At 40.6% G+C, this 576,716-nt stretch overlaps 4 protein-coding genes and 1 non-coding gene across 16 annotated transcripts; 4 read left to right on the forward strand and 1 right to left on the reverse strand.

Moving 5' to 3' along the window:
- Window positions 1-912: 912 nt before the first annotated feature.
- On the reverse strand, window positions 913-47,058 carry LOC131253145 (protein TONNEAU 1a-like). Of its 3 annotated transcripts, none has more exons than XM_058253993.1 (8): window positions 46,898-47,058; window positions 35,081-35,213; window positions 21,832-21,920; window positions 21,592-21,714; window positions 14,543-14,676; window positions 14,399-14,424; window positions 14,158-14,314; window positions 913-1,125 (listed from the first exon to the last, which is right to left on the reverse strand). In XM_058253993.1, the coding sequence occupies exons 1-8, from the start codon at window positions 46,982-46,984 to the stop codon at window positions 1,074-1,076; spliced, it is 801 nt and encodes a 266-aa protein (XP_058109976.1). In that variant the 5' UTR covers window positions 46,985-47,058; the 3' UTR covers window positions 913-1,073. The 3 variants fall into 3 exon arrangements, with proteins under 3 accessions (XP_058109976.1, XP_058109978.1, XP_058109977.1); XM_058253995.1 differs by lacking the exon at window positions 913-1,125 and adding an exon at window positions 4,384-4,953; XM_058253994.1 differs by lacking the exon at window positions 913-1,125 and adding an exon at window positions 12,117-12,847.
- Window positions 47,059-112,107: 65,049 nt separating this feature from the next.
- Window positions 112,108-362,570, forward strand: LOC131253146 (DNA-directed RNA polymerase III subunit 1). Of its 4 annotated transcripts, XM_058253996.1 has the most exons (27): window positions 112,110-112,385; window positions 112,972-113,101; window positions 117,962-118,108; window positions 131,075-131,231; window positions 172,537-172,721; window positions 172,886-172,998; window positions 173,181-173,280; window positions 183,209-183,424; window positions 183,511-183,659; window positions 183,744-183,885; window positions 183,978-184,118; window positions 193,003-193,191; window positions 207,442-207,643; window positions 216,179-216,272; window positions 255,415-255,649; window positions 270,302-270,493; window positions 290,478-290,576; window positions 312,944-313,147; window positions 313,234-313,503; window positions 315,364-315,511; window positions 331,559-331,710; window positions 354,884-355,039; window positions 355,128-355,244; window positions 355,388-355,461; window positions 360,355-360,559; window positions 360,705-360,907; window positions 362,174-362,570. In XM_058253996.1, the coding sequence occupies exons 1-27, from the start codon at window positions 112,321-112,323 to the stop codon at window positions 362,223-362,225; spliced, it is 4,137 nt and encodes a 1,378-aa protein (XP_058109979.1). In that variant the 5' UTR covers window positions 112,110-112,320; the 3' UTR covers window positions 362,226-362,570. The 4 variants fall into 4 exon arrangements, with proteins under 4 accessions (XP_058109982.1, XP_058109979.1, XP_058109981.1 ...); XM_058253998.1 differs by lacking the exon at window positions 270,302-270,493; XM_058253997.1 differs by lacking the exon at window positions 117,962-118,108.
- Window positions 154,454-154,560, forward strand: LOC131254583 (small nucleolar RNA R71). The gene has a single exon (XR_009175703.1). It is a non-coding gene; the product is annotated as a small nucleolar RNA R71 (small nucleolar RNA).
- A 69,881-nt stretch (window positions 362,571-432,451) lies between the features above and the next one.
- LOC131253149 (uncharacterized) lies at window positions 432,452-446,347 on the forward strand. 4 transcript variants are annotated; one of them, XM_058254004.1, is made up of 3 exons: window positions 432,476-432,599; window positions 435,012-435,090; window positions 445,125-446,347. In XM_058254004.1, exon 3 carries the CDS (start codon window positions 445,159-445,161, stop codon window positions 446,047-446,049), a length of 891 nt encoding a protein of 296 aa, XP_058109987.1. In that variant the 5' UTR covers window positions 432,476-432,599; window positions 435,012-435,090; window positions 445,125-445,158; the 3' UTR covers window positions 446,050-446,347. The 4 variants fall into 4 exon arrangements, with proteins under 4 accessions (XP_058109986.1, XP_058109989.1, XP_058109987.1 ...); XM_058254005.1 differs by having other exon boundaries at window positions 432,510-432,599; window positions 435,022-435,090; XM_058254003.1 differs by lacking the exon at window positions 435,012-435,090 and having other exon boundaries at window positions 432,452-432,610; window positions 445,137-446,347.
- Window positions 446,348-477,913: 31,566 nt separating this feature from the next.
- LOC131253148 (DNA topoisomerase 6 subunit A) lies at window positions 477,914-482,290 on the forward strand. Of its 4 annotated transcripts, none has more exons than XR_009174943.1 (3): window positions 477,914-479,335; window positions 481,435-481,642; window positions 481,877-482,290. XR_009174943.1 is itself a non-coding variant. In XM_058254002.1 (2 exons), exon 1 carries the CDS (start codon window positions 477,999-478,001, stop codon window positions 479,316-479,318), a length of 1,320 nt encoding a protein of 439 aa, XP_058109985.1. In that variant the 5' UTR covers window positions 477,914-477,998; the 3' UTR covers window positions 479,319-479,335; window positions 479,838-480,141. The 4 variants fall into 4 exon arrangements, 2 of the variants coding, with proteins under 2 accessions (XP_058109985.1, XP_058109983.1); XR_009174942.1 differs by lacking the exon at window positions 481,435-481,642 and having other exon boundaries at window positions 477,915-479,335; window positions 481,877-482,072; window positions 482,200-482,290; XM_058254002.1 differs by lacking the exons at window positions 481,435-481,642; window positions 481,877-482,290 and adding an exon at window positions 479,838-480,141.
- Window positions 482,291-576,716: the final 94,426 nt, after the last annotated feature.

Genomic DNA, 576,716 nt, shown 5'->3' on the forward strand with positions numbered 1-576,716 from the left:
TGTATCGTCCACCATACGAACGTACTATCAAAGTTCTTTATATTACTTTATATACACACCATCCTACAAGAATCTAGGGCCTAGATTACTAAAATTTATGTAATACAGAACATACGCTAGGGGAATAGGCCGGTTGGCCCAGCCAAGCCCAAATACCGGGCCTAGACGTCAGGCCTAGTTTAGTGGCCGAAGCCATGGCCCTTCATGGCCGGGTCACCAAGGCTGGGCTAGGTGGCATGGCCCATTGCAACCCCCTATGATGCATTCCCAACATATGGAATCCTCACCGAGATCCATTGTCTCTGATGACCAGGCATCCAGTGCGTGGAGACCAAATTAATATGGCCTGATCCCTTGGCCATTTGTTGGCATTACCCAAGGTCCTAGCCAAGATGAACGCTTGCAGGAACTGAAAATCTCGGCTGTTACAAACCGATACCTTTCACCGATTTCTCAGCTGTCATCCACACATAACAGTCAAGATGACACAGGCCATTATTGCACCCTCATAGCATCATAGGGTGCACTGATACTATTGCAAGCCTCAGATCTCTGATAAATTCTTCAGGAGATGGAAACCATGCAGAGAAATGCAATTATTCCCACAGGACCAATGAGGGCCATCAACATCCTCCATAATGCCTGAATTACTAAGATGGAAACAAGCTCTTAATTCACTTGTAAATTTGGAGAGGAAGAAACCCGCAAAAACACTATCGCCCTTGCCGTAGTTTCCATTTAGGCCAAACAGGAGCTTGCACATCAACAGACTAGACGCCAGTACATAGTGCAATCAAATCTAGATAATCAACACTATGCCTCGCATGGCAGATGCAAAGTAGAGCAGTCAGATCTGGCAGTTAATAGTATTAAGACCTGTGAAGTTATTTGAACAGCTATGAGAACTCAGTAAGGAAGAAAAGAACCCAACATTAGCAAATAACAATGCAATCTTACATTACCCTGTTTTCACATATCAAGAATCATGAACCATTTAAAAAAAAAAAAAAAAACATGGAAAGCCAAAACAAAAACAGTTAGACAAGAATACAGATACAGTAAAGAAGATGCCACTAGCGATGGTCTGCCTTGCCATCATCCTCCACGATTCCATCTCCAGCATGCCTGCACTTGGAACAACCCCCAACACTATGCTTAGGACGAGTTTGGATTATCAAGTGTAGTGATTTGTAAAGATTCAGTTTAAGTTGAACAACGTTTCCTAGTACTTGCTAAGAGGATAATAGGCAGTGTTTCCAGTATCGACATCGACCCATGTATCCCACCCTTGGGATATGGAAACATATCGGGCATCATATGGGAAATATCGCGTGTATAGCTATATTGCTGTTTTTTTTTAAAAAAAAAACATCTGGAAATTAGTTGAATTTTTTAATGAAACTTCAGGGGATGTTAAAAAAAGACAATAATACAGATTCAGAACTCAAAATATCACAAAAAAAACAAGTCCACATGGCAAGTTTCCTTTATATAAGGTCCTAAACCATGCGTTGTCTAATTGAAGTGGTGCAACTATATTCAAAATCAGTCCATATAATTTAATTCATAGAAAACGTATGGAAACACAGCCATATATTCAAAAGCCAAATATGTCCTATAATGTACAATGCATTTATTTAATTTTTTAAAAATATATATTTTTTAAATAAATGGGCGTGGTTGATGTTAAGATCAGCATACACTTATATATATATATATATATATATATATATATAAGGCATGCATAACATCTAGTCAATATGATTTTTTAATTTATTTTTTTTATTTATCAATGTTTTTATTTTTATTTTGAAGGGGTCAATATTTTTAATTAAAAAGTACTTTGAAAAAAATCCAAATACTTCCATCAATTTATAGATCTACCTTCAAGCACTTTAACATGATTTTTCCACACGCTTAAGAGCAAGTCAAATGAGTGAAATCAGAATAATTTTGGATTTTCCCTAAATTCTCCCATTTTTTTTCCAAATTAGAACATTGGAGTCAAAATCCATGATTGAGCCAAGGTATCCCGTATCGATATCGGTTGGCGTAACGGTGCCCTCCAAAACCGATACGGATACGGGGGCATAACGGCCCGTAACGGCGTAAATTATTTTTTTTGCCAAGAAAATATGAAAAAATATGGATTAAATCCGAAATATTCTAAGCATTCCAAATATGCATTCATTTATAAATTGGAACATGTTTATGGTGGTGTCACGGTAAACTCTTTGGTGAGAAGTTGAATCGGACTGTCTGATTAATTTTTGAACCAGGCAACCTGAATTTGACTACAAAATTTATATATTTAATTTTCTAAATATCTAATTTATACACTTAACAATTTAATATCTTTCTCCCAATAGTTCTTTTAAAAAAATGAAATTAAATTTAGGTAGATTGCGTTGCCAATTTGGGGCTGACTTGGAGGACCAATTCATGCCCCAAATCAGCCTCAAATTCATGCAATTTATTGGCATTATCCCACTTGTGAATTAGTGGACATTTATTGGATAGTGAATCATGAAAAAAAAAAAAAATTCAAAAGGCCCTGTTTTAAAAAATAAGCATCCACAAATTAACAATTAAAACTATTCAAACAATTTGATTTTGGCATTTTGAGTTAGCAATTACAGTCCATAATTTAATTGGTAAATTTTAAGTTAGTACATGTCTAGTGTACAATTTTTAAAGGGCCCAAATTGGGTAGGACTCGAATTGTGAAGTGTAGCACACGAGTGTCAAAGTTTTTTGGACCCCACTCGTGATGAATGTGTTATATCCACACCGTCCATCCATTTTGCCAAATAATTTTAGGGCATGAGCACAAAAATGAAGCAGATCTAAAGCTCAGGTGGACCGTACCATAAGAAACAACAATAATTAAACGACTATCATTAAAAATTTACTGGGGCTACAAAAGTTTTAGATCAAGCTGACATGTGTGTTTTCCCTTCATCCACGTCAGTGTGACCCTATTAAGAGGTTAGATGGAAAATAAACATTATAGTGGACGCTAAGAAAATTTTAATGGTGAGCATTCTATAACCACTGTTTCCTATGTTGTGGTCCACCTGAGATTTGGATCTTACTAATTTTTTGAATCATAACCTAAAATGATGTGGCAAAATGGATGGATGGTATGGATAAAATATATACATCATGGTGGGGCCCATGTGGCACGTGTACAGTTTAATAAAATGTGCAGCGAGCGTGCTGCGTAACTCGTAAAGCCTGGTGTACCTATGTGTATTGACGTTAGTAAGTCCTGTGGGTCTGATCATGAGGTATGTGTTATATCTAAACCGTCCATTCATTTGACGAGCTCGTCTTAAGGCTTGACACGAAAAATAATTCAGATCTAATTATCAAGTGGACCACACTGCAAAAAGCAGTGGGGGATTGAACGTCTACCATTAAAACCCTTTTTGGGATCACAGAACTTTTGGATCAATATGAAATTTGTTTTTCCTGTTCATTCAGGTCTTTTTGACCTTATGAACAGATTGGATGGAAAATAAATGTTATGGTGGGCCTACGGATTGTTTAACGGTGAAAATCATCATCTCCGCTGCTATTTTTGGTGTGGTCCAGACGATCTTTGGATACGATTCATTTTTTGGGTAATGCTCTAAAATGATATTTAAAAATAGATGAACGGTGTAGATATAATAAATACATCACTGTGGAGCCCATATAACTTTGATCTCCTTTGAACCGTTCGTACAACTCGGAGCTCGAGGAGCGTCAGCGCTCGTCTCAGCGTGACACGTACCTAACGCAGCTAAGCTGGTGCGGAGAGAGGGAAACCGAAAAGAAAAAAGAGGGAAAGAAGAGAGAAGAAAAAAGAGGGAAAGAGGGAAAGAACAGAGAGAGAGAGAGAGAGAGAGAGAAGAAGAAGAAGAAGAAGAAGAAGAAAACGAAGGCTGCAGCCGCAGCAGGGCCGCAGCTGTCCGAGAAGAGGAAGAAGAAGAAGAAGAAGAAGAAGAAAGAGAAGAAGAAAGGTAAGTTTTTTTTTTTGCAGGCCCGTAACAACCGTTACGGGTACAAAATGGGACATCGGCCGATACGGCCCCGTATCGCGTAACGGGTCCCACCGTTACCGTTACAGCCGATACGTAACCGATTTGGGACACCCTGGATTGAGCATGCAAAACATGCAAAATTAAGGATTATTAACTTCATTCCATATATTCAAAGCAATTTAAACAAGAGAAAATATGTTTAATTAACAAAACTCACCAATTGGGTTTTTGGTACCACACATTCTCCAGTCTCGATTTCCACACCCAAATCCCCTTTTCTCCCCCAAATAAATGAAAATGAATGGTCAAATCCCCCTAGCAACGCAATCCCAGCAAAAAAAAAAAATCAGAGAAATTTGTTTTATTTTTTTAATAATTTTTTGGCAAAATTTCTTAAATTTTTCGGAAGGGGACCAACACAAGTGCAATCTCATCAATACATGTGTAATATGTATTGCAATATTTTCAGAGTATCGCAATGTATTGATATATCATGGATACATAACGACATATCGTGATAGATAGACCGATACTGGGAAGTTCCCAACTATAGCCCAGTTTCATATAGGCATTGTGTGATATCGATGGTTTTGGCTGATGTTGCAATCACTGCTAATAGATAACTGCGATTTGGAACCTGTGCCCTTTGAGGAAACAATGGTCCGGCCAAAAGGTTGTATGGTACCATTCAGGTTTTTCAATGTGTACAAGTGTAAAAGAATCTTTACCATTCGATATGCAGTCCACCAATAGACAGTTAAAGAGATATACAGCTACAGTTCCCATTCAACCAAGAAGAGAGCCCCATGCTATAACAGATAAGATCGTCCAATCTGTGGAAATTTTAGTGTGGGGGCCATCCATGGTGAACCCCATCATACCAAATGTTTGGTCACTGACCCACAGGCCCTACTTGCAGTGTTACCTAGACACGTGGTATGGTAGTCAAGTGTTAAAATGTCCCAAAGTTTCTGACACGAGCCGTACAAAAATTAATATTTTTAATAAATAAATAAATCAATTAAGACAACACAAAAAAAAATAAAAAAATTGTTGTGTGTGCGTACACGCTTGTGGAAAACATCTAAATCAAAGAACATTTAAAAAAGGGGCACATATATACTTCTAATCCAAACCAATTTATTAGTACCTCAACTGACAGGTAATCAATGAGAAAACGTCCAAATCAATACAATAATCATCTCAACAATAGTATTGTATGAACAACGAACATCACTTGGTCGCTTATGAAAATTAATCCCAGAAAAAGAACAAAAAAAAAGGGGGCAAAAAGAACAAGACTTCGGAATTTTTGCTCTGTGAGCCATGGTACCTATAATTTTTTTTAAAAAAATGAACTAAAACTAGCATGAGAGGGAATCCTTTATCAATAATTTCTTCGACACCAAGATAATAGAGGCAAGCTTGAGGGCAAGCCAGGCACAAGAAATCTTAGGTACGACAAGAGAAATTTTATGTACCAAAAGAGACAATAGAAAGGATGAAAGGAAACCTTCGTGAAGAATAGGTATGAATGCTTCACTTAAATCCTGTACAGATTTTGAAGTGCCATGGCAAATGTTAAAAGCAGAAGTGCCATGTTATGTCAAGTGCCCATGTTTGCCCACTTGTAAACTGAAAACCCATTCAGAACTGTCATGTTTCTGACTTCTGAATATCGGTTTTGTGGGGGCATATCAGCCAAGCACAAAATCGATACGATGTGAGCCATTCGAGCCTTATTGGGCCTTATTCGGTTCACAAAAGAATTCTGAAAAAATAATAAATAATAAATAAAAATGAGGAAATGAGGAAACTAAAGAATCTATAATTTTCTTTTCTTTTCTTTTTTCATTTTCTGCAATTTATTCATGTATTCAATGGTTTATTGGATCATTCTTTGGAAAGAATGATATATGTCCGGATGACCCGTTGAAAGCTTGAGTTGCTGATTTGGACCTCTTAAGTTTTTAATGATTATTATTAATTCAAAAGATATATCAAATATCATTTCATGTATAAACTATAGAATACAGAGCATAGAGTACAGATTATAATGACTAGATGGTCATTTATACCAAGTAGGCAGAGTAATATCAAGATATCATGAGACAATTAGCATCGTCATGCAGTATTTGGAATTTTAGCTACATGGTCACTACTTGGGATTTAGAGTCTATTAAACTTAATACATATGCACATAGGTTCACAAAATATAATTACTTCACTACAAAAACGTTTCCCAAAATGATCCACTTTGCTACGATTTGTCGAATCCCACTCAAATATTCTGTATTGATCTCTAATAAAGGCCCAGATACCGGGAATGGGCTTGTAAGCTTCCTCTAAGATTCAAATGAACCGAATAAAGCACAAAAAGAAAAAAGAAAAGAAAAGAAAAAAAGGAGAGAAAAAATAGGGGGAAAACAAAAAAAAAGGGGGGGGGGGGGGCCTCCATGTACAAATACAGGCCTAGGCCACCAATTTTCAGGACAGAGCATTTCACCCCTGTGTCAGGTATTGGTATTGACAACACAAACAAGAGAGATGTATCAGCCAATTGGCCGATACAATACAGATATTTGCAATGATGATGATTATGGATGCCTGGCAAATAGGCATGCTTTGATTCGAATACAATTCACCATGAAAACTCGTACTTCAATCTAAACCCAACTAAGACAGATAAGATCACATATAGACCCGCAAAAATTGTCAGATTAGCAAATTCCGTGATGATAGAAATGGTTTGAAATGAGGCTAGACTATGGTGTGCTCTCACCAACATTTTCAGAATGGTGATGACTCATCCACCATATACATGGTACGCATGTAGAACAATCAAAACAATCCAAATAATAGAAGTCACCCGGTGGGAGTGCGGGGACGTAATTCCAAAAAAACACTGATTGAACAATCTTAACCATTGGACTTTGCCAGCTGAATTTGGATTAACGGCCAATATTTTTAACCACCCAGTGATGGCCACCAAGAGGCTGTATTACATGGAGTCTTTTGCATTGGAAGCATTACAAGTCAGAAGAATCATACTGACACATCAAGATTCACCTGCTAGTTAAATCCTTTGGAATCCAAACATGTACGCACCTAAACACAAACAATCATCGCTGTATACTTTTTAACTCTATTAAAGAAAGATAAGAAAAAGTAAAACACTTTACAACATAAAACCACTTTACCTTTTACAAACATTCTTAAAAAGGTAACACTCGCTCATACAAAAGATAAAATTATTAGACTCGTTTGTCTCTCTTTTTTCTCCATGTGACAGGCTATCGTAGATGGATTCTTTTAAGAGGGGGGAGGGAGTGCATAATCATCTTCAGGTAATCAAGCTCACGACCATGGTTACTACATTAATGAAAGACAACTAACATACGCCTAAGGCAGCTAGCTCGTAGGGCAGGTCTTGCAGTTTGGTCAATTATTAGACTTGTTTGTCTCTCCTTTTTCTCCCTGTGACAGCTATCTCACATGGATTCTTTTAAGTGGGGGGCATTATATGTCAGAAGAATCCATACCGACACAAGATTCTTCTCCTGGGTAAATCCTTTGGAATCCAAACACGCAGATGCCAAAGCATAAAGAACTGGCTCTGTATACTTGACTGAAGTCTTTAAAAAAAAAAAAAAGTAACGATGATATATTATGGCGAAAAGAAGCATGCAACACAGGACTGCTGAGATAGCAGAACCGAACAACCTAGAAACCTAAGAAAGCAAGATTATAATGTTTTAATCCCAATACATTCATCATCCATTCAAAAATCAACTTTTTAGCAAAGGATCCCACTGATTTAGCCGTAGACTGAGCGTCGTTGAAACATCTTTCATTCCTTTCCTTCCAAACAGCCCACCAAATGGCGATAATCGCCATTCTCCAAATACGGGTTTTAACTTTACCCAATTTAAGACCATGCCAAGCTGCTAGCAAATCCGATGCAGAGTTTGGGAGGCAGCCGACGATATTGAATATAGACAAGAAATCGCACCAAATCTGAGTGATAAAGGGGCAGTGGACCAACAGATGGTTGACAGTCTCCTCACTTCGCATACAACAAAGACAGATGTTTAAAAGTTGCATCCCTCTCTTCCTGAGATTATCGATCGTAAGGATCCGATTCATAGCTGCCAACCATCCAAAGCAGATGTATTTTGGGGGGAGCAGCATATTTCCATATAAAAGGGAAAACCTGCATCGAAGAGGTAGAATTGGGGGCAAGAACAGAGTAGAGCGATTTAACCGAAAATGTGCAGGACTTGTCTCGCTTCCATATCATATTATCTGGGGAAGACTGATCCAGAGACACAGTAGATAGGCAATGAAGCAGATCCACATATTCCTCCACCTCCTGATCATGCAGGTTTCTGACACAATTGATTTCCCAAACCCCGCCGGTTGCTGTTTGGGAGAAGTAGCTTGCTATCATACTCTCTTTATCAGCTGCGATTCGATAAATACCAGGAAATCTATCTCTCAGAGTGTAATCTCTCATCCACTGATCTTCCTAGAATATAAATCTCGTTCCATTTCCCGGTTCGAAGCCTATATTGCTAATCACAGATGTTTTGTGACGAAGGATGCCTTTCCAAACACAAGAGGCCCTATACGAAGAATTGTCCTTAGTCCACCAGTCACCAGGAGACGATCCATATTTGCCTTTGACGATGATGCTCCACAGCGCCTTTGATTCCTTACCCAGCCTCCAAGACCACTTGCCCAATAGAGCCAAATTCATTATCTTAAGATTTTTTATATTAGCACCCGCATTCCGAAAATGACTACACACTTCCTTCCAATCCATAAGATGAAGTTTCTTATGATTCTCCTTACCACACCAGAGGAAATTATGTCTGAGATGATCAATGCGTTTCAAGACTGAGGTCAGCCATCTGTAGAGAGACACGAAGTAAACTGGAAGGTTCGACAGCGCAGCTTTAATGAGGGTGATCCTGCCTCCGATCGAAAGATATTGGCATTGCCTTGTAGCAAGTTTCTTTTGAATTTTGTCCACGATTTTTTCCCACATCGCTAATGGAGGAGGTCCTATAACAAGGGGGAGACCAACAAAAGATGTAGGAAAAGCAACCGCTAAACATCCAAGAATCTTAGCAAAAACAAAGAGATCCTGATCCGAGACATTCACCCCATAAACTTTGGATTTAGCCATGTTGATTTTCAAACCCGACACTGCCTCAAAGCATCTTAATGTCGTGTGGAGGTTATCGATAGATTCAACGTCGGCTTCAATCATGATGAGAGTATCATCAGCGAATTGGATGTGGGAGGTAGGAATGGCCACACCTGATATCGATATACCTCCGAACATACCTGCACTCTGCCCTCTAAGGATCATTTGTAACAAAGCCTCGCCAATCAAGAGGAAAAGGAGAGGGGATAGGGGATCACCTTGGCGTAATCCTCTCGAACCAGGAAAGAAGCCTTTGGGAGCACCATTTAAAAGGATAGAAAAATGAGCCGACTCCACACACGATCTAATCCATCTTATCCATCTGTCTCCAAAACCCATACGAAGCAACATGTATTGCAGAAATTCCCAGTCGGCGTGGTCATAGGCCTTCTCAATATCCAGTTTACAGAATATAGAGTTCCTTCCAGATCTGTGGCAAGAGTGAAGGCATTCATTGGCGATCAGCGCACCGTCAATAATCTGTCTCCCTTTTATGAAAGCGTTCTGATATTTGGATATAAGCCTCCCCGTGACTGTCGAAAGCTTAGAAGAGAGGACTTTAGCCGGGATCTTATAAGGGGCTCCAATGAGACTAATAGGCCTGAAATCGGACAGCGAAGAGGCACCAGCAACTTTGGGGATCAAGGTAATAAAGGAGGCTCCTAGGCTTTTTGACAGCTTCCCCCTCTCATGAAACTCGAGGATAAAGTCCATAATATCTGATCTAACCATGTCCCAGAACACTTGGAAAAATAACATTATGAATCCATCGGGACTTGGGGATTTATCTCCCGACAAAGCGTATATAGCAGCTTTAGTTTCTTCTTCTGAAAAAGGAGCCTCCAGCAGATCAGCCTCCAATCTTTGAATGGCTGAGAAGGCAATCCCGTCGAGGCGAGGTCTGGCCCACCCTTCAGAAGAGAGAATGGTCCTAAAATGGTCGATCGCACAATCAGCAATCTTGACTTTGTCTTCAATCTGTCTTCCTTCGACTGTGATGTTTCGGATGGCTTGGACTCAAGCTCTCATATTTGCAATATTGTGAAAATATTTGGTATTCCTATCACCCTCTGCTAGCCACTTCACTCTCGATTTAACCTTCCAAGAGATTTCATCTTCCAAAGCTCTGGACAATAAAGACTGGATAATCTGAATCCGTCTGGCCAGAATTTCTAACTGAATCTCCTCACCATCATTGGACACATCGATCTGCTGCAATTCTGCCAATAGGGTCTCTGTTTCCTTCTCTCTTTTCCTGAGTTTTTTCTCCTTCCAATCTTTTATTTTGTCTTTGAGGAGTCTGAGCTTGCACATCAGCCTATGACCAGCAAAACCATCCACCTGGAACGAGCCCCACCATTCCACTACTAATTCCTGAAAACCTTCAATTTTGAGCCAAGCAAGATTAAATTTAAACGACTTGGGACCCCAGTCTACTTCCTCCATAGAGAGCATGATCGGGCAGTGATCCGATGTTGTGTCTAGGAAGGGCAATCTGGCATACCGAAGGGAACACCTCCAGCCACTCAGATGATAAAAGAAATCTATCCAGTCTCGATTGAATGGGCGATCTGCGACAATTAGACCAAGTGAAGGAAGCACCAAACAGTGGTAGATCTACCAGCTCCTGCGCTTGGATCCAATCAGAGAAAGCTTCCATAGTAGAGGGCGTTCTCGGCGAGAATGTTCCTCAGGGAAACAAATAACATTGAAGTCTCCCACGATACAGCAAGGACCTAGAAATGACTGTCTAGACGTAGTCAATTCATTCCAAAAGGAGGACCTGAGAGAATCGTCATTAGGACCATATACAGCAACAATATTATAGGAAAAACTAGACGACTTATCTTGAAGAATGACTAACATGGAGAAGACCCCGGTGAAAGAGGACTGCAAGACCCAATTGGAGGATTTCCAGGCGATGATAATTCCTCCCGAAGAGCCCACAGCATCCAGGGTAACACAACGAATATCTTTTCTCTCCAAATCGACACCAACAAACTATCAGAGAAATGGGGAACTTTAGTTTCCTGAAGACAAACTATGTCCGGATTCTTTCTTCTGATGGATTCCTTAATCAGCCCCCACTTTTGTTTGGAGCCAATCCCCCTTACGTTCCAAGAAAAAATGTTCATTGGAGAACAGTGTTAGCCCGGACTCCCTTTCGACCACGTCGAGCCATTGATGTAGACGCTGGTTCTGGACTTGGTTGGAGACTTAGCAGCTCTCTGTTGCTGGAGGACCGCACTACTGCTTTGGATGAAGTTCTGGGAGGAGAAAGGGGCCAGTATAGTCTTCAATTCTATTCCCGAACGATAATCTTAGGGATTTGCCCACGTGTCCAACAGCATCTCTAATCCATTTCTTGTTTTGAATTTCATCGAAAATTTCCTCTACTCTTCCCTTCGGAATTAATCATAGAGATGTGTTCCTGCTGGGGATGGGGAAGCGAAGAGTTGTTATCCTGCTGTTGCTGATGGAAATTGGGGCACACCTGCAAGGTTCGGCAACTAACACTTCACTGGAAGAGTTCTCCTAAAATAAAGTGAGAGGGCCCATATCAGTCCAATCTCTGGCCTGGGTAGGGGAGTCAGGTGGGGACGCAGGGCTGGAGGGCAGACTCTGGGATAGCAGGCTTTCGGAAGCAGCCCCTGTAGATGAGACGTCTCCCCAGTTCTCAAGGGGGTGAAGCCGAAAAGGAGGAGGGTCGGGGAGACTGAGGAGGGCGGGAATATTTAAAGTATTAGGGTATCGGGAGGGGAACAACTATAAATGGGGAACAACGCAATTATTTCACAACTCCTTGTTGAAAAGGGAAATTTGTTAGCAAGGAATTATGCTTTGTTCTCCTGGAAATTAACTTTTATTTATTTATCATTTCTACTTATAAAGCATGTATTTTTAAAGTTAATTAAAATATTTTGTAGAATCCACAAATACAATTTCGTGGGGTTTGGTAAATCTGACCATACAACACAGCCAACCGTATTATGTTCATTCAAGCAGTGTGATTTGTAGGCTCTGCCCTATCCACAATTGACCATACAATTTGGAGTGGATTGACAAACATGTATACCACATGTATGGTGGATGAATATCGCCACCTAGAAAAAGGCTGTGAACACAAAATGTAGTCTTGGCGGATATCGAGACTGGAGATTTTGGATGCTTCTAATATAACGCTGATCATATCAGATGTTAAGGTTTCATGCATGATCCGGTCACCTCACAATTGGAAGAGAACCCAAGCATGATTTTCATTTCTCAAGAATCAGATGCATTTAATCAACCGTGTCAAATCAGGGACATTTCTATCATTTTAGGTACATAACAAGAACCCTTTCTCAAAATCAAGAAATCTCCAGTCACAGGTACTTCAGTTGATTTTGATCAAATAATAGTGTCAAGTACGAAGTTCATCAATATAAACAGTTCCTTACGCACCAGGATGTGTTCCCTGATGCACCTATACGAGCAAAATGCATATGGCCTTAGTTGGAGAGACCTTTTAATCAATGTGCTGCTCCTGCTTTGTGCACCTGCTCCCCCTTACTAGGCATGCACTAGCTCACACTAAACATTAACTAGCTCACTCTCTCCTGCTTTACTGCACCACCAATCCCATGGTTGAGAGATCCATGCCCAAAAAAAAAAAAAGGAAGAGGAAGAAAAGAAAAGAAAGAAAGAAAAAAAAAAAAACAAGAAATCTCCAAGCTGGAAGGTCCTAATCGTTTGATCGGCCGTCTACAAAGAGAAGGTTAGAAAAGAAACCACAGCCACAGTCCAGAAGAAACGTGAGAGTGTGGAACAACAACGGTCCAGAAAAGAGAGAGATTGGACAGCTTGGATATTCCTAATCTTGAAGATGTTCAGAGCTTTCCCTATACACAGAGGGACCCATTACAATGATTGTGCAGATCACCAGATCATTAGCCCAAGTTTTACTTTCTAGCACTTCCAGACAACCCAAGTCTTGTGAATAATCTAGATCACAGGTCACTCTACGGGAATGAGCACTTGATATGCAAATTTCTCCAGTACAGAGAATGCTATGGGGTAGGACCATGTGGACTGCTTCAGTGCATTCGCTAAGTATATGCAATAGGGTTCTATATTACAAATTGATTTTGTTATTTATATGTGAATGGCATTATAGACCCACATACATAGTATAATATTATGCTCATGCCACTCTAAGAACAAAGCATAAATCCCTTCCATTCTAACTATATATTTATATTACAATCAACATTAAGAGTATCACAAATGATGATACTGATGATGAATCAACATTAAGAGTATAGAACCATTACTTCTTGCCGGTAAAAATAATGATCTGGATTGCAAATGAACCATAATCTGGATAGTGTGATTCAGAACAGAAAAAGTATGCTATTGGCAATTTAGGGAGCATTGATCTAGACAATTTGTTAGCCCCTGGAGTGAGGCATTTGACTAATTACAATGACAAAGATAAGAAGTGGATAACAGGTGAAAAAATAAATATAATAAAAATAGACTAAGATGTGTTGAGGAGTTTCCAACAGAACTTAAAATGTGGACAACCACTGTCACAAGAGGGGAATGGAAGTAGGGGGAAATGCCTGAAAAGCATATGGGCACTGAAATTCTGGAGTTTGGAGTATGTTGAAAAGTATGTTTCCAGAGAGAAGACACTAGTCTAAATAGAAGATTCCGGTAGTAAAGCAGGAAATTTACAGTGGAATTATTTCTGCAAAATGAACTTTTAAGAGATCACCAGTTCTAGGAATTGAGTTTCAGATGAGAATGGAAGTGAGAAAAGCTAGAGGATGCAAACATAGGTTCAAATCACATTTGGTGGCACAGACATCATATGTTTCAATTCAACCTAATAGAAATATATTGACCAAAAGGAAAGGTAAAATTCTAACATACCGCCAAGATGTGGTTAGATTGCGGGCCTTTCTGTCCAGCTGAATATTTTCTAAGGCGCTTGAAGCTCGAATCACATCTTCAGAAAGTTCATCACTGTCATATCTCCAACTGCATTCATCCTTCCTAAATCCAGGCACGGACGAGCCTGTTCTCCGATCTGAAATGCCAAAAAGATCAAAGAAGAAAACCAACATGCAAGAAGATATCTGAATGCACAAAGGATCCAACCATGGTTACTTACCAGATGCCTGGGAAACAGGAACAGGCCTAGCATATCCATAGGCAAAGCATTTATATTAGAGAAAGAATGAGAAAAATAAGTGCATCAGGAATATTATCAAATCCATGAATGAGATTTACTGGACCATGGTGGCTCCTTAGCTACCTTCCTAATGGTGGCAAACCACCAGCAACAGATGATGACGATGGTCGACGGATGTTCCTAGGGTCCACATTGGATAAAGACTCGGTTTCTGGGGATATCATTCTTCTTCCAGCCCCCCTTGTTTGAGATAAATTCTGCAGACACATGGTTCAGAATTGAGCAATAATACCCAGGTAAATTTATCATGTAGATGAAAAGACAATCTGAACCGCCCCAGTGCAACTTTGTGCATTTAATTATCATGTAAGGGGAAGCTTAATGCAAATATGTGCAAGAGTGAGACATCATTTTCTGTATGACACACCGTACATATGAATTAATATGCATTATGAACAGCATAGACATGAAAGAAAAACCCGAGTTAACCTTTTCTTCCATCATTATCACCTAAGCCTTATCCAAACATATCGGGTTCAGCTACAAGAATCCTTTTCTGCCATTCCACTATCAAGGGCCAAAACTTCAGTTAGACCATAGGTCATCAAGTTGTTTCTTACTACCACCACTCACGTCCTTTTCAGCGTTCTCCTCACCCTTTTAGAGCCTTCAACTTGCACCAACTCCTAGCTGGCATGGTTCTTGGTCTCCTTTGCACGTGTCCAAACCATCCAAGTCAACTTAACTTCATCTTATTACTTATTGGTGCTACTCCTAAGTTCCCTCGAAGGCATTCATTTCTAATTTGTCCTTCCTCATCCTTCGAGTCATCCATCTCAACATCCTCATTTCAGCTAAACTTATCCTATGAACATGTTGTTCCTTCAACTGCCCATACTTTCCCCCCACATTTTACCTTGTATGGTGTTCCTAGCATGCAACCTGTGGAAAATACCATATCTACCTAGATAGTGGACATATTGATGGTCATATGGACTGTATAGGGGCTCACAAGGATAGAGATACGGCACCATTGCGTAGGGAGCCATTTGTCAGAAATAGCACCAATCGAAGTTCCACACATCCAATCACTGCTGCACAAATGAATGACAATAAGCAATCTAGTAAAAGGTCAAGAGTCATCATTGATGGACAAGGAAAAGGTACATCATTGCTTTGGGCCATCCATCATCTGCAGCCCACCTTTGATGGTCCATCTCTCTCAAAAACACCTTGATTGGAATATCTTAACCAAATAATCAGTGGTTGGGAGAATGGACAGTCTATATTGACTATACTTGACAAAGTTCTTGAAAAAGTTCATTCACTAGTTTGGACAGTCCATCAGGTGTCGCTCATCCCACTTTTGGAGTAAGGGGGGAGAGGAGAGGAGAGGAGGTGGAGGAAGAGGAAACAAGGGAAGAAAATGAATTAACAAGGGGAGGTATGAGTTTTTCTAACATTTTCCAAAAAAAAAAAACCACATTCTTGGGGAAAAATATTCCAGTCAAATGCTTACTTCCCAAGCAGGTGAAAATCTTCGTGGAAAAAAATGTTTCCTCCAAAAAATTCTCTTTCTTCCTAAACAGGCATAAAGGGACTACCTTCACATTGGCAATTGTACGAGAACAAGGTATTGAGAGGATACATGGTGTGGCAATAGACCTCTAAACCAAGGACATGCTCAACTAGATATGGTGGTTTCCAAGAAAACACTACAGTATCACAAAATTTAACTCCACTTGCGGTCCACATGATGTGGACGGTAATAGTCCACAGAAACCTAAGTGAATTTGACATACAGAGTACATAAGCCTGGTGGTAGGGTACATGGATTTTCACCAATAGTAGGAGAAAGGATTGCGAGAGGTCGGGATATTTCAGGGATGGTTGGAGTTGGATTTGGGAGAAGTCGTAGTATTTCTCAGCAATAAAATTCTACAATTCATTTCATGGGGAAGATCTTAGGAGGATAGTTGCTCAGACAATAGTGATTTTGATTATATCAAGCCCCTCCCAATGTGAGAAGTAGACATGAATGGTAAGGTCAAGGCATTTACCATAGGGCATGTGAGAAGTAGACATGAATAACACAAATGGGTGTATTCTATGTTTGTGGAAATTGGAAGGCCCTCCCAATGTGAGAAGTAGAAATGAATGGTAAGGTCAAGGCATTTACCATAGGGCATCTGAGAAGTAGACATGAATACTACAAATGGGTATATTCCATGTTTGTGGAAAAGTGGAATTAGTGGATCTCTTGCTCAGGCATTGCGATTAAACAAAGGATTGGTGGCAATTCTGGCATTGGGGTGCTATAGATAAATGTTGGGGAAGCATGGAATGAGGTACCTATCGGTATCAGGAAAACCGTGATGAGATTAGCCTTGTTTACAAGGTTATGAGCAATTTGAAAAGAAAGCAACAACAGGACATTTTGCAGCAAAGTGGAGAATCCGAAGCAGTCTTCAGAAAGCCTCAGAGGTATGTTGCCAGGTGGGCTATGTGCTTAAGGGCCTTCAATGGGTGTAAGCAAGGAGAAATATAAGATCACTGACAAGTAGGGTCTATTGTTTTAAAAGGTTGATGATGCCTTGTCAGCTCTGTCTTTTGACTTATCTTCTGTGTCCCACATTTTCTTCTTGCATATTGCACCTTGGAAGCATCAGGTATACCACTGGTCCTTCCCAATTTTAACTTCAAAATTGGTGGCTCGATCAAAATGGTTTCTTAGATATGATTACAGCGTGGTGGAGAGAATACTCAATTGGAGAGTGGGAAGGTCATAGACAAAAGTAAAAGCTCCAATTCTCAAACTAAAGCTAACAGTCCATAAAAAGTTATCTTTCTAGCAGTATAATGTAAAAAAGGAGGATCTACCAACAATAACAGAAAGGTTGGACATGAAAGAGGGTAGTTCTTTAGACTTGGCTGAAAGGGAAGGGAGGGAAACTTTGAAAATATAATATATTTGATCCTTAAAGGAGAGGAGGCGGCTTCGAGACAAAAGGTGAGAGCATTGCGGCTCAAAGACTCTAACATGGCCTTTTAGCACACAATTGCTAATGGGAGGCAAAGACAAAATCACATTCATAAAGTTCAAGTCAAATGATCTCTTATGGAATATAAAAATTAAATCAAAGTCATGATGGTGGATTTCTGCGCTAGCTTGTACTCTAAGGAGGGTGTTCTCAGACCCAAGGTTGATGGGCTGATGTTTAAGTATATTTCTCCTGAGATGTATTAGTGGATGGAGATAGTGACCTAAATCACAATTCAAGTGGTTCATGCTCAACTGCATGGTTTGCAGTTTGATACTCTTCAAAATTCCTCATTAAAAGGTATGCTCTTTTTGTTCAGTTTTCACTTTGCTCAATTGATAGTTTCACCCAATTCATATAAGCAGGGCAATTGAGTCTTCATCTTGGTACTATGCATGAAACAAATATATGGATATAACAGGTTTTTTTAGCCATTCATTTGTTTTATACGCCATGGCCCACCCAATTAGTAGACCTGCCAGAATTTTGGGATCGGGAATCTACACACGGTAGCCAACTTAATACAGTGCTAAGATATTACACATGTTAGTTGCATTAGAATGTGCACTTGTGCAGAAATAGGACTGTACATATGTGTGGGCTCAGCCAAACTCACCAAACTAGTGACATGAGCAAATAATCTACCAAACTATACAATTTTTGTAGTGCATGCATTGCTGTTTGGAGTGGCAATGGGTCGGGTTGGCCAGCAGGTCAACCAAACCGACCCATTTTTAAGGTGGGTTAGTGCAAAGCTAAATGGGTAGCAGCTCAGGCCTGGGTTAGAAATACAGTCCGTTTAAGTAAATGGGTCGGGCTTGGGTTGAACCATACCCAACCCAACTGCCCATATAGGTTATCAATGGGATGGGCCAAATGAACTGACCTGACCCAACCCAAAAACACGAAACAAAATAAAAAAGGTAAGTTCAGATTATATATATATATGTACATACGTATCCATTGTCTGTTCTCGGTTGGGCATAGCCTTAGCAGATTGGGTTGGGTCAGTCAAGCCCAACCCATTTACAATTAAAGGGGTCAGGTCAGAGGGTAATGGGATGGTGGGTTCTGGCAAGAATTCTTGGCCTGCTTAGTAAATAGGTCGGGCTGGCCTGACTTCAACCTGGCCCAAACCAGATCCATTGCCACCCCTAATTGCTGGTATTTCCCTTTCACAATTTTTTGAGTGCATGTGTCCTCTATATCAACTGGCTTGGATATCAGTATGTCACATTACACAAATTTTCAATTTTTTAGTGCATTTTCTAACATGTACAAATCGTTTATAGCATGTGCTTCCATGCCCTGTAACACGGGATTGAAGTTCATATCCACTGAACTAGCTTGATATGGTTGTGATTATAAGTGATTATATCCTACAGGTAACAAACGTACAACCAGACTATACTGACATAGTTTGAAGATGACCATTGAATTTTAATGAATCAAAACTGTGATTTAGGTTGCTCAACCTGAATTAAAGTTCAAGGGCATAGCTAAACCGATTTAGATGACAATGGGCAGGAGAGAGATGTCAACGAAGAGGAAGTTTGATTGGCTCAGATGGGTGTATGGTTAGAGACTAGACACAGGAACCGGACGACTTCTACATGGCTTTCTTCCAAGGCTCGAGCAAGTTGCACAATCCCTCTATCAAGGTTGCACAATCCCTCTATCAAGGTGCCACTCCCACTTCGAACTGTGATTCGTACTTGAGCTCCAACTTCCTAGCTGTTTTATACTCACTAACATTTCAAAACAGACGCTTCCCCACTCCTGCACCTGAATCTGTTGCAGCAAAGTTCACACTCTGTGCAACTATACCAGAGCATTATCAAAGAAGATTGAGCAACCTAAATTTTATCCTTGGCAAGGGTTTCAATGCCACGTTTATCTTCTCCCCCCCCCCCCCCGCAAAAAATTTTAAGTTAGCTTTCGTGACTTTAGGCCAATGTATTTTAGTTGTCAGAACTTACAAAATCCTTCCTAAATCCCTCTCTTATTACTATGGGCTACGAACCAGATCATTTTGTTACTTCAGGGTGCTATTGTAAGCGAAAATTTTTGGACAGCACTGTAGTAGCCAATAAGTGCACAGATTCAAGGAAGAAATCAGGTGAAGCGAGCAACCATTGCAAGAATGATATGGAAAGGCATGTGACATGGATTGGGACTATTTTCTATGCAGGATGGCTTTGAAGAGATAGAATAATGAATAAAGGGTTGTATTTCTTCGGCTTCATTCGCAGTCCTTACCAATGGTTCTCCATAGGGTTTCTTTTCTAGTTCTAGAGGGCTGAAGCCAGAAGATCCATTTCCCTTTTCTTCTTTACCATTGCTGCAGAAAGCCTTAGCTTGCTGCATGCAAGGGCTTCAGATATCGGTTCCATTAAAGGCTTTGCAGTTGGTTAATCAGAAATCTCTCTAACTCAAACCCAGTTTGCCGAAAACATACTCATCACGTGTTATTCCTCTCTTGATCAAGTTAGGAATGTCGGAGGTATTCTCGGGTATTTTGAAGTGGTTTCTGGGCTATACAATTAAATGTTAAGAAAAGCACAATGGCTAGTGTGCTAGCGTGTGAGGAAGATGTTCAAAATTTGGCAGATAGGAGGGGATGTGCTAAGATCCATCCCTGTGAAGTATCTTGGTGTTCCATTGTGATGTGATGAGAAAGGAGATTGGATGAGTTTTTGGGATAATGTGTGAATAGGCGAATTTCCTCTCACAGAATCTTTTCCTAATTTGCATGCCTTGTTCATTGCTACAAGTTCATCAGAGTAATGGTAATTCAAAACATGTTTGTGAAGTGCGAATATGAGAGAAGAAGAGATTGGCTCTTTTAGCAGTCTCATGGGGATGCTTTATTCCTTGAAGATCAACGTGAAGAATGAAGAAACAGTGTGGAACTAGTCATGAAATGGCAGGTTCTACTTCTATTCCACATCTATTCTCAAGCCTACACATCTATTCTCAAGCCTATGGTGGCCAGGGGCCAGCATCCTTCCCCACTTGCCAAGGTCCTTCATTGGGCGTAAGCTTTTACTTTGATTGCCTTCGCCAAAACATACAATTGACAATCTCCAGAAGAGGAATATATCCACCCAAACATGTGATGTGCAGAAAGGCGGAAGTCTCCTAATCATATCTTTCTTCGTTGAGAGATTGCAAGGGACATCTAGAATCATTTCTTTCAACTTTCTGGGGTCCTCTTCAGTTCTCAAAGATTCCATTCTGATAGTCTTCCTTGGATGAGATAAAGGTTCCTTTTCCCCTGAAGGGAAGATTCTTTCGAATTTGTTCCCATATGTAGTTTTATGGGGCATTTAGAGAGGAATCAATGGATTTTTTAAAGATAAAATATCTTTTCTGGACTCTTTAAATAGGATTTAGTTTATGGCCTTGGATTGGGCCTTGTGTAACCCATCTCTATGCATGTGTGTGCTTTCTCGTTGGGAGTGTTTTCCTGCCAGGTAGAGCCCTATCCTTTTGGGTTGAAGTTTATCTTTTTGGGGTTGGGTTGTCTTTGTAGCTGAGGTTATTCCAAATCATTTTTTCTCTTTTTCTCCCTTGTTTTTGCTTCTTTTTTTCCCAGCAATAAATTGAATTTTTCAGGAGCAACCAAAAAAAAAAAAAAACCCACTAAGTTGTTGTAAGGACCTATTGGAAGAGGAAGTTAAAGACCTTGCCAAGTTGCTGGAGTGGCAGTATCATTACCACCGTCTTCCGATTGAGAAGGACACAATGATCAAAAAAACCCATACATCTAGCCGTTTCTCGGTATGGTCATTCTACTCACTACTATGGAAGCCATTACTTGTGACGGGACCGGAGTCTCTCACCTCTTTTGGCACTACAGAGCAAGTGATATGGCATCTCATTTTGATGGCTGTATTATGGAATATTTGAGGGGAGAGGAATAGGTGGTGCTTTCAAAATAGGAGAGGATCGGTGAGGGAAATAGTTTGGAAGATCAAGAGGGAAGTGGTGGAATGGGCATCCGGCTTGCAGGATGTCAATGTCCACAAGCTTAAATTTCACAACAATAGACGGTTATCCTTCCACACACACACACACAACACTAATGGCAAGGAATACATCTAATGAAGAAAAAAGCAAGAAGCAAACCTCAAATTTTAAAAATCCTTCAAGAACATCCAAAAGAAGAGGAGCATTTTCCCCATTCCTGTTTAGATCATAACCATTTTTGCTACTAAAATCTCTCAATTCAGCTTTCCAGAAATCCTTTTGCTGCAAATGAACAACCAAAAATAAGAAAATATAAAGAAAATCCCATACAACCTGATTCATGGTATCCTGAATTTGACAACAATAGACATAATTAATACAAAATAATTACATTATTACCAAATTACACTCGGGCAAATAAACTTTAAGAGTGTGGCCTAGTTGGGCCCAGTCCAAGTATTCACATATTAGTGCCGTTAGCAGCCTCCCTGCATGTAACATGGAATGTAAATAAATAATTATAGTTTAGAAAAAAGGGAGTCAAATACTAGTGTTTCCACAATTCGTATCTCTATTCAACATCATGGACATAAATGCATTACCAAGCTAACCCAAAAAAAAAAAAAGAAGAAGGTTTGCAAAGTATCCCTCCAAAAACGCATGTATGAAAATATAATAACAATCTTAACCTCAAGAAAACTAATGCCATAAATTTCTTGAAAATCACAACAGTCAATCATAAATGGTAAACTTGTAGACCATTAAAACAAATACAATGAAAAAAAAAAAAAAGGAAAGTAACATTTGGCAACACAATTTCCTACCATTACCTCACTACAAACATTAGAAGAATTAAATACTTTGTGAGGCTCTGCAGTGACTGGTTCTAGTGAGACAAATTGTTGGGAGAAAGGCTAAGATAATGTTGATGGTAATTAAATCCCTCATGATGTAGAAAGCCGTCAGTAATTCTTGCAATACTGATCCTGCCACTCATCTCCATCGAGTTATCCATGTTTTAAGGAAATCAAACTTTGTCAACCTTAAAAGGTGCATTTTCTTGATGAACAACCTGGTATTCCCAGGTCATGTTGGTCCTTTGGATAGTGTAGAAGTTGACCGATAAAAAGTAGGTGATCAGAGAAAATGGCGTGCCGTAAAGACTTGCTAATGTGCAGAGCTTCCATGGTCCAGCCACCTTCCATCCACAGTTCATCCATAATTTCAACACGTTGATTGCACCATTAACTAAATGTATGCGAAAAGGGGTATCCCCGTGGACCAAGGAAGCAGATGCTAGTTTCTGATTAATAACAGAAGATTATCTTACCAGACTTAGATAGCCAAATTTAGACACTATGTTCAAGTTAGATTGCATTGCCTCTCAAGTGAGCATAGGTGATGTGAGTCGCGAGGAGCATCCTGTTGCTTATTTCAGCACAAGTTCAATGATTCAATAACCCAAGTACCCAACGCTCCACGTATGACATAGATTTCCATGCAATTGTGCAAGCATTGAAGTGGCAGCACTAGCTTATTCAACAACAGTTTGTCCTCTACCCAGACGGTGGGGCTCTTCAATATTGAACTTGCAGCAGAAAAGTCACGACATGAGACGTGGACAGCAGTTTTAAAGGAATATGAATTCATGCTAAAATACAAGTTCAGTGAGTAGAACAAGGTCGCCAATGCTTTGATACCAGCACATATTGCTTGGAACATGAGAGGAGGTTGCTGCTGCTGCTGCAGTTGTTGTATAAGGTTGTGATTTGACAAACTTAAAGAGCACTTTACTGAAGTCCTGTATTTCCAAGCAACCCTTGAAAAATATTTGGAATGCATGGACAGTTCATTACATTAATGTTCAAGATTATTATCTCCACTGTTCGGAGTATCCCTGATATTATTGAAATATCCCCGATACTATGTATCTCCAGCTCGGCGATACCAATAACACTGGTAGTATCAGAAATTCCAGGTACTAAGTATCACCAATGTATCACCAATATTTTCGACTATGTAAATTCCAATGTCGCTTGTATTGCCAGTGTATCAGCGATGTTTCGATAATATCACCGATGTATCCATTTCAATTTTTTGTATGGGCGCATGGTTGTATTTAGTGTTCAAATTGTTGACGATAATAACAATAATATCGCGATATTATTGTTATTGCAACATTGGCTACATCAAGATCACAACCTTTTGTTTCCTTTCCAGTTGTCAACGATTTCTCAGGGAAATATCGTGTGTTGTCGACATTCTAAAATATCAATGGATATTTGGATGGCTAGGATGGTTGGACTAATTTCTTACGACACCACATGCATTTAGGCCCCCATTAAATGGAAACTTAATATGTATGCATTCTTTCTACAGTTTTTTAATGCAGATATGTGTATTTTAGCATCTCCTGAAGTTTCACTAAAAAATTTCACCATTTTCCCATGTTCTCCCCACATTTCCGGTCATCGGCAGTGTCGATATTGTTTCTGTATCCCTGGCCAGCAAAACTTGTAGCGATACCGATACTTCGAACACCGGTTATCTCCACCATGGTAACCACCACGCATGCCAAAAGGTTTGATGCAAGATTGTGGAATTGGTGAATTGCATGGAGGATCGGAACAACATTATGGTCAAGCAAAAAATATTTCCAGTGGAAGAAAGTTCTATTAGATGAAAATAAAGCAAGATTGACATGTGAAATGTCATTGTGTTCCAAATAGCCAATTGTGTCTCAAAACATTGGGTTGTGCACAGTTGCCTGTTTCTGATGCACTTCAGGTCAGCAACAACATGAATTTTGTGCTTGGAATGCCTAGACCTTAATAGGGTTCGAATTTCATTTTTATGGTGGCTGATCAGTTTTGAAAAATGCCACGGTTTATCCCATACAAGAAAACCTTCAACACTTTAGATGTGGCATTTTTATTTTCTTTTTGAAGGTTATGTGGCCAATTTGTTCTTTAAGGAGATTGTACAACTCATGACGTTCACAAATCCATCACTTTAGATAGGGATGCCAACTTTCTTAGCCACATGTGTATATGGTAAATTGGTCTACAGGTGACTTTCCGTTCAAGATAGTATATGAAAGAGCTCTTATTTACTACACATGCATGGGGCATGTTACCTTTACCAGGTTGAGGACAGGGTGGTGATATTGTCAATGCATATATTGAACACATTCAAGAAGTCAGTGAGGATACTCAAAAGAAATTATAGGCTGGAAAATTTGAGTTGGTTGATATAATCGATAGGACCAATACTTGTGTTGTAGGAGACTTGGTAACTGTGAACCTGCATTGACAACATGTTCAGGTTTGCACATTATACAAACTGAAGCCAAAAATGGGTTCACACCATGGTTTCAAGTATCATCCGATACTCGTTACAGGTGATACTTATCGGATTCGGTCCATAAAGAAACAAATCACCAAACCAATATGGGACTGCTTTGGAAAATTTGGGGCAGATTGTACTGGTTGCAGTACCCAGGTAAGTCATACTCTGAAACCACAATTTAATCCCATGGTTCATGCCAACATTTTAAAGAAATCAGGTGATAATGCCAATTTGTTGACATTCCCGAGAACCACCAAATTTCCCATATTTATCATGGAGATAATTAGCCTGAATCAAGAGCTCTGTTATTTATTTATTTTTTTAAAAGAACCACAACTACATTAGCCAAAGGGCAAAACAAAATACAGAAGGGACCACCAAGGAACCAAACACTTTTAAGTGACCCCTCTCATCACTCCATAGGTCACAACAAATGGCAACACAAGAACAAAATGAACAGGCACACACCAGCTACAAGAGAAACAGGCAAAGCAAAAGCCAGGGGCATAGCACAAGATCACAACAGACACACCTTTGCACACACATCCTCCAGTGTTAAAACACCATTAAAATTCCATGAAATTTTAGTCTCACCATGGCCGAATCAAATTGGCAGGAAAGTCTCTCATGTCTTTCTCTCCACAAACTCTACATACAACATATGGAACATTTTCCATAGCAATTCACCTAGGGAAAGGCCCACCAATAATGCAGGGGCATTTCCACATCGGGTTCGAGTGGGGTAGCCTGTGGGATGCGGGGACACACTTGGGGTGGGTGACTCATGTGATTTGGGGCCCACAGGGGAGGTCTCGTGTTCGAGACTCCTCACCGGGGGTGATTAATGCGCATTTCACACCGGGCTCGAGTGGGGTAGCTTGTGGGATACAGGGACACACTCAGGGTGGGCAGCCCGTGTGAGGCAGTACCCATGTGATTTAAGGCCCACGAGGGGGGTTCGGCCGAGGTCCTAACCCATGCGATGTGGGGCCTGGGCTATGAGATAAAAGGGATTAATTCGCCATACTCTAACAATTCGAGCTTTTAAAGCAAGTGGCTAATTGTCCTGCATCAACCAGTCCACCCAACAATGAGGTCCATTACCAACCCTTAGCATCACCGAGGCCACACCAATGACCGAACATGTCAAGCAATAGTCCCATAAAACATATAATTGCCACGGCGAAATTCCATTTCTTCAGGTTATCTTGCATTAGGAATTCAAGATTTTGTCAATCATGGCCATCGAAGCAACAGCTTCCACCCTAGGTGAGAGCAAATTGCCCAACACCTTGGACCACAGAGGCATATTGCCATCGCTACAAACATATTTGCAATAGAAGGACACCATGACCTCCCCCACTTAGAGACCTTCCCCAAAAATCCACCTTGTTCCCCACACACACCTTGAAAAAGACACTCCTCAAATCCTTCCCCCTCCCCCTTTCTAGAACATGGATCCACCTCTTCTCAATGACATCCCCAAGAACCAACCCTTCCACATTTACTTCTAAAAATATTGGCCCAAAGAGAATTCAGCTCTTCATCGTATCTCCACCAATTACTAAGCAAATCCCAAGTCATTTCTTTTAAAGTCCCAATCCTCATCAGCCTTCCTTTTTTACTTTTGAAATTTTCATTCACCCCCCCCCAATTTCATAAGATGAAGCTTTTTCTTTGTGCCTCATGCTTCCCAAAGGAAATTTCTATGAAGTTGTCCCACCATCCTTACCTTTCACAACATAGGGACAAGAGACATAAAATACATTAGCAGATTTGATAATGTAGCTTTGATATGAGTAATTCTGCCGCAAAAGAGAGGTCTTTTCCTTTCCACCCCACCAACTTCTTTCGATCCTTTCAAAGGATCCCAGAAAATTGCCTCCAAAAAGGGAGGCCAAGGCGGAGAACGGAAGCTTTACCACTTCACATTCCAACTCGTTTGCTAATTCTCTGACAACTTCGACCCCCCTTTTGCTGGCAATAATCATCAGTGCAACTGATTCACCCAATTTTTGCCAAGATTAACTTCCAATACAGAGATAGCTTCATGGCACCTCAAGACATCTTTGACTTTTTTTAACTTGATCCCTAGATGCATTGCACAAGATAAAGGTGTCATCAGCAAATTATAGATGGGACCCAATAATCCCCGGGCCGCCCATTGAGAATCTAAAGATAAGACCCAGCTCTAGCCCCTTGAAATGAGGATACTTGACAAACTCCTCTACAGCTCTTGAAATACATCGCGAGTCACCTCTACATATGAGTATCCTGCTTTAGCACCACTTTTACCAATTTCTCCCACCAATACTAGGTTGTCAATTGCCTCACCCATTGAATTATTTATCTTCACTTAACCTGTTTCTCACTTGCCATACCTTCTAACAGCCCCCTTATTAGTATAAAATAATGGGTCCTTAGACTTCCTATCACACCCACTACCGCAAAGTTTTTACCAACACACTTCTATCACACCCACTTTTGCAAAGCTTACCTTCAGCTTCTCCTATTGACCTTCTAGTCATCAAGAATACTTATCACCTTGGAGCCTCATCTTCATACCAAAACCAAACAAATGAAATCACTTTAGACTCACTAGCTCTCAATTATTCCATATTACGGTTTTTATAATCATCCCAAACTTTTCAAATATTCCGGCTACTAATACATCAGCTCTCCATGAGGATCAATTTTGAAGATGAAAAAGGTAAACCCTTTACCTGTGTATGTAAGCCATTTCTGTCTTCTATTTTCTTTGTTATGCCTAACCACTGTCCAATCGATGTTGTCGTTCAGATCTCAAACTCATAATGCAGTAATTTAGTTTATTTCCGTTTTACCAAGCCATGGATTTCAAAATGCACTACAGCTGAATTATGGCTGAAATTAAGGATATTGCCGATTTCATGCGTTGTGAAGATGCACCTGGAAGCTATAGATCTTGAGTGATGTGAAGATCATCAACTGACGAAATTGGTTGTGGGTTGAAGGAGCTAAATTAAATAATCTTGATGAAATTTTGTTTTATGGGCATATGGGAGCCAACTGAACGAAGCCAAGCTATGTCCAACCCAGGGGATTCACATCCTCATTAGGCAAATTGTTGAATTACGGAGAAACATTTTCAGCCCATGCAAGCTTGATTTTGGTGTGCATTGTCATTGCCCAAGAGCTTCAAGTACACAGATGGAATATCATCCCATACCCGAAAGGTGTGAGATTTGGAGGGTGTCTTCTTTGCATGGAGAGAGAATCGATGAAAAGATCTTGTGAATCGGACCGTCGGATTGCTCTGGACGGATCAATGCCTCAATTTTGATGGCAGATTCCAACACGAGTCATCATAACATGTCGATCTTTTAGCTTTTAAGTTAGAAACTAATTAAATATCTCTATTTCACATTTCCACATATTGAAGAGGGGTTTTGGTATGGACTAATAAGTAGGGGTATTCAAGTAATTTTAACTTCTTATGAATATAGTTAGAGAGAATCTCATAAAGAGGGGAGAGACGTAGGAGTTTCATTTTTCTTATGTTTTGTCTCTGACAATGAAACCTTTTTAGTCTCTCTTTGATGTTCAAGGTTTATACAAGCTTGGTCATAAATCAAAGATAAGCTTATTTAAACCTTTTTTCTCGTTTGAAGATACTATCTTGAGTGGTTAGGAGTTTCGATCGTCCCATTTTGTTGCTTTTTCTGTTTCATTTGTACCGTGTCAAACAGGCATCATCGAGTAGATAAGTGACCCTCCTGTCACTCCCTCTTGCTTAGGAATGCTGACTACCTCTTTTGCTTGCTATTATCTTCATATATGATTTTTCTCCTTAATCCTTTAGATCTTCCAGCCTTGATGAATCAATTCAATTAGTAAATACTCGTCTTTCAATCTTATAATGGGCCATTTATTTAAATTGTTTTGCATCCAAGAAAACTGAGACCTTGCGCTAGTTCCCCACAATAACCTTCGTACCATCACTTTTGTACCGGGAATGCGCGCACCAAGATTCATTCTATCAAGACTCGCCTTACAGAACCGTGTCTTCAAGTCTTGTCAGACCTCAGCCCATGGTTGCCAAGGCATTCAAGTGGAAGAGTCCTTAATCCAAACATGTGAATGCAATGAGTCAAGCATGAGCAATGTGCATGTGGAGTCTTGCATGGAGTAAAGGTAATTTGTAGGGTAACGTTACTTTTCTACATCAGTAAGAAAAACTTGCTTTTCTACTGAAGGAAAAGATGTTAAAGAGAAGACCACTCCAACAAGGAGCCCACTGGACTCAAACAACCATCTCTTCCAACAAGGCGATTCTCCCTACTCTCCCTTCCCTCCCTCATTCCTCCCAATCATCCTTTCTTTCATAGTGTTATTTTTTAAAATATTTTGGTTAGGGTAAGGTTTCATTTTAGGGTTTTTTCCTTCTTCTTCTTCTTCTTCTTCTTCTTTTTTTTTTTTTAAGGGGGGGGTGATGTCTTTGCCACATCCAAGCCACGCCCTGCGGAGAAGATGGTGGGGCTTCAAGCGACAGGTGTTGATGGTGATGGTGGAGGATGATGTTGATTTTGGGGATGGAAAAGATGGTGATGTCGAGCGGTTAGTGGTGGAAGGGATTTTGGAGATGGAGGGTTTGATGTGGGTACTATGGTGTCGAAAAAGATGGATTAGAGAGTGGCCCGGTAATGGAAGTTGTGTATGGGATGGCGGTGGATAGTAATACTAATGGATGAAGGTGCCTGTGCAAGGCATGGTTCATCCAAGCTAATGCCCACTTGAACATAAAGGTAAATATAGTTTGATTGAAGCCAGGAAAGCACAGGATAGAATTGTTGCTTTCTAAGTTGATACAATGATCCAGACTAAGCCGGTGCCTTGCTCCAATGATCCAGATTGCGCAATGGATGGACCATTCCCAAAAATATCATAGGGTAGAAGATCCCAAGGACAATTTTGGCCGAATGGGCATTGTTGCTTTATCTCTCTATTAACCATTTGTTCATTTGTTTGAGGCCAGGAAAGCACAGGACAAAACTGTCCAATCAAGGCATTGTGGAGCATGGTTCATCCAAGTTAGTGCTCACTTGTACTAAAAGGAAACCAAACATATTTTCTACTTTTTGGCTGATAAGTATATTGTTTACCAAACATACTTATTTGTTGAATAAGTAAAAAAGTAGATAAGCTACTCAAGGCATAAGTAGCTTATTTAAAGTAACTTTCAATCCAAAATTGGCCTACTTATCCAACAAATAAATATGTTTGGTAAACAACATACGTATTAGCCAAAAAGTATAAAAGTTTGTTTGGTTTCCAACATCACATACATAATTTTTACATCACTTCCATTAATCTCTCTCCCCTTTCTCTCCTCTTCCAATTTTTTTAATAACTATCTTGCATTAAAATCTCTTCCAATTTTTACTTATTCATGTAGGGTCCACCTTTAACATCCACCATCCATCACGTGGAGCCAACCTTTGATATGGACCATTCAATATTTTGGGCCCACCTTGGCCTTGTCTTCAATGTTAACCATCCATCTTGTGGAACATGCCTTCAATATGGACCATCCACCTTGAAAGGCCCACCTTCAATGTGGGCTATCCATCATGCAGGGCCACCTTGGATGTAGGTTGCACATCATGTTGGACATCGGATGTGGATCATCCATCGTGCAGGGCCCACCTTTAATGTGGACTGTCCTCGGCATCACTCTTTTCCTTGCTTTCATCATCCTGTTAGTATGAGCTTCTACACTATCATCCCTAAATTTGATCTCATCCTACAAACAATTGATAGCTAGATCTCTAGACCACAAAAACATCTACCCCGAACTTATCATTGTGTACGGACGTTTCATTCTCGTCGTTGATCCTCCCATCCATAATGTTTTTATCCGCTCTTTTTCGTCATCTGTTTGCTAGTACCAACAACCCTTTTGCCCATTTATTGTATTTGTATGCAATGTTCTTCGTATGCGTTGAATGTAGTACCGATTCATCCTTTTGGGGCTTTGGAGTGCACTGTCCATGTGCATCTCCGTTATTTTTCACCAAGTACATCTTGTTTTGGTTTTATCTTTTATGTGGTGCACCAAAATATTTTCTGGTAGTCAGATTCTTTTGGCTCTCTGTACCTCTCTGGTGTTGCCTCCTTCATTTTCCAATGTTGCCAAGATGAAGAGCCTAGATTTGGATTGTTGATCCCAGATCTCCTTAGGCTTATGAGCCTTGATCAATCATCTCGTGTACTTGTTCGATGATGTATCTTTCTCACGTTAAGCCTTTTGACAATACGCGTTTTTCATTTTTGTTGGGCTGTTGGATTGAACCCTTTGACCATGTTGACCCTGTGGTTGAACCTATTTTTTCTTTGTCGACGGAAAATCTATAGCCACCAGAAGAGCAATAGTTGAACTCCTAGCCAACAAAAGTGTGTATTCACTAGTAGACAAGGTGTTCCGTAACGGTAACGGTGGCCGTAACGGCCACCACCGCTACTGTTATGATATGGGCCGTAACGGCTGTTACAGCCCCCGTATCGACCGTTATGGCCATTTTTTATTTATAAAAATGTACTTCCTGGACCGTTACGGGACCGTTACGGGGCCATTACGAGCCAGGCTGCCTTGCTTAGTCTTGTAGGGCCAGGCTTGGGCCCAAAACTTGGCTCAAGGGCCGTGTGTGGGCTTGAAATTTAGGCTTGGTGTCCGGGCCGGGCTTGGCCAAGGCCAATGATGAATGGCCTAGCTAGGCCCGTTCGCTCGTTGGTCCTGTCCAATGATCAAGCGGGTCATCGTTATACACAAGAATGGGCAATTTGAAGATACTTGTGAGTGGTTCCCATTCAAAGCGCATATGTAGTTTAAAAGCAATTTTGGATTCACGGTCATGTTTCTATGATCAGAGCCATTTATATGATGGGATTCATGATGCATTGAGGAGATATGTCAACAAATTTCTTTGATCGTGGACTATTTCAAACTTCTGATGATGTCACTCTTTTACTTACAAGGCCAAGGCCAGGGCCAGGCTAGGGCCACAACTTAGGGGACTATAGCCGAGCCAGGGCCAACGCTAGCTTGGCCCTAGCTTGGCCCATTGCCACTTTAACTCTCACTTTCTTTTGTTGCTTATTTTAGACAGCTGGATTAAGTTTATGTTCTGAATGTATCATCTCATAATCTTCCACAGAGATCTTTTAAGATTTCCTAGCTTTAATAACGTATGATTTAGGATCCATTTTGGAAGGGAATCCCACTTAATTGGTATTGTCTAAATGCCGATTTTGGCATGCCCCATACCCCTTTCATGTAGGATTCGCTGCACTAAAGTGACTCTTTCCTCCACATAAACTCAAGGAAGTTGTGAAAAAAAGCCGCTGATTCTGTTTGTCCGGATGAAAGCGATGCCTACAAATTTTACGTGGAGGGCATAGGGCCCACCAAAATTGAGACTAAACTTATTTCTGATTATGTGGGATCCCCTACCCATAATGACCCTTAGAATTTGGTTGTTGCCAACTTTTTGTGAACCGTCAATACGAAAAGATAACTTTGAGATTACTCATACACATACCTTTCAGGAAAGAAAAACTCATAAACGACAATGCTTTGGAGATTGTCCTCTTTTAATACCCACTGAGACCAAAAACTAGTTTCGATGAATTGATTTTTTGGGTATTGAGTATACTCGCAGCAGAGAGAAGCTGATGGTAATTGTTTTTGTTCCTTTATGTGTGGCTTGAATGCTCGGATTGAGTTCTCTGGTTTGGCCTGACTACCAAGTGTTTAGGCATGGGGAGATTTACAAAAGTAGACTAAGGCCTGTTTGGTAGATGCCTGAAATGAGTAAATCTCACTTTAGTTAATCATAATTATCATGGGAGATCATCTATAATACTTGATTCCATTTAGTTAATCATAATTATGTATTAGACATCATGATTTCTACTAAATAATTATCATTAATGAAAATGAGATGAACCCATTTTTAGGTGTCTACCAAATAGCCCCCCATAAGAGAAAGTAAACCAGATTTTTTGTTTTAAAAAAAGCCATACTTCAGTTCTCAATGATATAAATTAACTAAGATCTGAACAAACATATAATCAATGACAGAAAATGAATTCCATGCACCAGCTATTTCAATAAACTGTAGCTTTATGATTATAATGCAATAAATATTAGTTGTAGAGTCCACTACGAGCTGGAGTTGCTTCTTCTAAGAGGGACATGCACAAATCATAAACCCCTTTTCCTTAATGATTACCATGGATCCCTTCGACGCTTTTTCCTTGACAACAACCTAGAATTATAAGTTAGCCTATGAGGCATGTAAATCCAATGGAGATGTAAGAGGATTCCCTTCAGTGCATGTTTTAATTGGCTTTGGAGGAATGCTGCCTTCAGTTTGTATTTGGTTCTAACCATTCAATTTGGTGATAACATATTTGTGCCTCAGTCTAATATCCTTATATATTGAGGATGGAAAAGTACCACCCGTTACATAATTAGGGTTGGCATTATAGAAGCAAAACAATAAGTGCTGTTTAGATGCACCCCCACAAGTAGATTTTTTTTTTTAGAAAGTTAGTTTAGTAACCACCTTTGTAAAGTAGCTTATTAGCTTAAACTTGCTTATAGCCATAAGTAAAAAAATTCATGCTTTAACCTTTTCCCTCTCTCTCATCTCTCCACATGATGGACTGTCCATATGAAAGGTAGCCTCGCATGATGGATGATCCCCATCGAAGGTTTGGTCCACATCAAGGTGGGCCCACATGATGTACAGTCCACATCAAAGGTTGGCCCCTTATGGCCTACATCCAAGGCAGGCTCCGCATGATGGAGGCTCACTTTGAAGTTGGCCCTTGCATCATGGACAATCCGCATTAAAGGTGGGCCCTGCATGATGGATGATCCACATCCAATGTCCAACATGATGGGCAACCTAGAGATGCCAAAGACGGAGGTGTATCAAAAAACTATCGGAATCAACGGTAAGGAAAGGATGGGCACAGGCAATCAGGATCCATTCGGCGGTGCAGTAGATCCATTTACAAAGAGACTCAACAAGGAGTGCCAGAAATGATGGCAGATCAGGGTGTCGACTGCGATATTCAATAGATCCTCCATCAACAGATGGGGCAATGGAGATCATGGTCGATCTAAGTGAATGGTGGGGCAATGGGTTCACTAGAAACAAAAAGAATTTGTGGATCTTATGATGGTGTTGGACTATAGACGCAGTGATGGAGCCGCTCCACTAAAGCCAACCGCAAACTTGCGAATTTTATTGTGGGTCAGACCAAACGATTCAAGCAACAATTGTTCAATGTCGGTGCTGGCTAATTCGATCAAAGATTAGGAAGGTTTCATACGGGCCGGCGAGTTTGAACAATGAAATGGAAGACCGCTGAAGATGGCGTGGGTATAGATCGCAACCACTGAATTTGGCTAATGAATGATTGTAGTGGTGTTATTTAAAGCAAATCTAATCAGACGGTCTGCAGTGGTGGCCAATGGCGATTTTAGTGGTGCACAGCTTGAGAATATGTTCGGAGCTGAAGGATGATGATGCATGCCAAACATGAAGATGAACAGAGGCTAGGTTTTCTCAAAAGAGGGATGGTTATGTTGATCATCACATATTCAGACAATGGATTCACAAGCACAAACAATAAAGATCCCACGGGTAAGATTTGATTGAAATGATCTAGCGAGCACAGTTCATCCATCGTTTGACCGATGTAGCAAAATAGAAGCTACAATTATTAGCAGATGTCACCAAGATACAAATCTATCAACAACAATTGGAACAAACAGATGGATGTTGAGATGGAAAGGAAGGATCAGGCTAGGATGTGAAGGAAGATCAACAGCTAGGATCAAGCCAGGGTAGTGGCTCCGATACCATATTAAACCACAATAGATTACATTGTGGAATTTTTTTATTTTTTCTTGAGAGATTACATTGTGGAAATTGGAACTTATCTATTCTAATGAGAATTAGGGTGGAAAATAGAAGAGGTGAGAGATCTATGAGAGATTTGTAGAGATCTTAATATTTTTTGAAGGCGTGGAGATCTTCACAGATATACATGAATCCATCTAAATAACTATCTATAGTAAGTATCCAATACTCTAATAGTTGGGATATTGGGGAGATTCAGAGAGAGAGAGAGAGAGAGAGAGAGAGAGAGAGAGAGAGAGAGAAACTAACATAATATTAACTATCTAAAATGAATGAGAAGATCACTGATATTGCGAGGTTTTAAGAACAAAGAATTAAGAGGGAACCTGATGGAGAAGCATGTAGTTGCTTGGCACGGTCATTGCAACTTCCAAGTAATGCAGGCAATACACCATCTTCATTTTCAGTTGCCCGATCCTCATCCTCAATAGCTTCAAACACACTTGCCCTAAGCTCAGCCTAATATGAAAGCCAAACATAAATGGCAGGTTAGGACATCATCATCATCAAAGTGTCATCCCAACTAGTTGGGTTAGGACATATAATACATAATATAAAAATAAATAAATAAATAAATAAATAATAGCAGAGCACAAAATACTGGTAAAAAGGGAGGAGATACAAGAAACCAGGCTACCAGTGAAAGATCTTTTATAAATTACAGTGTAATGACACAGCAACTCTAACTTCTAATAAATTGTGGTAAAGTGAATCTAAACATTTGTTGTACAAAAGATATGCATGCAAATAGCACAGATGCTTAGAAGATAAGGAAATAAAATATAAGACTTGCATTAGAATCATTGACCGTAACTGATAATTACAAGAGCACAATTTGAGATTTGTGAGAAGTATACAATGAGGACCAATGACATTGATTTCTTCATGAACTCCAACATTATATATCAGGATTACCTGCATGCATCAGTATGGAATTACAGATAACATCAAGTCCACTAGAGCGTAGAGTTGGCAAAGCTTACAGTTTGAGTTTGATTACTTATTTACCATACAGACGGTTAATATATGAGAAAATCAACAGCATATGACTTTTAAGTTCTTATAAACTCCAGGGTTTTGTGGAAATTCTGCAGCCAAAACCAGTGACACTTGCTGTTTAAAAATGAAATCCGAGTGAAGAACGAAGGTCAATGCGATCTACATGCAGCAATGCAGAAGGGAAACGAGCAGTGTTCAACTAGACATGTTGCACAGGTGGCAACCGTCAAAGTGTCCTCAAGTGTTTGACATGGCTATCTCCAAAAATCTAGACATGAAGACACATACACAAATAAATACACTAAAAGATAGAGAAAAAATATCAATTAGATACAACCAAAATCAGTTCAGAAAAAATACTTTTTGAAGGATAGTTCAGAAAATTGTAGTATAGATATAATTATTTTTAATAAATTTAAAATTGTTCCGATATAAATTACTAAAATAAGAAGAGGTCAAATTCCATATTCATTCCAAACAAGGAACTTCCCTGTTTGCAACTTAGCTTGTAGATGTGGGGCTCATGGTTGGTCTATCCAAGCCAGTGATCTGATGAACCCCCACCATGGATGGACCATTCCCAAATCCTCTCAATTGCTCAACCTAACCTTCCTGTTGTTGGCATGCAAATACATGCTTAAAAGGAATGCACAAACAAACCATATTCAAAGGAGGAAAGGCCAATGATTTGCTGGCTCGCATCTTCCAATTAGGAGGATTTGGGGGGAACAATCCATCCATGATAGGAGCGTCAATGTCTTGTATAGACCGACCATGGGCCTCACATCTACAAACTAAGGTCCAAACAAGGGGCACGGATTGCCTGGTGACACGACTCTGTGGGGGCCACAGCAATGTATGTGTTCTATCCACACCATCCATCCATTTTGCCAGCTCGTTTAGGGCATGAGCCCAAAAATGAGACAGATTCAAAGCTCAAGTGGACCACACCACAAAAAACAGTGGGGATAATGACACCCACCATTGAAATCTTCCTAGGCCCGACCATGATGTTTATTTGCCATCCAATCTGTTCATAACGTCACATAGACCGGAACGAGGGGAAAACACAAATATCAGCTTGATCGAAAACTTCTGTGGCCCCCAAGAAGTATTCAACAGCATGTGTTTGATCCCCACTGTTTCTTATGGGGTTCACTTGAGCTTTAGATCTGCCTAATTTTTGGGATCATGCCTTTTTTTTAGTTAACAATACTTTCATTAAGAGAAGCACTGAGACGGCGCAAGATACAAAGCGAAAACAAAAGAAAAGAAAACCAGAAATTACATCCTTAACCTAGTGGCAACAGCACTATCAGCCAAATCTTTTACAAAGGATGCCCATTCCACCACCAAAAGCTTAGCCCTTTTTGTCACTTCATTTTCCAGGGATTTCGAGTTTCAAAAGCATCTCTCCCCCCATAAAGCCCATAGTCCTGGCACTAAAGCCAATCTCCAATGCGCCCTTCTATCCTTCCTTAGCCCAACATCTTGCCAACCATAGAGGAGACTTCCGATTAATTCCAGCATCACCCACGAGACATTCAATAATCCCATGATTGGCATCCACATACTTTGGGGGTAAGGTCAATGGGATGAAAAGGTAACCGATTGATTCTGCATCTTCCATAAACATCATGCATATGTTCGGCAGCACCAAGGATCATTTTCTAAGGATTTTCTACTCTTAGCACTCTTTTATGCCCAACAAGCCGAGCAAACCCCCATCACATGTGTGTGTGTGTGTGTGTGGGGAGATTAATTCATGGCTTCCTTCTGCTGGATCGGACTGAGAACCTCCCCGCTTTATCTGCCTTCCACAACATTTTACCTTCAATTTCTTCATCAAGCAAATTCATGTGGCAAGGAGGAGATCACACGACAGCTCTGCCTGTAAAGGGGGAACATTGAGATATTGGGATGTTGCATTCCAGAGATAGACTTGCTAACCATGGAAATTGCTCTTGAAGCAACCACCAATCACACATCCCAAAACCACATGCTCTCCCCATTACCAATTTCAAAACCAATCCCTTGACAAAACAAATGGACGGCATGCACAAAACACATACATCACAGTGGGCCCCATATAGTCGGGTCATCAGGGATATCCTTAATGACTGGGTCACCAGGCAATCTGCATCCCTTTTCGAAATGAATGGAGAACTCGGCCTCAAATAAGCAATGTATTACCAACTCAATTACTATGACATGGAGTACAAGGAATAATCTATTGCGAAAATCATAACTATTTAAAAACATCATGGAATAGCTACCAAAAAAATCATAACATATGTCTTTACCATTCTAATGGCAGAGATGGGGTTCAAATTATTTCCAAATATGCCCTTGATCATATGGACTGAATACTTTTTTTTGAAGAATCTAAATACTCAATATTTATAAGGGCAATGGTGGAAAAGACATCACAACATATCTCTTTGTTATTATAACAACAGAGATGGGGCTCAAGTTACTTCCAAATATGCCCTTAACCATATAGCCTGAGTACTTAATATTTGTAAGGGCAATGGTGGAAAAGAAAATGTTGAGCTCATTTTTATATTCAAATAAAGTTAAGATAACAACACTCACAAACATACATCGAAGAGCCCTACCCACATTTCAAACCAAGAGGTCTTTTTTAAAAAAACCAACACATGCAAAGTGTTATTGCATCTCAATGACTACTGGAGAGAATATACCTACAACAGGACATCTCAAACCAATTCTCCTACCAAAATTCAAAGTAAGAACATGTGAGAGTAACCATGAAAATCCTACTCTAGGAGCTATTTGAGTAGAATTTTGAATCCTACTCTCACAATACATGGCTTTATATGGCATGTCTATGCAGCATCTTGGGCTGATCATCAAGCGGCCCCACCATGTACAAGTCGGAACAAGAACACCTCTCTCTCTCTCTCTCTCATGCAACTAGATTTGAAAGAAAGAACCAATCGTAAATATGAGTTCTCTTACTAGATTCAACATAAAATTAAAGAGGGAAGAAAAAGAATATTGCGAGCATTGCTCAACCCCACTAGAGAAACAGAGAAATTTTTTGTCAAAGAAAAATAGCATTTATATGCGTTGTTTCATAAGGCTTGGGCTATATTTTTAATGAAAGGCTTACTAAGTTCCCTTCTGGAGAGAATCCCTAACTAGGTTTCCTTCTAGAGAGAATCCCTAACATTGTCTAGAGAATCTAAAATATAGAATTCCTTTTTTATTGTAAAGGTAACTCTTATAAAATAGAATTCCTTGCTAGCAAAAATCTCCAAGATAACCTAGACTTCTAAAATAAGAAACAAAAAATTCTAATAAGATATTCTTTCTAGCATAAAAACAATAAAAGCAATGTAAAATGGAAACAAATCCCTATTCTTGTGTACACTTGTGAAGGGTGCACATGTAGGACGGAATGTGAGTGTATCATATCCCCCCAAATTGATAGAATACAGCTTTGTCGAGTTAATGGCAATGTACTCCTCATAGAGTTCCTAAATGCACTTGGGATTGTCCTCTGAAATCCACGTACTGAAGAACTTTAATCGACCCCTTTACTTGATGAGAAATTTCAAATACTCTTCTTGCTATGTGGAAACTTATAAATCATCCAACAATCTTCAATGACTTCCTCAAATTAGCATAGTAACTCGGGTAACAAATAGATCATTCTCCCATGCTCTCCTCTTCAGGATGTCCAAGATAAACCATAAGGTCTTCTACATTGAAAATCAGGCTAGTCTTCATTTTGGATGAAAACTAGATCAGGTATGCATCATCACCTGGTTTCTTCATAAAATGGTAGGGACTTGCCATTTTAGAGTGGAACTTGATGTAAGTCCCTCCTAGAAACTTCTCAGGTTTGAGACACCATGACCACATCCCCTTCTTGAGATTATGTGTAATGCCGTCAAATATTTGCATGCCCCTAGTAAATTTCACTACCTAGTGTTATCTTTCGCCTAACTTCCTCATGTATTACCTTGATATGATGCACAAAAGCTTTGGGATCCTAGCACGGTCCAGTCATAATAGGAAGTGGGACTAAATCGATGGGCTATCAAGGTCCCATGTTGTTGTTCACATAACCGTTGTAGGCAAAGTAAGCTTTTGATAACATGAGGTACAATGAACTAATGCAGGGACCAAAAAAACATTAAACAAGATTTCCAAGACTCTGGTTGACAACTTCGATCTATCCCTCTATCCAACTCCGATCTATCCCTCTATCTATGGATGATTAAGCACTAAAAAATCACCTTTTCATTCACTATTCCTTTGTGATGCAAGTATGGTCCACCTTCTTAGCATACTTTGGCATGGAATGGGTCATCATGCCACAAGCAATCCAAGAGTCATTAAGGGCTTGGCACGGCAGGAATCTCTCTAAGGATGAGTCAGTGGCTTGGCATCGGTCATAATGGCAGTCCCATACAATATATGGTGTGAACGTAATAAGCCTTGCTTTCCTAGCATGCAAGGATCTCGGGGGGAGGTAGTTTGGAAATCCAAAAGAGATGTGTTAGAGTGGATATCTGAGGTAAAAAAATGTAGATGATGATGTAGTGTCATCCTTGCTTGGATTGTAATGTTCTTGGGTTGTATTCTTTTCCGCTTACTCTAGCTGCTTATTTCCTTTTATAAAAGAAGCACTTGGATTGTGAACAACTCTAACCCAACCATTTGTCAAATGTAGAAGGAATCAAACCCTCCTTGGCAATTGCCTTATTGCTTCAGAGAAATCACATAGCACTGAATTTGATGCAACATTGAAAATATTGTCATTCAAGCACATGCTGGCCAACTCCAAAAAACAATATGCATTAGTATGTCTCAAGGCAATACTACACCTTAGAAGCAGTATCAGTCTAAATTTTGACCTATATAGTCCTGACCAGTATGCATACATGACTAAAGAAAAAGCATCATATTGGTTACCCAAAATACCAATACATATCGACCTACATCTATAAATCAGAGACTTAGGGTTACCATAACAAAATTAAACCATGGGCCTGTTAACCGCAATTCTAGATTTGTTGTCTAAGGTGGTTATAATTTCTTCTTCTTTTATTCATATCACTAAGGTGCCCAATGATACACGTCAGTCAAACCAAAAACCTCCCAATTTACCTATTATAACTTCATATTTGAGGGAGATAATATTTAGAAATGTCTATTAGCATTTTTAATGCATTTGGTGGGCTTTTGGGACCCTTTTTTAACGGAACTTCAGCATCATCAATGGGTATCGTGTTTTCGTCATGAATGATATGATACCTTATGTGCCCGTGTCTTCACCTCTTCAGTATTTCCAATAAATCCATTACCCTTTCTTCTTTGCTTATGCTTTCAAGTATTTCTTTACAAAATCTTCTAAGGTAATCCATTTTAAAGTAACAAAACTCTTTCAAATTTTCCGGCTAGTACTACTTAACCCAGAATATTTCGTATTTGAGCTCTTTTTGCATAATTATGACAAAATAGTAACAACGCAGAGTCTCCATAATATCAACAATTAAGGTGAAAGGCCTCCACTTTAAATATACGCATCCAAAGCATGCCTGGGGGGCGGGGGGGTTTGAAGAAAAATGCTTTAGGTTCCACTCACTTGCAAGCAAAAGATAGTGGCAACCAACACTCTTCCACCACCAGGCATGAAAGCGAAACACTTCATTTGAAATTCTAAACTGTTATTTCATTTTGAATACACCACCAGGCATCAAAGCAAAAGTCGTGAAACTCTAACCCTCTTTCAAATCTTCCATCAAGTATGATTTATGCTATCGTAGACGTAGTTTAGCTGTTTTTTCATAGTAAAGGTAAATGTGGGATATATACTCTCCAAAATATTCAACCTCTAAGGTAAAAAGCCTCCACTGTAATATACACATCATTCAAAGCAAGTCAAAGTCCAGAACGTTTAAAGAAAAATATTCCCAATTGTACACATCAGCAAGGAATTGATGGCTAACAACCTCCACTCTTCCACCAACAGGTAAGATTAAGAAACAATTATGTTTGGAATTGTAAACTCCGTGCGGTTGATGATCATTGCAGGTATCTTGTCGAGGCCTACAACTCGAGATAACACATGATGCGGATAGCCCTGTCTTATCACTGAATAACTAACTGAAAAAGCAAAATGCCTGGTGACAGGGAGGAATGGAACCTTCTAGGAATGTGGTGGTAACACTTCAACAAGAGTGAAATTCCTTGTGGAGGAGAGTTATTTCCAACAAATACAAAGAAAAGAACATGGGTTAGATGCAGAATGAAGGAATGTAGATACAGTTTAAGCATATATTGAAGAACATCACAAGAACCATGACCAACAGATAACGACATGGAAGTCATAGGGACATTAGAGGACCTACTCAAGTTTACCAGAGATAGAGACGACCACCCGCATCAGCGCAGCTTCCTTTGTGGATGGAAACGAGTTCCAGATAGGGCCTGCCAGGCATTTTGAAGACCCCACATGCATTAGACGTGCATCGGGAAGACCCCACCTTGGGATGATGCATGTGAGCTGCTTAGGAAATCATTTTAGTAATAGGAATTCTATTTTGTATCAATCCAACTGTTGGATCTTGTCAATCGGGCCATCGGGCCACCAAAGATCTGGGTCCCTTGGACTCTAATTTTGCCTTCTTTATGGTTTTTGTTATTTTTAAGAGTTATTTAATGGTTGAGATTGTTAATATATGTTTTAGTTTTCTTATTTTTTATGATGGGCCACTTTACTTAAGTGAGTGGTATAGTTGTAATTATGCTGAATTTTAATTCCGAATTTTTTAATTATGAAACCACAGGGGGAGTGGAGTTCCAACATTAATAGTGTTATTAAGAATAAAGAAAAAGTGAGAAGCACTCTTGTGTGAAAGAATTTCCGTCCTTATTTTCTTAAAAAAAAAAAACCTCCCTTCCAATTAAATTGTGGAAAGATAAAAGCTTGTTTAGTGATGGATTCCAAGGTACATCCTTCATCTTCCTCTTCTTTGAAAGGTATTCTTCGTCTTACATCCTCTATCTTCTTCGAAAGGTATTCTTCTTCTCTTGTCTTCCTCTTTCCCCTTCCATTACAACTTTCTAAACCCTAGATCTTCAATATCCTATTTTCTCCAATTTCTAAAAACCCTAATTCTAAAATCCTCAATTCCCATGACACATAATTTTTCAAATTTTGGATTTTCCCCTTCTTATCCCTAATCATAAAACCTACTAGTCATTCCCTTGAGTGTGAAACGTACCTATGCTAAATTGGAAGTTCTATCCTTTCATCGAGCCTAGTTTTAATTGATTTATGTGATTTCTTAGCATGCAGACATGTGATTTAGGTTAGATCATATTTTATTTCTTATTGTTTACTCTTAATTACTTGGTGGATTAGCATCTTTTGTTAATTAAATTACTTTATAAACTCTTTCATAATCTCCACGTTGCATGCTAGCATTAAATCATGTGTCCTGCATCAAGAAGTAATGGAAGACATTTCTTAGCCAAATCAGGGGACAAGGTGTGATTTGGGAAGATGCATGGGTGAAGATGAAGCTTTTGCATGCATATTCCTAGCCTTTACAAGGTAAGGTGGCTTCTTTGAAAGGGCCTTGTCAAAAGATTTGACAAATTTTTGGGCAGTAAGATAGATGAGAACATTCCCTTTAAAAGATTATCAAAATATAATCAGGAGTTTAGGTTTTTTTTCTTTATTCTTTTTCTGTTTTTCTTTTGTTTGATTGTGTTTTCTCTTTTCTTTGTTTTCTTTTTTGGCTTTGGCCTAATAAAAATTATATCTTTCAAAAAATAATAATAATAATAATAATTAGGAGTTTAGTTCAATCACTTGTCGAGCATTCTTAGCAACATTTCCCGCACATTTGGAGGGGAGAATGATCATATCTTGAAATGGATACTATCGTTTTCCTTTACAGTAGCTCCATTTTTGTATTTTCTCATATTAGGGGTAGCTTTCCCCTCCAACTCCAGCTTGGTCCTTGCAAGCCCCTCCGAGAGTGGAGGCATTCTTTAGGACAGCTTTTGCAGACAAAATCCACACCCTGGATCACATCATGCATAGGATTTTAGCCTTCCCTATATATGCTTTACATGCAAAAAGGAGGAATTAGTGTATAATCTCTCCATTCATTACTCGGCAGCTTGCAAGATTTGGGGTTGTTTCCTAAATTTGGTCAGCATGATCTAGATTTTTCCACCATAATCTTGGCTCTTGGGTAATCTAGGGTTAGCTCAGGAAATGGCCCTTTCTAGCTAGGGCCTAGAGGCTAGAGCTATACACAAGTTGAACTAAGTCGAGCTTGGCACCACTCGGCTCGGATCAGCTCAACCAGTAGCTAACCGGTCCCCAACTCGAATCGGCTCGGCTTGGTGCTCGAGCCTGTCTAACTAGCTCGGCTCAGTTCGGTCAGTGGCTTGGGCCAGTTCGAGCATAAGCAGCATTTTCTCAAACACGTAAAATGCATCTTCAATTTCTCACATAATACCAAATAGTAACAAAATTTTACAGGTATTTCACCAAATACCCAGAGAGCGGCATCAAAATCAAACACCCGACGTATCCATTCCTTCCTCACCAACACTTCATTGAGTCATTTCTTCAAACACTTGGCGAGCAGCATTCATATCAAAATAACTTAGTCACCAAGCTAATTCGATCCGAGTCGATTCGAGTTGAGGTTCGATCCGAGTCGAGCTCAGGCAAGCTCGAACTCCGCTCAAAAATTTTTCCAACTCCAAAAACCAGCTAGACTCGGTCCGAATCCAATTTCGAGCCGAAGTGAGTCGAGCTTTTCCAAGTCGAATCGAGCAAACTGACCGAACTAACTCAACTCATGTACAGATCTACTAGAGGCTAGAGGGCATGACTGTATAAAGAATGCTCTTGTTGGCCCCATGTTAGGAAGTCTGGCAAGAAAGAGACGGGCAATTTTTTTCAGGAGAAGAAAGCTCCTATAATGAAAGCAGTAGGAAACATCAAAAGTTTGATAAGTTGATCTCTCACCAGTAGAGTTCTGTGGGATTTCAACTTCAAATTTCACTTAAGTTGGCATTGGTAGTGAACGGCAAAGCTCCTAAGCATATTATCATTAATTGATGGTTTGGTGGAAGCTCAATTTTGATGGCTCCTCTCTTAGTAACCCTTGCCCAAGAGGAATTGGCAACATAATCAGGGACGGCAAGGGCAAGACTACTGCCTCCTAAGGGCATGCCTTTGGTGAAGGAAGTGGACTAAGGCCAAAACTTTTGGCTCTGATATAATTTTTGAAACAAGATAATGGCTGCATATTTTTGTTAAAAGAAATCTTTAGGTATGTTCATTGTAAAGAGGGGCTCAAACATCATCCCATCTTCTTAGGATCAAGATCCCCTCTTGACCCCATCGAAGATTTTCTGTGTTCGATGGAACTTGCCTCATCTCAGCTAGGCTAAACATTTTGTTTGACTGTATTGGAGAGAGGCGAATGCAATGCCTATATTGGGGAATTTTTCCTCCTTTTTTTTTCTTTTTTTGAAAGTCAGGATACCCCCTTTATACTAGTGTACCTTTTTCCTATTTTTCCCCTTTTTTTTAGGTCAAAACCTCTTATCATGACATATCTTTCAAAAAGATGTGTTTCTTCCTAAAAGATAAACTATATGAGACTTGACGATCAAAAGTTGTGACTGAATTACCATTTCCAAATTGAAACCATCCACCATGAAGTCCTTGAATACGTGAATTTCAAGTCCACAAGACATGAGCTCAAAAGATGTGGTCAATGGTTTGACTTGAGAAAACATCATCATGAGAAATGTAGACTTAAACCAGCTATGTGAACCGAACAAATTACATTCACAAAGTGGGTGAATAGATAACACAAAATTAAGGATGTCTTTGGATGCACTATTCAATTGTTGTGTAATGAAGTGAAAGTGACCAACTTGTGATTTCCTCCCTTGTCCTGTTTGGTTGCTGCTTAAAAATTTTCATCTCATTTTAGTTAACAGTAATTATGTATTAGATATCATAGTATGGAGCTTTGCTAAGCGCACACACATGTGCAACAAAGCTCATCTACACACCACACATGTGCCAAAATGGCACTATAGGTCCCAAATCCAATCCATCTATCAGAAAGGTACCACCATAATGATTCCCTGGCCCATGAATCATGTTGATCTGCTGGCCAGGTGTGCCACCGTTTTCAAAACAAACATACGGCTCTGAAAAACTTGGCTGAAGTTTTCTAACTCATCTACCTATTTCAATTATTAGGGCCCACATGATAAGTGCAACAGGTTTATTTTTGGGTAAACATGTAGAAGGTCGGACCAACCTGATGGATTGATTGGATCGCACCTATATGCCAGCATGGCACATGCATAGCGTGTACGTAGGCTTTATTACACACATGTGTGCGCTTAGCAAAGCTCCATAGTTTATACAAAGTTATGGGTTATCAAGATAATCTTTAATCGTTACCAAAATCATAATTACTTTTAACCAAATTGAGATGAACTCATTTTTTAAGTCGTAGCCAAACAGGGCCCTGGCATTCATATCAAGGGTCTCGGCTCCAAATTGCACTTATATTGCTTTCAAGTTGGAGTTTAAAGGAGGATAACCAGAAGTTGAGGGCTCTTTCCCTCAAATACTAGGAAATGTCATTAATTTCTGTCGTTTTTTATTCTTATGAAGGTTCAACTTTAATTAATTATAAGGGTGCGCATTTGGAACCCTAATCAGGTAGTGGGCCCACCCGGGCAAGAAATTAATCCTATCATGTGACTCTATGAGCTCCAGATAATATCGTGTGGGCCAGTCAGCTCAGCCCTCTTGATTAGACTGATAGTGTTTGCAATCCAATTCACTCCTGCATCTGAACAGCATCTTACTTTCGATCTGGTAGGCGCATTTTTCACAGGAGAAATCGACAGCCAGATTTTAATCGACGGTTATGGAAAAACCAACAAATTTTTGGCTTCTTAAACCTCATTTCTTTCTGAAATTGCAGAGAAATTAAGAGGGATGGACCTATTTCTGACCAAAAGAGGGAAAAAAAAAAAAAGTCGTTTCTTTCTGAAATTGCAGAGAGAGTAAGATCTTGGAAAATGAGAATGTGGTAAAAACATACCCTGATCTTGGCGAGAACGCCCTTCTTCTCAAGCGTTCGAGTAACAAGGGTTTTCAGGTCCATCATCTCCCTCGTGTAGTCGTCCATCTCTCTTCTCTCTCTCTCTCGACCCCAAAACCCTCTTTACACAACACAAAACTGCGAATGCGACTGAAAAAGCCGAATCTGTGTAACGTGGATGCCCCACGAACTCCACTCTCACACGCACTTCTCACACGCTTGGCAAGTGCTTGAAAAGTACCGACATGGAAATTGGGGAGAACCTCTGAACGTGAACGAGGTGGGCCCCACCATGAGGATGCTCCTATGCAAAAGATTAGGCTCGTCGGATCATCCAGTTGGCGAACCCTGCATGCTTGTTTGGACGGTTAATATATAGTTTCCAACGCGGCCTACCCCTCAACTCATATGTGCGGCCGGGCTGGGACGTGGATTCACCGAACCAAGGTGGAGTCTGCTGTGACGTTTGTAAAAAACCCACTCCGTCTGTACGTTTTATGAGTCTATTTTAAGACTTGAGTATAAAAATGAGCGGTATCCAAAACTAAAGTGAGCCTCTAACGTGGTAATTGAACGCGTATACAATAGAAATATTCATGAGCCACGGAAGTTTTGAATCAGACTGATATTTGGTTTTTCAGTTCATTTCTTTAGAAATGACGTTACGAACAGTATGAATGGCATGTAAATATTACTGTTGATCCATGGAAGGTTTCCTGATTATGAATTTTCCTAACCACCCTTTCCTTTATTATGGCCCGCTTAGTCTTTGATCTTAATATGGCTTTTTAGTCTAATATCTTAAAATGAGCTCACAAAATAGATGCACGGAGTGGATTTCTCACAAAAATTATGGTGGCCCCACTAAGGCACAGACTTCTTTGGCAGAGGAAAGCCGCGTCCGGCCGGCAGCATGTTTGGGAAGCAGATTGCCAATGATCCCGGTGGGGATTTATTCCTGTACCGAAACTCCGTGAGGCATGGTCATAGAGATGTCCTTGACCAATCCACTTCGGCACCTGTTTTACAATATCACTGTGCATAGGATTCCAAAAATTAGATAGATTCAAAACTCACGTGGGGGTATACCACACAGAAAACAGTGTGGATTGAACGCTTGCGGGGATCCGATCCGTAGAACCGAACCATGAAACTGAACCTTGAACCGAACCGATGTATTTTTGCATATCTTATAATTATTTTCTCTAGAATAATTATTTTCGTAAATGTACTTTTGAACACCTTATACAACATCTAAATCATTCATCAAATGGACCACAACATGGATGGACATGGGCTTACAATTGGGCTGGATTATAAAAAGCTAAGAACCGTGGAACCGATCCGGAACCGAACCGGTTTTAACGGTTCGGTTCCGGTTCGGTTCTAGGGTGCCAACGGTTCGGTTCCGGTTCCAAATTTCCTAGAACCATTAGGAATGGTTCGGTTCCAGTTTCACCCCAAAACCGGACCAAACCGAACCGTGTGCACCCCTACCTGTGCCAAAGCTCCGTGAGGCATGGTCATAGAGATGCCCTTGACCAATCCACTTCGGCACCTGTTTTACAATATCACAGTACATAGGATTCCAAAAATTAGATAGATTCAAGACTCATGTGGGGGCATACCACACAGAAAACAGTGTGGATTGAACGCTTGCGGGTGAAAGAAGTTTTGTATCAGGATGATATTTGTTCCTACAGTTTATCTAATTGGTAATAACTCTGTGAACCGCTTGGATGGCATATAAATATTATAATCAGCTCCATAAAGATTTCAACGATGGACATTTCTATTCACTATTTCGTTTAGTGTTGTCAACCTGACTTTTTTATCTTCCTTATTTTTGTATTTATATTCTATTGTAACCTTTAAAAACATATGGACGGATTGGATTTGTCACGGGCATTTCTGTGGACCCTACATAGCCCTGGGAGCATGTATATCTCTATGCCCCGGCCTATCCCGTGGTCACAGGCAATCCGCTTCCTGTTGTTTGTATGTACCGGTCAGATGTCCGAGAACCCGTGGCGCTGGCATTCTCATGTAAAATGATACTCGACCGGAGGTCTGTTCTCGGGTTTCTGGTGGTTGGTCCTTTGTACGAGTGTTCCCATCGTTCAGTGATCCGGACGCGGGTCGGTACTGCCCCGCTTTTCCCGAGCTCGGCACATGCTGGGCTCCGAGGGCCACACCCTAATTAATAGGTTTATCCGCACTGTCCATGCATTTTTTCCAATCTTAGAATAGAAGCCTTGAGATAAGGTAGATACAAAGCTCAGGTGGGAGTGTGGAGATTGAACTGCAGCCGTTTGGGGGCTATAAAAGTATACAAGTTTTGGATCATGTTAATATTTTTGTTTTCTTTTTATCGGCGTCAATGTGCCATTATAAACAAGTTGAATAGCTAATAAATATCACACTGTTTTCCCTTCATCATGTCAATATGACCTTATAAACCGGTTGAATAGCAAATAAACATCACCATAGGCCCAATGAAAGTTTGGATGGTATAAATCATCACCACCATTGCTTCCTGTTGTATGGTCCGCTTAAGTTTTAGATATGCCTCATTTTAAGTTTATAACCTAAAATGATATGAAAAAAATGAAGGGACAGTGTGGATAAACCCACACATCACAACGGCCCCTCAGAGTCCCAACTTGTGCTAAGCTCGGTATGGGATATTACCCAATCTGCGTCCCTGTGGACATTGGCACAAAAATCTCATATATTTGGAAGAACCTAGCCACTAAGATTTAAACCTTTTCACCATAGTTCTTGTTGGAGGACTGTAGAAGCACACATATATGAATCTGGGATAACAATTCACTAGCACCAAACAAATACAAAAAGAACACAACGATTTAACATGGAAAACCCATTTCGAGAAAAAACCACGGCACAAAGTGACAAATGATCACTATGAAAGCATAAATTATAAAGAGAAAGAACTTACCCAATTCGAACAACCTCGAATCTCACTTTTGCTGCACCCTTTGAAACCCTTGGAATTCTTCTCAATCCCGTTTACACATGTATATATAGCCTTAAAAAGAATTCCAAACGAAATCGAAAACAAATCCCGCAAATTTGCAACTTTGCGAAAAATCTACACAAAATCTATCGATGCCATCGATCACTCGTAGATGCAATTGAAACTAATCATTCGATAGCATCGAACTAACATCTAAACTGTTTAGAAACAAAACATGAATTTTTGAAAATTCTCGATAGCATCAAACACTCATCAATGGCCTCGAACTAATCCTGTTGATGACATTGAACATTTATCGATGGCATCGAAAAAGTGCCCAGTTAGTCCGGGAACCAACTGAAGAAAATCCAGAAAATATCGATGAGATCGAGAACTGTTCAATGCGATCAAAGGTGACATCGAACAGATTGTCGATGGCATCGACAGACCCATTAACAAACTCAATTTAAGACATTGAATTATTCGTGAAATAAACTCAAACTTTTTTGGAGTATTCGTCAATGAATAAGACAAACCATGATGACCCTCCAATATAAACCTCTAGCGACAGCCCCATACATCAGAGTGCATATAATTAAGCACTCCCTTACATACATGCTTTCCAAATTTAAAAGATAATTATATTGTTTACCATATATACAATGCTCACATATATCTAAATTAGAATTAGTAAAAACTAGTATCAAACAACGATCAGAAAATATCTTCATACCCCGCTCACTCATATGGCCCGGACAAGCATGCCACATATGTGCAGACATGGAATCCACAACAGCAGTTGTCGCTCCACCTACCGAAGTGTTTCCTATCAACCTATAAATATTTTCGGGCCTCTGCACTCTCATGACCACGAGTGCCCCATTTGATACTTTAAGGACACCAGTGAACTTACACCTTATTGCCTCAAGTGCACCGAGAGAAACCAAGTTCATCTTCATGACAGGAACATGCCTAACCTTAGTCAAGGTACGCTTGATCCCATCGAACATCTTGATGCGCACCGTACCAATAGTCACAATGTTACAGGCATTATCATTACCCATAAATACTCGTCCACCATCGCACTCTCTGTATCTGGCGAACCAACTCCGATGAGGAGTCATATGATATGACGCCCTTGTGTCAAGGATCCACTCGTCTTTACGATCATCATACAAGTGTCCGATTATAGACATTGACAACACATCACTTGTGCTTGTCTCTTCATCAGATGTGACAATACTGGCCTCCCTTGAAGAAGCCTCTGAGTTTATTTCTTTGACTTATGATTTGTACAATCCTTCTTCATGTGTTCAAGCATCCCATAATTCCTACACTTTAACTAGCCTTTACCCTTGCCATTGGATTTGGATCCAGACCTTGAAGATCCTGTACCTCGCTCAGTATTCCTTCCTCTCGTAAGCAATGCATCGGAAGAGGTCCCTACGCCATCGTTTATCTTTCACATAGCATTCCTCTTGAGGAATGAGATAACGATGTTCACACTCAGGGATAATTTACCGATGCACAATGAATCCTTAAATGACTCATACGACGCTGGAAGATAATTCAACAAAATAAATGCCATCTTTAACCACTTCATCCATGTCTAGCAACTTGCAAATTAACTTATTAAAACTACTGATGTGGGCTTCCACATCTCCACCACCTGTCATCTTAAAGTTGAACAACTACAGCTTTAAGTGTGGGCGATTCCCAATGGACATTTTAGCATAAAAGTCCTAAAACTTCGCACACATACCCATTGTAGTTTTCTCCCTCATAACATTGTGGAGAACCTCATCCATTAAACACAATTAGATAGAGGATTTCGCCTTCCCGTCGAGAGTCTTCCAATCATCGTCACTCATAGATGGTCATCACTCCTTAAGATCCCAATATTCGCTTTGCTTAGTTAATAGGCTAATAATCTTAACTTTCCATAACTCAAAATTAATTTTGCCCGAGTACTTCTCAATATCATACTTAGTGTTTCTCATTGATAATAATCTTTCAGATTCAAGTATGCGCCTCAATGTTAGCTCTGATACCACTTGTTAGGGGATTGTGGAAGCACGTAGAGATGAATCTAGGATAGCAATCCAATAGCACCAAGTAAACATAAAGAAAACACAATGATTTAACAGGAAAAACCCCTTTCGGGAAAAAATCACGGCACAAATAGACAGATGATTAATATGAAAGCAGAAATTACAAAGAGAAAGAACTTACCCTATTTGAACAACCTCAAATCTCACCATTGTAACACCATTTGAAAACCTTATAATTCCTCATAATCTAGTTTACACCCATATATACAACCTTGGAAAGAATCACAAGCGAAATCAGAAACAAATCTCACAATTTCACAACTTTACGAAAAATATGCGCAGAATCTATTGATGCATCGAATACTCATAGATGGCATCAAAACTAACCCTTCGATGGCATTGAAATTTTATTGATGGCATCGAACTAACACCTCAACTGTCCAGAGACAAAACAAGATTTTTCATGAATTCTCGATGGCATCGAACTAATCTTGTCGATGGCATCAAACTAATCATGTCGATGACATCGAAAGAGTGCCCCAGCTAGTCCAGCAATCAACTCAAGAAAATATCGATGGGATGAAGAACTGTTCGATGCCATCGAATGTGACATCGAACAGACCGTTGATGGCATCGACAAACCCAGTCACATTCTCGATTTAAGACATCTATTACAACAGTTTGAGCATTTTTTAATCTCTTATTGAGTATGAACATGTGGGGAACAAATTAAATGCCTGGGACGGTCATTGTTGGGCATCGCATGGAAGCATACCTAAATTAAATCAAACAAGACGAAATCAAACGTAAACTAAACACGCAGAGAACACATGAATTTTATGTGGAAAAACCCTAGCGGGAAAACCATGATACAGAGCGACTAACAATCTACTATGAAACGATGTTACAAGAGATGATGCACCTATAATAATGAGAACCCCTTTGAATGTCCCAAAACCCTAGCCTTTCTTCTCTATAACCCTTATAAATGTCTTCTCCTTATCATAATTCCAATTATACTTTATATACATATAATATATATGTATGTATGTATCATCTCGACCAAAATAGGAAACAAGTCGCACACTTACGTAGTTCCGTGTGCGCTATTAATTTAAGTGTCGATTGATCGACATTGATTGAGCACCCTTCGATTAATCTAGCATACCATGGCTCAAGCGATCGAACTAGTCCAAAATTGTCCATTGAGTAAAAGGGATTTATTTAAATTATTGTTGATCAATCAATCAGCAGGTTCAATCAATTGAGCATGGTAAAAAACTATCCAGTGGCTAATTTGTTTAATTTCAGAGATACTCGATCAACTGAGCATGGTTTTTGATCGATCGATGTCCCTTGATTTTGCATGGATCGAAGACATTCATTCAACAATCTCCACCATGGATTCAATCTTCATATTTTATTACTTCGATACATCACCGTATCTAATCGCATTCCAGCATAGCTCCATCGTCGCTTCTCGTGCACACTTCGCCTTCGTTAAGTCTTTTCTAATCTCGAAGAAGTTGCACATAACTTAAACTTCTTTGTAAGAATCACCTTGGTAAGCATGTTAGTTAGATTCACGCTTGTGTGAATATTCTCTAAAGTCATGCCGTTTTCCTCAAGCACATGCCGAACAAAATTATGATGAACATCGATATGTTTAGTACGTGAGTGATAAACTGAGTTTTTAACCAAATTAATCGTGCATTCCCTGTCACAATTAACCAGTGTGGACGTTGGGCGAGGAAGGAGAGTAGATTCCTTGTAAAAAGGGGTGAAGATGTGATATTTGACCACACTAGCTACTAACCAATTATTATGATTCTACAGTCTGTTAGAGCCTGTAAAAATGCTTAATATTGAGGACCCTAAGATGACTCATGAGTTTAAGTTTCAGAGATTCCGGGTAAGGGACCCCCGTTATAAATAGGGAATGTGTTGGGCACCCACTCTACCCGTACAGATGTATAAATTATTACTTCGCAAGATCTGACTAATTTATGAAGAGTATGAGTAATTCTTACGTGATGTAAATGTAATTCGGTGCAAACAAATAAAATGCAGTGTTGTAATATAGGTGTTTGATCAATCTGAATTTCTAATGGGCAGAGTCTGACTATATCAGTAAGTCTCAGATCATACATTCAAAATGATCAAGTGTAAGGTACAAAGGATGCTTGATGATATATGTATGCTTATGGCAAAACGATGGCCAACCGGTTAAGGTTTCTAGTGAACCTGCTATGATTATATCGTCAAGTCTCGGAGCGTATGCTCACCAATTAGATACAGTGAAAACAATGAGATGTAACATATGACGGCTGACTGGCTAATGTTTTCAATGGGGAAGATCCAATTATCTTGGCAAGCCACCGAGCATACGCCCGACAATCAAATGTAGGGGTGTACATCGAGTTGAGATGGCCTCAGCTCGACTCGGCTCGACCAGTAGCTGACCTCAGCTCGAACTTGACTTGGCTCAGTCCTCGAGCCCTGACCGGCCAGCTCGGCTCAATTCGGTCAGCAGCTCAGGTTGAGTTTGAGCCAAGATCGAGTTGAGTTCTCCATTCAGGCATTTTCACAAACACTTGAACCGCACCTTCAAAATCTCACAATATTTGAGATAACAGCAGTGATTTTATAGGAATTTTATCAAACACCTTCTAAACAACTTAAAAATTAGAAAAAAAGGGTTTTGGTTTCATATACACACCTTCCGTGCCACCAACCACACTTCTTTGAGTCATTTCATTAAACACTTGATGAGCAACATCAATATCAAAGTAACTAGGTCACCGAACTAGTTTGGTCTAAGTTCGATTCGAGCTGGGTTCGATCCGAGTCGAGTCGAGCTGGGGCCAGCTCGGACTCATTTTCGAGCTCAAAAAATCAGCTCGACTCGGCTCGAACTCAGCTTCAAACTGAGTCAAATGAGCTAACCGAGCTAGCTTGGTTTGTATACATCTCTAATCAAATGTGATGAAAATGATAAAAATGCACTATGATGTTGTGTATATGAGGAGCAGTGGGGTTGAGAAGGGAATGAATATTACACGATGCTAATGTGTCGATCCGATGAAATGGATAAATGCTTGAATGGTTTGATGAACGGTAGTGCTGCAGAGCTAGATTGAGTGGTTAAGATTTGAACTTGAGTGGCTCAAGAGACTTGGACTCTAGTTAGGTTAAGCTAGACCAGGGATGGGCTCTCTCTCTTACTCTCACTCTCACTCTCCTTGGTGGAGGAAATGGTTAAGGCTCTCTTTGAAATGATAAAAGATGCTTGGTGAAGCTTTGTGTCTTGAAATAAGAAGGGAAGAGGGTTATTTATAGTCTTCAACCCTGGTTTTCTTGTAATTCGTGGTGATCATAGGGGTAAAATATGGTTGAATAGATGGGATTAGAGATTGCCACATAGCATCATCTCACAGGTTGTATGAATTGGTAAAATAATATTTTTGGGTAAGGAGATAGGCATCGGAGTAAATGCACCTCATCCACACACTTGAGGTTCAAAAAAGGAGCAACCCACATTCTCGAGGGATGCTGCCCGAGAGAAGGGGAGTGCCATGTGGCTGGCGGTAACCTGGCTGCCGCCGGTCCCCACTTGGACTCCTTGTTTTGGAAGGGATCATTCTCCAAGCATGTGGAGGCTTTGCGTTGAGGGGTCGGTGGTTTCAGGTTTCGGCCATTCCTTTGACTGGGCTTGAAATTGGGCTTGGTTATGGGCTTGACTAGATGAGTTAACTAGGTTATAAACTTGGGTAGGCTGACCAGGTGAGTCAACTTGGTGAGTTGACTCAAGGCTCAAGGGTTTTGGGTTCATAGGGCTTAAAGTTAGGCTGGCTGGGTTGACTCAGTTAGATGGGTTGAGTTTAGGGTTTAAGAATAAGTTTTATAAGGTTTATGCTTATAGGGTTAAGGTTTATGACCAAGGTGTGGTTGTCCATCCATCTATTCAAACTCTATGAACTTATTAGCTCAAGATGGGGTGTCTACAACCGACATGGCCTCTTACCAATATCCAAGTTGATTTATTGTCCCTCTAAACCAAATATTTTCTTTGAACGCATCCGTCACCATCAAATACTTTGCTTCGGTTATGGAAAAGACCCACCACATGTTGAATCTTCGATATCTAACCGATCACACCACCCGTTATAATAAATGAGTAGCCGGAAGTTGATATTCTATTATCCATATTACCCGCGTACTCGACATTCACATAGCCTATTAACTTGTCCCCTGACTTTTCAAACATCAAGACGTAGTCCATTGTACCTTGTATATACTACAATAATCATTTCACTGCCTCACAATGCTATTTATTGGGGTTAGTCATGTGTCTACTCATAACACCCATTACATGTAAGATATATGGTCTCGTAGAGACCATGCCATACATCAAACTACCAATGACTCTCGAATAGGGCAGACGATACATCAAATACTTTTCTTCATATATAGTAGGGCATTATTATGAAGAAAGCCTAAAGTGAGCAACATAGGATGTGATAACCGGTTTCTCCTTATCCATACCAAACTTAAAGAATATATTCTGAAGGTATTATGCATGTGATAACTGTAGCATGCTCTCGTGTCTATCTCTTTGAATACCTATCGAGAATTCTCTTTGCAACTCCCATATCTTTCATTCCAAATGTCCCTGACAATCGAGTCTTTAACATATCGATCTCAGATATGCTATGGTTGCCGATAGGCATGTCATTTATGTACAATACCAATATAATGTGTAACATCCTAAATTTTCACGACCAGAGTTTGTAATCATGCCTGAGAAAATCAGGTGTTAATAATGTACAACTTCGATGCTTTAAAATCGCAATATATATATGTATATATTATTTATATCACATCTAGATATATTCATAACGGTAACATTCACAAGAATAAAATCGATTGTATTGATTATTTCATCAAAGTAAATGAATTCCGTAAATAATCAAATGCCCTCTTAATGGGAGCTTATTACATTATTGAGTTCACAGTAGAAGTGTAAAACTAAATCATAAAACTATCTTCTTCTTCTTTCCGTATAATCTTTCATAGGGAGATGGTCCTCTAGGTCTTTAATCTGTACATCACTTACATCATCTATACAGTTGGAGAGGGTCAACACCCTACTGATAGTGATGGTTATCCTTTGAGATTAACAATAATTCAAGAGATTTATAAAAGTAATGTAAGAGTTTCGATATGTCATGTACCCCACTATTATAAGAAGTATCAGTATACGCAAACAACCTACATGAGATGAATGTCTAGCAAAGTTGTGCGACTCATCATACTTAGTGATCATCACAATATGGAATATAATTCATAGAAAACCCGGATCACCTCGCATTCTCACACTACGGAGATTCACCGGCATGTCCAACTCTACCGTGGATTTACGTGAACACTTCAAGGCAGCACAACATGAGTCCGATGAATTACCTGACATGATTTGTTCATGGAGTGATTACTTGTAACATCCAATCCTGGAAGTGATGTAACACGCATTACGAATTACTTATATTGATTTGTGCACCACTACTCAAAATCCATGAAATTACGCGTTGACCAAGAGGGTCTCTACCCAGTGCATATTACGTCCATGATAAAATATTTGAATCACTAGTTGTGATATCTCTTAATACATCACTTGTACTTATAGAGGGATAAAATGAATTATGGAGGTTTTTGAATATTAAGACACATGCCCAAGCCTTAAAGGTAAATAGCACAAGGCTAACAAAATAAAGAGGAGAGTGACAATGGCCAACTGAGCAAATCGAAAAGTGGCAATGGCCAACTTAACAAAGAGGAGAGTAGTAATGGATAACTCGGCAAAAGGGGAGCAGCAATGACCAACTTAATAAAGGTCAGCTCAATAAACAGATGGTTAACAAGGGTTAACTTTAAAAAATGGTAAAGGAAAGGGCAATGCTTGTATTCATTGCCCCACATAAATTCATAAAGATTACTTGTAATTAACATCATATCATAATTCCCAAAAGGGTAGACAATTGTTAATAATAAATTAAATAATTGCACGAAGGAAATCATGAAAGCACGCAAAAGGCAAGATAATTCACATCAACTTAAATTAATGTAAGCTTAAAGGAAAAAACACTCACCTTAGTTGTCGAAGCATCCTCTTATGTTGTTAGAACTCAGTGCATGTACTTTAGATTCAACTTAAACTATAGAGTATATAAACTACATGATTAGGGTTTCATCCTTCATCTATGTTTAGGTTAAATAAATTATTACTCTAATTTAGAAATTTAACATATGTTATCATGTAAGAAGGCGACTTACCTTTATCAGTACTTACAACTTGACCAGAAAAACGAGTCTAATCAACCAACCAAGATCTCATCTGATACTAACCAAGATACTAACCGAGTTAACTCGGCCCAACACCTGACTCTCTTTTATTTCTTTCCTTTTCCTTTCTTTTCTTTTCTTTTCTTTCTCTTTCTTTTCTTCTCTTTCTCTTTCTTTCTCTTTATTTCTTTTCTTTTCCTGCTTCTCTTTCTCTCATCTCGCTGCCTTTTCTTTCTCTTTCATCATTGGACGAGAGAGGCTTTTATAAGCCTAAGGATTTCTAGATCCTTCATGCATAAGGACCGTTTACGTATGCATTTACGCAGCCCTATTTTTTGCACAGTGAACGTCGAAAAGAGGCTCGTGTAATGACCGTAGTCAGAGTGCCCATCGATTTGATCTTCCCGATCTAACTTCATGGAAGCAGTCGAATTACTCTTTTCAGGGATTTGGATGGTCGGGATCGGGGTTGTGATCTAAAGGTTGGCTGTCCAACTTGTAGACACGCTCGGTTTGATCTGGATTCATCGTTGTTCGCGTCTGCTGTGGAAGAGTCTTCTTGCGTTAATGGTTGGGTCCATGATCACGAACATCTGGGAAATATACTCCCTTCATTAGCTTCGTCGTGAAATATTAGCCTGGGAGGAGATTCTTTTCATTTAAGTTCGGTGTGGCCCATCGAGTTAATCTCGTTGTTATGATCCGAACATCCAGAAGGGTGGGGACGATCTCTGATTCATTCATGGTGAGGCTTGTTGGGTCTTGGTTGGAGGTCCCGTCTGTTTTAGATGGGTGGCTTTGATCGTTCATATAGACCAAGTTAGTAGGTCATGGATGATATCAGTAGCCGTCCGTTCAAATTCTTTGCGTTAGGAAAAATGGGAAGAAGGAATCCTTCTTTGTTTCTTGCGGATCAAACCCGGTTTGACCACCTTACAGGTTCGGTACAACGTTGTACCCCTACTGTGTGCGTGCACCACCTAGAGTGGGGTCCACATTGATGATCTCAATGGATCCAGTCTGTTCATTTGTTCTATCAGTTATAGGTACGGCTCGTCCTAAAATATCAGGTGATCACGGTCCTTGGGAGGTACATATCGAGTGAATTGTTGTTTTAACTACGAATCTCGCTGATCTAAGGGTTGTAATTTGGCATGTATAGTTAATTTATGATATATTGGCATGGTATAAGGTTTCTCATCAAACAGATCGTGAGAACCATGTGATCTAGAATTCAAGGTACAGGTTAATGGTGTTTTCGTAATTTTAGCAGGTCTAAGAGTTTTGTGAAATCTAATGGTTCTACGTGGTTGTATGCATCTTTGAAAACAATTCTTATAAATGGACTTACATCTAGATTATTACGGATAGGGAGCTATTCGCCAATTCCTTCAAGGGAAGGTACTATGTCAAATCACATGATGGATGATCTTGTCTTAAAATCAATGATCATGTCAACTTCGGGTCTGACCTTCGTGGTTTATAAGGGCTCTTAATTGATCCTAGTTGAAATCTAATGATTGTTTCCATAATCAGATGGTTGGATTATCTCGTTAAGTAATGGATTTCAACATTTGGTGGCATGGCCTGATAAACGATGGATCTGACGACTTAAGATATGAATGGGGATTATTTCCAATGGTCTGATTCATGTTGGAGATTAGATACAAGGTTTGGATAGGTAGATTGGTATCGTACACATGTAAATATTAAGTTAACTTCATGGTAACACCTGAGAACTTTCAATACTCGGGTATTGAAATGTTCAAGGTGTTACACAATGAATTATCCATCATCCAATGCCTAGTAATAAATACGATGATTATACTCACTCCTGGTAAATCGTTGACCCATCATGAAAGTATCAGACTTTTTATACCACTGCCTCATATAATGACATACTCAACCTACAAACTTTATTCTCAACCCCTTGTACTTTGAACCCTTCTGGTTGTTTCATATAAATCTGCTCATCCAACTCCCCGTGTAGGAAAACAGTTTTCATGTGCATCTGTTCCAATTCTATGTTGTATCGAGGAACCAACGCCAATATAAATTTGATAAACACATGCTTGACTAAAGGCATGAAAATCTCGCTGAAGTTGACATCCTCCTTCTATGTATTCCCTTTCACAACCAATCTCGCCTTTTATCTATCATGCTCCTTCTTGTAAATCTATTTATAACTAATCAATTTTCACCCAATTAGAAGATCCACTAGCTCCCATGTATAATTCTTATATAGAGATTCCATCTCATCATGCATTGTCACCATCCACTCTTTAGCATCAAAGTCATCCAATGCTTAAGACAGAACCCCTTCATATGTAATGAGGGCAAATGTAACATTCGAGTCATTTCTATATCTAACTGGTAATCTGCGATCTCTCGGTAAATTTCTTTTGATAGGTGGCCGCTCCACTTGCTCATGTACATTTGTATACGGCTCAACTTGAAAGTGTGTCTCACCCTTTTCGATTTTAACATCAATCGCTGATGATTTTTCCTATCCTTGCGGAACAAATCATCCTCATTAAACCTAACATTGCGAATCAAACTAATTTTTCGAGCGACCTAGTCATACAGTTTGTACCATTTTATGCCATCACCATACCCCACAAAGGTAAGTTTCTTCGCTTTGGTCTAGCTTATCTCTCTCAACTAACGATACATGAGAGTAAGCGTTGCAACCAAATACACGCAACCCTTAGTAGTCAATATCATGATCACTCTACACTTTAGAAATTGTATAGTTTATGGATGCCTTGGAAAAAAAAAAAAAAACCTCGGTGGTTGTTACTGACCGAGAGAACCTTTATTCTAAAGCCCCTCCTTCCATAGATCTTGAATGTTTATCATTAAGGGAGGAGGAGCTAAAAGTTAAACCAAAGTCTGAAACTTTGGAATATGTTGTGACTACATCACCTACCGAGAATTTCTCTTGATTTTATCTACTTGTAGCCTCTAATTCACCATATTGCATTAGCTCTGAAACTTTCTCTATCTCAGGGGAATCATATGTACTTTGAACACCTTAGGAGATTAAAAGGAAACTTTATGTTGAGGTCCACAAATTTCTCTAGAAATTCATGCTCCAGGACATCTAAGCCTATTGCAAAAAGGGTTTTTGGATGATCTTGTTGAGAAACCTACTAAAAAATTTATCAAGATACTGGTCAGATGAGGAACCTTACGGCATGACTAAGTAGCTTTCCCCTGCTTTCCTAGTTACGTTTACTGCTTTCAAAGAATTTAAGATTAGGATAGTTTGTTTTCCGTTGTTTTAGGATAGTTTGCTTTCTGTTGTTTAGGATAGTTTGCTTATTGTCTGTTGAGTCTTTTGTGCTAACCCAGCTCCACACTGAGATCATTGGAAAAACCTCAAAAAATTCTTCTTCAAGTATTATCTTTCCATCACTTCTCTTTTTTTTTCATTGTCTCTTTTGCATTACATGCTTATTTATTTTAAATTGAGGACAATGCAGATTTTAAGTTGGGGGTGTGGATTAGACAAGTTAATCAGTGTTTTCTTAGTCTTTGAGCAAAAATTGCAGAAATTAGAATTTTTTTGAAAAATTAGAATTACAAGATGCTTTATGTTGATGCCTCATGTCTCTAGGAGTTTAGTTACTTGGGAGATCTCAAAATTAAGTTAAGTCATTAAGCCTTGATTAGAAAGTTTTAAACATTGATTGAGTCATGCTTTCACATGTCACATCTAGCTTACATGTTAAAGTGTCAGTTTGATATTGAATTGTTAACTTGATGATTATTAAGCATGGAAGGAACCGACCTGAGAAATTTGTCTATCATGTTCAATGGGAATAATTAAAAAGAAAGAAAAAGAAAATTCGTAGCCAAAAAACAGTTGTCGTCAAAAAGGGCTACCTATTAAAGATCTTTAAAAAGGTTGACATAGCGTGAAAGCCATCAATAGAAAAATCAAAAGATGGAGGAATAAAAGAGGGAACTAAAAGATGAACTGTAAGACAAGTTTTGGTTTAGGTTTTAGTTGTCCCGAATGCTCTTTTAATTGACAATATTATCATGAAAGTTACGAATTAAACCTTTAATTATGATAAGTATAAAGTTCATTATACACTCATTAAACTCAATGTTTGGAATTGTTCTAACTGGAGGATTAATGCTTTGAACTTGATTATGAAACTTACCGAGTGCTAGAGTTTAGGAGAAGGTAATGTACAACATTAGAATTCTATTATCTGGATTATTTTTTTAAAACCACTTCAACTTATAGAAATTATCATGTGGTTCTCGAAATATTTTTTGTATATTTTACTTAAGACTAGCAAAATGCTGATTGAGGATTGTGTTGAGGGTCAAATATTGCATATTACTCCCCATTTATATCTTGGTTTTATAAACATGATAATGTTTAATGTTCTATTTTACTCATGTTTGTGTTGCAAGGTGAATTTAAGAGCTTGGATTGAAAAGAGTGTTAAAAGCATGAATTTGATACTCAAGAATCACCAAGGCAAGGGATGGATCTTAGGAGACTAAGATTGAATAATTCGTATGCCAAAGATCCAAGAAAACTAAGTGAGGAATAAAGAGAATCAAAGATTTGAAGTGAAAAAAGTAATCCTAAAAAAGTATACTCTGAAACTCTGGGTCATTTTGTGAAATTACACAGAGTGAAGTTTATCTTAGAAAATTGCGCAGAGTGAAGTCTATTTTAGCAAACTGCGTAAATTTGAGGCGGTTTCCAGAGTTTTTCAACCACGTGCAAAAGTTAGAGTTCCACGACTATAAATAGGACTCCCTGTGATATTCTTAGGTATCTTCTAGGGTTTAAGGAGTTGAGTAAAAGGGTGGAGCAACCATCGCCATGAGTTTTCTTCTTCTTCCTTAGTTGTTTTCATGCTTTCTTTTAGGGTTTTAGATCCAATCATGTCTATGGTTGGGTAAACCTCTTAGCTAGGGCTAAGAGGTGAAGCTTGTAGCTTGATGGGATGTTTCTATTGCTTTGATTCATGTTTATGTTGAACTCCATAGATTATAATTTGATATTTAAGGAATACTTTCAATTTTTAATGGTTTATTATGACTCAAATTACAGCAGATCTACAATAGCTTTGAGTATTTTTTTTTTCATGATTTCAGATTGTAAAATTAGTAAATCCTGTTGTTCATAATCGTCCCTTGGGCATGGTAGGGTGATAGAATCCTTCCTAATCTTCATAATTCTCTTGCTTTGGGATTATAAGATTGGTAAATCCTGTTATTTGTCATTCTCTCCCAAGCATGGTTTGGTGATGGAATCCCTACCAATTATTATGGTTCTCCTTCATTGAGAATTAGGTCAATGGAAGTTCATATTTGGTTTTATTAATATATTTTTCAATTGGATAGGATGGGACTCTAATTCTAATTATGTTACTTGAATCAGGCAAAAGGGCTCCCTGAACACTACAAGTGGATCCTTAAAACCGTAGTTCCCACATTTAAATTCTTAGTTTTAATTACTCTATTCACAATTACTATCTCAAAATACTTCAGAATTAGTTTCATATCTTCTTCTAGTTCTACTTCTAGTTAATTTCGGAAACGTACAAGTTTTAGTCCCTGTAAATTCGACCTAAGTCTTACTGAGATTATTACTACATCGTGACTCTACACTTGGGGTTGTGAACAACGGTCCCTGCACTACCAACCTCTGAGGTAAACAATCTACACATATCAATCGTTTCATACTAATAAGTACTCGTTGAGATTTAATCTCAACTGCCGATCCGAAAGTGTCGAGCTATCCAATGGATGAGTAATGAAGTGTTACTTTTGATGCCTGCCTTAGCCCAACCGGATTCTTCCGTTCATCAATTACTTGTTAGGAAGAGGAGTGCCTAGGGCATGAGCAGTCGATCCATGACATCGCTAAGGGGGGATTTTCTTATGTGAGGAGTGAAGAAAGAGATTGCTTTTTGCACCACCCCTTCCTCCCCCTATTAATAGTAGGACCCTGGTTCCTTTAATTCTTTGTATTTGCCTTTGAGCCTGAGAGCATTGAACGGATGCGATCTCATAGTATGAACACGTGCCATTTTCTTCACAACCAGGCACCTTATGTGAAATATGCCTTCTAACGATACTTCCTAGGGCACCTGATCAGGGCATACCCCCCTCTGTAGACCACAGTCTCATAGTAGCCCTTATGGAGAGGTGGCACCCAGAGACCAATACATTTTTCTAGGAGATTTATATCACTTTGGACGATGTGGCATGGATATTCCGTCCGGATTTTGGTTCCAATTCCTATTTTATTAGTAGTCATGATTAGGGCTATAGTACCGACTATGCATAGGACTACTAAGGTGAAAAGACAGGATGTATTCCCACAAAATGCTATTGATTATAGGAGGACTATAATGAGGGGGATGACAAACCAAATCTCGGATTCTCATGCCTGCTAGTCAGTCATGTTGTAACACCCCAAAAATCGGCACCCGAGTATATAGACTCCGGTCCCGAGATCCCAAGTGTTAACCAAATGAAAAATGCACATGTGGCCTCGTTTAGATTTACATCAATTTCACATGCGAATAATTAGAGTAGTGCAATTTAAATTAGTGGATCCAAAACGAGGTAGAGATAACAACAATCAATGAATGCATGCTAAGAGTATGTTGGGCCACAATATATATATATATATATATATATATATATCTCTCTCTAGAAGTCTCAACGCACATCCATCGCCTCAGTGTAGAAATTTCATTGTGATCCTTGTTAGAGTGTAGAGGCCCTTGCTGAGAAGCCTCTGGTTGTGCGCCCCTAGTTGTGCTGCCAAGGTTGTGCTCTCCTAGTTGTGTACCCCCTGCCCGGACTCCTGTTGTGCGCCCCATACCTGGACTCCTATTGTGTGCCCCTTCCTGGACTCCTGTTGTACGACCCTACCTAGATTCTTGTTATGCACCCCTACCTAGATTCCTGTTGTGTGCCCCTACCTGAATTCCTATTGTGTGCCCCGCTTGGACTCCTATTGCGCACCACCCCTGCTGAAGACCTACTGTGCACTGGAAGCTGTTACCCGATGGAAGCTGTTGTGCGCTGGAAGGCATTGCACGCTGGAAGCTATTGTGCACTAGAAGCTGTCGCACACTGGAAGGCATTGCGCACTGGAAGATGTTGTACGCTAGAAGGCGTTGTGCATTAGAAGTTGTTGCGCGCTGGAAGCTGATGTGCATTGGAAGCTGTTGTGCACTGGAAGGCATTGCGCACTGGAAGCTGTTGTGCGCTAGAAGCTGCTGTGTGCTGGAAGCTGCTACGCATTGGAAGGCGTTGCGTGTTAGAAGTTGTTGCGTGCTACAAGGCATTCTGCGCTAGAAGTTGTTGCATGCTAGAAGCTGTTGTGTGCACCTTATTGTGCGCAAATAGCCTTCACAAGTGCGAGACGCCTATAAATACCCCTCTTATGTCTTCATTTGGAAAGACAGAAGTTGGAGAGTCTCAAGGAACTCCTAGAGGAGAGAGAAAGTGGTGCATGATGGAAGATCCGCACAATGAAATTATGGCACAACAGAATTATGACACAATAGAATTATGGCACAACAAAATTATGGCACAACAAAATTATGGTACAACAGAAATATGGCACAACCCAAGTTCATGAAGTTTCCATCTCTTCTTAGATTGTGCACCAGTTAGTATGCTTGCCCAAAATGCCTATTCCTTGATTAAGTGCGCCAGTTGCCGAATTCATAAAAGGAAAGTAAAGGAAATGTGAAGCATAGAGAAAGAGCTCTAGGAGAAAGAAGAGTATGTCCGTACGACTGAAAGGATAAGTGAAAGAACGATCAATGCCTATCGCACAACCAAATCAAGGGCTTTTAGTCTGCATGACTCATCTACCTTTGCGATGAATAACAAAAGCATCGAAATGCTGCCGAAATTGCCATTGGACTGTCTTATCTTTCATTCATTACTTTGATTGATTGTACTCTGTTTTAAGAATCAAGAGAATCTGAGGATGTAAATAAACTCAGAATAAGATATCTTGTGATCATTGTTCTCCCATTGAATTCTTTGTTATCATTGAAAAATTCTCCAAATCAAACGCATTTGTTTTCTTGTCGAAATAGAGTAAAAATACAATTTTAATAGTGTTGATTGCCTAAGACGGGGTTATACAAGCCACAATATACATACCGGAAATGATTAAAGTGTAATTTTTTCAGTATAGTCCAATCCTCTGAAACGAAATGTCAGCGGTTCAAGCCACTCTAACTTTACCTGTCTGAGAACTTGATAGTACCTGCATCAATAATATTATCTGGTTGGTGTTTTAAAATACCGTACCAGAGTGAGAGTGTGTAATCAACTCATTGGTTCCATTAATTCTAAGTTACGCATATTATCAATTCCACTAGCACAAGTAATAATAAAGTAACTTAACTACGCAGTTCCTAAATGCTCTTATTAATGCACGTGCATGCTGTAATGAGATGATGCATGTTCTCATAACCCAATACTCCCTCATAAGCAACTCTAACACCTCATTCACAAATGCTAACACTCCCCCAACACGCGACCACAATGCCCGAGTCGCCACAATCTATGCTAATGCAATGCTATGAATGTTCATGTTAGCTGATTATTTAACTAAGTCCGTTCATCTAACAAGATTGAGGAAGCTAAAATACCTCCATTTAATCAACAACCTTATCCAGATCACTTAACCCAGGGCGGTTGTAGTGACTCTGAGCCTGCGTTCCATGATCTAAACTTAGGTACCACTCATTTATCATACAAATCAATAATTTCAATGGCATGAGGATCAACTCGGTATGGGTCGTCACCCAAACACCGAGTATGATCACTTAGTTACGAAGTGCGGGCTTGTCACATAAAACTAAATCACAACAGGAAGAATGACTTGTCAACCAATTCCATTCATGCTCGGGTTGTTCGAATGACACTCTGACACGGAACCATCGGCCGAATAATTTGATGAGGACCATTCGAACAAGGATCTATCACCTCCTGTGCTCGCTAGTCACTACGGGGAGGCTCGTCACCCTAGCATTAGACGACAACACCGACACAGTGTCCCATACCACCATGTTTGGCTCCCGAAACTTGGGGATCGTATTACTAACGGTTAATAGTAGGCCTCTCAAAGGTATGGGGTACTTCAGATTCAGGCAAGCATAATCATACATGGTGAACACACATAGTTTGTTGGCTATTAGGCTAATTCAGTTGACTCGGACTAACTTCGACATCACCGGCATTGGGTGCAAGCATCCCGTGTAGTCCGACAACTGCCGGTTATCTGTGTTCAACCCAGATCAATCGGACTAGTCTGGGGTGGCCAACCCAATCGAGGCCACCCTCGTGGATTCGCGGTTTGCCGGCCAACCCAATCGAGGCCACCTCATGGATTCGCGGTTTGCCGACCAAGTTGACTACCCATGTAGTCCCGGTCAGTCAATCGCACTAATAAATTGACCACCGTGACTAACAGGGAGGTATATAAATAGTGAATTCAGACTATCCTACTTTATAGTGCATTTTATCGAACATGCAGGTGACATTACACTAAGATATCAATACATGGAAAGTAAGCAGCCATACGAGTGCGCACTGTTTAACATGCATTCATCTACACATTATCTCTATTATCAATTGACACTAATTAACACACATTCATCCACACACAACCAATAGTAACTAGCACTAGTTAGCATGCATTCATCTACGCACTGCACAATCATAAATCGACACTAATTAGCATGCATTAGTTCATACATTACCCAAATAAATAATCGGTAATGGTTATATGCATTCGTCTATGCATTACACAAATCATCATTTAGCACAAATTAACATGCATTCATCCATTTATAACATAAATCATTAATTGTGACATGGGGTTCAATAAACGAAAACCTAAGGAGGTCCACACTTTGAAGTGGTGCGCCTGGTTTGGGGTCTCATTCCTAACTTAAGTTCCCATGAATTACCTCTCCAATGTCCTGCAACAAGACGATGGGTTCATAAGGGATCATGTAATTGGTTCTCAAGAGAAAACGCATAGGAAAAGATTGGTTTCTCACCTTAAATTGTTGTCGGGAGAAGTTCCAGCAATACGGCTTGGTGCGGATGCGTCGTCGGTTGGCGGGGGCGAGGTAGATCCTCTACACCAGCTCCTCTCCCTTGCTTCACCCTCTTTCCACCTCTCCTTCTTTCCCTCCCTTGGCAATAAAAATTCATATGGGAGTGAGGGGGTGTTAAATGAGGCTTTTATAAGGCCGGAAATATTTGAAAATGGCCCTATACCTCCCCTTTCTATTAAACTTGTCCTGGGGGAGGTCACTTTTGGATTTACAAGGCCTTCCGGGGTCCTACTAGCTTATCTACACCATGGGGTAGGTGCCTCGCTATGGGATCTACATTTCATCACAACTAGGTGGCAATCGGATGCTTCGATTAGCCGTGGGGGGCCCACTAGCGATGGACGATCATCGATGATCATTCGGGGCCGTGGCTATACGAATACAAGTGAGAAAATATCCTTAACTTCTACTCTGAGTTTGGTTGTAACCCAACAGTTAGAAAGTTGCAACTTTGCAAAAGAGCAAAGAGCCTAATTCACCTAATATTTTAAGTTTTTACTCAGGCATTTGCACATCCCATGCACCCGACCTTCAGCCGAAGTTGAGCAATTCTAGACACTATTCCGACTCAACATCCGTGATGGACGTCAAGCCCGGTAAGATGGTCGTTATTCTATAGTTTCAGGTTTAACAGCTAGTAACATACGATTTATATCTAATATGATGAATCTGGGCATTTTCAGGATGAATTGGGTAGCGAGATTTCCCATGCACAGTGATTGGGGTTTAGATTAGTTATATTCATAGTGTGGCCTATTTGTAATCAGTGGAAATGGTAATTCGGCTCTAATCACCCTAATCAAGGACTATAATTCAACTATACTCGAAGCTATCCAAATTAGTAAAATGTACCAAACAATATAAAATATTAATTTAATTAAATAGGATGATTCCTAGTATGATTATAAGCAATTCCTAAGAAGACATCGAATACAAAAACTCTAAGATGAAAAAGATATATGCGGTTCATCGACAACATGTGGTTGTAGAAATTTTTAGTTTTAATAGGTCTATTTCATATAATAATTTTGGTACTTTGAATTATTATATTATTTTTATTATTTTTCTAGTAGTTCATCATCAAGTCTACTTTATTCTACCAAAATTCATTACATTTTAAGTTATAGAAAATTTCTAAAAATTCTGGGAGTACCAGCTGCCTAAAACTAATGATTTTAGTACGGTCTCCAAAAAGTCCTAAAATTAACCTCCTTTATGTTTTGTTTTTATTTATTTTTCCATGAAACGAGACTCATCAAGATTCAATATGGTTTTTTTATCACCTTAATGGAACTATAGAAAAATAGATATAACTTTTTGAAGTCAGTACACTAAAACTGTCAAAATCTGAACATGTAGAATATTGCTAAATAGAGTTACTCAGTTACATCGAATCCCACTCGGTGCAACCGAACCTTGCTATGCAGATTTGCTCGGTTGCTCGTGGTTTACTCGGTGTAACTGAGCAGTGCTGCCCCAGTTTACGCGGTGCAAATGAACCTTGTTGTCCACATTCTTCAGAATTCTCAAATTTCACTCAGTAGTGCGGTTTTGGTGGATCCAAGGTCACTCCTTTTGGTCCTAAACATGTGTGAATACACACACGGACAAGCACTCAAGTCCATAAATAAAATGTACTACCCAAGGATGTCCAATCCCCAACTGACAAAAATTTGGGGTGTTACACGTGTTTACAAACAGCTTTTATCCAACAAGATACGACTCTAAAGCCATATCACATAGGAGTGCTTGAGTTTTTCATTTATTCTCTTGTTGGTGCCATTCTTCCATTTGTGATGCTCTTCGATGCCATGCATCGAGTTTTCCATAAGAAGAGCATTTGACTATTGTCTTGGCCAAGTTGTTTCTTGGCTCGAACGATTGCACCTTGGGGCATACCCACATCCTCCATGGTTGTTGCTCCTTCCTATGGGTATCCTTTGTCCATTTAACTATTATCCATTTTCTTTGTATTTCCTCTTTTCATGTATATCTTGTGCTAATATCTCTTATGTTCGCGAAGTTTTGGCTATAGGAGTGCCTATCAATGACAACTCCCCAATCATGGCCTGACTTTTAGGAGGTTGATCTCTTATCCCATCTTCCTGGCTCTCTCCCTCATATAGCTGAGTGCTGCAAGTCGTTGCATCATCGAATGCTCTGCCATCTACAATGATATGATGTTCGTTGGGAGGCAACCTGACTATGAAAATCTCTAGTTATTTACCATTTTGACCATCTCTCATTGCTGCTCATAGGCTCCTGAGGATATTGCTCGTACCATCACATTAGATTTCTCAAACAAATTTAGATAATGACTGAATATCTTAGCTTTTTTGTTTGTGAGATTTAGTCACCGTCCTCAACGTTGTTCCATTGCTAACTTGCGGTTTAGAGTTCATATATTGTGGGAGGGTTGCCTTGACGTGGATGTTCTCGGCTTCAAGACCTGGGCTCCTCCTTTGGCAACCATCCACAAATAGTGTTCGGTGGGCAAGCAATCCTTGTTTCGCCACTTTCCTGGTTGGCACTTGCTAGACAAGGAGGATGAGTTTGATTTAGTGGGTGATGTTACTTCTTCCTTTGGTGTAACGCCCTAAAAATCGGGGGTCGAGTAGAAGCTCAGCTCTCGAGTTCCAATGCATCACTTATGCAACATATGTGTAATGATGATTGAATGTTGTCCATATTAGTGCATTACACATGAATGAGATTATACCAAATCAGCATATCATACTCCAGAGACAGTTAAATTACACAAGCGGAATATTGTGATAGATATACAAAATATATAAACTATTGTAAGTCTCTAGAGTGTGAACATGTTACCAGGTTAAATATATACATGTATACTCCAAAAATGAACAAAATGAATATACATGGGTATTCCAAAAGTGCAAAATAACAAGTGTAATGACGTCTATTCAGCATCCCTATAACCCCATCGATCAGAACATGGTCTGCATAGACTCGCCTGATGGCTGCATATAGGAGAAACCCTCTTCGTCATTATAAAAGTCCGGCTCCGCTTCGTAAGCATCACCATCATCTAAAATTAAAACAGGGTCTGGTTAGTGTTTAAAACACCATCCCGTAATGTGGGAGTAAGAGATCAACTCGGTGGAGCTATAAAGCAAAGGTTAACATGTTATCAATTCAGTCAAACAGTAATAATAAAGTAATACAATCAAGCATCCCTAAGTACTCTGGTTAATGCAAACATGATATGTATTAATAATGCATGCCCTCGCCTGCACTCCCTCTGTGAACTTCATCTCACGGTCGCGACATGCATCCCTTCCATAGTGCTCAACTCCAAAGGCACATGCAATGCTGTGCATAAACATGATTACCGAGTTCTTATTAGACCTTTTCATACAACAGTATTGGGAAGCTAAGGTACCTCCCTTATATCAATTTCCAAACAATGATCCATTCTAAGGTAGTCAATCCTAGCAGTCACATACGATAGGCAAGTTCAAGTCACTACCACTAATGCCCTACTAACTAGCAGTCTATTTTTGAAGGCTCGTCACCAACTCGAGTGGGGACCACAGCCAGGCTACGTCGGGGTAGGCCTGGTTGATACTCTAGTTGCTACGGAAAGACTTGTCACCTCAACGCAGTCTCAGAGTATGCTCGATGTCACTACAAAGGGCTCGTCACCTGATCAGTATAGACCGGCAACTCGAATACAGTGTCCCAGACCACCGTATTCGGCTCACGAGGCAGTGTTGCTCACTGGTCACTACAGGGAGGCTCGTCGCCCAAGCGTAGGCTGACAGCTTGACCACGGTGTCCCATTCCACCATGTCTGACTCATGAGTCTTAACGGATCGAGGTACCAAGGTTAACGAGATTTCCACTGGTGAGTTTGGTATCTTAGGTTCAAGTAGTAGCGTCCATACATGGTGAACATAGATCGGGCTAATCGGGTTACTTGACGAGCTCGAATGGTACGAATGCATATCAAGTTGATCGACATGAAGTGCGTAAGCACTCTGTGTGGCCTAACCACTGTCGACAACCCAAGTACGACTCGAATTTATCGAACACGTCCGGTGCGGCGAAACAACCTCAGCCACTAATGTAGGACCTGTTACTTATTGCTTGGACTATACCATAGTCCCAAACACACTCCAAAATAATTTATTTCACATGTGATAGTCAAGAACAACATGTGGCAATCAATCCACATAGAGATCTTATTTGAGCATTTTAACAAACACCCAGTGTACATGTTAACATACATAGGCATTTCATCACAAATCACGTAATAGTATGATAGGTTACATAAAGGAAACCATAAGTATAGATAAGGAGGTTGAGAATTCTGTCTCAACGTCCTTATATCATACCTTTAAACAAGCATTTACTCATTCAGACATTTTCATAAGCACTTAGACTACACACTTCAACATACGTAACGTATGTTAGTAATAATGAGTGTTAGGGCAAATCCTTTCACCAAGGAGTTGTCACACGCATAACAGCCATACATTCACGACGACTAATCATGGCAAGCACGAATCCAAATTCCATACTCATTCAATCATACCAACAAACACATGAAATACATTATATTCAACATAGTTCATATACATGTGTAAAGCGCCGAAAACATCGTATCTAAGCATGTGATAGCATTCAAATCAGTCATAAATCATTAACTGATATTGAAAGCCTTGAAAACCATAACCTAAACATTTAGTCTGCACCTTTCGCCGGTAGACTCGAAACGAACTCAGTTTAAATACTAAGCCTTTGTCTACGGCACAACGGCAACCTATATCATGAAATAGGTTAGCTATTTCATCACTTACACTATTGAAAACCCTTAAACAGATTAGGGTTAAGTTTTCTTACCCAAGTACGGAGTTGGAATTGCCGAAAAAGTGATACAGGTGTGGTGGTTAAGCACGTGGAGTGATGGGATTGAATCCCAGGAACAAATGCCAACTCTCTCTCACTTTCTCTCTCTTTCCTTCTCTTTCTTTTCTCTTCTCTCACCTAGGGTTAGAAATTTGTATGTGAAGGGAGAGAGAGGGTTTAAGACCCTTATATAGGCCTAGAAGTGATGGGAATGGCCCCAAGGCCATGGTATACTTAGGTTATAGCCAAAAGTAAGCTGTTTTTGCTCAACGGGGCACATCTGGAGGCCCCTTTTCTGCATGCGGTCGGACTTAAGCTTCCTGACATTGGATCTAGGTCGAGTTAAGTTTTTGGTCCGATCGGATCAGTGAATCGACCGCAGGGGACCAGTTCCAGTTCAACGGTCACCGATACTCAATCAGGGTCACAAGTGCACTGACCTATGTTGGAAATTTTTCCTGATTCGAGGTTATAATTGGGTGAGATTCCGACGGTCTGAATCCTTAGATTTGGCCTGCAAGTGAACGACTTAATTCACTTAAGTTTCAGTTCACTTTCTAAAGATATTCGCGTTTCTCACACACTTCGCTCCGGGCTCAAGTTGTGTATTTTGGAACACTATCTGGACTTTATTTTCGAGATGGTAGTCAAGCCCAGCAAGGCAGTCGTAACCATATGGTTTCATAGTATTCGGACTTTCAACGTGCGGTACAGGTCTGATATGGAGTTTCGGTGTGCTCCCGAGAGTAATCGAGTTTTGAGGTTGATCCTAGGTTTTTAAGTAATGTAGTGTCAACGATTCTACACGTTTTGAGTCTTACAGTTCGTATTTAAAGTGATTAATGCTAATTTCACAGATAATCTAGTTTAGCACTTAGTTAATTCTCATCTAATTTCTAAAGGATTTGGTCTTTAGTGATTTCTGCCAGAGGTGGTACACGGGTCTTTGTACGAATTTTTTTGGGGCGTTACATTCAGTTCCTTCGAGCCCTTTGAGGAGTAGCCAATCATCGTTACAAACTTTTGCTTGCCACTTGTGGTAATCTTTTGTTTGAGATTTCTGCCTCGTGCCACTCGTGCGAGGATATCCTCGGTGTCTGTCCGTAGCTTGAAAGCGGGATGATAGGGAGGCAACTGCTTGCCGATCAAAAAGAGATAAGCTAGCCTAATTGTGCACGGAGGTCAATAGACTTAGAAAGGGTGATACTATTGGAGTCTAATGAGAGATACTTACCCAATGAGGACTCAAATGATTAAAAGTTTTTATTTTTATTTGGGTTTTATTGGGAGCCATCCGTACGATCTTTTTACACAGTATGTGAATAAAGGGAGAAAGAACTATACGTTATTCTTTTTGTATGCAAAAAAAAAGTTTTTTATTTAAAAAAATACACAGTGTATGAACACTGAAAATCGGTGCCCATGCTGATTTAAATATTTTTGGTGTGATACGTGAGAATTAGTAGGCTAATTTGTGAATGTTGGAGTCGTCACTAGCCAATTAATCTCAGAATCCCGCAGTTGGCTAAAACCCGTGAAATTTGTAAGGTTAGAGAAATCCGAAGACTCTCCTACCTTAGATTGACTCCTGGTCTACGATCCGAGATTCCGGGTAAAGGACCTCAGTTACAAAGAGGGAAGGTGTTAGGCACCCTCTCTGCCTGTACAAATGTACGGTCTCTACTTAGTGCGGTACGAAAATCTCAAGGGATGAATGATGTGGTCGAGGTAGGACTAGGCACACGTGGGTTTCTGATGCGACAAGATCCGATATTTCGGCAAACCACAGAACATACGCCTAACAACGTGTCTAGAAGGCGGATGTGATGATGCTAATGCAAAAAGATAAAGAAAAGTGGACTAGATCACTATGAATTTCTAATGTGACAGGATTTGATGTACGACAAGTCACAGAGCATACGTTCACTAGAGATCTAGAGAAGCGGGGTGGTTGAGAAGGGAATAAATGTTAAGATGAATGCTTATATATGAAGAAATCTTTGTTTTGAACTTGAATGGGCTAAGACATGGGTTACACCATGATCAATCCGGACTAGACCTAGGAATTGAGATGGTTGAGGTGAGGCTAGGAGGTGGCTAGAAAAATCTGGAATTTAAGGCTTGAGAGCTCCCCCTCGCCCTCACTCTCACTCTCTTCTTCTCTCCCTCTCTCTCTCACTTGGAAAGTGGAAGTTGTTGTGTAAAATGAGAAGAGGAGAGGGCTATTTATAACCTTCTCCAATGGTTTTATAGTAATTGTAGGGTTTATATGGGGTAAAAGCTGATGTGGCAGTTTGTGAGTGGTTGAGGAGAGAGGAACGCCACGTGGTGCACTTCCATTATCTTTTGGGGTTGGCAAAAGGGTAAATAGGGTCGATTGGAGGGATAATTCTCAAAAAAAGTTGACTTTCGGACGCTGTCACAGCTGTTGCTCAGAGGACACATGCGTCCTGCGAGTGGCGCTAGTCGGAGTACCGCCGGCGGTAGTCAAACTATCGCCCGGGCCGGGCTCGAGCGTGTGGGCCTCATTTTGTGCACTGGTAAATCGTCTTGTTTTTGGGTTTCTTGGCTCAACTGGGTGTATTTCATGCTAATCTGGCTCTAATGGGCTTTAAGTTAGGTTGTGGGGTTCTGGGTTCAGGTAGGGTTTGGATTAAGGTTTGGGGTTTGGGTTATTAATCATAGTCTTAACTGTCCTTGCCTTTTCAAGATGTTAGCCTCGGTGGGGTGTCTATAAATGCCCCTCTTTGACCGAGGTTGTAAGCAACCGAAGGTCAAAGCGAGTGGACACCCCACCGTTGTGGTCAGAAAGGATAGTCATTCAAATCTATTGCCTGCTATTGTATCATTGTGAGCTCACTATTTGGAAAAGAGATGGCTTGCACATATCATGAGGGCTGAGGAAAACATTGTGATTGCCCCTGGGCGTTGGTGCGGCATTATGGGTCACCAATCACAACCCTTTCACGTCAGATTGTTAATAGCATTGGAGGGTAAGTCTTAAAGTACGGCCTCTACACGTTCGTTGAGCTTTACGAGGATTCTCGTACTGTTTGTTTGTCGTTTCCTTTGCTATATAATCACCTTGGGAGTATTCATTCTATTTGATCATTAAAGTGGTTAACTGCCCTTCGCGTTCGTACGGCCTTACGGGGAACTCACTACACTGACTTGAACACGATCAAATTTTCTGAACATCCCAGACTAGGCATGTGCAGGTAATCTTTTGCTATGCAGTCTGCTGATGCTGATACTTTGGTTACAATGGATTGTTGTCACTTCGAGTTTGATTATTCTTTCCAGAGATAGATCCAATCATTTCTACTAGCATTTGTACGACTGACCAGACATAAAGATCGGGGCAATCGTACTTGTATCATGTACGGATTCGATCATCCACTGGGGAAACCGGAAGAGATCGAATCTTATTTAGTTGTTTGCACTGACCTCAACTGGCGAATATAGAAGATTCCTCAGTTTACTGCGCGCCACGTGAATTTTTTTGAAAATTGATTTGTTTTGAAAACTAATCTCTTTGGAACTATACTCCTTGGAGATTTTATTTGAAAATATTTTTAGGATTTTTGAAAAATATTTGTTCGATCTCGCGGGTGGGCGTCGTCGTTCGGTTTTTATTTACAAAAATTGCATTACCTCCACCGATGAGTTGATGGGGCTAATGGTTTGAAATGTTTTTGGGTTTTTGAATGATCCGTCCGATCTCGCAGGTGATTGTGATCGCCCAGTTTTTATTTGTGCGGTTCAGATCAAATAGTTAGATGGCTTCCACTAAAAAAATAACGGGGCATCTAATCATATTTTTTTGGGATTTTCTTCCTTTTTCCTCTTTTTTTATTTTTTTCAACCATTATCATTTAATTTATCGAAATTCCTCATGAGATTTTGGGCTTCTCATGAGAGGAATCTTTTTCTTTCTTTTTGGGCTTTTGTCCAATGGATCCAAGAGGGGACCGAACATCCCATCATTTCGTAGGGGACCGGCCAACTGTCCCAAGGGAATTCGGTCAGGGGCGGTAGTCGAACTGCAACCGGTCGCAGTTCGATTACCGCCGGTCACCCGTTTTGTCTGTTGGTTCGGTGTGGACATTGGTTCGAACAATGCTCCTCCATATCTTCTTCTTCCAGGGACACCATTGTAGCTCCCTGGAAGATCCTTGGTCATTGATTCTTGTGATTTCCCTTTGCCCTTCTTCTTTCTTCCAATTTCAGGTGAATAAGGAATCCTTGCTTGTATTGGTTTGAAGCTTGGCCAGATCTTCTTTGTACATTTTTTAGAGGAGCCATTTGTACCCTTGGATCTCCTGTTTGGGCTTACGGAGGTCAAGATCGGGACCATTGATCATGTTGGTCCAATCTTAACCGTTGGATCTTGTTGGATTTTTTAAATTTTGGGCCAAAGAGTTGGCTAGATTTGTTTTTTTTATTTATTTATAGTGGGGTGTGATAAGAAAGGGGGCCCCACTCTTTTTATTTGGCTTTTGTCTCTTTTCTTTTTTTTGTTCTTTTTTTTTTTGGATAATCTGGGCCGTAGGATGGGTGATTCGGGACCCACTTGAGCACTTTGATGGTATGGAACTTGGTGGTGGCCATTACTTGTGGAGTGGATTGCACAACGTGCCTTGAGTTTTGGTTCCATGTATGGATGGGTTTTCCCGAGTGGGCCTCAAGTCATGATCCTGATTTGGTCAAGTTGGGATGGACTTTGATGTAGATAAGTGAGCTTGGAAGATGGACCTTTAAAAATATGGGCTCATGGAAAATGGGCTTAACCTTGGGGCTGGGAAATGGGCTTTTGAACTTGGACCCTGGATCATGGGCCCTTGGACATTGGGCTTGGGCTTTTGGATTTTTGGGCCTTGATGGGCTTTGACTTTCGGACCTTGATGGACCTTGACTTTTGGACCTTGATGGGCCTTGACTTTGGGCAAGTGGGCATTTGTCTGACGTGGCTCAGAAAGGTGGCACTCCTGCGATCTTGAGGGGGCGTGGAGTCAGGACCCATTGGCTCAATTGGTTTAAGGATCCTTAGCCTCATTTCTTTAATGTACTGGAGCGCACTCCTTTTGCCAGTCTATTTCATGTTCGTCTGAGCAGGACAAACATGTCTCTTTTATCTGCTTTGACGGAGCGATGGCATGCTGAGACTCATACTTTCCATCTTCCCTTTGGAGAGTGGGGGATCGCCCCATACGACCTTTACATGGAGTTGGGTCTTCAGTATGACGGGGGATCTATTCCATTTGAGGAGGATCTTTCGATACCTTCTGACGATGATTGGATGAGTTTGTTGGGGATGATGTCAGACTCCTCGAACTTCTCTGGCCATCGGTTCAGGCTGCTTTGGTTGTCCTCAAACTTTGCTCGACGCATTCCTGAGACTGAGGCTGCGACCATTATAAAGGCCCGGGCCTTGATATTATACACCATGGGGGCGATGATTTTCTTCCAACTCGTTTGTTGACACTTGTGGCTAACATCACTTTCCCCACGCCATACAAGTGGAATGCGGCCCTCCTTGCTCACTTGTATGAAGGTTTGGACAAAGCCAACCGCTGCGTTAGTAGGTCTTTGACTGGTTTCTATCTAGTCATCGAGGTATCTTTTGAATCTGCTTCTTTGCGCCCTTCTACTTTGGGATGATTAAAATTTATTTTGTACTGCGGTCGCATGCAGGTGGGCTTTTTTTACCATTTTCCCCACCTAGCACCTACTCTGATCGACTTTTCACCTCCTTTTCCGCATATGATATTGTGGTACAAGGATAACTGCAGCCATACGCGCATGTTTTCTAATCTTGCTTGGAGGTCGAATATCGATGCCTTGGTCCCTAATGATGTAAGTAACTACCCTGCCCTATGTTGCCCCATACTGTTTGATTTGTGTTTGCCCTTTATTTCCAATCCTGTCTTCTGCAGTTCCATACCAGGCCGTATCTTCGATCGAATGCAGCGCTTGCTCCTGTAGCTCAGGAGGCTTTTCAGGCTTCTCGACAGCTCTGCATCTTAGAAGATCCTCGCGTAACAAAGTGGTATCTTAGAGAGAGGCTCTTTTGGCAGTTGATTGACAGTCCGTTGGTTCTACTTAGGCCACCATCTGGCTCGTCTGATTGGAGGTCAGTGCCCGAGCAGGAGTTGACTGCTGCTTTGGAGGGTTTTGATGCCAACGCCTTCATTGACCTAGCGAGGGAGTACAGCTCATGGTATGAACAGTATGATATTGGCCCTATCTTACAACCCGCTTATCCTCCGGGTGGTGGTGCTCATTTTGCCGGAGGACTTCTGGAGCTGCATGTTCATCAGAAGGATACGGACGATTATACACCCGGTGATGATTAGCTCCATTGTGTCATATGATCATGTATTACCAACTGTATATATAACATTTTTTGTTTCCTGATGTTACTTTTCGGATTGCTTTTGAGTATTTCTGTGATCCCAACTGAGCTGTTGGTAGAAGATTAACGTTCCAAGGTCTCTGAAGTGGGCCTCACCCTTGATTTCATTTGAATGTGGGTCCGGGCAGTAGTTTGACTACCGCCAGCGGTAGTTGGACTACTGGTGTTGACATTTTTTTCTCCAGACTGTCCTGGCAGGTATGGTAGTGATGCAGAGAGGTCAAAGCCTACAAGCGGTACTTAGATTACCGCCGGTGGTAATTGGATTACCGCCACCATCCATCTTTACTTCCAGCAAATGCCCTTCTTCTCTGTTCGTTTCTTAGCCCTTTTTCTTATTATTCCTTTCTCGCCCAAATCACCTGATCATTCTCTTTGTCCCATTTCTTCTTCCTTTTGTCCCCATTCTTTATCCTCTTCTCTTCTTTGACCTTTACTCTCTCTTGTCCTTAATATGGCTGGTTGTGGAGAGGATGTTAGTGGGTACAACATCAATGATGGAAGGGTTGGTGAAGTTATTCATGATGGCTTGGTAGGTGAGGGTGGGTTGATGGAGATTAATGGTAGAGTAATGGGTCCTTTTGAGGAAGTTAATGTTGTTTATGGCATTGCTTCCACCACCATTAATGGTGGAGATGGGATGTGGTTGGATGGTTTTGATGGTTTTGGTGGTTTAGATGGGTTTGATGGTTCCATGATAGGTGGGCCATCGGGTATTATGGATGTTGGGATGGTTGGTCCCTTGGATGGTGTGGATGGTGTGGATCTGGGTGGGCCATGTTTGGATAGATGTCGTTTTGATGGATTCGAGTGATGCGGATGGTGTGGATAGTATCCAAATGGGTGGTGGCCCCCACCTTGGTTGTTTGAGCGGTTTGGATTTGGCGGATGGACTTCCTACAACTGGCTTAGGTCAGATATTCAGTGCGGATTTCAAGGCAGTGATGGGACAGGCTGCTATTTTCAAGATTCAGGGTACCGGTCCAGTCAGCTACTGCAGTACTTTAGGTGTTGCAACTCCTGGTGCATGTACTTTTCAGGCTGCCCCTGATGTGGTGGTCGTTGGAGGCTCGGGCCCACCTGTTGCTGCTTTTCAGGGTACTCTTCAAGATGCGATGGGCGGGTCAGGCTTTTTTCTGCACCATGAGATAGATCTGCTAGATGAGGGCATGCCCATTTTTGATGATTCGCCTATAGATCATGGGTTTCAGATTATAGAGGGTATGCCTGTCCGGACTTGCCAGTTGCAGCCATGCGGCACATGTTTTGAACGGTTGCATTTGTGGATTGAGAGCTTGACTGAGTCCGAGATTTTTGAGCTGGGCTCCTTGGGCTTCTGAGAGGTTCTTCATTTCCATAGAGTTCGCCTAGACTGACGGCTATTGAGCGCGGCATCATATGATTGAGTTTCAGTGTTGAACCTATTTTCCTTCAATGACTTGGAGCTGGGCCCATCTTTAGAGGAGTTTGCGCGCTTGTCTGGTCTTCCTCTCATTCGGGAGCCTTAGGTTCCTTTGTTTGAGCCGTTTCATCCAGCTAATTTGTTCCCTCGATTTGGATTTTCAGGTACTTTTCCCACTGCAGAGGGTAGAGCTGATGAGCTTTCGCTCGAGCTTCTGTATGATCGCTGCTCTACGGCTCGAGGAGGCCCTGGATCTAATCGCCAGCTTTAGTGCTTGAACGCATTGATATTATGTGTCCTGACTGAGTTACTCTTCTCCGGCTAATGACAGTCATCGTTAGTAGTTTTATTGGATGTGTTCCGCCGCGTTCTTGTCCGCAGGGGTATCATTTCTGTGATGCTAGCGGAGCTCTTTTTAGGCCTAACTGAGTGCTCTCTTGGTCATACTCATATCCTCCGGGGTTGCTGCTCATTCCTCCAGGTATTTTTTTGCTCTTGTCGTCTTTCCTTTCTTCCGCTTTGCTACTTGCTTGTAACTTGAACTCGACTCGTGCCTTTCTCTAGGTATGGCTGTGGGAGGACCTTTATATGACCCCTCTGCTTTTTATGGCTTGACTCCCGTCATGACGACGTGCGGTCTCTATTGCTTGATGGCCTTCCCCTTTGTAACGCCCTGAAAATCAAGGGTTGAGTAAAAGTCCAACTCCCGAGTTCCAACGCATCACTTATGCAACATATTTTATGATGATTAAATATTATCTGTATTAGTGCATAAAACATGAATAAGATTAAGCCAAATCAGCAAAACATAATCCAGGGACAGTTGTAATACGCAAGCGGAAGACTGACTCAAATATGTATAACTCTACAAATCACTATAAGTCCTCAAAGTATATATGCATGGCCAGGTCAATAATTACATGTATTGTTTCAAAATACAAATGTCAAAAAATGTAATGGTCCACTACAAGTATAACCTTGAAGCCCTGTCGATTCAGAACGGTCTACGAGAACCCGCCTGAATACTGCATATATGAGAATGCCTCCTCATCGTCCTCAAAGTCCGGCTCCGCCTCACAGGCTACGCCATCATCTGAACCTACAACAGGGTCTAGTTGGTGTTTAAGACACCGTCCCGTAACGTGGGAGTGAGTGATCAACTCAGTGGAACAATAAAGCAAAGGTTGACATGTTATCAATTCAGTCAAGCAGTGGTGATAAAGCAATGCAATCGAATATCCCTAGATACTCTGATTAATGCAGGAATGGTATGAATAAATGATGTATGCTCTCGCCTGCATAACCTCAGCAATCTTTATCTAACGGTCGCGCATGTCAGTCACTTCCTCGTGCTCTCTACACATCGCTAAACGGCACATGGAATGTGGTGCATGAATATGATTACCAAGTTCATATTAGTCCTTTTCATACAGTAGGATTGGGAAGCTAAGGTACCTCCCTTATTTCAATTCTCAAACGATAATCCATTCTAGGGTCGTCAGTCCTAGTAAATCTCATACGATGTTACGGTTTTAGGTCACTGCAAAGGGCTCGTCACCTTATCAGTGCGGGCGTACTCTTGTTGCTACGTAAAGGCTCGTCGCCTCCACGTAGTCTTAGCGTATGCTTGAGGTCACTACAAAGAGCTCGTCACCTTATCAGTGTAGGCTGACAGGTCGAATACAGTGTCCCATACCACCGTATTCGGTTCACAAGTCTAGGTTGCTCACTGGTCACTACGAGGAGGCTCGTCACCCCAACGTAGGCCAACAGATCAACCACGATGTCCCATACCACTATGCCCGGCTCATGAGTCTTAGCGGATCGAGGTACCAAGGTTAAAGGGGTTTTCACTGGTGAGTTTGGTACCTTAAATTCAAGCAGTAGTGTCCATACATGGTGAACATACATCGGGTCAATCGGGTTACTTGACGAGCTCGACTAGTACGAGCGCACGTTGAGTTAATCGACATGAAGTGCGTAAGCACTCCGTGTGGCCTAACCACTGCCAACATCCCGAGCACGGCTCGGATTCATCGATCACGTCCTATATGGCGAAATCAACCTTAGCCACCTATTCAATGCATGTTACCGATTGACTGGACTATTCCGTAGTCCCAAACATATTCAATTATACAGATAATCATACAAGCTAATCAGAATAGTAATGGATCAACAATTCCAATCGTACAAGCATGTGAGCATTTGATGGATTTCAACTTAAACATGAACTCACACATATGCAGTCCCTAAGTAAAACAGACAAAGAATATAAGTTACATGGAGGAAATCATACACATCGTTAAGGTAGTTGAGAATCTCTTCTCAATGCCCATATAAAGTACAATTTATTACACACTTGATCATTCAGACATGTCTACAAACACTTAGACTACATATTCCAACATACATGACGTATGTTGGTGATAGCACGTATTAGGACAAATCCTTTCACTAAGGAATTGTCACATATACCTCAACCATATGTCTACAACAGTTAATCATGGCAAAGCATATCTAGAATTCATACTCATACAAACATTTCGACAAACACAAGAATACACTATTTTCAACATAGTTCATATATGTGTAAAGTGCGGGAAACAATGTATCTAAGCATGTGATAGCAATTCAAGTCAGGCATAAATCATTAACTGGCATTGAAAGGCTTGAAAACCATAACCTATACATTTATAGTCCGCACCTTTCGCCGGTAGACTCGCAGCGAACTCAGTTTTAAAAGCTAAGTCTTGTCTACGGCACCACAATAACCTATATCAGCGAATAGGTCAGTTATTTCATCTATTACAATAGTTAGAAATCCTAAACAGGTTAGGGTTAGGTTTTCTTACCTAAGTACGGAGTTGGAGTCGCCTGTATAGCGATACAGGAATGGCGGTTGAGTGCGTGGAGTAGCGGGATCGAATCCCAGGAAGAATCTCCAACTCTCACTCTCACTTTCTCTCTTTTCACTTCTCTCTCTCCTAGGGTTTCTCAAATTCATATGAGGTGAAAGAGAGAGGGTTTAAGGTCCTTATATAGGCCCAGGTTTTATGGGAATGGCCCCAAGGCCAAGGTATACTTGGGTTATATCCAAATACAGACTGTTCCGGTCCAACGGAGCACTTCTGGTGGCCCATTTTCCACGTGCGGTCAGACTTAAGCTCCCTGACCATGGATCTAGGTCAGGCTGAGTTTTCGTTCCGATCGGGTTTGTAGATCAGCTGTGGTGGACCTGTTTCAGTTTAACGGTCATGAGCACTCGATCAGGGCCACAAGTACATCGACATGTGTGGGACATTTCTCCTGATCTAAGGGTATATTTGGGTCAGATTCTGACGGTCTGAATCCTTATATTTGACCCGCAAGCGACACGAATCAGATTACTTAAATTCAGATTTTATTTCTAAATATTTTCACGTTTCTCACACACTTTGCTCTAGGGTCAAGTTGTGTATTTCTAGACACAATGAGGACTTAATTTTTGAGGGGGTTGTCAAGTCCAGTAATGCGGTTATATCCGTATAGTTTCGGGGTAATCGGACTTTCGACGTGTGGTCTAGGTCCGATACGGAGTTTCGGTGTGCTCCCGAGAGGAACCGGGTTTAGGGATGGATTCTAGATTTCAGGGTAACGTAGCGTCAATGATTCTACACGTTTTGGATCTGTAGATCATATTTAAAGCGATTAATACTAATTTCACAAGTATTCTAGTTTAACACTTGCTAATATTAACCAAATTTCTAAAGGTTTTGGTCCTGGGTGATTTCTACCTGAGGTGGTACTCGGATCTTTGTACATATTTTTCTAAGACGTTACACCCTTGGTGCGGAGGCCACTAAGTCACTTTACCGTTGCATGCTCTCTCAGCTCCAAGGATGGGAGATTAGCTGGGAGGCTCCATGGCTCTGCTAGACTCCTTTGATCTATAACGCAGCTCGCACTTCTCTGTTGTTGCTAAGCCTCCGAGGACACTGCTCTTATCATCCTACTCATTTTCTCTAGCAGTTTGGCTTCTTACAGGATGTTCCCCAACTTCTCATTTTCTGGATTTGGACATGCTCCTCTTCCTTCTAGCTTGATTGCTCTATATTGACGGGTTTGGATTTCCTTGCAGGGTTCTTTGGATGCAGCAGCTCTGGAGTTCGAGTCTTGGGCTCCACCCTTGGCGATGGTACCATACCTGCGATGAGTAGCAGAGCAGTTGCTTTATCATCAGGTCCCTGGTTGGCACTTGGCGAAAGAGGTCGATGATCGAGACATGGTTGGCGATACTGCTTCTTCCTCCTCATGTGTCGATGATTCGTTGGAGGCTTTCGAGGAACGACCATTCATTGATCTGTCGTTTCTACTTGCGACGCATGGCCATCTTATATCTGAGATTGTCGTTCTTCGTCATTCCTGTGAGGATATGGCTCACCAGCTGGTAGTGGGGAGGCGGTATGATGAGAGCATGCTTGTTGTGCATCACCTGAAGAGGGATGAGGTCTTCTACCTGCGCATGGAAGTAGAACGACTCAGGCAGAGATTGTTGATATATGAGGGATAGGAGCTTACCTGGAATCCTTGATTTTGACCAGCTGCTTGTCCTGTATGGATGGATATGTACTTCTTTTTTTTCTTGTTTTTACAAGTAAAGAAAAGACAAGTGATGTAAAAGATTTTTGACATGAAAGAATAATTTTGTGTGTGCCAAAACTTGTGAATGCCAACTCAGGTTTGGATTTGTACTTTGGATGATTGGGATCAGAATATTGGGCTCAGCCCACATTGCATGCAGTAGTCTAGGTCGTGTACTAGAGATCTTAGTTCTTTGAGTGTGTCCAGGACCGTGTCCTGTGGATTTGAGTAGAGTCTGAAAAAATACTGATCCGAAATTGGTCCCTTCTTTGCATCTCTTTATTGCGCTGATGGTTTCAGCTTCTTCTGTACCTGCACTTATATATATATATATTATTTTTATTTGTTAGGCATTTTTGCCCGTAGCGTCCTTTCGGATTTTCACTACGTCCCGGGTTATTTATCTTGCCTGCCCATTGACAGCTGTGTTGTTTTTACTCTTTGTACCCTTTCGGGTTTTCACCTAGTCCGCTACATGCCGACTGTTTTTACTAGAGCCGCCCTTTTGGGTTTTCAACTCGCCCTTTCTGTTTAGGCATGTTTCTCTCTTCTTCTTTTTTTTGTTCGAAGTGCTGGAAGAGATAGAGAGGTTTCCTTCATAGCCGGCCGAATGGTTACCCTCCTGTCCTTGTCTTTAATCACAATCATAAGTTGTAGGTTAGGTTATTTGAGGATGATGATCTTATTTTCTTCTCCCTTTTTGTCTTCTTTTTGGGATTTTGTCTTTTCCTTCTTTCTCTTTCTTTGTTTCTTTTTGTTTTTGTGTTTTTTTTTTGTTGGGGGAAGTGATGAGTACACCTTTGCGACTATAATCATTGACAATGTTAGGTATGGTTACTAGTGATAGATCTTCACGTTGTCGGCGTTGATCGGCTCGGGAAGATCTTCTCCTCTCAGACTGGTGAGCTGAATGGCACCTCCTAGAAGTACCTCCCGAATGATCAACAATCCGTCCACGAGGATCTGAACTTTCCTCTAAGATCTAGCAAGTGCGGCGGTAGAATATGCTTCATGACCATGCCACCGACTTTGAAACTTCTTTTTCAGACCCACTTATTGTAAGCCCGTGCGATCCTTCTTTGGTAACATTGGAGTGATCTAGCGCACGCATGCGCTTTTCCTCGACTTCGCTTTCCAACAATATTCAGAGTGATGTGATTTCGATTTCGACTGGCAATACTTCTTCCATTCTGTATGCGAGTTCGTATGGATTGCGCCTGTAGCAGACCGTACAGACGTCCGATAAGCCCAGAGGGCGTATGGGAGCATTTTCGACCAGTCGCGATATGTCTTGACCATTTTCTCCAGTATGTGGATGATAGTCTTGTTTGCAGCTTCGACCCCACCATTCATTTGAGGACGGTAAGGGCTTGACCGGTGACGTTAAATTTTGAATTTGTCGAGGAAATCGCCCACCCTTTCATTGATGAACGGAATCCCGTTGTCTGTGATGATGACATGAGGTATTCCCAAGTTATGCTCTGATACCAACTTCTGTCACGCCCCAAACTCAAAAACCGGGCTCACAAAATTCCCGATTGCCGAATCCGATGCCGATAGCCTCCGTAGTACCCCATTCTCGTCTCCTTAAGTCCATACGCCAGATTCCGATCCTGGGATCCTACATGGAGGATTTTTCGACTTTCATTTAACTCGATATAAGCATAACCATAAGTTTACCCAAATCACAAAGGCAACATCATCATCACATATCCACTAATATAAACATTTGAATACAATGCTGAAAGGAAAATACATATGTCAAAATCAAAGCTCCATAAGCCCGCGGCATGCTCCATGCTCAATGCAACTGCAACCTAACGCCACCTGCACTCATCTATGATACCAACTTCTATCACGCCCTAAACTCATAAATCGGACTCACAAAAATTTCGATTGCCGAATCCGGTGCCGAGAGCCTCCGTAGTACCCCATTCTCAGCTCCCAGAGTCCATACGCCAGATTCCAATCCTGGGATCCTACAAGGAGGATTTTTTAACTTTCATTTAACTCGATATAAGCGTAACCACAAGTTTGCCCAAATCACAAAGGCAACATCATCATCACATATCCACTAATATAAACATTTGAATAATAGCTGAAAGGGAAATACATATGTCAAAATCAAAGCTCCATAAGACCGCGGCATGCTTCATGCTCAACGTCGCTGCAACCTAACGTCGCTGTCATGCATAAGCTGATAGAAAGCTTAATGGGTGGTGAAGGTGTGTGCACAAGGAAAATGCTAAGCAATATCATAGAAATCAAAGTAAGTGAAAATACTGACAAGCTCATAAATCATATAATATCAGAAATACTAGCAAGTTCATAAATCATACAATATCAGAGTAATGCCAAAACATGCTGATAGGCCCATAAATACCATCAGCCTTATCCAAGCTACGCGATACAAAAATATAATAAAAACAATATCATATATTGATGAAGCAATGTACATCGGCTATGCAATGCAGGGACAGTAAGCCAAATATCAAATGCTGATGATACAATGCAATATGCGGTGCGAATGAAATGACCAAGCTGGAGTGAAGTCGGGATGATAGTACGTAGTATCGCAGGCTATGGGGTCCATCGCAAAGGATTTCTATCCAAACTAGTCTCATACCTAAATTTGGATAGCCAGACTTAATATAGTAGACTCCAGATCTCAGGTTAGTCGCACCCCCAACCGAAATCCTTGCCGTGCGAAGGTACACGTAACAAATGGTTGCGCACTATCAGTCCGAGTGGATAGTAAATGAATGAATGATTATGCAAGTCCTACTCAATAAGTCCACATATCAGTACGGTTCCTCTCTAGGATCATCACCGGGGTCTAGTACATCCTATATGCAAATCGCAGCCCACTGACGCGCAACCATGCAAGTGTAAGAGACCTCACCATCCGCCTGGCCAGTAGTCAGCCAATATCTACCCGGCACGTCGATAGCGGACCCATTCACGAGCTAGTCAAACCTGGCCTAGTAATGCCCCCTACCCTCGGGCGGGTAAGGCCACACCCCCTCCCAACCGACCACGACACAATGGGAGACGCAGCCTCCTGGTATTCAGCCCTCATGCGCTCATATATATCCACTCGGTCTCGACGTTGAGGCGTCCTCTGGTACCAAGAGGGTTTAAGAATTTTCACCTAGGGCCATCTATGACAACCCGTACTAGTAACAGATTTTTGATGTCCCATCTGGCCATCCAAGATATGCCTGTGGAGGCAATGGCCCTGATGTCACTAGGGCGTACAGTAATCACAGCATACAATGCAAGATGCATGAGTCATACAATCCAGTCATGCATCAATCCTGCGCATACCGTGCGCTCATGTGAAACAATCTGCACCTATCGGGGAGTCTCATAACAACCGAAACTATGGCATATGTAATGGTCAATCATATCTTATAACAAACATGCAGATGATGCGTATGAGCATGTATTATGATGCTACGCTGTCACATACTCATAGTCGGTATCAATAACCGTCATCGACAATCGACCTCGACAATGTGGACATTTAACCAACATTGCCCCCAAGGAATAACCCATATAGAGCCTAACATACAGTGGACCCATGGCCTCACACAAGGGCCAAATATACAACACCATGGGCCTCACTTAAGAGCTTGATACACATCATGATGGGCCTCTTACATGGGCCTAATATACAACACCATGGGCTCCATCCCTGGCCCTCAAATGCACCACAATGGGCCTCATAACATAGGCCTCATATACATCACATTGGGCCTTAAACACAGGCTGAATACACATCACAACGGGCTTCAAATATGGGCCGCATATACATCATATTGGGCCTCAAACACAGGCCCAATGTACATCACAATGGGCCTCAAATATGAGCCGCATATACATCACATTGGGCCTTGACAATCGGCTTCGATAATCGGAATCGGCAGTCGGCTACAACAATCAAAATTGATCAATAATCGGCCTCGATAATCGGAATCGGCAATTGGACATAACAATCGGAATCGATTAATAATCGGCCTCGATGATTGGAACCGGCAATCGGCCACAACAATCAGAATTGATCGATAATCAGAATCGACAATCGGCCATGACAATCGGAATAAGCGATCGGTCACGATAATCAGCCTCGATCGCTAATCGGCAATCGGCCACGATAATCGGAATCGATCGATAATCGGAATCAGTAATCGACCACAACAATCAGAATCGATCAATAATAAGCCTTGATAATTGGAATTGGCAATCGGCCATGATAATCAGAATCGGCAATCGGTCACGATAATCAGCCTCGATCGTTAATCGGCAATCGGCCACGACAATCAGAATCGATCGATAATTGGCCTCGATAATCAGAATCGGCAATCGGCCATAATAATAGGAATCGATTAATAATCGGCCTAGATAATCGGAATCGGCAATCGGCCATGACAATCGGAATAGGCAAGCCGTCACGATAATCAGCCTTGATCGCTAATCTGCAATCGACCACGACAATCGGAATCAATCGATAATCAATCTTGATAATTGGAATCGGCAATCGACCACAACAATCGGACTCGATAATCGGAATCGGCAATCGGCCATGACAATCGGAATCGACAATCGGTCACGATAATCAGCCTCGATCGCTAATTGGCAATCGGCCACGACAATCAGAATTGATCGATAATTGGCCTCGATAATCGAAATTGGCAATCGGACACAACAATCAGAATCGATCAATAATCGGCCATGACAATCGGAATAAGCAAATCGGTCACGATTATCAGCCTCGATCGCAAATCGGTAATCGGCCACGACAATCAGAATCGATCGATAATCGAAATCGGCAATTGGTCACGACAATTAGAATTGATCGATAATCGAAATCGATAATCGGCCATGACAATCGAAATCGCTAATCGGTCACAATAATCAACCTTGATCGCTAATCGGCAATCGGCCACGACAATCGGAATCGATCGATAATCGGCCTCAATGATTGGAATCAATGATCAGCATCGACAATAGGTACCGACAATCAGCATCAATAATCAGCACCGATAATTATCATATAAACAAGGCGAGATCCATAGATGAACAACCGGTCAACCACAATATAAAGTTCGGCCCTCAGCCGTAGTTATATCAAATCCGATAGCACGAAACTATCTGGATTAACCCACAAGAGAATTATGTGAATGGGCCTAACAAGGCCTGAGGGAAGGTCACAATGTGGACATCCAACCAGCATTGTTCCCAAGGAGTGGCCTACATATAGAGCCAAAACATATAATGAGCTTGTGGACTCACATGAGGGCCATATACACATCAAGTGGGCCGAATCACATGGGCCTCGAATACATCACAATGGGCCTCACTCATGGGCCTCAAATACATCACATTGGGTGTAACATCTCGAAAAAACTCGTACAGAGACCCGAGTACCACCTCAGGCAGAAATCACCCAGAACCAAAACCTTTAAAAATTAGGTTAATATTAGCAAGTGGTAAACTAGAGTGCTTGTGAAATTAGCACTAATCACTTTAAATATGATCTGTAAGACCCAAAACGTGCAAAATCATTGACGCTACATTACCCTGAAATCTAGAATCCATCCCTAAACCCGGTTGCTCTCGGGAGCATCTTGTAACTCCGTATCGGACCTGGACCGCACATCGAAAGTTCGATGACCGCAAAACTATACAGTTATGACCACATTACTGGACTTGATCACCTCCTCAAAAATTAAGTCCTAATTGTGTCAAGAAATGCATAACTTGAGCCTGGAGCAAAGTGTGTGAGAAACGTGAATATCTTTAGAATGAAATCCGAATTTAAGTAATCTGAGTCGTGATGCTTGCGGGCCAAATATAAGGATTCAGACCATAAGAATCTGACCCAAAGACACCCTTAGATCAGGAGAAATGTCCCCTACATGTCGATGTACTTGTGGCCCTGATCGAGTGCCGGTGACCGTTGAACTGAAACTGATCTACCACGGCTGATCTGTAAATCCAATCGGAACAAAAACTCAGCCTGACCTAGATCCATAGTCAGGGAGCTTAAGATCGACCACACGTGAAAAAGGGGCCACCAGAAGTGTTCTGTTGGACCGAAACAGTCCTTATTTGGATATAACCTAAGTATACCTCGGCCCTGGGGCCATTTCCATCAGTCCTGGGCCTATTTAAGGACCTTAAACCCTCTCTCTCTCTCACCCCATACGAATTTTGAGAAACCTTAGGGGAGAGAGAAGAGAAAGTGAGAGTGAGAGTTGGAGATTCTTCCTGAGATTCGATCCCGCTATTTCACGCACTCAACCACCACTCTTATTTCGGCATACAGGCGATTCCGATTCCATTATTAGGTAAGAAAACCTAACCTTAATCTGTTTTAGGGTTTCAGATAGTGTAAGTTATGAAATAGCTAACCTAATTTATGCTATAGGTTGCCAATACGCCGTTGACAAAGGCTAAGTATCTAAAACGAATCCATTACACGTTTACCGATGTAAGGTGCGGACTATAAACATATAAGTTATGGTTTTCAAGGCTTTCAATGTCGGTTAATGGTTTATTACTGATGTGGGTGTCATTTCTCATGCCCAATGCGATGTTTGTTTCACGTTTCAGATATGTATGAACTATATGGAGTTTAGGGTATTCCATGTATTTGTATAAAAGACCATATACGTATGGAATTTAAAATTACGTTTGCCGTGATAAATTATCGTGGGATTATGCTAGTTGTATGTGTAACAACTCCTTCATGAAAGGATTTGCCCTAAGACGTGCTATCACCTACATACAACATGTATGTTGGAATATGTGGTCTAAGTGTTTGTAGAAATGTCTGAATGAGCAAATGTGTAATAAATTGTACTTTATATGGGCGTTGAGAAGAGATTCTCAACTACCTTAATGATGTGTATGATTTCCTCTATGTAACTTATATTCTTTGTCTGTTTTACTTAGACACTGTATATGTGTGAATTCATGTTTAAGTTGAAATCCATCAAATGCTCACATGTTTGTATGATCGGAATTGTTGATCCATTACTGTTTTGATTAACTTGTATGATTATCTATTATAATTGAATGTGTTTGGGACTACGGAATAGTTCAGGCAATCGGTAACAGGCACTTAATAGGTGGCTGAGGTTGTCTCGTCACATAGGACGTGATCGATGAATCCGAGCCATACTTGGGATGTCGGTAGTGGTTTGGCTACACGGAGTGCTTATGCACTTCATGTCAGTCAACTCAACGTATGCTCATACTAGTCGAGCTCGTCAAGTAACCCGATTGGCCCGATGTATGTTCACCATGTATGGACGCTACTACTTGAATCTAAGGTACCAAACTCACCAGTGAAACCCTTTTAACCTTGGTGCCTCGATCCACTAAGACTCATGAGCTGGGCATGGTGGTATGGGACACCGTGGTAGAGCTGTCGGCCTACGTTGGGGTGACGAGCCTCCCTATAGTGACCAGTGAGCAACCCAGACTCGTGAGCCGAATACGGTGGTATCAGACACTGTATTTGAGCCGTCGGCCTACACTGATAAGGTGACGAGCTCTTTGTAGTGACCTCGAGCGTACGCTAAGACTACGTAGAGGCGACGAGCCCTTACGTTGCAAAAAGAGTACACTAGGCCTGCATTGATAAGGTGACGAGCCCTTTGCAGTGACCTAGAACCATAACATCGTATGAGATTTACTAGGACTGACGACCATAGAATGGATCATCGTTTGGGAATTTAAACAAGGGAGGTACCTTAGCTTCCCAATCCTGCTGTATGAAAAGGACTAATAAGAACTTGGTAATCATACTCATGCACCACATTGCATGTGCCGTTTGGAGATGTGTAGAGAGCACGAGGAAAGTGACTGACATGCGCGACCGTTAGATGAAGATCGCTGAGGGAGTGCAGGCGAGGGTATGCATCATTTATTCATACCATTCCTGCATTAATCAGAGTATCTAGGGATGTTTGATTGTATTATTTTATCATTACTGCTTGACTGAATCGATAACATGTTAACCTTTGCTTTATTGTTCCACTGAGTTGATCACTCACTCCCACGTTACGGGACGGTGTCTTGAACACCAACCAGACGTTGTTGTAGGTTCAGATGGTAGCGTAGCCTGTGAGGCGAAGCTGAACTTTGAGGACGATGAGGAGGCATTCTCATATATGCAGTATTCAGGCGAGTTCTCGTAGACCGTTTTAAATCGACGGGGCTTCAGGGTTATACTTGTAGTGGACTGTTACATTTTGACATTTTGTAATTTCAAATAATATATGTAATTATTGACCTGGCAATGCATACATACTTTGGAGACCTAAATTGGTTTATAAAGTTATACATAATTGTTTCAGTCTTTCGCTTGCGTATTACAACTGTCCCTGGATTATGTTTCGTTGCTTTGGCTTAATCTTATTCATGTTTTACGCACTAATATAGATAACATTTAATCATCATTAAATATGTTGCATAAGTGATGCATTGAAACTCGGGAGTTGGACTTTTACTCGTTCCTCGATTTTCAGGGCGTTGCAAGTTGGATCAGAGCATGATTTGGATTAAACTGGACCAGCATTATGGTCACACGACGTACGCTGACAAATTTAGACCTAGGTGGGTGCGAGAGAAATGTAGAAACAAGCTTAGGTTGTCCAGTTTCACCAATTGGTGAAATTTACCGAAAACGATCGTTGAGATCAGGTCTGAACACATTCGTGATCGCTTGAGTCGACCCGGATCACTTCTAGAACATCAATTGACGGGTTTAGACTATGATTTACCCAATCCCAGCCTTCAACAATCGAGAAAATGTGAAGTTATATCAGAAAGCACTCGAAATGACCCGAAACGACTCAAAACAGAGTTGGGACCAAATCGTCACAGTTCGAGGGGACCCATAGTGGACCTTGTACACCATCGGCACCCTGGGAGGGTGGTGGCCACTGCCCCACCACGGCGGCACCGCGCCTACCGAGGTGGACCGCGATCGGGTTCGGCCTGGCCTGTCGGGCCGCTGCGGGCCGGCGTCGGGCCGACCCCTAAATTCTTGTGGGGCCCACCAAAACATGAAGGGACCCCTATTTCTTTCCCTTTTTTCTCTCTTTTCCTTCCCTACACCCTTCTAAGCTCTCCTTTTCCTTTAAAAGTTATTGTTTCTCTCTCAAATCTTCCCTCCATCCACCCATTTCATTATTTTCCTTCAACACATACACCCCTCCACCCTGTCTCTCTCTTTTCCTTCGATTTGAGTGCACAAATCGCTCATTTGTGTCTCACATATCTTCAAGTTCAACAACCCATCCTTTTTTCACTTATCATTCCACTCCAATGGCTCTATTCGAGCTTGTTACGGCCATCCTCTCCATTTCCACCTTCCTTTCTCTCATGGGAAAGAAGCGAGCTCCTACGGATGAAACTGGGCCTAGTCGCCCAACCCGTCCAAAGAGGAGAGCGGGCATAGATGCAAGCACAAGCGCCGCCCGTGAGCACAGGTCGAAGCAGGACCTAGATCCCCAAATCCCGATTGAGAGAGCGCTACCGATAGGCTTCGAATACGGTCGGTTTGGTGGCTGCATGGTTGTACTTGAAGATCACGTAGATGAGAGGTTGTTTGGGCTACACCCGATTATGGACCGCTTGGTGGACGTTGAGTGGGGTCCCATGTTTGAAAGTAAGTCTCCCGCATGTGAGAATACAGTTCGTGTTTTCTGCGCCCATATCTGAGATCCATCACTGGAGCCTCTCCAATTCACTGTTTAAGTAGGGAGGCGGGAGCACACAGTCAATGTGGAGCTGGTAGCCCAGATTATGGGGATTCTACGTGGTGAGGTACACGCCAACGAGTATTTTTTAAAGAGTGCGTGAGAAAGAGATCGCCGGACGCGATACCTTTGTGGCCGACTGGCTCCTTGGACTCGAAAAAATTGCCTCCCATCGACGAGATTGACAGATGAGTTCCGTTTGCTTCACCACATTTTCACGTAAAATGTGTATCCACGGCAGGGTAACCGCACTGAATGCACTCGGTTGATGGTAGACTTCTTGTATAGGGTTGGACATGGGGACAAGTTATGCTTGCCCACATTCGCCCTACTTCAGATAATTCAGACCGTATGCTCTGTCAGGAATGACGTCTCACTCCCGTTCGGCCGGCTGGTATGTAAGATTGCTCGAGAGGTCGGCTATAGACTCAACATGGATGCTATTACGCCGATCCGGTACATAAACGACGCTTCACTTAACAACATGGGAATCGACCCTTGACAACGTCAAGCCCTACTCGACGAGTATGGGGAGGAGTCCGATAGTGAGGGGGAGGAAAGTATTGATCTAGAAGAAGAAAGAGAGGGAGGAAGTGGTAAAGAGATACAGGAGGAACAAAAAGAAGAAGAGGAGGCTCAGGACACGGAGGAGAGCTCCCCTCCTACGGCACCGGGGCATGACACTGATCGGGCTGCTAGGGAAGCCCGTTTAACTCGACTTGAGGAGGGTCAGGCTGCCCTACGACAGAAGATCATCGATGTCCGGGCCCTCGTGAAGAACAAGTTCAAGAAGGTGACCTGCACCTTGAAAGTTATCCTGTATTGCCTGCAGGATAAGGGCGCCCCTCCTCCGTCGCCAGACTCAGATGTCTAGTCATCCATGTCGTCGCCCTAGTTTATTTTGTTGCTGTCTTAGAATGTGTGTGTTTTGATGTTGGCAAGCTTAGTAGTAGTGTAGGTGAAAAGTATGTTGTGCTGATTGACTTGTTTTAACGTTTGCAGCTTTACTTGTAATAGCTCATATGCGTTTCCTATCATGATTCATGTAATGTGTATTTCATGTATTGTGACAATTTTGGTAAATGAAATGCATAAAGTTTTTTTAAGCTGTGTGTAAATGCTGTGTGGTTGAGTTTGTGGGCATGTTGAATCTGACCTGGGTTGCACCCTATGTTGTATATAGGGAATGCCACCTAAGGCTGCATGGAGTACGACACGACTCACTCTTGGCGATTCGTCTGAGGGGGCACCTCCCCTAAGCAATAGTCATACAGACCCCAGTTCGGGCCCGTCTCCCTCTAACACCATGCCGAACTCTCAGCCGGCCACTGGCTCCACCAATGGGCCTACACCTGTTGTGCCACCGGTTTCAGAGCAGAACCGTGCGTCCTCCTCGACACTACTTATATCTCAGTTGGCTGCCCCTACTGATAGGTTGGAGCAGATGATGTTGTTGATACAGCAGCAGCAACAGCAGGCACAGCAATTTCAGCGCTTACGACCCCCTATCTTTGCGGGTACTTACAGACCCGAGGAGGTCGAGTATTGGCTTGACCGCATCTCTAAGATGCTAAAACCGGCACAGAGCCCGAGCAGGTGGAGTTGGTCACCTTCATGTTCGAGAAGGAGGGTAGCTTATGGTGGGATAATGTCCTCCGTATTGTTGCAATTGGACACGTATGGACATGGGCAGATTTTGAGGCACGCTTCCACGAGAAGGAGAGTGAGTTCCTTCGCCTCGGACGGGGAGGGATGACATTGGCTGAGTATGAGAACAGGTTCATAGTGTTGGGCAGGTACGGCCCGTTGATTCTGGCAGATGAGCCGATGCGTATGTAGCATTTTTCTGAGGGCTCACGACCAAATATTCGCTTGAAGATGTGCTGCGTTAGGATACCTATCTATTCTGAGCTAGTGAGCATGTCCATGAGGGCTGAGCAGGATGGGGACAGGCAATCCCATATGCGAGCACCGATGACTCCTAGGCCGCGACCAGAGATTCCGAGTAGACCATTCCTCGGGAAGAGGCCACGGGCAGATTCACCGCCGAGGCTGATGGCTCCACCTGCCCCTGTGAGGTGACCTGATGTGTGGTGTGCCTACTGCAAGAGGCCAGGCCACACGGAGGTGACTTGCTTCACCAGGATGAGGGATAGCAACTTCTCACCGCCCCAGAGGATCAACCGCCAGCTTCCCCAGACTATATCATCACCATCTCTATGCTCGGCACCAACTCATCCATCATTCTAGCCACCCGTGCCTCGATCTAGGTCGCCTCAACGGCCTATGGTACCTCAGCCCAACCGTTTTCAGCAGGCTCGAGTGCATTCACTTACAGCTGAAGCATCAGAGGCAGCACCTACTCCACCTATGACTTTTGATGTTACGGCACATATCTAAGGTACTCCAGTCTTTTTGTCAGTGGACACCGGGTCCACTGTCTCTATCATATCATGCGCAGCAGTCAAGCGGCTAGAGTTGGAAACTAGTCATATGGTTGGGGTGAGTCCTTACTGCCACAGGGACTTTCTTGGATGCTACTAAGATCTGTAAGGGATGTTCGATAGATGTAGGGAGCAGGACAACGCTCATCGACTTGATTGTCACCCCATTACATCATTATGATGTCATTCTCGGGATGGATTGGCTCAAAGAGGTGAAGGCAGAGATCGACTGCGATACTAGAGTGGTGACAGCCTATGGACCAGAGGGCACGACCTTTACATTCCCAGTACAGGTCAGTTAGCCCTATCACATTGATTATTATGCTTTCATGCTGGAAGATGCTCATGGTCTAGCACTACAGGACACTCCTATGGTCCAAGAGTTTTCAAACGTGTTCAGGAAGATACCTAAACTACCCCCTCAGCGCGAAATTGATTTTACGATCGACCTAGTGCCTAGTACGACACATGTATCTCTTCCGACCTATCGCATGGCTCCGTGCGAGATGAAGGAGCTCAGGAAACAGATCGATGATCTGTTGGATGCTGGCTTCATATGGCCGAGTGTGTCTCCTTGGGGAGCACCCGTGTTGTTTGTGAAGAAGAATGACGATTCACTGCGATTGTGTATTGATTATCGCAGGTTGAACCAAGTGACGGTGAAGAACAAGTATCCCTTGCCCAGGATAGATAATCTGTTCGATCAGTTGAAAGGGGCTCAGTATTTTTCAAAGATCGATCTACAGTCAGGGTATCATCAGTTGTGCGTCAGGGACGAGGACGTGCAGAAGACAGCTTTCAGGACCAGTTTTGGGCACTACGAGTTTCTCGTGATGTCGTTCGATCTTATGAACGCTCCGGCTGTGTTCATGGGCTTGATGAACAGGGTATTTCGGTCGTTCCTTTACCAATTCGTCATTGTGCTTATTGATGACATCCTGATATACTCCAAGAGTCGGGAAGAGCACGAGGAACACCTGCGGGTAGCCTTGGATACTCTGAGAAAGAACCAGTTGTTTGCACAGTACAAGAAGTGCGACTTCTGGAAAGAAGAAGTCAAGTTCCTGGGACATGTGGTGTCCAATGAGGGGATAGTTGTGGACCTTGCTAAGGTAGCCGCAGTTCAGGACTGGGAGCAGCTCGGTTCGATTACCGAGGTGGGGCGTTTTCTTGGTCTGGCAAGTTACTATCGACGATTCATTCAGGATTTCTCGAAGATAGCCAGACCTTTATCTCAGTTGACACGGAAAGATCTGAAGTTCGCCTGGAATGAAAAGGCAGAAGCAGCTTTTCAGGAGTTGAAGGACAGGTTGACGTCCGCCCCTATGTTAGTATTACCAGAGCAAGGGGTCAAGTGTGTTATATATACCGACACGTGTCATGTTGGTTTGGGTTGTGTCCTTATGCAAAAGGACAGGGTGATTGCATATGCCTCGAGACAGTTGAGGAAACACGAAGAGAATTACCCTACACACGACCTAGAGTTGGCAACTGTTATATTTGCACTGAAGCTCTGGAGACAGTACCTCTACGGAGAGGAGTTCGAGCTCTTTTGCAATCGCAAGAGCCTCAGATACATATTCACTCAGCGAGACCTGAATATGAGGCAACGACGATGGATGGAGACACTGAAGGACTTCAAGTTCGAAGTCTCTTACCATCTTGACAAGGCCAACCTTGTGGCAGACGCACTGAGCTGCAAGAAGGCATTGACATTTGCGGCTCCGTTAATGGTAGCAGAGTGGGACATGGTAGAATTTGTGCGAGACTTTGAGCAGAAACTCACGGTGGAGGAGCCATATGAGGGCATCGCACATATTCGGGTACGACCCCTCATTGATGACAGGATTATCGCAGCTCAGGCAGACGATGAGTTATTGGTAAAGATGAGAGGGCAGGTTAGTGCAAATGAGGACTTAGAGTGGAGAGTTGGTACGAATGGGGGCTTACGTTACCGTGGCCGCCTATGCATCCTGAAGTTCCCTGACTCGAGGAAAGAAGTTCTTGAGGCCGCTCACGATTCTCGGATGGCTATGTATCCAGGTAGTACGAAGATGTATCGTGACATGAAGAGGTCGTACTGGTGGGACAATATGAAGGCTCACATAGCAGATTATGTGTCCCGTTGTCTCACATGCCAGCAGGTCAAGGCAGAGCATCGTCGACCTCCTGGTTTGCTTCAGCCCATGCCCATAGCTGAATGGAAGTGGGACTTTATCTCTATGGATTTCATCTCAGGGCTACCGAAGACGAGGAAGGGTTATGACTCTATTTGGGTGATCGTGGACCGGTTGACGAAATTGGCTCATTTCCTCCCTATCAGAGTTTTGAACTCTGCAGACGAGTTAGCTAGGTTGTACATCAAGGAGATTGTACGTCTACATGGAGTTCCCTTGGAGATCGTGTCAGACCGAGACACGCGATTTACATCTATCTTCTGGACTCGTATATAGGAAGCGATGGGTGTGAAGTTGAGGCTCAGTACCGCGTTCCACCCATAGACTGACGGGCAGACGGAACGGGTGAATCAGATTCTGAAGGATATGTTGCGAGCCTGTGTGCTGGATTTCAAGGACAGTTGGGATGACTGTCTTCCTTATGCAGAGTTCGCCTATAACAACAGCTTCCAGGCAAGTATTGGCATGGCTCCTTACGAGGCATTGTATGGGCGTCCGTAAAGGGCACCGCATTGCTCGGCAGAGGTTGGCGAGAAGAGCTTGATTGGCCCGAAGTTAGTTCAGGCGACTTCAGAGAAAGTTGACATTATCAAGCGCCGACTTCTGACAGCGCAGAGCAGACAGAAGAGCTATGCCGATACGAGGCGGCGACCACTAGAGTTCGAGGTCGGAGACCATGTGTTCCTGAGAGTTTTCCCTATGGAGGGAGTTCTTCAGTTTGACAAGAAAGGGAAGCTTACGCCTCGATTCATTGGCCTATTCCAGATACTTGATCGAGTGGGGGCGGTAGCGTACCGCCTTACTTTGCCCACACCACTTGCGGGCGTTTATAACGTATTTCATGTATCTATGCTGAAGAAATACGTTCCCGATCCTTCCCACATTATCAAATGGGAGTAGGTACAGTTGAACGGGACGTGACATATATACTGCGACCGACGCGTATCCTAGACAGGAAGGAGCAGATGTTGTGTAGCAAAGTTATTCCACTTGTGAAAGTGCTGTGGACGCATCGCATGGAAGAAGAGGCTACTTGGGAGACAGAAGCCGAGGTTCGAAAGAATTACCCTGAGATTCTCGAGGAGTACGAAAATGTACTAATTTCGAGGATGAAATTTTTCTTTAAGGGGGGTAGATTGTAACGTCTCGAAAAAATCCTTACGAAGACCCGAGTACCACCTCAGGCAGAAATCACCCAGGACCAAAACCTCTAGAAATTAGGTTAATGTTAGCAAGTGCTAAACTAGAGTGCTTATGAAATTAGCACTAATCACTTTAAATATGATCTATAAGATCCAAAACGTGCAGAATCATTGATGCTACATTACCCTGAAATCTAGAATCCATCCCTAAACCTGATTGCTCTCGGGAGCATCTTGAAAATCCGTATCAGACCTGGAACGCATGTCGAAAGTCCGATGACCACAAAACTATACAGTTATAACCGCATTACTGGACTTGACCACTCCCTTGGAAATCAAGTCCTAATTGTGTTTAGAAATGCACAACTTGAGCCTGGAACAAAGTGTGTGAGAAACGTGAATATCTTTAGAATGAAATCCGAATTTAAGTAATTTGAGTCGTGTCACTTGCGGGCCAAATATAAAGATTCAAGCTGTCAGAATTTGACCCAAATACACCCTCGGATCAGGAGAAATGTCCCCTACATGTTGATGTACTTGTGGCCCTGATCGAGTGTCGGTGACCATTGAATTGAAACTGGTCCGCTACGGCTGATCTGTAAATCCGATCGGAACAAAAACTGAGCCTGACCTAGATCCATGGTCAGGGAGCTTAAGTCTGACCGCACGTGAAAAAGGGGCCACCAGAAGTGCTCCGTTGGACTGGAACAGTCCGTATTTGGATATAACCTATGTATACCTTGGCTCTGGGGCAATTTCCATCAGTCATGGGCCTATATAAGGACCTTAAACCCTCTCTCTCTCACCCCATACGAATTTGAGAAACCCTAGGGGAGAGAGGAGAGAAAAGAGAAGGGAAAAGAGAGAAAGTGAGAGTGAGAGTTGGAGATTCTTCCTGGGATTCGATCCCGCTATTCCACGCACTCAACCACCACTCTTGTATCGGCATACAAGCGATTCTGATTCCGTTCTTAGGTAAGAAAACCTAACCCTAATCTGTTTTAGGGTTTCAGATAGTGTAAGTTATGAAATAGCTAACCTAATTTATGCTATAGGTTGTCAATACGCCGTTGACAAAGGCTAAGTGTTTAAAACGAATTCGTTACACGTTTACCGACGTAAGGTGCGGACTATAAACCTATACGTTATGGTTTTCAAGGCTTTCAATGTCGGTTAATGGTTTATTACTGATGTGGGTGTCATTTCTCATACCAAATGCGATGTTTATTTCGCGTTTCAGATATGTATGAACTATGTGGAGTTTAGGGTATTTCATGTATTTGTAGAAAAGACTGTATACGTATGGAATTTGAAATTACGTTTGCCATGATAAATTGTCTTGTGATTATGCTAGTTGTATATGTAACAACTCCTTGATGAAAGGATTTGCCCTAAGACGTGCTATCACCGACATACATCATGTATGTTGGAATATGTAGTCTAAGTGTTTGTAGAAATGTCTGAATGAGCAAATGTGTAATAAATTGTACTTTATATGGGCGTTGAGAAGAGATTCTCAACTACCTTAACGATGTATATGATTTCCTCCATGTAACTTATATTCTTTGTCTGTTTTACTTAGACACTGTATATGTGTGAATTCATGTTTAAGTTGAAATCCATCAAATGCTCACATGCTTGTATGATCAGAATTGTTGATCCATTACTGTTTTGATTAGCTTGTATGATTATCTGTTATAATTGAATGTGTTTGGGACTACGGAATAGTTCAGGCAATCGGTAACAGGCACTGAATAGGTGGCTGAGGTTGTCTCGTCACATAGGACGTGATCGATGAATCCGAGCCGTACTTGGGATGTCGGCAGTGGTTTGGCCACACGGAATGCTTATGCACTTCATGTCGGTCAACTCAACGTACATTCATACTAGTCGAGCTCGTCAAGTAACCCGATTGACCCGATGTATGTTCACCATGTATGGACGCTACTACTTGAATCTAAGGTACCAAACTCACCAGTGAAACCCTTTTAACCTTGGTGCCTCGATCCGCTAAGACTCATGAGCTGGGCATGGTGGTATGGGACACCATGGTCGAGCTGTCGGCCTACGCTGGGGTGACGAGCCTCCCCGTAGTGACCAGTGAGCAACCCAGACTCGTGTCCATTGGATGGACGGTCTGGATTGCATACCTGCTGCACCGTCCAGCAACTGGACGGTGCAAGTCATACATCATGGTGCAGTCCACGTAGTGGCACACCCATATGATATCATTAATATAATATATTATATTATATAATATTATATATAATATACCTACAAAATGGCAGGATGCTGCCCATACTCACCGTCCAGATCCATCTGGACGGTGTAGATTTCCTATTAAAGGTGGGTCCTACGTGAAAGTGGCCCACCATCAAATCTGTATAAAATATAATATAATATATTACAAAATATTATATATTATATAAATACATTTTTAAAAAAAGCAGAGGGCTACCCAGAACCCACTATCTAGACCCATCTGGATAGTAATGGTTTACACATTAAGGGTGGGGTCCACATGATCTGGACGGTCCAGATGGATACTCATCGAGGTGGCCCTGCTATCATTAAAACGGATGGACGGTGCTGATATAAACACACACATCATACTGGGTAGGCCCCACCGCTTGGACGGCCTGGATGAAATACTTTCATCTAGATGGGGTCCCACGTGGGACATGCCATACATACATATATGTTATATATATATATATATTCATTTCATTTTTATTTTTCATTTTTTTGTTAGTCAACAGGGCAATAGCGTCCAACGTCCATTGATGGACGGCTGGATGAAATACATACTAGCAGGTGGGCCCCACCCTCACACGAGCCATACGTGTGAGGTGGCCCACATCCACAGAAAATGGACGGCTGGTGTGGATATACACATACATCACAGTTGGGTCTCACCGTCCAATTTGCTGGATGGTGTGGACACACCACACACATCAAAGTGGGCCCAATGTGATGGATGGCGTGGATATATCACACTCATCAGGTGGGCCACACGGCATCAAAGGGAAAGAGAGAGAGAGAGAGAGAGAGAGAGAGAGAGAGAGAGAGAGAGACGGTGAGGAGGGGAGGGACCCCGCCACTATGAGCCCTCCCTATATAATACATACATCAAGATGGGTCCCACCACAAGTGAGCCCTCAAATAATCAAAATCAAATCATAAATCACCCACCTTTGATCTTCTCGGACTCCTCCTTCCATCGATGCGATTTAGAGCTCCAAGAGGCGGATTTTAACGGTTGAGATTGGCTTTGAAGGGTTAGATTGAGTGGTAGGGAGTGGGCCACACAAAGCTCTCTCTCATGGAGCTTGCTTAGACGTGGGTTGCTCTCATAGAGCTTGGGAGAAAAAATGAGAGAGAGATGAGAGAGAGAGGTGATATGAGTGATGGAGTGACGGGGAGAGGGATGGGTGAAGTGATGGAAAGTTGACTTTTGGGGTGGGTAGTTGTACTTGGGGATGGGTGTGAGTGATGGGAGTGATGTGATGTGTACTTGACATTTGATGTGATGGGTTCTCTCTGGATTGCAACGCGCAGTGTTTTCTTCGAACTGAATGCAGGCCCACATCTCCTGGCCTGGGTATCGCCTCGGCGTGCGAGACGCGGCAACGGCGCGGTCGCAAGGATACAAGTCTCGGGTTAAGCCAACTCTGGAATATGGGATACGACTCAAGGTCGCGTGCAAATGTCGATAATAGATCGCGGGTCACCGGAATTTAACCAGGAGGATTGCGGAAGCCTACGGAATAGTACGATCTAGGATATGGGTCTTACACTGCCGGATCGGGTTCAGAATCTAAGTTTAATTTGAGCTCTTCACTTAGAAGTTGGAGCTCTTCGGGCTCCTTAAGTCCACGTTGTGGTGGGATATTGATGTCTGTCCAGTAAAGAGAAGGCCACTTCCCTTTCTCGATCCAATGGATGGGCTGCTTCTGCCACTTGTGCTACTGAGTTGTTGGTGGAGGTGTTTTCCCTTGACTATTGGTGGGGATGGGTGCCACCCTGATCTTACCTGGGTGACTTGTAATGAGCACTCCTGGTCCCGGGTCCTCTATGGGTGGCACTGCCTCCATGCCCCTAGCTTCATGTGATAGGTCCGGGGGGTTATGCCCCTGATATTGCATGTGCTTTTAATGCCCTAAGGATCTTATCCCATCGTATTGGCGGCCACATGGATTCCTGGATGGAATGTTCTGTTAGTTTGAGCCGCTGGAGGTGATCCTCGAGAGAGATCATCGCGTCACCGCAAACTGTTCCGGCTTTAACAAACTCGATGGGGGTGCCCCTTGCAAGGTTAGCGAAGCTAGACCAGGGAGGCCTATTAGAAGGATGAGGGGTTCAGAATTCGATTTGTTTGGACATGCCGGGGATGGGGCTGGACATGCCCCTTGGAAAGAGAGAGAGAGAAAGGCTGAGAATGTGACCTGGTGGGTGTTGTTGGTGCCCTTTAGAGGATGAGAGGTGGTGTTGTTCGTGCTGCTTCAAGGATGAGGGGTTATGCTATTGGTGCTACCTCGAGGAATACCTATGGCCCGGGTGGAGGCGCCTGTCGATATCCCCATGTCCGATTTGCTGTATCGGGCATGATTGCTTGTATGAAGTGATGTAGGGAGGAGTATATGGGACGCTCTTTCTTAATGCTGTTAATAGTAGAGGTGCCAGATATACTAGGTCCTGCTTGATGCGATGGCAAGAGATTTTGAAGAATGTTGGCCTGAGTGGTGTTGCTGGCATGTGGGGTGATTGCGATTTTCTGACTTTCGATCAGATCTTGGATTGCATGTTTCAAGGCAAAACAATGGTTTGTTAGATGACCAGGAGTCTGGTGATATACGCAATATTAATTTTCATTATATCCCGGTGGCAGGGGATTTGGCGGAAGTCACAGTTGGAGTGGTGTCAGGAGTTGTCTTTGTATCAACATTGTTAGGACCTGACTGTACGTTTGTGCGAGTGGGGTGAACTTCCTGCCCAACATGGCCTACCTGTATGGATTTTGGGCATTTTCCTTGGGTTGTTGTGGTTGCGGATGAGGCGGTTATGCCTGATATCCTATTGGGTTTGCTCTGGTTGGTATTGCCTGTTTTGTTGTGGCTTCAGTGGCGGAGCGTACTAGTTGCCTTGAGTATTGGTGACAATATTATTGACTTCGATGGTACGTTGCATGGTAGAAGTATCGTTTCTATTCACATATCCAATGGGTTTCCCCTCGACTTTGTTTATTTTGATTGAGGGAGCCTGATGTGGCAATGGTGAAATGGTTCCGGCTCTTATCTCGGCTTTTACCTGTTCTCCAGTTCGGATGAGCCGGGAGAAGTTTATATATGGGTATGAGATCAGGTATTATGAGATGTTTGGATTTGCCGAATGGACAATCATGGATATATGTTCCTCATCATCAATGGGGCTTCTCATTCGGGCTACCATGACCTGCTATCGTCCCACATATATTGACAATGATTCGTTGTTTTTTTGTCTTAAGGCAGGTAGATCGGCTATTCTTGGAGCCATGTTCAGATTATAAGAAAATTTGTCAATGAATGGTTGGGAGAGCCTCTCCCAAGTCTTAATTTGATGGCTGTCTAATGAGGTATACCAGTCTAGGACATTGCCCTTGAGGGATTTCTGAAAAAGTCATATTAAGGCTCCATCATTCCCTACTATTGCATTGAGTTCCCCACAAAAAGCTTTTAGATGTGTTGTGGGGCACCCGCTACCGTCGTATCTTTTGAATTTTGGTACCTCGAAGTTTGGAGGCACCCGAGCATTTAGAAATGGACACAAATCCCTGAACTTAGTAGATGAGAGATTCACTCCTTGCTGCCTCTGCAACTGATTTTGTACCATTTGCAGCTGTTCCCGCATTTCATCCATTTCAGATTTGTGGGGTTGCGTATATCTTCCTGTAACGCCTTGAAAATCAGGGGTCGAGCATAGACTCAACTCCCGAGTTCCAACGCATCACTTATGCAACATAGATAATGATGATTAAATGTTGTCCGTGTTAGTGCCTTGAACATGAATGAGATTATACCAAAACAACATATCATACTCTAGGGACAAATTAAATTACGCAAGCGGAAAGCTGTGATGTGTATATAAACTGTATAAGAGTAATAGCAAGCCCTCAGAGTATGATTGTCACTAGGTTAAATAATTATAATTTAGTTCCAAAATATATAAAATGAGAAAGTGTAATATTCTCTATCCAAAACCCTGCAGCCCCACCAACGCAACTTCAGGTCAACATAGACCCGCCAGAGAGTTGCATATAGGAGAATTCCTCCTCGTCATCGTAATAATTTGGCTCTGCTTCATAAGCATCACCATCACCTGCAGCTAAGACAGAGTCTGGTTGGTGTGTACAACACCATCCCAGAATGTGGGAGTGAGTGATCAACTCAGTGGAGCTATAAGGCAAAGGTTAACATGTTATCAATTCAATCAAACAGTAATGATAAAGCAATACAATCAAGCATCCCTAAGTACTCTAGTTAATGCAAAAATGATATGTATTAGTGATGCATGTCCTCACCTGCACTTCCTCTGCGATCTTCCTCTTACGGTCGTGGCATGCACCCCTTCCTCTGTGCTCAACACCAACGCCAAAGGCACATGCAATGCGGTACCTAAGCGTGATTACCGAGTTCATATTAGACCTTTTCATACAGTAGGATTGGGAAGCTAAGGCACCTCCCTTTATATCATAACTCAAATATTGATCCATCTAGGGTCGTCAATCCTAGTAGTCACATACGATAGATGGTTGTCAGGTCGCTACGGAGAGGCTCGTCACCGTCAGTGTAGGCCTGGTTTATACTCTAGTTTACTACGGAAAGGCTCGTCACCTCAACGAAGTTTCTAGTGTATGCTCGAGGTCACTACGGGCTCGTCACCTGATCGTAGGTCGATAGCTCGAATACAGTGTTCCATACTACCATATTCGGCTCACGAGTCTGGGTTGCTCACTGGTTACGAGGAGGTTCGTCACCCCAGCGTAGACCGATAGCTCGACCACGGTGTCCCATACCACCATATCTGGCTCATGAGTCTTAGCGGATCAAGGTACCAAGGTTAAACGAGTTTGGCACTGGTAAGTTAATACCTTAGATTCAAATAGTAACATCCATACATGGTGAACATACATCGAGTCAACCGGGTTGCTTGACAAGCTCGATTGGTACGAGCATACGTCGAGCCGATCGACATGGAGTGCGTAAGCACTTCGTGTGGCCTAACCACTGTCGACTAGCAGCGTACGACTCGGATTCATCGGGCGTGTCTGTCGTGGTTAAGCAATTCAACCACCGTTCATAGACAATTACCGATTGCCTGGGCTACGTCGTAGCCCCAATCACATTCCAAACAATAGCATTTACATATAGTAATCCAAAACAGTATGTGACAACTGAAATCAGATATAAATCCTACTTGAGCAATTTAACAAACACATACTATACATATTATCATGCACAGACATTTCATCCATACGGCACATAGTTGTAAGATAGGTTATATAAAGAATACTATAACCATAGTTAAGGGGATTGAGAATCTTATCTCAACACCCTCATTACATATATTTAAACCAACCTTTTCTCATTTAGGCATCTTATCAAACACTTAGTCTACACATATTACATACATGTAATAAATTAATTAAAACACGTGTTATACCAAATCCTCTTACATAGGAGTTTCCGCATGCACAACGATTATGTATTAGCAATCATTAATCATAGCAAGCACAAATCACAATTCCATATTCATTCAAACATTTTAACAAACACTTAGAATGCATTCGAAATAACCTAGCCTACATATATACGTAATATGTTGAAACATCCTAACTACGCATATGTGATAGCACTCAAGTTAGTCATAAATCATTGACTGACATTGAAAGCCTTATAAACCATAACCTAAACGTTTATAATCCGCACCTTTCGTCGATAAATAAGTATCAAACTCAGTTTGTATGTCAAGTATTCGTCTACGGCATGACAACCACCTATAACATGAAATAGGTTAGCTATTTCATCACTTACACTATTTGAAACCCTAAAACAGATTAGGGTTAGGTTTTCTTACCTAAGAACGGAGTCGGAATTGCTAGAATAATGATGCAGAAGGGTTGATTTAGCCCGTGGAGCGATAGGGAAGGATCCCAGAGACGGTCTCCCACTTTCTCTTTCACTTTCTCTCCCTTTCCTTCTATTTTCTCTCTCTTCTCTCTCATAGGGTTGGGAAATCGTATGGAATGAGAGATGGGGGGTTTTAAGCCTTTATATAGGCCCAGGACTGATGGAAATGGCCCCAGGGCCAAGATATACTTAGGTTATATCCAAAGGGCATCTGTTTCAGTCCAACAGAGCACTTCTGGTGGCCCCTTTTCTATATGCGGTCGGACTTAAGCTTCTTGACGTTGGATCTAGGTCGAGTTAAGTTTTCGGTCTGATCTGATTTACAGATCAACCGTGGTAGATTAGTTTCAGTTCAATAGTCACCAGTACTCAATCAGGGCCATGAGTGCATTGACATGTGTTGGAAATTTTTTCTAATTCGAGGGTGTAATTGGGTCTGAATCCTTAAATTTGGCCTACAAGTGAACGACTTAATTTACTTAAGTTTTAATTCATTTTCTAAAGATATTCGTGTTTCTTACACACTTCGCTCCGGGCTCAAGTTGTACGTTTTTAGATACTATTAGGACTTGATTTCCGAGGTAGATGTCAAGTCCAGGAAGGCGGTCCTAACCGTATGGTTTTGCAGTAATCGGACTTTCGAAGCGCGGTCCAAGTCCGATACGGAGTTTCAATGTGCTCCCGAGAGCAACTGGGTTTTGAGTTGGATCCTAAGTTTTAAAGTAATGTAGCGTTCATGGTTTTACTCGTTTTAGGTCTTACGGATCATATTTAAAGTGATTAGTACTAATTTCACAGGTAATCTCATTTAACACTTAGTTAATTCCTGCCTAATTTCTAAAGGATTTGGTTCTTAGTTATCCCTACCTGAGGTGGTACTCGGGTCTTTGTACGGATTTTTCTGAGACGTTACACTTCCACCTTCCTGTAGGGCTTGCGCTGCTTCCTCCTCATAAGGGTCAAGCTCTTTGACCCTTTGATTTCCAAGAGTGAGGGGTTGTTGGAAAGAAGATGGATTCCCGATGGCAGGAGGTAGCTGAAATTGAACTCTGTTCCCTTTTGGGGGAGGGTGTGATGTACGGAAATGGCTCCCGCTTGGGATATCTGCCAATTCCGGAATGTTGCTCCCGTTAAGGGGAGTAGTTAGACTCGAAATTGACCCCCATCATAGGCATCCCCCAGTTCTTGTCCGTGATTCTTGTTAGGAGGAACCTGTGTTATAACTTGATTGTTGTGATGTGTTGAGTAGTGATGTTTGGGAGGATTGCTCCCGTTTGTTGGTTGCTGTGTGTGGCTGTGCTGACTCCTTTGGAAGAGGGAGAACGAGATTAGTTGGAGGAATGAGGAAGAAAGCAAAAGGAGTATGAGGGATTGAGCTATTTTAGATACTAGGCTGTGTTGCTTGTGTGTTAGATATGGTGCTTCGTGCCAAGCAAAGTAACAACTCCTGTAATGCCTTGAAACTCTGAGACATCTCATTCAATGCTGTTGCGACTGGCAAATCTGTTGGAGCTGTCGGTGCCAGTGCCGGCACTGGTACATGTATTGGTTCTGATGTTGGTGTTTCCGGAGTTGGCGGAGCTGCCGACTCTTCTTCCTGGGTCACTAAGGCTGCTCGGGATCAAGTACTCATAACTCAGATTGATGCCTAGACAAGTGTAAGCCAAATACTGATTTTATTTATTTATTTATTTATTTTTTTATGAATGCAGTGATGATATCCTTTGAGATTAAAGTACTACACACTTTGAGTCGGGCCTCGGGTAGTGAGAGCTAACAAAAGTTTATAGTGGAGTCACCATTATGTGAACACTGAAAATCGGTGCCCACACTGATTTAAATGTTTTTGGTGTGATATGTGGGAATTAGTAGGCTGATTTGTGAATGTTGGAGTCGCCACTAGTCAATTAATCTCAGAATCCCGTAGTCGCCTAGAACTTACGAAATTTGTAAGGTTGGAGAAATTCGAAGACTCTCCTACTTTAGATTGACTCCTGGTCTACAATCCGGGATTTCGGGTAAGAGACCTTGATTACAAAGAGGGAAGACACCCTCTTTGCCTCGTACAAATGTACGGTCTCTACTTAGTGTGGTATAGAAATCTCAAGGGATGAATGATGTGGTCGAGGTAGGACTAGGCACGCGTGGGTTTCTGATGCGACATGATCCGTGATTTCGGCAAGCCACAGAGCATACGCCCAACAACGTTTATGGAAGACGGATATGATGATGCTCATGTAAAAAGGTAAAGAAAAGTGGACTAGATTACTGAGAATTTCTTATGTGACATGATCTAGTGTACGACAAGTCATAAAACATACGTTCACTAGAGATTTAGAGAAGCAGGGAGGTTGAGAAGGGAATAGATGTCATGATGAATGCTTGTATATGAAGAAATCTTTGTTTTGAACTTAAATGGGCTAAGACATGGGTTACACCATGATCAATCCGGGCTTGACCTAGGGATTGAAATGGTTGAAGTGAGGCTATGAGGTGACTAGAAAAATCTGCCTCGTTTTTGGCCTTATACTCCAAAATGATGCCAAAAAAACGAAACATCACGATGGCCACTCAAAGCTCCTGCCTAGCTGGAGACAGGCGGTGAAGGATGCAATCCGCGTCCGTTACGCTAGCGCACGCTTCCTTTGTCCACGTCCGTTGCACGTGCCATATTCCTGTGCCCATGTCTCTCGCAAGCAGGCCCTCTTACGTCTCGCTCTCACAAAAGAAGCGTCGGCCAGCGGCGTGTGAGCAAAACTCCCGCCCTTTTCGAACGCTAAAACCCCCCCTAAAACTCGAGTTCTAGGTTTTTTCTCGATTCTCATCCTCCTTTCTACGGTCTTACAATCTCCAACTCTATCCCCTCTCTTCTTCAAAAAGGAATTTCCGGGACCTCTTCAAGCAATGGCAGACGAGAAACCGTTATTCACAAAGGAACCCTTCATTGAAGACGTCGGTCCACAGAGGATGTACGTATTTCCCATCATCTCATTCCTTTTTCTCTTTTATTCTCTTTAGGTAGGACCCGCTTTGAACATCAACGTTGTTGGTATATCTGTGCCACACCTTGGATGATTTCCCGTTGCTGAGAATTCCGTCGGATTAGATGTTGATAATCGTTGGGTCTGTAGATTTTGTCCATTGGATCACTTTGATCAATCCAGGCTATTGAATAGATGTGCCACCTTTGATTTTGCTTGACCCGAGAACAGTTATGATCAGCCAGCAAAAAATGTTGGATAGATGGATTTTTAGGTCTCTGAAGAGGGACACCTTTTTCATTTTCATTTTTTGAGTTTCTGTTTGGAAGCTATTGGTTGGATGTTGGGACATTTGAGCAATCAGGTGGGTAGCACCAATCCAACAGTCCAGATCATATAACGGAGGGCCTCACCTTTTTTATTTGAGATAAAAAAAAAGCCTAATCACTGTAATGGAGGGCCCCACCTATCTATTCATCACAAATATGCCCAATCAGTGCTCCCCCTCTTTTTTACAACCTTGTTTTCTAAATAATGCTTTGATACTTTTTTCTCCTCATGGTCATCTTTGCAGAAAAAGCATTCGATTTTCCATGCTTTCTGGATCGGAAATATGCAGCGCTGCTGAGGTCCAAGTGTATCAAAGCGGCTTCTACGATCCAACCAAAAAGCCAATCAAACAAGGGTTGCTCGACTCCCACATGGTACATCACATTGTTTTATCTTGAGAGTGCTCATAGAATTGAATATGAATCTCTTTTCAATCGTTCGTTGCATATAGTTGTCTTATTTTTTTCGAGCATATTCAATATGTGGGAAGTGACATTTGCATTGGTTCCATCGCTTCATTATAAAAATTTATTGGCAGAGTCAGTCTTATCTATATACTCGAAACATTCAAACTGTTGGCAATATCAATGTGAGTGGCGATGACATAAGAAACGTGTGATGAAGATGTGGGTCCAATGCTGATCCCACAGACCATTTTGTGGGCCCTCATGCATTTTGTTGACTTTAGAGTTTTCAAGGTGATATGGATCTTGTATGTGGTTGATTATTTGGAGGATTTCTTTCATATATACTTTGAGATATATTATGTGTAATTAAGTCATTTCTATGTTTCTACTTGGCAGATTTTTTTAAAAGGATAACTGAATTTTTATTAATTAACATGCCAAAAAACGTGAAAGAATACAATCTGACTCTACTACTTAAAAAAGGAGGAGAGATTGGCAAATTTGATTGCCTTTACATAAGATGGCCAACCCAAGACACTGCACTTAATTTTCGGTGCTATCGTTTCAAATGCAATGACTATTATGATCCCCCCAAACAGACCAAAGGATCGCCATAATAAGTAGTCTCCACACTGCTTTCCTAACTTTCTCCATCCCTCATCTGCGCCAAGCCCACAGAAGGTCCACAATAGATTTCGACATCCCCAAGTGATATGAAAGTATCCAAAAAGTACTCTCACACCTTTCGAGCAAAAGGGCAGTGAATGAACACGTGATCGATCGATTCCACATCTCCCACACACATTAAACAGATGTTGGGAAGGACAAGGGATTTTCTTTGCAAATTGTTTATAGTTAGCACTATCTTTCTTCCCATTAACCATACGAAGGTTGTCACCCTTGGACAGGCCGGGCTTTATAATATCATAGGTGGAACGGAAAGGAAGAAATACGGAACGTAGCATGCATCATACTATTGAATGAGCAGACAAAAAAGTTGGCCCAACCATGCACATGCCACATTGTAAAATCCTCTTCTTGAGCTTGGGGAACCACATTCTTCAATCGATCCATCAGCCCGGCCGGCACGCAACTCCTCATCTGTCAGATCTCTATGCCAAGGGGAGACCACATCATAGAACAATTGCATGTGGAGTAACATCAGTCCATGGAAATGAACTCGTCCGCTGCATGTGGGCCACTTTAGGAAATACTTCTTGAAGCACTCGATCTTCGCACCACACATTTGCCTACAAACAAATGCGATTTCCGGCACCAAGAGAAAAGGAAATCCCTTTACGAAATAAATATTTTGTCGACACTGAAAATTCACTTGTGGTGTAATGGGATTACCATGTTGCGCGTGTGAAAGCTTGACGGAGCTAATGAATGAAGGCTTATGTACTAGAGGGGGTGATTAGGACCAATTCCTCAAAATTTGCAATGTATTCCGTAACAGGCATGGGTCCTTGGCGTAAAGATTGTCATTGTTCCAGGAGCTTCTAGCGATAAGAGAGAGGGAGGTACTTCTCTCTTAGCGTTGTTTTCATCTCGCTCCATTGGGTAACGGGAGCTCCTCCCACCCGTTCAATTCTATGCTCTTTATTGGTCCAATACATCTTCGCGCTTGCCCCACAAGCTTCATTTTGGAAAACCGCACTAGTCGGTTCTCTGACATCTCATGCCATTCAAAATAGTGGTCCATGTCAGCTAACCAATCAAGGAATGCCTTGAGGTCAAAGCGACCATCAAAGCTTGGGGCGTCAATCCTGACATTCTTCATGACCCTCTCGTCAGGATCAAAGTGGTCCTGATATGCCCGTTCTCTATCCACATGCCTGCCATTGGCGGGGGTTTGTCTAGGGGATGGCTCCTCACCAACACCACCTGCTTGCGACTTCACATCTCCCCCAACAGTGGGGTTCTCCCTTTGGGATGCTTCTAATAACTCAAGTCTAGCTTCAGTGGCAGTCATTTTTTGTTCGATATTTTTATTGGATGCCTTTATGGTGGTTATCTTTTGGAGTAATTGAGTGAGGTGATCGCTTAATTGCTCGTTACTCATGATGGGGTGTTGGCCAAAACCCTTACCACTTCTAGTGGGCATACACCAAAAACTCGAACTCCATTTTCCTAAACTCGACTCTAAGGTTTGAACAGACCTCAATATGGATGTATGATCCTATTTCTATATGATGTATGAATGCTGCAGAGTTTTGGATTTAACTAGAATGAAAACACAAATCTGGAAATTCAGATTTATATCTCATATGACTATGAATCTGAAAAATCAGGTTCGCAATTTCTATGGGATGTAGATCTGGAATTATCTAGACAATCCTAGATGAGAAAACAGATGATCCTAAGTTCAGATAACTCGATCTAACAAAAACCATGCAAAACCTAAGGCTTTGATACCAAATTTGATGTAGGACGGTCTAAACTAGAATGCATGTGTGAGCACAAAAAAGATCCAGTGAAATAAACTAAGCAAATCAATTGAAATATTCACATTCCACATCATAGTAAAGATAATAATAAAGGGAACATGCAATGGTTGCAGACCATCATTACAATCCTGCGGTACCGTATTTAAATCATGTGTGGATTGGATTCAGCGAGGGATTAGACCTCTCGATCTTGCATGGTTTCAATACAACAATCAATGCAACTTCTCTAGTCTAGTAAATCAAAGGATTTCTGGAATAGTGATGGTTGGAAAATCTGAGAGAGGGTTGGGATCAATTCTCAGATTTTCAGGGTCAATAACAATTAGGAAAAAAAAAGACTAGGCATAGAAAGAGAATTAGAAGGTTGGAGTGCTAGAAATAGAAGTTAGAAGAAGAGAAAAGATTAGGGGAAGAGAAGAACTTACCACAGAGAGAAAGGGGAAGGAGGCACCAAGCTTTCATTAAAAAAATATCATTAGGTTTAGGGTAGAAAGCACCCTATCTATAAAATTCGGATTTAAAAGAAAATGACTAAAATACCCCTATAACAAAAGTAAAAAATAAATGCGCAAAACAAAGATTTTTTAAAAAATAAAAAATAAAGTCGTGGGTAATAGATCAGTTTTCTAACTCATCCTACACGTGTGTCCTCCTAATGTGTGGCATTCAATTAATCCAAGGACATGTCTAAGGTCTTCAAAATCATCCTTAATTGTGCCATTAACAAGGTCTTCAAAATCATCCTTAGTTGTGCCATTAACAAGGTCTTCAAAATCATCTTTGGTTGTGCCATGAACCATCATTGAGCCATAAAGATGTATTTGTCGGCCACCTTCGTCTTTGATAAACTTTGAAGGGTCTGATGTCTGCATCAATATTCCTTGCCATTGAAGATCCCGGAATTTCTCTCTTTCCAAATCCCCCAAAAGATAGCTCATGAAACCATCATCCTCATAACTTTGCCTTGAGGGGTGAATTAGCCCCTTCCCCAACCCAAGAGAAGATTGACGAAGAGCCATCAAGGGCCAAGGCACCTGAAGTAGCAAAACGAAATAACACCGGACTTCCTTCACGAAGGAAAAAAGGAAAAAAAAGATGGTCCTTATAGCTATATTGGCGATGTATCAGACTTGTATTCATTTCTTTCCAGTTAGCTGATTCACCGTTGGCTAAGGGACCGATACAATTGTATTATAACTGTTTTCAAACCATGGTGGAGGCAGTAAGAAAATATTTGATGACTTATGGTTTAATTGAGGGTACAATAATTGATAGTGGAATGGCAGAACATGATTCGTCTATTTTAACCCAATTAGTTGGCATGAGGCTTTGATGACACACACAGACATGGTGCTCGTACCATCAGAACCAGTGGTGCTAACTGCTAACTACCTATTGTGGGCCCATTTGGAGCATGACATCCAACCCTTGATCGACACTACATGATGTGTACCCAACACAAAAATCGCGCCAATCCACAAATTAGCTGGGTCACGCATACAACAGCAGAAAAAAAAGTAACACCATATGAGCAGACCCCTATATTTGTATGTGTATGTAAAGATATATTAAAAGATGTGGTTTGTCTATGGCTACACTGATATTAGTGTCCTTGTACTAGCACTTTCATGTTCGCATTATGAATCCTGTTTCACCAACCACATTTGAAACATGAATCTTGTTATTTCTTGGAAAAAAGTCAAACAACAGGTTGTCCACCAGCCCTCAGCACTTATCCTTCGCCTGGGCTTGGGACATGCCAGCTATTGCTTCTATCGATTCCGAACTGCTCATCTTTTACACTACACACTCAGCCACATGAAGGACCTCATCGTCTTCCACTTTACAATGTAGGTGGCCGACCCTTTTGATACATCCACTTTTCTAAGACTGAGGCCCAAAGGTCTTGATCCACATTCAATCCACATCGCATGCTGCCTCAACACTTCCATCGAAGCCCCTCTTTGGATGGATTCACAGCCTTCACTCCATGACTCATATATGATGAGGCAAAATAAATCATGATAGATGCAAATATCAAATGGATGGTTAGCAGGATATTTAAGGATTGTTTTGTGGGTAAGGCTGCTGCTCTCGGTTGAGGTTTGTATGTTGCTTTGAGGGAAATGAGATCCCTTTGCTGTTTTGTTAGTTATCTGCAGTTTAAATGCATGTTTCTAGTTATTCATAATCATGACAACAAAATATACAAACTATGAGAATGGATAAACATGTAATCCGCATCTTAATTTTTTAATATATCACATGATGGTGTCATTTTTCCTGTGTTGTTGTACCTTCAAATCTGGAGGCGTCTTTTGCTTTTATTCATATCATTTTAAACCTTTTCAAAGATGTAATGTTCTTTTTTTTTTAGGGACCTCTAAAGGGTGGTTTTTGCGCCACATGCCATGGGAGTTTCACCGACTGTCCGGGACACTTCGGATACTACAAGCTCACACTCCCTGTTTTTAACATCGGCTACTTTAGTACTATTGTAGATATTTTGAAGTGCATTTGCAAGGTATTGGCATCATATAATTTTAATTTGTTTTCTTAGAGATATGTTTCGTATAGCTTTTACAATTCTGAATTTTTCGTCACTTTATTTATATCCTCAATATTTATCACTTACAACTAACAAATCTTATCTCCTATCTCTAAAGACTCTTATCTCTACACTTCACAAGTAACAAATCTTGTCTCTTATCTCTACACTTCACAACTAACAAATCTTATCTCTTATCTCTATATAGTAAAAGCTACACTCCCCAAAGTACCACAATGATGAGAAGAGCTTGAAGTCTTTCTGCGAATGTTCACTATTTGAATGTTCAATTGAACAAATGGAGTGCCAATAACTTTGAAGCAACTTCTGCTTTGGCAATCAACTTCAATGCGCTTGGTTCTCTTATGAAAAAACTAGATTAGAGGTGAAATGAGTAGCACCTTGATTATTACAATGTAACGGAATAGGTGTAGAAAAACCAAATCCCACTTTCTGAAGGAGAGATCAAAGTTACATGAATTCACATGCTGCATGAGTCGTCGCACGATAGTATGTGCAACCGTAGTCTGTTTCTTGCTTTTCCAACTCACTAGGTTACTCTGATAGAAGGCAAATAGCCACTTGTGGACCTCCTGTCATTTAAAGAACTTGTGCAATCTGCATTGCAATGCCCTCTCAAGTCCCGATTACCATGATTAGAATACAATAAGCTTTTTCCAGGAGAATGTTTTTAGTAGGGAAGAATCTGATAAACTGTTTTAGATGATGTGAACATAGAGCATGCATGAACTGACTGGTCACACTGATAGCATACATGGTGAGTGCTGATAGATGCATGTGTGTTCTGATCTTATGTGCTAAATGTGGGCTGATACACAGCACATTATCTCTTCCCTTGATCAGTTGCTAGTTGCACAAAGATAAAATCTGGACATTAAGTTGCTGATGATGGCCAACATGAGGCATAGTGTCTGGATATTCTGACAAAGATGCAGCAGCGCGATGGAGAAGCAGAGTATGAGTGGATGTTGTTGCAGTGCGATAAAGCCATCTAGCCCGGTTGCCCTGTCTCTACCAAGATTGTCAATCACTGCTTTCACTTCTTCTGTGAAAGACCTTTCTATCTATGTTGCGTTATCCTCACCAAGAAATATCAAATTCAAGGTTATCTAATTTGGGATAGTTCCATGTGTCAGTTGTCAGAAGATTAGAGTTATAAATTCACTATCCCGTGGCAAATTACCTGTTTGTTTTCCAGCCTTCTCCCATTCACATTAATGCTATGGATTTTGTTTTATCTCCAATGGGCATTTGTGAGGCCATGGAAAAACTTTGTATTTTATCTTCTTCTTGAAGCCAAGTTGCTCATGATCTCCGTCTTTGTAGAATCCCTTCCTCTATAGCTTCCGTCTTGTATTTAGCTTTTTGGGCCTCCCATTTCTGCTTTTTTGCCTCTGATAACTGTTCGACTTGTGCTTTGCGATCAAGGTCATGTAGTTCTTGTAAGGTTGCTATATTTGTGTTTTCTACTGAATCTAACTTTTCTTATTTCCAATTCTCTAAGGTTTTTTAATTTTTTCTTCTTCGTATGCAGCTTGAAATCAGCCCTCCGTTCTACCAGGCTGAAGTTCCACCCAGTGTTTTAAATAGCGGTAGTGTGTTGCGTAGCGTTCAACCCTTCGTAGCGTGTAGCAAAATAGCGTAGCGTAAGCTACACAATACTTCTATTTTTTAATTTAAAAAAAAAGAAAAACATGATAAATAGTCAGTAAAACGCACACACACACACACACATATATATATATATATATATATTTAAATGTCACATTCTTCAAAATAAAAATCCCATAGTTAAGAGCATCAAGTACAATACAAATTCACATTCCTCAGAAATCAAAATCTCAAAATCTCAATTAATAGTCTCTAGACTCTAGTGTGTAAAGGCCATCTACATCTAATAGATCATCATCATCGTCGTCATCCTCATTCACTTCGTCACCAGGTCTAGGCCGTTCATCACTAGCATCTGCATCCGCATGTACATCATCCATTCATCCACACCGTGAACAATCATTCCTCTATCTCCTTCATCTCTTATAGGAGTAAGAAATCTTCCCATAGGACCACCTACACATTAAAAAAAAAGAGATTCATTGGTCTTTTACTTTCTTTGTTAAAAATGTTCATGTAACTTAGTCCATAACTATAAACACTAAATTAGTTGCCTTCCTTTTGTTTGAGGAAGGTGGGGGGCAAACTCCTTTAGAAATATTAGATGTTGATGGTGCATTGCTGTCAGCTGGATCATCAGACTCTGGAATAGTTGTAATGACACTAATATCAAAGGCCATGTTTTGATCTTCGAGCCATGATGGATCAGTTGGGAGAACAAGGTCTTCTTTCTCAGCAATCCATTCATCATCTGAAACAATGTGGTCCACCAATATTGGATCCATTGTCGCCCTCCTCTTCATTCTTCTTTCTCTTAGTTTCATATTATACATCACATATAATAGAGAGTTGAGCTTTTGTTGCTCTAGCCGATTTCTCTTCTTTGTGTGGATTTGATCATATGATGATCTATGTTAGTCAATTATCAAACACTTGCTAATCTACTAAATAAAAATTAGCCAATTTAGAATATCGAATGGTACAAAAGTCACCCGCTCAAAAGTACTCCAATTTCTCTCACAGCTAGAAGCACTGCATGTGAGGCTTAAACTTGTATTGCAAACTTTGTAAGCTGCAGAGTTCTATCTCCAAAGCGTTCCCACCAATCAGCTACACAAATTAGTTATAATTTATAAATTAATGTAATACTTTCACCAATTATAGAAATATAATTTACATAAAAATGAAAATATCAAAATATAAAATTATAAATTACTCGGGGAACGCTTTGTCATGGTTTCGAGTGCAAGGCGAGAGCCAAAATCCCCTCTTCAGCTCTTCTCTTCTTATATTCATCCAACTGAATATCATCATCATCATGCTTTTCATGGGGGATCATCCTATCCATGCACTCCAACAACCCCCTTTTTTATCTTATGATATGTAGAGAACTTATCTGAGTATCGTATTTGAGGATTCAAATAGTACCCGGCTGCATGTAAAGGATGATGAAGCTGATGAGTCCATCTTTCATCTATTTTGTTCCAAATTGGAATATATATCTTTTTTACATTATTGCAATTAAATGCAATTTTCTCCTTTGCTGAGTCCATCAATTCATAAATGAATCCCATTGCTGGCCTCTCCTCCGAATCTACTTCTCTTAAAACGCTTACTAAAAGGCATGGTGCTCTTAACACGTAAGGCAACATTCGGCCAAAACTTCTGTTCAAACATTATAATAGCCCGTACCTTTATTCCTTCAGGTTTTTTAGCCCAAGAAGGCAAGAACATGAGCACCATTGTTCCAATGTGAACATGGCTATAACCTATAAGACCATTCTTTTGCTTGTAAATACTTCAGAGGGTGAGGTACGCTGTTGCAAATTGTGTCATTGCCAGCCGTAAAAGCTCATTATTATTCGTGCAGCTTCTCATTATGCTCAATACAATTCCATGCCCATAAATAAAGTTGGTCACTATCCATGTCTTTTCAAGCGTTTCAGAATACATTTTCATTTTTCCGATATCCTCCAACATTAGATCTATGCAGTGTGCAGCACGCGGAGTCCAATATATCATTTTCCTCCTATGCATCAACTTCTTCCCAGCACTCACATAGCTTGAATGGTTATCCATGATAACCTAGACCACATTTCTTCCCCAATTTCTTCCACAATTTCATCAAGATATTTAAATAACAAATTTCCATCTTTTATTGAATCTAAATCATCAATAGACTTGTAAAAACATTGTTCCGATCGTAGAATTAATCAAAAAGTTAATGATACTTCTATTCTTTCCATCCGTCCAGCCATCAAACATAATCGAACATCCATAAGTTTTCCTGGAATCTTTGTATGCTTTCATTAAACTATTAGTATTAGTAACCTCTTCTTTCAGTATCCATGTTCTCATATCATGCATGGATGATGGCTTCAATCCCGGTCCAAACTTTCCAATAGCCTCACACAAAGGCTGAAAAGTACGGGCTATTACACGGTTGAACGACAAAGCATTCCACAAAAACCAAAATAAAAAATAAAAAATAAAATAAAATAAAAAAATAAAATTCCAATCACCCTGCATACTTCTTTTCTTTCTTCCTTCTTCCACCTTGAATTCAATGTCGATTGACGTTGTTCATTGCTAACAAATTGATCCATAGGACCCCTTGCTCTTGCCATTGGTTGATTACCAGAAGATCCACTACCAAGTTGGCTGCCAATGAAAGCATCATTACCCACATTGGTGCTATCACTTGCAGAACCGGAAAGATATATCGATCCCCCTCCCAATACCTCGAAACACCTCATTTCTTTTATTTTTTCTGTCATGATATTCCTTTAAAGCCTTTCTACACTCCTCCTTGGCTTCTTTCGTCACTTTTGGGCACGACTTTATCCCATTGTAGGTTCCGACCAAATGATTCTTTAGGCGAGTCATGCCTCCCATACACCTTTGACCACAAAATTTGCATTGCACATAATTTCTATGAGATTGTCCAAGTGGATTATCAACCACATATTTCCAAGCAAAATCTCTCTCTCTCTCTCTCTCTCTCTCTCTCTCTTTCTTCAAACATTGTTCTCTCTTTAGTTCACTACTTAACAAAAAAAAAAAAAAAAAAACACGTCACAAACAAATCAATGAATCACAAAGATCAACATTAACTTGTGGAAAAACCATCATAAGAGAGTGTTGGCCCACCTGATGGACTAGAAAACAATGCACAATCAGCCATACACACACCACAATAGTCCCTACGTGGGCCCACACCATAGAAAACAATGGACAACCACCTATATGCACACTATAGTGGTTCCCACATGGACCACATAATAAAAAACAATGCACGAACACTTACACGCACAACACAATGGTCCCCATGTGGGCCACACCATAGAAAACAATGCAAATCCACCCATTCACACACCTCAATGGGCCCCACGTGGGGCATACCATAGAAAACAATGCAAATTCACCCATTCACACACCTCAGTGGGCCCCACGTAGGCCATGCCATAGAAAACAATGCATAGCCACGGAGATATTGAAAAAGAAATGAAAAAAATGATAAAGAACAAAAAACGCACAGTAACCGGCATTTTAAAAAGGAAAAAATGAGAAAAAAACTCAAAATAACAAGTTGTTTTCATTGTACATCGAAAGAAACTCACCAAGGGTAACGAGCGTACCTATTGTTGTCTCTAGATGGGATTCAATTAACGAAAACTCTAAAATTTGAAGCTCCATAGCCGATCGGAACCGGAATTGGGGAAATCTGATTTCTTCTTCATTTCTCCTCCAATGATCATGAAACTGCACCAAATGGACTTCCTTATAGTCTCCAACAATTGGCCAAAGAAGCCCCTTCAATGGGCTTTTGGATCGTAAGATTGAAGAGGGGGAGAGGAAGTTGCGTTCGGCGTAGGTTTCCAAGGGGTTTCGAATGCCCTATTCGACTGCTTAAAAAAAAGTTACTTAAGTGGTTGTGGTGTGAGTTCACTACTATTTATAACAAAGAAAAAAAAATAAAATACCGTAGTGTAGTGCACGCTACCTGCGCTACACGCTACGCGTCCGTAGCGTACGCTACGACCCCTATAGCGTACGCTACAGGGGATTTATGCTATTTGGCACACTACGTAGCGCTATGCTACGTAGCGTATGCTACTGCTATGCTATGAGCGTTAGTGAAAATACTGGTTCCACCATCTGGTGACCTTCTTAGAGAACCCTTCTTCTAGCCACATTAATTCAAACCGAAAAGTGATGGGGCCCTAGGATGCTTCATTTGTGTCACAAATGAGGGGTGAGTGGTCTTTGGTGGGTCATGGCAGCAAAAAAAGAAGCCCTGGGATTAGGGCTGTACATCGAGCCGAGTCGAGTCGAGGTGGGCCAAGCTCAGCTTGACTCGTCCGAGCTCTACTCGAGTTCGAGCCCGAGCTCGAGCTTGCCCTCGAGCTCAACATTGGAGCTTGTCTTGTTTGCCAAAGCTTTCGAGTCAAGCTCGAGTCGAGCCTATTATGATGTCAATTTATTATATTTTTTGGTAAAAAATATAGATTAAAAGTTAATGATATTAAGTCTAAAATGTCTCACATGCCAAATTACTAAGACAAAAAAAAAGTGTCATATAGTTGGTCCTCAACATCAAATCCAAAAAGTGAAAAAACATTAAAAAATATAAAACCTTAAACAAAATTTTAAAAGCTAACATTCATTTAAGCAATTTTGGATGCATTCTGGACATCGTCTTCACTTCCATTCTTGTCCTCATACTCTTCAACATCGAAACTGCTACCACCCCAAATTGGATGCAACCAATCTTGCGTACATATCAGTGCTTCAACTGTTTTCAAGGCGAGTGAGCTTCGATACTTGCTAATAACCCTGCCCCCTGTGCTAAAAGTTGATTCTGATGCCACGGTCGAAATTGGAATTGATAATATGTCTCGTGCCTACTGAAAGTGTAGGGTATTCACGAGCTCTCGACTTCACCACTGCAAAACATCTTGTAACCTTATGACCTGCTCTTTTAGATACTTATCCACTTCTGATTCAGTTTTATGCGTTTCCGTTTCTTCCTCGTTTAAAAAAGACATAAAGTCAAGAAGTCGCTTTCCTCTAGTTGAAGTACTACCTGACCCAGTAGATTGAGGAGTAACTATTGTACTAGATGTTGCGGCCAAAGTACCAATGTATGAAGTAAACAACTCTTCAACTGCAGCATGAATAATGACGGTCTCCGCTGAAACTCTTTTAGAACTAGAATAAAGTGATCTGAAAATATACCTAACCATTGCCATCTTGTACCGTGGATCCATAACAACCGCAATGGCTATTAACAAATGACAGTCAGCCTAATACTTATTGAATTTCATTTGCATTCCCAAAGACATCATTTGTAAAAAATCTGGACCCTCATCAACACACTTTTTTATAGTATTCATAATGAAAATAATTTTTGGAAGAAACTGATTTGCCGTGGGATACTTATTCCCTGAAAAAATCTTCGTGCAGTCGTAAAAAACTTTGAGAAACTGGTGAACATGTTTAGCTTTCGTCCAGTCTTCATCACTAGGCACGTACATGTACATTTTATCGCGTGCTGCAAGTTCAGGGAATGTAACTTTAAATTCTAAAGCTGTATCAAACATTTCATAAGTTGAATTCCACCGCGTGCAGACATCCAACTTTAACTGTTTTTTAGATTTCAAATCCAAACGTTGGATTATATCATTCCATGTACTTAGTCTTGAAGTTGATCCCCGTATATATTTAACACTATCTCGTATGTTGACGATCGTGATGTCAATTGTTTTCAGCCCTTCTTGCACAATCAAGTTCAATATGTGTGCACAACGTCAGACTTGGAATATTTTACCCTCAAAGAGTGAATTTCCGGCTACCTTAAATTGACTACGTAAGAAAGAAACAAACTTGTCGTTGGAAGAGGCATTATCTAAAGTTATTGAAGAGATTTTCTTTTCAATGCCCCACTCAACAAGATATTGTAAATGCAGTTGGACATTACCACACCAGTACGAGGAGGAGGAACGTAGCGAAAGTTTATTATCTTCTTTTGTAGTTTCCAATCTGCATCAACGAAGTGTGCGGTTAATGACATGTATCCTTTTCTTTGATTCGATGCCGTCCGCATATTTGAAGTCAAACTTATTCTTGATACGGATGCTAGAAGAGCTTTCAAGTTTGCTTTCTCAATCGCATACATCTTCATGCACTCTTTTCATAGTAAGACGAGAGTCCTCACATCTGGGATTAAGGAATTTGCAAAATCCCATAAAAACTTTACTTTTTACCATGCTGAACGGCTTCTCATTAACTATAACTAATCTTGCAAACCACTCTTTCAGTTTTTACAGATCATACTTATATGTGGAGAGTGTAACTTGTGAGTCATCATTTTCAGAAGCGGTAAATGAAAGCAGCTGTTGTACTCCACTCATCGACGTTTTTGGTCTCTTCACACATTTATCAAGATGCCTCTGATAATGAGTAGTAGAAGAACCAGAATGCTTGCCATAAAGAGTTTTACAATACTTGCATTTAACCTTAACCGAACCATCTGGTAGCGTGATCTCATCAAAAGATTCCCATATTGTGGATCTTTTTTTTTTTTTCCTTTCACTGAACCTGAAGTCGTTTCAACTCTATTTTCCAATGTCTCCCTCCATGATAACAGGAGATATGATTGACGCACCGACACCAGGGGTACTTGGGTTTTCCTCACTAGTCATCTATAAATAAAAAAAATAACGCGGGTAAGGTAAAATCAGAGCTTTTACAGGTTGAAGTAATCAGTCAATTACATTCATGTGTATATATAAATATATAATACGAACAATATCGGGGCCCAATGTTGTTTAATAGCATATGCGATCGCACACTTTTTTTTATTTTTTAATTTTTATTTTACATTTTTCAAAAATTTAAAAAAAATCAGAAAAAATCAGAAAAAATTAATATGTCATTGGCCCTTGAAATACATTTACTTTAAGTAAAATAAAACCAATTACATTTACAATTTTACATAATGAATTAAATATTAAGTCATCATTCATTAACAATTCTACATTCTACAATATAGTTAACATTTAACAAATATGAAATATCAATATTCAACATTCAACACTACATATACATCAACAATCAACATCAACACACTTAGTAAACAAAATGAAGAAGTTATTTATTATTTATCTAATCATATACATTGATCTAGTTGCCATTGTGGCATATCACCACCAGGTCCACCACCACCACCATAATCATCATCATCATTCAAGTCATTTCCTTCTTCTACATACACTTTTTCTTCTTCTGTTTCTTTATCATCTGTACGTACTAATACTTCTTTAACATCCAATGGTGGATGATCTTCAGGCTTGATCATCATTATCACCATCTCCTTCTTCAATCTCCTCAATCACTTCAACGGGTTGACGACTACTACTTGCCCCCCGGCTCCCCTCTATCCTTTGCCTTCGAGTGGTATTACCTTCACCAGGTGTCGATCCGTATTCGACATCTTCAACTTGTGCCCATGTCAGGTCATCTCCAGTAAATACCTGGTGACGCAGGACAGCCCTAATTATGATGCATGCTCATGGAGATAATTAAACAGCGGAAATAAAAGGAATAAATGATCTAAAATTCTAACAATAATCATCATAACTGAGAAAATCATAAAGGAAACATGCAATGGAGCGGGCCATCACTACAACCATGGAGTATGGAATTCAATTACTACTTAGGTTGGATCCGGCGAGGGATGAGACCTCCCGATCTTGCATGGTCACACCCAATCGATCAATGAAGATCACTAGTCCGAAGAACCAAGAAGTTTCTCGGATTAGGGATTTGAGAATTTGGGGATTTAGGGTTTAGATCGGTTCTCAAGATTTTGATCGAAGAGGAATTAGCCAAAACAAAAAAAAATAGAAGAAAGAAAGTTATTACCTTGAGGAAGTTGGAGGGGCACAAGAAGAAATTAGAAGAAGAAGATCAAGGGGAGAGAAGAAGCACCATTAGAGAGAAGAGAGGAAGGAGGCAACCAAAGGGTTTGCTTTTCATTCATCAATAGTTGAAATTCGTGTTTAGGGCTTTACCCCACTTAAATAAGCAAATAAAGACATAAAATTACTAAAATACCCCTAGGATAAGCAAATAAAGATATAAGATTACTAAAAGACCCCTAACTAAGTCAAAAAACGTGCAAATAACATAAGTATGGGAAAGTTTGGGCGCTCGGTCTTCTTTCTCTAATCTTCCTTCACATGTGTCTTCCCTAAGTGGGGTCTTCTATATGTCCAATCACATGTGAAAGGTCTTCAGCTCCTCAATAGTCGCCTATCCACAAGGACGGCACTTGTGGTTGGCGCTTTCTTCGTTGGTACACCTTGAATGCACTTGTGTCCGCATCACCTGGTCCTCTGTCTCTACGAGCCACTCGTCTTCTGCATCCAAGTCATCTAAGCAGATATGGTCAAAGAAACCGGGCTTTTGTTTCCTAGTTTGGTATCGTTCTCACAATTTTTGATTGTATTGAACGAAAACTAAGTTGTTGAGCGTTTTTTTGCTCAAGGCGATTCCTTTTCATGGTATGAATTTGCAAGAAAGAAAGCGCATTTGGCATTAGCTATTTAGGTAATTAATTTAACTTAGGCCTTACACTAAAAAAATTGAAGTTTATAGTTACTAAACAGTCTAAACTTACCACCTCGAACGTGCTCCAATTGCGCTCGCAACCTCTAACAGACCATGTGAGTCCAAGAATTCTCATAGCCAGCTTCTTTAGAGCTGGATCCTTTCTGTTTGGGTCCACTCCATAGGCAGCCCACCAGTCGGCTGTGAAAAACAGTTTAAGTAGGTTAGAGATACTTTGTAGAAAACCTATTTGGAAGACACTAAGACTGACATTCATAGTAGTACTTACTAGGTATTTTCATTGTTCGATGCCTTATTATGATATCCCTTGAGAATATCCCCTCACTTTTTGTGTAGAAGTTTAGCAAAGTTGAGTTCTTGTCCTGTTCTCCTCTATCTGGAATCATTCTTTTCAAGACATCAATAAATCCAACCATATGCATACTTAGTGCTTCTGCTGGATCCAGAGAAGCTAATAAACAGGCTGGGTTATGGATGTAAGCAGTCGAATACAATGGAGATGACATTTGACTGCCCCATCTTCTATTTATAATATCTAAAATCGGCCTGTAATCACGGTCTCTATAGTTAAAATGGTCTATGATCTTATTTTTCGCCCTCTCCATCGCATCATATATGTAGCTCGTTGCAGGCTTCTCATCCCCGTTCACCAATCGCGACACAGTGACTAAGGGCTCGGATGCTTTTAGCTCCTTTGCCACTTGTGTCCAAAAACTTTGAGAAAAGATTGTTTGTTGAACCTGTTTCCCTTCAGCCTTCTTTGACCAAGGCCCACTTGTAAAATTGACCGACACTACAAAGCTTCTAAGTTCTGATTTCTTTGCATGTAATCTTTGTAGTGTTAAAAAGGCTGTAGCGAAACGGGTGACTGCTGGACGTAGCAAGTTACCCCCAATGTGTTTTCTCATTCGACTAAGAAGAAGGGCGTGTTTGTACATAAAGACTGTGATTCTTCTAGCTATTGCAATCACATTTATAGATAATCTAACTATATCTTTTAACATAAGATCAACACAATGGGCCACACAGGGGGTCCAAAATAAACGTCGCCTCTTCTCCATAAGAAGACGACCGGCCATTACATACGAGGCTGCATTGTCTGTAATTACTTGTATAATATATTCCTCACCTATTTCTTCAACTACACTATCTAGTAAGCTAAACAAATATTCTCCTGTGTGTGAATGACCCGATCCATCCACGGACTTCAAGAATATTGTCCCAGCTGGACAATTTACCAAAAAGTTAATGAGAGACCGACCGGATCTATCGGTCCATCCATCAGCCATTAGTGAACACCCATATGTTTTCCATGATTCCTTATATTCAGTTATGAAGGATCGTGTATATTCAGTTTCAGTTTTTAGGCATGTCTCCCTCATTTCATATATATATATATATATATGGTGTGGGTCGAGTTGAGTTCGAACTGAGTTGAGTCGAGTGACCTAGTGGTTGAACTCGACTCGAATTTGGACTCGAGTTCCAAAATGTGACTCGACTCAACTCGTTCCACTGAGTCGAGGCGAGTTTTTTCGAGTCAAGTCGAACGAGTTTATTGAGTTGACTCGGCTCATGACCAGGTCTACCTGGGATAATCTTCTTCCCATTGTCCTAAAACCAACACCGTCTAACCTGGACATTATAGGTTAGCCTGATTATTAGACCATGTGCAACAAGAGCTCTCCATGGGAATGTCCATCAGCTTGTGACAATCAATCCATTAGAGAAGGTCCTCATTTCTTGTGTAATGTGGTTCTCCCTACTTTTGTATGTGAAGCGAGTGATATTGAAGTCTTTGCACTGAAAACTATAGTTTCCATTTTTCTTGGATGTGATTACTCTTCCCACGATTATGCCTGACGACAACGAGAACTGTCACAGGGCTTGTAAATGACTAAAAAAAACCCTGAAAAATTTGCGGCCACTTCTTTGGGCAACCAATTACCTGGTAATGCAGGGGCATTTTCACACCGGGCTCGAGTGGGGTGGCTGGTGGGATACAGGGGCACACTCGGGGTGGGTGGCTCGTGTGAGGCGGTACCCATGTGATGTGGGGCCCACGAGGGGGGTTTGGCTGTGGTCCTAACCCATGGGATGTGGGGCTTGGGCTATGAGATAAAGGGATTGATTCGCCATGCTCTATTAGTTCGAGCTTTTAGAGCAAGTGGTTAATTGTCCTGCATCACCGTGTCATTCTACTTTGTAATTTTCTTTTTGATTCTTCGCCCTGGCTGTTTACTTAGGCTCGTTTTCAAAGAAATTATTCATAACCCTTCAAAAAATGGTAACATACGGTTGATGATGGTGTAGAGAAGGTGGTGTGATGAGGTCTCTACAACTATGCTCTGGTTCCATGTTTATTTCCATGATATAATGAAGGAGAAGAAAAGAGGAAAGGGATGGAGAGGAAAAGCCATTTGGGAGATATGTTTGCATTACCACCTCACTTTATTTGTATTCTTCGCAATCTTTATCACTTACAACTAAGAAAGCTTATCTCTACACTTAACAACTAACAAACCTTATCTTATCTCTAGAGTAATACAAAAGAAAGGTACAATGCTGGTGTACTGAGTGAATACATGCACACTCACCTACTCCATTCTCTTACATTTCAGTTTGTCACATAGTTGATTGGGATATTGACATTTCTTGATAAAAATGTCTTAATAGTCGTGTGCTCGGATACTTCTTATGGAGAAAGATCGCAAAAAATTTCTCAAAAAGATGAGGAGTCCCAATGAAGATGTGTTGCAGAAGAATGCCAATGCAAAGAAAGTGGTAGAAAAGTGTAAAGCTTCTCGGTGCCTCCATTGTGGATATATAAATGGTTTGTCTTCTGAACCAGGACTTCTTTCAGTTTGGTCATGTTGTTGGCTGTGATATATTTCATCAAGTGTTGGTCTTCTACTCATTTGTTATCATAAAAATTGAGCAAGATTATATTTAGGTGAAGTATTTTATTTGATGAAATTTCTCATTTCGTATGAATGGAATCTAGATGAGTTGTTTAGTTTATTTATTTATTTATTTTTTTTCTGTTTTGCTCACTCGTTCAATTCCTGCTATTTGTCACATGATTTTTCTTTTGAATTCGACCTTGTATGTACTTTCCGTTTCTTGCTTAGTAATTGACATAGGTAAAGGATGAGTAGATCAATATGTGTTCAACAAGACACGTATGCAAGATACTCTAAAAAACAGGAAAATAGGATGTCAGTTGCCTGCCTGATTGTGACAATACATCGGAGAAGAAAGAAGAGATGAATATTGGTTACAGAACAAGAGATGCAAAGATGTATATGTCTGTGAAAAATATGAACATTAGATGTGGTGGCCATAACGCCCAAAATTTTCCCTTTAGTTCTTCAGCCCAATATCTCACATTAGGTATGAGCCTTGTTTATATACTTGGTTCCAAACCTTAGTGGTTTGCTTGTTTGCTTCGGTGTCACTTGGTCACCCAACCAGAGTACAATACCTAGTTGTGGAACGTTTATCAACGTTAACATTGACCATGTGGTTCCTTACTCATGCCTCAGTGGTAGACTCACAAGAGTTTCAACATGAGGTCATGGGTTCAAGTGCGTGCGTTAAAAACACACACACACACACACACACACACAAACACTAACCATGCACATGCTGGAGAAAGGGAATGGATGCACATGTGCCACATGGAATATCTGAAGAGATGTGTAGTTATTCTGGAGAATTCTGTGAACAGTGTTTATGTTAGCTGTGTAGACTTTTCATAAATCGGTTTGCCTCACCAACTGCATTTGTGTGGTCATATGTAGTGATACATAGATGGGTGCCAAGGAAAATGATAGTTAAGTTTCCAAACCATTATCTGGTAGATATGGGATCAGTAATAACTTTTCTAGCATTGACTTGAAGACAGGGTTGTCCTTGATAATTTAGGCAATATGCTAGGTCCCTTGAGAGTTTCTTGGAGAAAATAGAGAGCATGAGTCCTTTTGTAGATGAAGATTCTCCATTTCAAGTTAGCTACTTCAATACCCAATACTTCAACTTCATGAGAACCTTACTGTTTAAAAACGTGACCGAGTTGATTCTCCAATCTTTCAATAGGGGATAACACAAGGAGGATTGTGCATTCTTTCCTCAAATTTACATTGCAGCAGGACCATATGAAAGAATATTTTGCTATTAGAGAAAACCACTTATGTCGTGGGAAAAAGCTGACACTGATGACCTCTTTGTGGTGATCATTGAAAGAGATTCCAGGAACACGATTTGTTGGGCCAGATCTGGTTCATATCCATGCTGAATTACGGTTTTGGTGAATTGGGATCTCTGTGAAACCTGTCAGATTAGCTTGGTGTTAGTCACTACAGAAGCTAATGATGTGGCTGATAGTCTTGCGAAGCACGGTAAAATCAGGTCCAGCAGCAGTTATAAGGAGTTTAGGAGATTAGTTTGTGCTCTATTTCAGGCTGTGTTCCCCCTGTTCAGAGGAGCTGTGCCTGCTGTTTCATTGTTTGTTTTGCTTCTTTCGTTGTATTCTGTTTGTTGAAGCTGTTGCCTGTTTTGGCTCTGCTTTTGAATAAAATTTTCATTACCAATAAAAAATGCACTCATGTCATTATTATTATTATTATTGTTTTTATCTTTATTTTTATTTTTAAAACCACTTATGTTGGGTTCTCCATTTAATGAAGTATGCAATGAATTTGAATTGCTAGGAGGCTCCCTTTCTATCATTAGCAACATTATTGAAAAGAATTATCACCTAGAAAAGGCCTGCACACCATCCTTCTTAACCAATACAATTGACTCTCATGTAACCATGATGCCTCCTTTATCCTTATGCGTCAACAACACTAATAAAAACCAATCCTCTTGTGAATTGTTGTAGACGAGAATGTCATTAAAATACATGACGATAAACTTGGCTATGAACAGCTGTTGGATCTATATCACCACCTGCATGAATATGCGGGGTGTGTTTGTTAGGCGAAATGGCATGGCTAACCATTCATACAATCCATCCTTGTTTCAAAATGCATTCTTCTATTAGTCCCTAAAGATGGATTTCTATATGATGATAAATACCGAAAAGACTTTAGCAATCCTCATCATGTTAAGCATGTCGTCGAGGTGTGGGATCAGTGAAGGATATTTGTTGTTATCTTATTGATGGGATTCACTATCTGCCATCCTTTATTGGCGCCAATAATGGTGGCACAGTGCTTGAACTGAGGCTGTCATGAATGGGACCTTATCCTAATAATGCCTCCACTTGCCAAAAATGTTGGTGTGCTCCATCGGATTCATTCGGTATGTTGGAAGATTCAGCCACGGTGCGTTAGTTATCAAATCAGTTATGTTCTTATTGTCACGTATGATTGACGATTCTTTCAGCAACTCATTAGAGATCAAATCCTAAAAGCAGGACAGTTCAAAAAAAAAAAAAACTGCAAATGGTTGGCTGGAAGCTTCCCTGGTTGAATGAGGCTCGCTCTCGCCCCCTATTGAGGCAGACATAATCCCTTGCTCCTGGCTTTCTTCAATGGAATTGACCATATTGAATTGTGTTAAAGTTGGCTTTGCCTATTTAAGTTCTTCGTTTCTCATAGTTTTGAGATTCATAGGCATCCCTTTGTACATGAAATTGTACTTGTTGTGACCTAGATGATTCACATCTCTGTCATACGGCCATGGTCTTCCCAGCAATGTGTGTGATTTTCATTAGAATGATCTCACACGAGTGATTCCTCATGATTGCCTAGACTAGTTTATCAAGAAACTCTTGGTCATGGGGATCAATGTACTGTTGACCTGCTTACCTGGCTTGTGGTGCTTTTGAGCTTTTGGTTTCAACTTAACTGCCCTGATTTGTGAAGCCACATCCATGCTACTGCCTCCGTGAATGAGATAACTTTGATAGCTTTCCCACTATAAAATACTCATGAATGGAAAATATTGGTCGCCAACCAATCTTCTTTTGCTTCTCATATTGACGCTGTCAGCATTCTCCTGACCACATTGATAGGTTATTCTCTTCGAGGCCATCTATGCCTCTCTTAGGTTCTTGATCATCTTCTTCTTAGACATGTTCCCATCCACCTGCCATTTGGTCTGCCATGAATCCTTCTTCATGCGATCCGTCTTCCTGTCCATAGCAGAATTGGATATTGCCTGAGGGCATTCTGCTAGGTAATGTCTGTGGCCTCCATACTTAAAACAAATGTTGTTTGATGTCCCTTGATCCTGCACAACAGGCCCTATGTGTCAAACTTTTGGGGAGGAGAATTTACTGATTGATTAATGCCATTATTGCTAATTTTAGTGTTTTGGCCCATCCTGTCATCTCAGGGAAAATTACCACGAGATGCGACTTGTTGAGTAATAGCAGGCCGCGACATGGAGTTCCTGGCAGTAAGAGCGAGGAGTAGTCGTGTACTCCCAGCTTGAAATCTGCTGCTTCTGGCCATTATCTTTTGTTCTAGTACTTTCCTTGCCATCTGGTATGCCTCTTCCATACTGTTCAGTTGAACCGTCTCCATGTCTTGTTGGATGTCAGATGCAGGTGTAGTAACCTGCTATTAGCTACTTCACCTTTTCCGTAAAATGACAATTGATCACCAATTCATAATACTATTGTGTATATTCCTCCACAGTCGGGTTCTCTTGACACAGTGAGAAGAGCTCCTGTAATGAGTTGTCTCGCAATACAGAGGCAGAAATCTCTGCTTCAGCCTCACCTCATTTCCTCGCTGCTGTCCATAGGAGGAAGGCCAGAACGATGCAAGTCTTCCAACAACATACCATTAATGTTGGGCAATACACTTGAATTTCATATCCACAAGCATAACTTTATGGCTTCATCCATTTCATACCATTAGAAATACCTTCCCATGGACTTTAGCCATTTATTGCAACCGGGATCCAAATTACCATCATAACATGGGATCTCAATCTTCACCCACTTGGTGGGATCCTCACTGTGGAAATTTTGTCCTTCCTCGGGAAAATTTGGGTAATCCTCTCGAGGGGGAACAAGTGCCCTTGGACCCTGTCGCGGGTAGCGAGGTTGTTGGACTTCTGGTTCTAGGTTTTATTTCATGATCATGATGGTAGTATTCTTTAATCAGTCCCTGATGCAGGACATGAAAATTTGAAGATGCAATGCAGGATTCCAGGCTTTAGATCATACTAGTTCAGAAACAGTCACACAAATTCCACATCTCACATAAAGTCAAGCATTCAATCAAGGGGAATCTATGCGGGTCCAGGCCTCAAGGGGAATCTATGCGGGTCCAGGCCTACATATGTTAGGGCTAGATCAATAAAAGTTATAGACCAAACACTACTCAAAGTTATCTACACGTGCACATAAATATTTCCCCAATCCAAGTGATTTGCGGATTTCAATTCCAGGAACCCTAGGGTTGAAGAAAAGGGCGTGAAAATTGGGATTTAAGACAATCTAGGGTTAGGGTTAGGGAAATCAAGTAAGAGAGGAGTGAAAGAGAAGAAAGAGTGAACCTGACGCCAGCCCGCGCGTGTGGACAACAAGCTAAGCTTGACGCACGTGCGCTGGTGGCTGTCCGCACGTGCGCGGGGCCCACGAACCCAGAAAACCCTCCTTGGGTTTGGTCGGCCAGGGCTGGGCTAAAAACCCCCCAAGTTTCGGCCCGATCCGACGTACAGTTCGTATGTGGTGCTCCGTTGAAGTTTCAGCCCTCTTGCAGGGCCAGATTCCGGAAATCTGTTGTAGAGAAGGAATGACTTCGAAATAACGATGGATTTGCAGGTGGAATGACTGTAGGAGAAGAGGAATATGGATGGTAGAAGGTAGGGGTGAATCGGGATGGGTGTGGCTTTGTACCACAGTAGTTAGCCCTTCGAAGAAGGAAGGGTTTTGCACCCAATTAGGCTTTTACAATTTAGAAAGGAGCAAGAAAACACAGAAAATTTATTCAATCTTCCATGAGAAAAAGACTACAAGGGGTGTTTATTTATAATAAAATCTTATACCCCAAAACTCGCGCCATGTGTGCAACCTATTACTTATAGATGAAGTAATCATAAATAACAACTAATCAAAGCAATCTAAACCGTCCATGATGTTCCTAATAACAAAAATAACAAAGACTCAAAGTACTAGATCGTTTAGAATAGTGGGCCATGATCATGAGAACCCATGGTGGGATTCACATGACGATCGAGTCCACTCCAAGGGACCAAAACTTAGTCCTCTAGCTAGGAGGCCCTCCCTGGACATCGTCATCGATCCAGATCAATGGTGTGGTGTCACGCCCCAGACTCGGTAACCAGACTCACAAGGAACCCAATAGCCGGTTCTGATCGCAACAACCTCCGTAGTACCCCATTCTTGGCTCTTGAGGCAGTTTTCGATCCTGGGATCTTACAAGGAGGATTTTCATAATCATATATTCATTTCGATACGAGCATACCCAAGATCGCAACAAGTAAATCTTAGAAATAACAAAGGAACGCAACAAAATCCACTATGAATTTGAACTTTTCAAGTACAAGGCTGAAAGGAAATATATGAGGTAACAGAAGAAAGAAGGAAATATCTGCAACATTGGGGTCCTCGGTTCAACTCCTATCCAAGCTCTGCCACTATGACGCTGAGCTAAGATCTCCTGCACGCATCAATCGTGTATAAGCTTATGGAAAGCTTAGAGGGTGTTGAAGGTGTGTGACAATAGTGCACAGAAGAATAATAGGGGATGCAGACGGGAAACATGATCAATACCAATATCACTAGCCTTACCAAGGTTAAGCCATGAATGCAGGAAGCCATACCAAGGCTATGTAATGCAATAAGGCTTATACAGCCGATACCAACGCAATGCGAAGTAATGCCAATGCTCATAACCAGTCCACATATCCAATACAGTTCCATTATAAAGGATATCACCAGGGTCTAATGCACTACAGGATGACTGCCGCTCTCAAGACCGTACAGTCAAACGAGCGTAAGAGACCACACTACCCGCCTGTGGACAGCTAATCACCAGCAAGGCTCGACGGTAGCGGACCTACTCACGAGTTGGTCAGACTCAGCCTAGTAATGCCCACTCACTTGGGCGGATAAGGCCACATCCCATCTCAACCGACTTCACGACAGTGGGAGACGCTGCTTAACGGTGTAAGGCACTCGGCGCTTATGATTTCCACTCGGTCACGGCGTTGAGGCGTCCTCTAGGTATCTTGTAGATTTAAGAGGCTTTCACCCAGGGATATCCTATTCATCCCAAATGCGTAAATGATATATTTCCGGTGTCCACATACAGCCATCCACGAATATACCTGTGGAGGCAAGGCCCTGGTGAAATAAGGGCGACCATATCTATGAGATGCGGTGCCAGATGCATGAGTCATGCATACCAATCATGCACTAGCTCCAAGCACTCAATGTGCACGAGAGGGGAACTCCATCCCTCTATCATATCAACCCAAAGACCATGCACAAATGAAATCCAAACACACTATGATGCATATGGGTCATGAGGATGCGCCATACGGCGATGATGACTCAGAACATACTCCTTCCCAAGGAGGGAATCAAGTCTAGGTACTTAGACAATTAATCTAAGGAATAAGCCTCTAGTGGGGGCCCAATACTTTGGGGTAGCCCACATAGCTAAAGAGGGCAATATATAAGCCTAAAGTAATGAGCCGGCCTAACGAGAGCCTATGGTAGGCCTTAAACCACCCATAGCAACCCATGGGCCTACCTTAGGGCCACCAAGGAGGACATCCAACCTCAACTGGATCCCAAAAGGTAGCCCGTCACTACTCGAATATGAAACAAGGCCCAAGGCCTAAGCAATCCATGGCCTAGTGGGCTATACACCAAGCCCAACACATAGGCAATATGGTGGGCCCTCAGGCAAGGTTTGGGCCCAACCGTAAAGGTCATTAATCCATATATTGTGGTGGGCTTAGTGGGCAGCCCATCACTCAAACCACATGGGCAATTCACATGTATAAGTCAAGTGAGTTGGGCCTATAACCCGGCCCAAGCATAGAGTTGATTTGGTGGGCAACCAAGGGCCCAACCATGTGTGTAATCCGGCCCATAAACCCATCACAATGATATGGTAAAAATGGCCCAAGGGTCCAAGGGGCCTATCTAGAAAGTTCCAGCCCTTTATGGGCCTAAAGAATCTAACAACTAGCTACATACATGGGTTCATTAACATCCAACTATGTTGGGTCTGAGAAATGCATTGATTAAGCCCAAGAATTAGGTGATTTAAAGTATGATTTATTCCTTTTAAGGAGCCACAATGTGGTGGGCTCCATTCCTCAAAATATCAGCCCAAAGGCCAAGCATTTTAATAATATATTGCTGGATTTTTAACCCAATAGGTTTATGGGCCTGTTGGAGCCCAGAAGGTGATCCATTTGGTTAGGACATTAATCTAAGTAGTTCAGTCATCAAGTCAGAGGGCCCCACCACATAGGATTACATTACATTATACTGGGAATTAGGTGGGCCACACAAAGGAAGGCCAGGGGGAGAAAACATACATCATGGTGGGCCACAAAAAGGGGTGGACGGCTAGCCCACGCTTGACGTCCCAGCCTTGGGGGTCTGACTTGGTGGGCCGGTCCAGCCCTCGCCATAAATCACACAGATGTCCGTTGGGCCTAAAAATTTGTAGGTGGGTCCTATCATGGGTGGGCCACCTTCTGGCAAAATTTTAGATTTTTCTGAGCTAGGAAAGTATTTTTATGAATTAAAAGAAAACTGGCTGTCTGGGGTGGGCCAAAGGTCTCCAAAAATTAGGGAAAATTGATTTTAACATCCCCACATATGTATAGTACAAGGTAGGGTCCACCAAAGTGGCCCACCTATTCAAAAACTATTTTATATTTTAAGTTTTCCAGACTGTAATGTTGCTGGAATTTACAGCAGAAAATCCAGCAATGTATGTTGCTGTACCAACTTTGGGCACTCCAATGGAGTGGGTCCAGAGCCTCTAAAAATCTGAAAATTTAGGGCCAAGGTCCCTCATCATGTATACAACAAGGAAAAGTCTAATAAGATTGCCCACCATCAGAGAAAATATTTTTAAATTATGGTTTTATGTGGGACAATGTTGCTGAAATTTACAGCAGAACATCCAGCAACATACCCATATTGGCCCACTCTTTTGGAGACCCAAATGAGATCAGTTGAGGCTGAAATTTGGCATGCTTATAGGTGGGACATACACTTTCAAAAGTCATATATTACTTGGTACAAAACTCCCCACCAAAAGCCCCAAAATCTGGCCTCAAGTTGACCCAAAAATCTGTCCAGATAGTTCTGGACGGCAACATATAACTGAAAAGAATTAAATATAAACATTATTTAAAATGGAATTTAACCCCAGAGCATCATGTTGTGGACCACCCTAATGGGCCCCACAAATATCCGGACCTTCCCCATCATCAAGAACCCCTTGCATGTGCCCCATTTAGGTGGATTTTTGGGCCACATGTCTAAGGATGGACTGCCATGGGCGTCCAACCTCTATGAACGGTCTGGATTTTTGTTGGTCCACAAGGTGGGCCACACACACATGATCAGAATGCTAACATCAAAGAAAAGTAAAGGATCGGCCACAAGAGGAGGGGCATTGCCACATTGAGGCCCTCCCCTTCATCACACATGCATATTCATTCCATTATACAAGATACACAAGATATACATGGATCATGGGATTCCTACTTAGGATCTATGGTGGAGATCCACTCTCCATCAAGGATCAAGGGTCTAGATGACCCAAGGATCCCTGATCTAAGGAAGAAAAGGCCATGAAGGGGTCCATGGAGAATGGCCCCTTGCATGTACATGCATGCAATGTAGGATGAGTTTCAAACCACATCCATGGAGTCTTGGGGCCACCATCAGCTCTTGATGGGCCCCACATACCCTAATATGAAAGAAGAGAGAGAGGATAGCTACAATGCAAGGAAATCTAAAGATTTGAAGAACACGCACTCACCTCTTAAGGATCCTACTCCAAAGTTACATCAATATACTCTCCACGCTCCAAGGAATATGTTTCAATGGGTGAGATGGGTTGTTGAAGGCTAGATGGGAGGGGATTAGAGGGAGAAGGGGCTGGATCGAAGGAGAGGGTGGGGGGTGTTTGGAGGCGTTGCTAGGAGAAGAGAGAGGAGAGAGTAGAGAGAGATGAGAGGAAGAGAGAGAGAGAGATGTTGTAGGAGTGCAATCATCACTCTCTCTCCTAGATAAGAGAAATATCATCATAGCTTATGGTGATATAAACTATGTTGCTAGGCTAGGAGTAGGGATGGGTGGTGGGTAGTGTAGGTTATGGAATTTTGGGTGGTGTTGGGTAGTGTGTGTTGGAACTTGCACCAAGGGATGGGCCATCATAGAAAAACATGTACACCACTCCTAGGTGGGCCACGTGATCATGATCAAGGGCTAGAAAATGAGATGCATACAACTTATGCTCTACATATGGGATGGTCGCACAAGACACGTCATCGGAACTGCAACGACGATGTGAACGAGATGGCATAGGTTTCGGCTCGATCCGAGTCGGGTTTACATGACCGGATTTAAGGATGACCACAAACACTATTCGAGGGTCGCGGGTCGCCGGCATTCGACCGGTAGGACCCCGGGAACAAGAGAAACGAAATGCACGCTCATACACACACATGCACTCGGGTCGGGTCTTACATGGGGCCCTCCTTTCGTATGTCCGTAGGGGCGTGCGTGTGCGCGTGATGTCCCCATCAATCCCATATGCCTGGGAGAGCATTCCTTGATTCGATATTCGCCCCAGGATTGTTGCAAGATGATAGAGGTTAATAGTTATCCATCTCACCAACTCTATAGCAGTCATCCTTGCCCATTAGGGCATTCGACTGTGTGCTGTAACTTGTGTTCATGTCACTAATATGTTTATCAGCGTTTTCATCCTTTGCTGTAGGGGTTCTGACATATTGTTCATGTTCTCATCTGATATCTCACAATTATTGACAGTCCCACGTCTAGTGCACATACATGGGTAGATCTGACTTAAAGATCACGTGTGAATGTTGATCTCGAGGGATTCATCCATAATGTGGAGCGCTTACACGCAATGGTCCAAAGATGTAGATCTGATTGTAAATCCAATGTGACGCATGCTGAGACAGCAGGCTGAAAATGTAGATCTGCGCATATCTGATTATAGATCAAACTGAGGAGTGCTGAGACATAGCTGTCCAAAGATACAGATCTAAATATATACAACTGTAGATCTAAGATAAGGAGAGATGAAACAACAGGCCAAAGATGCAGATTTGGACATATTCAGTCGTAGATCTAAGATGGGCGTGCTGAGACATAACGGGTCAAAGATGCAGATTTGAACAAATCTGATTGTAGATCCAAGATGAGGTGTTAAGACAGTGAGCCAGCGGTGCAGATCTGAACAGTTCTAATTGTAGATCTTAGATGAGGGGCATTGAAGCACACTGGACTTAAGATGCAGATTTGTGTTTGCAATAGTGTGATCTGATCATTAGATTTTTTCCCCCCCGCATGTGTGTATGGAGAGCAGTTTAATTTGGCATCTATATTTCTTGAGGTATAATTTCGAGGACTGGAACTTTCAAATTCTTCATTATCTCAGCTTAGATCATGTTGGGTAAACACCCTGCTTGTTTGTCCTGTGTTCCGTTCCACAAGTTGTATTTTGATGAAAATAGACTTCGTATTGCCACGTGTAGGAATGTTGGCAGGTAAGAGGATGGAGTTAGTGGATATGATGAAATGAAGGAGAGTTAACATAGCTTGCGTAAAGGAGAAACTGAATAGGGGCAAAAATTTAAACTGATGGATATAAACTTTCATATAATGGTTGACAACGATTCAAAGAAGTTATAGATGTTAAGCGAGTAAGTGATAAGCTTTTACTAATAACGCTTGTGCCGGGAGAGGAGATATTCAATGTCATTAGAGCATGTGTCGATGGTAGGGTTAGAGGATAGAATAAAGAGTCATTTCTATGAGGATATAGATGGACTAATGCATGGAGTTCCTAATGGAGTGAGGATATCCATATGAGGCAACTTAACTGGCCATGTAGGAGAAGATAATAAAGGATATCAAAGGGTACATGGAGGATATGGTTTTGAAAGGAGATGCTCTCCTTGACTTTGCTATTGCGGAGAATCTAGCTCTAGCTAACACACACTTTGAAAAGAAAGACGAATATCATGGGAGAGTTTGACTATACAACATAGGGTAATGGTTGTGCATATTTACATTAAGCGATGGAAGAGAATGAGGGAAATTAATAGTTGTCCAAAAATGAAGTGGTGAAATTTAAAAGGAAAGTGAGTAATGTTATTTAGGAATAAATTAATGGAAGAAGGAAAGTGCAATTTTGTGGAAGAAGTTAATATTATCTAGAATGATATGGCTAAGTGCATTAGTAAAGTGGCAAAAGAAGTTTTAGGAGTATTTGGAGGAAAAATCTACTCAATAAGGAAACTTGCTGGTGGAAAGATGAAGTCCAAAAGGCTATTAGCATGAAATGATCTTGTTTCAAGTGCCTAGCAAGCAACTAGAAATGGGGAAAATTTCTAATGGAAAAAGGAATGGTAAGTAGAAACTAAAGCTAATCTTAAGGTATATAATCAAGGTATTAAAAAACGGTTATGTAACGGTTGTAATGGTTGTTACATAATGATTAAAAGTTTGGCCCGTTATGCGTTACAGGGCCTTAACTACTTGTTCTAAACAATTGGACTGTAATAGCTGTTGCCGGTCATAACGGTTTGTTACGAGTGTTCGAGTTGTTGGTATCGCTACAAGTTTCGCTGGCCGGAGATAAAGATAAAATATCGTTATCACCGACAACCAGAAATGCAGGGAAAAAGGGCGAAACATGGGGAAAATGTGCCAAATGGACAAGTGAACGTGGTTTTCTCTTGGTCTTCTAGGGTTATCTCTATTTGGTTATATCCGAAATATCCATCAAGAAAACTATAGGAGTGACCTGCTACCCTCTCTAAAACTTGATCAATGAATGGTAGAGGGAAATGGTCCTTCTTTGTGACCTGGTTCAATTTTCTATAGTCAATGCAAACACGCCAACCAGTGGTGACACGTGTTGGTATGAGTTCATTATTAGAATTCTGCACAATAGTTATTCCAGATTTCTTTGGGACTACTTGAGTTGGACTCACCCAGACACTATCGGATATTGGGTAGATGATTCCCACATCCAATAATTTAATCACCTCATTTTTTACAACTTCCATCATGTTTGGATTGAGACACCTTTGAGGTTGTCTAATCGGTTTGGCATCATCATCGAGGTGGATCCGATGGGTGCATATGCCCTTGATGTCAGAAATGGTCCAGCCCAAGGCTCCTTTGTGGTCCCTTAGAACTTTCAACAATTTAATCTCTTGATCCTTGTCTAAAAATGAAGAGATTACCACAGGATAAGTTTTATTTTCACCTAAGTATACATACTTAAGCTCATTTGGTAGTGGTTTTAAATCAAGCTTTGGAACCTTCGTTGGTGATGGCAGAGGTCACAAGTCCTCGATAGATAGGATTTGAGTGCGCGGTCTCCATTGGTACATACCAATGTCCTGGGTGGAGTGCTCTCATTATCATCAGAAATTTCAGCAAGCACCTTTTCTAAATCATAATTTTTCAAGTCCCCAATTACTTGAATCAATTCCTCAGTCAGACTAGGTTCCAATTCCTCTTCTTCTATCAAGCAGTCCATGAAATTCAGCTCATGGATCTCATTATTCTCAATGGGCTGCTTACATAGATTAAAAATATTTAGCTCTAGAGTCATGTTACCAAAAGACAAGTTCATCATTCCATTCCTGCAATTTATGATTGCATTTGAAGTTGCTAGGAATGGGCGGCCTAAAATGATGGGAACTTGAGCGCTAGCATTTACACATGGTTCAGTGTCTAGTACAATAAAATCCACGAGGAAGTAGAATTTCTCCACTTGGACTAGCACGTCCTCTAAAATTCCCCTTGGTACCTTAATAGAGCGGTCAGCGAGTTGGAGTGTAATCGTGGTTGGTTTAAGCTCGCCTAACCCCATTTGTTTGTAAACTGAATAAGGTACTAAGTTGACACTTGCACCCAAATCTAGCAAAGCATGCTCAATTTGGAAATTCCCAATAATATAAGGAATAGTGAGACTTCCCGGGTCTTTGTATTTGGGTACAACCCTTTGTTGAATGATAGCGCTCACTTTCTCAGTAAGGAAGGCCTTTTTGTGCACATTTAATTTTCTCTTTACAGTGCACAAGTCCTTGAGATATTTAGCATATGATGGAATTTGTTTAATGGCATCAAGCAGCGGAATATTGACAGTAACCTTTTGAAGCACATCCAACACCTCTTGATATTTCATGGAGACAGTTGGATTCCGAAGTCTAGATGGGAACGGAACTAGAGGCTCATATGACTTAGTCTCTTTATCCTTTTGCTGTTGCGGCTCTTGAACCATAGCCGGTTCATCATTTTCTTGAGACAGTGGCTCATCCTTCGGTATTTCTACCGGTTGCATTATCTTGTTATCGACCTCTTTTCCACTTCTCAAGGTAATGATGGCCTTAGCTTGTTCATGATGTAGCTCACTTGGATTTGAGTCTCCAATGAAATGTGTGTTTCTAGGGTTTGGCACAGGTTGAGAAGGAAGGGTGCCTTTTTCCTTAGCATTTAGTTGAGTCTCAATCCTAGCCACAACTGTCTTTAATTCCTGATTTGATTGGATTAGAGACTGATTCATTTGAGCTTGAGAGTTCATGAATGTGGTCAATGCATCCTCCACAGATGATCGCTTAGTGGTATTGGATTATAACTATTCTAAATTTTGATTAGGTCTCTGAACTCAAGGATGTAATGAAATAGGAAATTGAGATTCTAACTTCAAACTTAGGGTAAGTATTATTTTGCTTTGAAATTCATATGATGAATGAAGGCATAATTGTATAAATTTCCGAGTGTTGAACTATTTTTCATGTTTTCAATGTTTGTGGGTAACATTTCTGCAAACCCTCACGAGACTATAGCTTTTCCACTAGGGGAAACCTAGGGGTTTAAAGGTTTGTTGCATATGCTAAATGCAATCGAGATTACCTACGAAAGTGGTGTAGTTAGAATTTTTTTTCATTTTAATTTTATTTTTAAAATTAATTTTTATTTTTTTTCACTTATTTTGCTCGGGACTAGCAAAATTCTGGTTGGGGGGTGTGTTGAGACTCAAATATTGTATAATTTTCCCCATTTATATCTTGATTTTATGAACATAAATCATCTTAATATTTTATTTTACTCATGTATGTGTTGCAAGGTGAATTTAAGAGCTTGGATTGAAAAATGGTGTTAAAAAGTAAGAATTTAATGCTAAAAAATCACCAAGGCAAGGGATGGATCTTAGGAGACCAAGATTGAAGAATTCACATGTTAAAGATCTAAGAAAACCAACTGAGGAATGAAGAGAATCGAAGATTTGAAGTGAAGAATCCTGAAATCGTCCTTAAAAAGTGTATTCTGAAGCTATGAAGTTTATTTTGAGAAACTATGCAGCTGGAAGTCTGTTTTAAACGAACTATGCAGTGAGAAGTCTATTTTTAAAAAATATGTATATTTTAGACGGTTTCTAGGGTTTTTCAACTTTATACGAAAATCGGAGTTGCCTACTTATAAATAGGGCTTCCTAGGGCATTCCTAAACATTATTCAAGGCATCCCAAAACAAAATTTAGGGTTTTTAAAGAGTTTTTAGTTTTATTAAAGCTTTGTAAGTTATTTTTTTTAGATATTTTCTATTTACAATTTTTTCTTTATTTCTTGTCGCTTTTTATTTCAGCAATTTAATTATGTTTTTCTAAGTTCCCTCTAGCCCAAGCTAAAAGGGAAGCACATGGGTTTAATATTTCTTTAAGATTATGATGATTAATTGTTTTAATGATGAGAAGAATGGTGTATGCATGTTATCTATTATTTAGGTTTTGTTTTTTTATCCTCTTGTGAGATCCATATGTTTCCATCATATGAGATCCACATTGATGGATAAGCTTACCCTAGATCAATCAGATTTCCTAGATAGGAGATGTTCTCAACCTGTTATATTTCTTTGATATTCATTATCCTATAGATATTGAATACTTAAAATCATTGGCGCTTGAGAATATATGTCAATGGTGCAAATCCATCATTTTCTAATCTTTTATATCATTTATTAAAATATTTAAACTATTTTATTTTCCGATTAGGTTGACCATAGTGCTCAGATCCTAGTTGTGTTATCCAAGTCATCATGATTTTGGAACATTAACCTATGTGTGGAACTTTGAAGCTTGGGTGTTATTTTATTCAGTTGAATTACATCCATTCAAAAATCCCAAAATCAAATCATCAGATTAATTTTTATTACTTAGTTTGTTTTGCATTTGATTTTTTCTTCTTCTCACACTTCCATCTCCCTGTGGGATCGATCCTGTATTCACGGGATACTACTTACGAACCTCTGCACTTGGAGGCAAGCAATCAAGTTTTTGTGGTCAGCCTAATCGGAAAATAAAACACTTTAAATATTTTAATAAATGATATAAAAGATTAGAAAATAATGGATTTGCACCATTGACATATATTCTCAAGCGCCAGTGATTTTAAGTATTCAATATCTATAGGATAATGAATATCAAAGAAATATAACAGGTTGAGAACCTCTCCTATCTAGGAAATCTGATTGATCTAGGGTAAGCCTATCCATCAATGTGGATCTCATATGATGGAAACATATGGATCTTACAAGAGGATAAAAAACAAAACCTAAATAATAGATAACATGCATACACCATTCTTCTCATCATTAAAACAATCAATCATCATAATCTTAAAAAATTATTAAACCCATGTGCTTCCCTTCTAGCTTGGGCTAGAAGGAACTTAGAAAAAAATAATTAAATTGCAGAAATAAAAAGCAACAAGAAAGAAAGAAGAAAAAAAATGCAAATAGAAAAGATCTAAAATAAAGAAAACAACTTATAAAGCTTTAATAAAACTAAAAACTCTTTAAAAACCCTAAATATTGCTCTTGAATGCTTCTAATGATGTTTAAGAATGCCCTAGGAAGCCCTATTTATAAGTAGGGAACTCCAATTTTCGTACAAAGTTGAAAAACCCTAGAAAACGCCTCAAATATACGTATTTTTCCAAAATAGACTTCTCGCTGCATAGTTCGTTTAAAACAGACTTCTTGCTGCGCAGTTTTCCAAAATAGACTTCAGAGCTTTAGAATACACTTTTCAGGACGATTTCAGGATTCTTCACTTCAAATCTTTGATTCTTTTCATTCCTCACTTGGTTTTCTTGGATCATTGGCATGTGAATTCTTCAATCTTGGTTTCCTAAGATCCATCCTTTGCCTTGATGATTTTTGAGCATCAAATTCTTACTTTTTAGCACCCTTTTTCAATCCAAGCTCTTAAATTCACCTTGCAACACATACATGAGTAAAATAGAATATTAAGATGATTTATGTTCATAAAACCAAGATATAAATGGGGAAAATTATGCAATATTTGAGTCTCAACATGGAATTTTTAAGTGGAACTTTAGGACATGCATAAATATACATATTTGTATGTTTAGGAATTAAAAAAATTGCAAAAAGAATGCATTACATAATAAGTTTTCATTTAATGGGGACCAAAAAGCATGTGCTGCTGTAAGATATCACTCCAATAGTAACCAAAATGACTTTATATAATACAAATGCAACCAACATACAATAATTAAGATATAGAAAAGTAAATGAATTCAAAAAGTACTCCTTTCTGGCCATCTTTCATCTCCACATGAGTGATGAGGTGGCTCGTAGTCATCATCCGGATCCCGTTGCTTTCTGGTCATCATTTGTCCATCCATTTTTCCAGATCATTTTAGGGTATGAGCCCAAAAATGAGGCAGATCGAAATCTTATGTGGACCACACCATAGGCAAAAGTGGTGATTAAATGCCCACCATTAAAAACTTCTTGGGAGCCACAAAAGTTTTAGATGAAGCTGATATTTGTTTTTCCCTTCATCGAGATCTGCATGACCAAATCAACAGGTTGGATGGCAAATAAACATTATAGTGGGCCCTAGGAAGTTTATAACGGTGGGTGTTCAATCACCACTATTTTCTAAGTCTGAAATTAGTTAGAATTTCAATTTTCTAATCCATTACATCCTTGAGTTCAGAGACCTAATCAAAATTTAGAATAGTTATGATCCAATATCCTTAGGTGCTCCGTGACACTAGTCTAACTTTGAGAAATATGCATGTTCCCTATCCTAACTCCTTTCAATCATCCCAAGAATATGAAATTTCTAGTTATCTCATTTTTTTTCATGACATTTCTTCTTTTATCATTATATCCTCATTATTATAGACCACCCTTAGATGAAGATTCCCATCGGGTTTGCTTCATAACCTAAGGTATCGTACTTGTAATGGTAACAGTAATGGATACTTAGGTATCCTTACTCCGGATTACTGACACGATTGTTATGGTCATTGCATTCATGCTCTATAATAAAAATTTCTTTTTTCCATCACTCTTTTTCTCCTTCAATATTCTCTCTTTTAAACATATATTAGTGGTACTAGTTCATTCAACCTTGTTTGAATCAAAAGTTGTTATTCTAGTTCACATATCATATTCCTCACTTAGTTAGGGTGTATTGTGAATTCAGTACATCAAATTGCAACTCACTTTAAACTAGTGATTAGATAATTGAACTCAAGTTTATAATTTTCAGTTGTCAAAATTCTGACTACTATCATCCTAGAATAAATATTAACTTTGCCTTTGGAATTCGCATAATATCATGTTTACATTCTTGTATATAAACATATTATTTTGAAAATGTTGAAATTTTTTTTCCATAAACCTAAAAAAAAAAAAAACTTAAACCTAATTAAAACCTAAAAATAATAAAAATAATAATAAAATAAACTGAAACCCCCCCAAAAAAAAACTTTCACATGGATGACTATCCACACCCCCCAACTAATTCTACATTGTCTTCAATGTAATGATAATGTAATGCAGACAACATAAAAATAAAAGAAAGGGTGGATAGTACTTACCATAAAAAAACTCACCTGCTATGTGACACTAAAAAAAATTGAATATGATACAAATCCTACACAAATGCTCCGTCAGGCCAGGAGCAACAATCTGAATATTCTGGCTCATGAAAAAGGAAGGACTCCTCTCCCAAATGAAAGTTTTCCACATAAGGCTTCAATCTTTGACCATTAACCTTATACACATTGCCATTACGTGGATTCTCAATTTCAACAACCCCATGAGTATAAACATTCTTCACAATGAAGGGGCCTGTCCATGTTGATCTTAACTTTCCCAGAAAGAACTGGAGACGGGAATTGTACAGTAGGACCTTTTGCTGAGGTTCAAAATTCTTCCTCAGGATATTTTTGTTATGAAAAGCTTTGGTCCTCTTTTTGTAGATTTTAGAATTTTCATAGGAATCTCTCCTTAGCTCCTCTAATTCATTCAACTTTAATTTCCTTTGTCCACTTACTTGATCCATATCCAAGTTTAATTTCTTTATTGCCCAGTAGGCTCTATGTTCCAATTCCCCAGGCAAGTGGCAAGCCTTCCCATACACCAATCTATATGGAGACATTCCAATCGGGGTCTTATAAGCAGTCCTATAAGCCCATAAAACGTCGGATAGTCTGAGGGACCAATCCTTCCTTTCTGGCCTTATAGTTTTCTCTAAAATGTGTTTGATTTCCCGATTAGAAATCTCAGCTTGTCCACTCGTTTGTGGGTGGTATGGGGTGCTCACTTTATGCTTGATGCCATATTTCTTCATCAAAGCCTCAAATGTCCTATTGCAAAAGTGAGACCCGCCATCACTAATGATGGCCTTTGGAGTTCCAAATCTAGAAAAAATATTTTTCTTGAGGAATCGTATGACCACTTTGTTGTCATTGGTCCTACTTGGAACTGCCTCAATCCACTTTGAAACATAGTCCACACCAACCAATATATAAAGAAATCCAAAAGAAGATGGAAATGGACCCATAAAATCAATACCCCAACAATAAAAAATTTCCAATGGTAAAATTGGGGATAAAGGCATCATGTTGCGCCGGGACACTCTTCCCAACCTTTGACATCTATCACAAGCAACACAGAAAGCATGGGTGTCTTTAAACATGGTGGGCCAGTAAAAACAACACTGCAGGATTTTTGCAATGGTTTTCTTAGCAGAAAAATGGCCACCACATGCTTCCATGTGGCAAAAAGAAATAACACTCTGAACTTCATCGTCTGGGACACAACGTCTAAAAATTTGATCAGTCCCATATTTATATAAATACGGGTCATCCCAGAAGAAGTTCTTAACCTCGGTTTCAAAACGCTTCCTATCTTGTGACTTCCAATGATATGGCATTTTTTTCGTTACAAGATAGTTCACTATATTCGCATACCAAGGTAATTTGGAGATCGCAAATAATTGTTCATCAGGGAAAGTGTCCTGGATATGCATCTCCTCAGTGGAATCATCTAACACCAATCTAGAAAGGTGATCGGCCACTACGTTTTTTACTCCTTTCTTATCTTTTATCTCTAAGTCAAATTCTTGGAGTAGGAGGATCCATCTCAAAAGTCTCGGCTTTGCATCCTTCTTAGATAACAAATATTTCAAAGCCGAGTGGTCCATGAAAATGACCATTTTGGATCCCAGCAAGTAGGACCTAAACTTATCCAAAGCAAAAACTACTGCAACTCTTTTTCAATTGTTGAGTAGTTCACTTAGGCCGAGTTTGGACTTTTACTTGCATAGTGAATAACGTAGGGCCGTTTATCTTTCCTTTGGCCCAAAACAGCCCCTATGGCGTAATCACTTGCATCGCACATTAGTTCAAAAGGAAGTGTCCAATCTGGTGGACGCATGATAGGTGCAGTGGTAAGGGATGATTTAATTTTATGAAAGGCACTTGCACACTCATCTGTCCACTTAAATGGAACATCCTTTTGAAGAAGATTAGTCAAGGGTCTAGTAATGACACTAAAATCCTTGATGAATCTTCTATAAAAACCAGCATGCCCTATAAGTGATCTAATATCTCTAACAGTTCGGGGGATAGGTAGATTAGCTATAATGTCGAGTTTTGAGCGATCTACCTCGATTCCATTTTTGGAGATAACATGGCCCAAAACAATTCCCTTTTGAACCATGAAATGACATTTCTCCCAATTTAAGACAAGGTGTTTCTCTTCACACCTAGACAAAAGAGATAAATTGTTGAAGCATTCCTCAAAACTACTTCCAAATACAGAGAAGTCGTCCATGAAAACCTCAAAAAACTTACCAACCATATTTGAAAAAATACTTAACATGCGCTGTTGGAAAGTTACTGGGGCATTACACAATCCAAATGGCATCCGTTTGAAAGCAAACGTGTCAAATGGACAAGTGAACGTGGTTTTCTCTTGGTCTTCTAGGGCTATCTCTATTTGGTTATATCTAGAATATCCATCAAGAAAACTATAGGAGTGACCTGCTACCCTCTCTAAAACTTGATCAATGAATGGTAGAGGGAAATGGTCATTCTTTGTGACTTGGTTCAATTTTCTATAGTCAATGCAAACACGCCAACCAGTGGTGACACGTGTTGGTATGAGTTCATTATTAGAATTCTGCACAATAGTTATTTCAGATTTCTTTGGGACTACTTGAGTTGGACTCACCCAAACACTATCGAATATTGGGTAGATGATTCCCACATCCAATAATTTGATCACCTCATTTTTTACAACTTCCATCATGTTTGGATTGAAACGCCTTTGAGGTTGTCTAATTGGTTTGGCGTCATCATCGAGGTGGATCCGATGGGTGCATATGGAAGGGCTTATACCCTTGATGTCAGAAACGGTCCAGCCCAAGGCTCCTTTGTGGTCCCTTAGAACTTTCAACAATTTAATCTCTTGATCCTTGTCTAAAAATGAAGAGATCACCACAGGATAAGTTTTATTTTCACCTAAGTATACATACTTAAGCTCATTTGGTAGTGGTTTTAAATCAAGCTTTGGAACATTGGTTGGTGATGGCAGACGTCGCAAGTCCTCAATAGATAGGATTTGAGTGCGCGGTCTCCATTGGTACATACCAATGTCCTGGGTGGTAGTGCTCTCATTATCATCAGAAATTTCAGCAGGCACCTTTTCTAAATCATAATTTTTCATGTCCCTAATTACTTGAATCAATTCCTCAGTCAGACTAGGTTCCAATTCCTCTTCTTCTATCAAATAGTCCATGAAATTCAGCTCATGGATCTCATTATTATCAATGGGCTGCTTATATAGATTGAAAATATTTAGCTCTAGAGTCATGTTACCAAAAGACAAGTTCATCATTCCATTCCTGCAATTTATGATTGCATTTGAAGTTGCTAGGAATGGGCGGCCTAAAATGATGGGAACTTGAGCGCTAACATTTACACATGGTTCAGTGTCTAGTACAATAAAATCCACGGGGAAGTAGAATTTCTCCACTTGGACTAGCACGTCCTCTAAAATTCTCCTTGGTACCTTAATAGAGCGGTTAGTGAGTTGGAGTGTAATCGTGGTTGGTTTAAGCTCGCCAAACCCCATTTGTTTGATAACCGAATAAGGTACTAAGTTGACACTTGCACCCAAATCTAGCAAAGCATGCTCAATTTGGAAATTCCCAATAATACAAGGAATAGTGGGACTTCCCGGGTCTTTGTATTTGGGTACAACCCTTTGTTGAATGATAGCGCTCACTTTCTCAGTAAGGAAGGCCTTTTTGTGCACATTTAATTTCCCCTTTACAGTGCACAAGTCCTTGAGATATTTAGCATATGATGGAATTTGTTTAATGGCATCAAGCAGAGGAATATTGACAGTAACCTTTTGGAGCACATCCAACACCTCTTGATATTTCATGGGGACAGTTGGATTCCGAAGTCTATATGGGAACGGAATTGGAGGCTCATATGATTTAGTCTCTTTATCCTTTTGCTGTTGCGGCTCTTGAACCATAGCCGGTTCATTATTTTCTTGAGATAGTGGCTCATCCTTCGGTATTTCTACCGGTTGCATTATCTTGTTATCGACCTTTTTTCCACTTCTCAAGGTAATGATGGCCTTAGCTTGTTCATGATGTAGCTCACTTGGATTTGAGTCTCCAATGAAATGTGTGTTTTTAGGGTTTGGCACAGGTTGAGAAGGAAGGGTGCCTTTTTCCCTAGCATTTAGTTGAGTCTCAGTACTAGCCACAACTGTCTTTAATTCCTGATTTGATTGGATTATAGACTGATTCATTTGCGCTTGAGAGTTCATGAATGTGGTCAATGCATCCTCCACAGATGATCGCTTTGGTGGGGGCACATATGGTGCATTGTTAGGTGCCCCAAAGAAGTTATTTTGTGGAGGCATTTGAGGTGCATTGGGTGCATTAATTTGTGGTCCATTCCTCCAACTAAGATTAGGATGGTTACGCCAATTTGGATTATACGTGTTTCCCATTGGTTGCATAACTGACCTTTGGTAATTATTTATAGCATTTGCTTGATCATGCTCATGTGTGATATTTTGTACAACTGAGATTATTAAACAATCCTTTGTGTCATGGTCTGTACCACCACAAATGCTATAAAAATTACCTAAGGAAGTATTTGCTTTAACCATATCAACCTTCCTAATTTCCAAGGCTTCGACCTTTCTAGCCAATGCAGCGAATTTTGCATTAAGGTCGTCTTCCTCTCTTAGGACATACATTCCCGCTTTCTCTCTAGGAATGGGTCTAGTTTGGTCTGATTTAGCAAAGACATCCCATGTCTGCGTATTCTCTGCTAACATATCTATAAAATCCCAAGCCTCATTATGATCTTTGTCAAGAAAGGTTCCACGACACATCATCTCTATGAACTGAACGAGTATCCATGGTGAGCCCCTTTCGGAAAGCATCAATCACGTGCCATGGTTCATAACCATGATGTGGACAAGTAATTAGAATGTCTTTGAAGCGCTCCCAAGCTTGAAAAAATAGTTCATTCCCCTTTTGGGAGAATGACATGATTTATTGTTTTAGTGCATTTGTTTTGTGCTCGGGAAAGAACTTTTTCAAAAACTCTCTACTTAAGGCTTGCCATGAAGTGATGGTATTAGGTCTTAGAGAGTTGAGCCATGCTTTGGCCCGATCCTTTAGAGAAAATGAGAATAACCTAAGCTTAAGTACATCCCTATTGCCATTGTTTACTTGTAACGTTGTAATTACTTCCTCAAAGTCCTTGAGGTGTAAGTAGGGGCTTTTAGAATCTAAGCCATGAAATTTAGGAATTAATTGAATCACACATGGTTTAAAATCAATGTTCCCTGTGTGAGCAGGGAACACTATGCAAGATGGTAAAGTTGATCTTTCAGGGTGTAAATGTTCACGTAAAGTCCGTGGTTGGTTTAACACATTCCTATGAACTTCATTTTCATCCTCAAGAGGAGGATTATGTTGATTTTCTCTATTTTGATTTATAGTTGGATCTGACAGATTTGGATTTGGATTATCAACTGGGTCTGCCATGGAATCCAAGTGATGTTGAGTGCCTCTTCTAAGTGAATGATCAAGGCTTGGAACTAGTCTTCCTTCAGAGGAGAGTCGATTGTTTTGATCCCTACTCCAACGGGACATAAACCATCCACACCACACAACAAATATCACTAATTCAAATCGCATGTATGATACTTAAAATAAAAATAAAAACTTAAATCAACAACCCAGGTGGCAGGGCTGACCATGTGGGTTCAGTCCACAAAGCAAAATAAATCAACAACCCAGGTGGCAGGGCCGACCATGAGGGTTCAGTCCACAAGGCAAAATAAATCAACAACCCAGGTGGCAGGGCCGACCATGAGGGTTCAATCCACAAAAAAAAAGAAAAAGAAAAAAAGAGTAAAACTAATGCAGAAATTAAACTATGCTAATCTGGAAAATAGATTCAGCGGATGATCTTTGTGATCAAACAGCAACTGTAGGACAACCATAGCACTTGGGTGATAAAGTCCCAAGCAGGGCAACCTTATGTTATAGTTAGTGCTTGAAAGACCCAACTGAATTTATTTTCAAAGAAAAAGAAAAGAGAAAAAAATAAAAAAAATAAAAAAAATCTACAGAAAATCTGGAGGGTTTAGAAGAGAACTTACCTTAGAAGAAAACTTACCTTAGCTATCTTGCACAGATCTGATCTATCTCAGTCTCTCCCTGGCAACGGCACCAAAAACTTGCTTGCTTGCCTCCAAAGTGCAGAGGTTCATAAGTAATATCTAGTGAATACAAGGTCGATCCCACAGGGAGATGAATTGCGAGAAGGAAAAAATCAAATGCAAAACAAACTAAGTAATAAAAACTAAACTAATGATATGATTTTGGGATTTTTGAATGGATGTAATTCAACTGAATAAAATAACACCCAAGCTTCAAAGTTCCACACATAGGTTAATGTTCTAAAATCATGATGACTTGGATAACACAACTAGGATCTGAGCACTATGGTCAGCCTAATCGGAAAATAAAACACTTTAAATATTTTAATAAATGATATAAAAGATTAGAAAATAATGAATTTGCACCATTGACATATAGTCTCAAGCGCCAGTGATTTTAAGTATTCAATATTTATAAGATAATGAATATCAAAGAAATATAACAGGTTGAGAACCTCTCCTATCTAGGAAATCTGATTGATCTAGGGTAAGCCTATCCATCAATGTGGATCTCATATGATGGAAACATATGGATCTTACAAGAGGATAAAAAACAAAACCTAAATAATATATAACATGCATACACCATTCTTCTCATCATTAAAATAATCAATCATCATAATCTTAAAAAATTATTAAACCCATGTGCTTCCCTTCTAGCTTGGGCTAGAAGGAACTTAGAAAAACATAATTAAATTGCAGAAATAAAAAGCAACAAGAAAGAAAGAAGAAAAAAAATGCAAATAGAAAAGATCTAAAATAAAAAAAACAACTTATAAAGCTTTAATAAAACTAAAAACTCTTTAAAAACCCTAAATATTGCTCTTGAATGCTTCTAATGATGTTTAAGAATGCCCTAAGAAGCCCTATTTATAAGTAGGGAACTCTAATTTTCGTACAAAGTTGAAAAATCCTAGAAAATGCCTCAAATATACGTATTTTTCCAAAATAGACTTCTCGCTGCATAGTTCGTTTAAAACAGACTTCCTGCTGCGCAGTTTTCCAAAATAGACTTCAGAGCTTTAGAATACACTTTTCAGGACGATTTCAGGATTCTTCACTTCAAATCTTCGATTCTTTTCATTCCTCACTTGGTTTTCTTGGATCATTGGCATGTGAATTCTTCAATCTTGGTTTCCTAAGATCCATCCTTTGCCTTAGTGATTTTTGATCATCAAATTCTTACTTTTTAGCACCATTTTTCAATCCAAGCTCTTAAATTCACCTTGCAATACATACATGAGTAAAATAGAATATTAAGATGATTTATGATCATAAAACCAAGATATAAATGGGGAAAATTATGCAATATTTGAGTCTCAACATGGAATTTTTAAGTGAAACTTTAGGACATGCCTAAATATACATATTTGTATGTTTAGGAATTAAAAAAATTGCAAAAAGAATGCATTACATAATAAGTTTTCATTTAATGGGGACCAAAAAGCATGTGTTGTTGTAAGATATCACTCCAATAGTAACCAAAATGACTTTATATAATACAAATGCAACCAACATACAATAATTAAGATATATAAAAGTAAATGAATTCAAAAAGTACTCCTTTCTGGCCATCTTTCATCTCCACGAGTGATGAGGTGGCTCGTAGTCATCATCCGTATCCCGTTGCTTTCTGGTCATCATTTGTCCATCCATTTTTCTAGATCATTTTAGGGTATGAGCCCAAAAATGAGGCAGATCGAAATCTCATGTGGACCACACCATAGGGAAAAGTGGTGATTAAATGCCCACCATTAAAAACTTCTTGGGAGCCACAAAAGTTTTAGATGAAACTGATATTTGTGTTTTCCCTTCATCGAGATCTGCATGACCAAATCAACAGGTTGGATGGCAAATAAACATTATAGTGGGCCCTAGGAAGTTTATAACGGTGGGTGTTCAATCGCCACTATTTTCTTGTGGTATGGTCCACTGGATTTGTCTCGTTTTTGGGCTCATGCTCTAAATTGATCTGAAAAAATAGATGGACGGCGTGGGTAAAACATATATATCATGATGGGGCCCACAGAGCATTGTCTAGTAGCCACTTCGCTACTGGCAACGTCGCTAGGGAATCCTCGTCCCTTGCGGGGGCCTTTGCCACGAGCGCGGATTGGGTACTACCCCCACCAGGCCAGGACCTAGCTAGAGACAGACGATCCTATTAGGGGCTTTGTGGGGCCCACTGTGATTATTAGTTTAATCCCAGCCATCCATCCATTTTTACATATTATTTTAGGGCATGATCCCAAAAAAGGGGTAGATCCAAGGCACCAATGGACCAACACCATAGGAAACAGTTGTGACAATGACCCTCACCACTGAAACCTTCCTGGGTCCCCTAGTGATATTTATTTGCCATCCAACTTGTTCATAAGGTCACATATACTTGGATGAAGGGAAAACATATATAAGCTTGATCCAAAACTTTTGTGGCCCCTAAGAGGTTTTTAGTGGTATGCGGTCAATCCCCAATGTTTCCTATGGTGTAGTCCACTTGAGCATTTGATCTGTCGCATTTTTTTGCTCATCACCTAAAATAAAATTTCGAAATGGATGGATGGCGTGGATAGAAAACATACATCACGATTGCTCACATATCCCCTTACAGGGCCATTCGTCTTCACCTAGGTTCTGGTGGGGGTAATACCCACCACATCCTTTGGTAGGCAATTTGAGCTCAAAATCCAAGTGGGGCCCACTCTCATCTGTGTGAGAAATCCACATTGTTCATTTGTTTCACGATATCATTTTAGCATGTGGGCTTAAAAATGAGGTAGATCCAAATCTCAAGTGAACCACATTAGTGATTGCATCCCACTATTAAAAACTTCTTAGGGGCCGCGAAAGTTTTCGATCAAGTTGATAATTGTGTTTTCACTTCATCCAAGTCTTTGTGACTTAATCAAGAGGTTGGATGGCAAAAAAAAAACATTACAGTGGGCCCTAGGAAGTTTTTAATGGGCCTTGGAGGTTTTTAATGGTGGGCATTTAATCACCACTGTTTTCTTTGGTTTGGTCCACCTACGATGTGGATTTACCTCATTTTTGGGCTCATGCTCAGAAATTATCTGGCAAAATAAATGGACGATGTTGATAAACACACCGTACATCATGATGTGGCCCACATAGCACCCAGCCACAACCAGAAACAAGTTGCATGCCTGCAACATCATAGGGTTGTCAATTGCATACTGAGTAAACTCTATGCGCCCCCCCTACGATTTATGTATTTTTTCCACTCCGTCCATCCATTTTATTGGACAATTTTAGGGCTGGATTCCAAAGATGAAGCATATCCAAAGCTAAGTGGACAGGAAATGGTGTGAATTGAACGTCTACCGTTGATTTTTTTTAGGGGCCACGGAGTTTTGGATCTGTGTGATTTTTGTGTTTTACCTTCAACCATGTCTGTGTGAATTCTATGAAGAGCTTGGATGACAAATAAACATCACTGTGGACCCTAGGAAGGTTTCAACGGTGGAAATCATTATTCTCACTGTTTCCTATGGTGTGGTCAACTTGAGCTTTGGATATCCCTAAATCTTTTGCTTAACCCCTAAAATGAGCTCGAAAAATGGATGGACAAAGTGGATAAAAAACATACATTCATGGTGGGCCCAAGTGAGTTTACTTAGTACGATAAAGCGTACAGAGTTACTCCATACGCAATTTGCTTCCTCTCCACAATATGACTTAAAATAAAAATGACTTCATTTTCGAGAGGCTTTTTTGTCGAAAAAGGGAGTTTTTGAGGGAGGATTTCAGAACCCTAGATTGCACCCAAATTGACCAGAAATCTGCCCCAAATCCTAGATTTGTCACTGAAATCCACGAATCTTGCAACATTCATCTTCCAATCGAAAAAAAAGAAAAATTTGAGCATTTTTCTTATCTCCATTGAAGACCGACGCTCTCGATTGATGCCCTGTTCTTCCGAGTTTTGATCAACCAACAAGTATAAAAATCTCTCTCAAATATTTACAAAAATACCGAAATGAAAGCTTTTTCCCCACTTTTTCGATTTTTTATGTATTTACGGTAATAATATTGACAATTCGTCGACAACGCTAACACTGGTTACGGCTTAACATAACAACTTAAGGTTGTTACGCATAATGCTTACATTTGTCGACCTAAAATATTTGGAAAAACAACCCTATTTTCTGGAGGAGAAAAAAAAATAGTGCACATGGGATGGAAACTCTTCTTGTTCTTCTTCTCCTCTCCAATGCCTTTTGTGTGTGTCTCTCTCTCCTCCTCTCTCTCTCTTCAAAGTAAAGTGACATGCCTTCATGTTAGCCAACTTTTAAAAAGGAATAAAGTGACGTGTCTTCATGTTAACTAACTTTTAAAAAGGAACTTATATGATACTTTGGTGGTGTATGATGCTTGCTGCACGTCCACTCAGAAATTGTACATGTGGAATATATAAAATCAAAATAAACCTATTAAAATGTGGGATTTGTTGTTGCTACGTCACAGTTCGAAAATCAGATTGTTCAAATGATCTTAACTGTTGATTTGCGGACAATTGTTGGTTGAAATAGGACAATTGGATATTTTTCATTCTTCGCCATCTTATAAATGTCCACTGACCTAATAATTGGATGATGGCATAAGCAACCGATTGCAATAGGGGTTGAGTGCCATAGATTTCATGAATTTCGGGCTTATTTGAGGGCATTTGGGTGGTCCCCCAAATCAGGGACACTATTCATCCATATTTAATTTCAATTTTTTTTTTATAATTACTTGGTAGGAATGATGTCAAATGCTTAAGGCTATGCATTAGTGGGATGAGTGCTATGCATTAGTGGGATGAGTGCCACAAATTGCATGAATTTTAGGCCGATTTGGGGGTATTTGAGAGGTCCCCCAAATTGCTGATACTATTCATCCGGATTTAATTTCGATTTTTTCTTAAAATTTGATGTTTAATGCTTAGGGACATGCTTAGCCTGATGAGTGTCATAGATTGTATGAATTTAGGCACATTCAAGTGGCCCCCAAATCGGCGACGCTATTAATCCAAATTTAATTTCAATTTATTCTTGTAATTACTTGGTTGGATGATGTCAAATGCTTTGGGATATCTATTAGTGGGATGAGTGCTAGTGATTGTATGAATTGGTGGCCAATTTGGTGGAATTTCATTTTTTCCCCCTTAACGGGTGTCATAGATTGCATGAATTTTAGGCCAAATTGAGGGCATTAGAGTGTCGTCGAAATTGGTGTCAATTTAAAATTGTTGGTTAATAAAGTTATCAGACAGCCCGAGACCAGTGTTTGAAATATCGGTATCGCATTATGTATCGCACCCTTGGGATATGGATACGAGTTGGTTATCACATGGGATATATCGGGGTTGTATTACGTAATGTATCACTATTGTTGGAAACATGGGTAAACATTAGGAAAATGGTTGAATTTTTCAATGAAACTTCAGTAATTGTTTAAAAAGACATCAATACAAACTTATAAATCAAAACATTACAAAAAACAAGTGTACATAATAAGTTTTATTTGTATGGGGTCCTAATCTATGCATTGTTTAATTGAATTGATGCATGTATATTCAAAGTCTATTCTTATAATTTATAAATATAAGACGTGTGGAAACACAAGTAATACATTCAAAAGCAAAAGAAGAATCACTAGATCATGTTACATGCATGTTTGATTTTATGTTTAGACATAAAGATTGGAACCAATTTGCGAGAAGTTAGAAAATTTTGATTTTGATTTTTTTCTTCAATTTTCTGCTACTTAGCCCGTCTCCTCCAAATCTCGAAATCGAAGTTCACAATCTTTGTAACAAATTGATGCTGATTTAACATGATTTACAGGAAAAAAAGATTGAAATTTGAAAAGGCTCACCAAATCGAACATGTGGGATGTATTCCACTAGTTGTGTGTTTCGTATCGCACAGGTGGGATACAAGATATATTGGGGGATTTATCGGCCAATATCATCGATACTTAAAACACTGCTTGAGACAACATTTTTACCTAAGAATGGACTGTTGCACTATCATAAACATGTTTAAAATTAGAAAAGAATGTATATATATATCATCTCAATTCTTAAGATTTTTTTTTTTTTTTTTTTGATTTTTCATAAAAAATTAAACATTTATAGGGCATGTTATGACTCATAATGTAATGGTTTTCATGGTTGTTGCTACGACAACCATTGTCGTTATTGGATACGTTGCATATGGTGATTAGTATAATAGAATGGGGGCAAGAAGGTGAGAAAGATGTCTTCAAACTTGTGAGAGAGGAAGGGTAGGGACATATTTCATGTTAGATGCATTAAGAACAATGACTAGAAGGTGCTTTTTAGGGATAATGAGATTAATGTAGGTGGAGAAGCTATTTTAAAACTTGTTAAGTGACCACTCTAGGATCATAGGGATAGAAGGAATCATAAACTCAAATGAGACCGGCAATCATAGAAACTCTTGTAGCATTATGACATCTGAAGTGAAAGAAGCCTTGAAAAAGATACCGGTTAAAGTTTGGAAGTGCACATGAGCTTTTGATTTGTTTGGTTGACGAAGTTGTTCAACATGATTGTAAGATCAAAGAAAATGCTAAATGAATGGGGAAAAGTATTGTGGTGTGTTTACAAGAATAAAGGTGACATATAGAGTTGCACTAATTTTTATGTGTTTAAATTTATTAGTCATACCATGACACTTTAAGAGGTGATTGAGCAAAGGCTAAGGTGTGAGGCAAATGTATCAGAAAATCAATTTGGAGTTAGGCCAGGGGAGTCTACCATTGAGGCTATTTTCCTACTTAGACAACTGATGGAGAACTATAAGGAGTGGAGGTAGGATTTTCACATGGGCTTTATCGACTTAGAGAAAGCATACATTAGGGTCCTTGGATAATTAATGTGGTAGGTTTTGGGACATAAAAGAGCCTCAAGATGATACATTGACATGATTAAGGATATGTATGGGGGAGTGCTAACAAATTTGAGTATTGCTAGAGGGAGACGAGTGAGTTCCCAATTACTATAGGGATACACTAGGGTCGACGTTGAGCCCATATCTTTTTGCATTGGTCATGGACAAGTCTACAAGGCATTTTCAAGAAAAGGTCTCGTGCTGCACGTTGGTTGTGGATGACATGGTTTTGATTGATGAGATGAGGGTAGGAGTGAACATAAATCTAGAACTATGGAGGGATGATTTACAATCTAGAGATTTTAAATCAATTAAACTAAAACAAAGTATATGGGATGCAACGTTTTAGTGACAATAGGAGTGGAAGTGAGGAATTAGTTAGGATTGTTGACCAAGTACCCAAAAATGACAATTTTCAATATCTTTGGTTGATAGTTCATGAGAGTAGAGAGATTGAGATGGATGTTACTCATAGAATTCAACTTGGGTGGAAGAAGTGGAGATGTGCGTCCGGAATTTTATTTGATCGCCATGTACTAATCAAAATGAAGGGAAAGTTTGATAGGATAGCTATAAGACCAGACATGCTTTATGGGTTTATAGGATGAGTGTAGAGGATGTTGAGATGGATTAGTGGCAAGACGAGGAAGGATAGAATTTAAAATGAATGCATTTGAGGGAAGTTAGGAGTAGCACCCAATAGGTAATAAGATGAGGGAAAGTTGACGTATATGGTTAAAGAGAATGCTAGTGTATTGTATTGTGTATTGTGTGTGGTTAGTGGCCCCTTTTAGTGTAAGTGCATGTGCACACTTCCCTCTTCTCCAGCGGTGTACTATATGCTTTATCATAATAAAATATTATGTGTTAGGGCAAGCAAGCCTAACACATCATCTCTCCCAAACTCTCCTTCTTCTTCTTCTCTCTCAATATTCTCATCTCTTCTTCACATTATCCTCATCAAATCATTCTCTACTTGGTATCAGAGCATAGATCCAGGCATTCCGCATCCAACAGGTTGAGAGGCAACACGTCACCTTGCTGACGTGCTGACTCCGTTTGAGCTAAAAGTTTAGAGGTTTGATAGATCTTGATTTTAGAAGATTTGTCATGATTTTTTTAGAATTTATTGGACCTCCTTTCATGGTATTTTGGGCGAAATAGAGAAATTCGAAAATCGGGCCCATCTTCCGTTTTTCTTTGATCTACCTCAAATCGGTAAGCTTTTCTTTGGTTTCTTTGCTCAAGATGGACCGAAATCTTCCTCCCAGGCTACCCATGGTGGATTTTTTTTACTTAAGATCAATGTTTGAGAGGTTTTTAACCTCAAACGGACGTGCAGTTGGGCCGTTTTTCACTTGGTTAGGCCCTTTTTGACTGCGTTTCATGATATTTTGGATGATTGATATTTGTTTGAGGTTTATCTCTTATTATCTTGAAGGATTGAGTGAGATAGAGTTGTTTGAATCAATTTTTCTTGGTGTAGGGGATATCTTGGCGTAGGTTTCTCTCTCTTGGACTCTACTATGGCTGACAAAGGGCCCTCATCTCTTGGCATAGGGTCTCTTGAATCCAACCCCTTACAGATTACCTCCATTAAGTTGAATGGTAACAACTATCTTCAATGGGCACAATCTGTAAAAGTGTTTTTAGGAGCCCGTGACAAGTTGTCCTATATTTTGGATGATCCCCCAAGCTCTACAGATGTATCTACAAGTCTTGGACAAAGGAGAATTATCAAGTTATTGCATTGTTGTTGAATAGTATGGATTCATCGATTAGCCACTCAGTGATGTTTTAATCCTCGGCTAAAGGCATTTGGGATACGCTTCATGATATGTTCTCAGAATCTCAGAATTTTTCACGGGTGTTCCAGCTTATTCGAGAAATTGGTCGGTTTTAACAAAACTCCAGATCCTTAAAAGATTACTATTCGACGCTTCGGGGTATGTGGGATGAGTTGGATATGTATCAGCCTCTTCCTTCCAAATGTAAAGAAGATCATGAACATGCTCATAAGCAACCGGATGATACTCGTATCATGCAGTTCTTCGCTGGGTTGAGTTCTGATTATCTTCATGTTCGCGAACAGGTTGTTATGCAGGATCCTCTTCCCCCATTGACGACAGTCTATGCCATGTGCCAGCGTGCTACGGTTTCTACTCTTCTTTCTCATTCATTTGTGCCACTCGAGCGTTTGGCACATCTTACTGGTGATCAGTCCTCCCTTGGTCTTCGGGTACCATCCTTGAGCTCAGGGGGCATTTCTGGTTTTGGTGGTCGTGGTAGAGGTTGCGAGGGAGATCGCAGTCGTGGCGGCTGTAGTTTTCATGGTTGTGGTGGACGTGGATGAGGACGTGATGGTTCCCGCATTTGTTCACGTTGCGGTGGAACTAATCACACTGTTGATTATTGCTGGCAGGTACATGGTCATCCTACGTATGCCGTTGCTTCTGTTGCTTCCACCGTTGCTTCTGAGACACAGTCTTCCACCCCGACAGCTGAGCAGTCTACTTTAGGAGAGTCTCTTATCATTTCTCGGGCGGCATATGATGCCCTTATGCGGCTTCACATTCGTGATATTCCTGAGCCTTCTCACGCGGCTTCGGCCCAGTCAGGCACTGCCCTTCTTACGTCATCTTCTCCTACCTCTTGGGCCATCGACTCTGGAGTTTCCTCCCATATGATTGGTAAGTTGCAATTCTTTTCTTCTTATTCTCCTTCTCCTCCCACTCAGTATGTCACAGTCGCAGATGGAATCCAATCTCCCATCTCTGGGATTGGTTTCATCCCTCTCTCTTCTTCCTTGTTTTTGTCCTCGGTCTTGCATGTGCCTCGTTTTCCATTACACTTATTGTCTGTTAGCTCTCTTACTAAATCATTCAATTGTTTCATCACCTTCTTCCCTTCTTATTGTTTGTTTTAGGACCTACAGACGAAGAGAGTGATTGGTGGGGGCATGAGCGAGGAGGTCTTTATCTTCTCGATGATACACTCGTTGTCGCTTCTAGTATCCTTTCTCTAGATCGAGAGTCCATGACTCGGTGGCATTGCCGCTTAGGCCACCCATCCATTGCTAGATTGAGACTTTTGTTTTCCTCATCTGTCACTAAACCATTATGCTGTGATGTTTGTGAATTGTCTAAACATCATCGTGCTACATTTCTTCCTAGCTCTTCTGGGAGAAAATCTCAACCTTTTCTTCTGGTTCACTCGGATCTCTGGGGACCGGCTCCGGTTACCTCGACTTTTGGATTTAGATATTTTGTTACCTTTATTGATGATTATTCACGCATGACTTGGATTTATCTTTTGAAATCTAAAAGTGAAGTGTTTGATGCGTTTAAAGTGTTTTATCATGAAGTGTGCACTCAATTTCACTGTTCCATCAAATCCCTCCATTTTGATAATGGGGGGGAATACATGTCTACTGCCTTTCTGTCCTTCTTGCAGGAACGTGGTATTTTGTCTAGGACGTCATGTGCTCGCACCCCTCAACAAAATGGTATTTCAGAACGAAAGAATCGTCATCTTCTTGAAGTTGCTCGCACCCTTCTGCTTGGTATGCATCTACCCAAACATTTTTGGGGTGATGCTCTTTTAATTGCTACTTTTCTTATTAATCGTATACTCTCACGTATTCTGTCTTACAAATCTTCATTTACTACATTGTATCCTCATGATAATCCATTTCCTCTACCACCTAAAGTTTTTCGTTGTACATGCTTTGTTCAAATTTTGGATGGGAGTAATGATAAACTTAGCCCCGGAGCAATTAAATGTGTCTTTATAGGATATACTCGGAATCAAAAAGGGTATAAATGCTTTGACCCATTGACTCGCAAGAAATATGTCTCTGCCGATGTCACCTTCTTTGAGGATATTTCTTTTTTCTCCGCTCCAGGCCGATCCCTCTGTGATCCTCTTACGAGTCAGGGGGAGTTTGACTCTTATCCTCTTTCCACTAGTGATCATGGGAAAACTCCTCTCTCCTCTATTCAGTATCCTGTTGGTGATATGGGTGAGCCTAAGCCTCTGCGGGTGTATCATCGTCGAGATAAATCTTCACAAGCTTAGCCATCCACCATTCCGCTTACTTTGGATGTTGGTTCAGGTGACTCTCCTACCTTGAGTTTAGATCTTCCCATTGCCTTGAGCAAATGGTCACGATCTTGTGCTCAACACCCCATTAGTAATTTCGTTTCATATGATCATCTTTCACCGTCTTTTCAGTCGTTTGCAGCTTCCCTTTCATCACAGACTATTCCTAGATCTCTCTCACATGCTCTTCAGTCCTGATTGGACAAAGGCGATGATAGAAGAAATGTCTGCTCTTGAGAAGAATCATACTTGGGACCTTGTGCCACTTCCTGTAGGCCATAAACCTGTTGGTTGTCGATGGGTTTATACGATCAAGTTTCTTCCAGACAGCTCAATTGATTGCTATAAAGCCCGTCTTGTTGCTAAAGGTTACACACAAACTCATGGTGTGGATTACTTCGAGACATTCTCTTCGATGGCTAAGCTTAATTCGATTCGCGTTGTGCTCTCCTTGGCCGTTAATTTATCATGGCCCTTGTTTCAGCTGGATGTTAAGAATGCATTTCTCTATGGGGATCTTGCAGAGGAAGTTTACATGCATCAACCTCCTGGCTTTGTTGCTTCTCACAACCCTGCACTTGTATGTCGGTTGAAGAAGGCTCTTTATGGACTCAAACAATCCCCATGTGCATGGTTCGAAAAATTTAGTCAGGCTCTCTTGGAGTTTGGCTTTGTTCGTAGTCATGCCGATCATTCTCTCTTTATATGTCGTTCTTCGACGGGCATCATGGTTCTCATTGTCTATGTGGATGATATTGTTCTGTCCGGTAGTGATTTTGCTGGAATGAGGGAGGTTAAAGATTTTTTGAAGACCAAGTTTGAGATCAAGGATCTTGGTCCTCTTCGCTACTTCTTCGGAATTGAAGTTGCTCGCTCATCATCCAAATTGGTCTTGTCAGAACGAAAATATGCGCTCGATCTTCTCATGGAGACCAGCATGTTAGGGTGCATGCCTGCTACCACTCCCATGGATACTTCAGAGAAGCTTCGACCAGATGATGATGCTCTCCTTACTGATCCCGAGATGTATCGACGACTTGTAGGCCGGCTTATTTACCTGACTATTACTCGCCCAGATCTTTCATTTGCGGTGGGGGTTGTTAGCCAATTCATGCAAGCTCCCCGTACTTCTCATCTCACGGCTGTCTACTGCATACTTCGGTATTTAAAATCAGCCCCGGGTCTTGGCCTCCGTTTCCAGTTGCATGGTCATCTTCATCTTTCTAGCTATTCCGATGCTGATTGTGCAGGTAGTACTTTTGATCGCCGCTTTACATCCGGCCAATCTTATAACCTGGAAGAGCAAAAAGCAGCCAGTTGTTGCCTGGTCCTCGACTGAAGAAGAATATCGTGCTATGGCTCATGCGACGTGTGAACTCGTGTGGCTTCGCAACCTTCTTGAAGAACTTGGCTATCCTCCTTCAGATCCTATTCCTCTTCACTGTGACAATCAAGCGGCCATCCATATTGCTCGTAACCCAGTTTTCCACAAGCGAACCAAGCATATTGAGGTCGACTGTCACTTTATTCGGGAGAAAGTCGCTTTTAAGGAAATCGTCACTCCTTTTGTTCGATCTGGGGATCAACTTGCTGATGTTCTTACAAAGTCCTTGAGTCGAGATGCTCTTTATCATGTTTGTGACAAGTTGGGTATGATCAACATCTATGCTCCAACTTGAGGGCGAGTATAGAGAATGCTAGTGTATTGTATTGTCTATTGTGTGTGGTTAGTGGCCCCTTTTAGTGTAAGTGCATGTGCACACTTTCCTCTTCTCTTGCGGTGTACTATATGCTTTATCATAATAAAATATTATGTGTTAGGGCAAGCAAGCCTAACACATCATCTCTCCCAAACTCTCCTTCTTCTTCTTCTTCTCTCTCAATATTCTCATCTCTTCTTCACATTATCCTCATCAAATCATTCTCTACTATGGTTTGGTCATGTGCAATAGAGGTCAAGAACTGCATTGGTTATAAAGAGTGAGTTGGCTGAAGGGCACTAAGAAGGCAAGTGGAAGGCATAGTTGTGGATGTAGTAGTAATAAGGAACTTAATTATCTATGGTTTAACTGAGTATGTGGTTCTTGATAGAGTGAAATAGTGGAACATGATTCCTGTAGTAAATTCCCATTAGTTTGGATTGGGCTTAGATGATGGTGATGATTGCATCAAGGTGTGCCATAACGGTAATAGTGGCCGTAATGGCCACCATTATTTCTGTTGTGACACGAGTTGTAATGGCGTTATGGGTCATTTTTTCCGCAATGGCAGTTACGGTTTTTACGACCTGTAACGCATAACAGTTGGCACTGATATCATTATGTAATGGCTGATACAGCCCCATAATGGCCGTCATGGCATTCCATGGTTTGCATCTCAAAAAGGGCCGGCATTTTCGACCATATCGTTGATGACAATTGACAATGTAAAAGAAGGTGATTCGTTTATTCCACATCCTTCATGCATAATATTTCCTTTCAAGAACAAAAAAAAAGAGAAAAATTTCAAGCATATGATGCATCCATTTGTAAGCATCTTGTTTCTGGAATGCACAATCATGAAAATTTTATTGTTATTGGTTAACTACGTAGAGACGATTACTCGAGCAGGGGCCTGGAAATCTCCATAGATGGGCCAGGGGAGCAGTTTGGCCATGGTTCTTGCGATTCTAGCAATCCATATAAAGACCTTACGGCATGCTTTCCTTAAATTACAAACTTCCTCATCCGTGTATCAATCTTTAAAAAAAATAAAGAGGTTCTGAAAAGGAAGCGAAATATCATCGTCATTGAAGGCATGCTTGTCAAGGGACATATATTGGTTAGAAAAGGGGATTCTCCATTATTAATGTGAGATGCATGGATCTTCAGGTGCTAGATGCAGATTCGGGTGCCTTTGATGCTTAGTTGAAGTGAATTGGAATAGTTGGATTAAATATGACAAAAAATGTCCAAAGTGGTGTTGGTGCAATTTTAGTTCATAACAATGACCATATCAAATTGTCAATGCGAGCCTCTACTGTGTCCAGTTCCAGATCTTGGTATGAGAGGAAGGTTGATGTCATATGGGCAGCTGATTTCAAAGTAGATTTACCATTTAAAAGTTGACCCTGAATAATCTTCAAAAAAAGAAAAAAAAAGTTGACCCTGAATTGTTGGAGAATGGCTAGGATGACGATGATGATTTCTTAAGGTACGAGTTGAGTGGGATTATATGATGCTCTGCTCAAGGATGGTGCACTCACATTGCAAATTGTACATGGTGGGCCCTTGCTTTTGTGGCCCAGACCTTTGATCTGATGGATCATACAATTTATTATAATCTCGAACAATGGAATTAACAACTCTGCATATAATTATTTTCCTTTTGCACTTCTGAAATTTGTAGTTGCTGTGAGATTTTTATAATCTCGAACAATGAAATATCCAGTGTTTTAATTGTCGGTGATAATATCATTTTGTCGCTGATAATATCGTTGTCGAAGGAGTTGCGACAATGAACACCACTTATATCTTTTCTCTTCCAAATGTCGTTGATGTTGTCGCGATATTATTACTAGTATCAATAAAACATTATTTTATCGTCGATATTTGTGCTTATCTACCACAAAAGTCGAGAGTTGTTGGTAAAATGGGCGATATTTTCGCTGGATGTTGACACCCGCAAGACAGCAAGGACCGTAAATGCCTCCGAAATTATGAAAAAAATCGAAACATCTTCTAGTTATTTTTTATTATTTTTTGGATCTTAGTTGAGCCGAAATTTTCGGCACTTCTTACGAAAGCACGCTGGATTAGAGGTTCGATTTGGTGGAGAAATCGACATTTCCTCGCTAGTTATCATACCAGCTTGAAACCAAACTGTTGTTTGAATAAACAGCCTAAAAATAAAAAATAATAGAAAAAATGAGAAAGGGGAGGGAATTTCATTGGAAGCTCTTCTTCTTCTTCTTCTTCTTTATCTACTGCAACTCTCTCTCTCTCTCTCTCTCTCTCTCTCTCTCTCTCTCTCGTTTGAAAAATGAGCTAAAAAGGCTATCTCTCCTCTCAATAAACGAGCCTAGAAAAGCTGTTTTATGACATTTTAATAAATGAGCCAGGAAAAGGCTGTTTTCTGACATTTTAATAAATGAGCATGAAAAGGGGTGTTGTCTTTAAAAGGCCTTATATGTTACTCGGGCAGTGAATGATGCTTGATACACGGGTAGTAAGGAATTGTACACATGGCACCTCTTGATTGGTGGACACTTGCTAAAAAAATCTGTTTAAATATTTTTAAAAATAAAATAAAAATATGTTGGATGGTTGGATGGATCGTTGGGATGAATGGATGTTTGGATGAATGATTGGATGGATGGTTAGATGGATGGATAAATGGGATGGATGGAAGGATGTATGTTTGGATGGATAGGATGGATGGATGGATGTATGTTTGGATGGATAGGATAGATGGATGGATGGATGGATGGATAGATGGGATGGATGAATGGATGGGATGGTTAGATGGATGGATGGGATGGTTAGATGGATGGATTGATTGATGGGATGGATGGATGGATGGGATGATTGGGATGGATTGACAGGATGGATGGATGTTTGGATGGTTAGATGGACGGATCTAATGGTTGGATAGTTGGATGGACAAATGGATAGATTGATCGATAAGATGGTTGGATGGGATGGACGGATCTATTGGTTGGATAGTTGGATGGACGGATAGATTGATCGATGAGATGGTTGGATGGGATGGACGGATCTAATGGTTGGATAGTTGGATGGACATATGGATAGATTGATCGATGAGATGGTTGGATGGGATGGATGGATGTTTAGATGATTGGATGGGATGGTTAGATAGATGGGATGGTTGGACGGTTAGATGGTTGGATGGTTGGATGGTTAGATGGATGGATGGTTGGATGGTTGGGATGGGAATGGATGGATGGTTGTTTGGATGGATATGGATGGATGGATGTTTTGATGATTGGATGAATGAGATGGTTCAATGGATGGTTAGATGGATGGGGTGGGATGGTTGGATGGATGTATGGATGGATGGATGGGGTGGTTGTATGGATGGATGTTTGGATGATTGATGGGATGGTTGGATGTATGAATGAGATGGTTAGATGTTGGATGGATGGATGGATTGATGGGATTGATGGATGGATGTTTGGATGATTGGATAGATGGATGGGATGGTTGGATGAATGGATGGATGGGATGTGATGGTTGGATGGTTGGATCATCCTGCATTTGTGTCGTGCTTATATGTTTATTTATGTATTGATGTGTAATGTATGCATACATTATGCATGTTTGTTTGCTTTTTAATTGATTTAATGAGATTTAATCCATTATTGTGTTCCTATTGGATTGATTTCTTACGACAACACATGGTTTTAGGCTCTTATTAAATAAAAACTTATTGTGTATGCACTCCATGTGCAATTTTTTTATTACTAAATATGCAAATATCTGTATTTAGACATTTCCTTAAGTTTCACTAAAAAATTCAATAATTTTCCCTTGTATCTCCCCCATTTCCGGTTATTGGCGATAACGATATGGTATCTTTATCACTAGCTAGCGAAACTCGTAGCAATAACGACAACTCGAACTGACTTTGACTTCTGTGTGTATTAATTGTTAATAATACATATAGCCTTATTAAATAATGGAATTAACGACTCTTCTGTATGCAAATGTAGTCATGCATATACTATATAGTACATTTTGGCATGATTTTAAACCTTACTAATAGTGTTTCAATTCATGTACTTAAAAATGTAGGTGCCGTGAAAAAGGCTGGATCCATATTGGCTGTTGCTCATGATCTTTCCAAAGTTCCCAACGGAAATTTTGATGAATGTCGTTCAGCAATTTCTCACACAAAAGAGGCGAATGCAAACTTCCATATTGTTAATGTTCTTACTCCTGTCAAAGTTCTTGCTCTTTTCAAGAAAATGCTGGATGAGGTAGATTCTCTGAAATGATTGGAAATTTGGAATATGCTAGGCACTTAGGCTTACAGTTGCAATTAATGCTCTTCCTTAGAAATGTGGGGAAAAGAAGGGTCTGATTAGTTGGATCCTCCTTCCTCTTATGCTTTGTTTTTACACTCTTTTCCTTTGTACCACAGGATTGTGAATTGCTTCACCTTTATGATAGGCCAGAGAAACTCATCATGACAGACATTGCGGTGCCACCTGTAGCTATCCGTCCTTCTGTTTTCATGGATGCTGGAGCAATGAGGTAGCCTTTCTCTTAAATGAGCACATTTTTAACTTTGATTTTTTTTATTTTTATTTTTTTTTTAAATTTTATTTTAAAATATGGTTGACACCATTCTAGATATCATTAGCATTTTAATACATTAATCCTAGTGCAATTTTATAACCTGGATGACAACATTCAAGCCCTGTTTTTGTTTGCAGCAATGAGGATGACATCACTTCTAAATTAGCTCAAGTAATTAAAGCGAGTGCTAAACTTCAAGAGGATTTGCAAAGTGCGGAACCTCCATCGCTCTCATTGGTAAGTCAACAGTTTTCACAAGTCAGTATTTAGGATTCATATTCCTTTTAAATGTTGTTTTCTTTAGCTTCTTGATTAATATATTTGTTGAAAATATAAAATGATTTTCCCATATTTAGTAGTGATGACCATTACTAAAATTGTTTCTGTTCCATTAAGTTTTTCTGCTCCTAGTATTTTTATTTTTATTCTAAATTTTTAAAAACTCTTTGTTTAATTGTTGGGACCATCTTCATCAATATATAACAAGATGGATCATGCAAGGCCACTAAGAAATGCGGTGTCTTTAAAGATGCAATGCCCGATTCAATGGCTTCGTGATGCAGTTCCTTTCTTAGAAGATGGCATCAAACTTGCAGTATTCCATCTAAGTTGATGAGTACTGGCAACCAACATAGCCTAAATAATCTGTGATTCTGTGTGTGGGCAATCTTCATTATCTAACTTGGAATAGGGCATCTGAATTTTCATCAAAGATGAGTCCTCATGGGGATGGGTTACTTCAGCAGTTTTTGGATGATAATTAACAGCAGCTGACTCATTCAGGCTAAACATGATGGAAGGAAAACTGGAGTATCTGGCACCATCCTTTACCTCTATTTTAAACAACAATCCTATTTTGAAAACATTGTGGGATGCGCTAAAGTGAATTAATCAAGCATTATTTTTGTCACATCATTAAAATTTTGGATGCGTGCAACTTGTGGGAGAAGAACTTGAATGCTTGATTCTGGATAAAGCTTAGGTGATGGAAATTCACCCAGTTAAGACAAGAACCAGGGACTTTTCTGCCATTTAGGTCACACTAATAATGATATGCTGATTCCTTTGGACTCTCCCATGAAAGGCCTGATGTTTTTTCCTCTCAAATCTGTAAGTTGTAAAATTCTTCCATGTTAAATTGTTCATTTGCCATCCATATAATTCCTAAGCGAATAGTGTGTGTTAACAGTAATGTTCCTACGACCCAATAGGATTTGGTTATGGGCCCACCGCCCACTTATTGCTTAGCGTTTTTGGTCTTGGGATATGCTAGACATTATGTTTATTATATTGGGGGCAGTTTCGTCATATTTTCTTTTTATCACGTAATTATAATAGAGAGGGAGTGGGGGTGTGTCTGACCCCATCTTTTCTTCTTTCATCATTTCTTCTCTCTCTCTCTCTATCTCTCCTTTTCTCTTTCTTTCGTCTTTTTCCATCTCTACATCAGTCTACATCTTATCAGTGCAAGGTTAGAAGAGGTTCGGGCCCCATTATTGTCTCCATTCCACCCCAAGTTGCTGGATATATATTTTGGGATCTTCTAGAAATGTAGGGGACTGATCAGGCCTTAAGGCAAAGCACGTTGCTGTTTGTTTGTTTTTGATTTTTTTGTTTTTTGGCGTAAAAAACATGTTGTTTTCTGCGTTGTTCTTCAAATGGAAGGAAACACCCACAAAAAATAGTGCCTTAATGGATAATGAAGGCTTGCTGATTTTTCATGAGGTGATGTTCAATTGTTTCTTTATGTTGGTTGCATTGTGTAGATGCAAATTTTGGTTGAATACTTTTACTCGTAAAGTTGCGTTTGAAGTGGGAATGGTTTTGACATGGATTAGAGTTATTCTGGGCCATAAATTTTTACGTTATGTGATTTTGGACGTGTAGTTGTGTTACTTGTGTGCGATCTTCATCTAAGATCAATGTTCACAAGATCAATTGCTTCAAAAACAAAAGGTTGCATAGGGACATATGGACAGTCCAATCAATTGATCCGAACCTTTTTCCATCAAGTTCAACCCACAATTAATGAGCCACCGAGCAAAAATCACACCAGTCAAATAATTGTAACCTTCCAGTTAATAGCCAAAAAATTGGCAGAAAATTGACAGTAAGGATTGTTTATGACAATAATAGGTCCAATCAAGAATTCCAAACATCCTTTTGAAAGGACCCTAGTTGATTTCTTATGGTTGTAAACAACTCCTTTGATTATATGCTCCTAAATATATCATCCATAGATTGGAAAACTAATGGCTACAAGAAAGTAGGCAAAGTTCCAGATCCACGCTGCCCATTAGTTTTGCCGGCTCATTTTAGGGTTTGGGCCCAAAAATGAAGCATATCGAAATCTCAAGTGGGCCACACCACAAGAAATAGTGGTGATTGAATGCCCACCAATAAAACTTATTGCGGGCTATAAAAGTTTTGGATCAAGTTGATATTTGTGTTAACCCTTCATCCAGGTATGTGTGACCTTATCAATAGGTTGGACAACAAATAAACATTATGGTGGGCCTCTCTTTCAGTTGGATGTGAATAACTTGCTCTTTCACGGAAATCTAAAATATGCAAGTTAAACAAGTCTATATATGGGCTGAAACAATCACAATTCACAACAAGCTTGGTTTGAGAAGTTTAGAAGTGTGGTTGTATCATTTGGATTAAAAAGGAGTACTATAGATCGCGTAGTCATCTCAAAGTATTCTACCTCTGGCTACATGATATTTGCCGTGTATGTGGATGCTATTATAGTGACTGGTGATGACTTGGAGGGTACTAAAAAGCTGAAGTCATATCTTCAAACTTATTTTTAGATCAAAGACCTTGGTGTTCTTCCATATTTTTTCAGCATTGAGGTGGCAAGATCATAAGTTGAAATATATCTATGTAAGATAAAATCTACTTGTAAGATGTTGAAAGTGACAAGGATGTTAGGTGCTAAACTAGTTGATACACCGCCAATGCACCCTAATCTCAAACTTGAAGCTGAAGAAGGAGAATTGTTAGAAAACCCTAATATGTACAGGAGACTTGTTGGCAAACTCATATATTTGGCCATCACCTGGCTTGATATTGCCTTTTCAATCATTGTGGTGAGTCAATTCATGTAAAGTCCAAGGACATTACATTTAGCAAACGTTATGAGGATCCTCGGGTATTTGAAATGTTCCCCTGGGAAGGCGATCCTATATGGAGCTCATGATCATCTTCAGGTTGTCGGTTATTCTGTTGTAGATTATGCAGAGTCGGGATATGATATAGAAGGTTGACTTTGGCAGTGATGTGGTTACTTGGAAAAGTAAGAAACATAATGTGGTTGTTAGGTCAAGCGCTGAAGTTGAATATAGGTCAATGGCGCATTTGACTTGTGAACTTACATGGTTGAAATCTCTTCTCAAAAAATTGGGATTCAAAGTTTAGGTTCCAATGTCTTTATATTGCGATAATCAAGCTGTGACACAAATTGCCCATGATGGTATGTTTCATGAGACAAATTGCCAATGATGGTGTGTTTCATGAGAGAATGAAGAATATAGAAGTTGATTGCCATTTCATTTGAGACAAGATATCTTAGGGACAAATCCACTAACCTTATCTTTCGTCTTATGATCAAATCGCAGATTTATTCACCAATGCTCTTGGAAAATCTCAATTCGAAAAACTTGTTTTGTAGTTGGACATGCAAGACATCTATGCTCTAGCTTGAGGGGGCGTGTTAATGGTTATGTATATGGGCCTACAAACCAATGGGATTTGGTTAGTTACGGGCCTATGGCCCACTTATTGCTTAGTGTTTTTGGTCTTAGGATATGCTTGTCATTATGTTTACTGTATTAGGGCAGCTTTGTCATATTTGCTTTTTATCACTAAAATATAATAGAGAGGTAGTGGGGGTGTGTAACTCTAACCCCATCTTCTCCTCTCTTATCTTCTCTTTCTTTCGTCTTTTTCCATCTCTCCACAAGTCTATAGTGTGCAATTTGGTTATTTTTTATTGCCTTAAGTTTATTACCATGTCATTAATGAAAAGATTTATTCACCTTTTTTGTCATTATAGTAGAACACTAGGGTTATAAATTGTTAGAGTAAGGCTATATATCATCATCATCTAAACCTTGTCCTAATCAATCGATATCGACTATATGAATCATGTTCCACCATTCCACTCAATCAAGGGCCATAAAGCTATACATATGCACGTTTATATATCATCATCATCATGATCGTTATCTAAGCCTTATCTTAATCAATGTTTTCAGTATCTTGCAATATCACCAACATATCCACGATATGTTTGCTATCCCAGCTGGGTGATATGATACCCAACTTTCGTATCCGTTTTTTTTTTTTTTTTTCCCCATGATATCGTGCAATATATCATGATATTGCGATATATCGTGGATATTGTGATATCGGTGATACATCCACACTCCTTTATAAATTCCTAATGTATCGTGCGATATGTTGATATTGAGTGTGATGTCGAAAGGGATAAAAGGAAACTGGCGTTGTTTTGTCTGAAAAATTCTTAAAAAATGATTAAAAAAAAAACTTCTTCCTAATACATTGTAAGCTGATTTCGACCAGTCCTCTCTATTTTGATGGAAGAAAACCTTCAAAATTTCTCTAAAATCACGATAGGAAGCTTCTTGGGGTTGGATTCTAAACGTTGTGTATTTTTTGAGTTTTGTTATATTTTGTAAATAGTGTCAAATGATAAAAAAAATCCTCGATTTTTCATGTTTTGTATAAAAAATCATGGATTTGGAGCTTTGATTTTGAGATTTGGGGGAGATGGCTTGAGTTGTGGAAAATTGGGGAAAAAATCAAAATTTTTACAAAATTTTCCATATCAGTTGCAATCTTAGCATCCAAACACGAAATCAAACATGTATATAACCTAATATACACATTCTTGGAAATTTGGATTTTTGCGGAAAAATATTTTTTTAATTAAAAATAATTAAAAAATGTTAAAAAAAAGTTTATATATATATATATATATATATATATATATATATATATATATATATATATATATATATATATATATATATATTCGAAATCCATATGTAATTTCCAGTTTTTTACTTCTTGTTTTGCTTTTGAATGTAATGCTTGTGTTTCCATTCATCTTTTGTAATTTTATGAATTGACTTCGAATATAGTTGCATCAGTTCAGTAAGACAATACATAGATTAGGACCCTATACAAAGGAAAACTATTACGTGCACTTGTATTTTTGTGAATTTTTTATTTTTTTAATTATTTGATTTTAAGTGTGTATTGGCATCCTTTTTAACAATCCCTGAAGGTTCAATGAAAAATTCAACCAATTTTCCAATGTTTCCCAACAACAACGATAAATTACGTGACTCGATCAATATATTCCATGTGATAACCGATGCACATCCGTATCCCAATGGTGCATTACATTACACGATAATGATACAAAAACATTGATCTCAACTAATTGGTGTTGGCTACACGAATCACGTTTCACTTTATTGAAGACATATCCTCATTAAAACCTCAGGTCGTCAAATATTTTCTTACCATCTCCACCCATATTTTTTGGTCTTCCTGTTGCTCATTTAGAGCGTTCAACTTGAACCAAGTCAATTCTGTGCAATTCTTTGTCTCTATTACACATGACCAAACCATGTAAGTCTACTTTACCTCCACCTTATTACCTATTTGTGCTACTCCTAAGTTCCGTCATTTCTAATTCTATCTTTCCCAGTGTTCTCATTATTGGCAAAAAAAATGCTATTATCGCCGATATTATCGGTGTCTCTGGAGTTGTTACATCGAAACTAGCTTTTTTCATTTCCCTTCCCAATATCGGTGATTTTTCGCCCGGAGTGAAGTCTCTTACGCCACAGGAGATTCTTGAGGTCTACCTCGATCAGGAGTACGAGGAGATGCAGGCTTGGGTATGTGGACTCAAGCTGATCACCAATATATATATGACCTCCTGAAAGAAGTGATTAAAGATGTTGGGTTCGAGAATGTTATACAACTTGTGACGGATAACGACAGTGCATTTGTTAAGGCAGGGAAGAAATTGATGAGGAGGTATCATCTCTATTGGACCCCGTGTGCGGCCACTACATCGATATAATGATCAAGTGGATAGGCCAGAGGGATTCTGTTAGGAAGATCATCGAGGATGTGAGGAGAGTGACGAACTTCATATACAATCACTCATGGTTGTTGGCTACAATGCGCGAGTGTTGTGGAGGGGACATTGTTAGACCGGGTGCGACACGGTTCGCCACAAACTTTATCGCACTCGACAATTTATACAGGCATCGTATGGGTCTCATGAATATGTTAGATCTGAGAACTACTTAGAGCGGACCAGAGGAAGACCGATGGTGTAAAGAAGGTTTCGAAAACGGTGCTTTCTGATTCCTTATGGGATAGAGTTCCTGCATCTGATCTACAGGGTCCTAAGGGCTGTAGATAATGAGAAATGGCCTTCGATGGGGTTAATGTAGGAGCTTATGAGAATCATGAGAGATGGCATATAGACTGCAATCCCCACTTCGCAATAGTGGGTTATCGTTATCATCGATGAATGATGAACCAGGACCCTCGAGCATCCCCTCCACTAGGTTGGTAAGTTTGTTGCATTTACTTGTATTTATTATCACTTGTACTTGCGCTTTAAGCATCACTTCTATTTGCATGTTAATGCAATTGAGTAAATAATGTTTGGGTTTTAACATACTACTTGAATGCCAAATTCCATTACAAATGCCGGCTCCATGAGAATAATGATTTGAAGATGGCCGTCCACGTGGTGTTCGAACGGTTGTTCCCTGAATCGCTAGCGTAAGCAAAATTTGGTAACCAGGTAATGCAATGTGATTAGATTTCGCTAATGTAATTGGTAAAATAAATTTTCTTCCTTATAGTTCTAGAAATATGGATGGTTAAAAATGGTGACTTGTGAATCGATGTTTACAGTGTTGCTTTTTAAAGATGCTAGGGGTATCATCCGCACTAGCCAAAGCATTGACAAAAACAATGATGCCGTGTGAGTATAATTTTTAATTTACTTATGTAGTATGATATGTAATTAGGTAACTGAATTTCCTCTTTAAACTTCAAACTAAAACAAGCTCGTCATAGATATAAAGGCAAGTGGTGGGTAATGTACGGAGTCAACACACCCACACTGCAGCTATTGGCAGTTTGTAGTCTCGTAGAAACTGTATCTTCTTCAGCGTACGAGAGGAATTGGAGCACGTGGTCACTCATACACACTAACAAGAGGAACAAACTGGTGTATGAGAAGTTGCAAAAGCTCGTATATTGCCATTACAATATGAAGTTAAGAAAGAGGCAGTTGCGGGCAGACCGAGACATGGAGGAAAATCTTGAACCGCTCGACTTGTTGTTGATAGGTAACATGACATAGATAGGTGACGATACTGAGGACCCACTTTATGAGTGGGTCAATTAAGATGATTTAGATGATGTGGGGGGAAGCCCTGCTCCACAGATAGCCGAAGGAGCAATGTCTCTTGGTTTTGATGTCGATCAGGTAGTAAGCCAACAACGGGCAGATACAGATTCCTTTAATCCTTTGGTGAGGAGTTTGATACGTCCTGATGATAGCGATGAGGCATCTTCATAGCCTCCTCTCCATCATCAAGCTGTAGTGAGTGATGACTTGACACTGGTCATGGAGACGACAACGACGACGATAGTTGTGGTGAGGGGATGGAGGCACCGGTACCAATGTAAGTGGTACTAGTGGGGGTGGAGGTGGCAGTGGTGGGGGGTACACGACAAGTCAGAGCCAGCGATCCGTTGGCCAATTCATTGAGCAGTACTTTGACCATGCCAGTCAGGACAAGGACCATAGATTTCGTCCACCATCACGTGTGAGAGCATCAGAGCCCACATATTTTTGAGTGTCATTCGAAGAAGAAAGCTCGGTGCGTTGCGGCGGATGCTCTCGGACGCAGCTTGTCATCTATGGATATTAGTTCAGAGTGGTGGAGCTCCACTTCTGTCCCACCTTATGCGCATGGGGAATATCACGGGTATGGGCATGACAGATCTGACATTCAGTCACACTCGTCTACCTATGGATATGGGCAACCAACAGATAGCTCTTCGAGTTATGGCCCTTTGACAGGAGGATATTTGGGGTACTTGTATGATTGGTAGCAATACTATTAGGGAGTCAGGGTTGGACTTGATCTGTTTCCTCAAGACCCTACTTAACCAATATCGTCGATGTATGTCGCATAGTACCCACGTCCAGACGTATCCGTACAGTTTGGGAAGGACGAGTATCAGAGATATATAAGAGAGTACCTCCATTGGTATGAGCAATAAGCGATGTTTACCACTATAATTATGGTGGTAACTTTACTATGGAATCATTTCCTATCAATGATGTCAAATGGCATAAGCGATCTCGTGCACCTCGAAGGACCCATGCGCATATGTGGTCTCACAACCTCCTGAATTTCTTACCTTTCAAGAAAAAGCTCCCTAAACAATATAAATATTTTCAAAAATAAAGGAAAAAATTATGAAAAAAATACTGCAAGTGTAGGGAATTTTTTAAATATGTTTTATTGCCAATTTCATTAAAATTTTGTTATATATTTTTACATCTATAAGACTATTAGATTATAACAAGTCAACTAGCAAGTACTCAAATGAATAGATATGCTAAAAATGGTGAAAAGAAAACCAACATAGAAATTTTATCTCCTTCTTTGGAGGAGAGAGATTTCTAGCCTTGTAGTTGTAGACTTATAAGAGAGCCTTCTAGCCTTGTATTGTAGGAGAGAGCCTTCTTTCCTTGTATTGTAGGAGAGAGAGCCTTCTAGCCTTGTATTGTAGGAGAGCTGACTTCTAGCCTTGTAACTGTTAAGAGTGAGAACCTTGATTCTTGAAACTTGAAAGAGTGAGGGCCTTCTACTTAGCCTTGTAGACTTGTACTCTTGGATAGAATGAGAGATAAGTGTAAACAAGTAAGAGAATGAGATATCTAATGGAGAATGAGAGTATTTGAGTGACAGAGAGTGGCAGAGTAAGAGAGAGAGAGATCGAGAGCATGAGTTTTAGAGAAGAGAGTGAGAGAGAAGAGATTAAGCAAGAGCTAAGAGATTGTATACTTGTATGAGAGGGGAAAATGGGGGGATGGGAGTGCCTATTTATAATAAAAAAGGGAGAGTAATGGAAGATTTTTTCTTTTATTCCTAACTTTCAGAAATCGGACTGTTGGGACATTATGCTATCGCATAGCATAATTGCATAATCATGGCTTATGCTGTCACATCTACATGCGACCACACAAAGCCCACTTGTCCAAAAACCAAATATGCCACTATGGCATATGTGGTCCATCCTCCTGAATGGCGTATGCAATCGCATACGACAACACTGTTTCCTATATATAATATGCACACACATAATTCCTAAGTGAATGGTGTATTTGGTTTAATTTTTCGGTGAAAGAACCCATCTACATGTGATTATATTTTTTGAAGAAATGCCATCTATTACCAGTCAAGAAATCAGTTGTAAAAACCAGCATACTGTATTGTCGTAGGCTTGGTGACTACTTGCTTTTAGTAGCTTCCCCAACTCTCTTCCTCTAAATTTGTCCGTTTTCTCTATTCTTGGTTTACATTTTGTAGTATGCTAATCTTTCTTTGTTATCATCCTCGCATCAATTAATCAAATTCAACTTTTGTAGTTAGTTGAAAGAAAACAGTTAAACATTAGCATACTACAAAACCAGCATACTGTATTGTTGTAGGCTTGGTGACTACTTGCTTTTAATAGCTTCCCCAACTCTCTTCCTCTAAATTTGTCCGTTTTCTCTATTCTTGGTTTACATTTTGTAGTATGCTAATCTTTCTTTGTTATCATCCTCGCATCAATTAATCAAATTCAACTTTTGTAGTTAGTTGAAAGAAAACAGTTAAACATTAGCTGTTCAGTTATAATTTGAGTTACCAGTGCACCATCTTCAGTTTTGACTTGCATTTTTATTTTATTTTATTTTATTTGCTTGTACATGTTAGTAACTTTATCATTTAAACCCCAATTCCATGCTTTAGATATAATGTTAGTCATGTTGCAACTTGTGTTCCAAATGCTCATGCTGTTGATTTTTGTCCAGGGCCTCTGGGAACATCTTCAAGTTGAGGTTGCTACATATATAAACAGCGAGGTTCGTGGTGTTCCTCTATATATGCAGCCTCAAAAGCCATTGCGCGGGGTTCTTCAACGTCTCAAAGGCAAGCAAGGCCGTTTTCGTGGCAACTTATCTGGGAAGCGTGTGGAATTTACTGGCAGAACTGTCATTTCTCCTGATCCAAATCTGAAGATTACAGAGGTCAGACTGTCGAAAGTCTATGGACGGTATTATCTTTATCTGCATGTCTTTTTTCCATTCTTACATGGGTCTGGGGTGGTTGCCAGGTAGCAATTCCCATCTTAATGGCAAAAGTCCTTACATATCCTGAACGAGTCTCCTATTACAATATGGAGAAGCTGAGACAATGCATCCGCAATGGGCCTCAGAAGTACCCTGGGGCAAATTATGTTATAACCCCTGATGGTAGCAAGCTGTAAGTGCTATTATTCTTGTTTTGTTTCTCTATGTTGATTTGATTTTGTATTATAGTGGCTGAATTGACTGAATTGTTTTGCAGAAATTTGGCATATGGAAACAGAAAGCGTCTTTCCGATGAACTCAAGTACGGATATATAGTGGAACGCCATTTAGAAGACGGGGATCTTGTTCTTTTCAATAGACAGCCAAGTCTGCATCGGATGTCCATCATGTCTCATAGGGTAATTTTAGATGGTTTATGCATTGAAGGGTAAATTATTTTTACCTTGGTTTGTCCTTTTTCTTGATATACTAATCCCTTTCATGCTTGTAGGCAAGGATAATGCCTTGGAGGACATTGAGATTCAATGAATCTGTTTGTAATCCATACAATGCTGATTTTGATGGGGATGAGATGAATTTACATGTTCCTCAAACTGAAGAAGCTCGAACAGAAGCTCTGATGTTGATGGGGGTAAATACCTTTATTTACCTTCTTGTTATCTTCTGTGTACTTAGTTTGATGCAGGACAATTAACCACTTGCTCTAAAAGCTCAAACTGATAGAGGATGGTGAATTAATCCCTTTATCTCATAGCCCAGGCTCCAAATCCATGGGTTAGGTCCTCGGCCGAACCCTCCTTGTGGGCCCCAAATCGATGGGTTCTACCTCACACGAGCCACCCGCCTCGAATATGACCCTGCATCCCACAGGCCACCCCACTCAAGCCTGGTGTGAAAATGCCCCCGCATTATAGTTTCATATGCATCTGTTTTTTTTTTTTTTTTTTTAAATATAAATTTTATGTGGTGGTTTGAGCATTTGTCATGCATGAGACGTGATTCCAATGTTCAGTTTTGTAATAATAAAAGGTGATTGATGATTGACTGGCTCAAATGTTATCCTTTCTATATATAGATAAGAGCAGTTCCTGGTTGTAGTATTTGCTGTAATCAGTCTATGTTGAAGATGTGTGATTTAAATACTAATTATTGATGAGAGATTGATTTGTTGTTTATGTTGAAAGGTCAATGGCTTGCACACCCACCCACCCCCCCCCCCCCCCCCCCCAAAAAAAAAAGAGAGAGAGAGAGAGAGAGAAGAAGATTGACAATACCTTTATCTGTTAGCAAGCTGGCCGATATGCCGGCCGTTAGTTACACAATACCTTTATCTTGTGAGAATATCGGCCCAGATGCTTGGAGAAAAGGGTAGTGGTAAGCAACGTGATTGACAGTTTCTTCATCACAATAACAGAAACTACAGTGGTAGACGAGGACCATTTCTCTATGGTGTGATCGTCTAAATTGAGTACTTTCTCATGGTAAGCTAGCCACATGAAAGCCTTAATTTTCAAAGCCACCTTCGATGCCTAAATCAATGGAAACACAAAGGAGCTATTACACATCTAAGGCCCCATCCCCCTAGCCAATGATCCAATAGGAGAGCTACTGCTAGCTTGTAGCTCCTGGAGCCTTCCTTCGGACCCTACCTTTTGAACATACACCAGTGAAAGCATGACCATCAACTTTGGTAAATCTTCAATTTGTTCCTCTTTGTTATTCCTATGAAATAGCAGGCAATTGAGTAGAGGCCCTAAAAAATGTCCGTGAGAGACCACTGAACACCAATATTCTCACAAAATCTAGCCTTGTCCCCATTGGCCACCCTAAAAGGCATGTAAGTGGAGCAACAATCCTTGGCCTAAGGGATCTCTCCAAAAAGGGGTACCCTGCCTAGCAGCTATATTAGTATCTCACCCATATTCATCAATGTCATTTTCAACAATTAGAATGGACCTCAATAAGGAGGTCTTCCCACACCCCATCCTCCACCATTTCACCAAAAGTGCAATCCTGATGCTTCTAATACTATGGCTCCCTTGACTCACTTTATAATGGCTTTAATCTTGGTGCAATCCCGACTGGACATCTCAGTGTGGACAGAGGATGCACTAGGAGCGAGGCATGCACGTTTGGTTAGCATGATCCTCCTGCCCAAAGATTTAGTACCTGCTTTACCGCGTTGCAAACTTTTTAGCATACTTCTCCAATAAAAAATCCTAAAACTCACGCACTTTTCCTTTGCAAAGAACTCCACCATGCACAACGGGACCTCAACCGTCTTACACCCGATTCCCCTTGCGATCGCTGACACCTCATTAGCCCCAGGTTGATCCCAACACAGCTGCTTTGGTTGAGATCCCTAAGCCCCATTACCGCTGCAAACATTGTGAGGATGCCCCCATAGGTAGTCGCTTCAAGGATCAGCCCATCACCAAAGAACAGGGTGTCCATATTGTACCAAAGAGACCCTAAATTCCTCACTCCCTCTCGCTATATCTTTTATCACCCCCTCTTCAACTGCCTTATTAATAAGCCTGGCAAGGGAATCAACCACACCACCATATAGAAGATGGGAGAGACGGTCCCCCTTGCCAAATACCCTGCTTCTCCTTAAAGAAGCTTTTTGGGCTACCATTCACCAAAACAGAAAACTATGAAGATGATATACAAGATTCAGTCCATCACCTCCACTTACTCCTAGAACCTTGGGCCCAATAAGTTGAGAAGATAGTTCAGCTTTACACAATCATAAGCCCTCCCCATGTCTACTTTTTGGGGGAAATCCTTCACGACTTTTCTTAGAGAACTCATCGACTACCTCCTTAACGATGCACGGGCCATCTAACAAAGATTTATCAAGGATGAATGCACTTCACCTTACTAATGTCCTTCTTCAATCTGGCTGCTAAGACTTTTGCAATCAGCTTATACATGCTAACAAGAAGACTAATTGGCCTGAAATCAGATAACATCTCTGCTCCGCCTTCTTTGAGACTAAAGGCTATAAATGAAGTCCCCACCCTTTTTTTTTTCCTGATTCCTGCTGATTCGTGGAACTCCTGCAAAACAACCATCATATTGCTACCAACCAACTTCCAAAATTTGTAAAAGGAGGGCAACATGAGCTTGTTCGACCCTGTGGCCCCATACTCGTTAGCCTCAAAGATAACAGCTTCAACCTCTTAAGAACTTCACTTCCAACAGAAATTTGATTGAACACCAACCTATTCAGGCGGGGCCTTAGCAAGAACTCCACTAAAGCAGATAGGAAAAAGTTAATGGAACTATTTCATATTTTGTATGTACTGGTTATAGTAGCATTCCTAATTTTAATGGGATAGGATCTGGTTGGCCCTCCTTCTATCATTGACAACCTTTTGAAAGTAGGTGGAATTGCCATCTCCTTCCTTCACCCTCTTATCCCTAGATTTTTGCATTTATTGTATTTACTCCTGCTTGAGAAGACTCTCAAGCACCAAAGAGGTCACCTCCTTTCTAGATTATCATCCTAGGAGATCCCCCCAGACTCCTCTTTTGCACTATAAACTCAGATAACTCTTGCATCTTCACTTTCGCCACCTTGAAGTGCTCGAACTCCTCTCTGCTCCATTGCTTCATAAGGCCTTTTAAGGATTCCAAGCTTATCCCCAAGCCTCCGTGATGCAAAGTTAGACATGTCTTTAGACTCCCACCTAGTTTAACCAAACTAGTGAACGATGGGTGATCGGGACACATGGATTCAAAGCAAAAAGGCATAGGGCTCAAAAGAATGGTGGATAGTTCAGAAGCTTATGGTCCGACATATGATGAGGAAGCACCTTGAGGTTGACATTCATCTCCCACCCAATTGAGATTAGGAACTTATCAATCCTGCATATTGTAGGGTCCACCTCTTTATTTGACCATGTATATGCATTATAATGTCTATCAGACCCCCAACAATCAGCTCTCTGCAAAATCATTCATAAATTTTCATGCATCCTATCTATCTAGAGCCCCTAGTCTTCTCAAAACCAATCCGGATCACGTGGAAATCCCTGCCTCAACACCAAGGTGTAGTCCAACGCCTTTGGGTGGCATCTAACTCCCCGCAAAATTCCCCTCTGAAAGTACTGTCATTCGGACCATAAACAGATGCTAGAGCCCAATGATTGCCACCTCCAACAGGATTGAGTAGAAGCGTAAAAGACCTCTTACCTTCTCTAAAGTCTTCCTTTTTGATAACTAGCAGGTCCAACATGATCATAATCCTACGATACTTGTCCACAACATCAATATGATCCCACTCAAAATCATCTTTCCTCCACAACTCCATAATAGTGTTGATCCCCAAGGAGTTTCTCTCTGTCTCTTGAATCATCATCGCATGTGCCCTATTAAGACTTGACACCTCCTTCATCACCCTTTGCTTTGAATTAGATACCCGTCCCCCGATATTCCAAGTGAGCATAGTCATTGGATGACCATTATCTAAGATCCCTTGACCCAAACACCCTCCTTCCATTTCCCCTTTGTAGTTTACAAAAGACTTGAGGCTAAGTAATTCCCTCATGCCATTCTTCTCCTTCCTGGATGATTTAGGGGACGCGACGACCATAGAGGCCCTAATGTTGTCAAAACACTTTTAGATCTCCTTTAAACTATCCACTTCCCCTTCCATTCCCATCTTAATCATCTTTGTTAGGCCCTCCATTGTCTTCCTGACTTGTGGTGATTCAATGACTGCTACATCATTCACTCTAGTTGGACCATTGTCAATCAATGACTGCTACATCATTCACTCTAGTTGGACCATTGTCAACCACTGAGATGAGAGTATCTTCCGCTTCCATAGCGCAAACCCACTTTACACCAAAATTGCTTGTAATTAGGGTTGAAGTATCAGCCCCATGCGGCTTTAACGGGGAACCCTCACCACATACTGAGTCATCACGGGATGCATCTTCCTCCCGATTCACATCCACCCAGTCATCATCCTCTCAATCTCCCACCAAGCCCCAAGAATGCACTAATAGCTGCAATATGACACTTCATTGGGAGAACAATCTCACTCCTGAGCACCACTTGCCCCTGCCTTTACATCTGCGACCATAATGTAAGGTGGCACAAGTTGAATGGAGAGAGGCATAAGGACTAGATATTGTGGGCGTTCCCTGAAAAACCAATTTTATATTCTTATACCCAAGTTTAATACATGATGCATTCATTCATTAGCCTTATTAATGTGTGTGGAACATGGAATTCATATGGATTTTAGAGGGGATTCCTTTAGTTGTCCTTGGGCACTTGAGATTGGACTCAATGGCCACTGGCCAAGGGAGAGTTGTGGACCTTGGAACACAGTACCCTATTTGTCCATGACCACTTAGTAGGTTCTAGGACAAACTTGTGGTATTCTTACTCATGTTGGTCATCTTGTGTGAGGGTGTTGACGATGAGTCGGGACGAAAGGTCTCCACTAGTGGGCACAACTGTGAGTTGGATTGCCTTTGCCCTACCCCACAAGAGTGTGTGCCATGGATATAGGATCCTGGCTTGGAGCTATTGGGCACTTACATTGGCGTGATCAATTGCAAATCTCGTAGTAATATCTCTGTTCATAATTGTTCTTCATGGAATTCTCATAAAGCACATTAACTCCACTTTAGTAATATCCTGAATGGAGAGACTGTCAAGCCTTGGCTTCTTATCCCCATCCCTTTCTCCCATTGCTGGTGTTTGCAATATCACCGATATTGGTCATATATTGCCTGATATCTTGGTTATCGTAGGTTAGTGATATGATACTCTATTAGAGCATCTAAAATGCTTCGTATCACATATTTTATCGCTATGTATTGCACGTTATCGTGATGTATCGAATGTCTCCCAATTTGTCCCAATATATCACGAAAACTTCTTCACATATATTAAATGGTATCGACGATATCATCGATTACCATATGCGATATCTTTGAGATATCTAGAAACCAACAACGTTTTTCAAAAAAAACCCCACAAAATTGCCATTTTTAAAAAAACTTCATTATGGTGATTTTGAGAGGCTTCAGAAGCTACTGTATTGCCATTACAACATGAAACTACAAGAGAGACTGCTACGTTTAGAAGGAAGTAGAAATGCGCAGGATGACCTGCTGGATTTGATGATGATTGGTTAACATGCATATGCTGACGATGATTGAGAGGACCCACTTTATGAGTGGGTTAAGTTAGGTGACTTGGATACATTAGATGGGCTACTGGAGTTGCATGTGGCGGAGGATGCAACGTCACAGGGGATTGATGTTGATGCTCATGTACATGAGGCTTGATCTTCTCCTGAAGCTTTTGAGCCACTAACGAGGAGTTTAGAGGGCAGCCTGCGACAGTCACCATCACATGGGACACGTGGTGCCCAGACCCTATCCAATACTTAAAAGCGATACGGAAAGCAATGCGGGTGACGGGTCTGATGTGGATGATGGTGGTGATAATGATGATGATGGTGACAATGATGATAACGATGGTGATGATGACAACGATGGTGCTGATGGTGACAACGATAACAAGACTCAACCTCCAAGTCAAACCTAAGTTGGGAGTTAGCCGTATAGGCCTCTTAACCTGTTCACTGGGGATAGAGATTGTGATCACCCCACCTAGAACATCAACCATGGTTCTTGTTCAGGAGAACCACCATTCCGTCTTGTCTATAATAAGCAATACGAGCGTCAACGTCCATAGAAGAAGAAGCAGACCCCTAAGCTGACTGATTTTGAGGAGCTATTAGCATGGTGTATGAGAGACGAGTGTTGTGATAAGTGGGGTAGCTCTAGTTCTACGAGATAGACACAACAAGGTAGCTCTACTTCTGGGTTAGAGTCATAATATGGATATGGATCATCGATGCATGATGATAGCCCTAGTTCTGTGCCACAATATGGATATGGATATGGACCTGGTGGATATGTGGCGGTGACTCTTATAGTTACGACTTATCTTTTTTTGATTACGGTCAGGAGTTCACTTCCACATACGGGCAGGGATATTCATAGTATGGATATTCATAAGCTTCATATGTACCCACCCCAGATCCATATTAGCTAGAGAATATGATGGTTACGTAGTACTTACGAATGGACATGCTGATTTAGATTGGAGAGGATGAGTACTAGTGTTATGTCAGAGAGTATTTTCACCGGTACCATTCTACTATGGCCTAAGCACAATACTGTTGGTTCATGGAGTAACAATACTATGCCCAGCCTCGTTGAGATGAAGATGATGATTTTAAGCCACCGCATAGCTTTATGTGGGTCTGAGTCAGAACCACACACATAATTCATAGGTATATTTCTAGTTTTTTACATCTTATTTTGCTTTTGAATGTATTGCTTGTGTTTCCATACACGTCTTTATATATATATATATAAATTACTTAAAATGATTTTGCATATACTTGCATCAGTTCAGTCAGATAGCGCATAGATTAGGATCCTATTCAAAGGAAACCTATTTTGTGCAATTTTTTCTTGCGATGTATTGATTTCTAAGTGTGTATTTAATGTCTTTTTTAACAATTCCTGAAGTTTCACTGAAAAATTTGACCAAGTTCCCAATGTTTTCGCATGTTTCCCAACAATAGCGATACATTACACTACACAACCGATATCCCATGCAGTAAATGATATGTATCCATATCCCAAGGTGGTTTTACATTACACGATAATGATATGGAAAACATTTCCCACTGCCATGCCAACCTCATTCTCTCCAACCCTCTCTCATGCCAAGCTGCTGCATCTTGAGCAAAAAAATTCGGAATTCAGTATAGAAGCTCATAAAAGTCGAATTTTCTTTTGTTTTATTTTTATCTTATTTGAATAGGATCATCCACTAATGCCTGGACCTAAAGTTTATGGATGTGATTTTGCCTGCATCTTCTAGTGGCAATCCTATGAGAAATGACATGTTCTTATCCTCCTCTTTTTGCCACATGACCTTAGACTTTTATCTCCACACAACCGTTTCCCATCTCAAAATGGTTTGGTATTTGAACTTGAGTGCCTTCCTATTCTCCTCTTCTCCCTCCACTTCGTTGCTTTCCTCTCTCCATTCAGATTTTCTTTTTTGATGTCTATATCCCTTCCCTACTTCTTGATCCAGGTCCCTTTATATTTTTCCCTAATCCTCCCAGGACCATCAACCCTAAACCAAAGTTCCCTTCCCCACTGGGCCTGTCTCTAGTTTTCTTAGGACATGGTGGGACCATATAAATTGGTTTTCCATGAATTTGTTTCCTATTGGGGCTACTCTTGGGGGTTGTTTGGTTGAAACTATTAAGTAAAGTTCCATCCTGGATGGGCTCTGTGGGATAGACAACGTGTTCCCAGTTTGTCAAGCCATCTTACTGCATGTGAACCAAGAAAAAGACATGGCATGTTCCAAACTGTCAACCATTATCGCGGATAAGCTTGCTCCAACAAAGGGTGCAAAAGTGGTGATCCTATTTCAGTATCAGTTGGAACATGACATTCCATATGTATGTGCCACATGTACCGGGGGTGTCACTGTCCATCTTTAAATGCCCCATATGTGTCAACATCAATCTTCAAGTACCCTGTGTGCTAATGTGCACATGCACAACTTGTGTCACATGGGCCAACGTCCATCTTCAAGCTGCACACATCAACTACATATGCCTCCATCTCTTTTGTGTTCCTAATTCCAAGTGTCTAACAAACAACATCCAGGATAGCATGTCCCATACCAAACTTTGTTTGCCACCAAAATAGGTTCTTAGGCTTCTTCAATTGACCTCATTCTTAATTCTTCCCTTCCTAGATTGACTTCCACATATTCATCTCAACTTTCTTATCTCATCATCTACTCATGTTGGCTTATAACTGCCAACACTTTTCCCCATATAGAATAGCTGATCAAATAGCTGTGATATAAATTTTTATTGAATTGAATAAATTTAATCATGTTGTTAGACCCACCACACAAAGCTAATTCAGTGATACGACTACATAATGAACTGCTAATAATGGAGTATGTATGTGATGTACGAGCCATTGGGTAACAAATCTGTGTTCAATTAAAGAATGGGCTGAACTATTCTTTTGCAATGTGCCCTGCTTGACATAGTGATAGAAAAATTATGCTAATCATCTTAATTTAAGCAATTGGGTACACGATTCTTGAAGATGAAGAAGTCTTCTAACTATTTACATGCCACTATTGAACATGGCCACTTAAGATAAACACAAATAAACTTTGCCATATGAGATTACATGATGTGAAAATCCTCGTATAAGCTTTTATTTAGTTTCAATGGGAATGTGCTCATTTGCTTGTTCTTGAATTGCTAAACTTGTGAACCTCCACTCCTTTTTTGTTTTCATATTTGGTTCTTGTTGTTTCCAATGCAATTTCACTCTTTACATGTATAGTTTCTTGGACATTTAATAAAGCTTCTATAGTATTTATTTGAGAAGCCAACATTTAAATGTTTGTTGATTGTTCCCCAGGTGCAAAATAACTTGTGCACACCAAAAAATGGAGAAATTTTGGTTGCTTCCACCCAAGACTTTCTAACATCTTCTTTTCTCATCACAAGGAAGGATACATTTTATGATCGTGCTGCATTCTCTCTTATGTGCTCTTACATGGGTGATGGGATGGACCCCATTGATTTGCCAACACCAGTCTTAATTAAGGTGAGGTGTTTGAGGCTTGATAATGTTGAAATTAATTTTCTTTTCTTGAGGCAGTCCTTAAAAAATCTGTACGTTATTGCATAGCATGCTGCAAAACAGTTGCGTGGTTAATTTTGTTTGGCTTATGGGCTAGTACAAGTAAGTAGATAGTTACTCTGTTTGCAGGTTGTACTCCTTTTCTATTTTTCTTCATTTCTCCAATTTATAATGCTTTGCTTAGTAGTAAATTTGCACTTCCATGGTGTTCCTGTAATGATTTCTCTCCCTCAGAGGTCAAGGGTTTAAAGAATTGAGACTCACCATCAAGAATATTTTCCCAGTTTGCAGTGCTCATCAACCTCTGAGGGTTCAAAGAATTGAGACTCACCATCAAGAATATATTCCAAGTTTGCAGTGCTCATCAACGAATGTCTAGACCTTGTCCTTTGTTTAGCTAAAGCATCTTTCAGCAACAAATTGTTTGTTTGCCACTTATTTTCTTTTCCTGCTGGATTCTCCCACAAAGTTCGTTTTTATCCTTTTTGATCGGCAAAATATCTTATGGATGATAGCCATGCCTACTGCTAAGCTAAAGTATCAAATGTCATTCTGTCTGTCCATCATCTCTTTGTGATGGAACCACTGTTTTAAATATTGACAATATCGGCTGATATATCCTACGATATATCTTGTATCCTACCAGTGCGATACGAAACGCACAAGTAGTGCGATATATCCCACTTGTTTGATCTAGTGAGCATTTTTGAATTTCGATGTTCTTATTTTCCGTAAATCATGTTAAATTAGTGTCAAATTGTTACAAATTCATGATTTTTCATGTTCCGCATGAAAAATCATGGATTGGGGGCTTCGATTTCGAGATTTGAAGGAGTTGGGCCGAGTTGCGAAAAATTGAAAAAAAATTCAAAATTTCCCAATTTCTCGCAAATCGTTTGCAATCTTTGTGTTCAAACATCACATCAAACATGTCTGTAGCCTAATCTAGTGATTCTTCTTTTGCTTTTGAATGTATTGCTTGTGTTTCCACACATCTTCTTACATTTATAAATTATATGAATAGACTTTGAATATACTTGCATCAATTTAGTTAGACAACGCATAGATTAGGACCCTATACAAAGAAAACATATTGTGTACTTGTTTTTTGTAATGTTTTGATTTATAAGTGTGTATTGATGTCTTTTTTAACAATCACCGAAGTTTCATAAAAAAATTCAACTAATTTCCCAATGTTTCCTCATGTTTCCCCATGTTTCCAACAACAACGATACATTACATGATACAAATGATATATCCCATGCGATAACCGATATGTATCTGTATCCCAAGAATGCGATATGTAACGCAATACCGATATTTCGAACACTGGATTGAGCATGAACAAAATTCCTTCTCAACCTTTTACAATAGCAGTTCATCTAAAGTCTTAGCCCAACTAATTGGGGTTAACTACACAAATCCTGTTCTGCCATTCTAATGAGGACCATATCTCATTTAAACCATAATAGGTCAGCAAATTGTTTCTTACTTACTCCACCCACGTCCTTTTGGGCCCTCCCCTTGCACTTCTATTGCAGGTAGTTTTCAGTTACATCCTTGGAAACAACTTAACAGTAAGCTCATGCATTTCTCCCCCTTTCCTGAGATGTATTCATTTATTTTGGCTTTTGTAATCCCAATTTGTTACTTTTACACAATGATTATTCATGTTAGAAAAGCTTCTTTTGTGGAGCTGTATTTTCACAGGAATTTCTAGCAAACTTTTTCTGTTTTTGAATCATTTGAGTTTCTCCCCAAGAACTGATTCTTTCTGTAGCATGTCTTAAAGAAGGCCATATCAAGCGGTTATTCAATTCCCTTTCTTTGTGAGCTTATGTGGCTGGAAGAGCTTCTTACGAAGGTTAGGGAGTGTTGTAGAGTTATTCAAGGGGAGTGCTGGGCAGCCTATGGACTCATGCCAAATTGGAGCATGTTAGAAGTTTGAATAAAGCAGTAAAGGGTATTTTGTGATGGTGGCAGTAGCACAAATAGAGATTTTAGTGCCATCGAAGTTCTAGATTGGAAAGTATAGGATGAATATCTTTCAGTAGGGTAACATTCCAGGTGATTTATCCTAAAAGAAGAAATTTAAAAATGGCGTATAGAAGGTGATGAGAACGGTAAATGTTTCTATTGATGGCTCATATTGGTCACACGTGGTTCCACTTATCACATGTGTGGTCCAGTGGGCCATGTTGGACTCTAATGTGGTTTCCTTTGTTTTTTTTGTCTTAAATATGTGTTGGTTAAGGTTTAGGACCAGGGGCTGATATAATACAATAACTTGGGTGTGAAAGGGACTAAGGAGGTGTGGACGTGAGATGGTTGATGTCCTCCCTCTCTCTCTCTCTCTCTCTCTTTCATGCTTTGGAACATGGTATCAGAGCATCATTGATCCAGTACCTTGTTCCATCCTCTCTATTTCACATTTCCTCTTTTTCTTCTTCTTTCACCTCCTTGAGGTGAAACACAAAATTGTTTGGGTGCTGATTTACCCCATATCCATGTCTCGTGAAGGTGTGTGAGTCCCTCTAAACAATTGTCATAATGGGTCAAAGTGGGCCGTCATGTGCCGATGGCTAGATTTACAGTCAGATTTGAAGATGAAGGTGCGTGTGGAAGTTGTTTATGGCCAAGATTAAAGATCAAGTGTACGTGTGAAAAGTGTGAAGCAAGTATTGTTCCTGATTGGTTGCGTTCGTGGATATATGTTATCTTGAAGTACGTGTTTGCTAAGTTTATGTTGAAAGTTCTTCCCTTGTTTGTTTAATTTGTTTTCCCCCTAATTATTGATGTAAAAAATGAAGCCTAATCTCTTATCTCCATTCGAGTCGATGAATCTGCAAAGCACATTAGCTAAACTTAACAGAGCAAATTACCTACAGTGTACCACATTTATAGAAGTTTTTTTTTAATGGGTAAGAGGAAGAAAGTATTTGACTTCCCCGAAGCTTGCAGAAAATTCGTCAGAATATGAAGATTGGGTTGGGTGGCAGAAGATGCTTAGATGACAGCTTTGTTGTCGAATAATATGGAGCCTTACATTAGCGTGAATGTTATCTTTTTCAAGATGACAAAAAAAGTGTGGGAAACTTAAAGGAGATGTATTTGGGTGAGAAGAATCTAACATGTATCTGTGAGTTACTCCAAAATAGTTTACTCTATAATAGTGAGATAAAGTGTAGGAGAATATTATTCAGCCTTGCGAGGCATGTGGGAAGAATTGAATGTGTACCAACTCTTCATCTTTGGCCTTCGTCCTGAGTTTGAGCATGTGAGAGCTCCAATCCATGGAGGCAGTGAGATCTCATCGATTGAATAGACATTTTCCTGATTTCAAGGTATAGCTAGTGTAAATGCACAAAGTTCATCCTCATTTAATTGTTCTGCATTTGTCTCTGTATTTGGTAGAGATGAAGTCGAGGTGCTCATTATTGTGGTGGACGATTTGGTGGTAGAGATTCTGGGTAGGTCATTTTGGAAGCAGGAATGCGTGGGGAGGCCGCGACACAAACTTAATCGACAATGTACTCATTGTGGTCTTAATAACCACATAGTTGATACATGTTAGGATCTTGTCAGTTAATCAGCGTCAACAAATCTTGTTCATTCTTTGTATGATGGTTCCTACGGTTATGTCTCCAAGCCCATCTCCACCCATTCTGAGCCTAATATTGTACGTGCTATAGTTACATTGTCCAAGAAACAATATGCTTAAGCTTCTAAAGGATAGTTTCCCTATTTTTCATCCTCCACAACGACTCTTGTTAAGTATGATTTGTCCTGCTTCTTTAAAGAGTACCCCTTGGCTATTGACTCGGGAGCTTCCAATTATGTGACTGGTAAGCATAATGTGTTGACTTAGTTAAGTCAACTCTTCGTGCATTTTCTTTGTGATATTAGCAGATGATACTTCAACCCGTGTATCTGAGTTGGGTACTACTCGCCTTACCCCATCACTTCCATTATCTTCAGTATTTTATATTCTTAAATTTCCTATGAGTTTGTTATCATTAAGCTAACCAAACTCTTAATCCGTTCCGTTGCATTTTATCCATCATATTCTGAGTTTCAAGATCTAAAGATGGAGGGGATGATTGGTGAAGGACATGAAGTGAATGGACTCTATTACCTCAATAATTGGATAATTAGAGCTGCATCGCGGACAAATATCTCTTCTCATCAGTGGCATTCTAAGCTTGGCCACTCTTAAATAGTTTAAAGAGTCTTGTTCTATCCTTGTCATTTGTCTGGGTTAGTGTAAGGCTTGTGAGTTAAGCAAGCATCATGAGTGACATTTCTTCCGCATGTGGACAACAGAAGTGATAAGATATATTATGATGTTTGGGGTCCAGTTCGTGTTACTAGGTTATCTAATTTTAAGTATTTAATTAACTTTGTGGATGATTGTTCTCGAATGACATGGTTATACTCAATGAAGGATTGCTCTGGGGTGTTCTCTTATTTTAAGGAATTTCATATGGAAGTACAAACACAATTCAATACTATAGCGTGCATTCTATGTTTAGACAATACTAGGGAACATGTGTCATTATTTCAACTCATATCTCTCATCTCATGGTATTGTTCACCAAACATCGTTAGTACACACACCACAACAAAATCGACTAGTTGAACGTAAGATTCGACATTTACTTGAGGTTGCTAGGGTATTGTTGTTAAATATGAAAATTTCATTTTTTTAGAGTGATGCAATCTTGACTGCATAGTTACCTAATAAATAGGATGCCACCATTTGTCTTAAGATGGTAAATCTCCTTTCTCTCTTTTATGTGCTCAAATTCCAGTTTTTTATTTTTATTTTATTTTATTTTTATTTTATTTTTAAATTCCTCCAAGAGAATTCAGTTGTGTGCTTTGTACATCAATTTAATAGTGTCCTTGGCAAATTTGAACCGAATTCAAGTTTATTTTCCTTGATAATCTCTTACTTAACGAGGATTCAAATATTATAATTTTGTCACCCGCAAACATTATGTGTCAGTCGATATCACTTTGTGTAAGTGCTTATAGTTGTGACACACATGGAGTTGTCAAATTTCGTAGACAAAAATATCTGCATTTACGACATCAGCCTTCTACAATATCTCATGAAGATCGGCTCAATATCTCAGGACTTAAAGACTTAGCATGATTAAGATCTCTGTATATGCCAACCGACAGGTAGAATGACCCTAGTCAGACCTTAGGATAGGTCCTTTCGAAAAATGTTTAAAAAATGTAAATTACAGTGTAAGTTCACTGAAGTTCGGCCTGCCCAACTTTAGGTTCGTCCAGCCTAACTTACTTCGGCTAACCCATGATGCGGACATCAATGGTACACCCTTTAGAGTGTACCAGAGGAGGATGCGTCCCCGACAGAGTACCAGAGCAGAGGAGTTGATGTGGATGGACGACGGGTCCATTGGACCCACTTTCTGACGCGCTACGAGTGCAGGAGCGGCATGACCGCACTGTAAGACTCGACCCGAGTTCCTGTATGTGTGCATGTGTGTGTAGGTATACATTTCATTTCTCTTGGTCCCGCGGTCTTACCGGTCGAATCCTGGCCACCCGCAACCCTCGGATAGTGTTTGCGGTCATCCTTAAGTCCGATCACGTGGACTCGACTCGGATCGGCCCGAAACCTATGCCATCTTATTCGCATCGTCGTTGTAGTTCCAGTGACGCGTCTTGTGCGTCCATCCGATGTATAGATCATAAGTTATGAACATTTCATTCTATGGCCCTTGACTGTATGGCCCACCTAGGGGAGTGCATGTGACCCCACTCTTGGCACAAGTTCCAATGCAATACTACACACACCACCAAAATTTCCATAACTAACACTACCCACCCCACACCACCCAAAGCCTACCCTAACCTATTACTTTGGTTTCTCCTCCCATAGGGTAATCGTTACTTTTCTTACAAACAAATCATTACCACTCTCTCCTTATCTCTCTCCCTCCTCATTTTCTCTCCATTCTAGCAAATCCCTCTCCCAACATCCCATATTTCTCCATTTCTCCACCCCCTCAAAGCTCCAAAATCCCTTAATCCCACCCTTAAAAACTCATCTTAACCATTAAACCCTCTTCATTGGTCCAAGATCTCCCTCGTGTGGAAGATTGAAAGCTTGGTTTGAAGGTGGGTGACTATAACTTGCTGATTTCTTTTCTATCTCTTGATCTTCTTATTTCTTCATGAATGGAACATGTGGGACCCACCAATCCATGGTGGGGATCCCATTTGATCCCATGGATGTGGTCCTTGGCCCATCTTACATGTATGCATAGTTTCATGATGGGGCCATTCTCCATGGACCCCATCATGATGTATCTCATGATCTACACCATTCTAAGGTCATCTAGACCTTAACATCATGTTGGGATGACATCCCAACCATCCATTGTGATTATAGATAATGCATGTGTTAGTTTTATGTTGTAAGTGTAAATCAATGTAGATGTATGAGTGTGATTGTTCTTGGGAGGGCTCATTAGTGGTGGAGCCCTACCCCCATGGCCGGATTGTCTTTCTCTCTCTCTCTCTCTCTCTCTCTCTCTCTCTTTTCTCTTATGTTGGATGATGATATGTGTGGCCCACTTGGTGGGCTTGGGACGTCCAGAAAATCCAGCAATGGTGGGACGCCCCTACCACCCATTTCATGATGTTGGGTGTCCCGTTTACCACCTTATTTGATGCATGCAAATGTTTTGGCTTAGGGTCTTGATCTGGACATGTGTGGGGCCCACTAAGGAAGGCCACACGTCTCTTTATTTGCTGTATTTATTTGGTTATGGGCTGGTGTATCCAGCCATATATGGCGGTCCAAAATTTCTGGACTGTTTGTATGGACTGTTGTAGTTGATGTTTAGCATGGGATTGGTCCATGATTTCCACCTTTTTTCTTCTTATTATGGGGTGTCTTTTGAAAGAGTGGACTCCACCTTGAAGTGTGATGGATCACACCTCCATCTGTCCATCCAAAATACCCAAAAGGGGAGGCCCGTAGGGGGTGGACGGTCCACCTTGCTGGACTGTCCAGCCCTATAAAATGAGGGGAAAACACAAATTACAGTTTGATTTCTTGAGGGGTGGGCCACTTTTGTGGACCCCACCTTGCTGTATTTTATGGGAAAAATATCAAACATCCATCCCTTCCCTCCTAGGCAAAGTTTGGGCCCACTTTTTGGGGTGTTTATTGTATGGACAGCAACCTTTGTGCAGCAGATTTTTATTTTTATTTTACCTTGCTGTCCATGAAATTCATTCATGTTTTGTTTGGGTTTGTGGCTTCCCAAATAGCCAATCTTGTGGCCCATCATGTTGGGACCCATCTTGGGGATGTGGACCACCACTTTCACCTCAGAAAAATGAAGAATGGCTGCTGGAATGGCAGCCCATAGCTGGACGTTCCAGCAGGGCTGGTGTCCAGCCATGGGCTGGCCGTCCACCCTCCCAAGGCCCACTATGATGTATGTTTTATCCACGCTGTCCTCTACATTGTGGACCACACGTGTGTGGCCCATCTCCCTTGTGGGATGTCCACATGTGGGACCCACTTTGATTTATTTATGGGGCAGCCGTCCCAGCCCCATGGACCGCCCACCATAGGACGCCCAGCCTATGGGCTGCTGCTGGATGTCCAGTCCAGCAGCTGGCCCGCTTGATAAATGTGTTGCATTCACTCCTTTCATCTGGTGGGACCCTCTCTGACATGTGTGAGTCACCAGGGTTTAAATTATTGTATAAATTAATTATTATTAAATTTCCAACAAGCCCAGATGGTGGGTGGGCTGGAATTTCAGTAATAGGCCCAAAGTTCTGCCCATAAATGCATGTTTTGGGGTAGCATGGCCCACCATATTTGGGGATATTTTTATATACATCTGGCCCTATATCTAGTCAAGTTTTGGGCTTAATTAGTGCATACTTAAGGCCCACTTCAATTGGGTTTTTTATTGAACCAATATTCATAGTTATTTGTTGGGTTCCCTAGGCCCATTGTCCTGAAACTTTCTTGATAGGCCCCTGACCTTTGGGCCTATATTTAACACACTATTGTGATGAGTTTTATGGGCCAAAATACTCAAGTAGTTGGGCCCTTGGTTGCCCATTAAATTAACCCCATACTTGGGCCAAGATGTGAGGCCCAACTCACTTGTTTCAAACATAAGAATTGCCCATATGGTTGGAATAACGGGTTGCCCATTAGGCCCACCACAATAAGTGGGCTCATGATCTTTATGGTTGGACCCAAACCTTGCTTGGGGGCCCACCATGTTGCCTATGTGTTGGGCTTGGTGTATAATCCACTAAACCATGGATTGTTTAGGCCATTGGGTCTTGCTTTATATGTGTGTAGTTAGTGGGCTACTTTTTGGGACCCTATTGAGGTTGGATGTCCTCCTTGGTGGCCCTAAGGTAGGCCCATAGGGTTGGTATAGGTGGTTGAAGGCCCACCTTGGACCCTTATTAGGACCGCTTCTTCCTTGGGCCTTTATGACCCTCTTAGTTTGTGGGCTACCCCAAAGTATTGGACCCCCACTAGAGGTCTTCTCCTTAGATCACATGTCATGTATCTAGACCTTGTCCCTCCTTGGGAAGGAGATGTTCCACGTCATCATCGCCGAGTAGCGCATTCACACCATTATGACCCATATGCATCATCTGCGTGAATGGATTGCATTATGTGTGGTCATTGGGTTGATATGGTAGAGGGATGGAGTTTCTCCCCTTGTGCACACCAAGTGCTTGGAATTGGTGCATGATCTGTATGTGTGACTCGCGCATTGGCATCACATTTCATGATAGTACTGCCCTTGCTTCATTAGGGCCTTGCCTCCACAGGGACATTCGTGGATGACCGTCTGTGTGGACACCGGAAATGTTACTTGAGCATATAGGGTGCATAGGATGCCCATGGATGAAATTCCCAAAACTTCTATGGTATCAGGGATCTGCCCCAACGCCGTGACCGAGTGGAAACTATGAGCGCACGAGGGCCTTATACCGTTAGGCCGCGACTCCCACTGTCATGTAGTTGGTTGGGTAGGGGTGTGGCCTTACCCGCCTGATGTAAGGAGACATTGCTAGGTTGAGTCTGACCAACTCATAAATAGGTCCGTTGCCGACAAGCCTTGTTGGTGATTGGTTGTCCAAAGGTGGGTAGTGAGGTCTCTTACGCTTGTTTGATTGTGCGGGTCTGGAGAGCGGCAGTAATCCAGCAGTGTACTTGACCCCGGTGATTTCCTTATGATGGAAATGTACTTGATATGTGGATTAGATATGAGGTCTGGCATCACTTCACATTGCATTTGCATCGGCTATATAAGCCCTTTATGCATCGCCTTGGTATGCTGCCTAGTACTCATTGCATTGTATTCATGACAAGCCTCGGTAAGGCTAGTGATATTGTCATTGATCATGTTTTTCCCCTCCTGTATCTCCTATTATTCTTCTGTGCACCATTGTCACACACTTTCACCACCCTCTAAGCTTCTATAAGCTTATGCACGATTGATGCATGTAGGAGATCCTAGGTCAGCGTCGTAGTGGTAGAGCTTGGATTAGAGTTGAGCCGAGGACCCCAGTGTTGCAGATCTTCTTCCTTCTTCTTTTGCTATCAGATGTATTTCCTTTCTACTATGTACTTGTAAAAGTTCAAATTTATAGTGGATTTTGTAATGTATCCCTTTGTTATTTTCGAGATTTACTTTCTGAGATCTTGGGTATGCTCACAAATGGAATGAATATACAGTTATGAAAATCCTCCTTGTAGGATCCCAGGATCGGAACCTCCCTTAGGAGCCGAGAATGGGGTACTACGGAGGCTATTGCGGCCAGAACCGGCTATCAGGTTCCTTGTGAGTCCTGTTACTGAGTCTGGGGCGTGACACGCACCCCGACCATAGATCCATGGGTCGGATTTCACACCCTACCACACGGGTGTTCACCCCTACCATAGTTCCATGGGTCGGATTTCATACCCTACCACACCAGTGTTTTGGTTTTAGACTTTTTTGTTCTTTTTCTTGTTTCAGGGGCTTTATTGCAACTTTCTTTATTTTTTGTCTTTTTATTATTTTGTTCGTTTCCAGGGGCTTTAGTGCACTTTTACTTTTCCATAGCTTATATATATGTTGTGAGAAACCCTATTTTCATTATTATTGAATCAATAGAAATTTGTCTTTTTTCTTCCTCTTTATTGAAGAGATTAGGGTTTCAGGATTGGCCCTTGGGTGTTGAGGATTCCACCCCGAATTCAGGTTTCTTTCTTTCTAGATCTTCGAGGCGTTGAAAAAGGTAAGAATCATCCTCCTTTTCTTTTGACGACAAAAGGACTTGTACCTTCTTCATCTCGAACCTTTCATTCTTCACCCTTTTCGTTCCTCTCTTGATATCCCCTTTATAGTTTGAACGAAAAAGAGGGATGATTAGTCAGTAGGATCAGATCCAAACTTGATTGTGGACTGACTTGTGCTAGATCTGGGATATCCTCATATCCCCGGGTCTTCCCTTTTTACTGTTTACGCTATTTTATGCTATGGGGCATGATCCTGATGGAATGACCCCATCTTCGTTTTGAAATTTACCTAATCCCTTTGACTGAAAACGGTTAGATAATTGGTGTATTTATTTGAATATTCTTTAACCTGATTATACATGCATCTAGGATTAGGTCATTACATGTCCCTGCATCAACCCAACTTCAGTTTTGACCAAAATTTCAAATTCAAAAGTTTGTAAAATCTGTTGCAAATTCGGCTAGCCCAACTGGTAGTTTGGCCAGCCCAAAGCTGTTTCGGGTCAGTTTCTAGCAATGGAACATTTGGATTTCAAAGGGATTCGGCTAGCCGAACCCTGAATTCGGCCAACCGAATTTTTGATAAATCTTATCCCGCGCAATTCGATAGTCGTTGGAACAAAATCGTTGGAATCCGGCTAGCCGAACCTATTTTTAGGCTGACTGAATTTCCAAATCGTTCAGCTATAAATAGGGACCTTCTCTCATTCATTTCTACAACAAAATTCACTCATAAACCTTCTACAAGTCAGAGAGAAACAAGTCCTCAAGCTATCTGTGTGGTAATTATTATTATTATTTAGCTTATTCAATTCCCTTTCTCAAGTTGATGTTAAATGTAATTAGAGAGTAATCTATACTCGAGAAACAGAGAGTTGAATCTGCAACAGTTAGGGTTTTTATTCCTTGAAATACATTAGATCATTATATTCTTTCTGATTGAGCATATATGTCGGTTGGTTAAATATGCCATGCTCGCCCTTGGATGGTGAGTGCTGTATGGCTATCAAGACATATGGCTGACATAATTTGTGGGACCCATATAGGGTTGGCGTGCTGTATGGCTATCAAGACATATGGTTGACATAATTTGTGGGACCCATATAGGGTTGGCTCGCTCGACCGACCCTCAAAAAATAAAAATAAAAAATACAATGCTTCATCGACTCTCAAGAAAGAATTCGCTGCTTCAAGCCTGGACTACGTCTTCAAATCGACATTTGAAGATAAGTATTGTTATTTTTAAACCCCCCCCCCCCCCCCTCTTAGGACATCGATTGCTCAACTTTCACTCTGTTTAAACATACCACATTTTTATGAGGGTGAAAGGTTATTACAATTTGAAAAATGTTCTACTATACCCATTGTGCCAGACACAACATCTTTAGTGGAGTAGATGCCTGTACAATGTGTAGATCCGCCTTCGTAGGTTTACTCTAAACATTCCAAGAGAGATGGAATGTATACAAGTGTCTTTTATCAATCCTTCATTCCTTCTACCCTATTAGAAGATCGTAGTCTCTTTGAATCTTTAGCTTTACCATCAAATGAAGATGACTTGCCTATTGCTCTTTGTAAGGGTATACGTTCTTATACTTAACATCCTATTTCTCAAATTGTTTTCTTTGCTGGTTTATCTCCTTCATTTTGACTTTGCTATGTCGTAGTTATTCCATTTTTAATGTCTCCCATCTTCAATTTGTAGATGATACTATTACATTGATGTGGAGCGAAACTAGGTCGAATCTGTGTAAAGTGCTGAGATGCTTTGAAGTAGTTTCAAGCCAAAACCTTAGTCCCCAAAAGAGTGAGTCCCTGGGTGTTTGAGTGGTAGATGGAGAATCGATTATTCATGCCTCATCCTTTGGGTGTAAGGTTAAGGAAATTAACTCCTATCTTGGTTTCCCCATTTTCACTGGGAATCTAGATAAGCATTTTTAGGACATAGTAATGGAAAAGGATGGATGCTATTAGTGTGGATGGGTATGAACCTGTCTCTTGGCGCGAATCACTCTTATCAAATCAGCTCTACCTAATTTGTGATTAATTGGTTAAATGAATCGAGAGGGACTTCCTTTGGAAAGGAAAGGTGTGATGATAAATTCCACCTGGTGGAGTGATATGAGGTCTGTAAGCCAAATGATCAAGAGGAGCAGGTATTGTGTCTTTAAAAGCGATAACCACTACAATGTTTGGAAACGGTTGTTGAGTTTTGCAGCTGAGAAGGATAATTTATTGCGGATAGTGATTGTTTGTATGGAATCCCCATAGGAGGATGGTATAGTAAGTCCTCAACACTTTACAGATTACCAGGCTTGTGGAAAGCAATGTTTAGGGTGGAATTGCAACTCAAAATGGGGATGAGTCGGGAATGTGATTTTGGGAAGAAGTGTAGTGTGGTGAATGGTGATAGTCCCCTTGCTCAAATGTGCCCTATCCTATGCCAAGTGGTGACTGTTGAGGGATAATAGATTACTGTCCCAGTAATACAATGTAATGGGTGACCAGGTGTTAGGAGGAGAAAGACTCCAGAAACTGTTGTTTGGCCTCATCAAGGTCCCCCCTTGGGTGTTTGCCTTTGGATGGCTTGTGGGAAAAGATGCTCTTTATTGATCATCTCATAAACGAAAGATGATGGTTACCATTGTATGCGTCCCCCATGTCTAAGAAGCGTGGAATCTGTCAGTCACCTATTCGTGAATTGCGATGCCTTGAGTCTCACATGGGGGTGGTTCTTTGATTTGTTTGAGCTGGGTCACACATGGTGGAGTATTGGTGCCTTTTATGAAGCATGGGATGTGAGTGAAAAGACACAAGAGAGGAAAGCCTGTGTAAACTTGTTTTATTGGATGGATTATGGACACTTTGGAAGGAAAATAATCACAGGATCTTTGCAAAAATGCTACACAGACAGGCAAGATATTTATTTAGACTATTGGCAAAATTATATCTTGGGCTTTGGGGTCGATGTTTTGAAAAGTTTTGTATTGACCAGCTCGAGGGTGCTCTTCAACATTTGATGACTTTTCTCATCGTTGTCTCCATTCCATTTTAGGTGATGCTTTCTGTATTTTGTTGCTGACTTAAAACTTAATGCACTGGCTTGAAGTTCAGTCTGGATTTTGATTGTTCATCATTTTAGGCATTCACTAGGGTATGTATTGGTGGAGATAATGCTGTTGCATCTCCTCTGATTTGGAATTTACTTTTTTTTTTTTTTTAAATTTATATTAATGATTTCCTATTTTATCGAATATCTTGATTCTTGGATGATATGGGTGAGACTTAATGTTTAGTTAGTTTCTTTAACTGGTTTATGTTTTCGCTATTCTTTTAAAAGGCAACAACATTTATTAGAACACTTGTACATAGCAAGAAAAGAATACCACCCCCCCCCCCCCCAATAAAAAAAAGAAAAAAAAAAGAGAAAAAAAAGGCATTAGCTGCCAAACATAAGACAGAAATTAGCAGCTAAATCTGCATTAACCGATCCCGCCCAACCTGTGACAAGAAACTTGATTTTGCTAATAAAGCCTCTACACTCATTATTCTTTTTTTGGTAATCCTTTCATTCAACAGAGAAGTTTGAATCTATTTTGCCTTTTTGAATTGTTTTCAGGTGTTTTGACTTTCCTGAATTCGTTTGCACCATTGTGTTCCTTGGATGATATAAGTGAGACTAGATGTTTATTTACCATTTTAACTGGTTTAATCTCTCTCTCTCTCTCTCTCTCTCTCTCTCTCTCTCTCTCTTCATTGTATTCTTTTCATTCAACAGGAAGTTTGAACATCTTTAGCCTTTTATAATTGTTTTTTAGGTGTTTGACTTTACTTGTCAATTTTAGTTATGTTATAGTTGTTTGGAGATCCCTGATATGATCTTTTACGCACTTTTGCAGCCAATAGAGCTTTGGACTGGGAAACAACTATTTAGTGTTCTCATACGCCCTCACGCACGCATGAGGGTGTATTTGAATCTCACCCTTACAGAGAAAAACTATGACAAGGGCAAGGATAAAAAAACAATGTGTCCGAATGATGGATATGTCTACTTCCGCAATAGTGAGCTTCTCTGTGGGCAACTTGGAAAGGCCACTTTAGGTGAGCGTTCTTGTTCCATTCACGAAATCTGAAGTATTTTTGTATTCCTGCTTTCTTAGCTGTCATTGTTATTGGCTTATTTCTATAGAAAGAATGTTGCCTTGTGTACTGGCTGTCACAACTTTGTTTTCCACACTGATTTCCCCTTAAAAAAATGAAAGATTCTATATAAACCAATACGGAGAAGTGTTTGGCTTATAGTTTTCTGCTTACTTATAGTTGGATATGGTTACCATGAGCATGTTGAGGATACAACCTCAACATTCTCCTAGATGTCATTATAGTGTGTTTAAGTTAATTTCTTATCATGATGTTATTGTCACGTCACTCGTGAGGTTGGTCCACAACGGTTACCAATAGAACTAAACATAGGACTTGTTGCAACCGAATTGAAAAGATGAGCTTTGAATTACCTATTTACCTCCTTTTGATGATCAACCTTGAAATTTGTCACGCCCCAAACTCGAGAACCGGGCTCACAAAATTCCTAGCCGCCGAATCCAGTGCCGATAGCCTCCGTAGTACTCCATTCTCGGCTCCCAGCTCTCATACGCCAGGTTTCGATTTTGGGATCCGATAAGGAGGATTTTTAGGGTGATATATATATATATATATATATATATATATATATATATATATATATATATATATATTTGTTTTGTAAAGGAGCATAACCACAAGTGTACCTAAGTCACAAAACATCATCACCACATATCCACTAATATAATCTTTGAGTATAGTGTTGAAAGGAAAATACATGATATAACAAAACTCCAAAAGATCGGGCACATGCTTCTGCCTCAATGCTGCTACGGTCTAGCATAACCCGCACGTAATGAACGTGCGTTAGCTTACTATGAAGCTTAGGGAGTGCGTGTGTGTGTGCGTGCAAAGCATGTGCCAAGCATACAAATGTCAGAGTAAGCGGAAATGGAGGGCTAAACTGGCAAGTCCATAAATGATGTTAGCCATACCAAGGCTATGGACTGTAAGGCCTACGTGGCCGAATGTCATATGTTAGAGATGTAACACAAACATGCTGATCCTCAACTAGTCCATATATTAGAACAGTTCGTTGCTTGAAATATCACCGGGGTCTAGTACACTCCAACACTGGCTGCTGCCCCATCGCGCACATGACCAAGTGAGTGGAAGATACCTCACTATCTGTCTTGCTAGTGGTGTGCCAATGCCCACCCGGCTCGTCGATAGCAGACCCATTTACGAGCTAGTCAAACTCAACATAGCTTACAGCCCCTTACCCTTAGGCAGGTAAGGTCACATCCCTTTTCAACTGACCATGACAAAGTGAGAGACGTAGCTTACTAGTATTTGGCACTCGGTCGCTCATGTTATCCACTCGGTCTCGATGTTGAAGCATCCTACTGGTACCATAAGGGTTTATGGACTTTCACCCAATGACATCCCTAGCGCCCTAATGCTATAACAAATATTTCCGGTATCTAATCCGACCATCCATGACATGCCTATGGAGGCCATAACCCTAACGTCGCTAGGGCGTAAAGTGATCGTGACGTACAGGATGTGAAATGCATGAGTCATGCATCAAACCTGCACGTACTGCATGATCACATGGGGCAACCCTATCTCATATGTGGTCACCCAAGTATCTCAAGCCAAAAGCGTATGATATGATCAACCTTCATCCACAACAAGCATACAAAAGATGCATATGTGCATATAAATGAGCATGATATCCATTCTACTAGACATGTTATCAATGTGTCCTATTAGGCTAAATACATCGGCATTTTATCAGACATATCATGAGATAATCGGCTTTAATTGGCACATCATAGAAAGTAGGAGCTGAACGGCAGGATCCATTATAAATATAGAAGTCTATGTGGTGTGGCCCACATTAGACTAATATCGGCTCCTCATGTAGCCTGCAAAGCATGAATACATATAACAAGGCGGGGTCCACTAGGAGTGATCGGATGGGCACCCACCTGTACAACACGTGTACCACTATGATACCAATCTATTTGGGCACATGGCTCGATGATGTCCCAAAACAATTAGATTATCAATGACATCACTTAATTACTTTAATAGGATGATCTGCACCATTTGATCATTTCTGATGTAAACCGATGGTTACAGATCATGGGTTAGTCACTAGGTTATGATCCTATGCTCATGAACCATTTGAGTCTTGGGATTTCATCATTCAAGCAAGGTATATGCTTTAATGGGTGTAGTATGACCATAGTGTCAACGTTATATATACTAATTAAGGATTTTATAATTGATTTAGTAATCAATTTCAAATCCTACAATTACACCTCACTTTACAACTCAGGATTATAGGGTTTTTGAATCCAATGTGCCAAACATAGCCAAGGGATTGCAGAAATCCAGGAATCCCAAGTCCATGAGAGCCCCAAGTCCAATGGATCCCGAATCGATGGATCCATTGGATTCCCAAGTCCAAGGGATCCCAAAACCAAGGATTCCCAAGTCCCACGGTGTCCCAAATCCAAGGGATCCCGAATCTAGGGATTCCCAAGTCCAAAGGATCCCAGATCAAATAAATTCCAAGTCTAATGGGGTTTCCACCCCCTACAGTTCCCTATGGTGCGGCCCACCCGAGATCTTGATTAGCCTGAGTTTTGGGCTCAAGGCCTAACATGATCTGGCAAGGGGGATGCACGGAGCGGATATGATACATACATCATGTAGTGTCCCATATGTGGCCCCACTTCCACCCCCCACAGTTCCCTATGGTGCGGCCCACCCGAGATCTTGATCAGCCCGAGTTTTGGGCTTAAGGCCTAACACTTTGTCGACCACGTAGGCCAGTTCGAGCGAGGTCTAGTGGGACTTAGTTGGACTGATTTGGACAAACAGGGATCCTACAGTGGGTGTCGGAAGATTTCAATAGCAAAGGATTGTTTCCCTCCCTGTGGCCCACTTACAAATCGAATCTGCCTCATTTTTAGGATCATCGCCTAAAATAACCTGAATAAACAGGTGAACAATGTGGATTAAACCAATACATCATAGTGGGGTCCACGAATGGAACCCTTCTCCTTGGCCAAAGGTTCATGTCGCCATGCAGCAGCGCCCATGCATGTGAACTGGTTTTATTTATTTATTTATTGTTTTCTGACTACTGGGGTCCACTCTTGGACGATCCTTTCCATCCATCTCATCGGCCAACTCTCTGTGGTTCCAAAGAGTCTAGACTCGGGGAGGTTCCACGACATACATACATCACAGTGGGCCTTAGAAAGTTTTAGCAGTGGGAATTTATTTCCCTCAGTGCGGCCCACTCGAGACTCGGATCGGTTTCATTTTTCGAACCATGCCCTAAAATGATCTGGAGGAGATGATGGATGGCGTGGATTAAAAATATACATCAAGGTGAGGTCCACGGTTGGGACGCCCCCACCCTGCGTCCGCATGGCTGACGTGAGGGGGTGGCGAGGTGCTCCCAGCCCCATCGTCGCCTCTGGTGTGGTCCACTTGGTGGTTGGGATTAGCTTGATGTTTGGGCTCTACGGTCAAAATGAGCCAGGAAAATAGATGGATGGTGTGGATTTAACAATCACATCAACCCACGCCAAACCTCTCATGCAAGGGGAGTTGGTGACGCTGGAACTTTTTAGCCCCTTGCACCTCATGGTGTGTCTCATTTGAAACTTGGAGTGATTTCATATTTTGGCTCAACATCTAAAATTATATGAGGAAGCGGATGGATGACGTGGATTAAACATATACATCATAGTGGGACCCACAAGTGGAGGTCCAACCCTTCCCTTATGTTCCTAGTGTCTAGACACTAGACAGTTCCAGCGTCTCTGACGCTGTGAACGTCCAACGTCTAGACCCCTTTTCTCTTTCATTTTTTTTATATAGTATGTATGTGGGGTCCACGTGAGACATTTACATCATCCATCAGACTGGCCAAATCATGGTGGGCTAAGGAGCTTCAATTTTGGTGTATTTTCACTATTCAAGTGTGGTTGCATAAATCAATAGGTTTAAATAGAAAATAAACATTAGGGTGGACCACACAAGGTGGTCCACGTTGTGATAGCATGCGGGACACACTCTCCAACAATGTGACCCACTTGTGGGTCCCACAACACCATGAAGTAAGAAAAGAAAGGGAAAGGAAGGAAAAGAGATCCGGCCACCGGGGTAGGCCCCCGCCACTATGGGGTCTACCCTATACTCCATATATGATCAGGGTGGGTCCCGCCCTTGTGGGTCCACCAAAATAGAAAAATCACAAAGAAATGGAGGGTTTTGACCCTCCCAAGCACTCACTTCGAAGGATGGACGATTGGATTGGCTTGAATCGATGATCGTACAGTCCACCAAGCTCCTCTCCACCCCTAACCTTCTCTAATCACTCTTTTCTCTTCTCTTTTGATCCCTCCTGATTCTCTCTTAAGCTCTATCTTTTCTCTCAATCTCTCCCTAATTCTTTCAAATATTTTTTTCTCTCTACTCTTGCTAGAAATTGGTAGAAATGAGAGGGAGTTAGGGAGTTTTTGTGGTAGAGATTTTTGGGTAGATAGAGAATTATGAAAAGAGGGGTAAAATGGGGAGAAAAAGAAGGGAAGAATGATGGCTAGCTTGGGTAAGGGTATGGGTTGCATGAGAAAGGCATGGGCTTGTTTGACTATTGGGGAGAGAGTGACATGAGTGATAGATGGGTTGATTGATGGATTGATTGATTTGACAACAATGAGATTTGTGCAAGTGGGGCCTGGTGCATTGCGCGACCCACCTTGGATTGTGCCAAAATTGTAACTTCTAATCTAGGGGTTGAAATGGGGCGTGCCGTGCGACGTTGGAATTGTAGTGCCTCCGCGGTCGCTAGAGTACAAGTCTCGGTGTATTGCGGTACTAAAATAGGGTCGCGATCAAAACTCGTCGATCTGGTCCGCCGGGAATGTGACGATACTGAAAATGAAGCGTACGGTTGGCCTCACAAGGTTATGGGCTTTACAAAATTTCTTCTTAGTTGTATTTACTCAATCTATTGTTCCTTTTTGCTCTTCGTATTGGTTCGCACCATCTTCAATGTTCAAAATATCGGCCTATGCACAATTGGTATTGATACCGATTTTTTTATGAAAGTTGGTTGTCACAATTAGTCTTTGAGTTAAAACTTGTTTACATGTTATGTGTTTCACTTCATACACACATATACATAGTTTTCTGCATTAACTGATTTATGAACTACTAAAAGCCTTTTAAAACTAAAGTTATTAGACTCACTAAAAAAGACAACTCAGCATTCAGCATTGGACAGAGAAAATTGTGGTTTTGCTGCCCCGCCACAAAGGCGACAGGTGTTGAAATGTTGAAATCATCATAAAATAAATATCAAAATAGGCATTTTTGTTATCTGTCTTTATACATATATATATATATATATATATATATATAAATATTTATTTATTTTAAATCTAGATTTTTTCATTTTAAAAAATTTACAATGATAAGTATTATACATGCATTAGTACGTTTGATATGCACAAATTCGTATTGGTTTTGTGGCTGGAGAATATGATCACTGGTGCCATATTCTTACCTTGAATGTCTCCTCCTTGGTATACATACTAGTTAGAGAGATACAATATGATGTGGGAGTTCCACCTGGTATAGTTATCAACAATGTTTTATATATTGACAATATCGGCTGATATATCCCATCATATATCTTGTATCCCACCTGTGCAATACGAAACACATAGGTTGTGCCGATACATCACATATGTTTGATTAGGTGAGCGTTTTCAATTTCCGTTCTCTCTTTTTGTTTTTGTTTGAGATTATGTTAAATAGTTACGAATCCATTGGTTCTTCATGTTTTACATAAAAAAAATCATGGAGTTGGAGCTTTGATTTCGTACCCATTGGTTCTTTCATGTTCTCCATTTTATTTTTGAAAATTTCCTTCAACCAGTTGTCAATTGAGACTAATTTTGAAGTATTTAGGAGTATTTGATCAAATGATCATCACATACACTCTAATTTCAAAATTTGAGTGTAGGTGGTCTGATTTAGGAAAAATTTCAAATTTCCCCATTTTCTCCCAAATTGCTTGCAATGTTGCACTCCAAACTTGAAATCAAGCATGAATGAGGGTTGATCTACTGATTTGTTAAGTCCTTGCCAATTTTCATAAAATAAAAATAAGTTTTTTAATAAAAAATTATTAAGATATTAATATTTTTTTTTTTCAAAATTTCCCTTCAACCAGTTGTCAATTAAGTATAATTTCGTAGTATTTAGGAGTGTTTGATGAAATGATCATCACATATGCTCTAACTGTTATGCATGCAATTTGAATATAGTTGCATTAGTTCAGTCAGACAATGCATAACTTAGGACCCTATACAAAGGAAACCTATTATGTGCACTTCTTGTTTGAGATGTTATGATTTAAAAGTGTCTATTAAGGTCTTTTTAACAATCTTGAAGTTTCATTGAAAAATTTAACCATTTCCCAATGTTTCTCCATGTTTCCAAAAAGTGCGATCAATTGCCCGATACAAACGATATATCCCGTGTGCTAAGCAATACATATCTATATCCTAAGGATACGATACGTTATGTGATAGCGATATGTCGAACACTGGTTATCAATGATGTTTCTCAACATGTTTGTTACCCTATCATCATATACTTCATTTCGTTCCAAGTGCCCATTGGCTGACCTGCCCCTTTGCAAGTGCACTATTACCAATCGCCTCTCTAGAACACGATCTTGTTAATGAGCATTTTTAGGCTCCTTACTCTTATAATGTGTTGCTTAAGCAACACGAAACTCCTCATGACAACGTGAGTGCTCTTTGCTCGTGTTTATACATCAACATTCACTATGTATTAGGGATGTATTCTAAATCCAACAGCTAGCTTTTCAACCATTTACGATGGGGCATTCCTTGTTCCTGTGTTTTATTGAACTGTTGTTGGCAAACTCAGCTTCTGGATGAGTATTTTCAATCATTTCCACCTTGTTCTCAACAAGTTTTTGAACCATGATTTACGACTTATGTAAATAGTGCCAAGTCACCGGATGAGTATTTTCATCCAGTGTTAGATCACAGAATTATGAGTTCGGAAGCAAACACATTATTGGCCATGTTATGAGCAATGTTTTTATTATTGATAATATCCTCCAATACCGTTGGTATTGTAGGTGCCCGACATGAAACAATCAAGGAATTAAAAAATTCCCTGGTATTGTTGATAATATGCATTGTGTCAACAATACCTCATGATATTTTGAAGTATAACAAAATATCTCCAAGATTCCTTTATAAAGTTCCCTGATGTCATCAATACATGCGATATGGAGTGGTAATGTCGAGGGAATGTGTGGGAGCTGTAAAATTGAAAAAATAAAGTAAAAAAGAAGCAATTTTTGTGGGGATTTTTTGGGGTAATCTCTTGGTGGAATAACTCGTTGATTGTAATCAATCTATTTAATAGACTATTAGATAGCACTTGATGTGATCAACCTGTTATCTTTACAGTAGTCTATTACATTGCACTCCCATGGGATTTTTTGCTCTCATTGCTGGTGCCCAGCCTGGATAAAGGTGGAGAGTTGCGTCAGGTTGGCTGTTAGCGTCAAATTTATGCCATAACTTTCATCATGAATCCAAACATAGAATCCCTCTAAAGCTTATTGCAATCAATGAAATAGTGTATTTTGGTCCATATGCATGGCCTTATAGGCTATATGTAGGCCCTTCTTTGCAAGCTTTCCCAAATTGAAATAAATATCTATTTCACTGTATTGGTTATAATATTTTTTTTGCTAAATAAGACATGAGGAGGGAACTTAGGAGTAGCAGTAGCAAGTAATTAGATGAGGGAATGTGGACTTAGATGGTTTGGCCATGTGCAATAGAGACCAAGAATTGCGCCGGTTGAAATGAATGAGTTAGTTCAACATGATTTGTGTAGCAGGCCCCATTTAGTTGGGATAAGGCTTAGATGATGATGATGATGATGATGAATCTCTTGGTGGAATTAGTGGGTGCAGATTTTTTCCTTTTTCTTCTTTGGTTTTTGGATGTATTGTTTGTGTTTTGGTTCTTGTGTTGTATGATTTATGGATTATATGAATTCTTTTGGGATATAATTGTATCATTTCTGTCAGTAAGTGTGTAGTTTTTGGATGTATTGTTTGCATTTTGGTTCTTGTATTGTATGGCATTGTTCAAGGTTCGCCCTATCTGATGAATGGCCTGATCTGTCCATCTGTCTGAAATGATGTCTGCCTGTCTGTTCTTTGGAAACATCTCGAGGCCATTCCTCGAAATAGTATTCTTACTGTAATTACTTTTTAACAAGCAATTAATTAGGATCTCTAACCAAACACATCTACCTTAACCTAAAAATGTTTTTGGGAATTAGAATCGCAAGGGGAAAAAAAAACAAAATGCAGAGAAGGCCCTAAGGATTGAATGTCCGAGCTCCTCGACATGTATTTTGCCCCTTTCTTTAAGAATTAAAAATTGTTTTTCTTTTCTACAGGAAATGGAAATAAGGATGGACTTTTCTCTGTCCTTCTCAGGGATTATGGTGCACATGCTGCTGCATCATGTATGAACCGTCTAGCAAAATTGAGGTAATTTCCTCTGGGACATTTTGATGTTATTAATTGCTCTATGTACTATCTGTAGTAGAAAGTTTGTTATATTCTATTTTAAAATTCTATTTCAAATTCTGATATTAATTGCCTATGATCCAATACATTATGTGTGTGCAATAGTGTTTGAAACAAACGGTTGGCTTTAAATAAATGTATTTCAATGGTCAGTTTGTTTTCTATTGTGTGGAGCACAGGAGCAGAAAGAGCTGATTTTTTAACCAAAAGATATAATCAGTTTGGCCAGCCTGCTGGAAATCTTGCATTTTGGACAAATGTGCCATATTTTCTTGTGTGCTTGCTATGGGTGGGGCCCTATGCATGTATGTGCTTTTAGCGAGTTTTAGGATATACCGTCATTTATTAGAGAACCTGATCGTTGAGCTAGCCTTTGATATCTATACAAGCTGTTTATTTTTATTTTTTTCCCTTGTCAATAATGAAATATTCATTGGAAAAGCAGTCAGTTGGGCCAAAGTCTATGATCATTTTTTTTACAACACAGGGTGTCCCCGCCCCATTTTTGAGTTGAGACTATTCCTTGTTGATGCACACAATCACCCACAACCACGTGCATCAGGCAATGCCGGGGAGGCGAGTTGAACCCACGCTTGTAGGGAGCAAACCCATGGCGACCAAGCACCAGTGGGTAAAAATCTATAATCATTATTTAAGCCAATGGAACAATCTTTCTAACTAGGTGTAACTTCCGCTTCGAACTGTGCCTCCTGCTCTCACTTCTTAGCTATTTATACTTGTGAACATTTTGAAACTGATGCTTCCATGCTCTTGTACTCGAATTTGTTGGAGCTTCGCCTCACGCTTCGTGCAACTATAGGCTAGACTCTGGGAGTTGGCTTAACCAAAGAATTAGCATGACAATGGGCCTCACTTGGGATTTATTCGAAGTGACGTGATTACATTTTAGTTGCATTAGAATCAGTGTTCGACTTCTAATAATCGGGAATGTGGGGAAACATTAGGGAAACATGGAGATATTCGTGGAATTTTTCAGTGAAATCTGGAGATGTTGAAATACACATTTGAATATTTAGGAATTAAATAATTGTAAGAAAAATGCATACGTAATAAGTTTTCGTTTAATGGGGCCCTAAAGGCATGTGTTATCGTAAGAAATCATTCCAGCCATCCAACCACCCATCCAACCATCCAACCTTCCATCCAAACATATATTGATATTTCGGCATATTGACAACACACGATATTCCACCGAGAATTCGTCTATAATGGAAAAGAAATGAAAGACTGTCGTCTTAATATCGTTCATTTTGTGATAATTATATTATTGCGATATTATTGATATTATCATCGATAATTTGTAGATTGCATACAACCATGCGCTCGTAAAAAATTTAAAATGGATTTTTTTAATAAATGTATTTTTAGCAATATCGATACATTGGCGATGTTATCGAAATATTGCTGATACACTGGTGATACCGACACATGGAATTTACGAAGTAAAAAATATTAGTGATATCGATACATTGGCAAGACTTAGCAATACATCGCTGATACCTGGAACCTTTGATATTACCCGTGTTCTCAGTATCGCTACCGATGTTATCGTATCATGGAGCTAGAGATGCAGATAATATCAGGGATATTTCGTTAATATCGGGGGACACTCCACGCAATTATTACAGTGAGGGCCTGTTTGGTTTTTCAATTTGATGCAGGACAATTAACCACTTGCTCTAAAAGCTCGAACTGTTAGAGTATGACGAATTAATCCCTTTATCTCATAGCCTAGGCCCCACATCGCATGGTTTAGAACCTCGGCCGAACCCCCCTCGTGGGCCACAAATCATGTGTACCGCCTCAACACGGGTCGCCCACTCCGAGTGTGTCCCTGCATCCCACAGGCTACCCTACTCGAGCCCGGTGTGAAGTGCGCATTAATCCACCCCGGTGACGAGTCTCGAACACGAGACCTGCCCATGGGCCCCGCCCACCCCGAGTGTGCCCTTGCATCCCACAGGTGACCCCGCTCGAGCCCGGTGTGAAAAAGCCCCTACATTAATCACCCCTGGTGAGGAGTCTCGAACACAAGACCTCCCGCTCTGATACCAATTTGATGCAGGACAATTAACCAGTTGCTCTAAAAGCTCGAACTATTAGAGTATGGCGAATTAATTTTTTTATCTCATAGCCCAGGCCCCACATCGCATGGGTTAGGACCTCGGCCGAACTCCCCTCGTGGGCCCCAAATCACATGGGCTGCCCACCTCGAGTGTGTCCCCGCATCCCACGGGCTACCCCACTTGAGCACGGTGTGAAATGCGCATTAATCACCCCCGATGAGGAGTCTCGAACACGAGACCTCCCCCGTGGGCCCTGCCCACCCCGAGTGTACCCCTGCATCCCATAGGCAACCCCACTCAAGCCCGGTGTGAAAATGCCCCTGCATTACAATTACAATGGTAATTGGCTGGAAATGGTTAATGATTACTTACCCTTGTAATTATGTGGTGACATCAATTGCATTTGACTTTAATGATTACATTATACCATTGTTTGTTTTACAGGGGTATTGTTGTGCATATGCCTTGCATTCTGCAGGTCACGGTCGATTGTGAGGATTCACGGTCGACTGTAACTCATTGTGATGTTCATGGTCGACCGTGGAATCCTAAGGTCGACCGTGACTCTCTGTGATGATTCACGGTAGACCGTTAGATTTCACGATTTTGCGCAAAATAGTGTATTTAAGCCTGGTTTTGTCATTAGGGCTTAAGGTTAATAGAAAACAATACAAGTTTTTTTTCAAGGGGCTAGGGTTGGCCAAAGGAGAGGGTTTTCTACACTTATAAAGGAACTTGGGAAGTATTTCTTAGGGGATCTAGGAGTTTCCTAGAGGTGTGCATCGCAAGGGGAGATCGGGTACATCTATAATCGAAGAAGGTGAGTCTGTACAACTCTAAATTTTGATTATAGTGGATCTCTATCGCTTTGTGCCGTGATTTTTTCCCGCAAGGGTTTGTCTACAAAATATCATTGTGTTTGTGATTGTTTGCTCTTGGTTTTGTTATTCTGCATCATTATATTGTTCTATCTTCATCTATCGTGCTTCCTCAAAGAGCACGGATTGGCAGTGGTGTTAGATACGAATTTCTAACACCTAGGTTTTGATCCGGGTTTGTTGTTGGCTTGGGTTTACATCATTGTGGTGTGATATAGAGCGGGTTCACTCACAACAAAGTGGTATTAGAGCGATAGGTTGGATGTTTGGGTCTGAGCGAAGATGTCAGGATCAAAATTCGATATACAGAAATTTTATGGGAATAGCAATTTTAGTTTATGGTAGTGGAAGGTTATCAACATTTTAGTTTTACAAGGGTTGAGGAAGGTGTTGTTGGAATCTAAACCGGAGAAGATGTTGGATGATGATTGGAGCGATCTCGAGGAGAAAGGTATGAGCACTATTGGTTTATGTCTGTCGGATGAGGTTATGTACAACGTCCTGAATGAGGAATCTCCCCTGACGATGTGGAAGAAATTAGAAGACCTGTATAGGTCGAAATCCCTCACAAATAAGTTGTTTATGAAGAAACAACTTTTTGGGCTGAAATTGACGGAAGGATCGGATATCCTGGAGCACATGAATTTGTTTACAAAGCTATGTAACGAGTTGGTAAGGCTCGGAGAGACGTTCATGGATGAAGACAAAGCTGTTCTAATTCTAGCATCGCTTCCCTCGTCATACGACCATCTCGTCACTACTCTATTGTATGGGAAGAATATAATGAAGCTTGAATAAATCACCGTGGTGCTCGTTTCCAACGAGGTGAGGTAGAAGTCAATTGATGAGGACTCTCAGGTAGAAGGGCTAGTCACGAAAGGGAGTCAGGGACGTGGGCAATCAGTGGAGCGATCTCGGTCAGACAAGAAGAAAAAGTCCATATCGAAGCCGAAGGCAAAGGACAAATGCTTCTATTGCGGCATTAAGGGGCACTTTAAGATAGAGTACCAGAAACAGAAGGATGACATGGAAAACAAAAGTAAAGGAAAAGGGAACACAACTGAATCAACTAGTTTAGCATAAGATAACTCAGAAGGAGACATCTCGGTCTCTTCTAGTATGAGTTGTCTCTCAGACACTTGGATTCTAAACTTAGGATGCTTGTTTCACATGTGCCCGGATAGGACTTGGTTTGATTCTTACAAGTCCTATGATGGTGGAAGTGTTCTGACGGGAAATGATGCAACATGCAAGGCCATTGGAATAGGGACTATAAAGGATGTTTGACAGAGTCATTTGGACTCTTGGTGATGTTAGGCATGTCCTAGATCTGAAGAAAATTTTAATATCCTTGGGAGTTTCAGATACAAACGGTTGCACATTTACCACATCTGGCGGTGTATTAAAGGTCACCAGAGGTGCAATGATGTTGATGAAGGGACATAAGGTTGGAAATCTGTACAAGTTGGTCAGGAGCACAATTTTGGGTGAGACCGCTGCCACCTCACAGGCAGAATCCGACATATATGATACAAATCTGTTATATATGCGGTTAGGGCATATGAGCGAGAGGGGCATGATGGAACTACACAAACGAAAATTGTTGAAGGGAGTTGAGGCATGCAAGATGGATTTCTGTGAGCATTGCATCCTAGGCAAGCAGTGCATGGTAAGGTTCAAGATTGCTATACACACTGGCAGTGGGGTGCTCGACTATATTCATTCCGATGTCTGGAGCACTTCAAGAGAGAGTGCCAGAAACGGAAGGATGACTTGGAAAACAAAAACAAAGGAAAATGGAACACAACTGTATCAACTAGTGTAGCAGAAGATAACTCAGATGGAGACCTTCTCTCGGTCTCTTCAAGTGCGAGTCGTCTCTCAGACACTTGGATTCTGAACTCAAGATGTTCGTATCACATATGCCTGGATAGGACTTGGTTTGATTCTTATAAGTCCTCTGATGGCGGAAGTGTTCTGATGGAAATGATGCACCATGCAAGGCTAGAGCTATAAACGAGCAGAGTTAGCTTGGTAGCTCACTCGACTCGACTCGAAGAAGCTCGACTTGACTCGGATTGAAGCTGAGTTCGAACCGAGTCGAGCTAATTTTTGGAGCTCAAAACAAGGTCGAGCTGAGTTCGATCTTGCCCCAGCTCGACTTGACTCGACTCGAATACTGCTCGAACTCGGCTCGACTCGGTACAGGGTATATATACCCTTAAAAAAAAAAAACCCTACACCCCTTTTCAAAAACCATCCCGCTCGCACGACCCCTAGAGCCTAACCCTCTCTTCCTCCCTCTCTGTCAGGCCGGTCGGCGAAGTTTCTCCCTCCCTCTCTCTACTCTCTCCCTCATCCTCCATTACTCGCGCGGGCGCAGTGACGCACGACCTCTCGTCCCCCCTCTCTTCCTTCCTCTGTCAGTTTGGCCGGTGAAGCTCCTCCCTCTCTGTCTCTCTACTCTCTCCCTCATTCTCCCTTACCTACACGGCTGCACTGACGCACGGCCCGTCTTCCTCCCTCTCTGTCAGTCCAGTTGCCCCAAGCCAGTCCGGTAAGCCCCTGCCCTTTTATTGTATGAATTGATTAATTGATTTATCAAGCCCCTGCCCTTGATATTGGGTAGTTTACTAATCCCACACACATGTAGATCATTACATATCCACACCTGACCATGCACACAAATATTAAATGGCCTTTTGTTAAGGTTGGAAATAACACTCAGATTATAGGCCCAAAAATTTAGAGAAATGGCTTGAAATATGTGTTCCAAAGATGTGAAATGGCTTGAAATTTTGGTTGTAGCCATTACTTGATTTTGAAATGTGTGTTCCAAAGATGTTGAATGGCCTGAATTGTGTGTACAAAATAAACTGGCAATTACTTTTGGTTGTAGCCATTAGTTTATTTTGAAATGTGTGTTCCAAAGATGTGAAATGGCTTGAAATTTATATCAAAAGAACTAAAAGTGTATCTCACTTGTGAATATATTAGATCTCATGCAGTGTTATAACGTAAGATGTGCGCCTGTGGATGGATGTGTATAGCTCCACAGGCATGTGGAATTAGAAAATTCTGAATATAAGGGATCTGACTTTCAACTAGCTATATCAATAATTCAATATTGGGCAGGTTATAACATCTTCCTATGGTAGCATGTGCATTGTGTTCTCTCTTAATATCATGTTAGTTGTGGGTGTTTAGAAGAAAATATTTTGCCTTGTTGGCCACAAGTGATGCAATTATATCCAAAATGAGTTCATATCATTCAAATGCCATACAATGCAAGCATAAAACACAAATGCTAGAACGAGTAAGAAGTAGAAATTGGATCCGTCCAAAATGAGTTCATATCATTCAAATGCTATACAAGCAAGCATAAAGCACAACTGATTTTACATAGGAAGATGTAGAATATGGATATCATTGAGACACAGAAAACCAATTCCTACATTTAATCAACAAATCCGAGTTATGCCAAAGTTAAATCAATAGATCTTAGCTAGGTAGAGTTGATTAGATATGTGGAAACAATAGGGTCCATTATATTCTCATTCAATTCCAATCTCTCAACAGCCCGTTTGGTAGAAGAGGTAACACCTCTAGCCGTGCTCTCTAAGCAGTAGCTCCTTTGGAGCCCGCTTTCACGTCGGCCCATGGGTCTTAGTGTGGAACTACTAGATCTGCCCGTTAGGTCTAAAAGAGAGACGCAATGTTTTTGGTTTTTGTTAGCTAGTCTTAATTTATGTTTATACCTATTGACTATTGTATATTTTTTATTTATATAAATGTTTTTAATAGTTATTCTTTCAGCCTGCCCTTTTGTTTGCATAGATATTAATTATTTTTATTGTTCTAGTTGTAGTATAGGATAATCAGTTGCCATTTAAGGATTTCTATGTTGCCAGACATAGATTCAGTGTATTCTTGGATGCATAGAAATTCTCAAATTGTCCTTTTTTTGGACAGTTCAGGGTTAGATAGATTGTAATGTTTTCATTTTTTCCAATTTAATTGCATATGCCTATTCTGGTTTCGTCTCTCCTTTTTCTCTCTAGATATATTTCCTGTATTTATTTCCGTCGTCGAATGTCCACACTTTGTGTTGATGATTGACATAAGAATCAAATACAGGATTAATATATTCTGGAGAGACAAGGGGAGATGCTGCCGGAATTTCAGCGTAGCATTTAAATTGGAAAATGAAGGCATTACAATCTATCCAACCTTGAATGGGTGGCTGATTTAGACAATTAAGTAAGTATGCCCATCTAGTGGTCTAAGTATAGCCGTATAATATATCAAGAACTTTATTTTATAGATGACTAGTCAAGACGAAAGCCCAAATACCCCCAGAATGGGTGCATCAGCTACATCTCCTCTAATCGTAGAGGGAGACACGTCAACTGCAGACAAAGGAAAGAAGAAGAGATCAGCAGTGTGGGACGACTTCGAAGAAGTCACAGTTAACGGTGTGACGAAGATAAAGTGTAATCATTGCAAATGGTTATACAACAAGATTCCAGGAGGATCTACAACACATCTAAACAGACATTTGAAGACATGTCCTAAGAGACCAAGACTCCCTCCTCCCGGCCAACAGTTGTTGTCATTTATGAAGTTAGAAGGGGATGACTCATAAGGCGTCATGTCCACTCATAAGTTTGATAAAGAGAAGCTAAAAGAGTGGTATGCTAGATTAATGATTCTTGAAGAAAAACCATTCAGAATGATAGAAAGTAAAGGGTTTTGGTCTTTTGGTCAATTCCTTAACCCTCGAGCCGAGAATGTCTCCTGCATCACAGTGTAGAGAGTGCGTGAAGATGTACGCAAAGGAGAAGATGAAATTGAAAGAAGTTTTGGCTTGAGTGTCTAGAATAGGTTTGGCGTCCGATTTATGGACGGCGTCCAATCAAAGAAAATGATACATTTCATTAACCGCTCATTATGTAGACAAGGGTTGGAAACTCTGCAAGAGAATTTTGAACTTCCGCAACCTTCCTCCTCCACATACTGGTTTACTTATTTCAGATTTCATCTACAGTTGTCTACAAGACTGGGGCATTGAGAAGAAAATTTCAACAATAACTTTAGACAATGCTTCAGCAAATGACAGTGTCATTTCATGCTTATGTAACCAGTTCAGGGCTACAGGAAATTTATTTCTTGATGGAAAAATATTCCAGGTCAGATGTTGTGCCCATATTCTAAATTTGATTGTACAAGAAGGGCTGAAAGAAATTGACTTCACTGTAGAGAACATAAGAGAAAGTATGAAATATATAAGGGGGTCGCCATCGAGACTGAGTGTATGGAATAACATCATCCAACGTTTGAATGTACCATCTAAAAAAACGTTGAAGTTGGATGTGTGTACACGTTCGAACTCGACCTATGAAATGTTAGATACGACAATGGAATTACAGCTTGCATTTTCTGAATATGCGGCGCATGACAGAACGTATTCTTGGTTGCCAAGCACAGATGATTGGGCCAAAGCAAAACAAGTTCACACCTTTCTCAAAGTTTTCTACGATTGGACGAAGATTTTTTCCGGTAATCGGTATCCAACCGCGAATCTGTTTCTTCCGTCTCTTTGGAAGTTTAAGGATACTCTACAGAAAAATGCCAGTGCAGGTCCAGATTTCATACTCCAGATGACAGTTAATATGAATACGAAGTTCGATAAATACTGGGACGAATGTCATCTGTTGATGTCCTTAGGAGTTGTTCTTGATCCTCGTTGTAATATGGGGATGGTTAAGTTTATTTTCATGAAGATTTATCCTACTGAAAGAGCGGCAACAAAGACGTTCAAGGTTCGTCAAGCCCTTGAAGATTTGTACAATTCGTATGCTACTACTTTACCTACAGCAGGTGTTAAAGAAAGTAATACAGATGTTTTTATACCTGATAATGAGGATGTGCTAAATGAATACATATTATACTTGGCACAAGAACGAATTGGAGTTGAGACTAAGGAATCAGAGCTAGAAATGTACCTCAATGAGCCAATCTAATGTAGGGGCATTTTCACACCTGGCTCGAGTGGGGGTGCTTGTGGGATGCAGGGGCACACTCGGGGTGGGTGTGACCCCACGGAGGAGGTCTCGTGTTCGAGACTCCTCACCAGGGATGATTAATGCGCATTTCATACCAGGCTCGAGTGGGGCAACCCATGGGATGTGGGGCCTGGGCTATGAGATAAATGGATTAATTTGCCATACTTTACAATTCGAGCTTTTAGAGCAAGTGGTTAATTGTCCTGCATCACAATCATAGTGCGATCCGACTTTGATGTGTTGGAATGGTGGAAGATGAGAGTTAGCGAATCAAAATACCTTATATTATCTGTGATGGCACGAGGCATATTATCAATACCAATTTCAACAGTGGTCTCAGAATCCGCATTCAACACAGGGAGCAGGGTTGTGAGCAAGTATCGAAGCTCACTTTCACCGAATACAGTTGAAGCGTTGATTTGTATGGAAGATTGGTTGCGCCCAATATGGGGAGGAGATGATATGAATGATGATGAAGAAGAAGAGATTGAGATTTATGATGAGTCTCTACCTGCAGATCTGTAATTATTTTTGGTTTTTCAATTCTTTTTGGTTGAAACTTGAATGATCTGTAATATTATTTAACTTGAAACATGAAAGTGGTGGAATGTGGTTTGTAAGACTTTGATATTTATTTACTCACTACTGTTCATTTGCTTTTATTTTTTATACGTTTATATTATTTTTATTTTGTTCTTATATCAAGTTCAAATTATTTATCAATATTTTGATTTTTATTATTATTAAAAATTGAGTATAGATATGTCGTCATCTGACCCATCGACAAACATTTGGGACTACGCTTCCCTAGTTGAATTGCCACTAAGGTTTGGAAGAACAAAGATTGTGTGTGGTTTGTGTGGCGTAAAGTTTGTGAACAAGACTAGTCGGTTTCGGTTACACTTGTCATGTTGAGGTGGTGATGCAAAACCATTCCCCAATGCCCCTAAGGATGTCCAAATTCTTTTTCAGGCCCTTTTATTTTATATATTTTATTGCTTTGTTTAACTTCGAATTCCAATTTGATAATCGAATTCAAATTCAAATGAATCTCAATTTATAACTCGAACTCGGCTAAAAGCTCGAACTTAGAACTCGATACTCGGCTCGAAACAGGCTCAAAGACTCAAAGTCGAAGTCGGCTCAAACTCGGCTAAGCCGAGCATGAGCTACTGTTCCGAGCTCGAAGGCCGAACCGAGTCGAGTACGAGCTGGGACTCAAGCAGTCCGAGTCGAGCATGAGCTGGGCAAAGCTTGGCTCGGCTCGACTCGTGTACACCTCTATGCAAGGCCAGCGGAATAGGGACCATAAAGGATGTTTGACAGAGTCATTTGGACTCTTGGTGATGTTAGGCATGTCCCAGATCCGAAGAAAAATGTAATATCCTTGAGAGTTTTAGATACGAACGGTTGCACATTCATCGCATTTGGCGGTGTATTGAAGGTCACTAGAGGTACAATGGTGTTGATGAAGGGACATATGGTTGGAAATCTGTACAAGTTAGTCAGGAGCACAATTATGGGTGAGGCCGCTACCACCTCACAGTTAGAATCCAACATAGATGATACAAATCTGTTGTATATGCGGTTAGGGCATATGAGCGAGAGGGGCATGATGGATCTACATAAACGAAAAGCGTTGAAGGGAGTTAAGGTATGCAAGATGGATTTTTGTGAGCATTGCATCCTAAGCAAGCAGTGCATGGTAAGGTTCAAGATTGCTATACACACTAGTAGTGGGGTGCTCTACTATATTCATTCCGATGTCTATGGCCAGTGACAATATTGTCTAAGGGAGGGGCACGATATTTCGTGACCTTCATAGATGATTACTCGAGGAAGGTTTGGATCTACTTCATGAAGAACAAGACTGAAGTGTTTGCCAGGTTCAAGCAATGGAAGGCAGAAGTAGAGAAGCAAACCAGGAGACATGTCAAGTGTCTTAGGTCAGACAATGGCACAGAGTACAGAGAAGCGGAATTCATGGAATTTTGCAATGAACAAGGCATCAGAGGCCACTTCTCAACCCCAGGGACCCCACAATAGAATGGGGTGGTAGACGGGATGAATACAATTCTGTTGGAGAGTGCGAGAAGTATGTGGTTGCATGCAATGCCTAAAAGCCTCTGGGCTTAAGCGGTGAATATGGCATGCTACATTGTAAATCAGTCACCATCTGCATCACTAGACTCTAAGGTTGCATAGGAAGTTTGGATAGGCAAGGACATCAATTGCTCAGGACTGAAAGTTTTCGGATGTCCAGTATATGTCCACATGTAGAGTGGGCATAAGACAAAATTGGATCCGAAGTCTAGGAAGTGCATCTTTGTCAGGTTTGAGAATGGTATGAAGGGCTACAAACTTTGGAATCCAGTTGCTCAGAAGGTGGTTATTAGCAGTGATGTTGTCTTCGATGTGGCGTCAATGTTGAGAACCAACAAGGAAGTTTTGGCTGAGAAGTCGGAAGAGACCTAGAGATTGTCGGTGCAGGTGGAGCCAGTTGAGTAGGTTATCGAAGGTTAAAATTAGCAGGAGCAAGGCACTGAGCATAATAATTAGCGGGATACATAAGAAAGTTTAGCCTAGAATAGGGAGAAAGGAACCATTAGGGCCCTGATTCGATACGGGTTCGAGGATATGGTCTCTTTTACATTGTTCACAGGGACTGGAGATCCCTCCACCTTTCAGGAAGCAAAATCTGGAAAGGATGGCGACAAGTGGTTGTCGGCCATGACAGAGGAGATGGAATCGCTCCACAGGAATCAGACATGGGAGTTGGTGGAACTTCCTAAAGGTCAGTGGGTTATAGGGTGCAAACGGGTCTATGGGAAGGAAGAAGCATTAATAGATAAGGAGGGTGAAAAATACAAGGCAAGGCTTGTAACGAAGGGGTACTCGCAAAGGGAATGAGTGGATTACAATGAAATTTTCTCTCCGGTTGTGAAACAAACCTTAATCAGGGTGGTATTGGCGATGGTAGTGGAATACAATTTGAAATTGGAGCAACTCGATGTGAAGACGACATTCCTTCATGGGAACTTGGAGGAAGTCATTATTTACATGACGTAACTTGAAGGTTTTGAGGAGCTTGGTAAGGAAGGCCACGTGGTTGAGATTGTGTATAACAAGTGCGAATATAATTGTTGCGTATATTACAGGGTACTTAAGGACGGGTCCTACATTCTAGTAATGCTTTACGTCAATGATATGTTGATTGCTGCAAAGGATAAGATGGAGATACACTTGGTTAAATCTCTGTTAAGCAATGAGTTTGACATGAAGGATCTGGGCGCTGCGAAGAAGATCCTAGGCATGGAGATTAGCAGAGACAGAGAGTCTGGGAAACTATGACTTTCTCAGAAGGGTTATGTGCAGAAGGTGCTAGAGAGGTTCCACATGAAAAGTGTTAAGCCAGCTAACACACTTGTAGCAGGTCACTTTAAGTTGTCAGCTAGGTGATGTCCGAGTACAGAAGAAGAGATTTCAGAAATGTCACAGGTGCCCTATGCTAGTGCAGTGGGGAATCTTATGTATGCAATGGTTTGCACGAGGCTAGACATCTCACAGGCAGTCAGTGTGGTCAACAGGTACATGACAAATCCAGGGAAGAAGCATTGGAATGTTGTCAAGTGGATTCTCAGGTATCTAAGGGGCATGGTCAATACTTGAATCATGTTTGGTGGCCATGGAGCTTCAGGTGGAGTTGTAGGCTATGTGGATTTAGATTATGCAGGTGATCTAGACAACAAGAGGTCTACTACGGGATATGTTTTCACATTAGCAGGCGGATTGGTATGTTGGAGATCTACGCTACAATCTATGATTTCGTTGTTTACAACCGAAGCAGAATACATGGTTGCGATAAAGGCGTCAAATGAGGCATTATGGTTGAAAGGTCTGATAGGTGAACTCGGATTGAAGCAGGAGGTGATTCAGTTGCATTGTGATAGTCTGAGTGCTATCCATCTAATGATGAATCATGTGTATCACATGCGAACCAAGCACATCGATGTGAGGTTCCACAAGATATGAGAGCTCATTGCTTCATGGGAGATTATGTTTCAAAAGATTCATACGGACTAGAATGCCGTGAATATGTTGACAAAGCTGGTGACCACAAAGAAGTTCAAGCACCGCTTGGGCTTGATGAATCTCACTGGCCATTGATGAGATTGGGCATCCTTGCACGGGGGTGTGGATGTAGCTGCGTTCCAGGTGGAGGGATGCAGGGAGCTATCTACGTTCAAGGTGGAGGTCTTTATGGTGACTTGGCATAATGCAAGTCAAGGTGGAGATTGTTGTGCAGATGCTTTGCATTTTGCAGGTCACGGTCGACCGTGAGGATTGATGGTTGACCGTCGGGTTTCACGATTTTGTGCGAAATAGGGTACTTAAGCCTGGTTTTGTCATTAGTGCTTAAGGTTAATAGAAAACTAATACAAGTGTTTTCTCAAGGGGCTAGGGTTGGCCAAGAGAGAGGGTTTTCTACACTTGTAAAGGAACTTGGGAAGTATTTCTCAAGGGATCTAGGGGTTTCCTAGAGGTGTGCATCGCAAGGGGAGATCGGGTATATTTGTAATCAAAGAAGGTGAGTCTGTGCAACTCTAAGGTTTTGATTATATTGGATCTCTGTCGCTTTGTGCCGTGGTTTTTTTCCCACAAGGGTTTTTGAACGTAAAATATCATCGTGTTTGTGATTGTTTGCTTTTCGTGTTGTGATCCTACATCATTATATTGTTATATCTTCGTTTATCGAACTTCCACAAAGTGCACAGATTAGTGGTGGTGTTAGATCCGAATTTCTAACACCTAGGGTTTGATCCGGGTTTGTTGTTGGCTTGGGTTTACATCATTGTGGTGTGATATAGAGCTGGTTCACTCACAATAGGCATCACTAAAAAAATGGGCCTTGTGGTATGTAAAAAGGTGATGATTACAATTTGCTTTAAATATTCACTTTACATGTGTAAATTTTGACTCGTTTTTTGTGTAGTAATTCTCTTAACCAAACACCTTGTAAAGATAATGATGGCTCGTTTACTTTGATTTCCATTGGAAATTAGAAAACCGAATATGCCCTACAAAAATACTCTATTAAAGGGGCATTTGTTGCCATGGTGTGCTGCAATGGCCGTTACGTAAAGGTAATGGTGGCAACTGTTACACATTATGGTGTCGTAATGGCTGTAATGACGTTATGGGAAAGACATGTAACGGCCATTATAGCGCTCGTAATGGCTTGTTGTGCCTCCCGTAAAGGTTGTAATGGCCCCATAAGAGTCCATTAGGGGGCCGATATAGTTTTTTTTTTTTAAAGAGAGACCGTAGCAGCCTTTACGGGGGCTTTTACAGCCCGTATGGTAAATGTAACGGTGGTGGCCGTTATGTGAGCTGTTATCGTTACAGAATACCTTGAATTACTACAGAGCCTAGATATTGCATTACGCAAGTTAGCTTCTATGATTAAAGAACCATCCATGGAGTTGATGACGATCTCCACACATTTTGCAATAGCTTGCGCAGGTCAAGCAATGGATAGATGAATGCTGTAGGATTATGCTGGAGAAGTACACCATAAAACCAATTGGATATAATGAGCTTTGGATTTGGACGAGCCTTGAAATTAACCCAGATCTTCTTATCTTGGCGGGAGCATTGCACAAAGACGGTCCAGTAAACAGAATACTAAGCTGGGAGGAGTTCTCTCTGTTCAGAATGGAAGATGCTTGGATGTTAATTTGGTCGGTTTCCTTGGAGCTTTGGAACAAGGAGTTTTTTATATCACCAGCCTCATGTCTGGGGAAGATCATAGAAGTGGATCTAAAGACAATGCTGGGAGAGGAAATGGGGGTGATAAGGGTCAGGTTAGGAGAACGAAGGAAGAGATCTTGCCATCACATATTCAGGTGCTAGTCGATGATAGACAACTATGCTTGCCTGTCCAAAAGGAGGCAAAGGATGATCCCCCTCTTCGATGGGGTGGTCTTAGGAAAGTCAGGGCGTTACCTTCAACGGTAGTAGGGATTGTGGGAACCCCTTCAGTGGAAGGAGCACAGTGCCGGTTCTTCGCAGGATGTATCGATCAACATGTGTCGTAATATGGTAGAATATCATGATATCGCCGTCTACAGCAGAACCGATCGTGCGACGCGTGGCAACGTATCCCTAGGTTTTAGCTCGCGCCCTTCGTGAGAAGATCGAATTCTATCTCCATCGTCCACGCGGAGGGAGAAGATGAGTTTGGATCTTCTTCGAATTCCTTCTGTACCTGAGGAGATCAATACCCGTCAGAACCTCGGGGTCAACAATACACGTGGGTGCTTCGGAGAGGAGAGAGAAGGCTGTGGGGAGGTTCGGGACCTGAACGTACACCATCATACCTTTTTACGATCTGGTTCGGGTATTCTAGAGCCGTTAAAGATGGTGAGGGTGAATCTCGACCCTTCGTCAAATACAACAGCTGACTCGAACCGGAGAGTCGGGTCTCTCGAAAGCCGTAAAATTAAAAGCGCTCAGTAGAGAGACCGAGACTTGTGCGAGTCCAATCCCCTGTCTGTTTTAGAATGGGATGATCTGGAACATCGCTCCACATGTGCTTGGACCCCAGACAGAGGTAATAGGTAGTAAAGGCCCAATACGCGTGGAAAGTAGTACCACCCCTAGTGTTGATATCGACCTTAGGTTCGACGAGGACGCCATTCTGGGAGAGGAGATCGACCTTCTCGTTTGTCATTCAGATGCTGCGGAAACTCCAGAATGGTTCACCTCGCTCCTCGGCATCCAGGGAGGCAGAAGCAGGCCAAGCTCATCTATCCTCATTTCAAGAAGAAATTGATGTAGGGGTTATCGAAGCGGAACCATTGCAATTCAGGTTGGGAACAGTACAGTAGAGGAGCAAGGCAATCAATTGGTAAGGGCAGAACTTGAAGAACAGACGTCTAATGTAATCGAGGTACTACAAGAAAAGAAGAAATGGATAAGGGGGCAATGGGACACGTAGGAAGATCCATAAGCTTATCATTCGGAGATCATCCAGAAGACTTTATAGCCTTATTTCACTGTGTCAAGACCCGTGGCAGACCTCTGTTGGGAACTAGATCCCCCAGGAGACCTCACAGTAAGGCGGGCAACAACAAGGAAGGTGCTTCAATCAGCCCAAAGTAGTTCGGTAGGCATCAATCTAAGAATGGGTCACAGGAGTCACGAGGTAGCTCTGTTCCTATGTGAAGATCTTGTCATGAAACGTGAGAGGAGTGAGGTCTAAACAGAAGAGAAGTTTTATCAAAGATGTTTGTGGAAGAAGTAAATCAGATGTGATATGCCTACAGGAAACAAAGATACAAAATTTCAACGACAAACTGTTAGGGACTATCTGGAAGGGGTCAGATGCAAAATGGGTGACTCTGGATGCAAAAGGAAGCTCAGGAGGAATTCTAGTGGCCTGGAAATCTTCGGTCTGGTCATTGAAGGATAGCTGGAAGGGAGTGTACTCAGTATCAATAACTCTAAAGGAAGTATCCTCTGATCTCTGTTGCCTCATTACTTCAGTCTATGGACCAAATGAAGAAGAAAAAGGAAAACATTTTTGGGAGGAACTGAAGGATACGAGACACAAGTTTAACGGTCCCTGGTGCATAGGTGGAGATTTCAACATAACGAGATATGCGGAAGAAATGCCAAACGACAGAAAAATAACCCCCGGGATGCGCAACTTCTCTTTGTGGATAGAGGATCTAGAATTAGTGGACCTCCCCTTGCTTGGAGTTAGATTCACGTGGTCTAATGGACGCACGAATCCAATCATGTCCAGATTGGATAGATTCTTGGTGTCGACCGAATGGAATGATCTATTTACATTGATATCGCAGACTGGTCTTTCGAGACCAGCTTTAGATCATAGTTCGTTAATCCTCGCAGTAGAAGATAACAATTGGGGCCCAAAACCTTTCAGATTCGAAATGGCATGGTTAAAGATTGAAGGATTCCATCAACTCATAAGAGATTGGTGGTCAGAAATGCTTGTGGAAGGATACGCAGGTTTCAGGCTTTGCAGCAAACTGAGGATCCTGAAAGGTAAGTTAAAGCTATGGAAAGAGGTGGTTCTACGGAAGAGGGAAATGGAAACACAAGATATTCTAACTAAGTTGCAAGCTATTTTGATACGGAAGCAGAAACAGAAACGTTGGCAATAAATAAATTCAACAGAAGGATACAGTTAATCCAAAGTTATGCTACCAGGGTGTTAGAGGATGAAATCTCATGGAGATAGAGCGAGGATAAAGTGGATCAAAGAAGGAGATAAAAACACCAAAATTATCCATAATATAGCTAGTGCGAGAGCTAGAAGAAACAAAATCAGTAACGTGATTGTGAATGGGAAACGGATTGAGGTCCACAGATAATAACGGAAGGGGCCGTACGATACTTTACTAATCTTCTTTGTGGAGAAGAATGGAAAAGACCGACGTTGGACCTGCTTCCAATAGACAACCTTACTTTAGAGGAAGCCAGCACCCTAGAAGCCCCATTCTCGACAGAAGAGGTGAAAAGGGCAGCGGAAGCTCTAGGAGGAGATAAGGCCGGGGGGCCAGACGGATTCCTGATAGTCTTCTTCCAAACATTCTGGGAAACTCTAAAGGAAGATGTCATGGACTTCATCAACGAATTTTATGCTAGAGGCAGATTATCAAAAGACATTGGAGCGACGTTCATTATGCTAATCTCGAAGTTTCTAGGTGCGGACTCGTTAAATGACTTTATACCAATCAGTCAAATTGGTGGCCCCTATAAGTTCTTGGCAAAAGTCTTGGCATCTCGGTTGAAAGATATGATAGGAAAGATTATTTCAGATAATCAGAGTGCATTCATCCCGGGAAGACAAATTCTTGATAGCGTGCTCATAGTAAACGAATGCTTGGATTCTTCTTATAGATCCAGGGAAAAAGGATTAATATACAAGTTAGATCTAGAAAAGGCACATCACCATGTAGATTGGGGTTTTCTTCAATATATGCTACAACGGATGGGTTTCGGGGATAGATGGAGAAGGTGGATAGGTGAATGTGATGATCCGCTTTCTTTTCTGTCCTTTTGAATGGATCCCCTAAAGGTTTCTTCAAGAGCTCTAGAGGACTACGACAGGGAGACCCGCTCTCCCCTTTCCTATTCTTAATGGTTGGGGAAGCCTTATCCAAAATGTTGAACAAAGGTCAAGCCGAAGGCATTATCAGAGGTGCCGGTATGGAAGGAATGGACAGGCCAATATCTCATGTGCATTTTGCGGATGGCACTCTCCTATTTTGCGAAGCATATCAGGAAAAAGTTAGCAATTTGCGAACCGCTATCCGGTGTTTCAAGGCAGTTTTGGGTCTTAGAGTGAATATGACAAAATCCATGATGATTGGGGTGAACATGAAGGAAAAAGAGGTTAGTTCCTTCGCTGAGTATTTTGATTGTTCAGTGGGCTGCCTTCCGACCACTTACGTAGGCCTTCCGGTCTGTATAGGGAAGCCCCCGAAAGCCTAAAGTGTATGAAGCGGGCCCTCTTAGGCAAATGGACCTAGAGACTAGGGACGGAGGACGGGACCCTATGGAATACGCTAGTCAAGAAAAAATATGGGAGATCAGAGGATGGTTGGTGGACCAAGGACTCCTCAAACTACAGAGCTTCAACGCTATGGAAAGGGGTACCATCCATAAAGGAGGAGGTTCTGAAAAGGATAGGAATTGCTATAGGGAGAGGGGGATAACACGATTCTGGTATGATAGCTGGGTGGGCGACAATACATTGAAAGATGAATTTCCGCATATATTTCGCATTGCCTTAAATCAGGCTAGTTTTGTCGTTGAATGTTATTTCGTCCTCGGGGAGGATGTGGTGTGGGGTCCAAAATGTAGAAGAAACCTTCATGACTATGAGGTTGAAGAATATGTAGCCCTTCTAAAGTGCATCTAGGATGTCAAGTTGGAACAGTCAAGGGCGGATAGAATTGTTAGGAAAATTGACAAATCTAGAGAATTCTCAGTCAAATCTTTTTACAGGAGTATGGATAGGGATCCCTCAAGAGGAGAAGACACCCATACTAATCATGTTTGGAAATACAAAGCTCCACCAAAGATTGTGACCTTCCGCTGGTTGGTTGGTAAAAAGAAAGTCCTGATAGTGGATAATTTGAGAAATAGGGGCATGATTATTACGAATGCTTGTCTATGCTGCATGGCGAGCGAAGAATCAGTGGACCACCTCTTCATCCACTGTCCCTTTATCACTCGGATCTGGTCAGATTTTCTATCCTGTTTTGATATCGTTTGGGCCTCCCAAACTCGATCGGAAAATTCCTTTAGGCGTGGCATGGTCCAAGATTGGGCATTCAGAGGACCAAATTGTGGAGAATCTCCCTTCTTGCTATCTGGTGGACCGTGTGGGAAGGAAGAAATGGAAGATGTTTCAACGGTGTTTCAAATCCTTTGGAATCCATATCACTCAGAGCTAGGAGACTGTTAGTTGAGTGGGCTTCTAGCACAGAAAAATTAAAGGGCTGTAATCTGCTATTTTTAGTAGTGTAGTATGCCCGCTATCTCAGCGGCTTACCTATCTCTATAATTCTCCCTTTTTAATATAAATCGTGATCTTTCAGAAAAAAAATCAGCATATGTCTAGACCAGCTCCAATGGTTCCAATGGTCCAGATTCTTAGCGAACGCGGTTCACTCTTACAATCTTTTAAAGGTCCAATAGCAACGTCAACAACATAAATGTTATGCATCTTATTTGAATATAGTTGCCTTAGTTTAATCGGACAACGCATGGGTTAGGGCCATATATAAAGGAAACCTGTTATGTGCACTTCTTTTTTTAGATTTTATGATTTAAAAGTGGGTATTAAAGTCTTTTTTTAATAATCCCTGAAGTTTCATTGAAAAATTCAACCATTTTCCCAATAATTCCCCATGTTTCCCAAAAAGTGCGATAAATTACGTGATACAAACGATATATCCCGTGCGTTAACTGATATGTATCTATATCCCAAGGGTGCGTTACATTGCGCGATACCAATATTTCGAACGTTGGTTTCAACAGGTCTCTATAGAATATGATGGGAAGAAAAAGATTGCCAAAGAGCTTTCCCGAAGCTCGACGAGAGAGATCCCAACCGGATCTGTTCAAAGCGTCAATGATGAAGATGACTGGTGCATGATCAGCAGCAAAGTTTGGATAATGCAGATTATCAAAGTGCTAAGCAACGGTTAGGAGCAGATCAGAGGCGTTAAACAGAAAGACAGAAGCAATGGCCTTCAATGGTAATGCAAGAGTCATCAAGGGATCTGTGATGATCTGGATCTAGCATGGATGAGAGATCTGTGAAAGCCTGGACCCCAGTGATTAGGAGAAGTTGATGATCTGGATCTAGCATGGATGAAAGATCTGTGAAAGCCTGGACCCCAGTGATTAGGAGAAGTCAATTCAGTAGCCCTAGTGATGATCTGCAATGGCTGGACAATCTGATCCAGCACCGGACAACAGTTTATTTTATTGTTTTTTGCCCTAAGCTTATACTTGGAGTGCTTTTTACTAAGGTTGGGTTCAAATTTGTTGTCATATGACTCGAGGGAGGGAGGGAGGTTTCCCATGTTGGGCCTGATGGGCTTCTAACATGGGCCGGCTCATTACATCTTGCCGCTTATTCATCTGCTGTTATACAATGTATTCAACTAAGTACACTGACTTATTCAACTTCTGTTTTTCTACAGTTTGTCTTGATTTGGCTGAAACTATCATTGTATTGTATTTGTACTTGACCGTCCGTAAGTGGTGGTTGCTTCTTTATGTTTATTGCTTTGAAGTAAAAGGGGAAATGACAAAATTACCTTCGCATAGAACCAATTAGGTATAATATTTGATTAAGATCAGTTTAGTAATTTCCATTGTTATTAGGGTTCTAGTCTCTGTGTTTAGCTAATTATAGCTACTCCTGTATGTGTGATTATCTCATATTTGAACGAAAAGTTTTCTTCTCTTCTTTGCGCAAAATATATCCCTCATGCATGTGTTGCTTTAGATTGGCATTCGTTGCTATTGAATCCTAACGTGTTGCTTGATGTCTTATTCTTTGCACATTCTGGAGCTTGTAGCTGTGTTGTAATCGGTATTGGAGCAATTTGCTCTCTTGTATCGAAGTTCTTTACTCTCTCTCTTTTCGTTTTCATTTTCGTTTTCTTCTCTCTTTCCGATGTCCAAAACTAGCTGCCATCCTTCCACACTAAAACCATGGATGTCCTTTCCATCTAGAGAAACCCTAGCTGCCACCTCATTAACTCGAAGGCCTAGCCTTCCCCTACTCCCCAAAATCCTAGTCGATCATTCCAAAGTCTCAAATCAGGCACCTTATCAACCCCAAATCCCCACCATAATCATCTAGAAACCTAGACCTTTGCCATATGTACCTTCAATGTTTGAAGTATTGGTATCGCTACAAGTTTCGCTGGCCAGGGATACGGAAACAATATCAATATCGCAGATAATATCACTGATAATTGGAAATGTGGGGAAACATGGGGAAAATAGTGGAATTTTCAATGAAACTTCAGGAGATGATAAAATACATATTTGCATATTTATGAATAAAAATTGCTAAAAGAATGCATATATAATAAGTTTCCATTTAATGAGGGCCTAAAAGCATGTGCCGCCATAAGAAATTAGTCCAACCATTCCATATGTCTAATCTAAACATCCAAACATCCATTGATATTTCAGAATATCGACAATACACGATATTTCACCAAGAAATCATCAACATCTGGAAAGAAACGAAAGATTGTGGTCTCGATATCACACATGTTGCGATAAGGATAATATTGAGATATTATCAATATTATCATCGATAAATTGAACACTACATACAACCAGGTGCCCATAACAAAATTTGAAATGGAGATTCTTTTAATAAATAGATTTTTGGTGATATTGATATGTTGGCGATATTTTCAAATCACCGATACACTTGTGATGTAGGCAACATCTAGAATTTACATAGTCGAAAATATTGGTGATATTGATACATTGGCCAAAAAGTGACACTTGGAATTTACACAGTTGAAAATATTGGTAGTACATTAGCGATACTTAGCGATACATTGCCGATACGTGGAATTTCAGATGCTATTGGTGTTATTTGTATCGCTGCTAGTGTTATTGGTATCGCCGAGCTGGAGATAAGGATAATATTGGGGATATTTTGATAATACCATGGATACTTCGATCAATGTGTACCTTAATCCTTAACGTATACCATCACAACAAAAGATCCAATACCCTTTTAACCCTAAAAATCTGATGCGGACATCAAAGCAACACTCCGTGTATATCAGAGACGTAGGCGTTGACAGGCTATGTTGCACTTTCACTTTGGCTAGGCAACTGGCTAGGCGACTGATGGTGATCACCAGTGGTCATCGACGAGCATTAGAAAAGCATGGATGACATGGATTAAATTTGGAGACCATCCCACCGTTGATCATGGTCTACATGATCGTCCATCCATTGGATCATCTTGTGTCCCATCATGGGGCCATCTGGTGGTTGGATTATATTGGACCCTTTTGTTAGTTCTTTTATTTAAGTTGATGATTTTGACATTTTAGTTTGTGATTGGACAGTGGACATCTATTGGTTAAATTTTTTTTTTTTTTTTTTTTTTTGGGAGGGTAAATTAGACTTTTTACCTTTTAGAAATATAATGGGTATTTTGCTTTTGTTAATAAAGGGGTAGAATTGTTATTTCAACTTTTTTTTTTTTTTTGGAATGATATAAATCAAGTGGGGGTGGTGACGTCCAACCCTAATGTGAGTTTGAAGAAAATCTTAGAGGAGGCTTTGTGGGAGTCTCTTTGTTCTTCCTTCATTGTTGTGAAGGCTAGATCTTTGTATAGAAGCCTAAAGGGTGTGAAGCTACTTTATCATTCGTCCCTAAGATCCTTCCTTTTCCACTTCATGCTTGATGAACTGTAGGTGGTAGGTCTCTTTGAATCTTCAATTCTAAGGTAAGTTCTTTTCATTGTTTTCACTTAGATTTGATTTTGCTTGATCCTACGAGCCACCTAAACCCGTCTTTCATTATTAACGGACCCGACCCGTGTGTGGACCACACGATCAACCCACACGTGTGACCGTATGACCACCCGTGTGACTGCCACATGCATGTGTGGGGCCCACTTGATCTGATTTTGAGTCGGTTGTGTTCCTTTGTCCACAATAGGCAACTCAGTTTCGGCCATCTGCGTTTAATATTCCTAGATCTCAAGATTTTTGTGTTGGAACTACCTTTGTCCAACCCGGGAAACATCAAACTTTCACCTATTGAACTCGGATTACTCCTATGCTAGTTGGAAGATCTTTATATTCCTTGGGCCCAATTTTCTGAGTGTTTTGTTAGTCAAAGGGATGATGACTGTGATTTGGCCTCAAATCATACCAATCATCTCTTGGGCTTCATGTTGTTTGCATGTCCATTGCACTTTTGTTTCATGATTTTATTTATTTCTTTGATTTGAAGCTAAATCTCGGTCACATAGCTGGTTTTGCATCACCCTACATCAAAACCCAACATTTCTTTCATTACTGATTTGTGTGCCCAAGTTACTGATGGGCCTTTTAAGCGGATTTGTGTTAATTGCTATTGATTGGGCCTGAGTTCGCTTGGATATGCTTGTGTAGACCATCCATTTTACAGAACCATATTCAGCATGATCTGTCCTTTAGGATTTGTTGACCGTACCAATACATGGCCAGATTTATGGGTTATGGCATGATCCGACATGTGTTATGGATTTTTGTGAACTTGCATTTAACAATTCAAATATGTTGATCCCAACCATCTAAAAATCCAGATTTGCACGAAGGCATGTATTGTGTCTCGAGAAACTGTGATGCATCACGCACATAGCAATTTGTCCATCTTGAAGTTTTTGTCCTCAAGGACTTCCAACAGTCATCCGATGGTATGGGAAGGTCAATTGACACATTCAAATGAATTCTACAACAACTTGGTGAAATGAATGCCTAAAGGGAATGTATTGAGGATGAAAATACATTGAAAGACAAGTACTTGAGTGAGAGCCTTGGAGGTTAACTGAAAGGGGGATGTTTTAGGTCCTCAGGCTAATCCTGCTCAGGAGTGAGGAAAGCGATCTCCTATATGAATCTGGTTACAAATGTTGGTCAGTTGTGATGTGAATCATGGATGTGAGCGTGAGACCTATATAGGGCATCAATAACATCAGCGTCCTTGGCAAAGAAGCTAAGGACCTCGGGCACATGCAGATCATCCTCACGAGTATTTCAACCTCCTTGTGCTGAGCATCTAACGAACTGCATGAAAGTGGAGACTGAATTGTTCAACAGTACAGTATCATAGGCCTAAATGTTTTACATGATTTGGGTAGAACCATTGGAAAATTATTTTAATGATTTTATGGGGTTCAAGAAGTCAAGATACGATTTTTCATATTGAAACTAAAGCAACCAACTCTAGAATGGCAGTGTTTGGTCATTAGAGATTTGCGATGTTGTTATACTCCACCTATTTCAAATTTGGGCGAAACGAAGGCTGAAATAAAGTGGAGATTTGATGAGGACATCAGACGCTTCAAAGTTTATCAAAGACGAAGGCGGCCGAAGAATACATCTTTATGGCTCGATGATGGTTCATGGCACAACCAAGGATGATTTTGAAGACTTGGTTAATGGCATAAGTAAGGATGATTTTGAAGACGTGGTTAATGGCACAACTAAGGATGATTTTGAAGACCTTACACGTGTCCTTGGATTAACTGAAGGCCCCACATTAGGAGGACACACGTGTAGGATGAGTTAGAAGATTGATCTGTTACGTGAGATTTTTTTTAGAAGGTTTTGTTTTGTGTGTTTTTTTTTTTTTTTCCTTTTGTTATAGGGGTATTTTAGTCATTTTCTTTTAAATCCGAATTTTATAAATAGGATGCTTTGTACCCTAAACTTAATAATGTTTTTTTTTAATGAAAGCTTGGTGCTTCCTTTCCCTTTCTCTTTGTAGTAAGTTCTTCTCTTCCCCTAATCTCGTCTTTTTCTAAATCCTATTTCTAGCCCTCCAACCTTCTTCTATTTCTATGCCTAATATATTTTTTTTTTTGGTTGCTATTGACCCTGAAAATTTGAGAATTGATCTCAACCCTCTCTCAGATTTTCTAGCCGTCCCTATTCCAGAAATCCTTTGATTTCCTAGACTAGAGAAGCTGCATTGATTGTTGGATTGAAACCATGCAAGATCTGGAGGTCCCATCCCTCGCCGGATCCAATCACGCATGATTTGAATACGGGACAACAGGATTGTGATGATGGCTTGAAAACATTGCATGTTCCCTTTACTATTATCTTTACTAGGATGTGGAATGTGAATATTTCAATTGATTTGCTTAGTTTATTTCGTTGGATAATTTTTGTGCTTACACATGCATTCTAGTTTAGACCGTCATGCATCAAATTTGATATCAAAGCTTTAGGTTTTGCATGGTTTTTGTTAGATCGAGTTATTTGAACTTAGGATCATCTGTTTTCTCATATGGGATTGTCTAGATAATTTCAGATCCACATGCCATAGAAATTGCTAACTTGATTCCAGATCTACGTGCCATAGAAATTGCTATCTTGATTCCATATCTACGTGCCATAGAAATTGCTAACCTAGTTTTTTATATTCACAGTCCTGTGAGTTATAAGTTTGAATTTCTAGATTTGTGTTTTCATTCTAATTAAATCTGAAAAATTGCAGCATTCATACATCATATAGAAATAGGATGATACATCCATATTGAGGTCTGTTCAAACCTTAGAGTCGGGCTTAGGAAAATCAAGTTCAAGTTTTTGGTGTATGCCCACTAGAAGTGGTAAGGGTTTTGGCCAACACCCTATCGTGAGTAATGAGCAATTAAGCGATGACCTTGCTCAATTACTCCAAAAGATAATTGCCATAGAGACATCCAACAAAAATATTGAAGGAAAACTGACCGCCACCGAAGCTAGACTTGAGCAATTAGAGGCATCCCAAAGCGAGAACCCCACTGTTGGGAGAGATGTGTAGTCGTAGGCAAGTGGTGTTGGTGAGGAGCCAGCCTTTAGACAAACTCCCACCAATGGTGGGTATGTGGATAGAGAACGAGCATATCAGGACCGTGTTGATCCTGACGAGAGGGCCATGAAGAATGTCAGGATTGATGCCTTGAGCTTTGGTGGTCGCTTTGACCCCATGGCATACCTTGATTGGTTAGCTGACAAGGACCATTATTTTAAGTGGCATGAGATGTCAGAGAACCGACAAGTGCGGTTTGCCAAAATGAAGCTTGTGGGGCAAGCGAAGATGTATTGGGCTAATAAAGAGCGTAACATTGAACGGGTGGGAGGAGCTCCTGTTACCCAATGGAGCGAGATGAAAATTATGCTAAGAGAGAAGTACCTCCCTCTCTTATCGCCAGAAGCTCCTGGAACAATAGCAATCTTTACGCAAAGGATCAATGCCTGTCATGGAATACATCGCAAAATTTGATTAATTTATGATGCTGTGTGACATTGAGGAAGACCCTCTAGTAACACTCACGCGTTTCAAGACGGGCCTTCGATCGGATCTTTAGCATGAGCTTTGGGCTCATCCCGTGTCAGATTTGGACGATATGTACCAAGTGGTGCATAAATTAGCACAGTATTTGAAGACTCCTGTCACAAGATGGTTCGATTCCCGAGACTCTAATGTTATGACTGGTTCTCAGGGAACTAGACCCAACATTGGTAATCAACCCAGGGCGCAGGCGAATGTTCCACTTAGGCCTAGGGATGACAAAGGAAAAGACGTCCTTTGAGCTAGCCCAGGTGGAGGACAGAATATGTGATGTTATGAATGTGGAAATATTGGCCATTTTGGAACTCAGTGTCCCACTAAGAGCAAAGGAAAAGCCTTAGTCATAGGCGATTCCCAGGACAACGAGTATGATCATGGCAACTCTTAAGTTGAAGAATATCAACCTGTAGGATCATTGAGTGATGAGGATGTGGTGGGTGATGATGCCACATTAGCAGTTGTCAAGTGTGTGCCAGTCAACACTATCTTCTACATGATCGCCAAGTGTGGTGAGAAAAATTGTAAGGTGATAGTGGACAGTGGGAGTTGCTAGAATGTAATCTCCACTAGCACCTTAGGCCGTCTAAAGTTAGAGGCTACCCCTCATCCTGACCTGTATAAAGTCTCATGGGTAGACAAGACTTCCCTTCTTGTCACCCATCAATGTCTTGTACCCATCGAGTTCGGATCTTATAAGGAGTCCTTGTGGTTTGTCGTGTTGCCCATGGGTGTAGGTCACATCATCCTAGGCAGACCGTGGCTATTCGATAATGATGTCACGATCTATGGCCGTTCTAATGCGTGTACCTTCGTGCATAACGACAAAAAGATCAAAATTAATCCTATGCCACCACAAAACACTTCACTGAAGAAAGGTGAGAAGGCTAGTGAGCCTCAAGAAGCGAGGAAATCCACACCCAAGTCTCTCCACATCATCATAGCTAAAGAGTTTGAAAGAGAGATTGTGGAGGATTCGACGGTGTATGCCTTAGTGGCTAAAGAGGCTACCCCAGAAGTACCAGTAGAGTTACCCCACAAGGTAGCCCCGGTCTTAGAGGAGTACAGAGATGTATTCCCTGAGGATTTTCTAGATGAGTTTTCACCCATAAGGGACATCTAGCATGACATTGATCTTGTCCCTGGGTCGACTCTACCAAACCTTACTCACTATAGGATGAACCCTGCAGAGCATGCAGAGTTGAAGAAACAGGTAGATGAGCTCCTGTGAAAGGGTTTCATCTAGGAGATCATGAGCTCGTGTGCCCTACCCGCTTTCTTGACACCTAAGAACGATGACACTTAGCTCATGTGTGTGGACAGTAGAGCCATCAACAAAATCATGGTCAAGTATAAGTTTCCCATACCTAGGCTTGATGACATGTTAGACATGATGGCTAAATCCACCATTTTCTCCAAAATAGATCTCAAGAGTGGGTATCACCAAATCCGTATACGCCCCAGTGATGAATGGAAGACAACCTTCAAGATGAAGGATGGGCTATATGAGTGGTTGGTCATGCCTTTTGGCTTGACTAATGCACCCAGTACTTTCATGCGGGTGATGACCTAGGTCTTGAGACCGTTCATGGGGAAATTCTTAGTGGTGTACTTCGATGATATCTTGATCTATAGCACCACTAGAGAATCACATCTTGAACATTTGAAGTTGGTCTGTAGCGTCCTTAGGGCGGAGAAATTATACGCTAACCTTAAAAAATGTTCGTTCATGTCCAGTCAGGTTGCGTTCTTAGGGTTTATAGTGTCACCAGAAGGGATGCGTGCAGACCCAGAGAAAGTCAAGGCCATAGTTGACTGGCCTGAACCGAGGAACATCCATGAAGTGCGAAGCTTCCATGGCTTAGCCATATTCTATTGTCGGTTCATTAGGAGTGTTAATACGATTATGGCTCCCATTACAAAGTGTATGAAGAAGGGAGAATTCGTGTGGTTGAAAGCCGCAGTTAAGGCTTTCAAAGAAATTAAGGGCAAGATGGTCGAAGCTCCCGTCATACGCCTTCCCTACTTTTCTAAAGTCTTTGAAGTTGCGTGTGATGCATCTGGTGTTGGTATAGGTGGAGTCCTGAGTCAAGAGGGTCATCTTGTTGCCTATTTCAAACTGAATGAGGCAAAACAAAAATACTGTACCTATGATAAGGAATTTTATGCGGTAGTGCAGTCTTTAAGACATTGGCGCCACTACCTTTTACTGCAGGAATTTGTCTTATTCTCTGATCATGACGCCTTACGTTATCTTCACTCCCAGAAGAAACTTAACCCAAGGCATGCTAAGTGGGTTGCGTTCCTTCAGGAGTATTTGTTTGTCTTGAAACACTAGGTCGGAGTAGAAAATAACCAGTTGATGCCGTTAGTCGTAAAGTGTTGTTGCTCAATTCTTTGAGTGTTGGAGTTGTCGACTTTGAGCAACTGAGAGATGAGTACCTCACATGTCTAAATTTTGGGGGTACCTACATGTCACTCTCGAGTAATCAGCAAAGTGCGAGAGATTTTGTGTTGAGAGATGGATTTCTTTTTTAAGGAAATCATTTATGTATTTCCCGTACGTCCCTCCGTGAAATCCTCTTCTGGGTGCTTCATTTGGGAGGGATAGCTGGCCACTTTGGCCGCGATAAGACTATTGCCCTCATAGAGGATCATTTCTACTGGCCAAGTCTCAAGCGAGATGTCGCCAAAATTTTATGGCAGTGTAGAACGTGTCAGATGGCGAAGCAACAAAAGAAAAATTCTGGATTCTATACGCCATTACCTATGCCACATTCTCAGTGGCAAGACATTAGCATGGATTTCGTGCTTGGGCTTCCCAAGACGATTAAAAAGCACGATTCCATTTTTATTGTTGTGGACTGCTTCTCTAAGATGACGCATTTCATCCCCTGTTCTAAAACTTCGGATGCGTCTAATATTGCTAAGGTCTTTTTCGATGGTGTGGTCCGTCTCCATGGTTTACCTAAGACCATAGTGTCTAATCGTGATGTCAAATTTACCAGCTATTTTTGGAAGACACTATGACATATGATGGGAACACATTTGCAGTTTTCTACTGCATATCACCCCCAAACTGATGGCCAAACTAAGGTGGTTAATCGCATCCTTGGAAACCTCTTACGATGCTTAGTGGGTGAACATGTGAAAACTTGGGATTTGATTCTACCTATATCCGAATTCGCCTACAACAGTTCAGTTAATAGATCTATAGGGTTGAGTGACTTGAGTCCATTTGAAATTGTTAGTGGGTACAAACCTCGGATGCCCATAAACTTGTTACCCATGTTAGTTACCCAAAGATCTTCTGAGTTAGCCGATGCATTTGCACGATGCATTCATGATTTGCATGCACATGTTAGACAACAAATAAATGCGAGTAATGATAATTATAAATGTTCAGCTGACCAACATCGTAGGTGGATAGAATTTAATGAAGGAGATAATGTAATGGTTAGGATTAGACCAGAGGGGTTTGATTCGGGTTCTGCTAAGAAATTACAAGCTCGTAGTACTGGACCATTTAAAGTATTGTGTAAAATTGGGTCTAATACGTACAGGGTAGACCTTCCACCTGAAATGAGAATATATCCGACGATCAATGTGGAAGATCTAGTCCTCTGTCCTAACCCTTCCATTGTTTCTTCTTCCCACCCTTGGCACTTTCCGACTTTACTTCTCAACCTAATCCACCCCTTCCACCATTAATTGAACGTAAGGAAGAGATTGAAGGGATAGTGGATGAGGAGATTGTTTCCACATGAGATGGGGGCTTCCAAAGGTACCTTGTCAAATGAAATAACAAGCCACCATCCGATTCCACGTGGCTTACAGAAGTGGAACTGCAATGGATTCATCCGGACCTTCTCGAGATGCACAAAAGTTTTAACTCGTTAGAGCCGAATTCTTCTCACTCGAGGGGAGTTGATGAAGACATCAGACCCTTCAAAGTTTATCAAAGACGAAGGCGGTCGGCGAATACATCTTTATGGCTCGATGATGGTTCATGGCACAACCAAGGATGATTTTGAAGACCTGGATAATGGCACAAGTAAGGATGATTTTGAAGATGTGGTTAATGGCACAACTAAGGATGATTTTGAAGACCTTACACGTGTCCTTGGATTAATTGAAGGCAGCACATTAGGAGGACACATGTGTAGGATAAGTTAGAAGATTGATCTGTTACGCGAGTTTTTTTTTTTTTAATTTTAATTTTAATTTTTAAAAAAAGGTTTGTTTTGCTCATTTTTTTTTTCTTTTGTTATAGGGGTAGTTTAGTCATTTTCTTTTAAATCCGAATTTTATAAATAGGGTGCTTTCTACCCTAAACTTAATAATATTTTTTTAATGAAAGCCTGGTGCCTCCTTTCCCTTTCTCTCCGTAGTAAGTTCTTCTCTTCCCCTAAACTCCTCTTTTTCTAAATTCTATTTCTAGCCCTCAAACTTTCTTCTTCTATTTGTATACCCAATATATTTTTTTTTGGTTGCTATTGACCCTGAAAATCTGAGAATTGATCCCAACCCTCTCTCAGATTTTCTAGCTGTCCCTATTCCAGAAATCCTTTGATTTCCTGGACTAGAGAAGCTACATTGATTGTTAGATTGAAACCATGCAAGATTGGGAGGTCCCATCCCTCGCCGGATCCAATCCACGCATGATTTGAACACAGTACAACAGGATTGTGATGATGTCCTGCAACCATTGCATGTTTCCTTTATTATTATCTTTACTAGGATGTGGAATATGAATATTTGAATTGATTTGCTTAGTTTATTTCATTGGATAATTTTTGTGCTTACACATGCATTCTAGTTTAGACCATCCCGCATCAAGATTCCTTCAATCAGGTTATGAGTTTCAGATAATCTTTTGTTGAGTGCACCCGGAACTATTAGAATCTAAAGTTGAGGTGTGATTAAATGTAACTGGAGGTGGAACCCCTATCAGTTATTTGTAAAGGGCTTAGGTGGAACATTCAAAACAAGAGGTAAGAGGTCTAGCCAAAGAGCATAGTTGAAACATCAAATTGCACTGTGGGCAAGGGAGAAACACAAATGGATGACAAGTGGATGCAATAACTAGTAGTTTAGATTGTATTCATGTCTTGAAGTGCTAGCGACCATCCATGATCTCCCATAATCACCATAGGCAATGAAGAGACCCCAAAAAATAATGGTCATAAGGTGGTAGAGGAAACATGAGAGACATCAAGGGACAATTGTAATAATGCCACCCGTTGTGATTGTGGAGGCGAGGGTCATCTTGTAGCCATATGCTTGACAAAGAATCTCAACTTTTGTGAAGAGGTTGTCAATGCGAAAGTTGTTGAAGAGGAACCAGGTGTGAGATTGTTTAGTTATAGCTTGATGGTCTATGTGAAAATGCCAAATAATGTGTCATTAAGTGTATTCCAACCGCACCCAAGGTGTTCTATAACGGTAACGGTGGCTGTAACGGCCACCATTGTTACCTTTACGATACAGGTTGTAACGGCTGTTACGGCCAAGGTGTCCCGTATCGGTATCGGTTGGCGTAACGGTGTCCTCCAAAACCGATACGGATACGGGGGCGTAACAGTAATACGGGGGCGTAACGGCCCGTAATGGGGCAAAATTTTTTTTTTGCCAAAAAAATATGAAAAAATATAGATTAAATCCAGAATATTCTAAGCATTCCAAATATGCATTCATTTATAAATTGGAACATGTTTATGGTGGTGTAACGGTCCACTCTTTGGTGAGAAGTTGTATCGGACTGTCTGATGTATTTATGAACCAGATAACCTGAATTTGACTACAAAATTCATATATTTAATTTTCTAACTATCTACTATCAATGATAGATATATTAGAATGAATGTAAAATGAAAATATCTTACATTAGGTGTTTGCAATTATTTTTGAGGAATTTCTCGAACATACCTGTGCACGTGATTGTGATTCCTGTCTATGACCTGTCATCCTCAAGTCAAGAATATTCAAAAAAAATAATTAGTAGTATCTGATATACTCCCCTGCAACCTGATTAAGGATTACTTGATTGGTTGTCAGGGGAGCTATTTTAAATACAAGTTTGGCAGTGTCAAGTGTGTGCATGGCTTCTTGCAATAATACTGTTGTGAGCTGTCTGCTGCAAATACTTACCTTAACACAAATATATACTCACAATCACAAGTCACCACCAAAATGAAAATCTGCTATTTTATGGTTGCTCGACCTCCACATCATCGTCATCGTCACCATTAGGCTGAGGCTGTCCAATAGGTGTAGGTGCTGCATATCTATAATATCCAGTGTCAAAAGGTAATACTAGATCAACGAAACTAGAGGATGATTGATCCTGACTAGGCAACGACTCTGACACGGAGTAAGGATATCCACCAGTGCCCGTCGAATAGCCATACTGGTGCCCATACTCAGGCTGTTGAGAATCTTGAGATTGAGAGTGCGTCTACTGTGATGAGTAACTTGGATTTGGATCTGGATATCTATAATCATATGGATATTGATCGGGAGGGCTACTCCAACATGAATGTGATGGAACAGGCTCAGTATAACCATCATAATTCACTTAACCATAAGAATATCCATCATAATAACCAAGACCATGAGCTTGCTGATGTTCCGGACCTCCCGGACCCGGTGCACCACTAGATGTACCCACCTCCTGCTGGCTGTATTGTGACTCGGTACACTCATAAGTCCGACCTTGTGTACCACCTCGTTGATGTTCATCGACATCGTGATCTGTAGACGGTTGTATAGGGCGTTGAGCAACACCAGAAGTGCCAGCACCAGGGGCAGGGGGGTCATCGTCATCATCCGACACGGTCATGCTACCACTACTCGTACTCTTTTGTTGATCTTGAGCCGTATCCGTACGTGGCATAACCGCTGCCCCTCTTACTGGGTCCAATACATCTGCACAACTCTCTTGTTGCGCTCTGTGTATTTCTGGGTCATCAATTTCCAATTCTTCACTATCTTCTTCAATTTGCTTTTTCCTTATTTCCAACCAAGGTGGAAGTGGGTCATCCTCATCATAAATATTGTCCAAGTTTATTGGACAGTAGTCTCCGTCATCAGCAGCTGTAATGCTCCTATGATGTCGTCGCATTCTTAGTTTTATATTGTACTGCATGAAGACAAGTCTATCTAATGTTCTAGTCTGCAATCTATTACTATTCTTTGAATGAATAAGCGCAAAACAACTCCAATTCCTTTCGCAGCTAGAGGAAGATGTTGTTTAGCTCAAAACTTTTACTGCAATTTTTTGGAGAGCCTTCGTGCTATCTCCGAAATTAATCCACCATTCGGCCGGTTGCAACCTAGATACTGCATGCTGTGCAAGAGCATCTCCAAAGCTACCAAGGCGATTTCCAAATGCATCTAATTCATTCAATGCCTTTATTTGCAGATCTAAGTCAGGCTCTAATCTCTTTATCACATTTTTTAGCCCGACACGAACTTCAATTTCTGCAACAAATGATTGGGCATATCTATACCTAGGATTTAGGTAGTAATCTGCTGCATGAAGATCGTGATGGAGTTGTTTTGTCCATCTCTTGTCGATCATCTTCCAATAAGTCTCCCAACTTCTACAATCATGTTGAATTACAAACTTTGCCTTATCCATGGCATCATATAGGAAGCCCATGGTAGGTCCTTCATCGGATTCAACAAAACGGAGTACCCTCATTAGTGGCTCCATCACCTTTAGGATCGCCTTGACCTTCTTCCAATATTTGTTGTCCCATATAGTGTTCGCAACTTCGACCGGTGTCCCTGATGTCTTCTTCCTATGTTTTGTATTGAGCCATTCTCGGGAAGCGAACATCTCACTCAACTCTTCCCTATGCTAGAATAAACTCTCTAATGGTATAAAGTTTGTTGCGAATCTAGTCGCCGCAGGCCTCAACAACTCTCGTCCTTTCGTGAACTTTCTCATTATTGCAACTACTTGATTATGGTTGTAAATAAACGTTGTCACTTACCTTGCCCTTTCGACCATTTCCTTAATATTCTTCTTCTTCCCAATATCTTCTAATATAAGATCAATACAATGGGCAGCACATGGTGACCAAAAAAGATGTTTTCTCTTATCCATCAACATATGTCCTGCAAGCTTATATGTTGCTTCATTATCTGTCACAATCTGCACTATATTCTCCTCTCCAATCTCGTCCACAACTTTATCCATTAGTCCATTAATACAAGTAGAATTTTTTGTTGCCTCTGAGGCATTAATTGGCTTGTGGTATATAGTTCCTAAGTGGCAGTACACCATGAAGTTGATCATGCTGCGTCTGGTTGGGCCAGTCCAACCATCACACATGATTGTGCATCCTCCGGCTTGCCATACAGGTTTAAAGGTAGCCACGTATGCTTTCACATCCGCATACTCTGCATCTATCCATTTCCCCCTATTCTCCTTAGCCGTGGGAGCTTTTATTCCTTCACCTGCTTCTGCTGCTGCATCAATTACCACTTGCCAATATGGAGAATTGGCTGCGTTGGGAGGTATGTTGGCATGTATAAATAACTTTGCTGCTGCTCTACCTAATTTCTCAACGGAAGTTCTACTCCACATTTGTTTTATCTTCTTTTGTTTAGTTGATTCTTTCCTAAACAGGATTGGATCAATAGAGGGTCTCCTAGGCTCATTTACTTCTTCATCCAAACGTATAGGGGCATCACGTGAAGATGTCTGTCATCGGCTCCCAAACATACGTCGTAACCCCCCCCCCTGTATCACGCACTGACCCATGCGTGCCAAACATGCGGCGACGTTCTTCCTCTTCACGAGTTAGACGCAAGCTCTCTCTCCTAGCTATAGTAAATTCTCGATCTGAATCTTCGTCAAAATTAATAATATTTTCATCACGAATGCCCATATATTCAGGACCAAACACTTCCTGTCGAGTTACATCCAAAATATCATCTTTCTTCTTTTGTACAGCAGCACGTTTACCCTTCGACTTATCCAGACTAGCTTGCATTAAAAGCATTATCTCTTTCAGTACTCTACTACATGGCGCAATTTGACCCTTTCGATGTGCCAAATGTTGTTTGAGACGGGTAATTCCACCAGTCACCAGTCTATCACAATACTTGCACTTTATTTGGTGTCTAGTACCACCAACCCTCGCACGATGTTGCCATCCAATATCATCACTTGTTGTTGGCCAGACCCAAACATTTCTTTAGGTTTAGGTAAATACTAGATAATTAGATATGAGTATGATTATATGACCTATGTTAATAAAGATGATTTTATATTCTAACTAAACCCTAAGAAGCTCCAAGGCAAAACCTGTCCAATATAAGCAAATAAAAACATAAAGTCACTAATTCGAAAATAGAAAAAAATTATAAAATGACACCCCAAATCTATAAAATACACATTAACATGTTCTACTATGATTAATACATCACATGACATGATTAAAACAGTACAACAATTGTTAAAAAATTATTTTTCGAATTTTTAAAAAAAGGGCCATAATTAATGCGTAAATAGAAAAAAAATATTAAAAAATTATAAAATGGCACCCCAAATCTGTAAAATGCACATTAACATGTTCTACTATGATTAACACATCATATGGCATGATTAAAACAGCAAAACAACCATTAAAAATTGATTTTTCGAATTTAAAAAAAATGCCAAAATTCATGCGTAAATAGAAAAAAATATAAAAAATATATAAAATGGAACCCCAAATCTGTAAAATGCACATTAACATATCCTACTATGATTAACACATCATATGGCATGATTAAAACAGCAATACAACCATTAAAAATTGATTTTTCGAATTTAAAAAAAAAGGCCAAAATTCATGCGTAAATAGAAAAAAATATTTAAAAAATATAAAATGGCACCCCAAATCTGTAAAATGCACATTAACATGTTCTAATATGATTAACACATCATATGGCATGATTAAAACAGCAAAACAACCATTAAAAATTGATTTTTTGAATTTAAAAAAGAAGGGGCAAAATTCATGCGTAAATAGAAAAGATATTTAAAAAATATAAAATGGCACCCCAAATCTGTACAATGCACATTAACATGTTCTAATATGATTAACACATCATATGTCATGATTAAAACAACAAAACAACCATTAAAAATTAATTTTTCGAATTTTTAGAAAAAGGGTCAAAATTCATGTGTAAATAGAAAATAATATAAAAAAAATATTAAATGGCACCCCAAATCTGTAAAATGCATAGTAACATGTTCTACTATGATTAACACATCATATGGCATGATTAAAACAACAACACAGCCATTAAAAATTGATTTTTCGAAATTTTTAAAAAAGGGTCAAAATTCATGCATAAATAGAAAAAAATATTAAATGGCACCCCAAATTTGTAAAATGCATATTAACATGTTCTACTATGATTAACACATCATATGACATGATTAAAACAACAAAACATATTAAAAAAAGTATAAATACCTATTTTTGATGAATTTTTGAAAAATGGCCCACCGAGTTTTGATTCAACAAAATCCGTAATATAATGTGTTTTTTCCTCAAATATCTAGCCAAGGTTGGTCGAAATTAGTAGTAGAAGGAGTGAGAAACAGTTTGGAAGCAAGAAGTTTCAAAAAAACAGCAAAAACAGATCTTAAAATGCAAAAAAAAAAGTTACCATTTTTTTTTACCGTTACGGGTCAGTAACGGCCGTTACGCCCGTAACGGGCCTGTATCGGCCGATATGGGTACAAAAAACCATAACGGCTGATACGACCCCGAAACGCGTATCGGCCTTCACCGTTACCGTTACGTACGGAATATACGTAACCGTTTTGGCACACCTTGGTTACGGCCCCCGTAACGGCCGTTACAGTCTCTTTTTTTATTGAAAAAAAATCCCAAAAAACCTGTATCTGCCCTTTAATATTGATTAAAAAGTATGGAAAACCTGTATATTCCCCATAACAAACAATTACAGGGCTGTTATGGCCTTTATAGGGGATGTAACGTGCCGTTAACGGCAATTACGGGTCATTTTTTCCATAACGGCTGTTATGGCCGTTACGACCCTGTAATGTGTAATGGTTGCCACCGTTACCTTTACGTAACGGCCTTTACGGCCCTATAACGGCTTTTACGGCACACCATGACCGCACCTTAGTTAGAAAGAGAATGAAGATTGGTTGCATGTTGGGTGCGTACTAATGTCTTTCATGCATGGGGTATGTGTGAGGAAAAGCCTATCAAGATCATCATCAACAATGGCAACAACTTGCACATCATATTATGAAGAATGGTCGATCAATGACAGCTGCATGCAGAAAAGTATCGACAACACCTTTGAGTTGCTGGAATAAGCAGCACGATGATGTGAGTGACCCATTGATGCCTTATGACCTACTCATCAGAACAATGTTACTCTGGGTTGATGTGGGGTGACATTTTTCTAATAAGAGTTTGTCGCCTTGTACTTGGTTGTTCATGGACATACAATCGTTGCGTGTGGTATCGTGGGAAGGATATCACTCTCAAGCCAATGAAAAAATGATGTTCCTTGAAAGGATGATGACATGGGGACTATTTCTGTGATGATCAATGGAATTTCAAATAATGCAAGGCTGCAATGACCAAGCTGGAAAAATATGTGACGAACAAGAAGGTAGCCATTACTATGGCAAGGATGGTGCCATTACAGTACCACTTGACCCAAGAAATTCGAGCAAACAGGATGGTGCCATTACTAAGGACCTACGAACAGTAGCCAAAAACTAACGAAGAATTACTATGGCAAGGTAGTGTAGTGATGTTTTCTATATTTGCAACTTCAGGCTGTGTTCATTAGATTAGGGTTTTTTTTTTTTTTTTTCCACATGTGAGGCCCACAAGGGATCCATGTAATGGATGGATTAGTTTTACTTCTGCATGTTTCATCTTCTTTAAAATAAAGGGGGAAAATACAGAATTACCCAGAACCAATATTGAATAGAATTTAGCTCAGGAAGTTTAGTAATTTCCATTATATTAGGGTTTTAGCATTTGTTTCAAGCTATTTATAAGTCCCCTCTGGACGTTTGACTATCTTATGGTTGAATGAAAGGTTTTCTCTTCTTTGAGAATATTTTATCATGCATGCATGTGTTGCTTTAGATTGGCATCTGTTGCCATTGAATCCAAGTATATGCTGCTAGGTGTCTTCATCGTGTGCATTCCGGAGTTCCCAGCTGCATTAATAATGTTCTCTGCATAGGTCAATCCTTATTTATAATTTCTGTAACCATCTGGAAATAGCCATCTGCTGAATCATTTGCCTTGTGCCCATGCTGCTGTTGATCATACATCTAAGTGGAACTGAATTTCATTCTCAGACTTGAAATATGATTGGTTATGTTCTTCATGTTTTGTTTTTTTTTCTTTTTTCCTTTTTCAGTGCCAGGTGGATTGGAAATCATGGTTTTTCAATTGGGATTGATGATGTGCAGCCAGGAGAACATCTCAATCGAAATAAAAAAGTGGAGATTGACAAAGGATACAAGGAATGCGATGATCTTATAAATAGATTCAACACAGGAGGCCTCAAACTCCTACCTGGTTGCAATGCAGCTCAGACACTGGAATCTAACATAACTGGCAAGTTGAATAATATCCGAGAAGCAGCTGCAAAAGTACGTCTTCTTAATATATATATATATATATATATATATATATATATATATATATATATATATATATATATATATATATATATATATATATATATATATATATTGGTGGAGCCTATTTATATCTTTTTTGTTGATGCTTTCTGCATTTAGTATTGATATGTCCTGAAGAAAGGTTGTGCTTTTTCACGTTTTTCTTGCATGTATATTCTGATTTTTCTATGTTAAATTATTAAGTTGTTTATAGCTTCCTATCATGTCTTGCTGTGCACTCACTTGTGCTGCTTCCATTTGGTGAACATTGGTGAGACATGGATGCTTATGGGGGTCAGCATATGAAACGTGTGGAGTTAGACTGAAAAAGGAGTGAAAATAGTTCTGACTTATTGACTTGTCCATGCAAAACACTATAATTTTGTAACTATGCTTCGAATATTGTCCTAAAGATAGTAATTCTCAATGTTTATATAACTGTTGTACATTATCATTAAAGAAACTATGATACATTTCTTTTTGTTGTAACTGTGGTATAATTTGTATTCTGTATTATGCTATACATAAATAAGTCTCCTGTAATTGGTGTAACTGTTGTATACTTGTACACCTTATTATGCTATACATATATAAGTGACAATTGTCTATCTATGTGTACAAACACACCCTCACGTGCCCACGCACACACCAACTATTCATTCCTGCCCGCATGTACACAGAAATTCTAATGTCCCCACCTTCCTGGGATGTTAGTAACGTCCCTAAAGGTTTTAATTGATATCCGGGATGGCAAATCATCTATTTTGCTGTCCATTCAGTCATACCATTGTGAGAGATCCATCATACAAAACATAGTGCTGGCAGGATGATATTAGTGCTTTGAATGTGGGTTATTTTGTTACAACCATCCTTTTTATGAGTGTATGGGATATTTAGCATATCAAACCAAAGTGCTACTTTGGGATCATGTGCAATGAAAGTGTGGCCTATTGAATAGATGTTCCAAGATAATTAGACCTATTTTTCCTTTTCTACTTAATCTTGAAGGTGGACATTCCACACATACATATAAGGAAATCCAAGCATCCCACCTTCATTGGCCTTCAACAATGCCCTCAAAGCTTTTTAATGACACATGGGACGTTCCATCATTGATTGAAACTTTCCTTTGCCTTGGCTGACTATGTGCAAGCCATATGTAAAAAATCGTGCTAATCAAATGATTGTAACGCTTTAAATGTGGGCATTTTCTTCTAACCGTGCATGATTTTTAATAGCCATAGATTTGATGGTGCATCATCGAAGTAGAGTGTTGCTTTGGAATCAGAAGCTATCCATGTTGAGGCCTATTGAATGACATAATTTTTGTAGTGTGGCTTGCACCAATTGTTTCAATGAATGAACGGTCCAAATCGGTGATTGGCCATCACACCTGTTTTGGGTTGTTGCCAACGTCCTCACAAAGATGGGGGTGTGTTGATTGTCCAACTAGTGCCTAATTGTTTGTATAATGTGTGTATGCAATGTATCAAGTTCAAAAGGTTGGCTGCAGGAAGGGAGGGATGGAGACCATAGCCTATGGTGGTATGGTATGGGCTTGTTGATGGGGACATCTCGCGCACAACACACGCCCCCCTTATGCACGTATGCAAGGAGGAGGGCCCCACCTTCGATCTGGATCGATAATGACATTCATGGAGGGCCTCCTAGTTAGAGGACTGTGTTTTAGTTCCTTGGGGTGGACCCGATCGTCATGTGGATCCCATCATTGGATCTCATGATCGTGACCCACTACCCTAGGTGAACTAGGACTTTGGGTTTTGCTTATCATTGCTATCAGGAATATCATGGACGGTTTAGATTGCTTTGATTAGTAGTTAGTTTTTATTACTTCGTCTCTAAGTAATAGGTTGCGCACATAGCGTGAGTTTTGGAGTATAGAGTTTTATTATAAATGGGCACCTCTTGTAGTCTTTTTTTTTTTTTCTCATTGAAGATAAATAAAATTTTTGCGTTTTCCTGCTCCTTTCCGAGTTAATGAAAACCTAATTAGGTGCGGAGCCCTCCATTCTTCGAAGGGTTAACTATCGTAGTGCGAAGCCACACCTATCCCGATTCGCCCCCACCTTCTTCCATCTATATTTCTCCTCCTACAAGCATTCAATCTGTAAATCCATCAATATTTGCAGGTGTTTCTCCATCTACAGCAGATTTCCAGGATCTGGCCCTGCAGGAGAGCTGAAACTTCGACGGAGCACCACGCACAAACTGTGCATCGGATCGAGCTGAGATTTGGGGGTTTTGGAGTCCATCCTTGGCCGACCAGGACAAAGGTGGCCTTTTTCTAAATAGTGGGCCCCACACACATGCGGCCGGGATCACATGCATGTGCGTCTGGGCCATTGTTGTTGTCACACGTGCGATACTTTTCTGGTTCGTCTCTCCTCTCTTTCACCCCAAACCCTAAATTACACAAATTCAAATCCTCAATTTTATGTCCTTTCATCAACCTTAGGGTTCCTCGAATTGAAATCTGTGAACCCATTGGATTGGGGAATTATTTCTGTGCATGTGTGGATGAATTTACCCTCCTTTGATTCTTGTTTGGTTTATAATTTTGATTTATTCGGCCCTAGCATGTGTAGGCGTGGATCCGCATAAGATTCCCCTTAATTGAGTGTTTGAACTTTTGTATGGGATGTGGAATTTTGTGTAATTGTTTCTGAACTAGTGTGATCTAAAGCCTGAAATCTTGCACATCATACTTGAATTTCATGTCTGCATCACTTGTTGTGGGACACGTGATGTATGCGTGACATCCAACGCTTCAATCAGATGCATCACCTCATTTTCTTGCATGCTGAAAAGGTCAGCCCAACCCATGAATTCGGCGGGCCACACCATTGGAAACAATTTAAGAGGGGACACCCAAAGTTTATTTGCATGGGGCACCTACAGGGTGGTGTATATGGAATCCAGGCCATACAGACCATGTCCTGGATGAGGGTCCAAGCAAAAAAACTAGTAGTTTTTCAATTCAGGTGGTGCTTGGTGCAAATAATGTATGGGCTTCCCCTATGTGGTGATGCAAATAACGTAGATCCATGAATTTGGTGGGCCACACCATTGGAAACAATTTAAGAGGGGACACCCAAAGTTTATTTGCATGGGGCACCTACGGGGTGGTGTATATGGAATCCAAGCCATACAGACCATGTCCTGGATGAAGGTCCAAGCAAAAAAAACTAGTAGTTTTTCAATTCAGGTGGCGCTTGGTGCAAATAATGTATGGGCTTCCCCTATGAACTGTTTCACTGTGTTATACCCTTCCATCACATGTATCACCTCCTTGCAGGCAACAAAAATCAGCCCAATTTGTGAATTAGGTTGGCTAGCCGATTGGGAGCAATTTGAGAGGGGACTCCTAAAGTTGTTTTCATGGGGCACCCAATAGGTTGTGTATATGGATTTCAGGCCATTAAGACCCTTCATCTGGCTTGGATGAAGGGCTAGGCAAAAAAATCAGGTAGGTCTGAATTTTAGGTGGGTGCTAAGTGGAAATCATGGATGGGCTTCCCCTCCCAACTTTTTCATTATGTTATGTTTCTCCTTATTCATGGTTTGGGCCCTGTGGTTAGAGCATGAGATGATGCATCTAATGGATGGGCTGGATGTCATGGATCCATTGTGTGGGCTCTACAAGAGCCTGATTCCCCCATAAGCTATTGAAGTACTAGTGTAATTGGAGTAATGTTATATATATATATATTAATGTTATATATATATATACCTCCACAAAGCCGAGGATGAACGACAAAGGTCCAGCGGTCCACCTAACCACTATTGGAGCAGATGGGTCTAATCACCCCTTTGATTCTTCGGTATAGATGGACTCAGATTTCGATCTATGGCTTGGATCGTTTAAGGAACGGGCCAGATGGGCACAAACTCACTATCTTTTCTTCTCTCCTTATGGTCTCTTGTATTCACAGTTGCTTATATTCGTCGAAGGGTATTTTTCTCTATTTAGGAGGGAGCGAGAGATAACGAATGAGATTGGATAGGATAAAGTTTATCCCTATCTAATCCAACCTCTTCCCTATCTCTCCTTCATCGAAATTTTAAATTCTCTTTGAATTTCAAAGTCCCAAAAGAGAGAAGAAGCGGGAAAGGTATGTGGGACCCTCCCACTAGTGGTTGTCTAGAAGTGGGCCCCATGGGCCCATGTCTAACATCTCCCACTTAAGCATGTCGTGGGATGGGCTCATAGATTATCCATCTAGCTCATCACTAAACAACCAAAACCAAAGAATCGCGATCAAAAGAATTAGAAGCGTGGAAATAGCTGGAAGACTGTTATCTTCTCACAGGTGTTTGAGTACCAAGTGACCATGTAACTAGCTTTCAATAACTTAAGCTTTGCAATGCTTGTCCTACTTCACATGACCGCGCCGGATGGAGTTAACTCCCGATCAGGTGTACTCGGCGAACATACGCACTTATCTAACTTATTGAGTTTATTATAAAAACTCGGTTTTCCCAAACATTGATTTGAATTCTTTGAGAGTAATACTAATATATATACACTATTAAAAGTCAATGGAGCTTATCTTTTTAGAACTTTTGGATGACAAGATTGCCACTACAAATTAATGTTTAAGTTACCCCTAAGTATTATTGTACTCAATACTCTAAAAGTATGACACTTGCGAACGACATGTGTATCCTTAGAACAGTGGGGTCGGTGTGTTGTGTATGACATTACAAATATGTATGATAATGATATTTAAGTGATTGATGACGATAATGATACATACACACATATTTAAGGAAGTGATTCAATGAAAGTGTTACCTTTGTATTTATGGTGCTCATGCCTGAAAATGGGCCCTACATAACATGTGCATTCAACTCATCCATCAAGTGCATGATTGCATCCCCCTATTGTTGATGAGATATCCTTTATCAAGCTTATCTAAAACTCGGGAGCCAAAGAACAATTAATATGGGGACACCCACCATTGTTTTTTGCTGGGGCCTGCTTTTTTAGACATCCGTTTATTTGAAGTAGATACATCTAATGAGTGGATTGGATGGTATGTGTATGACTCTATGGTCCCCTATGAAAATCAGTGGTGGGCATTCCTTGTGCCCTACGGTATTGGCCACCAAGTTTTAGATTAGATTGATTATTGGACTCTTGGCAAACGTGGGGGGATGCAATTGATGGACGAGTTGGATGTCATGCATACATAATACATTACGTGGGGCCAAGTTTTAGTCATTGCCATCACACACACACACACACACACACACACACACATATATATATATATATAGAAAAGAGAGAAATGATCTTTACGCATTTTTAGTGGCTAAGATTAGAAGTTACTTTTGGATTTAAAAAAGAACAAGACATTCGAGTGCAAGGCTATTGACTCTCACGCTCCCTCCGTTTTTACGAAAGCTCACGGAAGTGGATTGCGTGCTGTGTCAACGTCAGCAAATTCTGTGGCCCCATTATAATACATGTGTCATATCCACACTGCCCATCCGTTTGGAGAGATCATTTTAAGGGTATGAGCCCAAAAAATGATGCAAATCCAAATCTCAAGTGGACCACACCACTGAAAGCTGTTGGGGCATTGATGCCCACTGTTGAAAACTTCCTAGGGCCCACCACGGTGTTTATTTGCCATCTAACCTGTTCATAATGTGTCACGTGTCATGGACCTGGATTAAGGGAAGAAACAAATATCAGATTGAACCAAAACTTTTGTGGCCCCAAGAAGTTTTCAATCCCCATTTTTTTTTTTGGTGTGGTCCACTTGAGATTTTGATCTATCTCATTTTTGGGCTTATGCCCTAAACTGATCTCACCAAACAGATGGATGGTTTGGATATGACACATACATCATAATGGGGTCCACAGAACTTGCTGACTGGCACACCACCCAATTAGCTTCCTCTAGTCAATGTCCTTCCCGAGGGAGCGGGTCATTAGGTGAGACCTCGGCCTAACCCAAGATGGTGCAACCCTAATTGTGGGTCCCACATTGATGTATGTATTCAGTATCCATGCCGTCCATCCATTTTTCCAGATCATTTTATGGCATGATCTCGAAAATGAAGAATATCCAAATCTCATGTTGGACCATACTCTAGGAAATTGTAGTGATTGAATGCCCTATCATTAAAACCTTCTTAGGGCGCACCTTAATGTTTCCTTAGTGTTTATTTGTGATCTAACCTGTTGATATGGTCACATAAGCCTAGATGACCGGAAAAAACATATATCAACTTGATCCATAACTTGTGGCCTGTTAATGGTCAATCACCGCTGTTTCCCTTGGTATGTTCCACCTAATAATTAGATCTATTTTGTTTTTGGAGTAATGCGGTAACTAAGCTGGGGCCCACCATGATGGTTTTCGAGAGCCTTTTGCATGAACTTTTTGTAGGAACTAAGGTGGGGCCCACCATGATGTCTGTGAGAAATTCATCTCATCCATCCCTTTTGCTAGATAATGTTAGGATATTGGTCAAAAAAATGAGGTAGATCTAAAACTCAAGTAAGCTACACAACAGGAAAGAATGACATTTGAATGTCTACCATTTTAAAATTTGTCGTGGCACATAAGTTTTGGATCAGGCTAATGTTTTTGTGTTTTCTGTTCATCCCAGTAGGAACGACCTTTCGAATGGTATGGATGGCATGCAAACGTCATGGTGGACCCAGTGAGGTTTCAATGGTAGGCATTTTCCTATCCACCTTTTCCTATCGTGCAACCCACTTGAGTTTTGGATCTAACTTTAGACCAATATCCTAACATTATCTAGCAAAACAGATGTACGAGATAGATTTCTCACAGACATCACGATGGGCCCCTCCTTAGTTCCCGCATGAAGCCAATGCAAAGGGCTCTCCCTGGCAATCCGTTGCCAACATGAGAGAGGGAAGGACAGTGAAGAGGAAGCAGATTGCAGGGTGTGCCGATCACCAAGTTCTGTGGACCCCACTCTGATGTATGTGACATATCTAAAGTGTCCATCCATTTGGAGAGATTAGTTTAGGGCATGGGCCAGAAAATGAGGCAGTTCCAAATCTGAAATGGACCATACCAAAAAAAAAGAAAAAAGTGGGGATTGAACACCTACCATTAAAAACTTCTTCGAGGCCACAAAAGTTTTGGATCTATTTGATATCTATTTCTTCCCTTAATCCAGGTCTGTGACACCTTATGAACAAGTTGGATAGCAAATAAACGTCATGGTAGGCCCTAGGAGGTTTTCACCAGTTGGCATCAATCTCCCCATTGCTTTCAGTGGTGTGGTCCACTTGAGATTTGGATCTGCATCATTTTTGGGTCATGCCCTAAAGTGATTTCTCCAAATGGATGGGTGGTGTGGATATGAAACATGCATCATAGTTGGGCCCACAAAACTTGGTAACGTTGGCACACCACGCAATCTACTTCCATGAACTTCCTTAAACTGGGGAGGAAGCACGAGAGTCAGGCGAGAATCTCTCCTGCAGATTGGCATGCGAGTTGGAAATTTAGGTGCATAAACATCATCATGCGCACCAGTGCGCTTGAGATCATCTCTCTCTCTCTCTCTGTATGTGTGTGTGTGTGTGTGTGTGTGTGTGTGTGTGTATATCCAAAAGGGTTCTGATTCTTATCTTCGCCTCAATATGCTTATATATCATCTTGCTACATTTAATAAATAAACCGTAATATTTTTTTAATCTATTAATTGATCAAGCTCGAGGATTGAGCGTTTGTAATTTAAATTCAAATGAGACTAGTAGTTCATTTGTTAAATGATACCTTACTTGATAAATGTATTTCATAATATCTAATTTTAGTTTTATGTGAAAGCGATGAATATGACAGATTTCCCCATAAACGTAATTTTGTTGTTAATTTATGGTATTAAAGAAAAAACAATAAAATTTAAAAATAACAATGAGAGAGCTTGAAATCCTCTCTTTGTTAGTGTAGGGAATGTGAATGTATATGTAAATGTGTGCACGTATATTCTATTTTTGTATTCCTGCGGAGCCCTATATGTTTTTCTCATGTTAATATACATATGTGTATGCGCGCATGTGTTAGTCAAGAGGGACTAGCGTTAAGTGTTGCATTTTTATAGAACTCTTCTTTCTTTTCCTTCTTCCTCTTCTTCACTTCCACTCCCTCCCTCTCTCTCTCTCTCTCTCTCTCTCTCCTTTTTGCTCTTTCTACTTGTTATTATAATGGGATTCCTGCGTTGATTGAAGATCTTTTTAGTGGGGCTATGTTGGCGTCATCGACTCTACGATTGATGTCAGCGGTGTATGGTTGGATGACCCCATCGTGATAAAAAAGTTCGGGATCAGGAGGAGCATGATTTTAAATGATTTATGGTGTTTTTTTTTTTTGGGGGTAAGTTTTTGAAGGAGTTTCAATCAAAATAGAAAAAGTTGGGAAATACCACCGATTTTGTCTTTTCATAGGGGTTGGGTACAGTTTGGGGTTTCCCATCTATTAGAACAAGTATCATGTTGATTTGATGAGATTTGAGGAAGTGTTTTGTGTGGGAAAATGGCTGCACAACCTAATTTTAGGGCATTTTCGTGTTGTTTCTGGTGCAATTCGCTCAAATGGTGGCCTAGATGTGTTGAGACAATTGCCTCATGTGCATGTGTAGTTGTGGTCAGCTTTTACTGATTCACAGTTGTTTGGAGTGGTGGGCAACAACATGTGTAGTTGAGAGTGTTTGGGTGGTCTCTAGTAACCTTAGAGTGATCTTTAAGCAAAATGGAAGGTACATCTTCACAGTCAAGTGATACTTCAAGTTCGTCATGCCCATGTAATGATGATGGTTTTTTTTTTTTTTTGGTCCAAAAACCTCGAAAAATATTGGAAAATCATAAATATTTAGAGGATTCGAAATTTGTATCCTTTTGTGGTTATGAACATGTTTATGATGATGTATCAATCCACTCTTTGGTAAGAATTCTCTTAGCCTGCTTGATGATTTTGTTATTCTGAAATGCTTAGATTGATCCCAAATTGGCACACAATTCATGCAAGTTATAGCACTCATCCCACTAATGCACATCCCTAAGAATTATTCTATTTTATTTTAAAAATTAATGAGTTAACTTTATTGAGAAACTATTAAGACAAAAGTCATAATAGTAAAGGAATACAACCTAAGAGTAGAACCTGATTTATAGACCAAGCTTACATCCCAAATAGAAATGAAATTTCATTAGTGTTAACATCCTTAATCCCAAATACCCGTTCTTAGACATCTCTTGTAGTTTGCCACATAACTTCTTCTCATGAACCTTGTTTGTCGAGGAAGCATTGACAATTTCATTCCTGCCAAGTGTTGGCTAATAAAATGAGTTGCCATGATGCTCACCACCCTTTAGGAATGGGGCAACTATGCCATTCCCAAAGCAATTCCACAACTGATCGAGGCATGACCCACTCGACACCAAAAGAAGCTAGATAGGTGGTCCAATCTTGTCAAATGAAGGGACTGTGGATGACGAGGCAATCAACCAACTTCGAGTTGTTCTTACACATTAGACACATATTAGGGAGAACATAGACCTCTTCTGAAGATTGTTTATGGTTAAAATATGGTTCCACACAACTAGCCAAACAAAGGATGTTGCCTTAGGAGGTGCCCCATAGAACCAAAAGGCATGAAAATAATCCCCCTCTCTTAGCTCCGTAGGACTTCGAAGCATTTTGTAGAAGGACTTGACTGAGAATTTGCAGAAAGGCCCATCCTTCCATACAATAGAATCTGCAAGAGCCGTGGAAGGATGATGCAGGACAATTAACCACTTACTCTAAAAGCTCGAACTGATAGAGCATGGCGAATTAAACCCTTTATCTCATAGCCCAGACCCTACGTCTGTGGGTTAGGTCCTCGGCCGAACCCTCATGGGCCCCAAATCCACGGGTTCCGCCTCACACGAGCCACCCGCCTCATACGGGCCGCCCACTCTGAGTGTGCCCTTGCATCTCACAGGCCACCCCACTAGAGGCCAATGTGAAAATGCCCTTGCATTGAAGGATGAAATTATGGAGCAGTGCTAACAACTGAGGAAAGACCACTGCCTCTTCATTTAATAAGGCTCTCCTACAAGGGGGGCACTACACTCCATTCTCACCCATGAAGGAAAAGAACATAGCTAGTGATATATTCTTCATAGGGGCTAGTCTTCTAAGGATGGGAATTCCATCTCTATGGATCTATTTCCACACCAAGTATCCTCCCAAAAGCGGATGTGTTGCTCATTATTAAGTGAAAAGGCTGCTCTAGGCTTGAACAAGGGGGCTACTGAATTAATGGCCTTCGATATGCTGAAAGCTCGATAGTGCGAGGGTTTTTTGACCTCCCACTCTCCCTCTTGATCACCATATTTGGATGTAATAACTTCTCTCCATAGCTTACCCTCTCTGGATCCAAATCTCTACAACCATTTTTCTTGAAGTACCACATTTATCGATTCCAACACTCTAATGCTCGCACCCCTTTCAAATAGTGATTTGCACACCTCTTCCCACTTAAGCAAGTGGAACTGCTTTCTTCGGCCCATCTCTATAAGAAATCCTTGCTTAACTTCTCTAATTTGTCCAATACTAATTTTGGACACTTTAACAAGGACATGAAGTAGAGGGGTTGATTAGATGAAGCCACTTTGATAATGGTGATTCGACCTACTGGTGATATATGACATCATTTCCACCTTGATAGCTTTCTTTCGAACCTTTCAATTACTTTGTTTCGTAATTGTTTCTCCGGTTTTCCTAAGCATAGTAGGAGACCCAGGTAAGATGAAGGACCCTGTACCACGCCCAAACACATTTGCGAAGGTTGAAACCTCATTCTTGGAAAGCTCAATGCCTAAGATTTCACTTTTCCTCACATTGACCTTAAGACCTGACATCTCGAAGCACCCTAAAATTTTTCTTAGATTGTTCACCACAACCATTTCTGCCTCAAAAAATAAAATTGTGTTGTTCGTGAATTGTAACTCAGAGATATGAACTCCTTTTGCTCCTTTGAAACCAGAAATAAGCTCCACTTTCCCTAAGCATTTGAGATCATTCCCTCAAGAAATTTTCAGAAAAACTTGAAACTAAATTTGGATTAATAATGTCACCAATTTAGGGGCCACTCAAATGCTCCAAAATATTGCCGAAATTCATTTAATGTATGCCATTCATCCGACTAATGCATATCCCTAAGAATTTGACACGACTTTTCCCAAATAATTATGAGTAAAAAATTAAAATTAAATTTAGATGAACAGTGTTGTCGGTTTGGTGGGCCACTCAAATGCCTCCAAATTGGCACCAAATTCATGTCGGCACCCATCCCACTAATGCATATTCCTAAACTTTATATCATTTCCTCCAATAAATTTTAAGAAAAAAATTGAAATTAAATTCGTATGAATAGTGTCGCTGATTTGGGGAACCACTTGATGCCCCAAATTAGCCTCAAATTCATGTAATCTATTGGTATTCATCCCACTAATATAATTTGCCAAAAATTATGCTTATTTCATTATTTGAATATCATTTCCTTGGACATTTATTGGATGGTGAAGAATGAAAAATATCGAATGGTCCTATTTCAAAAAACAAGTCTACACAAACAATGGTTAGATACGTGGCCCATTGGCTGATATGATACTAAATTAATTTCTTGTGGGGGAGAACCCACTATAGTAGCTTGCTATTGGGTTCCTTAGTGTTGCCCTGCGTTGGATTCTTGCATGGGCCTAGCGCACCCCTCATAATAAAAAAATCAGCGGTTAGGATCGTTCAAACAATTTGATTTTGGGATTGTAACTTAGCAACAAGTCCCATACTTTAATTGGTTACCTTTAGGTTAATATATGAAACTTGTACAATTTTCCTTCTGCAAATGTATCAAGCGTTATATGCCTATAAAGTATTATACAAGGATAAAAAAGAGGTCTCAAGTCAAATTGGTTGGTCTACAGGGCACGATTCACCCAATAGATAACTTCCAACTAGTTGAGTGCAAGTGAAATCGAACTTTTCCATAGATTGGCCCTAATATGAAGTTCACTTAGTACAAAAATCATCTATTTCTACTCATCAAATGATCCTTGAATGTTTTACATGCATAAAAGGTTGGAAGTTATCTGTCGATGGACTGTAACTTGTTATCCAACCAATTGGATGGATAAATTTTTTGAAAACATGGTTCTAAAGTAGCCACGTCACATTTGCTTTCTCAAAAGGCAGAGAGAGAGAGAGAGAGAGAGAGAGAGAGTCAACATGCAACCATCGATGAAATTCCGAAAATTTTACCTTAATTCCGGGCTCTTTGTCACGTTCCAACAATTGAAGGAGTCGATCATTGGTGTCTTCACAAACTGGGCCGCTTGTTGTTGGTTAGGACCTTAGTGGGGACCTCCTCCTACATGTCCATATGTTCTAACTTTGGTCTCTGGATTTCCTTTATGCCAGAGCTCTCACAATTGATTACTGAGATTCCCTACCACATAAGTTGAGCTACTCGCTCCGTGAGTGTGTCAATCAATTGGGTTACTTGGAAAAAACTTCTTGTGTTACCTCTTTTGAAGCCATTAGGAGATAATGTAGAGTTGGCAGTTCCCCAATGATCACCAGTTTTGATGCTAAAATGATGTAGTCCGTTTATTGAATCAATGAGATATTGATATCGAATCTCAAAGAAGTAGACAAGAATTACACACACAAGAATATTTGAATAGAGGGAGAAATAACTTTATTAATATCGAGCTTCTTCTTACAATGCTTAAGAAAATAATTACACTTAGAAATTTTTTGGAATGACTAACTCTTACACCACTTCAGCTTTATAGACCCTAAATGAATCTTTGATGTAAATCCCCTAACTTAGATATTGATTTCAAATAAATCATAATTTATTTCAAACCAATCTGACCTACGTATGATGGTAAAAGCCTAATAATAGTAAAAGCAAACATAGAAAGTAATCCTAATGACAATTTTAAATCAGCCCTCATATCTTCAATCACATCAATTGCACCCCCTTTCACATCCTCAATCACATCAATCACATCTTCAATCACATCAATTACATCTTTAAATTGGTCCACATATTTCCTAAAAATAGTAAAATCACAATATAGGGAGAATCGAAGGTGCGGTTATTGGAAAAGATGTTAGAGCTGAATAGGATGGATTTGAAAGTCTCTGATATCATGTAGGTGGAAAGAGATGGGAGAGAATGTAGAAAGAAGGAAAAGAGGGGAGATGACTTGATAATAGTGCTCAACCCGTAAGACGTTATGTATAATCAAAGTGGTTCAATCAACCACTTGCTCTAAAAGCTCTAACTAATAGAGCATGGCGAATTAATTCATTTATCTCATAGCCCATGCCCCAAATCCATAGGTTAGGTCCTTGGCCAAACCCTCCTCGTGGGCCCTAAATCCATGGGTTCCACCTCCTCGTGGGCCCCAAATCACATGGGTTCCGCCTCGCGCGAGCCACCTGCCTCACACGGGCCGCCCACCCCGAGTGTGCCCCAGCATCCCATAAGCCACCCCACTCGAGCCCGGTATGAAAATGCCCCTGCATTAACAACCCTATTTAGAATATAAGAAATACACCATAATCTTTCTAAGATGCATCTTAATCTTCTTAATGTATGATACTTTGAAGTACCATACAATAATATGCCCATTACTCTATACCCATGCTCCTCACGCCCATCAGGAGCAATGTACTTTGACAGTTATGTTACCCTAGTATGGTCATGGATATTGAGTATGACAAGGATTGGGTTCAACGGGTCCTTGAAATTCAAATTCTTAGTCTACTGGTATGTCAGGGGTTGGTCATTGCACATGATTCATGAGTATAATCATGTTAAAATACTTCCCTAACAATATCTAAGGTGGAAGGTATTGCTTAATTGACAAAATTTGCTGAAAAATCAAAATAATAACCCTTAAGAGTTCAAATCTGGATGTCAGTTCTTAGGAGGGAAGGATCCCTTATCCTTACCCTTAATTGAATATGCAAGTACTGGACTCGGGTGCTGCAGTTTTCTAAAGATTCCTAGCATCATTATATTCTTTTGTTGTAATATGTATGAATATCTGCATTGATACCGCGGATGATAAAAGTTTTCTTGTGGAGCATCGACATCTTGTATGAGGTGGTTTTGTTAAATACCAAGGATTTGAACCTTGTTCAAATAAGAATGCTCCATTTTGCTGCATTGGCACTCGAGGTGTAGCAGTTGATTCACATTTGTTTCATATCACATGGATGAATTGTGTATAAATCTTGCTTTGGAGTCCGTGTGTTTGACATGTGCAATTGATGAGCCTTGATTCCAATCATGGGTTGTTCCTGCTAATTTTCCTTTACTAAATCTTCTAGAGCAGATTGCTGAATATCTATTAATGATTTATTTTTATTTTTTATTTTTACCTTCGACTTATAACATGTTATGGGTGGGATGTCTTTGGTTCCTGCTTTGATCAATATTTTCTTGATTACATAAACTAAGACAATTAAATTGTTCTTTGTCTGTCTCTGGATGGATTTCTGTGAAGCAGCTTGACACTACATTGAGTTCCATTTTCTATTTCAGGTTTGCATGGCGTCGTTGCATTGGAGAAACAGTCCTTTAATAATGTCACAATGTGGATCAAAAGGGTCTCCTATTAATATTAGCCAGATGGTAGCATGTGTTGGTCAACAATCAGTTGGTGGTCGCCGTGCCCCTAATGGGTTTATTGATCGAAGTCTTCCGCACTTTCCCATAAATTCAAAAACACCTGCGGTAAGTTAATTTGTAGACACACAAACACAACCTGGATTAGGCTTGAAATTCTACTTAGGGACATTGCAGTGTCATATACTATTACTGTACTGCAATTTTCATGTCATAGTTATTATTATTATTTTTCGTTAAGAATGAAGCGTTTGGATATATTTATTTATAGTGACTTATAGGGAATTGAGTCATGAATTGGAGCAACCTGGATTGTAGATTGAAGCAAATTTGGCAACCAATTGGAATGACTTGGTTGTGACCAATCTACCTCTAAATTCTCATGTTCCAGTTTATGGACTGTAGGTGTGGTTCAGTATCAGTAACTCTACTATGAACAAGTTACCGTACTGAAGGAAACCCAAAGGACCATATATTTAGTACTTTTTTATACCAACGTTTATCGTACCAACGTTTATACTAGATTATTCAAATTTTACATCTCCCTTTTTCACCCAAAAAAGGTTCAGAATCTAAAGGTTTTGAAATTATCTAAACAAAATTACAGTATATGGAATGCAATATAGAAACAACGGGATTAGGAGTATAATTGAGGAATTAGTTAGTCTAGGAAGTCCCACAAAATTAGCTTATCCACCTCCTCCTCTCCCTCCATTATTTGACAAAGATGAAGAGGGCAGGATCATGGTAAGGAAAAAAAGTGGAAACCATTTTCATGCCTCAAGCGAATCTAGCGACGTTGTGTCGGTGGCTCATTCTAACCGGAGCGGTAAAAAAGGTCAAGGTAGTAGATTCTAGATTCTCTTGAGAAGAGAAAGGAAATGGGAAGATAGTTGAACTAGTGCGCCAAACCCTTTAGAGTTGTAGAATGAGGGAGGTTGGATGGTTGTGGTAAGGAAACATAAGACTAGAGATGACGCCCTTTGTCCTATGCTGAGGGATTATCCGACTCTCTACATTGAGTGCTTTCCCTGAAAGGGTCGAGGATCACTTCATCATTATCTTTGGTCAATGCAGGCGGGTCATGGAAGTCGTGATTCCATGAGATCATTAGTCGAAAGCATGTCGGGGCTTTGCTTCGTGCATATGCAGTCAGAAGAGTTGAGTTGAGCTATAGCAAAGATCCATGGCCAACTCTTCAATTGATTTTGGTGCAGAAAAACTCACTACAGCTCGGACATGGTGATTGGCACAAGTGTTTAACAGAGCAAAGGCAGTAAAGGGAGGGGCGGGAACTCGAAAAGGAGGGGGGGTATGATGTCTAGGGATGGTTGGAGAAGGATATTGGAAGCTAAAGTGGTGGATAGGGAGGGGGCGTGGGTAACAAAAAGCTTCATCAAATTTGTAGTGGGAGGGATACTAGTGAGTCCGCTGGTAGGACTGTGACTCAGAAGGAGTCAACTTCTTTGGAAGCTCCAATAGTTTGGGCTTGGAAAGAAGATAACAAGGGATTCGAGTGGTTGAGGTGGATCCATTTTGCTCATCTATACAAGAAGTGCGTCTCTGAAGGAAGTCCATGTCTGATTCGAAGTATGTTGTAGGCTTCATGAAGGTGACTGCATAATTAAACCTCCGGGAGAATATGAATTGTGGGTGTCCATCATGACAAATGCTGATATCGACTTGGTCATTGCAGTAGGTACCTTATTGAATGATGGGCTAGTTCATGGCAGTCTACGAGTGGGAGGAGAAGTCCCTCTTTGGAGAGATGGAGGTATGGTATCTTTTGTGGGCGATCCCATTGGAGCTTTGGTTTGTGGGAGTTTTTTCAAGGCAAATGGATTGTGTCTAGGAGAAGTGACATGAATCAATCCGAAGATTGAGAATGGGATGAGATCAGCGCGGCTCACATTTGCGTTAGAAGGCGTATAACTTTGGTGGATCCCAAATCAATTACAATCTGGGTAGTGGAGGAGAGTTGCGGTGGGGGTGATGAGGGAGCTAAGCTAGTGAGTTCCATTTAGATGGGTTGAGAAATGGCTGAAGAGGGTGGTTGGATTATTTTTTATTTTCTCGCGGGGGATGTGCGGCTTGGATATTGAATGGGTGTCAGCCCTCTGCCTTTGGGTGGCACGTGTTGGATAGAGTCGCTTGAATAGCCAACACATAAGGCGGTGATATTTAATCCAGATATTAGGTGCTCTGATAAGAGTCGACAGTTGTTAGTGATGGGGGGCCTCATCTCCTATCGACACATGCCCTCTTTGAACGTGCCAGGCTTAATCTGAGACTCAGGACACGTATCAATCCAAGGGAGATGCAATGATGCAGGATAATTAACCACTTGCTCTAAAAGCTTGAACTGTTAGAGCGTGGCGAATCAATCCTTTTATCTCATAGCCCAGGCCCCACATCACATGGGTTAGGACTTCGGCCGAACCCCCACTTGTGGGCCCCAAATCACATGGGTACCGCCTCACACGGGCCGCCCACCTCAAGTGTCCCCGCATCCCACAGGCTACCCCACTCACGCCCGGTGTGAAATGCGCATTAATCACCCCTAGTGAGGAGTCTCGGACACGAGACCTCCCCCGTGTGCCCCAAATCACAAGGGTCACCCACCCCGAGTGTGTCCCCGCATCCCACGGGCTACCCCACTCAAGCCTGGTGTGAAAATGTCTCTGCATTATGCAAGCCTCAATGTTAGGCTTGGAGAAGTTACGACGGTGAGGATGTCAACATCAACGTGAGGTAGGGTTATTTTGATGGAGAAGATATTCACGTGGGGACCATGGATTAGATTAGTGCTCCTCAGTTCGATGATGCTCTCTACGTCACTCCTTTGCAAGTCAGGAAGGCAGGGGGTTGGTAGTGGCTTGGAAGACAATTTTTTGGTTGTTAGAAGATAATGTCATTGGTTCTTTTCTATTGTCGGTTCTATTTAGGGAAGTGTCTTCACAATTTAGACGGCTCTTCATTGAAGTGTACGGCCCGTGCATTTTGACTCACAGATAGCTCTTCCAGGCAGTGTTGAATCAGGTTAGAGCTTGTTTTAATTTTCCTTGGTGTGTTGTGGGCGATTTTAACGTCGTTAGGTTCTTTATCAAAAAGTCAAGTGTGGGCTGAGTGACTAGGAGCATGAAAGGCTTTGAGGAATGTATGAAGTACACATGGTCCATCGAGAGGGTTGATCCGATTATGGTTAGATTGGATAGGTTTATGTTGTTAGCTGATTGGATTAGCAAGTATCCTCTGGTTTCCTCACAGGGCCCTCCAAGACTTATATTAGATCATCGTCTTATTCTTTTGGACGTCATTGAGGACAGTTAGGAGTTGAAGCCTTTTCGCTTTGAACCTATTTGGCTGGAAATAGAAGGATATGCTGAGCTTATTATGAAATGGTGAGGTCCTTCGATGTGTCTGGTTCAATTGGTTTTTGTTTGGCCCATAAATTGAAGCTCCTTAAAAGTAAAATTGATTGAATGGAAAAAGTTCCTTCACGAAAGACATGGTAAGGCGGAAAATATTACTTGGCGAGTGGAATAAGCTAGATAGGGGGGGGGGGGGGGGGGGGGGTGTTGGTGTTTCGTCTCAGGCATTCTTCCTTGTTTGCTGAGAAGAAGAGATTATATGGCGGCAAAGGTCGAGGGCACTATGGCTAAAAGAAGGGGATAAAATACTAGTCTTTCACAACATTGCTATTGCTAGAACCAAAAACAACCGGAAAAGTATTCTCATGGTAGAGGGCCAGAGAATAGAAGAGAAGGATCAAGTCTGTTCATCTATAGTGGAATTCTATTCCAAGTTTATCGGTGAAGGGTGGAGGGAACCTTTGTTGGACAACCCGCATTTTGATTGTATTTCATCCGAGGACAGTGAATCGCTCGAAAAGCCAATGTCGGTTGAAGAAATAAAGAGTGCCATTGACTCCTTAAGCAGAGACAAGGCCCTGGGCCTAGACGGTTTTCCTTTAGCCTTTTATCAAGTATTTTGGGACGTGCTCAAGGAGGATGCAGTGAATTTCATCAAAGAGTTCTATGATAAAGGCTAGCTTGCACCCACCGAGGTTTGGGTGAGTGGCCATCATTGTGGGTTTGCTCCCTGCAAGTGTGACCCCCCTCCTTGGCGTTACCCGATACAGTGGTTGTGGGTGATTGCGTGTATCCGTAGGGAATAATCTCGCCTCAAAAGGGGCGGGGACACCTCGTGTCTTAAAAAAAAAGAAGATAAAAGATAAAGGCCAGCATGCAAAGGGGATGGGGGCCTCTTTCATAGCTATCATCCGTAAAAAAGAAATAAAATCACTATCGGATTTTCAATCCATTAGCTTAATCGAAAGTCTTACAAGATAATGGCAAAGATTTTTGCATCTAGACTTAGGTTGCTTCTATCTTCTGTTATATCTGAGAACTAAGGAGCCTTTGTTGCAGGGATACATATCTTACATAGCGCATTGATTGCTTATTAGTGTACCAGTTCAAGACACAGAGGGCAAGAAAGGAGTGGTGCGTAAACTAGATATTGAGAAGGCTTATGCCCATGTTGATTGTGGATTTCTTGAATATATGCGTACAAGAATCGGGTGTGGCAACAAATGGGGTAGATTGAATGTGCATCACAGCTTGTTTCTCAGTGTTGGTTAATGGTGCTCCAAAGGGCTTGTTTAAAGCATCGAGAGGCTATGGGACCTACTTTCCCCACTTTTGTTTGTTGTGGTTGCAGATGCATTGAGTAGAATGCTAGCCAAATGTCAGGAGGCGGGCCTTATCTCTGTGTTCCATGGAGCAAGAGACGGGGTTTGGATTTCTCATTTACAATTTGTGGATGATACATTTTTACTTTGCTATGCAAACACATCAACGGTGGATACTTTAAGGAAAATGTTGGGGGTTCTTTGAAGGGAAAATCTGGGTTAAAGGTTAATGTGAGGAAAAGCAAGATGCTTGGCATTGGGTTATCCGAGGTGGAAGTTTCTTATGAAGCTATTTTTGGATGTGGTCTTGGGTCTTTTCCTACTACTTATTTGTGCCTTTTGTTGTGCGTGGGTAAACCGACAAAACATTTTGTGGAGTAGGGTAATTGAAATATTTGAAAAAAGGTATCTAGTTGGAAGAGCCAACATTTGTCGTTAGCATGGGGCATCACTCTTATTAAAGCGGGTCTCTCCAACCTTGCCCTTTACGTCATGTCCTTGTACAAATGTTTGAAGCTGGTTTTAGATATATTAGAAAAGTTTAGGTGGGACTTCCTATGGCGTGGGGCTGCAGAGAAGTAGAAATTCCACCTTCTTAAGTGGGAAGATGTATGCAAACCATTATCTCACTTGAGTATTACCGTATTAGTAATTGAAATGAGAATATTGACATGGATGAGTGGCAAGACTAGGAAGGCCCCTTCCCAAACTGCATAAGCTTCTTCCAAATTATACGGCTTGTTAGATGCATATGATATTTAGACAGATGGATCTTATGTGAATCGTATGATGAAGTACCACATCAGTGGATATACATGAATCTTTCCTCAAGGAGGGAGCAAAACATAATCAACTTGAATTTGGGATAGCTTTTCCCCTAAAATTGGGTCCTGGTGGCACAAAACAAACTGTGTCGAGCCTCTAGGTTGTTTGGACATGTGCATTGGAGATTAAAAAAACTAAACTAGTTAGGAGTGAGCCGGTTCAAGTTGAAGGCCATAAATGGGGAAGGGTAAGGCCTAAAAGACGTGAGTGGAGGTATGATGCAAGACAATTAACCACTTGTTCTAAAAGCTCGAACTGTTAGAGCATGGTGAATCAATCCCTTTATCTCATTGCCCAGGCCCCACATCTCATGGGTTAGGACCTCGGCCGAACCCCCCTCATGGGTCCCAAATCACATGGGTACCACCTCACATGAGCCACCCGTGTCACATGGGTGGGGCCCGCCTCCCACGAGCTACCCGCCTCATGCGGGCCGCCCACCCCGAGTGTGCCCTTGCATCCCACAGGCAACCCCACTCGAGCCCGGTGTGAAAATGCCCCTGCATTAATCACCCCTGGTGAGGAGTCTCGAACACGAGACCTCCCGCTCTGATACCAATTTGATGCAGGACAATTAACCACTTGCTTTAAAAGCTCGAACTATTAGAGCATAGCAAATCAATCCCTTTATCTCATTGCCCAGGCCTCATATCTCATGGGTTAGGACCTTGGCCAAACCCTCCTCATGGGCCCCAAATCACATGGGTACCGCCTCACACGAGCCACCCGCCTAACACGGGTGGGGCCTGCCTCCCATGAGCCACCCGCCTCACACGAGCCGCCCACCCCAAGTGTGCCCTTGCATCCCACAGGCAACCCCACTCGAGCCCGGTGTGAAAATGCCCCTGCATTAAGGTAGTATGAAAATATTTGGGTTTTTGTATTTGTATTTGGGGTTTGTGTGATACCTTATGAACCAAGCTTTCTTTGTTTTCTTGCTTTTCTTTATTCCTTCAATGTTTCTATTCTTGTCGTGGTTTTTTAACCTTTTAATAAAGTTGCCATTCTTTACAAAATTGAGGTTTAGTAGTCAATATAGTGCAAATTTCAACTCCATTTGAGATAGCGTTGGAATAGACTGAATAATACATACAAAACCCTTACTTGATCATGCAAAGAATAGTGTTGGTGCTAAAGGATTGAAAGAGATGCAGAAACTGTAAAATGGAAGGAGGAGGCCAACTTTGCTAAGACCGATATCATTGTTGATAAGTATCCATGAGGAGAGATCTAGAGAGTCCATTTGAGATAGCGTATACCCTTTCTTGATCATGCAAAGAGTAGTGCTTGTGCTGACGGATTGAAAGAGATGCGTAAACTGTAAAATGGAAAGAGGAGGCCAACATTGCTAAGATTGATATCATCGTTGATAAGTATCCATGAGGATAGGTCTAGAGATTTTGACAAGGGTGTACGGAGTCCAAAATTTGGATTATAGTTCTTGTGAGGTTGAGCTGCCCAAAGATAACATCATCCCCCAATTGTCAATGTTTGACATATTGTGACTACCATGGGAAATGGACTAGCCAAAGAATCAAAGAAATGACTATTTCTTACATTCATTTTCTTGGTTCGAGGGGTGGTTTGCCTTCAATATAAAGTTCTCTCTCTCTCTCTCTCTCTCTCTCTCTCACACACACACACACACACACACACACACACAGAGAGAGAGAGAGAGAGAGAGAGAGAGAGAGAGAGAGAGAGTGCTTACACACAACTCGTTAGAAAGTCATTTAAAAGAGGAAAGAAGTTGTCGGCTTTGGGTGAGTCCTCCAAAATCATTAGGTGAGTCCCATGATAGATGTAGGGACTGGAAATCAGCCCCTTCAATGGTTTAGGTGGACCATTCAATTGGAAACAATGTATTGCAAAAGCTCACTCTCCAATCTGTTTCCCTTGGTGTGGCCCATTTGAATCACATATAGGCCTGATTTTTTGGCCCTAGGCCTAGCTTTTGGTTTGGCATCTAATGGTTGGAGTGTATTTCAGATGATCATCAAGGTAGACCTAGTAAAAATCAAGGGAGTGGATTTTATATTAACCTCACGGTGGGGCCCACCCAACCTAACATCCCCGTTGCTCCTTGAAATAACTTTTGCCTAATCTCTATTTACTAGCATTAATTAACTCTTAAATTAACTAGTTGGACGTACAACTAGTTTTTTGTGTGTGTCTATATATATATATATATATAGAGTCATGCTCCCCTGCGCACCTACGCACGAGCGCACCTTTGCACACGAGTCATGGGTGTCTAATCTGAACAGTCCATGTGATGCGGAATCCCATGAAACCTCATGCGACAAATTTTCACCCTTATCTAAAATTCTGGTGGGCCATAGCAAAGAGAAATGCAAATCAAGGGAGGAAACTGTTTTCATTTTTCGTGGGCCATCAAAGTTTTAGATCAAAGTAAAAGTTGGGCCCGGGGGGTTTCACGAGGTGCTGCTTCACATGAACGGTTCAAATTTTGGATCCACATCGCGTAGGATGGGTTCTCAAAAAAGTTTGTACGTATTACGTACGAACTGGTTCGCAGGTGAGCGTTTCCGTGTATATATATATATATATATATATATATATATATATATATAAGGAAATGGTTCTTTGCGCTCGACCTCATGGGAACTTCCCATGAGGTCGAGCTGTGTTGGCCCTGCCGTGATGTGTGTCAACATCTACCCCATCAGTCAGATGCACAATTCCATGGTGGGCCTTGGGCTTAAAAATCAAGTCAATCCATGACTTTGTGTGGGCCACACCACATACAAAAGTTGAGAGGGGTTACCCTCCCATTAAAACATTCATAATCATATGTTGGGCCCACTGAGATGTAGTTCACAAGTCCAGACCATCCATTATGGGTGTCCCACTTGGATGAGGGGTCATAACAAGTTTCAGAGGCATCCAATTTTCAGGTGGGCTCCACCAAGTGCTTTCATATGTTTTAGGCATGTCTTCACATGATTTTAGATGGTATGGCCCACTTGAGTTCCTTATACGGCTGATTTTTTGGATATCCCATAATTTAAAGGAACCTATCAAATGCATGCTATTGATGTTCGACACATCATGGTGGGGCCCACATAACTCGACCTCATGGGAAGCTCCCATGAGGTCGACCGCATAGAACCATATATATATATATATATATAATGCTCACCTGGGAACTAGTTCTCATGAGAACTTGTGAGCACTTTTTGAGAACTCATCTCACATGATGTGTATATACAATTTGAGCACTCCACTAGATGAGTCACCTCATGAAACCCCTATGGCCCAAAACTTAGCCTGATCCAAAAATCTAGTGGGCCATAGCGAAGTGAGAGGCGAATCAAGGGAGGGAATTCCCTCTCACTTTGTTATGGGCCACCGGATTTTTAGATTAGGCTAACAGGGGGAATGAGGTGTTAACCACTATCAACCCTATTTGAAACAGAGATTTTTGCTTCCTCTACTACAACCTCAAGCGATCTAGAGACGTGTTTGGAGCGCCTTCTGTTTCTCTCCACCCTAATCGTCCACCACACAAGTGGTGAAGAAAGGTGCCAAGCATTCTGGCTTTTAGATCCTCCTCCTCCCCCGTGCCATGCCCAAAGAAGACTCGAGACGTAGGCTGACATGACCCAACTTATCCCAAATTCCGCAAGAAAGAAGTCTCAGAACTTTGAAGAGAATGTGCAGAAGTTGAAAAATGATCGATAGACTGGGCATCTTGTTTGCACAAGAAGCACATATTCAGGATGGCATTGAGCGCTTTTGAAGATTATCTATTTTAAGGACTCTCTTCCTCCTGACTAGCTAGGTGAAAGCTGCAACCTTGGGCGGGGCTTCATAAAACAAAAAGTGGAAGGATTTAACTGACAAATGACTCGACCTATGCTTCCACTATAACATCATATCCTCCCCTCCTGAATGGACAACTTGCAATAGATGGCTCAAGAGGGAGATGAAGTCTTCCGTCTCTGCATCTAACAGGTTCCTCCTACAGGGTGGGGACCAAACAACCAAGGACGCCGATATTGAAAAGCAATCCGCGACCCGTGAAGAAGATGATCGAGCCAAGCAAGCCAAGGAGGGATAGATGCAACTTAGGGGGGAGTTTTTTCACCAAAGATCCTTCTAAAATTGATTTTGGTGCCGCCCCCCTTAGAGAAGGCTAAACCACGCGAGAAGATCAGTCAGATTGGCTAAACTCACTTCCAAATATGAGAACTCTTGTACGTGGGGGCTTTCTTAATAAACCAATCTCCTTCTTCGAGGCCATATTTGGTCGCTCCCACCTTGCGCCAAAAACTTCCTCCCTCGGTCCCGGATCTCCATAGCCATTCGCTGAGAAGGGCCTTGTTCGTGCTGCGAAGATTTCGCAAACCTACTCCACCCCAGTTTAAGAGGTGGAGTTTATTGCCTTCTTAGGATCCCCTCTAAAGGAAGTCTCTCCTCATCTTATCCGATCTCTCTTAAACTGAAGCAGGGCGCCTGAATAGAGACAAAATACAAAGCCATGTTGTTGAAAGTAGCTTTAATAAGAGTTCTTCCACCAAGGGAAAGGTAATGACTCCTCCAAGAGGATAATTTCTTTTCTATCCTCTCAATAACCTTGTCCCAAAGGTTTTTGGCTAGTTTATCCAAGCAGAGAGGAAGGCACAGGCAGGTAGATGGGAAGGAACTTGATTTGTACCCAAAAGACGAAGTGAAAGAAGACACTTTAACTTTGGATAAGTGTATGCCCAACATCTCACTCTTCCCCACATTAATCTGCATACCTGAAACCACTTTAAAACGTAAAACAACTTTCCGAAGGTTGGCAATCTTAGATGATTTTGCCTCGCAAAATATTAACTTGTCATTAGCGAATTGAAGATGGGATATCCAATTTCCCTCCTTAACCACCTCGAAGCCCTTGAAAAACTCGACCTCTTGCCCTTTGGATTACATTCGATTGAAAGCTTCCGCAATAACCAAAAAAAAAGGCCAGGGGAAATGGGGTCTCCTTGCCTGAGACCCCTAGAAGGTTTGTAAATAACTTTGGGGGAGTCATTCACTAGCACTGAATATGTAGGAGAAGAAATGCACGCGTGCGGATCCACTTTCTCCATTTTTCATCGCATCCCAACCTTCCCAACATGCAGTCCAAGAAGTCCCATTCAACTTGATCATATGCTATCTCCACGTCTAGCTCGCATGCAATTCCGGACTTCTTTGCGCAGAAGTGGGAGTATGTATTCGTGAGCTACCAAACGTGTGTCTAGGATTTGTCTTCCACAAACAAAAGCCCCTTGATTGGAAGATATTATGCCTCCCATCACTTTTTTAAATATAGAAGTGAGCACCTTAGCAAAAAATTTGTAAGGGCTTCCAATTAGACTAATGGGGTTGAAGTCCTTTAACCCCTCAGCCCCTTCGATCTTAGGAGTGATGGCTATAAACGAAGTTCCAAGTTTCGAAGGCAGCCGACCATTTAGTAAGAATTTCTTGACGTAATCCACAACATCTTCTTTTATCACATTCCAAAAGGCTTGGAAAAAAACTAACGGGAACCCATCTGGACCGGGGGCCTTACCTCTCCCCAAACTGTCAATGACTGTCTTCACTTTTAGAAACTCTCAATCTCTACACAAACCCTTTCTTTCTTCTCTATCCTGGTTCCATCCAATGTTTTAAATATTGTTATCGCATAATGTATACACCCTTGGGATACAGATACATATCGGTTATCGCATGGGATATATCGGTTTTATCGCGTAATGATTCGATGTTGTTGAGAAACGTGGGAACATTGGAAAATTGGTCAAATTTTTCAATGAAACTTCAGGGATTGTTGAAAAAGACATCAATACACACTTAGAAATCAAAACATCACAAAAAAGTGCACATAATAGGGGTTTCCTTTGTATGGGATCCTAATATATGTGCTTTCCAACTGAACTGATGCAAGTATATTCAAAGTCTATTAATATAATTTATAAACGTAAGATGACATGTATGGAAATAAAAGTAATATATTCAAAAGCAAAAGAAGAATCACTAGATCAGGTTAAATACATGTTTAATTTTGTGTTTGGATATAAAGATTGCAATTGATTTGCGAGAAATTGAGAATTTTCGATTTTTCTTAATTTTCCGCGACTTGACCCATCTCCCCCAAATCTTGAAACCGAAATTCCAAATCCATGATTTTTCATGGAAAACATGTTGAATCATAGATTCGTAACCATTTGACACTGGTTTAGCACGATTTACAACAAAAAACATGGATTGAAAATCGAAAATGCTCACGAGAGCGAATAAGTGGGATATATTGGCACTACTTGTGCGTTTCGTATCGCATTATAGAACTAATTCTGTTGTGGCGAGCTCTTGTCGATGCTATGCTGTGGAAAAAACTCGTGTTCTTGTCATCTTCTTTTAGCCAAATCTCTCTAGAGTGTTGCCTCCATTTAATCTCTTCTTCCTTAATAAGCTTGGAATAGTTTGACAAAAGTGAGCTCCTTTTCTCTTTCTTTGCATTAGACAGTTGACCTAATGTAGGGGCATTTTCACACCGGGCTCGAGTGGGTTAGCCCGTAGGATGCGGGGACACACTCGAGGTGGGTTGCCCATGTGATTTGGAGCCCACGAGGGGGGTTCGGCCGAGGTCCTAACCCATGAGATGTGGGGCCTGGGCAATGAGATAAAGGGATTAATTCGCCATATTCTAACAATACGAGCTTTTAGAGCAAGTGGTTAATTATCCTGCATCAAATTGGTATTAGAGCAGGAGGTCTTGTGTTCGAGACTCCTCACTGGGGGTGATTAATGCAGGGGCATTTTCACGCCGGGCTTGAGTGGGGTAGCCCATGGGATGCGAGGACACACCGGGGTGGGTGACCCATGTGATTTGGGGCCCACGGGGGAGGTCTCGTGTACAAGACTCCTCATCGAGGGTGATTAATGCAGGGGCATTTAACACCGAGCTCGAGTGGGGTAGCTCGTGGGATGCGGGGACACAATCGGGGTGGGCAGCCCATGTGATTTGGGGCCCACGAGGGGGGTTCGGCCGAGGTCCTAACCCATGAGATGTGGGGCCTGGGCTATGAGATAAATTGATTAATTCGCCATACTCTAACATTTCGAGCTTTTAGAGCAAGTGGTTAATTGTCCTGCATCATGATCACCCTCCTCTTTAAGGTCTATTGAGTGAAGTTCACCTAACAGATCATCCAGGTCTAACTCCTTGGAGCTCAACACTTCTTGCTTCTAGACTTTCAGTTTTTTCCTTTAAAAGCTTCGGCTTTTAATGGAATTTAAACCCTGTTGTTCCGGAATTTTGGAAAGAACGCCACCAGCTCTTCACAAGCTCGAGAAAACTAGCAGTTTCCATCCACATCACCTCAACTCCGAATGGTCTTGGACTGCAACTATCGAGATCGGCCTGGAGAACAATCGGCTTGTGATCAAAAGTGGGCCTAGGAAGGCCTAGGCACCGGATTAGAGGAAACCTTTGGCCCCCTATATACCAAGGAATTTTCCACTTTGAAGGAATGGTCTTGAGCTCCTTTGATCAGTCTTGCATGGCTCATAAACGAAAGTAAACAGACACTTGGAAACCGGAAGAAACTTCTGTAAGAACCACCAAGATGCAAAACTCTCCGATTCATATGCCTTCCTCTAGATTGAAGAATTCCAGGCCACCAAAATTCCCCTTTTAGATCCCACTGCCTCTAGGCTAACAAAGTCTGTGGTTTTAATACCCCAGACAGAATCCAAGAGGGATTTGGCAAAAGAGGATAGCTTGGTCTCTTGGAGCATTAACTGGGCATCAACTTTCTTGCATATTGCCTTGATTTGGGATCTTTTAGCTCTACGCCCCAATTCCCTGACATTCTAGCTAACTGCATTCATCGAGAAACTGACCTCACCCTTCCCCTAAATGGTTCGCTAAATTTATTCCTTACCTCGTAGTTCATTGAGCTTTCAAGACAACCTTTCATGTTCTTTCTAGAAACTGACTTGGTTGCCTCATGCCCTCTCTATTCTACGAACTGGAAAAGCACCACAACATTCTTGTCTCTTGCCTGAAAAGACAGTCCCAGCTTCCTCCCAACCCTATCAATGACATCCTTTGTCCAGTTGATCTCTCTCTCTCTCTCTCTCTCTCTCTCTCTCTCTTTAAGAATTGTCTTCAAAATTTCTAACTTCGCTCGGACATTTTGCCTTGACGATATGGAGATTTTTTACTTTCTGGCTGGGGATTCTTGCAATAGTAGCCTGCAGAGGCATAATGTCTAAAGTTTTTGTGAGAGCATCTCCAATGAGAGCTAAGGTCCAAAACCCACAGGGTTAGTTGGGGCTACCATCATGTCTGTGGGCTCTTCTATAGATTGGACTGGGGTGGGATCTTTTGAAGTGTCCTTTTCGTTCGATGAGGCTAGGTAAGAAGCAACTTCCTTAGGGATTGTAGCTCGCGCAACATGCTCATCTACATGGGGAATGGTTGGCTTCTGCACCAAAGGGAAGGCAGAGGAATCTCTTTGACGCAAGACAACCCTTGGCCCTCCTCTGTTGTAAGGGAACAAAAAAATGTTTGTCTGGAGAAGGAACAACACTTAAAATGGGTTGTTCGAGAGCCGGGTGAGCCACGTGTGCCATTAGAACAGATGGGCTCGCACGGGCAAGCCCAGGAGATTATTGAGTCTGAACACGCATGTGTGCTGTGAATGTACCATCAACCTCCCCTTCGATTGATACCACACCAACACCCGAGCCCAATGACAACATCACATTAAAGCCTCTTCATTGCTCGAGGTGGACAACTATCGAACGATCCTCCAGTGAGCAGAGGCTACAACTTTGAACCCTGCCTCTGAAGCTGCTCTGAGCTTGCCACGCCTTTCCTACACTAATCTTTATTCCTTGCCTTGGATCAAGCCTCCTTTCAAGCTTGTTCTGAAGCCCAGGGAGAAAAAATCTCCTTGCCACGTGACTCACCATCTCCCTCATACGATACCTCCCAAAGCAGGGTATCCCAAATCGGTTACGTATCGGCCGTAACGGCCGATACGTAACGGTAACGGTGGGACCCATTACGCGATACGGGGCTGTATCGGCCGATGTCCCGATTTTGTACCCGTAACGGCCGTTACGGGCGTAACGGCCATTACTGACCCATAACGGCTGTTACGGGCCTGGAAAAAAAAAAAAGAAGAAAAAAACTTACCTTTTTTCCTTTCTTTTCTTCTTCTTCTTCTCTTTCTTCTTCTTCTTCTTCTTCTTCTCGAGCGGCTGCGGCTGCGGCTGCGGCTGCGCCCGGCTGCTTCCCGATCTTCTTCTTCTTCTTCCTCTCTCTCCCGCTCTCTCTCTCGCTCTCTCTCTCTCAATCTCTTCTTTCCCTCTTTTTCTTTTCTTTCTTTCCCTTTTTTTTTTTCTTTTCGTTTCCCTCTCTCCTTTTTTTTTTTTTTAATTTACAGCGGCTGACTGCCGTGGGTACGTGTCACGCAAAAGACGAGCGCTGACACTCCTCGAGCTCCGAGTTGTACGAACGGTTCAAAAGGAGATCAAAGTTATATGAGCTCGACAGTGATGTATTTATTACATCTACACCGTTCACCTATTTTCAGAGATCATTTTAGAGCACCAGCGAAAAAATTAATTATATCCAGCGATCATCTGGACCACACCAAAATAGCAGCAGGCATAATGATTTTCATGGTTAAATGATTTTTAGGGCGCACGGTAACGTTTATTTTCCATCCAATCAGACCAGACCCGAGTGGGCCTCACCGTAATGTATATATTTTATCCATATCATCCATCCATTTTGCCACGTCATTTTAAGTCAGGATTCAAAAAATTAGTAATATCCAAATCTCAGGTGGACCACACCATAGGAAATAGTGGTTATAGAATACTTACCATTAAAATTTTCCTAAAGTCCACTGTAATGTTTATTTTCAATCTAAACTGTTAATTGAGTTACATTGACGTGGATGAAGGGAAAACACACATGTTAGCTTGATCTAAAACTTTTTTAGCCCCAAATAAATTTTTAACGGTGAACATTTAATTATTATTGTTTCTTACGGTGCAATCCACCCGAGCTTTGGATGTGCCTCATTTTTGGGCTCATGCTCTAAAATTATTTAGCAAAATGGATGGATGGTGTAGATATAACACATTCATCACGGGTGAGGCCCAAAAAACTTTGACACGTGTGTTGCACTTTACATCTGAGTCCCTCCTAATTCAAGCCTTAAAAAATTGTACACGAGACATATATTAACTTGAAATTTGACAATAAAATTATGGACTGCAATTGCTAACTCACAATGCCAAAATTAAATTATTTGAATAGTTTTAATTGTTAATTTGTGAACTTTTATTTTTAAAAATAGGGCCTTTTGATTTTTTTATTTTTTTATTTTTATGATTCACTATCCAATAAACATCCACCAATTTATAAGTGGGATAATGACAATAAATGGAATGAATTTGAGGCTGATTTGGAGAATAAATTGGTCCTCCAAGTCAGCCCCAAATTGGCAACGCCATCTACCTGAATTTAATTTCGTTTTTTTAAAGAACTATTGGGAGAAATGATATCAAGATGTTAAGTATATAAATTACATATTTAAAAAATTAAATATATGAATTTTTTAGTCAAATTCAAGTTACCTGGTTAAAAAATTAATCAGACAGGCCGATACAACTTCTTACCAAAGAGTGGACCGTTACACTACCATAAACATGTTCCAATTTATAAATGAATGCATATTTGGAATGCTTAGAATATTCTGGATTTAATCCATATTTTTTCATATTTTTTTAGTAAAAACAAAAAATTGCACCGTTACGGGCCGTTACGCCCCCGTATCGCCGTTACGCCCCCGTATCCGTATCGGTTTCGGAGGGCACCGTTACGCCAACCGATACCGATACGGGACACCTTGTCCCAAAGTCCATGTAGTAAACTAAAGGGGTAGCATGGTCTCGTTGTGCTCCCTCAGAGCACCCCATGGCAATTGACGAAGAAGGGTGTGCCACCTGGCCAGGTATCCTCTAATAGCAAGGCATCATTAGACACTCGAGCTGAGCTCTGCAAGACTACATAAATGATGCTCCATCATTAGCATAGTTTCTTGCTGGAAATGGCATCAACAATACTTCCCTTCTCTTCCAGGCTTCCTCCCACCTGAAAGGAAATCCCCACTGCTCCTCTTTTTCCACACTGAGCTGAAAATTTAGCTCTCCTACCCTGAGGGTGACAAAAGCTGGCATTGGGGTCATCTTTCTTCCTCTTATACTTATATGGGTGGCACTAAGATCTTCCCCTACTATAGACGCTTCGTCAATCGTCAAGACCTCCCCAATGCAATCCCCTGAGGCAGAGATAACCTCTCTATTCCAAAGCTCCAATGGAATGCCCCAAATCAGGAACCATTCAGTTTCAGTTCCATGTGGGATGCATCTTCCCATTTTCGAATTGATCTAACTGAACTATTGTTCTAATACCCACCATGACCATAGAATCCAAGTTTGTGGCTGGTGTGATGGATATCCATAGGGTATTGGCTTCCAGGGGCTTTATTTGTCAGTCGCCCTCCTCCTGTCTACAGCTAGCTTGTAGCCTTGACCTGGGAGAGGCGAGCACCCTCTATTGTATCGATCACAACCGACCACTAGAAAAGCTCCCAGGCATGATTAACCGCTGCCGGATCCACACAGACCTCCTTGCCAGTCTGGGAGTCCCTTCTTCAAACCCATTTTCTATGGTTCATCATGAGGACTTCTGGCTTTTCTTCGTTCCTCCACAATGACCTAATCCTACCTTCCAACTTATCGGACTTTCTGGATATTCCGACCACCTGCTTTGCCTCTCCCACAACCTCCCCTAAGATCGACCTCCCTACAGGTCGTCCTCCTTTCTTATGGAGACCCATCTCCCTCTCCCTGAATTTGACCACATTTCCTTATTCACCACTTCTATGCCGAACTCAGCTCTTTGTACGAGCATTTCCTTCACTCCGAACCTCTCGCCGTCGAGGGTTTCTGATGCAGAACCGATGCATGAACTAAGTAACACGTGAGATCAAATAACCGAATTAAGATATTTAATAAAAAAACACAAACATTGCTATATTCATCACAAATATCTTGAAAATCAAAAGAGAGTTATGCATAATCCTGACCTAAGCTACCAACATCGTAATACAAGATCATTAAATAAAAAGAAACTTAGATCTAATGAATGTAGGGACATCCAATTAGCATAGGGTATAGTCTATTTCAAAAAAGGAAACCTAATACCACCTAGGGTCAAAATTAGGGTTTGGGAATTTGGGAAAGTAGGAAAATTAGGAATTTTAGGTTTACGGTTAGGGTTTCGGGGATGGAAGAAATGGTTATGATAATGATGGTGGGAAACCAAAAGGGGCAGGTGGGATTCACACGTGTGGCCGTATGGTCACACGTGTGCCGTGGGAGGATGTGTTTAGGTCGGTTAGGATTTGGTTTGTGGATGGGTATGGGAAAGTTGGGTTTGAGAGAAGACGAAGATCTGGGATGAGAGAATTAAGAACCTGAAGAAAATATCTGGATGAGGGAGAAAAGAGAAAATAGTTTGTGGGGATAAATGGAGACCTCACACCTCTGTTGATGAAGATTAGCCTCGCATTAATCTTCGTTCCAAATCGCATGAAGATGGGAGAAGAAAGCTTTTCTCTCTTAAATTTTTTTTTTTTTTTTTTAAATCACAAAATCCAATGGGAGAGGTCACACGCCCCCCTCTTTTTATAAATCCAAGAAGTTTCAAGAATTACAATAATCCCCTTGTTTTGTGATTTTTAACGAAAATAGCCCTAGTCTAAATAAAATCAACTAAAACACTCATAATATGTCCAAATATAAAATAGTCAAAAACTAAATCCTAAAATATGATAAAAGTCTATAGTTGATGTGGACGATCAACGATCCAATGGCTCTCGCGTCCCTCCGATCCAACGGTATGGATCACTCCATAGAGCAGCCCATGTGCATATTCCCAGTATGGGGTCTTCCAGATGCTCACACATGTATATGGGGTCTTCAGCACGATTACGGGTACTCGCCTAACTACATGGAGATCGGAGTGACCCACCTCCTCTGGTACATACGTAAGGGTGTACGTGACGTTATGTCCTCATCAGTTTTTATTGCCCTAACTACCTCCACCTCAGTTTGCATACGGATGAAAGCAAAACAGCGTGGGGCTGCACTCCTGCCAGCGTGAGGGATGCCTACTTCGATAACATTGCCAACTCTTCCAAAAACTCTACCAAAAATTTCCTACAACCACTCTGCAGGGTAACTTTTTACGAACATGGTAAGGATTCTTCAAGGAGTTTGCTGACCTTCCCTTTCTTGACAGGCCTCCTTCCACCCTTCTTGCCTATAGGAATCCAATCGGCACCAATATCTTCTTGGTTCGGTTTCACTCCCTAGGTATTGCTCCCGTTCCCGTCGATCCTATTGCCTTCATCATTTGCTGAACCACAGTCATCTCTGTCCTGCTCGCTTCCTCTTTTTGTGGTATCCCTCCCAGAATCTGTTCGAATGCCACCACTATATGGTGACCTCCCACGACCGTCAACATTTTGACACCCGGTTGACCTGCTTATCGATGCTATTCTCTTACAGCGGGATTCTCGGTGCTCATCTCGATTACTTCTCGACTCTCTATCGCTCCTCTCGGCCATTTTTTTACCTCTAATCTGACAATGCATTCCCAAAGTGGAAATCAGAAAATGCCACTTTTTTCATTTTGCTATGCCATAATACTTACGCATTCTCTTCTATCCTTGGCGGATGGCTATTGCATGATACATATTTTTGTACTAATACTTCCAGCAACATCTACAATACTGACACAGATTGTAGCAGTAATGGTAGGTGCAATGTTACCTAAATTGCTAACACCCCCTCCTTTTCAATTCCAAATCACACAATCCAGTTTATGGATCATTTGCTATCCGGATCACTATTTTTACTAACCCAAAGTTTTTGTTGATTAATTTACAATGTAAATTTTTCATATTCAGAATATAGATATTTATACTTTGATTTATGCAATAGCGTGCACATAATATAATACTATGCATGTGGAATCTATGATAATAACATTTGGTTTCATTTATAATTCACATAATCTATTTGTATATAAAACTGTATACTACATTTCATGTACTTGGTGTATGGATTGGAAGGGCACATGACTCCATACTCATTCCCATACCATGTCACCAAGCAGCCTGTGATCCAAGTAACCTTGGGTAGGAGCGATATAGTGGTGGTGGTAGTGGCATTTATAAACTTAGTTGTATATTGGAAATTCATTTTCCTTTTTATCTTGAACAACAGTCATTTCCCCTAAAGTTTACTTCTTCACTTAGTGTCTCCAGCGGTTTGTCTTGGAAATTGTGGACCATGTCCTGTACTAATACATTGTTTTAATATTTAGATCTCTATATTAATGCCAAAAGGACATCCTTTCTTCTCTTTCACATTCTTCTATTGCACACTACCATAATATGTTGAAGGGGATCGTTCTTCTTGTTGTAGGCTAAAGGTTTTGTGGCTAACTCATTCTACACTGGCTTGACGGCTACGGAGTTTTTCTTTCATACAATGGGGGGACGTGAAGGTCTTGTTGATACCGCGGTATGGATAGTTCTATTCTCTTTTTTTTTTTCTTTTTCTTTTTTTCTTTTTTTTTTTTTTGCCAAATGAAGTCATGTCTGCATCAATCACTAAGGCTTTAATTGGGTTTACTTCCCTTCTTAGTGTTACCCTATTTTGGTAGAGTTGCATTTGAAAGCTTCCTAAGCAAGTGCACTTATTTGTTTATAATAGTAGTAGTAGTAGTAATATGTTGATGCTGATGGTGCTGCCAGCCACCGATGGTGATGATGATGGAAATTAGTGACTTAATTCAAGGCTTAGTTGTACAATCCCTCGAACCAAGTGTTGCTCCCATTTTGAATTGTGCTTCGGACTCACTCTCCCACTCCTGCTTCATAGTTATTTATACATGTTAACATTTTGAATTAGATGTTTTCCTGCTCCATCACTTGAATTTGTTTCTGCTTTGCTTCACTCCTTGTGCAATATAATTCAACATGTGGAGTTCAATTCATCAGAACTATTCCTCTTTTAATCTGACATTCATTTTATCTAATTAGTTTTCACAAAATTTTATATTACCCATGGACAGTATTCGTTAAGATTGTAGATTCAAGGTGCTTGAAAATTTTATGTAGTTTGACATGGATAATTGAAGTAGATTATTTCGGAAATCTCAGTAGGGCATTCTTTGAAAATCAGAACATTCCAAACATAGTTTTAAATAATTTGCGTAATTCAAAATTTCAAATCTCTAAAAGCAAGTTCACAACTTTGGTTCAGGGACTTTTAGGCATTGAAATATTAAGATAGAAAATTTATCCAGTTGCATTAAGTAGCACTGTCGAAATGCAATGATTTAATACTTGTATGCATAAATAACTATGCAAAAAAGAAAGGAAAAGATAAATTACCTTATAAATCACCATCAACCTCATGAACATGTCCCAAATATTTGGGGTCAGCTTTAAAAATTCCATTTTACCAATCATTCCTCTCACATAAACAAACTTTCATATCCCTTCTCACCGCCTCAATCCAAGTCTTTTTAGGTCTTTCTATCACTCTTTTCCGGCCTTTCAACTCTAAACAAAGTTTCCTTCCTTGATGGAGCCTTCTCTGGGCTCATTGCACATGATCGAAGCATCTCAGTTTACTCTCCACCACTAGAACTTTTATTTAGCATTTTTAAAAAAAAAAAAAATTGACCTTAATCTTAGTTCTACCTTTCCTAGTTTTCTGACACATCTTAACATACCTCCGTAACACCCAAATATTGTTCTTGTAACCTTCAAAACTCCCTTCTTGGCTTTCTTCTCCATATATCATAGCTGGTCAATTTCCTAGTTTTCTGACACATACGTCTCAACATATCTCCGCAACACTCAATTATTGCTCTTGTTACCTTCTAAACTTCCTACTTAACTTTCTTTTCCATATATTGTAGTTGGTTGAATATATGTTTATTAAGTTTTTACTGAAGTCTCGTAAGCATGAGACAAGCACAAAGCAATATATAGGCACATCTCCATGCCATCCACCCAGCTCTAGTTCTATTGAAAAGATTTTCATCAATCTCTCTATCATTTCTCTATAACTATTCACTAAGCTTCTAGATTTTACAGTCTTCCTAGCATTCACCCCGCCTGCAGTTCATCAACTAATACTTCGTCATCCACAACCAATGTACAACTAGGTATCTCATTTTAGATATTGGCGGTTAACTCATGTATAATAAGTGCAAAAAGGTAAAGGCTTAGGCTGCATTTGGCTGCACTAAAGATCATGAAATTTTAAGGTATTTTGTAACAAATTAGACTGATTAATTATGAAAAATTGTCATATTTGGTGCAACCAAACACAACCTTAACTACCGTAATGGATAAATGGTGTACATGAGAATGGACGATAATGCAAGCACCCTCAAACATGTCTTTTGTGATGTCGGTATATCCCCTGGGGCCCCATTCCTCTCATCGCCTACCAAATAACCACCTGAGGTGGTCTATGAAATGCTTTCTCCATATCTATAAACTGTAGGTGTATGTATGTGTGGGCCTATGACTGGGCCCACAGGTACATGCACCTAACCCTTTTGTGTTAAGGGCCTCAGTTTTAGCCTTTCTCCTATTTTATCTTTATTTTTATGCTTTCCTCATTTGTTCCTTGTCTTTATTTAATTTTTACTCCTAATAATGGTATTATGTAATTGTCCCCTATTTCTATTATTATAAATGTAGTGTTGGATATCCCAGCGCTATGAGCTTCTTCTTCTTCTTCTTCTCTCTCTCTCTCAAACTCTCCTCTTCTAACTTGGTTTAAGTGCTTAAGTGTTCTTAGGGTTCCTTCTTCTTTCTTTCTTTCCTTCTTTTTCCTCTTCTTTTTCTTCTTTCTTCTTTCTTTCTTTCTTTCTTTCTTTCTTTCTTTCTCTCTCTCTCTCTCTCTCTCTCTCTCTCTCTCTCTCAACAAGTGGCGTTTCCCTTCCCTTCCTTGTCTTGGGTGCTTCCCTTGCTTAATTCGTTTCTTTCTTTCCTCTTTTTCTCTCTCTTCTAATCTTTCTTAAAAACTGGTGTTTTCCTTCTAATCTTTTAGGCCATTTTTTCTTCAGATTTTCAATAATTGGTTAGCAGCAGTAAGAGTTTGTTGGTTATTGTTGTTTGGGCTTCTATTCTAAAATGTTTGTCAAGCCGTAAGGCCCTTCCTCACATCCTTAGTTCTCTCACTATTTTTTGAGGTTATTTGTGGCCCCCTCATCTACTTTTGAGGTAGTTGATCTTGTTAACTCTAAGATGGAATGTTTTGACCTTGTATTCAATGGTGTAGTGGACCATTCTTTGGTAAGAATGTTGTCTTGGCGGGTTGACCTACTGTAAGTTGCGGTAGTGTTGATTTATATATATATATATATATATATATATATATATATATATATAAACTATTGATATATGTCATAAATTGATATCATTAGTGTTGTTAAATGCGAATTCCCATATGCATATCACAGATGCCATCATTGCATATTCGATTGCAGTGCATATGCGATGTATGCGATCACATATCTGCCAACTTTTGGTACATTATTTTATTTGTTTATTTTTTATTTTTGCAAAAAATCAAACTTTCGTAAGTAGTGTAACTTGTAACTAGAAGTTGTGTTAGTATATTGTTGAATGTAACTTAGTGAACTTAGTGTTAGTGTAACTTATTGTAACTAAGTTGTAAATTGTAACTTGTAAGTAGTGTTAGTGTTATAATGTATAAATAATAAACATTAAGATGTAACTTCAAAATTGTATTTGTACAATAAATAGGTTATTGATTGTTTTGTTACTTAACTATATTGTTGAATGTTGAATTTGATGTACTTCATTCATTTTTCTAACAAGTCACAATCTAATTTTATATATGTAAAATTACTATATTAATTATCTATTGACTTAGGGAAGCTTCTCCTAAGTTCTTATATTTTTCTACATTTTTTTTTTTCAATTTTTCTCCTTTTTGTTGTTGTTGTTGTGATTTTTTTTATTTTTTTATTTTTTTAAATGTGTATGTAAGTGTAAGTGTAGAAATACTTAGTACTTAACAATTTCCTTAAATGTGAATAATCTCTAAAAAATACTTTATCTTATTAAAAACCCACTAATCACCTCACCACCAAAATGAAAATCTAGTTGGTTGTGGTTGGTCGACCTCCATGTCCTCGTAATCATCCGACTGCACCTATGGTTGTACAACATATATTGGTGTTGCATATCCATAATAACCATAGTCGGATAGAAAGAGTAGGTCAATGAAACCTGAGAGGATTGATCCTGACTAGGAATCGACCCTGATCCTGAGTAAGGATATCCACTAGTGCCAGACTAATAGCCATACTGTTGTTTGTATTGCTGAGACTATGAAACTAATGACAAATAAGTTGGATTTGGATCCGGATATTTATATCCATATGGAACTTGTTGATCAGGAAGACTACTTCAACATGAAAGTGGCACAACCGGTTATGTGCATCCATAACCATATCCATGATGTTCGTAAGCTTCCCGATGTCCCGATGCTCCATGAGTGCCACTGATGCCAGCCTCTTCATGATGCTCCTCCCCCTTGGTTAGTTGTATTGTGACCCAGTAGACTCATAATTCCAACCTAGTGTACCACGTCGGTGCTCATCAACTTCATAATCTGGAGACGAATGTATAGTGTGCTAAGCAACACCAGTAGCAGGTCCACCACCAGCACCAGCACTATCACTGGCATTGCTATGACTATCAATATGAGTCATGGATGTGAATATCTGTATCGTAAAGGGCCGATATAGCCGATACACCCATAAAACCCCAATTTTGATTTTGATTTTTAATTTATCATGTCTCTTCTTTTCATTTAAACCATGAAAGAATCTTAAAAACTCATTTTAGGCTAGATCTATACCTATTTTGGGATCAAAACAAATGATTTGAATGGGATTCAATAAATCGAAGCGAAGTAGACCATTATGGGAAAAAACGAAAAGAAGGGTAGACCCTCACTTTCTTTTTTATATTTGCATCTTCTTTATGTTGTATTTCCAATGTAAGGGGCCATTGTTTACCAAATCATGTTTCATTTGTGTTCAATTAGGGCCCATTCAGTTGACCTTCAATGAATCAAATCGACAAACACCATTCTCATCAAAGAATGGTTTGATACATCATTGAATACATGGTCAAAACACACAAAAAAAAGATAGATTCTTGGATCTCTTTTTTTTTTTTTTGCTTAAAAAAAAAAACTTCTGATCAATATGGGCCGATACAACCCCGTTACCGATATGCGACGCCGTATTTTATCATTTTTTCGTTGGGCCAATACACAGACTGATACCGAATTTAGAACCATGATATGAATTGTAATTCTACTATGTTGACCTTTGTCATCTTCTTTAATAGTCGTCTCTAGGGGGCTCTGAGTTGTTTATGCAACAAGTTCTGGGGATTCAAGCTCCTCACTTTCGAATACTTTGTCATTCTCGTTTTGTTCATGCCATGGAAGAAGAGGGTGTCTTCAACAAAAATATAGTCTAAATTTATTGGACAATATTGCGCTCGGTTGTTAATTTGCCCTCTTGATTTCTCCATGTTTTTCAAATGTAGCCTATACATTTCCTTGCACCTTTAACTCCTTCAATCGATTCTGCTACTTAGTGTGGATGTGAGTGAAAGTGCTCCAATTTCTTTCACAACTGGCAAACGATGTGCATCGACTCAAGATTCTTATTGCTATATTTCACAGAGTAGGTGCACTTTCTCTATAATTGATCACTATTGAGGTGCATAGATAACAAAGAAATGTTGATGCAGGACATGAAATTCAAGTATGATGTGCAAGATTTTTAGGCTTTAGATCATACTAATTCAGAAACAATTACACAAAATTCCACATCCCATACAAAAGTTCAAGCACTCAATCAAGGGGAATCTTATGCGGATCCAGGCCTACACATACTAGGGCCGGATGAATCAAAATTATAGACCAAACAATAATCAAAGGAGGCTAAATTGATCCACTCATGCACAGGAATAATTCTTCAATCCAAGGGATTCACAGATTTCAAGTCGGGGAACCCTAAGGTTGAAGAAAGGGCATAAAATTAGGGATTTGAATAATTTAGGGTTAGGGTTAGGGATTTGGGTGAAAGAGGAGTGACAAAGAGGAGAGAGATGAACCAGAGAAGTACTACACGCGTGGACAACAACGATGGCCCAGACACACGTGTGTGTGATCTCGCCTGCACGTGTGTGGGGTCCACGAACTCAAAATCCCCCTCCTTGGGGCTGGTCGGCCAGGGGTGGCTACAAAACCCCTGAATTTCAGCCCGATTCGATGCACGGTCTGTGCGCAGTGCTCCACCGAAGTTTCAGGTCCCTTACAAGGCCGGATTTTGAAAATCTATTGTAAAGAAAAAGGCGGCTGCAATAGAGGGTGGATTTGAAGCGTAGATGATTGTAGGAAGAGGTGAATATGGAAGGTAAGAGATGGGGTGATTTGGGATAGGTGTGGCTTCGCACCACGGTAGTTAGCCCTTCGAGGAAGGGAGGGTTTCACACCAATTAGATTTCCACAACTCAGAAATGCAGAAATTTTATTAATCTTCAATGAGAAAAAAGACTACAAGGGGTGCCTATTTATAATAAAATCCTATACCCTAAAACTCGCACCATGTGCGCAACATATTACTTGGAGACGAAGTAATAAAAAATAACAACTAATCAAAGTAATCTAAATCGGTCATGATATTCCTAATAATAATAATAAGCAAAACCCAAAGTACTAGATTAATTATAATAATGGGCCACTATCATGAGAACCCATGGTGGGATTTACATGACTATCAGGTTCACTCCAACGAACCAAAACGCGGTCCTCTAACTTGGAGGCTCTCCCTGGACGTCGTCATTGATCCAGATCGATGGTGGGGCCCTTCTCCTTGCGTACGTGTGTAGGGGGGCCGTGCGTGTGCGCATGATGTCCCCATCAACTCTCCCTGGCTGCGAAGATTTTGCCACTGGCGAAACAAAACTCCCGAACCACTCCAAGATGTCAGGATCCAGTCTCTGAAACTCCTCAGTAAGCCATGTACTGTCTGAAGCTGGGCGTGACTTCCACTTAACCAGGTACTTCTGAAACCTCCTGTCCAACGTTGATACCATCTGATGGTCCAGAATATCCTCTATTTCCTCTCTAGGTGTGGGAAGGGTAGGTATGGGAGGTAGAGGCTGGGAAGAAGGGTTGGGAAGAGGCTATGGATTAAGGGACAGGTCTGGGGAATCAGCATGGTTGGGCGAAGGGTAGGACAAAGTATCAGTGGTCCCCTGTAAAGTAACTAGATCCTCCACGTTGAATGTAGAAGTAATTCTCATGGAAGGTGGAAGATCTACCACATACACATTGAGACCTTTTTGTTTTATAATTTTGAAGGGTCCAGCATTACGCGCATGTAATTTACGAACGGTCCCCTGATGGTACCGCTCGGGCCTAATGCAGACCATCACAGAGTCCCCTACATTGAATTCCTTGAAACGTTTATGCTAGTCTGCAGAAAATTTGTAATGTTCATTACTAGTAGTGATCTTTCATTTGATTTCTTGATGCAATGAATGAATGTGAAGTGCAAAGGACTGCAGACTTTAATGGCCTATGGGACAGTGACATAGGGATAAGATCAATAGGCTTTCTAGGCTTCTAACCATAGTGACTTCAAAAGGACTTAGACCTGTGGACCTATTGACAGAACTATTAAACGCAAACTTGGTTATAGGTAGTACGATGTCCCATGTCCTAGTGTGCTCCCCCACTAAACATCTGAGCAAACTCCCTGGGCTCCTATCGACCACCTTAGTCTGACCATCGGTCCAGAAGAAAATTGGAGCCTAGTATTTATCATGTGCCATAGTGTCTTCCAAAAGTAACTCATGAATCGCACATCACGGTCAGACACTATGGTTTGTGGTAACCCATGCAGTTTGACGACCTCATTAAAGAACAACTTGACAACATGGCATGTGTCGGAGGTCTTAGAACAAGGAATGAAGGGCTATTTTAGAAAAATAGTCCACGACAACAAATATGGAATCATGTTTCCGAATAGTCTTGGGGAGTCCAAGCATGAAGTTTATACTGATGTCCTGCCAAGGGATGAATGGAACTGGCAAAGGTGTGTATAATCTTGTATTTTGCTTTTTCTGCTTTGCCAGTTGACAAGTACGACATTGCCATATAATTTCGGTCATGTCTTGCTTGAGGCTTGGCTAATGAAACCTATCCTCCACTAGGGCAATAGTCTTGTCTCAACCGAAATGACCTGCAACCCATCGTGAATGTAATTCCCAGACAAGAAAATCGCAGAGGGAGGTGCGAGGTATGCACAAGCGGTCACTCCTAAACAAATATCTGTCTAAAATCAAGCACTCTCTAACAACGATGCATATACAACTCCAAAATCTGGACACTCAGAATAATCTTCTTTGATGCGCTCGAGGCCCGTGACTTCAACACTTATGGAATTGAGTAACGCGACTCGACGACTCAACGCGTCGGTAGGCTTATTCTCTACACCGGCCTTGTGCTTAAGCACAAAAGTGTACTCTTGAAGGAATTGAACCCATCTAGCATGCCTAGGGTTTAATTTCTTCTGAGAGTTCAGATATCTCAAGGCCTCGTGATCTGAGAATAAGACGAATTCTTGTGGCAATAGATAATGACGCCAATGGCGTAGTGATTGCACTACCGCATAGAACTCTTTGTCATAGGTGGAATATTTTTGTTTCGCCTCATTCAGTTTCTTACTAAAAAAGGCGACAGGGTGCCCTTCCTGACTAAGTACTCCTATGCTGACTCCTGACGCGTCACATGTAACTCCAAAGGCTTTTGAAAAATCCGAATTTTGCATGACTGGAGCTTCGGTCATCTTGACCTTTATCTCCTTGAAGGCCTCTAAGGCTGCTTTTGTCCATTGAAACTCTCCATTTTTTATGCAATCCGTGATGGGAGCCATAATGGAACTGAAGCCTCGAATGAACCGCCTGTAGAAGGTGGTTAAGCCGTGAAAGCTGCGCACCTCATGAATATTGTAGAGTTCAGGCCAATTGACGATGGCCTTGACCTTCTGGGATCCGTCGATACGCTCTCAGCTAACACAACAAAACCTAAGAAGATAACACTACTAGACAAAAACGTACACTTCTTTAGGTTGGCGTACAATTTCTCGGCTTTAAGGATCCCATAAGATATCATCAAAGTATACGACCAGGAACTTCCCTATAAAGGGCCTCAACACTTGGTTCATCACACGCATGAAAGTGCTTGGGGCGTTAGTCAGCCCAAAAGGCATAACTAGCTACTCGTATAGCCCATCCTTCGTCTTGAAGGCCGTCTTCCACTCATCACCAGGGCGTACACGGATTTGGTGATAACCACTTTTGAGGTCAATTTTCGAGAAGATAGTAGCATTGGCCATCATATCCAACATGTCATGAAGACACGGTATGGGAAACTGATACTTGACTGTGATTTTGTCAATGACCCTACTATCAACACACATCCTCCATGTGCTATCCTTCTTAGGTGTAAGAAGGGTGGGCACGGCACATGGGCTCATGCTCTTTTGAATGAAACCCTTTTCTAGGAGCTCGTCAATCTGTCTCTTCAACTCTGCATGCTCCTTTAGGTTCATTCTGTAATGAGGGAGGTTTGGTAGAGTCGTCCTAGGGACTAGATCAATGACATGCTGTATATCCCTCATAGGGGGAAGGTCATTTGGTAGATCATCAGGAAAGACATCATAAAACTCATGCACTACCTGAATGGCCTCAGTGGGTAACTCTACACTAGCCTCTGGTACACTTTCCCTTGCCATAAGGGCGTATACCATCGAGTCTGCCTCCGTTTCTTGCTCAAAGTCATTGGCATTTAGAATATGGAGAGGTTTTGTGAGACCCGACCCGAGTTCGCATGTGTGCATGTGTGTGTGTGAGTATGCATTCCGTCCATCTTGATCCCGCGGTCCTACCGGTCGAATCCCGGCGACCCGTGACCCTTGGATAGTGTTTGCGGTCATCCGTGAGCCCAGTCATGAAGACCCGACTCGGATCGAGTTGAGACCTATACCATTGTGACCGCATCGTCGTTGCGATTCCAACGACGCGTCTTGTGCATTCATCCGACTTATAGATCAAAAGTTGTGAGCATTTCATCATGTGGCCCACTTTTTGTACAAAAGCATATGGACCACTCTCAGGCACAAGTTCCCATGCACACCACCCACACACACTATAATTCCCATGGAATAAACACTACCCATCCTAAACACTACCTACACCTAACCTACCCTAGCAAGCATTGTTTGTATCACCATAGGTTATGATTTCTTTCTCTAACCAAGGAGGGAGAGTAATGATGACTCCCCTACAACCTTTCCTTTCTCTCTCTCCTCCTTCATTCTCTCATTTTCCTCTTCCATGGAAGAATTTCCAGCCCTCCCTCTCCCAATTTCCAGCAACTTCCCCTTCCTTTCTTCCTCCATCTAGCCACCACAAATTCATCTTGACCATTGAACCTTTAAGCTTGGAGCTTGGAGTACCTAGTGTTGGTGGTAGCTTGAAGATTCAAGGTGGGTGATTATAATTGTTGATCTTATTTTCTACCCTTTGATCTTTTTTTCTTTCTAGATGGATCATATGGGACCCACCAATCCATGGTGGGGATCCCATTTGATCCCATGGATGTGGCCCTTTGGCCCATCCTACATGCATGTCATGATCCATGATGGGGCCATTCTCCATGGACCCCATCATGATGTATTTTATAATCCACTCCATCTTAAGGTCATCTAGACCCTAAGGATCATGTTGGGATGGCATCCCAACCATCCATAACAATTATATATCATGCATGTAGTGATTTTATGTTGCATGTAAAATCAATGTAGTTGTATGGGTATGATTCACTCTTGGGAGGGCCCACTAGTGGCGGGGCCCTACCCCCATGGCCGGATTACTCTCTTTCCTTCTTCTCTTTTCTCTGATGTATGGATGATAGTGTGTGTGTGGCCCATTTATAGTGGGCCTTGGATGTCCCAAAATAAATAAAAATAAAAATCCAGCAAGGTGGGATGCTCTTATCACCTAACTCCATGATCATCGGACACCTTAATCAAATGCATGCAAGTGTCCTAGTTCTAGTATGTGATTTGGACTTATGTGGGGCCCACTGAGGAAGGCCACACACCCATTTTATGGCTGGGATTATTGAGATATAGGCTGATGTGTCCAGCCATGTATTGCTGTCCAAAAACTTGGACTGTTGCATGGATTGTCATGTTCAATCTTTGGCATGGATTTTTGGATCATGATTGTCATCATTTTCTTTATAAGTATGGAGTGTAATGAGAAGGTGTGGACCCCACCATGAGGTGTGATGGGTCATGCCTCAGATGGTCCATGATATGGTACCCAAAAAGGAGACCCATAGGGGTGGGCGGTCCACCTTGTTGGGCTGTCCAACCCACATGCATGGAGGGAAAACATACACTTCAGCTTGGTTTCTCTGAAGGATGGGCCACTTTTATGGACCCCACCTTACTTTATTTTATGAAGAAAATACTAAACCTCCATTTTTCCCCTCTTGGATGAAGGTTGGGCCCACCTTATTGGGTAAACAATGCATGGACAGCAACATCCCTTCCTGGACAGATTGAAATTCCTAATTTAATTAAAATATTTATGAGTATCCAAAAATCATAAAATTTTACAGATAGGTGGTTCACTTATGGTAGGACCCACCTACAAAATTTTGGGGCCAATGGACACCTGTACACACCATGGTGGTGGCTGGACTGGCCCATTACAATACGGTGTCCAGATCAGTCCGATTTTTAGGACAGATTGATTTCTTTAAATAAATTAAAATATTTATATATGTCTAAAAATTTTGAAATTTTGTGGAGATATGTTCCACCCATTCTAGGACCCACTTACCAAATTTCAGGGCCAATGGACCTCTGTGTACACCATGGCAAGGGCCGGACTGGCCCACCACGTTGGGACGTCCAGGTCAGTCCGATTTTCTGGACAGTCTATTTTATTTAAATAAATTAAAATATTTCTAAGTGTCCAAAAATCTTGAAATTTTGTGGGGGTGTAGGTCACCTATGGAAGTATCACTCTGTAAAATTTCAGATCCAAAATACATTTGAGTTGCCCGTGGTGTGGCTGGAAGTGGTCTGCTAGGCAGGGACGCCCAGGCTGGGGCATCTAGCCTGCTTCGTGGGCCCACCTCGATGTGTTGAATGTCTCACCACCCATCCATGTAGGGTCCTTAGGGGATTGATCATACTTGCCCCCTTTTTATTCAATTAGAACACATTAGGTGGATTTTTGGGCCATATACCCCAGGCCCATAGGACTGCCTACACATGGGACATCCCTGCCTTAGGCTACTGCTGGGCTTGCATTCTAACAGTCTGGCCCATTTCATATATGTATTGTATATCCTCTCTCATCTGGTGGGGCCCACAGTGATGTGTGTGAGCCATCCAAAATTAATTATACTAAGAAATACTTCTATTGTTGAACTCCTACCAACCCAGAAATTTGAGTGGGCTGGAATTTGGCATTGAGCCCAATAATTGTTGCATATATATGTTCTTTAGGGCAATATAGCCCACTAGATTTGAGGAGAATTTAAGTCAGTATCTTACCATCTTAATTTTATATTTTTTGGGTTTAATTAGTGTATGATTAAAGGCCCATCCCAAATGGGATTCTTCTTGGGCTAGTCTCTTAGTTAAGTACGGGCCTTATAGCCTTGGTTGGGTTGGAACTTTTGATAGGCCCATTGAACCCTTGGGTCCTATATTTACCATGTCATTGTGATGGGCCTTATAGGCCAAATACTTAAGTAGTTGAGCCCTTGTTTGCTCACTATAATAAATCCATACTTGGGCCGAGATGTGAGGCACAACTTACATGTGTTAAAAATTTAAGAATTTCCCATATGTTGGGATAATGGGCTGCCCATTAGGCCTACTACAATGAATGAACCTATGACCCTTATGGTTGGGCCCTAACCTTGCTTAAGGGCCCACCAGGTTGCCCTTGTTTTGGGCTTAGTGTATGGCCCACTAGGCCATGGGTTGATTGTGCCTTGGACCTTTCTTTACATATATAGTAGGCTACCTTTTGGGACCCAGTTGAGGTTTGATGTCCTCCTTGGTGGCCCTAAGGTAGGCCCATAGAGGCCCTTATAGGTGGTTAAAGGCCCACCTTGGGCCTGGCTAGGACTGTTCCTCCTTAGGATTTTGACTCTCTTAGTTTGTGGGTCATCCCAAAGTACTGGGCTCCCACTAGAGGGCTTCTCTTCTTCTTAGAATACCTGTCGATGTGCCTAGATCTTGACCCTCCTTGGGACAGACGATTTCATATTCCTCAGGTAGCACACTTACATCGTTGCAACCCATATGCATCATCTGTATGAATTGATTGCATTGTATAGTGGTCATTCAGGGATGGAGTTTCTTCCCTTTTGCACATTGAGTGCCTGAAACTTGTGCATGATTTGTGTGTGCGACTCATGCATTGGCATCGCATTTCATGAGGATATCCGCCCTTACTTCATCAGGGCCTTGCCTCCACAGGGGTATTCGTGGAAGGCCGTATATGTGGACACCAGAAATATTAGTTGAGCATACCGGGTGCATAGGATGCCCATGGGTGAAATTCCCAAAACTTCCATAGTACCAAGGATCTGCTCCAACGCCGTGACCGGGTGGAATACATGAGCACACGAGGGCCTTATACCGTTAGGCCGTGACTCCCACTGTCGTGTAGTCAGTTGGATAGGGGTGTGGCCTTACCTGCCTGGTGTGAGGAGGCATTGCTAAGCTGAGTCTGACCAGCTCGTAAATGGGTCCGCTACCTTTAGGCCTTGTTAGTAATTGTTGTCCACAGGCGGGTAGTGAGGTCTCTTACGCTCGTTTGACTGTGTGGGGTCTGCAGAGCGGCAGTCATTCAGCAGTGTAATGGACCCGGTGATTTCCTTATGATTGAAAATGTACTTGACTTATGGTTTGGATATGAGCACTGACATTACTTGCATCGCATTAGCATTGGCTGTACAAGCCCCCCCTTTCATACATTGCCTTGGTATGGCACCCATTACTTATTGCATCGCATTCATGGTAAGCCTTGGTAAGACTAGTGGTATGTTCATTGATTATGCTTCTCTCCTTATACCTCCTACTATTCTTCTGTGCACCATTGTCACACACTTACACCACCCTCTAAGCTTCTATAAGCTTATGCACGATTGATACGTGCAGGAGACTCTAGGTAGGCGCCGTAGCAGCAGAGCATGGAGTAGAGTTGAGCAGTGAGGACTCCAGTGTTGCTGATTTCTCTCTCTTTTCCTTTTTATTCTCATGTATGTCCTTTTGGACCTTTTGGATGATTGTAAAAGCTCAAATTTTTAGTGAATTTTGTGATGTGTGCCTTTGTTATTTTCAGATGTACTTGCTGTGATCTTGGGTATGCTCGCATTGGAAGTGATTATATTGTTATGAAAATCCTCCTTGTAGGATCCCAGGATCGGAACCTACCTCAGGAGCCGAGAATGGGGTACTACGGAGGCTGTTGCGGCCAGAACCGGCCATCGGGTTCCTTGTGAGTCCGGATACCGAGTCTGGGGCGTGACAGGTTTGGACTTGGACATCGACTCTTTCAATTCTTTTGAACCTCTCACACCACTCTGTGTGGTGGCCTCCTTTCCAGTCGTGTTCTTGGGTGGAAGTGGATTTAGCTTGACTTTCTTGCCCTCAAACCAGAACGTACACACATTAAAACGACCAAATATGGTGAATCCTTGTCATAGAGCCAAGGTCTACCTAGAATGATATGGCCAACATCCATGGCAACAACATCACACCAAAGTGTGTCTTTATATGATCTAAACTGAATAGGAAGAAGACAACGGTGCGAGACTGATGCAGGACATGAAATTCTGATATGATGTGCAAGATTTCAGATTTAAGATCACATAGTTCATAAATAATTACACAAATTCCACATCCCACACAAAAGTCCAAATATTCAATTAAGGGGAATCTATGTGGGTCCAGGCCTACACACGTTAGGGCTAGACAATCAATCCCTAATCCAAGGAATTCACCAATCTCAAATCAAAGAACCCTAGGGTGAGAAAAGAGATAGAAATTGGGGATTTAGGTCAATCTAGGGTTAGAGTTTATAAATTAGGGATGAAAAGAGGAAAACAAGAGAAAAACCTGACCCATAAATAGCTCCTGCGTGTAGACGATGCTCCGGGGTTGATGCCCGTGCGCAGATGGGCTGGCCGCACGTGCGATGAAGGCCCGCCTCCCCAAATCTGCTTCTTGGCCCTAGTCGGCCAGGCTAGGGCTGCAAAACCTCCAAATTTCACGTCGATCCGGGTTGTACTCTGGACGTGGTGCTCTGTCGAAGTTTCAGCTCTCCTGCAGGGTCAAATTCTGAAAATTGACTGTGGAGGGATGAACAGCTGCAAAACAAATGGATTGGGCGCGAAGATGGTTGTGGGAATGATGAAATAATATGGAGGGGCAGATGTGGATAAATGTGGCTTCGCACCATGGTAGTTAACTCTTCGAAAAGGGAGGGCTTCGCACCCACTTTAATCTCAGCCATTCGAAAAGGGAGGGCTTGGCACTCACTTTAATTTTACAACTCAGAAACTTAGAGAGCAGAAAAACCATGTGGGAATTTTTATTCAACTTCAATCAATCAAAAGACTACAAGGGGTGCCTATTTATAGGAAAAATCCTATACCCCTAAACTCGCGCCATGTGCGCAACCTCTTACTTGGCGATGAAGTAAACTAGAATAAAAACCAAATAAAGAAATCCAAAGTATTCATGATGTTCTAAATAATAACAATAAGCAAAACCTAAAATATAAAATCAATCCAACTAGTGGGCTAAGATCATGAGATCCCATGATGGGCTTTTCTTGACTATCGGGCCCACTCTTTTAAATCAAAACTTCATCTTTCTTTCTTTCATTCTACAGTAGCACGGGACCTCTTTGCTTGGCCCACAAGATTCATCTTGGCGAATCGGACTTGACGAGTATTCGACATGTCATACCACTCAAAATAGTGGTCCATATCCGCTAGCCAGTCTAAAAAAGGCTTTAGGGTCCAAGTGGCCATCAAACGTAGGAGCATCTACTCTAACTCCCTTGAGGAGTTGCGCATCTGGGTCATAATGATCACAATGTCCCTCGCGGGGTGGGTGCACGGGTGCGCGCCCATGACCAGTTCCTTGTCCACCTCCATTCCTTGGTCTAATCTCCTGATCACCTGCCTGAGATTGGGCATCTTCCCCAATGGTGAGGTTTGCCCAAGCGGAGGTCTCTAGTTGGGTAACACGCACATTAAGCTGCTCAAAGCGTTGGCTTATACGTTGTTCCAAGCTCCTACCCAAAGACTCAAAACTGCTAGGTCATTTTGTTTATTGACTCTTGCAATTGCTCCATGTTTAGTGTAAGGTGCCAGCCAAAACCATGACCCGTACGTGTGGGCATACAACTACTAACTCAACTTAAGGACATTTTACTGCAACCATATACGCCTAGATGGTACTAAATGCTCCCATAGGACTCTATATGGGGGAAACGACACAATACTACTCAATTTCCAGCAACCTATCTGCCCAAAGAATCTGTCAACAGAAAATCCAGCAAAGAGATGGGGATTTTCTGATAGCAGAAAATTCAGCTGCTTATATCAGGAATTATGGACCTCTAAACAACGCTATATGATGATACTTGATGCATAATGGACACAAATAAACTAAACCCTAAACATGTAATGCATTCCCCTATAAGAACCCTAAGCTCTTATACCAAATTTGATGTAGGACATGAAATTCAAGTATGATGTGCAAGATTTTCAGGCTTTAGATCACACTAATTCAGAAACAGTTATACAAAATTCCACATCCCACACAAAAGTTCAAGCACTCAATCAAGGAGAACTTATGCGGATTCAGGCCTACACATAATAGGACCAGATCAATCAAAATTATAGACCAAACGATAATCAAAGGAGGCTAAATTGATCCACTCGTGCACAGAAATAATTCCTCAATCCAAGGGATTCATAGATTTCAATTCGGGGAACCCTAAGGTTGAAGAAATGGCATAAAATTGGGGATTTGAATAATTTAGGGTTAGGGTTAGAGATTTGGGAGAAAGAGGAGTGAAAGAGAGGAGAGAGACGAACCAGAGAAGTACCACACGCTTGGACAACAACGATAGCCCAGACACACGTGCGTGTGATCCTGCCTGCACGTGTGTGGGGCCCACGAACCCAAAATCCCCTTCCTTGGGGCTGGTCGGCTAGGGGTGTGCTACAAAACCCTTGAATTTCAGCCTGATCCGATGCACGGTCTGTGCGCGGTGCTCCGCCGAAGTTGCAACCCCCTGCAGGGCCAGATTCCGATAATCTGATGTAGAGAGAAAAGCAGTTGCAATAGAGGGTGAATTTGAAGCGTAGATGATTGTAAGAAGATGTGAATATGGAAGGTAAGAGATGGGGCGATTTGGGATAGGTGTGGCTTCGCGCCACAGTAGTCACCCTTTGAGGAAGGAAGGGTTTCACCCCCAATTGGATTTTCACAACTCAGAAATGCCGAAATTTTATTAATCTTTAATGAGAAAAAAGACTACAAGGGGTGCCTATTTATAACAAAACCCTATACCCTAAAACTCGCGCCATGTGCGCAACCTATTACTTGGAGACGAAGTAATAAAAAATAACTACTAATCAAAGCAATCGAAACCGTCCATGATATTCTTAATAACAATAATAAGCAAAACCCAAAGTACTAGATCAATTAGAATAGTGGGCCACTATCATGAGAACCCATGCTGGGATTCACATGACTATCGGGTCCATTCCAACGAACCAAAACGTAGTCCTCTAACTAGGAGGCTCTCCCTGGACATCGTCATTGATTCAGATTGATGGTGGGGCCCTCCTCCTTGCGTATGTGCATAAGGTGGTCATGCGTGTGCGTGTGATGTTCCCATCAAATATACCATATATAAATTATTTAGTTTATTAAATTGGTAAAAAACATACTTTATAGTTTATACACCTACCTTTCTTAAATCTTATAGACTCGTTATACTTATAAATTATACCTAGATTGGTTCTGTGTTACAGCTCGTGCACGTGGATTTATGAAGCTATCCATTGTGAGTTCATACATCTCTACCTTTTTTTACACACGCCCACACCCTACACACTCACACACCCACCCACACCCCATGGGCACTTGATCCCTAGTTTCAGTGTTAAAATAATTTGTGTACCCCTGAGCCATGGAGCCTTTCCCCTCTACTTGTGAAAGAGTAGCTAATAATAAGTGTCACAAGTCTCAGACTCTACACTATACAATCTACATATATGACATACATAGTGCATTTCAAAATACATATTTGTAAATAAGTTACTTCATTAATAGCATCAAGTTGTCGGCTAAAGTTTAACTCCAACCTTTTTATGACATTCTTCAAACCGATAGTAATCTCATTAGCTTCTTTGTATGTAGTCGTGTATCGGAATTATAGGTTTAAGAAGCAACGTATAAGTTCATTAAAAGACAGAACAATAGAACATATCAATACTATATAAAGAACCGAACCAAAGAAAATAGTAACTAAATGTAATCAATGTAACTTAAGTGTACCTGCCACGTGGAGATCATTGTAAAGTTGTTTATTCCAATGCTTATCTATTAGCTTTCAATAATCCTTGTAGTGTTTACAATCACGTTTAATAGACAACTTTGCTTTGTCTATAGCTTCATAAAGAAAGCCCATCATCGGCCTATTGTAACTTTCCTCTAGTCGAAGAACCTTAATAAGAGGTTTAATTGCTTTCATAAATTTTATGACTTTTTTCCAATACTTGTTGTGTCTTATAATCACACACATCTCCACGGGTGTGCCACTCGTCTTTTGTCCATACTTTGAGTTGATCCATTGCCGAAATGCAATCATCTCGCTAAGTACCCATTTACGATTGTATAAACTCTCCATGACTATAAAATTTATGCCAAATCTAGTCACCCCAGGGCTCAACAACTCTCACCCGCTTGTGAATTTTTTCATAATTGTAATTATTCAATTGTGATTGTAAATATAAGTCGTGATCAAGTTTGCCATTTCAACCAGTATCGACGCATTGCCCTTCTTCCTATTATCCTCAAGGATGAGATCAATGCAGTGTGTTGCACAAGGTCACCAAAATAGATGAGACCTCTCCATAAGAAATTTTCCTGTCGCCTTATATGATGCCTCATTATCAGTGAGAATCTGTACCACATTACTCTCCCAAATTTCTTGCACCATTCTGTCCATCAGGCCAAATATATAATTAGCATTCTTCACTTCATCAGTTGAATCGATGGCTCTAATAAACACTATACCCAAGTGGAAGTAGACTATGAAATTTATCGTACTCAATCTAGTTGGGCCAGTCCAACTATCACACATGATTATGCATCCTCTACTCGCCCATATCCTTCTAAATGATTGTAGATAAGCCCACACTTCATTGTACACTTCATTTGAATACTTTGAATCTATGTCATAAGAACTAGACTCTTTAATCCCGGGTCCTGCATTAGCCACTGCATCCACAAACACCTAAAAGTACGGGCAATCGTCAACATGCAGAGGAATACTATTGTGCAATAACAACTTTACTATTGCCTTTCCAAGATTATATACTATTTGCTTTGACCATAAGTATTTCAATTTCTTTTGTATGCTACTGGCCCTTCTGAATATTGTGTCATCACCAGGAGGTGCCTATGGCTCGTCATCAAGATTGTGAATACGAGGGGCTAGGTTGAGAAGGTTGCGGCTCTTGCTGTCACGTGCTAAAGGCAAGACGTAACCCTACCCTAGCCTTCCAAACAATCCTCTTTTTTTGATGCCCCACTACCACTACCACTCACCTCACCCACTCACCTCACCCACATCACGAACCGAATCATTCCTCCCAAACATTTGACACCACTCCTCGTCGTTACGTTTATATCATAAACTTTCCCGCCTCACAATCATCATCTCCCAATCCAAATCCTCCCCTAACTCAATGCCCTCATCAACAAGGTGCATAGGAATCCCAAACACCTCTATTTTCATTCATCAAGCATAGCCTTTTGCTTTTTCTCCCTCATCGCCATTTTGTTATTGATTTCTTTTAAATTCTACTTCATCTCCTCCCTTACTGCCTAAGGGACACTTGCACACATTGACACTTGACTCTCTTAAATGGCCAAGTGTTATTTTAATCGAGTTATGCCCCCACTCACACTCCTATTGCAAAACTTCCACATAATTTGTTGTCTACTCCCAACCATCATCAACTAAGAAACTAAACATATATTTAAGATAATAATTTTTATAATGCATCATTAACTAATTACAAATTGAATTTGAAAATTTGAAACAATAAAAAAAACAATAATAAATTTTGCTACCCACGGACCCGAGTTTGATTCCCCTCCCTAGGATTACTCGATGCACTTGGTTTGTGGGTGATTGCGTGCATCGGCAGGGATTAGTCCTACCTTAAAAAGAGGTGGGGAAACCCTGTCATCATTAAAAAAACAATTGTAAAAATCAAACAAAATTTTGATTTTCCCCAACAATAACCAAATTGCTAATCAGATCTGGTGTAAATCTAATATAAAATACTCCCCCTAAACCCCCATGCATCACATTTCAACATAATTTTTTTTTTTTTTAAATTATGAACTAAAAAAATTTGAAATTGAAGAAAAATAAGTATATTATTCGAAAAGAAACTACAAAACACTTCAGATCTGGTATAGATCTTTTAAAAAAATTAGCCCCCAAAGCAATATATTTGAAAAGAAAAGAATATAATTTTAGGAATTTCTAGAAATTTGGACAGAAATTTCCCAAATGAAAAAAAAATATTCTTTTTCCGATCAGATCTATTTTAGATCTATTCGGAATTGCCTCCCCATCACAGATCTATGCTCATATTCAAAGAGAAAAAAATGGTTTTCGAAAATTACAAAAAAAAAAACCCCACAAAAATGCACAAATCAATCTCCAAATCTAGTAGGTTTTGGTAGATCTAGGCATGTAATGACATTTTTTATGGATTTGAACAAAGATCAACAATTTTTTATCCTTCAAATCCGATGAAAATTGTTGTTTAGATCCTCCAAATAGCTGTAAATGACGTCGAAAATCCCTATACTATGATGTATTGAAGTGATTTGAAGCAAAGGAGAATATGAAGGAGAGATCGAAAAAGGGGGAAAAAGACCTAATTGTAGTTTTTTTTTTTTACCCATATTAGTCTAGCCGATACAGGTACAAAATATCAGTACTGATATGGGGCATATCGGCCGATATGCCTCGATATGAGGTTGATTTTTCGTATTCAGCCGATGCGAACCTGTTTCGTGTGTTTTATCTAGTCAGTATGGATACGATACGGTCATACCGGTTTTTTAATCTATGTTTATGATGCTTACATGTGTTTACTATGCTTTACAATACTTAAATCGTTCCACTAAAACATGTGTTTATGGTGCTTAAACTAGTCCACTTGGAGATGTGTTTATTATGCTTAAATCAGTCCATTTAGATGTGTGATAATGATGCTAAGATCAGCCCTCTGGAACATGTGTTTATGATGCTTAAAAAGTCCACTTAGACATGTGTTTACGATACTTAAACCAGTCTACTTGGACATGCATTGATGCTTAAATCAGTCCATTAGAATGTGTTTATGATGCTTACACCAGTCCCACTTGGACATGTGTTTATGATGCTTAAATCGATCTACTTGGATGTGTGGTAATGATGTTAAGATCGACCAACTAGAACATGTGTTTATGATGCTTAAATAGTCCACTAGAACATGAGTTTATGATTTATGATGCTTAAATCATTCTATTTGGCTGTGTGGTAACGATGCTAAGATCAGCTCACTAGAGCATGTCTTTATAATGTTATCCTATATATATATATATATATATATATATATATATATATATATATATAGGCATTGCAGCCAGTATCAGCCAAATCGATAGGATACGATACAACCATTTCCTAGTTGGGCCCACTGGTGCATTGGGTGGGCTTGGATGTGCTTGCTGACACGTTTGGAGGGCATCGTTGGGCCTGGATAGATCTTCCGGATGATTTAAAGGACCGGTTGAACTCCTTGTGCCGTTTGATGGGACTGGCTGAGATGCCCCAACAATCCTGTAGGGTAATGAGGCGCTGCAGTTGCTAGTGGTAAAGGGCCAATCTTCTTTGGCAGTTCTAATGGCTATTCTAGATCTGACTAGCAACAAAAAAGGGACCCCATTATTTGTTGGCTGTTACCTGTGGCACTAGTAGCACCATCATTAGCCACCAGAAGTGCTGCCAACTATGCAATTTTGGAAAAGAGGAGGAGAAAACGTAAGGGGGAGGGACGGAGGATTTGATGATCTGTCAAGTCCAATGTTAAATAAAATTCGAATGATACATGATTATCAACAATATCTTCTTGAGCATGGTGTGGTAGAGTAACTTTCCTTCTTTAACAATCGATGAATGACTTTAGAACTTCATTCGTTCCTTCTGCTGGTTGGCCTTGTTGTGCTACTAGTTCTAATTATCTGCATTTTATCCTCCTGATAATGATAATGGAAGAATGCTGACTTGCACTTTTTGCTGTTTAATTTGTTCTGGATGACAAGTTACAAGTTAATGTTGGATCTGTTCTGCGCCTCAATCTGTTAGATTGAATTATTGTGATTGCTACAGGTGAAAACAGCTGAAACTGGATACATGTCTCGCAGATTGATGAAATCCTTGGAGGATCTATCAACTTATTATGACGAGACAGTGCGTAATTCTAGTGGTGGAATAGTTCAGCTTCTTTATGGAGATGATGGCATGGATCCAGCAGCTATGGAAGGAAAGGAAGGCATGCCCTTGAATTTGGATCGGCTGTTCATGAAGACAAAGGTTTGTGTGCTTTCAAATTCATCTAGTATGATGAACACGGTTAGAAGAAGCAGCTAATCATGCACAGATTCTTATCCATTTCACAGGCTACATTTCCTGCAACTAGAGCACATACTTCCTTGTCTCCTTCAGAAATTTTTAAAGCAGCAGATGACAGACTTTCAAAACATGATGTGACCCCTGAAGGTGGTTGCTCTGCTGCCTTTAAAGAGTCACTCTCAGATTTTCTTAAGAAAAGTGTTGTTGCATTAAGGAAAACTAGGAGGGAGCTGGGACTGGATGAGGATAAAGTAGGGGAGCATGTTCTGGAAAATGTAGCGGCAAATATATCCGGTATCACCTCCCAACAGCTGCAGGTAATTTTAGTATTCCACCTGGACAATATTTTTCTTTCCAAGATGTTGATTTTCCTTGTGCATGTCTACACTTGTTCAAAGTACATGCTGTTTACACTTTTTAAGTACAGTAATAGTATGCACTTGCACTTCTTGCTACATGCTTCTGGATCTCTCCAGGTAATTGTTTTCAACTGTCCTTTTGTTTTTCATTCTGCTATAGGTGCATAAAAAATGCACTTTGGCCGATGAAAAGCATTTCTTCATTACTTCTCTTGGAAAGAACTTCGCACAAGAAATGGCCCAAATGGGTTTTGTGCCTGAATGTTTAGAAACACGTAAAGAAGGGGAGGTGTATTTTCAAGTTCGGGTGTCTGTAGCTTTGTCAAATTTAAATTTAGAATGGAGGATAGTCAAGGAAAAACATGTTTAGAGAGTGTGAAGGAAAAAAACTATGTAGAATTTGAAAATAAATTGAACAGAGTGTGAAGGAAAGAAACTATGTAGAATTTGAAAATAAATTGAACAGAGTGCTCTCACATATTTTTTTAAACGAAGTAGGTAATGATGACTATAGAATAGTAGAAACTGCACAATCATGTATAATACAATCCTATCCCTTAAAAAGCATAATGGATTGATGGAGGACAATTAACCACTTGCTCTAAAAGCTCGAACCAATAAATCATGGCGAATTAATCCCTTTATCTCATAGCCCAGGCCCCACACCGCCCACCCCGAGTGTGTCCCCGCAACCCACATGCTACCCCACTTAAGCCCAGTATGAAAATGACCCTGCATTAATCACCCCGGTGAGGAGTCTCAAACACGAGACCTCCCACTCCGATACCATTTTGATGCAGGACAATTAACCACTTACTCTAAAAGCTCGAACTGATAGAGCGTGACGAATTAATCCCTTTATCTTATAGCCCAGGCCCCACATCGCATGTGTTAAGATCTCGGCCGAACCCCCCTCATGGGCCCCACTTCACATAGGTTTCGCTTCACATGGGTGGGGCCCGCCTCACATGGGCTGCCCACCCCGAGTGTGTCCCTGCATCCCACGGGCTACCCCACTCGAGCCCGATGTGAAAATGCCCCTATGTTATGGATCCTTCAGGAAGTTGGAGCACCACGACATTGAATTCTAAAGCTGCTAGCTAGTTAGAATCTATGGTGAATTGAACTAATTGGGCTACGTGACCAACCTTTGAATATTTTTGGAGTAATATTTTAACATGATTTTTGTATTTATGAGTCTTCACAAGTCTGTGTTGTAGTCATATACTAGATATTGGTGTTTTCAGGATGGGTATCCATACCCAATTCCTTCTAGTCTGGATATCCATGTTCCGGTACCATTTGCTAGGAGAATGCAAAAGCCTGAAGTGATTTGAATTGTGAATGAGGAAGGATCATATTTTTCATGTATATAAAATAGGTTCGAATGAGGCCTCCATGGAAATAGTAGTACAACATACTTCCTAGCCTCTATGACCTTGATAGAAAATTAATTAGATGAAGTTATCTTATGCTGCGTATGTTCCTAACATGTTAGTACAAACATCTCTTTAATAATTGTTCATTCCGAGTGTTGATATATGCTACCCTAATCTTTTTCTTTTTCGTTTTCTTTTATTTTTTTAATATTCGAGTTTGTTCAAGAAGCTCCGCTAGTGGGAGTTTTGCACTCTCATTGCCGGTTCCAAGCTTTGATAAAGGAGGGTGGTTGTGTCAGGTTGGCAGCCAGTGTCAAACTTTGACCATATCTTTTTTAGATGAGGCTTAGATGATGATGATGATAATTCAAGTTTGTTCAGAAGTTTGCTGATGTGGTCTGCTCTTAAAATTAGATTCTTTTACTTTCATTTATTGTAGGTTTTCCTGGAAACATGTATACATCGTTACCATTTAAAAAGATTAGAAGCCGGAGCTGCAATTGGAGCCATTGGAGCTCAAAGTATAGGAGAACCTGGGACACAAATGACATTGAAAACCTTCCACTTTGCTGGAGTTGCTAGCATGAGTATCCTCTATTGAAACTTTTCTTATTATATACTATTGTCCTTGCCAATACTCAAGTTTTGAAATTTGAAAGCAAAAATGTTCATCTGTTTTGTGAAAATGAAGTTAAATTATCTTCACATATCCATCACTTTAGATCCTCATGAGATGCATTCTAATATGTCATACTAGTATGGATGGACCATAACCAGAATCATGGCTGAAGTTTTTTTTTTTTTTTTTTTACATGGGAGTCCAGGAGACCATGGATGGATTGAGCCCTATAAATATCTTTGATATGACAATTGTAACCTTTTAGTTTACACCTACAAGCAGACAATTTATCACATGAAACACAACGACAGACAGGATTCAAATGAAAGAAGGCTCAAGTTTGTTGAGTAGGTTCCTCCAACTTTGGAGATTTGGCAGCATCACTGATGCAGGGCATCCCAATCATCCAGTGGGAGACCACTAGGTGATTCTGCTGCTAGTTGATTGAAGGTTAGGCCATTGAAATGTGGATTAGGCACAGTTTAGGCCCATCCAAAGTTCCTAGTCAAAGGTCTAGCAAATGGAAACCAATTGAAGATCTTGACCATCTGATCATCGAAAATGATGATTTAAACCATGTCAGTCAGTCTATGTTGGTCTGAATAAGTCTGTGGTCTGCTGATCTGGATCCTTTCGTTGGTATGAGATTGGACTGTGGGAATAACAGGTCCAATCAGAATACCCAAATTGGCAATTGGCTGGATTATGGAGCCCACAAGTCCAATCGCAATTCTTTCGGGCCTTACACAAACTTTATACACATTTGGAGACTCTAAGAGCCAAGCAGTTTTATATAAATAGAATAGTTGAGTAGATTCAGACTCTTAATTAAGGTTTCATTATTTACTTGTTATACATTATTAAAAGCCTTTATAGGATTAGTCTGAGTATGTTTAGGAGAGGATAGGTGATCCCAGAGGTTTAGCTTCTTGGTTTTTGCATTAAATATTTAAGCAAGAGGGTTTTGTCCTTGACCTTTTACATTAATTATTGATCTTTTTTAAAAGGCTGTAAACTTTACACATGTATGGTTTTCAATATGCCATGATGAATGAAATATATTTTATTATGAGTTTCTTTAAAGCATGTGCTGCTCTAGCATTAGTTGCTCTAATTTTATTAATCATCATTCTCTCTCTCTCTCTCTCTCTCTCTCTCTCTCTCTCTCTAATTGAACAAAATACATGACTGTCTGGTATTGACTTCCACAATCCATTATTTAGGCATTTTATTCAATCATGTGGCAATAATAAAGGATTTTGGAGCAGGCCTTCTGGATCATTGTTGTCAAATGTGATCGCATATGCACATATGCGCATACTGTTGATCAAATCGCATATGCCATGATGGCATATGCGATCCTGGCAAGTATGCCATGGCATACTTTTATATGCGACCAATATGCGATTGCATATGCGAGCATGCGATCGCATATTTCCCAATAGCCAAGTGCAGAAGAAATTTTTTTTATTTTTTATTTTTCAATTTGGAGAACTTTTGCCTATAAATAGGTACTCATAGCCCCTCCATTTTCACTATTTTTTACTCCAAAGCTCTAAATCTCTTACTCTCTCTCTTACTCTAATCTCTCTACAATTATTTCAATTATGTTTATTTTTTGTATTTTATAATTATGCTTATTTTTGTAAATTAAGTTGTAAGTTATAACTTGTAAATTGTTTCAAGTTATCCATTTATCAGTAAAATTTCTTTGTTTGAAGTTTATAATAATTAGTTATCTTTTAATGTAGCTTGTTAATTATTTTGTTAAAATTAATATAAGTAATTAAATATATCACTTAATGAAACACTCAAACTATAATGAAATAAGCAAAATAACCTAATCCAATCATGTGTACTAATTAGACAAGTTTCTCCTTTTTGTTTTTTAGAATTTTTTTATTGTTTCCTTTTTTTTTTCAAATTTTTATTATTTAAAAAAAAATGCCATGGCATATGCTGATTGCATGTGATCGCATATGCGATTTAACAACATTGTTTTGGATCCTTCAATTTATGTTCAAATCTTTCAAACTGCTGGATCAGTTTTAGTATCAAAGCATGTTTGCCCTTGGGGCTTTTGTTATTTTTTTCTTCCTTCCCTAGATTTCCCCTTAATCTGCCCAATTCTTCCTAAACCCTAACCCTACTAATTCCAGTTTTCTCCAAATTCCTCAAATCTGGACCTTAGGTTTTTCTCCATTTTTTCCCAATTTGGATCCCAAATCCCTGAACCTACCCGTAATCTCCAATTTTCTCATAATTTCCTAATTCATGTACTTCAAAATTTCCCATGAATCAGACCCTAACTTCACCCAAAATGCTATCAGTTCATTCCCCTTACCAAAACACTAGTTTAAATCCCTACATCCTAAAACATGACCCTTAACCCGAACTCACTTCAAACATCTACGTCAGAGAACAATTTGCATTCCTGCCCTCAACCATGAGCCCTTATTGATCCCAAAAGCCCAAATTCACATAAGATCCAAATCACAGTCCCTATTTCAATCGCTAAACCCGAGCTGTCCCTAAAATTCCAATTCGTAGCCCTTCAAACCTGCCCTCAGGTTATCAACTCAAATCTGCACAATCCAGTCATAAATATAGATAGGCCCCAATTTAGCTCAATTCTACAGACCAGCAAGTGTACCTGTGTAGTGCCAGTTAATAACCAAATCTATTTCTCTTTCCCAAATATATCCACAGGTATAACCTAATATCTTCTCCTAATCTGTTCATATATCTAACCCCGAACCCTTTCAACCCAAACGCTGCATCCAAGGTATTCCGTAACGGTAACGGTGACCATAATGGCCACCACCGTTACTGTTAGGATACGGGCTGTAATGGTTGATGAAGCCCGTCTAACGGGTGTTACTGTCTGTTTTTTTATTTTTTTAAAAAAAAAACCCTGAAAAACCTGTATTGGCCTTGTAACAGACTGTTACGGGGTCATTACGGCCTTTACGGGGGGTGTAACGGGTCGCCAGGTGGCTGTAACGTCCGTTATGGATCATTTTTTTCCATAACTGTCGTTAAAGCCGTTACAACCCCATAACATGTAATGATTGGCACTGTTACCTTTACTTTACAACCTGTACAGCTGTAATGGTTGTTACGGCTAGGGTGTCAATGGGCCAGATTAAGGCTGGGCTAAGCTTTGTCCAAGCCCGACTTAAAATTTTCAACTTAATCCCAAATCTGGCTCAGGCCTGCGATGGACCAAAATAAACCAGCTCGGAATGTTAAAACCGGGGCCCTGGCCTGAGCCCAAGCCCGAAATGAAATCCCAGATTTCAAAATAGAAAGTCTCCTCTTCCAATTCCTCATCTCTCCTGTTGACATTCTCTGATCCTAAGCAGTTTTTGAATAGAAGTATGACAGTTTTTCTTTTTTCCATATATGAATAACCAAGATAGAATCCAATATATATATAAGGAAAAATAAGAAAAAGAAATCCACTTCTTCATACTTACAGTGTACATATGGTATCGTTTCCTGAGGATCCACAAGAAGCATCAATAATGAGAAGAAGAACATGACTTTTACTGTGGTTGTGACCAGAAACGTCTTACTGTAGCTGTTTCTCTGTTATAGAAAATCACATAGAGAGAGAGAGAGAGAGAGAGAGAGAGAGAGAGAGAGAGAGAGAGATGGATTAATGGTTTTAATTTTGAAAAGAAGGAAAGAGGAGATTGGCAAGGAGGGAAATTTTTTATTGTAAAATTTAAAGCTTTTAAAATGGTCATGGGCTAGGCCGGGCGAACAGGCTTTTGACTAATAAGTTGAAGCTCGGTCTGTTTCAGAAACAAGCTCCACTTTGAAGCCCAGCCCTTGGGCCTGCAATGCCAGCCTAAGCTCGGCCCAAGATGGGCCAGGATCTTTATCTCCAGTTTAGCGATGCCGATAACACTGGTAGCGATACCGATAACGCTAGTAGTGTCAGAAATTCCAAGTATTAGCAATGTATCGCTAAGTATCGCCAACATATCAATATTGCTAATGTAATCACCAATATTTTCAACTATGTAAAATCTAGGTGTCGCCTGTATTGCTAATGCATCAGTATTGCCAATGTATCGCCAATATTTTCAACTATGAAAATTCTTGGTAATGCTTGTATCATAAGTGTATCGACGATATTTTAATAATAAATTTTCATTTCAATTTTTTGTTTTCATAGGCACATGGTTGTATGTAGTGTTCAATTTGCCATTGATAATATTGATAATATCTCGATATTATCGATATCGCAACACGCGCGATATTGAAACCACAATCTTTTGTTTCCTTTCCAATTGTTGTTGATTTCTTGGTGAAATATCACGTGTTGTTGATATTTTGCAATATCGATGGATGTTTGGATGGAAGGTTGGATGGTTAAATAGGCCAAATGGGATGGTTGGATTGATTTCTAACACAACACATACTTTCAAGGCCCCATTAAATGGAAACTTGTTATGTATGCTTTCTTTTTACATTTTTTTTTTTTTTTTTTAAATTTCTAAATTTGCAAATATGTACATTTTAACATCTCCTGAAGTTTCGTTGAAAATTCCACTGTTTTTTTCCCATGTTTCCCTGCATTTCCGGCTATCAACAATATTACCGGCAATATCGATATTGTTTTCGAATCCCTGGCCAGCGAAACTTGTAGCGATACCGATACTTCGAACACTAGTTATGGCACACCATGCCTGCATCCAATGTCCTTAAAATCTGCACAAAATCTGTCCACAAGCATATCATCAGGTGCAGTTGGGAGTTTACCCTAAAGCAAAAGCCAGATGCATTGTTTAACGGATATAAAGCACATCTTATAGCTAAAGGATTCACCAAATAGTATGGGGTGGACTTTCAAGAGATGTTTGCCATTGCATTAGTTGGATGAACAAAAAAGCATCATCCATGGTGACCTAGAAGTGTACATGGATCTCCATCCAGGTGTCTACCTAGAAAATGACAAAGGAAAGGTGTTTGACAAACAGTAGGGGTTCTAAAGCAATCTCCATGGGTGAGATTTGAGAAGTTCAGTGCAACAGTGGTTTAGTTCGGCTTCTAGTAGGGTGCTTCTGATTGTTCAATATTTATTAAGAATAGGGTTGCTCTAACCATCATTGTTGTATATGTTGATGATATTGTCCTTAAAGGTAGTAGTGATGAAGAAACTCAGAAAATCGAATCATACTTGTAGGAGGCATTTGATATTGAAGATTTGGGTCCATTGCATATTTCTTTAGGATTGAAGTTGCTCGATACAAATGTTGTATATTCATCTCCCAAAGGAAGTATATCCTTCACCTTTTTAATGATTTGTATGTTTTAGCCTGTTGAATCACCTAATGTAGTTAATTATCATCTTCATTGAAGATATGTAGAAAAAAGGAAGCAAAAAGAAGAGAGAAAGAAGAAAATTTCAGAGAAGAAAAGCGGAGATTGGGTTTGCACATTGTCATAAAAATAAAAATAAAAAATGACAAAACTACTCTTAAAATACAAATATTACTACGTCTAACATCTCACAATACCAAAAGGACAGCAACAAGTGGTTGTAGGCCCATAACCATATCCAGGTGGGACATAGGCTCATACCCATAATCATTAACATCTCCCTCAAGCTGGAGCATAGATGTCTTGCATGTCCAACTTGGAAACAAGTTTGTCGAACTGTGACTTTCCAAGAGCCTTGGTGAATAAATATGCGATTTGATCATGAGATGAAATATAAGGTGTATGGATTTGGCCACCCCACTCGAGCTTAGTGTGAAAATGCACCTGTAATAATCACTCCCGGTGATTATCCTCGAACACGAGACGTCCCACTCTGATACCACTTCTGATGTAGGACAACTAATTACTTACTCTAAAAGCTTGAACTGATAGAGCTTGGCGAATCAATCCCTTTTATCTCATAGCCCAGGCCAGGCTCTCGGCCAAACCCCCCCGTGTGCCTCACTTCACAGGTCTTGCCTCACACGAGCCACCCGCCTGACACGGGACGCCCACCTCGAGTGTGCCCTCGCTTCACACAAGCCACCCCACTTGAGCTCAGTGTGAGAATGCCCCTACATTAGAATCCCAATTCTTTGAGAAGACATTTCAACCATATAAGTTCACAAGTTATACCATTGACCTATATTCAACTTTAACACTTGATCTAGCTACCATATTTCATTTCGTACTTTTTTGAGTAACCACAATATCGCCTAAGAAGGTGCAATAATCCGTCGTCGACATTCTATCATATTTCGACCCTGCATAATCTACATTTGAATAACTGGCTACTTGAAGATGACTATGAGCTTTGTATAAGATACCCTTCCTAGGTGAACATCTCAAATACCCAAGGATCCTCATAGCCACTACTAGATGTGATGTCATCGTACTTTGCATGAAGTAACTCGCATGCTAACTGAGAAGGTAATATCAGGCATGGTGAGGGTCAAATAGATGAGCTTGCCAACAAGTCTCCCATACATACTAGGTTCTTCTAACCATCGTTCAATGTATCTCCAATATTATCGAAATATCCCCGATATGATCTCTATTTCCAGCTCAGCGATACCGATAACACTGGTAGCAATACTGATAATATAGATAGTATCGAAAATTCCAGGTATCAGCGATGTATTGCTAAGTATCACCAATATATTGATATCGCTAATGTGTCAATATCACCAATGGATCATCAATTTTTTCAATTGTGTAAATTCCAGGTGTCACTTGTATTGCCAATGTATTGATATCGCCAATATTTTTGACAATGTAAATTCTAAGTGTTGCTTGTATTGCCAGTATATCAGTGATATTTCGATAATATCGCCAATGTATCGATGTCACTAAAAATCTATTTATTAAAAAGTTTTCCCTTTCAATTTTTTTATGGGCACATGGTTGCATACAGTGTTCAATTTGTCAACAATAATATTTGATAATATTGTAATATTATCATTATTACAACATGGGCGATAATATATCGAGACCACAATTTTTCGTTTCCTTTCTAGTTGTCGACGATTTTTTGACGAAATATCGTGTTGTCAATATTCTGAAAAGAATCGATGGATGTTTGGATGGAAGGTTAGATTCATAGACGGGATGATTGGATTGATTTCTCACGACAACACATGCTTTTAAGTCCCCATTAAATGGAAACCTATTATGTATGTATTCTTTATGTAAATTTTTTATTCCTAAATATGCAAATATGTGTATTTTAACATCTCCTGAAGTTTCATTGAAAAATTCCACCGTTTCCTCATGTTTCCCCTACACTTCTGGTTATCAATGACATTATTGACGATATCTATATTGTTTCCATATCCCTAGTGACTGAAACTTCTAGCGATACCGATATTGTGAACACTGCTTCTAACAATTCTCCTTCATCAGGTTCAAGTTTGAGATAAGTGTCCATTGGTGTATCACTTGGTTTGGCACCCAACATCCCCGTCTCTTCTAACACGTCACAAACATATCTTCTCTGACATAGTTTGATTCCACTCTCAATCTTACCACTTTAATGCCCAAAAAATATTGAAGAAGACATTTGAAACTGCATTTGAAGATCTGACTTCAGCTTTTTAATACCCTCCAAGTCATTACCAATCAGAAATAGTCTTCGTATCGATATCGATAGATGTATTGCACCCTTGGGATACGGAAATATATTGGTTATCACATGGGAAATATTGAATGTATCGCATAATGTTTTGCTATTTTTAGGAAACATTGGGAACTTGGTTGAATGTTTCAATAAAACTTCAGGAAATGTTAAAAAAGCCGTCATTAGACACTTAGAAATAAAAATTCATGGATCAGGTGGACCCCACCATGATTTTTATAAGAAATTCACCTCGACCACCAAGTGTTTCACCCATGTTAGGCCCAAGGCCCAAAAATCAGCCCTATCCATGGTTCAAGTGGACCACACAATTGGAAATAGTTTACAAGGAAACACTCACCCTCTAAACTCTTTCCATTCGTGTGGCCCACTTGAAATACATTTGGGCTTATTTTTGGGCCCCATGCCTAAATTTTGTTGTTGCATCTAATGGTTGGAGTGGATTTCATATAAACATCACAGTGGGCTCTATACTGATCAAGCTCACGGGTGGATGTCCGTCCAAGTCCAAATTGTTTCCTTTGATATGGCTCACCAGAATCATAAGTTAGCTTGATTTTTCAGCCCTGGCCCTAACTCGAGATTGCACATCTAATGGTCAGAATGGATATCACATACACATTAAGGCGGGCCCCATAAAAGATGATGGGTCCCATACCTTACATATATACATATATGTATGTATGTATATGTGTGTGTGTGTGTGTGAATGCTCACTTTTGCACTAGTTCTCACTAGTTCTCATTAGAACTTTTTGAGAACTCATCTCCCGTGATATGAACCCAAAATCCGAACGGTCCACGTGATGCAACACCCCATCAAACCACTAGGGCCCAACTGTTACTCTGATCCAAAACTTTGGTGGGCCATGGCAAAAGGAAACGGTTCCCTCCCTTGATTTGCCTCTCTTGGTTACAACCCACCAGAATTTTGGATTAGGGTGAAAGTTAGGCCCTCGGGGTTTTAGAGGGTGCTGGATCACATGGACCGTTCAGATTTTCCTCCCATGACACATGTGCAAAGGTGCACGGGTGAGCATGCCCGCCCCCCGCTGTCTCTCTTTGTGTGTGTGTGTCACCTTTTGAACAGTTGCCAGAGGGATGCGCACCCTTAATTTTTCACAGAGCCTAATGATGTTGTGTGAAATCAACTCCTACCATTAGATGTGTAAACTCATGTTAGGCCTAGGGCAAAAAAATCATGCGGACCTATGAGTCAGGTGGGCCACACCCAAAAAAAAAAACAGTTTGGAGTGTCGTCAACCCCTGATTTTACAAGGCCCATCATGATGATTATGTAAAATCCACTCCAACAATTAGATGTCGCAATAAAATTTAGGCAAGGAGCCTAAAAATCTGGGCAATCTTGTGGTCCACCAGAACTACGAATAGGGCTGATTTTTTTCCCTAGGATGAACATGGGGTGACACACTAGTGGTCAAGGTGGATTTTGCATAAGCATCATGTTGGGAACCATTTTTTAAATACCATGGATGAACAACACACCACCTGTAGCTTTTCATTTTGAAAAAAATTGGGTTGCATGCCTAGAACCATAGAACAGAGAGAGAGAGAGAGAGAGAGAGAGAGAGAGAGAGAGAGAGAGAGAGAGACGTAGCAGAGGGAAGAGGAGAAGGAGAGAGAAGAGGAAAAAGAGACCGAGAGAGACATATGATGGTATGGACGTTGTAGTGAAGTATGTGTTTTTTTTTTTTTTTTAAATTCTTTTTTTTTTATATAGATAAACCAAATTTCTCTCTCTCTCTTGACATCATCAATACATGCTAATTTATCGACAATATATCGCATTGTATCAACGATATAATGCAATATATCATCGACCCTAAGAAATCAGAGTACTTCCCAAGGGTTTCGTATCGCCGAGGTGCGATACCGAAAATATTGGCCGATATTATCGATGTCACAGACACTGGCAGACACTATGATACCTTCCACATACAAAGCAACTTTCATGTATCCAGAGTTCGTGTGCTTTAAGAAAATCAAGTGATCTATTACACTTTTTCTTATCCATACGACAACCACATTATTGAACTTCTCAAACTAGGCTTGTGGTGATTGTTTTAATCCATATATTGACTTCAACCTCTATATTTTAGACAACTTCCCCGGAGCAACATACCCATGAGGTTGTTCAATGTAGACTTTTTCTTGTAGATCTCCATGCAAGAGAACATTCTTCACATCTAGCTGAAGGAAAGTGATGCAGGACACATGATTTAATGCTAGCATGCAATGTGGAGATTATGAAAGAGTCCATAAAGTAATTCAATTAACAAAAGGTGTTAATCTACCAAGTAATTAAGAGTAAACAATAGGCAATAAAATCTGATTTTAACATAAATCACATGCCCGCATGCTAAGTGATCACATAAATCAATTAAAACTAGACCCGATGGAAGGATAGAACTTCCAATTTAGCATAGGCACGTTCTACACTCAAGGGACATAGTTGTAGGTTTCATGATTAGGGTTAGGAAGGGGAAAATCTGAAATTTGGAAAATTAAGGTTCATGGGAATTCGGAATTTTAGAATTAGGGTTTTTAGAAATTGGGGAAAATATGAATTGGGGATCTAGGGTTTAGAGTAGGGTTATGGATAAGAAATCAATGGGTTTTTATGGGGGAATAAAGGGAAATCAAAGGATTGAGCGGTTGTCCATGCAGTTAGCTTAGGGGCTCATACGTGTGGGTCATTGGCTAGGTTTTTTGGGTCCTCAATGGTTGATTTCGGTTGGAGTTGAAGTTGGATGATAAGAAGTTGAAGAAAAATATGATTTGGATGGTCTTAGATAGGAATGAAAGAAAATAGATAAAATTTTTGGAAAAATACCTCTTTTGGATAGAAAGGAAGAGAGAAAGAAGATGATTGATGGAGACCTCGCACCTCCGTTGAATGGGGAATGGAATTACACTACACCCAAGCTCCAAATCACATTGAGTATTCTTCAAATCGCATGAAGAGAAGAAAACCCAGAGCTTTTTTTTTTTCAAAATAGTGTCATTAGGGCTTCACACGCCCATCTTTCTCTTTTATAGTCTCAGAAAAGACCTTTTACAAAAAGATGCTCTCAAATAAGATTCTCAACATAAAGACGTTTAATAAATTAAAAGTTGTTCCTAACTCCTTAATCTCAACACAAATATACGGTATACCAAAAATAATGAAGCATGTAAACAATCTAAACAATTAAACTATTTCGTGGCCTATGGGGGTCCACGATCAAAATGTCCGATGATGATGATCCAACAATCTCATGTATCGATTAAGCTCCTATATGCAGCCCACGTGCATCTTCCCAGTGTAGGGTCTTCAAAGATGCATGTACATGCACGTGGGGTCTTCAATGTAGCTAGGAATGTGAATTGGGCCAAGTGGACCCCATGTAATGGCCGTTTAACCATGACGAGACTGGCTCAGCCCTCCTCCTCTGGTATGGTGCTCGGATGTCCTCATCAGAAAGGCTAATCATGATTTGTAGTTAATGATATAACAACCCAAACTAAATTAAGCTTAGCCACCGGTGAAAACGTATCCAGATGGTCTACTCCATAAATCTAAGTATACCCCTTGGCAACCAACTTAGCTTTATAATGATCTATTGACCCATTAGGCATGAACATAACTGTGTAGACCCACTTACACTTGACTAGAGTCTTACTCGAACAAAGATCTATCGTCTTCCAGGTATCATTGGAGTACATGGCTTCCATCTTTTCATCCATAGCTCTTTTCCAAATTTCATCCAACAATGCCTCTTAGATTGACTTAGGAATGGATATAGCAGACAAGGTAAGGGCCAATTTACGATAATTTGTGGAAAATGGGTAAAGGTGACAAAATTAGAGATAGAATGAGTAATGCAAGAGCGTTTACCTTTCTAGGCCGCAATAAGAAGTTCATTAACAACCTCAGGAGGCTTAGAGAGGCTGAGAACCTTAGGAAGTGCAGTAGCCAATTGAGGGGACTGAAGAGGAATAGTATGCAATGCCTGGTCTTTTCTCCTTTTTTATAATAAGTTTGCATGAAATCCTTCTAAGGTGGTGGTTGCATCTCAACATAAGATTTTGAAGGAATTACACTTGGTAAGGTAGCTTTCACAGATGTGGCTTCGACAGTATGCTCATTTTGAATGTAGAATGGAAAATTTTCAAAAAAGATGACATCATTAGTCACAAAATGCTTCTTAAGAGTGGGGAATTAATAGCAATAACCCTTTTGAGTATGAGAATATCTTAGGAAAATACACTTGGCTAAACAAGGCAAAAGTTTATCACAACTTGACCCACATATATGAGCAAAGCAAAGCCAAACACTTGGAGGGATAGAGAGAATGATGTTTTACCATCTAAAATCAAAGACGGCATCCTATTGATCAAATGACATGCAATAATAACTACGTCACCCTAAAAGATCTACAAGACATTCATTTCTAGCAATGAGCCTCAAGTAACTTCCACCGGATGTCTAGTCTTCCACTTAGCCACCCTACTAGGCTAATTAAGCTAAGTCTCCTCATCAGATGACAAATCTATGTCCAATGTTCATACTATCGGTATCATTACATGTATCGTTGGTTGGGAATACAAAAACACGTCGATATTGCTAATATTATTGCTAATACCTGGAAATGTATCTCTGAGTGAGGGAAACATTGGAGAAACATGAGGAAATGGTGGAATTTCTCAATGAAACTTCAGGAAATGCTAAAATACACATATTTGCATGTTTAGGAATCAAATAATTGTAAAAAAGATGCATAGATGATAAGTTTCTTTTTAATTGGGGTTTAAAAAGCATGTAACGCCAACTCAGGGAAATAGTAGAGAAACATGGGGGAATGGTGGAATTTTCAACGATACTACAGGAGATGCTAAAATACACATTTACATATTTAAGAATCAAATAATAGCAAAAAAGACGCATATTTGCATATTTACGAATCAAATAATAAGTTTCCCTTTAATTGGGCCTAAAAGCATGAATCGTTAACACAGGGAGATGTTGAGGAAACATGGGGAAAATGGTGGATCCATCCATCCATGCATACACATACACAGTGTTTTAAATATTGACGATATTAGCTGATATATCCCACGATATATCTTGTATCCCACCTGTGCGATACGAAACACACAGGTAGTGCCGATATATCCCACCTATTCAATCCAGTGAGCATCTTCGATTTTCGATCCATGTTTTTTGTTGTAATCATGTTAAACTAGTGTCAAATGGTTACAAATCTATGATTCTTCATATTTTTCATGAAAAATCATGGATTTGGAACTTTGATTTCGAGATTTAAAGGAGATGGGTCAAGTTACGGAAATTTGAGAAAAATCGAAATTTCTCAATTTCTCGCAAATCAGTTGCAATCTTTATATCCAAACACAAAATTAAACATGTATGTAACCTAATCTAGGGATTCGTATTTTTCTTTTGAATGTATTGCTTCTCTTTCCGGACACGTCTTCTTATGCTTATAAATTATATGAATAGAGTTTGAATATACTTGCATCAGTTCAGTTGGAAAGCGCATATATTAGGACCCCATACAAAGGAAACCCCTATTATGTGCACTTTTTTTTTTTTTTTGTAATGTTTTGATTTCTAAGTGTGTATTGATGTCTTTTTCAATAATCTCTGAAGTTCCATTGAAAAATTCGACCAATTTCCCAATGTTCTCATGTTTCCCAACAACAATGATACATTACGCGATACAACCAATATATCCCATGCAATAACCGATATGTATCCGTATCCCAAGGGTGCGATACATTATGCGATAACGATATTTAAAACATTGCACATACAAACATGAGGGATTCATCCATCCATGCATGTGTGTGTGAACACACACCCCATCAATCCATGTATGCGTGTTCGTGCACGCACACACACACACATGGGCAATGGTACTATGAGGTTGACTTCATGGGAGCTTCCCATGAGGTCGAGTTTTGTGGGTCCCATCGTGATGTGTGATGGGCATCCACGCCATGCATATGCTAGGTCCCCTCTAGGTTATGGGATGTGCCAAAAATCAGTTGTATCTGGAATTCAAGCTGGCCACGCCATTTGAAACCATGGGAAATCATGCCTAAAACATCTAAAAGCACTTGGTGGGGCCCACCTGAGTTTTGGAATGGCCTAAAATTTGGTGTGACCCCTCATCCAAGTGGGATACACAGAATGGATGGGCTAGATGTCTAAACCACATCTCATTGGGCCCTATATACAATAAGAAGGTTTCAATGGGCAAGCATCCACTCTCAATTGTTGTTTGTGGTGTGGCCCCCATCTAAGTCATGGATTGGCCTGATTTTTAGGCCCATGGCTCACCATGGAAGGGTGCATCTGATTAATGGGATGGATGTCCATGATACATCACGGTGGGACCCACAGAGCTCATCCTCATGTGAAGCTTCCCATGAGGTTGGCCTCATAATACCTTTTCCCTATGTGTGTGTGCCCATCCATGATCCATCCATCCATGCATACATATATACACATACAAACATATCTTTCATCGTTCAACCATGTGCCCATAAAAAAAATTTGAAATTGAATTTTTTTAGTAAGCAGATTTCCTGGCGATACAGTGGTGATACAAGTGATACCTTGAATTTACATAGTCGAAAATATTGGATACATTGGCGATATTGATGCATTGGCAATACAACCAATACTTGGAATTTACTGAGTCAAAAATATTGGCAATACATTGACAATATCGATACATGGGTGATACTTAGCGATATATCTCCATACCTTGAATTTCTAATACTACCAATGTTATCAGTATCGCTTAGCTGGAGATATGGATAATATTGGGGATACTCCAATACTCCAAACAATGTCTATCTCATCTTAATTTTAAATGGTGGTTTTGAACCTTGGTTGACCTTATTAATGGCACCTATTTGGTGATTCATGAGTCCAACTCCAACCTCTTTATTAAAATGTTCAATCCAATACGAATGTCGTCATCATCAACATACGTGCATGCCAAAATTGAGTGGGTTTAGAAAATAGGCTACAATCATGTAATATATATATATATATATATATATATATATATATATAAGCTACATAAGTGCAAAACAAGTCTTCAAAATTGAAAAGTACAGAAAAGCTCATGGTCAAGCATATTGCTCTAGAATTGCCTATCGGTTTCCGAATATCTTTGTAGTTTTGACAATCACACTTTATAGATAACTTTGCTCTGTCCATGGCTTCATACAGAAAGCTTGTCATTGGCATCAAACCAAAGAACCTGCATTAAAGGTTTTATGACCTTTAGAACTTCTTCCATTTTATATGAGTACTTTGTCTTTGAATATTGCAGCTACTTCCACTGGTGTGCCATTCGTCTTCATCCATACTAGTAGTCAGTCCATGCCTCAATGCAATCATATCATATTGGTGCCCCTTGTGCATGTACAACTACAGACCAAGCTTATGAATATTGGTTTTTGAGTTGTACTGGTTCAGCTCTAAACCGATATGATATGGGACATATTGGGTTTTATATGACATGTATAAGCCGAATTTTTTATGCCAAAAGTTTATGGAAAATATCAGAGAAAAGAAAATTAAAAAAAAAAATAAATGGGAAACAAGAAAATCTTTTTTTTTTTTTTGGTGTTTCGGACATGTCCTAGATGGTGTATCGGTGCATCATTTTTTGGTCAGAATGATATCTGCTAGGCTAACTTGTTCAAAACTGAGTTGCTGAGTCTTAACATCTAAGTCCTTGATGATTCTCATATATTGATATGATATATTGACTATCATCTTTGTTCATCTTCTACTATCCTCATTAGCTCATGTATAAATGATAGACTTCATATTACAGACTATAGAAACCAGAGAGTCATTACTCCCAAGTAAGCAAGAACTATGATGGCATCATCTAGCACTAAGCATCTTCATGCAGTACAAATCATTTGGCATTTTCACTATGCCCCACTGCTTAGAGTCTATTAAACGTAATACAAATACAAACAGGTCCACAAATTTTAATTCCTTAACTGCTGAAACTTTTTGTACCTTTTGTGCATGCTGAAAACTGGATAATTTCTATCACTCACTACATTTTCACATTGTTCACATATGTTCATGCTCAGTATGGTAATTTGAACGCTTTTATTTTCTCATGCTCATTATGGTTGTTTCAGGATAGGAATGGTAAGTTACAACCTGAAAAATATATCAGGAGGCATTCATATCAATCTCGACATTTTCGAATAACTGCTCATTTACATTGAATTTAATAATTGGCTGATTAAGAAATTCTTTATTTTTGGTTCCTTTGATGTTAAACTCGTATACTCTTTAGAAGTGATTCCTTAAAATGGGTGTCAGATGTCACACTTGGGGTTCCCCGCATCAGAGAAATAATAAATGCTGTTAAAAAAATCGGCACTCCTATTATTACAGCCACGCTGGTCTGTGATAATGATGTACATTCTGCCCGCATAGTGAAAGGACGCATTGAGAAGACCATTCTGGGTGAGGTATGGTATTTATTCATTTCAATAGCTCTCACTTTCATCATCTTGATACTGTTCCCTTTTTTGTGAGCTTTATAGTAGTCATGATAATGTGGAATAAACTCACTGGATTTCCATCCATTAAGGCAAATTGACCAATCACTTTCTCTAAAGAATTTGCCTCGAAAGGACTGATTTTGTATGAACATTTAAGAGATGATCTCAAAACTTATACTGTTTATGGATTTTACTGCACCCTATTGTTAGAGAACCAGATCCACATTGCCTTTCTGAGGATTCTTTGTTGTAAAATTCATGCTTATTTAAACTTTAAAGGAGTGCTTCCTCGTTGAATTGGAAATGTGGATATGGAAAAGGAAAATGGAATACTCAGGAAATGTAAATTTGTGGATTCCAAATGGAGAGGTGTTGTTTGTTTTCCATTTTCTATCGCCTCCATTTGGATTGCAATTTTTGAACATGGGAGTTCTTGTTTATTAGGACTGGTGCTTTGCCATACAACCTTGATACAAACAGGAGGTATGCCAACTGCATCTAAGGACTTAAGTACCTGATTGCTACACAATGAACATGGGATGAACTAAACATTGACCTTTTATCAATTTCATGACTGATATGATGGACTACTGGCAGATGTTTGGTGATTTTTCATATGATATGTAGCTGTCTACTAACATGCTACGTAATTAAAATAGAAGCAGCAGATGAATGTAGCAATCATACAGTACAGCGGCTGTCTACTAACAAGCAGCATATAAGTGATGCACCCTTTAGAGTGTACCAGAGGAGGAGGCGTCGCCGACAGAGTACCGGAGCGGAGGAGTTGATGTGGATGGACGTTGGGTCCATCGGACCCATTTTTTGACATGCTACGAGTGCAGGAGCGGCATGACCACACCCTGACCATATATCCATGGGTCGGATTTCATACCCTACCACATGGGTGTTTAAGTTTTAGGCGTTTTTGTTCTTTTTTTCTTATTTCAGGGGCTTTATTGCACTTTCTTTAGTTTTTTCATCTTTTTTGTTATTTTTATTATTTTCAGGGGTTTTAGTGCACTTTACTTTTTCTATAGCTTATATATACGTTGTGAGAAACCCTATTTTCATTAATATTGGATGAATAGAAATTCGTACTTTTCCTTCCTCTTTATTTAAGAGATTAGGGTTTCAGGATTAACCCTTGAGTGTTGAGGATTCCACCCTAATTTCAAGTTTCCTTTTTTCTAGATCTTCGAGGTGCAGGAAAAGTTAAGAATTCTCATCTTCTTTTGACGACAAAATGACTTGTACTTCTTCATCTCGAACCTTCATTCTTCACCTCTTTCATTCCTCTCTGGATATCCCCTTTCTAGTTTGAAAGGAAAAGAGGGATGGTTAGTCAGTATAATCAGATCCAAACTTGATTGTGGACTGACTTATGTTAGATTTGGGATATCCTCATATCTCTAGGTCCCCCCTTTTTACTGTTAACGCGATTTTATGCTAAGGGGTATGATCCTGATGGAATGACCTCATCTTTGTTTTGAAGTTTACCTAATCCCTTTGATAGGAAACGGTTCGTTAATTGGTGTATTTATTTGAACATTCTTTAACCTGATTATACATGCATCTAGGATTAAGTCATCACATGTCCCTACATCAAATTTGGTATCAGAGATCAGTTTTAGCGTAGGTCAGTTTATTGTCAATCCATCTTTGTGATGAAAATTTTCTACAGAAACCCTTTACCCAAAATTTAAAAATCGTTTAGGTTTCTAGTGGTACACAAGTTAGTTGTCTATACTTGATATCAGTGAATCCTATAAACGATTGTGAAGATTTCAATAAGTGAGTATCGATCCTTGATTGGTGATTTCAATCTCTTTAATCTTAAGATATTCAGTCATTAATACTATATATATATATATATATATATATATATTTTTTAAAAAAAAAACAAGATTTTAAGCAGCAATTTATGCATGTTCAGTCTCTTCCAGCTCGACCAGCGTGACCGGTTCTGCGTAGGGGACATATTTTGTTGAGTTTATTCAGCCATTTTTCCTAGGTTTTGTTGAGTCCACATATAGATCTAGGCCATATAGGTAGTTGTATTGCATTAGTATCATTGGTTTTACCCTTTCTCGCACATAGATTTAAGACCATTCACTCATCATTCCTGGTGTATGCCCACGTGCACTGGTCGTGGATTTGGTCTCCATTACACCATGGACTCTGATCAATTTGTCAAGGCTATGGAGGGCCTAATTAAGAGAATGGATCAACAATTTCAAACCTTGATGGATGTCTTCCCTGAGGACCTTCCAGACGAGCTTTCCACCGATGCGAGACATTCAGCATGCGATAGATCTCATCCCAGGGGCGACCCTACCAAACCTCCCTCACTACAGAATGAACCCACCGAGCATGCCAAGTTAAAGAGGCAGGTGGATAAATTACTTAAAAAGGGATTCATTCGTGAGAGTCTGAGCCCATGCGTCGTGCCTGCGCTTCTTACGTCCAAGAAAGACGGCACGTGGTGCATGTGTGTTGATAGTAGAGCCATAAACAAGATCACTGTCAAGTATCGGTTTCCCATCCCAAGGCTTGATGACATGCTTGACATGATGGTCACCTCTACTATCTTTTCGAAAATTGACCTCAAGAGTGGTTATCACCAAATTCATGTTCGCCCGGGAGATGAATGGAAAATTGCCTTCAAGACGAAGGATGGGTTGTACGAGTGGCTGGTTATGCCTTTCGGGTTAAACAATGCCCTAAGTACGTTTATGAGAGTGATGACCCCGGTGCTGCGACCCTTTATGGGCAAGTTCTTAGTTGTGTACTTCGATGATATCCTCATCTATAGTATGTGCCCTAACCAACACATCGAGCACTTGAGGCAGGTTTGTAACACTTTGCCCGTAAAAAAGCTCTATGCGAACCACAAGAAGTGTTCCTTCTTGACCTCCTGTGTTATCTTTCTAAGGTTTGTTGTATTGTCAGAGGGTATGTCTGCAGACCATGAGAAAATAAAGGCCATTGTCAATTGCCCTAAGCTGCGTACCATACACAACGTGCGAAGCTTTCACAGCCTAGCTACATTCTATCGGCGGTTCATTCGTGGATTTAGCTCGATTATGGCTCCCATCACATATTGCATACGAAAAGGGGAGTTTCAATGGACTAAAGCCGTGACACGGGCTTTCTCGGAAATTAAAAAGAAGATGACGGAAGCGCTAGTCATGCGTCTACCTGACTTTACCAAAGTCTTTGAGGTAGTATGTGATGTGTCAGGAATTGCCATAAGCAGAGTATTAAGCCAAGAGGGATATCCTGTGGCCTTTTTCAGTGAGAAGATGAACGAGGCTAAACAATGCTACTCCACTTATGACAAGGAGTTCTATGCGGTTGTGCAATCATTGCGCCATTGGCGGCATTATTTATTACCACAAGAATTCGTCATGTTCTCTGATCATGAGGCCTTGAAATATTTGAGCTCTTAAAAGAAGTTGAGTCCTAGGCATGCCAAGTGGGCACAATTTCTTCAAGAGTACATGTCTGTGCTTAAGCATAAGGCCGGAAAAGAGAATAAGGTTGCTAATGCGCTTAGCCATCGTATCATGACGCTGCGGTCCATGAGTGTTGAAGTTACAGGCTTTGAGTAACTCAAGGGTGAGTACTTAAGCTATCCGATTTTGGGATCATTTATGCATCATTGTCTAGTGACCCGCCCTCGAGGAGTGCGGAATTCGTCCTTACAGATGGATATCTTTTTAGAGGGGACAAGCTATGTATCTCACGAACATCCCTCTGCGATTTTCTAGTTTTGGAGCTACATGCTGGAGGGATGGCAGGTCACTTTGGTCGAGATAAAATAATTGCCCTTGTGTCTGATCATTTCTATTGGCATAATCTCCAGCGAGATGTGGCTAAGAATGTAGGGCAGTGTCGGACATGTCAACTGGTGAAGCAGAGGAAGCAAAATATAGGTTTATATACTCCTTTGCCAGTTTCACATGCCTCGTGACAAGATGTTCATATGGACTTCATGCTTGGGCTTCCCAAGACTATTCGTAAGCACGACTCCATAATCGTGGTTGTTGATCGATTTGTAAGATGACCCATTTCTTACCCTGTTATAAGACCTCAAATGCCTCCCATGTTGCTGAGTTATTCTTTCAGGAGGTTGTGCCACTCCATGGAGTACCTAGATCCATCATGTCTGACAGAGATACTAGGTTCACTAGTTATTTTTGGAATACTCTCTGGCATCTTTTGGGTACGAGGTTCCAGTTTTCTTCGGCATATCATCCCCAGTTAGATAGTCAAACAGAGGTAGTGAACCGTAGCTTAGGGAATTTGTTAAGATGTCTGATTGGAGACCACGACAGGACTTGGGACACTGTTCTTCCCACAACAGAGTTCACGTATAATTCTTCAGTGAACAGGTCCACGGGAATGAGCCCGTTTGAAATTTTTTCAGGTCTTAGACCCCGAGCCCCCATAGATTTAATCCTCATAACTAACCCACAATGTCCTTCAGAGTTAGAAGAGTCCTTCGCCTAGCATATACATGTATTACATATTGAGATCAGGAGGAAGATTAATTCAAGTAATGAACATTATAAACTTTTTGCTGACATTCACATGATATTTAGGGAATTTCAACCTGTAGATGACGTCATGGTTCGTATTAGGTCTGATCAATTTCCACCTGGATTCGTGAAGAAGCTTCATGCCCGTAGCATAGGCCCCACTTAAAATTGTGAAAAGGTTAGGGTCTAATGCTTATGTTGTTGATATCTCTGCTACCATGGGCATCAGTTCCACATTTAATGTGGAAGATCTAGTTCCCTTTCACGAACCATTACCTCTATCCACTGGTTCCCCTGTTTCTTCCTAGACCCCCCTATATATGGACCTTGGCCATAGCCTGATCTTCCTGTACCCATCTTACCTTCTCTTCCACCTACACCGAGAAGAGACGAGATAGAGGAAATTTTGGACTTCGAGGCGGTTTCCACTCACTCCGGGGGTTTCCAAAAATTTCTACTCAAATAGAGGAACAGGCCCATTACAGATAACTCTTGGAACACAAAGGCAGAGCTGCAGTGCATCGACCTTGATTTGCTCGAGAGATACAAGAGTTCACTTTCACCAGTGGCGAATTCTTCCTACCCTGGGAGAATTGATGCGAACATCAGTGGTGCACCCTTTAGAGTGTACCAGAGGAGGAGGCATCGCTGACAGAGTACCGGAGCGGAGGAGTTGATGTGGATGGACGTTAGGTACATCGGACCCATTTTCTGACGTGCTACGAGTGCAGGAGCGGCATAACCGCACCTTGACCATAGATCCATGGGTCGGATTTCACACCCTACCACACTGGTGTTTTAGTTTTAGGCGTTTTTGTTCTCTTTTTCTTATTTCAGGGGCTTTATTGCACCTTCTTTATTTTTTCGTCTTTTTTTTGTTATTTTTCCTGTTTTCAAGGGCTTTAGTGCACTTTTACTTTTTCCATAGCTTATATATACGTATGAGAAACCCTATTTTCATTATTATTGGATGAATAGAAATTCATATTTTTCTTCCTCTTTATTCAAGAGATTAGGGTTTCAGGATTGACCCTTGGGTGTTAGGATTCCACCTCAAATTCAGGTTTCCTTCTTTCTAGATCTTCATTGTGCAGGAAAAGAAAAGAATCATCCTCCTTTTCTTTTGATGATAAAATAACATATATTTTCTTTATCTCGAACCCTTCATTCTTCACCCCTTTCATTCCTCTCTTGATATCCCCTTTCTAGTTTGAATGGAAAAGAGGGATGGTTAGTCAGTAGAATCAGATCCAAACTTGATTGTGGACTGACTTATGCTAGATTTGGGATATCCCTATATCCCTAGGTCCCCTCTTTTTTACTGTTTATGTGATTTTATGTTAAGGGGCATGATCCTGACGGAATGACCTCATCTTTGTTTTGAAGTTTACCAAATCCCTTTGACTGGAAACGGTTAGTTAATTGCTGTATTTATTTGAACATTCTTTAACCTGATTATACATGCATCTAGGATTAGGTCATCACATGTCCCTACATTAATAAGGGAGCATCAGGTACACGTGGCTGATCCTTGATTGATATCCAAGGAGGCATCAATCACCATTTATGCCGCTTTTATCAGTTGATTTAAAACATGTGAACTAGTTGTCCACTTTACTAGTACTGCTACCCTTAAGCAGCAATGTCATGCATGCAGCTACTGCTTCCTATCTTGAAAATAATCCATATAGATTTTTACAACACAGAAGTCTACAAGGAAGTAGCAGGTGCATTTAGTAAATCAAAAAATTATATCGAAAGAGAGCCATCACCTACATCTATGCATCTTCTGTTTCCTTAAACATGTTATTTCCAAATACTGATCCTGCTGCCCATTTGAGGGCAATAAACCTGCAATCTTGTACTAGCAGCATAATCTACCTTGAAGCACCCGCTGATTACTTTCTTCAAGCAATTCATTCAATAGAGTTCATAACTTATAACCAGTGTTTGAATTGTCGACGAGAAATCGATAATATCGGCGATATTATCGGTGTCGCTGAACCGGCGATACCGAAACCCCAAGTTTTCGTTTCTCTTCCAAATATCGACGAAATATCGGCGATATTTTCGATTTTATCGAAAAAATAGCTATCGTTCTCCTTATTATTGAAAAAAAATTGAAATAAATACAAAAAATATATACAAAAAAGATCTCTTACCTTCTTTTTCTCCCGATCTACCCGCGGAAGTGGATTTCGGCTAGATTTAGTGGCAAATCGCTGTTGATAGCTATGAATTATCCGAGATAAGAAAACCCTTTTAAAAAACCCTTTTCTTTTCTTCAAAGAAAGAGATTTGAAAGCGAACTTGATTTCACCGAGATTTACGGAGATTTCGGTTCGGATTTGAAAAAGAAAAAGATAAATTTCTGGAAAGTTTTTTACGGAAGATGAGATTGATTGCGATTTTCCGGAGAAGAGGAGAGAATTTCATAAAAACGAAATTTCTCTCGCGTTCGGGAGGGGATTAGCTACTGACGGGTTGACTATACTCACCGGTTGAGTCGCGAGACTAGCTATTGAAGTGACGTCGGCAAGTTTCGTGGGCCCCACCATGATGTATGTTTTGCATCCACACCTTCCATCCATTTGGAGAGATCATTTTAGGGCAATATCCAAAGAACGAGTTAAATCCAAAGATCCAGTGGACCCCAGCACAGTAAAATGTGGGAACAGTGACGTCCACCATAAACTTCTAAAGGCCGCAAAAGTTTTAGATCAAGCTGATATTTGTGTTTTCCCTTATTTAATGTCTTTTTTAACTTTTAAACAGGTTGGATTTCAAATAAACATTATGATGGGCCTTAGGATAGTTTCAATGGTGGGAATCACTCTCCCCGTTGTTTTCTTTGGTGGGGTCCACAACAGATTTTTATTTGATTCATTCTTTGGTTCATACCCTAAAATGATATCTAAAAATGGATGGACGGTGTGGATATAACATATACATCATAGTGGGGCCACATAACTTGGTGACGTCAGGTCAGTAGCCAACTGGCTACTCAACTTGATAGTACCCATCTAATCCGCGTCCTCTCACACCCGCTGTATAGCTGCTGTATACGTAAGCAAGTTCTGTGGGTCTGATCACAGGGTATTTGTTATATCAAAACCGTCCATCAAGTTGGCGAGCTCTCTTAAGGCTTGAGACGAAAAATAAAACAGATCTAACTATCAAGTGGACCACACTGCAAAAAGTGGTGGGAGATTGAACGTCTACCATTGAAACCCTTTTTGGGGTCACAAAAGTTTTAGATCAATATGAAATTTGTTTTTATTCTTCATTCAGGTCTTTGTGCCCTTATGAACAGATTGGATGGAAAATAAATGTTATGGTGGGCCCTACGTATTTTTTAACGGTGAAAATCATTACCTCTGCTACTATTTGTGGTGTGGTCCAAATGATCTTTGGACATGATTCATTTTTTGGATAATGCTCTTAAATGATCTCTAAAAATAGATGAACGATGTAGATATAATAAATACATCACTGTGGGGCCCATATAACTTTGATCTCCTTTGAACCGTTCGTACAACTTGGAGCTCGAGCAGCGTCAGTGCACGTCTTCGCACTACACGAACCTGCAGCAGCTATATAGCTGGTGTGTGGTACACCAGCCAATCTGCTTCCAATTTTAAGGGAATGGAATGTGCTTCCAATTTAATGGTGGGATTTAATAGCGGTTGTTCCCTTTGATGTGGTCCACTTGAGATTTGGAATTACCTCATTTTTTGGACCATGTACTAAAATGATATGCTGAAATAGATTAATGGAGTTGATTTCTCGCATATATCATGGTGGGCCCACGGAATACTCTCCAATAGCCACCTCGTTATTCACAGCATCATAAAACACATGGGATACGGTGGGTACCACAAAGTCCTTACACCACCTAGACGACTTGATTTGGCTAGTGACGTTGCCACTGTTAAGATGGCTAATGGTTGGTGCTATGTGGGCCTAATCATGATGTATTTATTTGATCCATGCTGTCCATCTATTTTTTCAGATCATTTTAGATCTTGATCCAAAACATCAGGCATGTATAACTCTCAAGTGGACCACACCACAAGAAATAGTAGCAATTGAATGTCCACCATTAAAAACCTCCCAGGGTTCAATGTAATGTTTATTTGACATCCAACTTGTTAATTAGGTTATACAAACTAGTTTGATACAAAATTTGTGGCCCTTGAGAAGTTTTTAATGGTGTGCATTCAATCAACACTGTCCTGTGATGTGGTTCACTTAAGATTTGGATCTATCTATTTTTTGGCTTATACCATAAAATGATCTGAAAAATTGAATGGATGCGTCAATATGTCAAACAAGTGCCATATCCAAGCCATCAATCACCAAGTACACCAATATATAGATTCCATGTCCCAAAAAAGGTGTACTTTTTTAGTTCATTAACTTTTACATGTCCTAATTATTATATGTTAACTGCATTTGTATTATATGAACTCATTTTGATTACAATTGGAGCGATTTCTTATGGCAGCATATGCTTTTTGGGTCCCATTAAATAAAAACTTATTATTTAATGTATTTTTTTTGTAATTTTTTTATTCCTAAATATGCAAATATGTGTATTTAGGCATGCCCTGAAGTTTTACTAAAAAATTCCATCATAGCGATACCGACAACTCGAACACTGCTTATAACATGAGTAAGACAAAAACAGCAAACAGACGGACACAACATACATAACCTGAGTTTGTTTTGAAATCCAACATCCCTAAGAGCACCATTCCTGTTTCCCCTTGTCATTCATTAGTTTATGCTCCCCTTGGTCCGATCTTATAGGAGAAGAAGAACTAGTGTGCAAGAGGACCAATCGCACCGATCATGATTTCCCACTGGATCCTCAAGATAATGGGGTGTGTGGCCAACTGTCAGCTAAATTCAAATCCCTTGGAGTGTTATTCCAGCCACTGGATGGTGGGTGAATTAAGGGGGATTGGGGGTTGGAAGTTCCCGGAACCCACACCTCTTCTATCTAAGCCTGGTTGTTGAGGTTGGAAATGGCTCGGAGGAAGCTATTGTTCGTAGCTGTTTCATGGTTGATGAGTTAAGGCAGGATATAGCTTCCTCTCACAAGAAGGCCACATCTTAAAGTAGAAAGAAAAGAAAAGAAAAATAGAGATCCAAACTAGAATCGTCAAACCAAAACAATCGGCAATTGTTAGAAAGAGTAGATACATCTTTTGCATATTGCATTAATGGTTACACTCATTCTTTCATAAAAAAATGAAATAGAGACCTTCGATATTCCTAAATATGCATCAATATTCATACAAGGAGGGAGAGAGAGAGAGAAGGTTCGAAATAGTCTAAAATCTAAGAAATCCTTTTTAGTATCCCCTCTTCTGCAACAAGTCCCATCATATAATTCGTTTTGATGATAGAAACAAGACCCAAATCCTACGAGTGCCTTTAAACTACACGTGAAATTTGAATGGGATCCTTACAACCATCTTTAAAATGTCTATAATAAAGACCCACTTGATTATTATACCAAGCCAGCGGGTTGGGCTGGGCCATTCATCAAGCCCAAGATTGGCCCTTGGGCCAAGTTTATGGGTTCAAGACTTGGCCCTACAAGGCGGAGCTGCTAGGACTGGACTGGGGGTAGCCTGGCCCTTTGCCACCCCTAGCAAGGATCGTATATTGTCACAATGATTAAGAAGGCCAAACACATTCTTTCACAAAAAAAGGAATGCATATAGTATATTCATGAATATGAAGCAATATTCATGCAAGAAAAAAGAAGAGAAAACCCTATATTGTCACAACAATTAAAAATTAGCCCCAAATCTGCTTATGTATCAACAACGCCATGAACACCCACTATTATATTTCACAATAGTTTGAAAAGCTTTAATCTTCAATATCACACTAGAAGATGCGTATATAAACTAAAAACTAATACATATCCATTGTTCAAAGTATCCCCGATATTTTCAAAATATCTCTGATATTACCTATATCCGTGTTTTAAATATCGACGATATTGGCCAATATATCCCACGATATGTCTTGTATCCCACATGTGCGATACGAAACTCGCAAGTAGTGCGATATATCTCACATGTTCAATTCAGTGAGCATTTTCTACTTTCGATCTTTTTTATCCTATAAGTCATGTTAAATTAGTGTCAAATTGTTACAAATACATGGATTGGAAGCTTCAATTTTAAGATTTGGAGGAGATGGGCCGAGTTACGGAAAGTTGAAAAAAATCAAAATTTCCCACTTGGTCACAAATTGGTTGAATCCTTATGTCCAAACATAAAATCAAACATGTATGTAACCTAATCTAGTGATTCTTCTTTTGCTTTTGAATGTATTGGTTGTGTTTCCACACGTCTTCTTATATTTATAAATTATATAAATGAACTTTGAATATACTTGCATCAATTCAATTAGACAATGCATAGATTAGGACCCCATACAAAGAAAACCTATTATGTGCATATATTTTTGGTAATGTGTTGATTTATAAGTGTGTTGATGTGTTTTTTAACAATCACTGAAGTTTCATTGAAAAAATCGACCAATTTCCCCATGTTTCTAACAACAATGATATATTACGTGATACAACCGATATATCCAATGCGATAACTGATATATATCTGTATCCCAAAGGTGTGATACATAACGTGATACCGATATTTCTAACACTGTCTGTATCTCCAGCTCGACGATACTGACAACACTAGTAGCGATATCGATAACACTGGAAGTATCAGAAATTCCAAGTATCGCTAGTGTATTGCTTAGTATCGCCAACATATCGCTAATATTTTCGAATGTGTAAATTTTATGTGTTGCTTGTATCGCCAGTGTATCGGCGATATTTCAATAATATTGTTAATGTATCAATATCGCCAAAAATCTGATTATTATAAAATTTTAAAAAAAAAAAATCATTTCAAAATTCTTTTATGGACACATGGTTGCATGTAGTGTTCAAATTATCGACGATAATATCGATAATATTGCGATATTATCGTTTTTTTTTTTTTTTTTTTTGAAAGATAACTCAATTCATTGAAAGAGGAAAGGAAACACAAAAACAAAAGAAACAAAAGCCTGCCGAGATGGCAGACAGCAGAAAACAAGGGAAAAAAAGTAAAAAAAAAAAAAAAACAAAAACAGCAAAAGAGATACACTACATCCCCAGGAACATCAGACCGTAGTCTTTCAGCTTATCGTCAATGGAGGCCCACTCGATAATACAACGCTTGGCCCTGGATATAACCTTCTGAACAGAGTTGGAATAGTCTCTAAAGCATCTACCATTCCTTTCCTCCCACACGGACCACCAAATTGCTAAGATAGACATCCTCCATAGTCTAGTAGTAGTCTTGCCACATGCGACTCCATTCCACTGGTGGAGCAGGAGATCAACTGAAATAGGAAAACACCAACTCATGTTGAACCGAGGAAGAAAATCCGACCAGATTTCCGAAATGAAAGGGCAATGAAGAAATAGATGGTTAACAAATTCCTCATCCCGCATACAGCACAGGCAAATGTTAGGTAAAATCATACCTCTTTTCCTGAGATTATCAACAGTTAGGATTCTCTGTTTGCCCACTAGCCTACCAAAAGCAGAAAACTTAGGAGGCATAGGATACTTCCAGCAAAAATGAGGGATACGGCTGTCAGATTCATAGTTGCTGTTGTGCAGGAGATTATACAGGGAGCGAACTGAGAACTTGCTGGATTTTTCCAGGTTCCAAATGATGGAATCAGCTTCTGAAGATGAAGGACGAGAGACACTGGAGAAGGTCTGCATACTCGCTGATTTCCCAGTCATTTAGATTGCGACGACACGTAATGCTCCAAGCGTTACATCCAATGTTGCCAGTGTAGCAATCTGCCACATATGCCTCTATCTAGCGAGAGTCTGAAAATGTTAGGAAACAAATCTTTTAACCGCTGAGAACCTATCCAAGGATCCAACCAGAACCGGATTCACTCTCCATTGCCAAGGGAAAAGCTGGAATTGCTGAGAATGACCTTTTTCAATTTAGATATGCCTTTCCAAATGTATGAAGTATTGCCGGTAGCCCCTTCTTTTGTCCACCAACCATTCTGAGATCTGCCATATTTACCTTTAATAATACGATTCCATAGACTTCCACTTTCCGATCCAAGTCTCCATATCCACTTGCCGAGCAGAGCTTGGTTCATGATTCTTAAGTCTTTAATCCCAACCCCACCCAAACGAGTATGGCAGCACACGTCCTTCCACTTGACAAGGTGGAATTGTTTCTTGTTCTCCTTGCCATGCCACAGAAAATCCCTCCTTATCTTCTCTAACGAGGCTAACACAGTAGCAGGGCATCTGAACATAGACATGAAATAAGTAGGCAAATTGGAGAGGGCTGCTTTGATGGGGGTGAGCCGCCCGGCCAAAGACAAGTATCTGCATCTCCATCTAGATAGGTAAGACTGAAATTTGGACACAATCTTATTCCACTGAGCTTGAGAAGGGGGGCCAATACCTAAAGGAAGACCCACAAACGAAGAAAGGAGAGAATTCGCCAGAGTCGCTGATTCCTCAGTGTCCAGATTAACACCATAAAACTTAGACTTTGCAAGATTGACACGCATACCTGACACAGCTTCAAAGCATCGAAGAGAGGTGCGAAGGTTGAGAATGATTTCTGCATCGGCTTCAGAGAAGATGAGGGTATCATCGGCGAATTGCAGGTGCGTGAGAGGCGAATGGATACCCTTCATGGAAATACCTCTAAGAATACCTTCCTAATGACCTTTTGATAGCATTTGAGAGAGGGCTTCCCCAATAATGAGGAACAAAAAGGGCGACAGAGGGTCGCCTTGTCGCAGACCACGGGATCCCATAAAGAATCCCTTTGGGGATCCATTAAGCATGATCGAATAATGAGCCGAATTTAGACAAACAGAAATCCAATGACACCATTTGCTGCCAAATCCCAATTTTCTCATCATGTATTGTAAGAAATTCCAATCAACGTGGTCGTAAGCTTTTTCGATGTCCAATTTATATAAGACACTCTTTTGACCAGAGCTATGGATTGAGTGAAGGCATTCATTGGCTATCATCGAGCAATCGATAATCTGTCTACCAGCTATGAAGGCATGTTGATTAGCAGAGAAGATGCTTCCCATTATCTTTTTAAGCCTGGAGGAGAGAACCTTAGCTAGGATTTTGTACAGACTTCTCACAAGGCTGATCGGTCTGTAATCTTGGATAGATGTAGCCCCAGCAAATTTCGGAATGAGAGCTATGAAGGTAGCCCCCAAATTCTTAGATAATTTGCCCCGGATGAAGAATTCAGAAAAGAACTCCACAAGATTCTTCTGAAGAAGATTCCAAAAGGTCTGGTAGAATCTGATCGGAAAACCATCAGGGCCCGGCGCTTTGTCACCGTCCATAGAGTCGATGGCGAGCTTAACTTCTTCAATAGAGAAAGGAACTTTGAGAGACGCCGCTTCCTCACTAGAGAGTCTACCCATGGCCAGCCCATCCAACCGAGGTCTAGTCCATAATTCACCCTGCAGCCGATCTCTGAAATGGAAGACAGCTTTCGTCACAATTGTCTCTGTCTTCAGTTTTCTCCCCATTCACAATAATGATGCTGATCTGATTACTTCTAGCCCACAAGTTGGCATTTCTATGGAAGTAAGCAGTGTTTTTATCCCCTTAATCCATTTGACCCTAGACTTCTGTTTCCAAGAAATTTCTTTTTCTAGGGCCCTGGCGAAAAGAAGTTGGATGAGGGAAATTCTTTGGGCCATAATGTCTGGGGTCAACGGATGGATTTCTACACTAGCATCGATCCTCTGCAGCTCTTCAAGAGTGGAATCAAGCTCCTGCTCTCTGAGAAGAAACTCCTGCTGGAACCAGGCTCTCAATCTGTATTTGAGATGCTTCAGCTTTTCCATAAATCTGAAACCAATGAAACCTTCAACCTGGGCTTCTTCCCACCACACAAAAACTTTCTGATGGAATCCCGCTATCTTGAGCCAAGATAGGTCGAATTTGAACGGTTTGGGCCCCCAATTAGTGTCTTCGAGAGCGAGCTTGATAGGCCGGTGGTTTGAAGTGGTTCTAGGCAGCGCAATTTGAGAGGAGAAGGAGAATAGGTCCATCCAATCAGCAGAGAGAAGAAATCTGTTGAGTCTGGAGTGGACAGGGGAAGCTCTTCCATTAGTCCAAGTAAATTTTAAGCCCAAGAGTGGAAGATCGATCATCTCGTGTTCTTCAATCCAGTTAGAAAAAGCGGCCATTGCAGGGGAGAACTTATTACCGTGTGATTTTTCTGAAGGGGATCTGATGGCATTAAAATCTCCTGCGCAGCACACTGGACCGTCAAAATTGCGTATGATGGAGCTAAGTTCCTCCCAAAAATCTTGTTTTTTGGCATCGTCAGTAGGCCCGTATATGGAGGAAATAAGAACAGAAGGTCCCGACAAAGAGTGAATCAGCAAGGCAGAAAGGGAGTAGGAGCCAGTCCAACTATTCTGGATCGTCCAAATAAAGGAACGCCAGGCAAGAAGAATGCCACCAGCCCTACCTTGAGCATTGAGAGCGATCCATTTGGCATCCGAAGCCCCCCATAAAGTACCCAAAAGCTTTTCATCGAATTGAGCCACCTTAGTTTCCTGGAAGCATATGATTTGAGGGTGCTGACGATCACAAGAGTCCTTTATGAGGCGCCTCTTTTGCTTGGACCCCACGCCTCTCACATTCCATGAGATAATGGTCATTTGGGAACAGGACTTCCCCGGATTCCCTTGCCCCTAACCGGAAGGTCAAGAAGCGCCACCATACGCTGAAGATCAGCGCCACTACAAGATCTAGATCGGCGAGTACGAGGTGACTTAGAAGTCGAGAGAGGGCGACCCCGGGCTTCCACGCAATGAAATATAGCTAGGTAGTCGTCCGGGCAATCACCGAAAGATAGGCCCAATGATTTGCCAACATGGCCCACCGCGTCGTGAATCCATTTTTTGTTTTGAATCATTCGGAATAATTTTTCACGATCTGTGTCAGCCGCGCTGTTAATCGAGGTATCTTGAGGAATGGTGGTTGTGCCATCTCGAATCTGGAGAGGTTCCGCATCAATAATCTCAATGATATCATGGACGATATCATGACCAGTGTTCCATGATATCAATAATCTCAATGATATCATGGACGATATCATGACCAGTGTTTTTTGTTGTGCCATCGCGATATTATCGTTATCATAGCATGGACGATATCATGACCAGTGTTTCGTTTCTTTTCTAATTGCCAACGATTTCTTGGTTAAATATCGTGTGTTGTCGATATTCTAAAATATTGATGGATGTTTGGATGGAAAGTTGGATGGTTGGATGGATAGTTAGGATTAGTGTTCGAAATATCGGTATCGCGTTATGTATTGCATCCTTGGGATACAAATACATATCGGTTATCGCACGCGATATATCGTTTGAATCGGGTAATTTATCGCACTTTTTTGGAAACATGGGGAAACATTGGGGAAATCGTTGGATTTTTCAATGAAACTTCAGGGATTTTTAAAAAGACCTTAATACACTCTTTTAAATCATAACGTCTCAAAAAAGAAGTGCGCATAATAGGTTTCCTTTGTATAGGGTCCTAAGCTATGCGTTGTCTGATTGAACTAATGCAACTATATTCAAATTGAATGCATAACATTTAGTGTATGTGATGATCATTTCATCAAAAACTCCTAAAAATTTTGAAATTAGTCTCAATTGACAGTTGGTTGAAGGGAAATTTTGAAGAAAAAAATAACATTTTAATAATTTTTTTAATTAATTTTAAATTAGAAAATGATTTTTATTTTCTGAAAATTGACAAGGACTTAATAAATCAATAGACCAACCCTCATACATGCTTGATTTCATGTTTGGAGTGCAAAATTTCAAGTAATTTGGGAGAAATTGGCAAAATTTTGAAATTAGATTGTATGTGATGATCATTTCATCAAATACTCCTAAATACTGTAAAATTAGTTTCAATTGACAGCCGGTTAAAGGAAAATTTCAAAAAACAACATAGATAACATGAAGAACCAATGGATATTGAAATCAACACTCTAACTCCATGATTTTTCATGAAAAACATGAATAACCAGTGGTGGATTTGTAACACTTTGACACCGATTTAGCATAATTTCAACAACAAAAAAAAGGGATTGAAAATTGAAAATGCTCACCAGATCAAACATTTGGGATATATCGGCACTACCTGTGCGTTTCGTATCGCACAGGTGGGATACAAGATATATCATGGGATATATTGGCCAATATCATTGATATTTAAAACATTGGTTAGGATTGATGGGATGGTTTGACTAATTTCTTACGACAACATATGCTTTTAGGCCCCCATTAAAAGGAAACTTATTATTTATACATTCTTTTTGTAAGTTTTTGATTTCTAAATATGCAAATATGTGTATTTTAGCATCTCCTAAAGTTTCACTGAAAAATTTCCCCGTTTTCCCCAATTTTCCCCAATGTTTCTCCACATTTCCAGTTATCGACAATATCGATATTATTTCCATATCCCCGGAGAGCAAAACTTGTAGCGATATTGATACTTCGAACATTGTACATATCTATGGCCTCTATGTGTAACTAACGTTGGAAGAGATGATGGAAGACATGCTTTGTTGCTTCAATTCCACCGAAATGAAAGATAAGTTGGGAGAGTAACAAGGGTTGGTGACTGCAATTAAGGAGGGTAGACCATCAATGTAGCATTAATAAAGGAAGGCTTGGAATAGTCACCTCCATGCTAGAGATGAACATCGGTTTTAGGAGACATCACTAACTACGGTTTATGTGGATAAGGTTGGAAATGGAAATAGATTTCACAACCTTTTTTATGTGAACGGTGGAAAAGTAGGATTATGTGGATATCGTTTTCATTTATGTTATATTGCAGAAAAACAAACACATTCTAACATCAAGCAAGATCTAGATTGTTATGGAGGAAGGACACCCCTCAATTCTTCACAAGGTTTGGCAACCTATGGTTTTATATTTTAGCCCACTAAAAAGGTATATCCATTAGTCCATAACCCTTCAAACCCTATTCAACCTTTCCCCCTTAATCTTATATTATGGACTAGAACAGAACACGAAGCAAAGCGGCAACAAATTCAGGCACAAGAGTAGGGAAGTATCTCTTTCAAAAAACAAATAAAGTATAAATAGGTGTGAAATGGGAGCGGGAGAGGGAGTCCAAAGTAGGGATTTGAAGCGATAGCAGCACCTAGTTAGAAGGATCCTGCAACTAAATTATAAACCTAACCTGAAATAACCATTTGACTACTAAAATTCTAGCAGAATAAAAAATAGAGTCTGATATTAAAAACAAAGTTCGCACTACCTACCTTGGGATTAAACTTTTGAGAAATACTCTGAAGCTTTATGGGAGAGTGATCGAGCAAAGGTTAGATGGATCATCATCTAAGCCTTATCCCAACGAATTGGGGTTCTCTACATTAATCCTATTCCACCACTCCACTCTATCAAGCGCCATAACTTAAGTGAGACAAATGTACTAAACAATCAGTTTATTATTATTTCCTTTTTCAAGAAGGTCATCCTTTTAGGATAGTTTCCTAATTAGATGGCTAATGATGAAATATAGGGAGAGGTGGAAGGATCTCGGTATTGTCTTATTGACTTAAGAGAAAGGATAGTTTACAAGAAGAGGGGTCCTGAAAGAATTAATTTGGTGGGTGTTGGGAAAGGAGTTTCAAGATAGTATATTGGCATGTTGAGGGTACTTATGAGGGAGCAGTAACAACTGTGAGTCCGCTAGTGGAGAGACAAGTGAGTTTTTTATTACTGTAGGCTTTACACTAGGACTTGGCATTGAGTCCATACCTTTTTGCATTGGTTGTAGACGAGTTAACGAAGCATTTACAAGAAGAGGTCTCATGATGTATGTTATTTTCAAAGACATAGTTCTAATTGACGAGACGAGGGAGGGCGTAAACACAAAGCTGGGGCTATGGAGGGATGCTTTTAGAATCCATAGGTTTTAAAATTAGTTGAACTAAAACAAAGTATATGCATGTAATTTCAATAACAATACAAGTAAAAATAAGAAATTAATTAAGATTGCTAACGAAGAAGTAACTAAAAATGACCATTTTGGATATCTTTGGTCGATGATCATTAGAGTGGAGAGATTAAGAAGGATGTTGATCAGAGAATTCAAGATGGGTGGAAGAAGTGGAGATGCACCTTTGGAGTTTTATGTGATAACCAGGTCTACCAATCAAACTAAAGAGGAAATTTTATAGGATGGCTATAAAACTAATAATGCTTTATGGGGCTGAATGTTGGGTAGTTTAGGAACAACATGTTCATAAGATGAGTGTAATTAAAGTGATGATACTGAGATGGATGAGTGGCAAGATAAGGAAGGATAGAATTGGAAATGAATGTATTAGAGGGGACTTGGGAGGGATGCTTTTAGAATCCATAGGTTTTAAAATTAGTTGAACTAAAACAAAGTATATGCATGTAATTTCAATAACAATACAAGTAAAAATAAGAAATTAATTAAGATTGCTAACGAAGAAGTAACTAAAAATGACCATTTTGGATATCTTTGGTCGATGATCATTAGAGTGGAGAGATTAAGAAGGATGTTGATCAGAGAATTCAAGATGGGTGGAAGAAGTGGAGATGCACCTTTGGAGTTTTATGTGATAACCAGGTCTACCAATCAAACTAAAGAGGAAATTTTATAGGATGGCTATAAAACTAATAATGCTTTATGGGGCTGAATGTTGGGTAGTTTAGGAACAACATGTTCATAAGATGAGTGTAATTAAAGTGATGATACTGAGATGGATGAGTGGCAAGATAAGGAAGGATAGAATTGGAAATGAATGTATTAGAGGGGACTTGGGAGTACCACCAATAGCTAATAAAATGAGGGAAAGTAGACAGAGATGGTTTGGTCACGTGCAATGGAGGTTTAGGAGTGAGTTGGTTCAAGTTAAAAGCTTTAAAAGGGCAAGGAGAAGGCTCAAAGGACGTTGATGGAGATAATAAGAAAAGACTCAATGAAATTTGGTTTAATTGAGGATATGGCCCTTGATAAATTGCAATTGCGGAATAGGAATCATGTAGTCGACCCCAATTAGTTGGGCTAAGGCTTAGATTAGCCTATTTTTTTAGCCCACGAGAACTTTCTAAAGGCTATTACAAACTCTCCCACGGATCAATTGAAAATAGCCAAAAGCCTAAAAAATACATATTAGCAAAACCCTTAAACTTCTTGTCCCGAAGACTATCAATGTGTCGATGCTTGCAGCAACATGTCATCATCATGATATTTGCGTTTTTGTTGTGAAGTATGTTTTTTTTTTTGGGTGAAGTTTTCATGTTTTTTCTTGCTACTTTTGAATATTTTTAGGTTTGTTTTAAAGGATATACCACATCAGTCCCCCATCCCCACTTAGTTATACTACATGAAAGATAATACAACAAGATGACGCATGTGGTTGAGAAACCACTTTGATGACTCAATTCTAAAACTCAACCTTCTTACTCAGCTATTCAGTGTAAGCTCTGTGATCTGTTTAGAGATGTGGGTACAATTCGAGATTAAATTGCGTTCCACTAGACTTTATTGCATTACCGTTGGTGTTGTGTATCCTGATCGTGGATCTTGATGACCACCTTTGTTTGGTAGATTCTTTAGATGCGATAATTAATGTGTGGGAAACAGTAATTATCTGTGTTTATATGGGTTAAAGGGAGGATTTTTCCTCCGGTTGTCCTAAGGGAAGGTGAGTTTGAACCCAACAACCAATGGTCAAGGGACAGTTGTGTTTCATGGATCTCGGTACCCTAAATTCCATTACCATAGTAGCAGGATTGGGCAACCTGTGAACATGTTTAGTTGTCATCTTGTGTGAGGAAACCAACAAGAAGTTGGGATGGATAGTCTCACCAGTAAGCTACCGGTGCCCTACCTTACCCCACATCCATTCTTTGATCTGATTGAGCTATCATGTCTGGACCAGATTAATGATCCAACTGTCTATCAAGTGGCTTTCTAGCTAGGCCCAACACTTAAAAAGGTTTTAAAATTTTAATTGAAGATTTCTAACCATTGATCTTTTACCCTTAAAATGATTTTATCATACTTGATGGATACCTGATGGTTGAGATGTTGTGGTCCATCTCTTAGGTCGGCATTGGTTAATGGTCAAGAGTGGATGCCACGTGACAGAGGGATTGGGTCAATTTGAGTGAATGGATAAGGCATGTTTACAAACTTTTGATTATGTTGGTCATATCAAAGTTTGTAGGACTGAGGAGCATTGTACATGTGTATCCCTCTGAAACCTGAACTCCTTATAAATAGATCCCATCAGAGAGAGAGAGAGAGAGAGAGAGAGAGAGAGAGAAGCATCTCTCTCCTCCCTTTAACCACACATGCAAATGTGTGTGGTTAACCTTGTGGACGGATCCTAGGTGCACATGCTCGTCCCTATAGTGGGCACGTGACATAGTTGCCTGCTCTCTTGTATCATTAGTGTAAATCAGGGAGACCTTCGATATTCGAGGAACGGCATCTTGAAATTCACTCATGATCAAAGCGACAAATATGAGGTAAGATCACCATTGATTTGTTCATGCTTACACTTGCATGTTTTTTTGAAAATTTGCCTCAAAAGTGGTATTAGAGTGCTCCCATCGTAGATGCATATCATTCCATTAATTTGATTGTACAAATGGGTGTTCGTTCGAGATGATAACTAGACAAATTGATGGGGTTTTCCATGGCAACATACTTTCCAAATTTTAGCTCGAATGAACATATGAATTGGGTGATGAACTCGATTTAATGCAATGTATCAACAAATTGCCAAGCCATGGCTTGGGCCTTGCCAGGCCATGCCCCGTCCATTTCCACCCCGGGGGTCAACCGAAGCCTGACCTGTTTGCCATACAGCCAAGAATTGTACCCTAAATCCAACCTAGTACCCACTAGTCCATTACCTTGTGGCCCAACCCAACCCCGACATGACCCGACCCAACCCAACCCATTCAATAGTAATTGGTTCAAGCTTGACTAACCCACCACAACCCAACGCAAGTTTAAGAATGGAATATGAGGTTAAGGGCAGTGTTTTAAATATCGACAATATTGGCCGATATATCCCACGATATATCTTCTATCCCAGCAGTGCAATATGAAATACACAAGTAGTGCGATATATCCCACATGTTCAATCTGGTGAGCATTTTTGAATTTCGATCCCTTTATTTTCTGTAAATCATGTTAAATTAGTGTCAATTGTTACAAATCCATGAAAAATCATGGATTGGGAGCTTTGATTTCGAGATTTGGAGGAGATGGGCCGAGTTGCGGAAAATTGAAAAAAAATCAAAATTTCTCAATTTCTCGCAAATCATTTACAATCTTTGTGACCAAACATCAAATCAAACATGTATGTAACCTAATCTAGTGATTCTTCTTTTGCTTTTGAATGTATCGCTTGTGTTTCCACCCGTCTTCTTTTATTTATAAATTATATGAATAGACATTGAATATACTTGCATCAATTCAGTTAGACAACGCATAGATTATGACCCCATACAAAGAAAACCTATTATGTGTACTTGTTTTTTGTAATATTTTGATTTGTAAGTGTGTATTGATGTCTTTTTTAACAATCACCGAAGTTTCATTGAAAAATTCAACCAATTTCCCAATGTTTCCCCATGTTTCCAACAACAACGATACATTACACGATACAACCGATATATCCCATGCAATAACCGATACGTATATCCGTATCGCAAGAATGCAATACGTAACGCGATACCGATATTTTGAACATTGGTTAAGGGTATGCAAAACCTGACCCAACTAATGGATACATGGAGACAAACATAAATAAATAATCTCTATTGTGGACAGGTTGGGTGGTGTATGTTTCAACCCCAGCCGAACCCATTTACTTAAATGGGTCATTTTTAGCCTGAGACTGACCCAGTACCCATTTAGCTTGGCCCGAACCCACCAAAAAAGTGGGTCGGGCCAGTTGACCCAACCTGTTGCCACCCCTATATAGAATTTGATATGCCACATTACTCTATCACACCCATGTTATCAGATTTTTGTCTGGTAACCTATGCTTACTAGAGTATATGCAATGTATTTAAAAATGATATGCCAGTCCAAAAGAAGCTGCTAGTGGTAATTGAGAATGAAATATTAATTCTTCAAAAAATAATAATGAATAAATGCATTACTTCAAAAGGCATTCGATTTAGATTGGATAGCTGGCTGAAAATTTAAGTGCAAACATTTTATAGAATTTGAATCCCAGTAGCACCTACTTCATGAGGCAAATTGTACTTACCAATTTTGATATTTAAATTCCGGTTTACTTAATTTGCGTTTTTTCTTCTCCTTTTCTTTCTTTTTTACTATTAATTTGCAAGTATGGCTTCAAAATTTGTGATCTAGTTTGCTGTATTCCCATGAGGTGTTCGGCGTGGACCCTGATCAATGATTTTCCATCCAGGTTGCTAAAAGTTTGAAGGTTTCATATTTGCCTAGGCGGGAATTTGTATCTGTGAAGCTTGACAAGGCAAAGATTGAAGATTTACAGATGAAGATTTCTGCTTACACTGTTGCACAGTCAATTTTGCAGCATCCAAAAATAAAATTAAAACAACAGGTGAGGGAATGGCATGTTTATTATTTAAATCCTCTGTAGTTTACTTGCCTATGTGTGCTAACATCTCTAGTTTATGGCCATCTCACAGCATATTGAGATTCTGAGCCCGCAGAAGTTGAAACTTTTTCCTCCTGAAGCTGATAAATACACTCTTCGATTCAAACTGGATTCTTTGAAAAAAATGCTTTTAGACGTTATTGTGGAGGTTAGATTCTTGAAGGCCTTACTCTCTTAAAAATTGTCAAAGATTGTCTTTAAAAAGGGAAACTGTAAATGGGTTACTGTTGATTGGAATTGAAGTGGATATTTTGTTTTAATTTAACTTCTTTTTTCGGTTTTAATGCACAGGGCATCCCTACTGTTGAGCGTGCGGTTATTAATCATGACAAGGAAAAGAACAAGTTCAACTTGCTCATAGAAGGGTTGGTCTTTTATGCCTGTGCAGTCTTTATAGATTTTCTATTTCTCTTCAATGGTTCATATGGTTTCATGTATGCATGCATGATATTATTATTAACTCTAGGCCCATGGTTGAATTAGAGAAGAAAATAAGAGAATGAAATTGAAGACGTAAAAGGTGTTTTGTTGTGCTATAAGGGTAATGAGACATGATATATTGTGTGATAGGTAAAGAACTGAGAAAGACATGCAAATGCTAGCAAAAACAAGGGTAAGAAAAAGACATGATTAACTGTGCCATAGGTAAATACTGGAAGGAGAGTGATATAAAAAGGCTATCAAAAATAAGGGTGAGGAATGGTGGAGGCCAAAACCATACTAGATGCAACAAGAGGGGTCTTGGCGAGAGATGATGAGATTTGGGATTGATGGAGAGGCTACTTTCATAGGTTGTTAAATCAAGGCTTTTGTGAAAGGATAGAATGAGTATTAGACCCTTGGGAGTTGGGAGAGTGTGGGTAGTAAAGGTAGCTCTATCAAGGATGAAAAATGGAAAGTAAATTGCGGGGAAAATGAAATACCAATAGTGGTCTAGAGGACATTATGCCAAATTCGATTGGTTTGGTTAACTAGTCTCTTCAACAAAATTGTATGAATGGAAGTGTAAAATGATTTGAGAAGTAGGATAATTGTAATTATTTAAAGAACAAAGGACATGCACAATGGTGCACAAATAAGCAGGGAGTCAAATGAGTTGCATTTTAATGCTTTAAGAGAGGGTGCTGAATGAATGAGTAAAATAGAACCAATAGAGAATTAGTGCTAGGGATGTCAATAGGGCTATGCACGAACCGAGTTAGCTCAGTTAGCTTGCTCGACTCGACTCGAAAAAGCTCGATTCGACTTGGTTTGAAATTGAGTTCGAGCCGAGTCGAGCTGATTTTTTGACCTCGAAAAAAATTTGAACCCAGTTCGAGCTTGCCCGAGCTCGACTCGACTCAGATCGAACCCCAACTCGAATCAAACTCAGATCGAACCAGTACGGTGACTTAGTTACTTTGATATTGATGTTTGCTCACCAAGTGTTTGATCAAATGACTCAACGAAGTGTCAGCTAGTGGCAAGGAAGGTATGTATATGAAACAAATACCCTTTTTTCTTGATTTTGATGTTGCCTACAAGGTGTTTGATGAAATACTTGTAAAACCGCTGCTGTTGTTTTACATATAGTGAGAATTTGAAGGTGCAGTCCATGTGTTTGTGAAAATGCTGCACAGGAGAACTCGGCTTGAACTGGCCCGAGCTGTTGACCGAACCGAGCTGAGCTGGCCAGTCAGGCTCAAGGACCGAGCCGAGCCGAGTTCGAGCTAGGGCCAGCTAGTGGTCGAGTTGAGTCGAGTTGTGCCAAGCTCGACTCAGTTCGACTCATGTACACCTCTAGATGTCAACAATCGTCATTATTTTCTCATTTAAACAATTAATGAAAAAGTATAAAGAGAAGGAGAAAATCTATGCAGGTTTGTATGGATTTTGAGAAGGTCTACAATGGAGTAACTAAGGTGGTTATTTGGTGAGTTCTAAGGTGTAAAGGGATCCTAGGAAGATAAACTAACTTCATTAAATTCATTTATGAGGGTTTTGTTGCTTGGGTGATAATGGCCTATGGTGAGACAATTGAGTTCTTTGTAGAGTTGGGCCTTCAATCAAGGATGGGCATTGAGCTTGTACAGTTTTGCACTTTTTACAGATGAATTAACCGTTAGAAATCAAGAAGAGGTCCCTCTGTCTATGTTGTTCGTGGATGATGTGGTGTTGGTCGATGATACTAGAGAAAGGGAGAATGCTAAATTGGAGGTTTGGAGGAAGGAACTAGATTATACGTTCCAAAGTTGCATAACCAATACGGTAACTGGAATGCTACTATATCAACTCCAAGAAATAATTAGAGGGGTGAGGGTTTAGTTAATATAAATCGCCAGCAGATTAATCAAAGCGACTTGTTTCATTACTTAGCTCTTTACATGAAAAGATAAGAGTCAATGAGGATTATTTCAGTAAAAGTAGACTTGGACGGATGAAGTGGAGATGTGCTTCTATAGTGTTGTTTTCCAATTGAACTCGAGATATTTTTATTAGAAAACAAATATATATATATATATATATATATAACACCAGCCATACTACATGGGGCAAAATTGGGCAATGATGAGGCAACATGAGCAAAGGCTGACCGTTGCATAAATGAGTATATTAAGGTGGGTGTGCAGAAGGGATAGAATCGAGAGTGGGACATACCAGGCAGCTTGGCAGCAGCTCCAGTAGAAGAAAATGATGGAGAGCTGATGACATTATTCAGTAGTGTGCTACATAAATCAGAGACCACCAAGTAAGGGAGGTGACAGATTTTGATGGAAGGGCTTGTGAGGATGATGGTGAGAGGCCTTTTTCACTAAGGATAGGACCTTACAAATGATCAGCAGAGCAAGATTCATAAATAGATAGGGATGATTTTTGCATTAGATGTTCCTCATGGTGGGAGCAACCTATTAGAAGGTTTGGATGTCACATGAACTTAATAGGTTGGATGTTATCCATTGGTTGGGTTGTACTTTGTGTCCAACAGGTTGAACTTGAGACCTACTATATACATACATACATACATATATACACACGCGCGCGCGCGAGAGAGAGAGAGAGAGAGAGAGAGAGAGAGAGATGCTCTCCTAAGAACTAGTTTTCATGGGAATTTCATGAGAACTTTTGACACGTGATGTGGCACAAAATTTGGACTGTCCAACAGATGAGTAACCTCATGAAACCCCCAGGGCTCACTTTTTGGCCTGATCGAAAATTTTGGTGGGCCATAACAAGGTGAGGCAAATCAACGGATTGTGGGTTTCCACATTGCTATATCCCACCAGATTTTGGTTCAAGCCAAAAAGTTAGCCCAGGGGGGTTCATGAGGTGACTCATCCAGTGAACCATCCGGATTTTGTGCTCGCATCACAGGTCAAAAGTTCTTATGAAGTTCCCATGAGAACCAGTTCCCAGGAGCTTTTTTTTTTTCTTTTTCTTTTTTGTGTGTAGACACACGTACATCCATCCAACCAACCGTCCATCCAGTCATGAATTCATACATATACACACATACAAACATATTCACCAATTCTTACTACCAGAGCTTGTCTGTAAGTCTTCATGATGCAGGATATGAAATTAAATATGGAATGCAAGAGATCAAGCTTGAGATTATACCAATTTTAAACAGTCACAAAATTCCACATCCTACATACTATCAAACATTCAAAAAGGGGAATCTAACAGGGTCCAGGCCAGGCCTACACAATTTTAGGGCTGGATTAAATAAAATTATAAGTCAAACAAGCCCAAAGGAGTGTAAGAATCATCCATTCTTGCAAAGGATTGTTCCCAACTCAAGAGATTCACTAAGTTGCAATTTGGGGAAAAATCTAGGGTTTGAAAATTAGGGATAATTGGGATTTGGGACTCTTTAGGGTTAGGGATTTGGATTAAGGGGTTTTTTAGTCAAAAGAGAAGGAAATAAAGGAAAAAGAGAACATGGGAGGAGCCACGTGCGTTGGACAGCAGATGGTCCTGGATGCACGTGCATGACAGGTCGTCTGCACGTGTGTGGGGCCCACAAAGTCGGAAACTGACTTTTAGGCTGGGATCATCCAGGGATGAGCTGCCTCCATACCAAGTTTCGCGTCGATCCGTTGCAAGGCGTGTGCGTAGTACTTCGCCGAAGTTTCGGCCCTTCAGATGCGCTAAAATCTGAAAATCTATTTGTGCACTGCTGTAGGAGAAAACTTGGATACGAAAGTGGGTGAATCTAAAGGTGGAAGAGGTGTAGAGGGTGACGGATGCGGTGTGTAAAAAGTGGAGATGATTTGGAGCAGATGTTGCTTCGCACCATGGTAGTTAGCCCTTCGAGGAAGGGAGGGCTTCGCACCCAATTCGATTCTTCAACTCAAAGAGAGAGAGGGGAAGAAAACACAGGAATTTTTATTTATAAAATATCATTGCAATACCTACATGAATTGCCATATTTATAAGAAAACCCTAAACCCAAAAAAGACAAAATTACCCTTGAGTCATGTATGCGCACTAATACCAAAGCTAAAGCAAATACAATAACTAATCTAAGCAATCAAATCCGTTCATGAAGTTTCTAATAACAAAAATAGTTAAAACTCAAAATCCTAGATCATTTATAGTAGTGGGCCACGATCATGAGATCCGATGGTAGAATCTATGTGATGATCGGGTCCACTCCAATGCTCCATAACGCAGCCCCCTAATTATGAGGCCCTCCAAAGATGTCGTCGTCGATCCAATTCGAAAGTAGGGTCCGCCTTCTCCTCAAATACATGCGTAGAGGGGGCGTGTGCATGATGTCCCCATCACTTCAATGATTCATTCCAAAGATCTTGTAATGAAAATATGGTTGGACGCCATAATTGATGGATTCAAGCTTTGCTTTGATCCTTCCAATGGCTTCTTTGATGCTAAACAGTTTGCTACTCTAAATGCAAAAATCAAGAATGATCATGCCATCCATATATAGATATATGCAGCAATAAACGATCACAGCATTTTGGTTATCGTATGCAGATAATTGATATTTGATATTTGATATTTGTTCATGTATGTTGGCTTTCCATAAAATGTTGCCTTGTTTTTTAATTTTGTTTTGGTTGGGCTAGGAAACATCGCCCTCAATGAATCTCAGGTTAAAATAGCCCCTATTGCACATTAGGTCTTTTCAAATTTGCGTGGTGTGCCAGGATGACTCATCTGTTTAGAATCTACTTGATAAACATGATAAACAAAAGCTAAGAAATTTGAGGCATGCCAGTTTTCACAAATTTACAGCATACATTGAACAATTGCAGTACAAACCTACGAGCAGTCATGGGCACACCCGGAGTTGATGGACGTAAAACAAAGAGTAATCATATCATAGAAATTGAGCAGACACTTGGAATCGAAGCTGCAAGAAAGTGTATCATTGATGAAATAAAGTACACCATGCAAACCCATGGAATGAGCATTGACATTCGACACATGATGCTTTTGGCTGATGTAATGACGTTTAAGGTAAGCGTTTGTTTCTGCTTTTTTTATTTAGATCATCAGCATGAAGTGCTACGAAATAAATCCCATCAGTTTTGATTGTTGTGGTGCTTGTCTGTGCATGCATCGGGATGGCTTTTATTTTTGTGTATTTGTTTGTTTCTACCAGGGTCAGGTGCTAGGAATCACAAATGCTGGCATTGCAAAGATGAAAGATAGTGTTTTGATGCTTGCATCGTTTGAGAAAACGGGAGAGCACCTTTTCAATGCTTCGATTAGGGGGAGGATTGACCAGATCGAGGGAGTGAGTGAGTGCATCATCATGGGCATACCAATGCAGATAGGCACAGGAATACTCAAAGTTAAACAAAGGTATTTGTATGATAAATTGTTTACCTGCATCTTTACCTTATGCTTTCTTGTCTATAGATATATTCATGAATGCATACACGTAGGAGTGTAAATGTATCGGGTCAACCCTATGGATAATTGTATCCAATCCCACAATAAACAGGTATGGATCTTATTTTGTACCCATTAGAGCAAGTCTGGGTCCCAAAGTTCACCCCACTACTAGATTTAAATGAGTCTACCTAGAACAAGCTGACAGTCATTCCATAAAACTATTTATATTTATTACGTATAAAGCTATGAGGTATAAAGCTTTGTCTCTCTACATTCCAATATACGTACAGATATGCAATTTTTTTGTATGATCCAATTAGTCCCTCAGGTGGGCCTTACAATGGGATTGTTTTATGTATTTTTTGGTGGAAGAGATTGAGTTTTTTGAAAGAATGACACTTGTGAAGAAGAGTTTCAAGGGGAGAATTGATAAGAAGACAAGGCCTGATACTGAGCTATATGGAAGTATCTCTAGGTCCCCTGCAAATGATCTTGGTTAGCAAGTGGCCAAATTTTTTTAATATGGTAAATGTGTTATAATGAAAAGAGCGTGTTGTGTGTGTGTGTGTGTGTATGTGTAATAAAAATTAAAAATCACTCTACAACATGTAGCAATTCTTCCACCACCTTTAGATTCAACAATGAAATATTTAAAACCTGAAGAGACTGTTGAAGCAAAAACAGTAATTGATAGCCGTATCTTACAAAATATGCAGCCATTAATTTCTTGCAAGTATGTTTTCTTTCTCATTAGACTTGGAAGGGAATGCATTAAAACCACGGTATGTCAGGTGATATCCTAAAATCTGTAACAAAAAAATTTGAAAAAATGTCTTTATATTCCACTTGTCCCTAAAATTTGAAAAATATCTTTATATGCCACTTGGACCTAAAATGCGGCAAAAAAAAATTGAAAAATGTCTTTATATGCCACTTGTCCCTTGCCTGATTGGTGCCTTACCCTTATTACAATACAGCATGCTGTATTGTATAATTTTCCACATTTATTTCCCATCATACTCATAATGAATTGACATCAAACCAATTTGGTAAATGACTTTCCCTATGAAATTCCTTCTAGTAATGTTAATGGGCTGGTCTTAGCAAAATCAAATTTTGAATAGACCCAGCTCAACCAGGGCCTGTTGGCACCCCTGAATTTCCTTCTGGTCTACATACTTTAATTTCTATTGGGACATGTTTTAGGAACTAACAATAATTTATCAATGGCAGGGATGATCCGGTTCAAGTATACAATCGTCGGCCAGATCTCATTATGGGTTGAGAAAGTGCGTCAGCATCTTCAAAAGATTAAATCAAGTTTGGGAACTCTTCTAGAAGCTCCATTGTTGTTGGAGGTTACAGTAAGCTAATGCAAGTCCATGTAAGACAATTATTGTATTGCTAGCATGCAATTATGCAAACTCTGGCAGATATCATTACATACTATGGACTGAAAGTAGCTACTCTATGCTCAAAGAGGCTGCCCTAGTTTTTTGAGGTGATTGAAGTTCCATTCTTTTATTTGTTTATTTATTTAGTTTTATGAAATGGCTCCCATGTTTATGAAACAAAAGACCTCACTTTGAGTTGGGTGGTTTAAGAAGCCATGACTCACTCTGTGATTTTATTCTTGTGAATTGCCTTCCTCATTTCTAAGTTAAGAAGAGGCGAGAGATACATAGTTGCAACTTGGTTTGATTAGTTTGTGCCTGCCTATGGCCCATTTTGGGCTACTTATATGGACCAGTGTTTTGAATATCAACGATATTGGCCGATATATCCCACATGTGTGATACAAAATGCACAGGTAGGGCCAATATATCCCACCTATTCGATCAAGTGAGCGTTTTCGATTTTCAATTCATTTTTTAGTTATAAATCACATTAAATGGTTACAAACTAATGATTCTTCATGTTTTCCATGAAAAATCATAGATTTGGAGCTTCGATTTCAAGATTTGGGGAAGGGGGCATATTGCGGAAAATTGAGAAAAATCAAAATTACTTAATTTCTCACAAATTAGTTGCAATCTTTGTATCCAAACACAAAATCAAACATGTATGTAACATGATCTAGTGATTCTTCTTTTGCTTTTGAATGTATTGCTTGTGTTTCCGTACATGTCTTCTTACATTTCTAAATTATATGAATAGATGTTAAATATACTTGCATCAGTTCAATTGGACAGTGCATGTATTAGGACCCCATACAAAGGAAATCCCTATATGTGCACTTTTTTTTGTAATGTTTTGATTTCAAGTATGTATTGATGTCTTTTTCAACAATCCTTGAAGTTTCCATGAAATTTCTGACTAATTTCACAATCTTCCAATGTTTCCCAACAACAATGATACATTACGCGATACAACTGATATGTGTGTGTATTTCAAGGTTGCGATACATTACGTGATAACAATATTTAAAACATTGATCTGGACCCAGATTAGCCCATCCAGTGCCCATTTTGGCTAACCAGACCTGCACTCAGATTGGCTTTAGCCCATCTAATGAATGGTTCAAGTGCAATTAGTAATGTAGTTGGATCTTGGTATGACTTTCCTATAGGTTTGATAGGTTGGCCCTGTTGGACATGGCGGGAGGGTCCATGACTGACATGCCTGTTCTTGCAAAAATGTTTTGAACGGCATATGATCTGGAATAATATGGATTAATACCTGCATCTTTCCACCATGATGTAAAAATGTGCTTAAGACATTTTTATACGTATTTGGATTTGGAATGGTGCTGTAAAGGTTTTTTTTTTTTTTTTTAGTCAATCCAGGCCAATGCGAGAACATAATCTTCTCCTTCCGCTGCAGCAGTATTCTCTTCCAGTGGCCTGTTGCAAAGCCTAAAAGAGAACTCTGGCAGAGTATGATACCAGATACGTCGGCATTCGAAACCTGTACACATTGGCATATAACAGTTATGATTGAACATACTTTCTGGAACCCAGTGCTGGTAAGCCACTCCCCAAAATCAGATTGGCTGAACAATCCTGACCCCTGATTAGTAGGAAATCGGATTGCGTGCAGTACGCTCTTACCGTACTGAGTAAACTCTGTTGGGCCCACCATGAATGTATCTGGTCCATCCATGCCGTCCATCCGTTTTTCCATCTTATTTTAGGGGTTGAGACCAAAATTTAAGCATACCCAAAGATCAAGTGGACCATACCATTGGAAACAGTTGGAATAATGACTTCCACCGTTGAAACCTTTCTAGGGCCCACAGTGATGTTTATTTCTCATCCAACCTGTTCATAAGATCACACAGACATGGATGAAAGGAAAAAACAAATAAAAGCTTGATATAAAACTTGTGTGGCCCCCAAGAAATTTTTAAGGGTAGATGTTCAATTCACACCGTTTCGTATGGTGTGTTCCACTCAAGATTTGGATATATTTCATTTTTAGGTTCAATTCCTAAAATTATCCATTAAAATGGATGGACCGAGTGGGTAGAATACATAAATCACGGTGGACCCCCCAGAATTTACTCAGTACCCAATCGGCTTCCGATTAGACACTTTTTGTTGAAAAATGATCGTTGGAATCTTCATTTTTTACTGTCCAATAAAATTTATACCAATCCAATGTTAAGGAAATAGGAATCATTTTTGTTACATGAAACACTTCGATTGGGATCCACAATTCAGAGGGTTTAACTTGATTTGATTATACGTAGAGTATGCCATTCCTATGAGCCAAGTGTGTCAAAGTTTCTTTTCTTAGAGGAGAAGACTTGATTTGATACTCTGGAAGAGCATAACTGTTGATACTCAGGCACTTAATGTATTTATATGTGGCTTATATTAACTTGCGTTAAACCAACAAAACTGTGCAACCCATTGCTGCTAAGTAACACTCCCAAGATCAATCTGGAGAGATTGAATTGAATTACTCATACATCAAGTATGCAATTCATGTATACCATGCATCACACTCAAACAGAATATCAAAGTTTTTCTCAATAGTGAATGGCTTTATTTGATACTCTGGCAGAGTATAAATCTTCATGAATTGTACATATGGCATGTATCAACTCATAGTTGACCAACTAAAATGTGCTTACCAGTGTCCAAGTCACAGTTTTAAATTCATATTGTTTTACCAACCCTTACCACTGATTCACTGACAACTGTTTGTTGAAATATGACCGTTGGGATTTTCATTCCAGCCGTCCATAATCAACAAATTAACAGTTAGAAAATTGAATAACGATAACTTTTGGTTCATGATACATCTAAAATAATACACATAATTTGGACCATTTAACTTGTGTAACCTGGGATTTAAATAAATTAATAAATAAACAGTTAACTCAGCTAAGAGTAAAAGCTCAGCTTATACGCTACTGCATGTGCAAGTGCTACTGTGTTATGTCTATGCCATCCAATCCATAAGGCCTGTATAGCCAATTTTTTTTATCCCCAACTTTTCAGGTAAAACTGTATTATACCTGAACTAATCCGTTTTTGACTTTTTAGCATTTCCATATTTTCCTTTCTGAATGTGCTACTAGCACAACAATTGTGAGAGGCAAGGACCATGATAGTGGCCACGGTCGAGTGATGGGAGCACCGCTCGGTGAGAGACCATCTTGGTACACCATGGAAGCTAGAAAGTGTTAAATGACATTGTCTTTCTCATTTTATAGAAATGAAATTTTTAAAACATTCCCTGGTTACAAGGATAGTTAATGTCTTAAGAGGAAAGATTATTGTAACAAAGAAGAGTAATAAATGATAGAACGTCACAAATCCAATTGCTCTCTTGTGCAAACAACGGTTGAAAACTCAAGAAAACGGCGATCTTTAACACCTTACAACTGCGATTGCCTGCTCATTACAATAGTGATCGCACACTCGTCTAATTCCAACATTGAACACACTCGTGCAAATTAACAACCATCGCTCCAACCATGATTGCAAACACATCCAACAACCATCGCTCCAACCATGATTGGAGATACGTCCAAACTGCAATTGACTGCACGTTCAACTAGGATTGCACAATCGACCAAACTGTGATCGCTGGCTTGTTCCCACAACGATCGTAAGTATTATCGCCTGTATATTCCAACAATGATCGCTCGCTAGTCACAAGCATGATCACCTGGACGTTCCAACAACGATAGCTAATCATCCAAATTGTGATTGCTTTTGCCCATTAATAAGGTGATCACTCATATATGCAAAATGCCGTCTCGTTGAGACCACAATCATAGAAAAAAAAAAAAAAATTAAAATAAAGAAAAAAAGAAAAGGGGAGGGCATAAATTTTGATTCAATTTTTTTAGAGATTCTATTAATATTTGTATTCTTGTTACATTTCAGGTTATGAAATACCACAAGCCCTTAATTACATTCACATGAAAATTAAAACTTTCCTCATTTGGTCTTCTACCAATAAGAAAAGGACTAGACGAGGACTTGATTGTTGGAACATCAGGAAGGGACTACGCGGTGATTCGATTGTTGGAACATGAGGAAGGGAATGCGCAAGGATTCAATCACTGGAATATAAGCAAAGACCATGCTAGAGGCCATGGTTGAGTGTGGGAACACCATCTTCATGAATAGGAAGGACCTTTCTTTAGATCGGCTTTATTATCCTCAAAGACCAGTTTTAACAGGTTAGAACAAATGAAAGGTATTTTCCTTTCTGAATGTGCTACTAGCACAACAATCGTGAGAGGCAAGGACCATGATAGTGGCCACGGTCCAGTGATGGGAGCACCGCTCGGTGAGAGACCATCTTGGTACACCATGGAAGCTAGAAAGTGTTAAATGACATTGTCTTTCTCATTTTATAGAAATGAAATTTTTAAAACATGCCCTGGTTACAAGGATAGTTAATGTCTTAAGAGGAAAGATTATTGTAACAAAGAAGAGTAATAAATGATAGAACGTCACAAACTCCAATTGCTCTCTTGTGCAAACAACGGTTGAAAACTCAAGAAAACGGTGATCTTCAACACCTTACAACCGCGATTGCCTGCTCAATACAATAGTGATCGCACACTCGTCTATTTCCAACATTGAACACACTCGTGCAAATTAACAACAATCGCTCATGTGTCAGAAAAGCAACCATTCGCCATAACCGTCATTGCCCCAAGTGTTTAAATAGCAATTGCCCTGTGTTCAAACTGCGATCACCAAACCATGATCGCCCACGTGCTCGAATCGCGATCGCTTAAGATTTGTAACCATGTCACCCAAGTGTTCCCATCTCTATTACAATATTCCGATAAGTATGTTACAATTTCTATATTAATGTTCTTATAAAAGTCATACATTCAAAAAATTAGCATACACTATATAGGAAACCCATACATCCAAAAAAATATATATTCTTTCAGTAACTCATACATTGCAAGTATGCTAAAATTTTTACAAAAATGTTCTTACAATACTCCACCAACAATTCATACATCCAAAAAAAAAAATGACCATAAGATTAATTTTCATATTAATATTACAATCTACATATTAATACTACAATCTACACAATTTCTATAAAAGAAATTTAACAGTTATTACTAAAAATTCAAGAACTTTACTTCTATGATAATTTAACCGTTTCGTTCTCAGTTTAGTCCTCAACTTCATTTTCAATTCATTCACTAGGTGCGTTTTCGATTCCTTTAACTGCTTTTTTTCATTTTGCTCCTGATTCAATCTTATTTATTCTTCTCGCTTCTTATAAAGTTGGAGACAATCGTCGAAGATGATCTATTTAAAATTATGAATTTCTTCTTGGATGTTAACATACAATGTAAAATGATTAGACGCATCTAAATCATACATATACATGATAAGTATATCGACATGTGTATTCAAAATCTACTAATTGAAATCCAGACCTATTACTACATAAGAAGTTAATGGACATCACACCCAGATCCATAGCTCAATTGGTAGACTGAGTGGAGATACCTCGTTTCAACACTTGAGGTCTCGGTATCGATCCCTAGTGGGGGTGGCTAACATCGAGTGTGTGCACTGACATGGGTTTGTACTAACAAGCTAACCCAAAAAAAAAAAAGTTAATGGACTTCATCATGTAAACACCACAATCATCCCTATTTATTTACTTTGGGAGGCTTCCAATTATCCTCCAAAGAATTTGCATTGTTACATATATTAAATAGACAAAGAAATTCATCAACTAAAGCATTGACATATTATTTGTATTTCTCCTTCTAATCATTAAATAAACTATCGACAAACGCACCTCTCTTTTGGAAGGATGGATAATGGCAAAAAACCAATGTCTATTGTGCATATTAATTAGTATGCAAACCTATCAAGGACAAATAAATGAAAAAAAAAAAAAAAAACTATAAGTTGAGTTATTCATAAGGAGAATTAAACAACTAGTTATTTAACTATTGGTTTACTTTATTATATTGCCATATAGGATTATACGTCATCGCCAACAACCAAGTTAGACATTATTTTTTTATAGTATAGAAAACCATATCTCAGATTAGATAGAGCGATCTCCAATGCCATATTTTTCAATATTAAAAATATCACAATAGTACAATGGTTGTCACAAAAGAATTCAAACTACTAAGAACCATAATTATGTTATACATTCAAGGATAATTATAAAATCTCTCTTGATTACTAGAGATATCATATATAAAATAACTTCAAAAAAATTGAGATAAACGAGAGAGAGAGAAACAAGAAAATCGAGAGAGTAGTCGAGTGTTACTCACTAAGTCAGGAGTCTTGTCGAGTCTAGCAACTCCTTGTTGATGTTACTGAGAAGGGGAGAGAGAGAGAAGGAATTAAGGGAAAGAAGAAGAGAGAAAAGAAAGAGAGAGAGAGAGAGAGAGGAAACTCTGCAGTGCATCAATTCGCTAGGTTGAAATCTAGACGAAATCGAACCGAGTTTGGGTTGGGTCTAGTTCAGCAAAACTAGGAAACCCTCCTGTGAGATTTAGAAATTCAACAGTTGAGAACGTGCAACGAGTTACAACTGAGTCACATTTGAGTCACACTACATCAATCTGAGTTCGCCCCAAGTCGTACCGAGTCTGGTAAAATTCCACCAAATATGGATTGTCTCGACAACATTGAACAAGTGAGTGATCTTCCATGATTTTAATTTCTTTCTTTCTTAAATTCTTAAGTTTTTTTAATTTATTTCAACTTTTCCTTTTCGCAACTCATATGTTAATAATCATCGGTATTAGATCCTTTCTACACCTAAATTTGATCTCGTGTGCAATTTAAATAATCCCTTAATTGTTTGAGTTTGATTTTTTTATCTTGAGTATATCCCTCTTGACTTGGGGCTAGCATTTTGATTTGAATTTAATTCAACTTATTTCGAAAATAGCTCTTTTCTTCTTTCAACTCAGAGGGTTTTTCTCAACTTCGCATCTTTTAAATTTAAAGACTTAATGTATTCTTTTATATTTGTAACTCGTTGATGATCATTCATTTGCATATTTCTTTACCTCTTAATCTATGATGTTGTTTTTTTTTTTTAAAATTATTCTTTAAACTCACACGATGTGTAGTTTTTGAATTATGAATATGTTTTCTCATGCATACCCTATACTACATTGTTGATTTTTGTGTTTGCATGTATCATGACTGCGAATGCATAAATCTGTATACTTGAGAATGATTGATACTTGTATTGTTTGCTTAGTCATGAAACGCATTGAATTTAAATTGATGATGATATAGGGGATTATCGAGAGGGGGTTCCATTAGCATTTATGGTAAGGATGATGATTGTTTAGGGAGATTATCGAGCAGCAGTTCTCTACGAGATCATACCTAGGATGACTTGTATTGCGTGCATTGAATAAGTCATGTATCATGATATTATACACATACTACGAATCTTGTATCATGGCATTATATCTTTTATAGGTCCCTATTGTATCTATTTTAAGTTCATGGCATCCTCAAACCTTATCTGGATTTGTGCCTCCATTCTGTATATTTAATCTCAACAATTTATTTTGTTATATATTAAGTTGTATTTTCTTTCTATTCTTGAGTCTGTATCAAACTCGTGGTGGATATGATCTCACTAGGCTTCTAGATCACTAAATCAACAACGCATGCAGATTTACATGATAAAAGAAAAGTTCAAGATGAATAATATCTAGATAGCTATTTCCATTAGAATTAAATCCATAGTTTTATATTTTAGGTGAAAGGCTTGTAACAAATTTCAATTAAAGAGTGATATGAAGGATGATATAGTAATAGTGGAAGTAAATTTTGAATTTATATAGTTTAAATTTATTTTAATACGGGTTGAATGATTTAATTATAGCATGGTTTAAATATATGGTGATTCGAATATTAATGTAGATATATGAATACATGAAACTTAGTTCACACCCTGGAACTCGGAATCAGAGTCAGTGTACTCAGGTTGCGAATTTTGGGGTGTGATACAACTATAAGATGAATTTTCTACCTCACCTCATCCATGTCAATAGGAGGTGTGGGCCCCGCCTTATTCATGTTAACAAAGGGTGGGCCCCCATCTCATCCATGTTAGAAGGGGGATGGGCCCCCACGTCATCCATGTTAGCGGGTTGGTCTCCCTCTTCTATGTGAACGGGTTAGTCACTTATCTCATCCATATCTGTGGGTTTGTCTCCCACCTTATCCTTTTCATTGAAGTAGTCCCCTTCCTTATCTATGTTAGCCTCCACTTGTAGATAAATATATTAAAGTTGCATTATTAGTTAGTTCTTATATTAAAGTAAAGACACAACAAAGGAATCTAAGAATTTAATATTTTATTCAATATCATAATCTTCAATTTCTTCCTTAGTTCCACTTCTTTACACACATTTTAATATTTTCTCTTTAACTCATTTACTTTTAACCTATTTTGTGACTTCTTCATTAAGCAATTCATCTTCTGCAGGTGAGTAAAGATCATATTAGTTACCTTCACCATTATGTCCGACAAATATTTAACATTATTAAAGGTTATTTATATTTTAATCGGATTGTTCCCATCTCCACCAACTTCTTCCACCTCTTTATCTACTTTATGTTTATTCCACATGTCCTCCTCATCATTCTTCCCCATGCCCTTCTTCTCCATCCCTATGACTCTTAGTTTTTTGTGAGGGTGCAAGCGGAGGCCATTGTCACCATCAATGCCCTATAAAAACAAGAGACTCCATGGTAAGAATATTATGGCATATTGAAACAATATCAAAATTTAAAGAGATTTAACTTATGGAAGATTTTTTGATGTCCTTAATGGTGTTTATTTGTTCCTTCACATCAGTATGGATGAGCTTCATGACAAGCTTGATATATAAAAGAATGTATGTAGTGTCAGTACGCATCGTACAATGTAATGCATATAAAAAGTGATTATACAAATTTTAACTTACAGAAACTATATTGAAGACTCTTATTAGCTTTTCATACCGCACAACTTTGAAGTCCCTCCAATTTAAAATGTGTGGAATTTGAAGGGAACTCTTCTCGTAGCTCAGCCATCACTATCTGATAGCGTGAAAAATCGTTCAAGTGCCCATATATATTGAAAATAAATAATATTATAATAAGAAAAATTATAATAAAAATACAATGATTGTCAAATAACAGAATACATTTATATAGCGTAAAAGAGCATCCATATATGTTGCATGCTTTAGGACGGTCAACAATTTTCGCATGTATAATTGTTTCTATCATATGATGGTACCCCACCATCCCCCAGGGGTACCCATTAAAATCTTCTAATGAATTTACTAACTCTATGTATTCTTTATTATAACCCGTCTTCCCCTGGTATCCTATGAGAGAGAATTCGATGTATAGTAGCAAACCCATCTTCACTGCATCCTTGTGCTTATTTAATGTTCAAGAAGTAAAAAAATGTCTAACAAATCTTTATTTTCAACATTTCTTAGAGACATATATTTCGACTTAATCCTCTCTTTTTCTTTTACTCTCACTATTGTGGATATAAGATTCTGACCTAAACTCAATAATCAAGGGGTAATCCAACTCGATAAACTTCAATATAGTCCCATGCATATAAAATTTAAGGTCACTAATATGACTCTGGAAAAGATTATGCACAATTTGACATTAAAATTTAAAATTTTCTTGATTAATATCTAACAAAATTAGAAGTAAGAATGAAGAAACATTTGTCTTGTCAAAATTTGCCTTCAAATCCTTTAAAATTTGTACCGAGCACTTGATTGATAGTTGGGATTTCATGTAATCTAGAACAGGAGCAGTCATCTCATTACTACGATGTATGTAGAGAAATTATTAAAAACAAAAAGAAAAAGAAAATATATAACATAAATAAAAGAAATTAAAAAGTAAACGTTGCGGTATCCAAAGTCAAAGATTGCAATTACAATGACTGAATGATCATGACTTCCATGAGTAGACTATTGCAGTTTTCATGAGTAGACGATCATGGTTTCAACATTAATGCCATCATTGTTCTAATTGTTGAGATGTAGAGCCACATCTGGGGGACGCACGACCGGTCGTGGCCCCTGCTCGACCAGTCGTGGGGTCTACTCGACCAGTCGTGACCAGTCATGGACTGGCTCAACTCAAAGTCCAGCGAGCATCGATTTTTTGGTTCTGAGGTACTCAACCAGTCGTGGCCCATACTCAACCGGTCGAGGGGTCCGCTCGACCTGTCGTGCAGCCTACACGACCGGTCGAGGTTACGCAGATTCGTTTCCGGATTTGATGTAGACTGTGAAAATTTGAATCGATTTTCGCAAGGGTGCAAAAGGAAAGTTGCCTAAACTATAAATAGGCGTCCCTAGGGCTTTTCTAGAGTATGAGAAATAATTCTAAGGTGTGGACAAAGAGTTTTCTATGTACTTCTAAAGGAGAGGTTAGTATATTGCCTTATAATCTTCGTTCTTCTTCATAGTGGAAGTTTGCATCCGTAGTTTTTTACCCTTGTTGGGGTTTTTCCATGTATATCTTGTCTTGTGGTTTGTTTGGAATGCTTTGATTCTTTTTCTAGTTTATATTTCTTCTTATTTATCGTTTGTGGGTGAGACTTGAGATTGGATCTCGGTTTACTACGTTGTTGGCGTGCTGCACAACAACTGGTATCAGAGCTATTGGTTTAGTTCTATTGAGAGCGATGACAGAAGAAAAGAAGACTAGAATTGAGAAGTTTGATGGTTCAAACTTTACCTTCTAGAAGACGCAGATGGAGGATTATCTGTATCAAAAGGACCTCTATATTCATATAAGAGGAAAAGAGAAGAAATCAGAAAAGATGATAGATGATGAATGGTTTTTACTAGATCGGAAGGCTTTAGGAACGATCCGATTCTCTTTGTCTAAGAGCGTCGCCTTCAATATATCCAAGATGAAAACCACAAAAGAATTAATGGAAGCCCTAGCCACCATGTATAAAAAACCCTTAGCATCTAACAAGGTTCATCTTATGAAACAGTTATTAAATATGAAGATGTCAGATGGTGGGAGCGTGGCTGAACATCTAAACGAGTTCAATACAGTCATGAGCCAGTTGGAATCCGTTGGCATTGTTTTTGAGGATGAGGTCAGGGCGTTATTGATCTTGTCCAGTTTGTCAGACAGTTGAGATGGTTTGGTAATTGCTGTGAGCAATTCCTCAGGGTCGATAAAGCTGAAATTTGATGATGTGGCCGGTCTAATTCTCAGCGAAGAATCTAGAAGAAAGGCATCAGGAGTTTCAGGGGATTCAGGGAATGCTCTAAACGTTGAAGGAAGATAAAGATCGCTGAACAAAGGAGGCTATAAACACGGGCGTTCTAAGTCGAGAAAAAAGTCCAAGGGAGCAAAAGACAAAGACGGGTGTTGGCATTGCGGCAAGAAGGGGCATATGAAACATGATTGCAGGGCGCTCAAAAAATAAGAAGGAAGCTCTCAAGGCGGGAAGGATTCGGTGAATCTATCTGAGGAGAGTGACACAGAAGTGTTGATTTTGTCGCTTAATGCAAGGAATGAGTCTTGGGTCATAGACTCAGGGTGCTTCGTTTCATGCCACTCCGTATAAAGAAGTTCTACATGATTATGTGTCAGGTGACTTTGAGAGAGTCTACCTGGGTGATGATGAGCCGTGCAGTATTGTTGGAAAGGGGGACGTTCATGTAAATCAGAAAGACGGAACGACTTTGAAATTGAAGGATGTCAGACATGTACCGAGTTTGAAACGTAACTTGATCTCAGTGGGGCAGTTGGCCGATACCAGTTATGTGACGACATTCACCAGTGATTCCTGGAAGATCACAAAAAGTGCCTTGGTGATATCTCGAGGTAAGGAGGAAGGTACTTTGTACGTGACTTCGTGATCGTATAGTTCACTCACAGTCGCATCAACTGGAGTGAATGGGCAGTTATGACATCAGAAGTTGGGACATATGAGTGAGAAAGGGATGAAAGTGTTATTGTCAAAAGGGAAGTTACCAGGGCTGAAGTCTATTGACTTGGAATTCTGTGAGAACTGCGTGTATGGCAAGTAGAAGAGGGTAAGCTTCAAGAAGACGAGACACGCTCCAAAGACGCATCTGTTGGAGCTTGTACACACTGATGTGTGGGGACCGGCACAGGTATTATCTCTTGGTGGCTCACGTTATTTTGTTTCCTTTATTGATGATGCTAGTAGAAAACTGTGGGTCTATTTCTTAAAACATAAATCTGATGTATTTGATGTATTTAAGAAGTGAAAAGTTATGGTAGAAAATAAGACAGGTAAAATAGTAAAATGTCTCAGATCTGATAATAAGGGAGAGTACTGTGATAAGAGATTTGAGGAGTATTGTGCTGCAAATGGAATCAAACATCAGAAAATGATTCCAAGGACACCACAATAGAATGGTGTAGCTGAGCGCATTAACGGGACCATCCTTGAGCGCGCCAGGAGCATGAGGTTACATGCAGGGTTGCCCAAGACTTTTTGGGCAGATGCTGTGAATACTGCCACATATCTCATCAATAAAAGTCCCTCAGCACCATTGGATGGTAGGCTACCAGAAGAAACGTGGACTGTGAAAGAAGTGAACCTTACACATCTCAGAGTGTTCGATTGCACTTCACATGTTCACATTGATGCAGAGCATAGAAATAAGCTGAATGCGAAGTCCATGAAGTGCATGTTTATAGGCTATGAGTAGCATGATTTTGGCTACAGGTTTTGGGATGCAAAAAATAGAAAAATTATCAAAAGCAAAGACGTAGTCTTCAATGAAAAAGTGATGCATAAGAACAGTATATAGGAAAATAAGGTCGAGAAAAAGGAATTCGTAGAGATGGAAGAGTTACTGGACACAGTTGTTATAGCGTCACAGGATGATCATGCACAGGAGCATTATGAGGCAAAGCCGCATACACCGGTTGTGAGGAGGTCTACTCGGGAGAGGAGACCCACAGTCCGATACTCACCCTCCTTACATTATCTACTGCTGACAGATAATGGTGAACCAGACTGTTTTGAAGAGGCATTACAGTCGGATACACGGGTTAAGTGGGAGCAGGTCATGGATAATGAGATGGACTCTCTTGAGTCTAATCTTACATGGGAGCTAGTCATTCTACCCAAGGGTAAGAAAGCTCTTTATAACAAGTGGATTTACAGACTGAAGGAGGAGCATGATGGTTCAAAATGGTATAAGGCCAGATTGGTTATGAAAGGATTTCTACAAAATACGAGTATCGATTTTACTGAAATATTTTCACCTATAATGAAAATGTCTATGATTTGTATGGTCTTGAGTATAGCGGCTACAGAGGACTTTCATCTAGAGCAGCTAGATGTTAAGACAACCTTTCTTCATGGGGACCTTGAAGAAGAGATATATATGCAACGGCCGAAAGGATACATGGCACTAGGAAAGGAGAACAAGGTGTGTAAACTAAAAAATAGTCTATAGGCCTGAAGCAGGCCCTGAGGCAGTGGCACAAGAAGTTCGACAGTTTCATGTCGAGAAACAGTTTTAGGAAATGTCATGCAGACCACTGTTATTATTTGAAGAAGTTTGATACGTCGTATATCATCCTTTTTCTATACGTTGATGATATGCTTATGGTTGGTTCAAGCATGAAGGACATCTCAGATCTCAAAAGACAACTGTCTAGAGAATTTGTCGTGAAGGATTTATGAGTTGCAAAATAAATTCTAGGTATGAGGATAAAGCGTGACAGGAAAAATAAGAAATTAATTTTGTCACAGGCAGAGTACATAGCCAAGGTACTTGATCGATTCAATATGGGAAGTGCTAAGTCGATTAGCACTCCATTAGCCAACCACTTCAAGCTATTTAAGGAGCAAGGTGCAAAGATGCAGGAGGAACGGGACTACATGGCTAAAGTCTCAGACGCGTCAGCTATTGGGAGTCTCATGTATGCTATGGTGAGCATGAGGCCAGACATTGCTCAAAGAGTAGGAGTTGTTAGCAGGTTCATGAACAACCCCGGGAAGGAATATTAGGAAGCTGTAAAGTGGATTCTTAGATACTTGATAGGTACTAAGGATGTAGGGTTGTGCTATGGTGGATCGAAAATCAAGCTACAAGGCTACGTGGATTCAGATTTAGCAAGAGATATCGACAGCAGAAGAAGCACTACAAGTTATGTTTTTTCTCTGGGTAGTACTGCAGTCAGTTGGGTCTCTCAGTTACAGAAGATAGTATCTATCAGTATGACAAAAGCAGAATATGTTGTGGCTACAGAAGCGTGCAAGGAGATGGTGTGGATGTAAGGTTTCATGGAAGAGTTAGATAAGAAGCAAGCAGATTGCAAGTTGTATAGTGACAGTCAGAGTGCAATACACTTGGCCAAGAATTCAGCCTTTCATTCAAGGACCAAGCATATTGCCATCAGATATCAGTTCATATGTTCGTTACTGGAAGATGGATCGATTGCTCTAGAGAAGATTCATACAAGTGAGAATCCTACGAATATGTTAACCAAGGCGATCACACGGGAGAAGTTGAAGCTATGTTCAGCTTTGATTGGTCTTCAGGCTTGAAGACGGGGAGGTGGTGCACTCCGGATGAAGAAGACAAAGGTTTATGGCGATTTGTCTCTAAGTGGAAGATTTTTGAGATGTGGAGCCACATCTGGGGGACGCACGACCGGTTGTGGCCCCTGCTCGACCGGTCGTAGGGTCCACTCAACCAGTCGTAGACTAGCTCGACTCAAAGTCCAGTAAGCATCGATTTTTTGGTTCCGAGGTGCTCAACCGGTCGTGGCCCATGCTCGACCGGTCGAGGGGTCCGCTCGACCGGTCGTGCAGCCTGCATGACTAGTCAAGGCTACGTAGATTCGTTTCCGGATTTGATGCAAACTACGAAAATTTGAATCGATTTTCGTAAGGGTGCGAAAGGAAAGTTACCTAAACTATAAATAGGTGTCCCTAGGGCTTTTCTAGAGTATGAGAAATAATTCTAAGGTGTGGGCAAATAGTTTTCTATGTACTTCCAAGGGAGAGGTTAGTATATTGTCTTGTAATCTTCGTTTTTCTTCATAATGGAAGTTTGCATTCCTGGTTTTTTACCCTTGTTGGGGTTTTTCCATGTATATCTTGTCTTGTGGTTTATTTGGAATGCTTTGATTTTTTTTCTATTTTATATTTCTTCTTGTTTATCGTTTGTGGGTGAGACTTGAGATTGGATCTCGGTTCACTGCGTTGTTGACATGCTGCGCAACACTAATGCTAAGGCAATTATGGTTTCATGAGTTGAAAATCGTGGTTTGAACATTAGTGCAATCGCGGTTGCAACGTTAGTGCAATTGCGGTTTCAATGAGAAACAACGATCGCCCTCTCAATAAAACCACGATTGCCCTTTCATCAAAACTATGATAACCCTAACATTGAAACCACGGTCACTGTGATGTTAAAACTGCAATTGCCCTAATGTTGAAATCACATCACAGTTGTCCAAACAGTGATCAATCTTATGTAAACTGTGTTCGACACTTATAGGGCAAAGGAAAGCTTACACTCTATTACCCCCTCATTTTATTTTAGAAAAAAAAAAAAAAAAATCAATATCATTCCACTAAAACAAACCTAGAAGCTATAACTATCTATCTTCTTACCTTTTATCTTGAGATAGCAGTTAGAATACCAGTAAGTAAATTTTTTATAGTTGGACCAAATTAAGAGTAGTTTAACAATGTTTTTTTTCAGAAAAGATGATGTTGGCGAAGAGAATGTCAGAGTGGTGGGAGTAAGCACGCTAGAGAAGAGAAGGTAGTCGAATTTTTGTTGGAAAAACACTGGGCCCACTATGAAGGCTTTAGAGACAAATTGATTCTAGTTTTCCCTCCTAAAACTTGAAAATGGTGTGTTGTGTTCGTGGGGCTTATAATATGTATTTTGTTGTTCAATTACAAGCCCACCGTGAGGTTATGTGTTCAATATAAGCAGTCCATCCATTTTCTTTTTTCTTTTAAAGTTAGGGCATGAGCCCAAAAATGGCTCATATCCAACTCACAAGTTGACCACACCACAAGAAACAATAATTTAATTACCATTGTCGAGGGCTTCTTGGCGGCCACTAGCCACAAAGGGTCTAGATCAGGCTGAAATTTGTGTTTTCCCACCATCCAGATTCGCGGGACTCTCCGAATGGTTTGGATGGCTACAAACATAGACTAAAGGAAGGTCTCAACAGCCCATGTGAAATATGATTCTCCCCCATAAATCATCTCCCGCAGCAGCCTTTATAAGTGATAAGCTTGATGCTGATACCAGCGTTCTAAGAGTATTTTCGTCACATAAAAATTCAGAAAAGTGTAAAATGTCCAACAAAATAAGTTTTCAAGAAGGGGTTTAGTTTAGGACCTCCCGCAAACCTCAAGTCTACCTAGCTAAAATCCCCCCAAAACATTGCGTGCATTCACACACAACCTCGATCTTGAGGCCAACATGTCACAAATGCATGACATGAGAGTTGTGCAGAAGATATCTAACACATGAAGATGACCACAACTGTCCATTGATTTTGACAGTGGCCCACCCATTCAGCGGAATGCCTGGCCGCGGATGGCTGGTGACCCCTACATCATCCACGTAGCTGATGGAAAAGTTTTGTGAGCCCCACGATGATATGTGTGTTTGGACGCGGATTTCCTGCGAAAGCCTTTCGCAGGAAGTTCCTGCGCAAGAATGCTGTGTGGGGCTCAAGTGGAACACACCATATGAAACAGTTGGGGATTGAACACTTGTGGTTAAAAGCTTCTTCAGGTCCACCGCAGCGTTTATTTTACATCCCTGTGTATTTTCAAGGCACTTGACTTACTTTTTTACACAGAAATTAAAAACACTACAAAATATATGAGTCCCGTTGAGATGTATTTTGTTTATCCACACCGTTTATCCATTATGCCTTTTGAGTTTACAGTATCAGCAAAAAAATGAAATATATCCAAAACTCAATGGACCACACCATATAAAAACAGGAATTGAATACTTACCATTAATAACTTTGTGTGGCCACTGTTTCTTTTGTTATGAGCCACCTAAATATTGAATCATCCTCTTTTTTTGGTTCATGTCTCGAAATATTATGGTAAAACATGACGGAAAGATATATCATATACATTACATTGAGATTCAAAAATTTTAAATAGCTATTTGTACCGGTTACCAATGCAAAAGTTTACGTGGTTTTTCAGACGGATGAAATGGTATTACCCATTTCCTGGGTATTTACCCAATCCCTTGGAAATCAAACATGCCCTAGAAGTTACTAAACCTTGGATGAAGGGAAAATATGAATATCATCTTGATCCAAATTTTATATGGCTCCCAAGTTTTCAATGCTTAATGTTCATTTCCCACCATTTCCTACGGTGTGTTTTACTTGAGCTTTAGATCTGACACATTTTGGGCCTTATGCCTTAAAATGAGCTGTCAAATGGATGAACGGTGTGGATAAAACATAGAGATCATGATTGAGCACACAGAGTTTTTCGGTGGTGGAGCTTATTATCTTCAAATTATTTTATTAGTAAAATATTTGCCTGAAGGGGTTGTGGCGCAGTTGGCTAGCGCGTAGGTCTCATAGCTAGCTGAGAACCGAAACACTTCGCAAGGGAGTTCGACCAGCGTTGGCGCTAAAACGCGCGAATCTCAGAGTTCTACGAGAAATCCTTAGGTCGAGAGTTCGAGCCTCTCTCACCCCAAATTTTGTTATTTTTTGTTGTCTAATATTGATGCTCCAGATTCACCCCACTCCTTTTTCTTTTCTATTTTTGAACATTAAATGGTCCAGATTCACCCCTTTTCTTTTTCCTTTTTATTTAAATATTGAACGGTCCAGATTCACTTCATATCTTTTTAACTTTTTTATTTTTTTTTAATATTGTATGGCCCAGATATACAGCTGGCTTTTCTCAGGATCCAATCATCCATCCGTGGGCACCCTATTCAATTTCTTTTTCTTTTTCTTTTTTAATTTGTTTAATATTGGATGGTCCAGATATACAGCTGATATTCCATCCATCTGGTGTCCACAGCTGCAGATGGGTGCGGATTGAGTACTACCCCCACCAGGACCTAGCTAGAGATGGACGATTGCGGTGGGGCTCTTTGGTAAGGGCCATGTGAAGCCCACGATGATATCCGTATTTCATCACCGTCCATCCATTTTGACCTATCATTTTAGGGCATGAGCCCAAAAATGAGCCAAATCAAAATTTTGAGTGGACCACGCCATGGAAATCAGTGGGGGTGGGATGCTTACAGTTGAAAACCTCATGGGGGCACGGAAGTTTCAGATTAAGTAGATTTTTTTTTTTCCTTCATCCAGGTCCATATGACCTTACAAAGAGGTCCTATGGTAGATAAACATTACGGTGGGCCCTGGAAAGATTTCGAGGTGGGTGTCATTGTCACCGTTGCTTCATGTGATGTGGTCCACTCAGGAGCTACCTCTTTTTGAGCTCATGCCCCGGAATGATCCGTCAAAATGAATGACTAGTGTGAATAAAATATCTACAAAGCCGTCTCCGGCTAGGTCCTGGGTAGGATGCAATCCGCGCGTGCTGCAAATGAACTGTGGTCGGTGCGTCCGGGAATTCACATGGACTGCAAGTAACGTTAGACCATAGGACATTTAAGGCCAGATTGGATAGATAAGTAACTTATTTAAGATAAGTATGTTTGGTTTAAGATCAATTATAAGTAATTTCTTTACTTAAAGTTATTTAATCACTTCTATTTAGTAAGTAGAAACCAAGATAAGCTATTTGACACATCAGTAGCTTAAGTAACTTTTTAGGGCTATTTGGATACCATTAAATAAGTTACCTTTTTAACTTATGTTATGTAATTAAGTTATTTTTTTAAGCTCTAGTTAGTTTGATAAGAATCAATGTAAAAGTAATTTATATACCAAAACTACTTAATAAGTAATTTTTTAAGAACTTTTTAACTCACAGACTTTTCTGCTTCTCTCTCCGTGGATACATGTCAGAGGAGGCTCTGCCTCACTGTCCATGTCAAAGGAGGCCCCATGTGGTGGACTGTCCACATTGAAGGTTGGGCTCACACGGTGGATGGTCCACATAAAAGGTGGGCCCCACATGATGGATGACCCTATATTAATGTGGGCCCACATATGGATGGTCCACATCAAAGGTCGGCCCATAATAATAAAAAGCCCATATCCAAGGTGGATTGGTATAATGGACGACCCCACTTTAAAGGTGGGGCCTACATGAAGGACGGTCCACATCAAAAGTGGGCTCCACATGATGGATGGCCCGTATTGAGGTGGCCTCACATGATGGATGATTCACATTAAAGGTCGGCCCCTAATGATGAATGGCCCACATCCAAAGTGAGCCCTGCATAATGAGCAACCCAGATTGAAGGTGGGGCCCACATGATGATAGTCCACATCAAAGGTGGGCTCCACATGATGGGCAATTAATGATGGTGAGCCCCACATGATGGTTGGTCCACATCAAGGTGGGCCCCACATGATGGACGGTCCACATCAAAGATTGGCCCTAATGATGAGTGGCCCATATCCAAGGCGGCCCTTCATAATGGATGGCCCACACCAGAGGTGGGGTGTGGATGGTCCACATGAAAGGCGGGCGCCACATGATGGGTGGTGAATATTGAAGGTGGGCCCCACATTATAGACAATAACATTGATGGTGGCCCCACTTGATGGATGACCAACATCAAAGGTGGCCCTATATAATTAATGGTGCACTTTAAAGGTCAAGTCATGATAATGAATGGCTCACATCCAAGGTGGGCCCCATATGATGGATGGCCTGTATAGAAGCTAGGGTCCATACAATGAATGGTCCACATCAAAGGTTGGAACCATATGATGGATGGTGGATGTGATGGGACCAAATGAACTTGAGGTATAATTGCCTACGATGTTGGAAACCAAACATGTTTTTTTACTTTTTCATTGTTAAGTATGTTTGTTGCCAAACATGCTTATCGACTTAATAAGTAGAAACCAAAATAAGCTACTTATGGCATAAGTAGCTTATCCAAAGTAACCTACGATCCAAACGCCCTTTTAGGGCCCATTTGGATACCACCAAATAAGTTACTTTTTCTACTTACAGTAGTAGATAAGAAACTTATTTGATATAAGTAAGTTTGGTTTAAGATCAATTATAAGTAACCTTTTTTCTTGAAGGTACTTAAATCACTTCAGCTCAATAAGTAAAAACCAAGATAAGCTACTTGAGGCATAAGTAGATTATCTTAAGTAACTTATGATTCGAACGCCCTTTTAGGCACTTTCCTCAATGTAATAGATGTAAACATGTAATGCATATGAGACAACGAAAATAAATGTAAGTGATGGAAAGATAGTACCTGAAGAAGGAGAAGTCGAAGTTTTTCCAAAGTTCAGCATGTAATGGGTTAGCACAAAGACTAAACATAAATTAAAACAACTATCCTAATTCTAGGAAAGCAAGAAATCTAATCCTAATCTAACAATTATCCAAAGGCGACAGTTCTTCCTTTGGCAAATATCTCAACAAAGTTTTCAACAAGATCATTTAATAACCTGCTTTAGAGCAAGTTTGGTTGTCCTAAACCATTACCGTCCAGAGAAACTTAATCACCTCATTAATGAATTTCTTCTTTATGTTATGAGGTGTCCAACGAATGTATGATTCATCTGCAGCAGACAATTTCTCAATATTAGTAGGCTGAGGTGAACGAGAGACCACAAACAATTGAATAACGGAAATTTCGTTCATCATAGTCTTTTTAAAATCCGAAGTCGTAGGCTTCAGTTCATAATGCATCTCCTCCACCTGTAATGGTGAAAATTTGGTGTTCGTGGAAGGAGTGTTATCAACTTCCCGACCAATATCAGGCACCGGGACACAATCTTGCAAGGCATCCAATTTGTCTTGTATCATGGGATAGTTTGAATCCGCAAAGTATGTCAAGTAGACTTCCAAAGATTCAGGAGTTTTGATTGAAAGAGGCTCTTCATCTTCAACTATTTCAATTAAGTTCCCCTCATGAATTGTGTCATCATCCTATTGTGATTTGTGTAAATGAAACACATTTAATTTTACAATCATATTCTCAAAAGATTTTTTTCATGATTCCATTCCGACAATTGATCATAGCATTAGCAGTGGCCATGAATGGTCAGCCTAATATGATAGGGATTTGAGTGTCCTCTTTTATGACTAAGTGTGTATCCAAGACGATGAAATCTACCAAGTAGAAGAATCTATCTACTTGGACCAACACATCTTCTACCACACTCGTCGGTATCCTAGTCGAGCGGTTGGCCAACTGTAACATTTTTTTAGTGAATTTCAACTCACGAAGGTCCAATTGCTCATATACTGAGTATGGTATCATATTAACACTTGCCTCTAGGCCATATTTCTTTATTGACCCAAAAGTTTCCAATTACACATGAGATCATAGGACTTCCAGGATCCTTGTATTTTGGGAGAGTGTTTTGATTTGTGATGGCACGTACCTGCTCAGTCAAAAATGTTTTCTTATGTATGTTCAGCTTCTGCTTTATCGCATATAGATCTTTTAGGGATTTTGCATAAGATGGGAACTGTTTAATTGTATCCAATAAGGGGATGTTGATCTTGACTTGTTAAAAACCTCTAAAATATCCTGATTTTCAATTGGCCTTTTTGATGTGATGAGATGTTGGGAAAATGGGGCCATAGGTTCATATCCCTGCGATGGCTCTTTGTCATATGGAGGATTACTAGATTCATCACCATCCCTTAAATTTTTAGACTCATTAGGTTTCTCAACCTTCATCGGAATCTCTTTGTCTATTTCTTTTCCACTTCTCAAGGCAGTGATGGCTTTAACATGTTCCACATGTTGAGTTAAAGAGTTGAGATCACTTATCTCAAATTGTCCTTTCGGGTTAGGTTAAGGCTGGGCCAGAAAGGTCCCGGTCTCCCTCACATTTTGTAACGCCCTGAAAATCGGGGGTCGAGTGAAAGTCTAACTCCCGAGTTCCAATGCATCACTTATACAACATATTTAATGATGATTAAATGTTGTCTGTATTAGTGCATAAAACATGAATAAGATTAAGCCAAAACAGCAAAACATAATCCAGGGACAGTTGTAATACGCAAGCGGAAGACTGAAACGATTATGTATAACTTTATAAACCAATTTAGGTCCCCAAAGTATGTATGCATTGCCAGGTCAATAATTACATGTATTGTTTGAAATTACAAAATGTCAAAATGTAACAGTCCATTACATGTATAACCCTGAAGCCCCGTCGATTCAGAACGGTCTACGAGAACCCGCCTGAATATTGCATATATGAGAATGCCTCCTCATCATCCTCAAAGACCGGCTCCGCCTTGCAGGCTACGCCATCATCTGAACCTACAACAGGGTCTGGTTGGTGTTCAAGACACCGTCCCGTAACGTGGGAGTGAGTGATCAACTCAGTGGAACAATAAAGCAAATGTTAACATGTTATCAATTCAGTCAAGCAGTAATGATAAAGCAATACAATCGAACATCCCTAGATACTCTGATTAATGTAGGAATGGTATGAATAAATGATGCATGCCCTCGCCTGCACTCCCTCAGCGATCTTCATCTAACGGTTGCGCATGTCAGTTACTTCCTCGTGCTCTCTACACATCACTAAACGGCACATGCAATATGGTGTATAAGTATGATTACCAAGTTCTTATTAGTCCTTTTCATACAGCAGGATTGGGAAGCTAAGGTACCTCCCTTATATCAATTCCCAAACAATGATCGATTCTAGGGTCGTCAATCCCAGTAAATCTCATACGATGATACGGTTCTAGGTCACTACAAAGGGTGTACTCCTGTTGCCACGTAAGGGCCCGTCGCCTCTACGCAATCTTAACGTACGCTCAAGGTCACTACAAAGGGCTCGTCACCTTATCAGTATAGGCTGACAGCTCGAATAAAGTGTCCCATACCACTGTATTCGGTTCACGAGCCTGTGTTGCTCACTGGACACTACGGGGAGGCTCGTCACCCCAGCATAAGCCGACAGCTCGACCACGGTGTCCCATACCACCATGCCCGGCTCATGAGTCTTAGCGGATCGAGATACCAAGGTTAAAAAGGGTTTTCACTGGTGAGTTTGGTACCTTAAATTTAAGCAGTAGCGTCCATAGATGGTGAACATACATCGGGTCAATCGGGTTACTTGACGAGCTCGACTAGTACGAGCGCACGTTAAGTTGATCGACATGAAGTGCGTAAGCACTTTGTATAGCCTAACCACTTCCGACATCCCAAGTACGACTCGGATTCATCGATCACGTCCTATGTGACGAGACAACCTCAGCCACCTATTCAGTGCCTGTTACCGATTGCCTGGACTATTCCGTAGTCCTAAACACATTCAATTATAACAGATAATTATATAAGATAATCAAAGCAGCAATAAACATATAATTCCATCCTACAACCATTTGAGCATGTTATGGAGTACAACATATACAGGAATTCACACACGCGCATTTTATAAATGAAACAGACAATATAATATAAGTTGCATGGAGAAAATCATACACATAGTCGAGGTAGTTGAGAATCTTATCTCAACACTCATATAAAGTACCTGATGCCAAGTACTTGCTCATTCAGGCATTTTCACAAACACTTAGACTACACCTTTTTAACATACACAACGTATATTGGGATAACATGTATTTGGGCAAATCGTTTCATCAAGGAGTTGTTACACATACAACTAGCATAATCACACGACAATTAATCATGGCAAACGTAATTTCAAATTCCATACGTATATGGTCTTTTCTACAAATACATGTAATACCCTAAACTCCACATAGTTCATACATATCTGAAATGCGAAACAAACATCACAGTTGGCATGTGAAATAGCACCCATATCAGTAATAAACCATTAACTGACATTGAAAGCCTTGAAAACTATAACCTATACTTTTATAGTCCGCACCTTACACCGGTAAACACGTAACGGATTTGTTTTAGACACTTAGCCTTTGTCAACGGCGTATTGGCAACCTATAGCATAAATTAGGTTAGCTATTTCATAACTTACACTATCTGAAACCTTAAAACGGGTTAGGGTTAGGTTTTCTTACCTAAGTACAGAGTCGGAATCGCCTGTATAGCGATATAGGAACGGCGGTTGAGTGCGTGGAGTAGCGGGATCGAATCCCAGGAAGAATCTCCAACTCTCACTCTCACTTTCTTTCTTTTCCTTTCTCTTTTCTCTTCTCTCTCTCCTAGGGTTTTTCAAATTCGTATGGGGTGAGAGAGAGAGAGGGTTTAAGGTCCTTATATAGGCCCAGGTTTGATGGGAATGACCCCAGGGCCAAGGTATACTTAGGTTATATCCAAATACGGACTGTTCCGGTCCAATGGAGCACTTCTGGTGGCCTCTTTTCCACGTGCGGTTGGACTTAAGCTCCCTGACCATGGATCTAGGTCAGGCTGAGTTTTCGTTCCGATCGGGTTTGTAGATCAGCCGTGGCGGACCAATTCCAGTTTAACGATCACAAGGCACTCGATCAGGGTCACAAGTACATCGACATGTAGGGGACATTTCTCCTGATCTGAGGGTGTATTTGGGTTAGATTCTGATAGTCTGAATTCTTATATTTGGCCCACAAGCGACACGACTCAGATTACTTAAATTCGGATTTTTATTTCTAAATATTCTCACGTTTCTCACATACTTTGCTCCAGGCTCAAGTTGTGCATTTCTAGACACAATTAGGACTTAATTTCCAAGAGGATTGTCAAGTCTAGTAATGCGGTTATATCCGTATAGTTTTGGGATAATCAGACTTTCAATGTGCGGTCCAGGTCCGATACGGAGTTTCGGTGTGCTCCCGAGAGCAACCGGGTTTAGGGATGGATTCTAGATTTCAGGGTAACGTAGCGTCAATGATTTTGCATGGTTTGGGTCTTGCAGATCATATTTAAAGTGATTAGTGCTAATTTCATAAGTACTCTAGTTTAACACTTGCTAACATTAACCTGATTTCTAAAGGTTTTGGTCCTGGGTGATTTCTGCCTGAGGTGGTACTCAGGTCCTTGTACGGATTTTTCCAAGACGTTACAATTTACCCCCCTTAAAGAAAAATTTTATCCTCAAAATTACTACCTTTTCGTACTCGAGAATCTGAGGGTAGTTCTTTCGAACCTCAGCTTCTGTCTCCCAAGTAGCCTCTTCTTCCGTGTGATGTGTCCACAGCACTGTCATAAGTAGAATAACCTTGCTACGCAATACTTGCTCCTTCCTGTTTAGGATACACGTCGGTCACAGTATATATGTAACATCCTCGCTCAACTGTATCTGCTCCCATCTGATAATGTGGGAAGGATCGGGAACGTATTTCTTCAGCATAGATACATGAAATACATTATGCACGCTCGCAAGTGGTGTGGGCAAAGCAAAGCGATACGCTACTGCCCCCACTCGATCAAGTATCTGGAATGGGCCAATGAATCGAGGCGTAAGCTTCCCCCTTCTTATCAAACCGAAGGAATCCCTTCATCAGGAAAACTCTGAGGAACACATGGTCTCCGACCTCGAACTCTAGCGGTCGTCGCCTTGTATCGGCGTAGCTCTTCTGTTTGCTCTGCACTGTCAGAAGTCAGCGCCTGATAATGTCGACTTTCTCTAAAGTCGCTTGAACTAACTCTGGGCCAATCAAGCTTTTCTCGCCAACCTCTGCCCAGCAATGCGGCGCTCTGCACGGGCGCCCATACAAGGCCTCATAGGGAGCCATGCCAATACTCGCCTGAAAACTGTTGTTGTAAGCGAACTCTGCATAAGGAAGACAGTCATCCCAACTGTCCTTGAAATCTAGCACACAGGCCTGTAACATATCTTCCAGAATCTGATTCACCCATTCCGTCTGTCCGCCAGTCTGTGGGTGGAACGCGGTACTGAACTTCAACTTTACACCCATTGTTTCCTGGATGCGAGTCCAGAAGATAGATGTAAATTGCGTGTCTCAGTCCGACACGATCTCCAAAGGAACCCTCTACAGACGTATGATCTCCTTGATGTACAGCCTGGCCAACTCGCCTGCAGAGTTTGAAACTCTGATAGGGAGGAAATGAGCCGATTTCGTCAACCGGTCCACGATCACCCAAATAGAGTCATAACCCTTCCTCGTCTTCGGTAGCCTTGAGATGAAATCCATGGAGATGAAGTCCCCACTTTCATTCTACTATTGGCATGGGTTGAAGTAGTGCAGGAGGTCGGTGATGCTCTGTCTTGACCTGCTGGCACGTGAGACAACGCGATACATAATCTGCTATGTGGGCCTTCATGTTGTCCCACCAGTACGACCTCTTCATGTCATGATACATCTTCGTACTGCCTGGATGCATAGTCATCCTTGAATCGTGAGCGGCCTCAAGAACTTCCTTCCTCAAGTCAGGGAGGTTCGGGATGCATAGGCGGCCACAGTAATGTAAGCCCCCATCCATGCCAATACTCCACTCTGAGTCCTCATCTGCACTAACCTGCTCTCTCATCTTCTCCAATAGATCATCGTTTACCTAAGCTGTGATAATCCTGTCATCAATGAGGGGTTGTACCCGAATATGTGCGATGCCCTCATACGGCTCCTCCACCGTGAGTTTCTGCTCAAAGTCTCGCACGAACTCTACCATGTCCCACTCTGCTACCATCAATGAAGCCGCAAATGTCAATGCCTTCTTGCGGCTCAGGGGGTCTGCCACAAGGTTGGCCTTGCCAGGATGGTAAGAGACTTCGAACTTGAAGTCCTTCAAGGTTTCCATCCATCGCTGCTGCCTCATATACAGGTCCCACTGAGTGAGTATGTATCTAAGGCTCTTGTGGTCGTAAAAGAGCTCGAACTCCTCTCCGTAGAGGTAATGCCTCCAGATCTTTAAGGTAAAGATGACGGTAGCTAACTCTAGGTCGTGCGTAGGGTAGTTTTCCTCATGTTTCCTCAACTGTCGCGACAGGTAAGCAATAACCCTGTTCTTCTGCATCAAAACACCGCCCAAACCGACGCAAGATGCGTCCGTGTATATCGTATACTTGACCCCTTGCTCTGGCAATACTAGCATAGGGGCGGATGTCAACTTGTCCTTCAACTCCTGAAAAGCTGCTTCTGCTTTTTCATTCCAGGCGAACTTCAGATCTTTCCGTGTCAATTGAGACAAAGGTCTAGCTATCTTTGAGAAATCCCAAATGAATCGTTGATAGTAACCTGCCAGACCAAGAAAACTCCTCACCTCAGTAATCGAACCAGGCTGCTTCCAGTCCTGAACTGCGGCTACCTTAGCAAGGTCCATAGCTATCCCTTCTCTGGACACCACATGTCCTAGGAACTTGACTTCTTCTTTCCAGAAGTCGCACTTCTTGTACTGTGCAAACAACTGATTCTTCTTCAGAGTATCCAAGACTGCTCACAGGTGTTCCTCGTGTTCTTCCCGACTCTTGGAGTATATCAGGATGTCATCAATAAACACGACGACGAATCGGAATAGAAATGGCTGAAATACCTTGTTCATCAGGTCCATGAACACGGCCGGTGCATTCGTAAGGCCGAACAACATTATGAGAAACTCATAGTATCCAAAATTGGTCCTAAAGGCCGTTCCTGACGCGCAACTGGTGATACCCCGACTGCAAGTCAATCTTCGAGAAATACCTTGTCCCCTTCAACTGATCAAATAGGTCATCTATCCTGGGCAAAGGATACTTGTTCTTTACCTTCACTTGGTTCAATCTGCGATAATCAATACATAATCGCAGAGATCCATCCATCTTCTTTACAAATAACACAGGCGCTCCCCATGGAGACACGTCGGGTCGTATAAAGCCCGCATCCAACAGATCATCGATCTGTTTTCTCAGCTCCTTCATCTCGTACGGAGCCATGCGATAGGTCGGAAGAGATACAGGTGTCGTACCAGGCACTAGGTCGATCATAAAATCAATTTCGCGCTGAGGGGGTAGTCCAGGTATCTTCCTAAATACGTCTGAAAACTCTTGGACCACAGGAGTGTCCTCTAGCACTAGACCATGAGCGTCCTCCAGCATGGAAGCATAACAATCAATGCGATAGGGCCAACTGACCTGTACTGGGAATATAAAGGTTGTGCCCTCTGGTCCATAGGATGTCACCATTCTAGTATCACAGTCGATCTCTGTCTTCACCTCTGTGAGCCAATCCATCCCGAGAATGACATCATAATGATGTAATAGGGTGACAATCAAGTCGAGGAGCACTGTCCTGCTCCTTACATCTATCGAACATCCCTTACAGATCTTGGTAGCATCCGAGAAAGTCCCTGTGGCGGTAAGGATTCTCACCCCAACCATAGGACTAGTTTCCAACCCTAGCCGCTTGACTATTGTGCATGATATGATAGAAACAGTGGACCTAATGTCCACTAATAAAAAGACTGGAGTACCTTGGATATGTGTCGTAACATCAAAAGCCATAGGTGGTGTAGGTGTTGCCTCTGATGCTTCAGCTGTAAGTGAGTACACTCAAGCCTGCTGAAAACGATTAGGCTGAGGCGCCATATGTAAGACCCGTATCATAACCCGTATCATTCTATAAACTTTCGCGGTCCTCCCAGTTGAATTCCAACAACCCGCAACGCGTAGATAGCATTGGCGCACGCTCTTGAGTCACATCCTGTAAACCCGAGCCGACTCAAAACGAGACCTATGTCATTGCGACCGCGCCGTCGTCGCGGTTCCGACGACGCGTCTTGTGCGTCAATGCGACGCTCAGATTATGAGATCCGGCCCGTGCATTATCTAGGTCATTGATCACTTGATTGTGGGACCCACCTACCCTTATTGTTGTACTTCCCTAAAAAAAATAATTACTATGATGTCACCATAGGGGTGACATCACCCTACCCTACCCTAGCCATAACCCCTTACAAGCAACCACCCCTTCTCCTTTTCCCCAAAAGTCAAAAAAATCATTAATTGCCTAGAAACCTTCACCCCTCTCTCTCCTATCTCTCTCCCTCACTCTTTCTTCCTCATTCTCCTTGGCAAAAACCATGGACGTCCAACCATCTCCCACCTTACATCCCCACCAATCCAACTTCTAGATCGTCATCTTCACCATTGATAGAGCTTCCTAGAGGCATTGGAGTATATGAGAAGAAGAAGAGTAAGGTGGGTGCTTCTTTTTCTCTCCCTCTCTCTCCATTGTTTTTGAGCGATGATATGGTTGTGTGGCCGCCCTGATGAACCCCACCTTGGTGCATGTTTTATCCACACCCTCCATGCCTATGGTGGCCCACCTGGATAGCATGTCTGAAGGTGGGGCCACCTTAATTTGTATGTTGTATCCAAAACCGTCCAGCGTATAGGGACGCTGGACGTCAGTGAAGGAAGAGCTGACAGTGAGTGCACAAACGTCCTGGAAAAAAAGAAGAAGAAGGAAAGAAAAGGGGGTTTTGGGTGGGTTGCTCATGCAGGCCCCACCTTGATATATATTTTTAATCCAAGCCGTCCATCCCCTTTCCTACCCCATTTTAAGCGTTGACCCAAAAAAAATGGAGCCAATCCAAGGTTCTTGCGTGTCATAGCGTAACAAATGGTGTTTTTCACCGTTAAAACTCACCCTGATATTTTGGTACACCAAAACATATTAGATATTGGGCTCTTTTGGACGATCTCAAGGTAGGGAGTCCAATGGATGGGTTGGATTTTCCAGAGGTGGGCCCTACATAAGAAAAACAGCGAATATACGGTGTTTTTCAAAAAAAAAAAAATCAAGCAGTAAGCGCTACTGCTGTGCACGTTGCATAGCAGCGTCCTGCGCTGTTGCGGCGTCCAGAGGGCCAAGAACGTGGGTCCCTTCCGTACACTCCACCATGATGTGGTAGAACATCCACACCTTGCATTGGATAGGCCCCTTAGGGCAGTGGGTCCCCACCAAAAATCAGCAATATATGGAGCTCGGGTGGCCCACGTCATAAGAAACAGTGGGATTGGATGGCTGCCATTGAAATCTTTTTGGGTTATCTAAGAAGTATTGGACCGTTATGAAATTTGTTTTTCCCCCTTTATTCTGGTCTTTGTGACCTTATTAACAGTTTGGATGGAAGATAAATGTTATGGTGGGCCCCACGTGGGACCCACTTGCATGGAAATGGATTGGATAGTGTACCGCACGCAGCTATATATAGCTGCTGTATTGACGTTAGCACCCATGTGGGTCCACAAAATATATGCATTGTATCCAACGTCCAGATGCTGGACGGTGGTGCACACGATGATGTTTTTGCCATCCAACTGTCCATCCATCTTTGGGCTGCCGTGAGACCCACTCCACACGTGCTGCACGTGTGGAGGTGGAGCCCACGGATGTATGCCTGTATGTGGCTGGGAGGATGTACTGTACATCCCAGCCGTCCGCCCACCACACCTGGACGCTGGAACTTATAAATTTAAATAATATTATATATGTTATATATAGATATATGATATATACTTATATCGTGTATTTGGTGGGCATGCACATGGGACCCACCAGAGGGATTTGCTGACAAACCTATGATGTATTGACATCACCATGGTCTGTGGGCCACACAAGATAGATGTGTTTTATTCCTGCCCCGTTGCAGCCGTGGGACCCACACATGTGTGGACTCCACCATGCTGTATGTATCTTATCCACACCATCCAAACACACGGTCCAAACGGCAAACCACACCTTGATAAATTTTGTGGTCATCTGTGAGGCCCACCTTGATGTACTTTGTGGCCCATCCGTCGTGCCCACTTCGATGTATTTTGTGGCCTAATCGAGAGGCCCACTTTGACATACATGAGATTCATCATGGTGTATCTGTGAGCGAGGCCCACATGTTGCGTCTTTTGAGACCCAGGTGCAGGGCCCACCTGTTATGTATTTGAGGCCCGTATGATGTGGCCCATTGTGATGTAATAGGGCCCATGGGTTGAGGCCCATTGTGATATATTTTCAGCCCATTGTGATATATTTTCGGCCCATTTGGTAAAGCCCATTGTAGTGTATTTGGGGCTCGTGAGTTGAGGCTCATTGTCATGTATTTGGAACCCGTGAGCAGAGCCCACCTCATATATTCCATCCTAACCGTCCAGGTCATATAGGGCCAGCCTCAATGTATGTTTTATTCACGACGTCTGTGGGATGTGTGACCCACTAGATGTATGCCTTCTATATCCACAATAACCATCTGGTGGGGCCCATCTGTTGCATGTGCAGGGCCTACCCATTGTGCATTTGTACGGCCGATTGATGTAACCTACTTGATGTGTATGACGCCCATTAATGCGGCCCATTGATGTAACCCACTTGATGTGTGTGAGACCCCTTAGTGCGCCCATTGCTATATATTGAGTTCCGCGAGTCGTAGCCAATTATGGTGTATTTATGGCCAGGTGGTAAGGCCCATGCAATGTATTATGGCCCTTTACGATGTATACTAGGCCTTTGTGTGAAGCTATGGGCCCACTATATATTTGGCTTTATGTGGATCATTCCTTGGGAGTAATGATCGTTAAATGTCAACATTGTTGGGTAGTGATGGTTACTACATTGTGACTTTTCCTTAGACCTGATAAGGCCCATCCTCATCATTCTCTAGTGGGTTAACTCGACAAATGAACCCCATTGATATTGCTTGGTCCATCATCGGTCGTCTACATATAGGCCCCGCCTTCCGATTGATGCCCTTTATCATGACCGGTTGTTGATTCTGAGAATCTAGGCAGATTACCGATCGATGCCGTTTATCGTGACCAATTGCTGACCCGATTGTCGTGACCGATTTGCCGACTCTGATTATCGACCGATCCCGATTGTCGTGACCGATTTGTCGATTCTGATTATCGATCGATCCGATTGTCATGACCGATTTGCCAATTCTGATTATCGATCGATTGATCCGATTGTCGTGACCGATTTGCCGATTTGAATTATTGATTGATCCCGTTTGTCATGACCGATTTGCCAATTCTGATTATCGATCGATTGATCCGATTGTCGTGACCGATTTGCCGATTTGAATTATCGATTGATCCCGTTTGTCGTGACCGATTTGTCGATTCTGATTATCGATCGATTGATCCGATTGTCGTGACCGATTTGCCGATTCTGATTATCGATCAATCCGATTGTCGTGACTGATTTGCCAACTTTGATTATCGATCGATCCTGGTTATCGTGACCAATTTACCGATTCTGATTATCGATCTATCTGATTGTTGTGACCGATTTGCCGATTCCGATTAGCGATCGAGGCTGATTATCGTGACCGGTTTACCGATTCTGATTATCGATCGATTCCGATTGTTGAGGCCGAGTATCGAAGCTGATTCTGATTGTCGAGGTCGATTGTATAGGCCGACCCCGATTGTTGAGGTCGATTCCGAGTGTCGATTCCGATTGTCGAGACTTATATGATGTATATGCGAATCATAGTTGAGGCCTGCTGTGATGTATTCATGGCCCATAGGCAAGGCCCATTGTGGTGTATTCGTAGCCTATGGGCAAGGCCATTGTGATATGTATTAGGCCCATGAGATGTGGCCCACCGTGACGTGTATTATGACCATATAATGCAGCCCATATTTGAGGCCTGCTGTAACCTGTATTCAGCTCGTGTTTAAAGCCCAATGTGTAATGTATATGAGGCCTACGTGATGAGGCCCATTGTGACGCATTTAAGGGCCAGACGATGGAGCCCATTGTGATGTATGTTAGGCCCATGTGAAAGACCCATCGTAGTGTATATTAAGCTCTTGAGTGGGGCCCATTGTGTGGTATATTTGGCCCTCGTGTAAGGCCATGGGTCCACTATATATTAGGCTCTATGTGGGTCATTCCCTCGGGGTAATGCTGGTTAAATGTCCACATTATCGAGGCTGATTATCGATGTCAGTTATTGATACTGATTACGAGTATGTGACAGCATTGCATCATTATACATGTCACACGCATCATCTGCATGTTTGTTATGAGATGTGGTTAATCATTGCATATGTCATTAAGTATATTGTTATGAGACTCCTTGATAGGCGGAGATTATCTCACATGAGCGCACGGTATGCACAGGATTAATGCATGACTGGATTGTATGACTCATGCATCTCGCATTATTATTACTGTATGCCCTAACGACATCAGGGCTGTAGCCTCCACAGGCATATCGTGGATGGCCAAATAGGACACCGGAAATGTTTGGTTCTAGCATACGGGCGCCATAGATGTCCCTGGGTGAAAATCCCTAAACCTCCGTGGCCAGGAGACGCCCCAATGTCAAGACCGAGTGGATACATGAGCGCCCGAGTGCCGAATACCAGGAGGCTGCGTCTCCCACTGTGTCGTGGTCGGTTGGGAGGGGGTGTGGCCTTACCCGCCTGAGGATAGGGGGCAATACTAGGCTGAGTTTGACCAGCTCGTGAATGGGTCCGCTATCGACGTGCCGGATAGGTATTGGCAGACTATTGGCCAGGCGGATAGTGAGGTTTCTTACGCTCACTTGGACTGTGCGGCTAGGAGAGCGGCAGTGCCATTTGGAGTGTACTAAACCCCGGTGATGATCCCAGAGATGAACCGTACTGATATGTGGACTTAGTGAGTAGGAGTTGCATACTCATTCATTCATTCATCATTCACTATCCACTCGGGCTGGTGGTGCGTAACTATTTATTACGTGTACCTTCGCAATGGCCAGGATTTCGGTTGGGGCGCGCGACTAACCTGAGATCAGGAGTTTACCACATTGGGTCTGACCATCCAAATTAGGTATGAGACTAGTTTGGATAGAAGTCCATTGTGATGAACCCCATAACCTGTGATACTACGTACTACCATACCGACATCACACTCCAGCATGGTCATTCCATTTACACTGCATGTTGCATTACATCCACAGCATATGGTATGGTTGATGCTATTCATTTTACTTATCAGGAATGTATATTGCATTGCATCCTCTGCATCTGATATTTGGCTCTCTACGACTCTTCATTTGCATACTAATTTGTATTGTATATTTTAATATTGTATGATTTATACACTTACCAATATTTCCGCTTACTCTGTTATCGTGTGATTTATGACTTTGTCAGTATTTCTGTTTACTCTGATAATTCCTGCTCTTGTCAGTATTTATGTTTACTCTGATAATTCCTGCTCTTGTCAGTATTTCTGCTTACTCTGATAATTCATGATCTTGTTCGTATATCTGTTTATTCTGATATTGTACGATTTATGGATCACCAGTATTTCCGGTCTTGTATGATGATGGCATTGTATTGAATACTTGGCACTTATCTTGTACACACACTTACACCACCCTCTAAGCTTTCTATAAGCTTATGCACGATAGTTGTGTGCAGGAGATGTTAGGTTGCAGCATTGTCGAGCTTGGAGCGTGCAGCGGTCTTCTAGAGCTTGATTTTCGATTTATGTATTTCCTTATAGCATTGTACTCAACTGATTATATTAGTGGCTATGCGATGATGATGTTGCCTTTGTGAATTAGGTAATCTTGTGGTTATGCTTATTACGAGTTAAATATACAAAAAAAAAATCCTCCTTGTAGGATTCCAGGATCGGAATCTGGCGTACGGACGCTGGGAGCCGAGAATGGGGTACTACGGAGGCTGTCGGCACCAGATTCGGCGATCGGGATTCCTATGAATCTGATTTTCAGGTTTGGGGCGTGACGGAAGTTGGTATCAGAGCATAACTTGGGAATACCTGAAGATAACATCACATATCTGCTGATAGTTACCCTACACTCTATGATTGCTGAGAACTTAGAATGGTTAGATCCCCGAGTTCAGATAACCTAGAGATTTTTCTTATATAGCTCCCTACCATTGAAATTGTGAGGCTGCATAGTATTCAAATTTCAATCGTCTCTGATCCGTCCGAAGATTAGTAGGGTCACCATAGTGTTGATGATGCACCTTGGGGGCGAGGTTGCGATTAGGAAATGTTATTTTCATCCTTTTGTAGATTGATTAAGCTTTAACATATATACTTGATGATGTTTTCTCGTCCCTTGTCTGTTTTGTAAATTTCGAGGACGAAATTTTTATTTGGTAGGGAGAGCTGTAAGACCCGTATCCTAACCCGTATTGTTCCATAAACTTCCGCGGTCCTCCCAGTTGAATTCCGACAACCCGCGACGCATAGATAGCATTGGCGCACGCTCTTGAGTCACATCCTGTAAACCCGAGCCGACTCAAAATGAGACCTATGTCATTGCGACCGCGCCGTCGTCGCGGTTCCGACGACGCGTCTTGTGCGTCAATGCGACGCTCAGATTATGAGATCCAGCCCGTGCATTATCTAGGTCATTGATCACTTGATTGTGGGACCCACCTACCCTTATTGTTGTACTTCCCTAAAAAAAAATAATTACTATGATGTCACCATAGGGGTGACATCACCTTACCCTACCCTAGCCATAACCCCTTACAAGCAACCACCCCTTCCCCTTTTCCCCAAAAGTCAAAAAAATCATTAATTGCCTAGAAACCTTCACCCCTCTCTCTCCTATCTCTCTCCCTCACTCTTTCTTCCTCATTCTCCTTGGCAAAAACCATGGACGTCCAACCATCTCCCACCTTACATCCCCACCAATCCAACTTCTAGATCGTCATCTTCACCATTGATAGAGCTTCCTAGAGGCATTGGAGTATATGAGAAGAAGAAGAGTAAGGTGGGTGCTTCTTTTTCTCTCTCTCTCTCTCCATTGTTTTTGAGCGATAATATGGTTGTGTGGCCGCCCTGATGAACCCCACCTTGGTGCATGTTTTATCCACACCCTCCATGCCTATGGTGGCCCACCTGAATAGCATGTCTGAAGGTGGGGCCACCTTAATTTGTATGTTGTATCCAAAACCGTCCAGCGTATAGGGACGCTGGACGTCAGTGAAGGAAGAGCTGACAGTGAGTGCACAAACGTCCTGGAAAAAAAGAAGAAGAAGGAAAGAAAAGGGGGTTTTGGGTGGGTTGCTCATGCAGGCCCCACCTTGATATATATTTTTAATCCAAGCCATCCATCCCCTTTCCTACCCCATTTTAAGCGTTGACCCAAAAAAAATGGAGCCAATCCAAGGTTCTTGCGTGTCATAGCGTAACAAATGGTGTTTTTCACCGTTAAAACTCACCCTGATATTTTGGTACACCAAAACATATTGGATATTGGGCTCTTTTGGACGGTCTCAAGGTAGGGAGTCCAATGGATGGGTTGGATTTTCCAGAGGTGGGCCCTACCTAAGAAAAACCGCGAATATACGGTGTTTTTCAAAAAAAAAAAAAACATCAAGCAGTAGGCGCCGTTGCACAGCAGCGTCCTGCGCTGTTGCGGCGTCCAGAGGGCCAAGAACGTGGGTCCCTTCCGTACACTCCACCATGATGTGGTAGAACATCCACACCTTGCATTGGGTAGGCCCCTTAGGGCAGTGGGTCCCCACCAAAAATCAGTAATATATGGAGCTCGGGTGGCCCACGTCATAAGAAACAGTGGGATTGGATGGCTGCCATTGAAATCTTTTTGGGTTATCTAAGAAGTATTGGACCGTTATGAAATTTGTTTTTCCCCCTTTTTTCTGGTCTTTGTGACCTTACTAACAGTTTGGATGGAAGATAAATGTTATGGTGGGCCCCACGTGGGACCCACTTGCATGGAAATGGATTGGATAGTGTACCGCACGCAGCTATATATAGCTGTTGTATTGACGTCAGCACCCATGTGGGTCCACACAATATATGCATTGTATCCAACGTCCAGATGCTGGACGGTGGTGCACACGATGATGTTTTTGCCATCCAACTGTCCGTCCATCTTTGGGCTGCCGTGAGACCCACTCCACACGTGTTGCACGTGTGGAGGTGGAGCCCACGGATGTATGCCTGTATGTGGCTGGGAGGATGTACTGTACATCCCAGCCGTCCGCCCACCACACCTGGACGCTGGAACTTATAAATTTAAATAATATTATATATGTTATATATAGATATATGATATATACTTATATCGTGTATTTGGTGGGCATGCACATGGGACCCACCAGAGGGATTTGCTGACAAACCTATGATGTATTGACATCACCATGGTCTGTGGGCCACACAAGATAGATGTGTTTTATTCCTGCCCCGTTGCAGCCGTGGGACCCACACATGTGTGGACTCCACCATGCTGTATGTATCTTATCCACACCATCCAAACACACGGTCCAAACGGCAAACCACACCTTGATAAATTTTGTGGTCATCTGTGAGGCCCACCTTGATGTACTTTGTGGCCCATCCGTCGTGCCCACTTCGATGTATTTTGTGGCCTAATCGAGAGGCCCACTTTGACATACATGAGATTCATCATGGTGTATCTGTGAGCGAGGCCCACATGTTGCGTCTTTTGAGACCCAGGTGCAGGGCCCACCTGTTATGTATTTGAGGCCCGTATGATGTGGCCCATTGTGATGTAATAGGGCCCATGGGTTGAGGCCCATTGTGATATATTTTCAGCCCATTGTGATATATTTTCGGCCCATTTGGTAAAGCCCATTGTAGTGTATTTGGGGCTCGTGAGTTGAGGCTCATTGTCATGTATTTGGAACCCGTGAGCAGAGCCCACCTCATATATTCCATCCTAACCGTCCAGGTCATATAGGGCCAGCCTCAATGTATGTTTTATTCACGACGTCTGTGGGATGTGTGACCCACTAGATGTATGCCTTCTATATCCACAATAACCATCTGGTGGGGCCCATCTGTTGCATGTGCAGGGCCTACCCATTGTGCATTTGTACGGCCGATTGATGTAACCTACTTGATGTGTATGACGCCCATTAATGCGGCCCATTGATGTAACCCACTTGATGTGTGTGAGACCCCTTAGTGCGCCCATTGCTATATATTGAGTTCCGCGAGTCGTAGCCAATTATGGTGTATTTATGGCCAGGTGGTAAGGCCCATGCAATGTATTATGGCCCTTTACGATGTATACTAGGCCTTTGTGTGAAGCTATGGGCCCACTATATATTTGGCTTTATGTGGATCATTCCTTGGGAGTAATGATCGTTAAATGTCAACATTGTTGGGTAGTGATGGTTACTACATTGTGACTTTTCCTTAGACCTGATAAGGCCCATCCTCATCATTCTCTAGTGGGTTAACTCGACAAATGAACCCCATTGATATTGCTTGGTCCATCATCGGTCGTCTACATATAGGCCCCGCCTTCCGATTGATGCCCCTTATCATGACCGGTTGTTGATTCTGAGAATCTAGGCAGATTACCGATCGATGCCGTTTATCGTGACCAATTGCTGACCCGATTGTCGTGACCGATTTGCCGACTCTGATTATCGATCGATCCCGATTGTCGTGACCGATTTGTCGATTCTAATTGTCGTGACCGATTTGCCGATTCTGATTATCGATCGATTGATCCGATTGTCGTGACCGATTTGTCGATTTGAATTATCGATTGATCCCGATTGTCATGACCAATTTGCCGATTCTGATTATCGATCGATTGATCCGATTGTCGTGACCGATTTGCCGATTTGAATTATCGATTGATCCCGATTGTGTGACCGATTTGCCGATTCTGATTATCGATCAATTGATCCGATTGTCGTGACCGATTTGCCGATTCTGATTATCGATCAATCCGATTATCGTGACTGATATGCTAACTTTGATTATCGATCGATCCCGGTTATCGTGACCGATTTACCGATTCTGATTATCGATCTATCCAATTGTTGTGACCGATTTGCCGATTCCGATTAGCGATCGAGGCTAATTATCGTGACCAATTTACCGATTCTGATTATCGATCGATTCCGATTGTTGAGGCCGAGTATCAAAGCAGATTCCGATTGTCGAGGTCGATTGTATAGGCCGACCCCGATTGTTGAGGACGATTCCGAGTGTCGATTCTAATTGTCGAGACATATATGATGTATATGCGAATCATAGTTGAGGCCTGCTGTGATGTATTCATGGCCGATAGGCAAGGCCCATTGTGGTGTATTCGTGGCCTATGGGCAAGGCCATTGTGATATGTAGTAGGCCCATGAGATGTGGCCCACCGTGACGTGTATTATGACCATATAATGCGGCCCACATTTGAGGCCTGCTGTAACCTGTATTCAGCTCGTGTTTAAAGCCCAATGTGTAATGTATATGAGGCCTACGTGATGAGGCCCATTGTGACGCATTTAAGGGCCAGACGATGGAGCCCATTGTGATGTATGTTAGGCCCATGTGAAAGACCCATCGTAGTGTATATTAAGCTCTTGAGTGGGGCCCATTGTGTGGTATATTTGGCCCTCGTGTAAGGCCATGGGTCCACTATATATTAGGCTCTATGTGGATCATTCCCTCGGGGCAATGCTGGTTAAATGTCCACATTGTCGAGGCTGATTATCGATGTCAGTTATTGATACTGATTACGAGTATGTGACAGCATTGCATCATTATACATGTCACACACATCATCTGCATGTTTGTTATGAGATGTGGTTGATCATTGCATATGTCATTAAGTATATTGTTATGAGACTCCTTGATAGGCGGAGATTATCTCACATGAGCACACGGTATGCACAGGATTGATGTATGACTGGATTGTATGACTCATGCATCTCGCATTATTATTACTGTATGCCCTAGCGACATCAGGGCCGTAGCCCCCATAGGCATATCGTGGATGGCCAAATAGGACACCGGAAATGTTTGGTTCTAGCATACGGGCGCCATAGATGTCCCTGGGTGAAAATCCCTAAACCTCTATGGCCAGGAGACGCCCCAATGTCAAGACCGAGTGGATACATGAGCGCCCGAGTACCGAATACTAGGAGGCCGCTTCTCCCACTGTGTCGTGGTCGGTTGGGAGGAGGTGTGGCCTTACCCGCCCGAGGGTAGGGGGCAATACTAGGCTGAGTTTGACCAGCTCGTGAATGGGTCCGCTATCGACGTGCCGGATAGGTATTGACAGACTATTGGCCAGGCGGATAGTGAGGTTTCTTACGCTCACTTGGACTGTGCGGCTGGGAGAGTGGCAGTGCCATTTGGAGTGTACTAAACCCCGGTGATGATCCCAGAGATGAATCGTACTAATATGTGGACTTAGTGAGTAGGAGTTGCATACTCATTCATTCATTCATCATTCACTATCCACTCGGGCTGGTGGTGCGCAACTATTTGTTACGTGTACCTTCGCAATGGCCAGGATTTCGGTTGGGGCGCGCGACTAACCTGAGATCAAGAGTTTACCACATTGGGTCTGACCATCCAAATTAGGTATGAGACTAGTTTGGATAGAAGTCCATTGTGATGAACCCCATAGCCTGTGATACTACGTACTACCATACCGACTTCACACTCCAGCATGGTCATTCCATTTGCACTGCATGTTGCATTACATCCGCAGCATATGGTATGGTTGACGCTATTCATTTTACTTATCAGGAATGTATATTGCATTACATCCTCTGCATCTGATATTTGGCTCTCTACAACTCTTCATTTGCATACTGATTTGTATTGTATATTTTAATATTGTATGATTTATGCACTTACCAATATTTCCGCTTACTCTGTTATCGTGTGGTTTATGACTTTGTCAGTATTTCTGTTTACTCTGATAATTCCTGCTCTTGTCAGTATTTATGTTTACTCTAATAATTCCTGCTCTTGTCAGTATTTCTGCTTACTCTGATAATTCATGATCTTGTTCGTATATCTGTTTATTCTGATATTGTACGATTTATGGATCACCAGTATTTCCGGTCTTGTATGATGATGGCATTGTATTGAATACTTGGCACTTATCTTGTGCACCCACTTACACCACCCTCTAAGCTTTCTATAAGCTTATGCACGATAGATGCGTGCAGGAGATGTTAGGTAGCAGCATTGTCGAGCTTGGAGCGTGCAGCGGTCTTCTGGAGCTTGATTTTCGATTTATGTATTTCCTTATAGCATTGTACTCAACTGATTATATTAGTGGCTATGCGATGATGATGTTGCCTTTGTGAATTAGGTAATCTTGTGGTTATGCTTATTACGAGTTAAATGTACAAAAAAAAATCCTCCTTGTAGGATTCCAGGATCGGAATCTGGCGTATAGACGCTGGAAGCCGAGAATGGGGTACTATGGAGGCTGTCGGCACCGGATTCGGCGATCGGGATTCCTATGAATCCGATTTTTGGGTTTAGGGCGTGACACCATAGGTCGCTGAGGCGGCCTAAATCGAGGCATGGGTGGCCGTAATGATGGATGAGCTGGTGCCGAGCGTAGAGGTGGTGGTGATATAGTCTGGGGAAGCTGGCGGTTGATCCTCCGGGGCGGTGAGAAGCCGCTATCCCTCATCCTGGTAAAGCAAGTCACCTCCGTGTGGCCTGGCCTCTTGCAGTAGGCACACCACACATCAGGTCGCCTCACAGGGGTAGGTGGAGCCATCAGCCTCGGCGGTGAATCTGCCCGTGGCCTCTTCCCGAGGAATGGTCTGCTCGGAATATTTGGTCGCGGCCTAGGAGCCATCGGTGCTCGCATATGGGACTACCTGTCCCCGTCCTGCTCAGCCCTCATAGACATGCTCACTAGCTCAAAATAGATAGGTATGCTAGTGCAGCATATCTTCGAGCAAATATCTAGTCGCAAGCCCTCAGAAAAACACCGCATACGCATCGGCTCATCTGCCAAAATCAACGGGGCGTACCTGCCCAACACCGTGAAGCTGTTCTCATACTCAGCCACTATCATCCCTCCCTGTCGAAGGCGAAGGAACTCACTTTCCTTCTCGTGGCGGTAGGTGGTGGGATAGTATTTCTCGTGGAAGCGGGTCTCAAAATCTGCCCACGTCCATATATGTCCAATCGCAACAATACGGAGACATTATCCCACCATAAGCTGGCCTCCTTCTCGAACATGAAGGTGACCAACTCCACCTGCTCGGGCTCTATGCAGTGCAGCGGCTTTAGCATCTTAGAGATGCGGTCAAGCCAATACTCGGCCTCCTCGGGTCTGTGAGTACCCGCAAAGGTAGGGGGCCGTAAGCGCTGAAATCGCTCAAGGTGGCCGCTAGCACCTGCATTCCCAGCAGGGGGTGTAAATGGAGCAGGCGAAGCCACACCCATGCTCTGGGAAAAAATCTCCGCCATGGTGGCCAAAAACTGCTGCTGCTACTGTGCCTGCTACTGCTGCTGTTGTACCTACTGCTGCTGCATCAATAACATCATCTGCTCCAACCTATCAGTAGGGGGAGCCGACGGAGGTACAGATGGCGTCGAGGAGGATGCACGGTTCTGCTATGGAACCGGTGGCACAACAGGTGTAGGCCCATTGGTAGGGCCAATGGCCGGCTGAGAGTCCGACATAGTGTCAGAGGGAGACAGGCCCGAACTGGGGTCTGTATGGATATCGCTTAGGGGAAGTGCCCTGTCAAACGAATCGCCAAGAGTGAGTCGTGCCGTACTCCTTGCGGCCTTAGGTGGCATTCCCTATATACAACATAGAGTGCAACCCAGGTTAGATTCAGCATGCCCATAAACTCAACCACACAGCATTTACACACAGCTTAAAGAAATTTCATGCATTTCATTTACCAAAATTGTCACAATTACATGAGATATGTCATAACATGAATCATGACAGGAAACGCATATAAGCTATTACAAGTAAAGCTACAAACGTTAAAATAAGCCAACTAGTACAACATACTTTCCACCTACACTACTACTAAGCTTGCCGACATTAAAACACACATAATCTAAGACAATAACAAAATAAACTACAGAGTGACGGTATGGATGACTAGACATCCGAGTCTGGCGACGGAGGAGGGACGCCCTTATCCTACAAGTAACATAGGATAGGTTTTAAGGTGCGGGTCACCTTCTTGAACTTGTGCTTCATGAGGGCCCGGACATCAATGATCTCCTATCGCAGGGCAGCCTGGCCCTCCTCAAGTCGAGCTAAACGGGCTTCCCTAGCAACCCGACCAGTGTCATGCCGCGGTGCCATAGGAGGGGAGCTCTCCTCCGTGTCCTGAGCCTCCTCTTCTTCTTCCTGTTCCTCCTCTATCTCTTTACCACTTCCTCCCTTACTCTCTTCCTCTAGATCAATACTTTCCTCCCCCTCACTGTCGGACTCCTCCCCATACTCGTCGAGTCGGGCTTGACGTTGTCGAGGGCCGATTCCCATGTTGTTAAGCGTAGCGTCGTTTATGTACCGGGTCGGCGTAATAGCATCTATGTTAAGTCTATAGCCGACCTCTCGAGCAATCTTACATACCAGCCGGCCGAACGGGAGTGAGATGTCGTTCCTGACAGAGCGTACGGTCTGAATTGTCTGAAGTAAGGCGAACGTGGGCAAGCACAGCTTGTCCCCATGTCCAACCCTGTACAAGAAGTCTACCATCAACCGAGTGCATTCAGTGCGATTGCCCCACCATAGATACACATTGTACGTGAAAATATGGTGAAGCAAATGGAAGTCATCTGTCAATCTCGTCGATGGGAGGCAATTTCCTCGCGTCCAAGGAGCTAGTGGTCACAGAGGTATCGCGTCCGGCGATCTCTTTCTCATGCACTCTTTAAAAAATTGTCATTGGCGTGTACCTCACGACGTGGAATCCTCATAATTCGGGCTACCAGATCCACATTGACTGTGTGCTCCTGCCTCCCTACTTGAACAGTGAACTGGAGAGGCTCCAGTGATGGGTCTCGGATATGGGCGTAGAAAGCACGAACTGTATTCTCACGTGCGGGAGACTTACCTTCAAACATGGGACCCCACTCAACGTCCACCAAGCGGTCCATAATTGGGTGTAGCCTAAACAACCTCTCGTCTACGTGAGCTTCAAGTACAACCCTGCGGCCACCAAACAGACCATATTCGAAGCCCATTGGTAGTGCTCTCTCGATCGGGTTTGGGGATATAGGTCCCACTTCGACCTGTGCTCACGTGTGGTGCTTGTGCTTGCCTCTACGCCCGCTCTCCTCTTTGGATGGGTTGGGTGACTAGGCCCGGCTTCACCTGTAGGAGCCCGCTTCCTTCCCATGAGAGAAAGGAAGGTGAAGATGGAGAAGATGGCCGTAACAAGCTCGAATAGAGCCATTGGACTGGAATGATAAGTGAAAAAAGGATGGATTGTTAAACTTGAAGATATGTGTGACACAAATGAGGGATTTGTGCACTCAAATCGAAGGAAAAGAGAGATAGGAGAGGGTTTTGATGGGGAACGGTGGACGGGTGTATGTGTTGAAGGAGAATGATGAAATGGGTGGATGGAGGGAAGATTTGAGAGAGAAACAATAGCTTTTAAAGGAAAAGGAGAGCTTGGAAGGGTGTAGGGAAGGAAAAGAGAGAAAAAGGAGAAGAAATAGGGGTCCCCACGTGTTTTGGTGGGCCCCACACGAGTTTAGGGGTCGTCCCGACGCCGGCCTGGAGCGGCTCGATAGGCCCGGCCGAACCCGACCGAGGTCCACAGTAGTAGGCGCGGCGCCGCCGCGGTCCTCTAACTCGGTGCGGTGCCGCCGTGGTGGGGCGGTGGCCACCCCCTTCCCGGGGTGCTGATGGTGTACAGGGTCCACTGTGGGTCCCCCCGAACTGCGATGATTTGGTCCTGACTTTGTTTTGAGTTGTTTCGGGTCATTTCGAGTGCTTTCTGATATAACTTCGCATTTTCTGGATTGTTGAAGGTCGGGATTGGGTAAATCATGGTCTAAACCCATCGATTGATGTTTTAAAAGTGGTCCAGGGTCGACTCAAGCGATCACGGATGTGTTCAGACCTGATCTCAACGATCGTTTTCGATAAATTTCGCCAATTGGCGAAACTGGACAACCTAAGCTTGTTTCTACATTTTACTCGCACCCACCTAGGTCTAAACACATCAGTGTACGTCGTGTGACCATAACCCAGGTCCGGTTTAATCCAAATCATGCTTTGATACCAACTTGTAACACCCTGAAAATCGGAGATCGAGTAAAAGTCCAACTCCCGAGTTCCAATGCATCACTTATGCAACATATTTAATGATGATTAAATGTTATCTGTATTAGTGCATAAAACATGAATAAGATTAAACCAAAACAACAAAACATAATCCAGGGACAGTTGTAATACGCAAACGGAAGACTGAAATAATTATGTATAACTTTATAAACCAATTTAGGTCCCCAAAGTATGTATGCATTGCCAGGTCAATAATTACATGTATTGTTTGAAATTACAAAATGTCAAAATGTAACAGTCCATTACAAGTATAACCCTGAAGCCCCGTCGATTCAGAACGGTCTACGAGAACCCGCCTGAATATTGCATATATGAGAATGCCTCCTCATCATCTTCGAAGACCGGCTCCGCCTCGCAGGCTACGCCATCATCTGAACCTACAACAGGGTCTGGTTGGTGTTCAAGACACCGTCACGTAATGTGAGAGCAAGTGATCAACTCAGTGGAACAATAAAATAAAGGTTAACATGATATCAATTCAGTCAAGCAGTAATGATAAAGCAATACAATCGAACATCCCTAGATACTCTGATTAATGCAAAAATGGTATGAATAAATGATTCATGCCCTCGCCTACACTCCCTCAGCAATCTTCATTTAATGGTCGCGCATGTCAGTCACTTCCTCGTGCTCTCTACACATCGCCAAACGGCACATGCAATGTGGTGCATGAGTATGATTACCAAGTTCTTATTAGTCCTTTTCATACAGCAGGATTGGGAAGCTAAGGTACCTCCCTTATATCAATTCCCAAGCAATGATCCATTCTAGGGTCGTCAGTCCTAGTAAATCTCATACGATGATACGGTTCTAGGTCACTGCAAAGGGCTCGTCACCTTATCAGTGTAGGCCTAGTGTACTCCTGTTGTCACGTAAGGGCTCGTCGCCTCTACGCAGTCTTAACGTACGCTCAAGGTCACTACAAAGGGCTTGTCACCTTATCAGTGTAGGCCGACAGCTCGAAACAGTGTCCCATACCACCGTATTAGGCTCACGAGCCTGTGTTGTTCACTGGACACTACAGGGAGGCTCGTCACCCCAGCGTAGGCAGACAGCTCGACCACGGTGTCCCATACCACCATGCCCAGCTCATGAGTCTTAGCGGATCGAGGTACCAAGGTTAAAAGGGGTTTTCACTGGTGAGTTTGGTACCTTAAATTTAAGCAGTAACGTCCATACATGATGAACATTCATCGGGTCAATCGGGTTACTTGACGAGCTCGACTAGTACGAGCGCACGTTGAGTTGATCGACTTGAAGTGCGTAAGCACTCCGTGTGGCCTAACCACTGCCGACATCCCAAGTACGGCTCGGATTCATCAATCACGTCCTATGTGACGAGACAACCTTAGCCACCTATTCAGTGCCTGTTACCAATTGCCTAGACTATTCCGTAGTCTCAAATACATTCAATTATAACAGATAATTATATAAGATAATCAAAGCAGCAATAAACATATAATTCCTTCCTACAACCATTTGAGCATGTTATGAAGTACAATATACACAAGAATTCACACACGCGCATTTCATAAATAAACAGACAATATAATATAAGTTGCATGGAGGAAGTCATACACATAGTCGAGGTAGTTGAGAATCTTATCTCAACACTCATATAAAGTACCTGATGCCAAGTACTTGCTCATTCAAGCATTTTCACAAACACTTAGACTACACCTTTTTAACATACACAACGTATGTTGGGATAACATGTATTTGGGCAAATCCTTTCATCAAGGAGTTGTTACATATACAACTAGCATAATCACATGACAATTAATCATGGCAAACGCAATATTAAATTCCATACGTATACGATCTTTTCTACAAATACATGGAATACTCTAAACTCCATATAGTTCATACATATCTGAAACGTGAAACAAACATCGCATTTGGCATGTGAAATAGCACCCACATCAGTAATAAACCATTAACCGACATTGAAATCCTTGAAAACCATAACCTATATGTTTATAGTCCGCACCTTACGCCGGTAAACGCGTAATGGATTCATTTTAGACACTTAGCCTTTGTCAACGGCGTATTGGCAACTTATAGCATAAATTAGGTTAACTATTTCATAACTTATACATCACTTTTTCATTGAAGAATTCTTTACGAATTCTTTCTCATCGGTCTTATTTTGTTTTTGTTGCACATTGTCCTTATACATCACTTTTTCATTGAAGAATATGTCTTTACTTCTGATGTTTTCAATACTGCCCGTATCCTATAAATGTGCACTTCCTAGACTTCGCATCTAGCTTGTTTCTGTGCTCTGTATCAATGTGAATATATGAAGTGCAACCGAACATTTTGAGATATGCAAGGTTCACTTCTTTCCCAATCCACGTTTCTTCTGGTAGACCACCATCCAATGGTGCTGAGGGACTTCTATTGATGAAATATGTTACAGTTTTCACAACATCTGCCCAAAATGTCTTAGGCAGCCCTACATGTAACCTCATGCTCCCGGCGCGCTCAAAGATAGTCCTGTTAATGCGCTTAGCCACACCGTTCTACTGTGGTGTTCCTGGAATCATTTTCTTATGTTTGATTCCATTTATTGTACAATACTCCTCAAGCCTCTTATCACAGTACTCTCCTTCATTATCCGATCTTAGACATTTTACTATTTTACCTATCTCGTTTTATACCATTACTTTTCACTTCTTAAATACATCAAATACATTTGATTTGTGCTTTAACAAATAGACCCACAATTTTCTATTAGCATCATTAATTAAAAAACAAAATAACATAAGCCACCAAAAGATGATACCTATGCCGGTCCCCACACATCAGTGTGTACAAGCTTCAACAGATGTGTCTTTGGAGCGCATCCTGTTTTCTTGAAGCTTACCCTCTTCTGCTTGCCATACACACAGTGCTCGCAGAATTCCAAGTCAATAGACTTTAGCCCTGGTAGCTTCCCTTTTGATAATAGCACTTTCATTCATTTCTCACTCAAATGTCCCAACCTCTGATGCCATAACTGCTCATTCACTCCAGTTGATACCACTGCAAGTGAACTATATGATTCGGAAGTCACGTACAAAGTACCTTCCTTCTTGCCTCGAGGTATCACCAAGGCACCTTTTGTGATCTTCCAAGATCACTAGTAAATGTCGTCACATATCCGGTATCGGCCAACTACCCCATTGAGATCAAATTCCGTTTTAAACTCGGTACATGTCTGACATCCTTCAATTTCAAAGTCGTTCCGTCTTTCTGAGTTATATGAATGTCTCCCTTTCCAACAATACCGCACGGCTCATCATCACTCAGGTAAACTCTCCCGAAGTCACCTGACACATAATTACGTAGAACTTCTTTACATGATGTGGCATGAAATGAAGCACCTGAGTCTATGACCCAAGACTCATTCCTCACATTAAGAGACAAGATCAACGCCTCTATATCACTTTCCTCAGATAGATTCATTGAATCCTTCCCACCTTGAGAGCTTCCTTCTTGTTTCTTAAGCGCCCTGTAATTATGTTTCATGTGCCCCTTCTTTCCACAATGTTAACACCCGTCCTTATCTTTCGGTTCCTTAGACTTCTTCCTCGATTTAGAACGTCCGTGTTTATTGCTTCCTTTGTTAAGAAATCTTCCTCTTCCTTCAACGTTTAGAGCATTCCCCAAATCCCCTGAAACTCCCGATGCCTTCTAGATTCTTTGCTAAGAATTAGACCGGCCACATCATCGAACTTGAGCTTTGTCGACCCTTGAGAATTGCCCACAGCAATCACCAAATCATCCCAACTGTCTGGCAAACTGGACAAGATCAATAACGCCCTGACCTTGTCCTCAAAAGTGATGCCAACGGATTTCAATTGGCTTGTGACTATATTAAATTCATTTAGATGTTTAGCGATGCTCCCACCATCTGACATCTTTATGTTGAATAGTCGTTTCATAAGATAAACCTTGTTGGACGTTGAAGGTTTCTCATACATCGTAGCTAGAGCTTACATTAATTCTTTTGTGGTCTTCACCTTGGATATATTGAAGGCGACGCTCTTAAACAAAGAGAGTCGGATCGTTCCTAAAGCTTTCCGATCCAATAAAGACCATTCATCATCTGTTATCTTATCTGATTTCTTCTCTTTTCTTCCTAAGGAATATAGAGGTCCTTCTGATACAGATAATCCTCCATCTGCATCTTTCATAAGGTAAAGTTTGAACCATCAAACTTCTCAATTCTAGTCTTCCCTTCTTCCGTCATCGCTCCCACTTGAACTAAACCTGGCTTTGATACCAATTGTTGCGCAGCACGCCAACAACGCAAGTGAACCGAGATCCAATCTCCAGTCACACCCACAAATGATAAATAAGAAGAAATGTAATTTAAAAGTAGAACCAAAGCATACCAAATAAACCACTAGACAGAATTTACGTGGAAAAACCCCAACAAAGGTAAAAAACCACGGATACAAACTTCCACTATGAAGAAAAATGAGATTACAAGCAATGTACTCACCTTAGACGAGGTTTCTCCTAGGTAAGGGTCCACTAGATGGCCCTTGGGGATAACTAGTTACATTCGCAGTTGGTCCTTTTCTCTAATTAAAATTCCGCCAATCATGAATGTATGTGTTAGAATTAAGTGCACTGAAGGGTCATTGATAGGCGTTTGTAGAGTTTGCTTGAACGTGAAACGCCTCTTGAAATGCAGGGATTGTAGGACAATCTTTGGTTAGGTGTACATCACTCTCACAAATACAATATACGGCTTCAACGATTGTTTTGGGTCAAGTTGATTCCTTCCTAGATTCCAAGTCCTCAATTTTCCGTGTGAGGTTTGCCAACCGTTCATTAATATCATCCTCGTCTTTGAGTACATGTATTTTCTTCTCTCTTGACACTGCCTTGGGATTGTGTAACGTCTCGAAAAAATCCGTATAAAGACTAGAGTACCACCTCAGGCAGAAATCCTTAAAGACCGAATCCTTTAGAAATTAGACAAAAATTAATTAAGTAATAAACTAAATTAATCGGTGGATCATCTTGAGTCACTATCTATACAAACTGCAAGACCCAAAACCATTAAAATCGCTAACTCAACATTACTTGAAAACCTAGGAGAAATCCCAAAACTCAGTTACTCTCGAGAGCGCATTGAAACTCTGTATTGAACCTGAACTGCACATCGAAAGTCCAATGACTGTGAAACTATAAGGTTATGACCACCTTATTGGGCTTGACAACCATCACGGGAACTGAGCCCAAATAGTATCCAGAAACGCACAACTTGAGCATGGAGCGAAGTGTGTGAGAAACGCGAATATCTTTAAAAAATGAACTTAAACTTAAGTGAATTGGATCATTCACTTGCGGGTGAAATTGAAGACTTCGGATCGTCAAATTCTGACTAAACTATACCCTTAGATCAGGAAAATTTTCCTGCACATATCGGTATACTTATGGCCCTAATCGAGTAATAACAACCGTTGATCTGATGTAGATCCTTCACGACTGATCAGTTTGTCAGATCGCACCATAAACACAGTCCTGGCGTAGATCCATTGTCAAGGAACTTACTCCATGACTTAGGTAAGAAATGGACCTTCCTAAGGGCCCTGTTTGTCAAAAATAGGCACCCTTTGGCTATAACCTAAGTATACCATGGCCCTGGGGCCATTTACACCACTTCTGAGCCTATATAATGCCCTTAAACCACCCCTCTTTCATTTCATACGAATTTCTCTAACCCTAGGAGAGAGAAGAGAGAAAAGAGGAGAAAAGAGTGAGGAAAAGAGAGAGAGAGATAGGGAGATCGTTGCTGGGATTCTTTCCCACAACTCCACGCCTCAATTTACCACCCCACCTCACTACACGTTCGTCTTTGACTCCGATTTGGGTAAGAAATCCTAACCTTAATCTCATTTTAGGAATCCAAATAGAGGAATCGACGGAATAGTTAACCTATTTCGATGTTTATGTACCGTTGTTCTGTATATGGGGATGTAAGATTTGAAACAAGTTCGAAACAAGTTAACCGATGAAAGGTGTAGACTATAAACGTTTAGGTTATGGTTTTCAAGGATTTCAATGTCAGCAATGATTTATGTCTGACTTGATTGCTGCTATATGATCTTAGTTATGATATATTCGATAAACTATACATGTGTGTGAACTATGTGAATATAAAATGCATTTCATGTGTTTGTTGAAATGTTTGAATGAAGGTGAAATTATGATTTATGCTTGTCATGACTATTAATGTAGAATACATATTTGTTGTATGTATGACAGCTCCTTTATGAAAGGACCTGCCATAATTATGCTATAACTAATTTAGTTTATGAATATAATATTATGTAGTCTAAGTGTTTGATAAAATGTCTGAATGAGATTGTTTGATAAATTGCTTCCGACAAGGGTGTTGACATGAAATTCTCAACTACCTTATCCATATTTGTAGTTTCCTTCACATAATGTAAATTGTAGCTATGTGATTTATGGATGATATGCATATGTATAATAACTCGTCCAATGTGTTTAATAAAATGCTCAAATAGGAATTATGCTTGAATTGTCATTAAATGCTATTATAATTAATATATGTGATTACCTCTTGCATTTAAGTATGATTGGGACTATTACGCAGTTCAGGCAATTGGTAACGGTTCCCGATGGAGTGGCAGAACTAGTTTCGCTACATTAAATACGTTCGATGAATCCAAGTCGTGCGCTAATTGTCGACAGTGGTTAGGCCACGTGGAGTGCTTATGTGTTCCATGTCAATCAATTCAACGTGCGCTCGTACCAATCGCACTTGTCAAGTAACCCGATTGGCCTATTGTGTGTTTACCAAGTATGAACACTACTGCTTGAATATAAGGTACCACTTACCAATGTAAAGCCCGTTTAACCATGGTACCAAGGTCCGCTAAGACTCATGAGCTGGACATGGTGGTGTATGGGACACCGTGGTCAAGATGTCGGCCTACACTAGGGTGACGAGCCTCCCCGTAATGACCAATGAGCAACCCAAACTCGTGAGCCAAATATGGTGGTGTATGGAACACCGTATTCAAGCTATCAGCCTACGTTCAGGTGACGAGCCTCCCGTAGTGACCTCGAGTAAAAACTAGGCCTACGCTGAGGTGATGAGCCTCTCCGTAGTGACCTCGAGTGTAAACTCATGAACTTACCTATCGACTACTTTTCATCAAGGGTGATGCCTTACAACTTGCCTATCGTATGTGATTAACTAAGATTAATGATCCTAGATGTATCATTGTTTAGGTAAATGATATAAAGGGAGGTACCTTAGCTTCCCAAATCTACTGTATGAATAAGCCTAATAAATTACTTGGCTAACACGTTCATGCACCGCATTGCATGTGCTTTGGCGAGGAAGCGCACTTTTAGGAAGTTTGCCATGCGCGATCGTGAGATGAAGTTACTGAGGGAGTGCAGGCGAGGGCATGCATCATTACAGCATACCATCCCTGCATTAACAAGAGTACTTAGGATATGATTGTTGTACTGTTTTATCATTACTTCTTGACTGAATTGATAACATGTTAACCTTTGCCTTATAGTACCACTAAGTTGATCACTCACTCCCACTCTAGGACGGTGTTTTAAAACACCAACTAGACTCTGATTTATATGCAGGTTACGACGAGGCTTATGTGATGGAGCCAAACTTCTTTGACGAGGAGGAAGTGTTCTCCTACGTTCAGCTCTCAGGCGGGTCTATGTAGACCTAGAGTTGCGTCGTCAGGATTACAGGGATATTGGATTAGTGGAACATTTACATTTTGTCATTTTATATATTTCAAAACAAATTATGTATGTATATCCAGCCTGGTAGCACGTTCATACTCTAGAGGTTATGAAACATGTATATACTTTATACATTTATCTCAGTCTTCCGCTTGCTTAATTACATTAACTCTAGAGTATGATATGTTGTTTTAGTGTAATCTCACTCATGTTTAATGCACTAATATGGATAACATTTAAACATTATTATTTATGTTAAGTGATGCGTTGGAACTCAGGAGTTGAGCTATGCTCGACTCCTGATTTTCGGGGCGTTATAGATTGCTAGCTTGGTTGGATGTGTCCCATGATTGGGCATTTTCAGCTAGCATGTCAAGGTAATCTTAGGCATCTTTCGGTTCCTTGTTAATGAACTCGCCATTGCATGTCATTTCCATGAATTGGCGCATGTTTGGATTTAGTTCGTCATAAAAGAAGTCAATGGTTCGCCAAATTTCGTAGCCATGGTGTGGGCAAGCAAGAAGTAATTCCTTGAACTGTTCCCAACACTTAAAGGTCTCATTATTTTTTTAGGAGAAGTTCATTATTTCCTGTCTAAGAGCATTGGTTTTATGAGCCGTGAAGAACTTTTTAAGGAACTCTTGGCTCATCTCTACCCATGTGCTAAGCCTTAGTGAATGAAACCATGATTTGGTCTTTTCTTTTAGAGATAATGGAAATAATTTAAGATTAATTGTATCAGGAGGAACGTCATTAAAATGTATGGTTGTAACGATCTCTTCAAATTCTTTAATATACATATATGGACTTTCTAAATGAAGTCTATGAAATTTAGGAAGTAGTTGGATCATCCTCGGTTTGAAGTTCATGTTTCCTGTATTGATTAAAAAATTAAACAAGAAGGTATACTTATTTTTGCTAGTTGTAAATAATCTCATAAAGTTCGAACCGGTGGAACCGGATGCACTTTATTCTCACCATGCACTGTCCTAACAGGTGGTGTGTGACGCACGGGATCTTCATTAACATAATTTTCTTCAGCCATGATCTCAAATGATGTTCCAAGAATATTTGGGGATTTTCTAACTCATTGATGGATTGTGAGTCCTTCAACCAAACCTCCTTCATTCGAAAGTCTCAGTGTATGGTCCCTTACCCACTTGGGCATGAAACACTCACACCCTTCAAGTTCTAAACAACTAAAACCTAAGAAAAAAGAAAAATAAAAATTACAACAATTAAAAATCTAAAAAGAAAAGAGTTGGAGAGGAGTTACCGAATTGGAGTGGCTATGTAAGTTGTTACAGAATAGAAAATAAGGTTAGTTTCTAAAAACAAATTGAGAAAAAACTAACCTAAAAATAAAATTAAAAAATTTAAAAAAAAGTTAGCCATAATCCTAAACTAATTCCAATACTAATTAATCTCAGAAAAACATAGTCGAAGTCCTCGACAACAGTGCCAAAAACTTGTTCACAACCCCAAGTGCAGGGCTACGTTATAATAATAACTCAGTGAAACTGAGGTCGAATCCACAGGGATTTACCTTGTACATATTTTGAAATAAACTAAAACTAGAACTAGAATCAGAATTTAAGCTAAAATCTGGAATAAGAGAGATCAATTGTGAATAAACTATCAATAAGAAAAGGGACACTAGAGCATCAAGGTTCCACTTGTAGCTATTAAGATGTGACCTCACTTGATTCAATAAACACAAATGGAATCGGATTCTTATCCTATCCAGTTGAATGATAGAGCAGTTAAACCATAATCTGAACTTTCCATTGGATTAGTTCCCTCGTGAAGTACCATTGTGATGATCGCAGGGAATTCAACCATCCACCATGCCAAGGTGACAATAGTGAATCACGAATTTTACAGATCACATAATTATAAAACAAGTAAGAAGATATTAAAAACCTTTCAAGCATCTACTGTAATTGGAGTCACAGTAAACCACGGAAAAACTGAAAATATTTCTTAATTAAAACTAAGAATTAATAGAAGTTCAACATAAACGTGAATCAAAGTAAGATAAACATCTAAACAAACTACAAGCTTCAGCTCTAGCTAAGAGGATTAGCCAACCAAAGACATAATTGAAACTAAAACTCTTAAAGAAAACATAAAAACTAATTATAAGAAGAAGATTGGGGAAAAAAAGACTCCTTAAAGTTCTCCAATACTTTGCTCCACTCTTCCAATCCTAATTCTTGCTTAGAAACTCCAAAAATACTCATATTTATAAGCTTTGCTTGGACCAACTTTGAAACTGCCTCAATCTTACACAAGAAGTTACGCTTGGGTCGGACCGAAGTTGGCTTCGGTCAAATCGAATTAAGGGTGAAAATCTCACTTTCTCGCTCGAATATTCTACGTGATTTCGGTCAGACCGAAGTTGAACTTCGGTGGGACTGAAGTCTATTTTTGGAATTATTTTAGGACTTTCTTTTTTAAACTCAAAATTTCAGAATATGATTTTTCTGGCCAATTTTTAGGATTCCTTTTCTTTACTTCAAATCTTCGATTCTCTTCATTCCTCGCTTGGTTTTCTTAGATCTTTGGCATATGAGTTCTTGATTAGTGATTTTCAAATCTTTAAATCTTCATTTAGTAATCTTTTGAGCATAAATCTTTTCTTTAAGCATTCTTTTCTCCTTAGCTCTCAAATTCACATCGCAAGAGAAAACATGTGAAAATAGATCAATTAAGTGTATTTATGTTCCCAAAACCAATGAATAACAAGGGAAAAATATGCAATATTTGACACTCAACAATAGTGAAGATCGAATTCAGATAAAGCCAACACCGATTTGTCAATTTGGCTAATTAAAATCAGTTGATTCAACATGTAATCCACTAAATCAGTCAATGATATTACATTAACTCTTTCGGCCAACAAATAATGCCTTAATTTAGTAGTCGTGAAGTATAATGATAGGCACAACTTTTCTATGACAGAATAATGTCTTTCAGTATTAAGAAGCATCCAACTCAGGTGGTAGACTGCACGTTCTTTCCGATCGTTGTCGTCTTGTACTGGAAGGGCTACGACCGACTCTGCCGATGCTCTAACATACATCTTGAGTGGTCAACCTTCGATTAGTAGCATTAACACTGGTGGCTTCATAAGGTATTCCTTAATCTTCTTAAAAGCATGTTGATGTTCTGCCTCCCACTTAAATTCAATCCCCTGCTTCAATTTCACTAATAGAGAAAATATGTTAGTTTTCCTTGCACAGTTAGATATAAATCTCCACATGAAATGAACCGGACCAAGAAACCATTGTGGTTATGTCTTGTTCCTTGGCAGATGAGTGTTTATAATTGCTCGAGCCTTATTATGGTCTACCTTGATCCCTCACTAATGCACCAGGAATCCTAGAAAATTACCGACCAACACCCCGAAAGCACATTTTAGGGGATTTATTTTCAACTTATGAAGCCTCATTCGCTCAAACAAATTGTGTAAATGAGCAAAATGATTCACTACATTGGATGAATTTACCACTACGTCATCGACATAAACCTCCATAAACTGGTTGATCATATCATGGAATATTGCATTCATTGCCCTCTAATACGTGGCCCTTGCATTCTTGAGGCCAAATGTCATCACTACCTAGCAATAGGTCCTAAAAGGGCTAGGGCACCTAAATGCCATCTTCAACACATCATCCAATGCTATATAAATCTTCTTATAACCAGAATGATCATCCATAAAGGACACGACCCGATGTACAACTGCTTTATCGATTAACTGATCAGCGACTGACATTGAATATTCATCCTTTAGTGTTGCTAGATTTAAAATTTAGAAATTGATGCAGACTCACAATTTACCCTTCTTTTTAATAACTAGAACCACATTCAAGATCCACTTGGCATATTTAATGGGCTTGATGAAATTGGCCTTTAATAGACATTCGATCTCTTCTTTAATTTTCTACATTATTTCTACCATCATCCACCTGGGCAGTTACTTCTGTAGTTGATATCCTTCCTTTATTGGTAACCTGTGCTCAACCAAGATCTGATCTAGCCTCGGCATCTTATGGTAATCCCATGCAAAGAAATTAACAAACTCTTTAAGCAAACTAGTCAGCTTCATTTTATCTTGGAATCTAAGTAGCCCGCTGATAAAAGTTGGCTTCAGGTCTTGCTCAGTTCCCTGGTTCACTTCTACCAAGGGGCCTTGAACTTGAGCCTGGGAGTCTTCTAGTTTATCGGGTGCTTCCCTCAGTTCCATCTCTTCTTCATTAATTAGGATGTCTATATTGACCATATTCATGAAAGAGCCATCATCGACATCCTTCAGGCTTTCTTCAAGCCTTCTTATTCTATCCGTGAAATCGGTCATGCATTGGTCATCTTTTGATGTACTAATCATGAGATTCCTTTGATGGTACAAGAAAGGTTTGTTACTGTCCAAGACCAATTCAATCTTATCTTGGTTTCAGAAGATTATGAACATGTGTAGGGATAATGGGATGCATGAAAACGAGTGAATCTAGTCCCTTCCGAGTAGAACATTGTAGCTGGATGAGGTGTTGACCATGAAAAATGGAGCCGACTCCCTTTTGGTCCCAACAGTTAAGTCGACCGGTAAGACCCTATGCATATTCGTAACATGGCCAGTGAAGCTACTGATTGTTGCCTTAGATGGAATTACATTGGCCGCTGTCTTCCTCAATTTTGACATCATTCTTGGTGGGAGAAGATTGACAGTAGCCCCATTGTCGACCAGGATCCTAGTGACTAGGCAACCCTTAAGATGAGATGATATATACAACGGCTTGAGGTGTTATGTTATGTCGTAGATGGGCCTTTCTATGACCACCATTTATGTTGTAGCTCCAGATTCCACAGTGACAGTGTTCACATATGGCGCTTTCTCCACCCCTGGTACCCCTTCAATTGCTTCTTCCAGAGGAAAGGAAGCATGTTGTATTACCATGGGAGGATTGAATTCTTCTACATTGCTCATCATCTTATTCAGCTGAGCCAACTTTGCCTAGAGACTAGAAGGTAGGGTAAGTACCATATTACAATGAAAGACAATGGGTGACAATGTCCCAAACACAATCTCCGAACAAGGACATTGCCCCCTAGTATTTTTGAACCATCTTTCATATCGAAATTTTTGTTAATATGCCCAATGTTCTCGTCGATCGCAACACCTGATAGTATGGCAATAGGTGAAGTCACCTATAACGCTTCAGTGGTTTCCACTAGTCTGATTATTAGCCGCTCATCCCTTGAGAAGCATTCATTACTAAGATAATCAAATAGATCATCATAGTCGTCCTTATCCCTTAGGCCAGCTGACCCACTGGGTTGGGCAACATCGTTCACACCCTGACCACATAGCACAGGCTATAAGACTGTCATGACTGTGTTAACAACCAATTGTTCCTTTGACTAAGGGATTCTCTAGAACGGTCGAGGTTGCATTACTTTTGGCCAAGATGCATCATCGACCTTTGCCGATTCTTTCCTCATAGTCGATCTGCGCGCGCTGCAAGTGATGTTTCTAAGTTTGGATCACTGCTTCGAGAACAACTAAGAATTTGGGATGCATGACCTACTTTCAAACTCTCTTATGGGTTGATGGAGGTTTAACCATCCTTTGATTCGACACTCTATCTTGGGGGTATCAATTAAGTTGTGAAAAAATTCCTTGCAGTTGATGATGGCCGCCTCTTTCAGCCCCTCTTAGGTTTACGTGTTGACCTTGCGTCCTTGGTCAAGGAGGCCCTCCCCAACCAAGGATAATCCTTTTGGCACGTCAGTCGCACAACTGTGAACCTAGTCTGTCTTGCCGAACCGCGCTTGGTCGCCTGGTAGTTGACAAGGGAGGTTGATATCACCCCAGTCCTAGTTGTCGTGATGCACCTTCATGTTTAGCTGGGGTGAGATCTGTCTTGTGTCGTATTCGATCAGCCCTCCATAGATTTGTCGTAGCCATATTGACCTTAAGATTAGATGAGAACGGATTAGTAGCGATCAACATCGCTTTCTCATCTTACTTGGGGAACTTTAGCAACCCGCGATCAGTGTTATCCTAACTATGTTCCTGAATACAACACATTAATTTGTTAGTCAAATGGGAACGAGTTCCGTGCCATTTATAATATTTAACTTGTTGCAATTTGTCGGCCGAGGGTATCTTATGGTTTATGAGAACCTTGCTAAACTTTTCAGCCAATAGAATTTCAAATATCTCATCAACCCGTTTGATATCAAAAGTACACACTTTCTGGGCCTTTTGTGCAGTCGACATGGTCGATTCTCCCTTAACCAATGTCGAGCATATGAGTGGCTTCTTCGACACTACTTTAATAATCACTACATCATAATTTGGGTCATGATAATATCTCCCAATTGATGAGTTCTTTTGCCTGACACCTTCCTAAAGAAGTTCTTCATATCTAGAGACCTTCCTAGTCATATCATATAGGTCCATGAACTTTGTTCCAATGAATTTCTTACGAAGCTTATATTCAAGACTGTCTTGTGTAAGCTACACAAATCCGGCTCCAGTGATAACGACCTTACACCCGCTCTTCACTCTCTTAAACTGGATAATATAGCCCTTGCAAGTTTCTCCTAGTAACTGTCGAAAATGGGCGATATCGGTCATGATTATTTCCCTATTCTTAGAAAAGAACTGAGCATGGAATTTTTCTTCCATCTATTGCTAACTATAGATCAAGTTTGACAATAGGTTAGAATACCACGTAAAGGCCATTTGTCGTCAGCAAATGACCGAATAATTATAGCTTATGATAGTCATTATTTCCTAGCTCACGACACTGCATGGTGAATCGACCAACATGCATGATGGTCGATTGACCGGGTTCACCGGAAAATAGGACAAAATCCGCCCAATAATTCATCGGCAACGGATACTGGCAGTCAGTGTTCGCATTGTTGACGAAATGTCGATAATATTGGTGTCGCTAAATTAGTGACACCGAAACCCCCCTTTTTCGTTTCTCTCTGGATTATCGGCGATATCATTGATAATTTTGGATTTTTTGCAACAAAATAGGTAAAAAAGGAAAAAAATTGAAAAAAAAACCTTTGATTTCGGTAATACCTGGTTGATGGTTGATCGGAACTCGGAAGAAAAGAATGTGGGCAGCAATCGACAGCTCTCATCTTCGACGGAGGTAAAGAAATCTGAAATTTTTCCTTTTCTTCGTTCGATTGGAAGATTGATGTAACAAATACATGATTTTGGCGAAAAATCAGGGATTTTAGGAGATTGAGATGGAATTTTGAAACCCTTAGTTGAAAATCCCCCCTCTCCGCCAAAAACCCCTGTTCGCAGACGAAAAACCCTCTTTTATTTTTTTCCTTTTTTCTTTTTTCTTTCTTTTATGCCTCAGAACTACAGAAGCAGACCGCGCATGGTGTGCTTCAGCGTACTGAGTAAACTCTCTGGGTCCACCATGAATGTATGTGATTTATCCACGCCGTCCATTCATTTTTCTAGTTCATTTTAGGGGTAAATCCCAAAATTAAAGCATATCCACAGCTCCATTGGACCACACCACAAGAAACAATGAGAATAATGATTTTCACCGTTGAAACCTTCTTAAGCCCCACAGTGATGTTTATTTGTATCAAACCTTTTTGTAAATATAAAAAGGCATGGATGAAGGGTTAAAATAAATATCAGCTTGATTCAAAATTTCTGTGGTCACCAGGAAGTTTTTCATGATATGCATTCAATTCACGCAGTTTCCTGTGGTGTGGTCCATTGAAGATTTGAATCTGGTTCATTTTTTGGATCAGGCACTAAAATAAGCCATCATATATGATGGACGGTGCAGATGTAAGGTACATACTTTATAATGGGTCCCACATTTAGGGATCCACGAGAAGCAGATAGGCTGGTGTACCTCACACCAGCTATATAGCTGCTATAGGTACGTGTTGTGCGAAGACGAGCACCGACGCTCCTCAAGCTCCGAGTTGTACGAACGATTCAAAGGAGACCAAAGTTATATTGGCCCTAAAGTGATGTATTTATTATATCTACACCGTTCATCTGTTTTTAGAGTTCATTTTAGAGCATTATCCAAAAAATGAACCATATCCAAAGATTATATGGACCACACCATAGATAGCAGCGGAGATAATGATTTTCAACATTAAACAATTTGTAGGGCCCATCATAACGTTTATTTTGCATCCAATCTGTTCATAAAAACACAAATATCTGAATGAAGAGGAAAAACAATTTTCATATTGATCCAAAACTTCTGTGACACCAAAAAGGGTTTAAGGGTTTCAATGGTAGATGTTCAATTCCCCACTGGTTTTTGCAGTGTAGTCCACTTGATAGTTATATCTGTCTTATTTTTCGTCTAAAACCTTAAGACGAGCTCTTCAAATGGATGAACGGTTTGGATATAAGACATACCTCATAATCAAACCCAGAATTTGCTGACGTCAATAGCTAGTGTGATGTACACCAGCCATTCCGCCTCCCCGATCCACCACCAGAACGGAAGTGGATTGCATACTGAGTAAACTCAGTGGGCCCATCATAATTTATGTATTTGATCCACTCTGTCCATCCATTTTATTAAATGATTTTAAGGCACAAGCCAAAAAAAATGAAGCATATCCAAAGCTTAGGTGGACCACACCACATGAAACTATGTGAATTGAATGTTTACCATTGAAAAATTCTTAAGGGCCACAAAAGTTTTGTATCAACCTGATATATCTGATTTTTATTCATCCATGTCCCTGTGATCTTATGAACAGTTTGGATGACAAATAAACATCACTGGGCCCTATGAAGATTTCCATGGTGGAAATCATTATTCCCACTGTTTCATATGGTGTGGTCCACTTAAAACTTAGATAAATTTATTTTGGTTATTATTAGAGTAATTTTTATGGAAATGTATGATTTTTTGTCCCCATTAAATGAAAACTTATTATTTAATATATTTTTTTACAAATTTTTAATTTTTAAATATGCAAATATATGTATTTAGACATGTCCTGAAGTTTCATTAAAAAATTTCACCGTTATCTCTATGTTTTTGCATTTTTCTTCGCGTGTCCGGTTATCGGCAATATTATCGGCAATAACGATATTATATCTTTATCTCTAGCAAGCGAAACTTGTAGCGATACCGACAACTCGAATACTGCTAGCAGTTGATCCATTCATGATAGGGCTTATTATAAACCGGGATAGTATTGTGGCTGAGTACTTATCCCACCACCTCTTGAACCATCTGCGTGATTTGGTCTCGATCCACTCGCTAAGATTCAGCCCTCGATGGTAGATTGGGACCTACTTGATTTGGTCCCTCATGGAATAATGGGTTACTAGGAAATTGCTGAAAATTTTACCCTCCTTGTAAACTATGGTTCTGAACTTCATAAATGAAATTCTTGGCCTCTCGGTCTAGTTGTCTGAATTCAGTGGGTGGTGGAGCATTTCGTACCTCCTGAATTGGAATTGGGGGTGGGTTCCGCTGTGGGGGAGGCATGGGTAGTGGCTGAAACGCATTGCTGATAGAACTTCCCTCAGCATTATATTGTGTTACTGCATGCGTTCTCTCAGCCATCATAGCCATCAATCGATGTATGGCCTTAATCTAGCTAGTCATGTATCTGTTAGTATTCTCAGTTTGAATACAAAAATGTTCAACCTAAGTCTTCCATATTCCTTAGTATAATGGATACTCAATTGCATATCTCAAAGTACGACCGTTATCTCTTTAAGAGAAACAGTTTGAGAGGTCGAGGTACATTTTTTATTTACAGTACTGAGTGTCAGACTACTATTCAAATTTAAAACTTCGATGGCCACTTAAACTGGCATATCCTCGATCGGAGGTGGTGTGGTTGGTGTAGAGGGTTCGACCCCAGCAATTCTATTACTCATTTTGAATTTATAGCTAATTCAAACCGAACAACTATGACCCCAAGCGCCGAGATAGGTAGATACGAAGTATATGACCGAGATCAAATGAGATTAGTCACTTATTTAGCCACTCACTCAGTATGTAAATAGGATCATGCGATATTCTAAGGGTAGGGTTCATCTTTCGGTGATGGGTAACACATTTGCCTTCTGTACAAAAGGATTTTTCAATACAGATAAAAGAGAAACAATAAAGGAAACCTTATAGTCAATCATGAAGACCGGTTGCAAAACCCCTTCCTGGATGGAGAACTGAATCCAACGTATAAGCGTAGACCCAAATTACAACTAAGATTATCAGCCACTTGATTAACGCTACGGATTACACAATAGAATGCAATCAACATGTAAAAGTAAAGGATTACATTAAAAAATGTAATTAATTCATAAAAAAGTAGAGTGATTACATTAAGGAATGTAAATGACGGGTAATTAACAGGATAATCGAAAGATATATTGGGTTTGGTTGGGTTAGTATGAGACAAATCTTTCTACTCAATTGTTTTATTATTTATAGCCTCAATCCGACCATCTGGATGCTTCCCACGTTCTGACGGTTGCTATAACCATTTAATATATCTTAACCTTTCTTGTTTCTACTCTTGCCATCTGTCCTATAATTACTTTTGCATGATCGCTCTTCAATGGACCACTTAGTGGATGATGTGGCATTGCTCGATGCGCTCCAGCTGTATTATCATAGAATCCTCTTCATATATCCTCAAAGATCTCCAAATGCATCATGCAAATCCATCCAGATCACATGCAACTTGCTTTGATTGGCTTTTTCAAAAATTGACGATAATGGGAATGAACACATTGAGTACTATTTACATTCCTTAGTGATTTAGGTTGCTTTTTTTTACAACACTATGATGCGCTTTATGAAAAGATACAACCCCGTGCTCCCTGTCTCATGAGCTACATGTACAGTATTATACATAGTTCCTTTCTCTATTAGCTTATTATGTACTTTTACACTCCTTAATAACCCGAGTTGCTTTCCTTTGCTATGCAATGTAGTGCGCTCTATAAAAGGATAGAGCTTTGCTCATTGTCCTGTCAGCTGCATGCACGATATTATACATAGTTCCTTTCTTTATCAGCCAATCCTATACTTATTTTACATTAGAAAAGACTTGTATACTGTTCACTACACAAATGGGTATCGATCTCTTGCTCCTCTACCGGTGATGGGGTGTGGAGCCCTCAACCATTGAAGGTATGCACTCTATATGTATTACACCTGCATAGGTATGCATTTGCATTAATAACAACTTTAATATTCTATCCTAAGTAAATTATTTTTTCATTTATTATTGTCTTAGAATCAAGGGTTAATCTGTATAGTATAATTAAGGGCTTGTGGCATGTCATGTCCTAAATGTAATAAGAACCCAAGATAATAATAATAACCTTTCAACTATATGCTTTTGTCTCTTTTTTGTGAATATAGCAATGTTTCGTGAATGTACATGAATGTCCCTACTTTATTCATTTCTCCAATATAAAAATGAGTTAACATTCATGTATGGTGATGTTGGTAGACTATGCTCTTGAAATCCAACTACATTTTATTGTTGATTGTAGATCATAATAGACCATTTATGATGCATGGAACTAGGTCATTATTGACCTTAATGCTTATTCTTCTTTCTATGTGACAAAAATTATATGAATATTCATGGAAGCATTCTTCTTATGATTGTAGTTGATCCTTTTAGATAACAACCAAGTTGTGGTCATTTGAGAGTTTGGTTTTGCAGTTTTCAAGTAGCCTAAATTCCATAACCACTTAGAGACTTTGGACTATCCCAATATAGTTTATGATTATCTTGTATGTCAAATGAATTAGTGACAAACCAAAATGGTTTAATATTTACCATCGAGTCATTAGTTGCATCGTTGTAGGGGCCCTGCACTGCACAAGAGTACATTTGTTCATTTGTTTATAAATCTTAGTTCCAAGCTTCGTTAGAGATTCGTATTGGAGTACCACATGAAGTATGCTAGCCAAGAGGCTTATTGAGATCGGATTGGATTGAATTAGTAATGCATTAGCTTGGCGTTATCCTTTGACTTATAGACACGAAAGGTAATCATAATCTTTTGTCAAAACATTTATGAGATTTTGATAAATCTAAGCATTTTTATATGTATATATGTGCAAAAGTGGTAAAGGAGATCTAGGCTAATGGGTAGAGCTGCATGTTAAAGATACATAAACTCAAATCATAACAACTTAATCAGGGTTTAATGTAATGTTCGAAACGGATACGTAAACCTAATAGGTATTGTTATTGTTCATGAATAATACGGCCATATCAGCCCAAAACAACCCAATATAGGGGCAATGTGCCCCATGTTAATGGTGAACGATATGATAAATGATACGTTAAGTTTAAATTGTGACTTCGATAGGTAGGCCACAATTGTATGACAAAAAAAAGGTGTTCATGAAGAAATATCAATAGCCTGTATTCAACATACATCTATGGTCCACCTTATAAGTGGACTAGCCTCACCTTATAAGTGGACTAGCCTTACGGACTAGGGATATTCACCTTGAACTCTACCTAGGGATATGTATTGCCTACAAATATGGGTTGCATGAGATTTCTGTAACCTCATGCATTATAGGGCCCACCATGTGTTTGTGTTATATCCAGTTTGTCCATCCATTTCACCAACTCATTTTAGGACATGAGCTTAAATATGAGGGAGATCAAAACTCAAGTGGGCCACACCATAGGAAACTGTGGGGATGGAAACACCCATCATTGAAACCTTTGTACAACCCATAGTGATGTTTATATTTGATTAGCTCACCCATCAAACAATGGTGTGTTCATCCTGTCGAAGCCATCCATTCCATCTTAACCATCAAGCCCATTTTATACCTCCATTCAAGCCATTATAATGGTTCAACTTATCTGCAGTATGTTTGGATTTGAGATCCATGATCATCCTCTTTAAAGAGAAGTGTTGCAGTTCTCATCTCCCCTCTCAAATCTATCACATGCACGAGTAGTTCTATTATCATCGTTTATTTTACTTAGTTACATGTTGCAACAATCCCATTTGCATACACTCCCCCCGCTTGTCTACAAATGATTCCTTAGACGTATGCTTTGTGTTTTGTCGAGTCCTCAGATTTTGACATATCAAAAACCTAAAATCATTCCATTATGCATCTTTTATTTCAATTATAATCACCCCCTCAGTTATAGTTGATGCAAGTACGTTGTTTCCGTGATCATAGCCGTAGTGGATCTTTATTAGTACTTCTTTTTCTTTAACCACTGTCCCCTCGATTAATATCTAATTGAGCCATAACGGCCTCCTAGGTGATTATTGAAGTTGAGCATTTAGTTTCCATTTGGCTTCGGATTTTGTTCATAACCAATTGAGTAAAAAGATGTCTAGAACCTCGAAATCCTTAAAAATTCTAGTTTCACAAAGTAGAAATTGCATGTGAGTGTGAGTAAAGATGCCTAACCCCTTCTCCATCATTGATACCCTTACTCAGAATCCCTTGCCACAAACCTATTTCAAGAGTCATAAAAATTGATCTCTAATCCCTTGACTCATTTAATTCCAAGGCGTGTAATTGACTATAGATTCTGAGAATAAATTCTACTCTAAGTTAAGCATTTTTCCTCATGTGCCATTGATTCACCCCACAACCAATCAAGAGGCACCCCACACCAACATGTAGGTGGCATTTGAGGGTGAGGCTGCACCATCCTATGCACACTTTATTCAGAAAGACTAAAAAATGCGGCCAATCTAAAACTCAAGTGTGCCACATGACATGAAACAATAGGGAGGGAAATGCCTACCGATTAAATCTTTATAGGGCCCATCGTCATGTTTATATGTCATCCAAACCATTCATAAGGTCATTCCCACTTGGATGAACTGAAAGCTCAAAACTATTAGCCAAACCTATTTAGACCCAATTTAACATCGTTAGATCAGACAGCCAGGTAGCTCACACATGGCAACACCATTATAAGGGAGATCATGATGAGATCCTTCTAGCTGATATGATCGATAGTAGGAAGATCGTGGGAAGCCTTGTGCCCATTGTCTTGGGACACGCGTCACACGATCAGATGAATCGAAATGAGCAGCTATCATACAAACATGTAACAAAACATGAAATGTCATAGTTTATATAATAACTTTGAAGAGTGTGCATGATCGCATGGTTACTTGGAAATGATTCTCTTAATTATATATGATAAAATATAATTGGCCATGCTTGCTTGATGGCTGGTTGATTGCATGAAGATCATGAAAAGTGATCCTCATAGAACAATGTAATTGGTTGTATATGCTCATTAGCTAATTGATTGAAGTGAAAATTGGAAGAAAAGATTCTTTAAGATTATTTGCTAGCAATACTCTCACATGTTTATAAATAACGCAAAAAGCGAAGGGCTAAATGCCCCATGCTAATCCAATACAACTATACTCTTCAATGCAATGCTGCCTATCCTTCATCCCTCATAGATGCCCTTGGTTTAGTTTGGATTTAACTCCTCCATTGTTAGCCAATGCAATGCTGTAGAAAGCATGGATTAATTAGATTACTTATTCCTCCATCCTACGTCTATAAACACATTGCCAGATTGCTAGGAAGTGTTGGGGATTTGGCTTGGGGAATCACACAGATCTAGATCTAGGATAGCAATCCAATGACACCAAGCACACACAAGAGAACACAGATTTAACGTGGAAAATCCTTGCGAGAAAAAACCACGGCATAAAGCACAGATCTCCACTATGAAAATAGAAATTACAAAGAGAGAGGACTTACTCGATTCGAACAACCTCGAATCTCACCCTTGCTACACCTTTTAGAAACTTTAAAATCCTTTTACAAACCCTTAGAACTCCTTTAGAAAGCCTTAGAATTACCTCTCAATCCCGCATACACCCCTTTATATAAGTATAGAAAGAAGTAGAATCGGAATAGGAAACAAAAATCTCAAAATCTGCATTTCCGCAAAAAATCTGTGTAAAATCTTCGATGTCATCGAAGGTCCATCGATGTCATCGAAAATGGACCAAAACTGTCCAGCGACCAGGGGTGAAAAATTCGACAATTATCGATGACATCGAGCAACCTTCGATGTCATCGACGATTGACTTCAATGTAATCGAAACCCTGTCGATGTCATCGACAGACCAATAGATAGATTTAAGACATCTGTCCATAACAGGAAGATTGTTAAATTTCAAATAAAAGATTACAGGTTTTCTTGCTACGTGGTAAGTAATTCTATCAACTGTCTCGCTACGAAGAAGCCTGGTTTCTCAACTAAAGCGATGAATAAATAGTTGGATCACTAGCTTTCTTGCTACATGTTTGGTTCTCACCAAGTCCTTAAATAGAATGTCAAACCCACCAACTTTTCTTACTATGTGCCTTGTCCTTCGGCTAGGTCTTTGAACATACTATTGAAGATCCACCATCCATCGACCATCTTGCCATGAAGCTCGGTTCTTTTTAAGAAATGAAAGGAGGACCAGCCCTCATTCAGCAGCCGTCTCACCACGAAGCCCGTTCTCTTGTTGAGTGATGAATAAATTACCATACTAAATCGCGACCGTCATGCTAAGAAGCTCAGTTTCCCACCGAAGTGGTGAACAGGCTACCATCTTTATCGAAGTTGGTCGTAAGTGCTCATCATAAATATTAATAAAAGTTTGCTCAACTTCTATTCTACCATACTTTCCTTTTATATTGTTATTGTTGAACTATATAAGCTGTCATCACACGCTTAATTGAAAACTTATTCGTCTGAAAGATAGAAAGAACTCATCGAAGGACAAACCCTCTCCTTCGTAAATTGTCCGACGATCAGTGGCTAGATAGCCGATCTATGTGGAACTTGGTCTCTCAATTTATTTCATGCGTTCGGTTTGGTTTGATTCAAACCGCATCCAACTTTGGCATGCTTGGAATACATGCACAACACAATGATTGAATTTTAGCTAAATAGAACCAAAATTCATGAATGTTTCAACCGTGAGCGTTCAATCTCTACTGTTTCTTGTCATGTGGCCCGCTGGAGTTTAGAATCCGCCTATGTTTTGGTCTCACATAGGGAAATGAGGTGTCAAAATGAACGGGCACAATGGGTTTCTCGTAAACATCAAGATGGGCCTCACTGGCTCATGTTAGGACATAACCCCGAATTGAGGCAACTCAAAATCTCACGTGGATACACATGGGAAAAGTAGAGGAGCGGATTATATGAGACACGATCCACAAGGTGGGTGGGATCCTTGACTGTGGGGCTCACAGTTATGTATGTGCCTTATATCCACACTACAACCATTTTCAAAAGCTCATTTTAAGTCATGATTCCAAAAATGAAGCATGCTCAAGTCTCTGGTGGACCACTCCAAAAGAAACAGTCGTGATTAGATCTCCACTGTTAAAAACTTCATAGAGTCCACCGGAATGTTTATTTGCCATCCAACCTGTTGTAATGTCAAAAAGACCTGTAAGAAGAGACAACACAAATATCATCCTGACCACAAGAAGTTTAATGGTCACTGTTTCCTGTACTATGGCTCATCTGAGATTTGGATTTACTTTATTTTTTTGGATATCCCCTAAAATGAGTTTTCAATACAGATGGATGGCGTGGATGTAGTCACATATATCAAGGTGGCCCCACAGTCAGGGTCCCACGCACCTCATTGGATCCCGGGATCCACTGAAGCCGCGCCTAAAATCAGGGAGGGAAATGATTCCAGCTGAAAACTTTCCGGGCTCCTCCCTGTCCAAACCGTTTGTAAGTTTATTTCCACCGGGATGAACTGAAAAAATCAAAATATTAACCAGATCCGAAACTTTTGTGGCTCCACCAATGTTTCAATGGTGCTCACCAATCCCCCTATTTCTTACCGTGTGGCCCAATTGGGTTTTGGATTTGCCTCATTTCTAAGCCCATGTCTTAAGATGATCTTGAAAAATGAATGGACGGGTGGATTTCCCACAAACATCATGGTGGGCCCACCTAGCTTCCAATCTCAAAAACTTTCTGTAAGGGGGTTGCAGGCCATCTGTGTCCATCTGCATCTGCCTCTTTTTCGGGCTCATGCCCTAAAATGAGCTGGAAAAATGGATGGACACCGTGGATAAAAGACATACATCATGGTGGGGCCCACAGAGGTTCGACCAGTAGACAAGGCGATTAACATTTTCAATCTATCCTCGCGCGTATCACTTTTGGTAATTGGGCTGCACTTGAGAACGTGGAGGGTCTTTTTGACTTGAAAACCGAATTCCAGACCAGAAAGTATCTGCTCTCCACAGAAGGGTTTCCAGATCTGCCCCTTCTCCATCCGCCGCTGCTTTCTTGAAATCTCAGGTATTGTAATTGTAGTTATTTATGCGATTGTTTTGAATCGTAAATCATGGTTCGTTCCAATCCGTATTCGTTCTTGAAAACAGAAATTCGAAATTCGTTGTATGACTCATCTACGATTGGTTGTTGTTGAATTATTGCAAACCATGCCATGTTTTGGTGGATCTGATAATCTTAACTGCATGGTGGATTTCTTGTTTCAAACCTCTCGTAATCTCAGTCGAAACCAGCAGAGCGGACTCGACTCGGTCGAATTTCATGTGGGCTGTCCTTGTAACTCGTTTGGCCAGGACTTGGTTGAGACCCGAGTCGACTCTTGCCAAGACTTAACCGATTCTTCAAGAGGTTTGGGTCAGAGAACTGCCTTGTGCGGCGGTCCGGATTTATTAGAAAGCTGGTGCGCTCACGGTTCTCACAGACTCTACTCTCAGGGCTTACACACTCATACAAGCCTATATGAGCCTAGTCTGTCCTTAATTGGTTGCAGTATTATGTCGTGTGTCAGGCGTCGACAGCAACACTGTAAGCAGTGCAATATTGGTGCCGGACTACGGTAGTGGGACAATGCACAACACAACACATACTTGTTTCACATGCAATAATCTTAATAGCTCCGCAACATACTAGTGTTGCACTGCCGACATGCGTGTGTCACCTATTGCGTATTATTGCACAACAAACTTTTGTACAAGATGGTGGACTGGTTTGTCAGGAATCCATTTTTGCCATTTTCTCTTGTATCAATGCTCTAATACCACTATCGGCTATATTTCATCTTGTTTCGGGTTGTTCTAGATTGAGTGACACAATTACACAACTGAATCGGAAGTTGAGCAAGGAACTTGGTGACCCACTCAAATCAATCATGTTTGGAAAGACAAGCCAATTCACCTCCTTGGTCCAACAACAAAGATGGTATGGCGGCGACATGCTCCCGATCAAACGCAAGTGGACAGACCCCACTCCATTTGTCTTTTATCATCCTTTTTCTTCGTTTTCTTTCTTTTACAATACATTCAAAAAGTGTTGTAGAGAGGGAGTGCATGCGTGCCCCCAATGGAAAGGGAGCATGCACTGCATGATCTAAATACACAAACCAAAGGGGGGAGGAAGGGGGATGTATAAAGAGGGAGGGAGAGAAGAGAGCACATGTACACAGTCCATTGCTCTCTTTCCTTAATATGTGTAAGGGTAGGTGACCCCACTAGTGGTTGCCACCTATCCCATGTGAGTGGTGCGCTGGGATGGTCCAAAAGTTCACAAAACCTTCTCTATACTTTGTCACCTGCCTTGTTGCCCTTGAATCCACATTTTATCTTTAAAATTTATATCAATTATCAATACCTCTTTGTAAATGCAAGTAATAGGTGTTGAAAATATTTTCATTTTATGCTGAAGGCAAGTCCCAATCTAATGACATTGTCTTCCAAACGCAAAGCAAGAACCATCACCCTTTCCTCTGCCATTTTTCTTATTCTCTCTTTGGCTGCATAGAGTCCTTTAATTATCTTTCTTTGGTTGCATGGGATCTATGTTTTTATCACGAGTCAGTTTTGATTGTAGAGGTCTCGTACATTGATGTCCAAGTGGGTATGATTGATGTTGAGGTAGATATAGTTGATATTGGGGAGGATGTTGTTGGTATCGAGGTGATTGTAGACAAAAACATGGAAGAAGCTGACTGCAACTACCCTTTCTATTATGAAAGAAAAATACATTACATGATATGTGACAACTCAAGAGGGTGTATGGATTATGAGATTTCTGAGAACCATGGATGTTGTCCTTGCAGCTAAAGCCAAAAGGTCCTCTCCTAATAAAGATAAACAACACATTGACTATAGATCTCGCAAAGGATTCAAAACACTATAAAATTCTAGGCTCATTGAGATTAAATATCATTACATTGGAGATTAGGTGAGAGATTGACAAGTTGTGCTTGACGACATTTCCACTAGAGAGATGATAGTTAGTCCCATAACGAAACTAATTGCTAGAGAAATATTTAAAATACACATTAGGGAGATGGGACTCGGGAGAGCTTCATGTCTTTCCTAAGAGTGGGAGTGTGGCAACTTCGTGTGAGGTTCTCAATTAAAACCCTACTGGTTATAATGCGAGAGGTTCCATTGTGCAGTATTTGAGGCCTGCACATGTGAGACATGATAGAGTCCATGTACTCCCAATAGTGGGTTATGTAAATGATTGATGACTTATATCGAGGACCTATTTATTTAATGAAATTTCTAAATGCTTCCACATCCATATAATATTCATGTGCACTTAACTTTACGAGTCCTTTAGGTCATCAACGGTGGACTGTGTACTTAGCATTGGTCCTTTGTTTCTTTTAATTGCTATGCAAGTCTTTCCTACTCGTATGGGAATTGATTACCTTTGACATGTGCATGGAAGGCATGTTTAGGATGAAGAAGAACGTTGAAGGGCAACTGCCTTTTTGTAGTGATACATAATATGAGGGAGCACGAGTTAAGGTATGACCACCTCTAATCACATACTTAGATGTATTATTGGATTTCTAACATGCTGCGCACGTTCAGATAAAATTATGCACGTGATAGTGTATAATGCCCTATGCCACCACGTAATGGATAGCTTTAGGTGATTGTGAATGAGACTTTGAAAGACAAATAATGTTCACAATGGTAGCAGGATTAGGAGTAACTGAGCTGAGTCAGTCACATACACTTTAAGCGGGACCTCTATCTCCTGATGACTTGATGGCCTGTGTTGAGTTAGGTTAGGAGTAATTAACCCGAGTCAGTACTTACGTGCTTTAGGTGGGACTTATGCATTGTAAACTCAACGTATGCTCAGTAATGTTTACTTTATGGCATGAGTGAATGACCACGTGCTGGAGTGTTATGAGTTGAACTTTGTTTTATGATTGTTTACCTATGCGAGCAGTTGGTTCTGTGGGTTGTCCTTATGCCCTTATTTACCCACCTTTGTTTACAAGAGGATAGGATTGGTTGTTGCTACTTTAATGTACAATACAAAGGTTATGATTGATTCGATTGAGAATGTCCTGCTAGGAAAGCGACTTAATTGATTTTGAATTGAGTAGTTGTGTGGGAAGCACCATGTTCCTATGATTATGATTACATACTTTCAAACTTATCCACCACGACATTATCAAGTTTTTTGTACAATGATTTGCAGACGGTTTTTTAAAATTACACATGTATATAAAAAGTTCTAAACATCTTAAAGAATGTAAAAGATTTGTCATTTGAACTCGTTAAGGCAACCTAGTCGAGGGCATCTTCATCCAATTTGGTCATGTAAGTTTAGGGCATGCCTTGGAGTGTTCAGGAGGCCATGCGCTAGTGTGGTGGTCATTTATCGTACAAACACCTGTGTAGATATACTAGAATCTTAACTGGTCCCACCTCCCTAAATCTTGCTCTACATATGCAATGTTGGTTAGCATTGTTAAAGCGGACTGAAGAGATGTGTCCTCCTCTGCGTGGTTAAGCGGGAGATATGAGATATGTGGCAACTCTTACCAGGGGCAAGGTGTTCTGTAATGGTAACGGTGGCAGTAACGACCACCACTGTTACCTTTACGATACGGGTTGTAACGGCTATTATGTCCCCTGTAACGGCCGTTATAGTATTTTTTTTATTGGAAAAAAAATCCCGAAAAACCTGTATCTGCCCTGTAATGTTGATTAAAAAGTATGGAAAACCTGTATCTGTCCCATAACAAACAATTACGAGGCTGTTATGGCCTTTATAGGGACGTAACGTGCTGTTAACGACAATTACGGGTCATTTTTTCTATAACGGATGTTACGACCTCGTAACGTGTAATAGTTGCCACCGTTACCTTTACATAATGGCCTTTACAACACACCATGACCGGGGGCCACTTGAGAGAGAGAGAGAGAGAGAGAGAGAGAGAGAGAGAGAGAGAGAGAGAGAGAGAGAGAGAGTGGGGCTCATTTGCTTGCATTTGATCGGGAGCATGTCGACGACATACCATCTCTATTGTTGGAACGGGGAGGTCAAATTGACTTGTCTTCTCATGTGTGGTTGATTTGAGCGGGCCACTGAGTTCCATGTTTTAGTTCCTTGATTTAGTCATATTTGCATTAGTTGATCCGTAACAACCTGAAACATGATGTTATGTAACCAGTGTTTGAAGTATCGGTATCACTATAAGATTCCTTGGCCAAGGATACAGAAATAATATCGATATCGCTGATAACCAGAAATGCGGGGAAACATGGGAAAAACAGTGGACTTTTCAGCGAAACTTTAGGAGATGTTAAAATGTACATATTTGCATATTTAGAAATAAAAAAAATTGCATAAAGAATGCATACATAACAAGTCTCCATTTAATGGGGCCTTAGAAGCATGTGCTATTGTAAGAAATCAGTCCAACCATCCTATCCATCCTATTTAACCATCCAACCTTCCATCCAAACATCCATCGATATTGCAAAATATCAACAGCACATGATATTTCACCAAGAAATTATCAACAATTGGGAAGAAAACGAAAGATTTTGGTATCAATATTGCGCATGTTGCAATATCGATAATATCGAGATATTATCAATATTATCAATGACAAATTGAACACTATATACAATCATGTGCCCATGAAAAACGAAATAAATTTTTTTCTAATAAACGAAAATTTGATGATATCAATACGTTGGCGATATTATTGAAATATCGTCGATACACTTATGATACAAGCATTAAATTGAATGTACATAGTCGAAAATATTTGTGATACATTGGCGATATTGATGCATTGACAATACAAGCGACACTTAGAATTTACATAGTTGAAAATATTGGCGACTACATTAGCAAAATTGACATGTTGGCGATACTTTGCGATACAGTGCTAATACCTGGAATTTCTAATACCACCAGCATTATCAATATCGCTACCAGTGTTATCGGTATCGCTGAGGTGGAGATAAAGATAATATCGGAGATAATTTGAACATTGTATGTAACCAACACAGATGGCTTGGGTGGATGCTAAATTGAATTGGGATTTTGGGTCTTTGAAATATGGGGTCAGTATCGCTTGGTCTAGTGGGAAGGTTGTTATGCACTGGGACTAAAGCCCAAAGGGTGAAATTTGACTTGTTGGCATGTTGGGATCCACGAAAACTTTATAATTCATGAAGACATTACTTGAGCAACTTGGCTAGAAGATCATGAAGAGAATACCTTTTGAAGCACTCCTAGTAAAGTTATCATCTCGGGCGAACAAAGAGAATGGATACTTTCGAATTTTTCCTATCTTTTCATCAGGGATATTTTTGTTCTTTATAAAGAATTCATGAAATTTGGGTGTTAGCTTAGCAGATAGTTAGCGTTCTCTATTTTTATTTTTATTTTTTTTCCTTTCTTTAATTTTTAAATTTAAAGATTTATTATTATTATTATTTTGCAAACAAACCAGTTGGATTAAGTCATATTTCAATAATTATTCTCGGATATTTCTTTCCTTTTTCCTATTCTTGTAGGTATTCTATAGGCATTCTTTTGAGAATATAATTAGGGCGTGTTTGGATGCAAAGAATCCAAGGAAAAAAGAAATCGGTTTCCCTTGATGAGACAACCATTGCTTTTGGGTAGACAAATAGCGGACTGCACAAAGTACTCATTAGCCTTGTCCATAGTAAGGATTTTTTGGTGCAAGATACAAGGTGTTTTTTTTTTTTTCTTTTTTTCCCCCTAATGAATATGGGATTTCTACTTGCTATCCAAACAAGAAACCTTTTTTGGGAATCCACTGGGCTACAATGCTAGAAAAGCTAATTATTAAAGTTATTGATGTCCACATTGTATATTCCTCGTCTCCAAACAGTCCCTAGTCATTTGGGTGGCTTTTTGAGGGGAGAAATTAGTCACTAGTTTTTTGTAATTCAATCTGGAATTTCACAAGTTTACTTCTTGTTATTTTGGACATTTTGGAATGCCAATGCCTTTAAGGGGAGCACATCATGCAAGCAATAGAATTGATCTTATTGAGAAATCAAATGTTTTACTCGGAGAACAATAACATGATAAATAGGTTTGTCTTCGTAAGCATGCTCAAACAGAGTGGCGGTTGGTGATTCTTGCGGCCTTTTGGTTGGTACGTGGGAAAAGGAATGGGAGATGTTTCAACAATATTGGGAATGATGTTCGTTTTGTCATCCGCAGGGTGAAATCTTATGTAGCCGAATGGGCTTCTTGTAATGCATCTTTGAAAGATTGTATCTTGTTGGTTATAAGTGTTTTGAGGGTGAGATTAGATTAGATGGATAATCTGTATTGCATAGGAACTTTACAAAGTAATTTAGGGTTTTTGAGTCTTTCCCAGGTCTCAACTTAAGTGATGATGAAGAAAGAAAAACACCTTCACAATTGAAGTGAATAAGAAGCTCAAAGTTGATGAGCCCTAAGGGAGGCTCCACATAAGAAGACATTGTGGCAACTAAAGTGCTATTTATCAATGCAATATATGTACTTTTTTCTGTTATCGCTATACTTAAAACCATATATTTAGTGAAGCAATTCATGTCAAAGCCAAGGTTGCCATTTATACAAGCCAATGAGTACAATTCATTAGTGTTGATTGGTTATTAGAGTCTAACTCTACAATTATTTGTGGAAAAAAAAAAACTAAAAGATTGATATGATGTTTTCGATCTAACTCTACAATTATTTGTGGAAAAAAAACTAAAAGATTACTATGATGTTTTCGTGTATCCTTGAGGTGAAATTTGATGTCTTGCTTTTTTGTCAAGTCAAATTTCATGTCATGTTAGTGATAAGAAGTTGAAGTCTACTCGATATGAAGTCCTATAGCTGGATATTAAGCTGCTGAATATTTGTGATTGAAATTATTCGATGGAAGAACTTTTTAGGCCAATGGGCCAGTCGTTTGTAGGTGTTCAAGTTCCAGACTAAGGTTTTCTTTGTAAACCATTCCTTGATATTATTTTCTTTTGGTATTTATTTCGGTTGATCGCATCGCATAGGAGGGGTTGCAGGGATTTGGTAAGGAAATGAGTTGGGAGAGGCAATCCTTCAGTTTTCAATGGCATATAACTTGGTAAAAATACTTTAAAAAGATAATTGAGTATAGGGTGGACCGTTCTTATCCACAAATGACATTTTCCTACCATTTTTTATTGGCAATGAAAAATTCATCAGCTCTAAACAAAAGGTGTACAAAAAGGCAAGAGAGGGATAATGAAGAATCACTTGGCTTCACCTCCATGAACAAAAAACAAGAATCCTCTCAAATACCCAAAATAGCTTCCCATTTACAGATTTAAGATGGTAATTGCCCACAAAATCACCTCTTTTTTTTTTTTTTTTTCCTTCCAAAGGTGATAAAATTTTATCAAGAAGAGGCGAAAGCTGTGCTATTTACAAAACTGCCCAAGAAGAGGGTGATAAAGCGCAATCTTAAGGCTTGTAATATTTGAGGCTCAATCTACTACATTGGATTTAGCCTACTGAAAATATTGATAGCCCTCATACTTCTATTATGGAAGCCACTATTGTTCCCCTCTCCCACAAAGCCTAAATTCCGTCTAAGAAGGCTAATCCTCAAAGCTACCAACACTTCCCACTCCCGCCCTTGTTCCAAGAAAGAGGCCTTCGATCGACCCCAGCATGGCCTATCTCATACTGAAAATCCAAAGAAACCTTGACCACATCTCACATGCAAACGAGCAATGAATAGATGGTCGGTCGACTCGTTGTTTTGCATATACAAGATGCAAACATTGACTATCTTCATATTTCTCTTCCGAAGATTGTCAATAGTGAGTACCTTTTTTGGCCCACTAGGTAAGCCAATGCTGCGACTTTTGGAGGTGCTCCATAATGACGAACAAAAGATGTGTGAAGGTTTTTGGATTGGTGCAAAGGAGAATCCCGTAGAAAGATTAACCGAAAAACGTCTTGACTTTTCTAGAGTTCAAGCCAAAGCATCCTTTTCTTCCACTGAGGGGATAACACCTTAAATACAGTTCAATAAGTTGACAAACTTGCCCAACTCCTCATCTAATAGGTTCCTCCTACACGGGGGAGACCACACCCCTACATTCCCACGGTTGAGAAGCATTGGGATATTGCGACATTCGAATCCGGCGAAAGGCATGCTAACCGTAGAAATTCTTCTCAAAACGTCGTTTCAACCGCATCTTTCAAAAAAGAAAAAAAAGAAGAAGAAAAAAGAGGTGTCCTTTCACCCGCTGATCTACCTTGCTAGAAGCGAAACCTCGAACTATCAGCTAGAGAGAACCCAACAGCTTCCTTGAATTTAGTGCCCAAACTTACCACCGCTTTCCAAAGAGCCAATGTTCGACAAAGGGATGAGTCCTTAGACCACCACCCACCTTGACACCATACTTGCACGTGATCACCTCTCTCTAAAGGCCACCTTCATCTATCCCGAACCTCTAGAGCTACTTCCCAAGCAATGCTTGAATCTAGTTTCTTCATCTTCGCACCCCCTACCTTCGTTGGCTTGCAAACCTCATCCCGCTTTAGTAAATGGAATTTGTGCTTCTCTTCTACAATCTTCCGTAAAAAGCTCACCTTAACCTCTCTAACCTATCCAATACCTGCTCTGGACACTTGAATAGAGATATAAATATGCGAGTAAGTTCAATGATGCCTTCATAAGAGTCAATCTTCCCTTGAGCAAAAGGTGTCAACCCTTCCATCTTGACAACTATTTTTCGATTCTATTCATCACCTTGTCTAACAAGTGCTTTGTTAGCTTTCCAACACATGATGGAAGCCCCATATAAGTTGATAGGAATGTCCCGACCCTGCAACCAAAAATATCCGCTAGCTTCACAACCTCCTCCTTCGAAATACCAACTCCCAACATTTCACATTAAATGATATGTGTCATCGACATATTGAAGATGGGAGATTCAGAGGCCCCCTTTATCCAATGCGAAACCATCAGCGAGACCCACTTTCATGACCCTATCCAACATCTTGCTTAAGCCCTCCATCACCACACCAAAGAAAACATAGATAATAGATTTCCCTGTCTTAAACCTTTAAAAGCCTAGAAAAAAGCCTTTTGGCAATCCGTTCACTAACACCGAAATTTTAGCCGTTCAGATGCAAGCTTGGACTCACCCTCTCCATTGCTCTCCACATTTCAACTTCCCAAGAATGTAATTTAGGAATTCCCAATCCACATGATCATAAGCTTTTTCGATGTCAAGCATACAGATCATCCCTTTCTTGTCGTCACTGTGACATGCGTCATGCACTATCAATGCACTATCTAAGATCCGTCTTCTAGTGATGAGCGCGCTTTGAGCACTAAAGATGACATGTGGTTGATGCCAATCCACATGATCATCAACTTTTTCGATGTCAAGTGTTTAGATGATGCCTTTCTTGCCCTCACTGTGATTTGCATCATGCACTATCAATGCGCTATCTAAGATCTGTCTTCAAGTGATGAGCACGCTTTGAGCACTAAAGATGACATGCGCTTGCATCGATCAAAACCCTATAATTAACACACTCTGGCAAGAATCTTGTAGAGACCTCCCACCAAGCTTATTGGCCTAAAATTTGGCAAGCATCCAACTTCTTCTTCCTTGAGAGTGAGAGCGATAAATGATGACCCCACCTCTGACACCAGACAGTCATGCTTGAGAAATTCTGTAATAAAGGCCATCGCATCTACTTTAAGCACTTCCCAAAGCACCTGGAAAAAATGCCATGGGAAAGCCAGCTAGCCTCTAGGTTCTCTCTTTCCAAATCTGAGTCTAGAAACCAAGTTGTGGAAAAAGGAGCAAGCAGTAAAGATTCCTTACCTCTTTTCCTTTTCGCACCTTCCTTGCCCAGCTCAGCTTTGCAGGTGCTAACAAGTCCATTGTATAGATTGATTTTTTGAAAACGAATAGATAAAGAAGGTCAAGCTAAGCACAAAAGCAGCTAGGTGGATAGTGTTCGGAGGTTCTTCAAGCCAGCCATAAGGAGTAGTAGAACAATAGGCTCTAGAGCCAATTTGACTGACAATAACATTTAAAGGTCCACAGAGACTTTTAGGAGAATTGGAATCATCAATTGCCTCTTTAGCCTCTTCTCCAAAAGTTGGAATTTCTAGGTCACCTATCTCCTCTTCCGGCATCGTATTGAAGGAAAGGCCATCGAGCTTCAGACACACCCATTCCTTGATCAAGAGAAGTTGCTTGTAATAGGTTACTATTGTGTCTCACACCTTTGACTTTGCCTCCACCCTCACCCTATCTACCACCACACTATGGATTTTGTTGTTCCTTGCCCTTGCACTTACCATAGTATGAAAGAACTTATTGTCCTTGTTATCTTAAAAGACAACTACCAATCTTTCACAATATTGGTGAATCCTTCCACCTCAAGCCAAAGAAGCTCAAATCTGAACAGACATAGGCCTCAATCCTCCTCCTCAATTTCAAGCAAGATAGTACAATGGTCTGAAATGCGCCTAGGAAGTCTTCTTTGAGACACAAGTGGGAACTTCTCCACCCACTCAACTGACCCCAAAAACCAGTCCAACTTTGACTTAACGACCCTGTCTTAACCATTTGGCTGGGTAAACTTGACATTACCCATTGATTTGGAGAAAGCTTGCGATATAGTAGCTAGGAAGGTTAAGTGATTGTTGATGCGCAGTAATGGTTCTCAGCAAGCTCTTGACATCATTAAATATATGCAAGTGCAAGTTGTTGCAAAAGTGAGATCAACGTGTTATGAGCAGTGTTGTCAAAATCCTACAATTTACAATTTACGATTTGAGTCGAATCTTAAGCAAAACAATTTGAATCCCACCTTTGAATCTCGTTTTATATGAATCCTACAATTTACAATTCAAATTATACACATTCTCTTCTATTTTAAGCTTCATGTGGCTTTCATTTTATGTTTTTTAAATTGGTGGGGGATTTAAGAATCGTTTGGAAAAGGTAAATTATTTTATTTTGTTCTTTAGAAGAGATTAAATGATGCATATTCTCTTCAACGTTAAATCTTAGAGCATTTTTTTTTTTTTTTTTTGTAAAAATGATTTCTTACTTCTTAACTAGTCGAAAAACCAAATTGATATATGACTTATTTGGAATGTTTTTATGATGGTTATGATCATGTTGACTTATATGTATTGTGGAATGATGGTTAGAAATCAAAATATCTTCTTTCATTAGTGTACAAAATCAAATGCAGGTATTCAGCATGATTCTACATTCAAGCATGTTAAGAAGAACATAAATTATTAAATGATCCTTGTATGTTTCTAAGGAAAATTTTTGGAAGACTTAAAATCTTTTAACACTATCATGACATGGTATTACTTGGTGCATATTGATGGCAGAAGGATGATTGCTAAGTATTTAATTTAATTTAATTTTTTTTTTCTGATTTATTTATATTTTTCATACTTCTGAGAAGATCATAAAAAATATTACAATTTACGATATGATTTGCGATTCGATACAATTAAACCTTTATTATGATTTGCTGTACGATAATGACTTTGACAACATTGGTCATGAGGTGTCTTGAGTTCTCAGCACCTATCGGGCTTCATCATTGGCCTTCATTAAGCCATTACTTTTTTGCATTTGGTATCTAGGATGGGCTCCCTTGCTGTATGTTGTTTGATGTTGCCAGGCAAAGGATCTAGAATCTACTAGTTTGGAAACTAGTGGAACAAGACAGTATTTGGAGGGCGACTTTAGTAGTAGAAATCACAGATGCGTTGCTTTAGTTGGCATTGATGGCTAGGATATTCATCAAAGTGGTCCATTTTGTTCTTTTTGGTCCTATCACTGAAAAGGATAGAGAGACCAGGAGCATGTTTCCATTAGAATCGGATGAGTAGAATGTCACGCAAGCATGATATGTTGGCAATTATATGTGTTGTTCACCTGATAAATGGATCAGCCTGATTTTTGCGCTAGTTGATATTCATCGTGGGACCAACCTTTTGCACAGTTGGATGTAATACACAGATCACATGTTGGCAATTATGTGCTAGTTGGATGATAACCTTACCACCCAACTAGTTTACCCTTGCTCCAGCTATTTAGGGCTGGCTTTCTGAAAGTTATTCCCATCTAAGGCCTAACTCCATCAAGACCACAACCAATTTACAAATTGTTTGCCAGTCTTTTCTAGAGAACATCTTTGCTTGCTTTGAATAGGTATTCTCAGGATTGCTTGACAAAAGTTTGGCAACTGGCTTCCCACCAGATGACAACACTCCTACCTTTCTTATAAAGTACATACATTAACATGTTTTGAGGAAAATATATGGTTTCCTGTCAATTGGTTATGTATTTTTCATATGCGAAACTTTCCTTCTGTACTTCAAATATTGATTTTCATTAAGTCACAAGGGACAATTTTCCATCCAGTTTTTGTTATTTGCAACAACAATCTCTTCAACGAAAAAAAAAACCAGTGACTGGTTTTCATTATTGATCTGACTTCCTATATTGTTTTGGGTGGGAAAAGGGTTTCATGCAGGTTTAACAGTACATGTTCTCCAATGGTAAAAGCAAAGCGCAAACAGCTAGCAGCAATAGCTGCAGAGAAAGATAGTATGTCCAGTGACAACAGTTGGGTGGTAGTTAAGAAACAGAAAATCACTATACTGGTTCCTCCATCATCACCTGTGCAGCCTCCACCCCAAAGTTCAAGAATGAAGCGAGTACCAACAAAGGGTAGAAAGACAGCTAAAAGCAGACATCAGATAATGGCTAAGAGACATTACAAGCGATCATGGAGTAAACAGAGAAAGTCCACAACATGCCCTTTCAAAGAGGAAATTCAATTTGTCGGAGGGGGATCAAAAGCTTTGGACATCAACAATTCAGCTTGCCGACCTGGTCTTACAAACCAGTTACCTAAGTCTACTTTCAAAACAGCACCAGAAGGTTCAGATCTGCTTGTTTGTGCAAACTTCCCAGCCACCAAAAACAAGCACATGTTAAGAACAGGTAAATTTTCGGAAACTCTTGTGGGTGCATTTCGACCACCCAATAGGGTATTAGAAGCTCGGGATAGGCAACCCTCATCATCATTTGCAACTTTGAATCATCAAGATCTCCCTCTGCACATCATTGGAGAGAAGGGCACATTTTTTGAAAGATCATTTAGCTGCCTCAATGTGGGTGCATTGCAAAATCAAAAGATGAGAGCATTGAATATTGAGAGGAAGCTTGAAAGAGCTGGTGGGTTGAGCAGGTGGCTTGTATCACAAGGGCTGGGGCAGTTCATACCGATGTTTCAGAGGGAAAATGTCGACAAAATACAATTGCTGAATCTGACCATGCACAAGCTCAAGGATATGGGAGCAGATGCAGTTGGGCCCAGGAGAAAACTGATACATGCCATTGACTGTCTCTGTCAGCCTTACTTTTCTAATGTGAATGATTAGGGGAGCTCATGGTTTAGAAGGTAAATCTTCCTGCAATTTTTAATCTCTCCTGACTGGCAAAAACTTGGCTGGCAATGTAAATGTGTATGATGCAGTTATGATCAGTCAATTATATGTTTATTATTATTATTATTAAATTTTTATGGTGGTGTTGAGGGATATATTAGTAATTTAACTTATCCTTTTGCTATTTCATTATATGGGCTTGTTATCCTCGCTCAAATGAGGGCTTTCTTGTAATTTAATTGACTATCATAAGTAATGACTCCCACTCGTTGGATTGGTTTTGGGTCTCCTACATTTCTTTTCATTGAATGAAAGCCAATGAAACCCCATAGATAGCATGTCTTGTTCTGCAGTCAACCTGGAGTGATCAGATCTTCTGTTGCCCAGCAATGATTCCTGGTGCACTAGATCTATGGTTTTGGTGTAGCATTAGCCATATTGTGGTTGTACGATCAACGTAAGGAGTCATATGATTATCTTCACCTTATGCATATAGGAAGAAGTGTTTTCCGTATCAATATTGATGAGTGCGTCACACCTTGGGATATGGAAACATATTGGGAGATATTAGGAAATATCGCATGCATGGAGAATGTATCATTATGTGAGGGAAATATTGGGAAAATGATAGAATTTTTCAATGAAACTTCAAAATAATAATAATTGAAAGGCACATGACTAAACACTAAGAATTAATAACATTACATTAAAATGGATAAGAAGTTCCCTTTGTATAGGGCCCTAAACTAAGAATTATATCCAAAAAGAGTGTATATGATTCATAAATCATGCAAACAAGTTTCATTACACAAAACAGTACAATTTATTAGTTACACTAAATCTTTATTATAGTGCATTTTCTAAAAACTAATTTAATATAAAAATAATATTTTTATGTTTGAAAAAACAGAAAGAGTATGGCTAATAATATGTAGGCAACCAACACTAATAAATAGACAATCAAAATACTTGGTTGATCAGTGTGTTTTTAAAAAATAAATGAACTTTTATTTATTTTTTGGCCATTTTTTAGTTAAAAAATAATCTTTTCTGAAAATTCAGGAAATTGCCACCAATCCATAGATTGGCCTAGAAGTAGTCTCATATGATTTTCAATACCATACGTGCAATTTAAATTGGTGAAAATAGAAGTTTTTCAGATTTTCCCTAAGGGCTGCCTATTTGGTTGTGTTGGGGAATTCATTCCCTGCTTTTTATGTTTCATGGGGAATGTTAGAGTTGGCTTAGCATTTCTTAGATACACCGGGTTTTTTGGGGGGACCTGGGAAAAGTCTAAATATCTATAAATTTTTTAGTTTTTCCATTCCCTAGCTAAAAGCTGGGGCAAATTTTTTGAGGAGAAGTTGGGGGATGGAATTCCTAGGGAATGCAAACACCAATAAAAAACTGTGAACCAAACATGTTTTTTGTGAAAACAAAAGAAATTATTAAGCCAATATAAAAACTAGAAACCAAACAACCCCTAAATTCTTTCGTTTTCTCAAAATTCAAAAATAGGAGCATAAAATCCATGATTTTTCATGCAAAACATGCATAGTCATGGGTTAGTTACTTGCTTCTACTTATTCTAAATAACAAAATTACGCAAAAATAACTGAAGTAAAAAAAATCTTATTGAACGGGTTCCAGCTCACTTCTGCTATTTGATTGTGATTTCTCCGCCAAAAAAGTATGGGCGAAGTTGAGTTTTTGTTTTTGTTTTGTTTTTTTTTTTTTTTTTTTAAAATTTTATAAGGGAAGACATGTTGCTTGTGACTTGTTAAAAAAAAAAAAAAAAGACTTGCTAGTATGTATTGATGATACAGGGGAGGTTTTTAAAAGGCAACTGGACAGATATTTGGTGAGATATCATTGATACCACACAATATTGACAATATGTCGATTGATATGGAGGAATTTTCTAATTCTCCCAAAGTTTTGTATTGGATCATTGTGATACCATTAATATTGGCCGATAATAAAAATCCTATAATCATTGATGGGAAGAACACATATCGATGTGAACAATTTGTGCACGTATTGATGATACAAGGGAGATTTTGATGGTACAAGGGAGATTTTAAAAGGTGATTTGACGACATTCTGTGATATATCGTTGATGCTGCTGTATGTCACACAATATTGATGATATATTGATCAATACGGAGGAGTTTTCTAATTCCCCTGGGGTTTCGTATCAGACCCTTGCGATATTGATAGCGTTGGTCGATACTGTCAACATTGTAATCATTGACAGGAAGAACAATATCTAAAAGATCTTTTCGTTTTAAGTTTCTTTGGTGATTTTCTATTATTTGAGGGGAGAGCTCAAGTTCTTTCTTTAGAGTCTGTTTAATAAGTGGGAATTCATGGGGAAAGAAAGAAATTTATAATCATTATTTAGGATTATTTCCCAAGGTACTATTGAGAAATGAATCCAGTTGATTCCATTTAGAGTGTTATGTTTGATTTACAAGTGGAAATCTTTAATTTATATCACAAATGTCATCTTAAATTTTATGCTTAAGGATTCTATTAGTAGAAAGGTGCTCGATGACAGGAATTGTAAATTTTTTATATCACGATAGATGAACTACAATATGCTTTTTCCAGTGTTGTATGAAAATGTTTTCAAGTCGATGTTCTGATGATTCTTTGTTTTTTCTTTTCCATCTGTTTTGTGGGTGTTAGTTGCATCGATATCAAGGTATTTGGTAGTGGTAACAACCAGGTTAACAGTTGGCCGAGTGACTATTACAATACGAGCTGTAGCGCGTAAAGTTTACTTTTTAAAGGAAAAATGTAAAAACATAATAAAAAATTCAAAAAGAAAAAAGACAAAGAAAAAGTGGGGAATCTAAATGTGTATTCTTTTCTAGTTTGAACATATATTTGATGGTGTAGTGGGCCATTCTTTAGTAAGTTGTGTTGGGTTGGCTGATGCTACTAACCTGAGATTGACTTTAAAATAGCAAAACTCATATATTTAGTCTTCTAAATATCTAAATATCACTATATAATTTAATATTATAAGTCTACTTGTGAGTAATGATGAGTTGATGACATAATTATAGGGTTTTATGCAATCACTATATTTAGGCTTCGAATACAAGTCAAGCATGATTTAGTGGATTAAGGACTGTTACATATTACAATAAAACAAAGAAAATGAAAAAATAGTTATAGTTTACCCCTTTTGGTATTTCCCAACATGGTGCACTCGGCTTCGATTCGTCGAATCCCTCTCAATTTTGTGTTTTGATCCTCAAAATAGTTATCGTGTTTAAACTTAATTTCTAAGCTTCCTTCCATGTCGAAACGAATAAAGAAATGTAAAAACAAGGGAAATTTTGAAAATAAAAAATTTAAATTGGGGCTTTTATGGTCTTATCCATTTGTAACGGCATTTGGCCTTGTAATGGTGCCAACTCAATTTATTATTATTATTATTATTATTTTTTCATAATGGACTGATTCACCCACCTTATTGTGTAACATGGGTGGCTATTTCTTTTATGTAAGAGCCTTTATGGCCATAACATAACCATTTTTTAATACAATGTTCATGTCAAACGACAAACATTCTAGAAATAATTATCCAGTTAGTATGAATAAAAGATTTGATGTTCCTTTTCATTAGTTCATTTTTTATGCGTGGGCTTATTCCCAATTATATTTGGTTTGGCCTTTTAAGTATTTTGTGTCCTTCATTGATGATTGCACATGGATCTTTCTAAAGATGACGTCTTATCCCGTCTTTTGGATTTTTCATGAAGTGCTTTCCACCCAATTCGATGCAGAAGTTAAAGTGTTGGATTCAGACAATGGTGAGGAGTATCTCTAGTGAGTTCTCATTTGTTAAACAATGGCACTGAATCTCAAACCACTTATTCTTATACTTTCCAACATAATGGTGTTGTGGAAAGAAAGAATAGACATCTCCTTAAGGTAGCTCGTGCTCTTCTTGTTGAGATGAATGTTCCAAAACCTTTTGGTCTGATGCAGTCCTCGCTGTTGCATAGTTAATTAATCATATGCCATCAAGAGTGTTAAATGGGAAGACTCCAGTTCAACTACTTTAACATAATAAACCCTTGTTTCCAATTCCTCCAGAAGTATTTCGTTGTGTGCTTTGTTCACGTTCTTACCATTTATCCCCATAAATTGGATGCTAAAGCAACAACACGTATATTCCTTGGATATTCTAGCTCCAAAAAGGACTGTAAATGTTATTGTCCTAGTTCTTGTGGCAAATGATTTTTCTCCATGGATGTAACCTTCTTTGAAACCATTCCATTTTACTTACCTCATTGTGATTGCCTCACGAGTTCTTTGATTCATGGGAAGTCCTATTAGTGGATAGGGTAACTCTTCCTGTACTTGTGCTTGATTCTCCTGTTCTGGTCATTACCCTTAATGTTTTCCATCTTCTAGTTCTGTTTTACCTTAGCAAATTAAAATTAAGAAAACATATGTTTGACACATGCACATGGAAACAACCATTGCTCATGATGCTATCCCTCTATTAGATGTTCCAAGTTAAGATATTGTTCCTTATTAAAGTTTTGTTCCTCTAAATGATTAAAGTGATCTTTCCATTACAATATGCAAGGCAACACATATGTACCAGTGTTCAAAATATTGGTATCATGTTATCGCATCATTGGGATGTCGAGACATATCGGTTATCAGATGGGATATATCATTTGTATCGAGTAATTTATCACTCTTTTTGCGAAACATGCGGAAAATGGTTGAATTTTTCAATAAAACTTCGGGGATTGTTAAAAAACACCTTAACATACTTTAAATTATAATATCTCAAAAAATAAGTGCACGTAATAAGTTTCATTTGTATAGGGTCCTAAGCTATGCATTGTCTAACTGAATTAATGCAACTATATTCAAATTTAATGCATAACATTTAGAGTGTATGTGATGATCATTTCATTAAACAAGTCAAAATATTTCGAAATTAGTCTCAATTGATAGCTAGTTGAAGGGAAATTTCAAAAAAAAATATATTTTAAAATAAAATTTTATTATTTTTTAATTAAAAAATTGAATTTTCTTTTCTGAAAATTGACAAAGACATAACAAATCAATAAATCAACCCTCATACATGCTTGATTTCATGTTTGGAGTGCAACATTGCAAGTAATTTAGGAGAAATTGGGAAAATTTTGAATTTTTCCTAAATCCAACCACCTACACTCAAATTTCAAAATTATAGAGTGCATGATGATTATTTCATCAAATACTCCTAAATACTTCGAAATTAGTCTCAATTGACAGAAGGTTGATGGAAAATTTTGAAAAAAAAAAAAACATGGAGAACATGAAGAACCAATAGATATTGAAATCAAAGCTCTAATTCCATAAATTTTCAAACAAAACATGAAGAACCAATGGATTTGTAACAATATGACACTGATTTAACGTAATTTTGACAAAAAAAAAACGATCGAAAATTGAAAATGCTCATTAGATCGAACATGTGGGATATATCGACACTACTTGTGTGTTTCGTACTACACAAGTGGGATCGACACTACTTGTGCGTTTCGTATTGCACAAGTGGGATACAAGATATATCGGCTGGTATCGTCGATATTTAAAACATTGATATGCACGAGTCATCCTATCTCCATTTTATCTCATGCACATTTCTATCTCCTTCGTATCATCCTTTTTTCTCTTCCTTTTCTTCTGTTCCATTACCCTCCAAAGTCAATCAAGCCTTATCTCATCCCAAGTGGAGAGTACTATGCTTGAGGAGATGAGAGCTCTTAAAAATAAAAATAAAAAAAATCAAAATGTGGGCATTTGTGAAGTTGTCATTTGAGAAACATGGTGTGGGTTGTAAATGGGAAAGTGCCTTGAAGTACCAAGCAGTAAAATAGAGCACCATAAAGCACATCTCATGGACAAAGGTTTTACTCAGACTCATGGTGTGGATTTCCATGAGACATTTTCACTAGTTGCCGAATTGAATTATGTTCACACCCTCTTATTTCTTGGTGTGAATCATTCTTTGCCTTTACATCAGTTAGATGTCAATAATGCCCTTCATAGAGCTCTTCAGGAAGAGGTATATAAGGCACAACTCTGGTTTCATTCTGTCTATTGGCATTGATACAATGTGGTAGCTAAAAGATGCTCTCCAGCATTTAGAGTAGTCTCAACGTGCATGGGTTGAAGATTCATCTCTACAATGTTGAAGTATGGATATACTTGAATTAATGTTGATTATACCTTGTTCCTCAAGAGAAACGTTGGCAAAACAATTGTAATTGTCTATGTCGATGATATGGTTATTATAGGAGGGATAAGGAATTTGAAATAGTTTTTGAGTTAGTAGTTTGATATGAAGAATCTGGGCCAATTGCGGTATTTCTTAGGCATTAAGGTGGCTTGGTCACAATAGGGCATCATTGTTTCTCAAATGAAGTAACTCTGGACTTGCTCAATGACTAGGGTGAACTTGGTGCTTGACCAGTGAACACTCCCATTGAGCAAAATACCAACATTAGTTTGATAGTGGAGACTTACTATCTGATGTTGGGTTGTTTCAACATTTAGTTGAGGTATTTGACCATTACGTGTCTAGATTAGAGCTATTCACGACTCGAGTTAACTTGGTCAGCTCACTCGCCTTGGCTTAAGATTGGATTTGGACCGAGTCGAACTAGTTTTTGGAGCTCGAAAAAATTTTGAGCTGAGTTCGAGCTTGCCCGAGCTCGACTCGACTTGGATCGAACCTCAACTCGAATAAACTCGGATCGAACCTCAACTCGAACAAACTTAGATCAAATCGGCTCGGTGACTCGGTGATTTTGATATTGATGCTGCTCGCCGAGTGTTTGATGAAATAATTCAACGAAATATTGTTTCGGGTGCATATAATCTCCGCAGGATGGGCTGGTGCGAGGAAGGAATGGATACGAAATAAATCACTACAAAAAAACTTTACATTATAAGACTGCCCCCGTATCTTGATTTTCAATGCTGCTCGTTGACTGCATATATTCTCCGCAGGATGGGCTGGTGAGTGTTGTTACTGTTTTGCAATTTGTGAGAAATTGAAGATGCACTCTATGTGTTTGAGAAAATATTGTACGGGCTCGAACTTGGCTCGAACTATCTCGAGCTATTGACCGAACCGAGCTAAGCTGGCTAGTCAGGCTCGAGGACCGAGCCGAGCCGAGTTCGAGCTGGGGTTAGCTATTGGCCAAGCCGAGTCGAGCTGTGCCAAGCTTGAGTTGATTCGAATCGTGTACAACTCTAATCAAGATATCGCTTATGTTGTTATTGTTGTTAACAAATTCGTGCTTGCTTCGGTGATTTAGAAGTTGTCTATCGTATTATGCGATACTTACAAAAACCTCATGGTAGAGGTATGTTGTCTTTGAAGCATGGGCACTTAATTGTTGAGGTATGCACTGATGCAGATTAGACGAGATTTGATTCAGATCATTGTTCAACCGGTAGTTATTGTAAGCTTGGTGTTGATTTTGGTGATGTGGAAGAGTAAGAAAGAACCAATTGTAGCTTGATCTAGTGCTTAGGCAGAGTATCATGATAGTGTGCTTGTGGAGTTTGTGAACTCATCTTGTTGATAGTATTATTAATAAACATTGGGTTCATTGTTGCTCTTTCATTGATCTTTTAATGTGATAATCTGGCTATAATTCATCTATTCAAATCCACTATTCATGAACATACAAAGCACATGGAGATTGATTATCATTTTTCTCAGAAAAAAGGTGATTTCAAGGGAATCAAATCCAGTGTGTCATGAACATACCAAGCACATTGAGATTGATTATCATTTTTCTCGATGACTTCGAGGGGAGCGAGGATGTCATATCGGAAGTCTAAAGGTAACTTGCCAATTTTCTAACTAGAGTTGTACACGAGTCAAACGTCGACTCGACTCAGCTGGTAACTAACCCCAGCTCGAATTCGGCTCAGCTCAGTCCTCGAGCCTAACTGGTCAGCTCGAACAAACTAGTTCAAGCTTGTGCAACATTTTCTCAAACACATAGAGTGCATCTTCAATTTCTCATAGAATGCAAAATAGTAACAACACTTCACAAGCGTTTCATCAAACACTCGACGAGCAACATCAAAATCAAGATATGAGGGCAGTCTTATAATGTAAAGTTTTTTTTTTTTAGTGATTTGTTTCGTATCCATTCCTTCCTCGCCACCAGCCGATCCTTTGGAGTATGCAACCGAAACAATACTTCGTTGAGTCATTTCATCAAACACTCGGCGAGCAACATCAATATCAAAATAACCGAGTCACTGAGCCGATTCGATTCGAGTTGAGGTTCAATCTGAGTCGAGTCGAGCTCGGCTCGAATTTTTTATGAGCTCCAAAAAGCAGCTTGACTTGGTCTGGATCCAATTTCGAGCCGAGGCGAGTCGAGCGAGCTGACCGAGCTAACTCGAGTCATGTATAGCTCTATTTCTATCTAAAGGGATCAATCGTCATCTTGATTGGGTTTGTGAAAAGCTAGGCATGATTGATATTCATGCTCCTTGAGTGTGTGTGCGCGCGCGCGCGTTTGAAGAATGTATAATGTAGCATAACTATATTCCTTTCATTAATAAAAAGAGAGTAGCATAACTTATATTCCTTTCATTAATGAAAAGAGAGTTAGTCACATAGATTAAAATGGAACATTAAGCCCTTATTCTCTTCTTCCCTCTCTTTCTCTCATCCTCTTCTCCTTTCTCTCCTTCCCTTCTTGCAAATCCTAGTTCTCATATTCTATCAATAATACTAAGTCTTGTACTCTTTAATAAATCTTGGGTACTCATCCTCATCCAAATGTATTCTTATATTTTATTTCTTAATTATTTTTAAAAAATAAAAATAAAAAATAAGAAAAGAGAAGTGTGGTGAATCTGGAGATTTGCTAAGCCTAAGACTCATCAACATCTAATTTTTCCACACTTGCTCTAAACTTTTTAAAGGAGCAAATTTGGGTTTCACCTTAAATATCAAAATGCATTTATATATATATATATATATATATATATATATATATATATATATATATAAAAGTGTGGCGAATCTGGAGATTGGCCAAGCCTAAGACTCATTGACATAAAAATTTTCCACATGTGCTCTTAACTTTTAAAGGAGAAAATTTGGGTTTCACCTTAAACAATTCTTATTGTTATTATTATTATTATTATTATTTGCCTAAAATCCATGTCAATGCTTTGAACTCATGCATTGGGGGAATCAACTTCGTGATGACGACAAGATTTCAATGCATTGACTTCCGTTTTGCTTTGTGACCTAGCGGCAGGATTTCAGTGGGTGATGACATCGGTCTATGGCCCATGTGTGAAAAATATGAGAATTCAATTTTGAGAGGAGCTAGACTTAGTGAGGCAGAAATGGGGGTTTCCTTGGTGTGTGGGAGGCAATTTTAATGTTGTCCACTTCTACGAAAAGTCCAAAGGGGGGCATATCACAAACAATATGTCCGGTTTCTCTAATTGGGTGAATCGGCAACAATTGGTGGATCTGCCTATGGAGGGAGCCAAATTTACCTAGTGTAATGGCTAGGAGAACGTATCTATGTCTCACTAGACAAATTTCTTGTTTCGGCTGATTGGGTTGAGAGATTTTCGCTAGCTATTAAGTGTGGTTTGCCTAGAGTAGCTTCAGATCATCAACCGATTGTTATTGAAGTTTCAGATGTTACTTGGGAGCCTAGGCCCTTTCAATCGAAGTAGTGTGGGTGGAGATAGATGGATTCGAGCAATCAATAGTAGATTAGTGCGGATCTTTTGTGGTAGAGGACTACGCTAGATTCAGGTTATGTAGGAATCTCAAGTTACTAAAAGAAAAGATTAAGTTGTGGAAGAAAGAAGTTTTGGGGACTAGGGAGGCTGAATTTGAGTGGATGGCTGAACAAGTTCAGGTGTTGGATCTCTTAGAAGAAAATGGTTCCCTGTCGGGTGTGGATAGGGAGAGGAGAAACGAGTTGTCCCTTAAATATGCGCAAAAGACCAAAGAGGAGGAGATAAAATGGTGGTAGAGATCCAGGGCATTATGGCTTAAAGAGGGCGATAAGAACACTCGGTTCTTCCACATTATTGCTAGTGCTCAGACGAGGGGTAATAGAATTGAGAGTTTAGTAATTGATGGGGCTCATACTTCGAACAAGGATGAAATTTCTAAAGCGATTACATCATATTATATGAATCTCCTTCAGCCGATAAATGGGGGAGACCAACTTTGGACAACATTCGCTTTAGTGAGATCACGACTGAATAAGCTTCGTTCCTTGAAAAGCCTATTGATGAGGAAGAGGTTCGTGCAGTGTTGCGGTCTGTGTGGGGATAAAGCCTTAGACCCCAGTGGATTTCCCATACTGTTTTTTCATAAATTTTGGCATGTTGTAGGGAAAGATACTATGGGTTTTTTGGCTGAGTTTGTTGAGCGGGGGCATTTATCCTCCACCACAGGGGGCTTCATTTATTGTGTTGCTTCCTGAGGTCAAAGGTGCCGAGCAGTTGAAGGACTTCAGATCGATTAGCCTCGTTAGAGCACCGTATAAGATTCTTGTTAAGATTTTGGCCTATAGGTTCAAGGAGGTTCTGTCTAAATTGATTGCGGACAATCAGGGAGTCTTTATAGTGGGTTGTAAGATCCTGGATAGTGCTTTGGCAGCCCATGAATGTATAGATGCAAGATTTAAGGAGAAGAAGCGCAGGTTAGTGTGCAGGCCCGATATAAAAAAGGCCTACAATCACGTAGATTGGGATTTCTTGCACTAAATGCTTCTCAGATTGGGTTGTGGTTAGAAATGGAGATGTTGGATCAAGTTTTGCATCCAATCTCCTGCCTATTCCATTCTTATCAATGGGTCTCCTTAGGGTTACTTTAGGTCCGCAAGAGGGTTGAGGCAGGGGGACCCTTTATCGCCTTACCTGTTTGTGGTCATTGACGAATCATAGAGGAGTGGAGTTCGGATTGTTTCAAAGCTTCGAAGTCGCAAGAAATGGGCCTCAAGTCACTCATCTTCAATATGTGGATGATACGTTACTATTCCATGAGGTAGAGACAAGTGCAGTGGACAATATCCGCAAGCTGACAGTTTGTTTTGAGGTAGTCTTGGGTTTGAAGATTAATGTCGCAAAATTGGAGCTTCTTGGCAACCCTGTTGGGAGGAATAACTTTAGAATCTTATTGATATTTTTCGGTGCAAAATCAGTTCGTTTCCTACCACCTATCTTGGGCCACCATTGTGCATTAGGAAGTCGGCCATTCACCTTTGGGATAGGGTGATAGAAAGAATAGAAAGGAAGCTTGCTTGCTGGAAGTGTCGATATGTCTTTGAGTGGTCGGTTTACCCTCATCAAGATGGCTTTCTCGAACATGCCCATTTTCTTTTTATCTAGATTTCTATGCCTGAATACGGTTCTTATGATGCTCGAAAGGTTGAAACGAGGATTCTTTTGGAAAGGAGCTAATGAGGGGAAGAAGTTCCATATTCTCAAGTGCGACGAGGTGTGCCGGTCGATAAAGGAAGGTGGGCATGCATTAAACCTTTGGAGCAGATGAATACCACTTTATTGGCAAAATGGGTTTGGAGGTTTGTTTTGGAGGAAGGGAAGTTGTGGAGGGAAGTGGTTGCCAATAAGTATGGCATGCAGGAAAGTGGATGGTTTGTGCAAACATCTTCGTTGTGTTGGGCTTCTGCTATTTGGAAAGCAGTGGCGGCTACCAAGCATTTTATTTGTAGGGGCATATCCTTTTCCATGGGTAAAGGGCTTCGTATATGTTTTTGGGTAGATATTTGGTGTGGCAATCAAGTGTTGCAGTCTATGTTTCAGAGAATTGCTCGTTTGGCTCCCGATCTTTTCATCATTGCAGTGAATTGTTTTCTATCACAGGGGACCCAATAGTGTGGGTGCCTCCTTGTTGCAGAAATTTATTAGACACGGAAATTGAGGAGTTTGCTAGCCTCCTTGAGGTCCTAAGGAACGTTAAGTTACATGTTCAAGAGGAAGATTCTATGGTGTAGGCTAGAAATGCTTCTGGATTTTTTTTCGTGAAGTCGTTGTTCGATGTGGTTTTAGAAACAGGGCAACATATCCTCCCTTATCCTTTCCATCATTCTTATCTTGGGGTGGTATTCATTTGGTTGGTTTGTCAAAAAAGAATAATTACTATAGATAATTTGCAGAGAAGAGCAATGATTCTTCCTAATATTTGTTTCATGTGCATGGTGAATGAGGAGACTATCAACCACCTTTTTTTATTCATTTCCCTCTCACCGGCAAGGTGTGGAGTCATATTCTATCGGTATACCACATGATATGGGTGATGCCGGAGACAGTGGAAGATCTTCTTTGGGCGTGGCAGGATGGAGGTGTTGGAAAAATCGAAAAAGCTAGGTGGAGGCTTCTCATCATGCCAGTATTCTGGGCTATTTGGAGAGCAAGGAATGGATGTTGCTTTAGAAATGTTCAGGCTAGGGCTGAGGAGGTTATTAGAAGAATCTCTGTTTATTTAGAGTGTTGGGCCTGATTTGGTTAGGTGTTGGTGTTGTATTCTTTGCTCAGTTTTCTCGCGCCCTTCTAATAAAATATGTCATCTCGAAAAAAAATGCATTGAACTCATGCATAAACATGGATTTATACTAGAATCTATGCTTGTATGTACAAAAGAAAAAGAATTCTCCAATTTGAGTTTCAGCTTGATTCTGCTCTTGAATCACGATTTTTCCACTAAAATTGTTTTTTAATGTCAAGAAAACATTGTATTAAAAAGTAGTTACGTTATGGCCGTAAAGGCTGTTACATGAAGGCAATGGTCATCCTTGTTACACGATATGTGATGAATCAGTCTGTTATGAAACAAAATGGGTCGTATCTGTACATTATGGGCCGATACACCAGTACAGGATGATATGAATGTAAATGCTCTATTTTGAAAATTTTTATTATCAAATTTTCTTTTATTTATCCACTTCATTACTCATTTTAACCTTGAAGAAAGCTTAGAAACTATGTTTAAACTAGATGTAAGATTATTTTGAGGATCAAAACACAATTGGGTGGGATTCCATGAATTAAAGCGAAGTGGGCCATGTTGGAAAATATCGGAAGGGTAAACTGCCATTTTTTTTTTTTCAATTTTCCATCTTCACTTTGTTGTACTTATATCTAACTGGCCCTAATTCACCAAATCATGCTTAACTTTGTGTTCGAAGCCTATATATAATAATTATATAATAGTCTATAATTGTGTTATTAACTCATCATTACTCTTATATATATAATCTTAGTTATACGATGATATTAGATATTTAGAAGTATATATAGGAGTTTTACAATAATAGAGTCAGTCTCGGCTTAATAATATCAGGCAGCCTAAGACAACATTCTTACTAAAGAATGGCCCGTTGCATCATCAAATATATGTTTAAAACCATAACAGAATATATATATTTGGGATCCTCACATTTTTCAAAAAAATTTCCTTTATATTTGTTGACACTTCTTCCTTCTATTTTTTTTTTTTTTTTTTGAACGTTATAAGGCCCTATTGGCTATTACAGGGGTCGTAAAGGTTGTTAATGGCCCATATCGTAATAGGTGACATGGCTGTTACCGTTACCGAATATCTGTCCCAAACAATTTCGAAAAGATTGAGGATTTATGACTTTTCTTTATTATTATTATTATTTTGGCTAGAATTGCATTGTTATCATTGATCATTATCATCTTCATCATCTAAGCCTGATCCCAACTACTTGGGGTCGACTAAATTAATCCTATTATGCCGTTCCACCTCATGAGGACCATGTCCTTGGTTAAACCATATCGATAATATTGATGATACAATGAACTCATACTAAAGTGGTTTATCCAATATCTTGCGATGTTTTGGAGCTCGCTAGATACTGACATTCATCAATTGATTTTTTTTTTTTTTTTTTTTTTAAATTTTTTATTGGGAAAGATGACAACTTTATTCGAAGCAACAAAGCCAAAAAAATACAATAGAAAGGAGATGACAAGAAAAGAAACAAAACGAAAATAGAAAAGATGTTACATAGACATCACCCCATCCCACTCAACAACATTTGCCAGTGCTTTAAGAAAAACACCCCTAGCAAATCCACTCAAGTTTCAGAAACACCTATTGTTTCTTCCTGCCCACAAGGCCCAAAGACCAATCAAAAGGAAAAGTCTCTGTCTTCTCCTAGAAGCCAACCCACCATCATGCCATTGGACAAAAAGATTAGCAATCGATTTCGGTGTCACCTAGCTTACACCAAAGTGACCTGGCATACTGATTCATAGCTCCCTCGCGAAATGGTAGTGAATAAATAAATGATCTATTGATTCTTTATTTCTCCAACATAGATAACAAACATTCACAATCGTAAATCCCATTTTCCATAAATTATCAACTGTAAGAATCTTATTCCACTTTTAAGCCAATCAAAAGCTGCCACCTTCGACGGGGCCTCATAGAACCAATTAAGGAATGCATGCACCTTTGGCCCCGCCTGAAGGACCACCTAAAATGCAAAAATAGAGAAAGGTGACCAAAAACTTGCTGGATTTAGAATGAAGCCAACATATGGAATCGATACCACCTACAAGCAATATTACCTGAGGCTGAGAGCTGCTGAAATAAAGCCACAAGTTCGCCAAACTCATCATCATGGAGATCTCTCCTACATGAGGGAGCCCAAACGACACCGGAAGCATCGTAGCAAGTAGCAACCGGTAAACCACTAATATGTCTAGATCGAAAGCCACTTGAGCTAGCCACGGATAAGGATTCAACAAGGGTTTGCCACCTAACCATATATCATTCCAAAACTTAACCTTAGATCCATCACCCGCACTAAAGCCCATCCCCCTCAGGACCTCTTCCTTTGGGCTTAATATGGATCTCCAAACACTTGGTCCTCTATACAACAAAATGCATTTGGGCCACCACCCCAAACATTGCCCCATATTTATGCACCAATACCTCCTTCCATGAACCCCCATCCTCTGCCCCAAATCTCCCAAGCCACTCCCCCCTCTTTCCTCGGGCCTACATCGTCCTGTTTCATGAGATGATATTTTTTCTTAGATTTACTGCCTTGCCACAAGAACTCTCAACGTAGCTTTTCCAATCTTGCATGCATACCTTTTGGGCATTTGAACAAGGACACGAAATCAACGGGAGATTATACATAGTTGTTTTGATGAGAAATATTTTGCTGCCAAATGATAAAGGTAATGCAGGGGTATTTTCACACTGGAGCTCGTGTGGGGTAGCCTGTGGGATGTGGGGACACACTCGGGGTGGGTGGCTCGTGTGAAGCGGAACTCATGTGAAGTGGGGCCCACAAAAGGAGTTTCGGCCGAGGTCCTAACCCATGCGATGTGGGGCCCGTGTTATGAGATAAAGGGATTGATTCGCCACTCTCTATCAGTTTGAGCTTTTAGAGCAAGTGGTTAATTGTCGTGCATCAAATTTGGTATCAGAGCCATATGTTTAATATAGGATTTTTGTGTTACACTTAGGTTAGAGTCACATCTAGGGTAGAACTTACACTTAGGGTTATTAGAGCATACATTGCATATAGAATCTAGGATCATATTGCAGATTTTTGTTTCTAGTTTGGAGTGTCCCATTGCTGAATTTTCAGCCAGCGTTTTCCACTTATACCATTGTTGAATTTTCAGCGTTGTAATCTCAGGTTGTCACCTTTCTGAATTTTTAGTTCGTAAATTTCAGATTACACTCTTGTTAAATTTTCAGCTTGGTACTCTTAGATTGCCATTCTGCTAAATTTTCAGGGTAGTATTTCAGGTTAACAGCTTGCTGTATGACAAAACTTCAGCATGAGTCTATTCCTATAATTAATGACAAAGAGTCTAAAAAAGATACTAAAACTGATTTGACGATGTATGCCCATGTGGCAAGTGAAGTCATACCTAAGTTATTATGGAGATGCCACTTGAGGTTACACTCGAGAGTAGTGTAGAGTTATCACTTGAGGTGAGTCGGTATGGAGGAGTCTAGTATTATTATTCCAGAGGATATACCGGTTAAGCTTACACCCGTGCGGGACATTCACGCGTTGACTTTACCAAACCTTCGTCACGATCAAATGAGTTCCAGGGAGGAAGTAGATCTGGAAAGACAAGTAGATGAGCCTATGACCTCTAAAGATTGCATACCCATGTCAATGTTTCATAGGCCTTCAAAGTCTACACATGCATTTACAGGACATATGCATGACTTGCATGTGGAGATTAGAAAAAGAATCAATATAAGGAATGAAACATACGAAATGATTGCTGACTCACCATAGGTTTAAAAAGTTTGTTGTGGTTGATGAAGTCATGATTAGAATATGTCCAAAAAGGTTTCCACATGGAACCATAAAAAAATTACAAGCTCGTAATGCTGGACTATATAAAATCTTGAAAAGACTAGGTTCGAATGCTTACTTGATAGATCTTCCATCTAACATGGATATCAATTCCACATTTAATATGGAAGATCTTGTACCATTTCACGGACCTTCCCCTAACCCTTACATGAACTTTGATGATGATGCCTCTGACCTATCTCATAACCCATGGCCATTACCTGACCCTTCTTCTCAACATTTGTCATCCGTACCATCCATACCTGCAAGAAAAGAGGAAATAGAGGATATCTTAGATGAAGAAGTGGTTTGCACATGACATAGTGGTTACTAGGAGTACTGTCACGCACCAAACCCAGAAATCGGATTCACAGGAATCCCGATCGCCGAATCCGGTGTCGACTGCCTTCGTAGTACCCCATTCTCGACTCGCAGCGCCCATATGCCAGGTTCCGATCCTAGGATCCTAAAAGGAAGATTTTTCTCAATGTACATTTATCTCATAAGAAGCATAACCACAAGTTTACCCAAATCCCAAAAGCAACATCATCATCACATATCCACTAATATAAACTTCGAATACAATGTTGAAAGGGAAGTACATATGTCAAAATAAACTCAAAGCTCCATAAGACAGCTGCACGCTCCAAGCTCAATGCTGCTGCGACCAACGTCACCTACACACATCTGTCGTACAAAAGCTTATAGAAAGCTTAGAGGGTGATGAAAGTGTGTACGCAAGATAAATGCCAAGCATACAAATACAACCTCATAATCATACAATGTCGAAAATACTGGTAAGATCATGAATCATACGATATCAGAGTAAGCGAAAATACTGACAAGTTCATGAGTCAAACAATATCAGAGTACTCAATACAGATCAGCTATGCAAATGAGGAGTCATAGAGAGCCACATCTTAGAGGTCGAGGATACAATGTAATATACAATTCCTGATGAGTTCACGAATATCGTCAGCCATATCTAGACCATATAAATGCAGAAACACAGTAACCCAAAATGTCATATGCCATGGATGTAATGCAATATGCAGTGTGAATGGAATGACCATGTTAGAGTGTAAAGTCGGGATGATAGTACGTAGTATCGCAGGCTATGAGGTCCATCACAAGGGACTTCTATCTAAACCAGTCTCATACCTAATTTGGATAGTCAGACTCAATGTGGTAAACTCCTGATCTCAGGTTAGTCACGCGCCCCAACTAAAATTCTGGCCATTGCGAAAGCACATATAACAAATAGTTGTGCACCACTAGCCCGAGTGGATAGTGAATGAACGAATGAATGAGTATGCAATGCCTGCTCAATAAGTCTACATATCAGTACTGTTCATCTCTGGGATCATCACCGGGGTTTAGTACACTCTACACCAGCTTGTCGCCCCATCAAGTGCACAAGTGGGTAATTGGAAGAGACCTCACTATCTGTCTGGCCAGTAGTCAGCTAAGATCTACTCGGTACGTCGATAGCGGACCCATTCACGAGCTGGTCAAACTTAGCTTGGCTATGCCTACTCCCTCAGGCGGGTAAGGCCATACCCCCTCCCAATCAACCACGACACAGTGGGAGACGCGACCTCCTGATATTCGGCACTCGAGCGCTCATGTATTCACTTGGTCTCAACGTTGGGTCGTCCTCTGGTACCGAGAGGGTTTAGGAATTTTCACCTAGGGCCATCTATGGCGGCCCGATGTTAGAACAGATTTTCGGTGTCCCATCTGGCCATCTACGATATGCCTGTGGAGGCTACGACCCTGATGTCACTAGGGCGTATAATAATCACAACACAAAATGTGAGATGCATGAGTCATACAATTCAATTATGCATCAATCTTACGTATACCGCGCTCTCATGTGAGATAACCTCTGCCTATCAGGGAGTCTCATAACAACCGATACTATGACATATGAAATGGTCAATCATATCTCATAACAAACATGCAGATGATGCGTATGGGCATGTATCATGATGCTATACTGTCACATACTCATAATCAGTATCAATAACCAGCATCAACAATCAATTTCGACAATGTGGACATTTAACCAACATTACCCCCAAGGAATGACCCACATAGAGCCTAACATATAGTAGATCCATGGCCTCACACAAGGGCCAAATATACAATACCATGAGCCTCACTTAAGAGCTTAATACACATCACGATGAGCCTTTTACATGGGCTTAACATATATCATAATGGGCACCATCGCCTGGCCCTCAAATGCATCACAATGAGCTTCATCACATAGGCCTTATATACATCACAATGGGCCTTAAACACGGGCTGAATACACATCACAACGGGCCTCGAATACGGGCCGCATATACATCACATTAGGCCTCAAACACGGGCCAAATGCACATCACAATGGCCCTAAAATACGGGCCGCATATGCATCTCATTGGGCCTTGACAATTAGAATCAGCCTCGACAATCAGAATCGATATCGACAAGCGGAATCGACATTGATAATCGGCCTCGACAATTAGAATCGGAATCGGCCTCAACAATCGGAATCGGAATTGGCCTCAACAATTGGCCTCGATAATAAGCCTCAACAATTGGCCTCGATAATAAGCCTCAACAATTGGCCTCGATAATAAGCCTCAACAATTGGTCAATCGAAATTGAAATTGACCTCAATAATCGGCCTCGATAATCAGAATCAGTATCTACAATCGAAATCGGCCTCGACAATCTGAATCGGAATTGGCCTCAACAATTGGCCTCGACAATCGGAATCAGCCTCGACAATCGGCCTCGACAATTGGAATCGACCTCGACGATCGGAATCGGAATTGGCCTCAACAATCGACCTCGACCATTGGCTTTGACAATCGAAATTGCCCTCGACGATCGAAATCGGTGTCAATAATCGGAATCGGCCTCGACAATCGGAATCGGAATCGGCCTTAATAATCAGAATCGGCCTAATAAAGGGCCTAAGGGAAGGTCACAATGTGGTCATTTAACCATCATCGCCCATCAATGTGAACATTTAACCATCATTGCTTCCTAGGAGTCACCTTCATAGGGCTAAACGTACAGTGGGCCTATGGCCTCACACAATGGCCTAATATACATCACCATGGGCCTCTCTCAAGGCCTAATACATATCATGATGGCCTTCACTTATGGGCTACATATGCATCACATTGGGTCTCACTCATGGACCTCATGTACATCACAATAGGCCGCAATACATGGGCCCCCATATATGTTAAATGGGCCGCAATATATGGGCCGAAAAATACATCTCAATGGGCCTTACCAAATGGGTAGAAAATATATTACAATGGGCCACGTCCCACGGCTTAATACACACCACAATGGGCCTCATCAAATGGGCCAAATTCACAACAGGTGTGCCGCATCCACGGGCCTAATATACATCAAATCAGGCCTCATCAAATGGGCCGCAATTGCATCAAGGTGGGCCTTAAAGGATGGACCACAATTACGTCAAGATGGGCCTCATGGATGGGCCATAGATATATCATGGTGGGCCTCGCATATGGGCCCTCAACTACACCACATGGGCCTCATCCATGGACAGCTCGGATCAAACACGTACATCATGTGAGGGCCACATGGACGGTGTGAATAACATATATATCGCAGTGGGTCCCACTATAATGTGGGTGAGGGCTTGGATTACATCTAAAATCATTTCAATAGTGGCCGGTGTAGTATGTGTATCACTATGCACTATCATTCTATGGGGCACATGGCTCACTACTGATACTCATCACTGTCCAAATATTGTCCAAGGAAATTAGCACCATCCAAACATTGTCCAGGTAAATCAGCACTGTCCAAACATTGTCCAACACTGTCCTAACATTGTCCAGCATTGTCCAAACATCTGGACGGTGCGGATGAAACAAATACATCATGGTGTGGCCCACATAGCAAAACAGGTGGACGGCTTGGGGATCACATACATCAAAGTGTGGCCCACTGTCCAGATCCGCTGGACGGTGCAAATACACCACGTATATGAAGGTGTGGCGCACCAGAATTTGCTGACGTCAATTACATCAGCCTTATAGCTGATGTATGTTAGACTAGCCAATCAGCGTCCCAGATAGGTGGGTCCCACGTAGGGCCCACCATATAACATTATTTTATAATATATATATATATATATATATATATATATATATATATATATATATATATATATATATATATATATTATTAAAAAAAGAGCGTCCAGGCCACCTGGACGGTCGGCCTGGATGTGAAGCACGTACATCTTGGTGGGCCACACCGTCCAGGTGGACGTTGTAGATAAAACACATACATTAAGGATGGCCCCACGTGCTAATGGATGGGCAGTTGAATATAACACTTACCTCGTTCTGGTGGGGTCCTGCACAGATGGACGGTCAGGATCATTTCTGGCCCCACGTGTGGGTGCCGCAGATACATTCCAGCGGGCCCCGCAATGTACGGTTGGGATATAATACCACTCATTTGGGCCCCACGCTTGCTGACGGTAATCCAGCAACAGATGGATGGTCTTGTTACAGCAACACATGCATCACGGTGCAACCCGCGTGATGGACGGCTGGAGAATCCACAGCATCAAGGTGGGCCGCACGTGTGGCTAAAACATACATCATGGTGGCCCACGACCACGTCCTGACCACTAGACGGTCTGGATGAAACAGATGGACAGCGTGGGTATAAAACATATACATCAGTGTGGCCACGCACCATCCAAACAGTCCAGCACCGTCCAGACGTTCTGGACGGTGTGGAGAATGGCATAGATCAAGGTGGATCCACGTGGTGGCCCACCACCGCTTGGATCAACTGATATTTGTATTTTTACTTCATCCAGGCCCATCCAAATGGATGGGCAGCGAGGTGGGTCCCGTAATCAGATGGTGTGGATCAAACTCATCATAGTGGGCCACACAAACACACATAGTACAAAAAGGCAAAAGAGAGAGAGAAATAGAGAAAAAGAGAGAAAACGGTGGAAATGGGAGGGACCCCGCCACTATAGGCCCTTCCTATACAATGCATACATCAAGATGGGTCCCACCATATGTGAGCCCTCAAATCATAATAAAAACAACGGCGGAAATCATAAAATCACCCACCTCAAGATCCCTTCTTCCTTATTCAATCAACACGTTGTATAGCTCCAAAGAATGCGATCCAACAGTTGAGATGAGGCTTGGAGGGTGGAGATGGGAGGTAGGAAGGTGGGCCACACTAGCTCTCCCTCATGGAGCTTGGACGTTGGACTCTCATGGGGTTGCTTGGGAGTAATGAGAGAGAGATGAGAGAGTGTGATGTAGAGAGAGAGTGAGAGGGATGGGGTGTGATGGGTGAGTGAGTGATGGGTGTACCTTATTGTAAGAGAGAGTTGACTTTAAGGCAGGGGTGGTTGTACTTGGGGATGGGTGTTGTACTTGACATTTGATTGATGGATTGATGTGATGTATTGTAGAGATTCCCTCGATATTTGCAATGCGCGGCATTTCTTCAGAATCAACGCGGGCCCACATCTCCTAGCCCGGGCATCAAATTGATGCGCGAGTCGCGGCGCTGAAACCGCGACGATAGCGTGGTCGTTAGGGTACAAGTTTCGAGTCGAGCCGACTCTGATATACGGGACACGACTCAGGATCGCGCGCAAATGTTGATAACAGATCGCGGGTAGCCAAAATTCGACCGGGAGGACCGTGGAGGCATAAAGAATGGTACAGGCTAGGATACGGGTCTCACAAGTACCTTATCAAGTGGAAGGGAAGATCAAATTCTGACAGTACGTGGATCACAGAGGCAGAGCTTCAACGACGAGACTCGGATGTCCTCGAGCATCACTGCAGCGTTAGTTCACCAGAGGCAAAATCTCCTCAGCCGAGGGAAAATGATGAGGACATCCATGCACCATACTAGAGGAGGAAGGCTGACCCAGTGTCCTTATGGTTAGACGACCATTACATGGGGCCCACTTGGCCCAATTCACATTCCTAGTCACGTTGAAAAGCTCACGTGCATGTTCATGCATCTTTGAAGACCTCACACTGGAAAGATGCATGTGGGTTGTATATAGGAACTTGATGGACACATCGGACCCTTGGATTAGGTGTGATCAGACTGTTAGATCATTATCGGACATCTTGATCGTGGACCCCCATGGTCCATGAAATAATTCAGTTGTTTATATTGTTTATATGCTTCATTATTTTTGGTATACCTTATATTTGTGTTGAGCAGTGTTTTAAATAGCATGGTGCTTGGCCCTCTATATTGTGTAGCGTAAGTTACATAGTGTGTAGTGTAAGGTACACAATCCTTAATATTTTTAATTAAAATAATAGAAAATATGATAAAAAAATTTTAAAATGCATTATTTCTATGAGTTCTTGACTACGAATCTGGATCATCAACCACTTATTTCCATGTAAGATCTCTCTCTCTCTCTCTCTCTCTCTCTCTCTCTCTCTCTGTGTGTGTGTGTGTGTGTGTGTGTGTGCGTGCATATAGCTGCATCCTTCCATTCCGTTTTTCCTTCCCCTTTTCCCCATCCACCTCTAAAAGCACTACAATTTGAATGGTCTGGATTAATCTAAGTGCTCTATCCATGATATGGACTACAATTTGGATGGTCCGGATTAGTTTAATGTAGTGGCATGTGTCATAGGTATAAGTCATCACCATTTTAAAGTAGTTAAACTAACATAGAAAAAACACTTTTTAAAAATGAGATGTAGATTCACTATCTATGCTACACACTATGCTACAGTTCAGCCAATTATCTTTAAAAAATCTAAATTTTTTCTTATAAAAATTAATCTTGATTGTGGCAGTTGGATCGCAAAATGATAGAATGGACCCATTTTCAACAAATTCAAAAAGTATTTTAATAAAAATTAATCTTGATTACGACTGTTGGATTGTGAGATGATAGATTGGATTTCTTTTTTTAAAAATCTAAAAAATATTTCAATAAAAACCAAATTTGATTGTGACCATTGGATCACAAAACAATGGATTAAATTTATTTTCTAAAAAATAAAAAATATTTAAATCTTAATCACGATCATCGAGCCACGAGATGATGGATTGAAATTATTTTAAATAAAATTTAAAAAATATTTTAATAAAAACCAATCTTAATCCTGAAACGATGGATTGAATTTATTTTTTTTAAAAGTCAAAAAATATTTCAATAAAAATAATCTTAATCGCAACCATCGGATCGCAAAATGATGGATTGGGTTTATTTTAAAAAAAAATATAAAAAAAAGTATTTCGATAAAAACCAATCTTGACCGTGACCATCAGATCACAAGACAATGGATTAGATTCATTTAATTTTTTTTTAAATATTTCAATAAAAATCAATCTTGATTGCAACAATTGGATCGCAAAAAGATGGAATTAAACTATATATTTTTTAAAAAAATAAAAAAATATCACAATAAAACCAACATTGATCGCAACCATCAAAATCCCCATAGGAAATAAAACAATTAGTTGGACTTATTTGAAAATACAAAAAAAAAAAAGAAAAAAAAAAAGAGGCCAAAATAAAACCATTGGATGAAGGCTCCCCTCAAGGTTGGGTGAATGTTTTCAAAATAAAATAGCCTAGGAAAATCTTTCAAAAGATAGCTTCAAATAAAACCCTATGGAACAATGTTCTACAAGTGGGTCCTTTTTCAAAAATTCAAAAAAATAAATAAATATATAACGCGTAGGATATCCAAGGCACTGGGCGGTCTTCCATACTTGTAAGTGGGTATTGACGTAACATTAGTAATTGGTTTTGGTTTTCTGCTTACTCTCGGTCTTCTCTAAAATCATAAGTGGAATAAGGGAGAGTTGTCTTGAATTTTTAGTGTCAAACTGATTGTTTCGAAATATGAACTAAGCATATCCAAATTAGTGCAATTTCACTTTAAACCATGAAAAATTTATTATAATCGCGGCGCCAGAATATAAAATATAATGACAAAAGAATAACCCAACATGATGCTATCAGCCCAACACATTGTAATGTAGGAGATCCATAAAGCCGAAAAAAGCCTAGACAATTGCTCACCGCAACGACTAGTCTTATAGGCGATCCTAAGCGATCATGTAGAATCGAGAATTGTTCTTCCTGATCAAAGTGTATTAGGCAGATCCTTGTAAGGTCACAAAAAGCATAGGGGCACTAACTATCCAAAATCCATACTTATAGACCCACTCGATGCATGACTGTCAGTCACAACATGAAAGGGTTGAGATTTTATGCTCTATAAGGTTGCAAAAAACACGGGGACAAATCACAAGTTTTTCCTTGACCCTCGTGAGAGTACACTTGTGTTATTCTCTCACCAAGTGAGTCTTCGACAAAGAAACCTTACTTAAAATAGACACGAAAGTGTCTATGGCTTACCTAAAAGGTGGGGTGTCAAGAACCGATACCCAGGCAAGAAGATGTCGATCTGCGTTTATTCTGAAGAAACACCGCGCGTTGTGGATTTCGAAGGAATCTCTACAATTAGTCCCATCAATCAACCATAAATGCAACCATACCTCAAGTACAACAACCCATCCCTCTTTCTCCACAAAGTCAACTCTCTCTCTCTTCACCCATCCCTCTTTTACTCACTTTTCAAACAAACTCATGCTTCATTAATTACACCCATCACTCCATCACCTCATATCACTCCCATCCTCTCATTTTCTCTCTCATTTTCTCAAATCTCTCCAAGCAACCTAAGCCTCACACGTCCAAGCTCCCCTCTCCCTCCCAAGTGTGGTCCACCTTCTCATCTTCCATCTCAACCATCTAAACCCCATCAACCTCCATCAAAGTTGAAGCTAAGGAGCATTGGAGTCTAAGGGACCAAGAAGAAGGAAGATAAGGTGGGTGATTTTTCATTATTTTAAATTTTAGGGCCCACTTGTTGGTGGGACCCATTTGGATGTATGTGATTTAATCAAGAGGGCCCATAGTGGCGGGGTTCCTCTATCTCACCGTATATCTCTCTATCTCTCTCTCTCTCTCTCTTTCTTTGTGATGGCGTGGATCCCACCAATGTGTGTTACATCTACCCCGTCCACCTACATCAGACGGTGTGGCCCACTCTATTATAGGTGATAATCCACACCATCCACTGTTTAGGTGGGCCAAATGCTTTATATATATATATATGTTATATTTTATATAATATGTATAATATATATAATATAATATGTATTATATATATAATATAATATATGTATTATATGTATATATTTGGTGGGCCACGTCCATGTGGGACCCACCATAATGCATGTGTTTATCCACACCGTCCAGCGTCAGTGGATGCTGGACGGGCGTGGCCAACATAGAGTATGTATACTGACTGGGGTGTACTCACAAGATAGCAAAACGTTAAAAAAAAAAAAGGGAGCCTTTTTGGAGTAGGCTGCCCATGCAGGCCCCACCTTGATGTATGAGACTGATCCACACCGTCTATTCCGTTACTCAGTTCATTTCAGCCGTTGAACCAAAAATTTAGACTAATCTGATAATCAAGCGGGCCATACCAAAGGAAGTAGCGGTATTGCCATTAAAATACCTCCCTGATGCTCCTACATATCAAAAACCATCCAATATTGGACTCGATGGGATTATATCGAGCCACAGGGACCAATGGCTGGGATGGATTCGTCTATAGTGGGCCCCATCTATCAAAAACCATCGAAACATTGGTTTTTTTAAAAAAAAAAATTTGGAATCAGATGCAGCAGCATCTGCTGCTGCCGCTGTCAGAGGACGAGCGAGCGGGCGGGCTGCCAGTCTCGGCCCCGCTGTGGGCCCCACCTTGATGCCTTTCGACCATCCAAGCCGTGCATTTGATGGGTCCCCATGGACCAACCGTCCATCCCAAAAATCTGCCTTATACGGAACTCATGTGGGCCATACCATTTAAAATCATGTGAAGACATGCCAAAACATATAAAATTACTTGGTGGGGCCTACCTGAGTTTTGGATGTCGCTGAAACTCGATATGGACCATCAGTCAGGTGGCACTCACACAATGAATGGGCTGGATTTGTGAACCACATTTCGGTGGGTCTCACATCCACCCCAGGTCCTGGTGACCTTATAAACAGGTTGGACGTCAACGAACAGCACGGTGGGCTCCCTGCCCACGTAGGTTAGATGGCAAATACGCATTACGGTGGGCCCCTCCCTGGCTGCATTGCATGGCCCTGTGAACACAAAAATAAACATTTCAGTGGGCCCTTGGCCCACACAACCCCATCCACAGGTTGTATGGGAAATAAATATTACAGCGGGCCCTATCCAGGCCCATATCACCTTATGAATAGTTTGGATGTCAAATGAATAGCACAGTGGGCCCTATCCAGGCCCACGTGACCTTATGAATAGATTGGGTGATAAATAAATATTATAGTGGGCCCTACCCTGGTCCACATGACCATGTGAACAGTTGGTTGGAAAATAAACATTATGTTGGGCCCTAGGTTGCTTGGAAAATAAACACTACTGTGGGCCCCGGTCTGAATGACCTTAACAATGGGTTGGATGGGAAATAAACATTATGGTAGGCCCCTCATGGGACCCACTTATGTATGTGTTGTAAACCATACCCTCCATTAGAGTGGGCTCCATCATGATGCATGTGTTTCATCCAACTGTCCAACCATTTTGGAGATAATTTAAGGCCCATTTTATGAGGCCCATTGTGATGTATGCAAGGCCCATGTGACTAGGCCCATGTGGATGCATTTGTGGCCCGTCATTGAGGCCTACCTTGATATATGTATACGAGACCCATGCATGAGGCCCATTTGATGTATTAGAGGCCCAATGGGATGTACATGAGGCCCATTCCATGATTTATGTGTTGACCCTTATAGCGGCAGTGCCTTGGGAGCAATGATGGTTTGATGTCCACATTGTAAGGTTAATGTTGGTTAAATGTCCGCATTACGACTCTCCCTAAGGCCCATTAATAGGCCCATCTCCGTTATACCCAGAGCCCATCTCTTTATACATGTTTAGTATAGATCCATGATTCATGATCATTCGCATCATATGTATGCCTGATGTGAAGAGTGACCGATCATAGCATATGCCTTTGGGTAGATTGTTTATGGGCTCCCTGATAGGCGGAGTTGCCCCATATAAGTGCATGGTACATACAGGACTGTTGCATGACTGATAGTGTGACTCATACACTTGCATTTGTGTAATTATAGTTACTGTATGCCCTAGCGACATCGGGGCCATAGCCTCCATAGACACATCGTCGATGGCTGGGTTGGATACCGAAAATGTTTGGTTATAGTATACGAGCGCCATAGACGTCCCTGGGTGAAAATTCCTAAACCCGATGGTACCGGAGGATGACTCCAATGTCGAGACCGAGTGGATATATGAGCGCACGAGGGCCGAATACCGGAGGCCGCGTCTCCCACTGTGTCGTGGTCGGTTGGAAAGGAGTGTGGCCTTACTCGCTCGAGGGTAGGGGGCAATACTAGGCCGAGTTTGACCGGCTCGCGAATGGGTCCGCTATCGGCGTGCCGGATAGGTATTGAGACTATTGGTCGGGCGGATAGTGAGGTTTCTTACGCTCACTTGGTCTGTGCGGCTAGGAGAGCCGCAGTGCCATTTGGAGTGTATTGAACCCGGTGATTATCGAGAATGAGAACTGTCTTGATACATGTTGAGGATTGACATGCTTGAGTTGCATCTCACATCGCATGGCGTGTTATGGCCGATAGCATTCATATCTTGACCGCAAGCCTGTACGGGTGATTGCATTCATGTACTCATCACCATGATTCCGCATTACTCTTAACTTGCATTTGAGCACGCTTATATTGCGCACAAAAATACACCACCATCTAAGCTATCTATAAGCTTATGCACGATTGATGCGTGCAGTAGATCTTAGGCAGGTGTTGCAGTGGCAGAGTTTGGATTAGAGCCGAGCTTCTGGAGTTTTGTTTCTTTCGTTGCATTGTATTTTTCCCTTTCAGACGCTTTGTACTCAAAAGTTTTTGGATCATAGTGGATTTTGTGGTGGTGTTCTTGTGGTTATTGTTTGTGGGTTATGCTTTTGTTATGCTCATTATGAATCAGACTGATGATTTGAAACCCTTCTTGTAGTATTCCAGGATCGGAACCTGGTGAATGGGTGCTGGGATCCGAACATAGGGGCACTAACTATCCAAAATCCATACTTATAGACCCACTCGATGCATGACTGTCAGTCACAACATGAAAGGGTTGAGATTTTATGCTCTATAAGGTTGCAAAAAACACGGGGACAAATCACAAGTTTTTCCTTGACCCTCGTGAGAGTACACTTGTGTTATTCTCTCACCAAGTGAGTCTTCGACAAAGAAACCTTACTTAAAATAGACACGAAAGTGTCTATGGCTTACCTAAAAGGTGGGGTGTCAAGCAGCTGTAGCATTCGGTTGCCCACAACCTCTGTCAAAGAGGGACATTTATAGACAACCCACCCAAAATGAGACTAAACTACTCTTTAGGCTTTGGGTAAACTTCGATGAAACCATCCTTGGGCAGTTCAAGAAGCATTGAAATCTAAATCAAGCAAGTAGGTAAGACCCTTGGTATGTTGCAAAAACAATCAATGCCTGATCGACAAATCAAATCTTATCCTATAATCTGGACCCTCTAGAAACCCTATCTATACACCCATTCGATAAAATGATCTCTGAATCGCTTGAGAAACCTCAAAAATTTAACCATGACAAGCAAAAATGATCCCCAACACTTTCGGAGACATCGAACATGCCCAATTGACCGATCTCTGACAAGGATGCACATACATCTAATAAACAACTAAACCCTCCAGGACATTAAATACCCCCCTGTATATGCAAAGCACATGTAAAAAAGGGACAAAATAAACCTCCAGCTTATGGATAGCTGATGGTCCACATGGCCCAATCATTCTTTCTAAGCATTACATAAGCCAACTCATTGATGGGAGGCAGAAACATCACGGTGAGTTGTCCATGAGCCAATGGGTGAAGTTTGTAAATTCATAGAACGATTATCATTATGGGGGTAGTTGAGCGAGTAGAAGTCAAAGGTGAAAGTCGTGAGATCAGAGAAGGGTCGACAGTCTGAGATTTTGAAGTGCCCTAAGGATTTCTGACATGCCAAGGTGCTACCCCACACAAGAGACCACCCAAGGAGAAAATAACCTATTGAAGAAATAGCTGAAGAAGTGAGTAGGGTTGGAATCAGGAAAATTTGACCATCCATTTTGCTATAAAAGGGTGTTTACCCTCTCATTTTCTTTCTTACATCTCAATCTAGCTTAGATTGCATTCCACTCCACACATTCCCAGTATATTTATAATATTAACTCATATTTTTATTCTTTTTTACTTCGAGTTTGTTTTACTATGTTTAGCTTATCCGGAGTTGTAAACTTTGTGAAGTGATGTCAGGATTACATTTTATTTACTGTCTTTTACTTTATTTCTACCTACTTGGAGTCACTTGTCTCTGTGAAGGTATAAATAATTCATTAGTTTTACATGCCTGTTCTCCTGTGGGTTACATGAAGCAAGGCTAGTCATATAATACTGAAAATTTGCTAGATTCTCCTAGAAATCATTAGATCCCATAGAGTAGAGATTGCACATTATGTAAGTAGGGTTGAATGTTTAATTTATTTATCTTCTGTCACTGAGACTATTATTTTGAATTAATAGTTGCAAACTAACCGCATGAGTCATTTGAGCCGAGAAACCTCACGTTTTCCTAGCATTTAAGTGATTCTATGATTTTTAGCCGACCGTTGATTCCAAATTTCTTTTGGCTAGGGGTAACACAAAAAATCCAATGCCTCCTATACCCCACCTATGTAGCGTATCCAAATTAAGAAAAAACCGTTGGGCACCATGCTCTTGCATTGCAACATTTACACTCACAAAGATTGTTCAAGTGGAGAAGTTGGATTGGAGCTTAACTTCTCTAAGCTTCAAAGCAAGGTAATAATGATGGATTGACAAGGCAAGAAAGTAATTTTGTTATTATGGTGGAGATTATTAAAATAGTGACACCAAAATCACGATGGGTTTAACTCCCCCTTAAGCCCATATAACTCATGTTATACATAAGTAAACAAGGCTAGTGTTTGTGAAACAGTGGGTTATTTTTAATATTTCATTCGTGAAAAGGAGGCTTCTAAGGAAAGTTTTATTAAGAAAAATGCGGAGTTACGAATTTGAGAAATAATTCATTTTACACAAGTCAAAAGAAGGTACAAGCTAAGTTTTCTTCTTAAAAGCATTGTTCAATGGTTCCGGGACTTTTTCGAGAGTTACTTTAGGGTCATCTTCTCAATATCTTCAAAATAAGAAGATTTATTACCAGCATATGCAATGGTGGATAGTTTTCTCTTTTGAGTTTGGATTCAAAGACATTTTGACATGTTCACAAAGAATGCACTATATATACCTTGTTCTTTATAAAATTTTCTTACTATAGTGGGTTATTTTCTTGTTGGATTGTCCGTGAATATATTTTAAGTGGTGAACCATACATCTTGTGTTTTTATATAATTTTCGTTATTTTTATTTTAATTATTATACAGAATCCTTGTATATTCTATGTACCATTATAATAAAATAATGCTTGATTTTGATGGCAAATTATTTAAACAATAGCTCCTGCCCATTAGATGTAAAACTAAATCTAAATAACCCATACCCGTTAAAACTTTCTTTGGGCCCACAACAATGCCTATTTGTCATCCAACCTTGGTCATACAATCGCTCTGCACCAACATAAACGAAATGAACCAAAATGGAGGATACAAGTATCATCTTAATCTAAAATTTTTATGGCATTTAAGGATCTTTTATCCGTAGAATTTCACTTCACACTGTTTCCTGTGTATGGTCTACTTGAGCTTTGGATATACTTATTTTTGAGATCAAGCCATAGAATTATTTAATTATCTGATAAAATAGATAGATGGAACGGATAAAATACATAAATCACCGTGTGCCGCCACGGAGTTTACGCAGCCCCACAGAGTTTACTCAGTACGCAATCCACAATCGGAGTCCAGATAAGTTATATGCACCGTTAAAAATGTTTCTCACGTAATGGGGGGTGTGGATTTTTAGGTATAAAGCTCGGTGGGCCACGCAGCCACACAGCTTTGGCGCCGCGTAACGGACCGTGAGAAATTTCGTTCTCAGCAATATCGGGAAAATCTTTGTAAAAATATTTATTATAAATTAATAAATGATTTAACATTTAAAATTTGTATAAACATGGATTTATTCAAGATATTTAGTTTTAAAATACCGCGATGATTTTCCGCGATAATATCGAGATATTTTCAAAATATCGCCGAGTAATAGCAAAACCCTAAAAATCCCCAAGGCTCTCGCACACTCCACTCTCGCCATCAACATCTCCAGCCCCTTCTATCCAACGCTCCCCACTGGTCCACCTCCCATCAATGGCGGACAAGAAGCGCCGTCGTGTGGACCCCACCTCAGATGACGACGAGGAGCTGGACCCACGACCTCGCTCGAAATCCCGAACCTCCAAGAGCGCCGGCACAAACAGCGCCCTCTCCTTCAAGAACCGACTCAAGCCCGACTCCGTCATCCTCGATTCATTCAAGCAGACCTTCCATTCCGCCCAATCTTCCCGCAGCGAAAAATCGCTATCCCTCTCCGATCTCAATCTCTCCTTCCCATACCGCGAGGTGACCGATCTCCCACCGTCCAGTGTCCTCACCGTCATCGAATCGACGGTCCTTGCTGCCGCCTCATCCATCCTATCAGGCCGTGGCTTTTCTTTCTCAGTCCCGGCCCGCGGCAGCTCCAACCAGGTTTATATCCCCGAGCTTGATCGCATTGTCCTCAAAGACAAGCCCTCGGTCCGCTCCTTCTCTAGCGTCTCCACCGTCCGCAAGACCACCATCACGGCCCGCGTCCTCTCTCTTGTCCACCAGCTCGCTCTCAAGAACATCCACGTCACCAAGCGTGATCTCTTCTATACCGACGTAAAGCTCTTCGGCGACCAGTCCCAGTCCGACGCCGTCCTCGACGATGTCTCGTGCATGCTTGGCTGCACCCGCTCCAGCCTCAATGTCGTCGCCTCCGAGAAAGGCGTTGTCGTAGGCCGCCTTGTCTTCTACGACGACGGCGACCGCATAGATTGCACAAAGATGGGGGTTGGCGGGAAGGCCATTCCCCCCAACGTCGACCGCGTGTCAGGCCTTGAGTCCGACGCCCTCTTCATCCTTCTTGTTGAGAAGGACGCTGCGTTCATGCGGCTTGCCGAGGACCGGTTCTACAACCGGTTCCCGTGCGTGATTGTGACTGCCAAGGGCCAGCCAGATGTTGCAACGAGGCTCTTCCTGAAGAAGATGAAGACAGAGCTGCGGTTGCCGGTGCTGGCCCTTGTTGACAGTGACCCATACGGGCTGAAGATCCTGTCGGTGTACATGTGCGGGTCGAAGAACATGTCGTATGACAGCTCGAACCTGACAACACCGGACATCAAGTGGCTGGGGATCCGGCCTAGCGATCTGGACAAGTACCAGATCCCAGAGCAATGCAGGCTGCCGATGACAGAACAGGATGTTAAGACAGGGAAAGATATGCTGGAGGAGGATTTCGTGAAGAAGAACCCTGGGTGGGTGGAGGAGCTGGAGCTGATGGTGAAGACGAGGCAGAAGGCGGAAATACAGGCGCTGAGCTCATTTGGGTTCCAGTACCTGTCGGAGGTGTATCTCCCACTTAAGATACAACAGCAGGACTGGCTGTGAGTGACCACCACGCCAAGGTATAATAGAAAAAAGAAGAAGAAAGATTCTGTATACAATTGAGTATTTTGTATATACAATTGGGTTTTGTTTTGAAAAAGATTTGCATTGTAAATGTGCATTCTAATGCTGATGACTGTCTTAAACATGAATTTAATGTTAGGAAGCAGTGGGTGTTCGTGACTGGCTTTATTACTCAAGTTTTGAGTATTTTGATTATTGTCGTGGAGAATATTACGTTATTGCGATGTTTATCATCACCTCAAGCTTGCAAGTTCTACAGCATAATTTAACCGAAGTATTAATATGCTGTTCCGGGTCATCTGGCTTATGTTCTGACATGGTTATTTGAGATTTAAAGCAACAATGTTTTTTTTTTTTTTGGAGCAATCTCCATATGTACTTGTTGTGTTATGATGGTTAGCGTGTGCTGTTCAAACTTCAAAATTTAAGTTGAGTCATGAATCATGATGTATAGTTATTAAATTTTGATATAATGCTTTGATCTCTGTTTTTCTATAGTTGATGATGTGAGGATCAGGAATTGCATTGGTGCCGGAAGGGGGACTGCATGTCATTATGAATCATTAAGTTTCTTTTGGGGATTTTCTAAGAAACTAAAACAAATAGAACTTACTAGAACTTGGGATTTGAGAAGTGATGTTTGCACACTGGCTCTAGGGTTTCAAAGGAATTCATCATTTGAAAAGGTGACCTATTTTTTATTATGATGAAGTGTAAAAATAACAAGAAACTGTCAGAATGCATGTACGGGCTTGCATATTGCGCATAAATGTCAAGTTCTTACTAACTAAAAGTTTTTCCATGTGCCGCCTTTTTCTTTACCAAAGTATTAGTCTCTCCACATCACTTCACAAGTTCTAGTAAGTATTAGTGCAGGGAATAGCTATACTGCACTACATCTATTGGTGCTATATAAAACTGTTGGAAACTTCTATCCTGATGACATATAGTGCTGAAATTGATTATGCAGATGTGTTAGTTTTGTGCTGTGTAGTAGTTCTTTGGAACTTTGAAGAACAGATAATGGATTGATTGATTTTCTTCCCCTCCTGAAAACAAGCTGTTGTTGTTTATTGTGGAAGTGCTTTGAAAATTAATAATTACTGTGTTTTTGGGTAGTAGTGTTCGTTTTCAGCATTTGATAATTGTTGCTGTTTTTGAGCAGCTATTTGATTCCAGAGGATTTGTGACTGCTGACGTAAGAAGTGAATGTAATAGCAGGGTGTGAATCATGTGCTCTGTCCTATGCGTCACTCTAAGTTACTAAAACAGCCAACTAAGCTACTAAAGATGCCTTAATATGCCAAGGGAGAAGAAAAGACAGTTCGGAAATATGCTACTTAATAGCGAAAGAAGAGCTTTTTAACCTAAAAGCCGAAAGGAAGGGTGTTCTCCATACCTATCCTGAACTACTATCCAGCAATAAATGACCAAAATCTGGCAATAAATGACAACCTCCATGAAAAGGATGATAGGCAAGGGCAAAGGCAGTGAGACCAACTGAGCTTGGGATGAACTTCGATGACTTAGGCGAGGATTGGTAGAAATTCTCATATGTCAAGCTAATCAAAACCCATTTTCGGACAAAGAAAAGGACTAAACAAGACCATAGTGGTGAGGAAAGCCTCATAGATTCTATGGGAAATTGGAAACGTTGAAGTGAGCTGTGACATATAAAGAGTAAGATGAGTTGGTAATGGTCAATGAAATTTTTTCATATTGTACAGATTTAAGATTGGATCTGATTGTTCTCGAATTGGTCCATTCAATGGTTTGAAATCTCACAAGGTGACATTTGACCACATTTATTCATATGCAGTGCATTTCTATAATAGCAGGGTGTAAATCATTCTGATTTTGTATTTATGTATCAAGTATATATATATATTTTATTATATTGGAAGCTGATTGCCAATAATGGGGGGGCTAATACCTCCTCATTCAGGGAACCATGGAAATTTCTCTGCTTCAGTTCAAATTTGTCATATGTAGTGATTGCTAGTGGTGATACAATATGTTACCTGGACACTTCTAAGTGGATTCAATGCCCGTGTCTGTTGTTTCAATTTTTTATTTTGTTGATGCTGTTATTTAGATGTACCCCATTCTACAGAACCCATATACTTAAACCATATGAAGAACCCAGGTGTAGCACACTGGAGTCCAGAACCATCAGTAAAATAAAAACTGCATATGGAGCCCCCTCTTAAGAAAGGTTCTGATTTGGTTGTGGGATTCATTTTTATTCTCCTCATGGCAAGCAAGCAATTTGTGCTGGTCTGAATGGAAGAGAGCTGGGGCGGGTAAGTATCATGGGTTTTCTAGTTTATTCCTCTGATTGCTTATTTTATTGTTGTTGTTAGCTATGCTGCAAGCATGTGTTACCTTCTCTCTTTAAGAGAGTGGGACATGTTTTACCCTGATATTCCCATGCCCCATCTCATCTTAAGTTTGAAAATATTGGTGATTTTTCACTTTGAATTCTATCACGGTTGCTCATGCTCTTGCTTGTTGGTTAATTATAATTGTATTTTCAGGTGGCAAACTATATGAACATAAAGAGCTGGCTGGATCTAACATGCCAAACGGTGGCTGACAGGATGAAGGGGAAGACTCCCGATGGATGACGAGATGAGGAAGACTTTCAACATAAAAAATGATTTCATGCCTGAGGAAGAAGAGGTCCGGAGGGAGAACCAGTGGGCCTTCGAGTGAATTTTTTTTGTTGTTGTTGTTGTCGTTGTCGTTGTTGTTTTCTTTTTCGTTCTTTTTTCTTTTTTGGATGGTCTACAGGGATCATCTCATTTCTAAGTAGCTGTAGTAATATGAAGTGTAAATAGGGTTGGTTGACAGTGCATAGTTAGAAGTTGATCTTTTTTGGATGGTCTATAGGGATTATCTCATTTATAAGTAGCAGTAGTAATATGAAGTGTATATAGAGTTGGTTGACAGTAGGGCTGTACACGAGTCGAAATAGCTCGAAAAGCTCACTTGACTCGGCTCGAGTCAGCTCGGATTGACTCGGCTTGAAAGGCAGACTCGGGGCGAGTCAAGCTCATTTTCTAAAGTTCGAGCATGGTGCATTTTGACTCAACTCGAACTTGAACTCGACTCGGCTCAAGTAATACTTCTAAAATTTTTAATTATATATATATATATATATATATATATATATATATATATATATATATATATATATGAATCATGCTCCCCTGCACACCTACGCACGTGCGCACCTTTGCACATGTGTCATGGGTGTCTAATCTGAACGGTCCATGTGATGCGGAATCCCATGAAACCCCCTGTGACAAATTTTCACCCCGATCTAAAATTCTGGTGGGCCATAGCAAAGAGAAATGCAAATCAAGGGAGGAAACTGTTTTCATTTTTCATGGCCCATTAAAGTTTTAGATCAAAGTAAAACTTGGTCCTGGGGGGTTTCACGAGGTGCTGCTTCACATGAATGGTTTAGATTTTGGATCCTCATCACGTATGATGGGTTCTCAAAAAAGTTCGTATGTAGTACGTACGAACTGGTTTGCAGGTGAGTGTTTCTGTGTGTGTGTGTGTATAATTTTTCTTATTAAAAAAGTTAAAACTTTAAAAGTTAAAACAAAGCCTATTTGAACCTACCCTCCCTCTTTTTTTTTCCCTTACCCCACCCAACACGCCGCTGCCCATATGGCTAGGGCTGTACACGAACCAGGCTAGCTCGGTTAACTCGCTCGACTCGGCCCGTTCTAGAACTGAGTTCGGGCAGAGTTCGGATATGTCCCAGTTCGGCACGACTTGGTTCGAAACCCGACTTGACTTGGCTCGACTCGGCTCGACCCGGCCTGACTTGGTCAAGTGGTGTGTGTGTGTGTATATTTCAAAACCCCACTTGTCCCTTTCTCCTTTAACCTTCTGGGATAGATCACCGCTCATCTTTGAAGTGACAGTGACTCATCCACCTCACAGACATATAACTTGAACGGCTTAGATTAATTCAAATACAAAAAGAAATTATAATGTCCTGACTAGTTAATTTTTTTGTGGGGTCTATAGTTCAACTATTTAAACCGTTGATCGAGGGCCTTATAATAAGACGCGGATTACTTGCCGAAGCCCTTCTCATGAACTTACTGTAAGGTCCAAAACTGGTTTGAACTCAGCGCGATTGCTGACCGGGTCGGGTTCGGGCTGGACGTGTTGGCCCGGTGACTGGGCCGGGCCGGGTTCGGGCTGGGTTTGGCTGGTGGCCGGGCCGGGGTTGGGTTTAGCCTAGTTCGACTTGGATCGACCCGTGTACACCCCTACATACGGCCGCACCCAGCACACCACTGCCTACTGGTCGCCGACATATGAACAAGCTCAACTCGACTCGAACTTGACTCACAAGCTTTGGTAAACAAGCCAAGCTTCAATGTTGAGCTCGAGGGCGAGCTAGAGCTTGAACTTGAGTATAGCATGAACGAGCTGAGCCGAGCTTGGCCCACCTCGACTCGACTTGGCTCGATGTACAGCCCTAGTTGACTGTAGCATAATCAGACGTTGGATACGTCATTTTGCCTACTCCCTTCTTGTTAGCTGCGATTGCTGCCGTCTTCAACACTCTCTTAAGGTTCTGCGCTGGTTTCTGTGGTCTCAGCAGACCCTTGTGCGGACAAAGTGGGGGTGGGGCTCACCATAGTATGCACGTGAAAGCCACTACGGCCTTAATAAATGTTATGGAAACTTAGTTGTAGGGCTAAGAAACCAGGCAGATTTAAGCTTCAGGTGGGCCACACCAAGAGAGTGGTAGATGGGGATGCCTACCTTCGAATTTTACAGGGTTCACTGTGATGTTTATACATGTACTCTGATCATCAGTTGTGTCATCCATTGTTATGTCCAGGTCCTAAATATCAGGCTGACACATGATTCAGATGGGCCACACCAAGGGAAAAAATTGGGTGGCCTTGATTTGTTTATAAGGTCCATTAATTTTTTCCCAAAGCAGTTGCACTTAGCATTGCTTAGTACTGCCTGGTTGGTCAATTGCTTAATTTGCTGCTATTCAGGATTGTTTTTACATGCAAAATGTACGTAGTACATGGTAAATTCTAGAATATGACATACCACAAGCACTTTGTTGGACAAAAATCTTGATTAAATTGGAAAACCAAACAAACACGAAATCTTTGCTAGTGTACATGAGCTGTGTAGTTTGTGCACTGCGTGAAGTGATTAACAGGTTCCAATCTAGTTTTTACAAGCATTGCGCGTTGAAGATTTTTGTTGATGTTGATTTGCTAGTTGTATCTGCCTAGCTATCGGGAATTGTCTTGCTAGCTTTCAAGTGTCAAGGAGACCTATTTAGCTGTCAGGTGCTAAGCTTCTGTTAGCTGCTGTGCGTTGCGATAGTTCCTTGGCTTTGAGCATTGAAATACCCGTTGCAGCCACGAAGCATCAGAAAGCCGAAAAGCGTTGAAGTTCCTCTAGCTATAAATTGTGCAGAGCGTCTCTTTAACTGTGGCACTGGCAACTTGGCTGGACAATGGAAACAACCTGAGGATAAATACCAGGCCATGAATAAGCCCGGCAAGACTTGTGCAATTAACAGTGAATGGGTACACTCCATCAGCTTGGTGGGATTTGAGATCCAATAGATGGACGCTTTAAGGAGAGCTATGGCCTCCTTAGGATGGTAAGAAATGCACACAGCCTGTGCTGGACACAAACCAAGCCAGCTCAAAAGCTGGGGATCGGATTAGTTAAAACAGAAGTTCAAACCAAACCAAGCCTCTGGGGGCAGTTTCAGCTTGGTTTGACTTGGCTCGTAGATTATATGCACAATGTTTCCTGTCGTATGGTACAGCTAGTGTGCTTCAATTTTTGGATAATGTGGGGAAAATCGAACTGGTAAATAGTTATCTACAAGGGATACTCTTCTGAGCTGAGGAGGATCTTCCGAGTGGGGGATTAGCGAGGTCTAAGCATAGAGGCCACCAGCTGGGGATGAGTAGTTTCTTGTAGCTCAGGGGCAAGTTGTCGAGCCGAGCTATCAGAAGATTGACTCGTTAGAAATGATTTGTCTCGGTCAGACTATTTACTATACGGGAAGGGGCCATGGGAGAGGTGCCCGGGTTCAAAGCTCCGAGCTCATCTGACATCCCGGCTAACCAGGTCGGCCACCGCTAGGGAAGGTACGAGAAATCAGGGATCCGATTCGATCCCAACTGAATATCTCTCCAGTAAATCAGGAATAAGGATCCTGTATAATTAGGGATCCACCGGTGTAATTGACGAACTCCAATATTCTCTTATGCCCTTTATAATCAGCAACCAGTCTTCAAAAAAGGGGTAAGACACTCGAGCCCTAAACTCCATTATCAAATTACTATTTACGAATTCTGACTTAACCATTGAAGGGTCGATAGCTGACACCGGCTCTCCCTTATCTTCTTCCCAGTTTTTGCAGGTCCATTGGAGGATAACAAGAGGAATTCCATAACCACACCGACTTCATATGTTAGCCATATTTCGGTGACAACAAATTGGCATCGTCTATGGGAATGGCAAGCCGTGTTTTCACCGCTTTCATCTACAAACATCTCCAGCCCTGCTTTAGATGATTAAAAAGAGAGGGAAGGCTTCGGTCAAATCCTCCCACTAGATCTTGTCTGGGGAAGACCAAGCTCCCCGGCCGCCTCCTCTATCTCAGTTGTTCTCGCAAGTTGTAGTCCAGAAATCCCATAATTGGGCGAGACAACTTGATTCCCTCGAGAACTAAGTTGGAGCTTTGGCTAGTAATGTCGACCGCATCATGAAGCTATTGGAGAGGTAACAAGCCTCCCCAACATCGCTGACTAACCAACAGGAAGCAACAGAGGCGATGATCGAGCAGTCCCGCCATAAACAATTGCACCCTGAGTAGCATCAGGGGAAAGCGTGAGTTGAGCAAAGCCATGTTGCCCTTGCTCAGATGCGAGTGACTATGGAGCTTGTCGAATCTGACCTACACAATACCCTCGACGAGAAGCGACAAGCTTAGGGAAAGAAAGCCCCAAAAGCCATGGCAGAGAGCGAGGTCCCTTTGGGGGCAGACATCGGAGAGATCCGCGACCAGCTCAGTAATATTTAGCAACCATACATAGCAAAGGCCTTAATATCTGTTGATGCCCTCCCGAAGCAGACCAAGCCGCCATTCACCGAAGATATCATGTAGGCTCAGCTACCGCCCAAGTTCAGAATGCCCCTAAATACAATCCTATTCAGGTTCGGGCGACCCCGTTGAGCACTTAGAGTCATTCAAAGGATGGATGGAGCTTCATGTTACTTCCAGACCCGTGATGTGCAAGGCATTCTCCCTGATGCTCATCGAGGCAGCTTGGATATGGTACAAAACTCTAAAGCCAAAGTTTGTTGGCCCTTTTTCCCAGCTTAGCAGGACCTTCGCCACCCAGTTCATTTGTGGCAAAGATATAAGCAAACCAGCAACTCACCTCCTTACGGTAACTCAGAAGGACGAGGAATCATTGAAAGATTACATCATCTGGTTCAATGCCAAGGCTATCCAAGTCGACGGCTACTCCGACGGGGTAGCCCTCACGACCATTATGGTCGGGCTTAGACGAGGGAGGCTCCTCTTCTCGCTCGGTAAAAACTCCCCAAAGACCTTAGTCGACCTGTTGAACCGAGCCCAGAAATACACAAATGCTAAGGAACTGTTCGACACCTATAAAGGTGCCAAGAGAAAGAGCAGCTCAACAAAAGATAAAAAGAGAAAGAGAGACGTTGACCAGGGTGGCGCTCCCCAAGTTCTAGAAAGTCGGTTTAACTGGTATACTCTATTAAACACCTTGCCCGAGCAGGTGCTCATAGAAGTTAGATATAAGAAATTTTTGAAGTGGCCGAGTAAGATGCAGTCCACTCCAGAGAAAAGAGACAGATCAAAATATTACAATTTTTTATCAAGATCTCGACCATGACACAGCCGACTGCTTCGACCTCAAGGAAGAGATCAAGTCCCTTATTCAGAGAGGCTACTTGCACAAGTTCGTCGCCAAGTGCAAGGAAGACAGAATGGCTCCTCGACAAGAACAAAGAGAGGAACACAACGACAATGAGCCGATTGAGGAGATCCGCACCATCTTCGGTGGACCGGCCGGTGGAGGAGATTCAAACCGAGCATGATGAGTTCATGCTCGGAGTGTAAAGCTTAATGACCAGGTCCATCAAGTATTGAAAGTGCCCATATTTGTCAATGTATGTGAATGTTGAGTCCTAGTTTCAAGTGAGCCCCATATGTAAACTACAAGACCAAGAATCATCAAGTTGAAGAAGTTCGAGTGTGCTTTACAGGTATATTAAGCCTTGCTTCCAAACCAAACCCTGTTAGGTAAAAGACCCACGTGAAATAAATCTAAACTTGCCCAAAACTATATCTGTAAAACCTTTGGTAAGCTTAGATTAGAGTTTGTTTAAAGCTTATGGAGATAGAAGTATATAGGTAAAATTCATGTTTTATCGATTGCAATCGAGCAACTTCGATGGCATAAAACACCTGTTCGATGGCATGGAAACAGAGGCCTAATAGTCCAACAACCAAACTGTGAAAATCCTCGATAAGTTCGATGGCATCGAACCCACTTCAATGACACCGACCAAAGGTCAAATATCTCTAGCAAGCTTTGAAAAACTCTAAGTATACTCGATGCAATTGAACCCTTTTCGATGGCATCAAAGTAAGTTATCGATGGCATTGAACACAGTTCGATGGCATCGAAAATGAGACTAGTTTGTCCAGCAAGCTTACAAGAAAAATTATATATTCTCGATGACTCGAATACCATTCGATGGCATCGAAATTCAAATTTTGATGACATCGAAAGGCTGTTTGATGGCATCGAAATATGGACCAAACAATCCAGTGAGTTTTCATAGGAAAATCTATTTATTCTCGATGCAATTGAAATGTCTTCGATGACATCGAGATTTAAAGATCGATGGCATCAAATCACGTTCGATGACATCGAAAAAGTGCTCAATATATCCAGCAACCAAAGTGAGATTTTCAAGGAAAATCCTAATGGCATCAAGCCATCTCTCGATGACATCGAAGGGCCCTTTATTGGTATCGAAGGATGTTCGATGGCATTAGACAAAATCTACTCTACACTTATTTGAATACCTTAGTGTAACGAATTGATGCAATCGAAGAAGGTTCAATGGCATCTAAGGAAACTTCGATGGCATCGACAAGAACAAATTTTTGCCCTTTTTTTTTAAACCGTTAGGATTTGACTCTATATAAACACTTGGTTTTCTTCTTAGCTTTTTGAGTGAGTATTGAAGAGAGCTTTGAGAGAGTTATTACTGATTTATTACCCTTACTCTCAAGCCTCTTTCCCATTTGAGTTCATAATTTAATTCATCGGTCAAAGGCATTTATTAGTATATCCATAGCTTGGATTGAAGAATAAACTCTGACATTCATTGATCATTAAGCAACACTCTTAATGGAAAATCATTGTGCTGGGATCCTTGAATGCTTAGCTCATGAGAATCTTCTCTAGATCTTAAATGTAAATCATTAACTAGAGTAGATCAACCAAACCATAAACCCAACAACCTTGGTACCTCGATTGGAGCATCTACAAGCGGTTGTGGTTGAAGGGAGCTGAAGACTCTTCACCACTAGGAAGATCTTTAACAACATGTGCTAAAATGGGGCTCAGTCACTTACAAGCAAGTTCTAGAGTCCATTGTGTCTAAAGCCCATTCCTTGTGTAAGATTGGGATTTAGAGTTTGAGTTGTCAAACTCACTAAGACCTTTCGTAGGCCTCCGACGGTAGAATACGCGTAGTGTCCTTGTGTAGGACCTACTATCTTGTGTGAGTATTATAGGTTGCCTTGTGTAGGCACCTTAGTTTAACCTTGTGTAGGTTGTAAAGGTTTATGGTTAACCTGATTTAAAACCATTGGATAGTGAAATTCGGTACACTCATAGAGATGAGTGCGCCAGCTGGGAGTGGGGTAGGCACATAGCCAAACCACTATATATCATTGTGTTTATGTTGCATGCTTTTGTCTATGTTGTGTTGATTCATAATATGATTAATTTCTACACACTACGTGTTTGATGCATTACAACTACTGTATGTTTCACTATCCCATCTTTTGAGTGTGAATAGTTTCATGTTAATCCTGCTTACTTTTGTTTAAATTAGTAGCATTAATTTTTAAGTAGGATTAAAGTTTTTAAATGTCTTATTCACTCCCCTTTAGGACACTTGAGCATAATTTCGTACTTCAATTAGCAGTTTACTGCAATTTCAAGTAGACCTCGCCAGCCAATCTGAGAAGGAGCCCACGATAGAGTAATGTACAGTCTCCTTCACTAAGGAAGATCATAGGGGTATCCAACACCCCTACAATGATGCGTTGATGGTCACTATGACTGTGGCCAACTATAAAGTGCACCAGATGTTGGTCAATGCAAGGAGCTCAATAGATATTCTCTTTGCAGCAGCCCTCAGTAAAATGGAGATATGAAGGTCAAGATTATGCCCAAGCAAACCCCTCTGCTCGGTTTTGCAAGAGAGAGTGTGACCTCAAAAGGGAGTATTCTACTACCAATTACAATAGGAGAGGGCTCCAACTAGGTCACCACCATTGTATACTTCCTCGTGGTGGATTGTCCTTCAGTGTATAATTCAATCTTGGGCAGACCATCCCTAAACGCCATGTGGGTTGTAGTCTTCATATTTCACCTGAGCATGAAGTTTTCGACCGAGCACTTGGTCAGTTGAGTTAGGGTGAGCAGCATGAAGCCTGACAGTGCTACTTGAGCACAACAACAACATGCAATGTTGATCACCTGCCTAAATCCTAGGGAAGAAGGTATAGAAAGAGGATCACCCGTGAAAGATCTGGCAAGAATAGTTTAGATTGGGTCACTCCTCGGTTCCCTACTAATCAGCCCCTTCGACAAGTGCTACAGAAGCAGGATGCTTTAGGTCGGCTCGCTAAGGGCGATTAACTTTGGCAAGTTCGACATAAGATATCAACCTCGGGTGGCCATCGAGTGAAGGTCGTCGCCTATAAACAAAGAGATGCTCGATACTACAATTCGACAACAAAGCAAAGAAGCTTTAGAGTGGAGGACTACATGCGTAGCGAAGTCTCCCTAGGCATAAAAGAGCTTGGTTCAGGAGCATCGGGATCGAGCTGGGAATGGCCCTACAAAGTCACTAGTATAGTCCGACTAGGGACCTACTAGCTGGAAGACTTAGAAAGATGAGGTCTATAAACTCTTCAAGCATTCAGTTTTCGACTAACACTGAGCAACTTGTAAAGAGTTTCCATAAATCAAGTATCCTCTTTCCGACATCGATGACAATTCTATTATCTCTAAGTGACAAGAGTAGTGGCTAAAGAGCTAAAAAAAGGGTAAGGTAATAATAGACACCCTTCAATTGCAAAAGACTCGGTGACTACTGTCTTGATTAGATAAAAGAGTTGAGGTGAGAAAAAGGCTGAAGATAGCATCCTCCAGCTAAGCACGTTGCCCTGATCGTGTAACGATCAGAGGAAGACAGCCCAGAGAAGGCACCTTCTATACCAACCTGAGTAGTCAGACAAATGTCGAGGTGAGGGAAAGGGTGAGGAAGGCACCCGCCCACTGAGCACATTACCATATCTGGTAGCAATTAGCATAAGAAAAGTTGTAGAAGGTGCCTCTTATACTAACAAATGTGCTCAGAAACAAAAGTAGGTCCCGAGGAGACCCTCGTTGAGCAAGAACGACCAACACTACTGCAGGGATTCAAAATCCTGCCTAAGGCAGGTCGAGCTCGAAAGAGGGGGCAACATGCATACAAACTCACACGGTAAAGACATAAGTGAGATAAAATGATTTTTTTCATTAAATGAGAACAAAACTTACTTGGAAATTACGAAGAAAATCTTTACAGCCAGTCAAAAGAAAAACAAATAAAAATTTTGAACTAGAGATTCCTGTGCATCTAGACCAGTCTACAAGTCTTACTCTCGATCTCATGCATGCTGAGCTCAAGAGTAGGGGGACAACTGTTGTGAGGAAAACCGAACTGGTCCCTCACGCATAAAGAGCAACAATTATCTATAAGGGATACTCCTCTAAGCTGAGGAGGATCCTCCAAGTTGGGGATTGTCAAGGTCTGAGCATAGAGGCCACCAGTCGGGGATGAGTAGTTTCTCATAGCTTAGGGACAAGTTGTTAGAAGATTGACTCGGTAAAAAGGACTCATCTCGGTCAGACTATCTACTATACGAGAAGGGCCTGTGGGAGAGATGCTCAAGTTCAAAGCTCTGAGTTCACCCAGCATCTCGAGCTAACCAGGTCGGCCACTGCTAGGGGCGGTACGAGGAATTCGGGATCCAATTTGATCCCAACCGAATATCTTTCCAGTAAATTAGGGATAAGGATCTCGTATAATCAGGGATCCTCCAGCATAATCAAGGAGGATTCAGAAACTCCAATATTCCTTAATGCCCTATATAAACAACAACCAGTCTTCAAAAAAGGGGTGAGACACTCGAGCCCTAAACTCCATTATCAAATTATTATCTATGAATTATGACTTAAGCATTGGAGGGTCTATAGCCAACACCAAATCTCCCTTGCTTATCTTCTTCTCATTTTGCTTAGGTCCATCGGAGGGTAACGAGAAGAATTTCATAACAGCACTGACTTCATCTGTTGGCCAAATTTCGATGACAACATCCTAAAATGATATGAAAAAACTAGATGGATAGGGTGGATACATAATACACACATCAAGGTGGGCACCACAGTAAGCCCCGCACCGTCTTGGGTGAGGCCAGAGTCTCACCTAACATGCTCCTACACCACACAACAAGTAACAAAATTTCTTGAGGTGTGAAATTTTGTGCCTCCACGATGATGTATTTCTTAGATTCACACATTCCTTCCAATTTTTCAAATCATTCTAGGATATTAACCCAAAAAAATGTAGATTCAAAGATAAAGTAGATCACACCATTAAAGACAGTAGGAATTTATACTAATGTTGAAAACTTCTTGGGGCCACACAAGGCTCTAACTAAGATGATATTTGTATTTTAACTTCATTCAGGTATTTTTGATCTTATGAACAGATTGGAAGGGAAATAAGACTCACGGTTGGCCTTATGAATGTTTCAACGGTAGTTTGCTCAATCCCCATTGGTTTCTGTGGTGTGATCCACTTGAGCTTTAGATGTACATAATTTTTGGGCTCATGCTCTAGAATTATCTAGAAAAATTGATGGACGATGTAGATCTAACACAAAAATCATGGTGGGACCCAAAAAGTTTCACATGTTAAAAGTTGTGTTGTGTATTAACAATCTATTTGGGAGAGATAAATTCAATGTATCTTGTTAGTGGGAGTCATTGGAAATGACGTGGACCAATGAGAAGCCACAACACTAGAATTTCATGTGCCTTCAAAAGATGATCCACAATCCTTAAAATTATACCCTATCCTACGGCATCCCGTGCTCCAACGTTCCTAAGCAGGGAGAACCAATGAGAGTACTACTCTTTTTCATTTTCTTCTTTGATTCGCAGTTACATATGCAGAATGGTGGAAATCTTTGCGCTCGAACCCATCGGTGTAAAAGACCTGGAGCTTCCGTTTGGTGGGCCCCTAAGTTTCCTATGGAGCATCTAGACCATCCACGAGAATTAGCTTGGTAGGATCTATCATTTGTCAAGTTCCGCCATAAAAGGAATTCATCTTCCTCATTGAAAAACAAGAACTGTTGATCACCTACTAGTAATTGGATGATTAGATAATCACCCACCTAGATTCAAGATTCCAAAGCATATATTCCAATTGTTAATAACTTTTTCACTTTTGGAAAACAACATAGAAATCCCTTACCAAACCACTGTCGCGTGAACAATAGGAGTCCAAAACTAAAAAGATTAGAGAAAACAATTTAACAAGAGCTCTGTCAATTTTCAAAGATACCAAGAGATTCATCCAACTCTCAATCCATTAGTAGAGAAGAGGAGAGACTTTGAATGGTAGAGTGTGAAGAGAAATTGACATCAGAGCAACGGTTAGGTCAAACCGGTTATATGTCGATTCCCTATTTGTGTTCGTCTTCAGGGTTACCAATTAAAGCCACTCAACATGCCAAACAGGTGAGTCGTCTCATAGGAATCATCCATATTTTACTATTATTTTCCAAGTAATGAAAACTTGATCCAAATACCATACACATGAATGTATGAAGAACTCTAGCAGAGTTATGCTCATAAATCCATGTTATAAATATACAAATCTAATCATATGCCCTAATCTTACATGTGGTATGTGGGAGATATCCTTTCAAGGGTCTAAACAACCCTTGACATGAGAAGAATCCAAGACCCTTGTTCAAACTTGGCTCGGTAAGGCTCAGCTAGGATATTTGGACTAAACCAAACCAAGCTCAAGCTCGTATAATCTGAACCAAAACAACCCCAAACAATAATGATGTGTTCGAAGCTCAGCTTGTATAAAGCTTGAAGAAGGGTGATTGTGGACATTGGAAGGTGGATTTCCTAGGAGACGGGAGATCAACTCTCTCTTCCATTAGTTGCCTTGCTCGATGGCTTTTTCTTGGGATACAATGGGGGTTATATTTGACTAGAGTCGCCACTAAGCAATTATTATGATCATACAGTTGGTTAGACTGTGTAGAAATGCTTAGGATTGGGAACCTGAGGATCCTTAACCCTAAGATGACGTGTGAGTTTGTGCTCTAGAGATTCCGAGTTAGGGAACGTGGTTATAAAGAGAGAAGATGTTAGGCACCCACTCTGCCCGTATTGATGTACGGTCTTTACTTCTCAAGATCTGACTAATTTTTGAAGAATATGACTAGTTCATATGTGCATAAAGTGTAATGTAATGAAATGAAAATGGTGATTGATCGATCTAAATTTTTGATGGGCATGATCAGATTATATCAGCACGTCGTGAAGCATAGGTCCGAAATGATCGAGTGTAGGGTACATAGTAGGTAAAAATATGATGTATGGGATGCTTGATGATGTATTGATGCTTATGATAAAATGACAGCTAATTGGCTATGGTTTCTTGTGGGCTTGCTCCAATTATATCAGCAAGCCTCAAAGCATATGTCCGCTAGTTAGATACGGAAAATTAATGAGATGCAATGTAATGATGATGTGTATGAGGAGTAAGGGGGTTGAGAAGGGAATGAGTGTTGCACGATGCTAATACTTTGCTTTAATGAAACTAATTGAAGATTGAATGATTGGATGAACGGTAATGTAGTAAGGCTAGATCATGTGACTCAGATTTGAACATAAGTGGCTCTAGAGGCTTGGGCTATGGCCAGGTTAGGCTAGACTAGGGCTGGACTCTCTCTCTCTCTCTCTCTCTCTCTTACTCTCCTAAGTGGAGGGATGACTAGATGACTAAGGCTAAAGGATCTTTAGATAAGAAGGGATGCTTCCCGAATCTACCGGATGTAATGATTTTCCGAATGCTTGAAATGAGAAGGGGAGGGAGCTATTTATAGCCTCCAAACCCGGTTCCTAAGGGTAAAAGATTTTTGAAGGGTTAGGATTGTAGATTGCCATATTGCATCATCTTATAGGTTGGATGAGGTGGTAAAAGGCTAATTTTGAATAAGGAGATGGGCATCAGAGTAAAGACACCTCAACCGCACATTTAGGCCCCATTTGTTAAATCTGAAGTCTAAAGACTAAATCTGAAACCTGAATCTAAAATTTGAATCCTGAATTTGAAATTTGAAGTCAAAAAACTTGTTTGATAATTATGGCTAAAGTCTGAAAATTAAATACTGAATTTGAAACAACCTAGTTGTTAACAAACATCTGAAATGTCTGAAATATGTTAATTTGACACATTTTCCCCTATCTCCCGTTTAGAAATATTTTACATTATAAAGAAATTATTTTTTATTAAATGAAAATAAAATCATTATATTTAATTCAAATAAACTAAAATACTTAATAGAAAACTAAAATATCATTATTCATTATTCATAAGGCCCTTAATTCCTCTTAGCGGGAAGATTGTCACTATGTATCGTGTAGGCTTAAGCACCAGTAGCAACAAAACATTCAAATAAGGCCCATAGAACTGGTGAGATAATGGTGCCCACATCGGGTGCATCCGGACGCATGCGAATTGGGTAGGACACGGATTTCCTCGGAAAGGCTTTCGCAGGAAGCTCCTGTGCTGGAAACCTATGTGGGGCCCACCATGATGTTTTTGATAAATCCACCATGTCTATCCATTTTGTGAGTTAATTTTAGGAGAAGAGGCAAAAAATGAGCCAGATCTAATACTCAACTGGGCCGAAAATGTGAGAATTGAACGTTCACAGTTGAAATATTCGTGGGGCCATAGAAGTTTTGAATTAGGCTAGTATCCTTTTTTTTTTTTTCAGTTCATCCCATTATGAACGGTATGGATGACATGTATGCATCACTGTCGACCCTAGGGAGGTTTCAATGGTAGGAATTTCCTTACCCACCTTTTCCATTACTGCGGCCCACTTGAGTCTTCGATTCGGCTTATTTTTGGACTTTTATCCTAAAATGAGCTCAAAAAATGGATGGACGTTGTGGATTTATCAAAAACATCATGGTGGGCCCCACAATGGTTCCAGCGTAGGAACTTCCTGCCAAAGCCTAAAATCCGCGTCCGATTGGGTACTACGTGAAAGTGCCCTGGTTTGTCAATTAGCGTGAGTGTTGAGTCAGTTAGACTGCAGAGCCTCATAGGAAGATCAAATCAAAGCGTCTGTCTCAACCGAATGTGTGCAAGCTCGCCACAGGTAAATCTAAGCCTCACATCCCATGTCCCAAAACATCACGTATATAAAACCCTTAAAACAAACTAGAATATCATAGGGTTTTCAAGTTAAGAAAACTTTTTCAAAATCAGAAAATTCTCTAAGTTTTCTTGCTTTGTCGATTTTATCGATACACTTCTCGATAGAATCGACCTGTGCTGTCGATGTCCTCATGCTTAAACGATATCATCGAAATGAGGACAAAATACGTCCAGCAAACACATATATCTCTGGACGGATTTATCGATGTATCGATAAACCTATGGATATCATTGATATTTGAATCTCGAATCCATCGAAGTTGACTCGATAATATCGATAGACAAATATCTGGCACCCCTGTTTTTACTTAAGAAAATTACATGTGCATCGATATATTAAGGCCGTTCTCGATTCCATCGAAGTTCAAATCTCGATGACATCGGAGGGCTCTTGATATTATCGGTCATGGGCGCCTAGTCTTCCAGCAATTATTTCAGGGTTGTTTATCTATGATCGAGGGTCACTCGATAGAATCAATATTCAAATATCGATGATATTGGTACAGTTTCGATGGCATCGAACAGGGACAGAAATTGTCCAGCAAGCTTAAACAAAAATCCCTTGGATTTATCAATGCCTCGACACAGCTATTGATATCATTAAATTCAAATTCTGATGATCTCGAAGGTCCCTCGATCATTCTTGTAAACCTGAAATATTTCAAAACAAGTCTCTCTCATTTTCAAATGTCGAGGAATCGAACCTTGCATCGATGGAATCAGAGTTCGAAATCCGATGACATCGATACGTGTTTCGATTCCCTCGACCAACTGGCAATTGGTTTCAAAAGCGTATGACATTTGAGTTTGTGTCATCGAGCGGACTGTCGATGCTATCGAGAGTATACGCTCGATGATATCGATCCCGCTCGATGATATCGAACTCTGTCATAAATGTGACCATTTTATATCCGTTGGAACCTTTTGCTTATATAAAGAGAGCTTGTCTATTGTTGCTGGTAGAGAAAGAAGAGAGTGCTTTTGAGTGTTTTACCTTAGATCATATACCCAAAGCCCTTTCTCTTAGGGAAGTTCATCCTCCAATCCACCCTCATCATTGATATTCAATAGAGTGGATTGGAGAATGAACTTCCACATTCAAGGATCCTCTAGCTTACTACCTTAATGGCAAATCATTAAGCTGGGATGCCTTGAATGCCTAATCAGAATCACTCTATCTTCCTTATAAGAAAACATTTTATAGAGTAGGATTCCGTCTTAACCTTGACCCAACCCGAAGCCTCGTATTAGTATATCATCTGTGTTGCGGATCAAGGAAGTTAAAGATTCTTCATTAACAAAGAGGAGAACTTCGTCAACGTGCTGAATGGGACTCATCCACTTATTCGTAAGTTATTAGAGTCCAGAGGACACTTGTGATCATTCCTTTTTAGGATTGGGTCTAAGTTGTTTCTCACCCTTGCAAGCCCTTGTATGAGGCCTCCGGCGAGAATGTACGTGATGGGTGCGTTGTGTTGACCCTTGCTGTGTGGAGAGCATAAACAGTTAGGGTCTTGTGGAAGATCCTTGGCCAGTGTGCCTAAAAGTGGGTGTTATGTGTTGACCCTTGCTTGTGAGAGCATAAACAGTGGTTCTTTGTGTGGATCCTTGGCCAGTGTGCCTAAAACTCGGGTGCTATGTGTCGACCCTTGCTAAGGGAGCATAAACAGTCAGCCTCAGTGTAGGTTGTAAAGGTTGAAGGTGAAAATGATTTAAAACCTTAGGTTTGAGGTGAACCGCTGTGAAACCTCCTTAGTGAAATTCGATACACTCAACGGTTGAGTGCGGTTACTAGGAGTGGAGTAGATAAGTAGTCGAACCACTATAAAAATGATTGTGTATGGGATTGTTATTCTTTGTTTGTCTGATTTAATTTAATACTTTCATATTTGAGATCACACCTCACACACATACACAGTCATATCCATCATAAATTAATTTGCATATTGTTCATCTCTTAAATAGTTTGTGATTGGACCATTTACCAGGCTTGGAAGCCAGTAGAGTTACTTTTGAGTAATCCTAATAAGTATCGTCTATTAGGATTAGTGTAATAGGATTTTTAATAAATCATAAAAACTTTAAAAAGTCCTATTCACCCCCCTTTAGGACATATTGGCATATTTCTACTTCAACTAAAGTGGTCCTCACCGCAATTTCACTATTCTTGCGAAAGCCTTTCACAAGAAGTTCCTGTGCAAGGATGTTAGGTGGGGTCCTAGAATGTATGTGAGAAATCCATTTCGTCCATCCATTTTTCGAGCTCATTTTAGGATGTTCAACCAAGAATGAGGTCGATACAAAACTCAAATGGGTCACACAAGAGGGAACATTAGGAAAGGAAGTTCATATAGTTGAAACCTTCTTAGGCTCCACCTTGATGTTTATATGTTATCCAAACCGTTTATAAGGTCATTCCCAATTGGATGAAGTGAAAACACCTAAAACATAGCTTGATACAAAAGTTTTATGGCCATAAAAATGCTTTAACGGTGCTCACTGAATGCCCATTGTTTCCTCTTATATGACACACTTAAGTATTTGATAAACTTCAATTTTAGTCACATGTCCTTAAATGACCTTGCAAAATGGATGGATGGGGTGGATTTCTCAAAAACATCTCGGTGGACCCCACCCAACATCATTGTGTAGGAAGTTCCTGCAAAGGGCTTTCGTAGGAAATCCCTGTCTAGGTACTACTTGGACTCGGATTAGCTCCTACCGAAATCGGATTACATACTGAGTAACTTAGTATGCTCTTATCATACTGAGTAAACTCAGTTGGCCCTGAAAGTGCCCTTGTTTGTCAATGTACGTGAACGTTGAGTCGGTCAGTTCAAGTGAACTCTTAGAAGAAGACATTAAGACCAAGCCTCAACAGAAGATGAAGGCCATGTTTAAGATTAAACCTGTCAACCATAGCCTCATCATCCCACAAACAAACCCTACCAGGTATATGACCCCACATAATCCCAACTTACCCTTTAAAATGAATTAAAACATCTTCTGGTAGAGTTGGTATATATAGCACCAAGAGTATAAAGGGAAGAAAGGAACAAAACCTGAAAAATCACAAGTCCTGGTTGAGTGCATCGAACTGCAATCGAGGGAGTCTTCAATCCATCGAACATCACTCGATAGCATCGAACGATCACCCATTCTGTCCAGCAATAAAATGAAAGATATGATATAGATCTCGATAGCATCGAAGTCCATTCTTCAATAATATCGAATGACCCTCGATTACTTGGATGTTGAAATTCTTCCAAGAAACATAAAATACTATAAGTGCTCCTCGATGATATCGAAGCCTCCTCGATGTTATCGAGAGTAAGTTATCGATAACATCAAAGTCTATTCGATAGAATTGAAACTTACTCAGTTTTGTCCAGCAAGATTTTCAACGAAAAATCTATTTTGTTCGAGTTCATTGAAGACCATTCGAAATCATCAAAATTCAAACTTCGATAGATTGAAGAGATCCTCGATAAAATCAAACATGTGACAAAACTGTCCAGCAACCTTTGTGTATAAACAAAAGAAAATCTCAATGGGATTGAGTGTCCCTCGATGAATTGAAGTGCACGTCGATTTCATTGAAAGAAACTCGATTAAAAATAGTCAGAATTTATTCTACTCTCAAATGAGTATGTTGAGTAGGGAGTTGATGTAATCGAAGGTGCTTCGATGGTATCAAAATTTAAATTTTGATAACATCGAACATCCTTTGATAGCGTTGACAATTTCAAAATTCTGCCTGTTTTTTTACCGTTGAGATTTTACTCTACAAATACACAAGTGTTGCTCTTGAGAAAATGAGCTAGAATCTAAGGGAGTTTGAGACTATTATTCCAAGATCTATCTACCCTCTTAGTCATTATCTTCTTCCCATTAAATTTCATCATTCAATCCCTTGCTTGAGCATCAACTCATATCATATATGCTTGGATTGAATTATGAACTCTAACATTCATGAAGTTTCCAACTAATCATACTATTTTTAGAACTTCGGAATGCCTAGCTCATGAGAACCTTCTCTATTAATTTAAATTTCTTCATTTAAATAGAGAAGATAAAAAACCCTAAACGTTATAACCTCAGAGACTTCATGAAAGCATCATCAGCAAGTTGCGGTTCAAGGGAGCTAAAGTTTCTTCATCATCATCGAAGATCTTCACATTGTGCGAGAACGGAACTCACAAACTTACTTTGTAAGTACTTAGAGTCTAAAGTGTCTGAAGCCCTTTCTTGTGTAGGATTGGGATTCAGAGTTTGAGTGTCAAACTCGTCGAGTCCTCGTTGTAGGTCTCTGATGGGAGAATACGTAGTGTCCTTGTGTAGGATGTGTAGCCTTACGTAAGTTGTGCCTTGTGTAGGCTTGGGTTGCCTTGTGTAGGTTCCCAGTGTTGAGTTCTTCGGTAGGACGTGTTGCCTTGTATAGGCATTTAGGAACCTTGTGTATGTGTCATAGTTTAATCTTGTGTAGGTTGTGAAGGTTCATGGTTAACCTGATTTAAAACCATTGGATAGTAAAATCTAGTACACTCTAGGAGAGAGTGCGTCTTCCGGGAGTTGAGTAGGCAAGTAGCCGAACTACTATACATGATTGTGTTTGGGATTGTTTTGAGTACATTTACCTAATTATGCTTATGTTAGTCATATGTCCACATTGATGCATGATTTAGTTTATGTATAAGAATTGATAGAAGCAACATCCCACACACAATACACACTATCCTTATAGGCTTTGATTTTACATATGTATCTTGTATAAGCCCATGTGAATTAGACCCTCTATTGGCTTGGAAGTCATAGAGTTACTTTACCTTACTTCCTTGTTTGTAAAAGTTAGGCAGAGGTTGTTATTAATAGATAACAAATTTTGAAAAAGTCTTATTCACCCCCTCTAGGACAATTAGTCATACTTCATACTTCAGTACTAGTGGTTCTACCATAATTTTAGGGCCCACCTTGAATGTATGTGGTCTATCCACGAGGTCCATTCATTTTTCCAACTAATTTAAGGGGTTGAGCCCAAAATTGAAGCATATCCAAAGATCTAGTGGATCATACTAAAGGAAACAATGGGGATAATGATTTCGACTGTTGAAACCTTGCTAGACCCCACAGTGATGTTTATTTGTCATCCAACCTGTTCATAAGATCATAAAGACATGGATGAATGGAAAACACAAATATAAGATTGATACAAAACTTTTGTGGCCCCCAAGAAATTTTGAACGGTAGAAGTTCAAGTCAACTGTTTCCTTTGGTGTGGTCCATTTGAAAATTTTATATCCTTCATTTTTGGCTCAAGCCCTAAATTATCTGGGAAAAAGGATGGACAGAGTGGATAAAATACATAAATCATGGTGGACCCCATAGAGTTTACTCAGTACGCTAAGCGTAGTGAGTTACTCACTACACAATCCGCTTCTGCTACTGACAGGTTGAGTAGCGAGATTCGCTACCAAAGTGAAGTTACCAAGTTCTGCGGGCCCACTATGATGTATGTGGCCCCCACTATGATGTACGTGCTTTATCTACACTGTCCATCTATTTGGAGATATAATTTTAGGACATGAGTTAAAGAATGAGGCAGATCCAAATATGTAGTTGACCCCACCACAAGTTACTGGACATCCAAGCCCAACTATTTTGCCTACTTTTGTTGGCTTGATTTGGAAGGCCCTTGGACCTCATTTTATGGATGATCATGGAAGGGGGTTGGGCTTGAGAGTTGTGTGACACATCAGGGTGGACCCCACCTTGTGGGGTCTGTGATTTATTTCCCATTTATTTATTTTATGGGCTGATCTAGACAGATTGCTGAAATTTTATAATGTTGTAATGTATGGGTTGTAGGTCTTGTTTGTGGCCCCTTTTTTCTCTGATTTCCTAGACTTTTCTTTGAGGTGTTGACCCCACCTAGAAGTGTACCAAATTCCACATCCATTCGCCCTTGTTTGACCACCCAAAAGAGTGGGCCAAGAGGGCTGTATGGTCTAGATTTTCTGGACTGTCTAGCCACTCCGTATGTTGAAAAACCTTAATTATCAGCTTGATTTTGAAATGGTGGGCCACTATTGTGGAGTCCACCTTGATGTATACATATAAGGGGATCGTGGCCCCATATTTTTTCAATTTTTGGTGGACCTGGGTTCACTCTAATGGGGTGCACAAGTTGAGGGCAGCAACATATTTTCTGCAGCAGAATTTTTCTGGACCTTGTTGTCCACTTTTTATAAATTAATAAATCATGTGTGTATGGATCCTTAATGACCCTTTTTGGTGGCCCACCTTTCTGGGACCTTCTCCATGTGTATCAGGTCATCCAGACCATCCATTTTGGGGAGCATCTATTGTTAGGCCAACAGCCCCGTTGGACATCCCAAGTGGGGTTGACGTCCAGCATGGGCTGGCCGTCCCACCCCTTTTGAGCCCACCATGATGTAGTGTTTCATCCATCTGTCTATCCTTTTGGTGTGGCCCACGTGGGCATGTCCACCCCCTGGCGGACGTTCACAATGGGGCCCACCTTAACGTATGTTTGTCCCGGCCGTCCAGGCCTTTGACTGTCCAGCCCATGTGGGATGCCCAAGGTTTTGGGCTGCTGCTGGACTTGTAGTCCGGCAGCAGGCCCACTTGATTTATGTGATGTATATCCACTCTCCATCTGGTGGGCCCCCCTGTGTACATGACTGGCCACCATGGAATAGATATTCACTTAATTTTTACTAATTTCTAGACTTCAGCAGGCCTAGGAAGTTGGGTGGGCTGAAAGTTCAGCAAGAGGCCTTAAAAGTACATTGTATGTGGCTGGAATTTTAGAGGATGTGGGGCCCACCATACTATATTGAGAGACTTGTGTGTATGTTCCATGCCTTTATTCTTAAAAAAATTTTGGGCTTAATTAATGCCTTGTGAGGCCCACCTTTAGCCGATTATTGTGGGCCATCTTAAACCAAATTTTTTTGATAGTCCAATAGGCCTGGATGGGTTGGATATCCTTTCCTTGAGCCCAAAATTTGTGTAAGGGCTGACCTCATTGTATTATGGGCCCAATGGGCTGCCTATAAGCCCGATCATGTGCATGAATAATCCTTGAACACCCTCATGAAATACTTCGCTATGGGCTGACTTGCAAGGCCCATATTGACACATGTTGGGGAGGGCCTTGCTAAGTCTTTGGGCTGATATTGTAAGGCCCACACTGATGATTTAGGCCTTGTCCACATGTATTTTTGGACTTGTGGGCTGCCCATTAGATCCATTTAATGCATGGATCCAGTGGCTATTGAGGGATGGACCATATTTGCCCCCAATTGGCCCATAATGATGTGTACTTGGGCCATGATATGCCCTTATTGGGTCCATGATAATATATGTAGGCTTTGGGCCTTTCTCTTGGGGCCCATTATGTGTTGTGATATGTATTAATTGTTGCCCATTGCATTTACATGGTAGTATTCGGGCCTTGGGCCTTGCTTCTACGTAGTGTATTGTTGAGTCGCCCTTTTTGGGGACAATGGTGGTTAAATGTCCTCATTATGGGCCCCTCTAGGCCCATTTGTTAGGCCCATTTTTATCTATGGGTGGTTAAATGTCCACCATAGACCCTTACTAGGCCCATTCTCATCATTTAGGCCCACGACATTATCAACCTAATCTCGTGGGCTACCCTAGGCTATTGGGCCCCCACTAGTGGTTGTGTTCCTTCCTATTCATGGGGAAAAATTGTCTAAGTATCTAGACTCGGGGTGAGTACATCATTCCATGGCACACTTAGTCATTTTCATGACTCATGGGCATCATTTGTGTGCTTGATAGATAGTTGATTGGTCATGGTATTATGCCGTTAGGTAGGCTATCATGGGATTCCCAGGGTGATGGAGTTGTCCCCTACCTGGTGCGCTGGATGCACAGGATTGGATGCATGATTGTTTAGTATGATTCATGCATCTGGCATTGCATAGCACGTTGATATTTACCCTTGCTTCATCAGAGTTTTAGCCTCCATAGGTATATCGTGGATGGCCAGATTTGGACACCGAAAATGTTTGTTTGAGTACTTAGGGCACGTAGGATGTCCTTGGGTGAAAGTCCTAGAACCTTCATGGTACTAGGAGATGCTCCAACGCCGAGACCGAGTGGAAAACATGAGCACCAGTGCCTTTACCATTAGGAAGCGTCTCCCACTATATCATGGTCGGTTGGGAGGGGGTATGGCCTTACCCACCTGAGTGAGGGGGCAACAGTTAGGCTGAGTTTAACTAGCTCGTAAATGGGTCCGCTACTGTTAAGCCTTGTTGGTAATTGGTTGTCCACAGGCAGGTAGTGAGGTCTCTTACGCACGCTGGGCTATGCAGCTGGGAGAGCAGTAGTCAGCTGGTAGTGTAATTGACCCCGGTGATTTCTCAGAGAGGAATTGTACTGATTCGAGGACTTGATATGAGGATGAGCATGGCCGCATTGCATATTGCATATGGCACTTGTCTGTATAGCCCCACATTATATAGCCTTTGATTGGTAGATGGTATTCCTGCCTTGCATTGCTTAGCCTTGTGACGGCTAGTGGTATTCATGGTCTTACCGCATTCTTCCGCATACTCTGATATTGCATTCATGACACCTATCCTGCACACACTTATACCGCCCTCTAAACTTTCTAAAAGCTTATGCACGATTGATGTGTGCAGGTGATTCGAGGCTAGTGAGTGAGCGGAGCAGGAGCTGGAGCGTGCCACTGATCCTTTGGAGTTTTCTTCTTATTGATATTGTATTCCCTTTTAGAACCCTTGCATTGTAAAAGTTTAAATTCTTAGTGGATTTTGTAATGTTGTTCCTGTAGTTATTTATCTGTGGTTATGATGTTATGATCTTGGGTATGCTTATTATGAATCAGACTTATGTTATAGAAATCCTCCTTATAGGATCACAGGATCAGAACCTAGTGAATGGGCGCCAGGAGACGAGAATGGAGTACTACGGAGGCTGTCGGCCCCAGATTTGGCGATCGGGAATTCTGTAAACCCGATTTCTGAGTTTGAGGCGTGACAGGAGTTGGTATCAGAGCATAACAAAATAACCCAGAAGTAACTCAGGACAACATTACATATCTGCTTCGAGCGCATTCTCTCTTTGATTCTATTTTCCTAATATCCGAGTCCCTTGAGGATTCTAATCTCAAGGTGTCCATCACCTTTATTCTTGTGTAGATCATGCCGCCTAGGTGAGGTGCCTCTCCTGCTACCCATGGCCATGGCACCCGTGGCCGTGGTTCTCATTCTGCTCCAATGACCCGAGTGCATCCTACTCCACCTGTTGCAGACCCTAGTCCCGACCCCATTCTGGAGGTCCATGTTCCGCCTCTAGTTGATCTCGTTCCTCCGCCGAAGCCTGCCATGCCCATGCCCGAGGCTCCTGCTCCTGCAGTTCCTATGCCTCCACCTGAGGCCAGTGTAACCCCTCCCACGCCTATCATTCTAGTTGGAGCCGAGCAGCTACAACAGATGCTCCAGGCAGTTACCACCACCCTCTAGGGACAGAGTCGACAGACAGAGGAGACCCCAAAGCAGAGGAAGCAGGTATGAGCGAGTGCCCTTTATCAAGATTTTCATCAGTATGATCCCCCATGTTTCAGGGGTGAGCCTGATCCCACAGTGACCGAGTTATAGCGTACAAAGGTGGAGAGGATCTTTGACACCATGCGATGTACATCACAGCAGCGAGTTCCTCTGGCCGTTTTTCTTCTTCAGGGCTAGGCCCAGCACTGGTGGGCTTCTATTTCTCGATCCGTCGGGCCAGATTTTATATGGACCTGGAAGGACTTCATGGATCGTTTTGACCAGAAGTTCTTCCCTGAGCACATTCAGGAGCAGAGAGCCTTAGAGTTTGAGACATTAGTCTAGGGTCATATGACAGTGGCGCAATACGAGGCCGCTTTGTTGCTTTGTCAGAGTAGTTGGGCATCTTCTCACTACTTTTGCTGAGGTTGTACACAGGCCCCTAGTGTATGAGGATGATTGGGCTACTTATCAGAGATCCCAAGATCAGGGGGGAGACTGGAAGAGGAAGGCACATTGCGGTAGCTCCAGCCAGCAGCAGCACCGTTAGCATAGGGACTGTTCAGGGTTTCGACAGCCTGCAGCCCAGCCAGCAACATCTTCTTCACAGCCAGCTTCATCTTCTTTTGGGTCATTTGCCAAAATTTATTTTGGTTGTGGGTAAATGGGACATCGTAGGCGCGAGTGTTCCCATCCACAGCAGCAGCAGCAGAGGGCACCATAGCAGCCCCCGCACGATTCACCACAGCAGCAGCAACCCCAGCATTAGCCTCATAGGCCTCTTTCATAATAGCAAAGGCAATAGGGTAGGCCGCCGCAGCGACCGTAGCAACAACAGAGACCGCAGTAGAGGGGACAGGCACCTCCCCCACTGGCTCAGGGCAGGTTTTATGCCACTCAGCAGGTCGCACATCCTCAGACGTTAGGTTTGCTTCCCTTGCCAGCTCAAGGTAGATTCTATGCCGCACAGCAGGTGCAGGGTCAGGACCCTTAGTCGTCATCGGGTAGTGTAGTCAAGGGTATTCTTCTTATCTCTGATTGCTTTGCTCGTGTATTATTTGATTCTAGAGCGTCTCATTTATTTGTGGCAGAGGAGTTCTGCCGATCGACGGGTCTTCCACTGGAGTCCGCTCGTGAGGCCTTATCAGTTTCGACTCCCTTGGGGAAGTCTGTAGTTTTGAGCCGTCTCTGTTCATCTTGTCCCGTCTTGGTTAGAGAGATGTTCTTGCCCGCAGATTTGTTCATGTTGCTGATGGCTGAGTATGATGTTATCCTGGGTATGGATTGGCTTGCCGAGTACCACGTTGTGTTGGATTGCTTTGCCAAGATAGTCATGTTTTGCATACCCAGCTTGCTTATGTTCCAGTTCATTGCCAAGCCCAGGGGAGAGCCGTTGTCTAGCTTGTTAGCCTATGTCGTTGAGGAGTCAGTGGCTGGGTGCTTCGAGCAGTTGTCAGTTCTTTGTGAGTTCCCGGATGTGTTTCAAGAGATTCTGGGTTTGTCGTCGTGCCGGTAGATAGAGTTTTAGATAAATTTGGTGCTCGGTACCGCGCCTATCTCGAAGGCCCCATATCGAATAACACCGATGGAGTTACGGGAGCTGCAGGCATAGTTGGACGAGTTGCGGGAGTTAGGTTTTATTCGTCCTAGCGGTTCACCATGGGGAGTCCCGGTATTATTTGTGAAGAAGAAGGATGGCTCGTTGAGGCTCTGTGTGGATTACCGCGAGCTCAACAAGGTCACTATAAAGAACAGATACCCACTCCCGAGGATTAATGATTTGTTCGACCAGCTGTAGGGTGCTCAGTTCTTTTCCAAGACTAACTTGTGCTCTAGTTATCATCAAATTCGGGTCCGAGGGGAGGACATTCCGAAGACAGCTTTCCGGATGTGCTATGGTCATTTCGAGTTTCTGGTCATATCTTTTGGGCTAACTAATGTGCCCACTGTCTTTATGCAGTTGATGAATGAGGTCTTCTGGCCCTACCTCGACTAGTTTGTTATAGTCTTCATTAATGATATTTTGGTATATTCGAGGACTCGGGAGGACCATGAGGAGCATTTACAGATTGTGTTGGAGCCCTCCGTGCCCACTAACTATATGCAAAGCTGGAGAAGTGTGAGTTTTGGCAGGAGAAAGTGAAGTTCCTTGGTCACGTGGTGACAAGGGAGGGTGTCACGGTGGACCCCTCAAAGATCGATGCAGTGCGTCAGTGGGGCCAGCCCACGAACGCTTCCGAGATCCGTAGCTTCCTTGGTCTAGTAGGATATTATCAGTGATTCATTGAGGGATTCTCCCACATGGCAGTATCGCTGACTCGGTTGACGCGAAAGGGCACCGAGTTAGTCTGGAGTGACGCCTGTGAAGAGGCATTTATGGAGTTGAAGGACCGCCTCACGTCTACCCCCATCCTCACTCTTCCCTCCAGGAGTGATGGGTTCGTCGTGTTTACTGATGCCTCGAGAGTTGGTTTGGGTGCTGTCCTGATGCAACACGAGAAATCAGTGGCGTATGCCTTGTGCCAGCTCAAGGTCCATGAGCTGAACTGCTCCACACATGTCTGGAGTTAGCAGCAGTTGTCTTCGCACTGAAGGTGTGGAGGCATTATTTCTATGGGGTTAGGTTCGAGCTCTTCTCGGACCATAAGAGCTTGAAGTATTTGTTTTCATAGTCGGAGTTGAATATGCGGCAGAGGAGATGGATAGAGCTCCTAATGGATTATGATTTCGACCTTCAGTACTACCTGGGCAAGGCAAACGTGGTGGCGAATGCCCTCAGCTGTCAACCATGAGGCATGGTGGTGCAGATGATGGTTCGTGAATGGAAGATGCTTGAGGATTTATCAGAGTTCAACTTTGAGTTTGACCTGCAGTCCTCTATTGTTTAGTTTTCGAGCTTGTTGATTTAACCCTCTCTTGTCGCAAGGGTGATTGAGGCTCAGTAGACAGACAAGTTGTTACAGGGATACCGAGTAGAGGCAGCATCTGTGAATTAGTCAGACTGACAAATTAGTTATGATGGTAGACTTCGTTACAGAGGCCGATTGTGTGTTTCAGACGTGCCAGAGCTGCGTAGAGATCTGATGTCCGAGGCACACCGATCGCGACTTACTATCCACCCGAGCTCCATGAAGATGTATAGAGATATGAGGAGGTAGTATTTTTGGTCGGGATGAAGCACCATATTACTATTTTTGTAGCCGAGTGTGATGCTTGTCAGCGTGTCAAGGCCGACCACCAGAGGCCCCCTGGTCCTTTGCAACCATTAAGCGTTCCACTGTGGAAGTGGGAGCACATGTCGACTGATTTCATTATGGGCTTACTGAAGACTCAGCGTGGTCACGACGCCATCTGGGTTGTCGTCGATCGTCTGACGAAGTTGGCACATTTTATTCCGATGTGTGCAACCTGGACGTTGGACCGGCTTGCAAAGGTATTCATTGAGGAGATAGTGAGACTGCATGGCATTCCAGTTTTGATCGTTTCTGACCGAGACCCTAGATTTATGTCTCAGTTTTGGAGGAGCTTTTAGCAGGCGATGAGAACCACTTTGTAGCTCAGCATTGCTTATCATCCGCAGATTGATAGGTAGACCAAAAGGATTAACCAGATCCTCGAGGATATGCTCAGAGCTTGTGTGATTGATTTCGTGGGTAGCTGGGATGAGCATTTGTTCTTGACCGAGTTCGCGTACAACAACAGTTATTAGGCGAAAATGGGCATGGCTCCTTTTGAGGCATTATATGGCAGACCGTGCAGATCTTTTAGTTGTTGGACTGAGGTTGGAGAGCATCGTCTCCTAGGTCCCGAGCTTGTGCAGGAGACGTTAAAGGTCATTGATATCATCAGGCAGCACATGCGCATAGCTCAGAGCCAGAAGAAGAGCTTTGCAGATCGTCGGCGTTGTCCTCTGGAGTTTGCAGTTGGGGACATGGTGTATCTCAAGGTCTAGCCCATGAAGGGCGTGATACGATTTGGAACGAAGGGCAAGCTTGCCCTGAGATTCATAGGACCTTTTGAGATTATTGGGCGCGTAAGCACCGTGGCCTACAGGCTTGCCTTACCTTCTAAGTTGTCTGGTATCCACAATGTGTTCCATGTATCGATGTTGCGAAACTATGGGTCGAATATTATTCCAGTGATTGATTGATAGCCCCTCAAGGTCCGTGAGGATGCTTCTTACATTGATCAGCCGATTCGCATCCTTGATCGGAAGGAGCAGGTTCTCCCGACCAAGGTCATTCCCCCAGTGAAGGTTCAGTTGGGTCACCATTCGGAGTCAAAGGCGTCTTGGGAATGAGAGGCAAAGATCAGGGAGTGCTATCCGCATTTATTTATTGTTGATTGTGTTGTATTATATGTTGTTGTATGATGATTGATATATATATATATATATATATATATATATATATATATATATATATATATATGATGCTTCTGTCTCCATTCTGTATTTTGTCCTGGATGTGGTAAATTTCGAGGACAAAATTTCTTTTGTTGGAGGGGAGAGTTATGAGACCCTTAACCTTAGTATCCATTTTGTTCCGTTGGGTCCCGTGGTCCTACCGGTCAAATTTCGGCTACCTAAGACCCGTAGATTGTATTTGTGGTCATCCTTAAGTCCCATTATGAAAACCCAATCCGATCCGACCCGAGGTTTGCGCCTTAGTGACCACATCGTCGCCATGGTTCTAATGCCATGATTTGTGCGGCAATCCAATGGGTAGATCTAAAGATGTACCATTTTTAATTTTTGGCCTTTGATTTGTGTGGGACCCACCTTAGTGGGATATGCACAATTCCCTAGTTAGAAAGGCCCACCCTAGGTTCCATGTGCCTAGCCTACCTTACACCTCCCTATAGCTAGCAATGATCGGATTCTCTAACTTAGGCAAGGATAGCCTCTTTTCTATAAACTCATGATGTGTTGCTCTAACCTAAGCCCTCTTTTCTAGCAAAAAGCTGGATTTTTCTCTTCTCAAGAGAGAAAACTCATCATTCTTCTCATCTTTCTAGCAAACCCATCATTCCTTTGCTATACCTCTCCTTCCCTCCTTCTCTCTCATTCTCTTCATTCTCTCTCTCCCTTGCAAGAAACCCAAAAACGTCTCACCCTTCGCCTTTTGCTAGCAACTTTTCCCCTTAATCCCTCTTCATCCAACCCTTGAAAAGTGATCTCCACTATAGATCTACCTTCCTTAGAGCCTGAGGAGCTTGGAGTTGGAGTTTTTGTGAGGATCCTTTAAGGTGAGTGAGCATCTAGGATAGTTTACACTATTTTTCTTCATAGATCTTTTGTTACTTCATATGGAGTGTAGAACCCACCAGATCAACGGTGGAGGTCCTACACCACTCCTTGGATGTGGTCTTTAGCCACCACTTGCATGCATGTGATCTTGATGGGACCATTCTCCATGGACCCCATCTTGATGAGATTTTCCTTCATCTATGCATCATGGGTCATTTAGACCTTAGTATCATGGTGAGGATGGCATCCCCACCTTAGATTTCTATATGTAGGGCCCATGCATGTATGGGACCCCTTTAGATCTTGCATGTACATGTTGATTTCTTCATAGTGGAGGGTTCATGATCTAGACAGCAACATGTTGTTGTTTATGATTTACTTCCCATTTATTTATTTTATGGGCTGATCTAGACAGCAACATGTTGCTGTCCAGATTGCTGAAATTTTATAATACTGTAATGTATGGGTTAAGGCCTTGTTTATGGCCTCTTTTTCTATGATTTCTTAAACTTTTGAGGTGTGGATCCCACCTAGAAGTATACCAAATCCCACCTCCATCCGCCCTTGTTTGACCACCTAAAAGAGTGGGCCAAGAGGGCTATACAGTCCAGATTTTCTGGACTATCCAGCCAGTTTGCATGTTGAAAAACCTTAATTATCAGCTTGATTTTGAAATGGTGGGCCACTTTTGTGGACTCCACCTTGATGTATACATATAAGGGGATCGTGGCCCCATATTTTCCCAATTTTTGGTGGACCTGGACCCACTCTAATGGGGTGCACAAGTTGAGGGTAGCAACATATTTTCTGCAGCAGAATTTTTCTGGACCTTGCTGTTCACTTTTTATAAATTAATAAATCATGTGTGTATGGCTCCTTAATGACCCTTTTTGGTGGCCCACCTTGCTGGGACCCTCTCCATGTGTATCAGGTCATCCAAACCATCCATTTTGGGGGCATGTATTGCTGGGCCAGTAGCCCTGCTGGACGTCCCAAGTGGGGTTGACATCCAGCATGGGCTGGCTGTCCCACCCCTCTTGAGCTCACCATGATGTAGTGTTTCATCCATCCTTTTGGTGCAGCCCACGTGGGTGTGTCCACCCCCTGGTGGACGTCCACAGTGGGCCCCACCTTAATGTATGTTTGTCCTGGCCGTCCAGCCTATGTGGGATGCCCATGGTTTTGCGCTGCTGTTGGACTTGCAGTCTAGCAGCAAGCCCACTTGATTTATGTGATGTATATCCACTCTCCACCTGGTGGGGCCCCCTGTGTACTTGACTGGCCACCATGGAATAAATATTCACTTAATTTTTACCAATTTTTGGACTTCAACAAGCCTAGAAAGTTGATGATGTGTGTGAATGATCCTTGAATGCCCTCATGAAATACTTCGCTATGGGCTGACTTGCAAGGCCTATAATGACACATGTTGGGGAGGGCCTTGCTAAGTCTTTGGGCTGATATTGTAAGGCCCACACTAATAATTTAGGCCTTTTCCATGTGTATTTTTGGACTTGTGGGCTGCCCATTAGATCCATTTTATGCATGGATCCGGTGGCTATTGAGGGTTGGACCCTATTTGCCCCCAATTGGCCCATAATGATGTGTACTTGGGCCATGATATGCCCTTATTGGGTCCATGATAATATATGTAGGCTTTGGTCCTTTCTCTTGGGGCCCATTATGTGTTGTGATATGTATTTATTGTTGCCCATTATATTTACGTGTTGGTATTCGGGCCTTGGGCCTTGCTTTTACATAGTTTATTGTTGAGCCGCCTTTTTAGGGGACTATGGTGGTCAAATGTCTCCATCGTGGCCCCCTCTAGGCCCATTTGTTAGGCCCATTTTTATCTATGGGTGGTTAAATGTCCACCATAGACCCTTGCTAGGCCCATTCTCATCATTTAGGCCCATGGCATTGTCTACCTAATCTCGTGAGCTACTCCAGGCTATTGGGCCCACACTAGTGGTTGTGTTCCTTCCTATTCATTGGGAAAATTTGTCTAAGTATCTAGACCTGGGGTGAGTAAATCATTCCATGGCACACTTAGTCATTTTCATGACTCATAGGCATCATTTGTGTGCTTGATAAATAGTTGATTGGTTATGGTATTATGCCGTTGAGCAAGCTGTCATGGGACTCCCAGGGTGATGGAGTTGTCTCCTACCTGGCGCGCTGGATGCGTAGGATTGGATGCATGATTGATTAGTGTGATTCATGCATCTGGCATTGCATAACACATTAATATTCGCCCTTGCTTCATCAGGGCTGTAGCCTCCCCAGGTATATCATGGTGGCCAGATTTTGACACCGAAAATATTTATTTGAGCACTTAGGGCACGTAGGATGTCCTTGGGTGAAAGTTCTAGAACCTTCATGGTACCAGGAGATGCTCTAACACTGAGATCGAGTGAAAAATATGAGTGTTGGTGCCTTTACCATTAGGCCGCGTCTCCCACTATATCGTGGTCGGTTAAGAGGGGGTGTGGCCTTACCCGCCTGAGTGAGGGGGCAACAGTTAGGCTGAGTTTGAATAGCTCGTAATTGGGTCCGCTACCGTCGAGCCTTGTTGGTGATTGGCTGTCCATGGGCGGGTAGTGAGGCCTCTTACGCTTGCTGGGCTGTGCGACTGGGAGAGCGGCAGTTAGCAGGTAGTGTATTTGACCCTGGTGATTTCTCAGAGAGGAACTGTACTGATTTGAGGACTTGATATAAGGATAAGCATGACCATATTGCATATTGCATATGGAACTTGGCTGTATAGCCCTGCATTACATACCTTTTAATTGGCAGATGGTATTCCTGCCTTGCATTGCTTAGCCTTGTGACGGCTAGTGGTATTTATGGTCTTACCACATTCTTCTGCATACTCTGATATCGTATTCATGGCACCTGTCCTACACACACTTACACCGCCCTCTAAGCTATCTAAAAGCTTATGCACGATTGATGCGCGCAAGTGATTCGAGGCCAGTGAGCGGATCAGGAGCTGGAGCGTGCCGCTGATCCTTTAGAGTTTTCTTCTTCGTGATATTGTATTCCCTTTTGGAACCCTTACATTGTAAAAGTTTAAATTCTTAGTGGATTTTGTAATATTGTTCTTGTAGTAATTTATCTGTGGTTATGATGTTATGATGTTAAGTATGCTCATTATGAATCAGACTTATGTTATAGAAATCCTTCTTGTAGGATCCCAGGATTGGAGCCTGGTGAATGGGTGCCAGGAGCCGAGAATGGGGTACTACGGAGGCTGTTGGCATCGGATTCGAAGATCGGGAATTCTATGAGCCCGGTTTTTGAGTTTGGTGCATGACACCCACTTAGTGACATAGTCTATTGCTAGTAAAATATATAAATTCCCAAAGGATTGGAGGAATGGCTTCATGAAATTGACACCCCATAAATCAAATCTTCAATGATAAAAATGGAGTTCAGAGGCATCATATTTTGATGGGACAATGCACCTGATTTCTGACAATGCTTATAAGCTTTGCAAAACTCATGAGTGTCCTTGAACATAGTGGGCCAGTAATACCACTTGAAAAGGCCAAGCTATATGTCCTAGAGGGGGTGAATAGGACAATGCCAAATAAAAACTTATAACAATGGAATAATAAAGAAAATGATAGCCAAATTAAATAACAATGCAAGAAAGAAAAACAACCTCAAAATTCAGATCTTGAGAGGTTGATACAAACGTTATTCTAAGGACAACCTTACACCAAAACGAGTTTATGGTAGGACAACCTTATTTCTAGAAAGGTCTTTGTATCAAGTCTCAAATCGAAGAGGAATACAAAAACAAATATGAACTGAATTGAAATAACTTGCAATTAAAGATGTATTGTTCTAGGGACAGCCATACACCATAAAAATGGCAAGGCAACCTTGCTGGAACAACTTTCAAAATGAAATTGAAAAACAAACTTATAAAGGAATAGCAGAAAGTAAATTCTAAGCTATTACAACATTCTCACAAAGCTTGAAATAATTACAACATTCACCACCATACATACATCCCACAAAAAGAATAAAAACAATTAAAAGAATAAATCAATCAACCACAACTCAAAGGATTTATAGTGGTTCGCCTGTGTGTTCACCAACTGTTATCCAACAGCCACACAAAAAGCTACTCCACTCCTAATATCCTCACACGGGGGATATTAGCGTTCACTAAAGATAGGTTTTCCCAGGTTCACCCAAAACCCTTACAATTGTGTCTTTGTATGTGGGCTTACACAATTAAAAAAACCCCCACTTCTGAGTTTTCCTGGCTTTCCTCAGATAACCAAAATAACAAGATTTTTTCGGCAAATCTTGAAAGAAACCAAAATAATAGAAAGGAATTTACAATATGTAAAATACCTGAATATCTTCTTCGTTGTAGCAGCCCGGTAGAACCAAATCAAAGTAGATGATTGAATGTCCAAGTTCAATGTCCAGTACTCGATTACAATGGTTCTAGATCTAATTGATTTTAAATTAAACCAAACAGGGCTTGCCTTAATTGATTTTGATTCCAAAGAAAGGTAATAACAATTCCTCTTTTCAAATCAGATTGGAATAGCAAAAACAAAATCAATTAAAATAAAGCTAAGGAAAGAAGATATTAAATAAGCGCACTTAGCTTAAATGGAGCACAAAATTATCTCTCAGAAGTTCGACGAAGATTGGCTTGAATACTATAATTAAATCGATGATTTCTTCGAGATTAGTGCACTATTTATAAGTGAGAAGATCAGGTCTTCGGCGGTCTAGAGTGCTCTACGACTAGTCGAAGCTCTAATAGATATTTGAAAATTCGGTGGGATATGCTCGGACCGTTCTACGGTCGTAGCCCTCCTACGAGTCGTAGGTCACCTACGACCGTCGTAGGTTTCCTTCGAGGTCGTAGGTCTGAGTTGTTGGACTTGAGTCGTAGATTCTACGATGGTCGAAGATGCGAAACACTGTTCCTACGACTAGTCGAAGAAACAGTGACTAGGCGAAGGCTAACAGATTTTATCCGAATTTGTAACAAACTTACGATCGATCCAGGAATTTCTTAGATCGGTCGAAGCAAGTCTAGGACTAATCGAAGCAGACCTAGACTAGTCGAAACAGACCAATCACATGTAAAATAACATTCGGCTTATGTATCCGAAATGACCTACTTCTAAGGTCATCCTATGGTCAAACAAACCTCAATCATGAAGTATGGACATTGAAACAAGAGACCATGAAGAATGAGCCTTGAAGTCTTGATGTAGACTAAACCTTGAAGTAGCTCAATCATGAAAGTGGCTTGAGTTTCAGCTTGAGTCTTGAGTTCAGCTTGACTTTCAACTTGAGTCTTGAGTTCAGCTTGAGTCTTGCCTTGTACTTTCTTTTTCTTTTCAGCTTGAGTCTTGTGAGCAGTTCTTGCATTCAAGAGTCTTGTCTTGTGATCAGTTCTTTCATTCAAGATCCTGAGTCTTGTACTTGAGAGCTTTGCTTGATGTGAGCTTAGTTTGTTCATGAAGTCATGAATGTTGATCCTTGAGAGAGCTTCACTTAAGCAGGTTATATAAAACATAACAGAGATTTTGGCACCACAAATTTGACAACAAACAGGGATATAAACTATAGCACTTACAATCTCCCCCTTTGTCAAATTAGTGACAAAACACATAACCAAACAAAAGTAAAACAACTGGTTAATACATGCAAATCAATAATCAACATTTAACATTCAACCAGTTTCAACATTCAACAAGAAACAAGATCAAACATATATTCTTCTTGACACCCCACTCCCCCTGAGTAACATAACCAATGCTACTCCTCTCACAATCACATTAACAACAAACCATTCTCCCCCTTTTTGTCACAATATGACAAAGGAGAACTAAATAAAGGAATGAGAGTAAACATGAGGAGGAAATAGAGTATAGCAAAAGAGTCATAGAGATACTCAAGATAGCATCACAGATATCCAGCATAAATAGTACATTAAGAACAAATATCCAGCATAGAATCCAACTCAAACTCAAGCAAACAAGAGCAAAGAAATAAAGTTATTACAACCCAAAAGTCTCATAGAAACTAGTCAGAATTAGAACTTGAAGATGGAGCAGGAATAGAAGGATCAAGTTGGTGCATGCCTTTGTTCAAGCGCCTTAGGTATTTGCGCATGTATTTGAATTGCAAATCATGAGCAACAGACATGTTCTCCAACTTAACATTAATATTCTCAACTTTATCTTCTAATGCACTCAGACGTGCATCAACATCAGATGGTACAAAATCTGGATCATTAGTAGAGTCAGAATCCAGTTCCTCAAAAATATCATCCATATTAATATCAACACCAGCTTCTTCAGGACCACCATCAACACCACCACCTTGTTCAGGAAGCAGATCCAACTTCATCTTATTAATATTTGTATTGTTGAAGATCAGATGATGGATTGGTGCTTCATCAACAGGCATATCGACTAACATATGAGTAGCCAATACAGTCATAAAGTATGCAAATGGAATGTCACTATGACCAGGATGGAGGCGAAATCGAATAAATGACCGATTAAGGAAGGCAAACAAATCGAGTACCATTTGAGATAGCATGGATACCATTTGAAGTGAAACCCGTGCTTTCACGATTGGTCGTGAGTATCTACGACGGTCGTGACGATCGTGTATACTCACGACTGGTCGTACAAACCCAAAAATTCAATATCTTGCAATTTACACAAAAATTGAAATTTAATCTAGCAAATATATACAATAATATACAAGAAGGCATAAATTATCAGTTTAAAATGCACATGCCAAGATCAAATTTCATCTTTTTGAACCTGCTTTTATCAAGAGTTTTGTGAAAATATCAGCACGTTGATCTTCGGTAGGAATATATTCTAGAGATATAACTTTTTCTTCTACTAATTCCCTTATATAATGAAATCTAATGTCAATATGCTTAGTACGAGAATGCTGTTATAAGTTTTATATATTTATCGCACTGGAATTATCACAATGTAATAACATAGAATCTGTTTAATTCCATAATCACTTAGCATTCGTTGCATCCAGACAATCTGTGTACATGCATTACATGTATTCAGCTTCAGTTGTTGAAAGTGAAATAGAATTTTGTTTCTTACTAAACCAGAAACTAGACAATTTCCAATAAAAACATCAACCACCTGGTTGATTTTCTATCATCTAGATTACCGGCCCAGTCAGCATCCGAGTACCCAACTAATTGAACATTGGTTTCATGAGGATACCAGGACCGAGATTTACAATTGCGACATATCTAATAATTCGCTTGACAATCAAGTGAGATTCTTTTGGATCGATTGATATCTTGCGCAAATACCAACACTTAGAGAAATATCGGGTCTACTAGCAGAGTTAGATATAACAAACTACCAATCATACTCCGATAAAGTTTTGAGTCAACCTTTTTACCATTAGAGTCTTTTGATAGTTTCGGTAGTACTCATAGGAGTATCAAAATTTTTGCCATTTTCAAATCCAAATCTCTTGATTAGGTTTAAGGCATACTTAGATTGAGAAATGAATATTCCTTCAGGTTGTTGCTTTACTTGCAATCCAAGGAAATAAGTCAATTCCCCAACCATGCTCATTTCAAACTGTGATTTCATCAAATCTGCAAACTCAGTAGTCAAGTCAGTACAAGTTGATCCATAAATGATATCATCAACATAAATCTGTACCATTAGGATATGATCATTATGTTTCTTAACAAACAGAGTTTTATCAACAGATCCCATTTGAAAATTATGAGTTAAAAGAAATTTTGTTAGTTTCTCATACCATGCCCTAGGTGCTTGTTTTAATCCATAAAGTGCCTTTTTAAGCCGATATACATGATCAATATTTTTGGAATCTTCAAATCCCATTGGTTGTTCAACATAGACTTCTTCATGTAAATCGCCATTTAGAAAAGCACTTTTCACATCCATCTGATAGATCTTTATCTTTTTAAAACATGCAATGGATATAAATAGTCTGATAGATTCAAGACGTGCTACTGGCGCAAAGGTTTCATCGAAATCAATTCCTTCAATTTGAGTATAACCTTGTACCACCAGTCTAGCCTTGTTTCTCATTATATTTCCACATTCGTCAGACTTATTTTTGAAAATCCATTTTGTTCCGATGATGTGTTTATTTTTAGGTCTTGGTACGAGATACCAAACATCATTTCTTATGAATTGGTTGAGTTCATCTTGCATCGCAACAATCCGGTTATCAATAAGCGCTTCTTTTACGTTAGATGGTTCAATTTGGGATGTAAAACATACATAATTACATATATCCTCAAGTTGTCTACGGGTGCGAACATCGGTGAGAGGGTTTCCAAGAATTTGTGTGGTTGGATGATCTTTAACAGTCCTCAACTCAGAATCAATTTGATTTGATGAAGTATCAGGTTTATCAATGATTAGTACTTCATCATTATCTGAATTAGAAGTTGGTGTGTTTAAATGATCATCAATGACAACATTAATGGATTCTTGAATCACACCAGTCCTTTTGTTCAGAACTCTATAAGCTCGATTGTTTAAAGAGTATCCTAGAAAAATACCTTCATCACTCTTCGTATCGAACTTTCTCAAATTTTCACGATCACGTAAAATATAGCACTTGCTGCCAAAAACTCGAAAGTATTTAACAGTAGGCTTTTTATTGAACCACAATTCGTAAGCCGTTTTATTATTATCTTTTTTAGTGTAGACTCGGTTAATAATATAGCAAGCTGTGTTGACTGCTTTAGCCCAAAGATTTTTAGAGAGCTTCATGCTATTCAACATGACATTAGCCATTTCTTGAAGCACCCTATTCTTCCTTTCTACAATTCCATTTTGTTGTGGAGTTTTGGGAGCAGAGAATTCATGTAATATTCCTTGGTCGGTACAGAACTTCTCAAAATTGCTATTCTCAAATTCAGATCCATGATCACTACGAATTTTACTGATTTGAGAAGATTTTTCAGTTTGAATCCTTTTGAGAACTTTTCTTACTTCTTCAAGGGTTTCAGATTTATCCCTTAAGAAGACTACCCAAGTGAATCTGGTAAAGTCATCGACTATTACCTAGATATACTTTCTCCCACCACGACTTTCCGTTCTGGTAGGTCCTATCAGGTCCATGTGGAGAAGTTCGAGTGGTCTTGATGTGGTATTTGAATTCACCTTTTTCTATGAGTTCTTTGTTTGTTTGCCTATCTGGCACTCACCACATATTTTATCTAATTTTTGAAGTTTGGGTAAACCTCTTACAAGTTCTCGTTTGCTCAATCGATATAAATTTCGATAATGTACATGTCCAAGACGTTTGTGCCATAAATCAGTCTCGCCTGTATGGACCATGTAACATGTTTGATTAGATGAGCTGGATTCACTAATAATATAGCAATTTTCAGACGTTCTACGTCCACTTAATATTACAGAACCCTTATTGTTTATTATCTCACAGCTTTGATTAGAAAACCGAACATTATGGTTATTATCACATATTTGTGATATACTAAGCAAGTTGTGCTTTAGGCCTTCAACATATAAAACATTTTTAAACACTGGAAGATTAAAAAGTTGAACCGTACCTTGGCCTAAAATCTTGCAGTTGCTTCCATCACCAAATGTGACTGACCCATCAGTCATATCTTTCAGATCGGTGAATAAAGCTTTGTCACCTGTCATATGCCTGGAGCATCCACTGTCTAGGTACCACTTTGAATGACTTGTTGCTTTGAAAGCGGTGTGAGCAACCAAGCAGGTGACTTTAGGAATCCATTTCATAATTGTTTTGGGTTTAGGAACATAGTTGGTCTTCTTTTGTGTATACTTGTAGGAATGACCTATAGAGTTAGATTTTAATAGCTCCTTGAGTAAATCAACTATCTTTTCAGCTAGTGGATTTCGATTCTGATTAATGTTGACATGGCTGTTTCTAGGTTTTTGAAAAGTTTTTGAATTTTTAGAAAAATCTTGATAAGTACTTTTCCCTTTTGAGTTTGAGGACTCTCCTTTAACAAACATAGGAGGAGTATACTTTTGTTTAGGAGGTTGATTTTTATCATAGCCCAACCCGGATCGATCACCACATTTTCTTGATCCGGATGAAAGTTTTTCTAACTTTGGATCACCTTGGGCATATTTCCATGTGTCCTTTAAACTTAGAAGAGAAGATACTTCAGTTTTAAGATTCTCAATTTCAGATTTTAAATCAACAATTAGGGAGTTTTTGAATTCCAAATCACATTTTGATTTTTCAAAACTATCTGAAATTTGTGATTTTTCTAAGACAAGCGATTCAAAACAATTTTTGAGTTTAGAAAACTTTTCTTTTTGAAGTTTAAGTTTGTAACAATTTTACAACTTTCCTTATATAGGGCATTGTAAGCGTCTTGAAGATCATCTTCATTTTCACATTCACTATTCAGATTTTCTTCACTTGTAGAGTCATTATCTGAAAATGTGAATTTGGCTAGAGTCATAAGAGCTTTGACCTCATTGCCCGACTCGGTTTCAGAATCTTCTGATTCAGAAGAACCTTCAGAATCAGATGATTCATCCCATGTAGCCAACATACCCTTCTTCTTGGGTTTGTCCCTTTTAGGACATCTATTTGCTAAGTGCCCATATTCTAGACAGTTGTAACATTGACTATCTTTCAAAGATTTTCGAGATTTGGGTCTAAACTTCTTTTTGTCATTTGATTTTTGAAAATCAACTCTTTTCTTGCTTTTGAAAATCTTATAAAATTTTTTAGCTAAAAGAGCCATGTCATCTTCTGAATCAGAATTTTCTTCTGAACTACATTTAGAAGATTTTAGAGCGATAGATTTACCTTTAGGAGCTTTAAAGTTTAACTCATAGGTTTGTAGAGAACCAACTAGTTCTTCGACCCTCATATTATCCGTATCACGAAGTTCCTGGATCGCGGTTACTTTAGAATTGAACCGTTCGGGAAGTGAGCGTAATATTTTTGCACATACTTTACTTTCCGGGATTTTATCGCCAAGACCCCACATTGAGTTTACAATGTCATTCAATCTAGTGTAAAAGTCCATAAACATCTCATTTTCTCCATATGAATTTCTTCAAATCTGGTTGTGAGGAGTTGGACTTTAGATTTTTGACAATTGTAGTACCCTCGTGTGTCATTTCTAATATATCCCAAGCTTGCTTTGCGAGTATCACAAGAGATGATTCTTTTGAACTCATCCGGTGATAGTGCGCAAGTAATTGCATTTAGTGCTTTAGCATTTGTACTACTCTCACTTTTCCTGAAGGGTGGTCCATTGGTAATATGGTGTGGTTTTCATAGACTTTGAACCATCAACCCCGGTAACTTCCATGATAGGAGGATTCCATTCAGTCACTGTGGCTTGCCACACATTTTCATCCATTGATTTGAGGAAGATCCTCATTCTGGCTTTCCAATAAGCATAGTTGGAGCCATCAAAGGGTGGAGGCCTAGTGATTGAAAGGCTATCAAAATTTGACATCTTAAATAGCTTAAATCGTTAGCTCGGGAATTAAATCCAAGAATTAAAAAGAGCTATTAGGCTTTGATACCACTTGAAAAGGCCAAGCTATATGTCCTAGAGGGGGTGAATAGGACAATGCCAAATAAAAACTTATAACAGCGGAATAATAAAGAAAATGATAGCCAAATTAAATAATAATGCCGGAAAGAAAAACAACCTCAAAATTCAGATCTTGAGAGGTTGATACAAACGTTATTCTAAGGACAACCTTACACCAAAACGAGTTTATGGTAGGACAACCTTATTTCTAGAAAGGTCTTTGTATCAAGTCTCAAATCGAAGAGGAATACAAAAACAAATATGAACGGAATTGAAATAACTTGTAATTAAAGATGTATTGTTCTAGGGACAGCCATACACCATAAAAATGGCAGGGCAACCTTGTTGGAACAACTTTCAAAATGAAATTGAAAAACAAGCTTATAAAGGAATAGCGAGAAAGTAAATTCTAAGCTATTACAACATTCTCACAAAGCTTGAAATAATTACAACATTCACCACCATACATACATCCCACAAAAAGAATAAAAACAATTAAAAGAATAAATCAATCAACCACAACTCAAAGGATTTATAGTGGTTCGCCTGTGTGTTCACCAACTGTTATCCAACAGCCACACAAAAAGCTACTCCACTCCTAATATCCTCACACAAGGGATATTAGCGTTCACTAAAGATAGGTTTTCCCAGGTTCACCCAAAACCCTTACAATTGTGTCTTTGTATGTGGGCTTACACAATTAAAAAACCCCCACTTCTGAGTTTTCCTGGCTTTCCTCAGATAACCAATATAACAAGATTTTTCTGGCAAATCTTGAAAGAAACCAAAATAATAGAAAGGAATTTACAATATGTAAAATACCTGAATATCTTCTTCGTTGTAGCAGCCAGGTAGAACCAAATCAAAGTAGATGATTGAATGTCCAAGTTCAATGTCCAGTACTCGATTACAATGGTTCTAGATCTAATTGATTTTAAATTAAACCAAACAGGGCTTGCCTTAATTGATTTTGATTCCAAAGAAAGGGAATAACAATTCCTCTTTTCAAATCAGATTGGAATAGCAGAAACAAAATCAATTAAAATAAAGCTAAGGAAAGAAGATATTAAATAAGCACACTTAGCTTAAATGGAGCACAAAATTATCTCTCAGAAGTTCGACGAAGATTGGCTTGAATACTATAATTAAATCGATGATTTCTTCTGAGATTCGTGCACTATTTATAAGTGAGAAGATCAGGTCTTCGATTGTTAGAGTGCTCTACGACTAGTCGAAGCTCTATCAGATATTTGAAAAATCCAGTGGGATATGCTCTGACCGTTCCACGAGACTGGTCGTAGTCGTAGGTCACCTACGAGTCGTAGGTTTCCTTCGGCCAGTCGTAGGTCCTGAGGTTGGACTTGAGTCGTAGATTCTACGACGTCGAAGATGCGTAAACACTGTTCTACGATCGGTCGAATGATTCCGGGACTAGTCGAAGGCTAGATTTTATCCAAATTTGTAACAAACTTACGAGTGATCGAGGATTCTGGTCGAAGTAAGTCTAGGACTAGTCGAAGCAGACCTAAGACTGTTCGTCGAAACAGACCAATCACATGTAAAATAACATTCGGCTTATGTATCCGAAATGACCTACTTCTAAGGTCATCCTATGGTCAAACAAACCTCAATCATGAAGTATGGACATTGAAACAAGAGACCATGAAGAATGAGCCTTGAAGTCTTGATGTAGACTAAACCTTGAAGTAGCTCAATCATGAAAGTGGCTTGAGTTTCAGCTTGAGTCTTGAGTTCAGCTTGACTTTCAACTTGAGTCTTGAGTTCAGCTTGAGTCTTGCCTTGTACTTTCTTTTTCTTTTCAGCTTGAGTCTTGTGAGCAGTTCTTGCATTCAAGAGTCTTGTCTTGTGATCAGTTCTTTCATTCAAGATCCTGAGTCTTGTACTTGAGAGCTTTGCTTGATGTGAGCTTAGTTTGTTCATGAAGTCATGAATGTTGATCCTTGAGAGAGCTTCACTTAAGCAGGTTATATAAAACATAACAGAGATTTTGGCACCACAAATTTGACAACAAACAGGGATATAAACTATAGCACTTACAAGTATCGACATAATTTTCACCATGGTCTTTTTAGCAGAAAAGTGACCACTACAGGCCTGCAAATGATAGAAAGAGATGACACTTTGGTGTTTATTGTCTGGTACACATCTCCTTAGATTTAGTCTGGACAATATTTGAATAAATAAGTGTTACCCCAAAAGAACTTACGAACCTCGGTGAAGAATTTTTTTCTTATCTTGCGTATTCCAATGAGTTGGCGTGAAACTTGTGGTAAGATAATTAGCAATGTCAGTAAACCAAGGTAATTGGGAGAGTTTAAACAATTTTTCGTCAGGAAACATATCGTTTATAGGTTGCGTTTCAAGGAAATTGGGGAGATCAAGTTCAAAAGATGGTTAGCCACTACATTCTCTACTCCCTTTTTGTCTAGTATTTCCAAATCAAATTCATGGAGTAGGAGGATCCATCTTATCAAGCAGGGCTTAGCAGCATTCTTAGAGAAAAGGTACTTCAATGCTGCATGATCAGTGTAGATGATGATCTTGGATTTGATTAAGTAGGACCTAAATTTGTTCAAAGCAAACACTACGGCTAAGAGTTCTTTCTCCATAGTAGAGTAATTCACTTAGGCAGGATTTAGGGTTTTACTTGCATAGTGAATAACATAGGGCTTCTTTTCTTTTCTCTAGCCTAACACCACCCCAATAACATAGTCAGACACATCACACATAATCTTAAAAGGAATGCTCCAATCGGGTGGCTACATGATAGGTGCGGTAGTCAACATGCCCTTGAGCTTAGTGAAAGCTTCTTGACATTGCTCAGTCAACTCGTATGGTACATCCTTTTGAAGTAGATTGCATAAAGGACGAGTAAGGTGACTAAATTCCTTTATGAATCATCTGTAAAATCCAACATGTCCTAAGAAGGATCGCATGACTCATATGCTCTTGGGTGGAGGTTGGCTAGAGATAAGATCAATTTTAGCCTTATCTACCTCAAATCCCTTGGACAAGATGATATGTCCAAGAACAATTTTTCTATGAACCATGAAATGACACTTCTCCCAATTTAGTACCAAATTCTTTTCCTCACATCGCTTCAGCACATTTTTCAGATTTTCTAAATACTCGCTGAAGGATGGACCAAAAACAGAGAAGTCGTCCATGAAGACTTCTAAATATTATCCCACCATGTTAGAAAATATACTCGACATGCATCGCTGAAAAGTGGCGGGGGCATTACACAGTCCGAATGGCATCCTTCAGCAAGAAAGGTGCCAATAGGGCATGTGAAAGTGGTCTTTTCTTGATCTTCAAGGGCTATCTCTATCTGATTATAACCCAAATATCTGTCAAAGAAGCAATAGTAAGAGTGACTAGCTAGCCTTTCCAAGATTTGATCAATGAAGGGCAAAGGAAAGTGGTCCTTCCTGATGACGGTTTCAACTTTCTGTAGTCAATGCACATTCTCTAACTAGTAGTAACTCTAGTTTACACGGGTTCATTGTCGGCATTGGCTACGATGGTGATTCCGGACTTCTTAAGAACCACCTGAGTTGGACTCACCCATTGACTATCAGAAATGGGGTATATGATACCCCCATCCAACAACTTAAGTACCTTGGCCTTAACCACTTCATGTTTGGATTTAATCGGCATTGTGGTTGTCGAAAGGTCTTCGCATTATCCTCAAGATGAATGTGGTGAGTACAAATCAAAGGTTCAATTCCCTTTAGCTCCACAATCGATCATCCAAGGGATCCTTTATACTCAATGAGAGTAGATATAAGCATACTCTCCTGTTCTTGCTCAAGGTGGGAAGAAATCACCACCGGGTGTGTCTCATCTTGACCTAAATAGACATATTTAAGATCAAAGGGCAAATATTTTGGGTCAAGTGTTGAGACTAAAATATCACATAATTTTCCCCATTATATCTTGGTTTTATGAACATGAATCAGCTTAATGTTCTATTTTACTCATGTTTGTGTTGTAAGGTGAATTTAAGAGCTTGGATTGAAAAGGGTGCTAAAAGCATGGATTTGATAATCAAGAATCACTAAGGCAAGGGATGGATCTTAGGAGACCAAGATTGAAGAATTCACATGTTAAAGATCCAAGAAAACCAAGTGAGGAATGAAGAGAATCAAAGATTTGAAGTGAAGAATCCTGAAATCGTCCTAAAAAAGCGTATTCTGAAACTCCAAAGTCTATTTTGAGAAACTATGTAGAGTAAAGTCTATTGTAGCAAACTGCGTAAATTTGAGGCAGTTTTTAGAGTTTTTCAACTTGGTATGAAAGTTGGAGTTTTCTACTTATAAATAGGGCTTCTCAGGCATTTCTATGCATCATTCAAGGCATCCCAAAGCAAGATATAGGGTTTTTAGAGAGTTTTATAATTATAATTTATTTTTCTTTACAAGCTTGTAGATATTTATTCTTTCGTATTGCTTTCTTTCTCTATTCTAGTTATGTTTTTCTAGTTTTCTCTAGCCCAAGCTAAAAGGGAAGCACATGGGTCAAATAATTCTTTAAGTTTTGATGATTGATTGTTTTTAATGATGAGATGAATTGTATATTCATGTTATCAACTGTTTAGGTTTAGTTTTTTTATCCTAATGTGAGATCCATATGTTTCCATCATATGAGATCAACATTAATGGATAGGCTTACCCTGAATTAATTAGATTTCCTAGATAGGAGAGGTTCTCAACCTTTTACATTTCTTTGATATTCATTATCTTATAGATATGAATTCTTAAAATCGCTGGCGCTTGAGAATATATATCAATGGTGCAAATCCATGATTTTCTAATATTTTATATCATTTATTTAAAATGTTTAAATTATTTTATTTTCCGATTAGGCTAACCATAGTGCTCGGATCCTAGTTGTGTTATCCAAGTCATCATAATTTTGGAATATTAACCTATGTGTGGAACTTTGAAGCTTGGGTGTTGTTTTAATTCAGTTGAATTACATCCATTCAAAACTCCCAAAATCAAATCATCAGTTTAGTTTTTATTACTTAGTTTGTTTTGCATTCGATTTTCTCCTTCTCGCGATTCATCTCCCTATGGGATCGACCCTATATTCACGGGATATTACTTACGAACCTCTGCACTTGGAGGCTAGCAATCAAGTTTTTGGCGTCGTCGTCAGGGAGACTGTGATAGATTAGATCTGTGCAAGATAGCTAAAGTAAGTTCTTTTCTAAGGTAAGTTCTCTTCTAAACCCTCCAAAATTTCTGTAGATTTTTTATTTTTCTTTGAAAGGAAATTCAGTTGGGTCTTTCAAGCACTAATTGTGACATAAGGTTGCCCTGCTTGGGATTTTATCACCCAAGTGCTATGGTTGTCCTACAGTTGTTGTTTGATCACAAAGATCATCTGCTGAATCTATTTTTTAAAATAGCATAATTTAAGTTCTGCATTAGTTTTACTTTTGTTAATTTATTTTTTTATTTTGCTTTGTGGTTTGAACCCTTATGGTCGGATCTGCCGCCTGGGTTATTGATTTATGTTTGCTTCATGAATTGAACCCTTATGGTCTCTGTAAGACCCGTGTCCTAGTCCGTACTGTTCCGTTAGCTTCCGCGGTCCTTCCGGTCAAATTCCGGCAACCTTCGCACCGTATTCGGTGTTTGCGCACGATCCTAAGCCAGGTCCCGCGCACCGACGTCGGCTTGATCCGAAAGTTGTATCATAGCGACCGCGTCGTCGCCGCGGTTCCAACGCCGTGACTTGCGCACCGAACCGATACCCAGGTAAGAAGATGCCGATCTGCATTTATTCCGAAGAAACACCGCGCGTTGCGGATTTCGAGGGAATCTCTACACAATTAGTCCCATCAATTAACCATAAATGCAACCATACCTCAAGTACTTCACCCATTCCCTCTTTTTCCAAAAGTCCACCATCTTTCCACCTCACCATTCCTCTTTTTCTCATTTTCAACCACAACCATCTCTCTTCTCCACCAATTTCAAACTAAACCATACCTCTCATCACTCCTTTCTTACAACCATCACTCCACCCATCCCTCCATCCATTATTTCTATCTCTCCCTCTCATTCTCTAGCAATTTTTCCAAATCCCATGAGAAATTTCACACATCCAACACACTCTCTCAACTTCAAGTGTGGCCCACCCTCTCATCTCCAATCTCAACCATTCATCTTTCATCAACCTCCATTAAAAGTGAAGGTAAGGAGCTAAGGAGTCCAAGGGAGCAAGGAGAAGGAAGATAAGGTGGGTGATTTTTCATTATTTAAATTTTAGGGCCCACTTGTTGGTGGGACCCATTTGGATGTATGTGATTTAATCAAGAGGGCCCATAGTGGCGGGGTTCCTCTATCTCACCGTATATCTCTCTCTCTCTATCTCTCTCTCTCTCTCTCTCTTTCTTTGTAATGGTGTGGATCCCACCAATATGTGTTACATCTACCCATCCATCTACATCAGACGGTGTGGCCCACTCTATTACAGGTGATGATCCACACCATCCACTGTTTGGATGGCCCTAATGCATTTTTATATATATACATATATATATATGTTATATTTTATATAATATATATAATATATATAACATAATATGTATTATATATATAGTATGATATATATATATTATATGTATGTATATATATATATATATATATATATATATATATATATATATATTTGGTGGGCCACGACCAAGTGGGACCCACCACCAGGCATGTGTTTATCCACACCGTCCAGCATCACTGGACGGGCGAGCCCTTTGTGTACTTTATATAAAAAAAAGAGAAGGGAGAGGTGGGCCACTCATGCAGGCCCCACCTTGATGCTTTTATGCAATCCAAGCTGACCACCCTATTTCTCAGATCATTTTAGGCGTTGAGCCGAAAAATGATCTCAATCTGAACTTATGGTGGGCCATAGTATAGCAAACGAGTTTCCTACCTTAACATGGACCCCACCTGTGGAAAACCACAGAAAAACCCGATTAAAAAAAAAAACAGGAGCAGAAGCAGCGCCTGTCAGAAACGCAGGCAGAAAACGCAGGCAGCGCCTGCGGCTGTGCTGCCGCTGACGGACGGACGGGCGGGCTGGGGTCACGGCCCCAGCTGTGGGCCCCACTTTGATGCGTTTCGACAATCTACACCGTGCATATGATGTGTCCCCATGGACTAGCCGTCCACCCCAAAAATCAGCCATAAACGGAACTCAGGCGGGCCACACCATTTAAAATCATGTGGAGACATGCCTAAACATATAAAAACACTTGGCGGGGCCTACCTAAAATTTGGATGCGGCTGAAACTTGGTCTGAATGTTCAGTCAAGTGGGACACGCATAATGGACGGGCTGGATCAGTGGACCACATCACAGTGGGCCCCCAAATCATGACCCTATGAACGGTTTAGAAAAAAAAAAAACGTTCCAGCGTGACCCTTTGACAGGTTAGATGGCAACAAACATCACTGTGGGCCCTACCCTCCTATGGTCCACGTGAACTGTTTGGATGGCAAACAGACATTGCAGTGGGTCCTACTCAAGGTCCACGTGACCTTATGAATGGATTGAATTGCAAATAAATATCATAGTGGGCCTTACCTTGGTCCACGTGACTTTATGAACAGTTGGGTGGAAAATAAACATTATGTTGCGCCCTAAGTTGGGTGGAAAATAAACATTATGTTGGGCCCTAGGCTGAGTGGAGAATAAACATTATGGTGGGCCCCACTTATGTAAGTATTGTAAACCACACCCTCCATTAGTGTGGGCTCCATCATAATGTATGTGTTTCATCCAACTGTCCATGTTTTGGAGATAATTTAAGGTCCATTGTGGAGGCCCATCTTCATGTATTGGTAGTCCTTGTTGAGAGCTCATCTTGATTTGTATAAGGCCCATATTACGAGGCCCATTATGATGTATGCAAGCCTATCTGACTAAGCCCATGTTGATGCATTTGTGGCCCGTCCTTGAGAGCCCACCTTGATATGTGTAAGACCCGTGTATGAGGCCATTTGATGTATTAGAGGCCCATGGGTCGAGGCCCAATAAGATGTACAAAAGGCCCATTGAAATGTGGGATTCTTGGAAGGCCATCCCTTGGGAGCGATGTTGGTTTGATGTCCACACTGTGGGGATAATGCTGGTTAAATGTCCGCATTACGATTCTCCCTAAGGTCCATTAATAGGCCCATACCTGTAGTATATAGGCCGTTCAGGCCCATCTTCCTTTTGATCAGAGCCCATTACCACATAACATGTTTAGTATAGATCCATGATTCATGATCATTCGCATCATATGTATGCCTGATGTGAGGAGTGACCGATCATAGCATATGCCTTTGGGCAGACTGTTTATGGGCTCCCTGATAGGCGGAGTTGCCCCATATAAGTGCATGGTACATACAGGACTGTTGCATGACTGATAATGTGACTCATGCACTTGCATTTGGGTGATTATAGTTACTATATGCCCTAGCGACATCAGGGCCATAGCCTCCACAGACACATCGTGGATGGCTGGGTTGGATACCGGAAATGTTTGGTTCTAGCATACGGGCGCCATAGATGTCCCTGGGTGAAAATCCCTAAACCCGATGGTACCAGAGGATGACTCCAATGTCGAGACCGAGTGGATATATGAGCGCATGAGGGCCGAATACCAGGAAGCCGCGTCTCCCACTGTGTCATGGTCGGTTGGAAAGGAGTGAGGCCTTACTCGCCCGAGGGTAGGGGGCAATACTAGACTGAGTTTGACCAGCTCGTGAATGGGTCTGTTATCGACGTGCCGGATAGGTATTGGCAGACTATTGGCCAGGTAGATAGTGAGGTTTCTTACGCTCACTTGGACTGTGCGGCTAGGAGAGCAACAGTGCCATTTGGAGTGTATTAAACCCCAGTGATTATCCAGAATGAGAACTGTACTGATACATGTTGAGGATTGGCATGCTTGACTTGTATCCCGCATCGCATGGCCGTGTTATGGCCGATGGCATTCATATCTTGCACCGCATAGCCTTGGTACGGCTGATTGCATTCATGTACTCATCACCATGATTCCGCATTACTCTGACCTTGCATTTTGAGCACGCTTATATTGTGCACACACTTACACCACCCTCTAAGCTTTCTATAAGCTTATGCACGATTGATGCGTGCAGGTGACGCCAGGACGCAGTCGCAGCCATAGTCTCGCCGTAGTTGGAGCGTGCAGCAGAGCTTCTGGAGTTTTGTTTCTTTCATTACATTGTATTTTTCCTTCTGTCGCATTATACTAAAAAGTTTTTGATCATAGTGGATTTTGTGGTGGTGTTCTTGTGGTTATTGTTCGTGGGTTATGCTTTTTGTTATGTTCATTATGAATCAGACTGATGATTATAAATCCTCCTTGTAGTATCCCAGGATTGGAACCTGTTGAATGGTGCCGGGATCCGAGAATGGGGTCGGATCTGCCGCCTGGGTTATTGATTTATTTTTGCTTCATGAATTGAACCCTCATGGTCGGCCCTACCGCCTGGGTTTTATTTTGCTTTGTGGATTGAACCCTTATGGTCATCTCTGCCGCCTGGGTTGTTGATTTATTTTGCTTTGTGGATTGAACCCTCATGGTCGGCCCCGACGCCTGGGTTGTTGGTTAAGTTTTTATTTTTATTTTAAGTATCATACTTGTTATTTGAATTAGGGGTATTCATTGTGTGGTGCTGATGGTTTATGTCCCGTTGGAGTAGGGATCAAAATAATCGACTCTCCTCCGAAGTCGGACTAGTTCCAGGCCTTAATCATTCACTTAGAAGAGGCACTCAACATTACTTGCATTCCATGGCAGACCCAGTTGATAATCTAGATACAAATCTGTCAGATCCAACTATCAATCAAAATAGAGAAAATCAACATAATCCTCCTCTTGAGGATGAAAATAAAGTTCATATGAATGTGTTAAACCAATCGCGGACTTTACGTGAATGTCTACACCCTGAGAGATCAACTTTACCATCTTGCATAGTGTTCCCTGCTCACACAGGGAACATTGATTTTAAACCAGGTGTAATTCAATTGATTCCTAAATTTTATGGCTTGGATTCTGAAGGCCCCTACTTGCACCTCAAGGGCTTTGAGGAAGTAATTACAACATTACAAGTAAACAATGGCAATAGGGATGCTCTTAAGCTTAGGTTATGCTCATTTTTTCTAAAGGATCAGGCCAAAGTATGGCTCAACTATTTAAGACCTAATACCATCACTACATGGCAAGCCTTAAGTAGAGAGTTTTTGAAAAAATTCTTTCCCAAGTACAAAACAAATGCACTTAAATAGGAAATCATGTCGTTCTCTTAAAAAGGGGAAGGGACTGTTTTTCCAAGCTTGGGAGCACTTCAAAGACCTTCTACTTACTTATCCACATCATGGTAATGAACCATGGCACGTGATTGATGCGTTCCAAAAGGGGCTCACCATGGATACCCGTCAGTTCATGGAGATGATGTGTGGTGGAACCTTTCTTGACAAAGATCATAATGAGGCTTGAGATTTTCTAGACATATTAGCAGAGAATACGTAGACATGGGATGTCTCTGCTAAACCAGACTAAGCTGGACCCATTCCTAGAGAGAAAGCGGGGATGTATGTCCTTAAAGAGAAAGATGACCTTAATGCAAAATTCGTTACATTAGCTAGAAAGGTCGAAGCCTTGGAAATTAGAAAGGTTGATATAGTTAAAGAAAACACTTCCTTGGGTAATTTTTGTAGCATTTGTGGTGGTCAGACCGTGACATAAAGGATTGTCCAATAATCCCAGTTGTGCAAGATATCATACATGAGCATGGGCAAGCAAATGCTATAAATAACTACCAAAGGTCAGTTATGCAACCAATGGGAAACACATATAAACCAAATTGGCATAACTATCCTAATCTTACTTGGAGGAATAGACCACAAATTAATGCGCCCAATGCACCTCAAATGCCTCCATAAAACAACTTCTTTGGAGCATCTAACAATGTATCATATGTGCCCCCGCCAAAGCGATCATCTGTGGGGGATGCATTGACCGCATTCATGAACTCTCAAGCTCAAATGAATCAGTCTCTAATCTAATCTAATTAGGAATTAAAGATGGTCGTGTCTAGGATTGAGACTCAACTAAATGCTAGGGAAAAAGGCACCCTTCCTTCTCAACCTGTGTCAAACCCTAGAAACACTCATTTCGTTGGAGACTCAAATCCAAGTGAGCTACATCATGAATAAGCTAAGGCCATCATTACCTTGAGAACTGGAAAAGAGGTCAATAACAAGATAATACAACCGGTAGAAATACCAGAGGATGATCCACCATCTCAAGAGAATGATGAACCGGCTATGGTTCAAGAGCCGCAAAAATAAAAGGATAAAGAGACTAAGTCATATGAACCTCCAGTTTCGTTCCCATCTAGACTTCAAAACCCAACTGTCCCTATGAAATATCAAGAGGTGTTGGATGTGCTCCAAAAGGTTACTGTTAATATTCCTCTGCTTAATGCCATTAGACAAATTCCATCATATGCTAAATATCTCAAGGACTTGCGCACTGTAAAGAGGAAATTAAATGGACACAAAAAGGCTTCCTTACTGAGAAAGTGAGCACTATCATTCAACAAAGGGCCGTACCCAAATAAAAGACCCGGGAAGTCCCACTATTCCTTGTATTATTGAGAATTTTCAAATTGAGCATGCTTTGCTGGATTTGGGTGCAAGTGTCAACTTAGTAACTTATTCGGTTTACCAACAAATGGGGTTAAGTGAGCTTAAACCAACCATGATTAACTCCAACTCGTTGACCGCTCCATTAAGGTACCAAGGGGAATTTTAGAGGACGTGTTAGTCCAAGTGGAGAAATTCTACTTCCCCATGGATTTTATTGTACTAGACACTGAACCATGTGTAAATGCTAGCGCTCAAGTTCTCATCATTTTAAGCTGTCCATTCCTAGTAACTTCAAATGCAATCATAAATTGTATGAATGGAATGATGAACTTGTCTTTTGGTAACATGACTCTAGAACTAAATATTTTGATTCTATGTAAGCTGCCCATTGACAATAATGAGATCCATGAGCTGAATTTCATGGGTGCTTGATAGAAGAAGAGGAATTGAAACCTAGTCTAACTGAGGAATTGATTCACGTCTTTGGGGACTTGAAAATTTTTTATTTAGAAAAAGTGCTTGCTGAAATTTGTGATGATAATGAGAGCACTACCACCTAGGGCATTAGTATGTACCAATGGAGACCGCGCACTCAAATCTTATCTATCGAGGACTCATGACCTCTGCCATCACCAACCAACGTTCAAAAGCTTGATCTAAAACCACTACCAAATGAGCTTAAGTATATATACTTGGGTGAAAATAAAACTTATCTTGTGGTGATCTCTTCATTTATAGACAAGGATTAAGAGATTAAATTGTTGAATGTTCTAAGGGACCACAAAGGAGCCTTGGGCAGGACCATTTCTGACATCAAGGGTCTCTTTCATATGCACCCATCGGATCCACCTCGATGAGGATGCCAAACCAATTACACAACCTCAAAGGCATTTTAATCTAAACATGATGGAAGTTGTAAAAAATGAGGTGATCAAATTATTGGATGTGAGAATCATCTACTTAATATACGATAGTGTTTGGGTGAGTCCAACTCAAGTAGTCCTAAAGAAATTCAGAATAACTATCGTGTAGAATTCTAATGAACTCATACCAACACGTGTCACCATAGGTTTGCGTGTTTGCATCGATTATAGAAAATTGAACCAAGTCACAAAGAATGACCATTTTCCTCTACCATTCATTGATCAAGTTTTAGAGAGGGTAGCAGGTCACTCCTATAGTTTTCTTGATTCATATTCCAGATATAATCAAATAGAGATAGCCCTGGAAGACTAAGAGAAAACCACGTTCACTTGTCCATTTGACACGTTTGTGTTCAAATGGATGTCATTTGGATTGTGTAATGCCCTAGCAACTTTCCAACGGTTTATGTTAAGTATTTTTTCAAATATGGTTGGGAAGTTTTTTAAGGTTTTCATGGACGACTTCTCTGTATTTGGGAGTAGTTTTGATGAATGCCTCAACAATTTATCTCTTGTCTTATCTAGGTGTGAAGAAAGCACCTTGTCTTAAATTTGGAGAAATGTCATTCCATGTTTCAAAAGGGAATTCTTTTGGCCATGTTATCTCCAAAAATAGAATTGAGGTAGATCGTTCAAAACTCGACATTATTGCTAATCTACTTATCCCCCGAACTGTTAGAGATATTAGATCACTTCTAGGGCATGTTGGTTTCTATAGAAGATTCATCAAGGACTTTAGTGACATTACTAGACCCTTGATTAATCTTCTCCAAAAGGATGTCCCATTTAAGTGGACAGATGAGTGTACAAGTACCTTTAATAAAATTAAATCATCCCTTACCACTACACTAATTATGCGTCCACCAGATTGGACACTTCCTTTTGAACTAATGTGTGATGTAAGTGATTATGCTATAGGGGCTATTTTGGGCCAAAGGAAAGATAAACGACCCTACATTATTAACTATGTGAGTAAAACTCTAAACTCGGCCCAAGTGAACTACTTAACAACTGAAAAGGAGCTACTTACAGTAGTTTTTACTTTGGATAAGTTTAGGTCGTACTTGCTAGGATCCAAAATAGTCATTTTCACGGACCACTCAACTCTGAAATATTTACTATCCAAGAAGGATGTAAAGCCGAGACTTTTGAGATAGATCCTTCTACTCTAAGAATTTGACTTAAAGATAAAAGATAAGAAAGGAGTAGAAAACATAGTTGTTGAGACATAAAAAATGATGAAGGACTGAAGTAAAGGAAGAGTGAAATTGAGAAAGAGAATTGAAAAAGAAGAAGAATGAAGTGACATGAGGGTGGTTTGCGCGGGTCCACACAACAGATATTCGTTGCGTGGGACCTCGTAACAAAAATAGGTGTTGCGCGGGTTCGCGCAATGAGTTCTAGGGGTGATTCTTCATAAAAAGGTCTTAAACACTGAAAGGCGGATCCCACGGTGCCAAAATCGAGGTACCACACGTGCGAGGGCCTATAAATATCCCCTCCCCTCCTTCATTTAAGGGGATTGAAGATTTTTGAGAGGAAGCGGAGCAAGGAGGAAGATCGAAGGTGAGAGAGAGAAGGCTATGGTGGTTTGCGCGAGTCCGCACAACCGACATCTGTTGCGCGGGTCCACGCAACCAGACTACCTTACAGTCTGTGAAGATAAAGGGCTGTTATGCTGTTGAAATGGTCGAAGTCTTTAAGTTCCTTCTGTTCAAGTCTAAAGGAGAATAATCAGCAGAAGAGCATTTCCTCCTAAGTCCTAGGAGATGACTGAAATCACTGAGGAAATGCTGCCGAATTTAATATTTGACTATGACAGTTGAACTTATAATAATTCCTTTGCTCCGAGTAGTCTATCTTAGAATCAAGGGATACTAGAAGGATGTAAATGAACTCAGTATCAATAAAGTGTGATGATCATTTTAAATACTCTTTCTCTGTTATGTTTAAATAAGATAATCTCCCAAATCAAACGCATTTGTTTTCTTGTCGAAACAAAATGGTGACTTTGCTGGGGAGGTGTCTCTTATTTAACATTAGCAGTGAAATCATTATGAAACTTTCATCATAGTTTGGCATCTTTTAGACACCAAAATGGCAACTCTCAGCGGGAGCATCCTCCCCTTCATCTCTAAGATAGATTATTTAATTCTTCAACCGCTAACTACAATCATGTTTCGTGTTCGAAGGTTTCTACATCCAATTACAACATACTATTCATGGCAACTCTCGTAAGAAAAGTGAACTTCCGATTCACTCCAACTGGGTTCGTGATAGAATACACACTGGATCGAATCCCGAAGCACATGACTCGAATCCTTGCAAGTGGAAACAGCATGACTCGGGCAATAGTTGGGGTTGTATCTGCTTCGCCTTAACCATTGGAGGGCGATGAAGGCTGGACTATTGTAACATCCCGTTGGACGAGAGCACGAAATGCAAGAAATTCTAGAATGAATCAGCCTTCGCTAAGAGTCAGAGGGCCCATAACACGTAATGCAGTCAAAAGGAATCCTGAACTCGCTCCTCCGGTGATATATCCTGAATGAATAACCCCGCAATTGATAGCACGTGACTTCTCGGCTTTGAGTGCCCCGAGAGTCAAATGGACGAGAGAGCAGAAAGGAAAAGCGCTGGTAGTCAGTTCACTAATGTTTGTGCCGCCCCAGACGAGTTCACCAGTACCATTATCACCCCAATCGATTAATGATGTTGGGAGCATAGAAAAGTCCAATGAAACCCCATTCTCTCCCCTCTTTATAAGTCCTATTACGTCAGCATATTCTTGCTCTACTCCAACTACTGCTTCGTCAAAGATTGGAGAAGTCGCGGTATATATGGCCGGGACAAACCCAGAATGTAGAGCGACCACAGCGGATTGTCTCAATGAAATGGCAGAAGCCCAAAGCGCATTAATGGAAGAATGCAGAAGCCTCAGTGAAACCCTGGCAACCCTTGCATATAGTATAGCCTGGATGGCAGTCCCCCAGAGTACAATGAATGGACAAGAAAACCAGCCTGACGACCTCCAACCACAGGGGGCAGGGTCACTGGGGTCCATTCCAGCAGCAAGAACCGTGACACAAGATGAGGTGAGACTAGTGGTTGAGGAAGTTGTCAGAGTAGAAAGAGAACGTGAAAGTACTCGCCATTTTAGGTATCAAACGTCGTATCCAAGGGAGGTAGAAGATATCCCCTTTCCAACCAATTTTAACTATCCAAATTTTCAAAAGTTTAACGGGGAAGGATCTTCAGAGGAACATTTAATGCATTTCATCACTAACATGGTTTCTACAATACCACAGTATTGCTTACGATCATTCGGTCGTTACTAACACAAAGCATTTCGATGGTATTCCAATTTGGCACCATGATCGATAAGTACTTGGGAACAAATGTAAGAGGTTTTCATGTCAAACTTTTTCTCTTCTCAGAGCGCGATGTCAGTATTATGGAGTTGGCTTCCGTACGGCAGAGAGAAGAAGAACCGACATAAAAGTTTATAGATAGATGGAAAACATTAGGAGCCTTATGCAGGCAGTTACCAGAAGAAAAAGAGCAGGTCAAAATGTGTCTGAATTCTATGGGGACGGGAATCGCGTTTGGGCTCACCAGCGCCGATATCAGAACTTTTCGCGACTTGGCTACTAAAGCTTACGCTTTGGAATTGATGACTCGTAAGATGCCAGCGTTCCACCATGAGATAGCTAGGAGGGTATCCAACAGAATGGCCCTGAATGTTATCGATCGTGATAAAAGAGGCAAAGATAAAAGGGACTCGAGGGAAAAGAGGCCGGACCGAAGAGAAGAATGGGGCCAGTCAAGGAATAGATATAGTGGAAAAAGACCCAGGATGCTCAGTTCTCATGAGGGATTTGTGTTTGACAAGGAAGATGTTGTCCCTATGATGAACCAACTGCTAAAAGTCAGCACGATAGAATTACTAGAGCCCAAACGCCCAGACAATGTGATAAAAAGCAAGGAAAGAGAATTTTTGCCGCTATCACCGCTTAGTGGGACATCCAATAGAGAATTGCTATATACTGAAATGTATAATACAGCAGATGATAGATAGGGGTGAAATAGTACTTGGTAAAGAAAAGGAAAGGGATACCATTGCAACAGTGAATGTGCTTTCAGTCTGAGGAAAAGCTCGAGATGCGAATAAGAAGGGAGATTGTAAAATGCTGAAGAAGGTAGCAGTGATTACATTACGATCGGGTAAGAAGATAACAAGTCCTGTGAAGCAGAAACCAGAAATTACTGGGAAAGAAGTCATTGAAAACAGAACAATGATGGCGAAAAAGAAAAGAAGAACGAAGTGGTGAAAGTGACTTATGATGTAGTAAGTCATTTAAACGGTATACCGGCTCGATTAAGTGTTTACAATGCACTTAAGCTGTCAGAATAATTTCGATAGATCTTGGTTCAAGCGTTGTCAGATCATGACATTAGAGAAACTTTACTCGCAGAATTGGAGCATGAAGAACACGATGAACAAGAAACTGTCTACCAGTCATTTCCTTCTCTGATGACGATTTGATCTGCGAAGCAGAGCATAATAGGCTATTGATGATAAGAGGTCATATCCGTGGGAAGAAAGTCAAGTGGATCATGATAGATAATGGGTCTGTGGTGAACCTCTTGCCACTCTCGATGTTGAGTAAATTGGATTACCGTCGTTCAAATCTACATCAGGGCTTTAATCAAGATGGGCAATACGCACTTGGTAAGATTACAGTAGTGCTGGATACAGGAGAATTGACTACTGATGTCGTGTGTCGTGTTATAAATGCAGTAACAACATACAATCTTCTCCTAGGAAGGCCATGGATACATCAGTATAGCATTATACCCTCTACTCTACATTAGTGCTTCAAATACTATAAAGACGGAATACAACATAAAGTAATGGTCGACGCAAAGCCTTATACAGAGGCTGAATCCTTCTTTACAGATGCCAATTACTATAAAGGATGTTATAGAGGAGAGAAAGAACGATGATGAAAGCAAGGTCCTAAAGGACATTCAAGTGAATGTGATTAAAGAAAAAATAGAAAGGGCAGAATCATTCGAAACTGTAGAAGCAAAGAAGAAATTCTACTTTGTGCCGAAACATCTGAGGCAGCCAGGGCAACTGCCATTAACCTTGTTGTCATCCGAACAGTTGAAAATTTTACAGTCTAATTACACAATGCCACTGCCGTATGTTGAAAGGAATAAACCATTTTTGGCCCCTCCAGGGAGATTTCAGGTTGAGGCAAGCATAAAATACCTTGAACCAATAGAATTTTATGTTTAGAAGAAGTAAAGAAAAGAGAAGAAACTGAGAATAATGTGTACGATGGTAGGTTGACGCCACAAGATCTTAAAAAATATAATTGGGTAAGTAAGAAGATTATGAAAAACATGGGTTTCGATCATGAAGAACCCACCAGCTTAAATCATGGGAAGGGAATCCAAATCCCTATTGGGATCAGTCAGGATAAGTGAAGAAAATTTCAAGGACTGGGGGTAGACTCATCAATGAATATGATTATAGCTGCGCAGTCTTCTACGACAATGCATTGCTTCAATGTCTTTAAGGAGAAAGAGTTGATTAAACAAACACAAAGGCAATTCCGCACGGACTTGGTTCCCCTGATAGAAGAAGCAGTGAATAAGTTGATCAGGTCAAATTTATCAGGGGGTTCAAATATACTGAGAGTGACACATTGATCCGATGGCGCATAATCATGGATCCTGATTAAAACAAAAGTAACATCAGTACAGTAGTTTGAAATAATCATGGATCTTGATTCAAATATATCGAGATGATGAAAATGTGAAGATAAGCTTGGAAGAGTTGGATTTGTTTGATAAGAAATACTTGACCACCCACCAGTAATCGCAATCATATCAAGGGGAAAATTCAAGTCTAAATAGGACAAGCTGTACACCATAAAAGAAGTATATTCTAATAGGGCAAACAGAATCGTATATCAATCAATACTTGCTTTGTCAAAAGATATCATTCCTAAAGACACTACTAATTTTGATCCAGAATATCATCAGAATAATGATTCTGAATCAAAAGGGGGCAAGAATAGATCATGGCCATGTATCATCTGAAGAATGAATAAAGAAGAAATTCGCAAGCATATCAAAGTGAACATCACCATCATCAAGCGAGCCCTACAAACTTCTATTTGAAATTGACACCGTCACCAAGCTGGTATATTATGAACAACACAGACGGACAGATGGGTATAATCGAAGATATCAGCAGAAGTGATGATGTATCAATTTCAGATAGAGATGTCTATCATTCTCACAACAACTGATCATATCTATCATTGTCTTCTAAGACATTTTAAGGCAGCCTAATCAAGCCAATGGCCAATCACGCATAAGGCCTATCAAGATCGCCATTCGGGTAGCGGTGAGAAGCCAGTGGCCCTAAAAAGCCCGTGAAGGCCATCGTACGCATACCCATGTGAGCAGGTGACAGAGCCAATGACCAAAAGTCTAAAAAGGCCAAAAGTCCTCAAACGGCCAGTCACGCGTAACCCCCACGCCGTCTATATAGCTTTCCGGCAGCGTCACGGGGAATGGAGGAAAATGCCCTCCCGTGAATGGGCTCGACCTTGTAGATGAAGAAAATGAGGGCCGCAGTGTGAGCTTTAGATAGGCCAACCGTATGTAAGACCCCCCAGATCTACGGTTTGATTTCAGTACTAACTCATGAGAAATGGCTTAAACCTACTCATTGACGGACTGGCAGCCCTAGATTTGGTACCCCAAAGGTCGCCTTGTGTGCCCTGTGAACTCTAGAGAGTTACTGCGGCCAACCCTTGCGTAATTCCAACCGAGTTCATGGCCCCGGTAGCTTCACTGGGCCCCTCTGATGGATCTCGGTTTGTGAACTCCCTAGGCTGTGAGAAGTCTAGTGAACTCCTAAGAGTTACAGAGGCCATCACGTGAGACCCGACTCCACTACTTAAGAGCTTAAACTGTGTGTAACTAACTAAATTGAAATTTAGTACCGCTAATCAAAATAAGAATCATATAGGAAGTCCCGCACTGACAAGCATAAAATGCTAAATGTTGTAATTAGTTCCTTACTAAACATTATGATAAGATTACCGCACAGATAAGTATGCTCGAAATTTGTCATGAATTGGAGATTTATGAATACTTCAATGTTAACGATAATGTGAGTTAGGAATTAAAAAAAAAAAAACTACTGCATGTAAATAAACATATATATACAATACTAAGATTATATAAGAATATATGGCCATATATTCTTATAATGGAAGTACGTTAAGACATATCAATCATTTGATATAATGACAAGAATCACGAATTTTCATATGCAAAATAGAACCACAATTGTGTTAAGTTAGAGCAAAATATTCAATGTTTGGTATCTTTTAACTTAAAGTCGAATATTTCAGAATATATTTATCCTTCCGAAGGAGACGAGTCTTCGATAATAATATGCTTATCCTTCTGAGGTGGATGACGATGTCCTGACATTTCTCACTTTTCTGATGAAGGAGAATTATTGCGCAATATCTGTAAAGGTGGAAGAGAATGGAACTGTAAGGGATCGTCATTCTTTGCAGAGAATTCATGAGTATTTGTCAGAGGAGTACTGAAAGCTATCCATCCTTCAAGAACATCAGCAGGCTTTGCTTCATAAATGACGTCTTCTAAAGAGATCCTTGTACCACGTTGATCTGAAAAGGGGGAGGACTTGTTTCTTCAAAATAACCGATACCCAGATCTTTCTGATAATCCCTAAGGCAAGGAGGAGGAATCCACATTACATGATCTACTAGATGATAATTGTTTACCAAGTAATGCTGATGAGCCCACCATCGCATCCACCAGTAAGAAGCGCTAACCGGATAATTGTAGCCAGGAATTACGAAATGTGATCCGGTTTGAATGATCAAGAGTTGCTTCCATATTAAGGCCCAATTATATGGCCCAATGCCATAACTTTTCATCGCTCTAATGACAATGTCACGAGTCTCAGGAACGGCTTGATCAAAGCCAAATTGGCGAGCAAACCTACTCGGGTAGTATGGTTCGCGCCAGAATATGCTACCTTCTCTCAATGGAAGAGTACTGGATCTAATGGAAACAAGGAAGGAATGTTCGCTGAAGGAGATGGAATCATCATCAATAGCATCCACGTCTTCAGGATAGCCAGTCAATGAAAATTGGTGAAAGTCAATGGGGTCATTGCTTTTTATTCTTCTTGAAATCCATCCACTTGATTCCTTAATCATATTTCTTAGTTAAAAATGTTGAAGGGGAAGCTGATCAGGGTTCGAGTATGCCCTTCCAGAATTAGCAAATGTCCAAGGAAAGTATACTCCTAACCAACCTATGAAGAAATGCCAAGGAGCACAGACAGGAAAGGCTTTAAGAACAGGACCTTTTGAACCATAAATAACGTCTCCGAAAGCGCGATAGAGAGAACACAGAACTGAAGGAGCTAGCGAATATTTCTGGCCTTCCGCCATTGCTCCTGCGACCATGAAGAACGAAGGCCTAATGGTATCCGTTTGATCAGGATCAGGGAATATCACCAAGCTCAACCAGTAAACAAGGAAGGCGGCTAATTCGCAGGAAGGACCGTATTCCACAGAATGCTCTGTGTTCTTACGAATGTCCTTAAGTTCTGAGTGATTGTGACTTGCAAAGCTGTCAAAATATATATGCAATACCTCAGCAACATGTAAAGAATGGGATTATGAAGAAAAGAAGTTGAGAGGAAATGAATATACCGTAATTTTTGAGAAAAATGGGCCAACCATTCAAGAGAGGAGATGCGATCCGGATGAGGGAAGGCGGCCAATGCACTGAAAAGTTCAAGAGTAGTTCTAGAAATTTTGGATATACTTCCTCCCACAGAGGCAAGAACAAGCTCTTCATTAGAGGGTATGTATGCGTCAAAGATATCACCCATGATGGGAAGACCTGCTATGCAAAATAGATCCCATAAAGTGACACTCATTTCGCCTAAGGGAAGATGAAATGAGTTAGTGGTTGGAGACCAATGATCAAGAGAGCATCTGAGAATTGTAGCATCTACACGAAAGTGTTTTGACGTAGCTATAATTGAGTCAGAAAGTGCAATATGCTCCAGTATGGTAGAATGTCTCCGAGCGACAGCGCGAGCCCAAGCACTGTAAAACTCACGGATAGACAGTAGACCTGTAGCTGTAAATTTTCCAGTGCTCCAGGGCAATCTCTCAAGGAAAAAGAGTTGCTGACCTGTTTCAAAGTAGTAGAAAGGGGAAGGTTGATGAGGATCACAATGTGGATGTAAAAATCTCATCTTGTGAATTCGACCTGCTCTTTGACAAAGCCCATTTGCTCCCAGATATCCTGTCAGCATCCTTGGCTCTCTGGTGACCTAGTTATTCGCCGAGATAAAAATATTTTGCCGGTCGAAGGGTTCACAATGTAAAATCGACCAGTGATGCCGTAAAATGATCGGGATAATGATTTGATTACTGGTGAAAGGGTTATGAAAATCCAAGGTTTCTTCATTTATCTCCACATGATTCCAAGAATAAAGAAGAGGTTGCTTTAATCCAGAAGGGGATGAATGGTTCTTTCTTCTAGAAGAGGAAGTTGGAGAATGAGCCATGATGGATGGGGAGTTAAGGGCCTGAAGGGAGTTGAAGGTGAGGTTCAAAGAAAAGTTAAGAAATTGACTAAGTCCTGGTTGCGCGGAAACATGCAACCAAAGTCCATTGCTCGGGATGGTGCAAAAGCTAAGGAGCTTTGTGCAAACGGGGATCTGTTGCATAAGGTTGCGCAAGCGAAGTTCGTTGCCCGGGAAAAATCACAAGGGAGCAGAGGTTCGCTACAGTGCAAATATGTGGAAAGTGATTGAAGGGATGGAGCATTTATAGGGTGTATGGTCGAGTCTTGTATGCAGTTTTCCATTGTGCGGGTCCGCATGAACCCTGTAGAAGGGGGTTATTTTGATCCTTTTTCTTTAATTTTTGGGGAAATAAAGAAAGGATCAAGGGGGCATCTGTTGAGACATAAAAAATGATGAAGGACTGAAGTAAAGGAAGAGTGAAATTGAGAAAGAGAATTGAAAAAGAAGAAGAATGAAGTGACATGAGGGTGGTTTGCGCGGGTCCGTGCAACAGATATCTGTTGTGCGGGACTGCACAACCAAAATAAGCATTGCGCGGGTTCACGCAATGAGTTCTAGGAGTGATTATTCACAAAAAGCTCTTAAACACTGAAAGGCGGATCCCATGGTGCCAAAATCAAGGTACCACATGTGCGAGGGCCTATAAATACCCCCTCCCCTCCTTCATTTAGGGGGATTGAAGATTTTCGAGAGGAAGCGGAGCAAGGAGGAAGATCGAAGGTGAGAGAGAGAAGGCTATGGTGGTTTGCGCGGGTCTGCGCAACCGACATCCGTTGCGCGGGTCCGCACAACTAGACTGCCCTGCAGTCTATGAATATAAAGGGTTGTTATGCTACCAAAATGGTAGAAGTCTTCAAGTTCCTTCTATTTAAGTCTAAAGGAGAATAATCAGCGGAAGAGCATATTCCTCCTAAGTCTTAGGAGATGATTGAAATCACTGATGAAATGCTCTGAATTTAATATTTGACTATGACAGTTGAACTTATAATGATTCCTTTGCTCCGAGTAATCTATCTTAGAATCAAGGGATACTAGAAGGATGTAAATGAACTCGGTATCAATAAAGTGTGATGATCGTTTTAAATACTCTTTCTCTGTTATGTTTAAATAAGATAATCTCCCAAATCAAATGCATTTGTTTTCTCATTGAAACTGTAATGGCCGATCACCTTTCCAGATTGGTGTTAGATGATTCCACTGAGGAGATGCATATCCAAGACACTTTTCCTGATGAACAATTATTTGCGATATCCAAATTACCTTGGTATGCGAATATAGTGAACTATCTTGTAACGAAAAAAATGTCATATCATTGTTAGTCAAAAGATAGGAGGCATTTTGAAACCGAGGTTAGGAACTTCTTCTGGGATGACCCGCATTTATATAAATCTGGGACTATTCATATTTTTAGACGTTGTGTCCCAGAGGATGAAATTTAGAGTGTTATTTCCTTTTACCACATGGAAGAATGTGGTAGCCATTTTTCTGCTAAGAAAACTACTGCAAAAATCCTTCAGTGTAGTTTTTATTGGCCCACCATGTTTAAAGACATCGATACTTTCTGTGTTGGTTGTGATAGATGTCAAAGGTTGGGAAGAGTGTCCCGGCGCAACATGATACTTTTATCCTCAATTTTACCATTAGAGATTTTTTATTATTGGGGTATTGATTTTATGGGCTCATTTCCATATTCTTTTGGATTTCTTTATATATTGGTTAGTGTGGAATATGTTTCAAAGTAGATTGAGGCAGTTCTAAGTAGGACCAATGACAATAAAGTGGTCATACAATTCCTCAAGAAAAATATTTTTTCTAGATTTGGAACTTTAAAGGCCAATTAGTGATGGCTGGTCTCACTTTTATAATAGGACATTTGAGGCTTTGATGAAAAAATATGGCATCAAGCATAAAGTGAGTACCCCATACCACCCACAAATGAGTGGGCAAGCTGAGATTTCTAATCGAGAAATCAAACACATTTTAGAAAAAACTATAAGGCTAGATAGGAAGGATTGGTCCCTCAGACTATTCGACGCTTTATGGGCTTATAAGACTACTTGTAAGACCCCGATTGGAATGTCCCCATACAGATTGGTGCATGGGAAGGCTTGCTACTTGCCTATAGAATTGAAACATAAAACCTACTGGGCAATAAAGAAATTAAACTTTGACATGGACCAAACAAGTAGACAAAGGAAATTAGAGTTGAATGAATTAGTGGAGGTAAGGAGAGACTCCTATGAAAATTCTAAAATCTACAAAGAGAGGACAAAAACTTTCCATGACAAAAACATTTTGAGAAAAAATTTTGAACCTCAGCAAAAGGTCATATTGTACAATTCCTGTCTCCAGTTCTTTCCAGGAAAATTAAGATCAAGATGGACAGGCCCCTTCATTGTGAAGAATGTTTATACTCATGGGGCTATTGAAATTGAGAATCCATGTAATGACAATGTGTACAAGGTTAATGGTCAGAGATTGAAGCCTTATGTGGAAAACTTTCATTTGAGAGAGGAGTTTGTCCCTCTTCATGAGCTAGAATATTCAGATTGATACTCTAGTCTGACGGAGCATTTATGTAGGATTTGTATCATATACATTTTTTTTAGTGTCACCTAGTAGGTGAGTTCTTCTAGTAGGTACTATCCACCATTTCTTTTATTTTTATTGTTCTCTGCATTACATTATCATTACATTGGGGACAGTGTAGATTTTAGGTTGGGGGTGTAGATAGTCATCCAAGTAAGTTTTTTTTTAGTTTATTTATTAATTTAAAGTTTCAGTTTATTTTTTAGGTATAAGTTTATTTTTTAGATTTCTGGAAAAAAATTTTCAACGTTGTCAAAATAATATGTTTATATACAAAAATGTGAACATGATATTATACGAATTCCAAAGGCAAAGTTAATACTTAGTCTAGGTCGATAGTAATTAGAATTCTAGTAATTGAAAATTATAGACTTGAGTACGATTATCTAATCACTAGTTTAAAGTGAGTTGTAATTTGATTTACTGAATTCACAATACACCCTAGCTAACTAAGTGAGGAATATGATATGTGAACTAGAATAACAAATTTTGATTCAAACAAGGTTGAATGAACTAGTATCATTGATATATGCTTAAAAGAGAGAATATTGAAGAAAAAAAAGTGATGAAAAAAGAAAATTTTATTATAGAGCATGAATGCAATGACCATAACAATCATATCAGTAATCTAGAGTAAGGACACCTAAGTATCCATTGTTGTTACTATTACAATTACGATACCTTAGGTTATGAAGCAAACCCGGTGGGAATCTTCATGTAAGGGTGGTCTATAATAATGAGGATATGATGATAAAAGAAGAAATGACATGAAGGAAATGAGATAAGTAGAGATTTCATATTCTTGAGATGATTGAAGGGAGTCAGGATAGGTAACATGCCTATTTCTCAAAGTTAGACTAATGTCACCGAGCACCTAAGTATATTAGATCATAACTATTCTAAATTTTGATTAGGTCTCTGAACTCAAAGATGTAATGGATTAGGAAATTGAGATTCTAACTAACTTCAGACTTAGGGTAAGTATTGTTTTGTTTTGGAATTCATATGATGAATGGAGGCATAATTGTATAAATTTCTGAGTGTTGAACTATTTTTCATGTTTTCAATATTTATGGGTAACATTTCTGGAAACCCTGGTGAGAATATAACTCATCCACTTGGGGAAACCTAGGGGTGTAAAGGCTTGTTGCATATGCTAAATACAATCGAGATTACATGCGAAAGTGATATAGTTAGAATTTTTATTTTTATTTTTATTTTATTTGTAGAATTAGTTATTATTATTATTTTATTTTCCTTCGCTTATTTTGCTCAGGACTAGCAAAATGTTGGTTGGGGGGGTGTGTTGAGACTTAAATATTGCATAATTTCCCCATTATATCTTGGTTTTATGAACATGAATCAGCTTAATGTTCTATTTTACTCATATTTGCGTGTTGTAAGATGAATTTAAGAGTTTGGATTGAAAAGGGAGCTAAAAGTATAGATTTGATAATCAAGAATCACCAAGGCAAGGGATAGATCTTAAGAGACCAAGATTGAAGAATTCACATGCCAAAGATCCAAGAAAACCAAGTGAGGAATGAAGAGAATCAAAGATTTGAAGTGAAGAATCATGAAATCGTCTTGAAAAAGTGTACTCTGAAACTGTAACGTCTCGAAAAAATCCGTACAAGGACCCGAGTACCACCTCAGGCAGAAATCACCCAGGACCAAAACCTTTAGAAATTAGGTTAATGTTAGTAAGTGCTAAACTAGAGTGCTTATGAAATTAGCACTAATCACTTTAAATATGATCTGTAAGACCCAAACCGTGCAGAATCATTGATGCTACATTACCTTGAAATCTAGAATCCATCCCTAAACCCAGTTACTCTCGGGAGCACATCGAAACTCCGTATCGGACCTGAACCGCACGTCGAAAGTCCGATGACCGCAAAACTATATAGTTATGACCGCATTACTGGACTTGACCACCCTCTCGGAAATCAAGTCCTAATTGTGTCTACAAATGCACAACATGAGCTTGGAGCAAGTGTGTGAGAAACGTGAAAATATTTTAAAATAAAATCCAAATTTAAGTAATCTGAGTCCTGTTGCTTACAGGTCAAATATAAGGATTCAGACTGTCAGAATCTGACCTAAATACACCCTCAGATCAGGAGAAATGTCCCACACATGTCAGTGTACTTATGACCCCGATTGAGTGCCGTGACCGTTAAACTGAAACGGTCCACTACGGTCGATCTGCAAACCCGATCGGAACGAAAACTCGGCCCAACCTAGATCTATGGTCAGGGAGCTTAAGTCTGACTGCACACAGAAATGGGGCCACCAGAAGTGCTCCGTTGGGCTGAAACAGATGCCCTTTGGATTTAACTTAAGTATACCTTGGCCCTAGGGCCATTTCCATCAGTCCTGACCCTATATAAGGACCTTAAACACTCTCCCATATTCCACACGAATTTAAGAAACCTTAGGGGAGAGAGGAGAGAAAAGAGAAGGGAAAAGAGAGAGAGTGAGAGTGAGAGTTGGAGATTCTTCTTGGGATTCAATCCCGCTACTCCATGCACTCAACTGCCATTTCTGTATCGTTATACAGGCGATTCCGATTCCGTTCTTAGGTAAGACAACCTAACCCTAATCTGTTTTAGGGTTTTAGATAGTGTAAGTTATGAAATAGCTAACCTAATTTATGCTATAGGTTGCCAATACGCCGTTGACAAAGGCTAAGTGTCAATAACGAATCCATTACGCGTTTACCGGTGTAAGGTGCGGACTATAAACGTATAGGTTATGGTTTTCAAGGCTTTCAATGTCAGTTAATGATTTATGACTGACTTGAATTGCTATCACATGCTTAAACACGATGTTTCCCGCACTTTACACATATATATGAACTATGTTGAAGTAGTGCATTTCATGTGTTTGTTGAAATGTTTGTATGAGTATGGATTCTGGATATGGGTTTGCTATGATTAACTGTTGTAGATATATGGTTGAAGCATATGTGACAACTCCTTAGTGAAAGGATTTGCCCTAATATGTGCTATCACCAACACACGTCGCGTATGTTGGAATATTTAGTTTAAGTGTTTGTAGAAGTGTCTAAATGAACAAGTAGGTAGTAAATTGTACTTTACATGGGTGTTGAGATGAGATTCTCAACTACCTTAATGATGTGTATGATTTCCTCCATGTAACTTATATTCTTTGTCTGTTTTACTTAGGGACTGCATATGTGTGAATTCATGTTTAAGTTGAAATCCATCAAATGCTCACATGCTTGTATGATTGGAATTGTTGATCCATTACTGTTCTGATTAACTTGCATGATTATCTAATATAATTGAATGTGTTTGGGACTACGGAATAGTCCAGGCAATCGGTAACAGGTATTGAATAGGTGGCTGAGGTTGTCTCGCCACACAGGACGTGATCGATGAATCTAAGCCGTACGTGGGATGTCGGTAGTGGTTAGGCCACACGGAGTGCTTACGCACTTCATGTCGGTCAACTCAACGTATGCTCGTATAGTCAAGCTCGTCAAGTAACCTGATTGACCTGATGTATGTTCACCATGTATGGACGCTATTGCTTGAATCTAAGGTACCAAACTCACCAATGAAAACTCCTTTAACCTTGGTACCTCGATCCGCTAAGACTCATGAGCCAGGCATGGTGGTATGGGACACCGTGGTCGAACTGTCGGCTTACACTGGGGTGATGAACCTCCCTGTAGTGACCAGTGAGCAACCGAAACTCGTTAGCTGAATATGGTAGTATGGGACACTGTATTCGAGCTGTCGGCCTACACTGATAAGGTGACTAGCCCTTTTTAATGAACTCGAGCATACTCTAAGGCCGCGTAGAGGCGACGAGCCCTTACGTAGCAACAAGAGTATACTAGGCCTGCACTGATAAGGTGACGAGCCCTTTGCAGCGACCTAGAATCGCAACATCGTATGAGAATTATTAGGACTGACGACCCTAGAATGGATCGTTGTTTGGGAATTGATATAAGGGAGGTACCTTAGCTTCTCAATCCTGCTGTATGAAAAGGGACTAATAAGAACTTGGTAATCATATTCATGCACCACATTGCATGTGCCGTTTGGCGATGTGTAGAGAGCACGAGGAAGTGACTGACATGCGTGACCGTTAGATGAAGATCGCTGAGGGAGTGCAGGCGAGGGCATACATCATTTATTCATACCATTCCTGCATTAATCAGAGTATCTAGGGATGTTCGATTGTATTGCCTTATCATTACTGCTTAACTGAATTGATAACATGTTAACCTTTACTTTATTGTTCCACTGAGTTGATCACTCACTCCCATGTTACGGGACGGTGTCTTAAACAACAACCAGACCCTGTTGTAGGTTCAGATAATGGTGTAGCCTGCGAGGCGGAGTCGGACTTTGAGGACGATGAGGAGGCATTCTCGTATATGCAGTATTCATGCGGGTTCTCGTAGACCGCTCTGATTGAAGGGGCTTCAGGATTTACTTGTAGTGGACTATTACATTTTTGACATTTTGTATTTTGAAACAATACATGTAATTATTGACCTGGTAATGCATACATACTTTGGGGACTTATACTGATTTGTAGAGTTATACATATTTGAGTCAGTCTTCCGCTTGCGTATTACAACTGTCCCTAGATTATGTTTTGCTGATTTGGCTTAATCTTATTCATGTTTTATGCACTAATACAAACAACATTTAGTCATTATTAAATATGTTGCATAAGTGATGCGTTGGAACTCGGGAGTTGGACTTTTACTCGACCCCTGATTTTCAGGGCGTTACAAGTTGGTATCAAAGTATGATTTGGATTAAACCGGACCTGGGTTATGGCCACACAATGTACGCTGACGCAGTTTCTAGAGTTTTCCAACTTGGTGCGAAAGTTAGAGTCCCCCACTTATAAAGAGGGCTTCCCAGGGCATTCCTAAGCATCAGTCAAGGCATTCCAAAGCAAGATCAAGGGTTTTTAGAGAGTTTTATAGTTTTAATTTATTTTTCTTTACAAGTTTTTAGATATTTATTCTTTCTTGTTGCTTTCTTTATCTATTCTAATTATGTTTTTCTAGTTTTCTCTAGCCAAGCTAGAAGGGAAGCACATGGGTCTAATAATTCTTTAAGTTTTGATGATTGATTGTTTTTAATGATGAGATAAATGGTGTATGCATGTTATCAATCGTATTGGTTTTATTTTTTTAATCTTAATGTGAGATCCATATGTTTTCACCACATTGATGGATAGGCTTATCCTGAATCAATTAGATTTCCTAGATAGGAGAGGTTCTCATCCTGTTACATTTCTTTGATATTCATTATCTTATATATATGAATTCTTAAAATCACTGGCGCTTGAGAATATATATCAATGGTGCAGATCCATGATTTTCTAATCTTTTATACCATTTATTTAAAATATTTAAATTATTTTATTTTCTGATTAGGCCGACCATAGTGCTCGGATCCTAGTTGTGTTATCCAAGTCATCATGATTTTAGAACATTAACATATATGTAGAACTTTAAAGCTCTGGTGTTGTTTTAATTTAGTTAAATTACATCCATTCAGAACTCCCAAAATCAAATCATTAGTTTAGTTTTTATTACTTAGTTTGTTTTGTATTTGATTTTCTCCTTCTCGCAATTCATCTCCCTGTGGGATCGACCCTGTATTCACGGGATATATTACTTACGAACCTCTGCACTTGGAGGCAAGTAATCATCAAGCTTCGGCTCTTTGAGGCTAGACGGTAGTGACAATACATTAGTTTGGAGTAATTCTTCAAATTATGGCCTCCATCGGTTAACATCAAGTACCGGCGTTGTCACGCCCTAAACCCGAAAATCGGGCTCACAAAATTCCCGATCGCCGAATCCGGTGCCGACAGCCTCCGTAGTACCCCATTCTTAGCTCTCAGCGCGCATACGCCAGATTCTGATCCTGGGATCCTACGTGGAGGATTTTTTAATGTACATTTGTCTCATAAGAAGCATAACCACAAGTTTACCTAAATCACAAGGCAACATCATCATCACATATCCACTAATATAAACTTTGAATACAATGCTGAAAGGGAAATACAAAGGTTAAATAAAATCAAAGCTCCAGAAGACAGCTGCACGCTCCATGCTCCACTTTGCTCCGACCTAACACCACTTGCACGCATCTATCGTGCATAAGCTTATAAAAGCTTAGAGGGTGGTGAAAGTGTGTACAAGATAAGTGCCAAATACACAAATACAACGCCTTAATCATACAATGTCGAAAATACTGGCAATCCATAAATCGTACAATATCGGAATAAACGAAAATACTGATAAGATCATGAATTATCAGAGTAAGTAAAAATACTGACAAGATCATGAATCAAATGATATCAGAGTAAGTGGAAATATACTAGTAAGATCATGAGTGCCATCTGCGGTACCAAGGCTATGCGATGCAAGGCATGAATGCTAATGGCCATATCAATACAAAAACATGGTGACCCAAAATGCTAAATGCTGCTGATGCAATGCAATATGCAGTGCGAATGAAATGACCAAGCTGGAGTGAAGTCGGGATGATAGTACGTAGTATCGCAGGCTATGGGGTCCATCACAAGGGACTTCTATCCAACCAGTCCCATACCTAAATTTAGATAGTCAAACTTAATGTGGTATACTCCTAATCTCAGGTTAGTCACTTGCCCCAACCAAAATCCTTATCATAACGAAGGTACACAACAATTAGTTGCGCACCACCAGCCCAAGTGGATAGTGAATGAATGAATGAGCATGCAACTCTTACTCGATAAGTCTACATATCAGTGCGGTTCCTCTCTAGGAAATCACCGGGGTCTATTACACTCCAAACCAGATTGCTGCCCCATCATGCGTAACAAGGTGAGTGGAGGAGACCTCACTATCCGCCTACCAATATTGAGCCCAGCTTGTTGATAGCAGACCCATTCCTAGAACTGGTCAGAATCAGCCTAGCATTACCCCCTCATCTCAGGCAGGTAAGGTCGCACCCCCTTCTAACCCACCATGACACAGTGGGAGACATGGTCTAATAGTATACGGCCCTCATGCGCTCATACATCCACTCGGTCTAGACGTTGGAGCAACCTCTGGAACCAAGAGGGTTTAGGGACTTTCACCCAGGGATATCTATAGCACCCCATGTAGAACAGATTTCTGATGTCCCATCTGGCAATCCATGATATGCCTGTGGAGGCTATGACCCTGATGTTGCTAAGGCATATAGTAATCACAGCACACAATGCAAGATGCATAAGTCATACAATCCAGTCATGCATCAATCATGCGCATACCATGTGCTCATGTGAGACAATCTTCGCTTATCAGGGAGTCTCATAACAACCGGCACTATGGCATATGCAATGGTTAATCATATCTCATATCAAACATGCAGATGATGTGTATGGGCATATATCATAATGCTATACTATTACATATTCATAATCGGTATCCATAACTAGCTTCGACAATCGATCTCGACAATGTGGACATTTAACCAACATTGCCCCAAGGGATGGCCCATATAGAGCCTAACATATAGTGGACCCATGGCCTCACATAAGGGCCAAATATACAACACCATGTGCCTCACTCAAGAGCTTAATATACATCACGATGGGCCTTTCACATTGGCCTAACATACATCACAATGGGCTCCATCGCCTGGCCCTCAAATGTATCACAATGGGCCTCATCACATAGGCCTCATGTACATCACATTGGGCCTTAAACATGGGTTAAATACACATCACAACGGGCCTCAAATACGGCCCGCATATACATCACATTGGGCCTCAAACACAAGTCGAATGCACATCACAATGGCCTCAAATACAGGACACATATGCATCTCATTGGGCCTCGACAATTGAAATCGGAATCAGCCTCAACAATCGGAATCGGTATCAATAATCAGCACCAATAATCAGCACCAATAATTAGCATCAATAATCGGCCTATATACACGGTGGGATCCAAATATGAACGGTCGATTAAACCATAATATAAAGATCAGCCCTCAGCCGTGGTTATATCAAATCCGATAGCACGGAGCCATCCGTCTATGGTGAATGGGGCCCACTTATTTGGGTTAACCCACAAAGAGAATGATGAGAATAGGCCTAACAAGGCCTAAGGGAAGGTCACAATGTGGACATCCAATCATCATTGCCCATTAATGTGGACATCTAACCAACATTGCTCCCAAGGAGTGGCCCACATTAGGGATTCATACACAATGAATTGGCCACACATACATCACGTTGGGCCCCATTCATGGGCCTCTTATATATCGCGTTGGGCTTCATACAAGGGCCTTAAATGAATCACAATGGGCCACACCCATGGGCCTCGAATACATCACAATGGGCCTCGAATACATCACAATGAGCCTCACCCATGAGCCTCGAATACATCACAATGGGCCTCGCCCATGGGCCTCGAATACATCACAATGGGCCTCTCCCATGAGCCTCGAATACATCACAATGGGCCTCGCCCATGGGCCTCGAATACATCACAATGGACCTCGCCCATGAGCCTCGAATACATCACAATGGGCCTCGCCCATCAGCCTCGAATACATCACAATGGGCCTTAACCGATGGGCCACAAATACAACTTATTGGGCCTCTCAAATACAATAAGTGGGCCGCACCACCTGGACCTAAAGATGGATGGCGAGGATAATATAAATATATATCTACATATATATATATATATATATCATGGTGGAGTCCACACTTATGGACGGTGTGGAATACAATATATATCAAGGTGGGCCGCACGTACATCATATCGGGCCCCACATATGGGCCTCATCCACGGTCCTCTAATACATTACAACGGGCCTCATCAAGTGGACAGCTCGGATTAAACATGTATATTATGTGGGGGCCACATGAATGGACGGTGTGAAGATAAAATACGTGCATTTAGGTGGGCCGCACAAGTGGATGGTATGGATGAAGCACGCAAAGCATGGTGGACCTATACAATGTAGGCGAGCCCAACACATGCAGCAAGTGAGCCCTGCGCCATCAAGACGGGTAAACAGTGCGGATATAAAATACATACATCGGGGTGAGTCCCACCATCCAGCAGGCTAGATGGTGTGGATATACAATACATTTATCATGGTGGGCCACGTCAATCATGTGATGGGTGGTGTGAATACAACACATCCTCAGAGTGGGCCTCACCCCAACCAATGGACGATCAGCATGGATGAAACGCATACATCATGGAGTCTCACGTGAGACCCATGATCTGGACGTACGATTTGGATATAATACATACATCCAAGGTAGACTCCACAGCACAGCATCAAGGTGGGCCTGATCACATGGGGTGGATGTACAATACAATCATCAAAGGTGGGCCCGAAATAGTACCATCTGGGGATAGACAGACTGGGTATACTACACATACATGGGGTGGATCCCCACATCCAAATGAACGGTGTAGGTAAAATACATACATCACGGTAGGGCCCACCGATGAACGGCATTGATAAAAACACATGCGTCATGCCAGGGCCCACCATCCAATCCCTGCTGGATGGTGCTAAAACAGACGTGTAAGGTGAGCCCTATAGATGGACAACGTGGCTGAAATATATACATCATTGTGGGGGGCCACGGACGGATGATGTGGATGGACCACAATATCAAGGTGACCCCACGTGGAAAACGTGGATGTAAGGCACGTACATCAAAGCTGGCCCATACCCTGCATGTGCAACACATGCAGGGTGGCCCTATGGATGGACGGTTTAGAAATAACACAGGCCTCATGATCAGACCTTACAGCGGATGTCAATACAGCAGCTATATAGCTATTGTACACCAACCAATTCATTTCAAAGAGGTGGGTCCCATGTGGGGCCCACCATAACATTTATTTTCCATCCAAACTGTTGATAAGGTCACACAGACCCGGATAAAGAGGAAAAACAAATTTCATAACGACCCAAAACTTCTATGACCGAAACAGGGTTTCAATGGTAGCCGTTCAATCCCACTGTTCCTTATAGTGTGGTCCACCTGAGTTCCTTACACGGCTGATTTTTGGGGTGGCCCACAGCTAAAAGGGGCCCCATCAAATGCATGGTGTTGACGTTCCACAAACATCATGGTGGGGCCTACGGTTGGGACCCACGGTCCCTGCCTCTAGTGCCCTACGCAACAGGACTCTGCTACAGCGTCCTCCGGACGCCAGTAGTAGCAACGTCTGCTGCTTATATATTTCTTTATTTATTTATTTTTATTTTCTTGGGGTTTTTCCTAGGTGGGGCCTGCATCAGGTGGATCCACTCCACCCATTGGATTCCATGACTCAAGACAGTCCAAACGAGCCCAATATTCGACATGTTTTGGAGTGTAGAAACATCAAGGTGGGCCCTAATAGATTTGAACGGCAGAAATCACTATTTTCTATGCTATGGCCCGCTAGAAAATCAGATTAGCTTCATTTTTCGGCTCAACACCTAAAATGGGCTGAGAAATAGGATGGGCGGCGTGGATTAGATTCATACATCAATGTGGGGCCTACATGAGCGGTGCGCCCAAAGTTTGTTGAATCAAGCTAATATATTTTTTTGTTACCTGGTCAGTACACCACACTATCAGTTCACACTTCACCGTGTGACCATGTCTAGCGTCCCTGGACGCTGGACAGTTTGAATACAACACATATTTAAGGTGGGTCCTGCCTACAGATGTGCTGCCTAGGTGGGCCACCAAATGGCTAAATGGTGTGGATAAGACACACATCAAGGTGGGGTCCATCCGAGTGGGCCACACAACCACATCATCACATAAAAAATGAAAAAGAGAGGGAGAGAGAGAGAGAGAGAGAGAGAGAGAGATGCAATGGAGGGCTCCGCCACTATGAGCCATCCCTTCCATGCATTCAATCATACATCAAGTGGGTCCCAATATATGTGGGCCCACTAAATTAAAAATCAATGGTGGAGACTCCTTCTCCACCAAAATGTAAGGTCTAGATGACCTCTTTTAAACTTAGAAAAGTAAACATCATGATGGGGTCCATGGAGAATGGCCCCATCATGGAAAGATCATGTGAATCATGGTGGGCCATCGGCCACATCTAGGGTCCAAAGTGAGATCCATACCATCAATCGGTAGGCCCACTTGGCCCATCATTAAAACATGAAATCTAGGCCTATAAAACACCCACCTTCGATCTTCTTAGTCCGATGGAATGCCAAACTCCTTGTGTCTCACTTTGATGGAAGATGATGAGAATTGAAGGGCTGGGATGATGGATCTTGGGATAGGAAGTGGGCCATACGAAGCTCTCTCATGGAGCTCTCATTGACATTGGGTTACTTGCTTGAAAATGGAGAAAAATGAGAGAGAGAGAGAGAGGATGAGATGTAAAGAGAGAGAGAGGGATGGGTGATGGAGTGAGTGATGTGTACTTGACATGTAAGGGTGTGTAAGAGAGAGAGTTAATTTTGGAGATGTTGTTGTACTCGACATGATGTGGTGATTGATGAGATTGATTTGTTAGAGATTCTCTTAGGATTTACAATGCACGATATTTTTCTCGAACTGAACTCCTAGCCCGGGTATCGTCTCAGCGCGTAATACGCGGCGTCAGAACCGTGGTGACGGTGCGGTCGCAAGGGTACAAGTCTCGAGTCGAGCTGACTCTGATATATGGGACACGACTCAGGATCGTGCATAAATGTCGATAATTGATCACGGGTCACCAAAATTCGATCGGGAGGACCACAGAAGCTTATGGAACAGTACGGGCCAGGATACGGGCCTCACAGGCGTAGCATTAAGCATGACATCCATCTCCCTAATCATCTCATCATCCAAATCAGGAGAGTGGGCCAAGCACGTCTCTAGAGTGTTAGATTATAGAGTCAAAAGTGCTCTATCTTATATGAAAGAATTGATCATGTTAATATCGTGGGTATTGTCATCATCCTCTAACTATTTGTTCATATTGAAAAAGATGTTAAGCTCCAATGTCATATTTTCGAAAGTTAGATTCATAATCACATTCCTACAATTAATGATAGCATTTGATGTAGCAATGAATAGGAAACCAAGAATGATGGGTATCTGAGTGCTCACATCCATTATGGGTTGAGTATCCAGAACAATAAAATCTACCGGGTAGTAGAATTTATCAAGCTAGATTAACGCATCCTCGATCATCCCTCTTGGTACACGAACTGATCGATCTGCAAGTTATAACGTGGTCTGAGTGGGTTTTAATTCAGCAAGACCCAGTTGTTCGTAAACCGAGTAAGGAATCAAATTTACAGTCGCCCCCAAGTCAAGAAGTGCAAGCTCAATCCGGTAATTTCCAATTACCCAAGTGATGGTTGGGTTACCGGGATCTTTGTATTTTTGTGACACATCTTTCTTGAGGATGACACTCACTTTTTCTGTCAAAAAGATTTCCTTTTGTATGTTTTGCCGTCTTTTGGTAGTGCATAGATCTTTCAGAAATTTTGCATATAAAGGGATTTGTTTAACGGCATCCAATAGAGGGATGTTGAACTTCACTTATTTAAACAACTCTAGAATATCCTGAGAATTAGATAGAGGTTTTGGTGCAATCAACCGTTGAGGGAATGACACAATCGTCTTACTTTGAGGTTTCGGTTCTAACCCATGTGGAGTAATGCTAGGTCTATCATTCTTATCTTCAACGGGGTCCTTAGGCTTTTCAGCCCTTACCGAAATAGATTTGTCGATTGTTTTTCCACTTGTAAGAGTGGTGATAGACTTGGCTTGCTCCATTTGATTTAAAGAGCTTGGGTCACTAATTTCACATTATGACTTTGGATTGAGAAGAGGTTGGGCTAGAAACATCCCTTTCTCCCCACTCGCTAACTGTGACTCAATCCTTTGAATGGACGATGCAAACATTCTCATTGTTGTTTTGATATCTTGGAATGCTTGTACCATATTATAGTTGAATAGCTCTTGATTTTGCATGAATTTTTGAACCGTATCCTCTTGAGGCCTCTTCTGATTTAAAAATTGAGTAAGGGCCTCTTGTGGGTTAGCCTTTTGTCCATTCCTTCAACTAAAATTTGGATGGTTTCTCCTGTCAGGCCTGTGTCCTAGTATTTCGTTGTTCCGTAGGATCCCACGGTCCTCCCGGTTGAATTTCGGTGACCCATGACCTGTAGTTAGCATTTGCACATGACCTTAAGTTGCAGCCTGTAAACTCAAGCTGACTCAACCCGAGACCTATGCCATTGCGACCGCGTCGTCGCCACGGTTCTGACGCCACGTCTCATGCGTCAATAGGATGCTTAAATCGTGGGATGTGGACCGCGCATTGTATTGGCCGTGGACAGTGTGTTGCGGGACCCAATGTGTCTAAGTGGATTCCCTAGAAAGCAATCATGATGCCTAGGCTAGGATGACATCATCCTAGCTCTAGCCACCCTAACCTAGCCCATGATTACTTACAAACAATTATTTCTTTCTCTTCCCCATGAGTCAACACCTCTTACAAATCATGATTGCAATGCAATCATTTCATTCTCTCTCTTTCTCTTATCTCTCTCTCCCTCCCTCTTCCTTCCTCATTTCTCCATTGCAAGAGCCATGGACGTCCAACCCATCCCAAAAATCCAGCCCTCTCCCACCTTAGATCCCCACCTATCCAACCTTTAGATCATCATCTCCACCGTTGAAAGAGCTTCATCGAAGCATTGGAGTATAAGGGAAAAAGAAGAAGTGGAAGTGGGTGCTTCTATCTCTCTCTCTCTCTCTTTGGTTTAATGGCCCACCTGATGATGCATGTATCTTATCCTAGTTGTCCAAGCAGTGGGACATCCACCATCCAGTAAATAGGGCCCATCTTGTTGCCCAGATTGGGCCTGCATGGCTGGACAGGCCATGCAGGCCTGGTTGAGGGAAAAACCCAAATATCAGCTTGGTCCATGGGGTGGCCCACCCTTTCGTGGACCCCACCATGCATATGTGTCATCCACGACGCCCGACCATCGACTGGGGCCCGCCTTGCTGATCGTCCAGATGGCCCACCTGGTTGTCCGTCTGGACAGGCCCAGATGAAGTGAAAACACATATATCAGCTTGATATCTCAGCTGGTGGGTCCCACAAATGTGGGCCCACCTGGTTTATGTATTTTATCCAAGCCGACCATCCCTGGGACGGTGGGACACACCCTGCATGTGTGGGATCTCCACCGTCCAGCATGGACGTGGACCCACCACGATGTATGGGTTTTATCCTTGTCGCCCGTCCATTTTTTGAAGATGGGACCCACCCCACACATGTTGCACATGTGGAGGTGGGGCTTACATTGATGTGTGTATTTTATGGCCATGTTATCAGTCCATTTTCTAAACGTGGGCCCACCATGCTGCATGTGTTTCAGCCACGCCATCCATCCATTTTCTGGACGTGGACCCCACCATAACTCGTGTATTCTATCTGCACCATCCAACGACATTGGGGTCCACTCGATGTGTTTCATCCATGTGGTCCAATGGTAGCAGGCCCACTGTAATGTATTTTATCCATGCTACCCAACAGATGTGGACCCCACCGTGATGCATTTTATCTGCATCGTCCAGATCACATGAGGCCTACCTTGATATTTGTGTTGAATCTCCACCATCCATCCCTGGACGGTGGAGACCACATGGTGTATGCGTTGTATATCTGTACCATCCAAATGGGCTGGACAATGGCACCCACCATGATGTGTATAGTGTATCCACGCCATCCAGTTAAGGCCCATTGTGCAGGGCCACTTTGATGTATTTACATTGCTACCCACCTATTTTGGTTGGACTATGGGCTGCCTCATGAGGCCCATTTCATGTTACAACAGGCCCACCTTGATGTATGTATTGTAAGCACACTTGATGTACATAACGTGCATGCTGTCCATTTATTTTCTGGGCTATATGGGCTACCCCATCAGGCCCACTATGTTGTAAGTGATATGCACACTACTCATCCCTTGTGCCTAACCCATGGGCCCTTATGTGAGGCCCAATATGATGTATATGTGACCCATTTGATAAGGCCAACGTAATGCATGAGAGGCCATTATGATGTGTAAACCCACTGGTGTATCTGTTTCATTCAGGTCGTCCATGGGCTGGACGTCCAACAGGCCCACCGTGAGGTGTACGTTGCATACACAGTCCATTTGATGGGGCCCATCTTATAGGCCCATCATGATGTATTTTATCCACACCGTGCGGGGCCGTAGGCCCACCATGTTGTTTATGTGATTATATTCATGTTGCCCATCTCCTTTGTTGGACCATAGAGGGCTGACCGTTCACCCCCTTTTTGCTGGCGCACCTTGGTGATGTGTTTTATCCAGTCATCCTCCATTGTGTGGCCCCCTGGATGTGGCCCACCCCCTGGTAGGACGTCCAGAGTTGGGGCCCACCATGTGCATAATTTGGGCCAGCCATCCAGGCCCCATGGACGCCCAGATTGGTTGGGGTGCTGCTGGACTTGTAGTCTGGCAGTAGGCCCACCCTGTTTTATGAGTTCTATCCATGCTTCCATCTGGTGGGGCCCACTGTGATATATATGGGCTACCATGAAGTAATCATTTTGCTCAGATAATGTATTTGTTGGGTGGGCTAGATGTCCAGCAAGAGCCCAAAATTTGTTGTATATAGTTGGTTATTTGAAGCTATGAGGCCCACTAGATTGGGGGTGTTTTAAGTACTCTCTATGCCTATGTTTCTATGTGATTGTGAGCCCCATTTATGCCTTGCGCGGCCCACTAACCATCTCATTATATGAGGACCTTGCTGTCCATATTTTTTTGGACGTCCAGGCAGGCCCAGATGGGCTGGACGTCCAGCCTTAGTGTCTCTCCATATGCTAGTGCTGCCCATCCGTTGTGCTGGGCCTTATGGGCTGATTGTAAGCCCAATATGATGTATGTGATTGAATCTTTGTTACCCATCCAACTTGCCTAGTTTTGGGCTGATTTGTAAAGTCCACATTGGTGGACGTTGGTTATACCTTGGCCATTTAATTGGGGCATATGGGTTACCCATGAGGCCCAACATAATGCATGAGTAGGATGTTCTCTTTGGCCATGATGTTTTGGGCCATGGGCTGCTCCTCATGTAGCCCATTTTGATGTATTTAGGCTTTGGGCTGTTGCTTGAGGCCTAACATGATGTGTGGAATATTGTGGATGATGCCCATTTATTTTCTAGCTATTGTGTGGGCCATGGGCTGTTTTATGAGACCCTTATATGAGGCCCATGATGATTTACATGAGACCCTTGTATGAGGCCCAATGTGATGCATGTGAAGCCCATGGGATGTGGCCCAATGTGATGCATGTGAAGCCCATGGGATGTGGCCCAATGTGATGTATGTGAAGCCCATGGGATGTGGCCCAATGTGATGTATATGAAGCCCATGGGATGTGGCCCAATGAGATGTATGTGAGGACCATGGGATGTGGCCCAATGTGATGTATGTGGGGCCCATATGATGAGGTCATTGTGATGTATATGAGGCCTATGTGGTGAGGCCCACTGTGATATACATGAGACCCTGGTGTGAGGACTAATTGTGATGTTGATTCCACCATGATGTATATGATAATGTTCATGATGCCCATCCATTTTTCTAGCTAATCAAGGGTCATGGGTCCCATTGTGAGATAGTTTCTATATCGGGCAACATTCTAGGAGATAATGGTGGTTAAATGTCCACATTGCAAACTCCCTAGGGCCCATTACTAAACCTATTCCCCATCATAAGTTAGAATCTAAGGCGGGTCGTACTTTAGGAGCAATGATGGTTAAATGTCCATGTTACAAACTCCCTAGGGCCCATTGTTAAGCTCATTTCCATTTCCTCTTATTGGGCCTTCATTGAGAATAATACTTTCCACCATACCCTGTAGTACTATTCAAACCTTGAAACCCATCTTGTGGCTATGACGAGACCCATTGTGATATGTAGGCCCATTGTGCGAGGCTCATTATGATTGTATGAGGCTCATCGTGATTGTGTGAGGCCCATTGTGATTGTATGAGGCCCATTGTGATTGTGTGAGGCTCATTGTGATTGTGTGAGGCCCATTGGATTGTATGAGGCTCATTGTGATTGTATGAGGCCCATTGTGATTGTATGTGAATCATTGTGATGGTATAAGGCCCACTGTGATTGTATGAGGCCCATTGTGCAAGGCCCGTTGTGATTGCATGAGGCCCATTGTGATTGGATGAGGCCCATTGCTATGTGAGAGGCCCATTGTGATTGTGTGAGATGATCATTGTTATGTTTGATAATCATGCATGACATACACCATGATTTATGCCCATATGCATCATTTACATGCTTGTTATGAGGAATGATTAATCGTAGTATATGTCATTGGGTGGATTGTTTATAGGACTCCCTAAGAGATGGAGTTACCCCTCATGAGCGCGCGGTACGCGCATGACTAATGCACGACTGGATTGTGTGACTCATGCATCTTGCATTTGTGTGACATGATTTTTGCTTGCCCTAGCAACATCAAGGCTGAGGCCTCCACAGGCATATCGTGGATGGCAGGATTGGACACCGAAAATACTTGTTCTTGACATGGGGCGCCATAGATGTCCATGGGTGAAAGTCCCTAAACCCTTATAGTGCCAAGAGGATGCTCCAACGTCGAGACTGAGTAGATATATGAGCACCGTGTGCTGAATACCAGAAGGTCGCACCTCCCACTGTGTCGTGGTCGGTTGGAAGGGGGTGGACCTTACCCGCCCGGAGAGAAGGGGGCATAGCTAGGTTGAGTTTGACTAGCTCGATGAATGGGTCCACTATCGACGTGCTGGATAGGTATTAACAAACTATTGGCTAGGCAGATAGTGAGGTCTCTTATGCTTACTTGGACTACGCGCCTGGGGGTGGGGCAATGCCATTTGTAGCGTACTAGACCCCGGTGATTGTCCATAGAGGAACTGTACTGATATCTAGATTCAGATAAGGACTGGCATGACATCTGATTACATCTTGTATATGACATTAGCCACGTAGGCCTTGCACCGCATAACCTTGGTATGGCTGACAACATTGTACTAGACCCTGGTGATGATCCTAGAGATGTACGGTATTGATATGGTGACACCCCGTCACTATTGCACACATGGGAGGGCACACGTGGGCGGACGCTGATGTGGGCGACGCCTGAGGGCCTAGGAGAGCTACTAGTGGTTGGCAAGCTACTGTGCTGGTAGGCTACTGTGTAGGGGTTTTGTACTTAGCATTTGACTCATTCATTCATTCATACATTATCCACTCGAACTGGTGGTGTGCAACCAAATCATTATGTGTGCCTTCGTAATGGCCAGGATTTTGGTTAAGGGCATGACCAACCTGAGATCAGGGGTTTACCACATTGAGTCTAGCTATCCAAATTTAGGTATGGGACTGGTTTGGATAGAAGTCTCTTGTGATGAACCCCACAGCTTACGATACCACGTACTATCATCCCGACTACACACTCCAGCTTCGTCATTCCTTTGCATGGCATATTTTGCATTACATGGCCTAGATATGTCATTAGCCTATTATGTTTTTGCATCGTATATCCTGAATAAGGCTGATGGTATTTATGGACTTGCCAGTATGTTTTCATATTACTATGATATTGCATTAAGAGCACGCTTATATTGCGCACACACTTACACCACCCTCTAAGCTTTCTATAAGCTTATGCACGATAGATGCATGGAGGTGACGCTAGAACTTAGTCGAGTTGAGGCAGGAGCATGCGGCTAAACTTCTGGAGTTTTTTTAACCTCTATATTGTATTTCCCTTCATGCCTTGTACTCAAAGTTTTTTTTATTATTGTGAGTTATGCTTGCGGTTATACTTCTCTTTAGGAAATTTTATTTTGAAAATCCTCCTTGTAGGATCCCAGGATCATAATCTGGTGTATATGCACTGAGAGTCGAGAATGGGGTACTACGGAGGGTGTCGACACTGGATTCGGCGATTGAAAATTTTGTGAGCTCGATTTCCAAGTTTGGGGCATGACATCCCCAGCTGGAATTATATGTATTTAAGGTGGGTCCTCTGAAAGGTCTTTGGTAGTTGTTCACAACATTCGATTGCTCATTCAATATCTCTTGAAAAGCAGGAATTGTTGGGCAATTCTCAGTTGTATGTATGTTACAAGCATAAATACTACAAACTTCCTCAACCTTATCAGATTTGATAGGTTCTGCCTTCTTAAGTTCCATGACCTCGACTTTTCTTATGAGATTGGCCACTCTTGCACTCATATTATCTTCCTATTTTAGAACATAAATTCCTCCCCTTTCCTTTGATTGAGTAGGCTTAGAAGTGGTGAGTCTTGGAGAGGTGTCCCATGATTGCGCGTTTTCTGCCAATTGATCAAGGTAATCCCACGCATCACCGGCCTCTTTGTTCATGAATTCACCATTACACATCATCTCTATGAACTGGCGCATTAGTGAAGTCAATCCATTATAGAAAAAGCTTATTGTTCGCTATACTTCATAGCCATGATGTGGACAGAAATTCGTGACATCTTTGAACCTTTCCCAGCATTGGCAGAAGGTCACTTCCTCTTTTTGGGCAAAGTTCATGATTGTCTTCCTTAAACCGTCATTTATTGAGATTTGAGATAATATTTAGCTGTCCTTTTTTCATTGTTTTGGCGTAGTGCATGTGCCGATGGATTTTGGCTTTAAGGAGTGCATCCACATTTTAGCCTTCTCTTTCAATGAAAAAGGAAACAATTTAAGTTGCATTGTGTCCTCAAACACATTTAGAAAGTGTAATGTAGAGACTATCTCATCAAATTCCTTGATGTGCAAATATGGACTTTCAGAATCTAGTCCATGAAACTTATGGAGTTATATCACTCCAAGTTTGATATCCACGTTTCCTGCATTAAGTGGAAAGACCATGTAGGAAGGTGTACTCTCCCCCGCCGGTTGTAAATAATCATGTAAAGTATGAGGCGGGTGTGTATTATGCACTTCGTTTTCATCTTGAACTTCCTCAACTTGTAATTGAGGTTGAGGTTGAGGTTGATTTGCATCCATCACTTCAATTAACTAAGAGCATCTCAAGTGGTATCTAATCCTTTGATCGACTAATCCTCCTTCACTCAAGAGACGTTGAGTGTTCTCATGAACCCACTTGAGCATGAAACACGCACAACTCTCAAGTAACTAAACAATTAAACCTAAAAAAGAAAACTAGAAAAACTAAAACAAATAAGAGATCTAAAAAAAAATAAGAGAGAGGGTTGGAACAAAATTACCGAATTAGATTTGTTATGTTATAAATCCTACAAAACAGAAAAACAATGTTAATTTCTAAAAATAATTTCAGAAAAAATCCTAACCTAAAAACATAGTAGAAAAATAAATCCTAATCTTAACCTAATTCTAATAGCAATTAATTCCATAAAAGCATATTCATAGTCCCCGGCAATAACGCCAAAAACTTATTCATAACCCCAAGTGTAGGGTCGCGATGTAGTAATAACTCGTGAGAATGAGGTCGAATCCACAGGGAATAAACTTGTACATATTTTGAAAAGAACTAAAACTAGAACTAAAAGAAGATCTAAATTGAATTCTGGAATAAAAGAGAGTAATTGTGAATAATGTTTAAACTATCAATTAAAGGTGGGAACTAGGGTGTCAATGATCCACTTGTAGCTATTAAGATGCTACCTTGCTTGATTTAATAAACACAATTAGAATTGGAGTCCTATCCTATCCAATTGGAAGATAAAGCAATTTAAATCAAATCTGAACTTTTTATTGACCTAATTCTCAATGGAGGAGAATTGTGAAAATTAGAAGGGATTCCATCACCCTACCATGCCCAGGAGATGATGGTGAACAATGGGATTTACCAATCTCACTATCTTAAATAAGAAATGAACATATCCAAAGCTATCACAGCATTTATTATAAATTGATCACAATAAATCATAGAAAACTGAAAATATTCCTTTAATATCAAACTAGAAATCAATGAAGTTTAGTAAGAAAAAGAATCAAAGCATGAAATTGTGGTAATGACCGCTTTAGTAGAAGTGGGAATATGCCAAGGCGTCTTAGAGGGGGGTAAATATGACTTTTTAAACTTTTATGATGATTTAAAACCTATCAACCTATCCTAAATTAATATGCAAATATCAAGATTTCTTCAATATAAATCTAATGGCTTCTAAGCCAAATTGAGGATCCAATCATAAGACTATTCAAAACATAAACAAGATAAGGAACATAGTTCATGATGGATGTGACTGTGTCTGAGATGTGATTCTAATTAGTTCTAGGTAATCAAGTAAACATGCATTATGAGAACATTCAGAGAAATCACATAAGTAGTAAAAGTAAATAGCAATCCCAAACATATTCATTTTTATAGTGGTTTGACTATATGTCTACTCTACTTCCGGCGGACTCACTCAACACTTGAGTGTACCGGATCTCACTAACGAAGGTTTTAAATCAGGTTCACCTCTAACCTTCACAACCTACACAAGGTCGACTCTAAGACCTACACAAGGAACCTAGACGTGTCTCCACGAGACACAAGTTTATGCCCCACACAGGAGCAAGGGTCAACACATAGCACCTGAGTTTTAGGCCACACAGGCCAAGGATCCACACAAGGAACTTAAAGTTTATGCTCACCAAGAGTAAGGGTCAACACACAGCACTCAGGTTTCAGGCCACACAGGCTAAGGATCCACACAAGGAACCTAAAGTTTATGCTCACCAAGAGAAAGGGTCAACACACAGTACCCGGGTTTAGGCTACATAGGCCAAGGACCTACACTAAAGACTTAAGTTTATGCTTACCAAGAGCAAGGGTCAACATATAACACCCACACGTATTCTCCCATCAGAGGCCTCCTATGAGGACTTGAAAGGGGTGAGAATCACCTGTGACCCAATCCTATATAAAGGAATGATCAATGGGGTCTCTGGACTCTAATGACTTACAGATAAGTAGATGAGCCCCATTAAGCACATTGATGAAGATCTCCTCCTTTGTTGATTAAGAATCTCCAGCTCCCTTGATCCGCAACACTTATGATGCTCCAATGTAAGGCAACGGGTTAGGTCAAGGTTATGTTGGTAATTACTCTATTAAATGATTAATCATTGGAGTGATAGAGTAATACCACGATCTATGCATTCAAGGAATCTCAGCTCAATGATTTGTCATTAAGGTGGTAGCTGAAGGATCCTTGAATGTGGAAGTTCATTCACCAATCCACTCTATTGAATATCAATGATGAGGGTGGATTGAGGAATGAACTCCCTTGAGAGAAAAGGGCTTAGGGTAGGTGATCTGAATTAAATACTCAAAAGCTCTATCTATTTTCTCTACAAACAACCTAAGGCAAGCTCTCATTAAATAGGCAAAAAGTTTCAACGAAAATAAAATAGTTACGTTTTTTACAGAGTTTGATATCATCGAGCAGGCTTCGATATTATTGAGCGTATACTCTCGATAACGTCGAATGACTGCTCGATAACACAAACTCAATCTGTCAAATGCTTTTGAACCTTTTGCCAACTGATCAAGGATATCGAACATGCTTCGATGTCATCAGATTTCGAACTCCAATTTCATCGACCCATGGTTCGATTCCTCGACATTTGAAAACCTGAGAGCAAACTTGCCTTTGGAACTGAATAGGCATCGATATGATCCAGCATTCCTCGATATCATCTTGGATTTAAATATCGATACCAGTTTCGATTCATCGATCTCTTCATGGAATTTTCCTATAAACTCGCTAGACAATTTTGTGTCCCAATTCGATGATATCGACCTGGTCTCGATATGATCGATCTTTAAATATGGATATCATTAAGTGATTCTTGATACCTCGAACATTTAAAAGAATTTACCTGAAAGCTTGCTGGACAGTTTTGTGTCCCAATCCGATATCATCGAAGGTCCATCGATATCATCGAGATTTGAAATTTGAAGCTATCGAGGCTCTCTTCGTGATATAAAAAATCACATGATTTTCCTTAATTTCTTACTAGACACAAACTGACCAGATGTTAATTTTATCAAGCCGTTTTGATGAACTCGAGATTCGAAAGTCAATGATATTGAGCCTGTCATCGATTCATCGAGAAGTCAGTCCAAGATTCATTTTGGTTGCTGGACATCTGAAGTCCTCATTTCGATAACATTGAGTGAGTTTCGAGGACATCGATAACAGAGTCTGATTTCATCGAAGCACCATCGATAAATCGACAAAGGGTGAAAACTTAGAGATTTCCTAATTTTACAAAACAGTTTTCACACTTTAAACCCCATATTGTTCTAACCATTTTAAGGGTTTTATATACCTGGTGTTTTGGGACATGAGATGTGAGGCTAAGTTTACCTTTGTAGAGATCTAAAGCCACATCCGATTGAGGTAGATGATTGAACAATCTTCCTATAGGGCTTACTTATCTTGCTGACTCAACACTTACGCTAATTGACAAACCAGGACACTTGCAAAGCAAAATAAGCAGCCCAACATGCTACAAGCTTCACCTCTTAGCCCTAGCTAAGAGGTTTAGCCAACCATAGACACGATTGAAACCAAATCTCTTAAACAAAGCATGAAAAATAAACTAGGGAAGAAGAAGAAATCTTTGGCGACTACTCCACCCTTGTACTATGCTCCTTGAGACCTTTCCAAACCCTAGAAGATGCTTTGGAGCATCATAGGGAGTCCTATTTATAGTTGTGGAACTCCAACTTTCGCACCCAGTTGGAAAAATCTAGAAACCGCCTCAAATTTACGCACTCTCCTCAGTTTGTTAAATTAAATTTCAATCTACGCAGTTTTCCAAAATATACTTCACTTTGCACAGCTAAAATAGACTCTGAGTTTCAGAATATACTTTTTCAGGACAATTTCAGGAATATGTTTGTTTTCAAGACGATTTCAGGATTCATTTTCTTCACTTTAAATCTTTGATTCTCTTCATTCCTCACTTGATTTTCTTAGAACTTTGGCATGTGAATTCTTCATTAATGACTTCCAAATCTCCAAATATTCATGTAGTAATCTTTTGAGCATAAATCTTCCTTTTGACATCAATTTTACCTTAAGCTCTCGAAATCACCTCGCACATGAAAACATGCATAATTAAATCGATTAAAAACTATCATGTTTATAAAACTAAGGTATAAATAGGGAGAAATATGTAATATTTCACACTCAATATAGGTAGCCTCCTCCAAGCATGTGGAAGCTCTATTGTGAAGGTGGCTTCTTTGAGGTTTTGCATATTTCTTCTATTGGACTTGTTTTTGGGCTTTGGTTCGGGCTTAGTTTGAGGCTTAATTAGGTGAGTTGACAAGGTTGTTGGATTGGGTAAGCTAACCAAGTCAATTGAGTGAGTGAGTTGACTGGGTGAGTTTACTCGTCGAGCTGGCTTAAGGCTCTAGGGTTTTAGGTTCTTAGGGTTTAGGTTGATTGGGTTGACTGGGTTAATGGGTTAAATGGGCTAAATTTAGGGTTTAAGATTGGGATTCCTAGGGTTTAGGCTTATAAGGTTAGGGTTTAGGATTGTGGTTTGGTTGATCATCCATCAGTTCAAAGTTAATCAACTCATTAGCCTGAGGTGGGGTCTTTATAGATGCCCCTCTTTAGCAGAGGTTGTGTGCAACTATATGCCAAAGCGAGTGGACACCCTACCATTGCCAATCAGTCATGAAATTGCAATTAGGATTCATTTCCTGCTTTGTGTTTGTGTCAACTGGTTGCTTGAAAATAGATAACTTGCACATATCACAAGGGTTCAAGGAAAACATTGTGATTGTCCCTGTGCGGGTAGCCAATCGCAACCATTTCACTCCTGATCGGTACTAACATTAAAAAGGTGCAGTAGAGCCTCTATGCGTTTTGCTGCCTTATGAGGATACCAACCCATACTAGATTGTCTGTTGCTTCCCAAATTAGCACGGGAGTACTTGTTTTGCTTATCATCAAAGTGGTTAACGGTCCTACAATTTCGATGGCCTGATGAGGAACTCACTACACCAACTTAGACTCGATCAAATTTTGCAACCATCCACGCCTAGGTATGTGCAGGTGACATTTTTCCATGCAATCTTTTGGTTTCAACACTTAAGTTACAAGTAATCTTTTTCATTGTTTGAATGATTTCTTCTGACCAGTCTTGACCTCTCGTCTCTTCTTAACATTAGCATTTGATATGATGGAGTAGCCACTGGAGTTCAGTTTGATCGTACTTTGATGTGCATTTGAATATGATAATCTCTGTGAGGACCACGCGAGATCAGATCTTATTTTATTTTACATTAATTCCCAATCAGAGATATGCAAGAACTCATAGTGCCTCGAAAGTCTGAGGCTTTATTTCAAAAATATTTTGTGATTTTAAAAGTCACCCCATTCTAGGGAGTGATACTCCATGGGGGTTTTTTATTGGAAGAGATTTTGAAATTGTAGATGCAGTTTTCCTATAGACCCTCCTTAATAGACCCTTGAGAACCTGCATACAGATAGGAAAGAGATAAAGGAGACCCTGGCTAGTACAGGGGACCCTCCGATGCCTAAGTGAGGAAATTGGGTCATTATAGGAGAGGATCTTTTTGGAAAAGAGTCACCAGTCGTATATATGATTGCGTATACATACCTTTCACTAGTTAAGGGCTTCCCTATTTATATGAGTGGGAAGATCACTCCATAGGAAGAGTTCTCCGTTTAGGACACTGGATACATTGGAGATCTTTCCGTATGAATCTCCAGCCATGCCGGAGATCTCTACGAGATTACGGGCGTCCGAGATCCTCGTGATCCAATCTTATCTCTCGAAGATCTTCAGGTCGGTTGCTCGGGACAAGGTCGGTCGGTAAAGGCGGATGATGCCTTAGAGGTAGGTAATACTGAGTTGTTCGACAGATCAACATTCACCTAAGGTCTCGACAGATTAGCATTCACTTGAGGTTGATATCGATTATCGACTTTGTCAGAGACTGTGTTGAGCTATGGCCGACCTATAATTGACCTATGGTCATGCCGACCTATAGCCAACCTGTAGTTGCGCCGGCCTACTCAATAGATCGGCTAGTAGTTATGTGGACCTATGACTATACCAACCTACTTCGTGGTCAGCCTTTCTTTGCCAATAAGTATCTCGAGAGCAGTTTGACCCATTGGGTCAGTGCCGGTTGTAGAGTTGGCTCATTTTATAAGTCGTTCCATTTTTCCCCCAATAGTAAGCCCCCCTTACTTTTGAGTCGATCTTATAGGCTCGAAAAGTAAGTTAGATGTAGTTTAGGTCGGTTTATGTTGTCATAAATGCTTGGTATGGCAGCCAGCACAGAAGTCAAAGCGTGCCAGCAATCATGTATAGTGTATTTAAGGTGGCATATTGTGGCTCAAGGGCACATGCTTTTTCAGGCCATCGTTTCGGCGTCAGACCAATGAGGGAATGAAGCGTGGCCATTTCTCGATATTAGGGTCGACTGACATGTAGGGTCGCGCCACGTGTTGAGATGGGGTAATCATAGGGGCGTCATGCAGAACCTGCATTAATGGGAGCACTTAAGTGCTGCCACATGGCCCTCCTATATAAGGAAAGACCTAATGCATTTCAGAAGGTCCATTTGCGTTTTTCCCTTTTAGTAGTCTTCCCTAGCTAGCAGGGGTGATTTTCGGCGACTGTACTCACCAATGGTTGGGCAACATCTTCTCCCCGATGAGCTTCATTTCTTCATTTGCCCCATCCCTTTTTTTTCCTTTGTTAGCAACTCTCAACATCTATAAAGGCAACCACCATGTCTGAGTCCTTGAGTTCATGGGAGGGGGTCCCCAGTGGTGACAGTGGGGCGAGTAGCCTTCGCACAAAGTCGAACCCACCGTCGCCGTTGATAATGATGGGTGACCTGATTTCCCGACATCACAGTCATCGAGGGTGACGGAGAGGTCCCCAGAAAAGAGGCCAGTTAAGGTGGAGCGCAACCTATTCAACAAAGAGGATGTAGAGGGGTCTTCTGGCAAGGAGGAAGCAAAGGGTCCCATAGCCTCAACCCTTACTGAGGCTGACTTGGCTTGGATTAGGTTAGGGTTCCATATTCCCGAGTCAGTGACCCTCCGGGTTCCTTTGCTGAATGAACTTCCTGATCGTCCTCCAAAGGGAGCTGTTGCCATTTTCCAGGTCGCTCTTCAATGCGGCCTTAGGCTCCCTCTACAAGGTATAGTGCAGCGGGTGCTCGCTCATCTAGACTTGGCCTCGGGACAGATGATCTCCAATGGATGGAGGGTATTGATCGGTTGTGATGTCTTATGGTCCTAGCTAGAGTAGCCTGAACTTACCATCGAGGAGTTCCTCCACTTATACTAGTTGAAGCTTAACAAATTTCACCCAAGCTGGTATTATCTCTCTTCCTGGTGGGGGACCGGAGGGAGCATCATCACAGATCCCATATCATCCAATAAGAATTGGAGGGACAAATGGTTTTGGGCCTCTGGCTGGCAGACCTGACCTTTCATCATCACTTGGTCCCTTCAGCGTTCACTGAACTAGGTCGACATTCCTCGAACTTGACTCTTCCTTAGCTCTTCCTTGATTGGTCGATCTTTAAATGTTGTTGACTTGTTTGCACATGTCTCCTCTCTTATTGCAGTCATTCCCAAGTATCCTTCCTTGCTAGATGCTGGATCTCTTGCTCGGACTAGGGGAGCAAGATCATTAGGGAAGGAAGAGAGATCTTGAAGAGTACTCCTTCAACCCAAGCTTTTACTTAAGTCAGGCCTAGACACTGCTCTCATCGGTAAGAGCTTCGGTAAGGACTTTAGCCGACCTATAAGACTTAGAAAAACTACATGGAAATTCATAATTAAGTTTTCTCTTGTTGTGATGTAGAAATGCCTAAAGCTCACCCTTTGTTGAGGCCCATCTCCAAACGCCAGGCGCCGCCCCTTGAGGAAGTTGTGGCACCGAAGAAGAAGAAGAAGACCTCCAAGAGCAAGGGGAGGGTCAGCCCTTCATCTCCTACTATCATTGTAAAGGTCCGAGATGAGGAGGCAGCAACGGAGCCTACCCTTACTGCTGCTGAGGCGACGGTCGAGACGATCGTCCGTGAAGGAGCTCCTCCTGCGGAGGTCTAAGGGGTCCTTGAGCCTTCTTCCGAGGCTCGGCCTGTAGAGGCTGAGGGAGCCAATAGGCCGAATTCTAGGCCTTCTGAGGTTCAGGGGGAAGAGGAATGTCCTCCCAGGAGCATTCACGAGACCATAGAGGAGCTTCTACCTTGGGCTGAGCGACACATGTCTAAGAAGGAGTTTTTCCATGTATTGGACTCTCCATTAAACATGATCCTTTCATCCGCAACGAAGGCTCTTCTTGGGGTGAGCGAATCTTCCTAAGTATTTTACTTTCTTTTTTATTTACTCAGTACTGAATATTTTTTATCATTGTGTTTTGACAGTTCACCTCGTGCATGCTGAATGTGCATCATGACGTTGCTTGATGAGTATCAAATATTGCATATTTTTCCCGTATTTATATCTTGGTTTTATGAACATGATATTGCTTATGGTATATTTTATACATGTTTGTGTTGCAAGGTTAATCTGAGAGCTTGGATTGAAAAGAATGTTAAAAGCATAGATTTAATGCTCAAGAATCACTAAGCCAAAGGTTGGATTTTAGAAGACCGATAATGAAGAATTCGCATGCCAAAATCTAAGGAAACCAAGTACAAGAGATGAAGAAAGGACTTGAAAGATTGAAGAATCTATAGTAGAAAACAAACAGGTTCGGTCTGACCGAACTTGCACAAAATAGTCCAGCGACAAATGATGGAATTCAGAAGTTAATTCAGTTCAATTGATGGACAATTCGGTATGACCGAAGGAAGGATTCGGTGTAACCGAAAGTGCACAAAAAGCTCCAGCGAAGAACGATGAATTTTGGAGTTAATTCGGTTCGACTGAGGATTAATTCGGTCCAACCAATGACTTCAGTTCGGTCCCACTGAAGACAGCTCGATCCGACTGAAATCAGGCAACTGTTAAAACAGAATTCTTTCCAAATTCAGACCTGACTTCAAATTCAACTTCGGTCTGACCGATGCGTAACGCAGCTACGTAAATTGAGGTAGTTTCACG

Source organism: Magnolia sinica, chromosome 8 (genome assembly GCF_029962835.1).
Source record: "Magnolia sinica isolate HGM2019 chromosome 8, MsV1, whole genome shotgun sequence".
In the NCBI taxonomy this organism is placed as follows: Eukaryota; Viridiplantae; Streptophyta; class Magnoliopsida; order Magnoliales; family Magnoliaceae; genus Magnolia; species Magnolia sinica.

Excerpts from the sequence above, each read along its gene's own strand:
- LOC131253145 (XM_058253993.1), bottom strand. The coding sequence starts at position 46,984 with ATGGACGACTACACGAGGGAGATGATGGACCTGAAAACCCTTGTTACT. Across the intron at positions 21,715-21,831 it reads ATTTGCCCGAGTGTAATTTG|CAAAAGGATTTCTGGAAAGC; the intron begins GTAATAATGTAA and ends GTTCATTTGCAG. Across the intron at positions 14,315-14,398 it reads TCCTGTTTCCCAGGCATCTG|ATCGGAGAACAGGCTCGTCC; the intron begins GTAAGTAACCAT and ends TTGGCATTTCAG.
- LOC131253148 (XM_058254002.1), top strand. The coding sequence starts at position 477,999 with ATGGCGGACAAGAAGCGCCGTCGTGTGGACCCCACCTCAGATGACGAC.
- LOC131253146 (XM_058253996.1), top strand. The coding sequence starts at position 112,321 with ATGGCAGACGAGAAACCGTTATTCACAAAGGAACCCTTCATTGAAGAC. Across the intron at positions 118,109-131,074 it reads TTTTGAAGTGCATTTGCAAG|TCGTGTGCTCGGATACTTCT; the intron begins GTATTGGCATCA and ends ATGTCTTAATAG. Across the intron at positions 355,040-355,127 it reads AAATAAAATTAAAACAACAG|CATATTGAGATTCTGAGCCC; the intron begins GTGAGGGAATGG and ends GCCATCTCACAG.
- LOC131253149 (XM_058254003.1), top strand. The coding sequence starts at position 445,159 with ATGGTAAAAGCAAAGCGCAAACAGCTAGCAGCAATAGCTGCAGAGAAA.